The sequence below is a fragment of the Boleophthalmus pectinirostris genome, unplaced genomic scaffold, assembly GCF_026225935.1.
Source record: "Boleophthalmus pectinirostris isolate CB_2022bp ecotype Guang Dong unplaced genomic scaffold, ASM2622593v1 HiC_scaffold_9, whole genome shotgun sequence".
Classification (NCBI taxonomy): Eukaryota; Metazoa; Chordata; class Actinopteri; order Gobiiformes; family Gobiidae; genus Boleophthalmus; species Boleophthalmus pectinirostris.
In genome coordinates, this window is record NW_026571541.1 from 31,261,561 (window position 1) to 31,838,276 (window position 576,716).

The 576,716-nt window shown below is 40.0% G+C and overlaps 6 protein-coding genes and 1 pseudogene across 7 annotated transcripts; 3 read left to right on the forward strand and 4 right to left on the reverse strand.

Moving 5' to 3' along the window:
• Nucleotides 1-222: 222 nt before the first annotated feature.
• On the forward strand, nucleotides 223-40,505 carry fhdc4 (FH2 domain containing 4). Its single transcript, XM_020927799.2, has 11 exons — nucleotides 223-482; nucleotides 16,928-16,989; nucleotides 23,354-23,456; nucleotides 25,654-25,739; nucleotides 26,312-26,412; nucleotides 28,638-28,708; nucleotides 28,776-28,883; nucleotides 31,249-31,319; nucleotides 32,228-32,345; nucleotides 34,244-34,408; nucleotides 37,974-40,505. The coding sequence occupies exons 1-11, from the start codon at nucleotides 288-290 to the stop codon at nucleotides 39,009-39,011; spliced, it is 2,118 nt and encodes a 705-aa protein (XP_020783458.2). The 5' UTR covers nucleotides 223-287; the 3' UTR covers nucleotides 39,012-40,505.
• A 16,826-nt stretch (nucleotides 40,506-57,331) lies between these two features.
• On the forward strand, nucleotides 57,332-122,245 carry LOC110162892 (tripartite motif-containing protein 3-like). The gene is made up of 15 exons (XM_020927807.2): nucleotides 57,332-57,494; nucleotides 91,194-91,363; nucleotides 92,851-93,091; nucleotides 97,200-97,351; nucleotides 97,537-97,717; nucleotides 100,257-100,457; nucleotides 101,878-102,141; nucleotides 103,621-103,885; nucleotides 104,899-105,002; nucleotides 105,143-105,310; nucleotides 108,673-108,841; nucleotides 111,250-111,309; nucleotides 113,109-113,179; nucleotides 114,754-114,894; nucleotides 115,756-122,245. Exons 2-15 carry the CDS (start codon nucleotides 91,221-91,223, stop codon nucleotides 115,906-115,908), a joined length of 2,313 nt encoding a protein of 770 aa, XP_020783466.1. The 5' UTR covers nucleotides 57,332-57,494; nucleotides 91,194-91,220; the 3' UTR covers nucleotides 115,909-122,245.
• Nucleotides 122,246-132,422: 10,177 nt separating this feature from the next.
• Nucleotides 132,423-386,559, reverse strand: LOC110162886 (FRAS1-related extracellular matrix protein 2-like). Its single transcript, XM_055166709.1, is given in 25 exon segments — nucleotides 132,423-132,920; nucleotides 141,184-141,330; nucleotides 143,146-143,333; nucleotides 147,720-147,846; nucleotides 148,884-149,018; nucleotides 150,765-150,892; nucleotides 152,650-152,754; nucleotides 152,848-153,040; nucleotides 173,955-174,286; nucleotides 175,705-175,836; nucleotides 177,654-177,957; nucleotides 188,987-189,142; nucleotides 194,907-195,037; nucleotides 198,544-198,726; nucleotides 200,332-200,496; nucleotides 204,593-204,790; nucleotides 207,140-207,349; nucleotides 215,968-216,117; nucleotides 271,643-271,894; nucleotides 279,190-279,315; nucleotides 289,335-289,565; nucleotides 299,824-299,970; nucleotides 374,391-374,480; nucleotides 381,556-386,085; nucleotides 386,088-386,559. Coding segments are annotated over 25 exon segments (9,330 nt in total).
• Nucleotides 226,795-226,912, reverse strand: LOC129407334 (5S ribosomal RNA; annotated as a pseudogene).
• Nucleotides 386,560-417,314: 30,755 nt separating the features above from the next.
• LOC110162887 (short transient receptor potential channel 4-like) lies at nucleotides 417,315-461,709 on the forward strand. The gene is given in 12 exon segments (XM_055147974.1): nucleotides 417,315-417,455; nucleotides 420,795-421,188; nucleotides 430,628-431,143; nucleotides 443,659-443,995; nucleotides 446,838-446,977; nucleotides 448,425-448,738; nucleotides 451,870-452,065; nucleotides 454,581-454,753; nucleotides 454,755-454,776; nucleotides 457,435-457,476; nucleotides 457,562-457,651; nucleotides 460,467-461,709. Coding segments are annotated over 11 exon segments (2,628 nt in total). The 5' UTR covers nucleotides 417,315-417,455; nucleotides 420,795-420,813; the 3' UTR covers nucleotides 460,890-461,709.
• Nucleotides 461,710-465,988: 4,279 nt separating this feature from the next.
• On the reverse strand, nucleotides 465,989-502,867 carry LOC110162893 (serine/threonine-protein kinase DCLK1-like). Of its 2 annotated transcripts, XM_020927808.2 has the most exons (16): nucleotides 502,637-502,867; nucleotides 498,547-498,918; nucleotides 495,692-496,020; nucleotides 485,250-485,349; nucleotides 484,799-484,909; nucleotides 484,004-484,098; nucleotides 480,438-480,525; nucleotides 477,348-477,514; nucleotides 476,533-476,652; nucleotides 475,236-475,382; nucleotides 473,750-473,883; nucleotides 473,015-473,092; nucleotides 472,192-472,288; nucleotides 471,792-471,872; nucleotides 471,278-471,391; nucleotides 465,989-467,480 (listed from the first exon to the last, which is right to left on the reverse strand). In XM_020927808.2, exons 2-16 carry the CDS (start codon nucleotides 498,905-498,907, stop codon nucleotides 467,286-467,288), a joined length of 2,217 nt encoding a protein of 738 aa, XP_020783467.1. In that variant the 5' UTR covers nucleotides 498,908-498,918; nucleotides 502,637-502,867; the 3' UTR covers nucleotides 465,989-467,285. The 2 variants fall into 2 exon arrangements, with proteins under 2 accessions (XP_020783467.1, XP_055003985.1); XM_055148010.1 differs by lacking the exons at nucleotides 465,989-467,480; nucleotides 471,278-471,391; nucleotides 471,792-471,872; ... (4 more) ...; nucleotides 476,533-476,652; nucleotides 477,348-477,514 and adding an exon at nucleotides 478,312-478,585.
• A 1,630-nt stretch (nucleotides 502,868-504,497) lies between these two features.
• Nucleotides 504,498-541,345, reverse strand: LOC110162891 (spartin-like). The gene is made up of 10 exons (XM_055166828.1): nucleotides 541,126-541,345; nucleotides 536,925-537,380; nucleotides 534,442-534,800; nucleotides 525,952-526,146; nucleotides 518,165-518,245; nucleotides 518,058-518,127; nucleotides 514,673-514,867; nucleotides 513,035-513,193; nucleotides 511,444-511,534; nucleotides 504,498-508,669 (listed from the first exon to the last, which is right to left on the reverse strand). Exons 2-10 carry the CDS (start codon nucleotides 537,373-537,375, stop codon nucleotides 508,456-508,458), a joined length of 1,815 nt encoding a protein of 604 aa, XP_055022803.1. The 5' UTR covers nucleotides 537,376-537,380; nucleotides 541,126-541,345; the 3' UTR covers nucleotides 504,498-508,455.
• Nucleotides 541,346-576,716: the final 35,371 nt, after the last annotated feature.

Genomic DNA, 576,716 nt, shown 5'->3' on the forward strand with positions numbered 1-576,716 from the left:
ATGAGAGGCTAAATATAGTGTGTTGCAAATCTCCGACTTCACAGGTTCACACTTTTACTTACATCATAACTTTACTCTTCTACTTTCCAGCTCTCCGATTATGAGGACATTGACCGTTTGCTGAAAGAACCCCGTCCCGAGATGCAGCCAGAATGTGCCCCCGCCCCCCCTGCTCCTCCTCCTCCTCCGCCACCTCCGCCCCGCCACCCCCACCTCCTCCCCCGCCGCCGCCACCTCCCGCCCCGGGACTCCCCTCTCGCCTCGGCTCCGCTCAGCGCCGCTCCACCATGAGGAACTTTAACTGGGAGACGCTGCCCAAGCACTCGGTCCTGGGCAGGCACAACATCTGGACGGCGGACCAGCCCGACGGGGAGTACGAGCTGGACACGGAGCGCATGGAGGAGCTGTTCAGTAAGAAGAACGAGCAGGAAAAACTCAACAGACACAGCGTCAGGGGGCTGCCCAGCTCCACAGCGCAGGGGGTGAGTCACATCTCTTTTAACAAACTGAGAGCCTGTTTACATGAGAACACTTGCGGGAAAAAATGACAAAATATTTTATCGGAAGTGCCTTTCGTTTAGACGGTGACGGCGTTTTTGGGGTTTAAAAAACGCAAAACCCTCCAGAGTGGAAAAGTTGAATATGCTCCGCCGTAGCATTTCCGTCTACACTGCCCAAGACGCAAAACTCTGGTCAGATCTGCTCACATATTTACATCACATACATCACCACCGAGCCACCTGGCTTGCATACCCAATCGAATTCCACACACTTTTGCATCACCGTATGCACGCAGATTTCCTCCCGAAAACGCTCGTCTAAACGCAGAATAAAAAGTGAAGACACAACGCTACTTTTGCGTCTTCTGTTCAGACCGCATTCATACAAACGTAGCCTAAGAAATACCATTTTAGTTAAATCTAGTTGAGAGAAAAGCACAGACATGGCCACAAATGCTCAAAGCTCTTCCCTTCTTCATATTTTGTACTGATGCTAAAATAAGCTGAAGTACGTTTGTGGCATCACCATGTTTGTTTTGGTTTGCTTTGCCTCACTTTGCCTTTGGCCTCTACACAAACCTCAATGCTGCAATGTGATTGGTCCAGTCTGTGATTGGTCCAGGGCAGGGGCGTCAAACTCAAATTCACAGAGGCCAAAATTAAAAACTGGGACTAAGTCATGGGCCAAACTAAATATTTATTGTAAAATTTCAACAACATATGCTTGTTTTCTCTTCTTTCAAGATATGTCATCTTAAACCTTTTCTTATTAAAATAAATGTTTAATAATAGTTTTGCTTAAACATTGAATCCAGAACAAGCAAAATATAAAATAATAATAAAATAATAATACAATTTTAAATAATTAATGTCTCTATAGTCTATCTGTAGCCGGCAGATCATCTCTAACACATATTTGCTATGATCTCGCGGGCCAAAGATAATTTTATCTCGGGCCAAATTTAGTCCCCGCGCCTGAGTTTGACATATACTATGACATGAATCACATCTGTCTGAATAATAGCGCCACTTGATTTTAAGAAAAAATATTCCTCCTTGTCAGTTTCTGTGATGATGCTGCTGAACCTTTTTCATGTAGGTCCAGTTATTACAGAGATATTAAACATAAACCACTGTATTTGAAAACATCTGTGGTCTAGTTAAAAGACAAATTGTGCTTGAAGATTCTTACGCTGTGTGCATCTGGCTCATGGGCTCTTTCAAACAAACTCACTTCATGGATTTATAAATGTGAGTCACAAACTCATGCGACGCTTGAATCAACTGATGGATTGAGCCAGTGGGCCAATGACAGAGCAGCGCTGTGTTTTAGGGAACCAAAACAAACCAAAACAAAAGCGATAAGACTTACTAATACATAGACTGCTTTTATTAGAAACAGCACAGAAGAGCCATGTGGGTGGAAAAGATGTCTGTGTTTTAACTTCTGTCAGTCATCTTAAAGGTGCACAGATGCTGGGGTTTAAGTAGTGACCATTCAGATCAAAAAGAGGTATTTTAGGTTTAAAACAACTGGATTTCAGCTTTGGAACTGGCAACACAAAAGAGAAGTTTGTCCGTCACGCCCAATGTTTTTGTGACTAAGAATAAATCGGCATTACATCTGTTTTCAGTAAAAGCGATATTTGATTTGAACATGTTTACCTCGTACCTGGGGACACAGATAAGTCAAGTTTGTGAAATTTTAAATAAAAAATACAAGCAGTTCCTTTAACAAACCTAGTAAATCCTGACCTAGAACACTTTTTTTTGGAAAGTTGGAGAATCTGTAGAAGCGAACTTTGACACTGAATGTTGTGAAATTCTGGGATCTCCTCCTCCTTTAGACTTGAATTGATTGTTTTTTTACGTACACGGGAAACAAAAACAACACCAAAAACAAATGTTACTTCTTTATTTGTTTTATTTTATTTATTTTTAATGTAATTTCAAGACATCAGATTTACAAACAGGCCCGGCGACAGAAATTTTGGGGGCCTGGGGCAAGAAAGCTCACATGGGCCCCCCTCTAAAATAAATTCATAGGCAGAAATTCCCCACTGAGTTCCCTGTTTACAAATATGAATGTCATTTATTTTGGTTAACAATGTGGGAAAAATTAAAATCAGTAGAGTACCATATAGCGATTTGATTATATATAGTGTTTGTGTGTACTATATACTGTAGTTTTAGTCTATGACACTCATGGATTGTTATCATTTTATCATCATTTCATCACAATATTGATCTAAAACAACTTATTAAAAGAAGTCAGCTGATTTCTTGACTGGAAAAAAAGCCACTTCATACTTCCTTTATGGTATGTCATCACACAAACAAGTGTGTACAGTTTAAAAACACAGTGGAGCACTTCATGTATTGTCTAGAGCAGAGGTGGGACCAAGTCTTTGTTTTGCAAGTCTCAAGTGTTTGACCTCAAGTCCGAGTCAAGTCCCAAGTCAAATACAGGCAAGTTCAAGTCGAGTCTCGAGTCACTGACCCATTAGTCCAAGTCAAGTCCAAGTCGTCTGCTTTGAGCTTCAAGTCATTTCAACAAAAAAGTATCACATATAGCTTAGATTTTTGCTATTTATATGAATTTTTTTGTGTGAATCATTACAGTCAGAATAGAATGAATTAAGATTTAAAAGTACTAAAAGTTATTTTGTCATGAAGGATCACGTTGTATGTAGTTCCCTCTGTTTTACTGTAGTCTTCTGTACATTACTGTAGTACAGGGGTGTCAAACTCATTTTGGTCCAGGGGCCGATTCCAACCTACTTTGATCACAAAGGGGCCGGATCAGAAAACTCATGGCATATAAACCTCAAAAATAACAATAAGTTCAAATATTTGTGCAGAGAAACACAAATCTATTACAGAAATCTTTTTTAATTGATGAACTTTTTCTTATTATATGTTTATATTATTATGAACAACCTGAAACTTTAAGAAAAATTCAATTTCAACACAATGTTTTAACATGAACTTGTATGCAAATAAGAATAAGTCCATTTATCTTGGAAAATCCTGCACTCGGCTCCACTCTTCTCATTTTTGACATTTTTCTGATGAGGGTGTCACGGTCAACAGTCAAAACGATCGTTCTTTAAGAGCTTTTGGAAAGGGACAAGTCTTCATTTGTGCTGCTCTGGTGGGAGGGGCCACGTACAGAGACGCTGGAGATGCTGCTATGCTCAGCACCGCAGAAAATTACCAATATTTTAATAGAAAATATAATTTAAATATTTTAGTAGAAAATCACATAAGGGCCACATTAAAGGTCTTGGAGGGCCCCCCCCCCGGGCCTTATGTTTGACACCTGTGCTGTAGTACATTTGAGTATCACAGAACTTAGATAGATAGATAGATTTTATTTGCACGTGTATTAAAAACAACATTTTAAACAGATAAAAACAGAAATGACTGTGCAGGAGAGAATAACAAGACTTTATTGGTCTTATAAGATCACCTCTCCTATAAACATGATTTTATTACAACAGTCATGAACACACAAGTTGACTATCAGTAGTTCAAATATTAAATAACATTACAAATCAATGTTTGTCTAGGCAATGAGGGTGAAGTGCCTTGCCTAAGGACAGAACAACAATTTTTACGACCGGCGCAACACTGTGGCACCTGATTTTCCCAGAGGTCGTCCATCCAAGTACTAACCAGCCCCGGCCTTGCTTAGCTTCTGAGATCTGACGGGATCAGGCTTTGGCAAGTCAGTATGGCCTTAATTGTCTTTTAAAATAGTCCAGTGAGGAAATTGATTTGAGAGTATTTGCTCAATTATTCCAGAGGGTCGGTCCTGTGAACTTGAGTGTTCTTTGATTCATGGAAGTTCTGCACAAGACAAGATAAAAGTCTCTGCAGTGTTTCGTAGTAGAGCAGGTGTGAACATCTGAAGAATATATGAAAAAGTCAAAAGATCTGGGTAAAACAAATACAGTTTATGTTTACATTAAAGACATATATACTTCAGTTTCATCCAAAGTAACAAACAGAAGTGGGACGGACATGTTCCAGTTTGTTCCTGTAAAACTCAGCGCCGCATTTATCAACCGTAAAGAGAAAAGCCTTTTATAAATACATTTTTTTTAGGAGAAGCATCAAATCTTCTCAAGTCACAGGGCTCAAGTCCAAATCGAGTCCGAATTCTTAGTTCATTTCATCAAGTCAAGTCGTAAGTCCTAAAAATAGTGACTCAAATCTGACTCGAGTCCAAGTCCCGACCTCTGCGAACAACGATGAAGAATCCAAAGGTCCAATATTACACAAATTGGACTCTACATGGATTTGTGTTTTGTTTCATTCACAAGTTTGATTAATCCTTTATTATTAGTCTGTCTGCGTCTGTTTTCTGTTTGAGACAAGAAGAACTCAGCCTAAATATTCAGGATTTGCGAGTTAAACATGCGCAAATCAAACAAAACACAACTCCAGGTCTGTTTTTGACGAAGAAACATCATAACACAGACCAGTAAATCCGAAAAAAGCTTAACATGGGCTTTTATTTTTGCATGTAGGAGTATCAAAATATTATTGTTTTGACTTGAGACGATGAAAGCCGCAACGTAATGTCTGTGCAGATCAATACGAGGGTGGAGCGGCCGTATTGACCGCAGTGTTTGCTCAGGGAGGGGGCTGGTTATTGTGGGCTCATTCATGAATCATACTCACAGTCTGCGCAAAGATATAGGACAGAGGAGAATCCAGCGCCTTTTCAACAATTCTCTCTGTTCTCAAGATAGCACCGGGTTAGTCATTCTAATCTACATACTGTATTTACACTGGACTGAGCGGTGAAAACCAAGGCCCAGATCAAATATTAGAAATGGTATTGCTGAATTTAATGGGATTTTAAAGACCCTGTATCTGTTTTTTGTTTTTTCCGTCGTGTACAGATATTTTGTGTAAACAGCTCTTGAGGTCAAATGAATCTGTGTATCATTCGTTCATTCGTTTTTCAGTATAAAACCAAAAATAAGAAAATGAAAAAACAACAATTTTCTTCATTATTTGTCTCCAAAATCAAAATGAAAAAACGGATAACGATTTGTTTTTTTTGTTTTTTTGATAACAGTTTCAGAGACTTAGATTGAGATGCTGGACTAAACCAGGACTAAACCGTTTTCAGTCCTAGTCTGGTCCAGGTCTGGTCCCGGTCTCAGTCCCAGTCTCAATCACGGTCTCAATCACGGTCTGGTCCCGGTGTGGTCCCGGTCTCAGTCCTGGTCTCAGTCCCCAGTCTGGTCCCCGTCTGGTCTCCATCTCAGTCCCGGTCTCAGTAACAGTCTCAATCACGGTCTGGTCCTGGTCTGGTCTCAGTTTCAGTCCTGGTCTCACTCCTTGGTCTCAGTCCCGGTCTCAATCCCGGTCCTGGTCCTGGTCTTAAGTCCTGGTCTCAGTCCCGGTCTGGTTCCCATCTGGTCCCCGTCTCAGTCCCAGTTTCAGCCACAGTCTCAATTACGGTTTGGTCCCCGTCTCAGTCAGGGTCCCAGTCCTGGTCTCAAACCTGGTCCTGGTCCCAGTCTAAGTCCTGGTCTCAGTTCCAGTCTGATCCCGGACCTGGTTTAGTCCGGCATCACAGTTTAAGTCAGGTAAACGAGAAACGTCCATTATCCATTTTTTTCCATTATTCATTTAAACACAAAATCGAAAATTTAAAAAAACGAATTGTTATCTGTTTTTGGAGACAAATAATGAAGAAAATAGTTGTTTTTTCATTTTCTTCTTTTTGGTTTTATATTGAAAAACAAAATGTATGTTTGCATGCTAGTTGTTATTAGCTTTACCAAGTTGAGAAAAGCGCTTATAAACTCCTCCTGGTGCGTGAGGAATAATTTTAGACCAGCCCAAAGCATTTTTTTAATGGTTAAAGTACAAATCTGGTACAGCACAAATAAATTGAAACTGAAACTTGGATGGGACAAAGTTAGTTAGAGTAAAGTCATACAGTTTCCACCAATAATTTTAGGAACCAAAACTAAAAATATACTGAAGGGAATTCCCATAGATAAGAGGTAATTTCCGAGATTCCCGTGCAGAATATTTGAAGCACATGATCTTAACACTGGCTTTGTTCAAGACGCACACAGAAATCTGATTATTAAGTCATGTCTGGACCTTTGAAGCAGGTGTATTGTGCTTGTGCCTGCTGTGTAGTTATATCATTTGCACATTTTAACTCACAATATTCATCTAAAAAGACTTAGGGATGTAACGATATCCAAATCTCACGGTATAATATTTTGTGGAGGCTAAAAAAATTGTGAATGTGCTCTTTTTTCCTCTTGACAAGACTTAATCCAAAGAACTAAGACTTAAAAGTGCTTAGAACTGTAGTTTGCACCAAAATGGAGCAAAGGATCATGGTCTATGTAGTTCCCTCTGTTTTTTAGCTGTTGCTGCACCATAACAATGAATTTAAGCAAAGAAACTTGTAATTCGATATGTTGTGATGGTCCACGATATTATTGAGAGACTTTTGACGATAGGATATCACAATATTTTGGTTATTGTTACATCCCTACTAAAAAGACTTCATAGGGATGTAACAATAACCGAAATATCATGGTGTAGTATCGTCAAAAGTCTCTCAATAAAATTATGGGGCATCACAATATATCGAATCACGAGTTTCTTTGCTTAAAGGTTGTATGGAGGATTTTGTTTTGTTTCAAATTGTCAATGATAGATTATAGAGGTGCAGTAGCCTTGTAATTATGATGACCAAAAAAAAAGAGAATAAAAATTCATCAACTCTGGACGTGGTGGGGCTAAACATTTGCCAATAGATAACGACACTGCCTCGTTATCTGTGAGCTGACAGGCTGTCAATCAATCTCCCTACGTTTCTAGCGTAACTGACTTGCCTGCGCGCCGCCGGTACGTGGTTTACGTACGACTGTCATGCAGTCCACAGACGCAAGCCGCACAGACGCTGTTTACTCCACCAACGCAACAGTTCTTAGCGGCTTTTTTTTACCTATATCTTCCTCGCAGTTCGCACAAAGTTTGTTGCAATGGCGACAAGAATCCAGGAGCAGTTCGCCGCAAAAGAAAGTTCATTTTTGAGGTCGCTGAAAGAAGAAGACAAGGGGAAAAGCAGCGAAGCCAAACTAAGGTGATTCTTGTAGATTAATTCCAGCGATGGCGCGACTGAAGCAGACGCAGGGTCTAAAGACTGACGCACTGGTCCACAAATTACTCCTGGACAGGAAACTTCTGCTTATTATGAAAACGTACTTTATTTCCAAGAGCTAGACAAACGTTTTTCAGGACACGAAAGCGATATCCTATGTCTGAAAACGTAATTTTCAAGGCAAAGAAAGAGTCCGCTTGCTGCTGCGTGTTGTAGCTAGTTAGTTCATTCGCACTGAATCTCCGCGCACTCTTCTCTGCACCCCTTTCCTGCTCCTCTCCCCGCTGCCCGATCCGCTCTTCCCCCTGCTCCTCACTTCTCGTCCGCGAACGAAATGTCCGCACACCCGCCCCCCCCGCTCCTCACTTCTCCGTCTTGCCTAACCAACACTGTAGTTAGTTGTTTACAAGTCATGTGCAGCTCACCGGCTGTAAACAAACCTGTTTCTGGCGTAAGGAGGAGGAGGGAGGAGGCGTTTCTACGTAGGAGCTGTAGGGGAGGGGGGGGTGGTTTCACGCATGCGCAACATTTGAAAAAGGACAAACAGTCGCTGGATTTCTCGTTCCTTGGAAAATCCTCTATACAACCTTTAAATTCTTTGTTATGGTGCAGCAGAAGAGATGGAACTACACCGTCCATGATCCTTTGCTCTGTTTCAGTGCAGACAACATTAAGCACTTTTAAAACATAGTCCTTCGTAAGACAGAGCAAGACAGAACAAGACAGACAGAACATGTCTCGTCAAGGCATTTTAAAATGAAAAAAGTGGTATATTGACTGTTTTGTTAGCCTCCATAAAATATCTCAATAAATATCGTACCGTGAGATGCGTATCGTGAAAATATGGTATCGAGAAATTTGAATATTATTACATTCCTACTGACTTCTGCGAAAACTGCGGTACCCAGTGAGAGCTGACATCGCCGTAAACGTCACAACAAAGAGTCGTGCAGCTGTCAATATTAGACATTCCTTTTCAACAGATTAATTATATAATGTTGTTTAGTTTTCGTATGATGCACACTGCAAAAAACAAACAGCACATCTGTATAAGAAAGGGTAAAATGAGATAAGAAGTTGCGTATATGTTTTATGAATTCTTTCCAAAAACACACAGAGTCTGGGCAGGTCCAAAATAAGTGAGAGGTGGTTTCCTTCTAAGATGATTCTTTAGCAGATAACAGCGATGTAGAAGTTTGTAGCAGATTTCCCTTTGCTTGTTGGCGATGAGATATTTGTGAGGTCATGTCCAAACATGTCAACAGAGTCCGACGCGAGTCCCTCTTTTTCTGCGGCGACTCATTATAAGACAAGTTTAACTGAAGATGAAGTAAGTTCCTTTTGAAAAGTTTTTCAAAGTTTGGAGCAGCGTCTTCACTCACACCTGCTCCAGCCGACATTTTTTATTTATGTTTATTAAGGACATCACAATCGCATTAGACAAGCCAGATGCATTGCTTTGAGTGTTTTAGCACAAGTGCGAGTTTTCAACACCTGTCCATATAAAAATATAAACTACATGCATAAAAACAGAGAATACAAGACACATAAATTACATACAGATAAAATATATACAGTACATTTTCAGTGGATGCAGTTTTGACTGGAAACATACAATAACTTTAATTTCCTTTTAAATTTGTTGTAGTTGGTTTCCAATTTTAAATGAGCTGTTAAACCGTTCCACAGACGAGCCCCTTTAAAAGAGAACGAGGACTGACCAAGAGTCGTCCTGTACCTCGGAACAACACAATTACCACTAGTAACGCCTCTTGTGTTCGCTCTGTGTGAACATTTTATTTTTAAATTCTGAGTGTAATGGTGTATTGCGGTTAAGACACTTAAAAAATAATTTAAGATTGTTAAAATTGATCAAATTTTCAAAGTTAAAAAGTTGATGTTTCTTTGTAATTTCACAGTGGTGCCAGTTTTTGGGCTTTTTGTCAAGGATCTTAAGGGTCAGTTTGTGTAATGAACAAAGCGGTTTTAATGTAGTTGAGGAGCCTGGGACCATGAGGTGATACAATAAGACAGATGAGAGAAGATCATTGCGTTCATGAATAGTTTAGAGGTTTGGAGCGATAGATCTTTACGTATGAAACGAAAGCAACTGAGACTAGTCTTAATCTTCAGGTGATGGTCCTGTCCTGCCGCTCCTGGCTCCACTAATGACATCACTCTGTCGCAGCCAATGAAACAGCAGCAGGGGTCGACATATCACTGAATACATCTCAGAACGTCTAATAAACAAAATGTGGACTAAAACGTGTTAAATTAATACTATTGAGGTTGGAAGAATATCGGTAATTTGTTTATTCAAATAAAATGGCAAATATTGGTTGTACTAGGGCAGTGGTCACCAACCTGTAGATCGCGATCAACAGCTGGATCTTTGCCATGTCCCCGGTAGATCTCCAGCTTAATTTGACAATTTGTGATACTAAATGTGCATTGAAAGTGAGTGCTTACTTTGGTTTAACTTATCTGCATGAGGTGGCTTTTTCACAAATGAAAATCATCAAATCCAAGCACAGAAACAGTCTGACTGATAGGCACCTCACAGATTGTCTCAGTTTAGCTGTCTGCAACTATAAACCAAACTTCAAAACATTATCCAAGGAAATTCAGACTCAGCCATCACCCCGAATTTGATAATAATAGAACTTCTCTCATTAACCCTTCGATATACTGTTAATGCTGTTTAGTGGTCAAATTTGCACTATTTTGGTTGCTTTCACTGCATTTGGTTTGCATTTTGTTTGTATTGCAGTTGCACTTTTTTTTTCTTGCAGAGAGTGTTTTAGTCCCCATTCTGTAATGAGTGTTCCTTTTAGTAAGAATGCAAAAATAAAGCTGTCTGGAACTATAAACTATGATCACGTTTGTTGTTATTTACGTTCATGTTGGTAGATCTCGCTCTTTCCTCAGACCAGACCTGAAAAAGGTTGGTGACCACTGTACTAGGGACTATTTTATCTTCCCCAAATATTGGTTGTGACTCGTCCCTGTGCAAACCTATGTCCTTGAGCATCACAGATCGAGAAAATAAATTTGGAGAACGAAGTACGTACAGAGCAGTGGCTGTACACTGGTGGGGGCGAAAACTGGGGGTTGATTGAGACAGTGACGTTGAATACAGGAGAATAAAGATTACTCAAATATTGATTTTCCACTGAAATCTCACACATGTTCCAAGTTATGAGAATACGTCTTTGTAATGCCTCCACGGTCCAGTAATGATCCAGGACAGAACAGGTTTCAGAGCTCGTCATTCGGAAACTGATTTAAAAAACAATGTGCAAATAATTACTCACTTTTAATTTCAATAAAAAAGATGACAGCGATTGCCTGAGAAACTGTTGGCTGATGGTAGATCGTCTGTTCCTGTGGGCGATTGTTATTTGTGAGGAACTTGTTGAACAGGACAAAATCAACTTGGATGATGTTAAAAACAAAGCACAGATTAAAGTCTAATTTGAGATTTTCAGATTAAAACACTGGGGCACCTCCAGTTTGAGTTTCTTTAGTAGTTACTTATATGATCATTATTTCTCATGTCATTTACTTTTATTATATATTGCTACATATTCACTTTCTTTTAAGGTATTTTAAGGAATGTTTTGATGGATAACGACTTGGTATTTTGTGTCAATGTGAAGTTGACTTGTTAAAATTGCATATACGTCTTGTCACTTTTTATATTGTATTTTACATTGTGATGGTTTTCAGTTTATGTTCAGATTATCCTTAATCATAATGTCAATTCAACCTTGAAATTAGTCATATTGTGTTATAATAAACATATTGGGGCGTCAGATTACTATAGGCGAGTTTCATTGTTGACAAAAGTGCGCGTTGCATGCTGGGAATTATTTTGGTCGGCGGCAAGAAACACTAATTCAACATGACGGACGGAGCAAGAAAGCACGTAAAGGGTATTGATCCCGGTTATTTATCCACTCTAACGGCAGAGGACCCAAGACCATTTGACCAGAAATTGGTCATAAGCATCGATGGAGCCAAATCACCCTTTTCAACCCCGACAAAAGGTGGAACAAACCAAATTTCTGGTCAGAATCACCAACTACCTGGACAAATATTCACTTCGGCGATATCCACAATGACTTGGTGGAAACTCCTGGGCCATTCACAGCAGAAAAGATGAAAACCTCCAAGAGTCTCGATGTGTTGTTGAACTTGTTGGAGTCCACGGTTTACTAGGATCTTCTACGTTTGCTCTGCGAATGTTTGAAAGCCGTTTAATTCACCGTTAGCGGTTCTTTTCACTCAGAATACGAAAAAGACATTTTCCTTCTTCCGTGCTTCTATTTGTGCATCCGATAATGCAGCAGGAATTTACCATTATGGGGATAAATACGCGAGGTTACGCACTGTGTTTGACGCTATCGTGTTTCTTGCCTCCGACCAAAATATTTCCCAGCAGCAACGCGGGCTTTTAATAACAATGACGTCATCTGAAACTCACCTATAGCCATAGGATTTTGACCTTTTTTATATATAATAGATCATTGTCAATATTCAACTAACATTACTTCTTACTTTACATCATAATAACTATAACAGACATATTGGGGGGTCAGATTACTATAATCACAGGTATCCCGTATTTAACTACTCAATTGATCAGCCCTGTTTATTTTAACAAGATTCCAAATCATTATACATCACTTTGATTATCTAACTAATTAATAACTACTTATCTCATTTTCAGTAAAATATGTTAAATAAAGTCATTTTTAACATTAAAGAGTTATAATCGACATTAAAAAAATGCATCTGAGTTCTTCAAAAAACACGTTTAAATATGTCATTATGTTTTAATTTGCAGATATTGTATTAATATTCAAAGTTTTTCTATAGTAATCAAGTTCTTTGTTAATAAAATATAGATTTTCATAAGGGGGCGTAAATTTTCTATTGGGGGGGTCAACATACCATATAGTATTTTGGGATCACCTCACCGCGGGGTCAAAATCCTATACCACGCCTGAAGTCCTGCAAAACTACAGCGAGGCACTTCCAGCCATTGCAAAAAAGGTCTCTTGCATCAGTTTGGAATCTGAGCCTTTTTTGACATTTTCTTTGTATTCTGATCATTTTCAAATAGGTTTTTCTGTATTTTTTGTATAACAAATGACAATATATGCCTCTCTTTACTGTTGGCAGGTATGAAATTGGTCAAAAATAGGCACACCTCTGTACATCACAGTTTAAGAACATAAAATTGGAGAACAAATGAAGTACAGAGCAGTGGCCGTGTCCTGGTGAGGGTAAAAACGGGGGTTGATCGGCACAATGACGTCGAATACAGGAGAATAAAGATTACTCAAATATTGATATTCCACTGAAATCTGACACACATTGTAGTTGCAATTTACGCGAATAAGTCTTTGTAATGCCTCCATGGTCCGGTAACGATCCAGGACAGAGCAGGTTTCAGAACTCGTCATCTGGACACTTTCAGAAACGATGTGCAAGGAAATTACTCACTTTGACTTTCAACTAAAAAGGTGAGAGTGACTAACTAACTGAGAAACTGTTGACTAATGCTAACTAGTTTGTTGGTAACTTGTGTTGGTAAAACTGGGACTGTTCCAGGTAAAGAGGGACGTCTAAACTTTAGTAATGAAGCTTCAGACGGAGTTAGCTTCACCTATCAGAGATGTGTTGTTGACATGAGCTGCGAAGTATCAGTTCTATGCGCTGGCTTTTCGGAAAGATAATGTTCACCAGGCATTAAAGGTCCAATATTACACAAAATTGACTCTTGTGAGCTTTAAAGGTTGTATGGAGGATTTTTTTTTAGTTTCAAATTGTCATTGAAAGTTTAAAATACCATTACAGAGACGCAGCAGCCTTGTAATTATGATTAAAAAAAAAGAAAGAATGAAAATCTATCGGTTGTGGACGTAGTGAGGCCAGATAAACATCAGCCAATAGAAAACGAGGCTCCCTCTTTTTCTATTGGCTGTTAGGTTGTCAGTCAAACTCCCTACATTTTTAGTGTCGGCGCTCGGGGATTATGTGGTTTATGCGGCGGTTCTTTGAGGCTTTTTCAAACTGTAGGTTCCTTGCAATTCGCACAAAGTTCACGACCAGTTCGCCGCGAAAGAAAGTCCGAAGGGTCTAAAAACTGACGCGTCGGTCGCTAAAATATTTCTAGGCAGGTCACTTCAACAGTGATTCTGAACATGCACTGGATGTAAACAAATGTGATTTCTAGAGTAAAGAGGCGGGAGGAGGAGATGTTTCTACTGAGGAAGGTGGTGTCACACATGCACAACATTTGAAAAAGGACGGTCGCTGTATTTCGCTTCCCTTAAAAAATCCTCTATACAACCTTTAAGTAGGGATGCACCGAAATGAAAATGTGCGACCAAAACCGAATAAAAATTAAAAGCTTGGCTGAATACGGAAACCAAATATTAAATGCTGTTGTTAAATTTTTCACATTTTTGTAAATATTGCATAAATAGTTTAGAATACATTTTTAGACATGTTTTGAAAAGAAAGTAAGTAAAGTACCAGTAAGTTTTTCATTCATATGAGGCTAGACCAGATATGTCAGACTCGGGCCCACGAGATCATGTCAAATATGTATTAGAGCTGCCCGCCGGCTACAGATAGACTACAGAGACATTATTTGTTTAAAATTGTGTTGTTATTTTATATGTTTCTTGTTCTGGATTCGGTGTTTAAGCAAAACTATTATTAAACATTTATTTTAATAAGAAAAGGTGTAACATTACGTATCTCGAAAGAAGAGAAAACATGCAGATGGTGTTGAAATTTCTCAATAAATATTTAGTTTGGCCCACGACTTAGTCCCAGTTTTTAATTTAGGCCCTGTGTGAATTTGAGTTTGACACCCCTGGGCTGGGCCTTCAAACAAAACAACAATTCCAAAAAGGCGTAAGAGTGCACTCACATTAGGACTTTAGAACCGTCCCAAAGCACAGATCGGCCGTAGAGCCCGGTACATCTGTCCAGTGTGAGCGCAATCGAACCATGTCCATGCACGACACGGTTGGGACTTTGGTCTGATTGGAGGAGGTGGACCAAAGCACGGCACGGAGCTCATGTACGTGCACACACACAAGTTTACTCTATGAGCCCTGTGTGTGCGCTGACGTCCCTCATACGATTAAAACTGTGAATAAAGTCCGATCTAAAACACACAGGGAATCCACGCTGACCTTCAAAATAGACTGTGAAGTTTAGCTGCCTCTTTTAAAATCCATAAACTCACGGAGGAGCGAGTATCGTAAGAGGACGCACATCCGCCTCACTAGTTAACAGATATTTCATACCGCTGGATTAAGGCAAGGCAAGGCAAGTTTATTTGTATAGCACAATTCGTACACAAAGTAATTCAAAGTGCTTTACAGAATAAGAAATACATTAAAATCATAATAAAAACAAATCAAAACATAAATAATCATGAAGATTAAAATTTAAAAAAAGAGAGACATAAATTGGAGAGAAGAGTGCGGAATGAAAACCTTTCAGTCATATGCACAGTTAAACAGAAATGTTTTGAGCCTGGATTTAAACAGCGTCACAGAAGAGTCTGTCTCACATGTTCAGACTGTTCCAGGTTTTAGCTGCATGAACCTGAAACTCTGACTCCCCTTGTTTAGTTCTGACTCTGGGCACCAGCAGGAGGCCGGTCCCTGAGGTCCTCAGAGTGCGAGATGGTTCATATGACACTAACATGTCACAGATGGACTTTGGTGCTCGACCATGGAGAGACTTGTACAAGCAGAGCTGCTTTAAAGTCTCTGAGCCACAGGAAGCCAGTGCAGAGACCTGAGCACAGGACTTATGTGCTCGTACTTCCTAGTTCGAGTAAGGACCCGAGCTGCAGCGTTCTGGATGTTCTGGATTAATTGTTTCTCTGATAAAAGCGATAGAACTACAGCGCCGTGTGGTGACGCCATCGACCGTGGCCCGGTTTGGTTGTGCAAGTGTGAGTGCAGAACACCATAAAAATATTTCCACATTGCTGACATTTTAAAGATCACCGTGTCACTGCACGTTGTTAGATTGTGTCATTGCCTCACACGTCACTATTTTCTTTTACTTTTAACCCACTCCACCGAAACTCAAATGTGACTTTTTTGCAATATTCGGCTAAATATATTCGGTTGTTTAATATTCATTGCATCTCTGAGACATTTATAATGTTGTTCACTCCTCAAAAACAGACCTGGAGTTGTGTTTTGTTTCAATCACACACGTTTGAGTAATTCTTTATTATTAGTCTGTTTATATCTGCAAAGCTCAAAATGCTCTGTTCCACCTTGTGATGTCATGATGAAGTGGTAGTTTTCAAGTCAACAGCTCCTTTTTATCTTTTAGTTCAGTAAGAATAGGTAATTGCAGGACTGAAATGATCCAGATGATTCTAGTGAAGGTGTGTGGAGTTTAAAAACACAGTGGAGCACTTCATGTATTGTCTGTAGCAGAGGTGGGACCAAGTTGTTGTTTTGCAAGTCTCAAGTCTTTGACCTCAAGTCCGAGTCAAGTCCCAAGTCAAATACAGGCAAGTCCAAGTCGAGTCTCGAGTCACTGGCCCATAAGTCCAAGTCAAGTCCAAGTCAAGTCCAAGTCGTCTGCTTTGAGCTTCAAGTCATTTCAAGTTTTTAAACCAAAATACCAAACATAGCTTAGGTTTTTGCAATTTATGTGACTTTTAAACTAAATTATACTTTAAAAATCATAGTATATTTATATGTGAGTATTTACAGAGTATGTAAGAGTTGTAGAAATGCACATTTTTGTTTTTTAAATGTCTTGACAAGATCTTAGTGTGAATCATTACGGTCAGAATAGAAAGAATTCAGATTTAAAAGTGCTTCTCAATTCTTCTCAAATCACAGGCCTCAAGTCCCAAGTCACTGACCTTCAAGTCCAAGTCGAGTCCCAAGTCTTAGTCTATTTTATCAAGTCAAGTCTCAAGGTCCTAAAAATAGTGTCTCAAGTCTGACTCGAGTCAAAGTCGCTACTTGCAAGTCTCCACCTCTGGTCTGTAGTGTTTTCATTTTGAGAGAAGAACTCCTAACTCTGCAGGATTTGTGCGTTGAACGTGTGTGAATGAACAAACACAACTCCAGGTGTGTTTGTGATGAGGAAACAACATTATAATAAATAGATCAGAAAATAGATATGGGCTTTTGAAACTGTTGAACTTGTTTATCGAGCGCATTTACCCATAACAATCCTTGTAACGTCTCCACTTTTTGCTCCACAGGTGTCCATCCTGACCTCCAAGAGAAGCATGAACGTTGGAATCTTCCTGAAGCAGTTCAAAAGGTGAGTCACGGGGCCGGAGGCGTGAGGGCTTGGTCCGGTAAGCTCCTGGTTTCCCTCCATGATCTGTTCAGAGACAACAATAGGATAAACGGGAGAGAAGAGGCGGATCCACGAGTTTGTAATACTCCCCATTCAGGTCTGATCACCGCACTGTAAAACCTGCACCGCACAGGAATCCAGAACATATACGCTGTCATCGGGGTTGCAAAATGTCAGAAAGTTGGGAATTTTTGGGATTGAGCAGAAGATATGGCAGTTAAAATGAATAAACTGGGAATTATCTAAAGTAAATTTAGGAAAAACATTTCTGAATTTTTCATTTTCAGGCCTAGTTTTGAGTAGGGTTTTTTTTTCTTTAGGAATTTTTTTAGTTTTGAGTAGTTTTTTTAGGAATTTTTGAGTAGTTTTTTTTTTTTTTTTTTTTTTTTAAGGAATTTTTGAGTTTTGAGTAGTTTTTTAGGAATTTTTGATTTTTTTTTTTTTTTTTTTTTTGAATTTTTGAGTTTAGAGTAGTTTTTCAGGTTTTTTTAGGAATTTTTGTGCTTGAGCTGAATATTTTCAATTTCAGGCCTAGTTTTTTAGGAATTTTTGTGATTGAACAGAAGATATGGCAATTAAAAGGAATAAACAGGGAATTAGCTAAAGTAAATTTGAGGATCATTTCTGAATTTTTCATTTTCAGGCCTAGTTTTCAGTAGTTTTTTAGGTTTTTTTAGGATTTTTTTTTGCTTGAGCAGAAGATATGATAATTAAAAGGAATAAACTGTGAATTATAAATTTGAGAAACATTTCTGATTTTTTTATTTACAGGCTTAGTTTTGAGTAGTTTTTTTTTTAAAGAATTTTTGAGTGTTTTTTTGTTGTTGTTTTTTTGTTTGTTTTTTTGTTGTTGTTTTTTAAGAATTTTTGTGCTTGAGCAGAGGATATGGCAATTAAAATAAATAAACAGGGAATTAGCTAAAGTAAATTTGAGTATCATTTCTGAATTTTTCATTTTCAAGCCCGGTTTTGAGTATTTTTTTTTTTTTTTTACTAGTTGTTTAAAGACGGGGTATTTTACTTATGTGGCATATTAACAATTATATTTAGCTGTGACCTTTTATTGTTTTGAAAATGCTAGACATCACCAAATAACAATGGATTAACATGGTTTATAAGCTTTACTTTTATTTTTGACTCTCTTAAGTGCTCTCCACGCTCTGTCACTCCCCCTTCAGAGCATACGTTGTGATCGGGGTTGCAAAATTTCAGAAAGTTAGGAATTTTTGGGATTGAGCAGAAGATGTGGCAGTTTAAAGGAATAAACAGGGAATCAACTGACCGCTTTTGAAATTATCAAGATAAAGTAAATTTGACGAACATTTCAGATTTTTTTTTTTTTTTTGAGTAGTTGTTTAAAGACGGGGTATTTTACTTACATGGGGTATTAAAAATATTTAGATGTTACCTTTTATTGTTTTGAAAATGCTAGACATCACCAAATAACAATGGATTAACATGTTTTATAAGCTTTACTTTTATTTTTGACGCTCTTAAGACGCTCTCCACACTATGTCACTCCCCGTTCAGAGCACTATGAAACTATACTGGACATTGCATCAGGTTTGTTGTTGTTGTTTCAGTTTTGTATATTTATGGAGAATTGTTTGGTTATAACTAGGGGTGTCAAATTATCGCGTTAATTGCGATTAATTAATTACAGTCATATTTAGCGCGCTATGTTTTTTAATCGCGTTAATCTCATTTTTAATCTCTAACTTTACTGTTTCTGTATGCGAGTTGCTTTATTATAAAATCTGTTTTTATGCGTTGCTGGGGCAACAACACACACACACAAAAACACATTTATACATTTTTTTATTTCGGTAATTCCACTCATTGCCGGAAACCCACACAAAACGCGCGCAGTAAGAGCGATGTAAACGTTATAGTAACGTTGGCGGCGTCAGGCACAATGGACAAGGTGGAAGAGCCAGTAGAACAGAGGCAGCAGCGCACAGGTAAAAACACATTCGTGTCTTGGAAATTATTCTCCCGACGTACAATATAAAAGAAAATAACAAATATAATATCGCCTACAACTTAAATGTCACTGGTGAAAACAACCTTCATAGACTCATGATGTCTGCACTACTGTCCTATAGTGACCTGCCACATGAGGGGACACGCACACAAACACACACAAACACACACAAACACAAACACACACACACAAAACACACACAAACACAAAACACACACAAACACACACAAAACACACACCTTCATCATCGTCATCAACCTGAGAAAGCGCGGACCACGTTTCCTTCCGTAGACACTGCACGGACACCGACGTGCTCCCGTGAGCCGCGTGTGGATCGTGTTTTCTCGCGTACGCGGCGTAAACCGCGCTTCCTCCTGTGAGCCTCTAAACCAGAACTAACACCAAGACTAAAACCAGGACTAATCCAGTCCAGGACTAAACCAGGACTAAACCAGAACTAAACCAGAACTAAAACCAGAACTAAAACCAGGTCTAAACCAGAACTAAACCAGGTCTAAACCAGAACTAAAACCAGGTCTAAACCAGGACTAAACCAGAACTAAACCAGGTCTAAACCAGAACTAAAACCAGGTCTAAACCAGGACTAAACCAGGTCTAAACCAGGACTAAACCAGAACTAAAACCAGGACGAAACCAGGACTAAACCAGGTCTAAACCTGGACTAAACCAGAACTAACACCAGGACTAAAACCAGGATTAATCCATTCCAGGACTAAACTAAGACTAAAGTAGGACTAAAGCAGGTCTAAACCAGGACTAAAACAAGGACTAAAACCAGTGATCTCATATATAAAGCATTTCTCTATCAATAATATTTTTAATATGGTTAAGGAAAGACTGGACTTTTTATTGTCTTTAAGTAGACAAAAGTTATTATGTTCAGATTTCCTAGTCTTTGCTGCTTTACAGCAAACAGTTTCTTATTCATGGAGACTTGGGCTCAACAGACAATTTGGAGAGATTTGTTAAACAATAAATGACTTTATAAAGTCACTTTTTTTTTGTTCTATATCAGTCTTTTGATCTGCCACAATAATGTAATAATGAATTTAAATGAAAATACCTCAAATTGAAGGCTTTTCTCAGCAATTTTTAGATGAGATTAAAATTAGAGATTAATTAGATTAATTAATTACAGATCATAATTAATTAATCTATCAATTTTTTTAATCGCATGACAGCACTAGTTATAACATGGTAGAAAGCTCAACAAAACTCAAATTTTGCTTTTTCTTTAAGCAGTTAAATTATCTGTCCATAGAAAAAGCTCTGGTTTAAGTTAAGATAAACTTCTTGGATAGATATTTTTGCTCAGAAAAAATGTCTAAAACACATCAGCAACAACAACAAGTCTTACACTGGAAAAAAACAATCTAGTTAAATTAAAATGACTTAAATTAAGAACATTTTACTTAAATTGAGTCGATTTAACTTGACAAGTAAAATTATCTACCAATGGAATAAGAGCAACATTAGATTTTGTTTCTCATTTTAAGTGCAAAAAGTTGTTGTTTTTCTTATTTTAAGTGCAGCAAGATGCATTTTTATATTTTAACGACAAAAGGTTTTGTTCCACTGGCAGATCATTTTACTTGTCAAGTGAAATTTACTCTTAATTTCTTAATTCGAGTCTAGATTTTGGGTTTTTTGCAGTGTATAGTGTAGACTAAAAATAAATCTAAATCAAGACAAACATTCTGAATTCATCTGATTTGAAGTTTAGTAGATTCACTTCACTTTTTACAGTTCATAGAAACACTCCCTCGACGGCGCGTGTGTGTACAGGCCCACGTCTCCACGGTAACAGCTACACCGCTACAGTTGTGTCAGCCCAACCAGATCTGTGGAATGTTTTGTACAGTGAATGTGCGGCCTGGGGCTCGTTGCCGTGTGTCACAGGAAAAAAACACGCAAGCCTTCCAAACACTATGACGCAGTGAAGAGATGAAATTTATGAATCGTCTTGCGGAGTGAAATTTCTTACACAACGCGGGGCTGACAGTTAAGGACTCATCGTACAGGAGCTGCGTTTATGATGACACACGGAGATTATTAGATTAATGGTTTATTCTGTGGCGCTGAGTTTCTGATGCACCAAAAGAGTACATTTTAGGGATGGTCTGAGTTTGGCTAATCACTCATATTTGCTCTCTTAATTTTGAATTTTGGTAGCGCCGTCCCTCCAGCTCCAGTTTGATGTTGTACTTGCACTGAAAAATATTAGTCAAACATGTGTCCTGGTTCTTATTTGGGCTGTAGGAGGTTGTTGTTCCTTTGGCCAGGAGTAATGGGACCTAGCCTGCTTCATCAGCCGGTTTCACCTCGTGGAAACCGTCTGACCTCGCAGCATTAGGATTCGTTCGTTCAGCAGTAGGCGGGTACTGTTTTTATTTAACCAATCGCTGCTATTTGGTCGTGACGTATGTAATGCGCCAAATCCCGTAGGAAGAAGGGCAATAACGTCTTTTCCCTTGATAAAATTCACCAGACATTCTCTTTGTTTCGGCTTTAAATCCTCGATCTCAAGAATCGTTGCCAACACAGAATGTCTGTCTTCGTCTACATCAGGGGTGTCCAAACTTTTTTCATCAAGGGCAACATATCTAAACACAGATGAAGCAGAGAGCTGGTTGAGGGCCATAGACTGGTGCTCAGTACAGTGAATAATTGAAATATGTCCAAGTTTAACACGTTAGAATGACCCATCAGTCTTTATTCATGCTAAGATCCTTAAAACCACACACTAAATATTAAATATTCGCTTTATCAAGGTAGATTTTCAAAAACTTGCAGTAAAAAGTTAATTTTTAATTGATGCAAGATCATTTGCACAATTTTCCTGGAAGCCTGAGGGCCAAGATAAATTTGTCTGAGGGCTGCATTTGGCCCACGTGCCATAGTTTGGACATGCCTGGTCTACATCCATCTCGACTGCTTTGTTTACTGTTGTGTTGTACTACAAATGAGACCCAGACAGGCGCTTGAGTTTGACGTCATGGCTTCACAGCTTTTCGCTGATTGTCCGGTGCATGGTCTACAACTTCCATGGTTCTTGCAAACCGTCTAGTGCAGGGGTGTCCAAACTTTTTTCATCAAGGGCCACATATCTAAAACAAAAAAAACTTGCAGTAAAAAGTTAATTTTTAATTGATACAAGGTAATTTGGGCCAATTCACCTGGAAGCCTGAGGGCCAAGAAAAATTTCTTTGAGGGCCATATTTGGCCCACGGGCCATAGTTTGGACATGCCTGGTCTAGTGTATTCTGATTCCTGACCTAGTCGCTGGAGAGAAATGAAATTGAGCAGAGGCACTAGGTGGTGCCAGCCTGGTTAATTGGCACCCCCTTACTTTAAATAAGACCTTTTGTGCTTGTGACTGCTTTATAATTATTATCAATGACTCAATGACTGGGTCTTTAAATTATAATTAGCAAATTTTAAATCTCTCTATATAAATCTAAAACGACGTAATAAAAGAAAGACATAAAAGTTCTGACTTTACTTCAGAAAACTCTGTGTAGTTGTTGGACCCTCCTGTGGGTAACTGCACATCGCACTTGCAGGCAGCAGATTTCTTTCTATTTGCACTGAAATGACGAAGTAGCCTCACCCAGTCACTCACTGGGTGGGTAAATCGTGAGAGGAAATAATTACAGCCTGGTTGAAAGCTCTTTGAAGTTGATTTTGATCAGGTCGTCTTTAATTCATTTCATTTCATTAATTCTTTTAACAAATATTTTACAGTTAATAAGCGAGTTAGTGCTGTTGTGAAATAGTTGCAAAAATACATTTATCTAATATAATATAATAAATTAACTGTATTTCATCTACTTATATGAAAAATATACCATAAAACCCAATCAGAAACTAGTCATAAGTCTTTAAATTTGAACAAAAATGTAAAACTACAAGCAAGCATCTATTAAAAGCAGTAATATAATGACTCATAATTGTTCATAACCCGAGGAATGGAAATCTTGGAGCTCTTCTCTTTGACATTTGTCCTGGGCCCTGGGTGTGGGACCTAACCACAGTAACAGCCACATAACACAACCATTATTATTCAACCGAGCCGTCGAGTCCAGCCTTTCCATTTCAGAAACACAAATCAGTGGTTCCTCGGTGTTACCTCTGCTCCTCGCACAAGTATGTGAGCAGGCACGGGCTTGCACACACAGACACACAGAGACTTATGAGACATTTAAGAACAGCTCGTAAACTCAAAACATAAACTAATCATTACGTATTGGCTCATAAGAAAACATAAACACGGTGACTGATTGTGACTGATCTATTGCTGTCATTGTCATTTCTCTGCAGGCCTGTTCGAGACATGATCGAGGATATTAAAGTGGGGAATTACCTGAGTTTTGGGACTGGGAAACTGAGAGAGCTGTGCAAGATGCTGCCAGATAAAGATGAGGTAACTGTTTTGATTTTTTTCTTCCTACTTGTTCACTGATAAAACGGATTTGAGTGGTTGAACCTGATCTGTTTACTATAAACTATACTCAGACTCAAACTATATCTGATCTCAAAGCTTATTAACTCTTTCCCCCATGAAGACGTGATTTGACGACCATTAGAAAGGGCTCCTGTTTTTCACGTGTAAACAGAGGATGCAAAAGGCGGGGGACACTACAACCCACACTAAGCTGACCAATAGGATTCAAGGACAAGTTTTCGACGATTTTTTTCCAAAGTTTATGAATTGTAGCTTCCGGAAAACACACAACACCAAACACGTGCAATGGAGAGATCGTGGTGCACAGTTTGAGAAATAATCAGGAGGGGACGTATTTTATGGATAAGTATAGAGAAAGTGACTTTTATAGATTTCAAAGTGATGATGAAGTTGATTATAAAGTTGAAAACAGCGATAACGACGGACTTTCGGAGAGTGAAACTTACGAAGGTGAGAACGCCGCTGATGCGTCTGTGCGGAGTCCTGCGATATCCGAACAAACCATCGGGGACTTTATACTCGATTATGGACCAAAATTGCCCCGAAATCTGGATGTTTCTCAGGCTAGTCTGTTGAAATATTAGTCTTTTTTTTCCAAGGTGCGATGTATGACAGAAATGCCACAGAAACAAACACTTATGCAGAACTCTACGCACAAGAAAGTAGCCAAGATAACAAATACTGGACACCCACTGACAGGAAAGAGTTTTATTACTATATTATTATATTATAGTAAGTTAAATGAGTAAAACTAATTGGGTACACACAGGTGTATTTATAATCACTTGTGGAAGTCCAATTTCTTTTATGCAGTTGTGCTCTATGGGTAGCACTAGTCATATATGTATGGGTTGTTCCTAGTCGGCGTCCAAGGGGGAAAGAGTTAAATCTGCACTGTGTAACTTCTCGGTTGTGGGTGCGTCACATTCTTGTTTAAACAGATCTACCTTACATTTATTCAATTACAGGTGGTTTTATTGCTCAAAAATACGGGATCGCCTCTCCACAGATTTGACCTGTAACTTGGCTTGGTTTAGTCTCCATGAAGATAGAAAGGTTTAATGCCACGAAGAAAAGCAGAAAACCAGAAAAAGTTATACAGTGCACCTTTAATAAGAGTTCAATGGGGATTTAAATTAAAAATAACTTTCCGATCATTAGGCCTGTCACGGTAATTGCTTGACTTATGATATATGATATTTTGAATCTCGTTTGTTCAGTTTCTTTGCAAAAGTGAGGAGATTTTTGTCATTTTTATGTAATCACCATAGACCAGACATGTCAAACTCAGGCCCGGTGGCCAAATTTGGCCCGCGATATAATTATATTTGGCCCGCAAGATCATATCAATTGTGTATAAGAGCTGCCCGCCGGCTACAGATAGACTATAGAGACATTATTTATTTAAAATGTGGTTATTATTTTATATTCTGCTTTTTCTGTATTCAGTGTTTAAGCAAAACTATTATTGAACATTTATTTTAATAAGAAAAGGTTTAACATATACATATTATATGCATACATATTACAAGAAGAGAAAACATGCAGATGTTGTTGAAATTTTTCAAAAAATGTTTAGTTTGGCCCACGACTTTTTAAAATTTTGGTCCTCTGTGAATTTGAGTTTGACTCCCCTGCCACAGACTGTATAAAGAGGTGGACTAAGGAAGTGTGACGTCACATCACAGCTGCAGTCAAATGAAGCTCATCGAGGCTTGCAGTTATAGAATTTGGAATTCCAACAAGGAATGGGAGCAATTAAATTTGTTAGTAACACTAGTGGGGAAGGAACACACCTGATTTGTCGATTTTTTTATGTTCACATCTTGATTTACGGAAAAAACAGGGAAATAAAAACCCCTCATGTAGAGTGATCATGTAATATGAACATTTTAAGACCAAAACGCCAGGGCCAGGCAGCAGTTACAGAAAGAGGTACAACAGTTTTCCAGTAGAAAGTAAACTAGAGCCAAGAGTCAATGGAGCCAAACTGTGGTCATGCTCACTGCAGCGAATCTACAGTCTATGGAGCACAGGCCACTGAAAACAATACGACGCCATCTTGGGTTCATCTTCAGACTTTTTTTTATGGTTCTGTGCTTACCACTCATCGTAACTATATTAATTTTTCATTTATATTTCCCTCTTGTTGCAGTTGAAGCAGCTGAAGAATTTTAAAGGAGACCACTTCTCTCTCCCGGATGCAGATTTGTTCATGCTAATGCTGATCAAGATCCCCAGGTAAATGAAATCAGTCGCCCCTTTTACAAGTTTCGGCTCTTTTATCAGGTCCGAATCTTTTGGTTCAGTTCACGTCAAAGAGCCGTTCAAAAGTCTGGCTCTTTTATTATTTATTTACATGACAGAAGCCGGTGTGAGAGCTCGTTTTAAAAGGTGCACTGCGTAACTTTTCTCGTGGAGTGTCCGCTACCTGCTTGTTTCCATGGAGATGTTATCGCTTTGCCTGACATTAAACGGCTCTACCTTACATTCCTTATGCTGCCTGACAGAATTATCACGCCTACATTAAACGGGAATCTACTATTTTCATAAATTATTCAGACGTGTATTTACCTGTTCATTTGGGCGCAAGCTATTACGGGTGTGCTTAGAACATTTATAGCTCAAAAATTATATTTATAAAACAAAACAATGAAACTTTGACTAAAGGGGAAGTGAGCGGAGAAAAAGCATTTGACGGACCTTCCACTAGAAAAGTTACACAATGCACCTTTAACGTAATTTTATGTAAATCTAATTTTGTGAAATACAGAAATAAATGTCGTAATAATAGAAAACGTTTTATTTTTCAGTTACGAGGACTGTCTGAACAGCCTGGTGCTCAAAGAAGAGTTTTTCCCGCTCATGGATGAACTCAAAGGCTTCGTCGGCACTTTGATAACTGCAGGAAAAGGTAATGCTGCTATGTGTTTATTTAAAGCCGCACTGTGTCACTTTTCTGGTGGAGAGTCACTATTGCTTTGTCTGGAATGTTCCACAGTATGACATTAAATATATTTATCACCCATTTGTTCAATCACAGGCGGTTTATCGCTAAAACGTATTGAAATATAGTAATACATTCTGACCGTGAGTGGGGTCACCGCTCCACAGATCTGACCCGTGACTTGACATGGTGCTCATCTGCTCGTTAATGCAATACTGTGGAACATCCAGACAAAGCAAGCAGACCCTCCACCAGAAAAGTTACATCGTGTTTCTTTAAAGGGGACCATATTAAACAATTTTATCTATGTTATAATGTTGTTTCCTCGTCACAAACAGACCTGGAGTTGTGTTTTTTTTTTTTCATTCATATTTAACATAAAAACCCTGGACAGGAAGTGCTCGACTGCGTTTTTAAACTCCATACACTTTCACTAGAATAATTTGGTTAATTTCAGTCCTGGGATTGCCAATCTTTACTTAAACAAAACGTTAAAACAAAGCAAAATAGAGCATTTTGAGCTTGGGAGATGTAGACAGACTAATAAAAAATAAAAGGTATAAAAGGTGAATGAAACAAAACACAACTTCAAGCATGTTTTTGAGGAGGTAACCACATTCTAACATGACTAAAAGCTCATGAGACTCCATTTTGTGTAATATAGGTCCTTTTAATGAGGATAAACATATTACTGAATTGTATCTTTGTCATGAAAAAACAGAGGGAGGACCCAAAATACAGGACTGCAGTTGAAGTTAAAAAAAGAACCATAAATCCAAAAATCTAAACTAAACTGAGGGTCTGCTTACACGAGAACGCTTGCGGATAAAAACAACAGAATATTTTATTGGAAGTGCCTTTCCTTTAGACGGCGACGGCGTTTTTGAGGCTTGTTAAATCTGAGGGAAGTAACAAAAATAAAACAAGATGTAAAATGGAATAAATTAAGTTGTTTAATTAACAGGAATGTAAAGGTAAATTAACAAAACACTAAAAATATACAGAAAACAACCTAAACTAAGAAACAGAACAACAGAATAAACAGAGTTTTTGCCAGAAAAGGGGTCACGCAGGCTTACACAAAAACGAGTGGTAAAACTTAGACACACACTAAACTAAAACACAAGTTCCCCAAATTAAACCACATAAACCCACAAACAGAATCGATGACCAAATCAAAAAGGCACAAAACAGAACTAACACACAAACACAAAACCAAAATGGCAGACTGGCCACCAAGGCCAGCAGCCCCGAACAGGTGCTGGCCTCCTAGGGGGAGGTGGCTGCAGGTGAGTGGGCGACTTGCTCCACCAATCACAGACCAGGCTTGTGCAGCAGGAAAGAGAACTTGCAGAAATTTAGAACTAAGGCCTGGGGCCTTAAAAATGCAAAAATCAGAGTGGAAAAGTTGAATACGCTTCGCCGTAGCGTTTCCGTCTACACTGCCCAAGACGCAAAACTCTGGTCAGATCTGCTCACGTCGGTCGCGTACATGTTTACGTCACAAACATACAGTACACAGAAACAAACATGTCGGATCATTTCCGTGCGTTGGACCTTCAATCTGCTCTGGCAGCTCTAATAAACTTACAGGAGGCTCCCAACAAATGTACAGAATCTGGAGAGATACTATTAGTGAACAGAGAAGGATCTGCAATCACCTCTGTCAAATTCTGGAGGCACCAGTTCGTCGAGTCAGACGGTTATGGACGAGACCTGGAGAACCAGTCGATGGTGGAACAACTTTGTGGACGGAGTAGCCGATGAAAATGCGTGGCGTGAAAACTTCCGTATGTCCAAAGACGCCCTTGTTGCTTTAAGTACAAACAAACCCAATCGAATTCCACACACTTTTGCGTCACTGTATACACGCAGATTTCCTCCTGAAAACACTCATCTAAACGCGGAATAAAAAGGTGACTTTGCGTCTTCTGTTCAGACCGTCATCATATAAACGTAGCCTAAATGCGCACAGACACAGATGAAACACAAATTAAGGCAGGGTAAACACTCAAGACAGGAAGTAAAACTCAAAACTAGAAGCCGACAGGACAAATGTCAAAATAAAACACCATGGCCACGCAACACTAAAGGAAAAAGATACACGAAAATAAGCAAAAACAGCCACTACAAAACATGAACCATGACCATTTTTTTTTTACATTTCTAACTCTCTGTCCGTATGTTTTCAGAGCTGTTAGACTCCGACCAGCTCCACTCTGTTATTCGACTGGTGCTGAAGACGGGGAATTACATGAACGCCGTAAGTCAAATAGTTCAAGTTTTTAAAGCTTTATTTTCCATCATAACTAAAAATATGTTGACTTTAGGGAGGCTACGCTGGAAGTGCCATTGGTTTCCGGATGGCGTCTCTGCTGAAACTTGTGGACACCAAGGCCAACAAACCAGGGATGAACCTCATGCACTATGTTGTCATGGTAACTACTTTTCTCTGAGCTATTATCAATGAGTATTTAGTTTAACTGTGATTGTCAGAGGTGCACTGTGTAACTTTTCCATTAACTACATGTTTTTGCTTAGAATATCTTGTATCTTGGTTTTTTTTTATAATTATTTACTAGTATTTTTTTTAAATATACTTCGAAAACATGCGTATACATAATATTCTTACTCTGAGTGGGCTTTGCCTCTCCTTAAAGGTCCTGTATTGCGCAAAATTTACTCCCGTGAGGTTTAAGGTATGTTGTAATGTTGTTTCTTCATCAAAACATACCAGGAGTTGTGTTTTGTTTCTTTCACATGTTTGAGTAATCCTTTATTATTAGTCTGTCTACATCTCCAAAGCTCAAAATGCTCTGTTTTGCTTTGTTTTAATGTTTTGTTTAAGCAAAGATTGGCAATCCCAGGACTGAAATTAACCAGATTATTCAACTTAAAAAGCACTTTTTGTCCAGGGTTTTTGTGTTAAATATGAATGAAACAAAACACAACTCCAGGTTTGTTTGTGATGAGAAAACATTATAACATAGAAAATACATAAAATACAAAATACATAACCTTGTGATGCAGTGTAGTTCCTTGAGTGAAATAGGCTCTATTCACATTTATGTCACAAACCGGGAAGACGTTTGGAAAGACGCGATTACTACGTCCAGCTGGATCTATTTGCGGTAGTAAGTCTGACAAAATCTAGGAAAAATGAGAAAATATCCCAGTTTTCTTCATTTACATGTCATTGTAGCGTTCCTTTATGTTCGGCTGATCAATAATTACAACCACACCTCAGTTTTCATCATTTCCACACTGACGCACAACTCCGAGCGCACTGGGAACATGTGATTAGACAAGATGAGGCACCAAATTCAGGATGATTCGGCGAGTCCAGCGTCGAGAACTACACCAGAAGTTGCCGTCTCGTGTTTCCAAACGTTTTCCCGGTTTGTGACGTAACCGTGAATAGAACATATTATCCAAATGATTCTCGTGAAGGTATTTTTGTTAATTAATAAGTAACTTCGAATATACAATCTAGTGAAGGTGTAAGGAGTTTGTTCATGACATCACAAGGTGGAACAGAGAAGAACTCAGCCTAAATATGCAGGTTGTGTGTGTTAAACATGTGTGAATGTTGGGACAACAACACACACACAAAAAAAACACATTTATACATTTTTTTATTTCGGTAATTCCACTCATTGTCGGAAACCCACACAAAACGCGCGCAGTAAGAGCGATGTAAACGTCCAGTAGCCAGTAGAACAGAGGCAGCAGTGCACAGGTAAAACGCATTCGTGTCTTGGAAATTATTCTCCCGACGTGAAATATAAAAGAAAATAACAAATATAAAATCGCCTGAAAACAACCTGCATAGGCTCATGATGTCTGCACTACTGTCCTATAGTGACCTGCCACATGAGGGGACACGCACACAAACACACACAAACACAAACAACAAACACACACAAACACACACCTTCATCATCGTCATCAACCTGAGAACGCGCGGACCACGTTTCCTTCCGTAGACACTGCTCGGACACCGCTGTCCTCCCGTGAGCCGCGTGTGGATCGTGTTTTCTCGCTACGCTGCGTAAACCGCGCTTCCTCCTGTGAGCCTCTAAACCAGAACTAACACCAAGACTAAAACCAGGACTAATCCAGTCCAGGACTAAACCAGGTCTAAACCAGAACTAAAACCAGGTCTAAACCAGGACTAAACCAGGACTAAAACCAGAACTAAAACCAGGACTAAACCAGGTCTAAACCAGAACTAAAACCAGGTCTAAACCAGGACTAAACCAGTCTAAACCAGGACTAAAAACTAAAGGACAGGTAAACCAGGACTAAACAGGACTAAAACCAGTGATCTCATATATAAAGCATTTCTCTATCAATAATATTTTTAATATGGTTAAGGAAAGACTGGACTTTTTATTGTCTTTAAGTAGACAAAAGTTATTATGTTCAGATTTCCTCGTCTTTGCTACTTTACAGCAAACAGTTTCTTATTCATGGAGACTTGGGCTCAACAGCCAAATTGAAGAGATTTGTTAAACAATAAATGACTTTATAAAGTCACTTTTTTTTGTTCTATATCAGTCTTTTGATCTGCCACAATAATGTAATAATGAATTTAAATGAAAATACCTCAAATTGAAGCTTTTCTCAGCAATTTTTAGGTGAGATTAAAATGAGATTAATTAGATTAATTAATTACAGATCATAATTAATTAATCTCTCAATTTTTTTTATCGCATAACAGCACTAATTATAACATAGATCAGAAAACAGTGTAATATGGGCCCTTTAAACCTTTTCTTTTTTGTTGTCTTTTATTTACAGCAAGCACAGAAGGTGGATGCAGCTCTCCTCACCTTCCCAGAACAACTGCAACACATCGAGGCAGCATCAAGGTACTTTTTTACTCTCTCGTTTACAATGGTGCGACAAAATCTAGGTGCACTTCTTAACTTTCCTGGTAGAGGGTCTGCCATCTGCTTGTCAAAACCTTTAGAACACCCTAATCTTTCCAGTTATTTATTGCAATTCAAGTCGTGCAAGTCCAATGAAGAGCTTGAAATGGTACAAAGGTAAAAACTGAACGGACAGAGGTAAAAAACAAAATGATACAAGATACAAAGCTCTGCCAAAACTACATCAGGAAAAAAGAACAAGATGGTAAAGCTTGAAAACATGGCGAGTTCAGCAGCACAGTCTCCAGACTTAAACCCCATCGAGCTGGTTTTGGGATGAACTGGACAGAAAAGTAAAAGTCAAGAAACCTACAAGTGCCACACATTTATGGGAACTTCTGCAACAGACTTGGGAAAAACTTTCTGAAAAATATTTGATTTCTGTTGTAAAAAGAACGAGCCACGAGTGTGTTCAGCTTTTATATCTGCCAAAGATGGACACTTTCATGAATCAAAAGTTTAGAATATGTTTTGATCAACAGTAAACAGTAAAAAACTGGAAAAAATTTGGTGTTCTAAAACTTTTGACCAGTAGTGTATCTTGTATTTATTCATTTACAGGTGTTTTTATTTCTCAAAACTACCACAAAGATTTGCTTTCTGACTGTGAGAGGACCCACTTCTCCACAGATCAGACCTCTAACTTTGCCTAGTGATGTGGCCTGTTTGTCTCCATGGAGATAGTTAAATTAAATGTCATACTGTAGGTAGAATATTCCAAGAAAAAAACACTAACATGGACCCTGTACCAGAAAAGTTACATAGTGCACATTTAACTTTTACTCAATATTTTAAATACTTACTCATCAAGCTGATTTTCGTCGTGTTTCCTTAATTTTATTTTTCAGAATGAACAAAGCCGACATTGAAGCGGAGTTTGCGCGGCAGGTGAAAAAAGTTCAAGAAGCCAAAGAGGATTCAGCGAAGCAGAAGGATCTAAAGGAGCAGATGGAGGACTTTCTAGAGGTGATTTTGGAGACTGAATTCTTTTATTAAGAAATTAAAATCCATATGACAGATTGGGCTACACATTTTACTAAAACACAGTTAAAATCATTATATTTAAGATTTTACAAAACATTTTACGCTTTCTTTCCCAGTCTGGCCATTTTTTAGGTTTCAAATTTTACTTTCTCATCACATTCCACAACTGTTCATATACAGTGGTCTAAAACTATGTATGTAATTATGTAGCAGAAAATCTTTTTTAACAAATAAAAATTCACAAAAACACCTTTATTTAGTTGAAATCATGTTCAAAATTAAATTGTGTATAATTTTTTTGATAAAAATCTCCCAGTGTGATCAGTGTGTCTCTAAAATAGAACTCTCTACTTCACAAACTGCTTCTCAGTTGGTGTAAAACTATAAGTTTATATTTACAACAGGTTTTATTCTACCAAATTAAGTGGAAATTAGAGAATCAACAAAACCTGTTTTACACACTCTAATCATATGAAAGAAAAACACACACAAAAATTGATTCATTACAGTTTTCAGCTCTCTTTAACATTTCATGAACATAAATACGATACGATACGATACCTATTTCAGAACTTTTGTGTTAAGTATTTGCTGATCCTGGAATTTCTTTCCATTAAACACTTCTATCTAATGGAAAAAAATCCTATGTATTTTGCAGCTTTTACTTATCATTTAAAATTAAAAAGTGTTTATGTTACAAGACGTTTTGAGTGTCATTAAAATAGTTTATTGACCAAAACGATATTTTGGAACTGATATCGGCTCTATGAAAAACTATACCAGTATTGTATCGGTGCATCCCATGTTTTTACTGAGGGCCTGTTTACACGAGAACGCTTGCGGGTAAAAACAACAAAATATTTTATCGGAAGTGCATACGGTGACGCAAAATTTGGAATTTGAGGTGGTTTTAGATTTTTGCATTTTTAAGCCCCAAAAACGCCTTCACCGTCTAAACCAGGGGTGTCAAACTCATTTTGGTCCGGGGGCCGTATTCAACCGACTTTGATCCAAAGGGGCCGGATGTCATATAAAGCCCAAAAATAACAATAAGTTCAAATATTTGTGCAGAGAAACACAAATTTATTACAGAAATCTTTTTTTAATTGATGAACTCTTTCTTTTACAAAATATTATAATATTATGAACAAACTGAAACTTTAAGAAAAATCCAATTTCAACACAATGTTTTAACATGAACTTGTATGTAAACAGGAATAAGTCAATTTTTGTTGTAAAATCCTGCACTCGGCTCCACTTTTCTCATGTTGGACATTTTTCTGATGAGGGTGTCACGGTCAACAGTCAAAACGATCGTCCTTTAAGAGCGTTTGGAAAGAGACAAGTCTTCATTTGTGCTGCTCTGGTGGGAGGGGCCACGTACAGAGACGCTGGAGACGCTGCTGTGATAAACACCACAGAAAATTAACAAGATTTTAATAAAAAATAGAATTAAAATATTTTGAGTAGAAAATCAGCCGAGGGCCAGATTAAAGGTCTTGGAGGGCCGCATCTGGCCCCCGGGCCGTATGTTTGACACCTGTGGTCTAAACGAAAGCCACTTCTGATAAAATACTTTGTCGTTTTTACCTGCAAGCGTTCACAGGCCCTAAACGCGGAATAAAAAGTGATATAAGTGACATATAAACATAGCCTGAGAGAGGATGGAAAACTAGGAGTGGTTTATCTGCCAAACTATTTTCTTTGGAGCCAGATCACAATAGGCTCTGTTTATAATGAAGTAAAACCTTATAACATGGCTCAAGATTCGATTTGTATCACTCATTTATCCCTGCAGTTCAATTAAACAGGAAGCACAGCAATTGTTATGTTTTAATCAGTTGTACAAAGTTAAATAAGCATGAAATTTCCTGGTGCAGGAGGCGGAGGTGAGCCTGCGGGACATGGAGGCAGATCTCCAGGAGCTGTCCTCGCTCAGTGACTCTGTGGCCGAGTATTTCTGTGAGGATCCCAGCAAGTTTAAACTCGAGGAATGCTGCTCCATCTTCCACTCCTTCTGCCAGAGGTTCATCCGGGCCATACAGGTGGGGCTCTCCGCTCCGTCACTTTGGTTTTGGTTTTAATCCACTGTAATTTGAACGCAACCACTGTGTCATACTGAGGATTTATGCTTAAACTTTATTTATCCACAAGGGAAATTACTTGGACACAGTAGCTCACGCATCACTTTATATTACAGTAACAAAGAGTAAAAAAATATAAAAATAGTAATACAACTTCCAAATAAGTAGCAATAAAAATATCAAGAGACATAATTATATAAACGTATATGTAAAAAATAGAAATATAGTAATATAAATATAAGTTTTAAAAAAGTAATATAAATACAGTCTGTCCTTATCTGTTACATAAGAGTGAGTTGTAGGGAGTATTATCTGTTACATAAAGGTGAGTTGTTGTACAGTTGTAGGGAGTATTATCTGTTACATAAAGGTGAGTTGTACAGTTGTAGGGAGTATTATCTGTTACATAAAGGTGAGTTGTACAGTTGTAGGGAGTATTATCTGTTACATAAGGTGAGTTGTTGTACAGTTGTAGGGAGTATTATCTGTTACATAAAGGTGAGTTGTACAGTTGTAGGGAGTATTATCTGTTACATAAAGGTGAGTTGTTGTACAGTTGTAGGGAGTATTATCTGTTACATAAAGGTGAGTTGTTGTACAGTTGTAGGGAGTATTATCTGTTACATAAAGGTGAGTTGTTGTACAGTTGTAGGGAGTATTATCTGTTACATAAGGTGAGTTGTTGTACAGTTGTAGGGAGTATTATCTGTTACATAAGGGTGAGTTGTACAGTTGTAGGGAGTATTATCTGTTACATAAGGTGAGTTGTTGTACAGTTGTAGGGAGTATTATCTGTTACATAAAGGTGAGTTGTTGTACAGTTGTAGGGAGTATTAACTGTCCCTCTATAGCAGGGTTGTCAAACTCAAATTCACAGAGGCCAAAATTAAAAACTGGGACTAAGTCATGGGCCAAATTAAATATTTATTGAGAAATTTCAATAACATCTGCATGTTTTCTCTTCTTTTGAGATGTGTAACGTTAAATCTTTTCTTATTAAAATAAATGTTTAATGATAGATTTACTTAAACACTGAATCCAGAACAAGCATAACATAAAATAATAACATTTTTTTTAAAATATATAAATAATGTCTCTATAGTCTATCTGTAGCCAGTGGGCAGCTCTGATCCATATTTGATATGATCTCACGGGCCAAATATAATTATGTCACGGGCCAAATCTGGACCCCGGACCTGAGTTTGACATGTCTGTCCTATAGTCTGGTGCAGTGGGTGAGTTGTTGTACAGTTGTAGGGAGTATTATCTGTCCCCCTCTATAGTCTGGTGCAGTGGGTGAGTTGTTGTACAGTTGTAGGGAGTATTATCTGTCCCTCTATAGTCTGGTGCAGTGGGTGAGTTGTTGTACAGTTGTAGGGAGTATTATCTGTCCCTCTATAAGTCTGGTGCAGTGGGTGAGTTGTTGTACAGTTGTAGGGAGTATTATCTGTCCCTCTATAGTCTGGTGCAGTGGGTGAGTTGTTGTACAGTTGTAGGGAGTATTATCTGTCCTCTATAGTCTGGTGCAGTGGGTGAGTTGTTGTACAGTTGTAGGGAGTATTATCTGTCCCTCTATAGTCTGGTGCAGTGGGTGAGTTGTTGTACAGTTGTAGGGAGTATTATCTGTCCCTCTATAGTCTGGTGCAGTGGGTGAGTTGTTGTACAGTTGTAGGGAGTATTATCTGTCCCTCTATAGTCTGGTGCAGTGGGTGAGCAGGAGTGTCAGTGATGAGCGGTTTTCACATGACCAGCTTTATGGGTCAGTTTGTCAATCCGCCCAAAGTCCATTTTACTCCCCTGTACTCGCCCAGGAGACCACAGCGACGTCCAGAGCGCTGGCCTCCACAGACCGGTAGAAGATCTCTAGGAACTTGCTGCACACATGGAAAAGCCCTGAGCTTTTCTATGAAGTTTAGGAAGTAGAGTCTCCTCATGTTCTCTTTGTACAGAGCTTTACTGTTGTCCCTCCGGTCCAGCCTGTGGTTCACATGGACGCCAGGGCACTTATAGCGGATAGTTGTGGCTACTGGCTATAAATAGAGTTTGGGAACATGAAAACAACCACACATCACGTAATCCATTTCAAAGACCGAACATACACCCAGGTACACAAAGAACAGGGTTTGGAGGAGGGATTCCCGGGTTTTGCAGTGTCATGCTACTGAAGCCGGCCCTGGTTTTGTATTTGGACGGGAGACAACTGAGTATACCTGTAATGCCAGCTGTTGTTGTGTCCTTAGGCAAGACTTTTCATCCACATTGTCTAGTATGAAGGTTGTGGTGTGCGTAAGTGCTGTTGGTGGTGGTTGGATGGCACAGATTGGCAGAATCTCCAGTGTTTCCCGCAGAAAACTGATTAGGCAAGGTCAAGGCGGGGGCCACTCGTTGTCAAGGCAGCCACCCTAACTATAAAGTGCTGCGGGAAACATTGCTCTCTTCCGTCAGTCTGTCCCAGGGCAGCTGTGTCGTGGCTACAGCTGTGGAGTAAATGAATAATGCACTATATTAATCCAGTGCATTATTGTTATTATTTATTATTAAGTATTCGTTCTAGGATACTTGAATCAATCCCCATTACTTGTATTCAATAGTGTCATTGGGCCTTTGTGCTGATGTGTTGTGCTGCATGATTTTCTCCACTTTTTTTTTTTTTTTCAGTAGTCTTCTATAAGCTGTTATAATAGAAAAGCTTGCCAACACAATATAAATAGTGTAGGTCTCTTATCATAACAAATTCTGAAGTACGACACATTGGTGAAGAAAACATAGACGATAAGAAAGAATGTTATTTTGACACATGATTTCCCACAAAAAATATTCTTTATGTACAGTTTTGTTAAAGAACATTCAATAAATATATGAAATAAATAAAAAATATGAAATAAATATATGGACTCAGGCCCTGGGACCAAATTTGGTCCACAATATAATTATGTTTGGCCCGCGAGATCATATCAAAATGTTTTGGAGCTGTCCTGCTGGCTACAGATAGACTATAGACATAATTTATTTTAAAAATCGTTATTCTTTTATATTATGCTTGTCCTGGATTCAGTGTTTAAGCAAAACTATTATTAAACATTTATTTTATTAAGAAAAGGTTTAAGAAGAGAAAACATGCAGATGTTGTTGAAACTTTTCAATAAATATTTTGTTTGGCCCACGACTTAGTCCCAGTTTTTAATTTTGACCCTCTGTGAATTTGAGTTTAGCTTAATGAGTCATAGAAGTTATTTATTCAACCGTCTACAGCTCAGATCTTCAGAAAAGTTTCCAAAAAAATAACAAAAAGTTCCCCGCAAGTACAAAGAAAAAGTATTATGATAAATATTGAGCTCCAAAAATGACTGTTCCATCTGTCACGTATTGAACAAAGTCCGATATAGTAGTACAGTAAAGTAGTGTAGTAATTATCGTAACAAGCGTAAATATGTGCTGTTATTTTGTGTGTTTGAGTCGCTGAAATGTCCTGTTCATTTCTCTACACTGTCACAGCATAAACCCTCTTTTCGTTTCTCCCTCACAGGAAAACAAAGCGCGCGAGGTGACCGAAATGAAACGTCGCCACGCGGAGAGACTCCAGACCGCCCTGAAACGCCGCTCCATCGCCTCCTGCTCCACCCACGACAAAGAGCTGGGCGGGGTCTCCCTAGAGTCCGTGCTCCACAGCTTCGTCAGCAGGCGGGGCATCCGGAGGAAAGCGGGGCGTCCATTTTCTACTCACGGCACCCCGCCCAACGGCAGCCCCCTCAACGGCAGCCTCGTCGAGATCTCTTCGCAAGACAATATACCCAACGCTATCGCCAATAGAAGTCCCCGTTTAAAGATTAAGGAATTGGGCAAGAAAGAGTGGAATTCGGCAGCGGATATTACCGATAAACCGAAGAATACTGAAAAAAAACTAACTTTAACAGAAAAATCGGAATTTGTCGTAGCTAAAGACTCTCAAACAGATTCTTCCAGTAGAACCAAGAGCGTTTCTTCTAGACCAACGTCTGGCATAGAAAGCAACGATGAAAACTTCGAGGACAACACCGCCGAAGAGGCTGAGAAATTACGGGAAGTTTCGAAAAAGGTTTTGAAATTCCAGAACAGCCGCGGCAGTGTTTCGTCCGTGGAAAGTACCTCGGAAAAACCCAGATCTCCCATCCAGCGGCAGCGCACCATCGACGAAGACATACAAAGTTACATGGACGATCCGAACGACGAAGATTTAGCGATGCTGCTGACTGGCCCGCCATCGCCGACGCAAAGGAATATCGGGAGGCGCCATACTTTGCCGCCCAAAGTTCCCAAAACGGACGAGGTTGAAGACGGGTGTACGCTATCGCCCCCTAGGACACCCAAGAAAAAAGGCGGCGACTTTGAAGGGACTCAGAAAGAAGAAAGTACGTTACAAGACGACGCTCAGGAATTCGCGGAAATCGAGCAGAGTGATTCTAACATGTCTAATAATGCAAAAATGAAAACCGAGCCAGGCGGACTTTTGTTTAACTTTTTAAAAAGATTTCAGTTTCCGACGGCAAAGGAGACGACACGGAAAAGCAGCGATTCTAGTGTCTAGACTGAAGACTTTGAGGTTTACGAGATTATACGGCCCATATTACGCTATTTTCTGATCTAAAAACATACCTCAGAGTCGTGTTTTTGTTTCATTCACACTTCTTCATCCTGCATATTACGGCTGAGTTCTTCTGTCAGACTGAAAACACTCTGTTCCACCTTGTGATGTCATGCGGTAATACAAATATAAGTGCTTTACTGTGTTTTTAAACTCCATACACCTCCGCTAGAACCATTTGGGTTATTTCAGATGGAATTGCCGATCTCGACTGAACTAAAGGTTAAAACGTAGCTGTTGACTCGAAAACTACCACTTCATGACATCACAAGGTGGAGAAGCACATTTTGAGCTTTGGAGACGTACATAGCAGTGGCGGAGTTAGCAATTTTGGGGACCCTAGGTGAAATTGAGTTTGGGGCCCTCACTATAATGCACTGTATTGTTTAGTTTTGTTTGTTTTTAATATATTTATTGTCTGTTTTTACGCATTGTTCTTGAGACACGCACATCTCTATTTATTTGAATTAATGGTGGATTGGAAACTTGTCTTATTAGTTAAGTCGCCTACTGGATAACCAGAACTGAAAGTAGTTGTATTTTTTTTCTAGTACAATTACATTTTCGTTTACGTCCATTACATATGATTATTATTATTATTTTTCATATGATTCTTGTTTAAAAGTAAACTACTCTCATTTAATGTCATATTGAGAGAAAATCAAGTTGCTCTGAGGCCTCGGCTCCAGCGACTAGGTCAGGAATCAGAATACACTAGACGGTTCGCAAAAAAAACTGAAGTACGAGTTCGGGCACCAGCCAATCAGCAAAGAGCCGTCCATATTCTGTGTTGGCAACGATTCCCGAGATTGAGGATTTAAAGCCGGAACAAAGAGAATGTTTGGTGAATTTTATCAAGGGGAAAGATGTTATTGCCCTTTTTCCTCCGGGATTACATTACATACATTACGACCCAACAGCAGCGATTGGTTAAATGAAAAATGTACCCATCTACTGTCAAGCGAATGAATCCTAATGCTGCGAGGTCAGACGGTTTCTACGAAGTGAAACCGGCTGATGAATCAGGCTAAGTTGGTTGGGGGCCCCTCCAGGTTTCGAGGCCCTATGTAGCCGCCTACTTTTGCCTAATGATCGCGCCGCCTCTGGTAGACTGACTAATAATAAAGAGTTACTCAAACGTGTGAATGAAACAAAAACTCTAGGTTTGTTTTTGAGGAGGTAACAACATTATAACGTGGCATAAGACTCACAAGAATCCATTTTGTTTAATGGAGAGTTAAAAATGTGAAATTGGACATTGTTTTTGAACTATTTTTGGTGTAACGCACATTTAATGCAGTGTATAATAAGAAGCTTAATATAATGTATTTATGGGACTAAAACAGTGACGCCCAATTTTATGCAAATGGAGAAGATTACCAACAGAGTGTAAGGGATCTACGCCATTTAAACTTGTACATTAATATTTTTACCTAAGTAGATTTTCTCATGTGATTACTTTTACTTGAGTAACTTTTTGCGTCTTTATCTGTACATTTACTTGCCTTGTGTAACTTTTTCCATCCGTAATTAGTTTTTTTTTCCCGTGAAGATGTTTTTGCTTTGTCTGGAATGTTTCACAGTTAAACCTTTCTATCGTCATGGAGACCAAACCAGAGCAAGCTGCAGGTCAGACCTGTGGAGAAGCGACCCCGCACAGTCAGAATGAATGTTTTTCTAGGTATTTTTGAGCTGTAAAACCACTTGTAATTAAATAAACATAAAGTAGAGCTGTTTAATGTCATACTGCGGAACATTTCAGGCACAGCAATGACACCAGCGCCACCACAAAAGTTACGCAATGCGCCTTTAAGTAACAAAACCGAGTACTTCATCCACCACTGAAACTGAAACGCTGTCACATAACACATTCATGGAGCCCTTAAAAAATAAAATGTGGTCTTTTGCTCAGATTTACTTTGGACTGGAAGGTGTAGAATGATAAAAAAAAGATCAGGAGAAGGTGTTAGAGTTGGTAAAAAGTATGTGTAAAAGTATGTTTCATTTGCAAGTGCGTGCCTCTGCCACTAGATAGCAGCAGAGAGCATAGTATGAACTGAACAGAAAGTCAGAAAGGCGATTTAACGTCAACGTAGGGTGAAAACGCTTTGAATGTTTTCCTATTTTTCAAGTAAATGTAGATTATATTTTGTCTTTTACATATTGTTAAATACTTATTGCTTTTACTCATTTTAATTATGAACAACACTGACAATTATACTGAAAACTACCTGGTCAAAACACAACTACATTCAGACGTCTTCTTTTATTGCATTTGGTAGCGCTGTTATGATTGTAATTTTTATTTATTCTTGATTTCAGACACAAATATACGGTCAGAAGGGTCTGTTGTCCCAGGGTTGCAGGATCTCAGGGGTCCAGAAGTGGAACCGCTGCCTATTAATCAAAATAAACATCAAAACAACTAAATCAACACAACCACACTCACTCGCACTTGACTGTTTGACACATATTAAATCAAATTTGAACCTAAAACTAAGACAGAATTCAAATATAGTCACAAAATACAACAAGATGAACAACAAAATTCAACAAAATAATCAAAAACAAATACACGGGTTCTGTAAATTTTGCACCAGAGCATTTTTAAATAACAGGACAGAAGTTAATGCATGAATCGATGAGGGAAGAGTGTTCCAATTAGAAGGAACTTTATATTAAATGAGTGTTTTCCTATTTGTTTTTTGACTCTTGGGACAACAAAAAATATCTGAACTGAGTGACGTAAACTACGTGTCAGGCTTCTTGCCCCGAGCCCTTACATTTCTGTTGACGGGCCTGGTTCTGAAACACACTGATGACATTACAGTAGGGAGATTTCTGTCCAAACGTTCAGCACAATTTACGCACAAGAAACTTTTTTTTTTTCTGATTCTTTAAACTTGATGATGAGTATGAATGTTTTTGAAAATAACTTAAATATAAAGATCTTGAATGAATAGTTGTGTTGTAGTCAAGACCGCACTAATCGAGACCAAGACCTGTCCGAGACCACAGGGTCCTGAGACTAGAACAAGACCGAGACCTCTGAGGGTCGAAACCGAGACAAGACCGAGATTTTAAAGGCCGAGACTGAGACTTTTAAAGGCTGAGACAAGACCGAGACTATTAAAGGCCGAAACCGAGACAAGACTGAGACTTTTAAAGGCCGAGACTGAGACAAGTCCGAGACTTTTAAAGCCCAAGACCGAGACTTTTAAAGACCAAGGCAAGAGTGAGACTTTTAAAGGCTGAGACCGAGACAAGACTGAGACTTTTAAAGGCTGAGACTGAGACAAGTCCGAGACTATTAAAGGCCGAAACCGAGACAAGACTGAGACTTTTAAAGGCTGAGACTGAGACAAGTCCGAGACTTTTAAAGCCCAAGACCGAGACTTTTAAAGACCAAGGCAAGAGTGAGACTTTTAAAGCTGAGACCGAGACAAGACTGAGACTTTTAAAGGCTGAGACAAGACCGAGATTTTAAAAACCGAGACAAGACTGAGACTTTTAAAGGCCGACCGAGACAAGACTGAGACTTTTAAAGGCTGAGACTGAGACAAGTCCGAGACTTTTAAAGCCCAAGACCGAGACAGACCGAGACTTTTAAAGACCAAGGCAAGAGTGAGATTTTAAAGCCTGAGACCGAGACAAGACTGAGACTTTAAAAGACAACAAGAGTGAGATTTTAAAGCCTGACCGAGACAAGACTGAGACTTTTAAAGGCTGAGACCGAGACAAGACTGAGACTTTTAAAAGACTGACAAGCGAGACTTTTAAAGCCCAAGACCGAGACTTTTAAAGACCAAGGCAAGAGTGAGACTTTTAAAAGCTGAGACCGAGACAAGACTGAGACTTTTAAAGGTTGAGACTGAGACAAGACTGAGACTTTTAAGCCCAAGACCGAGACTTTTAAAGACCAAGGCAAAGTGAGACTTTAAAAGCTGAGACCGAGACAAGACTGAGACTTTTAAAGGCTGAGACCGAGACAAGACTGAGACTTTTAAAGGCTGAGACCGAGACAAGACTGAGACTTTTAAAGGCTGAGACCGAGACAAGACTGAGACTTTTAAAGGTTGAGACTGAGACAAGTCCGAGACTTTTAAAGCCCAAGACCGAGACTTTTAAAGACCAAGACAAGAGTGAGACTTTTAAAAGCTGAGATGAGACAAGACTGAGACTTTTAAAGCCCAAGACCGAGACAAGAGTGAGACTTTTAAAAGCTGAGATGAGACAAGACTGAGACTTTTAAAGGCCGAGACCAAAGCAAGACTGAGACCAGGGCCCATCGAGATCAAATCAAGACCATCTTTGTCATTTTTTTTGTATTTTACAGTAATTTTGGCACATATATATATCAATGTTTTTATAAATCAATCTAAATTTTATCGTCTAGTGTCAGACCTCGAGACCGAGACAAAACCGAGTCCAAACTCAGACAAGACCAGTCTTGAGTACTACAACAATAATGAATAGTCCAACCTGTCATAGGCACTTTAATACTTTTACATATATATATATATTTTAGATACTTTACAAAGCTATCCAAAAAGTGCAAATGTCAAATGAACGTGTAAAAACAACATGGGATGACTGTTTTGCATTCACTGCCTCTAATATTGACAGACTGACAAATGAGCAGAGTTTGCGTCCTTTTGTATAGTTACTGTAATGTTTTGTACATGATATAGTTATTATTTATTAGGCTTTGCCATTATTTGATATTATTATTTTCAGATCACTCTGTATGACTGCTCTTCAAACTGTGCTCTGTTGCATGATATCGTACACTACTTTACTTCATCTAAATATGTTTAACGTTTAAATAAAGTCGTTTTTGTTACTTGAATCTGCAGTTTTTGCCGTTTCTTTGACTGCAAACACAACCATTGGTGGATAGAGTAGCCAAATATTGTTCTTAGACTTAGACAAACTTTATTGATCCACAAGGGAAATTATTTGCCTACCCTACAAAAAAAGGCAATAAGAGCAATCACATTATCAACTTATAACGAACCAACCAATGCATTATTTATAAACCTTCAAACGCTGAAATTTTATGATTTAGTCGACCTGTACACTCTTAAAATCATGTTCAAAGTAAACAACAATCTCCTGTCGAAATCGTTACAGAACATGTTCAAAATCCGAAAGAGCCAATATGAGCTCAGAGGTACGGCCATGTTTATTAAAAAGAAAATCAGAACAAACATTATGAAATTTTGTAAATCTGTTAAAGGGTGGAGCTCTGGAACAACTGTACAGAAAACCTAAAATTGTGCACCACTTTCTTTCACTTCATAAAGAAGTTTAAATGTTTAACTCTGGATAGATACATGAAATATGAGACTTAGTTTGTGCTGTAAACTTTGTTGTTCTGTTACTGATTTGCTTGTTTCTTCCTGCTGTATTTATGAAGATGAACTGGTGTCAAGATGAAGCTCTGACAAAGGAATAAAGGGTAAAGGCATAATAAGCTTAAGCTTCAGCCTGCACCTTTTCGGTCTGTATATGTTAAATATGACTGTTTATGAATTAATGTCAAAATATACCTGTGACCGAAATAAATAAATAAAATAAAATAATAATAAAAATAATAATTTGGACACAGTAGCTCACACATCACAATATATTATAGTAACAAACTGTAAAAAAACAAGTGCAACCTGGTCCCCCATGAGACATCAGTGCAGCAGTCCAAGTCAAGTCCAAGTCATTTTCTTTGAGCTTCAAGTCATTTCAGGTCTTTAAACCAAAGTACCAAATATAGCTTAGATTTTTGCAGTTAATATGAATTTTAAGATCAATCGTACTTTTAAAATCATAGTATATACTGTATGTATGAGTATTTAAAGAGTATATAAGGGTTGTAGAAATGAAATATTTTCCTTTTTAAATGTCTTGACAAGAACTTAGAGTAAATCATTACAGCCAGAATAGAAAGAATTCAGATGTAAAAGTGCTTCTCAAGTCACAGGCCTCAAGTCAGAGTCAAGTCCCAAGTCACTGACCTTCAAGTCCAAGTCGAGTCCCAAGTCTTAGTCCATTCTATCAAGTCAAGTCTCAAGTCCTAAAAATAGTGACTCAAGTCTGACTTGCAAGTCCCAGCCTCTGTAATCTGAAGAACAAAACATGAAATTATGCACAAAATCTGATATTTTCGAAGACACAGACAAAAATGAGAGCGCTACAACAAACACAAATGTTCATATAATTTCATTTTGTCAACGTAAAGCTTTTGTCACTTGTAGTACTCTGAAAAGTACAAATACTTCCTACCTCAGCCCATGATATTACTGCATCACCAGCTCTGATTGGCCTGTTTTAAATACAGTTTTGATTGATGAAGTTTAGTATAAAAGCATCTCTCAACTAGTACTCTGAGTGGTATTTTTCATGTGTACTATTTACTTTTACTCAAGTACAGTTTTGGTAGCAATACTTGTAATTTAGTAAATTTTTAGACACGTTACTATACTTTTACTTGACTACAAATTCTCTCGTACTCTTCCTTATATTTGTATTTGTCAGATATATTTTCTGTGTACATTAGAGGAGTTTTTGTTGGTCACATTTATGGAAATCCCAAGTGCGATGTCAAGATTTACAACCAGAAAGTAAAATTTGAAACCTAAAAAATGGCCAAATTGGGAAAACGAGTGTGAATATTCTTGCAAAAATATTAAATCTAAACTGTGATTTAGTTAAATGAGTGGTCTAACATGTTGTAGGCGCTTTAATACTTTTCAAATATTATAATTCAAACTCTCAGTAGTACTCTTCCTGCCTCGGACTGCGCTCCTGGTACAGCCTGTGCTCGCTCGCTGCATTGCATCCCGCCGCCGCTGCTGCTGCTGCTGCTGCTGCTGCTGCTGCTGTGGGACTGCGGCAGCCATCTTGACTCGATTGCAGCGGTCGCCATGGAAACCGCACATTGCAGAAAACGGCCACGTGCGACGCTCTTTGCCCCCCTGCCCGAAGACTCCCACCCCCGGATCCCCCCCCCCCCCCCCGAACTCACCACTGCAGCAAAATCACCACAACCACAACCTAGAGTCAGATCTTTTTAGCTCTATCTTTGCTTTCTCAGTTTCAGTAAATACTTTTTTAAGGTGCTATATATAAAAAAAAGATCATTGTTGTTATTATTATTCAGTTTTGCCTGTTAATGCGACTTCATAGTGTCTAAAAGCAACACTTCTAAGGTCTTATATTATGCACAATTCGAGCTTTAAGTCATGTTAGAATGTTGTTACGTCTTCAAAAACAGACATGAAGTTGTGTTTTATTCCTTTCACACATGTTTGGCCGCACTCGTCGAGACCAAGACCAGTCCGAGACCACAGGGTCCCGAGACCAGGACAAGACCAAGACCTCTGAAGGCTGGGACTGAGACAAGACCGAGACTTTTAAAGGCCAAGACCGAGACAAGACCGAGACCACAGCCATCAAGACCAAATTGAGACCATCTTTTGTAATTTCCTACATTTATTTGTATTTTACAGTTATTTTGGCACATTTATATATATATCAATGTTTTTTTGTTGTTGTTGTTGTTGTTGTTTTTTATAAATCTATTGCCATTTGATCAGGTTAATGTTCATTTAAACTTAAAATAATCCAAGCAAACTGTACTGTACTGAAACACTCTGATCTTCACACAGAACTTTATCGAAAACAACTTCAAACTGAATCAAGTGTTTGTTTGTTTTTTGCCGTGATATTTAACAGCCTTTGAACATTTACCGGCTCTAATTAAATATGATTGCACTCGTGGAGCATCAGACCTCGCGTCCGACCGAGGTCAAGCCCCATCAAGACCGAGACAAGACCGAGTCCAAATGCGCTTGAAGACCAAGACAAGACCAAGAGCATATAAAAGTGGTCTTGAGGCCAGTCTCGAGACCAAGACCGGTCTCAAGTACTATGACTCTACCCTTTATTATTACTCCATCTACGTCTGCAAAGCTCAAAATGTTCTGTTCCACCTTGTGATGTCGTCAAGCTGTAGTTAACAAGTTAACAGCTCCATTTTATGTTTTGAACCGTGTTTGTTTGAGAGAAGAACTGAGCCTAAATATGCAGCGTTTGTGTGTTAAACATGTGAATGAAACAAAACACAACTCCAGGTCTGTGTATAATTAGAGCTGGTATCATTAAGAAGTTGCTGATACGATACATATCTCGATACAGTGAGCATTCAGTTTGATACGATATATTTCAAATCAATTTGATACGGTTCAATTCTGTGATTCTAAAAGTCTTTGTTAAACCACTTCTTGTGCAAAGTTCATATGAAACACAAACATTTTAATCATCAAAACAGTGAAAATGTCAAATGTGTCGCATAAATAAGTTTTCTTCCTTCCAAAACTGTAGCTGTAACAAAATAATTTAACAAAATAAACCAAAAAAATACTCTTGGCGATATATCGATACAGCAGCCCACGATATCGATACTGTATCATCGCATTAAATGATACGATATATCGATATTTTGATATTTTTGGACACTCCTACTTGTGATGAGGAAACAACATTATAACATTAGCAGAAAATAGAGTAAAATAGGACCTTTAAGTGAATGTAGCCTACTTTTTTTGGCTGTGGTTTAAGGGCCAATTGTTAGTACTAAAATAGCAGCTTGCGTTTTCTGAAACTTGAGTGTATGAAGTAGGAGAGGGCTTGTGGGTCGATGATTTTTTTGGTTGATTGTGTCTTAGTTGACCAAATTTTGTATTTAAGTAAAAGTACCAATTTTAAAAAACTTCTTGAAGATTAAAAAGTAGAAGTATTTCATAGAGTCGCAGACTGTCAAACACATAAAACATGATTAACAATCAGGAGGTGCCTTAGGTTTGGTCAGACACCATCATAACTCTTGCATGTGTGACAGTGGAAGTTGGCTTCATGTGAGGAATCATCTCGAGGTTCACTAGAGCGATAGGACACTGCACACAGTTGTCAAACACACAGAGGTTATTCAACAAGTGACAAGTGATTGGTACATTATAGATCAAAGAATTGTAGTACATAAATGGTTAACTCATAGGCCTAGAATATCACACAAGTATTTAGCAAATATGGGATAATAAAATTATTCTGACATTTCCCTCCTGTTTATCATATATTTGCTAAAGAAGAATCAATTCATAACTACTTCTTTCGATTCTCTTGTCTTTCTTCTTGTTTACAATGTTTAGATAAACCTAACACAGACTTTGAGGTTTTATAAAGCTTCAAATGTAAATATAGTGATTTTGATTTCGAGATTTGCGCAGAATTTTGTTCAACAGAGACAAATGAATCAGTCAGTATTTTCTAGCTGTGAACATGTTAAAAATAAACCCTCAGCCTTTTCAGTAGGTCTCAGACTATAATAAAAAATACTTTTACTTTTCAGTCCTGTTCAAAATGTAGAATGTAGAAAATACAGATACCGGCTCTCAAATGTAGTGAAGTAAAACCAAAAAGTATCCTTAAGTACAGTACAGATACCTAAAATATATACTTAAATAGACATACAGTACTGATTATAAGTCCAACGTGGCTGGCTTTTGCACACATCTCATTTTAATTTAAAGTTGCATTGTGTAACTTTTTGGTTGGGGGTCCATTAACTGCTTGTTTCTATGGATATGTCATTACACTACCTGGAATGTTCCACAGTGTGACATTAAACAGCTCTATCTTACATTTATTAAATTACAGGTGGTTTTATAGCTCAAAAATACCTAGAAAAACAAACATTCTGACTGTGAGCGGGGTCGCCTCTCCGCAGATCTGACCTGTAACCTGGTCTGGTTTGGTCTCCATGACGACAGAAAGGTTTAATATCACACCGTGAAAGCATCTGACGGACCCTCCACCAGAAAAGTGCACACAACGCAACTTTAACCAACGTGATCCTCCATCACATTTAAAACGGATCAGCTGATTGAAGTACATCATGAATAATTTAGACTTCCTATCAGCTGATTTTCATCGATGTATTTAATATTTTATACTTGTGTTTACTTTCATTTTCTCTTTTAAGGTTGACTATGCATTCCCCTGAAATGAAATCAGTGATGTTTTCCAACCAGGGAATTTGGTTTTAGAATGATCATGACAAAAAGTAACTGCGATTTTCTTTTTTATATTATAAATTTTACAGATATGCATATTTCTACCTCATATTACTAGGCCTGCAGACTGTCTCTAAGTTTGTCAAAAGTATCTAAAATCAAATACTAATTGATACTCAAACTAGTATCGAAACTAGATCATTTGAGCAGGTATTGATACTAAAAAATGTCACATTCAAAGCACAGAAATGAACGTTTCCTGAATAGTTTTAGAATGATCTTGAGCTGAATCAGAACAAATACAAACACACATAGACTAGTTTCCTCCCAGAACCTACCTGGACACTGAGGGATATAGACACAGATATAAGTTTACATGCAGTGTTGGGGAGTAACAGATTACATGTACCGGAGTAATCAGAGTACAAATTATGAGTAACTGTATTCAGTTACAGTTACTGTTTCAGTGAGTGGTAATTGGATTACAGTTACTTTGTTGAAATAAATGGATTACACGGCGGGATTTTCCTATTTTCACATTTTGGGCTAAATCCCTTTTTTTTTTTTTTTCATAATTCCACTCATTGCCAGACACTAAACTAGGTCTAAATCAGGTCTAAAACCAGGTCTAAAACCAGATCTAAACCAGGACTAAACCAGGAATAAATCAGGCCTAAACCAGGTCTAAAACAGGACTAAAACCAGGACTAAAAACCAGGACTAAACCAGGTCTAAACCAGGATTAAAACCAGGACTAAAACCAGGTCTAAACCAGGCCTAAAACCAGGATTAAACCAGGACTAAACCAGGTCTAAACCAGGACTAAAACAGGACTAAACCAGGACTAAACCAGGACTAAACCAGGACTAAACCAGGTCTAAACCAGGACTAAAACAGGATTTAACAGGACTAAACCAGGACTAAACCAGGACTAAAACCAGGACTAAACCAGGACTAAACCAGGTCTAAACCAGGACTAAAACAGGATTTAACAGGACTAAACCAGGACTAAACCAGGTCTAAACCAGGACTAAACAGGATTTAACAGGACTAAACCAGGACTAAACCAGGTCTAAACCAGGACTAAAACAGGATTTAACAGGACTAAACCAGGACTAAACCAGGTCTAAACCAGGACTAAAACAGGATTTAACAGGACTAAATCATGCTGCGTGGGACGTGTCTCCTCCTCTTCTATCAATAATATTTTTAATACGGTTCAGTAAAATCTGGGCTTTTTATTTTCTTTTAACAGACAAAACTTCTATTGTGAAGATTTCCTCGTCTTTGCTTCTCTACAGCAAATCAAGTAATCCAAAGTATTCAGATTACATTACTCACTTTAAGTAATTTAGTGGATTACGTTACAAACTACATTTTGGTGTATGTAATCTGTAATCTGTAGGGGAATACATTTTAAAAGTAACCTTCACAACACTGTTTACATGGTAATATAAAGTAAAATACGACGATTTAATGTTGAAAATCGCATTCTGTTGTATAAATAAAGAGTGTTTTTATTATGACAGTGGAATCAGTATCAAGTCTATTCAAATTTCTACAGGCATCGAGTTTGAAAATGTAATATCGTGACAACACTGCACTATGGTACATATATTTTTGCATATATTTCTTATTTAGATATTATTTTTCTCCTATATATATAGGCTACTGCTAGAGGTGGGTAGTAGTATATTTACTTGAGTAACTTTTTAACAAAATTGTACTTTTCAGAGTACATTTCTAGCAGCATACTTTCACTCCTACTTAATAATTTAATCACTCCTACTTGGTATTACAATAAGTATAAGCTTTCATTAGGCTACTCCTTGTTATAACATATGGGTCATTCCACGTTATTTCACCAACTGGCCCGTGCACTTCGATCTGAAAAAAATTTGAAAAAAATACCAAATAGTCCCTTACACTAAGTTTTAGTGATTTTCGATCATTATTTTTCAAGTTACAGGTGATTTAGTGAGTTGACTATGTGTCAATTTACAGGCCCAAAATCGCATCATTTTTTCTCAGCCGTTTTCACAGGTCGATATCTCCGTAAGTATCACACACAGAGGGCTGAAATTTTGTAGGCTTGTGCTCCTCTACTCTGTGTTCAAATAACATCTATCGAAAGTTTGGTATCTCAACTCCTTGTCATTTTATATGAACTTAAAAATGGAAAAAAAAAACTTGTTCATTTCTGTGGCGTATCATTTTTAGCCCCTTTTAAACCCACTTGTAGGTGGGTAGTTCTAATATTTCTGCAGAGTTCTCTTGATTCCTGCTGCACGAGCCCTGGTCCGTGATTGGTGGGGCAAGTCGACGTCCACCTCACCTGCAGCCACCTCCCCCTATTTAAGGAGACTGCCAGCACCTGTCCGGGGCTGCCATTTTCATTTCGTGTTTGTGTAGTTTAGTTTAGTTCTGTTTTGTGCCTTTTTTGATTTGGTCACTCGATTCTGTTTGTGGGTTTATGTGGTTTAATTTGGGGAACTTGTGTTTTAGTTTAGTGTGTGTCCCTAAGTTTTACCACTTGTTTTTTGTGTAAGCCTGCGTGACCCCTTTTGTGGCACAAAACTCTGTTTATTCTGTTGTTCTGTTTCTTAGTTTAGGTTGCTTCCTGTGTATTTTTAGTCTTTTGTTAATTTACCTTTACATTCCTGTTAATTAAACACTAATGTATTCCATTTTACATCTTGGTTTTATTTTTGTTACTTCCCTCACCCCAAACGAGCTGGGTTGTAACAGAGACCCTTAATTTTTTTTGGAGAATCAAGATATGTAGTAGGACTGTTAAAAGAAATCACCAAATATTGAAAATTTGAAACAGGTTATGTGCGAGGGTCCTGTTAAAACAAGAAAACGTAACATGGTCCGATTTTTACATGTAATTTATGGCATGTGGGTAGTGATGAAAAAATGTGGAATAGTTTTTCTTTGAAATACCAGAAAAAGACCTTTCATATGGTACCAAACATATGTATTTTATGAGGCTCCTTAAATTTTTTATTGTATCTTGAACATTCACGTTTGACACAATGACACACGTATACAGTGACCATGTACTATGTTTTACTCCAGTAAATACTTAATTACAATTTTTAGGTATTTGTACTTTATTTAAGACAGTTTTACAGTGGACACTTTCAACTTTTACTTTACTACATTTGAGAACACGTGTCTGTACTTTTCACTCCACTACATTTTAGATCTGGACTGAAAAGTAAAAAATATTTTCTTTACAGTGTGACTCCTGCTGAAATGACTGAGATTTATTTTTTTTTTTTAGCACATTTAATTTGAGTTAACGTCCCAGCTTTGAGTAAACAAAATACACAAACACACAAAAACAGATAGAAAATTTAAGAGGTGGATTCAAACTTTAAAATCTGCTAAATCGTTTATCAAAATCACAAAATTTCATCCTTAAACTGTTCTAAAATCTCTCTTTACTTCGAAGTAGTGATCTTGTGCTTTAAAAGTTTTACTTAAGTAGATTTATTTATTTATTTTTGTGATACTTTTACTTGAGTAATCTTTTGCCCCTGTATCTGTATAGGTTCCCTTTTTAATTGGGGGTCACCTGTCACCTGTTTGTTTCTATGGAGATGTCCTTGTTCTGCCTGGAATGTTCCACAGTATGACATTAAACAGCTCTACCTCCCATTTATTCAGTTAGAGGTGGTCACGAAGCGCTTTGTGTTGCATTTTTGTATGGAAAAACGCTCCATAAATAAAATCTAATTTGTTTTATAGATTAAAAATCATGAGAAAAACAGACATTCTGACTGTGAGCGGGGTCGCCTCTCCACAGATCTGACCTGTAACTTGGCTCTGGATTGGTCTCCATGAAGATAGAAAGCTTTAATGCCATACTGTGAAACATTTTAGACAAAGCAATACAATTTCTATGGAGAAAAGCATTTGACAGACCCTCCAGCAGAAAAGTTACACAATGCAGCTTTAAGATACAAAATTGAGTACTTCCTCCGCCACTTTTTACATCTTATATGAGTTTCAAGATCAACTATACTAAATAAACATAAATTATAAGCAATGTCATTATTTTTTAGCCTATTTATTGTTCAAAACGTCACTGAGTTGAATAAAGCGCTGTTCCTTTGTCCTCATTAGCGAAGGGGGCGGGGCTCTGCTGGAACAGGCCGCACCCCTTTGCACCACAGATTTCAGCTCGAGACCGCTCTCTGCCACCCCATTGGCCGCTCCTGTGCGCCACGTGATCCCTGCCGCCCCTCTAGCCCCGCCCCTCTCCTCTTACTGCCGAAGCTCGCTAAAACCCAGGCGTTTCGACCGAGCTGTTGCGGTTTCACTTTTAGTCCGAGTTAGGCAATAATTACGCTTTTTGTGGACTTGTTGGACTGGTTTAGGTTAGGAATAGACTCGAGTTCAGAAACATTAATGTGAATTTTAGCTATATTAAGCAAAATAAAGGGGAGAAGAACAGAAAAATGGGTAAAGAATAGTAGTGTTGTCATGTTATTATCATTTCAAACTCGATTTCGCTACTAAAGAATTGACTCGTTACTCGGGGTGTAACGATATCCAAGTCTCACGATACGATAACATCACGGTATAAACCTCACGGTACGATATTTAATCCGATATTGTGGGAAATGTTCATGATTAGGGATGTAGCAATATCCAAATCTCTCCCTACGATATTTTCACGATATACATCTCACCGGTACGATATTTATTGCGATATTTTATGGAGACTAAACCGCTAAAACTGTTAATATGCTACTTCTTCCTCTTAAAAATGCCTTGAAAAGACTTAATCCAAAAAACTAAGACTTAAAAGTGCTTAGAACTGTTATTTCTTCTTGTAGTCTGCACTGAAATGGAGCAAAGGATCATGGTCTATGTAGTTCTCTGTTCTTTTTTTAGCTATTTCTGCACCATAACTCTTAATTTAAACAAAGAGACTTGTAATTTTGACATATTGTGATGGTCCATGATATTATTTTGAGAACTTTGACGCTTTGACGATACGATATCACGATATTTTGGTTATTGTTACATCCCTAGTCGTTACTTGGCGCTCGATGCTGATTACGATACCGCAATGATAATAAAATAAAATACAAAAACAGTCTTTATTTGAACAGTACAATGGCGTTTTCAACATTAAATTGTACTTTCTTCTTCTTACTTTCGTTGATATTACTATGTTCGTACAGGTTCATGGGCGTATACTAGTCTGTGGGATACTTCAAGATTCTAAAACTAGTCTCGAAAGGTTCATTTCTGTGCTGCGAAGGTGAATTTTTTAGTAGGTCTGTTGATACTTGCTCAAACGAGTGTCTAGTATCTAGTTTGAGTAACCTTAGATGACAGTGATAGCCCTGATCTCACCTCACAGGGTTACGTACTTGTAGATGCTCTTAGACTTAGGGGCCTATCGATAACAGTTAATAGGCTGTATGTCACAAAATGATCTAGTCTAGAGTTAAAAAGCCCATATTACGCAATTTTCCGATCCGTTATAAGTCTCGTTTCCTCATCACAAACAGACCCGGAGTTGTGTTTTGTTTCATTCACGCATATTTAACACTGAAATCTTGCTTATTTAGGCTGAGTTGTTAGAGAAGAAAGAAAACACCCTGCTCCACCTTGTGATGTCATGTGGTAATACGTGAATTTCTCCATTGTGTTTTTAATTCTGTCCAGTCCAACTTTATTTGTATAGAACATCTGACCAACGCAAAGTCTCCAAAGTGCTGCACATTCAATAAAATAAAGCATAAAATAGATAAATAAATAAGCAAGTCAATGAAAAACGTAAAAAAAATGCTCAAATTAGTCAAGAGAAAATAGAAAATATCAAATCAGTAAAAGACAGTCTGAACTCCATATGCCCTCGCTAGAATCATTAGGATAATTTCACAAATAATTTTCAGGAATTTCCAGTCTTTTTTGAACTCAAAGTAAACAGTAGCTGTTAACTTGAACATTACCACTTCGTGACATCACAAGGTGGACCCATAACAGAGTGTTTTGAGTTTTGGAGATGCAGACAGACTCAAAATACAAGATGCTCAAATGTGTGAATGAAACAAAACACAACTCCAAGTATGTTTTTGAAGAGGTAACAACATTATAACATAACTTAAAGTTAGGGTGACCAGATTTTCAAAATAAAAAACTGGGACACTCTTCATTTTGGGTTTGTATGTAGTAATAAAACTGCAAAACGAGTGCGTAAATAAGGAGAATTGTGCAGTATAATCACTTTTTTGTTTGTTTGTTTGTCTTTTTTTATTAAGGACATCAGAATATAACATTAAAATAAAATACAACAATTAACATTTAACAAATTTAACAATAATCAGCATAAAACAAATCACAAAAACATAAAGCAACACCCACAACAAATAAAAAACAACAACAAAAAAGCCCCCATTTTCCCCCGACCCCAAACACCGACACAAATCTGGCTAAATTAAACAAAAGTAATGTGGTAGTGCAGCATAAACACACCGCTAGACTCCCCTTACATTGACACATTATGGCCAATTCATAATTGAAATTCCTTTTCTCACTCTTAAACTTAAACTAATATTATTTTCACTTTCATTCATAATTTTAAAGGTATTTCATTTTTATTTATTGTAATGGTCACAGGTTTTGACAGCAGACTGTAATGACCTAAGCTGTTCTCATATTTATTTATTTATTTATTTATTCCCATTTTCAAATAAATCTTTAGGATAATTTCAAAAATAATTTTCAGGAATTTCCAGTCTCTACTGAACTAAAAGTAAACTGTATCTGTTTACTTGAAAACTACCTCTTCATGACGTCACAAGGTGGAACAGAGCATAATACAAAATACTCAAACGTGTGAATGAAACAAAACACAACTCCAGGTGTGTTTTTGATGAGGTAACAACATTCTAACTTGACTTAAAGTTATCGTGACCAGATTTTCAAAATAAAAAACTGGGACACTCTCCGTTTGTGGTGGTTGGTAATAATAAAATTGTGAAACAAGTGCGTAAATAAGGAGAATTGTTCAGTATAATCAGTGTTGGGGAGTAACAGATTACATGTACCAGAGTTACGTAATCAGAGTACAAATTATGAGTAACTGTATTCAGTTACAGTTACTGTTTCAGTGAGTGGTAATTGGATTACAGTTACTTTGTTGAAATAAATGGATTACATGGTGATATTTTCCTGTTCCCCCCCAAACTAAACCAGGGGAAACTAAACCAGGTTTAAACTAGATCTAAACCAGGTCTAAACCAGGACTAAACCAGGACTAAAACAGGACTAAACCAGGTCTAAACCAGGACTAAACCAGGACTAAACCAGGACTAAACCAGGACTAAACCAGGACTAAAACAGGACTAAACCAGGTCTAAACCAGGACTAAACCCGGAGTAAACACAGACTAAACCCAAACTAAACCAGGAATAAAACAGGATTTAACAGGACTAAACCAGGACTAAATCCTGCTGTGTGGACGTGTCTCTTCTTCTATCAATAATATTTTTAATACGGTTAAATAAAGTCTAGTCTTTTTATTTTCTTTTATCAGACAAAACATCTTATGTGAAGATTTCCTCGTCTTTGCTTCTCTACAGCAAATCAAGTAATCCAAAGTATTCAGATTACATTACTCACTTTAAATAATTTAATGGATTATGTTACAAACTACATTTTGGTGTATGTAATCTGTAATCTGTAGGGGAATACATTTTAAAAGTAACCTTCCCAACACTGAGTATAATCACATTTTCTTTATGTTTTGGTCATTTTTAAACAGCTTTTACATAAACAAGTGACAATTTATGCGTCTCTTTACTGTTGGCAGGGATCAAAATGGTCAAAACTAGAGACATTTGGGACGCTTTTTGTATAAAACTGGGATAAATCAGTGGTTTTGGATAAATCTGTCAGGACAGGGGACACAGAGCTCAAAACTGGGAGTATCCCGGGTAAACAGGGACGTCTGGACTCTACTTAAAGCTCACAAGAGTCAATTTTACGCACAACAGAACCTTTTAATTGACAGATTGAAGCCTGTGTTGCGCAAACCCCGCCCCGGATCGAAATGCCTAGGCTTTAATCCCCGCCCTTCCTCTCTCCTCGCCCCCTTTCCCTTCTCTCTTTTCCTCCACCGCCCTGCCCTCCGTGCCCGCTCCTCTCTCCTCTCCTCTCTCTTTCGCCTCTCCTCCCAGACAGACCCTGCCCTTGTCGGCTCCCCTCCACCGCCAGCCGCCCTCCGCGCTCCCCCGGTCGCTCTCCGGAGGCTTCCCCCCCGGCGGAGCTCCCTCTGACAATGGGACGCTTTCTTCTCCGCGACCCCTTGGTTTTCCCACGTTGCATTTAAGTGAGTAATATCCGTATTTCAGACTTCACGCTTTTGTTTTATTTTTTGCTTACTCATTTGTCTCGGGGCACGGATCCGAAGCGGCGTATAGCGTCGGGTCCGCGAAAGGTTTACGCGCTGCTTCTTCCAACTACGTGATTTGGTTTGCGTATGAACCCAGCGAGCGTTTTCTGATTCAATCCCCGCATGCTTTTCATTGTGTTATGATAACGATTCTCCATTTTATGTCCCCGGGTATAGGTCCTGTGCCAGTTTTAGCAGGTGGGCATCACTGCAGCATTCGGTAGAGGAGATGGGGCAGGGCGATTACACTGGCGAAGCATCTTTTGTTGTGTTATTATTATCGATGAACTCGAAAAATGCATGTTTAGGGTGACCACACGTTCCTATTTAGCCGAAACAGTCCCAGTTTTGAGCCTTGTGTCTCCTGTTCCTGCAGATTTATTCAAAACCAGTGATTTGTCCCATTGTTTTTTGGTTGTTTTTTTTACAAGAAATGTGCCTGATGTCTCTATTTTTGACAAATTTTATACTTACGAACAGTAAAAAAAAGCATATATTGATATTTGTTAAGCTAAAATACAGAAACGCTGCTTAAAAATGATCAAAATACGTCCCCTGTCCCTGCAGATTTATCCAAAACCGTTGATTTGTCCCAGTTTTTTTTTTTACAAGAAATGTGGTTGATATCTTTATTTTTGACTAATTATAGTTGCGAACAGTAAAGAGAGGCGCGTATTGACATTTGTTAAGATAAAATACAGAAAAGCTGCTTAAAAATAACCAAAGTACGTCCCCTGTCCCTGCTGATTTATCCAAAACCACTGATTTGTCCCAGTTTATTTATTTATTTTTTTACAAGAAATGTACTTGATGTCTCTATTTTTGACAAATTTTATACTTGCGAACAGTTAAAAGAAGCGTATATTGACATTTGTTAAGGTAAAATACAGAAAAGCTGCTTAAAAATGATCAAAGTACGTCCCCTGTCCCTGCAGATTTGTCCAAAACCACTGATTTGTCCTAGTTTTTTTTACAAGAAATGTACTTGATGTCTCTATTTTTGACAAATTTTATACTTGCGAACAGTTAAAAGAAGCATATATTGACATTTGTTAAGGTAAAATACAGAAAAGCTGCTTAAAAATGACCAAAATATGTCCCCTGTCCCTGCAGATTTATCCAAAACCACTGATTTGTCCCAGTTTATTTATTTATTTTTTACAAGAAATGTGCTTGATGTCTCTATTTTTGACAAATTTTATACTTGCGAACAGTTAAAAGAAGCATATATTGACATTTGTTAAGGTAAAATACAGAAAAGCTGCTTAAAAATGACCAAAATATGTCCCCTGTCCCTGCACATTTATCCAAAACCACTGATTTGTCCCAGTTTTTTACAAGAAATGTGCCTGATGTCTCTATTTTTGACTAATTTTATACTTGCGAACACTAAAACTGAAGCATATATTGACATTTGTTAAGGTAAAATACAGAAAAGCTGCTTAAAACGACCAAAATACAAAGAAAATGTGGCTATATTGACTCACATTAGTGCTGAATTGTGCTTAATTATGCACTCATTTCACAATTTTATTATTACCGACCACTCCTAACCGAGAATGTCCCAGTTTTGTGGTCACCCTAGATGTATTTTTATTTTTGTGTAGCGTCCAGTTGAATTTTAGGGTTTGGCATTGTCTCGTGGTCGCTCAAGTCAACGCGACATCCCACTCTTTGGTTGACAGATGGCTCAGTTGTGGTGTATTGATTCGGCTTTTGTTCCTAAAGCCGGCTAGATTTCACATTCGCGTGTTTGATCGGCGTGGATTTACTGTGCCGTGCCATGCCAGGTCACCACGAGGCTGCAGACAGTCGTTAAGTGGAAGTGGAAGTGGATGTGGATGCTGCGTGCGCCTCGTATAGGGTAATGTATGGACGAGCGGGTTTACGGTGTGAACCTATATGTGCTGATTGTGTTTTATTGACCGGCGTGCAACATCAGGGTCATGCTGATAAATAAGTAATAAATTGTAATGCTTAAAAACGTCATGACATCATTGGTGGACATCCCAAGTGACACATAATTCTGCGTAATTCATTTTTTATCTGTGGGTTGTGGTGTTGTCATGATACTTGATTTCAGTGCTAAGGAATAGACTTGATACTCGATAAAATACAATCTTTATTTGGATAATAGGATGTGATTTTGAACATTAAATCGTAGTTTTTATTTAAGAATAAATCAGCCTTAGAGTTGTTGTTAGTAACAGGGTTCCCACGGTCATGGAAATCCTGGAAAAGTCATATAAATTTGTAAATTCAATGAAAGTTTTGGAAAAGTCATGGAATTTTAGTATCTCTTTCACACAACTCCAGCATTTTTTGTTAAGTTGTCACTGAGCTATTATGACGACAATAAATGCACTGACAGTATTTTGAATGTTAAATGAGTGGAAAGGGTTAACATTTCATATTTATCTAAAAGTATGGTCAATTCTGCACACGTAGGTGCTGTAAAGTCATGGAAAATTCACCTTAGGTCATGAAAAAGTCATGGAAAAGTTTTGAAATTTTGTTAGTGAAAAAGAGTGGGAACCCTGTAGAAAACGAATCTATGTGTCATTCGTTCATTCGTTTTTCAATATAAAAACTAAAATAAGAAAATGAAAAAAAAGAAAGAAAACTATTTCTTTATTATTTGTCTTCAAAACTAAAATGAAAAAACAGATAACGATTTGTTTTTTTTGGTTTTTTTCAGTTTTCTATTTTGTGTTTCAATGAATAATGGAAAAAACGGATAATGGATGTTTCCTGTTTCTATGACTTAAACTGTGATGCCGGACTAAACCAAGACTGAACCAGGACTAAACCAGGACTGAACCAGGACTAAACCGGGACTGAACCAGGACTAAACCGGGACTGAACCGGGACTGAACCGGGACTAAACGGACTGAACCGGGACTAAACCGGGACTGAACCGGGACTAAACCGGGACTGAACCGGGACTGAACCGGGACTAAACCGGGACTGAACCGGGACTGAACCGGGACTGAACCGGGACTAAAACAGGACTAAACCAGGACTGAACCAGGACTAAACCGGGACTAAACCGGGACTGAACCAGGACTAAAACAGGACTAAACCAAGACTAAACCAGTTCTAAACCATTTTCAGTCCCGGTCTGGTCCCAGTCTCAGTCCTGGTCTGGACCCGGTCTCAGTCCCAGTCTGGTCCCGGTCTGGTCCCGGTCTGGTCCCGGTCTCAGTCCCGGTCTCAGTCCTGGTCTGGACCCAGTCTCAGTCCCGGTCTGGTCCAGGTCTGGTCCCGGCCTCAGTCCCGGTCTCAGTCCTGGTCTGGACCCGGTCTCAGTCCCAGTCTGGTCCCGGTCTGGTCCTGGTCTGGTCCCGGTCTGGTCTCGGCCTCAGTCCTGGTCCTGTCCCCGGTCTCAGTCCTGGTCTCAGTTCTGGTCTGGTCCCGGCCTCAGTCCTGGTCCCGGCCTCTGGCCTCAGTCCCGGCCTCAGTCCCGGTCTGGTCCCGGTCTAAGTCCTCGTCTTAGTCGTGGTCTGGTTCTGGTCTGGTCCTGGACCTGGTTTAGTCCTGGTTCAGTCCGTATGCAGCTCAAAAGTCCAGCATCGCAGTTTAAGTCTTGTAAACGGGAAACAACCGTTACCTGTTTTTTCCATTATTCATTTAAACACAAAATCAAAAACTGAAAAAATGAATCATTATCTCTTTTTTTTTTTTTTTTTTTTTTTCATTTTGATTTTGAAGAAAAATAATGAAGAAAATAATAGTTTTTTGTTTTTTTTTCGTTTTCTTATTTTTGGTTTTATTTTGAAAAACGAATGAACGAATGATACACGAATTGAAAAGCTGTACTTGATTTGTTTTGATTTAGTCTGCTTCACACCTCGTACGCATGATTGCTTTAAATATTTTCTTTAATACAATGATAATTAAACAAATGTAACGAGCTGTTGATTAAAACCTGTTTGCTCGGCGGTTTTAGGTGTTCCTTAAAAGTAACTAACGCCCATTGAAAGTGGACTGATGAAGAGGAAGAGATAGGCATCGGCTTTTCTCTTCACAGAACAGCGCACACCGGCCCTCTGTAGATAAAAGTCAGTCATGTGGAGCGTGAAACAGTGAACCTGCCTCTGGTTTAACTGGATTGAACACCTCAGTACACTGCAGGTATCTCACATTTGCACAATTGTTACTGTTAAGTGAAGTCAGAGTAAAACAGGCTCTAGAAATGAACAAATAAATGAAGAAATCAGGTTAAAAAACGAGTATAAAATGAAAGTATTAGTAAGTAAAGTAAGTATAATACAGATGTTCGAATTTTAGAAGCATATTCTAACAAAAGTATGTGTAAATATCTTAAGAATTTTTAGAAATCGTTTATATTTACTCGTTGAAATTGCAACATTTCCTCTAACCATGACGGTAACACTTTATTTAAATATTGTGAAATCCCTGATGATGGATTCAGAGCAAAATAAAGTGTGGCAGGAGAGAGAAAAACACGGACCTGCAGGCGCTCTGACCTTTACCAATCTGCAGCATCTTTTGTGCCAAGAGACAGGAGCAGGAGACAGGTGTAGCAGACCAGGAGACAGGGAGACAGGAGAGACAGACAGTGACCAAGAACAGACCAGGAGACAGACAGCAGAGACAGAGACAGGACAGGAGACAGGTGACAGGACCAAGACCAGAGAAGACCAAGCAGGACAGAGCAGGAGACAGGTGTCAGGAATAGACCAATACAGACAGGAGACAGACAAGACAGGACCAGGAGACAGGTGAACCAGACCAAGAAACAGGACCAAGTCACCAGGACAGACCAGGAGACAGTGACCAGACCACAGGAGACAGGACCAAGTCACCAGGAGACAGGACCAAGACCAGGAGACAGGACCAAGTCACCAGGAGACAGGACCAGGAGACAGGACCAGGAGACAGGTGTACCAGACCAGAAGATAGGACCACGAGACAGGTGAACCTGACCAGGAGACAGGACCAAGTCACCAGGACCAAGTCACCAGGAGACAGGACCAAGTCACCAGGACACAGGACCAGGAGACAGGTGTAGCAGATGAGGAGACAGGTGTACTGGACCAGGAGACAGGTGTAGAAGACCAGGAGATAGGACCAGGAGACCGGACCAGAACAGGACCAGGAGACAAGACCCAGAGACAGGTGTACCAGACCAGGAGACAGGACCAGGTGACAGGAGACAGAACCTACCAAACCAGAAGATGGGACCAGGAGACAGATGTAGCAGACCAGGAGACAGGACCAATAGACAGGTGTGCCAGACCACGTGGCAGGTGTACTAGACCAGAAGACAAGAGACAGGACCGGGAGACAAGACCAGGAGACAGGACCAGGAGACAGGACCGGGAGACAGGACCAGGAGACAAGACCCAGAGACAGGTGTACCAGACCAACAGACAGGACCAAGAGACAAGTGTACGAGATGAGGAGACAGGACCAGGAGACAGGTGTACCCAACCAGGAGACAGGACCAATAGACAGGTGTGCCCAACCAGGAGATAGAACCAGGTGACAGGTGTACTAGAGCAGGAGACAGGACCATGTGACAGGTGTACCAAACCAGGAGATGGGACCAGGAGACAGATGTAGCAGACCAAGAGACAGTTGTACCAGACCAGAAGACAAGAGACAGGACTGGGAGGGAGGACCAGGAGACAGGACATGGAGACAGATGTACTAGGCCAAGAGACAGGACCAGTAGACCAGAGACAGGACCAATAGACAGGTGTACCCGACCAGGAGATAGAACTAGGAGACAGGACATGGAGACAGATGTACTAGGCCAAGAGACAGGACCAGTAGACCAGAGACAGGACCAATAGACAGGTGTACCCGACCAGGAGATAGAACCAGGAGACAGATGTAGCAGACCAAGAGACAGTTGTACCAGACCACGTGGCAGGTGTATCAGACCATGTGGCAGGTGTACTAGACCAGAAGACAAGAGACAGGACTGGGAGGGAGGACCAGGAGACAGGACATGGAGACAGATGTACTAGGCCAAGAGACAGGACCAGTAGACAAGAGACAGGACCAGTAGACAGGTGTAGCAGCTCAGGAGTCAGGAGCAGGAGACAGGAGACAGGAGGACGTCTGGTGGAAGATGAAAAAGCCCACTCTGTGCTGCTGCTTGTGATCATTACGTCTCATTTGTTTTGTAATTAGTCGTAATCTCATCACGTTATAGGGGAAGTTGAGCAGGAGCAGCTCCGCCTAAACATTCAACTCAAGAATATTGTGTCTCAAAGATTTATAATTTAACTTTTGGTGTGTATACAGTTACATCATTTTAGTTGTTCAGTCCCACACTTTTCTTTTTTCTTTCACAATGATTGATTACAGATTTCAGTTCAATTTAAAGTCGCTGTACCAGATTTTTACCGTCTTAAAAACCTGAAAAACAAAACTAATTCCTTCAAAAAAATTTGTAGTGGTCCAGAGTTATTCCTCGCTTACTTTATGCATTCAGAGCATCCTAATTATTCACCACAATGACTTTATAAGCATTTTTTTTTACAACTCTCAGAGGCCAGAGTGGAGTTTTGCCCTCACAATAATGCTAAGCTACTAGCATGCAAACCCGCACTCCCTGATTGTCAATGAACAATAGAACGCTTTACAGTCTGATGGAGACAGCACACAGCGGACTTATTTTGACATTATTTTTAAATTATTTTGTGACAGCTACAGTTTTGTTGCTTGTTTAGTGGAAGGAAACGTGTTTATGCGACACATTTGACATGTTCACTGTTTTCTTGATTAAAAATGTTTCTGTTTCATATGAACTTTGCACAAGAAGTGGTTTAACAAAGACTTTTAGTATCACAGCCATGATTTAGCCTTTATTTTTTATAGAGGCTTTGCACCGTCACGTGACCCCTATAGCAACGGTACCTACGCCGCCATGACACCGGGCAACACTATGTCACTGACTTCAGCAGCATCGGAGAAACATGGGCAGGTTTTGTTGTGTATTTGGTTGTTCTAGAACGCTCTGAAAGGGGTAAAACTAATCATTTTTTCACTATTCCTCTCAAACAGGGAAATTATCGAAAAAAAGACGCGGATTATAGCTAGCAAAAATAAACCACGAAGAGATTTCCTATTGTTCCATCAAGATACCCGAAGTTTCATCAAGGTATTTGCTATTTAAATCGTTTCATAGCTTATTTAATGAATGAAGCACATTTACTGAACAAAAATTTCATTAATTTATCCAGGAAAACCCGCACTAGTTACGATTGAACAAACCCACACTGGGCTCCTATGATCAACATGGCGCAAGAGTCAAAGAGTCTGTGAGCCGAACCTCGAAAGAATCGGCCATGAAAAGATTTTCGCGAACGTTAGAAAGATCCGCTCGCAAAAAGTGAATAATTCTAGAAGACATAGTTGTGGATAAGCAAGACAATGAAGAAAACATGGGTCCTACGACGAGTGACATGTTTATATGTGCGATGGAAGATACAGTTTCTACTGCCACTCACACTGCAAATGTTTTCTTTTTACATTTTAGTTCAGTAAATGTGCTTCTCTCATTAAATAAACTATGAAATAATTGAAATAGCAAATACCTTGATGAAAGTGACGTAAGTGTGTCTTGATGAAATCATAGGAAATCTCTTCGCGGTTTATGTTCTCTAACCATAATTCCAGTTTTTTTCCAATAATTCCCTTGTTTGATCCTGATGAGTAATTTCCAGAGGAACAGTGAAGAAACGAATCATTTTGTCCCGTTAAGAGCGTCTAGAACAACCAAATACAAAACAAAACCTGCCCATGTTTCTCCGATGCTGCTGAAGTCAATGACATAGTGTTGCCCGGTGTCATGGCGGCGTAGTTAGCGTTGCTATAGGGGTCACATGACGGTGCAAAGCCTCTATTGAACCGAATCGATTTGAAATATATCACAGTGAACCGAAAGCTCACTGTATCGAGATATGTATCGTATCGTGGCCTGTGTATGGAGGTATGTATCGTATCGGCAACTTCTTAACGATACCCAGCCCTAATTGTGTTTGAAATTTCTTTTACAATATGTTCTACCTGGAGAAATCCGCGCATGAGCTTGTGATTAATATAAACTAGCGACTTTGTGACTATTTGTGGTAGTGTTTGGTGACTCAGACCTGGAGAGTGACTTGACTGTTGCTATGTGTCCTAGTTTGTGAATAATGACACATGAGTCATCAGAATCAGAACCGCCCCGTAGCCTTCTCCTCTCTGCAGCCTCAGCCTATTACATTTACAGACCCAGAACTGTCAGCGTTAGGGTGTCCAGATGTCCCCGTTTACCCGGGACAGTCCCAGTTTTGAGCCCTGTGTCCCCTGTCCCAGCAGATTTATCCAAAACCATTGATTTGTCCCAGTTTTATACAAGAAATATCTAAAATGTCCCTATTTTTGACCACTTTGATACCCACAAATAGTAAAGAGCGGATATTTTGTCATTTGTTTAGCTAAAATACAGAAAATTAAGCTTGAAATTGACCATAAGAAAAAAAAAAAGCACTGTCAGAAGTCCCTTAGATCCTGATTGACCCACAAAGTAAATTAAGAATGGACAATGTTACGCTCTCTTTTCACAGTTTTATTCATACCACTTGTCCCAATTTGGGTGTGTCCCAGTTTTGAATTCTGTAAATTCTTAAACGCTGTCCATTTATGTTGACTCACCTCTTTGTATTGGAATTAACTATTGATTATTGTTATTATTATATTATTATAATTATTATCATTAACATTTTTGTATTAAAATGATCATTGTTACTATTACTATTACTAATCTGCATAAATAAACTCAACTTTACAACAAATAATCCACTGGTATATAAACACTCTAGAGCCACATCAGCCTGTTTGAGATTATAATTTGTTTGTTTTTTGTTGTTGTTGTTTTTTTTTTTAAATAATTTTTCAGGTTTGAGGAATTGGATACGCAGCACATCCACAACAAGACAGACTTAACTAAATATAAAACTAATACGCATACAAAAAAAAATAATAATAATAATAATAAAAATAATAATAATAAAAATTAAAATTAAAATTAAAATTAAAATTAAAATTAAAATTAAATTAAAATTAAATTAAATTAAATTAAAATTAAATTAAAATTAAATTAAAATTAAATTAAAAATAAATTAAAAAAATAATAATAATAATAATAAAAATTATAATGTGTTTAATGCAGCTTTGACACATTTGTTTACATTTTACAGAAACGAAACTTAAAACAACATGGCTAATTTGCATAAACTAAAAGCTCTGATTTAAAAAAAAAAAAAACAAAAAAAAGCTCTTTCTTTGCGCTGATGCGGTTCAGCTTCTGTCAGACTAAAGGACACGACTCAGTGGAATATGAGTGTTCTTTCTGTGTCAGAGGGATGATGATGATGATGATGGTGAGTCTGTTCTGTGTATGTGTCGTGTTGGAGATGGTTCATGTTTTCAGAGATCAGACGTGTGCAGGTTTAGCACAGCAGCTCTTTATATAACATAATTTCACTCACTTTATTTATGTTGGTCACTTTATTTATTTTGGTTCCTGTTGTGATGAAAAGACTGAAAAGTGTTTGTCTTTTTGACGCATGTGCACTCAACTTGATGTTGTAGTAACCGGGATACTGCGTTTACATGCACCGTGACAAACCCGGGATACTCAAAAAACCCGATCAAACCCGGGACATTGATGTGCTGTAAACACACTCACTGAGTTTATAGTTGAGCCAAAGCCAAAACATGGAAGTGTGAGGCACAACTCCAGTGTTTGAACTCATCTCCTTAATTATGCTACACACAGCAACCGACATTCAGTTTGTCGATCAAAAACGAACGTGATTGATGAAATTCTTAACAATCAATCATCGATAAGTTGACTACCGTATTTTCCGGGCTATTAGGCGCTCTGGATTATAAGGCGCACTGTCATTAAATGGTCTATTTTTGAACTTTTTTCACAAATAAACCGCACCGGACTTTAAACGAAACACAACAGTGTGATGGGTCAGTGGTTTTGTTTGTGGCGTTCACGGTGACTCTGGGCTTTGTTCAGTTGTGGCGTGTAGGGAGGGTGCTGTCTGGGACCAACGGATTGTCGGCGTGTTCGCAGTGACTCAGTTGTTCAGTTGTGTCTAGAAGCGGCACATTGCACTCACTTTTTCGGTTCGTTCCTCTTTTCCGTTCCTCGTCGGCCTGGAGGATGAGTGTGACTGCGGGTGTTTTTCGCCGTGCGGTCGCTGTCTGCTCCGTGTGTGTTTGCGGCTTTGTAGTTTACTGAAGTCGTGCTGGGACACCCGCGTGGATTCGTGTATAGGGCGCTCTGGATTGCGGGGCGCTCTTTTTTTTTTTTTTGATGGGGTTAGAGGCTTAAGAGCGCGTCTAATAGCTCGGAAAATACGGTAATCGTGCCCATCAGATACAGATACAACCTTTTGTATCTGCAGCTTGGGGCCAAAATAAGAAATGATGCACTGATCCAGCTTTTTCAGTTCTGATACTGATTCTGATACTATAGCTTTAAGCATTTACCGATACGTGAAAAACATTTAAAAAGCACTATAGTTTGAACTTACTCATACTGACACTGTGTTCATCGGCAAGACACTTTGATACACAATAGATTACCTGTCCTGGTTATATAATGTTACTATTTGTGACTGAAAGGGCATGTGGTTTGCAGCTGGTCTGTGGCAATCTGAACAGAACAATCGGAGCCATCTAATATGTTTGTGCAACTATTGTCAGGACGTTATAGAATTGACTCTGACAATGCTCTATTTTTACATCAATAGAACCAGACTGTGAACTTCTATTTTTATTGCTTTCCGACCATAAAACAGACTCTCAAGATCACCAAGCCCATGTTTACACCGAGATCCGAAGCCCAGAGCTCTGAGAGATATAAACCAGTTCAGAATAGACTCCATTAAAGGAGCTGGTATTTGTCCCAGTCTTAACGCAGTGAGAGGAAGTGAAGACGAGACAGACATACTTGAGCGGTCGCAGAAGAGCAAACACCCCCGATCTGAAAATAATCCCAGCTATGGAAACGATAATGACCTTTAAAACCATAATAATCCCGAACACGCCTTTCATACAACCCATTACGGCGCAAGAGACAAAAGAGAGACGAGTGCTTAGGTTTCAGTAGATAATGAGACGTGAGCAGAGGAGACAAAAACTGTACTCAAGTAAAAGGAAAAATGTTAATATTACTCAAGTAAAAGTGACTAAAGTAGAGTAAAAAGTAATTATAGCTCTCTGTATGTACATTTGATTTATAATTTAGACACAAAAATGAGAAAAACAACATTATATCTGAAGGAGCTGTGCAAGAAACTCAAACCATTTCATATCGTCAACATAAAGTTTTTGTCACTTGTAGACTTATTCACAGTAGAGATGCCTTATTACGACAGTTATAAACCAAAATGGGATCTTGGTTGGACCGGTATTTTAGAAGATAATATCTGATCCACCAAAAAGTTAAAGTGTGGTATGCAAAGACGACTCTGAGAAGTACAGTTTCTTCAAAATGTAACAACAAGTAACAAAAGAAGCAGGACAGAGCAGGAGAGTTTGGAGGACAGACTGGAGGAGAGATTGAAGGAGAGAGGAAGAGAGAATAGACGGGAGATTGAAGGAGAGACTGGAGGGGAGTACAAGAGAGTTTGGAGGAGAGAGACGGGAGGAGAAAGAGGAAAGAGGAGGAGAAAGAAGGAGAAACTGGAGGAGAGATTGGAAGAGAGAACGGTTGATTGGAAGCGAGAGGAGGAGAGAGAGAACAGAAGAGTTTGGAGGAGAGAGCCGGAGAGATTGGAGGAGAAACTGAAGGAGATTGGAGGAGAGATTGAGGGAGAAATTGGAGGAGAGAGCAGGAAAGAGGAGAACAAACTGGAGGAGAGACTCGAGGAGAAAGGAGGAGAAAACAGGAGAGATTGGACAGACTGGAGGAGAGGGTAGGGCAGATCGGAGGAGGAGAAAGCAGGAGAGACTAGAGAAGAGATTGAAAGCGAGAGGAGGAGAGAGAGAGAGAGCAGGAGAGGCTGTAGGAGAGCAGGAGAGAGAGATTGGAGGAGAGAGCAAGGAGGGGAGGGCAGGAGAGATTGGAGGAGAGTTTGGAGGACAGACTGGAGGAGAGATTGAAGGAGAGAGGAACAGAGAATAGACGAGAGATTGAAGGAGAGACTGGAGGAGAAAGGAGGAGAGATTGGAGAACGGTTTGGAGGAGAGAGCAGAGGAGAGATTGAAGGAGAGACTGGAGGGGAGTACAAGAGAGTTTGGAGGAGAGAGACGGGAGGAGAAAGAGGAAAGAGGAGGAGAGACTGGAGGAAAGAGGAGGAGAAACAAGGAGAGGCTGGAGGAGAGATTGGAAGAGAGAGAACGGTTGATTGGAAGCGAGAGGAGGAGAGAGAGAACAGAAGAGTTTGGAGGAGAGAGCCGGAGAGATTGGAGGAGAGAATAGAGGAGAAACTGAAGGAGATTGGAGGAGAGATTGAGGGAGAAATTGGAGGAGAGAGCAGGAAAGAGGAGAACAAACTGGAGGAGAGACTCGAGGAGAAAGGAGGAGAAAACAGGAGAGATTGGACAGACTGGAGGAGAGGGTAGGGCAGATCGGAGGAGGAGAAAGCAGGAGAGACTAGAGAAGAGATTGAAAGCGAGAGGAGGAGAGAGAGAGAGAGCAGGAGAGGCTGTAGGAGAGCAGGAGAGAGAGATTGGAGGAGAGACCAAGGAGGGGAGGGCAGGAGAGATTGGAGGAGAAAGTAGGAGAGATTGGAGGAGAGTTTGGAGGACAGACTAGAGGAGAGATTGAAGGAGAGAGCAGAAGAGATTGGAGGAGAGAACAGGAAAGAGCAGGAGAGATTGGGGGAGAGAAGAGACAAGAGATTGGACAAGAGTTTGGAGGCGAGAGCAGGAGAGACTGAAGAAGCGAGCAGGAGAGAATAGAGGAGAGATTGGAGAAGAGTTTGGAGGAGAAATCGAAGGAGAGAGCAGGAGAGATTAGACGAAACATTGAAGAAGAGAATAGAGGAGAGACTCAAGGAAAGAGGAGGAGAAAATAGAGACTGGACAGACTAGAGGAGAGGGCAGGAGAGACTGGAGGAGAGATTGGAAGAGAGAGATGAGCTGATTAGAGGACGAGAGAGAGAGCAGAAGAGACTGGAGGAGAGAGCAGGAAAGAATAGATGAGAGGTTGAAGGAGAGACTGAAGAAAAGAGCAGGAGAGATTGGCGGAGCGTCTGATCAGTGTTTGGAGAGTTGGTCTTTTCGAAGGACAGACACAAAAATGACGAAAACTACATGATACGCGCAGGTGGAGTTAGGAGAACGTTCTGGAGCGTGGAGGAGGTGAACACCAGGTCATGGCTCTGTGCCTCGCTGCAGCAGAAGGAATCCGGACACAATCCATTCCTCACAGCCTTAAGACTTACGCCGCCTGTTTTTAGTCATACACTTCAGGATTTGGTATTTGGTACGGCTGTGATCTCTCCACGGAGTCTGAGCCCGCCAAAGTGTGTTTAGTCCTCTAATCATTTTATTTAGATTATAAGGATTTATATGAGGCAAGAGCAGAACGGAGAAGTGAGTTAGATGAAGATTTGGTCTTGTTTGGTATTTATTTGTTAAAAAAAAAAAAAAAAAGACACTGAAACATCTTGATAAGAGAAAACCGTCCAGTCACCATTTGTCGACTAAGACTCTTTTATCAGAAGCTCTGAGTTCATCTTTGGGAAGTGGTGGAAATGACTGTGGTTTGATTTAAGAAGTGACCAGATGGGCACTTGGTGGAATTATGTGGCTATATTTACTGAGCAGACTGTACTTGCTCTGCTAATTAACAAAAATTTACTGGCAAAGCTTGGCTGTACTTTTACTTTAATGCTACTCAAGTATTTCCCCCATCTGATTAGGTTGAAATACATTAAAGTGGGAGTATTTTATTACTGTGGGGGTGTTAACTAGACTGATTCATCAGCCGGTTTCACTTCGTGGAAACCGTCTGACCTCGCAGCATTAGGATTCGTTCGCTCAATGATAGGAGGGTACTTTTTAAATTTAGCCAATCGCTGCTATTTGGTCGTGATGTAGGCGGGACGGTGGCTGAGTGGCTAGCACGCATGCCTCACAGCAAGAAGGTTCCTGGTTCGATCCCTGGTTCGCCCGGGCCTTTCTGTGTGGAGTTTGTATATTTCTCCCCGTTTCTGGATGGGTTTCCTCCAGGCACTCTGGTTTCCCCCGGCTTCCATCAACCCAAAAAAACATGCTACAGGTCTCCAAGAACAGTTGATAGTCAAGGTCAGTTAAATACAATCAATCAATGAACCTGTCCAGGGACTACAGATGGAAATTAGCACTGATGCTACAACCTGATGTACAATGCATCTCTCCTGTTACGGTAAATTTAAAGTTGTGCACTGTCCCTGTCTCAAATAAAATAAAATGTGGTTATGCACCAAATCCCGTAGGAAGAAACATTCTCTTTGTTCCGACTTTAAATCTTCGATCTCGGGAATCATTGCCAATACAGAATGTCTGTCTTCGTCTACATCCATCTCGATCACTTTGTTTACTGTTGTGTTGTACCACAAAAGGGACCCAGACAGACGCTTGAGTTTGACGTCATGGCTTCACAGCTCTTCGCTGATTGGTCGGTGCGCGGTCTACAACTTCCGGGGTTTTTGCAAAACCGTCTAATGTATTCTGATTCCTGACCTCGTCGCTGGAGAGAAATGAAATTGAACGGACACACACTATTAACTTCTAACACACGACATATTTAGATCACCGTGTTGCCTTTCATTGTTTTGAATCCCTCCACCCTTTGCTCTCTGCGCTCCCCCCTCTCACTCCCCCTTCAGAGCGCTATGACATGAAATTACTGCACAGTGCGTCAGGTTTGTGAAGTTGTTGTGTACAGTTTTTGTATATTTGTATAGAGTTGTAGTGTGTGAGTGTGTGTGATATAGGCAAAATCTTAGGAGAGTTTGAATAGTACCCTGGAGAGATCTCTAGATTACTCAATTATGCATGGATGATACAGTATATTCAACCTCCTCAGGCATATTTTTGAGGAAACATACACATAATAACCCCTAATGTTTAATGTCGCTCTCCAATTTCAACACTATACTGTACTGCAATCACTGTACTAGCCTTAGGTGTCTGGTTTTAGGTGTTCTCGTAGTATCTCACGGACATGTAACTAACAGAATTATCCCTAAAGTAGGTCAGCCCTGTGAGCGTGCAGTACGGGCCCCACCTGAACGCAGCATGTATGTACAGTATTATCCTGTGCCGCGTTTACATGAGAGCTTTTATTCTGAATAAAAGTTAATTCTGCTTTAGAAAGACTATGTAAACATCCTAATGCGATGATTATTAATGATTATTCAATATTAAACTTAATTCTGAAGTAAGTGGGTGGTTTATTTTGATTTTAAAGCCGAATTAATTTATTCCTCGATCATGTAAACGTTTATTCTTCTTAAAAATAATTCTGGTCGTTCAGCGCATGCTTGGTCCGGCTCCACCAGTCCTCGCTTCGGACTTTTATCCACGTCTCTTTGGATTTGTGAGCGGGATGCGGGAGTGGGCTGAGGTAGAGCAGCCGTCGACTCAGTTTGTCTTCTTCCTCCCTTCTCCGACACTCTTCCCTTCTCCTCCTCAGCCGACAGACGTAAAGCATGATGAGAGAATTCTGTTATCATCGGAACGACTGCAGAAAAAAGTTTGGATCATGTTTGTGTCCGTGGCGTAACGACAAACCGAGATGACAGAAAAGCCGGTAGCAGCTGAAGTGTGTGTTTTCTTCCGGTCGACGTAAATACATTTGTGGCGATTTAATGTGTTTTCCATGTAAACCTCAATTCAGAATTATTATTTCCATGTAAACTCGAAGAAGAATATTTTAATTCCAAACTATTTAATTCAGAATAATTCATTTGGGATTAAAAAACATCATGTAAACGTGTCCGGTCTCTTCACCTGCTCCACATGAGCCTCGTCTGCTCCTGTTTAGAGAGCTTCACTGTGACACATGCACAGACACATGCGACTGCAGCTGCCGACGCTCTCACAGACTCACAGGACGTCCCGCTGGAGAGGGGGAGGGGAAGAGAGGGAGGAAGAGGGGAAAAGAGGAAGAAGAGGGGAGAAGAGGAGGGAGGGAGAGGCGGAGGAAGAGGGAGAGAGTTACGAACATGGAGAGGAGGGGAGAAAGAAGAGGACGGAGAGAAGGAATAGGATGGGAGGGGAAAGAGGGAGGAGGGAGCGGAGAGGATGGGGGAAGGGTAGAAAATGGGAGAAGAGAAGGAAGAGAGGAGAGGTGAAGTGGAAAGAAAGGAGAGGAGAGTTGGGAGAGGAGAAAGAGGAGGAGGGGAGAGAGTTAGAAGGAGAGGAACATGGAGAGGAGGTTAGAGGAGGAAGAAGAGGATGGAGAGGACAAAGAGGCAGATGGAGAGGAGAAGGGGAGAGAGGAGAGGAGGAAGAGGCGGAAGAAGACTGGAGAGAGATAGGAAGAGGGGTAGAGAGAGAGAGAAAGGGAGTAGGGAGAGGAAGAAGAGGAAGGGGGAGAGGGGGGAGAGTTAGGAAGGGGGGAAAGAGGGAGGAGAGGAACATCAAGCGGAAGGGAGAGGTGGAAGAGGAGAATGGAGAGAAAAGGAGGGAGAAGAGAGGAGGGGAGAAGGAAGAGGGGAGAGACATAGGAGCGAGGGAGTGGGGAGGTGGGAGAGGAGGGAGGAGTGGAGGAGAGAGGAGAGGAGAAGAGGATGGAGAAGAGGAAGAGGGGAGAGGATGGGAGGCAAGAAGAGGAGGGAGAGAAGAGAGGGAGGACGGAGGGGAGAATTGGAAAAGAAGGAGAGGAAGGAGGGAGGGAGAGAAGGAGGAGAGAGGTGGAAGAAAAGGGGAAAGGAGGGAGAGGAGAAATGGGAAAGGAGGAGGAAGGAGAGGAAAAGGAAGATGTTAGAGACATAGGAGCAAGGGAGAGGAGGAAGAGGAGGAGGGAGAGGTGGAGGAAAAGGGAAAAGCAGAGAGAGGAGAAATGGGAAAGCAGGTGGAGGGAGAAGCTGGGAAGGGAGAGGAGAAGAGGAGGAGGGGGGAGGGACCGTCTGTGGTAGGGATTACCCCGTCTCTCACCCCGCGAACATTGGCAAGACACTTCAGACGGGACTAAAGCTTCACACCTGACCTAATGCTCCGAGTGCAAGTGAGGTCGTCCTTTTACAGCGGAGGGTTTAGAGCGCGCTCAGTACGTCTGTGCTCTAACAAAACAACCAATTAATCTGAACTGAACTGGAATTACAATTTGACCCAATTACCAAATTACAAAGGCTGTAACTATTTAGATCAGTGAATGTTCTCTGCAAAGACCCAGAATCTTTTATAGAAATCTTGTTCTGTAGTTTAGACCTCAGCAAACAGGTTCTTCGGCCTGTCATGATAAAAAATGTTCAAGTGCCTTTGACACAATGACCCTAAAGTACTAGCCAGGCTGGTGCCACCTAGTGCCTCCTCTCAATTTAATTTCTCTTCAGCGACTAGGTCAGGAATCAGAATACACTAGACCAGGGGTGTCAAACTCATTTTGGTTCGGGGGCCGTATCCAACTTACTTTGATCTCAAAGGGGCCGAATCAGAAAACTCATGTCATATAAACCCCAAAAATAACAATAAGTTCAAATATTTGTGCAGAGAAACACAAATCTATTACAGAAATCTTTTTTTAATTGATGAACTCTTTCTTTTACAAAATATTATAATATTATGAACAACCTGAAACTTTAAGAAAAATACAATTTCAACACAACATTTTAAAAATAACTTGTATGTAAATTGGAATAAGTCCATTTTTGTTGTAAAATCCTGCACTCGGCTCCACTTTTCTCATGTTGGACATTTTTCTGATGAGGGTGTCAGTCAAAACGATCGTCCTTTAAGAGCGTTTGGAAAGAGACAAGTCTTCATTTGTGCTGCTCTGGTGGGAGGGGCCACGTACAGAGACACTGGAGACGCTGCTCAGCTCAACACCACAGTAAATTAACAAGATTTAAATAGACAATATAATTAAAATATTTTTGTAGAAAATCAGGGCCAGACTAAAGGTCTTGGAGGGCCGGGTCTGGCCCCCGGGCCTTATGTTTGACACCTGTGCACTAGACGGTTTGCAAGAACCCCAGAAGTTGTAGCTCAAGCGTCTGTCTGGGTCCCTTTTGTGATACAGCACAACAGTAAATAAAGCGGTCAAGATGGATGTAGACGAAGACGGACATTCTGTGTTGGTAACGATTCCTGAGATCGAGGATTTAAAGCAGGAACAAAAAGAATGTTTGGTGAATTTTATCAAGGAGAAAGACGTTATTGCCCTTGTTCCTACGGGACTTAGAGCATTACATACGTCACGACCAAACAGCAGCGATTGGTTAAACAAAAAAGTACCCGCCTACCGTCGAGCGAACGAATCCTAATGCTGCGAGGTCAGACGGTTTCTACGAAGTTAAACGGGCTGATGAATCAGGCTATTCAAGTACCAGAATTATCCCTAAAACTATTCTAAATGTAATAATGTTATAAATAAACAGCAGAATGACAACCTTAAGTAATTAGTTTGTATCTATAATTCCTGGGCATTGTACAGCTCTCGGGCTAAATACAGCTCTGTGGTTGACTCTGACCGGCCCATTTGAGATGATTTAGAATTACAAAATAAATGTATTTCATAATTTGACCTCATGCATGGACTAAAGCTGCGTTGCTTTTATTTTGGAGGTTGCTGTTGTGTCCCTGATGCACTGAGGTTTGAATGTATTTGTTGTATGTATTTGTTTTTATTTTTATTTTATTATTTATAGATTGTGCGCGGCCAGAGATGTGCGAACTGAATTGCCCTTTGGGATTAATAAAGTTGTTGATTGATTGATTGATTGATTATGACATTTTTTTATAAGGCAACCTCACTTTTTCATTGCTTATTTATAACATAAACTCTTACCAGACTCACAAGTGCATCAAAACAACAATATTTACTGCTTTTTTTTAATTTTTATAAAGAAATACAATTAATATTATGCAGAACTGAGCTGTAATGAGTCATACAAGTCATTAACTCAAACTTTTACATCTTAAATCGTGTCATATAACTAAAAAAATAACCGTAAATCCTCCAGTCGTGCAAAGAAAAATGTGCACACGATAAATATTGACCTAAAAAAATATGGTTCCAGCTTTCGTATATCGAACGATAATTCGATATAGTAATTATCGTGACAGGCCTGTACGTTCTGAATGACAGTAGCTGAGTTGGGAGAGTGGTGAATGCAGTTGTTGTGTCCTTGAGCAAGACACTTAACCTCCCCACTGTCTGTATGAATGTGTGCAAATGGTTCCTTGATCGCTGGAGGCTGAAAAGCGCTATATAAACATGTGGATTCTTGTATTTGTTGATTCGTTCATTTTTTTTTTTTTAAGTCTTCCTCAAAGGCTAACACTCCTGGAGTTGTTTACAATGTGCAGGGAGTGCGTGAGTGGATTTGTGGAGCAGCGTTAAATTGTCACAGCCGGGAATCGATTTTGCAATGCCGAGGGAAGTTGTAGTCCGCCTCGTTTTGCAGCGCAGCCTTCAGAAACGTCGCTTTTACTCCGCTGCGATGCTTTTGAACAGGACTTCTATATTGTCAGTCATGCAAACGAGTGGAAGTGAATTCATTAGGCAGCGCTTGTGGGAAATCCAGGAGGGGTGTGTTTGCTCCGCCCAGTGGGAAGAGTCTGTCACTGTCCAGCTGCTAGAGGAGAGGGAAGGGGTCACTAAAAAGAACAGCTCTGTATATCTTAATTGAATCAAACAATCTTGATTTTTATGGTAATTTCTGTATTTATTAAAAAAACTATACAAATGGATTTCAGTATTAGATTTCCGAACATAAAAATACATTTACTGATTTACTGACCTAATTATTGCCATTTAACACCAAAAAATGTACAAATAGGGGTGTGCAAAAATATTGAAATATTGATATATCCTATAATTTAATGTGATGATACAGTATCGATATCGTAAGATGCTGTATCGATATCCAAAAGTATTTTTTGGTATATTTTACTAAATTATTTTGTTACAGTGCTACAGTTTTGTGGCTTGTTTAGAGGAACGAAACTGCGACACGTTTGATATTTTCACTGTTTTGTCGATTAAATTGGGTGTTTTTCATATGAACTTTGCACAAGAAGTGGTTTAACAAAAACTTTTAGTATCACAGCCATGATTTAACAGTCTATTTTAATTGAAATATATCGTATCAAATCGAAAGTTCACTGTATCGAGATATGTTTCGTATCAGCAACTTCTTAATGATACCAGCTCTATATACAAATACAAATTGATTTATTTAAAGTGGGTCTCACAATCAGAGGTTTATTTTCTGATCTATGTTATAATCTTGTTTCCTCATCACAAACAGACCTGGAGTTGTGTTTTGTTTCATTCACACACGTTTAACACACAAATCCTGCATATTTAGGATGAGTTCCACCTTGTGATGTCATGTGGCAATACAGGAAGTGCTCCACTGTTTTTTAAAAGCAATCTTCACTAGAAAAATGTTGATAATTTCAGCCCTGGAATTGCCAATCTCTACTGAACAAAAGGTAAAATGTAGCTTGAAAACTACTGCTTCATGACATCACAAGGTGTAACGGAGCATTTTGAGCTTTGGAGATGTAGACAGACTAATAATAGAGGATTACTCAATGTGTAAATGAAACAAAACACAACTCCAGGTCTGTTTTTGAGGACATAACATTATAACCTGACTAAAAGCTCACAAGAGTCAGTTTTGTGTAATAAAGGAAATTATAGTTGAAGTGCACATCCGTAAGCTCCACGGTCACAGTGGTGTTGCGTCGGCTGAAATAACAGTAGAAAACAAAACAGCTCTAGACTTGACTCAGACTGATCCAGAGATTGTGAAACAGGCAAGGATTATGTTCCAAAATCAACCTCTCACAACAGGAAGTGGCGAACAGTAACAGCAAAACAGTGTGACATAAGCTCTGACTAAGCTCCCCTTTGGCTTCCAGTTCATTACATCTACGTGTCTCAAAATATTGACACTGAACCAAACAGAACGCTATATACAATGCACAATATAGATATTTTACAGGTGCAGTATAAAAAAAAACCCCAAAAAACATTGTAATATGAGCAGTGAGAGCAGATATCAGGTGTATTTTTGTATTTAAAAACTCAAATCAAACTGGGAATTTTATGAGATATAAAGTAGTAAGTATGTAGATATTCATTTCCTCACAGAATTTAAACACTACTTCATTACTTTATGATTTAAGATGTGATTTTGGTCACCTGGGAATCTCCTTGTTTACAGTTGATCGTGATTGACAGGTGGATTAGCCAATCAGGGACCAGTTGGAAAAAATAAACTAAGGTTCAGACTGCAGGGCTTAATGCTCAATTCGGATTTTTTTGCGAGGTCGTTCACATTTCCAATTAAATGCGACTTGTATGTGATCTCCAGTGTGAACTTTAAACGCCCCAAAAGTGTCCCGCATGTGCATTGGAGGAACGACAACGTCACACACAGCGAACATGCTCAGTGTTTACAGAAGTCGCCTAAACGCTGGGCTCGTCTCCCAAAATACAGTCCAGTTCTTGGTAAAATGGGCAGGTTACACGTCCACGGCCGCTTTGTTTGTTTGAAACTTTAGCCTCCTTGTATTTGGCTTGGAGGCTCTTTATTTTTTGTTGACATTGGAGCCAGGACCGACTGTATCCGCGCTCGGCCAGTCCTTGTATTTGCAGAGGTCGCTGGTGCTAGACTAGTGCATGTCAATGGTCATATTTATCCTGCCGCTAAAAACAGTCTTACCCACTCCACAAAACACCTGCAGCAAATCTATTATTACACCAGACTGTCCATGTAAATGTTTGTGTTGATAGAATAATGTTTGAAATAAAACTAACCTTGCATCGCATGAATCGTCGCATGTTGAGGGACTATTTTATCATATATCAGTCCGCCGCTGCCGAGTTTTCTATCAGGAAGTACAACTCGCTGCTCAGACATAAATCCTTCAAATGCAATGGTTTTACTTCTACAATTATTCTATCAACACAGACATTTTCATGGACAGTCTGGTGTAATAATAGATTTGCTTCGGGTGTTTTGTGGAGTGGGTAAGACTGTTTTTAGTGGCAGGAGAACTATGGCCATTGACATGCACTAGTCTAACACCAGCGACCTCTGCAAATACAAGGACTGGATGAAATATTTTAAAAAGTGTCTCCACACGTCTCCAACACTCTGACTCACTAGGAAATGAGGTCCTATGTCCAAAATTCTGGACTGTCCGTTTAAAGGTTGTATAGAGGATTTTTTTAAGGGAAGAGAAATACAGCGGCAGTCCTTGTGCGCATTCAGAATTACTGTTGAAGTGACCTGTCTAGAAGTAATTCAGTGACCGACGTGTCTGTTTTTAGACGCTTCGTCTGCTTCGGTCGTGCCATCACTGGATGAGATCTCCAAGGATCACCTCAGTTTGTCTTCGCTCCTTTTCCTCTTCTCTTCTTCTTTCAGCGACCTCAAAAACGGACTTTCTTTGCGGCGAACCGGTCGTGGATTCTCGTCCGCCGTCGCGACAAACTTTGTGCGAAAAGCGAGGAAGCGACAGTTCGAAAAATCCTCTAAGAACCGCTGCGTAAACCACGTAATCCGACGAGTCAGTTATACTAGGGAGTTTGATTGACAACCCAACAGCCAATAGAAAATGAGGGAGCCTCGTTTTCTATTGGCTGATGTTTATCTGGCCTCACTACGTCCACAGTTGATAGATTTTCGTTCTTTTTTTTTTTGGTCATCATAATTACAGAGCTGCTGCGTCTCTGTAATGGTATTTTAATCTTTCACTGACAGTTTGAAACTAAAAAAAAATCCTCCATACAACCTTTAAAGCATTGCATAATACATTTGATATTGTGATATAACATTACGTTACATAAAGTACTCTCCTGTCTCCGGTTGTGTTTGTTTTGTAAATTTAAGCCACTTTGTGTCTGTGTAATGTTATTCCCAGAGTCGGACAGTGGGAGTGAATGGGCCCTGATGCTGTGGGTGCTTCTCTAACAGACAAAGAGCAGAGGGAGAGCCCGGTTGGAATGTCTTTGTAAGCGCTGCTGCTTTCAGACAGCTGCTTCTCTGGCCTGGACGCGTCATGTGACCTGCAGCGCCGCTAGCCTGTCCCGCACAAACACACACAGACACACACACAAACACACACAGACACAGACACATGTTCAGACTGCAAGGGGAATGCACAAGTTTCTTTTTAAGGTTAATATAATAATGCTTATATCAACATTTTCTTCTGCCGTTTGTTCTTGCACACATGCCACATTAGTGATTTGTGTGTCACTCTGAATTGAGGTCTGCACGTTGTCCATCTGGAACAGCTCTCACTGAAGAGATCAGAAAATGCAGAACATCATAACGAATACCGTATTTTTCGGACTATAAGTCGCTCCGGAGTATAAGTCGCACCAGGCAAAAAATGCGTAATGAAGAAGAAAAAAACATATATAAGTTGCACTTTTTGGGGGAAATTTATTTTATTAAACCAGGGACCAGAAACCCTGAAAGGCAAGTTATAATAATAATAATAATAATAATAATAATAACAATAGAACAGAGAACAACAGGCTGTTAACATTACAAATGAACAGTTCTTCAGAAAACTATAACATAAACAACAGAACAAGTTTAACAAACTCTCCATCTCACTCCAAATCACTAAATCCACAGAATTATTCATCCTCTGTGTCACTTCTGAGCAAATCCATGCAACTTCAGTTGTCACTGGAGTTGTTTGTCATCCGGTGACTTTCAGGAAAGTTGCATGGTGCACCCTCCCAGTTGCCGTGAAGCTGTGTTCTCCATCCCCACTTTCTGCCAGTCCCTCACAAGTTTCTCACTCACTCCAGCCTTTCTTTCTGCTGCTTGATTATCGTTTTCTGCTGCATATTTCACTACTTGCAGCAGGACAGTGCCTTTTTTTGCCAGAAACATGCTCAGAAAACTGATACACAAGCCTAGAGCCTCTCGCAGCTGTCAGTCTGAAAATTTTAATATATAAGTCGCACCGGAGTAAGTCGCAGGAAACACCCAAACTATGAAAAAAAGTGTGACTTATAGTCCAAAAAATATGGTACTTGAATCTGAACAAGTTGAAAAATCAAACTCTTGTTAAATCCAGTTGAGAGAAAAGCACAAACATCTTCCCTGTCTGAAAAGCTCTGACCTTCTGCATGCAACTAAATAATCTGTATTGACTAGGGTTGTAACAATACAGTTTTCCCACTATTCAATATGTATCTCGATACACGGGTCATGATATTGATTTTATTTTTATATATTTTAAGACACAAATAGCTCATGTATTTTTTTTCTGCTAATGAGTATAACATAATAACACTGTGATGTTGTGTGAAGTGCGTCTGTCGGTGCTGCTGTGTTTGTTTTGGTTCATTTGTACGTTTCATCTTTGACCTCTCGTAAACCTCAATGCTGTGACGTGATTGGTCACAAGCTGCTGGGTGAATGTACAGTCGGAGTATGTCAACATGGATTCTTGTGTGTTTGTGAACTCACAGCTATTGCAAGAATCCATCTTCCTGGGCAGGGTTGGGTTATATTAGGGATGTCCAATTACTGGTAATAACTACCACCACACTAAAAATGTGACTCATGCATTCTGCTCTACAAAAGCAAAAGACCTGAACTCACCAGACTGTAAAACAGAGAAAAATGACTTCAGAGTTTGTTTTGTCCAGACAAAAGTATAATAGGTAGAGCTCCCAGAATTTGACACTAGTTGTTATAATGAAGAAATATTTGTATGTGAAAAATGTAGAGCTCAAAATTGTAGTTCCTGTACTCTGCCTTTAGCCAGGCTGGCGCCACCTAGTGCCTCCGCTCAATTTCATTTCTCTCCAGTGACTAGGTCAGGAATCGCAATACACTAGACGGTTTGGAATTACCTTGAAGTTGTAGACCGCGCACCGGCCAATCAGTAAAGAGCTGTGAAGCCATGACGTCAAACTCAAGCGTCTGTCTGGGTCCCTTTGTGGAACAGCAACAGTAAACAAAGCGGTCGAGATGGATGTAGATGAAGACAGACATTCTGTGTTGGTAACAGTTCCCGAGATTGAGGATTTAAAGCTGGAACAAAGATAGTGTTTGGTGAGTTTTATCAAGTGGAAAGACGTTATTGCCCTTCTTCCTACGGGATTTGGCGCATTAGATACATCACGACCAAATAGCAGCGATTGGTTAAATAAAAAAAGTACCTGCCTACTGTCAAGTGAATGAATCCTAATGCTGCGAGGTCAGACGGTTTTCATGAAGTGACACCGTCTGATGAATCAGGCTACTCTGCCTTTTTTTCCATGTGCCAAAAATAAGGAATCGTGCAAAGGCAAAAGGCAGAAACTTCCATGATCATTGTTATTTGCTTGATTTTCCCCAAACTTCCATCCATTATAAGAAAAACACTTTACCAAGCTCGAGTCATCATTGTGTTTGTTTGAAATGAAATAGAAGATCTTTGGATTTCATGTTTAGTGCTGATCAGGATCGTGCGGCGACACTTACACAGTTAAACAGTTTGACAGACAAGTGACTTTGCAGTATAGTGTGTACAGTATGAATAAATACACCAAATACTGTCATATTAAAGATAATTTAAGTATAATTGAATACAAAGGTGTATTTATTTAATGTGTTAAGACTCTGTGCCAAGGCTGCAACAAAAAGGATTTTTAAATGAAATATATTTATGAACTAAATCACAAACAAAACATCCACAGTTTCTGGCTTTTGGCTTTGCACGACTCATTATTTTTGGCTCATGATACAAAGACAGAGTACAGGAACTGACAAATAAGGATAAAAGGTCAATTTTGAGCTCAACAATGTTTATTCACATGATAAAGAAGGTCTCAAAATGATATTAACTCATTTTTGACCAAACACGATGTCACGGCGTTCTGCCTTTGTTGGACAGTCTTCATCTGTAAAGTAAATGAACAAAACATTTACTGTCAAAATACAACAGACAGAGACAGACAGGAAGAGAGAGAGGCAGGTGGTGTTGCGGTGGCCAGCTGTGAGTCCAGGGAAGGCGCTGACAGAAATGTGGGAGGGGCTTGTTCAAACTTCCTTTTCCTCCTCTTGCTCTCAAAGAAAACACGGCAGGAAGGATACTGTATTACAATATGTGTTACGTAATCCGTGCACCTTTGGTTACACATGTTTAAATGAGAACGTGTTTTGTCCTGGAAACACATTTACGTCGTTTTTATTTAGCTTAATTCACAGATAAACATATGGAACGTATGAATAATAAGAATAATTTGCTCTCCGGCTTGATATCTTTCAGTGTGATACAGATTGTTTTATTCGTACAAAGAAAATAAAGTCATATTTTTAGATATTCTGTCTACAACATGATTTACCATATTATGTTTCTGTTGTCTGCACATTGTAGAGAAGTTCACAGCCTTATATAAATGCTGTTTTCCAAGGCTTTTGTCGGGGGCAGTAGGTCAGCTGGGTTGTGAGTGTTTGTCCACAGATCTGAAGGTTGGTGTTTTGAATCCTCAACACAAGTATCATTGTTTGAGGTGTTAGATCTTCTGACCAATAGGTAATTAAAGTTCACACAAATGAGTGCTGTTATGGAGGTTGAGGCACCCGCTCCGTCGTCGTCAACAAGGACTGGTCTATTGAGACTTACAGACTGTGACTTTAAGAGTGTAGTTTCCAAGTATGGAGACATGTGAACTGGAACTTGAATGAACTTTATAATCACTCTTGATTAATACTTTTTGCATATATTATATATATATAAATATTGGTTCTTAAGGAAAAGTTAATCATGTAAATAAATGGATGTATTTCATCATATCTTGTGTTATTCCATCTTTGAACTGTTGATGAAGGTACATGATTTTAAAAAAAAATATTATTTAAAATGATAAAAATTAGCTTGGAAGGACTGACATATTTTATAGAAATAGTTTCCTTTCATTTTGAAGTAATATTAAAGTATTCAGAAGAAAAAAGCGACAAATTATGTAAAATCATGCACCTTCTACTTGTTTGCACAATTTTCCCTCTGTTACTTTTCCCTCCGTTACCATGACCTTTCTTAATAAAAAATCTCATTACTCAAAAAGTAAGAGGTTTTTCAGCCTAATCTTGTACCATATGGTAGAAAACTATATGAAGCAAATATTCAAACCAGTTTGTTAAGGATATGTAAGTGAGAACCAAGAGTTATCACTGTTTGTATTTATTGCCCAAAAAGTGCTCCATATTTCATTCCCTCCGTTACCGACATGAGTTTTTTTTTTTTTTTGAAAGAATATCACAGGTTTAACTTACCCTGTTGGAGTGTAACTCTTTCCTACATTCTGATACTTTACTTATTTCAATAGTCCCTCTAGTTTCTGAATAAGAGACATTTGAATGTCAAAAATCTGCCTGTTTCCCTCCGTTACCGCTTGACCAGACCCATTGTATCCTTGGGCAAGACACTTAACCTCCCTCCTTTGAGCCTTGAAGGTGGAATTGCTGTTTTTAAAAATGTGACCATTGCGAAACAGGATGTAGTGTTGTTTGCAGAGGACGTGATCACCTGCTGTGGCTCTTGTGGACTTGTTCCGCTCACATGTAAACACGTCAACCCTCTTGATGGAAGTTCCTCTACCCTGGTGTGGAGTAAAATACATTCCTTACATGAAACTTCTGCTGCTCGCCATCAATCTCACTGTAACAAAGCTGTTTTACTTCCACGCTTAACCACTAGATATATTGTAAAGCTTTATGATATGCTTGGAGACATTTGATCGTGCCTACATGGTTACAGTTCTGTCTAGGATCAAGTCTGTCCCGCTGAAGCAGACACTTTGGCTCCAATGGCACAGACTGGTCCAATCTGGAGCAGAAGGCACGATGTTTTTAATAGAGAGCCTTACAGAGAGAGAGATACATTTTGGATACTGTGTGAAATTGGAAGTTTGGCTGCATCAACATTTCCGCTTTTCAGTGTTTTTTGTGTCTCAGCCAAAGGTCTCCGTGCAGTTTAGCAGGACGACTGGTCAGGGAAGGTCAGCACATCTGTGTCAGGGCAGATTGAGGAGAGGAAGAGACGAAAGTGTCCTTCCTGTGCGTCCTCAGCGTCACAGCAGTGTCCGAGGGGAACCAGGTAAACAACAGGAAACGCCTCTTTCTGACTTCGCTCTGTTGCTGCAGTTGGCGATGAAATGGTTCCTTCCCTCAAACTATTTCCTCAGGAGATTTGTGAACCACTAACCTTCAGATCAGTGTACAAACACGCTTACCAACTGAGCTACTATCACCCTATTAAAGGTCGTATAGAGGATTTTTTAAGGGAAGAGAAATACAGCGACAGTCCTTTTTCAAACGTTGTGCATGCGTGACACCACCTTCCTCCTCCACAGCTTCCCTCTAGAAATAATTTAGAGACCGACACCCTCAGTTTTTAGACCCTTCGTCTGCTTCATTTGCGCCATCGCTGGAAGGAATCTCCAAGAATCACCTCAGTTTGTCTTCGCTCCTTTTCCCCTTCTCTTCTTCTTTCAGCGACCTCAAAAACCGGACTTTCTTTTGCGGCGAACTGGTCGTGGATTCTCGTCCGACATCGCAACAAACTTTGCGAGGAAGCTACAATTAGAAAAAGCCTCTAAGAACCGCTGCATAGTTACCCTAGAAACTTAGGTTGTCAATCAAACTTCTTAACAGCCAATAGAAAATGAGGTAGCCTTTTTTTCTATTGGCTGATGTTTATCTGGCCTCACTACATCCACAGTTTATAGATTGTCTTTTTTTTTTTTTTTTTGGTCATCATAATTAATCTCTGTAATGGTATTTTAAACTTCATTGACAATTTAAAACAAAAACAAAAAATCCTCCATACAACCTTTAACAAGCTCTTAACAGATTTTAAAGGGACAGTCTGGAATTTTGGACATAGGCCCTCATTTCCTAGTGAGCCAGAGTGTTGGAGACGTGTGGAGACACTTTTTAAAATATTCCATCCAGTCCTTGTATTTTCAGAAGTCGCTGGTGCTAGACTTGTGCATGTCAAAGGTCTCCGTGCAGTTTCACAGGAGGACTGGTCAAGGAACGTCAGCACATCTGTGTCAGGGCAGTTTGAGGAGAGGAAGAGCCAAAAGTGTCCTTCCTCTGTGTCCTCAGCGTCACAGCAGCGATCGGGGGGAGTCAGGTGAACAACAGGAAACGCCTCTTTCTGACTTCGCTCTGTTGAAATGTTTCCTTCCCTCCAACTATTTCCTCAGGACGGTCGTCTGCCACATTTGTTGCCACATATGGTGTAAAAAGCCTGACGCATCTCAAATGTTCATAGCTATCTCCTTCTCTAACCTTTTTGTGTCCATGGATATGGGAAAAACAAACACTTCGTTTCACAAAATCCACCAGTCCCTTCTGTGTGTCCTTTGAACGGCACATGCTGCACTTTTTAGTTGGCCAAAATCCCAGGATATTATGTTTAAAAATTGAGCTCAAAAACTGCTCAGTGCGTGAGCCAGGCAGCCGCAAAAGCAGCCAACCACGACGCTGCCATGGTGATAAAGAAAAACTAAATGATGGTTTTAATAAGGAGCTCAACAGAGAGAGTGCATGATGTTTTTAATAATTGCTGCAACAGTGTCTGAGCTGAAAGAGGCTCTTCTCTGTGAGTCCAGGGTCAGTGTGCGTCTGGTGACTCCCACTACAGACGGGAGGGGCAAACGACGCGGGACCTGACTTCACTGTGGAGGGAAGTGGAAGTGGCAAAGGCAGATATGCAGTGACTCAAGTCCGGAATGTTCGGGCGCTTAAATAAAAACTATGACTATGAGTAAGGAATTTGGCAGTGAATTTTAATTTGTGGTAAATAATGCTGAAACTTCAAATGCAGTTTGGACCAGAGCTGTTTCTAGACACTGTAGAGCATTGTTTCCCAAAGACTGGGTCGTGGGTCGCAAAAGAATTTTTTTGGGTCGTCTGAGATAAGATAAGATAAGATATGCCTTTATTAGTCCCACAGTGGGGAAATTCCAGTGTTGCAACGCGCAATTCAAGAACAGCAGGAAAAAATTTAACATGCAATAAAACCGATAATAGATAAAGGCTTAAAAATAATAAAAAATAGACTTAAAAATTATTATGCACAATGAAAGTAACAGTGCAGCATTTACAGAAATATGACTATGTTTATATACAGCATGTGTGTTGCTCTCTCCTCCTGCACCTTGGACTGGAACACGCTACAAAAACGCAGACAGGCCCACCTATCTCATTAGAAATGTTGAAATGTTTTGTATAATTTCTAATATTTTTGTAATTATTTTATTGACGATTTTGTTCCAATATTGCTGGTTCAGTTGAGTGTTGAAAAGAAATGTCCAAATAGGAGACTTATGGATCCTTTTATTGCTGCTTCAATTTCTGTTTTTCATTGTTTAAAACTTGTTGTTTAAAAATACTAATTGTTCAGAGACACAATCACTCAGTCAACAATAGGGATGAGCATTCGATGAAATTTTCTTAATTGATCATCGTAAGAATTAATGATGGATTATCGATTAATCATTAACGTTTTTATATTAAAATGATCATCATTATTATTACTATCTGCACTACTAATCTGCATAAATAAATTCAACTTTACGACATATAAACCGTAACGACTCTAGAGCCACATCAGCCCGTTTGACATTATAATGTGTTTAATTCAGTTTTGTGCAACTCTCACAGAAACGAAAACTTAAAACCGCATTGCTAATTTAAATAAACTAAGCGAAGATAAAACTACAGCTCTTGTGTCGCTGATGTGGTCAATTTCTGTCGGATTAAAAGACACGACTCAGGTGAATACAGGTTAGTGTGACCAGATTTGCGTTTGTCAAAACCAGGACACCGTACGGGGGGAGGGAGGTGGGGACTCGTCATCGACATTGCGCGACTCTCACCTGGTAAAACTTTTTCCCACTGGACACCGAAACATATGTGCTGCTTTGTTCACTGTGCACATGGACTCACACTTGTCCCGAACGCAATGAAAAGCGTGGAATTTCTTGTACAAATCATCGTTAAATACACATTTGTGCTTCGGTACGTTGCAGACTGACCCACTGTTTGTGTCTCGCTCCTTCTGAGTGCAGAGAGACACATGTACGGACCCGTTTGGTCACACTACACACAGCAACCTACATTCGGTTTGTTGATTAAAATTAACGTAATCGATGAAATTCTTAATGATCGATTAATCATGCCCATCCCTAGTCAACAATAAAATATCCTCATTAATGTTCAGTAATGGTAAAATCCACCTGTATTTTATTTTTTGATTTACGAATAACGTCTGTTGATTTAGGTTGCGAAGGTTTGTGACTTTTAAAATACGGGTCCCCAGAAAAAAGTTTGCGAAACACTGCTGTAGAGACTGTAGAGAATTGAAAGTTGTGATTGATCATATGAGGAAATGAACATCTACAGCTATTTTTTGTCATGTCGCCCACTTCTTATTTAAAGCAACAACTATTTTTTACCAAACAATAGTCCAAAATAAAAGCATGTTTATTGTTTACTGATAGGATCTTCATTCGCACAGACAAACATATGCTGTTCTTCCTGTGGTCCAGTTAAGATAATTACACACAAATATTTACTTTTCAGCCAATTTCATTAAAAGGCTGATCTGTGTTATAATGTTGTTTCCTCATCACAAACAGAGCTGGAGTTGTGTTTTCTTTCATTCACACATGTTCAACACACAAATCCTGCATATTTAGGTCGAGTTCTTCTCTCACTTTCTTGCTGTAGCATGTCCAAAGGTCTAATTGGGTTTTCATGACTAAATGAGAGGTTTTGATAAAGGATTTCTAGATGATTTGCCCTCATAATATTTTTAACAAAGGAGAGTAATGAGGAGGATCATTTATCTTTCTCTTTAATCCAGCTACTTTAATTTCTCAAACATGACTCTGGTACCAGTTCCATTCAGGCTGCTGCTTTGTATGATCTGTAATCTTTCTTTATACGTCCACTGCAGCATTTGATTATGTTTTTTCAGTATTATTATTTGCCATTATTGCACTGAAAAACATTAAAACATATGTCCTTACCAGTGAGGGAACGTAACAAAGTAAAAGTAGTAAAATACTGTACTTAAAGGTGCATTGTGTGACTTTTCTGGTGGGAGGGTTCGTCAAATTCCTTTCCTCACAGAGATGTTTTTGCTTTGTTTGGAATGTTTCACAGTATGGCATAAGGCTGAATGAATTTCACAAAAAATTGAATTGTGATTTTTCCGGCAGATATTGCGATTTTGATTTCATCCGCAAAGTTTTAGTGCACATGAACATTTGCAAATATCACAGAAACTTACATCGTACCAGAGTCCTGCACTGACGATTTGACGCTGGACCGTTTGCGCACATTTGTTTACGTTTTGCACAAATGAAACTTAAAACCAAATGACTAATTTCCAAAACAGGATTTAAACAGGACTAAAACAGGATGGAAACAGGATGGAAACGAGTCTAAAACAGGTCTAAAAAAAGGTCTAAAAGAGGACTAAAAGAGCACTGAACCAGGACTGAACCAGGACTTAACCAGGACTAAAACCAGGACTAAACCATGTACAAAAAAGTACTAATACCAGATGGAAACAGGATGGAAACAAGTCTAAAACAGGTCTAAAAAAAAAAGACTAAAACAGGACTGAAACAGGACGGAAACGGGACTAAAACAGCACTGAACCAGGACTAAACTACGTCTAAACCAGGACTAAACCAGGACTAAACCATGTATAAAACAGTACTAATACCAGATGGAAACAGGATGGAAACAAGTCTAAAACAGGTCTAAAACAGGACTAAAACAGGTCTAAAACAGGACTAAAGCAGGACTAAAACAGGACTGAACCAGGACTGAACAAGGACTAAACTTCGTCTAAACCAGGACTAAACCATGTATAACACAGTACTAATGCCAGATGGAAACAGGACTAAAACAGGTCTAAAACAGGTCCAAAACAGGTCTAAAACAGGTCTAAAACAGGACTAAAACAGGACTAAAGCAGGACTAAAGCAGGACTAAAGCAGGACTAAAAGCAGGACTAAAACAGGACTAAAACAGGACTGAAACAGGACTGAAACAGGACTGAACCAGGACTGAACCAGGACTAAACCAGGACTAAACCAGGACTGAAACCATGTATAAAACAGTACTAATACCAGATGGAAACAGGACAAAAACAGGATTAAAACAGGACTTTTTTCTGTTCTTTTTTCCTGAGGTAGTTGTGTTTTTTGTTTTTTTTTTAAACCTCTGGCTGTTCAGTTCTTACCTCCGTACCATTTCAAGCTCTTCATTGGACTCGCATGACCTGAATTGCAATAAATAACTGGAAAAATTAGGGTGTTCCAATCCTTGTGACAGTGTAGTGTATTTTTGTCATATTGTGGATGTGTTTCTCGTGTCATTTACCCCTGCGGCGTTCGTATCATTGCTCAGCGTCTCTCCTCTCGTGTCTCCTCAGGTGTTGGAGGTGTCCGGGCTCCTGTAGATGTCCTCCACCATGGCCAAGCGTGAGAGCAGCAGCAGCCCCGTGGTGAGGCAGATCGACAAACAGTTCCTGGTGTGCAGCATCTGTTTGGACCACTACCACAACCCCAAAGTCCTGCCATGCCTCCACACCTTCTGCGAGAAGTAAGTCACACGCGCTGTCCAGAAAAACACACAAACACGAGACGAAACACAGGACAAAACACCACGACAGAATCCGCGTATGTTCATTTGTTTTTCAAAATAAAACCAAAAATAAGAAAATGAAAAAACTACAATTTTGTTCATTATTTGTCTCCAAAACCAAAATGACCAAACCAAATCATTATCCGTTTTTCAGTTTTCAATTTGGTGTTTAAATGAATATGTTGGACTTCTGCACCGCATCCGGACTGAACCAGGACTGAACCAGGACTAAACCAGGACTAAAACAGGACTAAACCAGGACTAAAACAGGACTGAACCAGGACTGAACCAGGACTGAACCAGGACTAAAACAGGACTAAACCAGGACTGAACCAGGACTAAAACTGGACTAAAACAGGTCGAAACCAAGACTGAACCAGGACTAAAACTGGACTAAAACTGGACTAAACCAGGACTAAAACAGGACTGGACCGGGACTAAACCAGGGCTAAAGCAGGACTAAAACAGGACTAAACAGGACTGGACAGGACTGGACCATGACTAAAACGGGACTGAACCAGGACTAAAACAGGTCGAAATCAGGACTAAACCAGAACTAAACCAGAACTAAAACAGGACTAAAACTGGACTAAAACAGGTCGAAACCAGGACTAAACTAGAACTAAAACAGGACTAAACCAAGACTGAACCAGGACTAAAACTGGACTAAACCAAGACTGAACCAGGACTAAAACTGGACTAAACCAGGACTAAAACATTACTAAAACAGGACTGGACTGGGACTAAACCAGGGCTAAACCAGGACTAAAACAGGACTGGACTGGGACTAAACCAGGGCTAAACCAGGACTAAAACAGGACTGGACCATGACTAAAACGGGACTGAACCAGGACTAAAACAGGTCGAAATCAGGACTAAACCAGAACTAAAACAGGACTAAAACTGGACTAAAACATGTTAAAACCAGGACTAAAACTGGACTAAAACTGGACTAAAACAGGTCGAAACCAGGACTAAACTAGAACTAAAACAGGACTAAACCAAGACTGAACCAGGACTAAAACTGGACTAAACCAGGACTAAAACATTACTAAAACAGGACTGGACTGGGACTAAACCAGGGCTAAACCAGGGCTAACCCAGGACTAAAACAGGACTGGTCCAGGACTAAAACGGGACTGAACCAGGACTGAGTGTTGGGACGGTTCCGGAGGTGCGCCCGCGTAGACTGTCGGGTGGTCAGGATTCAGACTGGGACCAGATCAGGACCAGGACCTCAACACAAAATTGAAAACTGAAAAAACAAATCGTTATTTGTTTTTTCATTTTGGTTTTGGAGACAAATAATGAAGAAAATAGGTTTGTTTTTTTTTGTTTTCTTTTTGTTTTTTTAATAACGCAAATCCAATCACAATCACAGTACAGAAAAATCAATTAATTAGAACGCGGTACATCCTGATCTGACTCTCATTGTTGTTTTCCAGATGCCTGCAGAACTACATCCCTCCCCAGTCCCTGACCCTGTCCTGCCCCGTGTGCAGACAGACCTCCATCCTGCCGGAGAAGGGCGTGTCCGCTCTCCAGAACAACTTCTTCATCACAAACCTGATGGAGGTTCTGCAGAGGAACCCCGAGAGCAGCCAGCCCGAGGCCTGTAACGTGCTGGAGTCTGCCAGCGCCGCCATCGCCGGGCAACCGCTGTCCTGCCCCAACCACGAGGGGAAGGTACAACCCCCCCACCACTATCTGTGATTTCATATGAGGGCTGGGACGTATGTGAAAATATATGATCACTATTCAGGATGGGACAGTAAACAATAATATCGTTTATCGTGATAAAAAAGTGTTGGCAGTAATTGTTCGTGGGATATTTTCTATAATCGTGAGAATCGCCAATTTATCACCAGAATGTGCTGAAAAAAACTACTAATTCTTGATGTTTGCTGAAGTAAAGGTGATCAGCAGTAAAATGAAGACTACGTACGTATGTGCTGTTTGGAATCGTCTTGAATTTGGCGCCTCATCTCTTCTAATCACGTGTTCCCAGTGCGCTTGGAGTTTTGTGTCAGTGGGGAAATGATGAAAAAGAGGTCTGGTTGTCCGGGCTATTAGGGGCTCTGGATTATAAAACGCACTGTCATTAAATGGTCTGTTTTCAAACTTTCTTCACAAATAAACCGCACCAGACTTTAACTCTTTCCCCCCTGGACGCCTACTAGGAACAACCCATACATATGTTACTAGTTCTACCCATAGAGCATAACTGCATAAAAGAAAACAGACTTCCACGAGTGATTATAAATGATTTTTACACTCATGAACTTAATTGTAACACAGACATATTTGTATCTCTGGAAACCTTAGACTCTGAACTATTCATTTATGGATGTTTAAATGTGATTCAACTCATTTATAGGTGTATAACAGCTCACTGAAAATGAGAGTTTACCTGGTCAGGTGCAAACTCGAAAACAAAAAACTACATTCAGCATCTGATATCTGCATGTTCTAGTACTATATTCATAAAAAAAATTAAATATATACTTTGTCAAAGTATTTAACAGATTTCATATCACAGATACAGTACAGCCAAGTGTGCACCTGTTTTTACCTGTTGTTCACCTGTGTGCACCCAATCATTTTTTTCCATTTAACTTTTCAACTCATTTAACTTATTCAAATTTTATTTATTCAACTCATTTAGCTTATTATAATATAATAATATAATAATAAAACTCTTCCTCGTCAGTGTGTGTCCAGTATTTGTCATCTTCGTTATTTTCTCGTGCGCAGAGCTCCGCATAAGCGTTTTTTCTGTAGCGATTCTGTATACATCGCATCTTGGAAAAAAAGACTGAAATATTTTTAAAGGACTGGCCTGGGCAACATCCAGATTTCAGGGCAATTTTGGTTCATAATCGAGTATAAAGCTCAGATAGTTTGTTTGGATATCGCAGGACTCCACACAGACGCATCAGCGGCATCTCACCTTCTCCCCGAAAGTCCGTCGCTATCGCTGTTTTCCACTTTATAATCAACTTCAACATCATCACTTTGAAATCTATAAAAGTCACTTTCTCTCAACTTATCCATAAAATACGTCCGCTTCTCATTATTTCTAAAACTGTGCGCCGCAGCGCCGCGATCTTTCCATTGCACGTGTTTCGTGTTGTGTTTTTTCCGGAAGCTACAATCGTCACTACTTCGATTAACTTCGGAAAAAATCTGCGAAAACATATCCTTGAATCCTATTGGTCAGTCTAGTGTGGGTTGTAGTGGCCCCCACCTGTCACAGTCTCTGTTTAAATGTGAAAAACCGAGCCATTTCTAAAGGTCGTCAAATCTCGTCTTTAGTGATACGGCGGAGGTGTCAAAAGTCGTTATTAAGGGTTCAGGTGGTCGTCAAATGTCGTCTTCATGGGGGAAAGAGTTAAAGGAAACACAACAGTTGGATGGGTCAGTGGTTTTGTTTGTTTGTCACGTTCACGGTGACTCTGGGCTTTGTTCAGTTGCGGCGTGTAGGGAGGTGCTGTCTGGGATCGCTGGATTGTCGGCGTGTTCGCAGTGACTCAGTTGTTCAGTCGTGTCTAGAAGCGGCACATTGCGCTCGCTTTTTCGGTTCGTTCCTCCGTTCCGTTCCTCGTCCGTGTGGAGTGATGAGTGTGGCTGCGGGCGTTTTTCACTGTCTGCTCCGTGTGTGTTTGCGGCTTTTGTACTTTACTGAAGTCGTTCTGGGACGCCCGAGTGGATTCGTGTATGAGGCGCTCTGGATTGCGGGGCGCGCGGCCATTTTTTGATGGGGTTAGAGGCTTAAAATCGCGCCTAATATCCCGGAAAATACGGTAATTGTTGAATAGCTGAATATAACGAAACGCTACAATGACATGGAGATGAAGAAAACTGGGTCTGGGAAGTTGTCATCGCATCTTTCCAAACGTCTTCCTGGTTTGTGATGTAAGCGTGAGTAGAGCTTATAGCCTGGGAGGGAACTACATGGTTTTTGTGACTTGATACTGATATCCGATATTTGGCCTGCTGCTCTAACAAGCAGTGTTTGCCGATACTGATATTTAGCATTTAAAATCCATAGCGAGGCCCACAGATATATTAAATTAAAGTAAAGCTCACAAATAACTTTTCCTTTTTGTAAAATTAATAACAAAATGTATTTATTCAGGGCATGTTTGTGTAAACATTCAGCCGTATAACGCTCTTCTATTTCCATTGTTATTAGTTTGTTCAGAAAGGTCACACAGAGAATGGGACAGTACAAAAAAAAAAAAAAACTGTATTGAATATTGTCACAAAAGGAGAAATTCAATTTGTCAACTGGAGAAAAGTTAGTTTCAACCAAATAAATAAAAATAAACTTTTGTCCAGTTGACAAATTGAATTTCTCCTTTTGCCATGGATTCTACCTGGACGACGGAGGGATTGAAAATCAGTATTGATATTGGCAAATCTGTATTGATATCCACCGATACTGATACTGGAACCGATATATCTCCCATCTCCACCTACATCTGCATTAAAGGTTGTATAGAGGATTTTCCAAGGAACGAGAAATCCAGCGACTGTTTGTCCTTTTTCAAATGTTGCGCATGCGTGAAACCACCCCCCCTCCCCTACAGCTCCTACGTAGAAACGCCTCCTCCCTCCTCCTCCTTACGCCAGAAACAGGTTTGTTTACAGCCGGTGCGCTGCACATGACTTGTAAACAACTAACTACAGTGTTGGTTAGGCAAGACGGAGAAGTGAGGAGCGGGGGGAGCGGGTGTGCGGACATTTCGTTCGCGGACGAGAAGTGAGGAGCAGGGAGAAGAGCGGAGCAGGGAGAGGAGAGGAGAGAGAGGAGAGGGGAGCGGTGCGCGGAGATTCCGTGCCCGGAGAAGTGAGGAGCAGGGGGAAGAGCGGAACGGGCAGCGGGGACAGGAGCAGGAAAGGGGAGCAGAGAAGGTTGCGCGGAGATTCAGTGCGAATGAACTAGCTACAACACGCAGCAGCAAGCGGACTCTTTCTTTGCCTTGAAAATTACGTTTTCAGACATAGGATATCGCTTTCGTGTCCTGAAAAAACGTTTGTCTAGCTCTTGGAAATAAAGTACGTTTTCATAATAAGCAGAAGTTTCCTGTCCAGGAGTAATTTGTGGACCAGTGCGTCAGTCTTTAGACTCTGCGTCTGCTTCAGTTGCACCATCGCTGGAATGAATCTTCAAGAATCACCTTAGTTTGGCTTCGCTGCTTTTCCCCTTGTCTTCTTCTTTCAGCGACCTCAAAAACGGACTTTCTTTTGCGGCGAACTGCTCCTGGATTCTTGTCGCCATTGCAACAAACTTTGTGCGAACTGCGAGGAAGATATAGGTCAAAAAAAGCCGCTAAGAACTGTTGCGTTGGTGGAGTAAACAGCGTCTGTGCGGCTTGCGTCTGTGGACTGCGTGACAGTCGTACGTAAACCACGTACCGGCGGCGCGCAGGCAAGTCAGTTACGCTAGAAACGTAGGGAGATTGATTGACAGCCTGTCAGCTCACAGATAACGAGGCAGTGTCGTTATCTATTGGCAAATGTTTAGCCCCACCACATCCAGAGTTGATGAATTTTTATTCTCTTTTTTTTGGTCATCATAATTACAAGGCTACTGCACCTCTATAATGCTATCATTGACAATTTGAAACAAAAAAAAAAAAAAAATCCTCCATACAACCTTTAAATATGCATATTGTCAAAAGGATGAGATCACAAATCCTAAGTCTAAGTCTTATTTTGTCCACAAGTTTGGCATAAAGATGAAATTCATTTTGGATATGAGCCTGACTCCTCCGTGCGCCCCCTGCAGGTGATGGAGTTCTACTGCGAGTCGTGTGAGACGGCCATGTGTCTGGAGTGCACTGAGGGGGAGCACCGCGAGCACGTGACGGTGCCTCTGAGAGACGTGCTCGAGCAACACAAGATGGCGCTCAAGAACCAGCTGGACACAGTGAGAAACAGGTACAGGCTGGAGCAAAAACATGCAAGAAGAGGTTTAACATGTCGTCCATGCGTGAGTAATGTGGCAGTCTCTCTCAATCTTGGGCACTTGTTTATTTATTTATTGTGTGTGTTCCGGTTTGGTAATGTTTAAAAACAGAGTATCAGTGTAAACAGGTGACCTCATTTGCCCGTGTCGTGTCCAGACTACCTCAGCTGACCGCCGCCATCGACCTGGTGAATGAGATCTGGAAGCAGCTGAGCGAGCGGAAGGCCGAGGCCGTGACTGAGATCAGCTCCACGTTTGAAGAGCTGGAGAAGGCCCTGCACCAGAGGAAGAGCGCCCTCATCGCAGAGGTGGACAACATCTGCAGCACCAAACAGAAGGTAGAGCTACAAACTCACACACTGTCTTTGTCTTATAAACATATTTGTACTGGGACACAATACCACTAACCTCGCACAGATGAATGGATTTAAATAATCTTCATGATGCCCTGTGTTTTCCAGTTGCTTTCAGGGAGAGCTCTTCCAGATTGTTAATGTGTTAGAACTCAATTCAGAGTGACACACAGATCAGTTTGATGTGCGACAGCCCAAGATGATCATTTCGTTGTCTTATGTACTTCAGCTTCTTGGGTTCTTTTTAAAGACAATACACAGGGTAGCTGCGGGGTCTTAAATTCCATGTTCCTAAATTAAAGCCTTAAAAAGTCTTAAATTATGTTGTCCAAGTCTTATTTTTTTCCACAAAGGTTTTAAATTTCATTAGCCTATTTTTCTGTGAACTCAACCAGGCTGCAATGCAACGTTAAATGGAGGGAGGAAAAAAAAACAACAATGACAAATCATGTAACATGAATAAACGTCTAATTTGGAGTTTGCGCAAACAATACTTTGGTTTCTGGTGCCTGCAGCAGAGTGGAGGAAGACCTTGGATGGATCATGGGGAAGTGTTGGTTTAATCCACAGTGGCTCTTGGCTCTTAGTTGGTTGGTCATTATTAGAATTGGATCTGGAGTTTTTCACCCGCATAATGGGTGTGATGTTGGTCTTAATTTTCATTTAAGTCGTCTTAAAAAGGCCTTTAAAAAAGTCTTAAATTTGAGGTTGTCAAACCTGGGGGTAACCTGATTTAAACCATTCCCATTACTTGTATTAAATAGTGTCATTGTGCCTTTGAGCAAGACACTTCATCTGTGTTATGAATGTATGTAGTTTTGTTACTGATATATTGTGATATCTGCTTTAAGGCGTGAGACTCAGATTAGTATTCACATTTTCGCCTTTTTTTTTTTCAGTAGACTTCTATAAGCTACTGTAAGTACAAAAAACTAAGACACTCAAAAAGTACAAAATAATTAAAAGCCTTTAATACCAGATGGCAGAGATTTTTGGTATTAAAGGCTTTTAAATATTTTGTACTTTTTGAGTGCCTCAGTTTTTTCTACTCTACTATAAACTGCAATAAATAAATGAAACACTTAATGAGTTATAGAAGTTATTTATTGAACCGTCTACAGCTCAAATTTTCAAAAAGGTACAAAAATATAACAAAAGGTTTTTTGCCCGTATAATAGGTGCTTTTGGTCTTAATTTTCATTTAAGTGGTCTTAAAAAGGTCTTTAAAAAGTCTTAAATTTGAGCGAGTTAAACCTGATACAGTAAAGTGCATTTACCTTGTTGAAATGTTTCGGTTGCTGCAGCGAGTCATCTTCAGAACTGTCCCCGGTGTTGATGGTGATGTGTTGTATATCAGCTGTTGTTACTTCCTGTGGGCGTGGTCAGTCTGAGCGACTTGCCAGGTCCATCAGGCTGATCACGCCTCCCGTCGCCCGGTGCTGTCAGGAGGATGGTTATGGTCATGGTCACAGTTTAATGCTGTCCGTGCCTCGTTTACTGATTTCCCTGTCCTCCCTGATCCAGCGTTTGAACTTGTTGTTTTCTGATCCAACGACCCGAGCCCCGTCCCAATCCAGAATGTGGTTATTTCTTTTACAGTGGTTTTAGGTTGGCGGATTTTAGGTTTTCCTGTTTTGCTTTGTCTTTTTGGCTATGTTCAGACTGCAGCCTGAAGTGACCCAAATCCAGTTTTTTGGCCTCTATGTGACCTGTATCTGATCTTTTAATGACAGTCTGAACGGCACAGATCCGATTTTTTCAAATGTGACCCAGGACACTTGGATATGTGGTGCTAAAACCGATACATATCTGATCTTTTGACATGCGACTTCAGTCTGAACGGCCAAAGCGCATTCATTCAACCTACACGTTATCAACAAGCCACAAACGTCACTATTCTGCGCTGAAGTAGGCGAAAATTGTTAATGAACTCCGTGTCACTGAAGCGAAGCACATCACCACTCACCACTCTTGGCTACGTTTCCACATCCACACGTTCATTTCTACAGACGTCGCTGCCGCTGTCCCACAAAACGCCACGGCCAAAAACCTCGTCCTTCTCCTTCTCAATCTCCTCCTTAAAACAAGTAAGTTGTTCATGTTCTGGCTCCGGGACGAGAGGAAATTTAAAATCTCCAGGTGCTCAATGCTGCGTCCATGTTTGGACAACTTTCGTAAACACAGAGCACGCTCGCTGCGGTTGACGTCATCGTGTCTCCAGTGCACATGCGGGACACTTTCAGGCCGTTTAACGTTCACACTGGAGTCACATACAAGTCGCTTTTAATTGGAAATGTGAACGACCTCGCAAAAACATCGGATTTCACAAAAAAATCGGAATTGAGTGTTAAGCCCTGCAGTCTGAACGTAGCCTTTGTGAGTGAGTCTCCCTGATGTTTCCTTTTCACATTCCTAAAATCACAAAACCTAAAATCCGCCATTAATGAAAGAACGTACAACGAGTGATCAAGTGCCTAATATATGAATGTTTGGTTTGAATATATAATCTTTGTGTTGTTATTAGGTGCTCCAGGCCCAGCTGACCTCGCTCCTTCAGGGCAAAGAGAACATCGAGAGCAGCTGTCACTTCACGGAGCAGGCCCTGAGCCACGGCAGCGCCACGGAGGTGCTGTTGGTGCAGAAGCAGATGGGGGAGAGGGTCAGCGCTCTGGCCCGCCACAGCTTCCCCGAGCACCCCCACGAGAACGCCCATCTGCAGTGCCAGGTCAGGCTCGCTGATTTAGGCAAAAATCACGCCTTTATTTGTATTCATTTTTGTTTTCAGTTGCCATGAATGTTTTTTTTTAGGTTTAAGGTTAGTTTTTAAAATATCCAGCCCATAGTTTTTATGAATCTTACTGTATTTATTCAATTACAGCTGTTTTTATTGCTTAAAAATACCTTGAAAAACGTGTGTTCATAATGTGAGTAGCCTTGCCTCTCCACAGATCTGACCTGTGACTTTGGACTTGTGGCGCACCAGTGTTACTGCTTCATTTACTTTTCTATACTAAAACCATACAGAACTTTCTTTACTAAAAGTTACAGGATATGGCTTTAAATTTGAATGTGTTTTAGTGTGACTGAATGTTGATGCTGTTGGCGCAGTTTGGCAGCCATGTTTTCCTCAGTCAGCCCCAGGGCATTTGTGGCTACTAAAGTGGTTTGGGGAGCGAATGAATAATGGCCAACTGTTGCATTTTTAGTCCAAAATACATAAAATTACATAAGATTTTTAGTTTTATCCTGTACAAATACAAGTATCTTATATTGTACATAATGAAGTTGCCTGTTGTGTCCTGTGTTTCTCTTTTTAATGTTTTGAATTTATATATTTTTATTTCATGAAAATTACTAATTAGAATGAACAGCGTTAAAAATTTGAAATCAGGCAAGAAATCTAGGGGTAATAATGGACTCAGAAAAAAGAAAAATCAAAGGTTTACTGTCTAAATCAGACTTGGAGAGACTTATCCATGCGTTTGTCTCCAGTAGGTTAGATACTGTAATGGTCTGATCACTGGTCTCTCCAAACGAGCTGTGAGACGCTGCAGAACATCCAGAACACTGCAGCTCAGGTCCTGACTCGAACTAGGAAGTACGAGCACATAAGTCCTGGTCTCAGGTCTCTGCACTGCCCCCTGTGGCTCAGACAATCGACTTTAAAGTGGCTCTGCTTATGTACAAGTCTCTCTGTGGCTGAGCACCGAAGTACATCTGTGACATGTTAGTGCCACATCAACCATCTGCACTCTGAGGACCTCAGGGACCGGCCTCCTGCTGGTGCCCAGGGTCAGGATTAAACATGAGTCAGAGTTTCAGATTCATGCGGCTAAAACCTGGACCAGTCTTCCTGAACATGTGAGACAGATTCTACTTTGACTCTGTTTAAATCCAGGCTCAGAACGATTCTGTTTAGCTGCACATGATTGAAAGGTTTTCATTTTTCATTCCGCAATCTTCTTCTCTAATTTAATGACTCTCTCTATTTAATTTTGTGATGATTATTTAAGTTTTGATTTGTTTTTATTGTGATTTTAATGTATTTCTTATTCTGTAAAAGACTTTGAATTACTTTGTGTACGAATTGTGCACTTGTCTTGCCATTACCTTTGACTTTCTTCTCTCCACTTAATGTCCTGCAGGTGGAGACGGACGGGCTGAGGCGCTCCATCCAGAACCTGGGGGTCCTGATCACGTCCGGGGCCGTGGGTCACACCAGCGTGGCCACGGGGGAGGGGCTACGGCACGCGCTCATGGGACAGCACACCACCGTCACCGTGACAACCAAAGACAAGGACGGAGAGCTGGTGAAGAGCGGGAACGCCATCCTGAAAGCAGAGATCCTGTCTGCAGACGGGAGCACCACCGAGGCCGAGGTGGTGGACAACAAGAACGGAACGTACGAGGTGGGGACAGTCCTGATGTTAGACTGTAATGTTAAGGTTAATGCAAAGTGGAGTACTGTATTTTTCAGACTATAAGTCGCACCAGCCAAAAAATGCATAATGAAGAAGAAAAAAAACATATAAATCCCACTTTTTTGGGGGAAATTTATTTTATAAAATCAGAGACCAGGAACCGACATTTCATCTTGAAAGTCAAGTTCTAGTAATAACAATAGAACAGAGAACAACAGACTGTTAACGTCACATATGAACAGTTCTTCAGATAAACTATAACATAAACAACAGAACAGAACAAGTTTAACAAACTCTCCATCTCACTCCAAATCACTAAATCCATTCAATTCTTCATCCTCGGTGTCACTTCTGAGCAACTCCATGACCTCCAGAGGTAAACAGAGCGCCGCTTCCTCTTCTGTGTCGCTGTCGTCAGACTCAGCATCAGTTCCAGTTAGAATTATTCCAGTCATTCTGAATCCCAACAGGATGGTTTCGGTGTCACTGAAGTCCAGGCTTTGTTGATCCATCCAGTGACTTCCAGGAAAGTTCCATGGTGCATCCTCCCGGTGTCACGGGTTCTCACTCACACCAAACTTTCTTTCTGTTGCTCGATTACCGTTTTCAGCTGCATATTTCGCTACTTGCAGCTTGTAATCTGCAAAATATGATTTTCTTTTGGGGGCATTTGTGGTCAGTCTTCTCAGTTGTCTTTATAAGTTTGTATAATTTTTTAAAATTTCAGTGTACTTTTCAGTGTTTCAGTAGTAATGGTGCGATCGACTGACATGATACAGAAAAGGACAGAGGCTCTTTTTGCAGGAGACATGTGCAGTAGAGTGAAATGACAGTGGTACAGGAGGAACAGGAACAGCAGATACTGACACACAAGCCTAGAGCGCCCTCTAGCAGCTGTCAGTGTGAAAATTTTAATATATAAGTTGCACCGGAGTGTAAGTCGCAGGAAACACTCAAACTAGGATAAAAAGTGCAACTTATAGTCCGAAAGATACAGTAATGAAGTAATATTAAAGGAACTGTATTTTTATTTGAAATTCCATAAACACGACCTCACTGTGGCCATGGATATGAAGTTTGATCAAAACAAATATAGCTTTTAATTGTAATTCTGATTTAATCTTCATTACAAAAACACTGGGCATGATGGACAAGTTGTTTTGTTCTTGGTTCTGAGCTTTCACATGAGGCCTGTCCATACTAAGAATCCAGAAAACTAAGAAAACTTCTATGTGTCCTATCTGCAGGTTAAGGCTCAGGCAGCACAGGTTCAGTTGTGATTGTATTACATTTTTTAACGGTAATAGTGCTAAAGAGATACAGTTAAAATAAACAAAAAAAGCTATTTAATGTGCACATGACCCTTTTTAGAATAGACGTATTTTAAATCAGATTTTGTTCAAATTCTACAGATTATTGCGATCTATAAAGCTCTGATTCTAAACTGTTTTCCTCTGCTCTCTGGAGGTGGGTTACACGGTGCGCTCGGAGGGGGAGTTCTCCTTCTCCCTGACCCTGTACGAGCAGCCTGTCCGGGGCAGTCCCTTCAGGCTCAGGGTGGTCAAACCCTCAGACCTGCTCCAGTCTCCGGACGACGTGAAGCGCAGGGTGAAGTCTCCCAGCGGAGGAGGAGGCCACGTGAGGCAGAAGGCCGTGCGCAGACCCTCCAGCATGTACAGCACCACCAAGAAGAAGGAGAACCCCATCGAGGACGAGCTCATCTACAGAGTCGGTCAGTGTCAACAACAACAGAGTGAAGATAAGATCACTTAACAGAAAGTTCAATTCAGGGAGGAAACAAGCATCTTAAGTGTCACTGCATTTTGTTTGTGTTTATTGCACTGAAAAGCCACAAACCTCGAGAAGGTTACATAGAGCTACTACAAAGCTGCAGCCCCACAGTTGGATAGATGATAGTGGTTAAATACACTGTTGGGCAAGTTACTTCAAAACTGTAATGTGTTATTTATTATGACTTGTTACTGTCATTTCAAAGTAATTTGTTACATTACAATATTACTGCATTTAAAATGTAAAACACGATTATTGCAGCAGTTTTAAGTTATTCTCACCAAAATAACTGTGAAGATGCTGAACTTTCAGGACTAAACCAGGTCTAAACCAGAACTGAACCAGATTAGCTCTGATTCAGTTTTGATTTTGGACTGAACCAGGACTAAACCAGGACTAAACCAGGACCGAACCAGGACTGAACCAGGATCAAATCAGGTTTAAACCAAGACTAAACCAGGACTAAACCAGGACTAAACCAGGACTAATCTTGGACTAGAACTAGAAGAACTAGAAGAATCTAGGGCCACCCCTGAGAGAACGCAGAGCCCATGGAGCAGGGTGTCTGCAAGGCGTGATCGGGCGTCGGCTGCGCTTCGCCCCGTGGAGCGTGGCGTCCTTTTGCTCGCGGTCTATGTGGGTGCACCTCCAGAGTTTCACCGCTGCTGATGTCGCTGTGATTTTAGCGAATTTGTATGAAGAAAAATGAAAACCCACCACTTAAATCCAGGTTAAAAAAAACATTGTAACGCGTGTTACTGACATTTGTAAATTGTAAAATATAACTTTTTTTTTTTTTCTGTAATGCTGAACATGACTGTGTTACAGCAAAAAGCAATGTATTACATTAATTCATTACTTTTATAACACGTTACTCCCAACACTCATTAAATATACTTCATCTGGTTACTGTTGAGAATGGTGTGATTCAGTTTTGTGTTTTGGTTTTCACAGGGACCAGAGGGCGAGACAAAGGGGAGTTCACAAACCTACAGGGAATCTCCGCCTCCAGTAACGGAAGGATCGTGGTGGCAGACAGCAACAACCAGTGTATACAGGTACAGACTTTCTCAGCAAGTACTATAAAAAACACGTGACAGCGATTCAAGTACTGAAAATGTTCAGTAATTTATCTGTAACCGGGATGTGAAGCCTTGCAACAAACAGACACATTTTTTAGTCATGCTTTATTTTTTAGATCTTCTCCAACGACGGTCAGTTCAAGATGCGGTTTGGGGTCAGAGGTCGCTCCCCCGGGCAGCTGCAGCGCCCCACGGGGGTCACGGTGGACTCCAACGGCGACATTATCGTGGCCGACTACGACAACAGGTGGATCAGCATCTTCTCCTCCGATGGAAAGTTCAAGGTGAGTCGGTGTGGATAAGTCTCCTGTTGAGCTCTGGTGTGATTATATCAGGCTGTGATATAAAAAGCTTCTATAACACCAGATTTACACAGGGTTTTTAAAAGGAATGTGAGGTGACTTTTATGGGTGTGTGAGCAAAATCGATAAGAATTTAATTTAATGCCACTTTTTATACAAACTACAGCAACTGAGTACTGTAATTTCCGGACTATAAGCCACTACTTTTTTTTCCTCACACTTTGAACCGTGCTTCTTATAAAACAATCCGGTGAATATATGGACGGATTATTTGTTTGGCACATTGTTCATTCATATTTACGGTTTATGGTTTGGCAACAGAGCGGATACACGCAGCCTGAGTGCAGAAAACGCTGCCGTCTGTGCGGGTAACACATGGATCTAGGGTTCACATGAAGTTGCAGCGTTTGTTAGAGATGTTATTAACACTAAAACAGTTTATCCCCGTGTGATAAAATAAGTTATTGATGCTAAATGAACATTAGTGAGGGGGATACGTCTTACCCGTATGCGTAAATGAAGAGAAGAAACATCTCAAACTTCAGTAGCCGGTAGAGATGCGTAGATGGGCTGTTTTTTTCATCCGCAACCGCGACACAAAACTCATCATTCGCCCGCTGTCCATTTGCACCCAAGGTTTTGACCAACATCCGCCCATTGATTTTAGAACAATCATATAGCAAACAAACTAAGGAGCCTCGATAAAAATGCAAACTCTATAGCTCATTCATTCCAAAATTCGCTCAATGTGCATGTTCGCATTCTTAATTGTCCATAACAAAACGCCGCTCGCTGCTCAGGGTTTAACTCCCTGTTCGGAACCTCACCGTGAGTTTGTGGGCTCAATAAATGCGCCAGTTCGTTGCTCAAGAATCATGGCTTTATTTGCCGTGATGCACTAAATAACAGGGCGATTGCTTCCTGACTCGCTGCGGTCGCCTTCCTACAATTCATTTCACATACAGAAAAACACAGACACCCGTACGCTCCGAGGGCCCGTTCAAGAACCGCGTGCCTCGGGGGCGCGCACGCAGTCACTCAGTCACGCTCACGCCACACGCCGCTCTAAACATTGCACATAGGAGTATATTGCATATCTCATAACACTTAACAATATAGGCCACAGGTGTCAAACATAAGGCCCGGGGGCCGGATTCGGCCCTCCAAGACCTTTAATCTGGCCCTCGGCTGATTTTCTACTAAAATATTTTAATTATATTTTCTATTAAAATATTGGTAATTTTCTGTGGTGTTTATCACAGCAGCGTCTCCAGCGTCTCTGTACGTGGCCCCTCCCACCAGAGCAGCACAAATGAAGACTTGTCTCTTTCCAAACGCTCTTAAAGGACGATCGTTTTGACTGTTGACCGTGACACCCTCATCAGAAAAATGTCCAACATGAGAAAAGTGGAGCTGAGTGCAGGATTTTACAACAAAAACTGACTTATTCCTATTTACATACAAGTTCATGTTGAAACATTGTGTTGAAATTGTATTTTTCTTAAAGTTTCAGGTTGTTCATAATATTATAATATTTTGTAAAAGAAAGAGTTCATCAATTAAAAAAGATTTCTGTAATAGATTTGTGTTTCTCTGCACAAATATTTGAACTTATTGTTATTTTTGGGGTTTATATGACATGAGTTTTCTGATCCGGCCCCTTTGGGATCAAAGTCGGTTGGATACGGCCCCCAGACCAAAATGAGTTTGACACCCCTGATATAGGCTATAACATTTTTTTTTTTTTTTTTTTGAGTAGTTAAACCGCCACCCACCCGAATTTAATTAAAATATTATTTTTCGTCACGTCATCCGCCCGATCCGCAGTTTAGCCGCGGACACCACTGCTGTAACCGCAATCCGCGCATCTCTAGTAGTCAGACATCCACTCATACCTGATTGATAGAACTAGCCCCGCCCCCGAGAGAGTCTGAAATCTGCTGAAACTCCTCCAAGACACTGACATGATACAGACAGGACAGAGGCTCTTTCTGCAGGAGACATGCGCGAGGAGAGAGACGAGGAAGATTCGTTTGTTTGTGTTTTGAACAGTTATTTTCCGCTTCGTACACACACCCTCCTCATGAAAAACACACGAAGAAATACAGATGATGCAGCTTTTAAAATAAATAAATAAAGCTGCTGCACGTGAGCTCGGCATCAGTCGTGAGTCGATGGTGAGATTTTGGCGACGGCAGCGTGACGAACTGACTCAACGCAAATAGACGACAAAAGTTTTCAGAGGCGATAAAAGCAGACGACCCCAACTTGAAAACGTTCTTGAAGACGTGGACACCTGCAGTTTATATTCAGGTGTGGCTGATATATGTACAATTTAAAAATTTAGTTAAAATTGAGTTGATGTTACTTATATTCATGTGTGCTCAATAGTCTGGAAATTACGGTATATTTATTTTTAACTGACATGAAATTTTTTTGTTCCGTTTTAGTCCTGGTTCAGTCCTGTTTTAGTCCTGATTTACTCCTGGTTTAGACCTGGTTTAGACCTGATTTAGTCCTGATTTAGTCCTGCTTTAGTCCTGGTTCAGTCCTGGTTCAGTCCTGGTTCAGTCTTGGTTCAGTCTTGTTTTAGTCCTGGTTTAGTCTTGGTTTATTGCTGGTATAGTCCTGGTTCAGTCCTGGTTTAGTCTTGGTTTAGACCTGGTTTAGTCCTGATTTAGTCCTGATTTAGTAGTGGTTCAATCCTGTTTTAGTCCTGTTTTAGTCCTGGTTCAGTCCTTTTTTAGTACAGTTTTAGTCCTGGTTCAGTCCTGTTTTAGTCCTGGTTTAGTCTTGGTTTATTTCTGGTTTAGTCCTGGTTCAGTCCTGGTTTAGACCTGATTTAGTCCTAGTTTAGACCTGGTTTAGTCCTGGTTCAGTCCTGGTTTAGACCTGGTTTAGACTTGGTTTAGTCCTGCTTTAGTCCTGCTTTAGTCCTGCTTTAGTCCTGGTTCAGTCCTGTTTTAGTCTTGGTTTAGTCCTGGTTTAGTCCTGGTTCAGTCCTGTTTTAGTCCTGCTTTAGTCCTGGTTTAGACCTGGTTTAGTCCTGATTTATTGCTAGTCCTGTCCTGGTTTAGTCCTGTTAATCAGTTTTTATTTGTATATTAATGTTAACTACATTTTAGTTAAGTATCTGGTCTAACTTATCATATACACTTTAAATTTCTGCATATATTTTGTCCAGGTTTAGACCCGCGGAGTATTTTAATATTTGTATATACACTATCGGATTGTATTTGACACCCTTTGTTTGTTTCTTCACACATTTGTCTTCCTCCTACACCTTATTTATGCAGCTGAACCTTCATTCACCATTATTGATTTTTATTTTATTTATTTTCCAGAACAAAATCGGAGCGGGGAGGCTGATGGGACCCAAAGGCGTGGCGGTGGATAAGAACGGACACATCATCACCGTGGACAACAAGGCCTGCTGCGTCTTCATCTTTCAGTCCAACGGGAAACTGGTCACCAAGTTTGGAGCTAAAGGGACTTCAGATCGGCATTTCGCAGGTGAGTATTTGAGATTTACCGCAATAAATCTTCAAATTTACTGATTTTGATACAGATTTGCGTTTTGAATTTTGTACTGAATTATTATTATTTTTGTATATTTTGTTTTCTCAGTGTGTGAACATATTAAACATTAACTCTTTGAGATTTTCAGCAGGTCTCAAACTAATAAAAAATACTTTTACTCTTCAGTCCTGTTCAGAAATTTTGTGGATTGAAAGTTTAAAAAAAATTTACTTAAAGGCGCATTGTCTAACTTTTTCGCTGGAGGTTTCGTCAAATGCTTAACCTGAAATGTTTCACAGTATGGCATTAAAGCTTTATATCTCCATGGAGACCAAACTAGACCAGGTTACAGGTCAGATCTGTGGAGAGGCGACGCCACTCACAGTCAGAATTCCTGTTTTTCTAGGTATTTTTGAGCTATAAAACCACCTGTAACTGAATAAATGTAAGGTAGAGCTGTTTAATGTCACACTGTGGAACATTTCAAGCGCACAACAATGACATTTCCATAGCAACAAGTTGATGATGGACCCCCAAACGAAAAGTTACACAGTGCAGATTTACTATTATTTACGTATTTACTATTGTACTACTGTTTTGCTATTTTCAGTAACACAGGATTATCTAATTACTTGTTTAATTTCATTTTCTCTAGCGCAAAATCAGCAGAGAAGATCACACATTAAACAATTTCTATCTTTTTTTTTTAAATTTGGTAACGTTGTGGTATGGGCCAGATTTACAGTGAAGTTATTCTCATGCACCATAGCGAAAAACTATGTAACTCAATTTTGTGTTTCGTAGTTGCTATGGACCCAGGATCAAGATTTTGTTTGAATCATTATTTATTCTTATGTATTTTAAGTTGTATAAAGGAGACATATTATATTTCATCAAGTTTTTTGCGTATTTATAGTCATGTTTGTACTTCAGAAACATACCTAAGCACGTTAATTCAGGCATGTTATATAAAAGTCTAGTCCAGGTTTAGTCTCGGTCTAGTCCTGGTTTAGTTCTGGTTTAGTCTCAGTTTATTCCCAGTTTAGATGTGGTGTGTGAACAGCATGCAGCCATGAAAAGCTTCAGTATTCAGTCAGATTTTTGTATAATATGTCTCCCATGAAGTGCATATGACAAGTTTTTGTTGTGTGAAACAGAAAAGATGAAAATAATGAAAAAATATGTCCTCAATACACAGTGAAAAAAACAAAACACCCACACATTATTTACATATAAAGAACTACAATCTGAACAGTATAAACATTCAAGAAAATAAAAGGTTGTGAGGTAAAACTTGGAAACACTAGTCACTTTACATAGATACATTTTTAAAGAGTATATATTACACAAAATTGATTCTTGTGAGCTTTAAGCCATGTTAGAATATAAATATATAATATAGATAGCCCTTTAATATAGTTTGTGAACTGGTTTAGTCCTTGTTTAGGTCTGATTTAGTACCGGTTTAGTTTTTGCTTAGTTCTTGTTTAGTCCTGTTTAGACCTGATTTGCTTCTGATTTAGTTTTGGTTTTGCCTGTGGTTCAGTCCTGCTTTAGTCCTGGTTTAGTGCTGATTTTGTTCTGGTTTAGTCCTGTTTTAGTCCTTGTTCAATCCTGGTTTAGTACTGGTTTAGTTTTTGTTTAGTTCTTGTTTAGTCCTGTTTTAGTCCTGGTTCAGTCCTGTTTTAGTTCTGTTTTAGTCCTGCTTTAGTACCGTTTAGTCCTGATTTAGTCCTGCTTTAGTCCTGTTTTAGTCCTATTTTAGTCCTGGTTTAGTCCTGTTTTACTCCTGTTTTAGTCCTGGTTTAGTCCTGTTTTAGTCCTGTTTTAGTCCTGGTTTAGTCCTGGTTTAGTCCTGTTTTACTCCTGTTTTACTCCTGTTTTAGTCTTGTTTTAGACCTGGTTTAGTCCTGGTTTAGTCCTGTTTTAGTCCTGGTTTAGTCCTGTTTTAGACCTGTTTTAGACCTGCTTTAGTCCTGGTTTAGTCCTGGTTTAGTCCTGGTTTAGTCCTGTTTTAGTCCTGTTTTAGTCCTGGTTTAGTCCTGGTTTAGTCCTGGTTTAGTCCTGGTTTAGTCCTGGTTTAATCCTGCTTTACTCCTGTTTTAGTACTGCTTTAGACCTGGTTTAGTCCTGGTTTAGTCCTGTTTTAGTCCTGGTTTAGTCCTGTTTTAGTACTGCTTTAGTCCTGGTTTAGTCCTGGTTCAGTCCTGTTTTAGTCCTGTTAATCAGTTTTTATTTGCATATTAATGTTAACTACACTTAATCTAATTTTCCAGTCTAACTTGTCATATGCACTTTATATTTCTGTATATATTTTGTCCATGTATCACTCATGTTTATTTTGAACCCGTTCCTTTTGACTTTTCTGTTGTTTTCACTCACCCTATGCTCTTCCCTTTTAGACAAGAGCGGTGCAAACATAGCACTGGATCAAAAGCTTAGTAAATCTGGCCCCGTGTTCAGTAAGTAACAGATGACGCCTGATGTTTGGTTTGATGTTTCTCTGTCAGCTCTGTCACGTCTGCTCTCGTCACTTGCGCTGCTGTTGTCCTGTTGTTGCACTGTCGTTTAAAGACGCGCTGTGTGACGTTTCTGTCAGGGTCCTGCTTGTTTCTGTGGTTGTGCCATTGCTCTGCCTGGAATGTTCCACAGTATGAGGTTAAACAGCTCTACCCTACATTAAGGCTACGTCCACATGACAACACTCCTGGATTATTATTTTTTTTGCAGGCTGAAAAAAATTCTCGTCCACACACGTGTCGGATTAATAAATATTCACGTCCAAATGACAAAGGAGCACTGAGTGAAAACGATGTAATATATATGCCATATTCTGTATGTGGCGCTGTTAACAATGATAATAATATTTAATAATGCAAATCTCATCACTGTGTTTTTTTTTTTTTACTTTAAGGTCATTTAACCTATTTTAGATGTATCCCAGAAATATAGCCGTTTTATTTTGCAAAGTTAAACATAAGATTTGGATGAGAATTATTAGAATAACTTGGTGGTGTGTGTTGTTGGCATTGGCATTGACAGGAGCGACATTGCTACAGTCGTCCCTCGCTATATCGCGGTTCACCTTTCGCTGTCTCGCCGTTTTGCTGATTTTTTTTTTTTTTACACACGGGTGGGTCAGGAATAAACCAGGTCTAAACCAGGACTAATCGTGGACTTAAGAGAGAGAACGCCGAGTAGTCTGTCCGCAAAGCGCGATCAGACAATTGCCGCGTTTTCCTCCGTGAGATGCGGAGCTCTGCATAGGTCCTTTCTCCTCACTTCGGGTCACTTCCAAGCCCGTCCTGAAGGTGAGTCCTGTTTCAGTTCTGGTTTAGTCCTGTTTCAGTTCTGGTTTAGTCCTGGTTTAGTCCTGGTTTACTCCTGTTTTAGTCCTTGTTCAATCCTGGTTTAGTCCTCCTCTTCAGTCCTGGAATCAGTCCTTGGTTAGTCGTAGGTTAGTCCTGGTTTAGTCTTAGTTCAGTTCAGTCCATGGCGTAGGTAAATTTTGATATGATCTCGGGTTAATGGGCAGGTGCAGTGTTGTACTGCGCGGATGTGGTGTTATACTGCTGAAAAACTGTGGAAAAACTGACGTTTGGTCACCCTACCGTAGGCTACACCTACACATTTCGGCAACGATTTTGCGGTTCGCAGAGGCCACTTCAAGGGCTGCGGCGGGGTTGCGACATAATCGTTTTCCAAAAGCTGTGGTTTGCTTGTCCACACAACAACACAACGCCGACGTTCTCAGATTTCTCCACTCTGGAACCTGTTCTCAAAAAACATTGTGTTCGCCCACCCAAAACATTGGCTCTGTGTGGGAGAAAGGCTAAAACGAATACAAACTTTTCCATTTCATCCAAAAAACGTTGTCGTGTGGACAGGCCCTTATTCAGCCCTTTTCAAATAGTGGGGTCACAATATTCCAATGTAAGTCAATGGGAGTCAGGGTCAGAAGGAACTGGAAGCGCCCCCATGCGAACTTGTCCATTTATATACACAGTCTATGGGGAGTCGCCTCTCCACCGATCTGACCTGTAACTTGGTCCGGTTTGGTCTCTCTGAAGACAGAAAGGTTTAATATCATACTGTGAAACATTCCAGACGAAGAAACAACAACATCTCCATGAAGAAAAGCATTTGACGGAGCCTCCACCAGAAAAGTTACACAGTGCACCTTTAAAAATAGCACTGTTGACTTCCTCCGTAGATGTTGAAACGGCTGCGTCATCTTTGCCTCTTCCTCTGCCTCCTCCAGGTCCTCACTTTGTGGCCGTGAATAACAAGAACGAGATAGTGGTGACGGACTTCCACAACCACTCTGTCAAGGTACGATCTGTGATATGTGGAATCACTCTGGGATTTGTTTTTGGTTTATCTTGAAAATGTATCGTTATAGCATATGACGTACTATACGGCAATAACACTAAGCTTTTCTATCAGACAGAAATGTACACAAAATTCCCCTCACATAACGCAAACTAAAATGTACAATACAATAAAGAAGAGGAGATCTTAAAGGGTCCATATTACACTATTTTCTAATCTATGTTAAAATGTCGTTTCACTCATGCTTCACAGCAAAAAGGTTCCGGGTTCGATCCCCGGGTCGCCTGTGCCTTTCTGTGTGGAGTTTGCATGTTCTCCCCGTGTCTGGGTGGGTTTCCTCCGGGCCATCAGTCCAAAAAACATGCACCATAGGTTAATGACTCCAGGAAGTTTAGCTGTGGAGGTAAAATAAATACAAATGCAAATCTGAAACATTCCTGGATTTATTTTAAATAAACTTTTGTCCTGGCGCCACCTAGTGCCTCCACTCAATTTCATTTCTCTCCAGTGACTAGGTCAGGAATCAGAATACACTAGGCAGTTCGCAAAAACCCCGGAAATTCGAGTTCGGGCACCAGCCAATCAGCGAAGAGACAGACATTCTGTGTTGGCCACGATTCCCAAGATCGAGGATTTAAAGTTGGAACAAAGAGAATGTTTGGGGAATTTTATCAAGGGGAAAGACGTTATTGCCCTTCTTCCTACAGGATTTGGGAAAAGCTTAATATACCAGTTAGTCCCGTTAGCGGAGCGTTACATACGTCACGACCAAATCGCAGCAACTGGTTAAATGAAAAAAGTACCCGTCTACTGTCGAGTGAACGAATCCTAACGCTGCGAGGTCAGGCGGTTTTTGCCAAGTGAAACCAGCTAATGAATCAGGCTACGTGTTTCCCCTATCATCCCAAAAAAACATGCACTTTAGGTCAATGACTGCAGGAAGTTTAGCTGTGGGGGTAAAATAAATACAAATGCAAATCTGAAACATTCCTGGATTTGTTTAAAATAAACTTTTGTCCATTTGACAAATTGAATTTCTCTTTTTGCCAGACCTGGAGTTGTGTTTTGTTTCATTCTCACATGTTTAACACACAAACCCTGCAGATTTAGGCAAACAGAAAAGACTCTTGTGATGTCACGTGGTAATACAGGAAGTGCTCCACTGTGGTTTTAAACTCATACACCTTCACCTTCCTTAGAATCATTTGGATACTTTCTACACTAAAGGTAAAAACTTGCTGTTAACTTGAAAACTACAGCTTCAGCATTTTGGGCTTTGGAGATGTTGACAGATTAATAAATGGTCACTCAAACATGTGTGAATGAAACAAAACACAACTCCAGGTCTGTTTTTGATATGGTTTAAATCTCACAGTTGTCAAGTTTGTGTAATATAGGACCTTTAAATAACTAGATTAACTCAGGAGACCGAAAAAGTGAATCAAATATATTCTGAATTAACAAAGCAAGAGTAACACAAGAACCCACGTCTCTCCAGAGAAAGACTGAGCTGATGTGCGTTTGTGTGGTCTTTACTGTCGCCTACTGTATAATCACACGTCATGTACCATCAGGTGTACAATGCCGACGGGGAGTTCCTGTTTAAGTTCGGCTCACACGGAGAAGGCAATGGGCAGTTCAACGCGCCCACTGGAGTGGCTGTGGACGCCAACGGGAACATCATCGTGGCCGACTGGGGAAACAGCAGGATACAGGTACAGCACACACACGTATAACTAAAAACCAGCTAATAATACTCCCTACATACAATATAATAACAAAGAGTAAACATGTAAATGGTAAATTCTACGTAAATGGCAAAAAATATCAAGAAACTGGTGTCAACTATACTGTATATGCTCTGTTACGTAACGGTGAGTTGTACAGTTGTAGGGAGTATTATCTGTTACATAAGGGTGAATTGTTGTACAGTTGTAGGGAGTATTATCTGTTACATAAGGGTGAATTGTTGTACAGTTGTAGGGAGTATTATCTGTTACATAAGGGTGAATTGTTGTACAGTTGTAGGGAGTATTATGTGTTACATAAGTTTGAGTTGTTGTACAGTTTTAAGGAGTATTTATTATCTGTTACATAAGGGTGAATTGTTGTACTGTTTTATAAGGGCGAGTTGTACAGTTGTAGGGAGCATTATCTGTTACATAAGTATGAGTTGTGCTGTTGTAGGGAGTATTATCTGTTTCATAACTGTGAGTTATTGTACAGTTGTAGGGAGTATTGTTTGTTATATAAAGGTGAGTTGTTGTACAGTTGTAGGGAGTATTATCTGTCACATAAGGGTGAGAAGTACAGTTGTAGGGAGTATTATCTGTCACATAAGGGTGAGAAGTACAGTTGTAGGGAGTGTTATATGTATTATCTGAGTTGATGTACAGTTGTAGGGAGTAATACCTGTTACGTAAGAGGGAGTTGTACAGTTGTAGGGAGTATTATCTGTATCTCTCACTGTTTGAGTCATTTGAAGCTGACTTACTTCAAAATGTTGAAACCGTAGTGATAAAACTAAAATAAAAAGTGTGCGTCAAAGCCCTTTCTCTTTTCTGTGCACCTCTCAGGTTTTCGACAGCTCCGGCTCTTTCCTCTCCTACATCAACACGTCCGCAGACCCCCTGTACGGGCCCCAGGGACTGGCCCTCACCTCCGACGGGCACGTGGCTGTGGCCGACTCTGGGAACCACTGCTTTAAGGTCTACCGCTATCTGCAATAGAACCTGCAGCTCTACCAGAACTGAACCAGAACTGAACCAGAACTGAACCAGGACACCACAGCACCCGGCCTTCTCACCTGCACCTAACTACGGACTCAAGACTGGACTTATTTATTCGAGAGGGGAGGTGTAGAGTAATGGATGCTAAGTTATGGGATGGAAAAACTATGTGCACAGAAGACGGTCGTGGGTTTAAAGGGACTTTATGAAGCATTATGTTGAGATTTTTTTTTATTACAACTTACAACAACTCCATCTAGTGGCGTAAAATGATATTACAAGGACCCATTGCACTTTCATGGGTTCTCTTTAGTTGTTAAAAAATTAAAACAGACATTTCTCTTTTTTTTTTAATAACTTTATGTATTGAAATTTTCAGTTTAGCACAAATATTCTATAACAACAACAAAAACTGACAAGGACAAGCTTATTGTTGGTGCCAAATATTCATTAAAATACACTTTAAGTATCAAATACAATAAAATAAATAAATATAAATTAAATAAACAAACATAAATCAATACATTTAAATTCAAATTAAAGACAAAGACATTTCGAAGCTGATACAAATAAGTGCAAAAGATAAACTCAAATAAAATGTTTTGTTGTTACTTTAAAATATTTATATTCAATTTGAACTTTAAAAAAATAAATGTAAATCAAATAATTACTCAAGCAAAAGTAAAAACAAAGAAAATTACCACTCAAGTAGTTACGGTTTTAAGGTTTTAGATGAACAACAGAAAATACAGTCAAAATTAATTACAAAAAACAATAAATATCTTCTCAAATGCAATACAAATGTTATATTCAGTGTCTTGCCAAAGGACACAACAACAGTATTACTCAAAGCAGGATTCAAACCATTATTATTTATTTTTTGTAAGATAGGAATGTTGTAAAATATGCGCAAATGTCGCTGTGTTGTTCAAATGTAAAAACAATAGGCTAACACAAAATAGCAGTTGTGTTTGTTTACTTTTTTGCGTTTATACTGTATTTTAGTATTTTTTGTTACTCCATATTGTCCCTTTAACCCACAGTTTGCGAGTGTGACATGACAGAAACTTCAAGTATTTATCCAGGAGCCATAATCTGTTCAAATGCATGACGTTTGATTTGGAACAATATCCGCGTAGCATTAGCTTACGCCGTGCGCTAACGCTAACTTAGCCGCTTCTAGCTTCTTTAGGCGTCTCCAGCAGCGAAATGTAAAACTTCTTATCAACTTATATCACACTACATCGGACATTGTCAACAGGGCTTGGCATTAGCTCACTACTTTTACGGTTTTATTTTATGCTTAACTTAATTACAGTAGTTTATCCAGAACTCTCCAGATTTGGATCGTTTCAGAGCTCAAACTGCTTTCACTACGCAGCTAACTAACTTTAATATCAGCTATCGTGGTCCGTGTACGAGTCGTTGTTTTGAATTTCAATTAAGAACGAAAAAAATAAAATAAAATGGGAAAACAGTTTGTTATTTCTTTATTCCATTTTAGTGTCAAACTAAACAAACAAACAAACAAACAAAAAAACAGATTTCTTTTTCCAACCAAAAAACTGTCTTGGTGCCTATTTTAATTTTATTTAATAATAAAAGTAATTTAATTTAAATTTAAAAATCATTAAAAAAAAAAAAAAATCATAATTTTATTCTCTCTGGTTTATATGTTATCAACTGAACAAAGGAGAGTTTATCGCTGCTTCTTGTTTCTCGTCATGGAATTCAACAATGACTTTCTAAAACGTGAAAGTAAATGCGTCGCTATAAAAAAAGATCCACAAAAACTGTAGTTTTTTTGTCCACAAAACTGCAACAGTTTTTCAGGTTAAGTCCTTCTTGCTGCAGAACTTCCGAGCCAAATAAACCAGAGAGTTAAGAAGTTGCCGATACGGTACAAACATCGATACAGTGCACTTTCAATTCGATACGATATATCTGAAAATGATTCAGTATGCTAACTTCTTGGGTTCTTTTTAAAGACAATACAGTAAAGTGTATTTACCTTGACATGTTTCGACTGCTCGCTGCAAGCCAACTTCAGAACTGTCGAAACATGTCAAGAAGGTAAATACACTTTACTGTATTGTCTTTAAAAAGAACCCAAGAAGTTAAAGTACATAAGAAGACAAAATGAACATCTTTGACCTGATTTGATACGGTTCAGTAAAAAAATAAAGGCGAAGTCATGACTGTGATACTAAAAGTTTTTGTTAAACCACTTCTTGTGCAAAGTTCATATGAAACACAAACATTTTAATCATCAAAACAGTGAAAATGTCAAATGTGTCGCATAAACAAGTTTCCTTCCATTAAACAAGCAACAAAACTGTAGCTCTGAAACAAAATAATTTACTAGAATATACCAAAAAATACTCTTGACGATATAGCGACACAGCAGCCCATGATATCGATACTGTCTCATCAAATTTAACGATACGATATATTGATATTTAAATATTTTTGCACACCCCTACCAGAGAGAATAAAATATCAAAATTAAAATCTAAATTAAAATAGGCATGATGACGAATTAAATATTCGAAATAGAGGTCAAAATCAGTTTTTTGTTTGACACTAAAACTGAACAATGAAATAACAAACTTTTTTCCATTTTATTGTTTTTTGTTCTTTATTGAAATTCAAAATAACGAATCGTACACGGACATATTATTTGTCACCTTGTTTAAATTGCTATGTTCTTTCGTGCGCCAGCAGGTGTAGCTAATGTCAAGCCCGGCTTGTCACCATGTGTGCGTTGTTTGGCTGTGTGTAAACTGTATATATGAATGTACATTGTAAATAGTTAGATTGCTGGGTGTGTGTGCTAGCTGCAGTTTGACTCCCCAATTTGTGTCATTACCAAAAAAAACTTCGCAAAATTGTTTCAAGTGAATAAAAACTTCAACCTAGACATCAAATATCTAGTGAATAAATCTAATTCAGTTAAAGCTGCATTGTGTAATGACATTAAACAGCTCTGCCTTACATTTTTTCCGTTAAATGTGGTTTTACGGCTCAAAAAAACCTGTAACTCTGACCTGTAACTTGGCCTGGTTTGGTCTCCATGAAGATAGAAAGGTTTAATGCCATACTACGAAACAAGAAAAGTATCTGACGGACCCTCCACCAGAAAAGTTACACAATGCACCTTTAATGGACTAAAAGGCTAACGGACTAGCTTGAGTGACGCGAATCAGGCAGGTGGCGCAAATTGTGGAGGGACGCGCGGCACAATGTTAAACGTGCGTGCCTGTGTGCGAATACGGCAGCTGTTAACTTAGCACATGCTTCACGATTTTCATATTTATTTATAAGCAGCACAATATTGTTTTTGTTAAATATTATTTCTTTTTATTTTAAGGGAAAAATTAAGACAAAAAAGTTATTTATTTTGTACACTAGGCTAGCATTTATATAATTTTTTTCAATTTTTATTTTTTCCATCGAATCTGTATTTTCAGAAAAGGAATAATTGGTACCCGTTTTACAATTTGAACGTGCAATTACTTCAAAATTATAGTGAGACAACACTGCAATTATTATTTAATATAATAACAAACATAAAATTGATCATTCAGGATTAAAAACAAATAATAAAAAATAGAAAACGTATGATTTTAAATACGTTTTCATAATGGTACCAACTATTCCACTTCAAAACTGAATTCATATTGCCAAAATAATACCGCATTGTACCATTTTACAAGTATTTTTATTTACTTAACGCTGAATTAGAAATGCTTGTATTTTCACTCACACAGCTTGGTCCCGTTCAAAGTGCTAACTAACCGGACAATACAGTAAAAATCATATCTCAGGAAACCATTCATAAATTCACATTACAACTATACAGTCTACGGTTACAACTAACATTTGTATAAAAATATGCATATTACGGGATATGGATATGAATTCTGTTATTTTCAATTATTATTATTATTTTTTTGTAAGGGCAGTCATAGGGTTCCGTACATTCTGGGCTTGGCTACATGTACAGGGATATTGTATTGGTTAACTTTTTATCATTACGTCGTGCTCTTTTTAAACTTTGAGCTTTGGTAGAAAACTGAACCGGCTACTTTCCAGTTCATCGACGTATGCTTAACCCACTACACCAATGCCACCGCCCAGAAAATTCCTCGTCAAAAGCTACGTAACTATGGCTATGTTCAGACTGCAGGACTAAAGGCTCAGTTTGGATTTTTTTGTGAGGTTGTTTACTTTTTTGCGACTTGTATGTGAACTCCAGTGTCAACTTAAGGCTTCGTTTACATGACGACGGTCTGAACAGACGACGCAAAAGTGGCGTCGCGTCTTCACTTTTTATTCCATGTTTAGACGAGCGTTTTCAGAAGGAAATCTGCGTGCATACGGTGACGCAAAAGTGTGTGGAATTCGATTGGGTACGCATGCCAGACAGCTCGGTGGTGATGTATGTGACGTAAACGTGTACGCGACGTGAGCAGATCTGACCAGAGTTTTGCGTCTTGGGCAGTGTAGACGGAAACGCTACGCATATTCAACTTTTCCACTCTGGAGGGTGGTTTCAGAATTTTGCGTTTTTAAGCCCCAAAACACCGTCGCTGTCTAAACAAAAGGCACTTCTGATAAAATATTTTGTCATTTTTACCCGCAAGTGTTTTTTTGTAAACAGGCCCTTAAATTCCCCAAAAGTGTCCCGCATGTGCATTGGAGGATACGACGATGTTACAAGCAGCGAGTGTGCTCAGTGTTTACGGAAGTCGCCTAAACGCTGGGCTCGTCTCCCAAAATATGGTCCAGTTCTTCATAAAATGGACAGGTTACACGTCCACGGCCGCTTCGTTTGAGTTTTTAGCCTCTTTGTATTTGGCTTGCAGGCTCTTATTTTTCGTTGACACTGGAGCCAAGACCGCCTGTAGCCGCCCTCGGACATTTCAAAAACCGCCCGGTTCTGATAAGACCCCTCCAATTTGGCCTGAATACAGCGATCCCCCGAATATTAACAAAGTCACTAACCTCGCTTTCCCTCCATTGACTAGACTCCGAGCCTGATATGTGGGTGGGATGAATGCGCCTTGGCCGTTCAGACTGAAGTCGCATGTCAAAAGATCGGATATGTATCGGTTTTAGGAGCACATATCCAAGTGGCCTGGGTCACATTTGAAAAAAATCTGATCTGGTCATTAAAAGATCAGATACAGGTCGTATAGGGATGAAAAAATCGGATTTGGGTCACTTCAGGCTGCAGTCTGAACGTAGATTAATTGACTTTTCTTTTTTTTTTTTTTTTTACCGTGATACGTTTTGGAAATCAAATCCACAATCCAAATTCTGTTAATGTGCAACTACTTTGTCAAAATTTTAACTCCGTAATATTTGTGTAGATTTTGTTTTGTAGGAAAAATTGTCCCAGACTTCAACTCAGATCTTGGTCAGGAGCTGCTGGATTACTTTACTTGCCTGGTCGCAGGTTCAATTCCCGTGTAAAACATACTGATTTTCCATGATCCACGCAGTTACATAATTTCTAATCTTTATGAAATATCTTTGCACTTTTAGCCAAGCCATACGTAGAAATTTAGAAAACAGTTCGCTTACGATGTATTATTAGTCTGTCCACCTTCTGTTACAGTGACATCGTCCACTGGCGCCCCCTGCTGTTCATGTCTCACAGTAGAATGTAGAGGACATTTTGAACATGTACCAGCCAGTGGTGGAAGAAGTACTGCATTTTGTTACTTAAGTAAAAGTACAAATAATGGAGCAAAAAAGAAAAATACACAAGTAAAAGTTTAAGTATCACATGAAAAAGTCATCTTAAGTAAAAGTATTAATCTACCTGTTTAAAAATGTACTTAAAGAGTATTTCAAGCAGATTTTGACGTCTTGTGAGCTTCAAATGTAGTGATTTTGATAAAGATTTGGACTAAATTTTGATCAGTTGAAACAATTAAATCAGCCTTTTTCTTTTGTTTTTATTTGTGTATTTTTGTTTGCTCAAATTATGTTAAAAATAAATCCTCAGCCTTTTCAGCAGGTCTCAAAAATACTTTTAACTTTTCAGTCCTGTTCAAAAACGTAGAGGAGTAGAAAATACAGATGCCTGCTCTCAAATGTAGTGAAGTCAAAGTAAAAATAATCCACTTTAAAACTTACAGATACTTCAAATTTTTACTTAAGTACAGTACTTTTTTACTTTTACTCCACCACTGGGACTAGGACACTGCTGTGACGCTGTAATCGAGCTACAGTCTGAATGGAGTGAAAGGCCATATCACACACTTCACTATAAATACTGCTTTTGTTTATCATATGCACTGGTAATAAAAGCACATGGTTTACTGGAGTGACTCTTTGGTATTTTGTTATTTTGTTTAATTCCTCAGTCGTCCAGGTAGGATCCACAGCGAAGGACGTACGTCAGACTGGGAGTTAGTTTTTCTCCGTTGGTTTGGCTCATTTCTTGAAACACAAATGACATTCTTAAAACTATAAGATCATTTGGCCAAACACTTTGATAGTTCTGCCCAACATTACAGACAGTGTTGGGAAGGTGACTTTTAAAATGTATTCCCCTACAATTAACAGATTACATACCCCAAAATGTAGTTTGTAACGTAAATCCATTAAATTACTTAAAGTGAATAACGTAATCTGAATACTTTGGATTACTTGATATTGTCATGGTTTTAAAAACGACATGAATGTACCGACCACATCCTGAAAATTCTTGTTTGTTCTTTTCAAATTGTCTGTTGAGCCCAAGTCTCCATGAACAGGTAATTTTTTGCTGTAGAGAAGCAAAGACCAGGATATCTGAACATAAATAGTTTTATCTGCTAAAAGAAAATAAAAAGTCCAGTCTTTCCTTAACCATATTAAAAATATTGATAGAGAAATGATTTTTATATGAAATCACTGCTGCCTTCAATTATGTCCACCCTAATTATTAATAAAATAAAATAAAATCACTTTCAGTACAAACAGAAAGGCGCCAGCCCAGTAAAAATCTGTAATATTTGATGTTTTTTATTCAAAATGATGCAGAATCAGATTCTTAACAATGACAATTACTAACGACATCGTCCATTGTGTGACTGACGCCACCAACGTTAACAAGACGTTTACGTGGCTCTTACTGCCGCATTCTGTTTCTGACAATGAGCGGAATTATCGAAATAAAACAAAAAAAATGGGATATAGCCCAAAATGTGAAAACAGGAAAATACCGCCATGTAATCCATTTATTTTAACAAAGTAACTGTAATCCAATTACCACTCACTGAAACAGTAACTGTAACTGAATACAGTTACTCATAATTTGTACTCTGATTACATTACTCCAGTACATGTAATCTGTTACACTGATTACAGCTCAACAGCAAAAGCTCATATCTCTCCCAAAACTGTTCACACAAGCTTCAAAGCAGATTCCTTTCACATATAAAGAGTCAGTGCCATCAAAATTGCAAAGATCCTTCTCAGTTGTTTTGGCTCTTTTGCATTCATTTCGTGCTTTTGTCAAAATAACCTGGCTGGTCCAGCACAGCTCCACCTGCACAAGCTCAGATCTGTTTACCCATGTGTCAAAACTCAACTCCTTTCTCATACAGTCATTGCCCTGTCAGCTTCTCCTGGAGGCAGCCTGAACAGAGGATCTTAAGAAAGAGGCTTGGAGAGTTAGAACAGTTCTCAGACAGGTTTCTTTATTTGAGTCAGGCAGATTCAGGTCTCAAGATTCAAGTTGATTCAGCATGATTTTGCCTACGCGGCGTCTCTCTGTGCGTCGGTCGTCCCTCGACAACGCGGTCGGCGTTCCCCCACTGATGCACAGAAAAACTGGATGCCTTTTATACCAGCATAACTGTTGAGTTAACATCTTCATGGAAACATACACAGCGGTTTTGTCCCAACACGTGTCCCATAACAGACTGGCAGATGCTAAAGGTTGGAGACACACCCCTTATCTGTTCCATATACATTCACAGTCCATATGACATCATATCCCAACCCCATTGACACTCCAAAGTCCAAAAACATACACAGCATGTTATTGTACACAGGGATTACAGGGCAAATTAACATATGAATGAAACTTTAAAAACACAGGGTAGAAGCCCACAGCCCCCAAAACGCATCGTCCCTTTGGCCTTGTGTCGGCACTGCAGCTCAAAATGCTTTTGGCACTATGGCAGGTGTCTAACTAACACAATACAATTATGGATAAAACTGAAAAAAAAAAAATAAATTCACACGAAGAGCAGCCTCCAAAGTTTGACATCACACACACTGCACTCACTCTGCCAACGAAACTCCAACTAACCATTTTATTCACACATATAAAGTAAAAAGAAAATGTATAAAGTATTCTGTACATGTACAAAATATAAACACAAACAAAAAAACCCATATATTTAGCCTACAGTGCTGTAAATAAAGCAAATAAAGTTTCTACAGTAAAACTTCCACCGCTTGCAGTTGTCACCCTCCCAGGGAAGAACGACTGAGTAACTGTAACTGAATACATTTACTCATAATTTGTACTCTGATTACATAACTGCGGTACATGTAATCTATTACTCCCCAACACTATTTGTACTGTGTGTGTATTTGTACCTGTGTGTGTATTTGTACCTGTGTGTGTATTTGTACTTGTGTCTCAGGTGCTTCGGGTGAAAGTTCTGCTTCTTTCCACTTTTGGCTCGTCTGCGGACAAGACACAGACATTTATTCAATGTATTTAATTATTATTCAATTTATTATCTGAATATCACAACACATTTAACAAACGACACGACAGAAAAACCTAAAAATAAGACAGGCTACCGGTTACCATAGCAACGGGGTCTGGGTCAGGTTTATGATGCTTCAGGAAAAAAAATACAAAACTATTAAACAGCCTAACCCATAAAACAATCAAGTGGGATTTAGTAAATAAAACCTTCATTCTGTCGTTTTTAACTTATTTAAACATAAGGGACTGAGACTCAAAAGTGAAATTAAAGGCAATTTAAATTTATCTGAAATTTCAATACATCACAAATGTGGTCACGGTCATCAAAAAGGACAGTTTACAGGCAAAAAATAAATAAATAATGCAATGTACTTTGTCACCTGATTTCTGTTTGTTCTGTGTTTGTTTGTTGTATTCTTCCTTCTCCAGCAGATGGCGCCACGGCGACTTGGTTCTTTGGTTTTCCTCTGTAAAATTCAGTAAAAATCCAAAAGTAAAGCAGAGCCGTCAGATTTCCCCACATTTCATAATTTTGAGATGTTTTTTTTCCCCTTTCTAAATTCTACACACATAACACATTTTATTCAACGTTACAATATTTACAGATTTATTTTTTATTCTAGGAGCAGGAGGCATTTTGGTCACGATTGACTAAATCAAACCTAAAATAATTACTCATTAAAGCTGCAAGATAAAAGACAGATTTAAGTTGGGTACAGTCGATATATTAAAGTGCATATGGCATGTTAGTAATTATATTTATGAAGATTTCTACTTGTTTTATTTCCTGGTTGAACACGGACAGAAGATACAGAGCCAATTTCATCACTTTTACCTTGGAACCAAACTGTGAAAAAGGGTCAAGATTTGCCTAAATGACACAATAGTTCAATTATCGCTGCATTTGAAAGTTTTAACATAGACGCATTCCTTTTTAGAACCACTACATCTTTGATTTTTGTGCTTTTCTTTTCAACTTTTGTCCAGAAACTGACACAAAACTGATGTAAAACTATGATAAATATTCACCACAAGTGCCATCCTACCAAACCGAGTCAAAATAATTTATAAAACCTGACATACACACTTTAAGATCGGGCTAAAAGAGGCAGGTTTTATGCCGAAGCAATATTTTCATTATATTTTCTATTAAAATATTGGTAATTTTCTGCGTGCTGAGCATAGGAGCGTCTCCAGCGTCTCTGTACGTGGCCCCTCCCACCAGAGCAGCACAAATGAAGACTTGTCTCTTTCCAAACGCTCTTAAAGGACGATCGTTTTGACTGTTGACAGTGACACCCTCATCAGAAAAATGTCAAAAATGAGAAATTGGAGCCGAGTGCAGGATTTTACAACAAAAATTGACTTATTCCTATTTGCAAACAAGTTAACGTTAAAACATTGTGTTGAAATTGCATTTTTCTTAAAGTTTCAGGTTGTTGATAATATAATATTTTGTAAAAGAAAGAGTTCATCAATTAAAAAAAGATTTATGTAATAGATTTGCGTTTCTCTGCACAAATATTTGAACTTATTGCTATTTTTGAGGTTTATATGCCATGAGTTTTCTGATCCGGCCCCTTTGGGATCAAAGTCGGTTGGATACGGCCCCCGGACCAAAATAAGTTTGACACCTCTGGTTTAAACTATCAGGCCTTACTGTAAACCAAATGACCAACTGTTGCATAGAAACTACATGTGCTTAACTTTCATCAAGGTTGAACGCTCGTGACAACACCTGAATTACAAGTTATTCCTGCATGAGCTCTACATAATAACAAATATCAAACTACCTCAATGTTTTACTTCTTATGCTTTTTACGTCCCCTTTGCTAGGGGAGAAAGGGAAGTAACAAGAAAACCAGGATGTTAAAGGTTTAACTAAAAATTGTGCATTTATTATTTACAGTGTAAGGGAAGACAAACAAAAAAACAGGCAATTAAGGTGGAAATAAATAGGAGTTAAACAAAATAATCTAATAAACTAAAGAGCCCTAACTAGATACAAGGTACCAAATCTACTCAAGATGTACTGCGAACAAAAAACAAAGGTGTCTCAACGAACTAAACGAGGCAATAGCCGGCAATATAACACAAAGAGACAACCCAACATCAAACAAAAGTGGCGAGCTGGCCGCAGTGATCCAGCCGCCCCGAGCAGGCGGAAGATGGTCCCTTTTCAATCCCCCGCTATCACAGGTGTCATCCGCGGATTGGTGGAAGCGCAGGGATGAACGGCCAATCGCTGACGCGCTGCGACGCCAGCCTCCGTCCCACGTCGGGTACTCCCGCGCATCCGGGTCCCGGGCTCGCGGACCGGGAGCATCATGCGCAGACAAAAGCAATTAAAGAAGAACGGGAGTACTTTAAACAAATATCACAGGGCCGGGGCCCGTAACAATGCTGAAAAACATTTTCCCTCACCTTTTGCCTGAATCATTCAACCCAAATCAAGAATCCATCAATTCAAAAAGGGCTTCCCCAAACATTTCTAGTGCTGCCACCACGAGGAATTCCCTTTACATAAAATAAAAATATAATTACTGATCCGCTGTGTCCCGGTCTCCCCTCAGGCCGACAGAGCCCAAAGGAAGTCGTCGTCCGCGTGTTTCCAAACGTCTTTCGGTTTTGAGACGTAAACGTGAATAAATCTGGAATTGGTTTAAGAGGAGAAAGGACAATCTAAAATCCAGAAATGGAAGGCTCAGACATCATCTCTCTCGTATTTACAGCTCCAGGTATGTTCGTTATAACATAGATTAGAAAATAGAGGCGATTGTGCGTGTTACCTAAAATATCTATAAACGTAATAGTGTAAAAAGTCTAAATTGCAAACTGGAATTAAAAATATTTCCAAAAAAATCCAGATTTTAGCAAAAATTTTATTGAAAAACGTTCTGACCCTGTTTTTTCCAGGTCTATGGTACAAATAGTTACAGTAGCACACGGCCATTCCCAACACAGAACAACAAAGTATAGATAATACATACACAATATATACACTACATACATGTGCATCTCCCAGTCTGTACGCAGTAGTCCTTTGTAGTACTTATACTCCAGTAGTCGTAGTACTTTTACTCAACCTATCACAATATTGCATAGAGGTTTTCAAATCAAAATCAAATCAAGATTTCAGAAGTGCCGTTAGAAAAGTGTCATAAGTAACAGAAATGAGGTAATCTGATCTTAAAATCAAAATATCTTGAAATTCTAGCCATAAACATTGATGAGAACGACAAATTAATAAACAATAAAAAGTACCTACACAACAAATTACAGGGAGTGGTTAACCTTCTAGCTAGAGTCCAAAACCAGAGGCGTCTAAACTTGTTACAATACACGCACCAAGAATCTCGGACTTACGGTCATCGCGCAATTCATACTGGGAAGGATTTTCTGAAAAAGTGAGCATCAATGCGCCATGTTTGTTTTCCCGGTTGGATGGGTCTCTTGTCAAAGCTGATCTTTTCAAGTCTTTTGAACCACATCGCTTTTGTTTCTGGTTCTGATATTGTCATATTTTAGTTTTGGGATCTGGACATCGTTAATTGTTTGGTTGTTGGATCCTAACAGCAGAAAACGGCTTGAGAAATTTGTTTGTGAAATTCATAACTGCAAAAGGGAATCAGATGTGTGTGACTGCAAACCTCTGTTCAAACTGTTTTACTTCCCAACGGAATTGAAAAATAGTGAAAGGCGAAGGCGATGGGCAGGACTGATCAACAGGAAGGACGAAAACGGAAATTTTGACTGCCTGAATCATCCCGAGTTTGCAGAGAACATTTTGTATGTGAAGCGCCATCAAATCAAAATCCCGATCCCTCGCTCCACCTCGGTTATGAATTTAAAAAGTCAACGCCAAAGCGAAAGGCACCAACTGTTCACCAAGAAACACCTTCAACTGCAAAGAGACCGAGACGTGATGTTGCTGTAAAACCACAAGAACAAGAAAGTGTGAGCTCGGCCTGTTTGTCTTCTGCACCTCTCGCTTAACAAACATGGTCCCGTTTTGATGGTGCTACACGTACAAAATGTTCGCTGCAAACTCAGGATGATTTAGGCAGTCAAAAGTTTCCTTTTCGTCCTTCCCGTGGATCAATCCTGCCCATCGCCTTCACCTTTCACTATTTTTCAATTCCGTCGGGAAGGGAAACAGTTTGAACGGAGGTTTGCAGTCACACAGATCTGATTCCCTTTTGCATTTATGGAGTTCGCAAACACATTTCTCAAGCCGTTTTCTTCTGTTAGGATCCAACAACCAAACAATTAACGATGTCCGAATCCCAAAACTAAAATACGACAATATCAGAACCAGAAACAAAAGCGATATGATTCAAAAGACTTGAAAAGATCGACTTTGTCAATAGACGCATCCCACTGGGAAAACAAACATGGTGGTTTAATGCTCACTTTTTCAGAAAATCCTTACCAGTATGCATTGTGCGATGACCGGAAGTCCGAGATTCGTGATGCATGTATTCACAAACTGGTACAATTTTGAATCTGTAAATTACGCAAAAAAAATATATATATATCTGGCGCCCTCTGCTGGCAACATTGAGTAGTGAGACATTTCGAGATGACAAATTAGCAGCCTGGCTAATGGTTTCTGTGAGTGTGTATGGACTTTAAAAACACAGAGGAGCACTTTCTGGTTTCAAATGCATATGTAGAAAAGGTTCCAAGGTGTGGCTTTAAACTTATCTATGTATCAGGCCATGTTACAGGTCGGATCTGTGGAGAGGCGACGCTTAATCACCGTAAGAATGCACATTTGTAAGTATTTCTCGTAATTGAATACATGAAAGATAGATAGGTTTAAAGTCACACTGCGGAACATTCCAGACAAAGCAACAGCAGAATAACGGAAGAGTATTTTAGCACAGAACAGCAACATAATTTTTAAATCCCCAAATAGTGAATTTTTAAAACTAAAATCTAAAATTGTTATTGTACATTGCAGACCAGCTGGCTTCAAGTGTCTCTCTAGTCAGTGTTCGTTCGGTCAATACTGAGTTTGTGAAGATTTCAGAACAAAAATTTCAACAAAAAAAATGCAAACATACAAATTAAAACCGCAATAAAACTTAAAACAGATGATTTCAGTTACAAATGTATAAAAAAACCGCATGCAAAACATTAAACAAAAAAACATTTAAATAACTCTCCAGCGCTTTCTCCATCAAATTTCATTCACACACTGCAGAATTTAACAGAAATTTCCAGATTTATTGACATTTTCCAGTGTTAAAATGAAAATGGTTGCTCTTTTTCTTCTATCCAAAAATGCAAAAAATTGAACATGACATGCCTATTTTATTACATAATACATCATTTTGATAGTCAATTCCTTTTTTATGTCAGTAATTTATAGTAAAGGTTTCAAATTCATGTCAAAAAAAAAAAAAAAAAAAAAAAACATCACCAGCAGTGTCTTGCCTTAACCACAAGAGGGCAGTAACACACCATCTATCATACGCCCGGCTGCTTTTAACTACAAAAAGCAGCAATTATTTTTTTTTTTTGTAAGCGAAGGTGTCACAAAGCAGGTTTAACATAAAGTCAGAGTTAAAGCTGCACTGTGTAACTTTTCTACCACCTGCTTGTCTCCATGGAGATGTTGTTGCTTTGTCCCAGTGTATGGCATTAAACATATCTGTCCTACATTTACTTCATAATATCGTTTTTTTTTATTGACCTAAAAACATGCATTCTTACTGTGTTTGGGCTCGCCTCTCCACAGATCAGACATGTAACCTGGCTCTGCGGCGTCACCTGCTGTCTCCGTAGAGCTAAAAGAGTGTAATGCCGTACTGTGGGACATTCCAGGCAATATCTCCACGGAGAGAAGCCGGTGACGGACTCTCCACAGTAGAAAAGTTACTCAGTGCAGCTTTAAAGTTGAGGTGGGCAAACGACTCAAAACCGAAAACCGTAAACCTTTTTTAAAATCCTGCCAGCAGATTTGAACAAAGCGTTTTAATGTCACAATTTGAAACGATCCAGACTTTTCCCAATCAAAAGCTACCGTATATTGTTAATCGCTATGGTGACGGTCCTAAATTTGGATTATTTTGCGCACAAGGCCTGTTAGAATTCTACGATATTACCGCTTTGGGACAAACTTAAAAGCGCATTATGTAACTTTTCTGGTGGATGGTCCGTCATTGTTTTGTCTGGAATGTTTCACAGTGTGGCATTAAACCTTTCTATCGTCATGGAGACCAAACCGGGCTATGTTACAGGTCAGATCTGAGGAGAGGCGACGCCCGCGCACAGTCAAAATGTTTGTTTTTCTAGGTATTTTTGAGCTATAAAAGCATCTGTAATTGAATAAATGTAAGGTTGAGCTGTTTAAAGTCATATTGTGGAACTTTCCTGGCAGAGCAATGACGTATCCATGGAAACAAGAAGGCGACGGACACCGAAAAGTCACATAGTGCACCTGTAAAAGTAAACAAAAAAAGTAATAATAATACAAATTGAAATGTTAATCCTGCGTTGTAAATAGGCCCAAACACATTTTAAAACTCTTTTTTTTTTTTTTTTTTATAATTACATTCTTTGGACTCTGGGTTGTTTTTTTTTTTAAATTGGAAATCATTACAGAAATTTCATCACGATTCATTCTTTTAACTTTCCAACTTTTACCAGTCCATTGTAGCGCCGTCTTTGTGAATGAAACAAGTCTCTTTCTCTTTTTTTTCTCTTTCATGGAAGAAATTACGTCATTTTTCAAGTAAAACCGCACTCCAAAGTTTCAATAGTTCCACACAATCTGTTCATCGTCATTTGAGGCACTTGCAAAACAAAAAATCTACAGACAAACGAATATCTGCGTGAATTAAAACAACTTCAATTCAGAATATAAGTCTTGATTTGAGCTGATTAAGTAAGTAAAGGACGGTTTGTGACAGCCAGGTAGGGCATCTGGCATAAAAATTTGCCAATTCCCAATGGTATGCAGTTGGTAATCTTTGACAAAAAAGGAGTAACCATCTTAAAAAAATAATAACAATAAAACCAAACCAAAATTAGCAATTTAATTGGCAAAAATACAATAAAAATTTGAGAAAATGAAAAAATACCTTTCAAAAAATTATAACTATTTTACAAAATTCAGTATTTCATGGTGCATTGTGTTACTTTTCTGGTGGAAGTCCTGTCAAATACTTTTATTTCTTTGTCTAGAATGTTCCACGGTATGATATTAAACATTTTTATCGTCATGGAGACCAAACTAGACTAAGTTACAGGTGAGATCTGTGGAGAGGCGACCCCGCTCAGTCAGAACGCCTGATTTTTTTTTAGGGATTTTTGAGCTTTAAAACAAATGCTTTTATTTCTTTGTCTAGAATGTTCCACGGTGTGTTATTAAACATTTTTATCATCATGGAGACCAAACCGGACAAAGTTACAGGTCAGATCTGTGGAGATGCGACCCCGCCCGCAATCAGAATCCCTGAATTTTTAAGTTTTTTTTGAGCTATGAAACCACTTGTAATTGAATAAATGTAAAGTAGAGCTGTTTAAAGTCACACTGTGGAACATTCCAGAGCAATGACATCTCCATGGAAACAAGAAGGCGAAGGACCCTCAACCAAAAAGTTACACAGTGCACCAGGACAAAACTAAAACGTTGAATGAAAATGCTAAATTTACAACAATTAATTCAAGCGAAAATGGGAAAAAAGCTAAAAAAAATTCTCAAATCAAGATTAAATTCTGAATTCCAGCCTTTTTTTTTAACTCACGTAGACATTATTCTCGTCTTGTATCTTCTCCGTCAAACTTCCGAGCTGTCGTTGCCTCCTTGCGTCACCATCGGCTCCGCGCTGGTCGAATTTTTGGGCGTGTCCTTTCGGCCGCGTTTGGACCTCACCAGTAAAACCACCAAGATTACGATGAGCACCGTGAGCAGCAGCCCCACCAGAACTCCGATGATGAGCACTAACTTATCGTCGCTGTCTCTGTTTTGGTTCACTTCTCTCGGAATGATCCCTTTGGTTATCACCTCCTTCTCCGGGCTGGTTCGGACTTGGCTGCTCCGGTCCAGGGCGATGTGCAGGATGTTGGTCCCGCGGTTGTTGGATTCGCCGATCTGGTCCGCGATGTCCGGGAGGTCTTGGCCGGAGCGTTTGGACAGAAGGTGGCGGCCGTGGTTGGGGCGCGAGGAGAGGGCGTGGTGGTATTCCAGGCTCCTCTTGCCGATTCCGCGGTTGGAGCTTTCTCTGGAGCGCACGGTGTAGATGGTGTGGATGTACCACTCGCGACCGGCAGAGACCTGGAAGAGAAGAAGAAAAATGTTTAGTTAAAAGTGCATCGTGTAACTTTTCTGGTGAAGGGTCCGTCAAATGTTTTTGTCCTGCTTTGTCTGGAATGTTTCACAATATCGGATTAAACCTTTTCTATCTTCATGGAGACCAAACCAGACCAGGTTACAGGTCAGATCAGTGGTGCCTGTTTTTTTTCTGGGTATTTTTAAGCTATAAAACCACTTGTACCAGTCTCCAGTCCAGGTGGTGTGGTACAAGGCTGCACAGAAAGAATAAATAACTTACTTTATTTCTGTTTTATTTATCATCTGAGTCTGAACAAGGGATGGGCATGATTCGTCGATTAATCGATAATTGATCATTAAGAATTTCATCGATTACGTTAATTTTAATCGACAAACTGAATGTAGGTTGCTGTGTAGCATAGGGTGAACAAACAGGGGTCCGTACATGTGTCTCTCTGCACTCAGAAGGAGCGAGACACAAACAGTCGGTCAGTCTGCAACGTGCCGAAGTACAAGTCATCGTTAAATACGCATTTGTGCAAGAAATTCCACGCTTTCTGTTCCGTTCGGGACAAGTGTGAGGCCATGTGCACAGTGAACAAAGCAGCACATATGTTTCGGTGTCCAGTGGGAAAAAGCTTTACCAGGTGAGAGTCGCGCAATGTCAATGACGAGTCCCCACCTCCCTCCCCCCGTACGGTGTCCTGGTTTTGACAAACGCAAATATGGTCACACTAACCTGTATTCTACTGAGTCGTGTCGCATCAGCGCACAAGAGCTGTTTTTTTCTTCGCTTGGTTTATGCAAATTAGCCATGCGGTTTTAAGTTTACGTTTCTGTGAGAGTTGCGCAAAACTGAATTAAACACAATTATAATGTCAAACGGGCTGATGTGGCTCTAGAGTCGTTACGGTTTATATGTCGTAAACTTGAATTTATTTATGTAGATTAGTAGTGCAGATAGTAATACTAATGATGATAAATTTGAATATAAAAAACGTTAATGATTAATCGATAATCGATCGTTAATTCTCCCGACGATCGATTAAGAAAATCGAATAATCGAATGCCCATCCCTAGTCTGAACAATGTTTTATTTTGAACAATGACCGAATTGTCTGTTACATCCGTCTGACTCACTCTTGATGCAGGTCATGACCAGTGTTGGGCATTTTACATAAAAAAAAGTAATTAGTTACCATTACAAATTACTTTCCCCATAAAGAAATAGAGTTAGTAACTTAGTACCATACTGTAAAAGTAATTAATTACTCAGCAAAGTAATTATCTAGTTATTTTTCATGTCATGTACTACTGCCCGAAAAACCGAGTTTGGCTTTAATGCAGTGGCTCCTTCTCCAAATTGGCTGGAGCTCAGGCTCACTGCACTGGGACTTGGGGTGAACAGCAGAGTGAGGTGTGTGAGCACGTGACGATGTGAGGCTCTGCTTTAGATTCGAGTTACTTGAGGCAGACGTGGACAGGCCACAGTTACGCCAATGATGTTCATTATGTCTTCTTATATACTTTAACTTCTTGGGTTCTTTTTAAAGACAGTGCAGTAAAGTGTGTTTACCTTGTTGACATGTTTCGGCTGCTCGCTGCAAGCCATCTTCAGAACTGTCACCGGTGTTAGTGGTGACGTGTCGTATATCAGCTGTTGTTACTTCCTGTAGGCGTGGTCAGCCTGATGGACCTGGCAGGTCGCTCAGACTGACCACGCCTCCCGTCGCCCGGTGTCTCTGGAGGAGGGTGTCCCAGGTGTGTGAAAGGAGGAACGCTCCGTCATCACGGTTAATCCTGTCCGTGCCTCGTTTCCTGATTTCAGTGTCCTCCTTGATCCAGCGTTTGAACTTGTTGTTTTCCGATCCAATGACCCGAGCCCCGTCCCGATCCATAATGTGGTTGTTCCTTTTACAGTGTCTGATATGGCGGATTTTAGGTTTTCCTGTTCTGCTTTGTCTTTTTGTGTTCTGGTGAGTCTCCCTGACGTTTCCTTTTCGCATTCCTTTTGGTGTTCCTTTTTTCGGATGTGAAATGCCCGGCCTGTTTCCCCTATGTATGATTTATTGCATGATTTGCATTGGATTTCGTAGATGGCATTGCATTTTTGTTCTTGTGGGATTTTGTCCTTGGGATGTACGAGTAGTTGGCGGAGTTTTGTGTATGGTTTTACTACAGTGCTTATGTTGTGTGTTTTCATGGCTCTCTGGATGGGTTCGGTTATTCCTCTGATGTTCGGTAGTGTGACTATGTTCTTGTGGTCCTGCTGCCCTGTGTTGCATTGTTGTGTTTTTTTCCGGGGTTTGTTGGTTTTATTGATAACTTGTTGTCTACCTTTGTTTATGGCCCAGCTGGGATACTGACATTGTTTGAGTGCTTGTATGATGTGTCTCTCCTCTTCCTCCCTGTCGGTCTGTGATGAGTGTGGCCCGTTCGAATAGTGTTCTTACTACTGAAATAGTTCTACAGTTCTGAAGATGGCTTGCAGCGAGCAGCCGAAACATGTCAACAAGGTAAATACACTTTACTGCATTGTCTTTAAAAAGAACCTAAGAAGTTAAAGGCCACAGTTACACTTCACATCCACATTCTTGCCCTTTATTTCATTGAGGGAGAAATGTTGTCGGTATTTCCAGTTTGAAAACGCTGCCTTTGAACGTCTCTGGCTCGTCGTTGCCATTGTCGCGGTTTCGTTAGAGTTTGTCTCATTTAGCTCGAAGTGAGAGGGAAAGAAACGACGCGGCAATGTGAGCAGAGACTCCGCCCACCCAACTTCTTAGCCTCATTCAACACAACTGTAACACGTCACTTTGCTTTCCCAGTAATGATCACAGCGTTCTAACAATGGGGAGTGTAATTAATTAGATACTCTATTACCGAAAATATAGTGCCGTTAAAAGTGCCGTTACACTTAAAAACCGTTATTCCCAACACTGGTCATGACACTTGTCTCTGATACATTAACGCTAAACATTAAACCCACAAGCTGCAAAATGAGTTAAAAAACGGACATCTTTGGAAATGTTTATTATTATATTTCCAAAATACCAGTTTTTGGCTCGGTCGTATCATTTTATTTTGTCGTATTTATCCACCACACCTTAAAGGACGGTCTGTGAAAATATTGTCTGATATTAAACCAGTCCATGATGCAAAAAAACATTGGGGACCACTGCAAAATAACACAAATCTGATTCTTTCTAAGCTTTGAGCCGTGCTATATTGTTGTTACCTCCACATAAACATGGACTTTTGTTTCATTCACACATGTTTAATTAAGTAATCCTTTGTTAGTCTGTCTACATTTCCAAAGCTCAAAATACTCTGTTCCACCTTGTGATGTCATGTAGTGGTAGTTTTCAAATTAACAGCTACGTTTTACCTTTAGTTCAGTAGCAATTTGCAACTCCAGGTCAGGAATTACAATTTTACTTTGCAATTAATTGAATTTTGATTGACTCATATAATCAAGTTGAAAAGATTTAAAGGTTGTATAGAGGATTTTTTTAAGGGAAGAGAAATACAGCGACAGTCCTTGTGCGCGTTCAGAATTACTGTTGAAGTTTCCTGTCTAGAGGTAATTTAGTGACCGATGCGTCAGTTTTTAGACCCTTCGTCTGTTTCAGTCGCACCATCGGTGGAAGGAATCTCCAAGAATCACCTCAGTTTGTCTTCGCTCCTTTTCTCCTTCTCTTCTTCTTTCAGCGACCTCAAAAACGGACTTTCTTTTGCGGCGAACTGGTCGTGGATTCTCGTCCGCCATCGCGACAAACTTTGTGCGAAATGCGAGGAAGCTACAGTTTGAAAAAGCCTCTAAGAACCGCTGCGTAAACCACATAATCCCTGCGCGCCGACGACTCAGTTACACTAGGGAGTTTGATTGACAACCTAACAGCCAATAGAAAATGAGGGAGCCTCGTTTTCTATTGGCTGATGTTTATCTGTCCTCACTACGTCCACAGTTGATAGATTTTCATTCTTTTTTTTTTGGTCATTATAATTACAAAGCTGCTGCGTCTCTGTAATGGTATTTAAAACTTTCACTGACAATTTGAAACAAAAAAAAAAATCCTCCATACAACCTTTAAAGCTTGAAAGTATATTTTGGGATATTTTTAAGTATATTTATTTTATTTTTTTAAATATGGAAATTGTTGAATAGCTGGATAAATAGTTCAGTTTGGATACATTTATATTTTTCTGTGCCTTTTTTCATGTTCGAAGTTTATTTTATGTTTTATATATCGCAAAACTGCTCTAAGGTTCATATATTTGTAGCCTATATTTATTTTCAATTGAAAGTTTTGTGCATATTATCAATAACAAAGGTTTTTTGTTTGTTTTTTTGGAGAGAAATGCTGAATAAATGCATCATGTAACTAAAAAATAATTGTTTGAATAATCGTGATTTCAATATTGAGCAAAATAATCGTGATATGATAATTGAGCAGCCCTAAGTCCAAGCCTGAAATGATCCAAATGATTCTAGTGAAGGTGTATGGAGTTTAAAAACATATTGGAGCACTTCCTGTACATGACGTCACAAGGTGTAACTGAGTGTTTTCTGTTTAGGAGAAGAACTCAGCCTAAATATGCAGGATTTGTGTGTTAAACATGTGTGAATGAAACAAAACTCAACTCCAGGTCTGTCTGTGAAGAAGAACCATTATAACATAAATCTGAAAATAGTTTAATATGGACCTTTAGACAGATTTCTCCTTCACTGAAGCCTGTTAAAACTAAAAAAGACGTTCCAGACAGATATGGTTGAGTGGGCCAGTATATGAGGACATTTGATCTTCTCTCCCCCACTCAGACTCGTCTAAGGAGGCCAGAGCAGCTTAAGAACAAGGACTCCATCTCATCCTCTGAAGTGAACTCAAAACTCTTTTTATCAAATCCAAAGAACATGAAGGAGTTTTAAATGCAACCAAAAGACGGATAAAACACCAAAGCGCCTGATGTAACCCAAATCCACAGGTGAGTGTATGTGAGTGCAGTTTCATTTTTTCATTTTATGCTATATACTATGTTTTACTACATTTAATTTTGATTTAAAATACAACATGACTTCATAATAAATAACTACACCTTAAAGAACCATATTGCTGGTTTCGGATGACATGTCGACATCACAAAAAGCAAATGGGGGTCGGGAAGTAAAAACAGACGCAAACTCTGCAAACAAACGATTTCTGTAACAAAATTCGTCGAGCATGTTCATTTTGAATCGACAAACCGAATGTAGGTTGCTGTGCGTAGCGTAAGGAGACGAGGCTGCGTCTGACAGCGCCAACACTGGAGTTGCGGCCTCACAGTCCCACGTTTCATCTCTGGCTCCTCCTTGGAGACACTGTACCACTCACTGAATGCTCTTACATGCACATCAGTGTGCCGGGTATGATTGGGGTTTTTTGAGCATCTCGGTTTCATAATGGTGCATGTAAACGCAGTATCCTGGTTACTGCAACATAAAGTTGAGTGCACATGGGCCGGTCAAGCAGAAGTAAACAGCAAGGCCAAAAATTCAAGTTAATGCATCTGATATAAAAATGTATTGAACAGATACATATGTACTCTAGTTTATGAAACTGTTTACCTTTTTTCTGTACCATTTTTGGTTCTAAAGTTACATACGTTTTAAACAGACCATGTATGAAACATGGAACAAAAATTATTTCCCAAATTTCAAAGACCTGAAAATCATGTCAATAAATGGATGTATTTCATCATATCTTGTGTTATTCCATCTTTGAACTGTTGATGAAGGTACATGATTAAAAAAAAAAAAAAAGATTTAAAATGATAAAAAAATTGCTTGGAAGGACTGACATATTTTATAGAAATAGTTTCCTTTCATTTTGAAGTAATATTAAAGTATTCAGAAGAAAAAAGCGACAAATTATGCAAAATCCTGCACCTTCTACTTGTTTGCACAATTTTCCCTCTGTTACTTTTCCCTCCGTTACCATGACCTTTCTTAATAAAAAATCTCATGACTCAAAAAGTAAGAGGTTTTTCAACCTAATCTTGTACCATATGGTAGAAAACTATATGAAGCAAATATTCAAACCAGTTTGTTAAGGATATGTAAGTGAGAACCAAGAGTTATCACTGTTTGTATTTATTGCCCAAAAAGTGCTGCATATTTCATTCCCTCCTTTACTGACGGAGTTTTAAAATTTTTTGTCAACAACTTGAAAGAATATCACAGGTTTAACTTTACCCCGTTGGAGTGTAACTCTTTCCTACATTCTGATACTTTACTTATTTCAATAGTCCCTCTAGTTTCTGAATAAGAGACATTTGAATGTAAAAAATCTGTTTCCCTCCGTTACCGCTTGACCGGACCCATATGCATCCAAAAGACAAACACTTTTCAGTCTTTTCATCACAACAGGAGCCAAAATAAATAAAGTGACCAACATAAATAAAGTGAGTGAAATGACTAAACCTGCACACGTCTGATCTCTGAAAACATGAACCATCTCGGACATGATATACACACAGTTTACTCAGAAGTCAGTTTGTTGTGAACTTGCATAACACTGGATGCAATACAGCCAAAGTTATGCAAAAAAGAAAAGCTGAGATGTACAAAACTGACAAAAATAAAAGCTCACAAGAGTCAATTTTGTGTAATATAAGACCTTTAAGACCCACTTTTATTCTCTGGCTTTTAACACCGCGTGAGTTGTGTGCTCCTCTGTTCACTTTTATTGTTTTGTCTTATTGATTTTTTTTTATTCTTATGGGTCTATTTTACGGTTTAATTTGTTTGTTTTTACACTGTTGTTTTTATTGTATTAAATTGTAGATTTTTTTGTCTCTATGCAGCACTTTGGAAAGAGTCTTTGTTTATGAAATGTGGGGCACTAGTCTTCCCTTGAATGTCCGTTGCGCCCCCACAGCTTCCCCAAGGATTTTTGACCCATTTTCAAAGAATATTCAGTCTTGACTAAAAATGCTCAAACGGCAAAGACAAAGAGTTCAAAATGAGACGATAATAAAAGAATTATTCCATGTTATGTCCATAAAAGACTTAATTAACATGTCAAAGTTGCACTGAGTAACTTTTTGGTTGGGGCAATGTTCCACAATATGAATCCGTGTATCGTTCGTTCATTCGTTTTTCAATATAAAACCAAAAATAAGAAAGTTTAAAAAACAACAATTTTCTTCATTATTTGTCTCCAAAACCAAAATGAAAAAACACATAAGGATTCGTTTTTTCAGTTTTCGGTTTTGTGTGAAAATGAAAAATGGAAAAAAACAGATATCGGCGATTTCCGTGACTTAAACTGCGATGTCGGACGTTTGTGCAGCGTACGGAATGAACCAGGACCGAACCAAAACCATTTTCAGTCCTGGTCTGGTCCTAGTCTCAATCCTGGTCTCAATCCTGGTCTGGTCCCTTCTGGTTTCGGTCTCAGTCCTGGTCTGGTCTTGGTCTCAGCCTTGGTCTGGTCCCGATCTCGGTCCTGTCCCGGTCTCAGTCCCAGTCTCAGTCCCGGTCTCAGTCCCGGTCTCAGTCCCGGTCTCAGTCCCGGTCTCAGTCATTGTCTCAGTCCCGGTCTAAGTCCTGGTCCTGTTCCCGATCTGGTCATGGTCTCAAGCCTAGTACTGTTCTCGGCCTCAGTTATGGTCTCAGTCCTGGTCTAAGTCTTGGTCCTATTCCCGGTCCCGGACTCAGTCCTGGTCTCAGTCCTGGTCTTGGTCCCAGACCTGGTTTAGTCCTGGTATAGTCCTGGTATAGTCCTAGTATAGTCCTGGTTCAGTCTGTATGTGGTGCAAAATCCGGCATCGCAGTTTAAGTCACAAAAACGGGAAACATGATCTGTTTTTTCCATTATCCATTTAGTTTTTTCAGTTTTTCGATTTTTTGTTAAATTGTTATCCTTTTTTTTTCATTTTGGTTTTATAAACAAATAATGAAGAAAATTGTTGTTTTTTGTTTTGAAAAATGAATGAACAAATGATACACTGATTCAGTTTGACATTAAACATCTCCACCTTACATTTATTCAATTACAAGTGGTTTTATAGCTCAACAATTCTGATGTGAGCGGGGTCGCCTCTCCACAGATCTGACCTGTAACTTGGTCTGGTTTGGTCTCCATGAAGATAGAAACGTTTCATGCCATACTGTGAAACATTCCAGACAAAACAACAACATCTGCACGGACAAAAGCATTTGACAAACCCTGTACCAGAAAAGTCTGCACCCCAAACTATAAATGTGTGCTGCCTTCCTGCCCATTACCTGGAACAGAGCCGTGGAGTCCAGCTTGAATCCGTCTGATCCTGGCTGTCGGACCAGAGGCAGAGCGCTGGGATCGTCCACCGCCAGCAGGGCATTGAACGCAACACTGCCAAAGGAGCGTGCCTGCGTCTCCGGCTGGGCCTTGTCCTAGAGAGAAAAAAGGGAAATAATTTATCTTAAAGGTCTTATATTACGCAAAACTGACTGATGTGAGCTTTTAGTCACATTATAATGCTGTTATCTCCTCAAAAACATACCTGGAGTTGTGTTTTTTTTCCATTCGCACATGTTTTGAGTTCTCTTTCAGTCTGTCCACATCACCAAAGCTCATGTAGTCGTAGGCTTAAGGTTAAAAGCAATTCTCTCCTCAACTGAACTGCCGTAGTCTTCAGTACTCTAAAATAACCTGAACTTGGTGCCTTTAATTGTAGAATAATTTAACTTTTTTTAACTTCAGTTCAGATAAGATTGAATACAGGAGAATTAAGATTACTCAAACACGCCTGAATCATGATCAATTCAACAAGGCTCACCGGATTATAAGGCGCAATATCAATAATGTTGAATTTTCTCGTCTATTTTCATACATTAGGCGCACGGGATTATAAAGCGCATTAAGCGAAACTTGAGCCTGATCCCTTAGTCCAGACGTCCACGATCCATTGGCGTAATCGTGGCGTAATTCGCCCGGCGTTGCCTCCCTGTCTTGGTGAATGTGTATTATGAATGAGAATGTGGGTGGAGAATTTAAGTTTTTTTAATTTCTTACCAGGAGGACTCAAATACACACTGAGTAATAACGTGTTTAATGCAGCTTTGCGCACATTTGTTTACGTTTTACAGAAATGAAACTTAAAACCACATGGCTCATTTGCATAAACTATAAGTGCCGAAAAAACAGCTCGCTCCTTGTGCGCTGATGCTGTACAGCTTCTGTCAGACAAAAAGGACACGACTCAGTGGAATATGAGTGTTCTTTCTGTCACAGACGATGAGCTGCTGATGGTGAGTCTATTCTGTGCTTTTTAGGGTGACACATAGACCTCGACACAGACCCATAAATCGAAAACGACGGTGACAAGACGACGGCGGAAGTGTGCGTTGAGTCGACACAGAGCTATACTTCGCACTTTACTCTTCGAGGCTCCTGACTACAGTAGCCGTAATGCTCCAACAATCCATCAAACGGTGCGGCTTCGTAGTTTACCAAAGTCGTACTAAAACATTTTGTCAGATTTTTGAGCGCCATGTACCACATAAAATCAGTTTGAGGTCAGTAAGCACAACCAGAATTAATACATAAGGTGCACCGGATTATAAGGCGAACTGTTGATTTTTGAGAAAATTAAAGGATTTTAAGTGCACCTTATAATCCCAAAAATATGGTAATAATTGACATAAGATGATTAACCTCTTAGATGCCAGTTTTTGTTACACACGGCCTACAGTCATTTTGAATAAAACTAGATAATTGGACTCACATATGTCTGAAAACCTGTAAAAACACAAATCTGTCTAAAGTTTCATGTCAGTAGAACAACCATCGCCAAAGTTATCATGTCAGTTATAGCATCAGAAAGGAGACGGCTTGGACTTGGAGTTTGTTTGAGAATTGTAGGATATTAGTTTAAGCTGCCTTTTTACAGATAAATACAAAAAAATGTAAATTATAAGTATGAATAAGTGTCAGTGAATAATCGGGAGTAGTTGGAGGCACAAAATAGCAGCCAGGTTCAGGCCCGTCGACAGAAATTTGGGGGCCCAGGGCAAGAAGTGTCACATAAACCCCCCTCTAATATGAATTAAAAGGAACAGGGTAAATTGTTTACCACCCTGGCCATGTCTGAATACTTAAATTAATGAATTCCATTGATAAAAATATTCAAACCACTGACCTGAATCTAAATACTTTGTCATTTGTTTCCGTAGCTGCAAAAATCCAATCCTGTGAAGTGTACTTACGATGATTTTGAACCTGTAGAGCAGCGACGGCGCATCAGCCAGGCAGCCGAACTCTCCCTGCGTGGGGTTGTACTTCGGCACGTATCCGTCCGCCCCAGTGCACAGGAACACCTTTTCTATGTTACACATGAACGAGTGTCCCAGGTTCTGCACAGGGTCCACCATCACACGCCCGTAGATCACGTCACCTGAAAAGGACAACAGAAAAGTCAAAGTCAAAGTGTTCTTATGCTTATACAATAGACGGCAACAACAATTATTATTATTTATTAGTTTATAAAGCTCTTAATGGTCTTAGTCCTATTTATTTATCTGATCTGCTTTTATTATATGAACCCTCTCAGACTCTCTTCTTTTAACTGTCCCAAGAGTCCAAACTAAAACTCAAGGTGAGGCGTCATTCAGCTTTTATGGCCCCCGTTTGTGGAACAGTCGACCTGAGGATCTGAGGTCTGCTGCGAGTGTTCATATTTTTAAAAGTAAACTCAAAACGTATCTTTTTAATTTAGCTTTTAATTGAAACTTTTATCTGTTTTAACTTAAATTATTATCGTTATTATTATTATTATTTGATTTTAGCTCTCCATTTTGATTTTTATTATAACCTTTAGGAGCTTTATGTTTTTGTTTTTATGTTTAAATTGTTGTATATATGGATGAAACAATGGGGTGTTGTTTTTAATTATTGTATTGTAATTTTTCTGTTGCATGTGAATCACTTTGTGCTACATTTCAAATGTATGAAAAGTGCTATACAAATAAAGTTTGATTGATTGATGATTGACACAATACATGTTTTATAATCATTTTAGCACATTTTTTTAAACATTTTTAGACTTAGACGAACTTTATTGATCCACAAGGGGCTATATATAGAGACTACATACAGATAAATACACTGTCAGATGTTTACACTTGTTTGATTTTCAAGAACATCGAGGCTCGATTCACGCTTACGTCACAAATCAGGAAAACGTTTGGAAATTACAACTTTCAGTGTAGTTCCCGACACTGGACTCACCGACCGACTCTGATAAAACCCACTGAAGTAAATGTGATCAGCGGTAAAATGAAGACTGCAGACGTATGTGCTGTTTGGAATCATCTTGAATTTGGCGCCTCGTCTCTTCTAATCGCATGAACCCAGTGCGCTCGGAGTTGTGTGTCAGTGGGGAAATGATGAAAACTGAGGTATGGTTGGAACTGTTGATTACCCAAACATAACAAATGCTACAGTGACATGAAGAAGAAGAAAACTGGGCCTGGGAAGTTGTCATCGCATCTTTCCAAACATCTTCCTGGTTTGTGACTTAAGCGTGAATAGAGTCTATTACAGAACAAAAGTAGTGTTGGTGTATTTTGCTACAACTTCCAGTTTGCTTTTCTTCTGAATACACTCCTCAAAAATTAAAAAAAAAATGAACACTTTGAAAACACATCAGATCTCAAAGTGAAAAAAAATATGCTGGATATTTATAAAAAGGCAATGTCTGAGGAGCAAAAGAATGACACCTCTTTTAATGGAAATACAGCGTTCAGCCTACAGAGGGCTTATAGACACCCTGAAAATCAAAGTGAAATGATGTGGCAGGCGAGTCCATTCTGCCCAAGTGTAATTTCCGCAACTTAAAATGCTTCCTGTCTCTTGTGTGTCGTTCTAAGCTCCTAATGAGACGACGGATGATGTCTGGTGGGACGTCCTCCCAGATCTGTGTCCGGGCATCACTGAGCTCCTGGAGAGTCTGAGGAGGAACCAAGCGGCGTCTCATGTTCCAAATGTGACACACAGTAATGTGTTTTCACATTATGTTTTATTTTTGTGTATGCATTGGTAGTAAGTTATTACTTAAATTGCCTCCAAATTAGCAATTTAAGTAATAACTTTATTTAACCTGTAATTACACCCTCACGCCAGTAGGTGGCGCATGACTCCTCGAGACGGTATCGTGAGGTCAGAGGTCCTCCTCTCCAATATGGCAGAAGCGAGGCAAAGAGAAACAGCCATGGATCTATTAAAATAACTGGATACAGTATTGCTGCTTGTAGCTGCCTCGAGTTGACGTAGTGTCACTCAGTGGTTCTACAGTCGAAAAAATCCCATGGGCCGAGAGAAGATTTTTTCTCATAGAGGCAATGTAATCACAACCTGCTCGTGTTCGGCTGACAGGGCACCTACAACTTTCAAAAATGTCGGATTTTGTGGCGATTTTTACCTATTTTTAGATCATAAACTTTTTCTCGCTCAAAATCCTTCAGTTGTCTTAAAAAAAACGCTTTATATTCGTTAGCTCCAAGGGCGCCTGCTCCGCTCTGCTACGCTCTCGTTCCTCTCGCTCTGATTGGTCAAAAGCGATCACGTGATAAACACGAGCCCAAGCGCTAAAGCCATGACAGTAGTAACGGTACGCAGTGCATTCGCGTGTGCCCGTGGGATGAAAAGACTACTATGTTAAAAACAGACCAGCTCGGTCGGTAGAACACAGTGTGTTTTGGTTGATATGTAAAACTTAAATTGCCGGTGACTAAAGGCTAATGATGGGAGTGTTTGCTGCCATTGAGCTCAAAGTGTTCTCATTGATTGAATGACTGACATGATTGTATAAATAAATATGGCAGAAGCGAGGCAAAGAGAAACAGCACGATTGCTTGTCTCATTATTTCCTTGTGTTTTACAGAAACATTTAATCTGCCCAACAGGCCCAGAACTGGGTCTGTTACACAAACATAATGTCCCAGTACTTTAGTTTTATCTTTAATTCAGTTACATATGAGCTATAACTTCAAAGTCAGACAAACCCAGGGCTGGAGTCTGATCAGAACAATGATGTCTTGAATACAGGAGAATAAAGATTACTCAAACTCACCGGAATCAGGATAAATACAACTAAAAGGTGTTCAATTCATTTTTTATTTTTATTTTTTGGGCCAAATTGTGATATCTGCCTAACTTTACTCTTTTACCACTGCTGCATCACCCTGCCTTTGTCCTCAGTCATCAGAACACTTGTTAGAATCTAAAATCACTGTCTGTCTTAGTCGTCTCTACACAATATCAATAAAAAAAAATACCAATATGCTTGCTAAAAATGTGTTTTGTCTTGTTTTCCGAAAACATTCAAATATGACTTAGGCAACTATGTTATTAGGCAAACCAATAATTTTAAAAAAAGAAGGCATAATTGGTCTCTTTAAAGTGCGTATGACAGATTTTTATGATTCCCTAATTTTGACTTAATTTGGTGGTATTATAACTGTAAATTGCAAAGATAAATTATAGTTTTACACAATTCAAGAAGCAGTTTGTGAAGAAAAGTTGAAAAGTATTGATGATGATTCACTGGGAGAAATCTGTAGAAAAGTTTGGCATATTTAACAACTAAGAAACACATTTTTCTGATATTATAAACATGATTTCAACACAATAGTTTTAAGTTTCTGTCTTATATTTGTCAGATAATCATTTCTGTGTACAAAAGTGGGAATTTTGCCTGATAACGGTTAAGGAATTCCCTCGTGTGATGACGATTTCCAACAAGGAAGTCAAATTTTACACCGAAATAAATGACCAAATTTGGAAAACGAGTGTGAATCTTAAATATAATGATCTTAAAGGTGCGTTGTGTAACTTTTCTGGTAGAGGGTCCGTCAAATGTTCTTCTTTTCTCCATGGAGATGTTATTGCTTTGTCTGGAATGTTTCACAGTGTGGCATTAAACCTTTCTATCTTCATGGAGACCAAACTAGACCAAGTTACAGGTCAGATCTGTGGAGAGGCGACCCCGCTCACAGTCAGAATGTTTGTTTTTCTAGGTAATTTTTGAGCTGTAAAACCACCTGTAATTGAATAAATATAAGGTAGAGCTGTAATGTCATAAGCAGGTGACAGACCCCCAACCAAAAAGTTACACAGTGCATCTTTAATGCTTTGAATGAAGCACTGGACGCACTGGAAATGGAATTGCTGTGAGGAGATTGTTTTGTGCTTAAGATAAAGTGGGGAAAATGACACTTGGATTGCCGCTTTGTCTTTATAAACAGCTGGAGATGAGAAATAATGAGAAACGCTTTCACTTTAGGGCTTCTGTCTGAAACCCGGCTCAACAGCTCCTCTCCTCAGTCTGCGTTTGATCCGGAGGTGAGCGCCATGGAACAAGACTTTTCATAAACACATATTGACGCGTCTGAAGTTTGCGGAGCTTCGGTTCGCTTTCTCGCTCCTGTTTTCAGTCACAGCCAATCACAGCGAGCTACGAATGACTCACAGCCATTCAATATTCAAGACGTTATTTTAAAAACGCTCTCTCCTTCTTCTCTTCTTTTTCTCCTAAGATTTCAGCGACTATCAAAGCTTCCTCAGACAATCCATGTTTGAGTAACCCTTTGTTATTAGTCTGTCTACATCTCCAAAGCTCATACGTTCCACCTTGTGATGTCATGTAGTGGTAGTTTTCAAGTTAACATCTACCTTTTTACCTTTAGTTTAGTAGGGTTTGGTCAGGGCACATATGCTATTCTCTTTACCAAGTTCAGGTGAGTGAATGTCTCTCCCCACTCTTCGTCCCCGTGTGACTGACCTTGAGAGAAGGCGGTGTCGCTCTCCTGCCCGAAGCCCATGGATCCGTCTGAGAGCCACAGGGTTTTCTTGGACAGTAACAGGAGCTGAGTGTTCAGGCTGAACTCTGCTGCTACAGGATCACTCACCTGCCACACACAGAACACACACAGACCCGTGTCATGTGGTTTTATTTAGAGTACGGGTCAAACTGTAGTAGATTTTAACCCCATTTATATTCATTTTTGTCTAAAAAATATTAAAACGGCATCCACAGTGTCTAAAATGTGACTACAACAATGAAAGAATTGATCATTGCTCTAAATTAACATGTTAAGTGAGCATCCACATCGAAGAACTTAGCCCCCCCAAACTAGCCTGATTCATCAGCCGATTTCTCTTCGTGGAAACCGTCTGACCTCACAGCATTAGGATTCGTGCGCTCGACAGTAGGTGGGTACTTTTTTTATTTAACCAGTCACTGCTGTTTGGTCGTGATGTATGTAATGCACCAAATCCCGTAGAAAAGAAGAACAATAATGTCTTTCCCCTTGATGAAATTCACCAAACATTCTCTTTGTTCCGGCTTTAAATCCTCAATCTTGGGAATCGTTGCCAACACAGAATGTCTGTCTTTGTCTATATCCATCTCGACCGCTTTGTTTACTGTTGTGCTGAACCACAAAAGGGACCCAGACAGGCACTTGAGTTTGACGTCATGGCTTCACAGCTCTTCACTGATTGGCCGGTGCGCAGTTGAAAACTTCTAGGGTTCTTGCAAACCGTCTAGTGTCTTCTGATTCCTGACCTAGTCGCTGCAGAGAAATGAAATTGAATGGAGGCACTTGGTGGAACCAGCCTGGCAACCTCCAAAGCTCCTACAACCAAAAATGTGTGGCGTCCCCCTCAAATGAGGAAGGACCGTCAACTGAGATGAGGGGGCTTTTACCTCGACTCACACGTGGGGCTCACAAGACAACAACACACACTCCAACAGCTGTTTCGTTGTCTTCATTTAAAAGCACATGTTAAAATGTCACAAAGCAGCACAACTGTCAGCACCACGAGACTAAAGGGAACTTCTGTATTCATGGTTTCAAAGCTTTTTAACTATTGGCCACCACAGTAATAAATATGACAGAGTGTACGGTCTGAAAAACACAGAAGCAGATCTTTTTTCTCTCACTTGTTGGAAGCGTATGTCCAGGTCAAAGGTCACGGGCTCTCGGGGGTTGCACACAGGGGGGAGGGTGTACTCCAGGCTGGGAGGGGACGTGCAGGGGACCAGCTTCACTGTGTAGGTCCCAGAGTAATCCCGCACCTGCACAAGGAACAGGAACATCAGGAAGAGTTCTGTATGATATGTACGTGTAATGTGTAATGTGTAATGTGTAATGAAAACCAAAGAAACCAACTTCAAATGTTACTGTGACTGAGTGGATTTTTTGGTAATTGCACTTTCTTTTAATGTATAGCCTATTGGAAACTGAGTATAATTAGAACCTCAAGTTGATTTGTCTGTCTCACTGCTGTGAGATTGTCACTTTGTGGCTCTAATCTGTCATATTTATATTTGTTCAGATGCTTCTTAATGTGGCACTGTCCCATTAAAGCAAATAAACTCTTCAAACACACCTCACACTGCAGTTTCCTCTTAATGATCAGAGCTCCAAGTATTATGTGATATCAGTTTGAAACTTCTTCTGTAATTTACTCACATAAATGAAAGTTTTTTGTTTTTTTTTTTTTTTTAATCATGTAATGTTTTCATATGGATTTAATATGGATTTATCTGTGTAAAAACTGAAAAGAGCCAGATTTAAATGTCTTGTTTCTTTTAGTTGACACATTAGATACAAAAAAATTGCGTAAACTAGATCTGTCTGAAATTTGCCTAAAAATTAAAATTTTGCTTTGAGTTAAAACTTGAATAAATCAGACCTGGAATTAGTTATCACAAATCTTTCTGTATGTTTTGTTCAAATCTTGTTAAGTACAAGACTGGAGCGTTTGTTGTGTAGGTTCTACTTTAAGGCTGATCCTTACGTCCCTTGCATTTGTAACCGAGACATTTTTAGCCGCGAACTGTAACTGTAATTTTACCCGGGTACAAATTTTCAGTACTTTTTATATCACTGATTAAAGCTAATATTTACGGAAGCCGAGAGATGTCACAACAAACGCAAACGCGGCAACAAATACAAATGCGACAACACAACAAAAAAAGCCACAATGGAAATGACCGCGGGGACTCTATTTTAATGCAAACGCCGCAACAAATACAAACGCCACAACACAAACGCAAATGCCACAACACATCAAAAAGCCACAACGGAAGTGACCGCAGGACTCTATTTTACGACCGATTGTAGTTGTAGCGCTTCTTCTTCACTTGTTGCTTGATCGGTCCGTCGAAAAATAGAGTCCCGCAGTCACTTCCGTTGTGGCTTTTTGATGTGTTGTGGCATTTGCGATTGTGTTGTGGCATTTGCATTAAAATAGAGTCCCGCAGTCACTTCCGTTGTGGCTTTTTGATGTGTTGTGGCATTTGCGATTGTGTTGTGGCGTTTGCATTAAAATAGAGTCCCGCCGTCATTTCCGTTGTAGCTTTTTTTGGTTTGTTGTGGCTTTTTGTTGTGTTGTCGCATTTGTATTTGTTGCGGCGTTTGCGTTAGTTGTGACCCCTCTCGGCTTCTGTAAATATTGTTATGGATATACTATAGTATCTGGTCTTACCGCAAAGTCTCTCTGAAGTAGTTGTAGTAGTATTTGAAGTAGTAAATCTTGCCAACTTAATATTACTTGAATTGAGAAAGTTTTATCATGATTTGAGTAAATTTCTCTTGACAAGTAAAATGATCTGCCAATGGAACAAGACTTTTTGCAGTTAAAATATGAAAATATATCTTCTTTCACTCAACTTTTTGCACTTACAAAATCGATTTTGCTTGGTAGATCATTTTACTTGTCAAGTTGAACTCAAATAAAAGTAAAATGTTCTTAATTTAAATCATTACAACATGTCTAGACAGAGTATAACTTTTTGCAGTTTAGTATCGGGACTTACTGCAAAATCTGACACAAAGGTCCACTGCTGGATGGGCTGGTTGTACGTGGGCTCGCTCCTCACCAGGGTCAGGTTAAAGGTCAAACCGGGATGATCCGCACACATCACCATGGAGGTCAAAGGCGACGCTACGTCACAAAATCACAAAAGTTCACTTTTGTTACTAAACAGATTAGTTACTAAACATGATGATAATGTCTTCAATTTATATTGTACTTTCAACATTAACAACGTTCACCTGTTTGCGCCATGGAGATGTCAATGTTTTACCAGGAATGTTCCACAGTATTAGTCTGATTCATCAGCTGGTTTCACTTCCTGGAAACTGTCTGACCTCGCAGCATTAGGATTCAGTCACTCGACGGTAGGCGGGTATTTTTTTTATTTAACCAGTCGCTGCTATTTGGTCGTGATGTATGTAATGCGTCGCTAACGGGGCTAACTGGTATATTAAGATTTTCCCAAATCCCGTAGGAAAAAGGGCAATAACGTCTTTCCCCTCGATAAAATTCACCAAACATTCTCTTTGTTCCGGCTTTAAATACTCGATCTCGGGAATCGTTGACAACACAGAATGTATGTCTCTTCACTGACTGGCTGGTACCCGATCTAGTACTTCTTCTTGCAAACCGTCTAGTGCACAGGTGTCAAACATAAGGCCCGGGGGCCAGATCCGGCCCTCCAAGACCTTTAATCTGGCCCTCGGCTGATTTTCTACTAAAATATTTTAATACAATTTTCTATTAAAATATTGGTAATTTTCTGGGCTGCTTAGCATAACAGCATCTCCAGAGTCTCTGTACGTGGCCCCTCCCACCAGAGCAGCACAAATGAAGACTTGTCTCTTTCCAAACGCTCTTAAAGGACGATCGTTTTGACTGTTGACCGTGACACCCTCATCAGAAAAATAACAAAAATGAGAAAAGTGGAGCCGAGTGCAGGATTTTCCAAGAAAAATGGACTTGTTCCAATTTGCATAAAAGTTAACATTAAAACATTGTGTTGAAATTGCATGCAAAGAGTTCATCAATTAAAAAAAGATTTCCGTAATAGATTTGTGTTTCTCTGCACAAATATTTGAACTTATTGCTATTTTTGGGGTATATATGCTATGAGTTTTCTGATCCGGCCCCTTTGGGATCAAAGTAGGTTGGATACGGCCCCCGGACCAAAATGAGTTTGACACCCCTGGTCTAGTGTATTCTGATTCATGATCTAGTCGCCAGAGAGAAATTAAATTGATCGGAGGCACTAGTTGGCACCAGTCTGACCACTACAGTATGGCATTAAAGGTCCTATATTACACACAATGTATTCTTCTAAGCTTTCAGTCGTGTCATAAAGCTGTTAACTTCTCACACCTGGAGTTGTGTTTTATTTCATTAACACATGTTTGAGTAATCCTTTATTATAAGACTGTCTATATCTCCAAAACTCAAAATGCTCTGTTCCACCTTGTGATGTCATGAAGCGGTAGTTTTCAAGTTAACATCTGCCTTTTACCTTTTGTTCAGAAGAGATTGGAAATTCCAGGGCTGAAATTATCCAATAATTATTCTGGGGAAGGTGTATGGAGTTTAAAAACACCTGTATTTCACAAGGTGGAGAGAAGTCTGAGGGAAGAATTCAGTCTAAATATGCAGAGTTTATGTGTTAAACGTGTGTGAGTAAAACAAAACATAACTCCAGGTCTGTCTTTGATGAGGACACAACATAAACAGCATAATACGGGACCTTTAATACTTTTAATTAAGCAATAATGGATGTTTAAAATACCATAAAATTCATGCATTAGAACAGAGTCGCCTCCACTTAGATCTGAGCTGTAATATTTTGGGTTATTTATGATCAAATCTTGAATGCAATAACAGAATAAGTGTCATACCTCCATGTGAGTAAACGAACAGTCCTCTGAAGCGAGCCTCAGTTCTGAAGTTGACCACGAGGCGTCCCTGTGCGTTGATCCTCATGCTGGTGGGGTACAGCGCTCCTACACGGGAACAGTACGAGTCATATTTTTATCTTTACACGGTCTCAGGTCCCACGTAAAAAAAAAAAAAAAAAAAAAAGCCCGAGCTCTCACCCTGCAGCTCGGCCTCCGGGGGGCTGCCGATGCCGTCCCTCCACAAGATGGCGGTGTCGTACACAAAGGTGAGGCGAAGCTCGGACTGCAGGTCGAAGTGCTGCCAGCCGCCCGCCCCCACCGGAGAGTGGAACACGTAGGACACGTGTAGAGGGACGCGCAGGGTGACGTAGGACTGGACCAAGTTCAGCACCTGCACACAGCATTTACACACAGTCAGTCATGTAGATTTGTGAGTTATTTATTTACTACAACCTGTGGAAGTTTAAAGTAGAGCAGGATCGATGTCATGAATCACACATCACAAAAAAATGACTCTGTTTATAGATGGTTCATGTTACTTTTGTCTTTAGATCAGGAGTCTGCAACATCCCACAGAAAAACAGAAAACACCTGGAGCAACAAAACCCTTTTGACTCCAACCAGTGTTGGGGAGTAACAGATTACATGTACCGGAGTTAAGTAATCAGAGTACAAATTATGAGTAACTGTATTCAGTTACAGTTACTGTTTCAGTGAGTGGTAATTGGATTACAGTTACTTTGTTGAAATATATGGATTACACAGAGGTATTTTCCTGTTTTCACATTTTGGGCTAAACCAGGACTAAAACCAGGACTAAACCAGGTCTAAACCATTACTGAACCAGGACTAAACCAGGTTTAAACCATTACTGAACCAGGACTAAACCAGGACTAAACCAGGTCTAAACCAGGTCTAAACCATTACTGAACCAGGACTAAACCAGGACTAAACCAGGACTAAACCAGGTCTAAACCTACTGAACCAGGACTAAACCAGGTACTAACCAGGACTAAACCAGGACTAAACCAGGTCTAAACCAGGTCTAAACCAGGTCTAAACCAGGACTAAACCAGGTCTAAACCATTACTGAACCAGGACTAAACCAGGACTAAACCAGGTCTAAACCAGGACTAAACCAGGACTAAACCAGGACTAAACCAGGACTAAACCAGGTCTAAAACCAGGACTAAACCAGGACTAACCAGGACTAAAACCAGGTCTAAACCAGGTCTAAACCAGGTCTAAACCAGGTCTAAACCAGGTCTAAACCAGGACTAAACCAGGTCTAAACCAGGTCTAAACCAGGACTAAACCAGGACTAAACCAGGACTAAACCAGGACTAAAAGGTCTAAACCAGGACTAAACCAGGACTAAAGAGGTCTAAACCAGGTCTAAACCAGGTCTAAACCAGGACTAAACCAGGTCTAAACCAGATCTAAACCAGGACTAAACCAGGACTAAACCAGGTTTAAACCAGGACTAAACCAGGTCTAAACCAGGACTGAACCAGGTCTAAACCAGGTCTAAACCAGGTCTAAAGCAGGTCTAAACCAGGTTTAAACCAGGACTAAACCAGGACTAAACCAGGCTTTTCATTGTCTTTTATCAGACAAAACATCTTAGGTGAAGATTTCCTCGTCTTTGCTTCTCTACAGCAAATCAAGTAATCCAAAATATTAAGATTACGTTACTCACTTTAAGTAATTTAATGGATTACGTTACAAACTACATTTTGGTGTATGTAATCTGTAATCTGTAGGGGAATACATTTTAAAAGTAACCTTCCCAACACTGGACTCAACACACTGCATATCACTTTTTTTAACCTGTGTTCTCTGTATAAAAGACTATAGTGTGTTGCATTTATGAAATCTATGAAATGCTACAGACAACCCAGAATTTTATTTCTGCATGAACCAAAAACATTTAAAATCCAAAATAAAAGACACTTGGCTGACGCTTACTTTTAAATGAAATAGCCAATTTGAGTCCTTGTTTTAGGAAATTAAAATCCAAACTTAAATTAAATTAAAAAAAAAAGTCTGCTTCTGTGTTCCGTCAGTATTTTATCACGTGTAAACCAGTCTCATCAGCCGTGAAAGCAAATGAATCTGCCCACGAAGCATTAAATGTTCTGTTTTCTTCAGAAACTTTGCTTTTACCTACGAGGGGTCGAAAGGTTCAATAAATCGTGCTGCTGGTGTAGGTGTGGGTAAGTCTGGGCTGCAGATCTGTGCACTGTGTCGCACATCAGCAGCTGAGACGCTTATTTTGAGCAACAAAAATATTTAAAATGTTTTATTTGAACGTTACAAGAGTACTATTATCTATAAATTTACAATTACATTTAAGAACGAACTCACTAAATTAAAAATACGTTGTAATTAAATACTCGTTACTTATTTTCAAAGTCAGAGGGAGCCACAGCAGAAGGATGAAAGAGCCGCAGGTTGCTGACTCCTGCTTTAGATCATCCCCAGTGTGAAGCATTGTACAAACCCATTTAACCAACAACAAAGTGAAATTTACTCTGAGGAGCAAACCAGAACCCTGTTTGTTGTAACTGCATGAAGACAAACTAAATAAAATAAAATGATCTGGACAAATATAGCCCCAAAATACAACAAGATGAACAACAAAATTCAACAAAATGACCAATAACAATGACACGGGTTCTGTAAATATTGATCCAGAGCATTCAGAGGGAGCTTTATAGTTAAATAAGTGTTTTCCTATTTGTTTTTGACTCTTGGCACAACAAAAAATATCTGATCTGTGTGACATAAACTGTAAGAGGATCTGAATGGAATTAAATACTGTTTGAGATATTCAGGATAACTGAGATGAAGCATTTAGAGATAAATAATAATCAGTGAAGTCGACGTTGACAGTGGTGAGTTCTGGAGGGACAGCGGAGAATAAATCTGCACTGTTATAGAAAACACTGAGTGGCTGGAGGATAGAAGTTGTGGTTTTGATAAATGATATTACAGTAATCTAAATTGGGAAGAATTAATTGGGATCTGGGGCCCTTCGCAGCCCCAGGGCCCTATGTCACTTGTACAGTCTGTGCACAAGAAGATCTGTCTCTCTTCTCTGTCCACAAGTGCTCAAAGTGCTGCTGCTGTTGCTAAATAAAGGGAAAATAGAAATATAATGTGGGCTTACCAGCACTGCATAAAAGGTCATGGAAACAAAAAGTTAAATCCATGCTTTGGAATATTGTTCATGGGAATGAGTTACAGTATTATTTGGCTGATGACCTCGCAGCATCAGGATTCGTTCGCTCGACGGTAGGCGGGTACTTATTTATTTAACCAATCGCTGATATTTGGTCATGATGTATGTAATGTGCTGGAACGATCAGTGGTGTCCAAGTAATTACCGGCACAACAGCAAACCAAGCATAGAGTGAACATGTCTGTCAATGATCATTGTCGTTTCTGCGAGATGAACTTGCAGATTAAAGGTGCAATAAAAGCAAAATGCAATGTTTGTATTTGACAAAGGAAATCCAAAGGAGGAGAGCGTATGCACTCTGCTACTGCAACTTCAGTTCAGCTCATCGCTGATTGGCCAGTGTGCGGTCTACAACGTCCGGAGTTCTTGCAAACCATCTAGTGTATTCTGACTCCTGACCTAGTCACTGGAGAGAAATGAAACTGAGCAGAGGCACTAGGTGGCGCCAGCCTGGCTAGAGTATTAATCCATACTGTGGAATATTATAGCCAAAGAAACAACATTTCTATGGAAACAAACACGAGACGGCCTTCCTCCAGACCAAATAAGAGTCACGTTTGTGGAGATGCAAACCTGCTCAGATAATATTTTTCCGTGTCATTAACTCAACCAAAATGAAAAAAACATGCATATATTTGAATGTATCTTGACTATGTTGAAGTTCCAGTGTTGCTTTGAGGTCTGATAATTGTCTGTGGTCTCACTCTCTCTCCTCTCACACTAATTCAGCTTTAATACAGTTAATCAAAACATGACCTTTATTTTCAAAGAGTCTGCAAAATATTCCGATGTATAAGCTCAGGTGTAACTGTGAGTGTACGTTCGCTGTATCCATCACGGCCACAGCGGGGGACAGAACACTCAACATTTCTACTGGAAGATTCTACTCGTCACTTTTTACACATATTTAGTATCTGGACGGGCGTCATGTGGAAGCTCAGAACATCCAGAATTCCCTCGCTGAGCTGCAGAGGCTGCACCAGCTCTGGACTCATGTTGTTTCTTCATCACAAAAATACCTGGAGTTGGGGGGGGGGGGTCTGCTCTCGACTTTGACCTGTGGAGGGATCTGCCCAAACGGAGACTTGTTCATGTGGAGACCTGCCCCAGCCTACGGGCGCTCCCTCTCTACTCCCTCCTCTTCACTCTCTACTCTGTCTCTTTTTACTCTCTCCTCCCTCTCTTTTCATTCTCTCCCTCCTCCCTCTCTCTACTCTCTCCTTTCCCTGTCTCCTCACTCTCTCCCTTCTGTTTCTCTCCCTCCTCCCTCTCTCTTCACTCTCTTCTTTCTCTTCACTCTCTCCTCTCCCCTTCCTCTCTCCCTTCTGTTTCTCTCTCTCTGTCTTCCCTCTCTCCTCTCTGTCTTCCCTCTCTCTCTGCCTCCTCTCTCTCTTCACTCTCCCTCTCTCCTTTCCCTGTCTCCTCAGTCTCTCCTCCCTCCCCTCTTTCTCTTCACTCTCTTTTCTCTCTTTTCACTCTCTCCCTCCTTCTTCTCCCTCTCTTTTCTCACTGTCTCCTTTCCCTGTCTCCTCCCTCCCCTTTCTGTCTTCACTCTCTCTTTTCTCATTTCACTCTCTCCTTCCTCCCTCTTTCTCTCTCCTCTCCCTCCACTCTCTCCCTCCCTTTTCTCTCTTCACTCTCTCCTCTCCCTCTCTCCTCCCTCCCTCTTCTCTCCCTTCTGATTCTCTCCCTGCTCCCTCTCTCTTCACTCTCTCCTCTCTCTTTTCACTTTCTCCCTCCTCCCCTCTCTCTCTTTATTCTCTCCTCCCTCCCCTCTCTCCACCCTCTTCCTCTGTCTCTCCTCCCTCTCTTCTCTCTCCTCTCCCCCTCTCTTCACTCTCTTGTTTCTCTTCACTCTCTCCTCTCCCCTTCCTCTCTCCCTTCTGTTTCTCTCTCTCTCTTCTCTCTCTCCCGCTTCCCTCTCTCCTCTCTGTCTTCCCTCTCTCCCTTCTGTTTCTCTGCCTCCTCTCTCTCTTCACTCTCCCTCTCTCCTTTCCCTGTCTCCTCAGTCTCTCCTCCCTCCCCTCTTTCTCTTCACTCTCTTTTCACTCTCTCCCTCCTTCTTCTCCCTCTCTTTTCTCACTGTCTCCTTTCCCTGTCTCCTCCCTCCCCTTTCTGTCTTCACTCTCTCTTTTCTCATTTCACTCTCTCCTTCCTCCCTCTTTTCTCTCTCCTCTCCCCTCCACTCTCTCCCTCCCTCTTCTCTCCCTTCTGATTCTCTCCCTGCTCCCTCTCTCTTCACTCTCTCCTCTCTCTTTTCACTTTCTCCCTCCTCCCCCTCTCTCTCTTTATTCTCTCCTCCCTCCCCTCTCTCCACCCTCTTTCCTCTGTCTTCCTCCTCCCTCTCTTCACTCTCTCCCTCCCTCCTTCATCTCTCCCTCCTCCCTCTTTCCTCTCTCCTCTATCTCCTCTCTCTAACCCTCCAACTCCTCTCTCCTTCCCCTCCCTTCCCTTTCTCTCCACCCTCTTCCTCTCCTCTCATCCCTTTCTCTCTCTTATTCAATTTGTATATGTATCCTCTCCTCTTATCCCCCATTAGGCACCAAATTTTCAACACAATTTTCAAAAAGACGGTCGTTCTATTCACTTACGTCTGAAAGAAAAAAAAAAAAATACAAAAACTTTTTTTAATAAAGAGCCCTATGTGGCCTCGTAGATTTCCTACTTCTGACTAATCATTTCTTTAGTAATACATTTATTAAAACTATCTTAAAAAACATGCATCTTATTACTTTTTACCTGTACTTGTACTGTATCATATTTTACCTGCACCTGTCACTGTGTTTGTCACGGTTTGTTTCCTGTTTGTGTACAGCACTTTGGTTCTTTTTAAAAAGCTCTAAAAAATAAAGTTGAGTTGAGTGTTTTGTTTCGTTCACACATGTTAGAGTTCTTTTGTTTTTTTTTAGTCCATCTGTATCTCCAAAGTTCAAAATGCTCTGTTCCACCTTGTGACGTCATGTATTACCGTATTTTTTGAAATATAAGTTGCGTTTTTTTTCATGGTTTGGGTGTTTCCTGCGACTTATACTCCGGTGCGACTTATAATATTAGAGAGCTTTTCAAATGAATTATTTTAAGGCCCACCAGGAGACAGGAGACAGGAGAGGAGATCGCCTAAAGCTGAGTAACTAATACATTATAAAAAAGAAAAAAAAAACAGAAACTTGTACTCGCGGTAGAGTTGTCAGAAGTATCAAATATCAGATACTGTATTTTTGGGACTATAAGTTACACTGTTTTTCATGGTTTGGGTGTTTCCTGCGACTTATACTCCGGTGCGACTTATGTATTAACATTTTCACACTGACAGACTCGAGAGGCTCTAGTCTTGTGTGTCAGTATCTGCTGCTCTTATTACTCCTGTACCACTGTCACTTCACTCTACTGCGCATGTCTCCTGCAGAAAGAGCCTCTGTCCTGCTGCAAGTAGCGAAATATTCTGCTGAAAATGGTAATCGAGCAGCAGAAAGAAAGTTTGGAGTGAGTGAGAAACTTGTGAGGGACTGATGGAAAGCGGGAGAGTGCGCTGTGCAACTTTCTTAAAGTCATTGGATGGATCGACAAAGCCTGGACTTCAGTGACACCGAAACCATCCTGTCAGGATTCAGAAAGGCTGTAATAATTCTAACTGGAACTGATGCTGAGTCTGACGACAGAAGAAGCTACACAGTAGAGGAAACGGCGCTCTGTTTACCTCCGGAGGTCGCGAGTTGGAGAAGAATTCAGTGGATTTAGTGATTTGGAGTGAGATGGAGAGTTTGTTAAACTTGTTCTGTTCTGTTATAGTTTATCTGAAGAACTGTTCATATGTGACGTTAACAGTCTGTTGTTCTTTGTTCTATTGTTTTTACTGCAACTTGTCCTTCAAGATGAAATGTCTGTTCCTGGTCTCTAATTTTATACAATACATTTATCCAAAAAGTGCGAATTATATATGTTTTTTCTCGTTCTTCATTACACATTTTTTGGCTGGTGTGACTTAGACTATGTTCAGACTGCTGCCTGAAGTGACCCAAATCCGATTTTTTGGCCCCTATGTGACCTGTATCTGATCTTTTAATGACACTGATCTGATTTTTTCAAATGCGACCCAGGCCACTTGGATATGTGGTCCTAAAACCAATACATATCCGATCTTTTGACATGTGACTTCAGTCTGAACGTCCAAAGCGCATTCATTCAACCTACACGTTATCAACAAGCCACAAACGTCACGTGTCACTGAAGCGAAGCACATCACCACTCACCACTCTTGGCTACGTCTCCACATCCACACGTTCCTTTCAACAGACTGTCCCACAAAACGCCACGGCCAAAAACCTCGTCCTTCTCCTTCTCAATCTCCTCCTTAAAACAAGTAAGTTGTTCATGTTCTGGCTCCAGCACGAGAGGAACTTTAAAATCTCCAGGTGCTCAATGCTGCGTCCATGTTTGGACAACTTCTGTAAACACAGAGACGCTCGCTGCGGTTGACATCGTTGTGTCTCCAGTGCACATGCGAGACACTTTCGGGCTGTTTAAAGTTCACACTGGAGTCACATACAAGTCACATTTAACTGGAAATGTGAAAGACCTCGCAAAAACATCGGATTTCACCAAAAAAATCAGAATTGAGAATTAAGCCCTGCAGTCTGAACGTAGCCTTATACTCCGGAGCAAATTATCGTCCGAAAAATACAGTAGTAGTTTTTAAGTTAATCGCTACAGCACCTTTTACCTTTTGTTCAGTAGAGACAGTGTTGGGAAGGTTACTTTTAAAATGTATTCCCCTACAGATTACAGATTACAGACCCCAAAATGTAGTTTGTAACGGAATCCATTACAATTACTTAAAGTGAGTAACGTAATATGAATACTTTGGATTACTTGATTTGCTGTAGAGAAGCAAAGACGAGGAAATCTTCACATAAAATATTTTGTCTGATAAAAGAAAATAAAAATGCCCAGTCTTTACTCAACTAAATAAAAAATATTATTGATAGAAGAGGAGGAGACACGGCCCACATGGCATGGTTTAGTCCTGTTAAATCCTGGTTTAGACCTGGTTAAGTCCTGTTTAGACCTGGTTTAGACCTGGTTTAGTCCTGTTAAATCCTGGTTTAGTCCTGGTTTAGTCCTGGTTTAGTCCTGTTTAGACCTGGTTTAGTCCTGTTAAATCCTGGTTAGTCTGGTTTAGTCCTGTTTAGACCTGGTTTAGTCCTGTTAAATCCTGGTTTAGTCCTGTTTCCTGGTTTAGACCTGGTTTAGTCCTGGTTTAGACCTGGTTTAGTTTAGTCCTGGTTTAGACCTGGTTTAGTCCTGGTTTAGACCTGGTTTAGTCCTGGTTTAGTCTGTTAAATCCTGGTTTAGTCCTGGTTTAGACCTGGTTTAGACCTGGTTTAGTCCTGGTTTAGTCCTGTTAAATCCTGGTTTAGTCCTGGTTTAGTCCTGGTTTAGACCTGGTTTAGTCCTGGTTTAGTCCTGTTAAATCCTGGTTTAGTCCTGGTTTAGTCCTGGTTTAGACCTGGTTTAGTCCTGGTTAGTCCTGTTAATCCTGGTTTAGTCCTGGTTTAGTCCTGGTTTAGACCTGGTTTAGACCTGGTTTAGTCCTGTTAAATCCTGGTTTAGTCCTGGTTTAGACCTGGTTTAGACGGTTTAGTGGTTTAGTCCTAGTTTAGACCTGGTTTAGTTTAGACCTGGTTTAGTCCTGGTTTAGAAGTTTAGTCCTGGTTAGACCTAGTTTAGTCCTGGTTTAGACCTGGTTTAGTCCTGTTTATCCTGGTTTAGTCCTGGTTTAGAGTCCTGGTTTAGTCCCAGTTTAGTCCTGGTTTAGACCTGGTTTAGTCCTGGTTTAGAAGTGATCTAGTCCTGGTTTAGACGTGTTAAATCCTGGTTTAGTCCTGGTTTAAACCTGGTGTAGACCTGGTGTAGACCTGGTGTAGACCTGGTTAAGTCTTGATTTAGACCTGGTTTATTCCTGGTTTAGTCCTGGTTTAGTCCTGGTTTAGACCTGGTTTAGTCCTGGTTTAGACCTGGTTTATTCCTGGTTTAGTCCTGGTTTAGTCCTAGTTTACCTGGTTTAGACCTGGTTTAGTCCTGGTTTAGACCTGGTTTAGTCCTGGTTTAGTCCTGGTTTAGTCCTAGTTTAACCTGGTGTAGACCTGGTTAGTCCTGGTTTAGACCTGGTTTAGACCTAGTTTAGTCCTGGTTTAGTCCTGGTTTAGACCTGGTTTATTCCTGGTTTAGTCCTGGTTTAGTCCTAGTTTAGCCCAGAATGTGAAAACAGGAAAATACCACCGTGTAATCCATTTATTTTAACAAAGTAACTGTAATCCAATTACCACTCACTGAAACAGTAACTGTAACCGAATACAGTTACTCATAATTTGTACTCTGATTACATAACTCTGGTACATGTAATCTGTTACTCCCCAACACTGGGTAGAGATCAGGCTGAAATCATCAAAACGATTCCAATGAGGGTGTATGGAGTTTAAAAACACAGTGGAGCACGTCCTGTATTAGGGTCGAGACAGTTTTTCTGTTTGAGAGAAGAACTCGGCGTAAATACGACGGGTTTATGTGTTAATTAAACACGTGTGAATGAAACAAAAGACGACTCCAGGTCCGTTTGTGACGACGAGTAAACGATAAAACGTAACACCACAATAACAAAGATCAATATGTGCCCTTTAATAACATTTTATCCATCAGTCCTCTGTCTACTAATGGGTCAAATGTTCACGCAGATCTTACAAGGTTACCCGACAAAACAAACCGCGCCTCCTCCTCCTCCTCGCCGCTCGGCAGTCGCCATAGCAACCGGATCTCCATAAGCGCCGCATGTGTGGATAGTGTTGAGATAAATGATTAGTGGAAGCCGCCTCCTCAGTTGTGATCCCCCCGTAATGAACTCAATGGATGTCACTGTGTTATAATGACGAGCCGAGCGACCGCTGTTACCGTAGCGACGTCTGAACCGGGTTTATTAAAGATTTACTGTGGGATAATAAGTGAGCAACGCACTCAAAATGTACAGCAATAGAAGCTCTGTGTACAATAGAGCCTCACTGTCAAATACTACTTTAAATTTATGTCATGTTATTCATGTTTTTTTTTACTCGTCACAAAAATATCGAGTTGTTTTTAGGCTCAGTTCTTCTCTCAAACAGAAAACACTCTGTTCCACCTTGTGATGTCATGTGGTGATACAGAAAAAAATAAAAAGCACTATAAAACTTTTCAGATTTCCTGCTTCTGATGAATAATTTATTGAGTAATACATTTCTTAAAACTACTGTACCTCAAAAAACATGCATTCTTACTAGAGCTTAGTGTCATTAAGAAGTTGCCGATACGATACATATCGATACCGTGAGCGTTCGATACGATATATTTCAAATTGATTGGATACGGTTCATAAAAAATGATGGTTGTGATAAAAGTCTTTGTTAAACCACTTCTTGTGCAAAGTTAAGCTGGGCGTTCACAGCGATTTTTGGCCCTTTTTGAGCCGATTTTTCACACATGCGACTGTTTTTGGGATCGGGCCGAGCTTTTTTTTTTTGGCTTAATCGTGTGTCGTGCTTCGTGTTGTAAACATGGGGTAACGAGAGCCGATTAATACCTCACGACCAGCTCCTGATCGGCAATCGAAGGTCGCACGAATATCAAAACTGTTTGAAATCCAGTCGCTTCTCATGAGGGTTTTGAGATGTTGAAGTCGTTCGTATGTTTGGTCGTACAGTTTGAGTTGGGGCTGAGTGAAACGATCGAAAATATCAATGTACGGCTTTAATATGAAACATGCCCATTTTCATCATCAAAACAGTGAAAATGTCAAATGTGTCGCTTAAACAAGTTTCCTTCCACTAAACAAGAAACAAAACTGTAGCTGTAACAAAATAGTTTAGTAAAATATACTAAAAAATACACTTGGTGATATATCGATAGAGCAGCCCACGATATCGATACTGTATCATCACATTAAACGCTACGATAGAAATTCAAATATTTTTGCACACTCCTAATTCCTTACTGTCAGCTGGCTTGCCTCTCCATAGATCGGGACTGTAACTTGGCCTAGTGACGTCTCCTGCTTGTCTCAATGGAAATACATAAGTTTAATGTCATACTGTGGAACATTTCAAGTAAAACAACAATAGATCTATGGAGACAAGCGAACCCTACACTAGTGATTTTGACCATGAATTCAAATTAAAGGTCTCCACTGTGTTTTTAAACTCCATACACCTGGAATTATTTGGATCATTCCAGACCTGGAATTGCCAAACTTGACTATACTAAATATAAAAAGTAAGGGTGTAATGGTACATGTTTTCATGCCATACAGTTTCAATACGGGACGTTCGGTTTGGCTGTGCATGAATGAGTTTGCGCAATTTATGTGTGTTTACGTTCAACCACTACATGTGCAGCTACACTGAAGACTCGGCTCTTTAATATTCACTGGGGAACTCATCTGTGATTAGTTATTCCTTTATAGTTAGATACAATAATTTCCCCCCGCCTTGACTATGTCCCTCTGAACCATGTGAATCCTCGCAAAACTACACTCGTCTCGCCCCGATCCTCACTTTCGCCGGCACGGAATCTCCACGAACTCTGTCCCTAGCGTAAAGGTGTTTTCAGCCGCTGTGGACGTTGTAACTGCTGCAGATCTGCACTTTTTACAGACAATGTGGACAAGTTGTTTTTTCTGACCAAAAATAAGAAGATTGAGTAAAACTTCATGCTGGAACTGTTAGTGCTGCACTTTACTTTTTGAAAGGTTTCGTTTACTGTTTACAAGGAATTTATTTTATAATATTTCATACATTTGTTGCTTATTTGAGAATATTTTAGTTAATGTATTAGTTAGGGGTGTCAAATTATCGCGTTAATTGGGATTAATTAATTACAGTCATATTTAGCGCGTTATGTTTTTTAATCGCGTTAATCTCATTTTTAATCTCTAACTTTAGTGTTTCTGTATGTGAGTTTCTTTATTATAAAACCTGTTTTTATGTGTTGTTGGGACAACAACACACACACACACACACAAAACACATTTATAATTTTTTTAATTTCGGTAATTCCACTCATTGCCGGAAACCCACACAAAACGCGCGCAGTAACAGCGATGTAAACGTCATGTTAACGTTGGCGGCATCAGTCACACAATGGACGAGGTCGTAGAGCCAGTAGAACAGAGGCAGCAGTGCACAGGTAAAAACACATTCGTGTCTTGGAAATTATTCTCCCGACGTGAAATATAAAAGAAAATAACAAATATAATATCGCCTGAAAACAACCTGCATAGGCTCATGATGTCTGCACTACTGTCCTATAGTGACCTGCCACATGAGGGGACACGCACACAAACACACACAAACACACACAAACACAAACACACACAAACACACACCTTCATCATCGTCATTAACCTGAGAACGCACGGACCACGTCTCCTTCCGTAGTCACTGCGCGGACACCGACGTGCTCCCGTGAGCCGCGTGTGGACCATGTTTTCTCGCGTACGCGGCGTAAACCGCGCTTCCTCCTGTGAGCCTCTAAACCAGAACTAACACCAAGACTAAAACCAGGACTAATCCAGTCCAGGACTAAACCAGGACTAAACCAGAACTAAAACCAGAACTAAAACCAGGTCTAAACCAGGACTAAACCAGGACTGAACCAGGCCTAAACCAGGTCTAAACCAGGACTAAACCAGGACTAAACCACAACTAACACCAGGACTAAAACCAGGATTAATCCATTCCAGGACTAAACTAGGACTAAAGTAGGTCTAAACCAGGTCTAAACCAGGACTAAAACCAGTGATCTCATATATAAAGCATTTCTCTATCAATAATATTTTTAATATGGTTAAGGAAAGACTGGACTTTTTATTGTCTTTAGACAAAAGTTATTATGTTCAGATTTCCTCGTCTTTGTTACTTTACAACAAACAGTTTCTTATTCATGGAGACTTGGGCTCAACAGACAATTTGGAGAGATTTGTTGAACAATAAATGACTTTATAAAGTCACTTTTTTAAATCTATATCAGTCTTTTGATCTGCCACAATAATGTAATAATGAATTTAAATGAAAATACCTCAAATTGAAGCTTTTCTCAGCAATTTTTAGGTGAGATTAAAATGAGATTAATTAGATTAATTAATTACAGATCATAATTAATTAATCTCTCAATTTTTTTTATCGCATGACAGCACTAGTATTAGTATTACCAAGCAGCACTTTGCATTTACTTTATTTTCATGTTTGCATAATGTGAAAACAAATTGTTGGTTTAATAAATACACACAAAAAAACAAAACAACAACAAGCAAATGGTTTTTGATTTTGTTCCCATACTGAACTGAAAATGAACCAAACCATGACCTCAAAACCGAGATACATACCAAACAGTGATTTTGTGTAACGTTACACCCCTCGTAAAAAGTCGCTGTTAACTTGAAAACTACCACTACATGACATCACAAGGTGGAAGAGAGCATGTTGAGCTTTGGAAATGTAGTTAGACAAATAATATAGGATTATTCAAACATTCAAACACAACTCCAGGTCTGTTTTTGACGAGGTAACAACATTCTAATGCGTCTTAAAGCTCACGAGAGTCAGTTCTGTGTAATATAAAGGATTTTCCATTTGCACTTTTACATGTTTAATACTCGAGGTTCCTCCTTCTGTCCAGGAGTCCGCACAGAGCAGACTGTTGTTCATTACACAAGGTTAACCAGGCGGTGCACACTGTGAGGACGTACCCAGGGAGACCGGGTCTGAGCCGCTCCGTTTGTCTGTCAATAATTCATTAGCACAGAGGAGGGCTGCTCAGTACACACAAAGTTATTGACTGAGCAAAGCAGGGAGTTGAATATTAGAGAGCTTTTCAAATGAATTATTTTAAGGCCCACAGTCAGTGAACTCCCAAAAAGGACAGGAGAGGAGATCGCCTAAAGCTGAGTGTCTAATACATTATAAAAAATAAAAAAAAAACAGAAACTTGTACTCGCGGTAGACTTGTCAGAAGTATCAGATACAGTATTTTTAGGACTATAAGTCATACTTTTTTTTCATGGTTTGGGTGTTTCCTGCGACTTATACTCTGGTGCGACTTATATTTTAAAAATTTTCACACTGACAGCCACGAGAGGCTCTAGGTTTGTGTGTCAGTATCTGCTACAACTATTACTCCTGTAAAACTGTCACTTGGCTCTACTGCGCGTGTCTCCTGCAGAAAAAGCCGCTGTTCTGTTGCAAGTAGTTCCCAAAAACGGTAATCGAGCAACAGAGAGAAAGTTTGGAGTGAGAGAGAAACTTGTGAGGGATTGGGGGAAAGCGGGGATGGAGAACACAGCTTCCACCATTTTCTACAGTGGCATTTCTTATTTGTCTGTAAAGCGTCTCTGAGTGTCCAAGAAAGTGCTATATAAGTCTGATGTAGTATTATTATTATTATTATTCACGGTAATCGCGAGGATGCACCATGAAACTTTCCTGAAGTCACTGGATGAATCGACAAAGCCTGAACTTCAGTGACACCAAAATCATCCTGTCGGGATTCAGAAAGGCCGGAATAATTCTAACTGGAACTGATCCTGAGTCTTACGACAGCGACACAGAAGAGGAAGCGTCGCTCTGTTTACTTCATGGATCTATAGTTTAACTCCGGAGGTCACGCAGAAGTGACACCGAAGACTTCAATGGATTTTGTGATCTGGAGAAGGGATGGGCATTTGATGAAATTTTATTAATCGATTGTTGGGGAGAATTAACGATCGATTTTTGATTATTCATTAACATTTTTATATAATAAGTATCATAAATTATTATTACTATTACTAATCTGCATAAATAAACTCAACTTTACAACATATAAACCCATACAGACTCTTGACATTAGAATGTGTTTATTGCAGATTTGAGCAAGTCTTACAGAAACAAAACTTAAAGGTTGTATGGAGGATTTTTTTTGTTTCAAATTGTCAATGATAACATTATAGAGGTGCAGTAGCCTTGTAATTATGATGACCAAAAAAAAAGAGAATAAAAATTCATCAACTCTGGACGTGGTGGGGCTAAACATTTGCCAATAGATAACGACACTGCCTCGTTATCTGTTGAGCTGACAGGCTGTCAATCAAACTCCCTACGTTTCTAGCGTAACTGACTTGCCTGCGCGCCGCCGGTACGTGGTTTACGTACGTCTGTCACGCAGTCCACAGACGCAAGACGCACAGACGCTGTTTACTCCACCAACGCAACAGTTCTTAGCGGCTTTTTTTGACCTATATCTTCCTCGCAGTTCGCACAAAGTTTGTTGCAATGGCGACAAGAATCCAGGAGCAGTTAGCCGCAAAAGAAAGTCCGTTTTTGAGGTCGCTGAAAGAAGAAGACAAGGGGAAAAGCAGCGAAGCCAAACTAAGGTGATTCTTGAAGATTCATTCCAGCGATGGCGCGACTGAAGCAGACGCAGGGTCTAAAGACTGACGCACTGGTCCACAAATTACTCCTGGACAGGAAACTTCTGCTTATTATGAAAACGTACTTTATTTCCAAGAGCTAGACAAACGTTTTTCAGGACACGAAAGCGATATCCTATGTCTGAAAACGTAATTTTCAAGGCAAAGAAAGAGTCCGCTTGCTGCTGCGTGTTGTAGCTAGTTCATTCGCACTGAATCTCCGCGCAACCTTCTCTGCACCCCTTTCCTGCTCCTGTCCCCGCTGCCCGATCCGCTCTTCTCCCTGCTCCTCACTTCTCGTCCGCGAACGAAATGTCCGCGCACCCGCTCCCCCCGCTCCTCACTTCTCCGTCTTGCCTAACCAACACTGTAGTTAGTTGTTTACAAGTCATGTGCGCACCGGCTGTAAACAAACCTGTTTCTGGCGTAAGGAGGAGGCGGGAGGAGGCGTTTCTACGTAGGAGCTGTAGGGGAGGGGGGGTGGTTTCACGCATGCGCAACATTTGAAAAAGGACAAACAGTCGCTGGATTTCTCGTTCCTTGGAAAATCCTCTATACAACCTTTAAAACCACATGGCTAATTTGCATAAACTGAGCGAAGAAAAAAAACCTAAAAAAAACGCTCTTGTGCGCTGATGTGGTTCAGTTTCTGTCGGACTAAAGGACACAACTCAGTGGAATATGAGTGTTTTTTCTGTGACAGAGGGGTGTTGATGCTGAAGGTGAGTCTGTTCTGTGTGTCGCGATGTTTTCAAAGATCATACGTGTGCAGGTTTAGAGCAGCTCTTTATGTTGCAGTAACCGGGATCCTGCGTAAACATGCACCATGACGAAACCGGGATACAGATGTGCATGTAAACACACTCACTGAGAGGTACAGTGTCTCCAAGGAAGTGCCAAAGCCTAAACGTGAGACTGTGAGTCCGCAACTCCAGTGTTTGTGTCAGACGCAGCTTCATATCTACACACTGAAACCTACATTCGGTTTGTCGATTAGAAATGAACGTAAACGACTAATCATGCCCATCCCTAATTTGGAGTGAGATGGAGAGTTGGTAAACTTATGTTCAGTGTTGGGGAGTAACAGATTAAATGTACAAATGTTAAGTAATCAGAGTACAAATTATGAGTAACTGTATTCAGTTACAGTTACTCTTTCAGTGAGTGGTAATTGGATTACAGTTACTTCGTTGAAATAAATGGATTACATGGTGGTATTTTCCTGTTTTCACATTTTGGGCTATATAACTTTTTTTTTTTTTTCCTAAACCAGGACTAAAACCAGGACTAAAACCAGGACTAAAAACCAGGACTAAACCAGGACTAAAAACCAGGACTAAACCAGGACTAAACCAGGACTAAACCAGGACTAAACCAGGACTAAAACCAGGACTAAAACCAGGACTAAAACCAGGACTAAACCAGGACTAAACCAGGACTAAGGACTAAAACCAGGACTAAAACCAGGACTAAAACCAGGACTAAACCAGGCAGGACTAAACCAGGACTAAAACCAGGACTAAACCAGGACTAAACCAGGACTAAAACCAGGACTAAAACCAGGACTAAAACCAGGACTAAACCAGGACTAAAACCAGGACTAAAACCAGGACTAAAACCAGGACTAAAACCAGGACTAAACCAGGACTAAACCAGGACTAAACCAGGACTAAAACCAGGACTAAACCAGGACTAAACCAGGACTAAACCAGGACTAAAACCAGGACTAAAACCAGGACTAAAACCAGGACTAAACCAGGACTAAACCAGGACTAAAACCAGGACTAAAACCAGGACTAAAACCAGGACTAAACCAGGACTAAACCAGGACTAAACCAGGACTAAACCAGGACTAAAACCAGGACTAAAACCAGGACTAAACCAGGACTTAAACCAGGACTAAACCAGGACTAAAACCAGGACTAAACCAGGTCTAAACAGTATGAGACCTAACAGTAGGTGGACATACTTTAAGGCAGCAGTGATCTCATATATACGGTTAAGGAAAGTCTGGGCTTTTTATTTTCTTTTAGCAGACAAAACTTCTTATGTTAAGATTCTAGTCTTTGCTTCTCTACAGTAAACAACTGTATGGAGACTTGGGCTCAGCCAGTTTGAAGAAAACAAACATGAATTTTCAGTATGTGGTTGTTACATTCATGTAGTTTTAAAAAGCAAGACAATATCAAGTAATCCAAAGTATTCAGATTACATTGTGTCTTTTATTTATTTTTATGTGTTTTTATTGGTTTTACTGATTTAATTTATTTATTGGTTTATTTATTTCTATTCTATGATATAGTTTTATTTTTATTTTACTGGTTTTATATTATTTTACTAGTTTTATTACTTTAAGACTAGTATTATTTTAGTAATTTACTTTATCATCTTATTGTTGTTATTTTTTATGTATTTGTGCAGCACTTTGGAAACAGTTTGTTTGTGAAATGTGCTATAGAAATAAAGTGGATTGGATTGGATTGGACATTACTCACTTTAATTATCTTAATGGATTATGTTACAAACTACATTTTGAGGTATGTAATCTGTAATCTGTAGGGGAATACATTTTAAAAGTAACCTTCCCAACAGTGCTTCTATTGTTTATGCTATAATTATCTGAATAACTGTTAATATGTGACGTTAACATATTAACGCCTGTTCAGTCTGTTGTTCTCTGTTCTCTTGTTATTACTACAACTTGCCTTTCGAGATGAAATGTTTGTTCCTGGTCTCTGATTTTATAAAATACATTTCCCCCAAAAAGTGCGACTTATACTCTGGAGCAATTTATAGTCTGAAAAATACGGTACTAACTCTTGTATACGCTCATGGAACCTACCTGGACCACAGAGGGATTACACAAATATAAGACCACGTGCAAATATAAAAGTAAGTACTAAATTTAATGCTGAAAATCACGTCCTGTTGATTGACTAGATTAGCCCTGCGGTTGAAACGATGACCCCGCCACACCTAATCCCACATTCTTGCCTTAAAGGTGGTCTAGACGTTCAGACACATTCCCCCTGCCCTTTTATGTCTGCAGATGACTGAAGGGGTCAGAGGTCACACAAGTCTGAAGGAGGGTCTATTTGCCTGTCTGTCAGAGGAGAGGTGCCGCAGTCACTGAGCACTTCACCGAATATTTTGGCCCATATATTACATTTTATTTGCCCGTGTGGCCTGTTTAATTGGCATAATGAGGTTACATATTATTATTAGTCGTGTAGATCAGTGGTCCCCAACATTTTTTGCTCCACGGATCCGGTTTTATATCCGACAATATTTCGCGGACCAGAGGGGGCAGAGGGAGGGTGACATATGGGAGGAGGCGCAGTGCGTGGTCTGTGCAGCAAGGTTAGACTGGTTTAGACCTGGTTTTAGACCTGGTTTAGACCTGTTTCTGAGTCCTGTTTTAGACCTGTTTTAGACCTGGTTTTAGTCCTGGTTTTAGTCCTGGTTTAGTCCTGGTTTAGACCTGTTTAGACCTTAATTTAATAAACCAGGACTAAACCAGGACTCCTGTTTTAGTCTTGGTTTAGACCTGTTTAGTCCTGGTTTAGACCTGTTTTATTCCTGGTTTAGACCTGGTTTAGACCTGTTTGAGTCCTGTTTTAGACCCTGTTTTAGACCTGTTTTAGACCTGGTTTAGTCCTGGTTTAGTCCTGGTTTAAACCTGGTTTAGACCTGTTTTAGTCCTGGTTTAGACCTGTTTTAGTCTTGGTTTAGACCTGTTTTAAACCCGGTTTTAGACCCAGTTTAGTCCTGGTTTAAACCTGGTTTAGACCTGTTTTAGTCTTGGTTTAGACCTGTTTTAAACCCGGTTTTAGACCCATTTTAGTCCTGTTTTAAACCTGTTTTAGACCTGTTTTAGACCCGTTTTAGACCCGTTTTAGACCCGGTTTTAGTCCTGGTTTAGACCGATTTTAGTCCTGGTTTAGACCGATTTTAGTCCTGTTTTAGACCTGGTTTAGACCTGTTTTAGACCTGGTTTTAGTCCTGGTTTAGACCTATTTTAGTCCTGTTTTAGACCTTGTTTAGTCCTGGTTTTAGTTCTGGTTTAAAGGCACACGGGAGTAGGAGACCACTTAAGTTCTCTGTACATTCTATACAGAGGAATCACATTTATTCTATACCTGTCTGTCTGTCTGCAGCGGTAGGTGGTTTGCTCAAAGCTCCAGCTCACTGCCGTCAAAAGCTCTTTAAGTCTTTGGTGAAGGTTCATTCTGTCATCCTTTATTTATGTTGAAAAGCACAAACTCTTTTTTGCCACACAGGAGTGTTTGTTTACCTCCGCTTTACTGTAGCTTTGCTCAGATTCGCCCTGTGACGGTTTGTGCTGCTTACATGGTCAATAGGGAAAGCGTAGGTGTGGGCTCCCTCGTCTCGATCTATGCTCAATAAATTAAGCATAGAGCTGAGAGATTCTGAGATAAAACTGCGCAAACATGCCAAAACTAAAAGACTGTAACAAGATAGCAGTTTTAATCCTTTAGGTGCCAGAATTTTTTTCCTAAAACTTTCGATTTTGACATCTTTGTCCTAGTTAAGTCCTGGTTTAATCCTGGTTAAGTACAATTTTCATCCTGTTTTTTTTCCTGGTTTAGTCCTGGTTCAGACCTGCTTAAGACCTGGTTTAGCTTGAATAAAATTCATCCTATTTGACAAAAAGAGCCATTTTATTCAGAGCAGCATCTTGTAAACTGAAGTCGACAGTGGCACCTAGAGGGTTAATTAAAGTTCATTTTGGTTAAAATTATAATTTTTGCAATGGACTGTAAATGGAAAAGGAAAAACTTGAATCCAACTTGTTCCGTTTCTTCACAATTTTCCTCCAGTTCAATCGATGTGAACTTAAAATTTTATTAATTACTTTCATTGATTTTTTTTTGTGCCTAGTTCTAGTTTAGTATCTTATTAGAAATTACAGATGATCAAGACACAATCCCCTCACTAGATGTTTACATGAATCTGTTCAAAACCTGGTCAAAACCTGGTCAAAACCTGGTCAAAACCTGGTCAGAACCTGGTCAGAATTTGGTTAGAACCTGGTCAGAACATGGTTAAAACATGGTCAGAACCTGGTCAGAATTTGGTCAGAACCTCGTCAGAACCTGGTCAAAATCTGGTCAAAACCTGTTCAGAACCTGGTCAAAACCTGTTCAGAACCTGGTCAAAACCTGGTCAAAACCTGGTCTGAATCTGGTCAAAATCTGGTCAAAACCTGGTCAGAAACTGGTCAGAAACTGGTCAAAACCTGGCTAAAACCTGGTCAAAACCTGGTGAGAACCTGGTGAGAACCTGGTCAGAACCTGATCAGAACCTGGCTAAAACCTGGTCAAAACCTGGTCAGAACCTGGTCAGAACCTGGTCAGAACCTTGTCAAAACTTGCTCAAAACCTGCGCAAAATCTGGTCAAAACCTGGTCAAAACCTCGTCAGAACTTGGTCACAACCTGGTCAAAACCTCGTCAGAACCGTGTCACAACCTGGTCAAAACCTCGTCAGAACCGTGTCAAAACCTGGTCAAAACTTGGCCAAAACCTGGTCAGAATCATGTCAAAACCTGGTCAGAACGTGGTCACCTCACCTGTCCGTCAGTGGAGATGGTCCCCCCACAGTCGCTGAGCAGTTCGGACATGTCGTAGTAGCTGCTGAACTCCCACAGACAGGCCTCCAGGTTGAGGTTCCTGTAGAAGCGGAGCGTGCCGGCCCCCCGCAGTGCCGGGCTGTACTGGTAGGGGGCGGTCTCTCCGATCACCTCCGAGTTCTTGGTGGCCGGGGTGAGGAAGCCGTGCCGTGTGGTGACCTCGGTGTGGTCCAGGAGGTTGGAGCAGCGATGGTTCCCCACTCTGGTCCCGTCCGGACTCAGGGTCAGTTCGAAGTTGGACAGAGGCCGAGTGGAAACGACAGGCAGCATTCCTGACACGAGGAGATCAGGAAAGACATAATATTAGGAATGTCTCATCTTTTATCTATTAGCAACCTGGATTTATGGTCTTAGAAACTGAATTTTAACATATTCTTCTGGTACTTTGTTAATAAATAATAAAATAATAAACTATTTTACTGTAATATTGTGCTACCTGACTCTTATTTGACCTGGAGGAGGGTTTCATCCATAGAAATGTTGGTCCTTTGACTATAATCTTGTATGTTTGTTTTTAACTTTATTTCTGTGAAATCATGCAGGTGAAGCACCACGTCCAGAAAGTTGCGTAATGTACCTTTAAGTCATCAGTCAATTTATAATATTAATATTTGGCGATAATATAAAATGATAATAAAAATACACCTTCACTGGAATCTTTTGGATAATTTCAGCCCTGGAATAGAAAACTGTTAAGTTGAAAGCTACCGCTACATGACATCATACAGACTAATAATGCTGGATTACGCAAACATGTGTGAATGAAACAAAACACAACTCCAGGTCTGTTTTTGAGGAGGTAATAACATTATGACATGACGCGTCAGGCGTCGAGTTTACATGCAAGGTCTATGTGGATGTGTGTCTAGGGCATCCTGCATGTTTGCAGTGCATCTTCAGTGCATCTTGAATGTTCAGGCATTGATCCAACGTCAGAAGTTAAAAAAGCTGAGCTTGTGGTGTCGGACGCGCCACATCAACCAATCAGGGACCACTATCCAGTGACGTAGCGATGTCATTTTCCGGAAAAGAAGAAAAAAAGAAAGAGAAAGATCCGAGAGCCAGAAGCATCATAACAAGAAATCTATGCCATGTCATTAGAGGAGTATAAATATATATATGCCACAGCCGCCGAGACGATCGCCTCCACTGAGGGGTTTTATGTAATAAGTACATTTTCTCTTAACCTGGTCTGCCATTATTCACAAAAAGGCCGGGGAAACAAGGCACTCGCCAACTGCAATGGACGCTCTGGGCGCACATAAAGTATTTTTCTTCTGTTTGTCCACAGAGTTCATGATGCGTGTCGGGTCATCTGAACTCAAATGCAAAGGCTCCAACGAGAAGCATCCAGCGTGTTTTTCGGGGCCTGAACACAGCTTCAAACCTAACAAGAGTCAATTTTGTGTAATATAGGATTTAACTATTTAAAATTTATAATCCTGAATCTCGTCTCCTTATTTATCTGTCTGTGTATCACTTTTACATTTTTAATACTCGTGGTTCCTCCTTCGGTTCATGAGTCTGTACGGAGCAGACTGTTTTTCATTTCACAAGGTCAACCAGGAGGTGCACTCCGAGGACGCACCCAGGGAGAGTTTTCTCCTGAGGTAAATCCGGTCTGAGCCAGTCCGTTTGTCAATAATTCATTGAACTTTGACATAAATCTGTAGTATTCGTCTCTTCTTACCATCGATGTGAGGCATGGTGACGGTGAGTTTGATGAGGTTGGGGTGCTCTGGGTCCTCTGCTCCCGTGTACCTGAGGCGGGCGGAGAAGGGTTCAGCGCCCACAGCTCCGGGCACCCTCGACTGGCACATCCCTGCACGACACACACACATAAACACATAAACACGGGTTACGCAATATAACCTGGCATGATGCTGCTTTGACTAAATAAAATGATGCGTGGGGGGAAAAAAAAGGGTAGAAAAATAATGAAAAAGTAGCGGTAATTGAATGAGAAGTGTGAGCAGAGCGGGTGAACATATGGCAAACATGTTCCACTGCCAAAATTAAAAGTTTAGATCAAAACACTTTCAGTCGTCCATCTGTTCCCTGTGCTGGAGTTTACTGTACAAACCGGGCTGAACTATGCCTATGAAACAGAAGGTGCTAAAAAGAATACTTATGCGGGAACTTCTAATAAAAAAAGTAGTATTAAAGTTGCACTGTGTAACTTTTCTGGTGGAGGGACCGACATTAAACGGCTCTACCTTACGTTTATTCAGTTACAGGTGGTTTTAAAGCTCAAAAATATCTAGAAAACAGGCGTTCTGACTGTGAGCGGGGTCGCCTCTCCACAGATCTGACCTGTAACTTGATCTGGTTTGGTCTCCATAGCGATAAAAAAGTGTAATACCACTTTTTGAAACATTCCAGGCAAAGCAATAGCATCTCCATCAGTAATGAAAATCTGAAATCATCCAAATGATTCGAGTGAAGGTGTTGGGGGTTTAAAAACATAGTGGAGCACTTCCTGTATTACCACATGACATCACAAGTTGGAACTAGTGTTTTCCATTTGAGGAAAAAGTCAGCCTAAATATGTAAGGTTCGTGTTTGTAAACGTGTGAATGAAACAAAACAAAACTCCAGGTCTGTTTGTGATGAGGAAACAACTTTAAAACAGATCAGAAAATAGTGTACCGTATTTTTCGAACTAGAAGTCGCACTTTTATTCATAGTTTAGGCGATCCTGTGACTTATACTCCGGTGCGACTTATATTGTCAGTATATATTACAGTATCTGCTGCTCCTATTATTCCTGTACCACTGTCACTTCGCTCTACTGCGCATGTCTCCTGCAGAAAGAGCCTCTGTCCTGTCTGTATCATGTCAGTCGATCGCACCATTACTTCTGTACCACTGAACAATTTAACATTTAAACAAACTTATAAAGACGACTGAGAAGACTGAGCACAAATGCCTCCAAAAAGAAAATCATATTTTGCAAATTACAAGCTGCAAGTCGTGAAATCTGCAGCTGAAAACTGTAATCGAGCAGCAGAAAGAAAGTTTGGAGTGAGAGAGAAACTTGTGACATCAGGAGGATGCATCATGTAACTTTTTTGGAAGTCACTGGATCGACAAAGCCTGGACTTCGGTGACACCGAAACCATCCTGTCGGGATTCAGAAAAGCTGAAATAATTCTAACTGGAACTGATGCTGAGTCTGACGACAGCTACACAGAAGAGGAAGCGGCGCTCTGTTTACCTCCGGAGGTCGCGGAGTTGCTCAGAAGTGACACCGAGGATGAAGAATTGAATGGATTTAGTGATCTGGAGTGAGATGGAGAGTTTGTTAAGCTTGTTCTGTTCTGTTGTTTATGTTATAGTTTATCTGAAGAACTGTTCATATGTGACGTTAACAGTCTGTTGTTCTCTATTCTCTTACTAGAACTTGCCTTTCAAGATGAAGTGTTGGTTCCTGGTCTCTGATTGTATAAAATAAATTTCCCCAAAAAAGTGCAACTTATATATGTTTTTTTCTTCTTCATTACTCATTTTTTGGCTGGTGCGACTTATACTCTGGAGCAAAAAAATTAGGTTCGAAAAAATACACTAATATGGGTCCTTTATACTTTAATACTACACTTAAAATTGCGTAACATCACCAACAAGCTCACTCTTCCTCACCTTCCTGCAGGCTGATGGTGACGATGGGACTGCTCAGCTCCAGCCCCTCCTCCCCGTCCCCGTTCACCGCCCTGGCCGCGCACTGGACCCTGGAGCCCGCCTGGAAGTACACCGAGTCCAGGGTGATGAGCTTGGAGGAGGTGAAGAACGTGTTGAAGTCCACCTCCCTCATGGGGCTGGTGACGCCGTCCGGTCCGGTGGGGGCGCTCACGAGCCAGCGGTACCGGGTCAGGGTGTTGTTGATGCTTTCGCTGACGCAGATGGAGCCGGTTTTGTCGTAGTCGGGGTATTTGGGGTTACAGGCCTGCACCAAAAAAGAGAAAGGAACATTTAAAAAGCCTTCGTCAGATCGTTTTTCTTGCTTTGGATGGAAGTAAACCCCATTTCCTAACGTACGACCATTGTGTCATGACCAGTGTTGGGGAGTAACAGATTACATGTACTGGAGTTAAGTAATCAGAGTACAAATTATGAGTAACTGTATTCGGTTACAGTTACTGTTTCAGTGAGTGGTAATTGGATTACAGTTACTTTGTTGAAATAAATGGATTACACTGCGGTATTTTCCTGTTTTCACATTTTGGGCTATATAACTTTTTTTTTTCTTTTTTTTTTTGTAATTCCACTCATTGCCGAACACTAAACCAGGACTAAAACCAGGTCTAAACCAGGACTAAAACCAGGTCTAAACCAGGACTAAAACCAGGTCTAAACCAGGACTAAAACCAGTTCAAAACTAGATCTAAACCAGGACTAAATCCAGGTCTAAACCAGGGCTAAAACCAGGTCTAAACTAGATCTAAACCAGGTCTAAACCAGGACTAAACCAGGTCAAAACCAGGACTAAAACCAGGTCTAAACCAGGGCTAAAACCAGGTCTAAACCAGGACTAAAACCAGGTCTAAACCAGGACTAAAACCAGGTCTAAACCAGGGCTAAAACCAGTTCAAAACTAGATCTAAACCAGGACTAAATCCAGGTCTAAACCAGGGCTAAAACCAGGTCTAAACTAGATCTAAACCAGGTCTAAACTAGATTTAAACCAGGTCTAAACCAGAGCTAAAACCAGGTCTAAACTAGATTTAAACCAGGTCTAAACCAGGACTAAACCAGGACTAAAACCAGGTCTAAACCAGGACTTAAACCAGGTCTAAACTAGATCTAAACCAGGTCTAAATCATGACTAAAACCAAGTCTAAACCAGGACTAAACCAGGTCAAAACTAGACCTAAACCAAGTCTAAAACAGAACTAAACCAGGATTTAACAGGACTAAACCAGGATTTAACAGGACTAAACCAGGATTTAACAGGATTAAACCATGCTGCGCAGACCGTGTCTCAATATCAATAATATTTTTAATACGGTTCAGTAAAGTCTGGGCTTTTTATTTTCTTTTATCAGACAAAACATCTCATGTGAAGATTTCCTCGTCTTTGCTTCTCTACAGCAAATCAAGTAATCCAAAGTATTCAGATTACGTTACTCACTTTAAGTAATTTAATGGATTTACGTTACAAACTACATTTTGGGTGTGTGTAATCTGTAATCTGTAGGGGAACACATTTTATAAGTAACCTTCCCAACACTGGTCATGAAGCAAGACACTTCACCAGCCTGATTTGTGTGTGAAAAATGCATGAGAAAAGTTGTTGGTAACTTGGAGAGGCCAAAGGTGCAGATTGGAAGCCACACTTGAGTGAGTCTGCCCCAGAGCTCCCCGTCTCCAGGTGCAGAGAGACACTGAATAATGCATGAAATCTAAAGCACAAACACAGAGAATATTTTAATTACAGTTTAATTAGAGCTGCTGGTTCAGTCGACAGCTGCTGGTGCATAACACTGTGACGCGCGACGTACGAATCTGATTTTCACATTTCACATCCTCTCCATTGTAAGAAAAGACATTAAAAGTGATAAACAGGGAGCTGAAATAAGGCCACTTTTTATTGTCTATATAAATCTGGGTATATATAATTGTTTTTAGTTTATATTTATTTAGTATTTTTTATTTATTTGATGCTCTTTCGCTGTAAGTATCGTCATTTTGGTCTTAAAATGTTCATATTAACCTTCTCTACATGATCCCGGTGTTTTTATTTCACTATTTTATATTTTTACATTACAAATTTTGAGATGCAACAGGTTTTTTACGTCATATGTGGCAGCAAATGTTGTAGGAGACCTTCCAGAAGAAACACTTTGAGGGAAACACCAGAGCGGAGTAAGAGCGAGGCCTTTCCTTTTGTGTGTTATTCGGTTCTTTTTTCAGACCAAGAGTTTGTTTTCATACCTGACAGTTTCGACTGCTCACTAGTGGTTACGTGTCCGGAAAGCTGATTTATTCTGGTTTTGGCGCTGTCTTCCTACAGGTGGAGGCAGGACGACGGCGCCATCTGCAGTCCAACTTCTTCAAGACAGTAATCTCAGGTGTGTGAGAGTAAAAAAGACCCCTCTTCCCGGTTTATAGTCCCGTTTTTACTCTCACTCAGCGCCAAAAACCTGTATAAATCAGCTGACCGGACACGTGACCACTCTGAGGAAGACCGCCAGTCAGCAGTCGAAACTGTCAGGTATGAAAACAAACTCTTGGTCTGAAAAAAGAACCTAATAACATAAATTAATCGGAAGACCAAGTAAACCTCATTGAACCTTTCCTGTTGTGTTCACCTGGCTCCCCCTGGACACTGCTGTGACGCTGCAGGACACAGACGGGAGACACTTTTAGCCAGGGGTCATCAAACTAAGTGACTCCAACTCCGGTCAGCCACGCCCTTTTGACCCCTCTGCCCCACCACTTGAACTGACCCTATGAGACAATCCTCAAAAGTTGTCATGGCCTATTTTTAATTACTTTTTGGCAAATAATAACACATCTGCACCTTGTATTTTGTTGATTTTTTCAGTATAAAAAAATATATTTATTTGAAGTATTTATATTTAAATACCTTATTTTCCGCACTATACGGCGCGCTCAAAAGCCTCCAACTCCATTAAAAAAATGACAGCGCGCCCCGCAATCCAGAGCGCCCTATACACGAATCCACTCGGGAGTCCCAGCACGACTTCAGTAAACTACAAAGCCACACCACCCGCAGACAGTGTTGGGGAGTAACAGATTACATGTACCGCCGTTATGTAATCAGAGTACAAATTATGAGTAACTGTATTCCGTTACAGTTTCAATGAGTGGTAATTGGATTACAGTTACTTTGCTGTAATAAGTGGATTACAAGGCGGTATTTTCCTGTTTTCACATTTTGTGCTACATCCCATTTATTTATTTTTTTATTTCGGTAATTTCACTCATTGCCTGGAACCCAAACAGAACGCGCGCAATAAGAGCGATGTAAACGTCATGTTAAAGTTGGCGGTGTCAGTCACACAGTGGAAGCAGCAGTGCATTGGTAAAAACGCATTTGTGTCTTGGAAATTCTTCTCCCGATGTGAGATAAATATAAAAAAACAAATATAAAATCGCCTACAACTTAAATGTGAAACAGGAGCTACTGGCACTGGTGAAAACAACCTGCATAGACTCATAATATCTGCACTACTGTCATATATACACAACACACACACACAAACACACACACACACACAAACACACACACACACACAACACACAACACACACACAAACACACACACACACAACACACACACACACACACACACACAACACACACAACACAACACACACAACACACACACACACAACACACACAACACACACAAACACACACACACACACACAACACACACACACACACAACACACACACACACACACACACACACACACACACACACACACACACACACACACAACACACAACACACACACACACACACACACACACACAAACACACACACAAACACAACACACAACACAAACACACACAAAACACAACACACACACACACACACACACAAACACACACACACAAACACACACACACACACACACACAAACACACACAAACACAAAACACACACAACACACACACACACAAACACACACAAACACACACCTTCATCATCGTCATCAACCTGAGAACCCGCGGACCACGTCTCCTTCTGTAGTTACAGCGTGGACACCGACGTCTCGTGCACCGCGTGTGGAACGTGTTTTCTCGCATAAACTGCGCTTCCCCTGTGCGCCTCTAAACCAGAACTAACACCAGGACTAAAACCAGGACTGAACCAGGACTAAACCAGGACTAAAACCAGGACTAAAGCAGGACTAAACTAGGACTAAAGCAGGACTGAACCAGGTTTAAACTAGGACTAAACCACGACTAAACCAGAACTAAAGACCTGGTTTAAACCAGGTCTAAAATCAGGAGTAAACCAGGTCTAAAAACCAGGACTAAACCAGGTCTAAACAACATGACACCTAACAGTAGGTTGACATAATTTAAGTTGATCTCATATAAAAAATTATTTCTCTATCAATAATATATTTTTTATATGGTGAAGTAAGTAAGTAAAGTAAGTAAGTAAGTCTTTATTTATATAGCGCTTTCACAGACATTTTCTGTCCCCAAAGACGCTTTACACAGCATTATTCAGCACTATTCATTCAGCATTCATTCATACAGCATTATTCATTCACTCTAAACCCTGATGATGGTAAGCTACTATTGTAGCCACAGCTGCCCTGGGGCTCACTGACAGAGGCGCGGCTGCCATGCCACTCGGCGCCATCGGTCCTCCGACCACCACCAGCACTCACACACACACCACTTTCATACTAGGCAATGTGGGTGAAGTGTCTTGCCTAAGGACACAATGATTGAATTGATTGTATTTAACTGACCATGACTATCAACTGATTATGGAGACCTATGTAGCATAGGTGAAGGAAAGGCTGATCTTGTTACTGTCTTTTAACAGACAAAACCTCTTATATTAAGATCTCGTGGTCTTTGTTTCTCTACAGTAAACAGTTGCTTATTCATGGAGACTTGGGCTCAGACAATTTGAAGACAACAAACAAGAATTTTGAGGATGTGGTTGCTACATTCATGTCGTTTAAAAAAAACATGACAATATCAAGTAATCCAAAGTAATCAGATTACGTTACTCACTTTAAGTAATTTAATGGATTACGTTACAAACTACATTTTGGGGTATGTAATCTGTAATCTGTAGGGGATTACATTTTAAAAGTAACCTTCCCAACACTGCCCGCAGAACACGCAAACACACACGGAGCAGACAGCGACCGCACGGCAAAAAACACCCACAGACACACTCATCACTCCACGCAGACGAGGAACGGAACGGAGGAACGAACCGAAAAAGCGAGTGCAATGTGCCGCTTCTAGACACAACTGAACAACTGAGTCACTGCGAACACGCCGACAATCCAGCGGTCCCAGACAGCACCCTCCCTACACGCCACAACTGAACAAAACCCAGAGTCACCGTGAACGCCACAAACAAACAAAACCACTCACCCATCCAACTGTTGTGTTTCGTTTAAAGTCCGGTGCGGTTTATTTGTGAAAAAAGTTTGAAAATAGACCATTTAATGACAGTGCGCCTCATAATCCAGAGCGCCTAATAGTGCGGAAAATATGGTAATTATATGACATATTTACATTTGCTGCAGAATTTTCGTCATCTGACAAGCTCGAGATCAAACAGTGACAGTCAATGCAAGTGCAGAGTTCTGTAGTGCAGTTAAGGACAACAAAATGACGAGTTAAAGTACGAAAAGTTGACAGAGAGTGCAGAGTTTTTAAAGAACAGTGGACAACCGATTATTTTTTTGTTCAGTGTAAGGAGCGTGCAGTTTGTCTGAGACGTAAAGAAAGTGTGGTGTTTTTCAAAGAATATAATCTGTGTCGTCAGGGTCGTTGAATTCTGTTATACGGCCCCGACCCGGCCCCCGACCCCCATCACAGTCAGGAGCAATAATGTGGCCCCCAGAGACAAAAGTTTGGTGACTCCCACTTTTGGTTTTTCCTCTCCTCAAACTGCCCTGAAACAGACCTTTGACTGAAACACAAATCCACTGAGAAGAAGAGTGGAAATGTTGCAGCAAAACTTGAATTTCCCTCTCTCTCTCTTTTTATTTTGTTCGGAAATCAATTGCTATCCAAACTCGGCTCTAAATTTGGCCCAAATTTTACTCCGATGAGCTTCATTTGACTGGAGCCGTCACACTCCCTTAGTCCACTTCTTTGTACAGTCTATGATCACGAGTCTGTAGAATTTTTTTTTGTACTTTTGTCATTCTTGAATCGCACTTAATTTCAACACAAACAGGAACCTCGAGGTCTGAGCTACAGGGTTAGCAGTTTTATAAAATCGCAGACTTGGTTCTCAGCTGGAGACTTTATATTGCTTCTCTAATTACAGTCTGTGATAATTGCAGCCATTTATTTTCCAAGGTTGCTTCACCGGGTGCATTTACATGGCCGGTAAAATCAGATTACCAGAATAATCAGATAACCCCATAATAAGATCTGACTTGGTGTGTGTTTACAGCTCAGGAGAAATCTGAGAAACACCAGGTGACACGTGTGAGTGAAGCATTTTTAGGGCTGGGGATCTTTAAGAAGTTGCTGATACGATACATACCTCGATACAGTGAGCTTTTGATTCAATAAGATATATTTTAAATTGATTGAATCTTTGTTCTTGTGCAAAGTGAAAATGAAACACGCATCTTTTTACCATCAAAACAGTGAAAATGTCAAATGTGGGCCTGGTCAAGCAGAAGTAAACAACAAGGCCAAAAATTCAAGTTAATGCATCTGATATAAAAATGTATTGAACAGATACATATGTACTCTAGTTTATGAAACTGTTTACCTTTTTTCTGTTCCATTTTTGGTTCTAAAGTTACATATGTTTTAAACAGACCATGTATGAAACATGGAACAAAAATTATTTCCCAAATTTCAAAGACCTGCAAATCATGTAAATAAATGGATGTATTTCATCATATCTTGTGTTATTTGATCTTTGAACTGTTGATGAAGGTACATGATTTTTTTTTTTTAAATGTATTTAAAATGATAAAAATTAGCTTGGAAGGACTGACATATTTTATAGAAATAGTTTCCTTTCATTTTGAAGTAATATTAAAGTATTCAGAAGAAAAAAGCGACAAATTATGTAAAATCCTGCACCTTCTACTTGTTTGCACAATTTTCCCTCCGTTACTTTTCCCTCCGTTACCATGAAAAATCTCTTACTCAAAAAGTGAATAAATCTTGTACCATATGGTAGAAAACTATATGAAGCAAATATTCAAACCAGTTTGTTAAGGATATGTAAGTGAGAACCAAGAGTTATCACTGTTTGTATTTATTGCCCAAAAAGTGCTGCATATTTCATTCCCTCCGTTACCGACATGAGTTTTTAAATTTTGTGTCAACAACTTGAAAGAATATCACAGGTTTAACTTGACCCTGTTGGAGTGTAACTCTTTCCTACATTCTGATACTTTACTTATTTCAATAGTCCCTCTAGTTTCTGAATAAGAGACATTTGAATGTAAAAAATCTGCCCCTGTTTCCCTCCGTTAACACTTGACGGACTCATGTGTCGCATAAACAAGTTTCCTTCCTCTATCTGTATCTGTACTGAAGTAGATTATAAAGTACTTTTTACTTTTACTTCACTACATTTGAGAGCAGGTATCTGTACTTTCTGCTCCACTACATTTTTGAACAGGACTGAAAAGTAAAAGTATTTTTTATTATTGTTTGGGATCTGCTGAAAAGACTTAAAGGTTTATTTTTAACACGTTCATAATTTGAGCAAAAACAAATCGACAACTGGGAAGGGAAAGGAGAAGGAAAGATCGATTCAAATGTTTCTGTTGGACAAATTTCAGCATAAATGTTTAATTCCACTTTAGCATCTAAAGCAGACTAAACCAGGACTGATCCAGGACTAAACCAGGACTGATCCAGGACTAAACCAGGACTGAACCAGGACTGAACCAGGAGGACTAAACCAGGACTGAACCAGGACTGAACCAGGAGGACTAAACCAGGACTGATCCAGGACTAAACCAGGACTGGATCCAGGACTAAACCAGGACTAAACCAGGACTGAACCAGGAGGACTGACTGACCAGGACTGAACCAGGACTGAACCAGGAGGACTGATCCAGGACTGAACCAGGACTGATCCAGGACTCCAGGACTGAACCAGGACTGATCCAGGACTGAACCAGGAGGGACTAAACCAGGACTGATGAACCAGGACTGAATCCAGGACTGAACCAGGAGGACTAAACCAGGACTGATGAACCAGGACTGAACCAGGACTGAGGACTGAACCAGGACTGACTCAGGACTGAACCAGGAGGACTAAACCAGGACTGATCCAGGACTGAACCAGGAGGACTAAACCAGGACTGATCCAGGACTGAACCAGGACTGAACCAGGACTGATCCAGGACTGAACCAGGAGGACTAAACCAGGACTGATCCAGGACTGAACCAGGAGGACTAAACCAGGACTGATCCAGGACTGAACCAGGACTGATCCCAGGACTGAACCAGGAGGACTAAACCAGGACTGAACTAAGACTAAAACAGGACTGAACCAGGACTAAACAAGAACTAAACCAGTGTATGTCAGGACAGACCCGGAGGTGCGCTCATGTGGGCCGCCAGGTGACCGCAGGTGAAAGGACCAGCACAGAGCTACGTGCCTCACGGGACTAAGCGCAGCCGTCGCTCAATCGAGCTTTGAGGACACCCTGCTCCATGGGCTTGGGGTTCTCCCTCTCTCTCAGGTCCTAGATTAGACCTGGTTTAGACCTGGTTTAAGTCCTGGTTTAGACCTGGTTTAGACCTGGTTTAAGTCCTGGTTTAGACCTGGTTTAAGTCCTGGTTTAGACCTGGTTTAAGTCCTGGTTTAGACCTGGTTTAAGTCCTGGTTTAAGTCCTGGTTTAGACCTGGTTTAAGTCCTGGTTTAGACCTGGTTTAGTCCTGGTTTAGACCTGGTTTAAGTCCTGGTTTAGACCTGGTTTAGACCTGGTTTAAGTCCTGGTTTAAATCCTGGATTAAGTCCTGGTTTAGACCTGGTTTAAGTCCTGGTTTAAGTCCTGGTTTAGACCTGGTTTAAGTCCTGGTTTAAACCTGGTTTAGACCTGGTTTAAGTCCTGGTTTAGACCTGGTTTAAGTCCTGGTTTAGACCTGGTTTAAGTCCTGGTTTAGACCTGGTTTAAGTCCTGGTTTAGACTTGGTTTAGACCTGGTTTAGACTTGGTTTAGACCTGGTTTAAGTCCTGGTTTAAGTTCTGGTTTAGTCCTGGTTTAAGTCCTGGTTTAGACTTGGTTTAGACCTGGTTTAGACCTGGTTTAGACTTGGTTTAGACCTGGTTTAGACCTGGTTTAGACCTGGTTTAAGTCCTGGTTTAGACCTGGTTTAAGTCCTGGTTTAGTTCTGGTTTAGTCCTGGTTTAGACTTGGTTTAGACCTGGTTTAAGTCCTGGTTTAGTTCTGGTTTAGTCCTGGTTTAGACCTGGTTTAAGTCCTGGTTTAGACCTGGTTCAAGTCCTGGTTTAAGTCCTGGTTTAGACTTGGTTTAGACCTGGTTTTAATCCTGGTTTAGTTCTGGTTTAGTTCTGGTTTAGTTCTGGTTTAGTTCTGGTTTAGTTCTGGTTTAGTTCTGGTGATCTATTGATATTCAGTGATGTTAAAAGTCATCATTTATGAATGCACTTTAAAAAAAAAAAATGAAAATACAATATTAAAAAAATATATTATCAGTTGTTAATGAAACTGATGTCTTTACCTGCTCTTTACCCAATTTGAAAAAGGTGCATTGTGTAACTTTTCTGGTGGAGGGTCAGTCAAATGCTTTTCTCCATGGAGATGTTATTACTTTGTCTGGAATGTTTCACAGTGTGGCATTAAATCTTTCTATCTTCACGGAGCCCAAACCAGACCAGGTTACAGGTCAGATCTGTGGAGAGGCGATCCCGCTCGCAGCCAGAATGTCAGTTTTTCTAGGTCTTTCTGAGCTATAAAACCACCAGATCGACGACATCTCCGCGGAAAGAAGCGACAGACCCCCAACCGAAAAGTTACGAAGTGCAGCTTTAACTCTTTCCCCCCTGGACGCCTACCAAGAACAACCCATACATATGTTACTAGTTCTGCCCATAGAGCATAACTGCATAAAAGAAAACAGACTTCCACGAGTGATTATAAATGATTTTTACACTCATGAACTTAATTGTAACACAGACATATTTGTATCTCTGGAAACCTTAGACTCTGAACTATTCATTTATGGATGTTTAAATGTGATTCAACTCATTTATAGGTGTATAACAGCTCACTGAAAATGAGAGTTTACCTGGTCAGGTGCAAAATCGAAAACAAAAAAACTACATTCAGCATTTGATATCTGCATGTTCTGAGTACTATATTCATAAAAAAATAAAATATATACTTTGTCAAAGTATTTAAACAGATTTCATATCACCAGATACAGTACAGCCAAGTGTGCACCTGTTTTTACCTGTTGTTCACCTGTGTGCACCCAATTACATTTTTTTTCCATTTAACTTATTCAACTTATTTTATTTATTCAACTCATTTAGCTTATTATAATATAATAATATAATAATAAAAACTCTTCCCCGTCAGTGTGTGTCCAGTATTTGTCATCTTGGTTTATTTTCTCGTGTGCAGAGCTCCACATAAGTGTTTTTTCTGTAGCGATTCTGTTATACATCGCATCTTGGAAAAAAAGACTGAAATATTTTAAAGGACTGGCCTGGGCAACATCCAGATTTCAGGGCAATTTTGGTTCATAATCGAGTATAAAGCTCAGATAGTTTGTTTGGACATCGCAGGACTCCACACAGACGCATCAGCGGCATTCTCACCTTCTCCCCGAAAGTCCGTCGCTATCGCTGTTTTCCACTTTATAATCAACTTCAACATCATCACTTTGAAATCTATATAAAAGTCACTTTCTCTAAACTTATCCATAAAATACGTCCGCTCCTCATTATTTCTAAAACTGTGCTCCGCAGCGCCGCGATCTTTCCATTGCTCGTGTTTCGTGTTGTGTTTTTTCCGGAAGCTACCATCGTCACTACTTTGATTAACTTCGGAAAAAATCGTCGAAAACATATCCTTGAATCCTATTGGTCAGTCTAGTGTGGGTTGTAGTGGCCCCCAACGATCACAGTCTCTGTTTAAATGTGAAAAACCGAGCCGTTTCTAAAGGTCGTCAAATCTCGTCTTTAGTGATACGGCGGAGGTGTCAAAAGTCGTCATTAAGGGTTCAGGGGGGTCGTCAAATGTCGTCTTCATGGGGGAAAGAGTTAAAGCGTGCGTACCGTGACACAGACGACGGGGTACCCAGCGGGCGGGCTCTGGTCCCTGGAGCCGTCTGCGTGGTCGTACTGGAGCAGGGACAGGACTGTGGGCACGGAGGGGAAGGTCACGTCCGCCATGCTGTTGCTCTCCTCGATGTAGATGATGGCTTTACTCAGCTGAGAAGTCACAAACAAAGAGATTAAAGCTCCAATGTTACGCAAAATTTACTCTTTCATTGGTTCATTCGTTTTTCAATATAAAACCAAAAATAAGAAAACGAAAAAACAACTATTTTCTTCATTATTTGTCTCCAAAACCAACATGACAAAACAGATAATGATTTGTTTTTTCAGTTTTCGATTTTGTGTTTAAATGAAGAATGTCCTGGTCTGGTCCCGATCTCAGTCCCCTTCTGGTCCCGGCCTCAGTACTGGCCTGGTCCCGGTCTCAGTCCCCTTCTGGTCCCGGTCTCAGTCCCCTTCTGGTCCCGGCCTCAGTACTGGCCTGGTCCCGGTCTCCATCAGGGTCTGGTCCCGGTCTCAGTCCTGGCCTGGTCCCGGTCTCAGTCCTGGCCTGGTCACAGTCTCAGTCCTGGCCTGGTCACAGTCTCAGTCCTGGTCTGGTCCCGGTCTCCATCAGGGTCTGGTCCGGTCTCAGTCCTGGCCTGGTCCCGGTCTCAGTCCTGGCCTGGTCACAGTCTCAGTCCTGGTCTGGTCCGGTCTCCATCAGGGTCTGGTCCCGGTCTCAGTCCTGGCCTGGTCCCGGTCTCAGTCCTGGCCTGGTCCGGTCTCAGTCCTGGCCTGGTCACAGTCTCAGTCCTGGTCTGGTCCCGGTCTCCATCAAGGTCTCATCAAGGTCTGGTTACGGTCTCAGTTCTGGTCTGGTCCCGGTCTCCATCAGGGTCTGGTCCCGGCCTCAGTACTGGTCTGGTCCCGGTCTCAGTCCTGGTCTGGTCCCGGCCTCAGTACTGGCCTGGTCCCGGTCTCAGTCCTGGCCTGGTCACGGTCTCAGTCCTGGTCTGGTCCCGGCCTCAGTCCTGGTCTGGTCCCGGCCTCAGTACTGGCCTGGTCCCGGTCTCAGTCCTGGCCTGGTCACGGTCTCAGTCCTGGTCTGGTCCCGGCCTCAGTACTGGCCTGGTCCCGGCCTCAGTACTGGTCTGGTCCCGGTCTCAGTCCTGGTCTGGTCCCGGCCTCAGTACTGGCCTGGTCCCGGTCTCAGTCCTGGCCTGGTCACGGTCTCAGTTCTGGTCTGGTCCCGGTCTCCATCAGGGTCTGGTCCCGGCCTCAGTACTGGTCTGGTCCCGGCCTCAGTACTGGCCTGGTCCCGGTCTCAGTCCTGGCCTGGTCACGGTCTCAGTCCTGGTCTGGTCCCGATCTCAGTCCTGGTCTGGTCCCGGTCTCCATCAGGGTCTGGTCCCGGCCTCAGTACTGGTCTGGTCCCGGTCTCAGTCCTGGCCTGGTCACGGTCTCAGTCCTGGTCTGGTCCCGGTCTCCATCAGGGTCTGGTCCCGGTCTCAGTCCTGGCCTGGTCACGGTCTCAGTCCTGGTCTGGTCACGGTCTCAGTCCTGGTCTGGTCCCGGTCTCCATCTGGGTCTGGTCCCGGTCTCCATCAAGGTCTTCATCAAGGTCTGGTTACGGTCTCAGTTCTGGTCTGGTCCCGGTCTCCATCGAGGTCTGGTCCCAGCCTCAGTACTGGCCTGGTCCCGGTCTGGTCCCAATCTGGTCCTGGTCTCAATCACTGTCTGGTCCGGGTCTGGTCCCAGCCTCAGTCCTGATCTCATTCTGGTCCCGGTCTGGTCCTGGTCTCAGTCCTGGTCTCAGTCTGGTCCCGGTCTGGTCCACGTCTCAGTCCTGGTCTCAGTCCTGGTCTCAGTCCTGGTCTCAGTCTGGTCCCGGTCTGGTCCCGGTCTGAGTCCTGGTCTCAGTCTGCTCCCGGTCTGGTCCACGTCTCAGTCCTGGTCTCAGTCCTGGTCTCAGTCCTGGTCTCAGTGTGGTCCTGGTCTGGCCCCCGTCTCAGTCCTGGCCTGGTCCCGGTCTAGTCTCGGTCCCGGTCTGGTCCCGATCTGGTCCCGGGCTCAATCACCGTCTGGTCCTGGTCTGGTCCGAGCCTCAGTCCTGGTCGCAGTCTGGTCCCGGTTTGGTCCCGGTCTCAGTCCTGCTCCTGTTCCAGGTCCTGTTCCTGGTCTCAATCCTGGTCTCAGTTCTGGTCTGATCCCGGTTTCCGTCCTGGTCTCGGTCCTGGTCTGGGTCCCAAACCTGGTTCAGTCCGTATGCGGCGCAAAAGTTCGACATCGCAGTTTAAGTCACGTGAACGAGAAACAAACATGATCCGTTTTTTCCATTTTTCATTTAAACACAAAATTGAAAACTGAAAAAACAAATCATTATCTGTTTTTTTATTTTGGTTTTGGAGACAAATAATGAAGAAAATAGTTGTTTTTTCGTTTTCTTATTTTTGGTTTTATATTGAAAAACGAATAAACGAATGATACACGGATTTTTAGGCCACGTTAGAATGTTGTTTTGTAGTTTTGTTTCACGAAAAAACAACCCCAGGTCTGTTTGTGATGAGGAAACATTCTCACATAGATCAGAAAATAACACGAATGGACGTTTAAAAACAAGCTGTGGACATACTGAGAAATTCAAAAGCAGCGGGACTGAAAATCAATAGCGATGTGACTTTTGGCTCTTTTATGGGATCGGATCTTTTTGATCTGTTCATTTCAAAGAGCCGTTCAAAAGACGGGCTCTTTTTATATTTATTTACATGACAGAAGCTAATGTGAGAACTCATTTAATCTACAAACTATTCACAGAGAGCGATAACCCAAGGCTCAGATCTGTTTAAAATAGTTCAAACTGAGAGTGGGAGTCAGTTCACCCTTTGGATTTATGCATGTTCTAAATAAAACTTTGCACTACAGTAATAATGATTTAAAAACGAACTGTGTTTTTGATAGGAATGTAACAATAACCAAAATATCCTGACATCGTATCGTCAGAAGTCTCATAATAATATCGTGGACCATCACAATACGTCGAATCTCAAGTCTCTTTGTTTAAATTCATTGTTACGGTGCAGCAGTAGGCGAGTTTCATTGTTGCATGCTGGGAATTATTTTGGTCGGCGGCAAGAAACACTAATTCAACATGACGGACGGAGCGAGAAAGCACGTAAAGGGTATTGATCCCGGTTATTTATCCACTCTAACGACAGAGGACCCAAGACGATTTGACCAGAAATTGGTCATAAGCATCGATGGAGCCAAATCACCCTTTTCAACCCCGACAAAAGGTGGACCAAACCAAATTTCTGGTCAGAATCGCCAACTACCTGGACAAATATTCACTTCGGCGATATCCACAATGACTTGGTGGAAACTCCTGGGCCATTCACAGCAGAAAAGATGAAAACCTCCAAGAGTCTCGATGTGTTGTTGAACTTGTTGGAGTCCACGGTTTGTTAGGATCTTCTACGTTTGCTCTGCAATGTTTGAAAGTCGTTTAATTCACCGTTAGCGGTTCTTTTCACTCAGAACACGAAAAAGACATTTTCCTTCTTCCGTGCTTCTATTTCTGCATCCGATAATGCAGCAGGAATTTACCATTATCGGGATAAATACGCGAGGTTACGCACTGTGTTTGACGCTATCGTGTTTCTTGCCTCCGACCAAAATATTTCCCAGCAGCAACGCGGGCTTTTAATAACAATGACGTCAGCTGAAACTTGCCTATAGCAAAAAGAAAGAGGGAACTACATAGACCATGATCCTTTGCTCTGTTTTAGTCCAGTTTACACAATGAAAGCGTTATTAAGAACTTTTAAATCTTAACTCTTGGTTTAGGACAGAACCAAAGACTTGTGAAGGCATTTTTAAAGGAAAAGTCGCATATTTACAGTTTTGTTAGTCTCTACAAAATATCATAATAAATATTGTACCGTGAGATGCGTGTCGTGAAAATATCATATAAAGAAATGTGGATAGTGTCACATCTCTAGTTTTTGGTAGAGTGCTTTTCCTTTAACCACCTTTATTCATTTTGCATTTGGATCAAAACACTGTGTAATAGGCTATGTTCAGGCTGCAGGGTTCAAAGCACAATTCAGATTTTTTGGTGAAATCTGATATTTTTGCGAGGCTGTTCACATTTCCAATTAAATCCGACTTGTATGTGAACTCCAGTGTGAACTTTAAACGCCCCAAAAGTGTCCTGCATGCACACTGGAGGACACGACGATGTCATACGAAGCGAGCGTGCTCAGTGTTTACGGAAGTCACATAAAAACTGGGTTTGTCTCCCAAAATACGGTCCAGTTCTTCGTAAAATGGACAAGTTACACGTCCACGGCCACTTTGTTTGTTTGAGTCTTTAGCCTCCTTGTATTTGGATCGCAGGCTCTTTATTTTTCATTGAAATTGGAGCCAGGACCGACTGTAGCTGCGAAATCATTTTTTAAAAAAAACACCCGGTTCCGACCCCTTCAATTTGGCCTGAATACAACGATTCCCCCAAATATGAATAAACTCGCCAATCTCGTTTTTCCTCCATTAACTAGACTCTGAGCCTGATGTGTAGGTGAGATGAATGTGACCTGACCGTTCAGACTGAAGTCGCGTGTCAAAAGATCGGATATGTATCGGTTTTAGGAGAACATTTCCAAGTGGCCTGGGTCACATTTGAAAAAATCTGATCTGTGTCGTCACGTAGGGGTGAAAAAATTGGATTTGGGTCACTTCAGGCTGCAGTCTGAACGTAGGCCTTTTAACAACATAGTAGGTGTTATTAAATGGTAAACTGGTCAGACTTTTATACGGTGCTTTTCCACATTCAAGACACTCGGACGGTTTTAGTAATTACAATTTATGTAAACTAATGAAAGCTAAGAGAACGTCTGGTTAGTGTTGGCAGTTCAGAGTCGTTGATATTGTTTGATATTTCATGCTAATGTTTGATAATCTTTCAATTGTGGATGTTTCATTGTGTTTTAATCCATGTTTGAATCAAAAGAATTTAATCCATGGTGTTTAAATGTCATTTTTCTATATATATATACATTTTTATGCACAATGATAATGTAAAATTTTTTATGTATTCATAAGGTGGAGGCTTTGATATAAGCCCTATTGGGTTTTTTGCCTCTTCCGGCACCTACTTTTTATCTAGTGTGTTTCTTTTTATTGTCATGTTATATGTGCAAAATAAATAAATAAATAAATAAACAATATAATATTCTGAATGTAAAAGAAACAGAGAACACATGATCCTTTGCTCTGTTTCAGTGCTTAATAACAATGAAAAAACTGATATTAAGCACTTTTAAATCTTAACTCTTTGGTTTATGACAGAACCAAAGACTTGCCAAGGCATTTTTAAAGGAAAAGTAACATTATTGCAGCATTTTGTGACAGTTTTAGCCTCTATAAAATATCGCAATAAACACTGTATTGTGAAATGCATATCATGAAAATATCGCACTGAGAAATGAACATAAAATTAAATAAAAATCTTCTTTCTGCTCCTTTTCATTTCTTGTATGTTTGATGTTGTGACACTGTTGATGCTTTTTATACTTTATGAATGAAATAAATAAACAAATAAATAAATAAATAAGAAATTCAGATAATGTCACATCTCTAGTTTTGGTCGAGAGCTTCAACCTTCAACCACCTTCATCAAAACATTGTGTAATATTGGCCTTTTAACAATGTAGTAGATGTTGTTAAATGGTAAATGATCAGATTTTTATACAGCGCTCTTCCACCTTGATACATGTCAACAAATGAAAGCTAACAAAACAATAAAATGTTCTAAAAAGTAAGTTGTGTGGTTTACCTCAAAGCTTCACCATGATCTCTTTAGACGTTTATGACCACGACTAATCCTCGGTAATTCTCTTGAGTAGTTAAATGTTAAAATGGAAACTAAAAAGCTCACCTTTGTCTCAGCGACCATGTTCTCGTCGGGTCTGAGGTGCACAGTGAAGGCCTCTCTCATCTCCCTCACCCCGTCGTACAGAACCTCCACCTCCACGTAGTGCACCGTCTCTCCGTCTTTGAACACGATCTCTGAAAAAGACCGAAAATGTCGTTTAACGCAGCCCGCGACTCGCCTTTTGTTAAACACTTTACAATACAGGCAGTCACAAAGAATAATACAAAGCTATAAAACAAAAAACAACAAAAGACTAACAGTATTTTCCGGGCTATTAGACGCACTCTTAAGCCTCTAACTCCATCAAAAAACGACCGCGCGCCGCAATCCAGAGCGCCCCATACACGAATCCACTCAGGTGTCCCAGCACGACTTCAGTAAACTACAAAGCCGCACCACCCGCAGCCAGTGTTGGGAAGGTGACTTTTAAAATGTATTCCCCTACAAATTACAGATTACAGACCCCAAAATGTAGTTTGTAACGTAATCCATGAAATTACTTAAAGTGAATAACGTAATCTGAATACTTTGGATTACTGGATATTGTCATGGTTTTTAAAACGACATGAATGTACCGACCACATCCTGAAAATTCTTGTTTGTTCTTTTCAAATTGTCTGTTGAGCCCAAGTCTCCATGAACAGGTAATTTTTTGCTGTAGAGAAGCAAAGAGTAGGATATCTGAACATAAATAGTTTTTATCTGCTAAAAGAAAAATAAAAAGTCCAGTCTTTCCTTAACCATATTAAAAATATTGATAGAGAAATGATTTTTATATGAAATCACTGCTGCCTTCAATTATGTCCACCCTAATGTTATTAATAAAATAAAATAAAATCACTTTCAGTACAAACAGAAAGGCGCCAGCCCAGTAAAAATCTGTAATATTTGATGTTTTTTATTCAAAATGATGCAGAATCAGATTCTTAACAATGACAATTACTAACGACATCGTCCATTGTGTGACTGACGCCACCAACGTTAACAAGACGTTTACGTGGCTCTTACTGCCGCATTCTGTTTCTGACAATGAGCGGAATTATCGAAATAAAACAAAAAAATGGGATATAGCCCAAAATGTGAAAACAGTAAAATACCGCCATGTAATCCATTTATTTTAACAAAGTAACTGTAATCCAATTACCACTCACTGAAACAGTAATTTGTACTCTGATTACGTAACTCCAGTACATGTAATCTGTTACTCCCCAACACTGCCCGCAGCGCACACAAACACACACGGAGCAGACAGCGAAAGCACAGCGAAAAACACCCGCAGACACACTCATCCTTCCACGCCGACGAGGAACGGAACGGAGGAACGAACCGAAAAAGCGAGTGCAACGTGCCACTTCTAGACACAACTGAACAACTGAGTCACTGCGAACACGCCGACAATCCAGCGGTCCCAGACAGCACCTCCCTACACGCCACAACTGAACAAAGCCCAGAGTCACCGTGAACGCCACAAACAAACAAAAACCACTGACCCATCACACTGTTGTGTTTCGTTAAGTCCAGTGCGGTTTATTTGTGAAAAAAGTTTGAAAATAGACCATTTAATGACAGTGCGTCTTATAATCCAGAGCGCCTAATAGTGCCCGGAAAATACGGTATTCAATAAAATCTATAACTGTGTGTATGTGTTAAATATTATACAATGTAATTTCTGGACCATAGTCTGTATAAAGAAGTGGACTCAGTGAGTGTGACGTCACCAGTGTTGGGAATAACGGTGCTACTTACAGTGCTACATTTTTGGTAATGGAGTAATCATATTAATTACACTCTCCATAGTTACAACACTGTTATCGTAACAGGGAAAACAATGTGGCACGTTACAGTTGGGTTGAAAGAGGCGCCGCGGTGTCAGGCTTCATGCAGCGGACAGACAAACATCATCAGCAGAAGAGAGGAGAGCGAAGGACGGAGCAGGGACAACGTGATTGGCTAAAAAGTTGGGTGGGCGGAGTCTCTGCTCACGCTGCCTTGTTGTTTCTTTCCCACACACTTCAGTTAAATTAGATAAACTCAATGACGAGCCAAGGACATTCAAAGGCAGCGTTTTCATACTGGAAATACCGACAATATTTCTCCCTCATTGAAATAAAGGGCAAGAATGTGTATGTTAAATGTAACTGTGTCCTGGGGAAAAAAAAAAAGTCGAACGCGTCGAACTTGAGTCTAATGAAGCGCCTCATACCGTGACATTCAACACGCCTCTCGATGCTGTTAACCCCGGCCCCCGGTGCAGAAGTGAAGATGGAGATGGAGCCACTGTATTAAAGTCAAACTCGATTTTTCAGACAATTGTACATATGAAAAATAACTAGATAATTACTTTGCTAAGTAATTGATTACTTTTACAGCATCGTCACTGAGTTATTAACTCAGTTACTTTATGGGGAATGGTTTGTAATGGTAACTAATTACTTTTATAAAGTAAAATGCCCAACACTTGTCAGCAATAGCATTCAGCACAGTCAAATGAAGCTTATCGAGGCCGGTAGTTATAGGAGTGAATTTGAAGCCGCGTTACATATTACAAACAGTGTTGGGGAGTAATGGATTACTTGTACCAGAGTTACGTAATCAGAGTACAAATTATGAGTAACTGTATTCAGTTACAGTTTCTGTTTAAGTGAGTGGTAATTAGATTACAGTTACATGGTTGAAATAAATGGATTACATAGAGGTATTTTCCTGTTTTCACTTTTTTTTTTTTTTTTTTTTTTTGGTAATTCCACTCATTGCCGGACACTAAAGCAGGACTAAACCAGGTCTAAAACCAGGTCTAAACCAGATCTAAACCAGGACTAAACCAGGACTAAAACCAGGTCTAAACCAGATCTAAACCAGGACTAAACCAGGACTAAAACCTGGTCTAAACTATGTCTCAAACAGGAGTTAACAGGACTAACTCATGCTGCATGGACCGTGTCTCCTCCTCTTCTATCAATAATATTTTTAATTTGGTTCAGTAAAGTCTGGGCTTTTTTATTTTCTTTTAGCAGACAAAACATCTTATGTGAAGATTTCCTAGTCTTTGCTTCTCTACAGCAAACCAAGTAATCCAAAGTATTCAGATTATGTTACTCACTTTAAGTAATTTAATGGATTACGTTACAAACTACATTTTGGTGTATGTAATCTGTAATCTGTTAAAAGTAACCTTCCCAACACTGATTACACATAGGAATTTATTTATACAGACAAAGCAGCTAAATAAAAACACCAGGGTTCAGGGAGTGACCTTTCAGATCAGAATGTTATCTATGTTATACTCCTACCTTGTTATATGTGGTATACTGTGTCGTACTCTTACCCTGGGATATGTTTCATACTGTGTTGTACTCTTACCCTGGGATATGTTTCATACTGTGTTGTACTCTTACCCTGGGATATGTTTCATACTGTGTTGTACTCTTACCCTGGGATATGTTTCATACTGTGTCGTACTCTTACCCTGGGATATGTTTTATACTGTGTTGTACTCTTACCCTGGGATATGTTTCATACTGTGTTGTACTCTTACCCTGGGATATGTTTTATACTGTGTCGTACTCTTACCCTGGGATATGTTTTATACTGTGTTGTACTCTTACCCTGGGATATGTTTCATACTGTGTCGTACTCTTACCCTGGGATATGGGGTGGTAGTCCTCTCCGGAGGTGGCAGATCCGTCCTTGGTGTGCACCCGGACCACGGACACTTTGGAGGTGTCCCCCAGACGCTGCACTGGGACCCTGAGCACGGACACCTGCCCACTCTCCCGGGGCTCGCTCACACTGAACTTGGTCTCTCCAAAACGGATGATGGACTCTGAGGAACACACACAGTAATATAACTATAACTACTTCATTATACTTTTACAATGCACTTTTACATTATGACATTAAACAGCTCTACTTTACATTTATTAATTTACAAGTGGTTTTATAGCTCAAAAATGCTTAGAAAAACATTTTGACTGTGAGTGGGGTCGCCTCTTCACAGATCTGACTTATAATTTGATCTGATTTGGTCTCCATGATGATAGAAAGGTTTAATGCAATACTGTGAAATATTTCAGACAAAGCAGTAACATTTCCATGGACAAAAGCATTTGACCTTCACCAGAAAAGTTACACCATGCACTTTTACTAACTATGCTCAACTTAGTAATATTTTTACAATACATTAGGATAGAAGAGAGTCAGCTGAATAATTAAAATGCATTAAAGGTTTTTTGTCCAATTATAGGCATTTTAATTCGGCCTGGTGGAAATACATCTCCATGGAGACCGGGAGCTTTCAAAACCTTCACTAGAAAAGTTACCTGTGCACCAAAGCAGCACTGGCAAAAGTCATTTCTGCTTAGAAGAATACTGAATACTGATCTGAAGTGTGCAGTTTTGAATACTAGATTACTGAGTTGGTCAGTATTATTTGATGCTTTTAGAGCAGACATGTCAGACTCAGGCCCGGGGGCCATGATTGGCCCGCAAGATCATGTCAAATATGTATTAGAGCTGACCTGCCGGCTATAGATAGAGACTATATATGGAGACATTATTTATTTAAAATTTTGTTATTATTTTACATTCTGCTAGTTCTGGATTCTGTGTTTAACCAAAATAATTATTAAGTATTTATTTTAATAAGAAAAGGTTTAACATTACATATCTCAAAAAAGCGAAAACATGCAGATGTTGTTGAAAGTTTGGCCCACGACTTAGTCTCAGTTTTTAATTTAGGCCCTCTGTGAATTTGAGTTTGACACCCCTGTTCTAGAAGTTTTTACAGCTTTCCATTAATTTTCTCACTTTGTGTAAAATGTTTTATTATAATTAAATTCAAATAAAATGTAAGTTATTAAAAAGATCCTTGAAAAGTCAAATACATCATCTCCCAAAGTAAATAAACCTTGATGAAAACTATTCAAAATCTCAGAATTTTACATTTTTGTCTCATTTTGCATTTCATTTTGCCATCGTAAAATGTGCTATCCTGATTCATCAGCTGGTTTCACTTCGTAGAAATTGTCTGACCTCGCAGCATTAGGATTTGTTCGCTCGACAGTAGGCGGGTACTTTTTGTATTAAACCAATTGCTGGTATTTGGTCGTGACGTATGTAATGCCCCAAGTTCCATAGGAAGAAGGGCAATAACGTCTTTTCCCTTGATAAAATTCACCAAACATTCTCTTTGTTCCAGCTTTAAATTCTCAATCTCGAGAATCGTTGCCAACAGAGAATTATTTTATTCCTTCTTTTTATTTATTTTTTATAGTTTATTGGGTTGTTTGCATCATTGTCTGTGTCTGTTTTTGTCTGCCTTCTGTATTGTTGTATTGTTCTTTGCTGCTTGTACAGCACTTTGTAAACCTTGTTTTTAGTGCTTTACAAATAAAGATTTATTATTATTATTAGAAGGTGCCGTTCTTACTGTCTGAGTCGTCTTTGATCTTGATCAGCGTTTCGTTCTGTTTGCCCACAGATGCCCCAAATGCAGACTGGCTCTTGGCAGTGCCCAGGACCAGCCTCAGCTCCTCCTCCTCCTCGTACTCTGTGTCGTCCACGATCTCCAGGACGCAGGGTTTCTCACGCTCTCCTGCAGGGGCACACACGCACAGGTTACATTAGAATGAAAGAAAGAAGATTTTTTTATTTTATTTAAGTGTCATGAACTCAGGTGCCCATTATTAAAAAAAAAAAAAGTCTGTCTTCATAAACACAGAACACAAAATCCAACAGACTCACTATATCTCACTTCTCAGGACACAGAGTCTTTTGTCTCAATGTCCAGGCCTTGTCCACAAAGGATACCAAACAAAACAATTTATTTTAACCAATTTAACCAATATTGGCCTTCAGACAGAGGAAACAAATCAGGGTTCTAAAGAAGGACAGAAGAGCTCATTCTCTCTCATTCTCCAAACTCCAAGTGAATGCGGTTATAAAATCGGGCTTTTATCATTTGAGGCTTTTATCTTAAATTAAACCTTTTTCATCTTTTAAATCATCTGAATAGGTCACGCACGCTTTTATCTCCTCTCGTTTAGACAATTGTAATGTACTTTTTTCCAGCATTAGTCACCACACACTTTCTCATTGATGTACGCCGTTTAACTAGAACAAAAAAAACGAAAGCGCATTACCCTGATTTTAGCGTCGTTGCACCGGTTTCCAGTTCGTTTTAGAGTTGGTTTTAAGATTTTATTGTTTGTTTTTAAAGCTTTGAATGGACTGGCGCCACAAAACGTCTCGGACCTCATCTAAATTTACTCCCCCAAGGACGCTCTGAGGTCTAAGGTCCAGCTCCAACTCGTGGGGCCAAAGACGAGACTTAAATTCGGGGGGACAGGACCTTTTCTGTGGTTGGGCCTAAGCTCTGGAACGCTCTGCTCCCCCCCCACGTCCAAACAGCGCCCCTAGTGGAGTGTTTTAAGTCTCGTCTTAAAAAACGCTTTTATTATCTGGCTTTTAACACAGCGTGAATTAAGTGGTCCTCTGTGTATTTTTTATTTTACTTATTTAGGCTCAGTCCACCTCAGTTTGAGTTAAAGGTTGTATAGAGGATTTTCCAAGGAACAAGAAATCCAGCGACTGTTTGTCCTTTTTCAAATGTTGCGCATGCGTGAAACCACCCCCCCTCCCCTACAGCTCCTACGTAGAAACGCCTCCTCCCTCCTCCTCCTTACGCCAGAAACAGGTTTGTTTACAGCCGGTGCGCTGCACATGACTTGTAAACAACTAACTACAGTGTTGGTTAGGCAAGACGGAGAAGTGAGGAGCGGGGGGAGCGGGTGTGCGCGGACATTTCGTTGCGCGGACGAGAAGTGAGGAGCAGGGAGAAGAGCGGAACGGGCAGCGGGGAGAGGAGCAGGAAAGGGGTGCAGAGAAGAGTGCGCGGAGATTCAGTGCGAATGAACTAGCTACAACACGCAGCAGCAAGCGGACTCTTTCTTTGCCTTGAAAATTACGTTTTCAGACATAGGATATCGCATTTCGTGTCCTGAAAAACGTTTGTCTAGCTCTTGGAAATAAAGTACGTTTTCATAATAAGCAGAAGTTTCCTGTCCAGGAGTAATTTGGCGACCAGTGCGTTCAGTCTTTAGACCCTGCGTCTGCTTCAGTCGCGCCATCGCTGGAATGAATCTACAAGAATCACCTTAGTTTGGCTTCGCTGCTTTTCCCCTTGTCTTCTTCTTTCAGCAACCTCAAAAACGGACTTTATTTTGCGGCGAACTGCTCCTGGATTCTTGTCGCCATTGCAACAAACTTTGTGCGAACTGCGAGGAAGATATAGGTCAAAAAAAGCCGCTAAGAACTGTTGCGTTGGTGGAGTAAACAGCGTCTGTGCGGCTTGCATCTGTGGACTGTGTGACAGTCGTACGTAAACCACGTACCGGCGGCGCAGGCAAGTCAGTTACGCTAGAAACGTAGGGAGTTTGATTGACAGCCTGTCAAGCTCACAGATAACGAGGCAGTGTCGTTATCTATTGGCAAATGTTTAGCCCCACCACGTCCAGAGTTGATGAATTTTTATTCTCTTTTTTTTGGTCATCATAATTACAAGGCTACTGCATCTCTATAATCTATCATTGACAACTTGAAACAAAAAAAAAATCCTCCATACAACCTTTAAACCCTACTTTGGCAAATTTTGATGAAACTTGCTATATAGGTAAATCATAGTAAGAAAAGCCAAAATTTCAACAGTTTCCAAGATATTGTGATTTAATTTTTTCACTTTTTTCGTGGTCGCTGAATTTCAAATTGCATTTACTCAGCAACTATTGGTCAGATATCAAAAATGAAGGTGTCTTTGGAAAGGGAAAGGCATTTTTTCTTAGAGTATATCAGCTTGAACTCTGTGTGTATAAATATATAGCTGTATACACTGAATGGATATTTGGCATGTCTTAAGATGGGGGTAAGTCAACTTCTAGGTAAATTTGTGTGAAAATAAAAAAGAAAACTCCTCCAGATTTTTTATATGTTGTAATGGACGTAAAGAGCTACATTTTTTCTATTGGTGTCGTTGAGGTCGGGCGTGTCCCTTATTGTCAATTTCAAGGTCAAAATATAATAAATATAAAAAAAATACATCTCAAAAGCACTCAAATGCCAAAAAAATGCCAGATAATACTCCCTACAACTGTACAACTCATCTTTATGTAGCAGATAATACTCCCTACAACTGTACAACTCATCTTTATGTAACAGATAATACTCCCCACAACTGTACAAGAACTCACCCCTAAGTAACAGATAATACTCCCTACAACTGTACAAGAACTCACCCCTAAGTAACAGATAATACTCCCTACAACTGTACAACAACTCACCCTATGTGTAAGATAATACTCCCTACAACTGTACAACAACTCACCTTATGTAACAGATAATACTCCCTACAACTGTACAACAACTCACCTTATGTAACAGATAATACTCCCTACAACTGTACAACTCATCCTTATGTAACAGATAATACTCCCTACAACTGTACAACTCACCCTTATGTAACAGATAATACTCCCTACAACTGTACAACAACTCACCTTATGTAACAGATAATACTCCCTACAACTGTACAACAACTCACCCTTATGTAACAGATAATACTCCCTACAACTGTACAACTCCCTTATGTAACAGATAATACTCCCTACAACTGTACAAGAACTCACCCTTAAGTAACAGATAATACTCCCTACAACTGTACAACAACTCACCCCTATGTGTTAGATAATACTCCCTACAACTGTACAACAACTCACCCTTATGTAACAGATAATACTCCCTACAACTGTACAACAACTCACCCCTATGTGTAACAGATAATACTCCCTACAACTGTACAACAACTCACCCTTATGTAACAGATAATACTCCCTACAACTGTAAACTAACAGATAATACTCCCTACAACTGTACCAACTCACTAACAGATAATACTCCCTACAACTGTACAACAACTCACCCTTATGTAACAGATAATACTCCCTACAACTGTACAACAACTCAGATAATACTCCCTACAACTGTACAACAATGTAACAGATAATACTCCCTACAACTGTACCACAACTCAGATAATACTCCCTACAACTGTACAAGAACTCACCCTTATGTAACAGATAATACTCCCTACAACTGTACAGCAACTCAGATAATACTCCCTACAACTGTACCAGAACTCAGATAATACTCCCTACAACCGTACAAGAACTCACCCTTACGTAACAGACAATACTCCCTACAACTGTACAGCAACTCAGATAATACTTCCTACAACTGTACCAGAACTCAGATAATACTCCCTACAACTGTACAACAACTCACCTTATGTAACAGATAATACTCCCTACAACTGTACCAGAACTCAGATAATACTCCCTACAACCGTACAAGAACTCACCCTTACGTAACAGATAATACTCCCTACAACTGCACAAGAACTCAGATAATACTCCCTACAACTGTACAACAACTCACCCTTATGTAACAGTAACAATAACTCTATGTTCAATCATCATTTCGTTTTTCCTTTCGACCTCTTGTATGTAGCTGATATATATTTGTATTTCTATATTTTATTTTTATTTGTACATTTACATAATTGTGCCTTATACATAACCTGCTCTCCTTGGCTAAACTAAACTGAAAACAGCTGCTGGTTGGTCGTGTGCGATCCAGACCTGGGAGGAAGGTGATGATGGAGGCGTCCGTGTTGGGTCTCTCTGTGAAGTCCATCATGACCTGAGCGGATCCCTGTCGGCTGTAGCAGCGCACACTGGAGCTGTGGCTCAGGTCCCCAGAGCGCAGCACCGGCACCGAGACCTGACCCGAGCTCTCTGACACCGAGTACAGCGCCGAGCCAAACTGCATCTCAGGCACTGCGCACAAACAAACACAAACATACACACATAAGAACTGTATTTATGAGTCTTGAAGTGCGTATGACAGGTTTTTATGATGCTCTAATTTCTACTTAAAACCTGTTGTAAATATAAATTATACTTTCACATGAATCAAGAACCAATTTGCAATGAAAAGTTGAAAAATAAAACACTCTGATGGCGTCACACCGGGGAGAATTCTAAACGTTTCGCCACAATTTACACACAAGAATTACTTTTATTTGTTAGTTTAAACATTATTTCAACAAAATAAAGGTGTTTTCTTGTGTTTTAATTAAGCAAATGATAACTTCTGTGCATTTTAGAGCAGTTTTGGCCCAACGTACTTTATGGTTGCTCAATAACACTTGTGATGTCATGATTTTTAACTAGAAAGTAAAATCTCTAGCCTGGTTAGTACTTGGATAAGAGATCACAGGGAAAATCTGGTGCCACAGTGGTCGTGGTTACAGTGGTTGGTGGCGCAGATTTACAAATTTACTTAGTTTGTACTTAAGCTGCCAAACAATGATTAAGAACAGTAAATAAAGCCACTAAAACACCATCTACACAGTTTAGTGGGGGTGAAAAAAGCATTTAGTGCAGGGGTCTCCAACCTGCAGCTCAGGAGCGACCACTAACTCTCCACCACGTTCCAAGTAGCTCGCCAAAGGATTTTGGAATTATACCACTGTGCTGAAGAACAAAAATTTGGTTAATTACCAGGACTAAACCAGGACTAAACCAGGACTAAACCAGGACTGAACCTACACCGTGTCAATATCGGATTATAAATATACACATGCCGCAACTGCAGAGCTGATCGCCAGGACTACACCAGGACTACACCAGGACTGAACCAGGACTGAACCTGGAGTGAACCTGGACTGAACCAGGACTAAACAAGGTCTAAATCAGAACTAAACCAGGACTAAACCAGGTCTAAATCAGGACTAAACCAGTCTAAACCAGGTTTAAATCAGGACTAAACCAGGACTAAACCAGGTCTAAACCAAGTCTAAACCAGGTCTAAACCAGGTCTAAACCAGGTCTAAATCAGGACTAAACCAGGACTAAACCAGGTCTAAACCAAGTCTAAACCAGGTCTAAACCAGGTCTAAATCAGGACTAAACCAGGTCTAAACCAGGTTTAAATCAGGACTAAACCAGTCTAAACCAGGTCTAAATCAGGACTAAACCAGGTCTAAACCAGGTTTAAATCAGGACTAAACCAGGACTAAACCAGGTCTAAACCAAGTCTAAACCAGGTCTAAACCAGGTCTAAATCAGGACTAAACCAGGTCTAAACCAGGTTTAAATCAGGACTAAACCAGGTCTAAACCAGGTCTAAATCAGGACTAAACCAGGTCTAAACCAGGTCTAAATCAGGACTAAACCAGGTCTAAACCAGGTTTAAATCAGGACTAAACCAGGTCTAAACCAGGTCTAAATCAGGACTAAACCAGGTCTAAACCAGGTCTAAATCAGGACTAAACCAGGTCTAAACCAGGTTTAAATCAGGATTAAACCAGGTCTAAACCAGGTCTAAATCAGGACTAAACCAGGTCTAAACCAGGTTTAACCAGGTCTAAATCAGGTCTAAACCAGGACTAAAACCAGGTCTAAACCAGGTCTAAATCAAGACTAAACCAGGACCAAACCAATGTCATTAGCATAAATATATATATACGCCTCAACCACCGAGCCAATCACCAGGACTACACCAGGACTGGACCAGGACTGGAACCAGGACTAAACCAGGACTAATCCAGGACTAATCCAGGACTTAGCCAGGTCTAAACCAGGACTGAGGACTCCAGCAGTGCAGCCTCTGAGCAGATCACCTCCGCTGATGGTTTTATGCAGTAAATACACTAAAGTCTCTCTCAGCCTGGTCTGACATCGTACTGGGAAATGTCACTTGTTTCCAGGGCAACGGACGTCCTGGACACATGTCAAGTAATTTACTCCCGTTCATCGTTCATTTGATTCACCTGACCTGCCTGAGTGTAATCAGTACCTGCCTGCATACCCGACCGTAAAATTCCAGAACATTAAAACCTGCTCATTTCAGCAACTATTTGCTCTACTTTACATTTACCTCGGTGTCGGTCTCTGGACAGTGGTTTATGTTTTATAGGCACACACAGGCTCCCTCTCTTTCTAATACTCGTCTCAATTTCTGTTAAAATGAGTAGCTCTCTGGCATTTTTGTTTTGTAAAGGTAGCTCACCGGAGGAAAAAGGCTGGAGACCCCTGATTTAGAGTTTAGTTTAGTTCATTTCCATACAGATTATAAAATACAGATGAGTCTAAACCTCTCCAGTAGACTCATTTTCCACTCACAGTCAGAGATGGAGTCGTTGATGGTGACGGTGGACTTGCTCGGCTGGCCCAGGATCCCGTTCATGGGCATCCTCAGCACCAGCTCAAACTTCTCGGGGCCCTCGAGCACCGGCTGGCCCAGGTCATCCAGGATCACCACCTTCACCTTCTGCATCATCACCCCCGGAGCGAAGTCCAGGCTACGGCTGATCCCCACGTAGTCCACGCCCGCTGAAAACACACAGACAGATACAGACAAAGTGGGGAAGGGTACAAAAAAAAAAAAAAACACATAATGGTCTAAAAAGAAGTTGTTATTAAAGGTGCATTGTGTAACTTCCATTAAGTTACTGTATTTTCCGGGATATTAGGCGCTCTGGATTATAAAACGCACTGTCATTAAATGGTCTATTTTCAAACTTTTTCACAAATAAACCGCAACGGACTTTAAACGAAACACAACAGTGTGATGGGTCAGTGGTTTTGTTTGTTTGTGGCGTTCACGGTGACTCTGGGCTTTGTTCAGTTGTGGCGTGTAGGGAGGGTGCTGTCTGGGACCGCTGGATTGTCGGCGTGTTCGCAGTGACTCAGTTGTTCAGTTGTGTCAAGAAGCGGCACATTGCACTCGCTTTTTCGGTCCGTTCCTCCGTTCCGTTCCGTTCCTCGTCGGCGTGGAGCGATGAGTGTGGCTGTGGGTGTTTTGCGCTGTCTGCTCCGCGTGTGTTTGCGTGCGCTGCGGGTGGTGCGGCTTTGTAGTTTACTGAAGTCGTGCTGGGACACCCGAGTGGATTTGTGTACAGGGTGCTCTGGCTTGTGGGGCGCGCGGTCGTTTTTTGATGGGGTTAGAGGCTTAAAAGCACGTCGAATAGCCCGGAAAATACGGTACCTTCAGACTAAAACCAGCAGCTTCAGGAACAGTTTCTTCCCCACAGCTGTTTCCTTACTGAACTCTATCCCCTGGTGAATGTCCATGCCCCCCACCATGTCACCCCCCTCTTCATCTCCCCCACGGACACTGAATATACCCTGTCCAATCCCTCCATCTAAACTGCATATACATATCACTAATGCTGTTTATCTCTGCATATCATGTTTACATATTCATATCTGACATTTGACATCTGACATCACTTCACTTATTTATAACATTCTGTATTTATACTTTATCTATACTGTTTATATATATCTTTACATGCATATTTATATTTTCTATAGCCAGCCTGTATATTTGTTCATAGTATAAACTGTTTTCAATACATCTGCTGATATATCCCCCATGAATATTATATCTAATTTCCTCCTGTTCATGCTGCTGTATTTATTTGTATATATTCACTGCAATCTACACTGTAATATACTGTATATTGTCTAGGGATGTCCCGATCACGTTTTTTTGCCCCCAAGTCCGAGTCTGAGTCATTTGATTGACAATGAACTAAGAGCAAAGAATAAGATCCAGGATGTGTAGGAGGGTCAGATTGTATTGATTTCATGTGTAGTATTTGGGCTGAACTTAGTGTGAAAAATCAAATGTCCAAAACTTTAATTTTATTCACTTTTCTAACTATGAACCATCATTGTTGAAAATCTTGACTTTTCACAGTCTGGTCTTGGAATGTGTAACTTTGTAAACTTAATGAACTGGACAAAACAGGAACCAGATCAGACCCTGAGACTCGACTCTGCACAATCTACAGTTTGTATATTTGATGTCATATGGAAGCCTGTGCATTACATTTGAAACATTTAGGCTCGTCTATGAAATAAATAATACAAAATCTTACCAAAAAAAATAAAAATGAGATGACAGAAGCCCACAGCCTCTCTCCCCCGCAACGCCCCCACATCCACAAACCCACAGCGGAGTGTGCACCGCAACATCGGTCCCACCGCTTCACGTCACTTTTCCCACCCTCCCCGCCAAAAGAGCCAACTCCATTGCACAACATGCAAACAAACAGCACCGTGTGATGACGCCGTCGGCTGTGCAGGTGTGAACACAGGCCACAGAACCACAGGTAACAGCGCCCGAGCACGACACGACCCAAAAGTCCAAGCGTGAGTGCACCTCTAGTACAGCAGGCGCTGGGGCAGAGAGTCATACTAAGTGGACGTCCCTGAGCAAATCCTGCGCCTCAGTAAAAAACAACAACAACAAAAAAAGCTGTGTGCTGTTTGTCCTGTGTGTTATAGATGTATATTATTTATCCGATACGTGATCGGACCGTAACAGCCGAGTCCGGATCGAGCCCGCAGATCGGATCGGGACAACCCTAATATTGTCTATATTGTACATACTCCACATTCTGTATATATCGCACTTACTGCTCTTTGTACTTCTGATTAGATACTAAACCACATTTTGTTACCTTGTATTTATACATGTGTAATGACAATGAAGTTGAATCTAATCTAATCTAAATGCTTTTCTCCATGGAGATGTTATTGCTTTGTCTGGAATGTTTTACAGTATGGTATTCAACCTTTCTGTCATCACAGAAACCAAACCAGACCAGTTACAAGTTACATCTGTGGAGAGGCGACCCCACTCACAATCAGAATTCATGTTTTTCTCGGTATTTTTGAGCTATAAAATCTGCCGTGATTGAATAAATGCAAGGTAGAGCTGTTTAATGCCATACTGCGGAACATTCCATGGGGACAAACAGGTGACGGACCCTCCACCGGAAAGTTACACAGTGCACCTTTAATAGGGTAAAGCATTATAAGTGCTCAAGCAACTCAAATTTGATTCATTACCATTGTTAATTGCCAAGTTTAGCTTTAAGAGACCTTTAATTCCAAATAAACACATTTAATTCTGAATAAAAATTAATTCTGCTTTAAAAAGACCGTGCAAACACTTAATTCCTAATGAAAATTATTACTGATATTATTATTCTGAAGTAAGAGGGTGATTTATTCCAATTTTAAAGCCGAATAAATGTATCCCTCAATCATGTAAATGTTTATTCTTCTTAAAAATAATTCTGTTCGTTCAGCGCATGCTCGTTGGGTCGTCCTTTTGACGTGAGCCGGACTGCTCTTTGGATTTGCTCTTTGGATTTGCTCTTTGGATTTGCGAGTGGGATGCGGGAGTGGGCTGAGGTAGAGCAGCCGTCGACTCAGTTTGTCTTCTTCCTCCCTTCTCCTCCTCAGCCGACAGACGTAAAGCGTGATGACAGAATTCTCCAGCTGCTTGCTCGACTAAATTTCTTGCGACTGCGGAAATTAGTAGCTTGCCGGCATTTTCTTTTTGTAAAAATAGCTCACCAGAGGCAAAAGGTTGGAGAGCCCTGGCCTAAACCCTTTTACTCATGATCCACGGGGTTGTAGTCTATGTTGACTCAATAAAATGACCGAAAAAACTACTACTACTACTACTACATAGATAAAACACCACAGCGCAGTCCCATCTCTCTCTTCTCTCTTCATCCATGTTTCATTAATGACTCGACTGTAGCAGATAAAAGGCCCGTAAAATGAATCTCTCCATCACACGTGTACGGGAGTTTGTCGATGAAAGGAGCGTTGGACGACGCGCGCACGGAATAGCAGGAGGTTGTTTCATTTGCCATTCTTTGAAGATACTACCGGTTCACCCTTTGCCCCCGGGTCTCCTCCTGTACTTATGACCCAGATACGAGGAGGGGCGGGCGGCGCATCTGGCTGCATACGCTGAGTGATGTTCAAAGTTATAAGACTGGAGAGGAGGCAGTACTCGCTTGAAAATGTGTTGGAAATTGGTTAAGGGTCCTATAGTACACAGAATTAGGGGTGTGCAAAAATATCCAAATATCTATATATATCGTATCGTTTAATGTGATGATACAGTATCAATATCATGGGCTGCTGTATCCATATGTTGCCAAGTGGATTTTTTTTGGTATATTTTACTAAATTATTTTGTTACAGAGCTACAGTTTTGTTGCTTGTTTAGAAGAAGGAAACTTTTGTGGATTAAAATGTTTGTGTTTCAAATGAACTTTGGACAAGAAGTGGTTTAACAAAGATGTTTACGATAATTTTGCAATTATTATTTATTGAACTGGATTGAATCGATTTGAAATATATCATACTGAATCAAAAGTGCACTGTTTGAAGATATGTATCGTATCGGCAACTTCTTAATGATACCCAGAATACGCACATTTACGTCCGCTAATTATTTCTGCAAATGTATTCAGAGCATTAAACTTTTCACTTTTTTCATGTTTGATTTTATTCTAAATTCTATAGGCCGCAAATATTAGTCAGCGTTTTCACCTCCGCTTCCACCTATATCTGACCCACATACGATGCATCTGGCTGCATGAGATGATCTGTTTTCAAAGTTGTTGGAGTCAAAAGGCGGCGTGTGTATTGGTATGCGGCGGGGGAGCCTGCGGGCTGGAGATAATGGCGCTGTAGGAGAGGCTGTAGGCTCCATTTGGGTTTGAGTCCTGAGAGCGTGGACCTGGGAACTGTGGAGGTGCATGCCAATAACACAGGGAGGTTAGAGTTTGTACGGCTGGAGACAAGGAGAGGAGAGCCCATCTATATTCCACTGAGGAGACTCACACCTTCACGACGGAGGTGTAAGATAATACAGAGTCTAGTGGAGCATTTGTAGTGTTAATAAATAATACTGGAGAAATCCTAAGTCTTGTACTATGCATCATACCAGAATGATAACGCTTAAATCATGTACAGTACATAAGGAAACAAGTACAGTATTTTTCAGACTATTCGCACTATTACTCCTGTACCACTGTCATTTGGCTCCACATTTCTCCCACAGAAAGAGCCTCTGTCCTGGCTCTATCATGTCAGTGAATCGCACCATTACTTCTGTACCACTGAAAATGTGAAATTTAAATTACTTCAGTGACACCGAAACCATCCTGTCGGGATTCAGAAAGGCTGGAATAATTCTAACTGGACCTGAAGCTGAGTCTGACGACAGCGACACAGAAGAGGAAGAGGTGCTCTGTTTACCTCCGGAGGTCACAGAGTTGCTCAGAAGTGACACCGAGGATGAAGAATTCAATGGATTTAGTGATTTGGAGTGAGATGGAGAGTTTGTTAAACCTGTTCTGTTCTGTTGTTGATGTTATAGTTTATCTGAAGAACTGTTCATATGTGATGTTAACAGTCTGTTGTTCTCTCTTCTATTGTTATTACAATAACTTGACTTTTAAGATGAAATGTCGGTTCCTGGTCTCTGATTTTATAAATACATTTCCCCCAAAATGTGCGACTTATACTCCGGGGCGATTTATAGTCTGAGAAATACAGCAGGATTCTTACATAAAATGATGAAGTGTGAAGCAGTGTAAATGAGGTTAAGATTAATAACTGTCAGCTTCAAACCAATTTAGAGCAGAAATGATTAGACTGGGATTACCACTTAATGACATCACAGGGTGGGTAAAGACTCTGACCTCTGACTTTGACTGGAGAGATTTTATAATATAATCTGCTAACCTTTTGCAACTAAACGGGCAAAACGTGTTCTCAGAGAAGATTACCTCCTAAACAGGATTAAGTCCAGACACTAGAGGCAAAAACAGTTTTTTGTTTGGTCAGTTTAGTTTCTCAGCAGAGAAGCTTTCATGGGGAATAACAACACTGTCCACTCTGCACTAAAACATGTTTTAATATTTAATTTAATCACCTCCATAGAGGTGGACCTGTTATATGGATTGTAACTTCAATGGCCATTTTCTTCATTTCAAATTTTTCCCTCATAGAAAAACACACTAAGATTTTGACGAAACGTACTGAAGGATTTTTTAAATCTAAGTCCAAGTCTGACTTGTGTCATGCTCCATTTGGCAGAGCTGTGTCTCAAGTCTTTGACCTCAAGTCTGAGTCAAGTCCCAAGTCAAATACAGACAAGTCCAATTCGATTCTCGAATCATTGGCCCATAAGTCCAAACCAATCCAAGTCATCTGCTTTGAGCTTCAAGTCATTTCAAGTCTTTAAACCAAAGTACCAAATATACCTTAGATTTTTGCAATTTATATGAATTTTAAACTCAGTTGTACTTGGTCATGGTATATTTATATATGAGTATTTATATAAGAGTTGTAGAAATGCAAATTTTTCCTTTTTAAGTGTCTTGACAAGACCTAAGTGTGAATTATTCCGGTCAGAATAGAAAGAATTCAGATTTAAATGTGCTAAACATCAGTTATTTTGTCATGAAGGATCATGTTCTCTGTAGTTCCCTCTGTTTTACTGTATTGTACTGTGTTTTACTGTAGTACATTTGAGGATATCACATCACAGTACTTCAGTTACATCCAAAGTAACAAACAGAAGTGGGACATGTTCCAGTTTGTTCCTGTAAAATTCAGCACCGCATTTATCAACTGTAAAAGAAATATATTTTCTAAAAACATATTTTTAGGAGAAGCGTCAAGTCTTCTCAAGTCATAGGGCTCAAGTCCAAGTCAAGTCCCAAGTCTTAGTCCATTTTATCAAGTCAAGTCTCAAGTCCTAAAAACAGTGACTCAAGTTTAACTCCAAGTCATAACTTGCAAGTCCCCTCCTCTGCCATTTGTTACACTTTTGGTAAGTTGGAAACATTTTTACACACACTGAAATACAAATTTATATAAAAACATGACAAATTTTTTTTTAAGATATTGAGTTCTTACATTTACACGTACTACACAGTTTCAAAATGATATCTCTAAATTTCTTTTCATATTCACCAGGAATGTCTCGCCTTCGAAATAAGTGCGAAAGATGGAAAAATACGACTCGAGGTGTTTTTCACGAGGAGACAACAGCGGAACACGGTTAAAAGCTTGAGAAAGTCCATTCTGTGTCTTTTAAAACCCAGGAAACTGAACTTTCCATTAGCACTCACTCTCACAGACAAGTACAATGCAATGAATAGACGCAGAATAACTTAAGTGTCTTGCCCAAGGACACAGCGACAGCAGAGACGAAACTGCCAAGCTCGAGTGTACGTACATCTCCCCCCCCCGCTTACACTACAAGCCATATCTCAGGTTCAGACAAACACTACAGCCTTAATTTCCTCTCTCGCTCTCAGCCTTGGCCTAATCCCTGCCTCTCTCCTCAGTTTACCGTCGGCTAACACAACATTAGCGGTTTCCATGGCGACGCGGGCTGTTGACGCTCGGCCAAACAGTGAGTGACAGGCTGCTGAGTGCGCCCCATTGTTGTGTGGCGGGACGCATGTGTCTGGGCTGGCTGTGGCGTCAGTGGGATTCAGACAGCGTTAGTATTACTTCTTTTTTTTTTTTACATTTTTGTTAAGTTAATTAAAATGCACCTCGTTACGGTTGATTGAATTCCTTTATTTAGACTTACGTTTCGTGATTTGGACGCACATATTTTGGTTTAGTTAGTCTAGTTTCATCGATCACCTGCTTGTTTCCATGGAGATGTTATCCGTTTTATGTTGTTTGTGATGTTTATCCATTACGGGTGTTTCTATTGCTCAAAAATACAACAGTTCTCTCAGTGAACAGGCCTTGCCTTTACACAGATCTGACCTGTAATGCAGCCTATAGTTGTCTCCCGTGATATCGACAGGTTGTGGAACATTCTAGACAAAGCAATAACATCTCCACGGAGAAAGGATATAAGTCTGAATTATTTAGTTACACTTGTTTCTTTTCGAGCTGCCAGACGAGTTTAGGAGGAGGACTTGGCAAAGATCACCTTTACCAGTCCAAGGGGGAGCACTATTTAGTTTCATTTTTGCTAATTTAGTTTGTCTAGTTGCATAACGTCACTTTATTATCACGGTTATTATTTTCTGTATAATAATTATTTGACTTATTGTTACTTATATTAAAGATCGCCACACACTACAGGAGAATTTGCCCGATTTAGGCTGCGATTTGCTTCTACCCAATTTCGGGGAGGCATGAACTATATTTTTTATCGTCGTGTGCGATTTTGAAGCTGCTGCGCTCCTCGTGTGTGTGTGTGGTATCAGTGTGACTCTGAGCTACTTTGTCAGATCGTAACCACTAAACATCAGCAATGTGACCGTAACAGCCGATAAAACAGAGCGTCAGGGCCAGACGGAGTGACGGACACAGAGGAGCAAGATACAAACTCAGGAAATAGTGAAAATAATTATTACTCTCGTAAAATTGTAAATATAAACTGCAGGATCTCATCCTTATCATCCATAGAATTTGTCCTCTGCAAATAATGACACCCAGACCAGAAAACAGCACTATTAATCCAGTTTGAAGCATTCTTTAAAAGTAAAAAGGCCGGAGTAGTTCCTCAAGTGTGTTTGTTTACATCCACACAGCGCTTGGATCGAGGTGAAGCTGGAGATTAGAGATCGAGACTCTACTTCCTGTGGACTTTATCGCCAACCTTCTGTGCGTTAAAAATCATGTATCTGAAGTATTGCACCTCATTTCACAAATAACACCAACATAGTTTTGACTTGTATCGAAACTAGAAGTGCAGTGCTTTGATCTTTCGAACACTTAAGAGTCTAGTTTTTGCAAAAGGAGAATTAAAATATCATATTATTCCCTTTGTGTGTGGCATGCATTTTTGTTGCGTGTTTAAAAATCCTTTTAAGACCGAAAAATCCTGTAGTGTGTGGCGTCCTTTAGTTAGTAGTTTTAGTTTATCCTTTAGTGTAATTCCTCTTTCTTGTGTCTAGTTTTAGTTAGTCCTCCACTATTTAAACACCCCAGTTCCTTTGTCTTGTTGGATTAGTTTTTTTCTGTTCAGTTTGGTTAAGTTACCCCCGTTGGGCTCAGCTTTTTGTTAAATATTATTTGCCAGATTTAGAGCTTTTGTTGACTTTATTAAATGTAAACTTTTTTTTTTCTAGTTGGTCCACTGCACATACCCTCTGCAGACACCGGGTTGGTCCTCCTCGAGTGCACCGTCACGCTGCCCGAGCTGGAGAGGTCTGTGCCCGTCCTCCACACCTGCAGCTCCAAGAAACCAGCGCTCTCATCCACGTGGTAGTCCGTGTTGCCCAGGTAGAAGATCGGAGCTGGAAGACAAAGAAAATTAGGTCAGATTCTACTTTACTGACATTAAATTACAAGCACAGTGCAACGAAATGCAGTTTAAAGATGCCATGTTACGCAAAATTGACTCTTGTGAGATTGGAGTTGTGTTTTGTTTCATTCACACATGTTTATTATGAGTCTGTCTACATCTCCAAAACTTAAAATGCTGTTCCACCCTGTGATGTCATGAAGCAGCAGTTTCAAGTTAACAGCTCGAGATTGGAAATTCCAGGACTCAAAACTTTCCAAAAGATTCTAGTGAAGGCGTATGGAGTGTTTTCTATTCATGAGAAGCCTAAATATGAAGGATCTGTGTGTCAAAAAATGTGTGAATGAAACAAAACACAACTCCAGGTCAGTTTTTTATGAGAAAACAACATTTGAACATAGATCAGAAATTAGCGTAATATGGGCCCTTTAACATCTAATCCGGAGTGCAATGAGAAAAGCAAACAAACATAGAAACACCCATTTTCCAAGTCAAGATGTTGGTTAGGAGTACCAAGCTGCATGGGAAAAAACGCCAAAAAATAGACAAAAATAACTTGCGTTCTTCTCACAAACATGACTCTTTGGGCTAGAATTCCACTGAATGCAATAAAATGTAATTATGTCCATGAAAAATGTAATTTCTAGTCAAGTTTTGACAAATTCTTAAATTCTCTCAATGATCCAACATCAATCTAGCCTGATTCATCAGCCGGTTTTACTTCGTGGAAACCGTCTGACCTCGCAGTATTAGGATTTGTTCGCTCGACAGTAGGCAGGTACTTTTTTTATTTAACCAATCGCTGCTATTTGGTCGTGACGTATGTAATGCGCCAAATCCTGTAGGAAGAAGGACAATAACATCTTTCCCCTTGATAAAATTCACCAAACCGGCTTTAAATCCTCGATCTTGGGAATCTACATCCATCTCGTCCGCTTTGTTTACTGTTGTGCTGTACCACAAAATGGACCCAGACAGACGCTTGAGTTTGACGTCATGGCTTCACAGCTCTTCACTGATTGGCCGGTGTGCGGTCTACAACTTCCGGGGTTCTTGCAAAACATCGAGTGTATTCCGATTCCTGACCTAGTCACTGGAGAGAAATGAAACTGAGCGGAGGCACTAGCAGTCAATCAATAAACTGTAGAACTCTTTACAACACTCAAGGTGACCAAAGGGCTTCACATTAAAATCAACATAAACCCAATTCAGGAGGAGGTCTGAGGTTCAACAAAGATTTAGTTCGGGTTCTCCTGCTAGAGTTGAACCCATCCAAAACATTAAAACAAGAAATTTTGGTGAAATAAGTTCCATCAGCTATTCCAGAGATCTTAAATCATGATTCCTAATTCATTGCTGTGCCTTGTTGCGGTGTAATTGAGTGTAGCAGAGTGGTAAACGCTACAAGAATGCTCTGTGTATTTACAGTAAGTGCCATGTGTAATGGGCACGTTTTGCCCCGAGATTAGCGCTGATTACAGGAAGAAATGAGAAGATGGTTCAAGCCGAGCGGCAGCAGCTTGTCAACGCCGTAATTATGGCTTTCAGCAGCACTTTCCAACTTCCTCTTACAGATCAGCAGACCAGTGAGATGTGTATGTGAAAACCTGCTTGTACGAATGTGCCCAAAAGATCTCTGCTTTAATGGGCCCATATTACTCTGTTTTTGAGTTATGTTATAAGATGGCAGTGGAGTGGTTGGCTGCTTTTGTTGCTGTCTGACTCACACGCGGAGCAGATTTTGAAACTTCCTGTTTTTTGAGCTCAGCTTTTAACATCATATCATGGGATTTTAAACAACTAAAGAGGTGCAGCATGTGCAAGACAAAGAACACAAGTAATATGCTGTATTTTTTAGACTATAAGCCACACTTTTTTCATGGTTTGGGTGTTTCCTGCGACTTATATATTAAAATTTTCACACTGACAGTCACGAGAGGCTCTAGTCTTGTGTGTCAGTATCTGCTGCTCCTGTTCCTCCTGTACCACTGTCACTTCACTTTACTGCGCATGTCTCCTGCAGAAAGAGCCTCTGTCCTGTCTGCATCATGTCAATCGATGGCACCATTACTTCTGTACCACTGAAATTTTTTAATTTAAACAAACTTATACAGATAACTGAGAAGACTGAACACAAATGCTCCCAAAAAGAAAATCGTATTTTGCAGATTGCAAACTGCAAGTAGCAAAACATTCAGCTGAAATTGGTAATCGAGCAGCAGAAAGAAAGTTTGGAGTGAGGGAGAAACTTGTGACAACTGGGAAGGTGCGCCATGTAACTTTCCCAGAAGTCACTGGATGGATCAACAAAGCCTGGACTTCAGTGACACCAAAACCATCCTGTCAGGATTCAGAAAGGCTGGAATAATTCTAAATGGAACGTAGAAGACGAAGTGGTGCTTAGTTTACCTCCAGAGGTCACAGAGCTGTTCAGAAGTAAATTCAATGGATTTATTGATTTGGAGTGAGAGTTTGGTAAACTTACAAGCAAGTAAAAAACCCTCCAATAGAAAAGTGACACCTTGCATCATTAAAGGTCCTATATTGCGCAAAATTTACTCTTATGAGCTTTAAGCCATGTTATAATGTATTTTTCAGACTATAAGGCGCACCAGATTATAAGGCGCATTAAGCGAAACAAACAGACGACACTTGAGACTGATCCTTAGCCCAGGCGTCCACGATCCATCGGCAGATCGTGGTGTAATTCGCCTGGTGTTGCCTCCCTGTCTTGGTGAATGTGTGTTATAAATGTGAATGTGTGTGGATCATTTAAGTTTTTTAAAAAATGTGTATTTCTTACAAGGACGACTTAAACATACATCGAGTAATAATGTGTTTAATGCAGCTTTGCACACATTTGTTTATGTTTTACAGAAGTGACTATAAGCACTGAAAAAAACAGCTCGCTCCTTGTGCGCAGATGTAGTCAACTTCTGTTAGACTAAAAGACACGACTCTGCAAGGCTCTTGACTACAGCAGTCGTAATGTTCCGACAATCCATCAAGTGTTGCGGCTTCGTAGTTTACCGAAGTCGCACTAAAACATTTTGACAGATTTTTGAGCGCCCTGTACCACATAAAATCGGTTCGAAGTCAGTAAGCACAACCAGAATTAATACATAAGGCGTGCCGGATTATAAGGCGCACTGTCGATTTTTGAGAAAATTTAAGCATTTTAAGTGCGCCTTATAGTCTGAAAAATACGTGCGATGTCATGTAGTGGTAATTTTCAAGTCAACAGCTCATTTTTACTTTTAGATCAGTGGAGATCGGCAATTCCAGGTCTGAAATTATTGTTATAGTGAAGGGGTTTAAAATCAAAGGGGAGCGCTTCCTGTATTACCACATGACATCACAAGGTGGAGCAGAGTGTTTTGCGTCTGTGTGTTAAACATGTGTGAATGAAACAAAACAAAACTCCAGGTGTGTTTGTGACGAGGAAACAACAGTAGAACAAGACCTGTCACATTTATCTATAATAGTTATCTCTCCACTTCCTGCGCAGGAGTCTCTATGGGGGTTTACTGTATGTGTGGATCTGGTGCAAAACAATGGCAGGGGGGCACAGCTGGGTTTGTTATTACAGCGATGGAGGGAGCGATGTGATTTTGATAGCCGAGCGCAGAGAGGAGACGATCAGGCTGACGGCTGGGCTGACAGGAGGTCCGGGGGTTATGGAGAGACCGGTGCCAGCCTGGACCTGCCTCCGTGCAATTAGTCTGTGGATTCCAGCGCACACAAACCCTCCCGCTGTTTTCCTTTACTTAACCCTTTCCTGGGCGCTCCCCTGCACAGCCTAGAGCATTTGAACTATTTCTGAACACCTCACTGGGGTTTGAAGGTCCATTATTATGCAAAATTGACTTCTGTGAGCTTCAAGACATTCGTGTTACCTCATGAAAAACAGACCTGGAGTTGTGCTTTGTGTTTATATAATCCTTTGTTATTAGTCTGTCTATATCACCAAAGCTCAAAATGCTCTGATCCACCCTGTGATGTCATGTAGTGGTAGTTTTCAAGCTTTCTTGGACTCTAAGGCGCACTTAAAATCCGTTAATTTTCTCAAAAATCAACAGTGAGGCTTATAATCCGGCGCGCCTTATGTATTAATTCTGGTTGTGTTTACTGACCTCAAACCGATTTTATGTGGTACACGGCACTCAAAAATCTGCCAGAATGTTTTAGTACGACTTTGGTAAACTACTAAGCCGCACAGCTTGATGGATTGTCGGAGCATTACAGCGACAGTAGTCAGGAGCCTCGTAAAGGGCGAAGAATAGTTCTGCTTTGACAAAACTGAACAAAGACAAGTGGATGTGGAGCTGTGTCCTGTCACTTTCTGATTTCAGAGGGAGTGATTGACAGGCGGATTGACCAATCAGAGAGAAACATGGCTGCTTATAAGTAAGTAAGTAAGTTTTTATTTATACAGCACTTTTCACAGACATATGTCACAAAGACACTTTACAGAGCATTATTCATTCACTCCACTCCACCCGGTGATGGTAAACTACTAGTGTAGCCACAGCTGTACAGGGGCAGACTGACTGAAGTGTGGCTGCCAATCGGTGCCACCATTACTCACACACTACTTTCATACTAGGCAATGTGGGTGAAGTGTCTTGCTTATGGACACAACAGCAGTTTTTGTGACTGGTGTCCCACTGTGGCACCTGATTTTCTCAGTGGTCTCTCATCCAAGTACTGACCAGGCCCAGTCTTGCTTATATGTAAAAAGGGAAAAACAACATAAAGGACTGGGAAATAACTGAATCAACAATCGAAGCACCAGACTATTATTTCTCTCAGGGAAGTTATATGTTTTGTTATAAGAGAAGTTATATGTTTTGTTATAAGAGAAGTTATATGTTTTGTTATAAGAGAAGTTATATGTTTTGTTCTGAATGAATGAAATTTTCAAGAGGAAATGTCTTACACATTTGAAAGACACGTGATACAAATCAGTGGCTGTGGTCAAACCATCCTATGTAACTTTTCAGTTGGGGGTCCGTCGCCTTCTTGTTTCTATGGATACGTCATTGCTCTGCCTGTAATGTTCCACAGTATGACATTAAACTGTTCTACCTTGCATTTATTCAATTACAGGTGGTTTTATAGCTCAAAAATATCTAGAAAAACAGGCATTCTGACTGTGAGCCTTCCACAGATTTGATCTGTAACTTGGCCTGGGCTCCATGAAGTAAAAAGGTTTAACGCCATACTGTGAAACATTCCAGACAGAGCAATAACATTTCCATGAAGAAAACAATTTGACGGTAGCCAGGCTGGCGCCACCTAGTGCCTCCACTCAATTTCATTTCTCTCCAGCAACTAGGTCAGTAATCGGAATACACTAGATGGTTTGCAAGAGCCCCGGAAGTAGTAAACCGTGCACCAGCCAATCAGAGAAGAGCTGTGAAGTCCTGTCTGGGTCCCTTTTGTGGTACAGCACAACAAACAATCGGGAACAATCGGGAATCATTGCCAGTTTTGGCCCGAGATGGAGGATTTAAACTCGTAACAAAGAGAATGTTTGGTTGCCCTTCTTCCTACGGGATTTGGCGCGTTGCTATTTGGTTGTGATGACCAAAGTAGCAGTGATTGGTTAAATAAAAAAGTACTCGCCTACCGTGGAGCGAACAAATCTTAATGCTGCGAGGTCAGACGGTTTCCATGAAGTGAAACCGGCTGATGAAATAGGCAAATTTGATGGACCCCACCACCAGAAAAGTTCCACAATGCACCCTTAATTCTGAACCAAAAGAAGCGTTTTACTACAGTTGCGAGTAAAATCCCTCAGACGTCCAGGTAAAATCTGAAGAAACTGAAGAAGCAGTATGGATGAGCTGCGAATAAACTTTTGTCCAGTTGACAAATTGAATTTCTCCTTTTGCCATTTACTACAGTATTTCTTTGTCAAAACACTAAAAGCACAAACTGTTTATGAAATACGTTAATGATTAAAACAGTGAGCAATTCCAACTTCACTACACACATTATATACACGACTATGTACTAAGAGCAGTTCAAATCAGGCTAAACACAATGCCTATGTACAAACTAGATTCTGGATTATAGCGCACACAGTTCTTCTCGCTGTTATCCTTCACTTAACCCTTTCCTTTTCTCTCCCCCTCCCCCAGAAAAGGTGCTCCGTGCTGGGCCGCCTGGAGGCTCAGACCAGCTACAGTAAGCACAGCTCCACCGGGGCATGTAGCTACAGTGACACAGTAACCGTCAGAACAAAAGAGTCTGTATGAGCTCACAGAGGGAGAGCGGGTCCACCGTGGAGAGACAGACGTGAGGCCACACAGCAGGAATGGGAGCTATGGAGAGACAGGAGAGGCAGCGTGCTTCAGGACAGGCGTGGGCAATTATTCTTTCCGTGGGGCCCCATGAGAAACAGAAAATATTGAGGAGGGTCGGGCCAAAACGCTTAACTCAAATCTGCATAATATTAAAGTGGTAAATAGCATTGTTTTGAGAGTTTATGTTACCACTAAGCAATGAAAAAGTGAGGATGCCTTACAAAAAAGTCATTAAAAAACACCTCTAAAATAAAAACAATGCAGCTTTAGTCCATGCAGGAGGCAAAATGATGAAATATGTTTATTTTGTAATTCCAAATGAGTCCAAAAAAAGAGCTGTATTTGGCGTGGGAGCTGGACAAAGCCCAGGTTTGCAGCAACGTTTTGGTTCTGTTTTATTGCAAACACATAAATAAAATAAATGTCTTACAGTATTAAAGTCTTCTACTGCACAAAATTGACTCTTGTGAGCTTTAAGTCATGTTATGTTGTTGTTTTCTCATCACAAACAGACCTGGAGTTGTGTGTTTTTGGTTCATTCACACATGTTTAACGCACAAATCCTGCATATTTAGGCTGCAGCTCTTCTCCCAAACAGAAAACATGCTGCTCCACCTTGTGATGTCATGTAGTGATACAGGAAGTGCTCCGCTGTGTTTTTAAACTCCATACACCTTCAATCAAATCATTCCTCAAAGTCTTCAAAAGTTGTCAAAAATTACTTTCTGGCAAATAACGCGTCTGCATCTTGTATTTTGTTGATTTTTTCCAATTAAAAAAGATATTTATATGAAGTATTTATATTTATATTTAAATAATTATATGACGTATTTACATTTGCCGCTGAATTTTCGTCACCTGACAAGCTCGAGATCAAACAGTGACAGTGAACACACGCACAGAGTTCTGTAGTGCAGTTACGGACACTAGTAAATATAAACAAATATGTGTCAGGAATTATGTGTAGATACAGTATTGTGGATGACTGTGCCAGGGTAGTAATTTGCAGTGTTGGGAAGAAAACACGGTTCACACACGGCGCACGGGAGGACGGCGACGTCCGCACAATACGGAAGGAGATGTGATCCGCGCATTCTTAGGGTGATGACGATGATGAAGGTGGGTGTTTGTGGGTGTTTGTGAGCGCGTCCCCCCTTTTCACCATTGCCAGTAGCTCCGGTTTGACATTTAATTTGTAGAGATTTTATATTTATTTTTTTTTATATCTCACGTGGGGAGAAGTGGGTGGCTGGTGTACTCCCACTACACGCCCGTCCCTCTCCTCTTTAAATATAAAGTGATGTCTGAATTTCCAAGAGACAAATGCGTTTTTACCCGTTCTCTTTTCTACTGGCTCCTCGACCATCGTCCATTGTGTAACCATCTTTAACAAGACGTCTACAGAGCTCTTATTGCACGTGTTCTCTTTGGGTTTCTGGTAGGGATGGGCATTCGATGAAATTTTCTTAATTGATCGTTGGAAGAATTAACGATCGATTATCGATTAATCATTAAAGTTTTTATATTAAAATGATCATCATTATTATTACTATCTGCACTACTAATCTGCATAAATAAATTCAACTTTACGACATATAAACCGTAACGACTCTAGAGCCACATCAGCCCGTTTGACATTATAATGTGTTTAATTCAGTTTTGTTCAACTCTCACAGAAACGAAACTTAAAACCGCATGGCTAATTTGCATAAACTAAGCGAAGATAAAACTACAGCTCTTGTGTCGCTGATGCGGTCAATTTCTGTCAGATTAAAAGACATGACTCAGTGGAATACAGGTTAGTGTGACCAGATTTGCGTTTGTTAAAACCAGGACACCGTACGGGGGGAGGGAGGTGGGGACTCGTCATTGACATTGCGCGACTCTCACCTGGTAAAACTTTTTCCCACTGGACACAGAAACATATGTGCTGCTTTGTTCACTGTGCACATGGACTCACACTTGTCCCGAACGCAACGGAAAATGTGGAATTTCTTGTACAAGTCGTCGTTAAATACACATTTGTGCTTCGGTACATTGCAGACTGACCGAATGTTTCTGTTTGTGTCTCTCTCCTTCTGAGTGCAGAGAGACACATGTACAGACCTGTTTGGTCACACACTACACACAGCAACCTACATTCGGTTTGTCGATTAAAATTTACGTAATCGATGAAATTCTTAATGATCAATTATCGATTAATCGATTAATCATGCCCATCCGTAGTTTCTGGCAATGAGTGGAATTACCAAAATAAAAAAAAAAATAAAAAAAAGGGATATAGCCCAAAATTTGAAAACAGGAAAATACCGCCTTGTAATCCATTTATTTCAACAAAGTAACTGTAATTGAAACAGTAACTGTAACTGAATACAGTTACTCATAATTTGTACTCTGATTACGTAACTCCGGTAGATGTAATCTGTTACTCCCCAACACTGGTAATTTGTCCTGCACCATGAGGCCTGCTGGTGGTCATTGCGGTTTGGGTCATACAATTCTGTTATATGGCCCAGAAACAGCCCCCATCACAGTGAGGAGAGATAATGTGGACCCTAGACAAAAAAAGTTTGGTGACCCCTGATTTAGATGAGCTGAGCTCTGGAGTTTCCAATATCTGCTGCACAAAAGTTAAAAGGAGCTGTGAACTTGAAAACTACCACTACAACATGACATCACGAGGTGGAACAGAGCATTTTGAGCTTTGGAGATGTAGACAGACTAAAAATAAAGAATTACTGAAATACAGTGTTGGTGTAACTGTAGGATTATTCAAACATGTGAATGAAACAAAACACAACTCCAGGTCTGTTTTCGAGGACGTAACAACATTATAACATCACTTAAAGCTCACAGGAGTCAATTTTGCGTAATAAAGGATGTTTTTGAAGAAAGTTACATAGTGCAACTTTTTAAAAATCCATATTATCTCGGAGACGACAGGCTTATATATCAATCCACCCATTTACAAAAGGTTAGACAGCTCAACCCTCCCATTTGCTGCAAACTAATCCCCCGGCTAAGGCCAGAGATCCTGCCTCAACCGTATCTGGAGACGGACCCTTTAGCGCCGCAACTATTGATAGCTGTGAGACGGCGAGTTGCCATGGCGATGGAAGTTAGCGCCTCCGAAGCGGCCCTCAGCCCTCGTCCCAAATCTGGGGAGAGAAGATTTGACGTGATAAATGGCTCTGACTGCTCACCGGTCTGGAGAGAAGCGAAGGGGGTGGATATCAACAAAACACACTGCCGGAAATCTCCATCACGGACACATCGGATCAGTATTCAGTCGAGTTTTTCTTAGGATCAAAATGTGTTGCATATTTATAACTGTCCAGGAAATAAAAGAGTCAAAATCACTGCTGGTAACTTTTCCTTGAGGAACTTTAAAGGGCTTATACTACGCTATTCTCCGGTCTGTGTTATAATGTCGTTTCCTTGTCAAAAACCTACCTGGAGTTGTGTTTTGTTTCATTCACTCATGTTTAACACACAAATCCTGCATATTCTGGCTGAGTTCTTCTCTCAAATGTGAAAAAAAAAACTCCTCTGTTCCACCTTGTGATGTCAGGTGGTGATACTGGAAGTGCTCCACAACTCTATACATCTTCACTAGAATCACAAAGGTGATCTCAGACCTGGAATTGCCAATCTCTACTGAGCTAAATGTAAAAGGAGCTGTTAACTTAAACTACAACTTCATGACATCACAAAGTGGGAGAGAGCATTTTGAGCTTTGGAGATGAAGACAGACTAAAAACAAAGAATTTCTGAAATACAGTGTTGTGTAACGTAACTACTTTTTTCGGGTAAAAATAGTGTAACAAGCTTCTACTGAAAAATTGGTAACGAAGCATAGTTGCTTTTCTTGCGTTTCAGCGCAACGTTACTTTTCTTCCCGCTTTACACCTCCTCCTTGCAGGAGGAGGTGTAAAGCTCTTCTCGAGCCTTTCCTGGCCGACCCAGAGCCAATTGCGGCGCACCGCCATGAAGGAAGCAAGGGCCAGCGACACCCAGGAAGAGGACCCTCGAGGGGGATCATCCCACACCAAGCGGCCGTCCCTTGCTCACCAAGAGTAAGTAAGTAAGTAAGTCTTTATTTCATATAGCACTTTTCACAGACATATGTCACAAAGATGCTTTACAGAGCATTATTATAGATTCATTATTCTTTTTTTTGCTCCACACCCCATGGTGGTAAGTTACTATTGTAGTCACAGCTGTCCTGGGGCAGACTGACAGAAGCGCAGCTGACATGCCAATCAGCGCTATCGGTCCCTCCGACTACCACCATCACTCACACACACGCCACTTTCATACTAGGCAAAGTGGGTGAAGTGTCTTGCCTAAGGACACCAACGACGTGGCACCTGATTTCCCCTGTGGTCTCCCATCCAAGTACTAACCAGGCCCAGTCCTGCTGAGCTTCTGAGATCTGGCAGGATCAGGCTTTGACAAGCCGGTATGACCACAATCCCCCGGGCAGACTGTGTGGACCTCTCCCATTTACCTCTTAACGGTTTCACGTCCTCTTGAACTCTCTTCAAATTTCTTTTCAACTTAGTACCTTACAGTCTCATGCCGATATTTAGCCTTAGATGGAATTTACCACCAAAAAGTTCAAAGTAACGAATAATGTAAAAAGTTACTCTCCATAGAGGGTAACAAAGTAAAGAAAGGGATTACTTTTTAAAGAAGTAACAACTAACTTCCCCAACACTGCTGAAACATGTGAATGGAATAAATGTGTATTTTTGGTGAGGTAACATTATAACAAAGCTTAAAGTTTACAAGAGTCAATTTTGTGCAATATTGGACCTTTATGTACACTTTTATTCCTACTTGACTAATATATTTACAGTTGCATGAATGAATAATGCAATAAAGCGTTTGACCGTCCAAAACAGGGATCTATTTCAGTGTATAAACACTAGTGGAAGCTGCAAGCCACACATTTGAAATCCAAGCAAGTATTCAAGTATCTGTTCTGTCACTGACTGCATTTTTGTCATTTCTACCACTAATGAACTAGTAAAGCATCAGCCCTAGTTGTATTTCTGAGTCTGAGTTGTATTTCTGTGTCTCAACATTGCGGCTTTAGTTTTATTTCTGCGTTTCTCTGCATTTTAAAAAGGTGGTGTTTCACAGTTTTATAGGTATCAGTTTTTTGGTTGGTTTGAGGGAGGAACAACAGTAAAAAAGCATAAAGCAGCACCTCGATTCTGGATATAAAACATATAAAACAGATAAAACAGAAACTTAAGAACAGTTATTGCATTTGGTAACACATATATTGAGTGCCACAAAGCTCCAAAAATGTACTTTTTAGTACTTTTATACTTTTTACAGTCTATAAAGATACAGCACTTTTTGATAACTTGGAGAAGGCAGTGGCACTGACTCAGACCCCGTCCACACTAGTACGTATTCGAATCGTTTTCGTTGTGGATGCAGTGTTCGTCCGCACTAATCCGATGGAAAAAGACGGAACGATCTGGTGCCGCCAGCTCCCACGAATTCATCTGAGTACGAATCTGATCCGGCACCGTGTGGACGCCTGAAAATGCTGATACGCTGATGTAGGAGCTCTAGTTGTCTCATTATTGGACCACGTCACTGTGACTTGCACCTTCCTGATTCACTGGGTTTGTGACATCGATCATGAGACGCTACTGCGGAAAACAGTTTAAACAAACCAGAGACAAACAGGAAGCAACATAGCTACAACTACTTGCTAGTACACGATCCATGAAAAGTTTTCATGCATGCCATCTACTTCAGCTTGAAACCGGCTGCTGCAACTTCAGACACAACTTCCTGTCACAAAAGGAACACTTAAATTCCACTGAGTCGTGTCCTTTAGTCCGACAGAAGGTGAACCTCATCAGCGCACAAGGAGCAAGCTGGGTTTTTTTGAGCACATAGTTCATGCAAATTAGCCATGTGGTTTTAAGTCATTTCTGTAAAACGTAAACAAATATGCTCAAAGCTGTGTCTGGACACAAATCGTTTCCGCTACGGTGATACGGTAATTAGTTTTAGTGTAAATGTAACCTCAGAGGAGTCTGGCTCTGTGGGTCATTGGCAGAGAGCTCAACCAGAAGACCACTAAGCACTGAAGAACACTGAGCTCTGAGGAGACCAAGTACATCTGCTCATTCATAAAGTTTATCTTAAGTTTAACATTTGGTAATAATAATTTTTAAACCATTTAGTTCCTTAATAATGCAAATTAATGATATTTTATACAATATAGATCAGGGGTGCGCAATACGTCGATCCCGATCTACCAGTCGATCGCCAAGGTCGTTTGGGTAGATCGCCGTGTCTTAGTACTCGTTTCGGACTTGATCACGTTTGGACTCGGTCTTGTCTCTCACTCGAGGTCTGACACTCAACAAGTGCGATCATATTTCATTACGGCCGCTGCTGTTGGTAATAAACTTGTAGCGGGGTGCAGGAGCGTGTGGGGCGTCTCAGTGCAGCCTGTGCGCTCATTTGAAACCCGCGGAGACTCTACGGCGCATCACAAACACACACGCTCCCTATGCACGGCTCGTCTGCGACAGCGTGTGCCCTCGTGTACCAGCGTGCATCACAGGGCAGGTTCAACTTCCTAAACATCCTACCTGTCCACCTGCCTCACGTCAGCACGCCGCCCCTCGCCTTTTCACGCTCTCGCTCCTTCCTGCGTACAGCGAACACAAGCCCCTCCCACAGTGCGGCTGATTAGAAGAGCAAGACCAAACGTGAAGCAAAAACCAGTCTAAATTTGTGTTCCAGTGTTGGCACAAAGCAGGTCTACAGCATAGAGCGGATCTACAGAACAGACCTACTGCCTCATTTGTCTGAAGTTTGTCTAACAAAAGTGCACAAATGCATCTGTGTTTGTCACGATGTGCGTTTGGTTTGGTAAACGTGCAGAGGCTGGTAAATATCACTGCAAAACCAGAAAAGAATGCAACTCCAGTTTGGAACTTTAAAAAACAGGTTTTAAAAATCTTACCTACTTCCTTCATTTTTTTCACAGTTTTGTGTAAAGTGCCAGAGGAAGTTCTCTTAAAGAAGAGGTTCTCAAACTGTGGGTGAGGGTCCAAAAAAGGGGCACAGAGTGTTTCAGTGCAGTTTGCTTGGCTTTGTATTAAGTAGATCATTTTGACTTGGTTATTTTGTAAGTAGCTGGCACGCTGAAAAAGTGTGAGCCCCCCTGATCTAGATTAAGTCAGACAGCAGGTGGCGTTGTTGCCTCTGACCCAGAATACACATTTGAAACTTTACAAAGATGTAAGTCTGGACATCTGCAATCTTGCTGTTTTAAATGAGCGTGATTGACAGTTGGATTAGCCAATCAGGGACATGCATGGTCCATCTGTATCAAAACAAATAAACTCTAGACTCTGTTCATCTGAGGTGAGAGAAATTTTACTCATAAATGTCAGGTGACCAATGATCTCCTTTGTTTCCCAGGCCACACAGAAATAAACCTGGTCGAATAAACAAACAGATCTGATTGGACGATCGCGTTGCATGTTGCTGTGCTCATTAAGCCGCTGTCTATGAACTGAAAACACTTTGTTGTTTGTTCTTTCCTCCACCCACTGTTTCTATCTCAGGAAGCCCTCCGGATCCTGCTCCACACTTAAAAGTTGTTTTGAATTGTACACACATTTAGCTCTTTAATTGGTCTACCTCCACCAGCCACATCCCGCTACGCAAAAACAGGTAAAACTATTTCCCTCTCGTTAGCGGCGCTCCAATTAGGAACTACTTTTTAACACCGTTAAATACATTAAAGGTTCAGTATCAGCTATTTTCTGATAATGTTGTTTCCTCATCACAAACATTATATTTCGTTTCGACAATTTTCTTTATTATTTGTCTCCAAAACCAAAATGAAAAAACGCAAAATGATTTGTTTTTTCAGTTTTCGATTTTGTGTTTAAATGAATAATGGTGGAAAAAAAAAAAAAAACAGATAAAGGCCGTTTCCCGTTTACGTGGCTTAAACTGCGATGTTGGACTTTTGCGCCGCATACGGACTGAACCAGGACTAAACCAGGATTAAATCGGGACTGAACCAGGACTGAGTGTAGGGACGGGCCCAAAGGTGCGACCGCATAGACTATCAGGTGATCAGGACTGAGAACAGGATTCAGGCAGGGACCAGACCAGGACTGAGACGAGGACTGAGACCAGGACCAGACCGGGATTCAGACCAGGACTGAGACCGGGACCACACCTGGGACTCAGACCGGAACTCAGACCGGGACCACACCTGGGACTCAGACCGGACTCAGACCGGGACCAGACCAGGACCAGACCAGGACTCAGACCAGGACTGAGATCGGGACCAGACTGTGACTCAGACCAGGACTCAGACCGGGACCAGACCAGGACCAGACCGGGACTCAGACTAGGACTGAGACCGGGACCAGACCGGGATTCAGACCAGGACTGAGACCTGGACCACACCCGGGACTCAGACCGGGACTCAGACAGGGACTGAGACCAGGACCAGACTGTGACTCAGACCAGGACTCAGACCGGGACCAGACCAGGACCAGACCGGGACTCAGACTAGGACTGAGACCAGGACCAGACCGGGATCAGACCAGGACTGAGACCAGGACCAAACCGGGATTGAGACCAGGACTGAGACCTGGACCACACCCGGGACTCAGACCGGGACTCAGACAGGGACTGAGACCAGGACCAGACTGTGACTCAGACCAGGACTCAGACCGGGACTCAGACCAGGACTGAGACCGGGACTCAGACTAGGACTGAGACCGGGACCAGACAGAGACTCAGACCAGGACTGAGACCGGGAGTCAGACTAGGACTGAGACCAGGACCAGACCGGGACTGAGACTGGGACTCAGACCGGGACTGAGACCAGGACCATACCGGGACCGAGACTGGGACCAGCCCGTGACTCAGACCAGTACTGAGACAAGGACTCAGACCGGGACCAGACCGGGACCAGACCGGAACTGAGACTAGTTTAGCCTTGGTTCAGTCCTGGTTTAGACCTGATGTAGTTCTTGTTTAGTCCTAGTTTAGTTCTGGTTTAGACCTGGTTTACACCTGGTTTAATCCTGGTTTAGTCCTAGTTTAGTCCTGTTTTAGTCCTGGTTCAGTCCTGGTTCAGTCTGGCATCATCACAGTTTTCATCACGTAAACATGAAACGGCGGGTTTCCGTTTTTTCCATTATTCATTTAAACACAAAACCGAAAACTGAAAAAACAAATCATTATCCGTTTTTTTTCATTTTGGTTTTGGAGACAAATAACGAAGAAAATAGTTTTTTTTTCGTTTTCTTATTTTTGATTTTATTTTGAAAAACGAATGAACGAACGAGACACGGATTTTATAACAAGACAGATTTCATAGAGTATAACGTGCACAATATTGAGTTAAAAAAGCTCTGACTTCACGATGAGCGATTATAATTTGGAGGAGAGAAGAGAGGAATACCGGCAGAGATCCTCAACTCATAATATCAAAGCAGTCCAGGCTCGGAGCGCTGAGCCACCAGCCTCGGACATTGATTATCAGACAGCGAGGCCACACTTCTGACGGAGCATTTCAATAAGTCCAGTCCAGTAATTGGCCAGTGGAGCTCGCGTTATATTTTAAGTGTATAGATTTGATGCTTTTCAAAGAGAATAAAAAAGCGGGTGAGGTTCACGCGCTGGTCGATCCAAAGCTCCACACTGTACACGGACGGACTGTGCTGTGTCTGTACTGGAAAGAGTCGACGTGTAGAGTCAGAGCGTCAGTATTAAAGCTGCACTGTGTAACTCGACTGGAATGTTCCACAGTAGGGCTTTAAACATAATCCGTGTATCATTCGTTCATTCGTTTTTCAATATAAAACCAAAAGTAAGAAAATGAAAAAACAGCTATTTTCTTCATTATTTGTATCCAAAACCAAAATGAAAAACAGATGATGGTCGTTTTTTGTGATTTAAACTGCAATGCCGGACTTTTGCGCCGCGTATGGATTGAACCAGGACTAAACCAAGACTAAAACAAGACTAAAACAAGACTAAAACAGGACTAAACCGTTTTCAGTCCTGATCTGGTCCCAGTCTCAGTCCTGGTCTCAGTCCTGGTCTCAGTCCTGGTCTCAATCATGGTCTGGTTCCTGGTCTGATCCTGGTCTCGGTCCTGGTCTCAGTCCTGGTCTCAGTCCCGGTCTCAGTCACGGTCTGAGTCCTGGTCTGGTCCCAGTCTCAGTCCCGGTCTCAATCACGGTCTGGTCCTGGTCTGGTCCCGGTCTCAATCCTGTCTCAGTCGCGGTCTCAATCACAGTCTGGTTCTGGTCTTGTCCTGGTCTCAGTCCTGGTCTCAGTCCCGGTCTGGTCTCATCCCGTCTCAGTCTGGTCTGGTCCTGCTGTCTCAGTCTGGTCCTGGTCGTCTCAGGTCTCAGTCAGGTCTCATCTGGTCTGGTCCTGGTCTCAGTCCCTGTCTCAATCCTGGTCTTTTCCTGGTCTCTCAGTCCTGGTTCAGTCCTGGTTCAGTAAGTAAAGTCCGGCATCACGTAAGTCACGTAAAAACAAATCATTATCTGTATTTTCATTTTGGTTTTGGAGACAAATAATGATTTTTTTTTCCCATTTTCTTATTTTTTGTTTTATTTTGAAAACCGAATGAACGAATGACACACGGATTAAACACGGATTCCTTTAACTCTTATCATGAAAAGTCCAGCTCTGCACTTTGAACACCTGCTTAAAGGAAACACCGTGGAAATCCAGGCGAGTCCTTTAATGATGAACCCACATCCACTCGGCCTTAAACCTGTCATAATAACCGTACCTGCACCGTCAGTGTCGCGCGCTCTATAAATACACGCGTACAAGCTTTCTCATGTCCCAGAGGCTTTCCCGGATGCAGGGGGGATCGCGCGGTAATTACCCCGACAAGAGTGCACATGTTTGGGGTAAAGGGAGAGGGGCGCGGGGCTGGAGAAAACCATCACGGAGACAGGAAATAACAGGGGGAGGACGGGGAGAAAACGCAGGGAAACTTGTAAACAGCGCATGTGGACAGTTTAAATGGGCCGTGACGAAGAGGAGAGAAAAGGATGTAGGTGTGTATAGGAACATTATGGGGTTGTTAAACAAGAGTAAAAATAAAAGTGGACATTTCTAAAGAGGTTTGTGGTGAAATGTTTATGGTTGGAATAAGTTAAATTTGGAAATAAGTGTTAAAGATGCATATTAGGCTATTTTCTGATCTTGGTTATAATGTTGTTTCCTCATCACAAGCAGACCTAGAGAAGGGCTAACTTTTTTTTTTTTTTTTTTTTTCAGGAGCACACGTGCCCCTAAGTTAAAAAATTTAGGAGCACAGAATAAAAAAATAAATGGCACAAGCAGGTTTCGGTTTTGAACGTTGAAAACTACAGCGCAGAACTGGCACACACCAACACCAACTTACTAGAATGAATTTTATACGAAAAACAAAAGAATTATACTTTTCCTGCATGACCGCTGCCAGTTTGGTTACACTCTTGAGTCATGGATCTGCCCAAGATTTCTTCCTACAGACTAACTAAAATAAAATTGAATAGAAAACAATGAAACTCCAGACTAAGTTTAGATAAAAATCATGTCATAATCGGGAGGCCAGATCCCGGCTGCGCTCACTTTGGGCGTGGTTCCAAAGTCCTAGAGCGAGTGCACCGTTAAAGTGTGATACATTTTGTTTAACTCGTCACGTTATGTCTGTGTGCAGTGCTCTTCTTATATTGTGGGCTGCAAGAAGCACTTAGGGCTGTCACAATAACGGAAAAAATGAATCACCGCGGTACTAAGAAATGCACCGCGGAGGATGTTGGGCCACCGCGATCACTACACGTGGCCGAGCACCAAAAGTCCATCTGTGACATGTTAGTGTCATATGAACCATCTCGCACTCTGAGGAGCTCAGGGACCGGCCTCCTGCTGGTGCCCAGAGTCACGACTAAACAAGGGGAGTCAGAGTTTCAGGTTCATGCAGCTAAAACCTGGAACAGTCTGAACATGTGAGACAGACTCTTCTGTGACGCTGTTTAAATCCAGACTCAAAACATTTCTGTTTAACTGTGCAAATAACTGAAAGGTTTTTATTCCGCACTCTTCTCTCCAATTTATGTCTCTCTTTTTTTTATTTTAATCTTCATGATTATTTATGTTTTGATTTGTTTTTATTATAATTTTAATGTATTTCTTATTCTGTAAAGCACTTTGAATTACTTTGTGTACGAATTGTGCTATACAAATAAACTTGCCTTGCCTTACACGTGACCAACCTGACCTGACCCAGAGTCCTGCACGGGATTTTTAGAGCCCCTCACCCGCCCAGACCCGTTAACATTTCACCCATTATCGCCCGTGTCTGTGATAACCCAGGACTAACCCAGGACTAACTCAGGACTAAGGTGCGCCCACGAAGACCGTTGGGTGACAAGGGACAACCGCAGCTCCGCACCGCAGTTCCCGATCGAGCTTTGCGGACACCCTGCTCTGTGTTCTCTCTGAAGTCCGCGGGTACCCGACCTGGTGCAGGACTCTGACCCGAGCTGCCACAGTGAGAGCTGGAGCGATGCAGCGGCACTTGTTCTAAAGCCAAATGTTACTTCTCCTACCTACACACGCTACATCCACAACCAAGGTACATGTGCATCTGCGAAACAAGTGCATCATCGGAGAGAGTTTTCAGAGCCACTGGAAATATTGTGACTCCGGGGGATGGGGGAGGGGGTGCGATATCACCGTATACCGCACCGCAGGAGAAATTCCCTAACCGCGACAGCCCTACCTGTACATGTGCGCCTGTTTTGTTTTCCTCGTTCGCATGCCAAAGTATTTGCTTGCAAGTGCTAGTGAAATGGGCGCACTCACTGTACAGTAGAGCCCTGACCTGGAGCCGTGTTTTGTTTTATTCACACATGTTTAACGCACAAATTCTGCATATTTAGGCTGAGTGCTTCTCTCAAACAGAAGACAATCTGTCATGTGGTAATACAGGAAGTGCTCCACTGTGTTTTTAAACCCCACACACCTTCACTAGAATCATTTGGATCATTTCAGCCCTAGAATTTCCAATCTCTAATGAACTTGGAACGTGAAAGATAACTGTCAACCTGAAAACTACCACTTCATGACATCACACGGTGGGACTGAGATGTTTGCCATCTGCTTGTCTCCTTGGAGATGTTGTTGCTTTGTCTGGAATATCCCGGTGTGGCATTAAACACCAGGATCCATCTTGCGTTTGCTCAATAACATGGGTATTTTTTTGTATTGATGTAAAAACTTCAGTGTTGGGAGTAACGCGTTATAAAAGTAACGAATTACAGTAATGCATTGCTTTTTGCTGTAACGCAGTAATGTAAGGCATTACAGGGGAAAAAATTTTAATATTTTACTCGGTACAAATGTGAGTAATGCGCGTTACAATGCTTTTTTAACCTGGATCAAAGTGGTGTGTTTTTCTTCATACAAATTCGCTAAAATCACAGCGATATCAGCAGCGGGGAAACACCGGAGACGTGGCCGAGTAGACCTTCAGGTAACCGTGGGGAAAGGACCGACACAGAACTCTACGCTGTTTAACCTGGCTTAGACCTGGGTCAGTTCTGGTTTAGACCTGGTTTACAGTCGTCTGAAGTGCTGTATGTTTGCAAGTTTTCTCTCCGACAAAACCCACAACGTCGACAAAACGTTCTGCACTGACAAAGGCTCCTGCGCTCGCACCCAAAAGGCAGAGGAAGATGCTCACTATCGCACAAAAAGTTGGACTTCTGGACACGCTGAAGGAAGGTAGAAGTTACGCGCTGTAACAGACTCTTGCACCGGCTCGGGTACCCGCAAATAGTTGCTGAAATCAGGGCCGCGAGCCCGCAGAGCACGGTGTCCATAAAGAGCGATCGGGTGACAGCCGCTCTTACCTCCGTGAGGTGTGGAGCAGAGCCGCTCCTTTCTCCTGCGGTCACCTTCGAGCCCGTCCCGACAGTGAGTCCTGTTTTAGTCCTAGTTCAGTTCTGGTTTAGTCCTGGTTTTGTTCTGGTTTAGTTCTGGTTTAGTCCTGTTTTAGTCCTAGTTCAGTCCTGGTTTAGTCCTCCTCTTCAGTCCTGGAATCAGTCCGAGGTTAGTCCTGTTATAGTCCTGGTTCAGTCCTGGTTCAGCTCTGGTTTAGTCCTGGTTTAGACCTGGTTTAGACCTGGTTTAGTCCTGGTTCAGTCCATATACGGCGCAAAAGTTCAGCATCTTCGCAGTTATTTTGGTGAGAGTAACTTAAAGTAATGCAATAGTAATGTAATGCCTTACATTTTAAATGCAGTAATATTGTAATGTAACGAATTACTTTGAAATGACAGTAATAAGTAATAAATAACGCATTACGTTTTTAAAGTAACTTGCCCAACAGTGAAAAACTTGCATTCTCCTCTCCACAGATCTGGCATGTAACGTTGCCCTGTGAAAACTGGTGACCGACCCTCCACCAGAAAAGTTACACAGTGCGCCTTTAATACTATAGTAACATGTGGGCAAAAGTAAAAGTTTAAAAGTTCTAGCGAGGATGGCGTTCGGGGGAAAGAGGGTCATTAGCCGCTCATCCATCTAGTGAGCGCACCTGTCGCAACCGGGGACCAGACGCTGCCCCTGCACCTGTCCTGCACCTGTCCCGCACCTGCCCCGGTCCGAGGGGTGTGTGCTGGGACGTCCCACAGCGGCTCCAGGCTCCGTGCCCCCGGTTCAGCCTCACAGTGGACCGAACGACCCGACTGCACCGGCAAAGCACGTGTCAGCAAAACCCGCGCCCCGGACCATCTGAGCACAATCTGCGAGGGACGAGCCCAAACCAGACGACCTTTCACGAGTTTTTAAGCCCCTGTACTTAACTTTATCCCATGTATTTGAGAAAAGTGTGTCTTGCCCCAGTACAGAGATATTGCAGAAGCAGAATAATGTCTATATGAGTTTAAAAGGACTGGAATTCAGAGTTTAATCTTGTTTTTTTTTTTTGTTTTTTTTTGCTTAAATTAAAACGTTGTAAGTGTTGTATTTTCATTTCAAGGTTTAATTTAATTTCATTGGCTTTAAAATTGTACTGTGTAACATTTTCGTTGGGGGTCCATCACCTGCTTGTTTCTATGGAGATGTCATTGCTCTGCCTGGAATGTTCCACAGTATGACTTTAAACAGCTTTACCTTAGATTTATTCAATTACAGGTGGTTTTATTGCTAAAAAACTAACTAAAAAAAAAAACAGACATTCTGACTGTGAGTAGGGTCGCCTCTCCACAGATCTGACCTGTAACTTGATCTGGTTTGGCTGAAGATAGAAAGGTTTAATGCCATACTGTGAAACTTTCCAGACAAAGCAATAACATCTCCATGGAGAAAAGCTACAGGTGGTCCTGGTTCCAATGTCAACGAAAAATAAAGAGTGTGCGAGTCAAATACAAGGAGGCTAAAGACTCAAACAAACGAAGCGGCCGTGGACGTGTAAGCTGTCCATTTTAACAAGAACTGGCGTTTAAAGTTCACGCAGACAAGTTGCATTAATCGGAAATGTGAACGACCTCACAAAAAAATCGTATTTCACAAAAAAATCCAAATTGAGCATTAAAGGTTGTATGGAGGATTTTTTTGTTTTTGTTTGAAATTGTCATTGAAAGTTTAAAATACCATTACAGAGACGCAGCAGCCTTTTAATTATGATGACCGAAAAAAAAAAAGAAAGAATGAAAATCTATCAGTAGTGGACGTAGTGAGGCCAGATAAACATCAGCCAATAGAAAACGAGGCTCCCTCTTTTTCTATTGGCTGTTAGGTTGTCAGTCAAACTCCCTACATTTTTAGTGTAACTGACTCGCCGGCGCTCGGGGATTATGTGGTTTATGCAGCGGTTCTTTGAGGCTTTTTCAAACTGTCGCTTCCTCGCAATTCGCGCAAAGTTTGTTGCGATGGCGGACGAGAATCCACGACCAGTTCGCCGCAAAAGAAAGTCCGAAGGGTCTAAAAAGTGACGCGTCGGTCGCTAAAATATTTCTAGGCAGGTCACTTCAACAGTAATTCTGAACATGCACTGGATGTAAACAAATGTGATTTCTAGAGTAAAGAGGCGGGAGGAGGAGATGTTTCTACTGAGGAAGGAGGTGTCACACATGCACAACATTTGAAAAAGGACGGTCGCTGTATTTCGCTTCCCTTAAAAAATCCTCTATACAACCTTTAAGCCCTGCAGTCTGAACGTAGCCTTAGTCTGCTGCATGCTGTTGTCTGATAATCAAGTGTGTGTTAGCATGCTAGTTGTTACCTTTACTGTGAAGCGCTGTGAATAATTATGACGCTCACACGGCGAAACAAAGGAAAGCGAGGAACAACTTTCAACCCGTTTCAACTAGTTCTGTTTTTCATGTTTTAAAATCTGATACAGCACCTTTAATAAATCTTCGCTGGAGTGCTATTTTATTTAATTGGTACATTGGTTACCGTATCACCTTCTCAGTGCCTGATCTTGTCCGAACTTGAAAGCAGGGCACCGCCTGATGCGCTGGTTGAATGGGAGACCACCGAGAATACCAGGTGTTACTGTGGGGCTGTGGTTGTACCCTTAGGCAAGACACTTCACCTAAATTAATAAGTACAGGATATGGTGTGAGAGTGAGTGATCGGTGTTGCGCCAGTGTAACGTAATCGACTCTGTGAACAGTGGCACGCTGGTACACGGTTCACACTCTTCTTCACGGACAAAATTTCAAAACTTTCCCATGACTTTTTCCACAACCTAAAGTGAATTTTCCATGATTTTACAGCACCTACATGTAGAATTAATCATATTTTAGAACTAAATATCAAATGTTAACCCTTTCCACTCACCATATGGTTTGGTTTTAATATTCAAAAATACTGTCAGTGCATTTATTGGCATCTCTTTTAAACAAAAGGAGCATATGTTCAGAAATATATCATAATAGCCGAATGAGAACTTAATGATAACTCTTCTCTCTAATGTATTTATGTAATTAATGTCTCTCTCTTTTTATTTTTTTTATTTTTAATCTTTAGTTGTATGATGATTATTTATGTTTTGGTTTTCTTATTCTGTAAAGCACTTTGAATTACTTTGTGTACGAATTGCGCTACACAAATAAACTTAAGCCTTGCCTTAACAGTTCCATTCCATGACTTTTCCAAAACTTTCATTGAATTTACAGAATTCCATAACTTTTCCAGGATTTCTATGACCGTGGGAACTCTGTAGGGAGCTCACGATGTCTCAAAGTTAACAGTCGCTTTTATTCAAGTCATAAAATATAAAATAAACAACCTATTAAAATTCAGATTAATTAAAGTAAAGACGACGTGACTGTTTTTAAATGTAGAGTGATTCAGTTTGTGGCGTTGTTTTAATATTGTTTTTATTATGCCGCCAAATTTGCATTAGTGTTTGCATTGAGACACAAACCTCTACCTGCCAAAACACATAACAACATGATAAAAATTATTTGTGTAATTTTTATCATGTTGTTAGTATGCGCTTTGTGTTGCATTTTTGGTATGAAAAGCGCTCTATAAATAAAGTATGATTGATTGATTGATTGATTGATTGATTGTCAGTGACATCCACCCACAGTTCCATGTTCACGGCCTGATCTTTAAACGTCCTTTATTACACAAGTTTATTTTGGTCGAATACGTTTCGCAGCTCGTCCATGCCACACGTCACTGTATGGCATTAATGTAGGTCAGGAGTCTCCAACCTGAGCAGTGTTGGGGAGTAACAGATTACATGTACTGGAGTTAAGTAATCAGAGTACAAATGATGAGTAACTGTATTCGGTTACAGTTACTGTTTCAGTGAGTGGTAATTGGATTACAGTTACTTTGTTGAAATAAATGGATTACAGGGCGGCCCCCTTTTTTTTTTTTTTTTTTGGTAAATCCACTCATTGCCAGAAACTAAACCAGGTCTAAAACTACATTTCTAAACAGGAAACTAAACAGGTCTAAACAGGACTAAACCAGGTCTAAACTAGATCTAAACCAGGTCTAAACCAGGACTAAACCAGGACTAAACCAGGTCTAAACTTCTAAACCAGGTAAACCAGGACTAAAACCAGGTCTAAACTAGATCTAAACCAGGACTAAACCAGGACTAAAACCAGGTCTAAACTAGATCTAAACCAGGTCTAAACCAGGACTAAAACCAGGTCTAAACTAGATCTAAACCAGGTCTAAACCAGGACTAACCAGGACTAAACAGGTCTAAACTAGACTAAACCAGGTCTAAACTAGATCTAAACCAGGTCTAAACCAGGACTCTAAACCAGGTCTAAACTAAACTAAACCAGGTCTAAACCAGGTCTAAACCAGGACTAAAAAGGTCTAACTATCTAAACCAGGTCTAAACCAGTCTAAACTAGATCTAAACCAGGTCTAAACCAGGACTAAAACCAGGTCTAAAACTAGATCTAAACCAGGTCTCTAAACCAGGTCTAAACTAGATCTAAACCAGGTCTAAACCAGGACTAAACCAGGACTAAACCAGGTCTAAACTAGATCTAAACCAGGTCTAAACTAGATCTAAAACCAGGTCTAAACTAGATCTAAACCAGGTCTAAACCAGGACTAAACCAGGACTAAAACCAGGTCTAAACTAGATCTAAACCAGGTCTAAACCAGGACTAAAACCAGGTCTAAACTAGATCTAAACCAGGTCTAAACCAGGACTAAACCAGGTCTAAACTAGATCTAAATCAGGTCTAAAACAGTTCTAAACCAGGACTAAAACCAGGTCTAAAACCAGGTCTAAAATCAGGTCTAAACCAGGACTAAACCAGGATTAAACCAGGTCTAAAACAGGATTTAACAGGACTAAATCATGCTGCGTGGACGTGTCTCTTCTTCTATCAATAATATTTTTAATACAATTCAGTAAAGTCTGGGCTTTTTATTTTCTTATATATATATATCCTCGTCTTTGATTCTCTACAGCAAATCAAGTAATCCAAAGTATTCAGATTACATTACTCACTTAAAGTAACTTCATGGATTCCGTTACAAACTACATTTTGGGGTATGTAATCTGTAATCTGTAGGGGAATACATTTTAAAAGTAACCTTCCCAACACTGACTCAGGAGCGACCAGTATCTCTCCACCTCCTTCCAAGTAGGGGATTTCTGAATTATACATACTGCGCTGAATAACTCCAATTTGATTTATTAAATGTCTATTTCCTTTGTAAATGTATAATTGTGCCCTGATAACTCGATAATGGGTTATGTTTTATAGATGTCTAACTTTACCTCATCTTCCGCTTACTATGGCTCTTATATTGACAAAAGTTCTGCTTAAATTAGTAACTCTCCGGCATTTTTGTTTTACAAAAAGTAGCTCACGGGATGAAAAAGGTTGGAGACCCCAGATGCAGGGTGACCAGACGTCCCTATTGACCCGGGACAGTCTCAGTTTTGAGCCTGTGTCCCCCGTCCAAGCAGATTTATCCAAAACCAGTGATTTGTCCGAGTTTTATATAAGAAATGTCCCAGCCCATATGGAAAAAAAATGAATTTACCACTGTCTTTGTAGTAAATCTTTATATAAGGTTAATATGTGTCATGTGTGGTTTACTCCTGAAAGTGTTTCCCCTTTTGCATTTATCTCATCCAACTATATTATGAAAAACTAGTAGAGATAAAGTGAACATTTTGCATGACATTTACAGGTAATGTGCATGATAAACGACATTTTCTTTGTATGTTCCATGTAATGTTTGTATCTGAGTCAGAAGGGGGGATTTGTACCCAGGTCTCCCATGTGAAAGTCCAGTGACTTACCAGTTGAACTAACCAGCTACTACCTATGGAGGGATCTATATCAGATGTTGAGGACAATTACAAGTACCTTGGTCTCCCACAAGCAAATAGCAACCTTGAAGAGGCAACAAGGAAAGGAGCTACAGGATTTTGCAGAGTAAAAATCTTTTCACGTCATGTATGTTCACTGTGATATCAGTGGAAAACTTGTAAGGATATTGTATGTAGGATTAGTGTCATATTCAGCCCTTGTAGATTACAGAGTTTTATATGTTTCATGCTGCACATATTTACCAAAGATCTTGTAACTAAAACATGTTAAAATTGCGTATGATTTGTCTATACCTTTTCCATATGGGAGGTCTCCCTATTTTTGACCAATTTGGTACCTGCAGACAGTAAAGAGAGGCATACGTTGTAGTTTGTTTAGCTAAAATACAAAAAAGCTGCTTAAAAACGACCAAAACACAAAGAAAATATGACTATACTGACTCAAATGTTCGTCATGAATGGTTTTTGCATAATAATTTTCCTTAATTACGCACTCGTTTCACAATTTTATTATTACCAAACACAAAAAAAAACTGGGATAATCCAGTTTTTTATTTTGAAATTCTGTTTACCGTACATTAAAAGTAGTGCTGGAATGTAATAAATTAAAAGTATTAAGACATTAGTTCAAGTTAAGTCAAACAAATGAGGTTACTTTTTACTTTACTACATTCAAGAGCAGGTATCTGTACTTTTACTACTCCATTACATTTTTTGACTGCACTGAAAAGTACTTCTTACTACTCCGCCGCAGCGCTACTTTTCCCAAACAACCTCGGTAACCTTCGTATTTTCCACTCCTCTTTTGATGCTGCCAAAGATATCATTAAAATAGCTTTGGGGAATGAAAAAAGAAGTAGATTATAGCGTGGCTTTGGGGATCGTCACTGGCACGGAGCCCTTTCACAGTCTGGGTGGCCTGTTAGCTTCAGATGTTCGCGTACGGTTACATCAAACGCGCGCGCTAGCCGCTAACGGAGGCGCAGCGAGCTAGCCGCGCGTACGTACGGGCGTGCTAGCAGAACGGAGGCTATTGTGCGCCGCTAGCCGTGTTTATGTAGCGCGTCTAAAGAGGAGAAGAAAAGGAAAGAGGATCACCAGACCAAACAAAAACAGTTTATAGAAAGTATTACAATGCTAAAAGCGCTGAGGGCTGCGGATCTAAAGATTATAAGTGGTGTTTTGAGAGGAGAAGACTGAAAAGAGTTTTGTTCAGTTCAGAAAAAATTTAAAAAAATGAATAAGTTTGGAATTACAAATCAAATAACAACTCTCTCAATGTATTTTTTTGTTTGTTAGTTTCAAAAATCTAGTGGCTCAAGAAAGAAACTGGGCAATTTTCTATAGATGGTTCAACAGAAATGAAGTTAAAAGCTGCACTCTGGAACATTTTCCATGGAGACACATGAGTTTAATGCCACACTGTGGAAAATTATAAGCTCATGGAGAGAAAAATTGCAAAAAATAGCAATGATAAATTTTGAGTTATGACTCAAAAACGCATATTTTTTTAGTTTCAAAAATCTGATGAGAAAGAAACACCGTGTAATTTTCTGGAGATCACCTGCACGATTCCACTGAAATCATTTTAAAGCCATACTCTGGAACATTTTCCATGGAGACACATGAGTTTAATGCCGTACCGTGGATGATTATAAGTTTGTGGAGATGTAAGTCCACTCACAGTAAGGACTCATGTTTTCTACGGGTTCTGTTGCAGTCAAAATTTCCAAAATTCCAAAACAAACTAACTTTTTTTTTTGTCTAAAAGGTTACACAGTGGGGCTTTAACAAAATAAATATAAAAATAAAATGGAATGGAATGTAAGTATATACACATAGTATCGATCGATTTGTATTTTTCATGGTCAATGTCGATAAAGATTTTTTAGAATCCAGAGAAACCAATGACCGATGAGCTCTGCCGATATTGACGTTAAAGCCATACTCTGGAACATTTTCCATGGAGACACATGAGTTAATGCCGTACTGTGGAAGATTACAGGCTTGTGGAGAAAAAAATTGCAAAAAATAGCCATGATAAATTGGGAGTTATAAATCAAAAACACACTTTCTCAAAAGAAACACTGTGTAACTTTCTGGAGATCACCACATTGACATCATTTTAAAGCCATCCTCTGGAACTTTTTCCATGGAGACACATGAATTTAATGCCATGATTATAGGTTTGTGGAGATGCACGTCCACTCACATTAAGTACTATGATGTTTACGTGTTCTATTGCAATAAAAAATTCCAATAAAAAACTAAAAACATACTTTTATTTCACACATTTTTGGCTCAAAGGTCACACAGTGGGCCTGAGCTCTGACGATATTTTTTGGGATTATTTTGATTATTGTGCGTGTTAGCCGTGTTTATGTAGCGGGTTTAAAGAGAAGAATAAAAGGAAAGAGGATCACCAGACCAAACAAAAACAGTTTATAGAAAGTATTACAATGCTAAAAGCGCTGAGGGCTGCGGATCTAAAGATTATAAGTGGTGTTTTGAGAGGAGAAGACTGAAAAGAGTTTTGTTCGCTTCAGAAAAATTGTAAAAAAAGAAATACATTTTGAGCTATAAGTCAAATACAAACTCTCGCAACGTATTTTTTGTTTGTTTCAAAAATCTAGTGACTCAAGAAAGAAACTGCAATTTTCTATAGATGATTCAACCGAAATGAAGTTAAAGCTGCACTCTGGAACATTTTCCATGGAGACACATGAGTTTAAAGCCACACTGTGGAAAATTATAAGCTCATGGAGAGAAAAATTGCAAAAATAGTCATGATAAATTTGCAGTAATGAATCAAAAATGCATATTTTTTTAGTTTCAAAAATTTGATGAGAAAGAAACACCGTGTAATTTTCTGGAGATCACCTGCATGATTCCACTGAAATCATTTTAAAGCCATACTCTGGGACTTTTTCGATGGAGACACATGAGTTTAATGCCGTACCATGGATGATTATAAGTTTGTGGAGATGTAAGTCCACTCACAGTAAGGACTCGTGTTTTCTACGGGTTCTGTTGCAGTCAATATTTCCAAGATTCCAAAACAAACAAACATTTATTTATTTTTTTGTTTGTTTAAAAGGTTACACAGTGGGGCTTTAACAAAATAAATATAAAAATAAAATGGAATATAATGTAAGTATACACATAGTATCAATCGATTTGTATTTTTCATGGTCAATGTTGATAAAGATTGTTTAGAATCCAGAGAAACCGATGACCGATGAGCTCTGCCGATATTGACGTTAAAGCCATACTCTGGAACATTTTTCATGGAGACACATGAGTTAATGCCGTACTGTGGAAAATTATAAACTTATGGGGAGAAAAATTGCAAAAAAATAGTTTGCAAGAACCCTGCAAGTGCGACTTTGGGCACCAGCCAATCAGCGAAGAACCATACATTCTGTGTTGTCAACGACTCCCGAGATTGAGGATTTAAAGCCGGAATAAAGAGAATGTTTGGTGAATTTTATCAAGGGGAAAGACGTTATTGCCCTTTTTCCTACGGGATTTGGGAAAAGCTTAATATACCAGTTCAGCCCCATTAGCGGCCAAATAGCAGCGACTGGTTAAATGAAAACAAGCACCCAAAAAAATCACCTGCCTACCGTTGAGCGAACAAATTCTAACACTGTGAGGTCAGACGGTTTCCACAAAGTGAAACCGGCTGATGAATGAGGCTAACACAGTGGGGCTTTAACAAAAACAAATATAAAAATAAAATGTAAGTATATGCATTGTTTCAATCGATTTGTATTTTTTCATGGTCGATGTTGATAAAGACTGTTGTGTTTTGAGAGAAGAAAATTGCAAAAAGTTTTGTTCACTTTGGAAAAATTGCAAAAATAATATTTGGAGTTATAAATCAAAATCATATCATATCTTTGTCTGAATCTGGTGAGAAAGAAACACCATGTAACTGTCTGGAGATCACCTGCATGATTCTAGTGAAATCATATTAATGTCATACTCTGGAACTTTTCCATGGAGTCACATGAGTTTAATGCCATTCTGGAGAAGATTAAAGGTTTAGAATCCAAAGAAACCGATGACCGATGAGCTCTGCCGATATTTTTTTGGGCCAGTTTTGATTATTGTGTGCTCTAACTGTGTTTATGTAGCTGGTCTAAAGAGAAGAATAAAAGGAGAGCGACTCACCAGACCAAACAAAAACAGTTTATGAAAGTATTACGAAGCTAAAAGCGCTGAGGTTTTCAGATCTGAAGATTATAAGTGGTGTTTCGGGAGGAGAAAAAGACGGCGAAGAGTTTATTTCACTTTAGAAAAATTGCAAAAATAGTCAAATTCTGAACTCTGCTGACTCCATAAAGAAACACTGTGCAGTTTTCTATAGATGCTTCGATGGAAATACAGTTAAAGCCACACTCTGTAACATTTTCCACGGAGTTATACTGTGGGTGATAATAGGCGTATTTTTTCTTTAGAATTTTTTTTGGAGGGGGGCTAAAAGGTTACACAGTGGGGCTTTAACACGCATAAAATAAAATGTAATGTAAGTATGTGTGTAGTATCGACCCTATAATCGAAACCAACGGCCATTAAGCTCTGCCGATATTTTTGTGTCGATATTTCTGGGGCCAGTTTTGATTATTGCGTGCTCTTGCTGTGTTTATGTAGCTGGTCCAAAGAGGGGAATAAACGGAGAGAGAATCACCAGACCAAACAAAAACAGTTTATGAAAGTATTACGATGCTAAAAGCGCTGAGGTTTTCAGATCTAAAGATTATAATTGGTGTTTTGGGAGCAGGAGAAGACAACAAAGAGTTCACTTGGGAAAAATTACAAAAATATATTTGGAGTTATAAATCAAAAACGCACTATCTCAACATTGTTTTTTTTTTTTTGTTTTAAAAAATCTGAGAGAAGAAATGGACTTTCTGTAACTTGTGTAACTTTCTGGACTTGGCACAGCACCTCCAACATTCCACTGAAATAAAGGTAAAGCCATACTCTGGAACATTTTCAGTGGAAACAGATGAGTTTAACACACCACATGTTTGAGTAAACCATTATTATTAGTCTGTCTACATCTCCAAAGCTCAAAATGCTCTGCTCCACCTTGTTTTCAAGATTCACGTTAACAGCTTTTACCTTAGTTCAGTAGAGATTGGAAATTCCAGATCTGAAATGATCCAAATGATTCTAGTAAAGAGGTGTGAAATTTAAAAATACAGTAAAGTACTTCCTGTATTACCACATGACATCACAGTGTGGAACAGTGTTTTCAGTTTGAGAGAAGAACTCAGCCTAAATATGCAGGGTTTGTGTTTTAAACTTGTGTGAATAAAACAAAACCAGTGCTGGATATTTATGAGAACCCCTTCGAAAACGAGATGGTGAGACATTTATCCTCCAAATCAATTCAAATATAACAAATTAAAAGTAGTTAAGTAAAAATACTGGGTATCTATACATTTTAAACTGGACGCTTTTACTTTGATTTCACTACGTTTGAAAGCAGCTATTTGTATTTTTTACTCCACTACATTTTTGAACAGGACTGAAAAGTAAAAGTGAAAGAAAAGAGACCTGCTGAAAAGGCTGAGGGTTCATTTTAAACATGTTCGGAGTTTGGGCAAACAAAAATATACAAATAAAAACAGCTAGGAAAAAATATTAATTCCATTGTTTCATGTAACTTTTTTTTAATCTCTACATTTGAAGCTTCATTAAAACTTAAAATCTGCACAAAGTAATTTTACTTTTTACTCTTTAAGTGCAGTTTTAAACAGATTAATTTAATCTTTCATATTTTTACTTAAGTAGATTTTTTTCATGTGATACTTTATACTTTTACTTGAGTATTTTTTTGCGCCAGTATCTGTACTTTTACTTATGCAACAAAATTGAGTACCGTATTTTTCAGACTACAAGTCGCAAGAAGAAATAAGAAGAAATAAACATATATGAATCGCACCGGAGTATAAGTCACACTTTTTGGGCGAAATTTATTTTATAAATCAGAGACCAGGACCCGACATTTCATCTTGAAAGTCAAGTTACAGTAAAAACAATAGAAGGGAGAACAACAGGCTGTTAACGTCACATATGAACAGTTCTTCAGATAAATATAACATAAACAACAGAACAAGTTTAACAAACTCTCCATCTCACTCCAAATCACTAAATCCATTGAATTTTTCATCCTCAGTGTCACTTCTGAGTAACTCTGTGACCTCCGGAGGTAAACAGAGACGCTTCCTCTTCTGTGTAGCTGTCGTCAGACTCAGCATCAGTTCCAGTTAGAATTATTCCGGCCTTTCTGAATCCCAACAGGATGGTTTCGGTGTCACTGAAGTCCAGGCTTTGTCGATTCACCCAGTGACTTCCAGGAAAGTTTCATGGTGCATCCTCCCGGTTACCGTGAAGCTGTGTTCTCCATCCCCGCTTTCTGTCAGTCCCTCACAAGCTTCTCGCTCAATCCAAACTTTCTTCCTGCTGCTCGATTATTGTTTTCGGCTGAATATTTCACTACTTGCAGCAGGACAACGGCTCTTTTTGCAGGAGACATGCGCAGGAGAGCCAAGTGAAAGTGGTACAAGAGTAAAAGGAGTCGCAGATACTGACACACAAGACCAGAGCCTCTCACCGCTGTCAGTGTGAACATTTTAATATATAAATCGCACAGGAAACACCCAAACCATGAGAAAAAGTGCAACATATAGTCTGAAAAATACTGTACTTCTTCCACCACTGAACAAAACACATCTCTGGGTCTGTTTGTGTTGAGGAAACAACATTACAACATAGATCAGAAAACAGCGTAATAGCTCCAAACAACAGATTATGTGAGTTCCCACACGGGAGACGTTAGCCCCTCTTAAGCCTGGAACCGCCCCTGGCAAATTTTCCGAAATCGAGGTTGTGCAATTCCGAGCCAAGGCTAAAATATATCTGAACTTTCTCCAGCGTTCCCTCCAGCCATCCCTCCATTATCCCTCCTATCTTACAACTAGTATTATTTAATCCACACACAATTTACTCGGCTCCGACAGGCAAACGGCTCGTTCATTCGTCTTCATTCTCCACAGCCCGTCTCCTGTGAGTAAACCTGATCTGAACCCCTCCAGGTCACGATCCCACCGGTTTAACACAATACTCTATACAGATGAGTCATTAATGTGTGTCCATGCAGAAAATTGGACGCAAAAAAAAAAAAAAAAAAAACACCTAGAATTATAATATAAATCTTGCTGGTGGACAATATGGCTGAGTGAATGGAAATAAACAACAATATGGAATAAATATGAGATTGCGCGCTGCGGTTTGACAACTGAGAATGAATGTTTACGGACAGAATGGGGAGGTTTTGTAAAGAACGAGGAAAAAGTGACAGCTACAACTTTTTAGAGTTTCTGAAGTTACTCCCGTAAGACTAGAATGTGTTAAAGGTGTAGTGTGTAACTTTCCCTTCCTGGAATGTTCCACAGTGTGACATTAAACAGCTCTACTTTACATTTATTCGATGACAGGTGGTTTTAGAGCTCAAAAATTCCTAGAAATACAGGAATTCTGACTATAAACGGGGTCGTCTCTCCGCAGATCTGACCTGTAACTTGGTCTGGTTTGGTTTCCATGAAGATAGAAAGGTTTAATGCCATACTGTGAAACATTACAGACAAAGCAATAACATTTCCATGGACCCTCCAACAGAAAAGCTACACAATCCAGTAGAGTTGGGCGGTAATACTGCGGTATCAAAAAATAGCAACGGTATCAGTTTCATTACCATCATTTGAAAAATCTGCAGAGCCTAAGGACCTAATATGATATTATAATTTATTGATCCCTAAATGTGTTTGCTCAGCACAAATGAATGTGTGGTTGTATTTTCAATTTAATGTTATCATGATTTAAAACTAATAGTGTCTATAATGTTTCTTTTAACTGTGTGGGAAGACGAGTTTCGATTAGTTTCGTTCCGTTGTCACGTGACGCTCAAAAGGGAGACCAAGACAAGACGGCAAGTCCGGCCATAAGCGAGTTGGTCCTAAAAAAAATACTAGTACTTCTAAATTTGGCAGTATTTTGGCTTCAGGTGCACATTTGTTTATGTTTTACAGGAATAAAACTTAAAACCACATGGCTCATTTGCATAAACTATAAAGTGCAGATAAAAACAGTTCGCTTCTTGTGCGCTGATGTGGTTCAGCTGCTGACGGACTAAAAGACACGACTCAGTGGAATATGAGTGTTCTTTCTGTGAAATAGGATGTGCTGCTGATGGTGAGTCTGGCCTGTGCTTCTATCGCGTTGAGATGGTTCATGTGAAACTTTTCAGAGATTATAAGTCTGCAGGTCATACACATAGACCTTATAGCGGTGCGGCTTCAGAGTTTACCAAAGTCGTACTAAAACATTTTGGTAATACGGTAAAACTGTACACCCCAGTAAAATCTTGAGAAGGTTTAACAATATCAAAATTTGGATACCGCCCAACTCTACAATGCAGCTTTAACAGACCCATACTACACTTTATTTTTTATTTTTTTTTATGTATGTTTTAATGTTGTTTCTTCAAAACATCGCCAGAGTTGTGTTTTGGTTCATTCTCACATGTTTAACACACAAATCCTTAATACATGTAGGTTCTTCTAGGTCAGGGGTCTCTTCCATGTAGCTCGTCAAGGGATTTTTGAATTACACGTATTGGGCTGAATCAGTAAAATTTGATTCATTAAAAGTCTTTTTCCATTGTACATGTATCATTTTGATGTTTAACTTGGTGCACCAGTAAACGGACATTGTGGTTTATTTTTTAATGAGCATCTAAGGCTCGCCGTGGCTCTTATATTTACTCAGCATTTGGCATTTTTATTTCATAAGGGTAGCTCACTGCAGAAAAAAGGTTGGAGACCCCTGTTCTAGGTTCTTCTCTCAAACCGAAAACTCAGTTCCATCTCATGATGTCATGTGGTAATACAGGAAGTGCTCCACTGTGTTTTTAAAACTCCACACACCTTCACTTGAATCATTTGGATCATTTCAGCCCAGGAATTTTCCAGTCTCTACTGAACTAATGGTAAAAAGTATGTAGTAGTAGTAGTAATTTGAAAACGACTATATGTCTTAAAGCTCACAAGAGAAAATTTTAAAGATTTGCAACTTCTGAGAATTTATTTGTACAAACAAAGTAGGTTGTAAACACCTCAGCATCGGTATTTCTTCGGTTAAAACTTCAAATAAAGGATTTTTTTTTCCATTTTCCATTGTTCATTTGACAACGAACACTTGGATTATGTGTCTGACACCTTCTAACAACAGCGGAGCAAATTAACATACTGCTATTGTTACCATGATGCAGAAAGACGCTTTGTTGTGAGGGAAAAAATATAACTTCTTCTAATTGAAAGGGTTATGTTAAAATGTATAATATATATATATATATATAAAAAAAAAAAAAAATTTGTTTTCTCACTTCCACGGTGGTTGGTCTCTCACCCTGATTCAGCTCGGGTCGTCTACCAGAGGCCTGGGAGCTTGAGAGTTCTGCGCAGTATCTTTGCTGTTCCCAGTACTGCACTTTTCTGGACTGAGATGTCCATTGTTTTTCCCGGTATCTGTTGTGTCTCTTCCAGTTTGGGGGTTACAGCCCCGAGTGTCCGATCACCACAGGCACCACTGATGCCTTCACTTTCCAGGCTCTCTCCAGCTCTTCCTTGAGCCCCTGGTATTTCTCTAGCTTCTCGTGTTCCTTTTTCCTGATATTACCATCGCTTGGTATTGCGATGTCAACCACCACGGCTCTGCTCTGTTTCTTATCCACCACCACTAGTCTGGTTGGTTGCCATCACCATCTGTCAGTCTGTATCTGGAAGTCCTACAGGATCTTGGCTCGGTCATTCTCCACAACTTTGGAGTGTTTCCCACCTTGATCCTGGGGTCTCCAGCCCGTACTCTGCACAGATGTTTCTGTACATATGCCCGCAACTTGGTTATGTCGCTCCATGTATATACAAGTTATGTGCTACTGTCTAGCCTCTTTATATAGATATATATATATAGCCCTTAGCCATTGGTAGGATTTCTTGATATACTTATATATATATAAGCTATATATATATATATATATATATATATATATATATATATATATATATATATATATATATATAGAGTTTTAAGAGCATTAAGAGCCACACAAACAGAATCATTTGGAATTTCAATTTTCAGCCCCCATTCAACTGAACAAAAGATTGAAACTTGAAAACTCCCTCTTCATGACATCACAAGGTGGAACAGAGCATTTTGTTCCTCAAACATGTGTGAGTGAAACAAAACACAACTCCAACACAACTCTGTTTTTGAGGAGGTAACAACATTATAACATGACTTAAGATCACAAGAGCCAATTTTACGTAATATTGGACTTTTAAAGCTCATTAAATCCAACGTCAGAGCAGCTTGAGGAGAGTAACAACCCTCAGGACAAAAGCCACAGCCAATGTCAATGGGCAAGACACTTCACTTCACATCTCCAGCGTAAACACGAAGGATACAGCCACTTCAGATACAAAACAAGCACAAACAGAGAAAACAACCTGGTCCCCCATGAGGCATCAGTGGGGTCAGTTCATCAGCACAGAAGCAGTTTATGAGGAGCCCAGCCCATATTACATGATCATTATATCCACAATGTAATGTGTGTATCTGTACAGGCCCATGAACATCTGTGTGATATTGGTCACACATGAGAATGTCTGTGTTGTGTGACTGTAGATCAGTGTGTTGTGTATCACCAGAAAAAGAAGAAATGGAAATTATTTTTATTCCAATTAGAATTTTAACGGCTACACTGAAACAGAAAGGAACTGTTATAATTAGTGATTATCTTGAAAACTATTAATATTTTACTACACAAATGCATACAATTATAAATAGATAATATTTTTTCTGAGATTTTGAGACCACTCCCGTTGTTCTAGTTCAATCCTTCGCAGAGTTATGACCAAATGACCTTGACCGGTTTGAACCTGTAACATCCAGTAACCCCGGTTATGTGTGCGCCAACTTGTGTGATGATTGGGTGAATATTTTAGCCCGCAGATGGTTCAGAAATGACCTTTCAATTGACCCATGTGACCTCAAATGACCTCAGATCGTCATAATTTATTTATATTTTTTTTCTTTTTGCGGCATCGGGCACGGGGGGCTTGACCCACGTATCAAATTTGGTGACAATCGGTCCATAAATGGTGCGTGGGCAGACACACAGACACACAGGGTGAATACAAAACCTGCTCAACTCTTCGGGGACCAGGTAACACCTTAATGAATTCCTGCACTATTTAAACCTCAGCCCACCAAAGTCCATGTTAAACAGTGTTGGTCTGCTGTGTGTATTCGGCCCCATTGCCCATTGCAGTGATGCACAGCACTTTTTCTATGAAGGTCAGAAGGTTTAGTTAGATCCACTCTGGCCCTCGTTCTCCTCCTGATAAAGGGTAACACGTCTCCCGCAAGGACATCTACAGAATCTTAAAGAATTCTGAAATACTAGTTCATGACCACAGAAAAAAGAAACAACAAAAAATCTACAAAAAATTATGAAAAAAGTATTTAAAATGACTATGGGTTGGAGGAGACAATTTCCAGAAGACCAGACAAGATGCCAGTTTCGGTCCTTGAGAAGGAGATTTGAACGTCATTTCTAATAAGTAAATACTGTGATTTAATTCCAAAAGTTAGCTTCAGAATTTCAATTTACTTCATTTAATATTTTTGTTGCTTTTTGGAACTACAGCTTCTCAAAAGATACAACGCCCCAGCATGCAAACCTTTTTTGTCCAGTCCAAATGGGGAAAAAAAATCTCACGAGCATTTTGTGGCAGTTTTGTCTTCTCCCAGCCGTAAAAGTTCTAAAAAATCTTTGAAATAATAAAAAATGTTTGAAAAGGAATGATTATAAATGGTTAGTAATATGAATATCCAGGCCAAATAAAAAAAAATAAAAATAAAAAAATAAATGAAAAAGATAAAAATAAAAAGCAGTTTGCAGTTAGTTGGGTAATAAAATATCTTGTCTTCATAGGGTCTTACCTTGTCTAAAGCCTTGTAGTTTAGACCTGAATTAGCCCTATAATGTCATTCCATGCAAATTTAACATCACACAATTTTTTGTATTTCATAAGTAAGATGTCACCTTAAAATATATATATTTTCAATTGTTATTATTACTGTTATTATTATTATTATTGCATAATGGTGGAATATTGATCTTTACATTACTTGTATATACATGAATAGTGTAATGGTCTGGTTTGTCCATACACAAAATCACTAATAATCTATATTTTACTGGTTCAGAGGATTCACAGATTTATTTTTTTTACATATATTTATAATCATTTCATACATGTGTGCGGTGGGAAATGTAAAGTACATCTGCGCTTGAACAAGGAGCCAAACTTTTCTCGCCTACCACAAAGCAAAATAAAAATCGTCCTGTTGTATGATACATTTTTACCTCTGCCAAGGAGGTTATGTTTTTGCCGACGTTTGTCTGTTTGTTTGTTTGTTTGTTTGTCTGTTAGCAACATAACTCAAAAAGTTATGGACCGATTTTGATGAAATTTTCAGGATTTGTTGGAAATGTGAAAAGGAAGAACTGATTTCATTTTGGGGGTGATCCGGAAGAAATCCTGGATTCTGGATCACTTTGAAATTTTAGTTAACATTGTGGTAAATGGGGCCAAAAATTTTGTTTCTCAATATCTCGGTTAATTATTGACCAAACCCCATGAAATTTGACAATGTGATCCTCTTTCATATTCCAAAGGCTGATCCGGATCTGATCCAGAAGACTGATTTTATCGCAATTTATATAAAAAATGGGGGTAGTCCTTGGCGGAGGTCTGCGCTCTCTGAGTGCTTTTCTAGTTTATTTCTGAAATGGTCAAAGTTATTTATTATTTTATTTTTTTTACATTTTGTTCAAAAGTCCAATAATGAGTTAAATATCAAAAAAGTCTGAATTTTCTGTCAGTTATTTCATGTGTCAGGCTTTATAGGGTTAGATCACCTATGTTACCTTTTATTGTTCTGAATTTGCTATATTTGTCAAAAACAACGCATTGACATGTTTTAGATGTTTCACTTTTGTTTTTGACACTCTGAAGTCAAAAGTCGCTCCTTCACAGCTCTATCGTATCACAGTCGACAAGAGTGAATCTACGACACATTGCATCAGGTTGAAGTTGCATTGTTCTGTATCTGTATTTTTGTATATTTATGGAGAATTGTCAGTGCCTCTTTAAAATGTGCACTTTGAACTAAATTCTGAATTGTAGTCCTCAAAACCTGTCATAAAAAAAACAAAAAAACAAAAAAAAACATTGCAAATATCTTGGCCAAACAGATAAGACCAAAACTTTTCAATTTCCTTCTTTACAATACCTTTTCTGCTTTTGTCCATTCAGTTTTCTGTTCAGCTATTCAGAGCCTGTTGCATTGTGGTGTTCTATCATTATTTCTATGCAAGAACAGTACTGCATTTTCCTACAGCTTTGGACTGTTACTCTGATTTGGATGCACATTAAGTAGGGAGTATTATACTTCTATGGGGTATTAACTTCTAACACTTAACATATTTAGATCAACATGGTACCTTTTATTGTTTTGACAATGCTATATTCACTAAAAACAACGTATTAACATGATTTATACGTTTTGGTTTTGACAGTCTGAGTCCCCCCCTCTTTTTGCTCTCCATGCTAAGTCACTCCCCCTTCAGAGCGCTACTATCACGACGCAAACGGTGTACATCCCCCCCCCCCAAATAAAACTCCCACACATCACATCAGGTTTGTGAAGTTGTAGTGTATTGCTTTAAGTCCTGCTGTTTATATTTACGTTACATTTTGAGTTTGATGGTTTGCTCTCTATGCTAAGTCACTGCCCCTTCAGAGCGCTACTATCATGACGCAATCGGTGTGCATCCCCCGAAAAAAGAAAAAAAAAAAAAACTACCACGCATCTCATCAGGTTTGTGAAGTTTTAGAGTATTTTTTTGGGGTCCTGCTGTTTATATTTATGTGAAGTTTTGATTTTGACGGTTTGCTCTTCATGCTAAGTCACTTCACCTTCAGAGCGCTGCTATCATGACGCAATCGGTGTGCATCCCTCGAAAAAAAAAACTAAACAAAACAACAACAAAAACTACCACACATCTCATCAGGTTTGTGAAGTTTTAGAGAATTTTTTTGTGTCCTGCTTTTATATTTATGTTAAGTTTTGATTTTTTCGACGGTTTTGCTCTCCATGCTAAGTCACTTCACCTTCAGAGCGCTGCTATCATCGCAATCGGTGTGCATCCCCCGAAAAAACAACAAACAAAAAACTCTCACGCATTGTATCAGGTTTGTGAAATTGTAGTGTATTGTTTTGTGTCCTGCTGTTTATATTTATGTTAAGTTTAGATTTTTTTTGACGGTTTGCTCTCCATGCTAAGTCACTCCCCCTTCAGAGCGCTATCACAATGCAATCAGTGTGCAGCCCCTGAAAAAAAACTCCCACACATCGCATCAGGTTTGTGAAGTTATAGTGCATCGTTTTGTGTCCTGCTGTTTACATTTATGTTACGTTTTGATTTTGATGCTTCGCTCTCCATGCTAAGTCACTCCCCCTTCAGAGCGCTGCTATCATGACGCAATCGGTGTGCATCCCCCGAAAAAAGAAAAAAAAAAACTACCACGCATCTCATCAGGTTTGTGAAGTTTTAGAGTATTTTTTTGGGGTCCTGCTGTTTATATTTATGTGAAGTTTTGATTTTGACGGTTTGCTCTTCATGCTAAGTCACTTCACCTTCAGAGCGCTGCTATCATGACGCAATCGGTGTGCATCCCTCGAAAAAAAAAAAAAACAAAAAACAAACAAAAAACTACCACACATCTCATCAGGTTTGTGAAGTTTTAGAGAATTTTTTTGTGTCCTGCTGTTTATATTTATGTTAAGTTTTGATTTTGACGGTTTGCTCTCCATGCTAAGTCACTTCACCTTCAGAGCGCTGCTATCATGACGCAATCGGTGTGCATCCCTCGAAAAAAAAAACTAAACAAAACAACAAAAAAAACTACCACACATCTCATCAGGTTTGTGAAGTTTTAGAGAATTTTTTTGTGTCCTGCTGTTTATATTTATGTTAAGTTTTGATTTTTTCGACGGTTTGCTCTCCATGCTAAGTCACTTCACCTTCAGAGCGCTGCTATCATGACGCAATCGGTGTGCATCCCCCGAAAAAACAAACAAACAAAAAACTCTCACGCATTGTATCAGGTTTGTGAAATTGTAGTGTATTGTTTTGTGTCCTGCTGTTTATATTTATGTTAAGTTTAGATTTTTTTTGACGGTTTGCTCTCCATGCTAAGTCACTCCCCCTTCAGAGCGCTATCACAATGCAATCAGTGTGCAGCCCCTGAAAAAAAACTCCCACACATCGCATCAGGTTTGTGAAGTTATAGTGCATCGTTTTGTGTCCTGCTGTTTACATTTATGTTACGTTTTGATTTTGATGCTTCGCTCTCCATGCTAAGTCACTCCCCCTTCAGAGCGCAACCAAAACAGAATACAATTTTTCATTACTGTCTGGTTAATAGCTACCAAATATTGTTCTTATACGATCACCACTTTGTTTTTTTCATGGTAGCAATGATGTTTTGTGTACGGAAATTAAGTTTTGACAAATTAAAGTTAAATTTGCAAGTTAAGTCTAAATTAGATCTTAAAGCTTTCGACTTCACAGTAGCTTCATCCCATTTGAAATCATTTAAATACATTTTCTCTGTTGAAGCTTCTCACATATCCTTGCTAATTATGTTTTAATTAGGAAACAGGCTCTTTGAAAAATGTTCTATCAGACAAAATTGAAAAGGAACACGATCAGATCTAAACTCCTCCATAGTTCACAAAACATCTCCTTGTTTTTTCAATCATTGTCATTTCCTGACAAAATTTCGTAATTAGCCAACAGGCCTGGATGTGTGTGAATGTGCCCTCGTTATTAGCAGTGTGGTGACTGAGTTGTTGAGACTCACCTCAGAACTAAAGGGTTTTGGGTTCAATTCTTGGACAAAGCACTGAGTGGAGTTTGCATGTTCTCCCATCCTCCAGCTCCAGAAATAGCTTTTTTTAGGGCTAAAATTGTGTATTTGGGGCTATTTTCAGGGAAAACTTTGGTCCTCATGTAGGTATTAACCACACTAACTAACGCTAGGTTCAGACCGCAGGGCTTATTGCTCAATTTGGTCAAATTTTTTTTGCGAGGTCGTTCACATTTCCAATTAAATACGACTTGTGTGATCTCCAGTGTGAACTTTAAACGCTCCAAAAGTGTCCTGCATGAGCATTGGAGGACACAACGACGTCACACACAGTGAGCGTACTCAGTGTTTACGGTAGTCGCCTAAACGCTGGGCTTGTCTCCCAAAATCCGGTCCAGTTCTTGGTAAATTGGACAGGTTACACGTCCACGGCTGCTTTGTTTGTTTGAGTCTTTATCCTCCTTGTATTTGGCTTGCAGGGTCTTTATTTATTGTTTATACTGGAGCCAGGACCGTCTGTAGCCGTGCTCAGACATTTCTTTGGCATTATTTAAAAAACTGCCCGGTTTCGATAAGACGCCTCCAGTTTGTCCTGAATACAACGATCCCCCAAAATATTAATAAACTCTCTAACCTCGCTTTCCCTCCAGTGACGAGACTCTGAGCCTGACGTGTAGGTGGGATGAATGTGACCTGACCGTTCAGACTGAAGTCGCATGTCAAAAGATCGGATATGTATCGGTTTTAGGAGCACATATCCAAGTGGCCTGGGTCACATTTGAAAAAAATCGGATCTGTATCATTCAGACTGTCATTAAAAGATCAGATACAGGAGCATAGGGGCGAAAAAATCGGATTTGGATCACTTCAGGCTGCAGTCTGAACATATCCTAATTTATGCTGCGTTATAAGTTAAAGGTACATTGTGTAACTTTTCCAGTGAAGGATCCGCCAAATATTTTTCTCCATGTTTCACAGTAAACCTTTCTCTTTTCATAGAGACCAAACCAAACCAAGTTACAGGTCAGATCTGTGGAGAGGCGACCCCACTCACAGTCAGAATGTTTCTTTTCTAGGTGTTTTTGAGCTCGAAAACCAGCTGTAATTGAATAAATGTAACGTAGAGCTGTTTAAAGTCATACCGTGGAACATTCCAGGCAGAGCAATGACCATAAAAAGTTAAATAAGGTCAAGAAACTAACAAAGATTCCCTCTGACAAAAGGAAAGACGTATATGGACAAAGCCTGAGGGGGACGTCTGATGTTTTTGGGGTAAAGAGCAGAAGGACATATCGTACAAAAACAGTTGGGACCAAAAGTTTTCAATTTCCTTCTTTACAATACCTTTTCTGCTACGGCCCATTCAGCCTCCAAACTAAACCGTCAGCTATTCAGAGCCTGTTGCATTGTGGGTATTCTGTCTTTATTTCTATGCATGGACAGGACGACACTTTCCGACAGCTTTGGATTGTTATTCTGATTTGGATGCACATTAACGAGAGGGTAACGTTTTTTGTTGTGTGTTTTTTTTTAAGTTTCAGCTTTCGTTTTGACAGTCTGAGTCCCCCTCTAAGTTTGCTCTCCGTGCTAAGTCTCTCCCCCTTCAGAGCGCAATCACGACACAAGCGGCGTGCATCCTCCTAATAAAACTACTGCACGATTAACTTTGCTCTCCGTGCTAAGTTTCTCCCCCTTCAGAGCGCTTTTACAACACAATCGGCGCGCAAAGCATAGCCCTAATAAAACTGCCTCGCATCTAACTTTGCTCTCCGTGCTAAGTCGCTCCTCCTTCAGAGCGCTGTCACGACCCAATCGATGTCCATCCCCGTACTAAAACTACTGCACATCTAACGTTGCTCTCCGTGCTAAGTCTCTCCCCCGTCAGAGCGCAATCACAACACAATCGGCTGCATCCCCCTCATCACTTTGCTCCTAATCCCTTCAGAAATCCCTGAGCACACACTAACCTGCTAAACCCTCACACTCTAATGGCTCTGCAGTCACTCCCATCCACTCTAATCTTCACAACTGGTGCAAAAGCTGCATACCTAATAAAACTACTGCGCATCTAACTTTGCTCTCCATGCTAAGTCCCTCCCCTTCAGAGCACATTGTGACACAATCAGCTGCAATGCATCTCCCTAATAAAACTGCTTCACATCTAACTTTGCTCTCCGTGCTAAGTCCCTCCCCCTTCAGAGCGCAATCACAACACAATAGGCATGCATTCCTCCTAATGAAACTACCTCACATATAATTTTGCTCTCCGTGCTAAGTCTCTCCCCCTTCAGAGCTCTATTACAACACAATCGGCATGCAATGGATCCTCCTAATAAAACTATCACACGTCTAACTTTGCTCTCCGTGCTAAGTCCCTCCCCCTTCAGAGCACAAACAATAAACACACAATCGGCGTGCATCCTCCTAATAAAACTATCACACGTCTAACTTTGCTCTCCATGCTAAGTCCTTCCCCTTCAGAGCTCAGTCACAACACAATTGGCGTGCAATGTATCCCCCTAATAAAAGTAACTCACATCTAACTTTGCTCTCTGTGCTAAGTCGCTCCCCCTTCAAAGCACGATCACCACACAATCTGTGTGCATTCCCCTGCCTCACATCTATCTCTGCTCTCCATGCTAAGTTTCTCCCCCTTCAGGGCACAATCACAACACAATCGGCATGCATCCCCCTAATAAAACTACCGCACATCTAACTTTTCTCTCCCTGCTAAGTCCCTTCCCGTTCAGAGCGCAATCACGACACAATCGGCGTGCATCCCCCTAAGAAAGGTTTATGAAGTTGCAGTATATTGCTTTGTATCCTTTTTTTTTTATACTTATGAAAAATTGTCATAACAAAGATTTGTCTAGGGCCTGGGAGAGTTTTCTTTATCTATTATTCTTTATTTTGGGGAGTTTGTCTGGACTTTTTGGGAGGGCTTTTGTGGGGTATATGTCTGGTCATCATCCAGTCTGCCTTGTTTCTTTGTGTGCTTTTCTGTATTTTCCAGGTAATTGCTTTTTTATTCGTCAACTTGGACCATCAATAAAAACATTCTTATTCTGCAACTGTCTCCAGTGTTTACTTTTTATATCTCAAAGTGACTTCAGTGTAGTGAACAGAAAGCAAAAGAGCAAAAAGTATGAGTGGCTCCAGAAACTACCTTGTTATAATGTTGTTCTCTCATTAAAAACAAGCCTGAAGAGGTTTTAGATGTCATCCATGCATGGTTGACTAATCTAGAGATCTCTCCCGGGCCCTATTCGAACCATCCTTATGGTTAACAGTACGATTCTGTCCAAGACTCCACTCACAAGCCTTCGCCACCCATGCTCCCCCGCGACAATTCTCTATAAATATACAAAAACATGATACAAAACAATATACTACAACAGCGGTGTCCAAACTTTTTTCATCAAGGGCCACATATGTAAACACAGACGAAGCAGAGGGCCGATCGAGGGCCGTAGACTGGAGCTCAGTACAGGGAATAATTGAAATGTGTGCATGATTAACACGTTAGAATGAGCCATCAATCCTTTTTTCATGCTAAGATCCTTAAAACCACAATAAATATGAAATATTAGCTTTATCAAGGTAGATTTTCAAAAAAACTTGCAGTAAAAAATATATTTTTTAATTTATGCAAGGTAATTTGGGCCAATTCACCTGGAAGTCTGAGGACCAAGAAAAATTTGTCTGAGGGCCGCATTTGGCTCCCGGGCCATAGTTTGGACATGCCTGTACTACAACTTCACAAACCTGATACAATGTGCAGTAGTTTCATTAGCAGGATGCACGCTGACTGTTTTGTGATAGCGCTCAGAAGGGGGAATGACTTAGAGCAGAGAGCAACGGGGGGAGACACAGAGCAAAAAAACTAAACAGAAACTTATAAAAAATAATGGTTTTGGCAAATATAACATTTTCAAAACAATAAAGGGTAACATGGTGATCTCAATATGTTATGTGTTAGAGGTTAATACTCCATAGAGTATCAGTGTTATAAAAGTAACAAATGACTGTAATGCGTTGCTTTTGCTGTAACACAGTCATGTGGAATTACAGGGAAAAAAACAGTAATATTTTACTCAGTACAAATGTCAGTAACTCACGTCACAATGCTTTTTTAACCTGGATTGAAGTGGTGTTTTTTTTTTTTTTTTATATACAAATTTGCTAAAGTCACTGTGATATCAGCAGAGGTGAAATGCCATCATTATGGTTCGGAATGTCGCGACAGGCCCAGAGGTGCGCCCATGTAGACCGTTGGGTGACCACAGGCTAAAGGGCCGACGCAGAACTCCGCGTGTCACGGGACGAAGCGCAGACGACGCCCGATCGTGCTTTACGGACACCCTGCTCCGCGGTCTCAGGGTTCTCTCTGGGGCAGACCTAGATTCCAAGTCCAAGATTAGTCCTTGTTTGGTCTTGGTTTAGTCCTAGTTTATTCCTGGTTTAGTCCTGGTTTAAGTCCTCCTGGGTCAATCCTCAGTTCAGTCCTGGCTTACACCTGGTTCAGTTCTGGTTTAGTCCTGGTTTAGTTCTGGTTTAGTCCTGGTTTAGACCTGGTTTAGTCCTGGTTCAATTCAGGTTTAGTCCTCGTTTAGTCCTCATTCTGTCCTGGCTTAGATCTGGTTTAGATCTGGTTTAGATCTGGTTTAGTCCTGGTTTAGTCCTGGTTTCCTGGTTAGTCCTGGTTTAGTCCTGGTTTAGACCTGGTTTAGTCCTGGTTTAGCCCTGGTTCATCTCTGGTTTAGACCTGTTTCAGTCCTCCTGGTTCAGTCCTCAGTCCAATCCTGGTTTAGATCTGGTTTAGTCCTGGTTTAGCCCTGGTTCATCTCTGGTTAAGAACTGTTTCAGTCCTCCTGGTTCAGTCCTCAGTTCAATCCTGGTTTAGACCTGGTTTAGATCTGGTTTAGCCCTGGTTCATCTCTGGTTTAGACCTGTTTCAGTCCTCCTGGTTCAGTCCTCAGTCCAATCCTGGTTTAGATCTGGTTTAGTCCTGGTTTAGCCCTGGTTCATCTCTGGTTTAGACCTGTTTCAGTCCTCCTGGTTCAGTCCTCAGTTCAATCCTGGTTTAGACCTGGTTTAGATCTGGTTTAGATCTGGTTTAGTCCTGGTTTAGTCCTGGTTTAGCCCTGGTTCATCTCTGGTTCAGTCCTGCTTCAGTCCTCCTGGTTCAGTCCTCCTTTCAGTCCAGATTTAGTCCTGGTTCAGTCCAAAAATTTGGCATCTTCGCTTGCTGATTATTATTTGACAATCAGCGACAGTTATTTCGGTGAGAATTACTTTGAAATGACAGTAACAAGTAATAAATAAATAACACATTACAGTTTTGAAGTAACTTGCCCAACAGTGATAGTGTAACATTCCCTCTTTAAAGTCCTCAATTATGCTTTTTTAAAATTTTACTCACATGGGAATGCTCATATAATTATATTTATAAGTCTAAATATAGTTCACAGCCTGTAGTTATTTCTGGACCTAATGTGGAAATCCTAGTTTAATTTGAGCCACATTTTGAACACTACGTTTTTGCCATTTGGACATTTTTTTTAATGTTTTGGCAAAACTGACTGCACACAACCAAAGCTGAGCAATCATAGACAACAAAGAGGGAAAATACTAAAAATAAATACTGAATTCTGAATAAAAAAAATAAAAAAATAAGATGAAATATTTTGTAAGATTAAAAATGTGTTTCCTTGTGTTGACGGTGATTACGACTTCTGTACGAACTTCAATAAAATTCCCCAAAACGGCGTTACGTTTACACCAACTCTGAAAAGTAACACTGAGTGCGTATACATGCACATCAATAACCCGGTTATGATCGGGTTTTTTGAGTATCCCGGTTTCTTGATGGTGCATGTATACGCAGTAACCCGGTTTCAGTAACCCGGTTATGGCAGTATCCCGGTTATTAGAAACCGGGTTACTGTAGCTGGTTTATTCCGATAGTAACCGGGTTACTTGTGTCATGTAATACGCAGTCCCCGAGTTACTGCAACATAAAGTTGAGTGCGCATGCGTCCAAAAGACACTTTCCAGCCTTTCACCACAACAGTAGTGACATAAATAAATTGACCAACATAAATAAAGTGACCAAACGAGTGAAATGAGCTGCGCTAAACCTGCACACGTACAATCTGCACTCGTACGACCTGCACTCGTGTGACGCTGAAAAGCTAAAACATGAACTATCTCCTATACTCTATATGCACGGAACACACTTACCATCATTAGCGCCTCTTCTGTCACAGAAATAACACACATAATCCACAGAGTCGTGTCCTTTAGTCCAAAAGAAACTTGATCGCATCAGCGGCACAAGGAGCGAGTTGTTTTTATCGCCGCTAACAGTTTATGCTAATTAGCCAAACGGTCTTAAGTTTCGTTTCTGTAAAACGTAAACAAATGTGATCACAGCTGAATGATCTGATCAGACGGGCTGATGTGTCTATAGTGTTTATGGTTTATATGTTGTAAAGTTGAGTTTATTTATGCAGAAGATTTTAATGAAGAATCTGTGCAGTGGATTGTGGGAGATCTCGTAGCTCCTTAGCTTCTTATGCTAAAGGAGCTCACGGTTTGTATTTTTCCTGGTTTATGAAATTGATTTAAGTTAATTTTTGCACCTGCGCATTTGAAAGATTATGTCAAGAAACCGGGATACTCCATTTGATCATGTATACGCGGATATGAGTGTCCCGGTTTCTCAGTGCGCATGTAAACGCAGTAACCCGAATACTGACATAACCGGGATATGGCTAATAACCGGGTTATTGATGTGCATGTATACGCACTCACTGAGGTATAAACTCTCTTAAAGTTTACTCTCCCCGAATCCTTTTCAATGGTCATAATTCCCCACCTGCTAACAGCGCAATTAACCAGCAGGCCTGTGTCAGTGAACGCACCGCCATTACACTCCATTATACAGACCCCGACGGACGAGAGGGAAGACGACTCCGAGAAACACCACGGTAATCACACACAGAGACGGAGAGAGAGAGAAGGAGGGAAAGAGAGAGACGGAGGGAGGGAGGGAGGGAGAGAGAGAGAGAGAGAGAGAGAGGAGGGAGAGAGAGAGAGGAAGAGAGAGATAGTGATAAACATAAAGAGGAAGAGATAGAGAGAGAATGAGTCAGAGAGAGAGCAGGAGAGATACAGAGAGAGCGAGAGAGATGGAGAGAGGATAGAGTGAGAGAGGAGATACAGAGAGAGCGAGAGAGACGGAGAGAGGGATAGAGTGAGAGTAGGAGAGATAGAGAGAGAGCAAGAGATAGAGAAAATGATAGAGAGATAGAGAGACAGAGAGCAGGAGAGATAGAGAGAGAGGGAGAGAGAGAGAAGGACAGAGAGAGAGAGAGAGAGAGAGAGAGAGAGAGAGAGAGAGAGAGAGAGAGAAGGACAGAGAGAGAGAGAGAGGAGAGAGAGAGAGAAGGACAGAGAGAGAGAGAGAGAGAGAGAGAGAGAGAGAGAGATAGAGAGAGAGAGAGAGAGAGAGAGAGAGAGGAGAGAGAGAGAGAGAAGGAGAGAGAGAGAGAGAGAGAGAGAGAGAGAGCAGAGAGATAGAGAGAGAGAGGATAGAGAGAGAGAGAGGAGAGATAGAGAGAGAAGAGAGAGAGAGATAGAGAAGGATAGAGAGAGAGGGAAATAGAGAGAGAGAGAGAAGGATAGAGAGAGAGACAGCGTTAGAGAGGGAGAGAGAGAGCAGGAGAGATAGAGAGAGAAGGGTAGAGAGAGAGATAGAGAGAGAGAGGCAGAGTAAAGAGAGAAGGAGAGATAGAGAGAGAGGGAGATAGACAGAGAATGGGAGAGATAGAGAGAAGGATAAAGAGAGAGTGGGAGAGATAGAGAAGGATAGAGAGAGAGGACAGAGAGAGACAGAGAGATAGCAAGAGAAGGACACAGAGAGAGGGAGAGAAAGAGGGAGAAGGGCAGAAAGAGAGAGAGAGACACACAGAGAGAAAGAGAGAAAGATAGAGCAAGGGATAGAGGGAGAGAGGTAGAGACAGGGATAGAGAGAAAGAGAGCGAAGCGGATAGAGAGGGAGAGTGAGGGAGAGATATAGAGAGAGGGATCGAGAGCGATAAAGAGGCAGAGAGGGAGCGAGAGAAAGAAAGAGGGAGATGGAGAGAGAAAAAGGGGGTAGACGGAGAGGGAGGGAGAGAGGAATACATAGAGATACATATAAAGGGAGATAGAGAGAGTACGGCAGAAAGAGAGATAGCGAAAGAGAGAGGGAGAGGTGGATAGAGAAGGAGAGGGGTAGTTAGAGAGGGAGAGAGGAAAAGAGAGTGAAAGACAGAATGAAAGGAGAAGGAGGGAGCGAGACAGAGAGAAAGGAACAGAGGAAGCGAGCAACATAGATTGAGAGAGAGAGAGGGAGCGACAGATATATAGAGAGAGGGATGAGGAGTAGATAAAGAGAGACAGGGACAAAGAGTGGAACAGAGAGAGAGGGGGATAGAGAGAGAGACAGTGAGGGAGAAAGAGAGGGAGCGAGAGAGAGAGAGAGGAATAGAGAGAAACCGTGGCAGATAGACAAAGAGAGAGACAGAAAGATAGAGAGAGAAAGAAAAGAAAAATATAGAGAGGTAGATAGAGAGAGAGATAGAGAGAGAGAGGCAGAGAGAGAGAGAAGGATAGAGAGAGAGAGGGAGATAGAGAGAGAACGGGAGAGATAGAGAGAGAAGGATAGAGAGAGAGTGGGAAAGATAGAGAAGGATAGAGAGAGAGGGAAATAGAGATAGAGAGAGAAGGATAGAGAGACAGCATTAGAGAGGGAGAGAGAGAGCAGGAGAGATAGAGAGAGAGGGAGAGATAGAGAGAGAAGGATAGAGAGAGAGAGGCAGAGTAAAGAGAGAAGGAGAAATAGAGAGAGAGGGAGATAGACAGAATGGGAGAGATAGAGAGAAGGATAAAGAGAGAGTGGGAGAGATAGAGAAGGATAGAGAGAAGGATAGAGAGAGACAGAGAGATAGAGACAGAAAGGAATAGAGGAAGCGAGCAACATAGATTGAGAGAGAGAGAGGGAGCGACAGATATATAGAGAGAGGGATGAGGAGTAGATAAAGAGAGACAGGGACAAAGAGTGGAACAGAGAGAGGGGGATAGAGAGAGAGACAGTGAGGGAGAAAGAGAGAGAGAGGAATAGAGAGAAACCGTGGCAGATTGACAAAGAGAGAGACAGAAAGATAGAGAGAAGAAAAGAAAAATATAGAGAAAGAGGTAGATAGAGAGAGAGATAGAGACAGAGAAAAAGAGAAAGATGGAAATATATATTTATGGAGAGAGATAAAAAGAGCGATGAGACGGGGAGAGAGAGCTGGACAGTGAATGAGAGATAGAGAGGGAGTAAAGGGGAGTTGTAGATCGAGAGAAAGGGACAGATAGATGGAGAGATAAAGATACAGATAGAGAAAGAAATAGAAAGATAGGGAGAGAAGAAGAGGGAGAGAGCTTCTGAAGATTGTGGACCGATAGTGAAGAAGAGTAGTGTGTGGTATGTGTCAGGGGTGGAGGAGGAGGAGGAGAGAGCAGATATGGAGGAAGTGGCTGCGTCCGGTCTGAGCGTGAAGACAGGAGATGAAACACAAACCCCCGCCCCAAAACTCTTCTCCCCGATGCGGGCGCCGACACAAAACCAACCGGCTGAACCAACGGACTGAGACGGACACCAGACACACGAGATCTACAGGAGCACGTCCGCTAACGACCTGTCCACGTCCGAAGTAAATACGATAATATTGAAACTATGGCTACGTTCAGACTGCAGGGCTTAGTGCTCAACTCGGATTTTTTAGGGAGGTCGTTCGCATTTCCCATTAAACGCGATTTGTACGTGATCTCCAGTGTGAACTTTAAACGCCCCAAAAGTGTCTCGCATCGGAGGACACGACGACGTCACACACGGCGAACGTGCCCAGTGTTTGCGGAAGTCGCCTAAACGCTGGGCTCGTCTCTCAAAATACGGTCCAGTTCTTCAGAAAATGGACAGGTTACACGTCCACGGCCGCTTCGTTTGTTTGAGTCTTTATCCTCCTTGTATTTGGCTCGCAGGGTCTTGATTTTTCGTTGACATTGGAGCCAGGACCGACTGTATCTTTGGCAATCATTTCAAAACCGGTTCCGATAAGACTCCTCCAATTTGGCCTGAATACAGCGATCTCCCCAAATATTAATGAACTCTCTAACCTCGCTTTCCCTCCATTGACGAGACTTCGAGCCTGACGTGTAGGTGGGATGAATGCGACCTGACCGTTCAGACTGAAGTCACATGTCAAAAGATCGGATATGTATCGGTTTCAGGAGCACATATCCAAGTGTCCTGGGTCGCATTTGAAAAAAATCGGATCTGTGTCGTTCAGACTGTCATTAAAAGATCAGATACAGGAGCATAGTAGGGCTGGGTATCATTAAGAAGTTGTCGATACGATACATACCTCGATACATAGGCCACGATACGATACATATCTCGATACAGTGAGCTTTTGATTCGATACGATATATTTCAAATCAATTCGATATGGTTCAATAAAAAATAAAGCCTAAATCGTGGCTGTGATACTAATAATCTTTGTTAAACCACTTCTTGCGCAAAGTTCATTTGAAACACAAATATTTTAATCCTCAAAACAGTGAAAATGTCAAATGTGTTGAATAAACATGTTTCCTTTCTTTAAACAAGCAACAAAACTGTGGCAATATAACAAAATCATTTAGTTAATTATACCAAAAAATCCTCTTGGTGGTATATCGATACAGCAGCCCAAGATATCGATACTGTATCATCACATTAAACGATACGATATATCGATATTTCAATATTTCTGCACACCCCTAGAGCATAGGGGTGAAAAAATCAGATTTGGGTCACTTCAGGCTGCAGTCTTAAAGGTTGTATGGAGGATTTTTTTTGTTTCAAGTTGTCAATGATAGATTATAGAGGTGCAGTAGCCTTGTAATTATGATGACCAAAAAAAAGAGAATAAAAATTCATCAACTCTGGACGTGGTGGGGCTAAACATTTGCCAATAGATAACGACACTGCCTCGTTATCTGTGAGCTGACAGGCTGTCAATCAATCTCCCTACGTTTCTAGCGTAACTGACCTGTCTGCGCGCTGCCGGTACGTGGTTTACGTACGACTGTCACGCAGTCCACAGACGCAAGACGCACAGACGCTGTGTTTACTCCACCAACGCAACAGTTCTTAGCGGCTTTTTTTGACCTATATCTTCCTCGCAGTTCGCACAAAGTTTGTTGCAATGGCGACAAGAATCCAGGAGCAGTTCGCCGCAAAAGAAAGTCCGTTTTTGAGGTCGCTGAAAGAAGAAGACAAGGGGAAAAGCAGCGAAGCCAAACTAAGGTGATTCTTGAAGATTCATTCCAGCGATGGCGCAACTGAAGCAGACGAAGGGTCTAAAGACTGACGCACTGGTCGCCAAATTACTCCTGGACAGGAAACTTCTGCTTATTATGAAAACGTACTTTATTTCCAAGAGCTAAACAAACGTTTTTCAGGACACGAATGTGATATCCTATGTCTGAAAACGTAATTTTCAGTGCAAAGAAAGAGTCCGTTTGCTGCTGCGTGTTGTAGCTAGTTCATTCGCAGTGAAATCTCCGCGCAACTCTTCTCTGCACCCCTTTCCTGCTCCTGTCCCCGCTGCCCGATCCGCTCTTCTACCTGCTCCTCACTTCTCCGGGCACTGAATCTCCACGCACCGCTCCCCTCTCCTCCTCTCTCCTCTCCTGCTCCTCCCTGCTCTTCCTCGCTTCTTGTCTGCGCACGAAATCTCCGCGCACACGCCCGCTCCCCCCGCTCCTCACTTCTCCGTCTTGCCTAACCAACACTGTAGTTAGTTGTTTACAAGTCATGTGCAGCGCACCGGCTGTAAACAAACCTGTTTCTGGCGTAAGGAGGAGGCGGGAGGAGGCGTTTCTATGTAGGAGCTGTAGGGGAGGGGGGGTGGTTTCACGCATGCGCAACATTTGAAAAAGGACAAACAGTCGCTGGATTTCTCGTTCCTTGGAAAATCCTCTATACAACCTTTAATGTAGCCTAATGTACGGCATCAGTTCTGGGAAAGAGTCCAGGGTTGGTCTTTGGTCACTCCCTAAATACAATCTGAGCAATGCAGCTAAAAGGGTCCATACACTTTTTCTGATGTTATAATGTTTCCTCATCACAAACAGACTTGGAGTTGTGTTTTGGTTTCATTCACTAATGTTTAACACACAAATCCTGCACATTTGGGTTGAATTAATCTCAGAAAAAAACTGTTCCACCTTGTGATGTCATGTGGTAATACAAGAAGCTGAATCCACTGTGTTGCTTAAAAAGTCCACAACACCTTCACTATTGAAATCATTTGTTGATATTTCTCTCTTTGTTGTTGCATGTCGGCAGTCGAGCCACAGCTCTGTGTGTGTTTATATTAAACCTTCAGAAAACGCTCTTGTGGTCCTCAGCTCTTTTCTTATACAGCAACCAGAAACTCAGGATATCAAAAATACTGTCAGTGCATTTATTGTCGTCTCTTTTAAACAAAAGGCACATACATTCAGAAATAATCATAATAGCCTCATGAGAACTTAACAGAACGGTGTAGTTGAGTGAAAGAGATACTAAAATTCCATATTTTTCAAAAAGTTTTATTGACTTTTCCAGGATTTCCATGACCGTGGGATTCCTGTGAACTAAAACTTGAAAACTACCACTTCATATATTTGAGAAACCCCATTATTAGTCTGTTTTCATCTCCAAAGCTTAAAATACTGTTCCTCCTTGTGATGTTAACAGCTCCTTTTACCTTTAGTTCAGTAGAGATTGGCAATTTCCGAGCTGGAATTATCCAAATGATTCTAGTTTAAAAACACAGTGAGTGCGTATACATGAGAGTATTACCACTTATTAGTCTGTTTTCATCTCCAAAAGCTTAAAATACTGTCTTCTGTGCACCTTGTGATGTTAACAGCTCTCTTTTTACCTTTAGTTATTCAGGAGAGATTGGCAATTTCCGAGCTGGAATTATCCAAATGATTCTAGTTTAAAAACACAGTGAAGCACTTCCTGTATTCACTTTGATACAAAAACTTAGCCAAAATATTTGTGTCAATAAAATAAAACACAACTCCAGGTCTGTCTGTGATGAAGAAACAACATTATAACATCAGAAAATAGTGCCTCTTTAAAGGCTCCAAACTGAAAATGTTAAGAACTTTACATTCTCTTCTTACCGTCGTCCATGTCCGGCACTATGTTGACGCGAGCACTGGGGTACTGGTGCCCGAGCCTTCCTCCCATGGGCATGCTCAGGCTGACGTTGAAGCTCTCCTCCTCCTCGTACAGGGAGTCGTCGATGATCAGGACTCGGCAGGGCTTCTCCTCCTCTCCGCGGTCAAAGCGCAGAAGGCTGTGGTGGTCCTCGGGTCTGGAGATGTAGTCTGAGTAGGACAGCACGGTGGTGGGCACGGTGCCTGTGGCCGAGACTGGGACACAGAAGGGACAGGGGTTACACAGATGTTTAAGAATATATGTTAAGTCCAATTTATTTACTTTTATAATGGTGTAACAGTACATGTATTCGTGCTGAACCGTTTTGGTATGGGATGTTCAGTTCGGTGCAGGTGAGTTTGTACATTTTGCGTGTGTTTACATTCTGCCACTACATGTGCAGCTACACAGAACACTCAGCTTTTTCATTTTCACAAGGGAATTTGTCTGTGATTGGGGTGTCAGTGTTTCCCGCAGCGATTTATAGTTAGAGTGGCCGTCTTGACAACAATTGCCTGGATTACGTCCCTCCGAATCACACGAATCCTCACAAAAATACGGTCATCGCGCCCTGATCCTCACTTTCGGCGGTGCGGAATCTCCAGATCAGTGGACCAACGCTCTTACCAACTGAGCTACTGTCGCTGATTGATTAATGCATGTTTCAGTAATACAGTTTCGTTGCGTTTGAGCTTCAAGTGCTCCAAAAATGTCTGTTCTCAGCTACCTCCTCTCTCCGTCTACTCCTCCAGTACCAGTGTTGGATCTCGACATTGATACTGAAAGAAACCTCACATGGGCTGCCCTCTAATATAAGTTAATAGGAAGAGAGTCCAGTTCTGGGGCCAGGGACAACAGACTGATCAAATGAGTATCTAGTTTCGATACAAGTTTTAGTATCGATTAGTGTCTGATCTTCAACCCTAACTGAAACTTTGAAGATTTTTGTATTAGTTTGTGCATATTTCAATCTTCTCTTCCATTAAAATATTTCCAATTTTACAATCTATCCATCCATCCATCAATTTTCTTCCACTTCCGGGGCCGGGTTGCGGGGGCAGCAGTCTAAGCAGGGACTCCCAGACTTCCTTCACCCCGGACACTTCCTCCATCTCCTCTGGGGGGACCCTGAGTCATTCCCAGGCCAGTCGAGAGAAATACTCCCTCCAGCATGTCCTGGGGCTTCCTTGGGTCTCCTCCCGTTGGGACATGCCCGGAACACCTCCTGAGGGAGGCACCCAGGAGACATCCAGAACAGATGCCCAAACCACCTCAGCTGCTCCTCTCGACGTGGAGGAGCAGCGGCTCTACTCCGAGCTCCTCCCCTGTGACTGAGCTCCTCACCCTATCTCTAAGGGAGCGCCCAGCCATCCTGCGGAGGAAACTTATTTCGACTGCTTTATCCGCGATCTCGTCATTACCCAGAGCTCATGAGGGCAGGAACATAGATTGATGGGAAATCAAGAGCTTCGCCTTTCGGCTCAACTCCCTCTTCACCACAACGGTCCGATACAGCGACCACATCACTGCCGACGCTGCACCGATCCGCCTGTCAATCTCACGCTCCATCCTCCCCTCACTCGTGAACAAGACCCTGAGATACTTAAACTCCTCCACTTGAGGCAGGGATTACAAATTTTATTAAAAAGCCATTCAATAACATTTTTTTATGCGGCTTTTTAGTATCTGTACCTGCTCGATTGAGGCTCTAGCTTCACTACAAGTTTTAGTATTTGATTTTCGATGCACTTACTGTGGTGGAAATACTGTAAGCCAGAACCTATCCTAAAAAATATATGTTGTGAATAGATAGTGGGTTTACTACGACTCCAGGTGGGCAAGAAAACAGCATGAAACACAAAATCTCTATATAGTATTTTGACATTTCTTCTCTCCTATACTTCAATACACAAGCAGCACTAACTTCACAGCATCTTCTTCTTCTTCTACTCCAGTATAGAATCTGTGTGTGTGAAAACTCGTCTCCCCTCTCCTCGTCTGCCTGTCCGGTCTGCTACAGAGGGAGACCAGCTCGGAGCAGGTGGACAGCTGTCAGACTACCCATGATGCAACACTGCTCAATACTTACCCACCTCCGCAACGCCACGGATTTACTGACACCTTGCACCATCCAGGCACTTACCCAAAACATGTCAGAGGAGTACAATTATTTGGGAGAATTGATCAAAAAGAAACGAATTGGATTTTGGATAATTGCTCAAAATTGAAACGTTTTTCTCTTTTAATTTTCGTCTGTGCAAAACCAATTTTAAAACTCCATTACAAAACCGATGTCTCATTTTGCGCCGTGTCCTGGGGCAAGACACCTCACCCATGTTGCACTCACTGTATAATGAAGCTTGTTGCATCAGAAAGGGCATCTGGCATTAAAAAAAAAAACAACTTTCCAAATAACTAGGAGTGGAGAGAAACTAGTGCACGGCCTGTAGCATAAAGAGGGCAGCAAAGGTTTCAAAGGTTTATGTTTTTGAAATCAAGTAAATAACTAACTAACTAAATAAATAAATAAACATAAATTAATTAAATTAAAACAATATATTATAAAATAAACAATGTAGAATAATTATATTATTATATAATATTATATATAATAATTAAAAAATATATATAATTACTAGTGCTGTCATGCGATAAAAAAAATTGAGAGATTAATTAATTATGATCTGTAATTAATTAATCTAATTAATCTCTTTTTAATCTCACCTAAAAATTGCTGAGAAAAGTCTTCAATTTGAGGTATTTTCATTTAAATTCATTATTACATTATTGTGGCAGATCAAAAGACTGATATAGAACAAAAAAAAGTGACTTTATAAAGTCATTTATTGTTTAACAAACTTTAACAGATAAAATGTATTCCACTACAGATTACAGATTACATACCCCAAAATGTAGTTCGTAACTTAATCCATTTAATTATTAAAATGATTAACATAATCTGAATACTTTGGATTACTTGATATTGTCATGATCTTTAAAACTACATGAATGTAGCAACCACATCCTGAAAATTCTTGTTTGTTGTCTTCAAATTGTCTGTTGAGCCCAAGTCTCCATGAATAAGAAACTGTTTGCTGTAAAGTAGCAAAGACGAGGAAATCTGAACATAAGATGTTTTGTCTGTTTAAAGACAATAAAAAGCCCAGTCTGTCCTTAACCATATTAAAAATATTACTGATAGAGAAATGCTTTATATATGAGATCACTGGTTTTAGACCTGGTTTTAGTTCTGGTTTTAGTCCTGGTTTAGACCTGGTTTAGACCTGGTTTAAATCCTGGACTGGATTAGTCCCGTTTTAGTCTTTGTGTTAGTTCTGGTTAGAGGCGCATAGGAGGAAGCACGGTTTAACGCGGCGTACACGAGAAAACGATCCACACGCGGCTCACTGGCAGCACGTCGGTGTCGCGCAGTCACCAGTCACTGCTATTTGGTCATGACGTATGTAATGAGCCAAATCCCGTAGGAAGAAGGGCAATAATGTCTTTCCCCTTGATAAAATTCACCAAACATTCTCTTTGTTCCGGCTTTAAATCCTCGATCTCGGGAATTGTTGACAACACAGAATGTATGACTCTTCACTGATTGGCTGCTGCCCGAACTCGCACTTCCAGGTTTTTGTGAACTGTCTAGTGTATTCTGATTCCTGACCTAGTCGCCAGAGAGAAATTAAATTGACTGGCTATAAAATTGCAGCTCCGTGTTCAGAAACAGTAAAAAAACCACAAAAAAAACAACGCAATTTCAAGTACTATGTGACATCACACAGGACTGGCCTGATCACAGACACTCTACGCCAATCACAATGTTGCTTATACCCCTAGACTTTGAAACCGGCTTGTGGCGGCACGGTGGCTGAGTTCGTAGCACTCACGCCTCACAGCAAGAAGGTTCCGGGTTTGATCCCCGGGTCGCCCGGGCCTTTCTGTGTGGAGTTTGCATATTTCTCCCCTGTGTCTGGATGGGTTTTTTTTAGGCACTCCGGTTTCCCCCATCAACCCAAAACATGGCTACAGGTCTCCAAGGACAGTTAATAGTCACGGTCAGTTAAATACAATCAATCAATGAACCTGGTGCTAGTGGCCAGACACTTCACCCATATTGCCTAGTATGAAAGTGACGTGTGCATGAGTGATGGTGGTGGTCGGACAGGACCGTTGGCGCGCCTCTGTCAGTTTGCCCCAGGGCAGCTGTGGCTACACAGTATCTTACCATCACCAGGTATAGAGTGAATGAATAACATATGCTGAATGTAATGCTCTGTAAAGCGTCTTTGTGGCAAAAATGTCTGTGAAAAACGCTATATAAATGGGGACTGACTGACTTTGCCCTCCTTCCTTTCACTTGCATCTTTATTCCTCTAGTTACTTTCTAAAACGATAGCAGCTCTTTTTGAAATATGGTTATGTGCGGAGTTTAGTTAAGTCCAATTTTAAAGGGCCCATATTACGCTGTTTTCCGATCAATCAAACAAACCTGGAGTTGTGTTTTTTTTTCATTCACATGTTTAACACACAAACCCTGCATGTTTAGGCTGACTTCTTCTCTCAAACAGAAAACACACTCTTCCACCATGTAATACCAGAACCCCATACATGTTCACTAGAATCATTTGGACAATTTCAACCCCTGAATTTCCAATCTCTACTCAACTAAAGGTAAAAGGAGCTGTTAACTTGAAAACTCAGCATCATGACATCACAAGGTGTAGACCGACTAACAATAAAGGTGCGAACGAAACTAAACACAACTCCAGGTACGTTTTTGATTTTCAATAAACACACCTATAACTGAACACGTGTAAGATAAAGCAGTGTAATGATATACTGTGAAACATTCAAGGCCGTAACATCTCCATGGAAACAGGCAAGGCACGTCCCCTCCACTCGAAAAGGCCAGTGTGACTTCAGTGTAAAGAAGCCGCGCCGTTGCACAAGACAAATTATGATGAATGAACCCACGCTCCGAGCCTCACCCAACAGACCGATGTTTATTTTCATAACTCTGACTTTTTTATAACTTGGAATATTTTCTTTTCGCCAAACTTTTTCTGACCTGAATACAAGTAGGGCTGGGTCAAGGTACTTTGGCTCGGTACGACTTTGGTGGGTGAAAAGTTGCATCATACTAAATCATAAATCATAAGAGCGTGTACGATACATATATATATATATAAAAAAAAGATGGACATAGAGAGCAGGTAGGTGTTTTCAAGGCGAGCATACCAAGTGAAATATTAGGCGGTATATAAGAGGAAGCGATGCTGCGTTGAATCCATCATGTTGTACACCTGGGGCCCTTGTTAAGAGCAGCACCTGAGCAGTGTCTGAGCATACGAGGAGACGGTAAGATAAACTATAGGAGGAAATAGCACGTCTGGTGGTGGCCGTCTTGTGAATACAGGTCAGATGTCACTATATCGTGGCTTACCTGGGTTTTTATTGTTCAATCAGAGGCTCAGAGCTTGTGGAGCTTGTTTGTACCGTATTTTTCGGTCTGTAAGTGGCACTTTTTTCATGGTTTGGGTGTTTCCTGCGACTTATACTCCGGTGTGACTTACATATTAAAATTTTCACACTGACAGCGGCGAGAGGCTCTAGTCTTGTGTGTCAGTATCTTCTACTACTATTACTCCTGTACTGTGCATGTCTCCTGCAGAAAGAGCCTCTGTCTTGTTTGAAGTAAGTGAAATATTCAGACGAAAAACGATAATTGAGCAGCAGAAAGAATGTTTGGAGTGAGCGAGAAACTTGTGAGGGACTGGTGAAAAGCGAGGGATGGAGAGAACACAGCTTCGCGATAACAGGGAGGGTGAGCCATGTAACTTTCCTGGAAGTCACTGGATGGATCAATAAAGCCTGGACTTTAGTGACAATGAAATCATCCTGTCGGGATTCAGAAAGGCCGGAATAATTCTAACTGGAACTGATGCTGAGTCTGACGACAGCTACACAGAAGAGGAAGCGGCGCTCTGTTGACCTCCGGAGGTCGTGGAGTTGCTCAGAAGTGGCACAGAAGGATGAAGAATTAAATGGATTTAGTGATCTGGAGTGAGATGGAGAGTTTGATAAACTTGTTTTGTTCCAGTGCTGTCGAGCGATTAAAAAAACTGAGAGATTAATTCATTATGATCTGATTAATTATTAATCTAATTAATCTCTTTTTTAATCTCTCCTAAAAATTGCTGAGAAAAGCCTTCAACTTGAGGTATTTTCATTTGAATTCATGATTACATTATTTTCATACTATCATTAATGTTTTTATATAACTATCATCATTATTACTATTACTAATCTACATAAATAAACTAAACTTTACAACATATAAACATAAATACTATAGAGCCACATCAGCCCATTTGACATTATAATGTGTTTAATGCAGTTTTGCGCAAGTCTCACAGAAACAAAACCTAAAACCGCATGGCTCATTTGCATAAACTAAGCGAGAAAAAAAAAAAAAACAACGCTCTTGTGGTTTAGCTTCTACTAAAAGACACGACTCAGTGGAATATAGATGTTCTCTCTGTGTCAGAGGGATGTTGATGGTGAAGGTGAGTCTGTTCTGTGTCTGTGTCGCGATGTTTTCAGAGATCAGACGTGTGCCTGTTTATCGCAGATGCGGTGACAACGGGAATGAAAATTAGGCTACAATTCTTCTGCACAGTGCGGGACTGTGTCCTAACAACACATAAAAACTGATTTTATAATAAGGCAACTCGCATACAGAAACAGTAAATTTTGAGATTAAAAATAAGATTAATGTGATTAAAAAACAAAACGCGCTAAATATGACTGTAATTAATTAATCGCAATTAACGTGATAATTTGAAAGCCCTATTCTGTTCTGTTGTTTATGTTATAGTTATTTGAAGAACTGTTCATATGTGACGTTAACAGTCTGTTGTTCTCTGTTCTGTTGTTATTACTACTGTATGACTTGACTTTCAACATGAAATGTCGGTTCCTGGTCTCTGATTATATAAAATAAATTCCTCCCCAAAAGTGCAACTTATATATGTTTTGCGACTTATAATCTGAAAAAAATATGGTAGTAGAGATGGGACAAAATCTCGTGAGACAAAATTGCCGCAAGATTGTACAAGAGAAAAACGATCTTTTGAGATTTTTTTTCCAAGTGATTACATTTGGATAAGACAAAAAAGGGCTACGGGTTGGTGAGTTACACTTCTTTAACAGATCCAAAAAGCAGTAATAGAATGGAAACAAAAAAATGAGATAAAAAATAATAATAAAAAATTGTGAGATCAAAATTGGAACTTGAATAGCAAAATTTATATCAAAAATGTATATAATGATGTGTGAGCTACTGTGTCCAAGTAATTCCCCATGTGGATCAATAAAGTTTGTCTAAGTCTAAGTCTAAGAAGAGTTGTTGGTTTATTCTTTAACCAGCTGTGCCACTGCATCATTTGTTTGAGTTGAACGAGCTTTAAATGCATAACAAACTCCAGTGTTTACGCGGCGTTACCTTGTTGTGTGTAGCAGACGACCATGAGCTCCTGGCTGACGTCTCCGCTCCTCCTCACGGGAATAAACAGCTCCCCGATGTCTTCCTCGATGTTGTAAACGGCAGACGGGATGAAGACCGTGGATTCTGCACGACACAAAAACAAAGAGAATGTAACGAAAGACAGATAAATAAATAAATATATAAATAAATAAATAAATAAATAAATGCTAACTGATGTGAGGTGTCGCTCATTAGGAGCCCGAACGATTATGTAACAGATAATACTCCCTACAACTGTACAACAACTCAGACAATACAAATAATATTCCCTACAACTGTACAACAACTCACCCTTATGTAACAGATAATACTCCCTACAACTGTACAACTCAGAAAATTCTCCCTACAACTGTACAACAACTCAGCCTTATATAACAGATAATGCTCCCTACAAATGTACAACTCTCTCTTATGTAACAGATAATACTCCCTACAACTGTACAACAACTCACCCTTATGTAATAAATAATACCCCCTACAACTGTAGAACTCAGATAATACTCCCTACAACTGTACAACAACTCACCCTTATGTAACAGATAATACTCCTTACAACTGTACAACTAACTTATGTCAGATAATACTCCCTACAACTGCACAACAACTCACACTATTGTTCCAGATAATAATCCCTACAACTGTACAACTCACACTTATGTAACAAATAATACTCCCTACAACTGTACAATAACTCAGATAATACAGATAATACTCCCTACAACTGTACTTCTCACACTTATGTAACAGATAATACTCCCTACAACTGTACAACAACTCACCCTTACATAAATACAACTTACAACTCTAAAAATAATACCCTACAACTGTACAAAACTCAGATAATACTCCCTACAACTGTACAACATGTAACAGAATACTCCCTACAACTGTACAACACCTCAATGTAATACAGATAATACTCCCTACAACTGCAACTCAACTTATGTAACAGATAATACTCCCTACAACTGTACAACAACTCACCCTTACATAACAGACAATACTTCTTACAACTGTACAAAAACTCAGGTAATACTCCCTACAACTGTACAATAACTCAGATAATACTCCCTACATCTGTACAACTCACCCTTATGTAACAGATAATACTCCCTACAACTGCACAACAACACAGTGAACCATCCCAGACAAAGCGACAACATCTCCATGGAGAAAAGTACGGACTCTCCACTGGAAAAGTTACGCGGCGCACTTTTAAAGCACCTTTCAAAAAACCTAATTGAAAACGACATTAAATGACATTAAATTCCAACAAAACAAAAGACAATCTGGTGGTTTGACAGATCCTTTTGTTTGCACCTGCACCACGGACCGACGACAGCAATCATCTCCCCCTAACCCAGCGGGCCTGAGCTCCTGACACTTCAAATACAGTCTGATAAATTGACATTGAAACGACAAGGCGGCTCTCTTCGTGGTTTCAGATGCTTCGTGACAGAGCTCCCGAAACCGCTCGCGCTCTGGGGACCTGACAGCTCTCATTACAGCCCCTCTGATGGAACTTTGAAGGTCTTTTATCACACGGACCCTATGGAGATGCGGCCTCTTCCACGAACCGCGAAACGTCTTCTATGGTCTTACAACAGAGGAGTATACGGGGGTGGATAATGTATGCAAGAACCAAGAACATGTGTACACGAGAGTTGTTGGTGAAAGAGTCGTTTATATTTACTCTGTTAAAGGTCCTATATCACACCAAACCTGCCATGACAGCTTTAATTCTGAATAAAAATAAATGGTAACACTTTATAATAACTACACCTTATTTAGCCTTAATAAAGCATGAACAAAGACTTAATTAATAATGATTCACACTTAGTAACTACTTAATTACCACCTGAATTAGCACTTAACCTGCACCTGTGCTGTAAAAAGTTACTCATAAGTATTTCTTACTTAATTACTCATGAACTAATCATTTGTGTGTGCATTTGTAAATGTATATTTAAGTACACATTTGAGCATTTATTAATGATTAGTAAACCATGAGAGAATGATTTACTAGTAATGCATTATTGTTTCTCTGGAATTTGACCAAACTTAACAAATGCTTAATAAAAGCTCTCAAAAAGACTTAACAGATAACAGCTGCCTGAATGATCATTGCATTGCTTTATTAGTGAATCACTCTCACATAAATGCTCAAATTTGTACTTAAATATGCATTTGGAAATATGCAAATGGCTAGTTGATGAGTAATTAAGTAAGAAATACTTATGAGTAACTATTTACAGCACAGGCGAATTAAGCACAAGTTAAGTACTAATTCAGGTAGTAATTAAGTAGTTACTAAGTGTGAATCATTATTAATAAAGTCTTTGTTCATGCTTTATTAAGGCTAAATTAGGTGTAGTTATTATAAAGTGTTACCAAATAAATGAACTCTGAATAAAAATTAATTCTATTGCTATTAATATGTGGTTCATAATCTAAAGTGTCACCCAAAATTTTAAATAAATAATGTCTCTATAGTCTATCTGTAGCCGGCGGGCAGCTCTAATACATATTTGATATGATCTCGCGGGACAAATATAATTATATCGTGGGCCAAATTTGGACCCCGGGCCTGAGTTTGACATGTCTGATGTAAACGTTTATTCTTCTTAAAACGATCCCCAGCTACTTTAACAGGCTGTTCTTATATGATTAATGTTGGTGTTAGTTATAAATATGTAATACCAAAAAACCCAAATATGTTCGTTTCTAGTATTTCTTGATTAAAAAAGAGGAGAAAATACGATCACTAGTAGGTTTACGTCGCAAAGCATTCTGGGTAGCGTCGTCACAAGGTCGTTGTCTTCTGTCGTCGGGTTAAACTTGTGCTTATGCTCCGTTTTACTAATACCACTGCGCAGCTTTTGGTTGTAATTTCCAGTAATTATCAATGAAGAAATCGTAATCGTAAATTTTCATGATGTCGTAACTTTTCACACAATACATTTTCTGTACGACTGGACTCATTCAGAGTTTATGAATATTTATTTTATGCTCAACTACTGCCAAATGCGCACGATTTCTATTCTATGCACATAAATATTTCTGAAAAGCTTTCTTACTCCATAGTAATTAAATTAGTAAATTTACTCACCCTGACCTGCCCCTGACAGAAAACTGAGCTCCTTACAGCAGACGCTCTCCCTCTCTGTTACACTGGCGAGCACTTGTTGCCCACTCACCATTGATTGTGACCAACACTCTCTTCCACACCTCTCTGATCGTCTTCATGCTCATCATTTACAGTACTGTCCGCGAAGTTGTCCTCCAAACTTAATGTGCGCTCAGGTTCAAACTGAAAAGGCTGAATAGAAGCCGTGTTTATCTTGCAGAGACAGCGAATCCAAGCATCCAGTCGACGAGGCTACCCTGAATCCTTTGCGATGTAAACAAATATGGTCAACTACTCGCGATCGTATTTTCTCCTTTTTTATAACAAAAAAATACTACAAATGAGCATGAGTTTTTTGGTCTTACGTATTTATTACTGACCCCAATGTTAATCATATAAGACCAGCATGTCAAAGTAGCCGGGGATCCTTTTAAAAATAATCCCGGTCATTCAGTTCATGCTCGTTGGGTCGCGCATTGAACGAGATCCGGACGATCTTGCTCCACCAGTCCTCCCTTCGGACTTTCATCCACGTCTCTTTGGATTTGCGAGCGGGATGCGGGAGTGGGCTGAGGCAGAGCAGTCGTTGAGTCAGTTTGTCGTCTTCCTCCCTCCTCCTCAACTCACAGACATAAAGCTTAATGAGAGAATTCTCCAGCTGCTGCACAATTATCATCGGAACGACCGCGGAAAAAGTTTGCGTCACGTTTGTGTCCGTGGCGTAACGACAAACCGAGATGACAAAAAAGCCGGTAGCAGCTGAAGTGTGTGTTTTCTTCCCAAAGACGTAAATATGTTCATGTCCCTGTCCAATCAGAACCCTTCATGACATTGAGCAGAATTAAATAAAGGTGATTTAACGTGTTTTCCATGTAAACCTCAATTCGTAATTATTATTTCCATGTAAACTCGAAGGAGAATATTTTAATTCAGAACTATTTAATTCAGAATTAAAAAACATCATGTAAACGTGGCCACTGACTCTTGTGAACTTTAAGCCATGATACAAACCCAGAGTTTTGTTTTGTTTCATTCACACGTGTTTGAGTAATCCTTTATTTTTAGTCTGTCTACATCTCCAAAGCTCAAAATGCTCTGTTCCACCTTGTGATGTCATGAAGAAGTAGTTTTCATGTTTAGCAGCTCCTTTTACCTTTGTTTAGTAGAGATTGGCAATTCCAGGGATGGGAAAAATTACTCTCGCTCTTGCTCTTAACATAAACGTCATTGGTAGAGTCCAGCTCCTACAGATGAATGCTGTCATTATGTCCTTGGGCAAGACACTTAACCCACCTCACCCCTAGTGTCTGCGTACATTGGTCTATGAAAGTGTATGAATGAATTGGTGAGTGGTTCCTTGATGTAAAGAGCTTTGAGTGAAGTACCATTCACTGTTAAATGACTCAAACATTTATTCCACCTTGTCTTTTGTCAGTAGTTTTATGGTCTATTATGGACTTCTTTTTTAAATCACATAATAACTTGTTTTATAATGTCAAGGCAAGTTTATTTGTATAGCACAGTTCATACACAAAGTAACTCAAAGTGCTTAATACAAAATTATAAATCAGATTAGACTATTAATTCCAAAACTCCTCATTTTGACTTTCAGTTTGCCTGATATATTTTTTTACTTAAAGATGCACTGTGTAATTTTTTTGGTGAAGGGTCTGTCACTTGATTTTTTATTTTTTTTTCCATGGAGGTTTTATTGCTTTGCCTGAAATGTCCCACAGTAACATTAAACCGATCTCTCTATGTTACATTTATCCAATTACGGGTGTTTTTTAGGCCTGTAACGATAATCAATAAATTAATTAACCGTACGATAACTTTTAACGAGCTCGATAACTTTTCCGGCTGTAATAATTTCTATTTGTATGCTTGTTTGTTTTCCTTGTTTCTCTCATTCTCTCTTAGCCAGACTGGCGCCACCTAGTGCCTTCGCTCAATTTTATTTCTCTCCAGCGACTAGGTCAGGAATCAGAATACACTAGACCAAAGGTTTCGAACTCATTTTGGTTCGGGGGCCGAATCCAAACTACTTTGATCCCAAAGGGGCCGGATCAGAAAAAACTCATGTCATATAAACCCCAAAAAATAACAATAAGTTCAAATATTTGTGCAGAGAAACACAAATCTATTACAGAAATCTTTTTTAATTGATGAACTCTTTCTTTTACAAAATATTATAATATCATGAACAACCTGAAACTTAAAGAAAAATGCAATTTCAACACAATGTTTTAACATGAACTTGTGTGTAAACAGGAATAAGTCAATTTTTGTTGTAAAATCCTGCACTCGGCTCCACTTTTCTCATTTTGGACATTTTGTTGATGAGGGTGTCACGGTCAACAGTCAAAACGATCGTCCTTTAAGAGCGTTTGGAAAGAGACAAGTCTTCATTTGTGCTGCTCTGGTGGGAGGGGCCACGTACAGAGACACTGCTATGATAAGCGGTGCAGAAAATTACCAATATTTTAATAGAAAATACAATTAAAATATTTTAGTAGAAAATCAGCCGAGGGCCAGATTAAAGGTCTTGGAGGGCCGGATCTGGCCCCCGGGCCGTATGTTTGACACCTGTGCACTAGACGGTTCGCAAAAACCCTGGAAGTGCACGTTCGGACACCAGTCAATCAGCCAAGAGTGATATACTCGGTGTTGGCTGAGGATTTAAAGCCAGATTAAAGAGAATATTTGGTGAATTTCATCAGGGGGAAAGACGTTATTGTCCTTCTTCCTACGGGATTTAAGAAAAGCTTAATATACCAGTTAGCCCTGTTAGCAGCGCATTACATACGTCATGACCAAAAAGCAGCGATTGGTTAAATAAAAAAGGTACCTGCCTACTGTCGAGCGAACGCTGGAATTCGAACACTGCGAGGTCAGACAGTTTAAGATAAGATAAGATAAGTAATCCTTTATTGTCTCCTACTCAAAAAAACAGGACAACACAACACAAAGCAGCACATAAACAAAACACCATAAAACAAAGTAAATATGAGACAAGTGTGACCACGAGTGATGCACCAACACGACCCTTAAAATTATCCTTAACAGGCAACCCTTGCATTCTTCTGTTCTATTAATTATTGCACATTCCCTAAGCCTATGTTTCATTGATTGCACATTCCCAGCCTATGTGCAGATTTAATTAGCACATTCCCTATACCTATGTCAGTTTTGAGCACAATCCCTAAGCCTTTTATTTACAAACCTACAAAGTGAAACGATCTGATGAATCAGGGTAGTTCTCTCTACCAAAGAGAATGAATGTCAAAAGGCTTCTATCGCTCTCTACTGACTCCTCTCGTTTCCTTAGCATAATGACGCTTGAACTAAGTCAGTGACTAAAATAAGTTTTAACGGCAATTTTGTTAGAGACTTAATAATCCATTTAATTTATTGTTTTGGTTGGTTTGGTTCGACAATGGTTTATTGAAGTCCTTGCTGTGAGCCAGACTACATTAAGCTATTCTTATGTTTACAGGTCTATTCTATTCAGGTCTGTTGTTTTTGGTTGTCTTGCAGTTCCTGTGTTAAATGTTCTTTAGAAAGTAAAGTTTATTGATCTTTGAAAGGGTGTATTTGCATTTTTATTAGTTGAAATTGGTCTCAAAATGTCAATATTATCGTTTATCGCAATCATTTCTTGGTCAATTAATCGTCCCGCAAAATCTGTTTCTATAGTTACAGGCCTAGTGTTTTTATTGTTTAAAAAAAAAAAAAAAAAACATAAGCAGGGTCACTTCTCCACAGATCTGACAACAATCTAACTTGGCTTGGAGATAGATATGTTTAATGCAATACTGTGGAGCATTCTGGACTACAAAAGTTACACAGAGCGCCTTCAAGTCATTACTTTGTGCTTCTATTTGACAAACATTATTTCAGTGTATCAGTCCTCGTTCATAATAACACATTTGCGCCCGATACTTAAAGGTTGTATGGAGGATTTTTTTTGTTTCAAGTTGTCAATGATAGCATTATAGAGGTGCAGTAGCCTTGTAATTATGATGACCAAAAAAAGAGAATAAAAATTCATCAACTCTGGACGTGGTGGGGCTAAACATTTGCCAATAGATAACGACACTGCCTCGTTATCTGTGAGCTGACAGGCTGTCAATCAAACTCCCTACGTTTCTAGCGTAACTGACTTGCCTGCGCGCTGCCGGTACGTGGTTTACGTACGCCTGTCATGCAGTCCACAGACGCAAGACGCACAGACGCTGTTTACTCCACCAACGCAACAGTTCTTAGCGGCTTTTTTTGACCTATATCTTCCTCGCAGTTCGCACAAAGTTTGTTGCAATGGCGACAAGAATCCAGGAGCAGTTCGCCGCAAAAGAAAGTCCGTTTTTGAGGTCGCTGAAAGAAGAAGACAAGGGGAAAAAGCAGCGAAGCCAAACTAAGGTGATTCTTATAGATTCATTCCAGCGATGGCGCGACTGAAGCAGACGCAGGGTCTAAAGACTGACGCACTGGTCCACAAATTACTCCTGGACAGGAAACTTCTGCTTATTATGAAAACATACTTTATTTCCAAGAGCTAGACAAACGTTTTTTCAGGACACGAAAGCGATATCCTATGTCTGAAAACGTAATTTTCAAGGCAAAGAAAGCTTGCTGCTGCGTGTTGTAGCTAGTTCATGCGCACTGAATTTCTGCGCACTCTTCTCTGCACCCCTTTCCTGCTCCTGTCCCCGCTGCCCGATCCGCTCTTCCCCCTCTCCTCACTTCTCCGGGCACGGAATCTCCGCGCACCGCTCCCCTCTCCCCTCTCCTCTCTCTCTCCTCTCCCTGCTCCTCTCTTCTCCCTGCTCCTCACTTCTCGTCCGCGAACGAAATGTCCGCGCCCCCCGCCCCCCGCTCCTCACTTCTCCGTCTTGCCTAACCAACACTGTAGTTAGTTGTTTACAAGTCATGTGCAGCACCGGCTGTAAACAAACCTGTTTCTGGCGTAAGGAGGAGGCGGGAGGAGGCGTTTCTACGTAGGAGCTGTAGGGGAGGGGGGGTGGTTTCACGCATGCGCAACATTTGAAAAAGGACAGTCGCTGGATTTCTCGTTCCTTGGAAAATCCTCTATACAACCTTTAACGTTCATTTGAATAAGACTCCCACTAAATTTCTATATATGGTTCAAACAGAGTGTGTCCTTTGAAGGCCTCCATAGCTCTGGGCGTTTGAAGCTTAAGTCCTCCAGGCTTTGTGGTCCTCAGCCGCCTCAGTGTCCCCCTCGTGAACAAGGATCCTGGGTCAACCCACCTGACCCTGCCCCCCCCTCGTCCTCCTCCGGAGCTCCACGGGCTCCACGGCTCTCACACAATTACACAGGATTAGGTGGTCACTGGTTTCCACTTGAGGCCAGACTAAAAATAGCTTCGGTGACACGTTTTACTGAGGAATTTCACACACTGTGGTCTGCTTTGTTGCACAGCGGCGAATGTTATTTTATATGAAGGTCTGAATCTCACTTAATTTGACGCACTCATAACTGAATCTGGTTTAATGAACACATTTTTTTAAGATTTAATGTTTTTAAGATTTCAAAAAATGAAAACGTGTAAGGGTAATCGTCAAGGTTGGATCCACAGCAGAGGCAAATCAATTCTGTTCCATCAAAAACTTTTGTCCAATTGACATTCTGAGTTGAAATTCTCCTTTTCTTTTCTTAAGATGTTTTTTTCACGTGTCCATGCTCTCAAACTACCCTCGAACAATATTTTTTAAGCAGTTAACACTCCAAGGTTACAGGTCAGATCTCTGAAAAGATTAACCCATACAGATAAATAACTTTAATTCCCTACTTGATTTCAGACAAAGCAGGTTCAGACTCTCCACCAGGCTCCACTAGGGCTAAGCAGACGTTTTTCACAACGGCTGGAAGTGCCGTGATGTCGGGTAAATGTCACTTCCGGTTAATGCTTTTCTATGGCAAAATATCTGTGGAAATGTCTCGCGTATTTTCCCCCAGCTTCATAAATCTGCTGGCCGGGCTGGTGCCACCTCGTGCCTCAGCTAAAGTTCATTTCTGTCCAGCGACTAGATCAGGAATCAAAATACAATAGACGGTTCGCAAAAACCCCGGAAGTGCGAGTTGGGGCACCAGCCAATGAGCGAAGAGTGATATATTCAGTGTTGTCAATGATTCCTGAGATCGAGGATTTAAAGCCGGAACAAAGAGAATGTTTGGTGAATTTCATCAAGAGGAAAGACGTTATTGTCCTTCTTCCTACGGGATTTGGGAAAAGCTTAATATACCAGTTATCCCCGACCAAATAGCAGCGATTAGTTACATGATAAAAACTACTACTTTATGCTGTGGTCCAAAGCAAGAAAAATGTCTGATGAAGGCTTTTTTTTTGCCAAAACGTTATTTTGAAAATAAAAAAAGCTTCTGGACATCGGCCACCTGAGTGTGCTATGCATTTTTTCATTTTTGTCTGGCTGCTCCTTGCATTTGCACCGCTGCAAGAATTTTGGTGTGCGTTTTCTGTTTCTTTTGAAAAACTACCCGCCTACCATCGAGCGAACGGAATCTAAGGCTGCAAGGTCAGATGGTTTCTATGAAGTGAAACCGGCTGATAAATCTGCCCCATCACCAAATCTTAGCGTTAGTTTTGCTCAGTAGTTCACTAATGCTCGTCGCTGTTCGCCTTAAAGTTTTCGTCTTTCTTACCTTGACAGTTGTGGATAAATTCTTTATGGACAGAATATTTCCTTTGTCGGTTTTGTTGGATGAAGATTTGGTGATGGGGCAGATTTATGAAGCTGGTGGAAAATACGTGAGACATTTCCACAGATATTTTGCCATAGAAAATCATTAACCAGAAGTGACGTTTACCCTACATCGAGGCACTTCCGGCCCTTGTGAAAAAGATCAGTTGTTTAAAAATTACTAAATCAATTCTTAGTTTTACAAGTGCAGCATGTGTATATGACATATCTGTGTACTGTGCCGTGTGCTCACCGTCCTCTGGGTCGAGTATCTGCACGCGGGCCTCGTGAGGAGACTCCAGCACGGCCATGACCGCCTCCGACAAAACGATGTGGAAGTCCTCTGACACCTCGTACTCCAGGTCAGACAGGAGCCTCACCCGCCACACAGCGCTGCTCTGGCCCGGGTTAAACTGCACCTGCCGCTGGGCTTTACCGCGGAAGTCCTTGTCCTTCACCGCTGTGCCGTCTCTGGTGCCGATACCTGAGGAAGAGGAGAGAGGAGGCTCAGTCAACACATGGTCTCTGGTTGAGGTTATGAGGTTATGGTCGCACCAAATGAAGAAAAAAATGACTTGGATTGGGAATTTGTTGTTGAATATTTGGCAAGTACAAATTTCTCGAATTAAAAAAAACAATCATGATTTGAGAGATTTGCCTTGTCAAAGAAAATTATCCAACAATGGAGCAAGATATTTTCTCTTAAAACAAGAAATAGAAGATTTATTTTCCTAATTTAAGTGAATTTTAATCGTATTTATGTTTGATCATTAAAACAGACTTGGAGTTGAGCTTTTTTTTTATTCACACGTTTAGCCCTGCACATTTAGGGCCCGTCCACACGACAATGTTTTTGGTGAAGTTTGTATTCATTTTGGTCTTTCGTCCACAGGGAGCCGGTGTTTTGGGTGGGCGAAAACTGTTTTTTGAGAACGGTTCCAGAGTGGAGAAATCTGAACGCCGGCGTTGGGTTTTCGTGTGGACAAACAAACCGCAGCTTTTGGAAAACGATGACGTCGCGACCCCATCATCTCCAGGGTCCTCCGATGCTGCAGCCCTCGAACTAACCTCAGCGAACCATAAGACACTTGCCAAAATGTGACAGGTGTAGCCTACAGAACTGCTCCTGTCGCCCAGCAACCAAGACACACTGCTAACGCCAACACTAACAACATGCACCACGCAGATTATGCACAAGTAATTAAACTTTTGGATTTAGATCTAATAATTTGAATCATTCTCATCCAAATCTTATGGATAAAAATGAAAACTTATGTTTAACTTTTGCTAAAGAAAATGGCTATATTTCTGGGTTACATCTAAAATAGACTAAATGACCTTAAAGTATTTAAATAAAAAAAAAAACGGTGATGAGTTCTGCATTATTAAATATTATTATCATTGTTAACAGCGCCACATGCAGGTGTGACATATGTATTACATCGTTTTCACTCTGCGCTCCGTTGTCGTCTGGACATGAATCCAGAGTGGGAAAAAAAAAAATCCAGGAGCGTTGTCATGTGGACGTAGCCTTACAGTTCTTCTCTCAAGCCAAAAACACTCTGCTCCACCTCGTGACGTCATGTGGTGATACAGGAAGTGCTCCACTGTGTTTTTAAACCCCATACACCTTCACTAGAATCATGTGGATGATTTCAGCCCTGGAGTTGTCAATCTCTGCTGAAGAAAAGGTAAAATGTAAATGTTTAACTTGAAAACTACCGCTACATGACATCATAAGGTGTAACAGAGCATTTTGAGCTTTGGAGGTGTAGACAGACTAATAATAAACGATCACTTCAAAAGCTCCAGGAATGTTTTTGATGAGGTTAAAGCATTATAACATGGCTTAAGGCTCACAGAAGTAAAAATTGTGTAACATAGGACCTTTAAATATATGTTCTAAGCCACACATTCATTTAATTTATTCATTTATTTATGTATTTTTGTTTAAACTCTGAATACATTTTGGTATTTTTCACGAACAGGAAAAATGTCAGAAAAAAAAAAATGTTTGTAACTACTCTTTATCTTCCTCACTGACAATAAAAAGCTTTAAAAAGACATATTGGTTTAATTGTTTCTCAGAATAAGAAGAAAAGCGGCCCATTACTCCTTTGGCCCCTGCACCCTCGCTCCCCAGGGGTCCGACCTGCACTTCCCCGTCCTGCTTGAAGGGCCGTTCTGTGTGGGCCCCTATGCCTGTGACAAAACCTCTATCCGGGGCTGGACTCCTGGTGAGGGGAGGATGAAAAAGAGAAATTACCCCGCTGTTTGTAACGACTGCGCGACGGGAGGCTATAGGGTCAAAGCTAACAGCCATATGTCCTCCGCAGGCTCCCGTAGGTAAACAAACAGCGGGGGGGACTGTCTGAAATGAATAGTTTGCGTTCAATTTGAAGGTTTTGAAATTGTAAAAAGGGCAAAACGCTGAACAAATATGCATAAACCAAGTCAAGATATCCAGCCTACATTTTGACAGCAATGAAAATAATAAATAGAAAGTAAGATTAAGAGTTAACTTACATTACACAAAAATGACTCTTGTGAGCTTTAAGACATGTTAGAATATTGTTACGTCCTCAAAAACAGACCTTGGAGTTGTGTATTTGATGTTTGAGTAACCTTTTAATATTAGTCTGTCTACATCTCCAAAGCTCAAAACTCTCTGTTCAACCTTGTGATGTCATGAAGCAGTACCATATTTTTCAGGTTATAAGGCGCAATATTAATAATGTTGGATTCTCTCGTCTATTTTCAAACTTAAGGTGCATCAGATTATAAGGTGCATTAAGTGAAACAAACGGACGACACTTGAGACTGATCCTTTAGTCCAGGCGTCCACGATCCATTGGCAGATTGTGACGTAATTCGCCCGGCGTTGCCTCCCTGTTTTGGTGAATGTGGATTATGAATGTGAATGTGGGTGAATAATTTAAGTTTGTTTTTTTATTTCTTAAGAGGAGGACTCAAATGTAGCCAGGCTGGTGCCACCTACTGCCTCCGCTCAATTTCATTTCTCTCCAGCGACTAAGCCAGGAATCGGAATACACTAGACCAGGGGTGTCGAACTCATTTTGGACCGGGGGCCGTATCCAAACGACTTTGATCTCAAAGGGGCCGGATCAGAAAACTCATGTCATATAAACCCCAAAAATAACAAGAAGTTCAAATATTTGTGCAGAGAAACACAAATCTATTACAGAAATCTTTTTTAATTGATGAATTCTTTCTTATTATAAGTTTATAATATTATGAACAACCTGAAACTTTAAGAAAAATTCAATTTCAACACAATGTTTTAACATGAACTTGTATGTAAACAGGAATAAGTCAATTTTTCTTGGAAAATCCTGCACTCGGCTCCACTTTTCTCATTTTTGACATTTTTTTGATGAGGGTGTCACGGTCAACAGTCAAAACGATCGTCCTTTAAGAGCGTTTGGAAAGAGACAAGTCTTCATTTGTGCTGCTCTGGTGGGAGGGGCCACGTACAGAGACGCTGGAGACGCTGCTGTGATAAACACCACAGAAAATGACCAATATTTTAATAGAAAATATAATTAAAATATTTTAGTAGAAAATCACCCAAGGGCCACATTAAAAGTCTTGGAGGGCCGGATCTGGCCCCCGGGCCTTATGTTTGACACCTGTGCACTAGACAGTTTGCAAGAATCTGGGAAATGTGAGTTCACGCACCAGCCAATCAGCGACGAGTCATACATTCTGTGTCGGCAACGATTCCCGAGATCGAGGATTTAAAGCCACAACAAAAAGAATGTTTGGTGAATTTCATCAAGGGGAAAGACGTTATTGTCCTTCTTTCTACGTGATTTGAGAAAAGCTTAATATACCAGTTAGCCGCGCATTACATATGTCACGACCAAAGAGTAGCAATTGGTTAAATAAAAAAGTACCCGAGTCAAGTCACGTGAACGAATTCTAATGCTGAGGTCAGACGGTTTCTACGAAGTGAAACTGGCTGATGAATCGGGCGAACTCAAATATACATTGACTAATAATATGTTTAATGCAGCTTTGCGCACATTTGTTTACGTTTTACAGAAACAAAACTTAAAATCACGTGGCTAATTTGCATAAACTATAAGCACTGAAAAAACTGCTCGCTTCTTGTGCGCTGATGCGGTTCAGCTTCTGACGGACTAACGGACACGACTCTGCGAGGCTCCAGACTACGGTAGCCTTAATGCCGTAACGCTCCGACAATCCATCAAGCGGTGCAGCATCGTAGCTTACCAAAATCGTACTAAAACATCTGAGCGCCGTGTACCACATAAAATCAGTTTGAGGTCAGTAAGCACAATCAGAAATAATACATAGGGCGCACGGAATTATAAGGCGAACTGTCGATTTTTGCGAAAATTAAAGGATTTTAAGTGCACCTTATAGTCCTAAAAATAGAATAGAATACAATACAATAGAAAGCCTTTATTGTCATTATACAGCACAGGTGTCAAACATCCGGCCCGGGGGCCAGATCCGGCCCTCCAAGACCTTTCATCTGGCCCTCGGCTGATTTTCTACTAAAATATTTTAATTCTATTTTTTATTAAAATATTGTTAATTTTCTGTGGTGTTTATCACAGCAGCGTCTCCAGCGTCTCTGTACGTGGCCCCTCCCACCAGAGCAGCACAAATGAAGACTTGTCTCTTTCCAAACGCTCTTAAAGGACGATCGTTTTGACTGTTGACCGTGACACCCTCATCAATAAAATGTCAAAAATGAGAAAAGTGGAGCCGAGTGCAGGATTTTCCAAGAAAAATTGACTTATTCCTGTTTACATACAAGTTCATGTTAAAACATTGTGTTGAAATTGAATTTTTCTTAAAGTTTCAGGTTGTTCATAATATTATAAACTTATAATAAGAAAGAATTCATCAATTAAAAAAGATTTCTGTAATAGATTTGTGTTTCTCTGCACAAATATTTGAACTTATTGTTATTTTTGGGGTTTATATGACATGAGTTTTCTGATCCGGCCCCTTTGGGATCAAAGTCAGTTGGATACGGCCCCCGGACCAAAATGAGTTTGACACCCCTGTTATACAGTATAATAAAATTCAGAGCTGCTCCGTCAAAGTGCAAGAATTAATAATAAATAAACAAATTAAAAGTTCTCATTTAGTATGGTCAAAGCTTTGGGGAAGACGCTATCCCTGAGTATACAGTAAAATACGGTGGTTTTCAAGATAACAGCTACATTTTACCTTTTGTTTAGTAGAAATTGACAATTCCAGGGTTGAAATCATCCAAGTGAAGGTGTGTGGAGTTTAAATAAACAGGCAAAGCACAACTCCAGGTCTGTTTGCGAAGAGGAAACAACATTATAACAGATCAGAAAATAGAGTAATATGAGCCTTGAACTGTTTATCTTATTCTATCCTCTGAGCCGTGCAGCTTCAGAACCTGGGACTCGGCTGGCCTCAGATCAGCGCTACACACGGGCAGATGGAGAAGTATTTTTGACTTGTTACAAGATTTCAGCCGACTATCTCTACTCCTTTTCTCCCTCCCTTTCTCTCCCTCTCAATCTTTCTATCTACACCTCCCCTCAGAGCGGTGCTGGCCCCAGATCAGTGGGCATCCGTGTATCAGCAGATGGAGCAGACTTTTGGCTCGTTCTTCTACTCCTCTCTCACTCTCTTCCTTTCTCTTTTTCTCTCTCTCTTCTCCTCTCTCCCTTTCTCTTTCTCTCGACTATAGCTAGTGTGAGCTTATAAAAGATCCTGTTTTTCGGAGTCAAAATAGAGTTACCTTAACTATTCGATAGCACTTGTAAAGGTGTCAGGACGGGTTTGCGTGGAAATCTTCACTTCATCACATTCTTCTCCAAATTTTTGTACACTGGTTTGGTTTACAGACCTTTTTCACGTTTTCTTTTTTACTCTGTCAGTGGTTTGGTCCATGTAAAAGAGCTGCTGGGGTCAGTGTGAACCCAACCTCGCTCCTCCAAAGGCTCTTTCACTCTAAAACTGCTCCTCTTTGTCTGGAGTGGCTCCTCTTTTTTTCTCTCTGGCTCCTCTGAGAGCAGCTCCTCTCACTCTGAAACATCTCCTCTCGCTCTCTGGAACATTTCCTCTCTCTCTAGAAAGGCTCCTCTCTCTCTTGTAAAACTTCTCTCACTCTGGAACCATCTCCTTTCACTCTGGAACCTTTCCTCTCTCTCTGGAACATCTCCTCTCTCTGGAACATCTCCTCTCTCTCTGGTACATCTCCTCTCACTCTCTGGAACATCTCTCTCTCTGGAACATCTCCTCTCTCTCTGGAACATCTCCTCTCACTCTGGAACATCTCCTCTCTCTCTGGAACATCTCCTCTCACTCTGGAACATCTCCTCTCTCTCTGGAACATCTCCTCTCACTCTGGAACATCTCCTCTCGCTCTGGAACATTTCCTCTCTCTCTGGAACATCTCTCTCTCTCTCTGGAACATCTCCTCTCACTCTGGAACATCTCCTCTCTCTCTGGTACATCTCCTCTCACTCTGGAACATCTCCTCTCTCTCTGGAACATCTCCTCTCTCTCTGGAACATCTCCTCTCACTCTGGAACATCTCCCCTCTCTCTAGTACATCTCCCCTCTCTCTAGTACATCTCCTCTCACTCTGGAACATCTCCTCTCTCTCTGGAACATCTCCTCTCTCTCTGGAACATCTCCTCTCTCTCTGGAACATCTCCTCTCTCTCTGGAACATCTCCTCTCACTCTGGAACATCTCCTCTCTCTCTGGAACATCTCCTCTCTCTCTGGAACATCTCCTCTCACTCTGGAACATCTCCTCTCACTCTGGAACATCTCCTCTCTCTCTGGAACATCTCCTCTCACTCTGGAACATCTCCTCTCTCTCTGGAAACACCTCCCTCTCTCTGGAAGATCTCCTCTCTCTCTGGTACATTCTCCTCTCACTCTGGAACATCTCCTCTCTCTCTGGAACATCTCCTCTCACTCTGGTACATCTCCTCTCACTCTGGAACATCTCCTCTCTCTCTGGAACATCTCCTCTCACTCTGGAACATCTCCTCTCTCTCTGGAACATCTCCTCTCACTCTGGAACATCTCCTCTCTCTCTGGAACATCTCCTCTCACTCTGGAACATCTCCTCTCACTCTGGAACATCTCCTCTCACTCTGGAACATCTCCTCTCACTCTGGAACATCTCCCCTCTCTCTGGAACATCTCCCCTCTCTCATCTCCTCTCTCTCTGGAACATCTCCTTTTACTCTGGAACATTTCCTCTCTCTCTGGAACATTTCCTCTCTGTATGGAACATCTCCTCTCACTCTGGAACATCTCCTCTCTCTCTGGAACATCTCCTCTCACTCTGGAACATCTCCTCTCACTCTGGTACATCTCCTCTCTCTCTGGAACATCTCCTCTCTCTCTGGAACATCTCCTCTCACTCTGGAACAGATCCTCTCTCTCTGGAACATCTCCTCTCTCTCTGGAACATCTCCTCTCTCTCTGGAACATCTCCTCTCACTCTGGAACATCTCCTCTCTCTCTGGAACATCTCCTCTCACTCTGGTACATCTACTCTCTCTTCTGAACACCTTGTCTTGCTCTGAAGAGGCTCCTCTCACTCTCTCTGTGGAATGGCTCCCCTCTCTCTCGAACAGCTTTTTTCACTCTGGAACATCTCCCCTCTCTCTCTCTCTGGAGCAACTCCTGTCTCTCTTGAATAGCTCCTTTCTCCCTGGAGCAGCTCTCCTCTCACTCTAAAACATCTCCTCTCTCTCTGGAACATCTCCTCATCGCTCTCAGATCAAATGTTGTGCTACATCGACCTAACAGTGACAGTATGAAACCCTCCTCTGCCTCATGTGACTACCTAATCTTGGGCCTGGTCGGTACATGCAGACACCACTGAATAATGCAAACCTCAGCAAATGTAATTGTTATAAGACCAATGCTTTTTTTTATTTTTTATTATGAGGCAGTTTCACGTTTCTCTCGTCCTCTCTCCCCAGCCCCTACATGCCCACGGAAAGCACTGCTCTGACTATAGCATGTCTCTATAATTACACAGCATTCTTATCAAAACAAAGACGCCTTTATGGTAGCGCGGGGCCATTCGAAGTTCACAGTATTGTCTCTTTGATTTACTTCGCTCCTCATCTCCACCAAGCACGAAACACTATAGACGCAACATCTCTGGATATTAGACCGCCACAAACTAAATCTCGGGTCCTTGGTTCAAAAAGTTGCTTTGATTTACATATTTCTGCGTGCGAGTCGATTACTTCTGACCCCGGAGATGGTCTTAATGATGTGACCTGTGACCTCCGAGGCTTTTTAAACACAGAGGAAACGTTGTTGTGAATAGAGCAGCTGAATTCCTCCGTCTGGGTTCGTTTTTTTTTATGTTATTTGCATACGTTTTGTAGCCACGAGCAGTAAAATGTCTGGGCAAACACGAGATAATGGACAACGGCTTTGACCTTTGTAGCGAGGTACAAAGCGGCGCGTATAGAGATCGGACTATTCAGATTCGTGTTAAGGTGAATGGGAGATGGTTTAAGCGGAAATGGAGGAGAGGTCAGATTTCTCAGGTGGAATTTGTTGTTTAAAAGAACCATATTATGCTACTTTCTGATAAAATGTTGTTTCCTCATTAAAAACTTGGAGCAGAGTCCGGCACGGGTCCATTTTTCGAGATCCACACCAGCCCGTTAACCCGTGATTATATCAAAGTTAAATCCGCACCCGCCCGGACCCGTTAACATTCCACCCGTTACCGCCCCCTAAATCAGGGACAGCACATTAGTCCGAAAGCCCAGTAGCCAGAACTAAACCAGGACTAAACCAGGACTGAACCTACGCCGTGTCATTAGTGGATTATAAATACATACACGCTGCAAACCGGAGAGACGATTGCCAGGACAACACCAGGGCCGGACCAGGATTTAACCAGGATTTAACCAGGTCTAAACCAGGTCTAAACCAGGACTGAACCAGGACTGAACCAGGACTAAACCAGGACTGAACCAGGACTGAAGAAGGACTAAACCAGGACTAAACCAGGACTAAACCAGGACTAAACCAGGACTGAACCAGGACTAAACCAGGACTAAACCAGGACTAAACCAGGACTAAACCAGGACTAAACCAGGACTGGACCAGGACTGGACCAGGACTAAACCAGATCTAAACCAGGACTTAACCAGGACTAAACCAGGTCTAGACCAAGTCTAAAAAAGGACTAAACCAGGACTAAACCAGGACTAAACCAGGTCTAAACCACAACTAACCCACGACTAAACCAGGAGTGCACCCGCTGAGCCGACCGCTTCCTCTGTTGGTTTTGTGTAATAAATACACTAAAGTCACTCTCTCAATTTGGGTTTGACTCAAATATTTATCAGCTGAGCAAACTTTCAACCAGGGGTCTCCAAACTTTTTCGTCTGGTGAGCTACTTTTACAAAATGAAATTGTCAGAGAACTACCACTTTTAGTGGCCACTAAAAATTGAGTATATATAAGAGCCACAGCAGGTCTTTGATGAGGTACATTTAAATGTCTATAAAACAAACAATTATCCATTTATTAGGGCACAAAGTTAGGCATTAGGGCTGTCGCGATAACCGCAAAAATGAATCACCACGGAACTAAGAGGCCCACTGCGGTGCATGTTGGGCCACCACGATCACCACATGTGACCAACGTGACCCAACCCAGAGTCCTGCACGGGTCCATTTTTAGAGACCCACAAACGCTCGGACCCATTAACATTCCAACCGTTACAGCCCGTGTCCATGATGACCCAGGACTGATCCAGGACTAACCCAGGACTAACCCAGGACTAAGATGCGCCCACGTAGACCATCTGGTGACCGCAGGCCGCATGGAGGTAAATGTGGCCGTCGACCGATTGCACTTTGCGGACACCTGCTCTGCGTGCTCGGGGTTCTCTCTCTTAAATGCAGGGTGCAGGACTCTGACCCGACCTGGTGCAGGACTCTGACCCGAGCTGCCACAGTGAGAGCTGGACAGATGCAGCGGCACTTGTTCCAAAGTCAAATGTTACTTCTCCCTCTACACACTATATATCCGCGCGACAACCAAGGTACATGTGCATCTGCAAAACCAAGAGCGTCATCGGAGAGAGTTTTCAGTTTTCAGAGCCGCTGGAAATATTATAACTCCGGGGGATGTGGGGTGGAGGAGGGGGTGCGATATCACTGCAAACCGCGCTGTTGAGCCGCTATACCGCACCGCAGGAGAAATTCCCCAACCGCCACAGCCCTATTAGGCATTAAAATGAAACACGTACAATAGTAATAGGCATTTAATTAATCAAATTTTACTTATTCAGCACAATAGGTGTAATTCAGAAATCCCTTGGCGAGCTGCTTGGACGGGGGAGGAGAGCTACACGTTGGAGACCCCTGCTTTAAACCATAAGATCAATATGTCTGAGTTATCCACCATTTTTGCTGAGTGTAAGTATTTATATCCATGCAGAGGAGGAAGAAGAGGGGCCCAGAGGAACCGCTCTCCTACACAGGAAAACTCAACTCAATTATACCTGCGTTTGGTGGTTTACAAAAGGTTTAATCATGTGGGCTGAAACAGAACCGCGCAAAAATAGTCTCAGGTACAGATGGTGCAGAGAGTTCAAATTAGTACGGGCTAATACCTCAAGTACTATGACCTGGAGACGGGGTCACAACAGGGGAGTTGAACCCAAAACGTTCTTGCTGCAATCTAAAGATGTGGACTTACTGACAAAGGAGGTTTCCCCGAGATAGCCTCTGCGTTTGAGCACCACTTCCAGGAACTTGGCCTCCTCCTGCACCACGTACTGAGGATGCTCCAGAGAGATCCAGGCCCAGTGCAGACGGAACTGCTGCTGCTTCAGACGGTTCCCCCCTGAACACAAACACAGAGACACAGAGGAGAAGGTCAGAGGAGGAGAGTTTCAAGGATTAAACTTCCACAGGTCCAAACATCAGACAATAAAGAAGAGAAACAATGACAGAGCTCGCATTTCCACAGATCAAGACCATTACAGCTGCACCAGACTAGGTCTAAATCAGGACTAAACAGAACCAAAACAGGTCTAAATCAGGGCTAAAGCACAGCTAACCCAGGCTGAGTCTAAAGCAAGACTAAACCAGGACTAAATCAGGTCTAGAGCAGGACTAACCCATAACTAGGCCATGTCTAAAGGAGGTTTAATCCAGTACTAAACAAGTACTAAAGCAGGTCTAACCCGGTACTAAACCAGGTTTAAACCATGTCTAAACCAGGACTAAATCAGGTTTAAAGCAGGTTTAACCCTGCACTGACCTAGGACTAACCCAGGACTAACCCAGGACTAAAACAATTCTAAACCAGGACTAAATTAGGCCAAGCTTAAACCAGGCCTTAAATACATCTAAACCAGGTCTAAAGAAGATCTAAACTAGGATTAATCCAGGACTAAACCAGACCAAGTCTAAAGCAGGACTTACCCAGGAATAAACCAGAACTAAAACAGGTCTAAACAAGGTCTAACCCAGGACCCAACCAGGTCTAAACTAGGACTAAAACAGGTTTACACCAAAACTAAACCAGTACTAAACCAGGAAAAGTTTAAAAAAGGTCTAAACCAGGACAAAACCAGGTCTAAAAGAAAGTCTAATCTCGGACTAAACCAGGTCTAACCCAGGACTAAACCAGAACTAAACCAGGGCTAAAGCAGGACTAACCCGGGATAAAACCATAACTAAACCAGATTTAAAGCAGGACTAACCCAGTACTAAACCAGGTCTAACTCAGGACTCAACCAGGTCTACAGCAGGTCTAAAGCAGGCCTAAACCAGGCCAAGTCTAAAACAGGTCTAACCCAGGACTAAACCAGGTCTAAAAGGAGGTCTAAACCAGGACTAAGTAAACCAGGTCTAAAGGAGGACATGTGCATTATCCATCTTTTGTCATAATGTTTTGCTTGACCATTGCTTATATCAAACACCAACACTAGTCAATAAGAAAGAAACATTTTCCACACATGGTTTTCAGTATAATTGTTTTTTTTTTTCTAATGAAGTTACAGGTGTAAGTCCTGTATATCACCTTTTCTGTCATTTCCTATAGTTTTTCTTTAGTTTATACCTGTATCTTTCCCGTGCTGGTCTGAAAAGTATATGAGTCATTTGCCTGTAGTTTTTGATGACTTGTTGATCTGAGCTTGTTTAATCTTGTGGCGTTAGGAAAGTCCCTTCTGTTCCTCAGTTCAAAGAGGACCGAGGATTCCACACCTGCTCCTTCACTGCAGCGAGAGTCAGGGGGGCATGGGAACAGGGCCGGGAGGGCATCTGGACTGATTTTAGTGTTAGCTCTGCCTAGAATGTTCCACAGTATGACTTTAAACAGCTCTACTTTACATTTATTCAATTACAGGTGGTTTTATAGCTCAAAAATACCTAGAAAAACAACATTCTGACTGTGAGTGGAGTCGCCTCTCCACAGCTCTGACCTGTAACTTGGTCTTGTTTGGCCTTCATGAAGATAGAAAGGTTTAATGCCATACTGTGAAACATTCCAGACAAAGCAATAACATTTCGATTAGAGCTGGGGATCATTAAGAAGTTGCCGATAAGATACATATGTCGATACAGTGCACTTTCTATTCGATACGATTCAATAAAAATAAAGGCTAAATAATGGCTGTGATCCTAAAAGTCTTTGTTAAACCATTTCTTGTGCAAAGTTCATATGAAACACAAACATTTTAATGTCAAATGTGTTGCATAAATGAGTTTCCTTCCACTGAAAAAACAACAAAACTGTAGCGCTGTAACTAAATAATTTAGTAAAATACACCAAGAAATACTCTTGGAGATATATCGACACAGCAGCCCACGATATCGATACTGCATCATCACATTAAACGATACGATATATCGATACTTCATTATTTTTGTACACTCCTAATCTCCATGGAGAAAAGCATTTTTTATAATACAGGAGGTGTTCAACTGTGTTAAACTCCACACACCTTCACTAGAATCATTTGGACGATTTCAGCCCTGGAATTGCCAATCTCTACTGAACTAAAAGTAAAAGTAGATGTTAACTTGAAGACTACCACTAAATGACATCACAAGGTGGAACACAGCATTTTGAGCTTTAGAGATAAAGGAGATAAATACACAATAATAATAAAGGATTATTAAGACATGTGTAAATGGAACAAAACACAACTACAGGTCTGTTTTGGAGGAGGTAACAACATTCTAAGAGTCAATTTTGTGTAATATAGGACCTTTACTTTACTATGTTTTAACTCATTGTTTCCCAAAGATGTGGGTCGCAAGAGATTTTTTTGGGTCGCCTTGTCACGATCTGCACCTCCCATGCTCCTCACTTTTTCACCGTGCAAGAAATCTACAATCCTCACTTTTTCGACAGCACAGCCTTGCCCAACCAGTTTTCTGTGAGAAACTCTGATCACTGCTTTTCTTTTTTTTTTTAAAGCTTGAGAGACACAATCACTCAGTCATCCATAAAATATCCTCATTAATGTTCAATAATGGTCAAATCCACCTTTATTTTGTGATTTATAAATAATGTCTATTGACTTGGGTCGTGAAGGTTTGTGACTTTTAAAATATGGGTCCCCAGGAAAAAAAAAAGGGAAACACTGGTGTAGAGAGACTAACGATATCCATCCATTTTCTTATATTTTTGAGGAGGTAACAACATTCTAACACGACTTAAAGCTCACGAGAGTCAATCTTGCGTACTAGAGGACCTTTAATAATGGAAAAAAGTTATGACGTGTGATCCAGTTGGTAAATATTTTCAACGACAGAGACTCGCCAGCATGATTTTAATTCCCATTTCCAAATAGAATATGAATGCAGGTCATGCTGGAGTGGTGCATTAAAGGAGAGAGGACACTCGACTTGGGTTGCGAAGGTTTGTGACTTTTAAAATATGGGTCCCCAGAAAAAAAAGTCTGGGAAACACTGATCTAACTGATTCATTTTCATTGGTTTTGATGATAAAGATCTGGGAGGGCATCAGGTTTACTGCAGACACTCCACTGCACTTCCTCTGCGTGTGACTCATTGACCACAGTTAACACATTAGGTGTGAGGGCGCATACATTTCCTGAGTGACCGGGTTACAGAGGCACGCATGGATTAGTTTTCAATTACATACTCTGAGGTTTTGTTTTCCTTCTAAAACAAGCCCGGCAAATTAATGTTTTTTTTTTCTTTTCTATATCACACTGGTCTCTGTATGCGTATTATTGATTTGTTGAGCTTTCTACCGTGTTATAACATTGTTTCCTCATCAAAAACATGCCTGAAGAGGGTTTAGATGTCATCCATGCATGTCTGAGTAATCAAGAGATCTCTCCCAGGCTATATTTGAACACTCTTTATGGTGAGCTGTACGTCCCATGCTCCTACACAAAGATTCTCCATAAATATACAAAAACCAGATACAAAACTAATCCGTGTATCATTCGTTCATTCGTTTTTCAATATAAAACCAAAAATAAGACAACGAAAAAACAACAGTTTTCTTCGCTATTTGTCTCCAAAACCAAAATGAAAAAAAAGGATAATGATTCGTTTTTTCAGTTTTCGATTTTGTGTTTAAATGAAGAATGGAAAAAATGGATAACGGCCGTTTCCCGTTTACGTGACTTCCGTGACTTGATGCCGAACTTTTGCACCGGGTACGGACTGAACCAGGACTGATCCAGGTCCGAGACCAGACCGAGACCAGAGCAGGACTAGAGCGGGACCAGAGCAGGACCAGACCGGGACCAGAGCAGGACTGGGGCAGACTCCAAGCTTTGACTCTGAGCCTCCGCGGGGTCCAAGCCTCAGCTTCGAGCTCCAGCCCTTCCGTGGGCTCTGAGCCTCCAGTCTGGTCTCGGTCTTGTCTCGGTCTTGTCTCTGTCTCAGGCCCGCTCTGGTCCCGGTCTGGTCCCAGTCTCAGTAGCGCTCTGGTCCCGGTCTGATCCCGGACCTGGTCCATTTGAACCAAAAGCTCTTAGTTCGGTTTGTTTTCGTTGGTGTGAAAGCGTCAGTTCTTTGCACCACCTCGGAACCAGCCGCGGTTCTGGAGCAGCCCGTCCGGACCTGTAGTCCACAGCACATTCTACTTTCCCCGCACGGAACCAGCGCGGAGACGATGACACGGAACCGCTCGGACCGCTGGTCTCGGTCTCAGTTCCGCTCTGATCCCGCTCTGGTCTCGGACCTGGATCAGTCCTGGTTCAGTCCGTACGGTGCAAAAGTTCGGCATCGCAGTCACGGAAGTACGTAAACGGGAAACGGTCGTTATCCGTTTTTTCCATTCTTCATTTAAACACAAAATCGAAAACTGAAAAAACGAATCATTATCCGTTTTTTCATTTTGGTTTTGGAGACAAATAACGAAGAAAACGGTTGTTTTTTCGTTTTCTTTATTTTGGTTTTATATTGAAAAAAAACCAGATACAAAACTGAACACAACAACTTCACAACCCTCATGCGATGTACAGTAGTTTGATTGTGTTATGATAGCGGTCTGAAGGGGGTCTAAGTTCGTCTAATTTCATTTCTCTCCAGCGACTAGGTCAGGAATCAGAATACACTAGACGATTTGCAAGAACCCGGAAGTTGTAGACCGCACACCGGCCAATCAGCGAAGAGCTGTGAAGCCATGACGTCAAACTCAAGCACCTGTCTGGGTCCTTTTTGTGGAACAGCACAACAGTAAACAAAGCGGTCGAGATGGATGTAGACGATATAAACTTCGCATTTTTTATTGCACCTTTAATTCGCAAGTTCACCAAGTGATCGCTGACAGACATGTTCACACTCTGCTTTGATTGCTGACAATTACTTGGACACCACTGAGCGTTCCAGCACATCATATACGTCATGACCAAATAGCAAAATAGAAAAAAAAAGTACCCGCCTACTGTCAAGCGAACGAATCCTTATGCCTAATGTCAGACGGTTTCCACGGAGTGAAACCGTCTGATAAATCAGGCTACGTCCCATGCTCCTACACACACTACACAATAATTTTCCATAAATATACAAAAACACATGACAAAACTGTACACAACAACTTCACAACATTGACGTGATGCGCAGTAGTCTCATTAGCGGGGGAAACACAGTGTCAAAAACTAAAGTTAAACTTAAAAAACATGTTAATATGTTGTTTCCAGTGCATACAGCATTTTCAAAACCAAAACATTTCAAAAGGTAACATGATGATGTAAATATGTTTTGTGTAATATTCCATAGAATTCTTTAAAGGCTGAAATGATCCAAATGATTCTAGTGAAGGTGTACGGAGTTTAAAAACACAGTGGAGCACTTCTTGTATTACCACATGACATTATAAGGTGGAAAGATGGAGTGTTTTCAGTTTGAGAGAAGAACTCAGCTTAAATATGCAGGATTTGTGTGGTTAAACATGTGTGAATGAAACAAAACACAACTCCGGGTCTTGTTTGTGATGAGGAAACAACATTATATCAAGATCAGAAACAGCGTAATATGACATGAAGACAAAAAAAAGTCATTTGTTTTGTGGTTTAAATAGCTCCAGATTAGACCCAGTGCTGCAGTGTTCAGAGCCAGACTTCACAGCAGTTCACACAGTACTGACTGAGCCCGTGGCCTTGTTCTAACTCTCACTCTGTAACAGCACAGGCAGCACAAGCATACTAATGAATGAAAACAGGACAGGACCCATTCACAAACAGAGGGGAAGAGGGCTTGAGAAATGTGTGTGGAATCATACACACAAATACGCAAAGAGTTCACTGGAGTTTCACTGGGACTTGGTCTTTTTTAGCCTTTTTTTGAGCTTTAAGTCATGTTATAATGTCATTACCTCATCAAAAACAGACCTGGAGTTGTGTTTTGTTTCATTCAGACATGTTTGAGTAACTCTTTATTATTAGGCTACGTTCAGACTGCAGGGCTTAACGCTCAATTTGGATTTTTTTGGGAAATCCGATGTTTTTGCGAGGTCGTTCACATTTCCAATTAAATGCGACTTGTATGTGACTCCAGTGTGAACAGTAAACGGCCCAAAAGTGTCCGCATGTGCACTGGAGACACGACGACGTCAACCGCAGCGAGCGTGCTCTGTGTTTAAGGAAGTTGTCCAAACATGGACGTGAGCATTGAGCACCTGGAGATTTTAAAGTTCCTCTCGTACCGGAGCCAGAACATGAACAACTTACTTGTTTTAAGGAGAAGGACGAGGTTTTTGGCCGTGGTGTTTTGTGGGACAGTCCGTTTAAAGGAACGTGTGGATGTGGAGACGTAACCAAGAGTGGTGAGTGGTGATGTGCTTCGCTTCAGTGACATGGAGTTCATTAACAATTTTTGCCTACTTCAGCGCAGAATACTTACGTTTGTGGCTTGTTGATAACGTGTAGGTCGGATGAATGCACTTTGGCCGTTCAGATTGAAGTCGCATGTCAAAAGATCAGATATGTATCAGTTTTAGGAGCACATATCCAAGTGGCCTGGGTCACATTTGAAAAAATCAGATCTGTGTCATTAAAAGATCAGATACAGGTCACATAGAGGCCAAAAAATCGGATTTGGGTCACTTCAGGCTGCAGTCTGAACGTAGCCTTAATCTGTCTACATCTCCAAAGCTCAAAATGCTCTGTTCCAACTTGTGATGTCATGTCGTGGTAGTTTTCAAGTTAACAGCGACCCTTTACCTTTTGTTCAGTAAAAATTGGCAATTCCAGGGCTGAAATCATCCAAATGATTCTAGTGAGGGTATACGGAGCACAATGGAGCACTTTCTGTATTACCACATGACATCACAAGGTGGAACAGACAGAACTCAGCCTAAATCTGCAGAGTTTGTGTGTTAAATGTGTGTGAATTAAACAAAACACAACTCCAGGTCTGTTTGTGATGAAGAAACAACATTATAACATAGATCAGTAAATTATGCAATATGGGTCCTTTAAATTAGGCAAAACGAGTCTGTTGGGGCTAGAGATGTACATGAATAGTCGCTTAATCAATAATTAATCATTGAGAATTTCATCGATCACGTTCATTTTTAATCAACAAACCGAATGTAGGTTGCTGTGCGTAAGGAGACGAGGCTGCGTCTGACACAAACACTGGAGTTGCGTCTCACAGTCCCACGTTTGGGCTCTGGAACCTTCTTCAGTGAGCGTGTTTACAGCACATCAGTGTCCCGGGTTTGATCGGGTTTTTTGAGTATCCGGGGTTCGTCACGGTGCATGTAAACGCAGTATCCCGGTTACTGCGACATAAAGTTGAGTCCAAAAGACCAACACTTTCCAGTCTTTTCATCACAACAGTAGCCAACGATATAAAAGAATGAGAACTTCGCACAATGAATTACTTGAGACGGGTGCGTTGGAGAAGAGGAAGCAGCCCAAGAACATGAGATTGTGAACTGTGACATTTATTAGGTCTCACAATTTGCAAGTAAGACAGTGTGCGGGATTTTTCTCCATGTTCTATCACAACAGTAGCCAAAATAAATAAAGTGACCAACATAAATAAAGTGAGTGAAATGATGTTAAATAAAAAGCTGCTGCGTTAAACCTGCACACGTCTTGATCTCTGAAAACATGAACCATCTGTGTCGTGTCCTTTAGTCCAACAAAAGCTGAACCGCATCAGCGCACGAGGAAAAAGCTGGGTTTTTAGTTTATGCAAATGATCCATGTGGTTTTAAGTTTAATTTCTGTAAAATGTGAACAAATGTGTCAAAGCTGTAATAAACACATTATAATCTCAAACGGGCTGATGCAGTGGTTATGGTTTATATGTTGTAAAGTTGAGTTTATTTATGCAGATTGGTAATAGTAATAATAATAGTGATAATTTTGATCGATTAAGAACATTTAATTGAATGCCCATCCCTAGTTGAGGCAGAGCTACGTGATGGTGCTTTGGTGAAGTTGAAAGGGAAAACAGAAACCCCTGTATTATCTTAAAGCCTCCACAGACAGGCGTTTGTCCACATGCTCTTGCCTTATCTCCGCTGTGGCTCCGAACACACGAATCCTACAGGAATAATAATGAGGCGTTCACAGGCAGTCAGGACATAAAAGCGCATAATGAGAACATACAGAAAATAAACGCATATGTTTTGTCCGAGGAGCTGCGAGATGATTGCGTACAGCGGGGTCTTATGTGAGCATCTGGAACCGAGGCAACGAGGGAAACCAAGGGAAATGGAAAGAACAAAGTGACATGAGAAAAAAAAAAAAAAAAAAATCTTCTTTCTACTGTTGTCAAAGTGAACTCCATTAATCCCACAAAATGTAACACCAAAATTAATAATAAATTGGAATGTTGAGTTATTGGTGAAGATACAGGTGGAAGTTTGGGTAGGGGTATGTGGAGATCAAAATATCGTTATATCGTATCGTTAAATGTGATGATACAGTATCGATATCATGAGCTGCTGTATCGATATATTGCCAAGAGTATTTTTTGGTGTATTTTACTAAATTATTTTGTCACAGAGCTACAGTTTTGTTGCTTGTTTAGTGGAAGGAAACTCGTTTATTCGACACATTTGACATTTTCATTGTTTTGAGGATTAAAATGTTTGTGTTTTATATTAACTTTGCATGAGAAGTGGTTTAACAAAGACTTTTAGTATCACAGCCATGATTTAGTCTTTATTTTTTACCGAACCGTATTGAATTATATCTCATTGCATCGAGATATATATCGTATCGTGGTCTATGTATTGACAGCTTCTTGACGATAAAAGTGAAAAATTGCACAGCACACTCAGCTCAGTGCTAAGAGCTTTTGGACATCAGCCATCTGAGTGTGCTGTTCATTTTTTCACTTTTGTCTTGCTGCTTCTTGCATTTGCACCTCTACAAGATATTTTGGTGTGAATTTTCTGTTTCTTTTGAACTTCTTAATGATACCCAACCCTACTGTACGGTATGGGTTGGAGTGAGGGTTTAAGTGTGAAATTTGTCCTCTGCATTTGACCCAGCCATCTCCTGGGGCATCTCCTCAGGAGCAGTGGGCACACAGGCACATGTCCGTGATCTCGGTCAAATGATAAATGGTCACATACTGTATTTACATGGCGCTTTTCCACCTTCGAAGCACTCAATGCTCTTTACAACAAGGAATCACTCACTCAAGAGCAAGATTCGAACCACCAACCTTCGGATCAGTGGACAAACGCTCTACCAACTGAGCTACTGCCGCCCATCTGGAGCTAATCTTTGGTCAGGACTAGCCTGATTCATCAGCCAGTTTCACTTCGTGGAAACTGTCTGACCTTGCAGCATTAGGATTCGTTCTCTTGACAGTAGGCGGGTACTTTTTTTATTTAACCAATCGCTGCTATTTGGTCATGACGTATGTAATGCACCAAATCTCGTAGGACGAAGAGCAATAACGTCTTTCCCCTTGATAAAATTCATCAAACATTCTCTTTGTTCCCAGCTTTAAATCCTCGATCTCGGGAATCGTTGCCAACACAGAATGTTTGTCTTCGTCTACATCCATCTCAACCGCTTCATTTACTGTTGTGCTGTTCTACAAAAGGGACCCAGACAGATGCTTGAGTCTGACGCCATGCCTTCACAGCTCTTCAATGATTGGCAGGTGAACAGTCTACAACTTCTTGGGTTCTTGCAAACCATCTAGTGTATTCCGATTCCTGACCTAATTGCTGAAGAGAAATGAAACTGAGGCGAGGCACTAGGTGGTGCCAGCTTGGCTATGTCAGGACCACCTTAGCAGGAGGATTTTAATGCATGTTTTGGGGTTGAAGAGACAAACCAGAATGCACAGAAAAACCCCACCCAAAGGGACATATGCAAACTCCACAGAGAAAGACCCAAGGACCCCGGAATCTTCTTGCTGTGTATTAGCCACTCAGTCACCATAAGGCTGGACGTATGTGAACATTTGGCTGGGGGTAAGGGTGAATGTACAAGTCACGGGTGAGGCAATTATTTTTTCCATGGGGCCACATGAGAAACAGAAAATATTCTGGAAATGCTTGACTCAGTTCTGCATAATATTAATTGCATTTCTTCATAAAAAAAACAGTAAATATCATTGTTTAGACAAGCTCGTAAGACTGGAAAGAGTTTATGTTATGACTAAGCAGTGTAAAAAACAAAAAGTGAAGTTGCTTTACAAAAAATGTCATTAAAAAACACCTCTAAAATAAAAGCATTGCAGCTTTAGTCCATGCATGAGGTAAAACTATAAAATATGTTTAATTTGTAATTTCAAATGAGCTAAACCCTCCTGCACCCCTTGGTACATTTTTGTACATCTCAACTATTCTTTTTTGCATAGCTTTGGCGTTATTGTATCAAATAGTACCAAAATTGGCCAGTTTGGGTATTTTGTGATGTATTTTTAATTTTTAATTTTAATTTTTTTTTCAAGAGCACATTAACTGAACGGTCTATACTCAAAATACTCACACCTGTGGTCCTTCGGTAGATTTTTGTCCCGTTGACTTCCACTCAAAATGGCATTTTTTATTGACATAACTTTGCCAATATACTTTTACTTTTTGATTTATTTGTCATTCTTTGGTGTTGAAAAATATTTTAAAATGTAGGTTTTAGTGAATTTTTGAATTTTTTTATATTTTTCTTTTTACTGTGTATTTTCCATTACAAGGTTATAGCAATAGAAAGACATCTGTACATATCTAGAGTCTAGACTGAAGGACAGAGAAGTAGATATTTAAGGTTAAAATGATATGGATGTGTTCTAGATCCTCTGATAATCCCAACACAAACAAAATAAAATTACTTGAAAGAAATTGAAAAATATCAAATTTTTTCATACACATAATTTGACTTTCAAAAATGACATTTAAGGGGTTAAAATTTCAAAATATTATATATTATTTGGTATGTATGATTAGGACAGGAGTAAATAAAGACACTGAGATAAAAAAAAAAAAAAAGTTGGACAAAAATCTGTACTGCATAAAAATATTGTGTGTGTATTCTTTTCCGGTGTACATTTTTGTCACAGAGGACCACAGGTGTGATTATTGTAAAGGGATGCACGAGGGTTAAAGGGGCCGGTCAGAGTCAACCAGAGAGCCGTATGTGACCCGGGTGCTGCACAATATCCAGGTCTGGCATAAGAGGAGGTGTGGGTGTGGGTAAGGGCAGAGGTATGGGGTTTATGGGCCTGGTTTATGGGTGAGGGGATGGGTGGTGGTATAGTTGAGGGCCTGGGTGGTGGTGAGTGGGCCTATCCTTATTTGAGCTCATGGAAAGCTCTGCTCTGCTCTCCTCTGGGACATAGTGAGAGCAGCTGATTCAGTCCACTTCCAGCACACAAATGGGAGATTAGACTCATCAGACGGCTATAGGAACAGGCACCAGTTTGTTTGTGTTGCTAGGCAGACCGGGGCGGGACCTGACAGCGCGTGATTGGTCCGTTTTTGTCAGATATGAATTATTATCCAAAGAATCTTAACGTTCAATAGACGTTCAATCCTCAACTTTTTTCATCTTACTAAAACAGGAATCAGAGTTTACCACACACACACACACACGAGCACACACACACACTTTCTTTTATTTCCTTCAGACTGATCCCAACCTTTTTTTCTGACTTAAAAAAACATGAAAAACAGAACTAGCGCTTTTCACAACTCAGCAGACAGCAGAGTTTTACTGTGACAATAAAGCTAACAACAATCAGTAGTGCTAACAGTGCACTTCCTGAATATCAGACAATCAAGAGTTGCTCATACAATATATCTGCAAGACATTTTTGCTCAAATACATGGGAAAAAATTGGGTACAGGCCCCTTTAAAGCAGACCTATTCTGCAAAGTCAACTTTTTAGAATTTTTAACTATGTTACAATTGTTTCCCCTTCTCGTTTCCCCTCTCAGAGTTGTATTTGGAGTGATTCGTTCAAGTTTGAGTAATCTTTAATCATTTATTTTCAAGATGCCATACTGCCGATCAACCCCACTTTTTCACCTCCACCGGTACGCGTCCACTGCATGTGACGTACTTCAATTCTCCAATTTTATTTTATTAATCTGTGACACATGTAGGATTCAACTAGCCAGGCTGACACCACCTAGTGCCTCCGCTCAATTTCATTTCTCTCCAGCGACTAGTTCAGGAATCGTTATACACAAGACGGTTTGCAAGAACCACTGAAGTTGTGGACCGCAATCAGCGAAGAGCTGTGAAGCCATGACGTCAAACTCAAGTGCCTGTCTGGATCCCGTTTGTGGTACAGCACAACAGTAAACAAAGAGGTCGAGATGGATGTAGACAATACAAACTTCGCATTTTTTATTTCACCTTTAATTTGCATGTTCATCTCACAGAAACGGCAATGATGGTTGACAGACATGTCCACTCTCTGCTTTGTTTGCTGTTGTGCCGGCAGTTACTTGGACATCGCTGAGCGTTCCATCGCATTACATTTGTCACAACCAAATAGCAGCGATTGATTAAATAAAAAAAGTACCTGCCTACCGCTGAGCGAACAAATCCTAATGCTGCGAGGTCAGACGGTTTCCACGAAGTGAAACCAGCTGATGAATCAAACTAGGATTTGACAGCATTGCGTACTCATTTTGGTACAAATGAAAAATAAATAAATCTGCTGCTCGCAAATGTGACCTGCAGCTATCCACCGAAGGTGCAGGCTCTTTGTTGTGACAATGTTTCCAGTGACGTCAGCTCCCACTGGACAGTTTTCAAATGCAGAATTCAGCAGATTTGTTTCTTTTATTAAGTAGTTTTAGGTGAATAATGCGATTTAAAATGTCCGGCACATTTTAAACTGGACATTAAAGTTTGACTTCACTACATCGGAGAGCAAGAATCTGTATTTTCCTCTACATTTTTTAACAGGACTGAAAAGTAAAAGTATTTTCATTATTATAGTTTGAGTCCTGCTGAAAAGCCTGAAAAAATGATTCACTTGTTTCTGCTGAACAAAATTCAGCATGAATATGTATCAAAATCACTACATTTGAAGCTTTATAAGACTCAAAATATGCATGAAATTCATTTACTTTTTACTCTTTGACTCGATTTTTAAACAGATCCTTTATGTGAGTAGATTCATCTGGTATCTGTACTTGTACTTAAATAACAACATTGAGTAAATCTTGCATCTCTGTAGTGCTCTAAACACACACACAATCTGATCTAATTATTGGGCTTTCTGAATAACCTAGTATAAAATTGCAAAACAGAAATGGATGTCTGCAGTACAAATCTGCCTATTACTGTTCTGAAAAACCGAGAACGGCTCCACTCACAGCACAGAGCCGCAGACAGCCCCTTCAAACGCTGGCTTTGAGCACCTGTTTGCTCACTGCTCCCTTCCACATTTCCACTGTTGTGTCTGCATTATTCATGCCTCAGACCATGTCCCAGAGCTGAGTCCCTCACCTCTCTCCTCATCATCTCAGCTCCAGCTCCGCAAACAGCCCCGTGTCCTCGCCAGCACGCACCCAGAGACCGGACCGACCGCACTGCAAAAACTCAGCTACACCGCCTGGATTCAGAACAGGGATTTTGATTTGATTTTTGAGAAGACTTAAAGCTGCATTGTGTAACTTTACTGGTCCGTGTGCGAGGCAAATTCTCAAACGATACTAAGTTACAGGTCAGATCTATCAGAATGTAAGATTTTCTTGGTATTTTTGAGCTATAAAACCAACTGTAATTGAATAAATGTAAGGTAGAGCTGTTTAATGCCATACTGTGGAACATTCCAGGCAGAGACGATCACGTGACCAGCTTTCCGGATAGTTTTTCAGACTGACTGTATTTATTTATTTAGTCCAGGTTTATATTTTTGGAATTGTTTCAAAGTAAAAAAATGGTTTCAAAACATTTCTGGTGGAGGGTCTACCGCCTTCTTGTCTCCATGGAGATGTTATTGCTTTGCCTGGAATGTTCCATGGTATGACTTTAAACGTTTGCATCTAGAACTTTATTCATTATGAGTGTTTATATTGCTCAAAAATACAATAATTTCTTCAGTGAATAGGGTTGCCACTTCACAGATCTGAACTGTAATGTAGCACAGTGCCGTAACCTGCTTGTCTCCTTTGTCATAGATGAAGATGAAGTTTAATCTGTACCGTGGAACATTCTAGACAAAGCAATAACATTTCCATGGAGACAAAAAGGTGGCGGATGCTCCACTAGTAATGTAGTGGGTATAGTAAAAAAAAAAGTACTTTATGGAGCTTTCTACCATGTTATAACATTGTTCCCTCATCAAAAACATGTCTGAAGAGGTTTTAGATCATCCATGCATGTTTGAGTAATCTAACGATCTCTCCTGGGCCCTATCAAAATAGTATGGGTGATACAAAAATGCAAGCCTGATTCACCTCGCAGCATTAGGATTCGTTCGCTCGACAGTAGACGGGTACTTTTTTTATTTAACCAATCACTGCTATTTGGTCGTAACATATGTAATGCGCCAAATCTAGTAGGAAGAAGGGCAATAACGGCTTTCCCCTTTCCCCACTCTCTTCGTTCCAGCTTTAAATCCTCGATCTCGGGAATCGTTGCCAACACAGAATGTCCGTCTTCGTCTACATCCATCTCGACCGCTTTGTTTACTGTTGTTCTATTTCACAAAATGGACCCAGACAGGCGCTGGAGTTTGACGTCATGGCTTCACAGCTCTTCTCTGATTGGCCGGTGCGCGGTCTACAACTTCCAGGGTTCTTGCAAACCGTATTTACTGTATTTTGATTCCTGACCTAGTCGCTGGAGAGAAATTAAATTGAGCGGAGGCACTAGGTGGTGCCAGCCTGACTACAAAAATGCACGATACAAAACAAACCAGTACAACATCACAAAGTGCACAAAACTTTAGGGGGCAGGAGTACTACTTGGATACATATAGATTGTGCAGAATTGTCCTTTTGGTGTTCTTCAGTGTAGGGAGCAGTCTCAAATACAAAGTGATGAAGTGAAAGACATAATTTTGTTCTAAATAATAGATGGCCAAAGAGTTCATTCATTTCACATACAATAATAACAGACTAAATACATATACTAAAATAAAAACATCATGACTGGACGAACCTCTGCTCTAACGAAACACATTTTAACTTTAGTATTTTCTCTACATTAACCATTAATGTGTGTGATTTAGACCAGTAAAAAGGTACAAAATCAGCTCAATAAATCTGCTTCAAATCCAAATCCACTTAAAACAACAAAAACACCAACTCCTTGCACTTAAAATAAACACAGACACACTTTTTTGTTCTACTTGTCAAGTTGAGGCTACGTTTATATGACGACGGTCTGAACAAAAGAAGTCTTCACTTTCTATTCCGCGTTTAGACGAGTGTTTTCGGGAGGAAATCTGCGTGAATACGGTGTTGCAAAAGTGTGTGGAATTCGATTGGGTGGTGACGCCAGGTGGTGATGTATGTGACGTAAACAAGTTCTTTTCCACTCTGGAGGGTGGTTTCAGATTTTTGTGTTTTGAAGCCCCAAAAACGCTGTCACCGTCTAAACGAAAGGCCCTTCCAATAAAATATTTTGTCGTTTTTACCCTTAAACATTCTCGTGTAAACAGGCCCTAAATACACATGAAATAAAAACATCTGATTGGATGAACATGTATTGGTTCTGGCAACTTCTGCTCTAATGAAACACTTCTATTGACCTCAAATATTTAACGTTTTGTATTTTCTCTATATTATTAACCATTATTGTGTTGATATAGGTTCAAACTGGACAAAAAAAGTCAATAAATCTACTTAAAACAACAAAAAACACCAACTCTTTGCACTTAAAATAAGAAACAAAATCGAATGTTGCCTGAATTTAGAAAACCACACTTTTTTGAGTAGATTCAACTTGACGTTTTACTTGTCAAGTTGAATCTACTCAAATAAATAATGTTGTTAATTTAGCTCATTTTAACTTTACCTAGATGTTGCTTTTTGCAGTGTACAATATAAATATTAATATGAAAATTCTGGAAGCGAGAGAGCGACGACGACCTATGGAAGTGTGTTTTTTAATTGAGTTGGGGGACAGGACGGTGCACCAGAGCCTACAGGGCGTGTGTTAAAGCATTTAAATGAGAAATATAAGATCATAGGTTAGAATACAAGAGTGGAAGAGCTGAAATGGAAAAAAAAGCTTGTGTTTGCTGAAGGAGAGACAGAGCTGTTTGAAGATAATTGGCTCAAATATGGCAGGATGCCCCAACACAGAGGTACAGAGTGGAAATGGAAATTCATTGAAATTTAAAATCATTCACTATGTTATTGTGAAATACCAATGTATGAAATGCTAATCGCAATGAGTCTATGAATAATTTGCCACAGCAAAAAGGAGGAAAAATAAAATGACACAGAAGGTCTAACGGCAATTATTTTTTTAAAGGTCACATATTTCGCTGATTTCAGATCCGTGTTATAATGTTGTTTCTTCATCACAAACACACCTGGAGTTGAGTTTTAGTTCATTTAAACATGTTTAACACACAAACCCTGCATATTTAGGTTGATTCTTCTCTCTGATCCACCTTGTGATGTCATGTGGTAATACAGGAAGTGCTCCACCGTGTTTTTAAAGATCCTATATTACAGAAAATTGACTCTTGTGAGATTTAAGTCATGATATAATGTTGTTACCTCCTCAAAAACAGACCTGGAGTTGTGTTTTGTTTCATTCAAACATTTGAGTAACCCTTTAGTATTAGTCTGTCTATGTCTCCAAAGCTCAAAACGCTCTGTTCCACCTTGTGATGTCATGTAGAGGTAGTTTTCCTTTAGTCCAATGAGATTAATTTGGTCTTCTGATAATTTATGTTATTAGGTTCTTTTTTCAGACCAAGAGTTTGTTTTCATACCGGACAGTATCAGTGCTCACTGGGGATGTAAGAAAATTTCGATTCAGTGATATATCGTGATTCTTATATCGATTCAAAATGTGTCTGAATCGATTTTTTAAAAGTTCAATTTAATGTTCTCATGATTTAAAAATTCTATAAACTGTATTTCATTCAATTTTGTTCTTGTGAATGTGTACTCCACCAAAATATTACACATATTTATTGATAAGTCACAATATATCGTCCTTTGTTTTAGTATCAGGATATATCGGGATATACTGAATCGTGACATATCGTGATGTATAGCGACTTCCTCAGGACAAAATCCCAGGTGTGTGAGAGTAAAAAAGCCCCTCGTCCCGGTTTATAATCTCATGAACACGTTTCCGCATTTCGCTGGCCTCTTTAATTCAGTGACAGCGTTTGTTTTCCACTGTCCCAATGATGTGAGGAAGTTGGACTACAGATGGCGCTGTTACCCCGTTTCCTCCGGCAGGAAGACAGCGCCCAAATCTGTATAAATCAGCTGATCGGACACGTCACGGCAACATCACGTGACTCTGAGGAAAAGCACTAGTGAGCAGTCGAAACTGTCAGGTATGAAAACAAACTCGATCTGAAAAAATAACCTAATAACATAGTTCTCCTTTAGTTCAGTAGAGTCCAGAGTTGAAATTGTCCAAATGATTCCAGTGAAGGTGTATGGAGTTTATTATTTATTTATTTATTTATTTTAAACAAGGACAGTACACAGAAAACATTAATCTCAGAGAAAAGATGCTCTGTGCCAGAAGTTACTTTCCATCTGCTGTTGGGTGGGTACAAAATACATTAAAGAAACTATTTACATTAGACCAACTCTAACAACAACATTTCATCAGTAACAGTGTCTCCTTAAAATAAACGCAATCCAATTCATCACTAAACACTTAAAACAATAAAAATGAATTCATTCTAATTTCCAGAGTTGGGGACTTGCAAACCGTGACTTGGACTCGAGTCAGACTTGAGTCACTATTTTTAGGACTTGAGACTTGACTTGATAAAATGGACTAAGACTTGGGACTCGACTTGGACTTGAAGGTCAGTGACATGGGACTTGACTCAGATTTGAGGACTGTGACTTGAGAAGACTTGAAAAGCACTTTTAAATCTGAATTCTTTCTATTTTGACTGAATTTATTCACACTAAGATCTTGTCAAGACATTTAAAAAGGAAAAAAGGACATTTCTACAACACTTACATATTCTGTAAATACTAATATATAAATATACTATGATTACTATGATTTTTTGGAGTAAAATTTATCTTAAAATTCATATAAATTGCAGAAATCTAAACTATATTTGGTACTTCGGTTTAAAGCCTTGAAATGACTTGAGGCTCAAAGCAGACGACTTGGACTTGACTTAGGCTACGTTCAAACTGCAGGGCTTACTGCTCAATTCAGATTTTTTTGTGAAATCCGATGTTTTCGTGAGGTCGTTTACATTTCCAATTAAATGTGACTTGTATGTGATCCTCTGTGTGAACGTTAAACGGCCCGAAAGTGTCCCACATGTGCACTGGAGACACAACGACGTCAACCGCAGCGAGCGTCTCTGTGTTTACAGAAGTTGTCCAAACATGGACGCGAGCATTGAGCACCTGGAGATTTTAAAGTTCCTCTCGTACCGGAGCCAGAACATGAACAACTTACTTGTTTTAAGGAGGAGATTGAGAAGGACGAGGTTTTTGGCCGTGGCGTTTTGTGGGACAGCGGCAGCAACGTTTGTTGAAAGGAAACGTGTGGATGTGGAGACGGAGCCAAGAGTGGTGAGTGGTGATGTGCTTCACTTCAGTGACATGGAGTTCATTAACAATTTTCACCTACTTCACCGCAGAATACTTACATTTGTGGCTTGTTGATAACGTGTAGGTCGAATGAATGCGCTTTGGCCGTTCAGACTGAAGTTGCATGTCAAAAGATCAGATATGTATCAGTTTCAGGAGCACATATCCAAGTGGCCTGGGTCACATTTGAAAAAATCGGATCTGTGTCGTTCAGACTGTCAATAAAAGATCAGATACAGGTCACATAGAGGCCAAAAAATCAGATTTGGGTCACTTCAGGCTGCAGTCTGAACGCAGCCTTAGACTTATGGGCTAGTGACTCGAGACTCGACTTGGACTTTCCTGTCTTTGACTTGGGACTTGACTCGGACTTGAGGTCAAAGACTTGAGACTTTCTTGCAACAACGACTTTGTCCCACCTCTGTTAATTTCCACAAATTCATCATTATCTTCTAACAATACTAATAAAAAGAATCAAACAAACACTGGAGCACTTCCTGTATTACCACATGCTCAGCCTAAATATGCAGAGTTTGATGAATGAAACAAAACTCCAGGTCTGTTTGTGATGAAGAAACAACAAGACAGCGTAATATGGGACCTTTAATTCAGTGCGGAGTATCAAAGAAATAAGGGTTATCTCCAATGTCTCGCACCACATTTCATACAGATAGAAAACCTAACTCCACATCTTTAAAGAATAAGTAATGATCCAATCTCCGGCTCGATTTCTCCCCCTTAATGACTCGCTACGGCGCGTACACGAGGGCTTTTTAATAATAAAGGACCTCGCCGGGTTCACAGAAGGGCCACTGTAAACTCTGAGCTCTGGATGTGAGCCGGGGGACGGGATTCTTTCGAGAGGGGCCAGAGAATGCCATGGGGCCCGCTATGTGCCAACCGTAGACGAGCCATATATGGTCGCCCCCCCACCCCCGTCCCCCACCCTCCGTTCCGCAGACCCGGCGCGATGTCTACCCGCCGCGCGCTCGCTCATCCGGGGCAGACGGGCAGACAGCGAGGCCCCGCGCTCGCCGTCGTCAGCTGGGTGAATGGGGATGAGCTCGTTTCCCTACCAACAATACGGTAATATCCCAAAATACTAAAGCACCGGCGCCATGGCAACCGGGAGATTTGAAAGAAGCGCATGTAATCCATAGGGGACGTAATTAGGAGACATGACTGCGGTGGTGGCGTCACTGCGGGGTAATTACGCAGATCTGTAGGCAGCATAGCAGGTGGTCTTCTGTGTTAAAAATTCCAGTTCAGTAAGTTAAAGGCGCACTGTGTAACTTTTCTGGTGGAGGACCCTTTGTTTCATCATCTCCATGAAGACGCTATTGCTTTGACCAGAATGCTCCACAGTATTGCATTAAACATATCTATCACCGTTAAGGCTGGGCGATAAGGGAAATAAAATGCATCAATCTTGATTTTTGGTTCGATCTTTTTAGAGCTGTGCAAAAATATTGAAATATCGATATATCATATAGCTTAATTTGATGATACAGTATCAATATCGTGGGCTGCTGTATCGATATATATCACCAAGAGTAATTTTTGGTGTATTTTACTAAATTATTTTATGTAAAAACTACAAAAGTGTCGACATTTTCACTGTTTTGATGAGTAAAATTTGTGTTTTTCATAATAACTTTGCATAAATGTAGTGGACTTAGTAAACTTTCAGTATCACAGCCATGACTTAGCCTTTTTTTTCACTGAACCGTATCGAATCATATCAAATTGTATTGAATCGAAAGTTCACTGTGTCAAAAAGTGTATTATGGCCCATGTATCAAAGTATGTGGCGTATCGACAACTTCTTAATGATACCCAGTCCTGATCTTCTTCCATCTTTTTGAAAACACAGACAGACATAAAAAGCAGAGTGTCAGGATCACTAGAGTTTTTATTTCGTGTTGATGGACCAATAATCTATCTATTAATGCAAGGAATGTCTGTTCGTGTGTCTGTTTGTTTGTCCGTTCCACACAAAACTTTCGAACTGCTCATCCGACTGATCTCAAATTTGGAAAGTGTCGTCTTAATGGGACAGATGTGTGCAGTGACGAGTTTCATGTTGTTAGGACAAAAACGCCAAAGATCTGGTAAAATGAGTGATAAATTTTAAATACCAGCTCAGGAGAAATGCATAAACACGCGCGATGTGCTTGCGCTAAATGAGGTCTTGAGTCTCGCTCATAAACGGTGAGAAAATAGCCGTTTAATTCTGTAACTTATTATAATGATGAGAAGCACCAGAGGAGAAAAGGTGAAGAGCTGTGGCTGAATCACAGAGAGGAGGGAGCAAGGTAGAAGACACCATACACACAGACGCACACACAGACACACAGAGGCCAAACTGGTCAAATTGTGCAGATCTGAGTTTAAACTTGTGAAACACGAGGACACGGGAGGAGATCTAACGAGACACGCTGTGGCCCGGACTCAGAGCTTTCTCCTAAACAAGAGAGCGGAGATGCCTCTTTAGCTGTCTGTCGATTCAAACGTGCTTGCCCTATCATTGAGATCGACCTAAATTTCAATCTTTCAATTTTTGACACAGCTCTAATCTCCCTGTAGACAAGACAACAACACCATTAGGAATGTAACAGTAACCGAAATATCGTGATATCGTATCGTCAAAGTTCTCACAATAATATCACGGACCATCACAATATATCAAATTACAAGTTAAGAATTATGGTGCAGCAATAGCTAAAAAAAGACAGAGGGAACTACATAGACCATGATCCTTTGCTTCATTTCAGTGCAGACGACAAGAAGAAATAACAGTTCTAAGCACTTTTAAGTCTTAGTTCTTTGGATTAAGTCTTGTCAAGGCATTTTAAGAGGAAAAAGTAACATATTAACCTCCAAAAAATATTGCAATAAATATCGTACCGTGATATGTATATCGTGAAAAAATCGTACAGAGAGATTTGGATATTGTTACATCCCTAATCATGAGCCTCCCCACCATATCGTGAGGTTTCCTACGATATCGCAATAAATATCGTACCGTGAGGTTCATACTGTGACAATATTGTATCATGAGACTTGGATAACGTTACACCACTAGACACCATCATGCCTAGAGTTGTGTTTTGTTTTCATTCACCTTGGCAAAGGAGAAATACACTTTGTCAACTGGACAAAAGTTTATTTGTTCGAATATATTTCGCAGCTCATCCAAACTGCTTCTATCTGTCTGATAGAAGGAGCTAACTACAATGAAACTACTCTGAAACTAACACACCTACTTGTTTGCAGTTTCTGTTAGTTGGCTAGGCCTAATCATTCACCTGTTTAAGTAATCTTTTATCATTATTCTACATCTCCAAAGTTCAAAATGCTCTGTTCCACATTGTGACGTCATGTACTGGTAGTTTTCAAGCAACAGCTCCGTTTACTTTTAGTTCAGCAGAGATTGGCAATTCCAGGGCTGAAATCATCCAAATGATTCTAGTGAAGGTGTGTGGAGCATTTCTCGTATTATCACGTTTTTTTTTTTTTTTCAGTTTAAGATAAGAACTCAACCTTACTAAGCAGGATCTGTGAGTTAAACATGTATGAATGAAACAAAACACAACTCCGGGTCTGTTTTTGACCAGGAAACAACATAACATAGATCAGAAAATAGCGTATCATGGGCCCTTTAAGCTGGATCCTCACTTTGGAAGAGGAGCAGAGTGGAGTAATGGACTGGTACAGAGAGGGAACAGTTAATGACGCTCTTATCAGACTAACAGTGAAGGGTGAACTAACATCAAAACCCTGGCCTGGACTGTTAAAAGAGCATGAAACTGTATGAAAAGGATATAACTAGATATGGGCAGATTACTGGAACTCATTGAACTGTCTCCAACTCCAAAATCCTGCAGGATGGATAGAAGAGAGCACATAACTCTGGTACTTGGCTGCCAGTTCAAGCTAGAAGACATTTTGTATTTTCCTCTTAACTTACAACGCTTTATATGGTTTTCGCTCCCAAAAGACGACCTGGCTCACAAAATGCTGATGGTTATTAAAGAGATGATTTTACGCTATGATCTGAGCTCTGTTATAATGTTGTTTCCTCATCAAAGACAGACCTGGAGTTGTGTTTTGTTTCATTCACACATGTTTAACACACAAACCCTGCATATTTTAAGGTTGAATGAAAACAGTTGCCGTCTCAGATTTGGCTGAAAAAAATCTTACATTTTCTAAAATTACCAAATGAAAGAATCTAACATTTTTACCTCAGTCCCTTCAGTCGTTCTGAGTTATGGCCCATTGAAATTTAGGGGGAAGAAACCTTAATTTATAAGCAATTTTGAGAGATCTTCAAAAAAGAGCTAGGAAGCTGAAAAGTGTGAGATTGTTGTCATAAATGGTCATTCTCTCAAATATTCAGGCTGAACAGTTAGTTTGTAAATATCTGTTTGGAGTAAATAGATCTTGGACCTAAAAAATTGAAAAAAATAAAATAAAATGAAATTGAGCTGCAACCAAATTTGAGATTTTGTGGGCCCACTGCACCCCCCTTAATAAAGATACCCAATATTTGACAACAGATTTAGAATTTATCACCCAGAATCTACAATAGTACAAACACAGATTTTTGAGCTTTGGAGATGTAAACAGACTAATAATAAAGGATTACTCAAACATGTGTGAATGAAACAAAACACAAGTAGGTTTTTGAGGAGATAAAAACATGGTTCAAACCTCACAAGAGTCGAATTTGTGAAATATATGACCCTTAAATAATGATTCTGAATGTAGTTTTAATATTTGAATATAGAGTATATCTGGGGTCTCCAACCTGTAGCTCGGGAGATACCAGTAGCTCTCCACCTTCTTCCAAGTAGCTCGCCAAGGGATTTCGGAATTATACCATTGTGCTGAATAACAAAAATTTGTTTACTATATTTTTCGGACTATAAGGCGCAATTAAAATCCGTTAATTTTCTCAAAAATCGACATTGCGCCTTATAATCTGGTGGGTTTTATGTATTAATTCTGGTTGTGCTTACTGACCTCGAACCCATTTTATGTGGTACACGACGCTCAAAAATCTGTCAAAATGTTTTACTACGACTTTGGTAACAAAGCCGCACCGCTTGATGGATTGTCGGAGCATTATGGCTGCTGTAGTCAGGACCCTCGCAGAGCTGTGTCCTTTCGTTCGACAGAAGCTAAACCACATCAGCGCACAAGGAAAGGTTTAATAGTTTATGCAAATGAGCCATGTGGTTTTAAGTTTCGTTTCTGTAAAACATAAACAAATGTGCACAAAGCTGCATTAAACACATTATTATTTAATGTATATTTGAGTCGTCCTCGTAGGAAATAAAAAAAAACAAACCTAAATGATCCACCCACATTCACATTCATAATACACGTTCACCAAGACAGGGAGGCAACGCCGGGCGAATTACGACACAATCTGCCCATGGATCGTGGACGCCTGGACTAAGGGATCAGTCTCAAGTTTCGTTCATTTGTTTCAGTCAATGCGCCTTATAATCTGGTGCGCCTTATAGTCCTAAATGTATCATTTTGAAGCCCAACTTTGTGCATTAATAAACAATGTTTTATGTTTTACAGGCATCTAACCATACCCAAAGGTTTGCTCTCTTTCTTATAATCATCTCAGTTTCTTGCGGCTGCTAAAATGAGGAGCTCTCTGGCATTTTTGTTTTGTAAAGGAGCTCACCAAAGGAAAAAGACTGGAAAAAGACCTCTGGAGTATATGAACCCACTCACAGTAAAAATGCAGGTTTATAAACGTATTTTTCTAGGCATCCAGGCAAAACAACAACATCTCAGACCCTTCAGGATAAAAGTTACACACTGCATATTTAATTTAGATTGTTCAACCAAATTTTTCATAATAAAATTCAAATTCCAAAGCTATTCCTTCACATTTACCCCCCCAAATCTCCCACTTGCTCCACGCTCACCTTCGATCCTTCCCCAAACCCCACAAACATCACCTTGGTCAAATCTAAACTGGATTACACTCTTAATTCAACAGCTGAGCCTGAATATGAAGTACAAAATCCTCTGGGAACACGCCATCTACAATACAACTGTCACACTCCCATCACGCCAGACTCCCACTCCATTCCACAGAGCTGCGCACGGTCGCCGGGGGTAACGCTGCTACAAAGTGGGACTCTTTCACCGGAGAAGAAAGGAGGAGGGAATTCCCAAGGCTCCAGTTTCAGAGAGACGTCGTGCGCGGTGTTATAGCGAAGGGTCAGGCCAGTTCGGAAGTCCACCCGCACGCTCCATTAGTCGCGGTGATCAAAGGGGGGTGAGGTGAGGCATTAAAGGCGCACTGTGTAACTTTTCTGGTGAAGGGTCCGTCACCTGTTTTTTTCCATGGAGATGTTATTGCTTTGTCAGGAATGTTTCACAGTGTGGTATTAAACCTTTCCAAGACAAGTTACTCACAGTCAGAATGGCCTCTTTTTAGGTATTTCTGAACTGTAAACCCATCTGTAAATGAATACATACTGTGGAACATTCCAGGCAGTTTAATGGCGTATCCATAGAAACAAACAGGTGATGGATCCCTATACAAAAAGTTACACAGTGTATCTTAGAGCCCATATGATGCTGTTTTATGATCTATGTTATAATGTTCTTTCCTCATCACAAACATACGTGGAGTTGTGGGGTTTTTGTGTTTTTGTTTTGTGTTTTTTTTTCATTCAAACATGTTTAACACACAAATGCCGCATATTTAAGCGAGGTTCTTCTCTCAAACAGAAAACACTCTGTTCCACCTTTGTGATAATACAGGAAGTGCTCCACTAGGGCTGGGTATCATTCAGAAGTTGCCGATACAATACATATCTCAATACATAGGCCACGAGACTACACATATCTTAATACAGTGAGCTTAAGATAGAGCCCTGCAATCCCGCGGGACTCGACGCAAAACAGAGTGACGAGGGACGCATTTTGAAAGCTCATAGCTGGTGGGCAGGAGCGGGACTACACAATGCGGGAGCGGTCAGGTGGGATGATAAACTGCAGTCCCGCAAACAAAATATGAGATGATGAATGTAAGCATATCATGCATAGTTTGTGCTGGATATTTCATTTGGCATTACTAAAAATATTTTAATCAGCAGACCGTCCCCCATCTGTACGCCACGCAGGCTGCGCCACTAAACCAGAACTAAACCAGGACTAAGCCAGGTCTAAAACAGGTCTAAAAACAGGGCTAAAACAAGATTTAGCCAGGACATAACCATGCCGCCGGACCACCCGCCGCACCTCCTCCAGTACACAGCCCAATTCCTTTCCACTTCTCCGTGTTTGATAGAGCTTAAGAAAGCGAAGGTTCCCATCCTGCAGGACTTGCAGGCGGGAACGGGACAAAATATCGCAGATGCGTGCAGGAGTGGGACTGAAAATTACAATTCTTTGCGGGAGCGGGCAGGAACAGGACTGAAAATTCTGTCCCGCACAGACCTCTAGCTTAAGATTCAATACAACTATTTATTTATTTATTTAGCACGTATAACATAACAAAAAAACAAAACAAAAAAAACACACTAGATAAAAAAGTAAGTGCTGGAAGAGGCAAAAAAAAAAAAGGGTTTATATTAAAGCTTCCACTTTATGAATACATAAAAAAGCATTATCTCTGTGCATAAAAAAAAAAAAATTACATTACCTTTAAACACCATGGATTAAATTCATTTGATTCAAACGTGGATTAAAACACAATGAAACATCCACAATTGAATGAAATATCAAACATTTCTTCACACTTGTTGCCGTCATTAACCAGATGGGAAAACTCAGTGCGATATATTTCAATTCGATACGGTTCAATAAAAAATAAAGGCTAAATCGTGGCTAAATCGAGTCTTTGCTAAACCACTTCTTGTGCAAAATTAAAATGAAACACGCCCATTTTAATCCTCAAAACAGTGAAAATGTCAAATGTGTCACATAAACAAGTTTCCTTCCTCTAAACAAGCAACAAAACTGTAGCTCTGTAACAAAATAATTTAGTAAAATATACTAAAAAATGCTCTTGGCGATATATCGATAAAGCAGCCCACGATATCGATACTGTATCTTACATTCAATTCTATTCTCTAAAGAAATAATGTTTATAATTATCACTATGGTATCGGAATAGGTATTGAGTATCGAGATTGATCTTAGTATAAATATTCAGATTGAAATTTTAGTATCGTGACAACATTATTGACTAACCTTTTCTTTTGAATTGATATGTTTACCTAAATACCGGACGACCACTGGCCTCTGACCGGCCCCTCCCCCTCCCAGTCCATCTCCTGTGACCCAGAGCCGCCATGACGGTTGGGAAGCACCAAACCGCGACACCACTTTCCCACTTGTCACTCTTCAGCTCCACTCTCCAGGTTAGGATCATTATATTCTATTTGGTTATTCGTCCTTTCTTTTTGGTGTCATAGTGAAAAAACTATAAATAAAAACCTTAGCCAGACTTTGAACTTTGTGCCAGTTTTTATTTCATGTGGATAAGCCCAATAATTACAGAGATATTAACCATAAACCAAAATAAAGGTTTACCAAAAAAGTCTGACCTGATCTACAATTTGAAAGTCCTGTATTATGCAAAATTGACTTGTGAGCTGTCACAAAGGCAAAACAAATCGAAAAACCAAACTTTTGTTACACCCAGTTGAGAGAAAAACACAGACATCTTCGATTTTGAGTCAATTACGATTCATCTTGCAGCCCTGAACGCAATAAGGCTACGTTCAGACTGGAGCCTGAAGTGGCCCAAATCTGATTTTTTCACCTCTGTGTGACCCGTCCCTGATTTTGTAATGACCGTCTGAGCGACACAGATCAATTTTTTTTCAAATGTGACCGAGGCCACTTGGATATGTGCTCCTAAAACCGATACATATCTGATCTTTTGACATGTGACCTCAGTATGAACGACCAGGTCACATTCATCCCACCTACACGTCAGGCTCGGAGTCTAGTCGATGGAGGGAAATTTATTAATATTTAGGGGGGATTGCTGTATCCAGACCAAATTGGAGTGGTTTTATTGAAACAACAGGGTTTTTTTGAAATGATTGCCAAAGAAATGTTCGAGCGCGGATACAGACGGTCCTGGCTCCAATGTCAACAAAAAATAAAGAGCCAGAGTCAAATACAATGAGGTTAAAGACTCAAACAAACAAAGCGGGCGTGGACGTGTAACCTGTCCATTTTACCAAGAACTGGACCGTATTTCTGGAGACAAGCCCAGCGTTTAAGCGACTTCCATAAACACTGAGCACGCTCGCTGCCTGTGACGTCGTCGTGTCTTCCAATGCACATGCGGGACACTTTTGGGGCATTTAAAGTTCACACTGGCGATCACATACAGGTCACATTTAATTGGAAATGTGAACGACCTGGCAAAAAAATCCAAATTGAGCTTTAAGCCCTGCAGTCTGAACGTAACCTATGTGACCTATGTGGTACCAGGTCGTCCGCTGAAAAAGCCCCACGGCCTGTACACACGGGGTCAGACTGCAGAACTTGGCCTTCGGTGCATTCCTGTGTCAAAGCGCACCCAGCCCCAGGCCCCATCATTACCCTGTGCACCCAGCCCAGCACCCAGCACCCAGCCCTCTGTCTCCTGTCTCCTGCACGGCTCTGACCGGCACGGTACACCGCCACAAAGGCCCGCAGGCTCCACACGCTCGGGCTATTGTGGATGTGCAGCGGACAGTCTCGCCTTTCCCCACTCATGTGTCAAACGCAAGACCCCGCTCACACGAAGACCCGGACTCTGCCCCTGTTTAGAGTCCAGTGAAAGTGTCCCGTGTGGAAAACCAAGCAGATAATGAAAGAGGGGAATGAAGTGGAGAGAGAGAGCGTGAGAGAGAGGTGTGGAAAAACCAGAAAGATACGGAGAGAGGGAGATAAAGTGGAGTTAGGAAAGAGAAGGGAAAAAGCTGTCAATCTCCAGATATTACTTTTTGCAGTGCAGTAGCTACATCATCTTTTCTTTTGTAACATTTATGGATTTGTACGTGGTTCCTGACAAATAAAGAATAAACTGAAGTAAACTAAAAACAAAATGTTACACTTTATGACAGGGCTGCCAATAGCAACTTTTTTTTTTTTTTTTGGCCCAAATTACGCTATTTTCTGATGTTATAATGTTGTTTCCTCATCACAAACAGACACGTTTAACACACAAATGCAGTTCTCCTTTACAGTGCAGTATTTATTCAGTCCACACTCAGGAGACTAAAGCTGGGGCTGAGGCAACCACTAATCGACTAAAAGATCGTTAGGGATGCACTGATACAATAAATATTGACCATTTTAGCTGTTACAAATTGATGTAACAAGATGATTTACTGACCAATGTTGACCCAGAACATCTCATTATTAAACTAGCGTGTTTTTCAGACTATGAGGCGCACCGGACTATAAGGCGCAATATCAATAATGTTGAATTATCTAGACTGTTTTCATACATAAGGACCACCAGATTAAGAGAAACAAACGGACGACACTTGCGACTGATCACTTAGCCCAGGTGTACACGATCCATCGGCAGCTCGTGGTGTAATTCGCCCGGCGTTGCCTCCCTGTCTTGGTGAATGTGTATTATGAATGTGAATGTGGGTGGATCATTTAAGTTTGTATTTTTATTTCCCACGAGGAGGACTCAAATATACATTGAGTAATGATGTGTTTAATGCAGCTTTGCGCACATTTGTTTACAGTTTACAGAAACGAAACTTAAAACCACATGGACAATTTGCATAAACTATAAGCACTGACAAAACTGCTCACTCCTTGTGCACTGATGCAGTCAGCTTCTGTCGGACTAAAGGACACGACTCAATGAGCATGAGTGTTCCTTCTGCAACAAGGCGATGGCGGCAGTGTGCGCTGAGTCGACACAAAACTATACTTCGCCCTTTACTTCATGAGGCTCCTGACTACAGTAGCCATAATGCTCCGACAATCCATCAAGCGGTGCGGCTTCATAACTTACCAAAATCATACTAAAATATTTTAACAGTTAAAAAAAAACACAACTGGATTTTTTTTTTTACCTTATGCTGTTTCTGTTTAAAGGAAACAAATTATATTTTCAGTCTCTGCGCTGATATAGGTTGATATCAGTAAACCAAAATCTCAACATCGATATCGTGACAGAGAAACCTGGGTCAGCGCATTCTTAACAATTATAATTTTGTTTAGATCATCAGAACGCTCCAGAACACATTATACACACTTTATCCACAATATTCTGTACTTAGAATCCTTACGTCACCATATTTCAGCCTGTATTTTGTTGATAATGTATTGAAAAAGTCTCAATGTACAATAGAAATAATCGTTTAGTTACTGGTCGAAAAAATAATCGCAGACTACTCCAGTACTACAATAATTGCACAAATCACACTGATACAATTTGGAATCAAGAAAAACCCCTTTAACAATGACACAAAAGCTCAGATATGTACTTCTTTTGTTTTGGTTGTTGTTTCTTTCGGCTCTTGAACACTTCTTTTTGGTGGCGACACGTTGGATCTTGGCGAATTCCCCAAAAATCTGATCGTATTTCGTTCGAATTCTTCAGCTCAAACTCTTTTGTCCGATTAAATATAGCCCTTGGATTTTTTACAGGATTCTTACAAGACCAGAAGAATTAAGACGTCTGCTTGGCCGGGTCCCTTCGTCCTTTCTCTCCTCTGGCTTTGGCATGTCTGGCTTGTGTCTTGCATTGTAACTTCTGCCGTGCGCCATTCAAGAAGAGAAAGGACCGTGAAAATTCCATAAGCGCTGGTAAACGTCTCTGAGCTGGTGAACGGGAGGAGCAGAGGAGCAAAGCGGACCTGAGTGCGGGAGATAACGTCCCTTCAAACAAACACGGAGGATTTGTAGTTGTTGTTGTCGTTACGGTGACTGGTTACGTTTGGAGCTAAAGACTAAAGGCGTTAAAGATTCAGAGAAATTATTGTCTGTTGTGATGGTTTGACATTCTCACAGAGGGACCAACGTGTCTCCAGAAGGACGGACTATAAAGGGAGGTCTGGAAAACAAGGCTCATTTTTGGTTCGTGATGGAATTAGGGCAGCGTTGCTTGAGTAAACTTACAGATACTAGGAGTGTAACGATACAAAAATCCCTCGGTTTTTGAGATCACGGTTCGGTTCATTTTCGGTACAGTGTGGGAACAAAATGTGAAACTATTTGCGTGTTGTTTATTTGTGTGTTTATTAAGCCAACAATTTGTTTAAACATTACACATTCGCACTTGTAACTCCCACTCTCCAGACAAGACAAGGTTATATTCTATTCAGTTATATATTTTCTTTATGGTGCCATAGTGAAAAAAAACTTTACATATTAACGGGTAAATAAAATAAATGCAAAGTGCTGCTTGGTAAAACTAAAGCAACAAATGTATGAAATATTATACAAAATAAATTCCTTGTAAACAAAACTTTTCAAAGAGTAAAGTGCAACAAACGGTTCCAGCATAAAGTTTTACTCAGTCTTCATATTTTTGGTCAGAAAAACCAATTTGTTCACATTGTAAGTGCAGATCTGCTGCAGTTACAATGTCCGCAGTGATTGAAAATACACTTTCTCTATGGACAGAGGTCACAGGTATGTGGGGGATGTGGGGGTAGAGATTCTGTGCTGGCGAAAGGCGAAAGTGAAGACCGTATACATGAGTGGACAGACCTAACGCTGCCAAATAGGAAGTTCACCTGGAGGCTCTTCCGGCTCCTTCTGACTCTGGCTCCAATTGACTCACATTTGGATCTTGTCGCCTCTCTCTCTGTTACTGCTGCTGTGAGCCTCATCATTTTGGTCTTAAAATGTTTGTATTAACTCGCTGTACATGATCCTGATTTTATTTTATTTTTTCGCTATTTTGTCCGTCTATTCGTAACATAAAACCTGGCTACAGATTCGCTCCTGTAACCGTGAACATCGCGAGCTTCATTTGAGTGGAGCTGAACGCTGTGGGTGACGTCACACTCACTTAGTCCACTTCTTTTATACAGTCTGTGACCGGGGAGCGATGGCCGTAGTTTTGCGAGGATGGTTCGGAGTGACATAGTCAAGGTGGGCGGCCACTCTAACTGTAAAGCGCCACGGGAAACACTGCCACCCCAATCACGGATGAGTTCCCTAGTGAATACTAAAAAGCTGAGCCTTCCGTGTAGCTGCACATGTAGTTGTGAAATGTAAACACAAACAAAATGCGCAAACTCACTCGTGCACAGCCCTGCACCGAACTGAAACGGTTTGGCACGAATACATGAACCGTTACATCCCTAACAGACACTGGTGCGAAAAAATACTCAAGTAAAAGTAAAGTATCTCATGAAAAAATCTATTTCAAGGTGCATTGTCTAACTTTTCTGGTGAAGGGTCCATCAAATGCTTTTCTACATGGACATGTTATTGCTTTGTCTGGAATGTTTCACAATATGGTATTAAACCTTTGTATTTCATGAAGACCAAACCAGACCAAATTACAGGCCAGATCTGTGGAGAGGCGACCCCGCTCACAGTCAAAATATCTGTTTTTCTAGGTATTTTTGAACTATAAAACCACCTGTAACTGAATAAATGTAAGGTACAGTTGTTTAATGTCGTACTGTGGAACATTCTAGGCAACAAGCAAGTGACAGACCCACAACTAAAAAGTTGCATAGTGCACCTTTAAGTAAAAGTATTAAAGGACATGTTTAAAAATGTACTTAAAGAGTAAAACGTAAAAGTACTTTGAGCAGATTTTGATTTGTCTTATGAAGCTTCAAATGTAGTGATTTTGATACAGATTTGTGCTGAATTTTGTTCACTCTAAACAATTAAATCAGATGTTATTTCCAAGTGTTTTTGTTTTTTGTATAATTCTGTTTGCCCAAATTATGTACTTGATAAAAACAAAACCCCTCGGGCTTCTCACTTGTTAAAGAGTCTCTTCAATTTGAGAGAAGAACTCAGTCTAAATATGCAGGGTTTTGTGTTAAGCATGTGTTAATGAAACAAAACACACCTCCAGGTTTGTGATGAGAAAATATTCTAACACAGATCAGAAAAAGAGTAATATGGGCCCCTTTAAGCTGGAAGAACATTCACACCCAGATATGAGCAACACCTGAGAACCTGAGACACTAATCTAATCAGATGATCCATTCTGTTCTGTCACCTCCATAACAAAACAAATGAACTGAAGCGTAAATTCAACCATGAAGACTTTTATCTCTCCCTGTTCCTGATCCTGTCACCTATCCGTTCGTATATTATACAAAAATGACTTTTTTAGCCATGTTATAATGTTGTTACCTCCTCAAAAACGTACTTGGAGTTGTGTTTTGTTTCATTCACACATGTTTGGATAATCCTTTGTTATTGGACTGTCTGCATCTCTAAAACTCAAGATGCTCTGTTCCACATTTTGATGTCATAAAGTAGTAGTTTTCAAGTTAAATCAGCTACTTTTTACTTTTAGTTCAGTAGAGATTGGCAATTCCAGGGCTGAAATCGTCCAAATAATTCTAGTGAAGGTGTATGAAGTTTAAGGCTAAGTTTATAAGATGACGGTCTGAGCAGAGGACGCAAAAGTGGCGTCGCGTTTAGACAAGCCTTTTTGGGAAGAAATCTGTGTGCATACGGTGTGTGGAATTCGATTGGGTTTGTTTGTACTTAAAGCAACAAGGGCGTTTTTGGACATAGGGAAGTTTTCACGCCACGCATTTTCATCAGCTACTCCTTCCACGAAGTTGTCCCACCATCGACTGGTTCTCCACGTCTCAATTATAGTCGTCTGACTCGCCTGCGACGAACTGGTGCATCCAGAATTTGACAGAGGTGATTACAGATCCTTCTCTGTTCACTAATAGTATCTCTGTACATTCTCTGTAGATTCTGTACATTTGTTGGGACGAAGTTTATTAGAGAAGGTCCGACGCATAGAAATGATCCGACATGTTTGTTTCTGTGTACTGTATGTATGTGACGTAAACGTGTACATGACCTGAGCAGATTTCAAACTATGAGGTGCACCAGACTATAAGGCGCAATATCAATAATGTTGAATTATCTCGACTGTTTTCATACATAAGGACCACCAGATTAAGAGAAACAAACGGACGACACTTGAGACTGATCACTTAGCCCAGGTGTATACGATCCATCGGCAGCTCGTGGTGTAATTCGCCCGGCGTTGCCTCCCTGTCTTGGTGAATGTGTATTATGAATGTGAATGTGGGTGGATCATTTAAGTTTGTATTTTTATTTCCCACGAGGAGGACTCAAATATACACTGAGTAATGATGTGTTTAATGCAGCTTTGCGCACATTTGTTTACAGTTTACAGAAACGAAACTTAAAACCACATGGACAATTTGCATAAACTATAAGCACTGACAAACTGCTCACTCCTTGTGCACTGATGCAGTCAGCTTCTGTCGGACTAAAGGACACGACTCAATGAGCATGAGTGTTCCTTCTGCAACAAGGCGATGGCGGCAGTGTGCGCTGAGTCGACACAAAACTATACTTCGCCCTTTACTTCATGAGGCTCCTGATACAGTAGCCATGATGCTCCGACAATCCATCAAGCGGTGCGGCTTCATAACTTACCAAAATCATACTAAAATATTTTAACAGTTAAAAAAACACAACTGGATTTTTTTTTACCTTATGCTGTTTCTGTTTAAAGGAAACAAATTATATTTTCAGTCTCTGCGCTGATATAGGTTGATATCAGTAAACCAAAATCTCAACATCGATATCGTGACAGAGAAACCTGGGTCAGCGCATTCTTAACAATTATAATTTTGTTTAGATCATCAGAACGCTCCAGAACACATTATACACACTTTATCCACAATATTCTGTCAACTCCATAACAAAACAAATGAACTGAAACTGTTCACTAATAGTATCTCTGCAGATTCTGTACATTTGTTGGGACGACGTTTATTAGAGAAGGTCCGACGCATGGAAATGATCCGACATGTTTGTTTCTGTGTACTGTATGTATGTGACGTAAATGTGTACATGACCTGAGCAGATCTGATCAGAGTTTTGCATCTTGGGCAGTGTAGACGGAAACGCTACGGCAGAGCGTATTCAACTTTTCCACTCTGGAGGATGGTTTCAGATTTTTGCGTTTTTAAGCCCCAAAAATGCCGTCACTGTCTAAACGAAAGGCACTTTTGATTAAATATTTTGTTGTTTTTACCTGCAAATGTTCTCGTGTAAACAGGCCCTAAAAACACAAGACACAAAAACACAAACCCTGCATTTTTAGGCTAAATTCATCTTTCAAAGAGAAAACACTCTGTTCCACCTTGTGATGTCATGTCATACAGGAAGTGCTCCATTGTGTTTTTAAAATCCGTACACCTTCACTAGAATCATTTGGATGATTTCAGCCCTGGAATTGCAGATTTTCTCCCGAACTAAATGTAAAAAGTAGCTCTTAACTTCAAAAAATACTGCTTCAAGGTGGAACAGAACATTTTGAGCTTTGGGGACGTAGACAGACTAATAATAACAGATTACTCAAACGTGTCTGAATGAAACAAGCAAAACACAACTCCAGGTCTGTTTTTGATGAGGAAACAACCTTATAACATGGTTTAAAGTTCACAAGATCAAAACAAAGAAACAAGACACATCTGTAGAATTGTTTGTAAAAGTAAAACTGTGTCATTGCCGCTGATACAAAACCAGCGAGTCCACACCCAAACACATGTCTAATATTTGCCTGGCTGTTTCTTCCCTCGTGTAGTTGAACGCCTCTCCTACGCAAACAAACCCTATTGAAGTTCACTGTTTACAAGCACTTTGTCCACTTGACAGAATTAATCCTCCTTTTGCTATTTTGTTCAAATCCGACTAAGCCAGAGATTTGGTTTTCCTGGCATGGATATAAACGTAGTAACTGATTCCTAAACCTGCTGGGGTCGATTCAAAGATCTGTGTTTACCTAATTATCCAATATAGGCTACTATTACTGGCACTAAAGATAGACCGATAGTTGGCCGATATTTGCACTCTTCTGTATATAGAATATCAGCCTGAAATCTCCAACAGAGGCCGGTATTTTGTTTTGGTCGATCTGCTGCATAAAAACTACAAACAAAGCTTTATTTCAACACTTTAATGCAAAGAGATACACAATTCTACTACAGGTCTGTGGTTAAAAAAAAGCTGTGGGTGAGTTTGTTGTAAATTTAAAGGTGCACTGTGTAACTTTTTGGTTGTCAGTCCATTTTCTGCTTGTTTCACTAGTCTGTCTGTAATGTTCCACAGTATAGCATTAACCTTACCTTAAAATACCTTACGTTTATTAAATTACAGTTGGTTTTATGGCTCAAAAATACCTAGAAAATCAGGCGTTCTGACTGTGAGCGGGATCACCTCTCCACAGAACTGACCTGTAACTTGGTCTGGTTTGGCCTTTTCTAGATAGAGAGGTTTAAAGCCATACTGTGAAACATTCCAGACAAAGCAATAACATCTCCATGAAGAAAAGCATTTGCCTTCCACCATAAAAATTAAACAGTCCAGCTTTAAATGATAGAATTGGGGGAAAATAATCAAAATCGGGCCAATGTATCAGCCCACAAATATTGGCAGATGTTATTGGCCGGTTTCTCTGTATTCTACACAGCTGGTATCGGCATCGGCCATGAAAAAACTCATATCAGTCAATCTCTACTTTGCACCTCAGAAATTTGTCTTTCCTTGTCTCCCCCTGGTTAGATTGCCTGGCATTTTACATTAAAGGTCTTATATTACTCAAAATGAACTTCTGTGAGCTTGAAGTCATGTTATAATGTTGTTACCTCCTCGAAAATATATGTGGAGTTGTGTTTTGTTTATTTCACACATGTTGGAATAATCCTACATACCAAGTATACATGGATTTGAGGTCAGTATACTTGGTTTTGAGGTCAATATACTTGGTTTTGAAGTCAGTATGTTTGGTTTTGAGGTCAGTATACTTGGTTTTGATGTCAATATACTTCGTTTTGAGGTCTCGAGGTCAGTATACTTGGTTTTGAGGTCAGTATACTTGGTTTTGTGGTCAGTATACTTGGTTTTGAGGTCTTGAGGTCAGTATACTTGGTTTTGAGGTCAGTATACTTGGTTTTGAGGTCAGTATACTTTGTTTTGAGGTCAATATACTTCTTTTGAGGTCAGTATGCTTGGTTTTGAGGTCTCGAGGTCAGTATACTTTGTTTTGAGGTCAGTATACTTCTTTTGAGGTCAGTATGCTTGGTTTTGAGGTCTCGAGGTCAGTATACTTGGTTTTGAGGTCAGTATACTTCGTTTTGAGGTCAGTATGCTTGGTTTTGAGGTCTTGAGGTCAGTATACTTGGTTTTGAGGTCAGTATACTTGGTTTTGAGGTCAGTATACTTGGTTTTGAGGTCAGTATACTTAGATTTGAGGTCAGTATACTTAGATTTGAGGTCAGTATACTTAGATTTGAGGTCAGTATGCTTGGTTTTGAGGTCAGTATACTTGGTTTTGATGTCAATATACTTCGTTTTGAGGTCTCGAGGTCAGTATACTTGGTTTTGAGGTCAGTATACTTGGTTTTGAGGTCAGTATACTTGGTTTTGTGGTCAGTATACTTGGTTTTGAGGTCAGTATGCTTGGTTTTGAGGTCAGTATACTTGGTTTTGAGGTCAGTATGCTTGGTTTTGAGGTCTTGAGGTCAGTATACTTGGTTTTGAGGTCAGTATACTTGGTTTTGAGGTCAGTATACTTGGTTTTGAGGTCAATATACTTCGTTTTGAGGTCAGTATACTTGGTTTTGAGGTCAATATACTTCGTTTTGAGGTCAGTATACTTGGTTTTGAGGTCAGTATACTTGGTTTTGAGGTCAGTATACTTGGTTTTGAGGTCAGTATACTTGGTTTTGAGGTCAATATACTTGGTTTTGAGGTCAGTATACTTGGTTTTGAGGTCAATATACTTCTTTTGAGGTCAGTATACTTGGTTTTGAGGTCTTGAGGTCAGTATACTTGGTTTTGAGGTCAGTATACTTGGTTTTGAGGTCAGTATGCTTGGTTTTGAGGTCAGTATACTTGGTTTTGGGGTCAATATACTTGGTTGGGTGGTCTTGTCTTGTTTTTTTTTGTTTTTTTTAATCTCTTGTGTAATTAACTGCACATCACTCCTGTACCATAGGTGTTATCTATGTGACTGTGTGTATTTGAACTTAATGAATTTAAAAAAATAAATAAAATCCTACATTACTAGTCTGTTTACATCTGCAAAGCTCAAAATGCTCTGCTCCAACTTGTGATGTCATGCTGTGGTAGTTTTCCATTTTGCTCGGTAGAGATCGGCAATTCCAGGGCTGAAATTATCTAAATGATTCTCGTGAAGGTGTATGGAGTTGTTTTCTTTTTGAGAGAAGAACTCTAAAGTTCTAAAGCTCTAAAGAAATACGCAGGTTTGTGTGTTAAACATTGTGAGAATGAAACAAAACACAACTCCAGGTCTGTTTGTGATACGAAAATAACATTATAACGTAGATCAGAAAATAGCGTAGTATAAAAAACCTTCTATACTACCGTCTACATTTCACATTCTCACACTATAAGTCTAAAGATAGTGATACATTTGAACATTTCTGGTGCTGCAGACTAATTTCGTGCTAATATGTCCAATTATCTGTGGCTTGGAGGGCTGAGAATTAGCATGCTTATCTGATGGTGAGAGGGAGTGAGCGTGCGCCCTGTGGCACTGCGTCTCTCTGTTTCTGTGTTCGGAGCTGTATCTTTTGCTAACTCTTCTCGCTAAAACCGCGCGGTGGAAAATGCAGATAAGCCCGGGCACGGTCCAGCTCCTCTCAACAACTCCGGGACATTCCTAAGGCTCTGAGCAGGGGAGGGCATCAGGAGTTCAGAGAGTTTAACATTAGCATTAGAGATGTTTTATCACATATTTGTCACCGCAAAAAAGGAAGTGCTGAAGAAGGTGGAGAATAGCTGAGCAAAATAGAGAAACCGCAAAACGAGCTGTAAGTGATTTCTGTTTGTTATTGCCATTGAGATGTTATTATTGCTTTAACTGTAATGTTTCACAGTGTGGCATTAAATGTATGTAAGCAGGTGACAGCACCAGGTCTAAGAGATGGGACTTGCAAATCAAACGTGAGTCACTATTTTTAGGACTTGGGACTCGACTTGGACTTAAACAATGATTTGGGACTTGAGAAGCACTGATTTATTTATATTCTGACTGTAATGATTCACACTAAGATCTTGTGAAGACATTTAAAAATTAGCATTTCTACAACTCGTATATATCCTATAAATACTCATATATAAAAGTACAATTTAATTTAAAATTCATATAAATAAAAATAAAAAAATCTACGCTATATTTGGTACTTTGGTTTAAAGACTTGAAATGACTTGGAGCTCAAAGCAGATGTCCTGGATCTGACTTGGACTTTCGGCCAGTGACTTGGGACTTGACTCAGACTTGAGGTCAAAGACTTGAGACTTACTTGAGACTTGCAAAACGACAACTTGGTCCCATCTCTTGCCAGGTCTAGTTACGAGTCTGACCTGTGGAGTCCTGACTCTGCTCACAGTAACATCGCGCCCATTATCCAGATCCAATTCTAATAATGACCATTAAAATAGCACAAATTTAAATAGCAAAAAATACTTCCATTATAAAATCTCATTCAGAACTCATTTTTATAGTATGCATTGCTTGTAAAACAGCCAAAAGTTCATTTAAAACATTCTAAGAAACCAAACTGAGTATTGTTTGCGCATACTCCAAATTAGACGTTCATTCCCGTTATGTAATTTCATGTTGTTTTTTTTTCCCTCCCTCCATTTAACATTGCCCTGCAGGCCAGTTGAGTATACAGAAAAATAGGCTAATGAAATTTAAAACCTTTGTGAAGAAAATAAGACTTGAACAACAGAATTTAAGACTTTTTAAGGCCTTAAGTTAGGAAAATGAAATTTAAGACCTTTTTAAGACTTTTAAGACCCCACGTCTACCCTGTTATAGTACAGCTACGAGGAAATTACTATGAAACAAAAATCCTGGACTATCTTTTTCAACTTGTGAAATAAAAAACAAATTTAAAAAAAGAAAGAAAATTGACAATTACTCAACCACTCACACAAGTTTTTCCATCAGACCTCTCAGACTGTGCTCATGTGTTTTGACAGAGCAGCTCAGAGCCTCAGTCGTGCTCTCAGAGGCCTCAGAGAATCACAGGCTTTGTGCATTCTGACTCTGGACTTCAAACTTTACACAGATAAGTCTTGGGACTGGAGGGGTTGTGTTATTTGTCTAAATAATATATACTGTATACTGTATATAGCGGATTTTCCTAAACTTTTTTCTGGGGATCCATATTTTAAAAGTCACAAATCTTCACGACTCAAGTCAATAGACATTATTTGTAAATCACAAAAGAAACTAGTGACCATTATTGAACATTAATGAGGGTATCTTATTGTTGACTGAGTGATCGTGTCTCTCTGAACAATTAGTATCAGTCAAGTTTTAAACAAGGAAAAACAGTACTGTAAATTCCAGCCTATAAGCCACTACTTTTTTCTCACACTTTGAACCCTGCGGCTAATGTGCAATAATTATAATTAAAACTGCACATAGGCTTAGGGAATGTGCAATAATTAACAGAACAGAAGAATGCAAGGGCTTGCCTGTTAAGGATAATTTAAGGGTCCTGTTGGTGCATCACTTGTGGTCAGACTTGGCCTCATACTTACTTTGTTTTATGGTGTTTATGTGGTGCTTTGTGTTATGGTGTCCTGTTTTTTTGATAAAGCATGTTACCCCCTGTCCCAAGACAAATTTCTCCCATGGGAGACAAAGGATTATCTTATCTTATATTAATAAAACAATGCAGTGGATATGTGGACGGATTCTTTGTTTGGCACATTGTCCATTCATATAAACAATCTATGGTTTGGTAACACAGTGGATACACGCAGCCTGAGTGCAGAAAATGCCGCTCTCTGTGCGGCTCACACATGGATCTAGCATTAACATGAAGTTGCTACACTAGCCTTGTGATATTGTCAGTGCACTCAAACAGTTTATCGCCGTGTGATAAACGTAAAATAAGTTATGATGCTAAATAAACATTAGCGAGGGGGATATGTCTTACCCGTGTGTGTAAATGACAAGAAGAAACGTCTCAAACTTCAGTAGTCGGACATCCACTCATACCTGATTGATAGAACTAACCCCGCCCCCGAGAGAGTCTGAAATCTGCTGAAATCCTCCAAGACACTGACATGATACAGACAGGACAGAGACTCTTTCTGCAGGAGACATGCGCAGTAGAGCGCAGGGAGAGACGGGGCTGATGCGCTGAGGAAGATGCTCGTTTTATTGTTATTGAACAGTTATTTTGCGCTTTATACACACACCCTCCTCATGGAAAAGAAATGCAGATGATGCAGCTTTTAAATTAACGGCAACTGAAGGAAGAAGACGAAGTAAACAGAGCTGCTGCACGTGAGCTCGGCGTCAGTGAGTCGATGGTGAGATTTTGGCGATGGCAGCGTGACGAACTGACTCAACGCAAAAAGACGACAAAAGCTTTCAGAGGCGATAAAAGCAGACGGCCCCAACTTGAAAACGTTTTTGAAGACTTATATTCAGGTGCGGGCTATATATGTACAATTTTAAAATTTAGTTAAAATTTAGTTGATGTGGCTTATATTCATGTGCACTCAATAGTCCGGAAAATAGAGTAATCAGTGTTTCCCACAGAAAATTGGTCAGGGCAAGGCGGTTAGGCTGCCGGAAAAGCTGATTCTCACTCCTTCTCGTGTGAGGTGAGAAGCGGGGAGTGTATGTATATGTATATGCAGACCTACATGCAAATCGTGACAAAGCGTGACAATGCCTCCATATTGGCCTATTCATACAGTCCGTGCTCTGCCGAGACATTTCTCCCCGTTCGATTCATGTGTGAAATCTTTTGTTGTTTGCTCACAAATTGAAGTTTTTTGCTGTTATGTTTGAGTTTCTATATTGAAAGTGACAGAGTTTGGGCCAAAGTCTTTTACCATGTGAGAAAAGACGTGTTGTAGTGTTGAAAAAACACAAGAGAATTCACTGATCATGTGTTTGCGAATGAGAGCTGTGTCCAGAGAAATGTTCTAAATGATGTGACCCTGAGCCTCTGTTCAGATGTATGTTTGGTTTTGAGGTCAGTATACTTGGTTTTGAGGTCAGTATACTTGGTTTTGAGGTCAGTATACTTGGTTTTGAGGTCTTGAGGTCAGTATACTTGGTTTTGAGGTCAGTATACTTGGTTTTGAGGTCAGTATACTTGGTTTTGAGGTCAGTATACTTGGTTTTGAGGTCTTGAGGTCAGTATACTTGGTTTTTAGGTCAGTATACTTGGTTTGAGGTCAGTATGCTTGGTTTTGAGGTCTTGAGGTCAGTATACTTGGTTTTGTGGTCAGTATACTTGGTTTTGAGGTCAGTATACTTGGTTTTGAGGTCAGTATACTTGGTTTTGAGGTCAGTATACTTGGTTTTGAGTCAGTATACTTGGTTTGAGGTCTTGAGGTGTATACTTGTTTTGAGGTCAGTATACTTGGTTTTGAGGTCAGTATACTTGGTTTTGAGGTTTTCGAGGTCAGTATGCTTGGTTTTGAGGTCAGTATGCTTGGTTTTGAGGTCTTGAGGTCAGTATACTTGGTTTTGAGGTCAGTATACTTGGTTTTGAGGTCAGTATACTTGGTTTTGAGGTCAGTATACTTGGTTTTGGTTTTGAGGTCAGTTATACTTGGTTTGAGGTCAGTATACTTTGTTTTGAGGTCAGTTATACTTGGTTTTGAGGTCAGTATACTTGGTTTTGAGGTCAGTATACTTTGTTTTGAGGTCAATATACTTCGTTTTGAGGTCAGTATGCTTGGTTTTGAGGTCTCGAGGTCAGTATACTTGGTTTTGTGGTCAGTATACTTGGTATACTTGTATGTACTGTATGTAAAAAATACAATAAAGTTGGAATCAAATGAGCAAACTCCAACTATTTCATAAACTGTTCCAAAAAAAAGCGTGTATATTCTATGTTTTTTGTCAGTATTCCTAATAAAACATCCCAAAGTTGGCTTTAAATAATATTTGTTGATCTATCTGTGCTAATTTTGATCTGAGGATTTGCTAAATTTAGACTCGAGCCTCCGTGACGCTTCAGATCTGTCTCACATCTTACAATATATTTTTAGTACCAATATTTCAATAGAGAAGTGACGGCAATACAAAGGGCTGTACGATTATTGCAGAAAAAGAAAAAAAAATATGAGAAATGACTATTATACACAATGTTGAAGGTCTTATATTACTCAAAATTGACTCTTGTGAGCTTTTAGTCGTGTTATAATGCTCTTACCTCCTCATAAACACATACCTGGAGATTTGTGTTTTGTTTCATTCACATGTTTGAGTAATTCTTTATTAATATACGCTCAAAATGCTCTCAAGAAGAAAGCAGGTATGTTTTCCACTTTGTGATGTTATGTGGTAATACAGGAAGTGCTCCATTGTGTTTTTAAACTCCATACATCTTCACTAGAATCATTTGGATAATTTCAGCCCTGGAATTATCGATCTGTACTGAACCAAAGTCACGGTAAAAGGGATAAGAGATGAAGATGAGTGCTGCAGTGGGTCGATCAAAGTTCAGGTCAGGTGCTGCTCAGGATGACAGTGGAAAAACTTCACTGACAGATGTTCAAAACAAAAAATCAGAGACTGCCTTCTTCAGAGCATATGTATGTTTTTTTTTTTTTTAATATAAAGAAAAAGTTGGTTATTAACTTGAAAAACTACCACTACATGACATCACAAGGTGGATCTGAGCATTTTGATCTTTGGAGATATAGACAGGCTAATAATAAAGCATTACTCAAACATGTAAACAGGGATGTAGTTGGCGTGTTCACACACTTCTCCCGATGTGAAATATAAAAAAACTTAACAAATATAAAATAGCTACAACTTAAATGTCAAACCGGAGCTACTTGCAACGGTGAAAACAACCTGCACAGGCTCATGATATCTGCACTACTGTCCTATAGAGACCTGAGACATGAGGGACCAGGACTGGACCAGGACTAAAACAGGATTAATCCAGGACTAAAACAGGACTAAACCAGAACTGAACCAGGACTGAGTGTCTGGATAGACTGGGTGACTGTCAGGTGACTGCAGGTGAAAGGAGCAGTCCTGGCTTAGTCCTGGTTTAAACCTGGTTTAATACTGTTTTAGTCCTGTTTGAGTCCTGGTTTAAATCTGGTTTAGTCCTGTTTTAGTCCTGGTTCATTTCTGGTTTAGTCCTGGTTTAATACTGCTTTAGTCCTGTTTAAATCTGGTTTAGTCCTGGTTCAGTCCTGGTTTAGTCCTGGTTCAGTTCTGGTTTAGTCCTGGTTTAGTCCTGGTTTAAACCTGGTTTAGTCCTGGTTTAATACTGTTTTAGTCCTGTTTAAACCTGGTTTAAACCTGGTTTAGTCCTGGTTTAATACCGTTTTAGTCCTGTTTTAGTCCTGGTTCAGTTCTGGTTTAGTACTGGTTTAATACAGTTTTAATCCTGTTTAAACCTGGTTTAGTCCTGGTTTAATACTGTTTTAGTCCTGTTTTAGTCCTGGTTTAGATCTGGTTCAGTCCTGCTTGAGACCTGGTTCAGTTCTGGTTTAGTCCTGGTTTAATCCTGGTTCAGTCCTGGTTTAGTCCTGGTTTAATCCTGGTTTAGTCCTGGTTCAGTCCTGGTTGATGTGTTGTAGTCTATGATTTAAGTTCTGTAGGTGATTATGAACGGCGTTAATGTTAATAACAGAATTCTGCATCAAACATCAAATATTACAGATTTTTACTGGGCTGGCATAGGCGGGTTGGTGGGCGGGGTTTATCACATCGATGACGTCACAAATCCCGTAACCCCACTTAAAAAATCCCCACTACACCTCTGTAGTAACCACCAGTAAATTTTCATACCACAGGACTTTTTATTTACTCCTTTGAATTCCTGATCATGTGATAAAATACATCAAGTAGAAGCTATAACTATTTTTCTTGATCTTGATTGATGTGATAAATCACCTTTCAAAATATGCCAAAACTTCTAATGTAGCACAACTTTCTTTTACAAGTTTGGGCGTACGTTCAAAATGTCGGAAAAGCAACAATATTGTCTCCCATCAGATAAGAATGATTGATTCACTCAGCGCGTACATTGAAAAACAAACTCATCCCATATATTTTCACTGTCTTCCTTGTCAGTTCGTAATCACTCTTTTAACTCACGCCAATCTGATTTTCTTGTCTAAAAACTTTTCCGAACTTTTTATTCTCATCAGCCGTGCATTTCTGGCACATACTTAGCACATGATTCACCGCCGACGAAAAAACAAACTCGGCTCATATATTTTCACAGCTTTCCTTGTCTAATGATCGAACTTTTAACTCACGCCAATCTGATTCTGAAAACTTTTTCAAACGTTTTCATTCCTGTCAACAATCACGCATTTTCAAAACATACTTGGAACATGATGTGGCATTTTTTCAGCTAAGATGTTTTGTCGCACTTTTAAGTCACATTAAACAGATTTTCTTGTCAAAAAACTTTTCTAACCATGAAACTTTCGTTTCTCGTTAATCACATTTTCAGAATATCAGAAATCAGAAATGACCTGTTTTTTTTATTAAACATTGTTTGTCACACTTAACTCCTGACAATCAGATTTTGTGTTTGAAAATATTTCCAACTTTTTTATTCCCGTCAATACGTATTAAAGACACGATCCAGTAGCGTTTTTCAAGTAAGCATTTTAACTAGGGATGAAACAATAACTGAAATATCATAATATCATATCGTCAAAAGTCTCACAATAATATCGTGGGCTGTCACAATACATCGAATTACAAAATGCTTTGCTTAAATGCATGGTTTTATAGTAGCAATAGATAATAAACATCAGAAACTACATATCCCATGATTCACTTCAGTGCAGACAACATAAAGAAATGTTTTTACTTTCACACCAAAATCTTGTCATGGTATTTTAAAAGCAAAAAAAAAGGTCCTATCTACAATTATGTCAGCCTCTCCAAAATATCACAATAAATATCGTACCAAGAGATTTGGATATCGTTACATCCGTAGTTTTAACTCTTGGCGTCAACATCTAGGCTACGATTCTTTGTTGCACTTTTAACTCCCGCCAATCTGATTTTCTTGTCTAAAAATATTTTCAAACTTGTTAAGTTCCATCAATCACAATTTTTCAAAACATACTTAGTACATAATGTTAGGGTGACCATATTTCTGTTTGTGAAAACCCGGACATGTTACCGGGGGCGGGCAGTGGGGCCTCGACATTGAGCTACTCTCACCTCACAACCTGTGCACATGGCCTCCCACTTGTCTCGACCGGAGAAAACGGAGAATTTCTTGTACAAGTCATTGTTAAATGCACATTTGCCCTTCAGCATGTTGCAAACTGACCGAATGTTTGTGTCTGCTCGCTGATTCTGAGTGCACAGAGAGCTACGAGAGCCGCTCAATTTAATGGCCCCAATGAAAGATCATGAAAACCCGGACATTTTCATCACTTAAAAAAAAAAACCCGGACGCCCACGACAGGACGCAAAAAATTGACATGTCCAGGGAAAAAACGGACTTTGGTCACCCTAATAATGTAACATTTTTGCAATTACGCAAAATGTTCAAATGAATGCTATGCTAACCCACAAAATGACACCTGTTTTATGACCGTTGTTGTCAACATTTAGGCTAAGATTCCTTGTCACACTTTTAACTCCCGTTAATCTGATTTTCTTGTCAAAAAACTTTTTCAACCATGAAACTTCTTATTCCCGTCAATCACATACAGGTATTTTCAGAACATACTAAAAACATGATTCAACGGCAATTTTTCAACTATGCTAAACGTTCAAACGGATGCTACTCCTGCCGTCAATCACATATCTTCAAAACATACTTAGCACATGATCCAGCGGCAATTTTTCAACTACACTAAATGCTCAAATGGATGCTATGCTAGCCTACAGAAACAATCTGTGTTTTAATCATTGTTGTCAAAATTTGTCACACTTTTAACTCCTGACAATCAGAGTTTCTGTTTGAAAACATTTCAAATTTTTTTTATTCCCATCAATACAGACTAAAAACATGATCCAGTGTCGTTTTTTCAAGTAAGCGTTTTAACTCTTGGTGTCAACATCTAGGATTCTACGATTCTTTGTCACACTTTTAAACCCTGCCAATCTCATTTTCTTGTCTAAAAACATTTTCAGACTTGTTCATTCCCGTCAATCACAAATTTTAAAAACATACTTAACACATAATGTAGCAGTTTTGTAAATAGATGCTTTACTAGCCCACAGAATGACACCTGTATTTTAAACGTTGTTGTCAACATTTAGGCTACGATTCCTTGTCGCACTTTTAACTTACATTAATCAGATATTCTTGTCAAAAAACTTTTCCAACCATGAAACTTTTTATTCCCGTCAATCACATACAGGTATTTTCAGAACATACTAAGCAGCAATTTTTCAACTATGCTCAAACGGATGCTACGCTAGCCCGCAGAAATCATCTGTTTTTTTAACCATTGTTGTCAACATTTAGGCTATGATTCCTTCCTTTTTTCCTTCCTTTGATTCCTCTTAACTCCTGCCAGCTTCTTGTCTAAAAAATGTTTTAATTCCCGTCATCACATATTTTCAAAACATACTTAGCACATGATTCAGTGCAATTTTTTTTTTTTTTTTTACAATAAGATGATGATCCAGCTGCGTTTTTTTCAAATACCCTTGGCGTCAACATCTAGGTTACGATTCTTTGTCGCACTTTTAACTCTGATTTTCTCGTCCAAAAACATTTTCAAACTTTTCAAAACATACTTAGCACATAACGTAGCATTTTTGCAATTGGACTAAACATTCATTAACCGTTGTTGTCAGCATTTAGGTTATGATTCCTTGTCGCCACCAGTCTCCCAGCAATCTGATTTTCTTGTCAAAAACTTTTCTAACCATGAAAATTTTTATTCCCGTCAATCACATATATAGCAATTTTTCAACGAATCTAAACGTTCAAATCGATACAGATACAGATACTAGTCCACAGAAACAATTTCCAACTTTTTTAATCTAGTCAATACTTACAAAAGACATGATCCAGTAGAGTTTTTTTTCAAATAAGCGTTTTAACCCTTGGCGTCAACATCTACGCTAGCATTCTTTGTCACATTTTTAACTTCCGCCAATCTGATTTTCTTGTCTAAAAAAATTTCCAACATTTTTATTTCCATCAAATGACCTTTTTTTAACCATTGTTGCCAACATTTGTCACACTTTTAACTTTCTGTTCGAAAAAATGTCCAACTTTTTTATTCCCGTCAATACATACAAAAGACATGATCTGGTGGCGTTTTTTCAAGTACGCTTTTTAACCCTTGGCGTCAACATATGCTACAATCTCTTGTCTAAAAACTTTTTCAAACTTTTTTATTCCCGTCAATCACATATTTTCAAAACATACGTAGCACATGATCCAGCGGCATTTTTTCCAGTATGCTAAACGTTCAAACGAATACTATGCTACCCAGAAGAAATCACTTGTTTTTTAACCGTTGTTGTCAACATTCGTCACACTTTTAACTCCCAACAATCTGATTTTCCAACGTTTTTATTCCCGTCAATCATGTATTTTTGGAACATACTAAACACATGATCCAGCTGCACTTTTTTGTTTCACTATGCTAAATGTTCAAATGGATGCCACGCTAGCCCGCAGAAATGGCCTGTTTTTAACCATTGTTGTCAACATTTATCGCACTTTTAACTCGCACTTTCTGTTTGAAAAAATGTCCAACTTTATTCCCGTCAATACATACTAACGACATGATCTGGTGTCGTTTTTTTCAAGTACAATTTTTAACCGTTGGCGACAACGTATGCTACAATTCCTTGTCTTAAAACTTTTTTTCCCGTCAATCACATATTTTCAAAACATACTAAAGACACGATCCAGTGGCATTTTTTCTAGTATGCTAAACATTCAAACGAATGCTATGCTACCCAGAAGAAATTGCTTGTTTTTGAACTGTTGTTGTCAACATTCGTCGCACTTTTAACTCCCGCAAACCTGATTTTCCAATGTTTTTATTCCCGTCAATCACGTATTTTTGGAACATACTAAACACATGATCCAGCTGCACTTTTTTTTTTTTTTTTACTACGCTAAACGTTCAAATAGATGCCACGCTAGCCCGCAGAAATGACCTGTTTTTTAACCATTGTTGTCAACATGGGCTACGTTTAGCTGCTTAAAAGCTCGTTTGGCACCGCAGCTAACGGTGACAGGAGGTAGTGCTATGCCAGTGGGACTGGCGCAGTAGTTCTATCTATCTTTCATCTTCTCCTGGCCCCTCTCCTCCCATTTCGCTTCGGTGGCGTCTGTCAAATGGTACTTAAAATAGCGTAGTAGCGGCAGCCGACGGAGGGAGAGCGGGTGGGGGTAGGGTGGGGGTGTGGGAGACAAAGGACTGCTGGAGCACCTCTGTATGATATGATACGAGCGCATGACTTAAAGAGCCCATGTTACGCTATTTTCTGGTCCATGTTATAATGTTGTTTCCTCGTCATAAACAGAGCTGGAGTTGTGTTTTGTTTCATTCACACAAACCCTTCTCTCGCTGTTAGGGTGACCAGACGTCGCCATTTACCAGAGACTAATGATGGGTATTTGATAAAATTTTCTTAATCGATTGTCGGGAGAATTGACGATTGACTTTCAATTAATCATCAAAGTTTTTATAACAAAATTACTACTGTAATCTGCATAAACAAACTCAACTTTACAACATATAAACCATAACCATTATAGAGCTACATTAGCCGTTTGAGATTATAATGTGTTTAATGCAGCTTTGACACATTTGTTTAGATTTTACAGAAACGAAACTTAAAACCACATGACTCATTTGCATAAACTATACGTTTCGGTCAGACTAAAGGACATGACTCAGTGGAATATGAGTGTTCTTTCTGTGTCAGAGGGGTGTTGATGGTGATGATGGTGAGTCTGTTCTGTGTGTGTGTCGTGTTGGAGATGTTTCATGTTTTCAGAGATCAGACGTGTGCAGGTTTAGTGCAGCTCTTTATATTACATCATTTCACTCACTTTATTTGTTGGCTACTGTTGATGAAAAGTGTGCGTCTTTTGGACGCATGTGCACTCAGCTTTATGTTGCAGTAACCGGGACACTGCGCATGTGCACCATGGGATACTCAAAAAACCCGATCATACCCGGAACACTGATGTGCTGTAAACACACTCACTGAGAGGCACAGTGATCAACAAGGAGCCAAAGCCCAAACGTGAGACCGCAACTCTTGTGTTTGTATCAGACGCAGCCTCGTTTCCTTATGCTACGCACAGCAACCTACAATCGGTTTGTCGATTAAAAATGAACGTGACTGATGAAATTCTTAATGATTAATTATCGATTAGTTGACTAATCATGCTCATCCCTACTAGGGAGAGTCCCAGTTTTGAGCCCTGTGTCCTCTGTCCCAGCAGATTTATACAAAACCACTGATTTGTCCGAGTTTTTTGTTTTTACAAGAAATGTACCAGGTGTCCCTATTTTTGACTGATTTGATTTAAACCAGGACTAAACTAAGACTAAACCAGGACTACATCAACCTTAAATCAGGACTAAAACAGGACTATCACAATTTTGGACTATCTGATCCCCTCCAACAGTAAAGAAAAGCGTAAAGTGCCATTTGTTTTGCCAAAATATACAAATCCGTGTGTCTCAGTTTAGAATTTTGAAACTCTGGCTACCCTACTCTCTGTTCCACCTTGTGATGTCATGTGGTAATACAGGGAGTGCTCCACTGGGTTTTTAAACTCCATACAGCTGGATCATTTCAGCCTCGGAATTTCCCACCTTTACTCAACAAAAGGTACAAAAGGACTAATAATGCAGGATTACTCAAACATTCACAACTCTAGGCAGGTTTTTGAGCTTTAAAACATGCCTAAAAGCTCAAAAAGGTAAATTTTGTGTAATACAGGACCTTTATAGCACAATCATGAGATGGAACTTAAGGTAAATCATTTCCAGGGACTAAAGTACCTGTTTAAAAATGTACTGAAAGAGTAAAAACTAAAAGTATTTCAAGCTGATTTTGACTTATAAATAAGTTTCAAATGTAGTGTTTTACTCTGAATTTTGTTCAACAGAGAAAACTGAATTGATATTTTTTTCTAGTTGTTTTCATTTGTATATTTTGGTTTGCCCAAATTATGAACATGTTCAAAATAAACCCTCTTAAAACTCTCAAAATAAAACCTGACTTTTCAGCAGGTCTCACTATAATAAAAACACTTTCACTTTTCAGTCTAGTTTAAAAATATAGTGGAGAATGAAGTACAGATATCTCCTTTCAAATGTAGAAAAGCAAAAGTAAAAATCATCCAGTTTATGTTTAAATGTACAAAATCAAGGTGCAGATACCTAAAATGAGTACTTAAAGGTGCACTGTGCAACTTGTCTGCGAGAGCAGTGGTCCCCAACCTTTTTGCGCCACAGACCGGTTTTATATCCGACAATCCGGATCAGGGAGGGATGTGTGCTCTTTTCTGGACAATATTTTCACGGACTGGGGGCGTAAAGGGAGGATACGTGCGGCATCGTTTAGTCCTGGTTTAGTTTAGTCCTGGTTTAGTGCCGGTTTAGTGCTGGTTTCAACCTGGCTTAGACGTGGTTTAGACCTGGTTTAGAACTGGTTTTAACCTGGTTTCAACTTGGCTTAGACGGGGTTTCGACTTGGCTTAGACCTGGTTTCAACCTGGTTTCGACTAGGCTTCGACCTGGTTTTGATTTGGTTTCGACTTGACTTAGACCTGGTTTTGACCTGGTTTCAACCTGGCTTAGACCTGGCTTAGACCTGGCTTCGACTTGGCTTAGACCTGGTTTCAACCTGGTTTCAACCTGGTTTCGACTTCACTTGGACCTGGTTTTAGTCCTGGTTTTAGTTCTGATTTAGAGGCGCGGAAAACCACACCCACAGCCCGGGGCTTGGGGACCCCTGTGGTAGAGAGTCTGTCACCAGCTTCTCTCCATGAAGATGTCACCTGGTATGTTCCACATTATGGCATTACACTCATTTATCTATACGAAGACAGCGAGTGATGCCATAGGGCCAAGCTACATGTCAGATCTGTGAAGAGGCGAGCCCACTAACAGTAAAAATGCAAGTTATCAAGTCAGTAAAGCCCATATTATTGTATAAATACCAGGACATTTCAGACAAAGCAACAGCATGTCCATAGATACAAGCAGATTTGGGATCCTCCACCAGAAAAGTTACACAGTGCAGCTTTAAGTACAGCACGTTTACTTCGTTACATTCCACCACTGATTATCACAAGCCCAAAAAGTTGATGGCAGATGGTCCCTTTAACGTTCTCTATAGCTGGACTCGTACATTCACCCCCTGCTGGTTTGGTGCTAATTAAAAACCCATAGAAATCCTCCGTACACTGTAGTCTGCGCTCTCCTCTTGAGCTGAACACTTCTCTGGCACGCCGACACCCTGATGGAGTCCAAATGAAAGCGCTGGAGCTGTCCCAAAGCTACATGAGCGCACATGCTAATCAGACCAGACAACAGCACAATCAAACACAGCCTTCTCCATTAGCTCCTCTGATGGCGAACGGCTGCACGCGACGCTGCCAGGGCCGTGTAGTGTCGTGTCTCATTACGGAGCACACAGCTGGGCCTGACGCTGAGGGAGAGGGGTGGGGGGGCAGCAGTAGGGGGCAGTAGGGAGCAGGAGGGAGGTGGTGGGGCGTAGTCAGTGCTGGAATGAGTTGTGGGTTTCCCTATTAATGTCCTTTCAATACAAGAATTTGAACAATAGTATTTTTGGTACCTGTTCCTGTGTTGATTATCTTTTTTTCTGCAGTGGTGATGCTAACAGTATTAACTGTACTCAGCCCTGCAGGTGGATGTGAAGCTTTCATAATATTATAACATTATGCCTCAGATGTAGTGCTCTTTGTAAGAATCTGCTAGTGTCACATCGTAATCATTATTTAGTACCTACTTATGTAACAACAGCTGCCATGTAGGTAAAGTGTCTTGCCCAAGGACATAATGACATTATGCTAATGAGAGGGAGTTAAATCATTTTTGAACATGTGGTGGGCAAACACTCTCAGCTTCAGCCATTTCCTTATAAATCATTCAATAAACCTGGAGCTGTCAGTGTGTCCTTGGGACAGTTTGTGTGAGTGCTGAGAGTCAGAGAGCTAAAGACCAGCTGTGCTCATAGAAGAGAAGTGGATGTTCAATGACCTAAAGAACACAACCAGAACACTGTGCCCACCTGCTATACTGCAGTAGAAAATAGCAAAACTACAGTACATACTGCACTCTCCAATGTAGATAGTATGTTTAGTACACATGTAGTGCCACTGCTGTCACATACATGTGTGGTACACACGTACTGTCACTTCTACTGTCACATACATGTGTAGTACACACGTACTGTCACTTCTACTGTCACATACATGTGTAGTACACACGTCCTGTCACTTCCGTTGGCACACACATGTGTAGTACACATGTACTGTCACATACTACATGAGTTCTCGTGCTCTCATCCAGAGTACACACTTGTATGTGTCTGTGCTGTTCCTGGAGCTGTTCCCTTAGCTTTATTTTTACAGGCTCCTCCGCAGACCCAGAGCCTCAGGCAACCATGACGACAAGCCCGGGCACAGCCTCAGAACCTGGGCTTTGTTACCCGTCTACACGCTCACATCAAATAAGTGCATCCTTATTAGCACAGCCCCGGATCTGGCTTCTTGTCAAAGGCAAAATGAGGTCGCTTCAGTGTGGGAAACTTTGAGCTCCATATTTTTATGAATATTCTTTTGAGAATTTTTTAATACACAAGTTCAGAGGAACTATGAAGTATGTGGTAATAGGCTGCTAGGTTGATGCCTACAGGGAGAAACATGTAACACACACAAGAGACACACCTTCTTTGTGGACAGGGAATATGTCTTCCTGTATGTAATAAAAGTTTGATTTTCACTGTTGCGATGCTTCGACTAATCAGCGTGACCTTCTGTGTTTTCTCTTCAGTGTCTTTCAGGCAGAGCTGTTCCAGATGGATCATGTGTAGAACTCAGTTCAGAGTGACACACAGATCAATCTGGTGTGAGACAGGTTGAGGTCAGATACGCCTTTTCCCAAGTATTTTTAAGCAATAAAAACACATGTTAATGAATTGCTTCTTCAGACATCATTCATGTCTTAAGACGGGCTTGACCCTGAAGCATCACATTGTAGTGTCATCATTGGGAACTCCAAAGAACCGCAGTGCAGATCTGTTTTTTCTTTTGGAAAGTTTTTGCCTTTGGACCCAGTACACAGTCACAACTTTTATTGGATGTGCATGTCTCTATCTACCAGCACATTCAAACCAACAGGATAAATCCATGAAGCAAAACGCAATATAGCACCCATTTCGAAGTGAGAATCATTGATAACATCTGCAGAACAACATCCCAGAATGTTTCCTCAGCTCCTGCACGAGCCCAGACCCTCACAGTAATCCTGTACACGTGCTCCCGTCCAGCAGCTGTTGTGGCTCTGCTCTGTAATCAACTCCCACATGTTCTATTAACAAAAGCGTTTAGCACAATAAAGGAGCACTCGCGTTTTATCAGGCGCGCCACAAGCAGATGGGCCCTGTTTGAGCTGTCTCTGCTGTTTGGCTCTGGGCAGCGCTCACAAAGTCCAATAATGTTCCAAGATAAGTTAAGACGAGTATATTCCTTTTACTGCCACTTACAGAAATGAGCGGAAGAACTCAATGGGCACAGGGCAGACAGATGGCAAGTTCCAAACAATTAGCAGTAGCTCAGTCGGTAAGAGCGTTTGTCCACTGATCAACTCTCACAGATGAATGCTGTCCTTGTGTCCTAGGGCAAGACACTTAATACACCTCGCCCCCAGTGTCTGCGTACACTGTTGTATGGATGTGTGTGTGAATGGGTAAAGTGCTTTGAAGATGGAAAAGCGTTGTATAAAAATGTGAACATTTACCATACATGAGCACTATTGGTACTGGAAAAAACTGAACTGGCAACTGAAAAAAAGTAAAATTACTCTTTTATTAACTCTTTTATTACCAAAGTCCTCCAACTGTCAAACTTTTTACTGGTGCTGATTAAACAATCACAATCAAAAGTTTGGACACACCCTTTCGTTCAGTGTTTTTTTTCTTACTACTTTCTACAATATATTATATACCATCTGTGTGTCCTTTACTGTTCCAAGAATATACTGTACTTATCTTAACTTATCTTGGAATATTATTGGACTTTCAATAAAGCTGGGTGTAAGATGCTGGCAGGGAAAGCATACATGGAGCGACATAACCAAGTGGCGGGCATAGTGTACAGAAACATCTGTGCAGAGAACGGGCTGGAGACTCCAGGATCAAGGTGGGAAACACCTCCAAAGGTTGTGGAGAATGACCGAGCCAAGATCCTGTGGGACTTTCAAATACAGACGGACAGGATGGTGATGCCGAACCAAGCAGACATAGTGTTGGTGGAGAAGAAACAGAGCAGAGCCGTGGTGGTGGACATCGCAATACGAAGCGATGATAATATCAGGAAAAAGGAACACGAGAAACTAGAAAAATACCAGGGGCTCAAGGAGGAGTTGGAGAAAGCCTGGAAAGTGAAGGTCGCAGTGGTGCCCTTAGTGATTGACTCTGGGCTGTAACCCCCAAACTGGAAGAGGTTACAACAGATACAGGGAAAAACAACGGACATCTCAGTCCAGAAAAGTGCAGTACTTGGGGACAGCAAAGATACTGCGCAAAACAGTCAAGCTCCCAGGCCTCTGGTAGACGACCCGAGCTGAGCTGGATGATTAATTCTGGTTGTGCTTACTGACCTCAAACTGATTTTATGTGGTACACGGCACTCAAAAATCTGTCAGAAGAATGTTTTAGTACGACTTTGGTAAACTACGAAGCCACACCGTTTGATCAATTGTCTGAGCATTACGGCTACTGTAGTCAGAAGCCTCGCTGAGTAAAGGGCGAAGTTTAGTTCCCATCGCACGCTGCCGTCGTCACCTTGTCACAGAAAGAACCCACTTATTCCACTGAGTTGTGTCCTTTAGTCTGACAGAAGCTGAACTTCATCAGTGCACAAGGAGCGAGCTGTTTTTTCAGCGCTTAAAGTTTATGCAAATGAGCCATGTAGTTTTAAGTTTCATTTCTGTAAAACGTAAACAAATGTGCGTAAAGCTGCATTAAACACGTTATTACTCAATGTATATTTGAGTCCTCCTCGTAGGAAATAAATCAAACTTAAATTATCCACCCACATTCACATTCACCAAGACAGGGAGGCAACGCCGGGCGAATTACACCACGATCTGCCAATGGATCATGGACGCCTGGGCTGAGGGCTCAGTCTAAAGTTTCGTTCATTTGTTTCGTTTAATGCACCTTATAATCCAGTGCACCTTATGTATGAAAACAGACAAGAGAATTCAACATTATTAATATTGCAATTTATAATCCGGTGCACCTTATTGTCTGAAAAAATACAGTAAATAACTAAATATTTGAGGTCTTTTGCGTGTATATCAAATGTAGAAAGTCAAAAGTAGTACACATATAGAAAAAAAAACACTGACTAAGAGGCTGAGTCCAAACTTTTGACTTGGTAGCGTAAAGTATTTCAACATTCTACCCCTAAAGCCCCTATACTTTTACCCCAAACATAGTTATCCTCAATCTGAACACCTGGATAATCCCCATTAGCACACGCGCGGAGCATGTGTCAGCGTCAGCGGTCTGGAGGTGCGGCGCACAAAAGGGGGCTAACGCTAATCTCTAAAACATGGGATTAGCAGAGAGATAGATCCAAGTATGTTAGCGCCGATTAGCAGCAGATAAGACCCCGACGCCACATTACTGCCCCCCGGGTGGTGAGGGGAAGAGAGGAGGAGGAGGAACTGGGGGCTTATGGTGGTGCAAGGTGGTCTGCAGGTAGATAAGTTAGAAATAATAAACTAAACACGTCTGTAGAGGGGAGGCGGTGAAAAAACAACGTGATAAAAGCAAAAAAAATCTGTGCAAAAGTTCATCAGAAGCTATCATATTTAATACACATTCAATATTTAGCTGCCTTTTTATCTTATGATTGTAGTAATTACTTTTTTCGTAATAGTTGTAAATTTCTAATGATGCAAGTTACAGGTCAGATCTGTGGAGAGGCGAACCCGCTCTCAGTCGGAATTCCTGTTTTTCTCTGCATTTTTGAGCTATAAAACCACCTGGAATTTAATAAATGTAAGGTAGGGATGTTTAATGTCATACTGTGGGACATTCCAGGCAGAGCAATGACGTATCCATAGAAACAAGCAAGTGACGGACCCTCAAACTGAAATGTTATGACACGTGTGGATCGTTGTGTTACGATTTGGATATTTTAAATCACAATATTCATCTAAAAAACGCAATAGAAGAAACAAGTTCGCTGACTTTTGGGTTAGAAAACTGTGATGCCCGACGGGAGCTGACGTCACAGTAAACATCATCACAACAGAACGCCGTGCAGCTGTCGACTCCTCCTATGGATACCTGCACATCACTGTAGCGAGTAGTGGATTTTTATTTCATTTGTACCAAAATGACTACGCGACGATGCCGGATCCTACGTGTATCACCAATTATGAAAATAAAACTGTAGAATGAATTAAGTGCCGTATTTTTCGGGCTATACGTTGCTTTTTTTTCATGGTTTGGGTGTTTCCTGCGACTTATACTCCAGTGCAACTTACATATTACATTTTTCACACTCACTTGAGGCTTGTGTGTTAGTATCTGCTGCTCCTGTTCCTCCTACTTCACTCTACTGCGCATGTCTCCTGCAGAAAGAGCCTCTGTTCTGTCTGTATCATGTCAGTCGATCCCACCATTACTTGTAAACAAATTGAAATTGTAAACAAATTTATAAAGACAACTGAGAAGACTGAACACAAATGCCCCAAAAAACTGAATCATATTTTGCAGATTACAAGCGGCAAGTTGCGAAATCTGCAGCTGAAAATGGTAATCGAACAGCAGAAAGAAAGTTTGGAGTGAGCGAGAGACCTGTGAAACTAGGAGGATGCACCATGCAACTTTCCTGGAAGTCACTGGATGGATGGACAAAGCCTGGACTTCAGTGACACCGAAACCATCCTGTCGGGATTCAGAAAGGCCAGAATAATTCTAACTGGAACTGATGCTGAGTCTGATGACAGCTACGCAGAAGAGGAAGCGGCGCTCTGTTTACCTCTGGAGGTTGTGGAGTTGCTCAGAAGTGACACCGAGGATGAAGAATTGAATGGATTTAGTGATTTGGAGTGAGATGGAGAGTTTGTTAAACTTGTTCTGTTGTTTATGTTATAGTTTATCTGAAGAACTGTTCATATGTGACGTTAACAGTCTGTTGTTCTCTGTTCTGTTGTTACACATCAAGATGAAATGTCGGTTCCTGGTCTCTGATTTTCTAAAATAAATTTCTCCCCAAGAAGTTCGACTTTTACTCCAAAGCAACTTATAGTCCCAAAAATAAGTTATGTCACAGTGTAGCATTGACAGTGAAAATGGAGGCTGATTAGAGCATTGATGTCTTGAATACAGGAGAATAAAGATTACTCAGACAAGCACAAATCACCCTAAATACAACTTCAGAGGGTCATTAAGAAGGAAACAACTATAACATATTTAAAAGTTCTGAAAGGTCCATTTGGCAGTATAGGTCCACTTTACCCAAACACCTAAACCTAAACACAAAAATCCAAAACTCCAGGTCTGTTTGTGATGAGCAAACACCAACACAGCAGAAGATGGGCCCTTTAAATCAATATATAAACAAATTCAATGTCAGATATGCCAAACTCACTTAGCCACATACTTTGCAACACTTGTCCAGTTTGTGATAAGCAACAAGAAGATGCCGCATTCATAACCCCGCTGCACTACAAACACTGTTTCTACAAAGTGCTATTGATTCCGTCTGGGTACTTTACATAAGAAAAAGCTCCGGTCTGACTACCACATATTTATGAAGTCCACGATCGATCATCCTCAGCTCCCTCCTTTGTCCCGGGCTGAAAGAGAACGTCTGGAGAGGAAGGAGACACAAAGCCCCGACCTGCAGCCTGTCAGGGGTCTGTCAGGGCGCTGAGTGAGGGGCTGTCCACGTCTGTGCTCGGGTAAAGCCCACCTGAATGCACCGCAGACGGGAGCAAACAGGAGCAAACAGGAGCAGGCAGGAGCAGACAGGAGCAGACATGAGAAAGTAAAAGTATCACATGGAAAAAAATAAACAAGTACCTGTTTAAAAACTATTTCGTGCAGATTTTGAGATCGAATTAAGATTCAAATGTAGTGATTTTTTTAAAGTTTTGAGCTGAATTTTGTTTGACAGAAACAAATGGATCAATATTTTTTTCCAAGCAGTTTTATTTGTGTATTTTCGTTTGCTCAAATGATGAACGTGTTAAAAATAAACCCTCAGCCTTTTCAGCAGGTTTCAAACTATTACAAAAAATACTTTTACTTTTCAGTCCTGTTCAAAAATGTAGTTTAGTAGAAAGTACAGATATCTGCTCTGAAATGTAGTGAAGTAAAATTTAAAATTATCCACTTAAGTGAAGTAGAGATATCTCAAACAATCCATCCATTTTCTTCCGCTTATCCGGGGCTGGGTCGCGTGGACAGCAGTCTAAGCAGGGACTCCCAGACTTCCTTCACCCCAGACATGTCCTCCAGCTCCTCCAGGGGTACCCCAAAGTGTTCCCAGGCCAGCCGAGAGACATAGTCCCTCCAGCATGTCCTAGTTCTTCCCTGGGGCTTCCTCACAGTGGGACATGTCTGGAACACGTCCCGAAGGAGACGTCCCGGAGGCATTCGGATGATGCCAAAGCCTCAGCTGCTCCTCTCAACGTGGAGGAGCAGCGGCTCTACTCCGAGCTCCTCCCATGTGACTGAGCTCCTCACCCTATCTCTAAGGGAGCGCCCAGCCACCGAAACTCATTTCGACCGCTTGTATCTGCGATCTTGTCCAATCCGTCATTACCCAGAGCTCATGACCATAGGTGAGAGTAGGAACGCAGATTGACAGTAAATCGAGAGCTTTGCTTTTCAGACTCAGCTCCCTCTTCACCACAACGGTCCGATACAGCGACCGCATCACTGTCAACGCTGCACCGATCTGCCTGTCAATCTCACGCTCCGTCCTCCCCTCACTCGTGAACAAGACCCTGAGATACTTGAACTACACCACTTGAGGCAAGGACGCTCCACCCATCCGAAGAGGACAAGCCACAAAACTTTACTGCCTTTTATTTTGTTACGTTCCTCCACTGACAAGAATTTTCAATGCAGTTATCTTACTTTGAAAGTGAAATACAGTCTGTCCTTTGACAAAATAAGAAATAAGAAATTCTTGGTTGACTGAAAATGGATTGTGGCAAACTCTAACAACTATTTATACAAAAAAACCACTAAGAAACAATGTAGGTACATGTAAAAAACACAGATTAAACTGAAGCTTTTACAAAACACAACTCCAGGCCTGTTTTCAGTGAGGTAACAACATTATAACACGGCTTGAAGCTCACAAGAGTAAATTTTGCGTAACATAGGACGACGTGTTTAGCTCATGTCTCTTCATTTAATTTCCTTCCGCAGATGAGATCGCGGCACAGACATCCACCAACATGTTTATATGTTTACCATCAGCGCCGGGCAATTACTCATCGGAGGCAGAGACAGGTCTGACAAACAGGAGACACATGAGGAGGTAGACGGGTGGGCGGAGGGTGGACTGGGGGTAAACGGGGGGATGGGAGGGGTTTACAAGAGCTGTCAACACCGGGTTTGATAAAGAACACGCTGCAAAGGTGTGGACAGACCCGGAAATAACACCTTATCACAGAGACGCACTGGTACAAGTAGTAAAGTACGGCTCTTAAAGGTTGTATGGAGGATTTTTTTTTTGTTTCAAATTGTCAGTGAAAGTTTTAAATACCATTACAGAGATGCAGCAGCCTTGTAATTATGATGACCAAAAAAAAAAAAGAATGAAAATCTATCAACTGTGGACGTAGTGAGGACAGATAAACATCAGCCAATAGAAAACGAGGCTCCCTCATTTTCTATTGGCTGTCAGGTTGTCAATCAAACTCCCTAGTGTAACTGAGTCGTCGGCGCGCGGGGATTATGTGGTTTATGCAGCGGTTCTTAGAGGCTTTTTCAAACTGTAGTTTCCTCGCATTTCGCACAAAGTTTGTCACGATGGCGGACGAGAATCCACGACCAGTTCGCCGCAAAAGAAAGTCCTTTTTGAGGTCACTGAAAGAAGAAGAGAAGGAGAAAAGGAGCGAAGACAAACTGAGGTGATTCTTGGAGATTCCTTCCACCGATGGTGCGACTGAAACAGACGAAGGGTCTAAAAACTGACGCATCGGTCACTAAATTACCTCTAGACAGGAAACTTCAACAGTAATTCTGAACGCGCACAAGGACTGTCGCTGTATTTCTCTTCCCTTAAAAAAATCCTCTATACAACCTTTAAGTATAAATTATAGGTACTGTACATTTTAAATAGGATACTTGTTACTTTTGCGTCACTCCATTTGAGAGCAGGTATCTACTTTCTCCTCCATTTTAGAACAGGACTGAAAACTAGAAGTATTTTTTTTATTATTGTGTGAGACGTGCTGAAAAGCCTGGGGGTTTTTTTCAACACATTTGTAGTTTGAGAAAGCAAAAATATACAAAATAAAAACAGATGGGGAAAAAACAAACTATGAATTCTATTATTTCTGTTCAACGAAATTCAGCTCAAATTTGTTGTGAAAATTACTACATTTGATGATTTATAAGACCTCAAAATCTGTGCGAAATACTTTTATTTTTAGTCTTTAAGCACATTTTTAAACAGATACTTTGATACTTTTGCTTAAGTATACAGTATATCCTCATTTTTACTTTATACTTGAGTACTGATTTTTTGGTCCGATATCTGTACTTTTACTTAAGTAACACAACTGAGTATTTCTTTCATCGCTGGAGTGGAGGTTGTTCGTTATGTGTAGGCGACTTCATAATAATAGTTTTTGTTATGGGGGGCAAGATTAATAGCAATTTAAATGGACAAAATTACCAAATCATAAAGGCAGAAATTTTTGAAGTACCATAATTTCCATCCATCCATCCATTCCTCCACAAACAACAAAATGTCGAGTTATTCTGCATAAAAAACTGCACACCCTATAGTCTGAAATGTGATTCTTGTATAAGTCTCATATGTCAGTCTTTTTGTCAGTTCTTAAACATTCCACATTATTATTATTATTTTATTTTATTTTATTACAATTTACTACACATTCTTTCATAAATTGTCCAGCCCTAGTTTTGGTTGTTTTAATTTTATTTAGTTCTATGTTGCACAATGTTGTACACATCTTTTATTATTACATTATTGTAATGTATCATTATACATAACAATCATTAACATAACATCATTATTTATCCTTAAGGATAAATAAAGTATTGTTTGTATTTGTGTTGTCTAAAGCAGGGGTCACCAAACTTTTTTTTTTCTCTGGGGGCCACATTATCTCTCCTGACTGTGATGGGGGTTGCAGTCGTATAACAGAATTGTTTGACCCTGACGACGCAGATTATATTCTGTGAAAACCTCCGCACTTTCTTTACATATCAGACAAACTGCACGGTCCTTACACTGAACAAAAAATTATTGGTCGTCCACTGTTCTATGAAAACTCAACACTCTCTGTGTCGTACCTTCGTACCTTAACATTTGCCGTTTTGCTGTTCTTACCTGCGCTACAGAACTCTGCACGTGCGTCAACTGTCACTATTTGATCTCGAGCTTGTGAGGTGAGGAAAATTCGGCATAAAACGTAAATATGTCATATAATTATTTAAATATAAATACTTCATATAAATATATATTTTTTACTGAAAAAAATCTACTAAATACAAGACGCAGATGTGTTATTATTTGCCAAAAAGTAATTAAAAAAAGGTGGTGGGGGCCGAGGGGCCGGTCAAAGGGGCGTGGAGGGCCAGAGTCAGCCCACGGGCCTTAGTTTGATGAGTATGGTTTTCTTCATGTGGGGATGTTATTTCTTTGTCTGGAATTAAAAGACAGATCTGTGGAGAGGCAACTACACTTACAATCAGAATTCCTATTTTTCTAGGTATTTTTGAGCTATAATACCACCTGTAATTGGATAAATCTAAGACAGAGCTGTTTAATGTCATACTGTGGAACATTTCAGACAGAGCAATGACATCTCCATAGAAACAAACAGATGATGGACCCCCAACAAAAAAGATACATGCTTCACTTTGAACTAGAAAACTACAGCTCACAAGAGTAAATTTTGCATATTACAGGACCTTTTAAATATTACACCAACAACGTAAATATTTCATCATGTATCGAGTAGAAAAGTGAGTATAGTCAAAGCGTGTACCAAAGTCTCGTACACTCGTATAACTCTGTACAACCCACTTCTGTTTCTCATTTTATTTTCCTCCATAACACACACGAGCACAGGACCAGTTGTAGAAAAAGCTCGTTTCACTTTGACAGCCGCTAATTAAAATTGGTAATCATTTTGGGATGCGTCCTAATTATGGTGTTGTTATTTGTAGCGGAGGGGCCATCTGGTGTCTGTAAGCCGGTGTCAGACTGTGTACGAGCTAATGGAGCGAAACAGGAGCCTCTCTATAATCGAGACTGTGACCTGCAGCCAGACGACACTCTGAAGTGTGAAATAATACACAAAAAGAACTCACTTTTTCTACTTAAAGGTGCACAGGTCTAAACTAGGTCTAAAACATGGACTAAACCAGGTCTAAACCAGAACTAAACCAGGTCTAAACCAGGACTAAACCAGGTCTAAACCAGGTCTAAACCAGGACTAAACCAGGACTAAGACCTGGACTAAACCAGAACTAAACAAGGTCTAAACCAGGACTGAGCCAGGACTAAACCAGGTCTAAACCAAGTCTAAACCAGGACTAAGCCAGGTCTAAAACCAAGTCTAAACTAGGAATAAACCAGGACTGAGCCAAGTCTAAACAAGGATTAAGCCAGGTCTAAAACCAGGACTAAACCAGGACTAAGACCTGGACTAAACCAGAACTAAACAAGGTCTAAACCAGGACTGAACCAGGACTAAACCAGGTCTAAACCAAGTCTAAACCAGGACTAAGCCAGGACTAAGCCAGGTCTAAAACCAAGTCTAAACTAGGAATAAACCAGGACTATGACAGGAATAATCCAGGACTAAAACAGGACTAAAACCAGGACTGAACCAGGTCTAAACCAGGACTAAACCAAGACTAAACCAGGACAGACTAAACCAGGTCTAAACCAAGACTAAACCAGGTCTAAAACCAGGACTAAACCAGGACTGAACAAGGTCTAAAACCAGGAATAAACCAGGACTAAACTAGAACTAAAACCAGGTCTAAACCAAGTAAATACTCAAGTAAAAGTAAAAGTATCACGTGGAAAAATGTATTATTATATAGTATTAAAGTACTTGTTTAAAAATACACCTAAAGAGTAAAAAGTAAAAGTACTTTGCAGATTTTGAGTCTCATAAACCTTCAACTGTAGTGATTTTGATAAAGATTTGTGCTGAATTTTGTTCAACAGAAACAACTGAATCAATAAGCAGTGTTTATTTGTATATTTTTGTTTTCCCAAACTATGAACTTGGTAAAAAATAAACCCTCAGCCTTTTCTGCAGGTCTCAAACTATGATAAAAAATAAACCCTTTATGCCCTGACAAAGACCAGGACTTTTGATATAGTCAGTCGTTTTTGCCTCGGGTTTGTACTTTGCTCACTTTTACATTTTCCAGTAAGAGCTACATTTTGTACATTCAAGATTTCAAGTCCAGCCCTCGTCGAGCAAAAGTACTGACTGATACTTTTGACTTTTTTGTGACTCAGTGAAGTGCTCTACCTCCTCTTTTATTTTTCAGTCCTGTTCAAAAATGTAGTGGAGTAGAAAGTAGTAGAAAAGTAAAAATATCAGTTTTAAAATGTACTTAAGTAAAGCCAAAGTAACATTTAGTATCGCAAATCGTGACTTGGACTCGAGTCAGACTTGAGTCACTATTTTTAGGACTTGAGACTTGACTTGTTAAAATGGACAAAGACTTGGGACTTGACTCGGACTTGAGCCCTGTGACTTGAGAAGACTTGATGCTTTTCCTAAATATATTTATGTTTTTAGAAAATACTTTTCTCTTTACAGTTGATAAATGCGGTGATTAATTTTAAAGGAACAAACTGGAACATGTCCGTCCCACTTCTGTATTTGTTACTCTGGTTGTAAATGAAGTACTAAGATGTGGCATCATCAAATGTACTACAGTAATATACAGTACAATGCAGTAAAACAGAGGGAAATACACAGAACATGATCCTTCCATTTCAGTGCAGATGGCTTTTAAATCTTAATTCTTTCTGTCCTGACCGTAAAGATTCACACACAGATCTTGTCAAGACATTTAAAAAGGAAAAATGTGCATTTCTACAACTCTTATATAATAAATACTCATATATAAATGTACAGTTTTTAATTACAATTTAGTTTAAAATTCATATAAATTGCTAAAATCTAAACTTTGGTTTAAAGACTTGAAATGACTTGAAGCTCAAAGCAGACGACTTGGACTTGACTTGGACTTATAGGCCAGTGACTCGAGACTCGACTTGGACTTGCCTGTATATGACTTGGGACTTGACTCAGACTTGAGGTCAAAAACTTGAGATTTACTTGAGACTTGCAAAACAACGACTTGGTCTCGAGGTTGTCAGATGATGAAAATCTAATTTAGCAGCAAATCTAAATACATATGTCATATAATTATTTAAATATAAATACTTCATATAAATATCATCGTTAATTGAAAAAAATCAACAAAATACAAGATGCAGACGTGTTATTATTTGCCAAAAAGTAATTTAAAATAATAGGTCATGAAAACTTTTGAGGACTGCCTCATATGGCCAGTTCAAGTGGTGGGTGATAGAGGGGCATTGAGGGCCGGAGTTGGCCCACGGGCCTTAGTTTGATGAACCTTGCTCTAGAACAGACATGTCAAACTCAGGCCCGGGGACCAAATTTGGCCCACAATATACTTATATTTGGGCCATGAGATTATATCAAATATGTATTAGAGCTGCCCAACAGCTACAACTATAGAGACATTATTTATTTAAAATTTTGTTATTATTTTAGATTTTGCTTGTTCTGGATTCAATGTTTAAGCAAAACTATTATTAAACATGTATTTTAATAAGAAAAGGTTTAACTTGAAAGAAGAGAAAACATGCAGATGATGTTGAAATTTTTAGATTGACCCACGACTTAGTCTCAGTTTTTACTTTTGGCCTCTGTGAATTTGAGTTTGACACTGGTCTTGAAGAAAATATCAAGGATAAAGAGCGTTTTTCAGCACATTCTGGTGACAAATGGTGATTATTTTTATTGCAGATTATCACAATTACATAAAATGTCTCACGAACGATTATTGTTTACCCTTGTATCACGATAAAAGATATTATTGTTTATTGTACCGTCCCTAAATGCAACAGAAAAACTGAATTGTGCATCTCTAATGTTTTCATTTTCAAATTACAGCATAAAACTGTACATTTACAGTGAGAACAGGCATTAGCTTAGAAGTAAAAACTAATTAACAGTTGAAAAGGCGGCGGCGGCGGCAGCAGCAGCAGCAGATTCCTCACTAAAACGACCCTGGACTTTCACAGTTATATAATTCAGTGTGTTTCTTAAGCACGCCCCGAGAGGATGCTCCAGAAACAAGACCACACTCACAGTCGTCCTCGGAGCTGCCGGCGCGGGGCTCTGGCGGGGCCGTGATGGACCACTTGGCACCGGGCTGGCTCTGCGCTCAAGCCCGAGAGGGGGGCCTGGTCTGGGCTTCGGGTCCGGGGAGAGGGGCCTAAGTGCTGGCTCACACCGAAGCTATTTCTGGAGCAGGACGGAGCCAGAACAAATCCTCCTGCAGTCAGTGGGGCACGGCTGATCCCAGAGCCGCCTCACACTGGAACAATATTTCTATTATGGAATATTTATAGCTATTCGCGATTTACGGGTGATGTTCTAAATGTAGAAAATGAGACCAAGCCTGCACATACACCACCAGATAAAAGTTTGGATGAATTATGTAGGAAAGAAAGTTAAAGGTGCATTGTGTAACTTTTCCAGTGGAGGGTCCATCATATGCTTTTCTCCATGGACATGTTTGTCTGGAATGTTTCACAGTATGGCATTAAGGCTACATTTATATGATGACGGTCGGAACAGAAGAAGCAAAAGTGGCGTTGCGTCCTCACTTTTTATTCCGTGTTTAGACGAGCATTTTTGGGAGGAAATCTGCGTGCATACGGTGAAGCAAAAGTGTCTGGAATCTGCATGCCAGGCGGCTCGGTGGTGATGTCTGTGATGTAAACGCGTAGGCGACGTGAGCAGATCTGACCAGAGTTTTGCGTCTTGGGCAGAGTAGACAGAAACTCTACGGGGGAGCGTATTCAACTTTTCCACTCTGGAGGGTGGTTTCAGATTTTTGCGTTTTTAAGCCCCAAAAACGCCGTCACCGTCTAAATGAAAGGCATTTCCAATAAAATATTTGGTAGTTTTTACCTGCAAGTGTTCTGGTGTAAACAGGCCTTAAACCTCTATCTTCATGGAAACCAAACCAGACCAAGTTACAGGTCAGATCTGTGGAGAGGTGACCCTGCTCACAGTCAGAATGCCTGTTTTTCTAGGTATTTTTGAGCTATAAAACCACCTGTAAATGAATAACTCTAATGCTGCATTCAGACCGTGGTGACAAAAAAACGCCCTAGACGCCTCTATTTGGACGCCTTTGCATTTGAGTTCAGACACCCACGACGCGTGTCTTTGATGCCATGGATGAATGGGAGAAAAATACTTGACGCACGTCCGTTGCCCTGGAAACAAGTGCCCGGTCCCAGTCTTTTCCCGAAACAATGTCACACCAGTCTGAGAGAGACTTTAGTGTTTTTATTATATAAAACCATCAGCGGAGGAGATCGGGTCAAAGACTGTGACCTATGTATATATATATATATATATGTATATATGTATATATATGCTCCACTAATGACACTGGATCAGTCCTGGTCTAGTCCTGGTCTAGTCCTGGTCTAGTCCTGGTTAGTCCTGGTTTAGTCGTGGTCTGTCCTGGTTCAGTCCTGTTCAGTCCTGGTTCAGTCCTGGTTCAGTCCTGGTTCAGTCTAGTTCAGTCCTGGTTTAGTCCTGGTTTAGTCCTGGTCTAGTCCTGGTCTTGTCCTGGTCTTGTCCTGGTTCAGTCCTGGTTCAGTCCTAGTTCAGTCCTAGTTCAGTCCTGGTCTAGTCCTGGTTTAGTCGTGGTCTTGTCCTGGTCTAGTCCTGGTTTAGTCGTGGTCTTGTCCTGGTTCAGTCCTGGTTCAGTCCTGGTCTAGTCCTGGTTTAGTCGTGGTCTTGTCCTGGTTCATCCTGGTTTAGTCCTGGTCTAGTCCTGGTCTTGTCCTGGTCTTGTCCTGGTTCAGTCCTGGTCTAGTCCTGGTTTAGTCCTGGTTTAGTCTGGTTTAGTCCTGGTCAGTCCTGTTTAGTCCTGTCTTTCCTGGTTAGTCCTGGTTCAGTCCTGGTCTAGTCCTGTCTTGTCTTGGTCTTTCCTGGTTCAGTCCTTGGTCTAGTCCTGGTTAGTCCTGGTTTAGTCGTGGTCTTGTCCTGGTTTAAGTCCTGGTTCAGTCCTGACGTAGCCATAGAAACAAGCAGGTGACGAACCACCAACCAAAATATAAATAACTTCAAAGTTGAAAAAAAAAAAAAAAAAAGTTATAACCAAATACTCAAATTACCCACATTTTGCTTTGTCGAAAAATATTCAGTAGATTTAACTTTTTTCTTAGTAAAAAAATCTTGCTTAATTTATTTGATGATAAAAATAAAAAGAGATTGAGGGGGGAAAAAAACAACAAATTTCATCATCTCTGTTGAACAAAATTCAGCACAAATCTGAGTAGTGATCAAAAATGATTAGATCTCAAAATGTGTGCGAAATACTTTTACTTTTTACATTTTTATACAGATACTTTAATACTTTTACTTAAGAATATTTGTTCATGTGACACTTTTACTTTCTACTTGAGTACCTTTTGCTTTTTTTTTTTTTTTTTTACACAAATGAGCACTACTTTCTATCACTTTCTTACTATTTTTGAGCTATAAAACCACTTGTAATTGAATAAATGTAAGGTAGGGCTGTTTAAAGTCATACTGTGGAACATTCCAGACAGAAAAATGTAGAGACGGACCTCCAACCCAAAAGTTACACAGCGAATCTTTAAATAACTCTACTGAGTCTACTTTCTTTGCTACATAATTCATAACTTCATGTCTTAAATGTGTGTATAAAATGAAGAAAGGAAAAAAAAACATTGAGTGAGAGGAGGGTGTTTTTTTTTTTACTCCGTTTCTTTTGACTTTTAAGTAAAAGAAGAAGACGGCACCAGAAATTTCAAAGAGCATTTTTCATCCAATACTGGAAAACTTCTGTGATGAGAAATATTCGTGTATTTTAAGTACAAGAAGTAGAATTTAATAAGCTCGTGCTGGTGCTGCTGTTGTGTCTATGAGCAAGACACTTTTCATAAAAAAAATCAGATCTAAATGACAACGCTGCTCAGAACAAAACTCAATTACAATATTTCCAAAGGTTTCAGCCCTGGAAGAAGAAGTCCAAAGAGCGTCAGAGGTGGGACCAAGTCTTGCAAGTGTTTTGCAAGTCTCAAGTCTTTGACCTCAAGTCCAAGTCAAATACAGGCAAGTCCAAGTCGAGTCTTGAGTCACTGGCCCATAAGTCCAAGTCAAGTCCAAGTCGTCTGCTTTGAGCTTCAAATCATTTCAAGGCCCAAAGTATCAAATATAGCTTAGATTTTTGCAATTTATATGCATCTTAAGACCAAATGTACCTAAAAAAAAATCATAGTATATTTGTATTTGAGTATTTATAGAGTACAGTGGTCCCTTGTTTATCGCGGCGGTTACATTCTAAAAATAACCCGCGAAGTAGTCAGCTTTATATTTTACAATGATTATATCTGTTTTAAGTCTGTAAAACCCCTCACCACAAACTTATACACTTTTCTCAGACAGGACACGTACAACTCTTTTTTTACGGAAGCCGAGAGGGGTCGCAATAAATGCAAACGCCGCAACAAATACAAATGCGACAACACAACAAAAAGCCACAACACACCAAAAAAAGCCACAACGGAAATGACCGCGGGACTCCATTTTAATGCAAACGCCGCAACAAATACAAACTAAACAACACAAACGCAAATGCCGCAACACATTAAAAAGCCACAACACATGAAAAAGCCACAACACATCAAAAAGCCACAACAGAAGTCACCGCGGGACTCTATTTTCCGATGGGCCGATCAAGCAGCAAGTGAAGAAGAACTACAACGTGAAAAGTAAAGGAACGGAGAAGTTGGAAACGTAAGTAAAAGTAATTTATTGTTTTATCATTATTCGTTTCCCGCGGTCACTTCCGTTGTGGCTTTTTAATGTGTTGTGGCTTTTTGATGTGTTGTGGCATTTTAATGTGTTGCAGCATTTGTGTTGTGGCATTTGTATTTGTTGCGGTGTTTGCATTAAAATAGAGTCTCGCAGTCATTTCCGTTGTGGTTTTCTTCGGTTTGTTGTGGCTTTTTGGTGTGTTGTCGCATTTGTATTTGTTCCAGCGTTTGCGTTTGTTGTGGCTTCCGTACTTTTTGCATCCTTAAAACTTATTGCTGCTGTCGTCCTTTTGTTATTTTCCTCCTTATTTATGTAATGAACCGAAGATTAATTTATTCCATAATGGAGCCCTACAGCGCAGAGTCCTGCAAAGGTCCACTTTTGGAGACCCGCAGTATGGCTTTAAACCTTTCTTTCTTCATGGAGACCAAACCAGACCAAGTTACAGGTCAGATCTGTGGCAAGGCGACCCTGCTCACAGTCAAAATGTTAGTTTTTCTAGGTATTTTTGAGCTATAAAACCACCTGTAATTGAATAAATGCAAGATAGAGCTGTTTAATGTCAGACTGTGGACTTAAATGCGACTTATACATGATCTCCAGAGTGAACTTTAAACGCCCCAAAAGTGTCTAACATGCACCTGCAGATTTTAAAGTTGCTGTCGTACCGGAGCCAGAACATGTACAGCTAATTTGTTTTAAGGAGGAGACTGAGAAGTAGAAGGATGAAGTTTTTGTTGTTTTGTGGAGCAGTGGCAGCAATGTCCGTAGAAAGAAACGTGTGGGTGCGGAGTCGCAGCCAAAAGTGGTGGGATTGAGACGTGCTTCACTGCTTCACTGACACAGAGTTCAGACACAATTTTCGTCTGACAAGAAGAACGTTTGACTACATTTGTGAATGTCTACTTGTACCACTTTCACAGCAGGAAACACGTTCTTCTTCTTGATAACATGTAGGTTGGATGAACACGACTGAAGTCACGTGTCAAAAAATCGGATATGTATCGGTTTTAGGAGCACGTATCCAAGTGGCCTGGGTCGCATTTGAAAAAATCAGATCTGTGTCGTTCAGACTGTCGTTAAAAGCTCAGATGCAGGTCGTATAGGGGTGGAAAAATCGGATTTAGCCTTAGGTCCACTGTTTGTGTCTTCTCTCACACCTTTATGGCCAAAGACGGTAGAGCGGCTGAGCTAACTGCTACACTAATGACTTTTCAATGGATCTAATCGATACCAGACGGCCCCTAAGGAAACTGAATACTGGATTTACTGCAAAAACTAATGCTACACAAACTGGACACTCGGTAACTGGACACAAGGCCTGGGCAAGAAAGACAGAGAAATTCAATTATAAATAGGCCAATTTATATATATATATATATAATATATATATATATATATATATATATATATATATATATATATATATATATATATATATATAAAAGGGGGCCTTGTTTTTTGGGGTTTTTTTTACATTTATTTACTTAATTTTTTAAACTTACTTATTCAAACAATTATTTTTTTACTACTCGATGCATTTATTCAGCATTTCTCTCTAAAAAACAAAAAAAAAAACCCACTTTGTTATTGATAATTTACGCAAAACTTTCAAACTGAAACTAAATATAGGCTACAAATATTTACCTCAGAGCAGTTTTGCGATGTATAAAACATAAAATGAATAAAATATACTTTGAACATGAAATAAGGCATAGAAAAACATAAAAGTATCCAAAATAAACAATATATCCAGCTCTTCTACAATCTCTATATGTAAAACTCGATTATTTTGAACTGGATTATATGAGTTTGGAGATCGTTTGACACAGACAGACAAAAAATCGAAATCGCAATCAAAATTAAATTAATTGCACAGACTTAACTGGAGCAGCGTAACATTGTGCACAGTGTATTACCACTTGATGACATCACAAGGTGGAAGAGAGTGTTTTCAGTTTGAGAGAAGAACTCAGCCTAAACATGCAGGATATGTGTGTGTTAAACGCAGTGGCGGAGCGTGCATTTTACACCAAGGGCTTCAGTAGTGCTCCGTCTGAAACAATACGCTCCTCAGTATCTATTTTATGGTTATAAAAGCATCTTATTATGGGCGAGTTTCATTGTTGACAACAGTGCAGGTTGCATGCTGGGAATTATTTTGGTCGGCGGCAAGAAACACTAATTCAACATGACGGACGGAGCGAGAAAGCACGTAAAGGGTATTGATCCCGGTTATTTATCCACTCTAACGGCAGAGGACCCAAGACGATTTGACCAGAAATTGGTCATAAGCATCGATGGAGCCAAATCACTCTTTTCAACCCCGACAAAAGGTGGACCAAACCAAATTCATGGTCAGAATTGACAACTACCTGGCTAAATATTCACTTCGGCGATATCCACAATGACTTTGTGGAAACTCCTGGGCCATTCACAGCAGAAAAGATGAAAACCTCCAAGAGTCTCGATGCGTTGTTGAACTTGTTGGAGTCCACGGTTTGTTAGGATCTTCTACGTTTGCTCTGCGAATGTTTGAAAGCCGTTTAATTCACCGTTAGTGGTTCTTTTCACTGGGAATACGAAAAATACATTTTCCTTCTTCCGTGCTTCTATTTGTGCATCGATAATGCAGCAGGAATTTACCATTATCGGGGATAAATACACGAGGTTATGCACTGTGTTTGACCGCTACCGTGTTTCTTGCCTCCGACCAAAATATTTCCCAGCATGCAACGCGGGCTTTTAATAACAATGACTTCAGCTGAAACTGGCCTATAAAGAGCCGTGGAGATTCCATGCACGGAGAGGAAGTGAGGAGGGCTGCGGTGCTAAACCAGGACTAAACCAGGACTGTTTGTTGGGACTGACCCGAAGGTGCACCCGCATAGACTGTCGGGTGACCGCAGACGAAAGGACCGCGTCGGGGCCGAGGCTCCACGATGCACAGAGCTCAGCGCAGTTGTCGCCCGATCGCGCTTTGCGGACACTCTCTCTCTCAAGTCCAAGGTTAGTCCTGATTTAGATCTGGTTTAGACCTGGTTTAGTCCTGGTTCCACTACAGATGCAGTTTGCTGCTTTAGCTGGTTCGCTCTCTGACTGTCTTGGCTAAGCTCAAAATCTGATTGGTTGAAGCAACAGTTTCATGGACATTTATTTTGTGTTCGAGGGCCTGCAGGACGGATTGTGAAGGCCTCAGGCAGACTTCTTTGACTCTGACTCTGCCTAGAAATAATATGAAAATGCATGTGTGGAAGCAGAACAACCATCGGAAAAGGAAACGGACAGACCATTTGGAATTATTTAAGAATAATATAATTAACATCAGTCTGTGATTCAGAGATTTTTTTAGGCCAGCAGAGAAGGTCTTGAAGGCCCTGACGCGCCGCCACTGGTTAAACGTGTGAATGAAACAAAACACAACTCCAGGTATGTTTGCGATGAGGAACTATAATCAGAATCAGATAAAGCCTCGGCGGAAACAACAACAAAACGGCACTGAATCTTTAATAACTCCACAGACAATTCACACGGAAACTGTTGGAAGGCAAAGACAAGAAAACAAATCTGCAGATCCCATCAAAGACTTCCCTCTGACTCGGTTCCACTTAAGCAGCTCCGTCTCCGCTCTCAGACGGAGCCGAGCGACAGTGGACCGGCTGAAGTGAATTGTTTCTTTTGCCGAGAAGTGGATATGACTGTAAGTGTTATCCGAGCGCGGCAGGTCCATTTCAGCACAGAGACTTCAAAAAGGCAGCGAGTGTGTGTCTGTGTGTGTGTGTGTGTGTGTGTGTGTGTGTGTAGAAGGATGGACTTACCGCCGTCCTCGATGGAGAAGGAGAAGATGTCACTGGTGGAATTGTCTCCGTGTTTCAGGACGTAGCAGATGCTCATGTCGTCGATGTCCGCTGGGGAAAGGACAAAACAAAATTAATCAATCTGAAAGCAATTAAAATGAGATAGAGATGATTTGGTTTGAGCTCCATGAAGGGGAAAGAGGAGAAGAGGTTTAATGCAACACTGTGAAACTTTCCAGACAAACGTTCCCATCGTGAGATATAAAAAAAAATATATGAATATAAAATAGCTGCAATTTAAATGTCAAACTGGAGCTACTGGCAACGGAGAAAACAACTAAACCAAGACTGAACAAGGACTAAACCAGGACTAAGCCAGGACTAAGCCAGGACTAAACCAGGACTAAACCAGGATTGAACCAGGACTGAACCAGGACTGAACCAGGAATGAACCAGGACTAAACCAGGACTGAAGAAGGACTGAACCAGGACTAAACCAGGACTGAACCAGGACTGAACCAGGACTAAACCAGGACTGAACCAGGACTGAACCAGGACTGAACCAGGAATGAACCAGGACTAAACCAGGACTGAAGAAGGACTGAACCAGGACTAAACCAGGACTGAACCAGGACTGAACCAGGACTAAAACAGGACTAAACCAGCACTAAAACAGGACTGAACCAAGACTGAACTGGGACTGAACCGGGACTAAACCGGGACTGAACCAGGACTAAAACAGGACTAAAACAGGACTGAACCAGAATTGATACCAGGACTAAAAGAGGACTGAATCAGGACTAAACCAGGACAGTTAGTTGCCAGGGAGGAGATAACTACACTGAAAATACTCTGAAACTTTTGTCAGCTTTTGTCCAGTTGACAAATTGAATTTCTTCTTTTGCCAGGGATTTTACTTGGATGACTGAGGGATTGTACACACTGACTTTTCATGTTTCTGTTTTGAATGTCCCAAAAATTGTCAATTTGAGTTGTTTTACACATAACACGTATTATTTTTATATGAAAACATTGTAATACATGTTCTCATACATTGATATGAGTAAACCACAGAAGTTTCAAATTAATGTCTCTAAGTTTGTTTTTTTCCTATTCCTATTTTTCACCTTACTGTACAAGAATGTGCTACCAAAGTGCTTGAGTACTAGCCTGATTCATCAGCCGGTTTCACGTTGTGGAAACCATCTGACCTCACAGCATTAGGATTTGTTTGCTCGACGGTAGGCGGCTTCTTTTTTATATTTAACCAATTGCTGCTATTTGGTCATGACATGTGTAATGTGCCAAAATCCCATAGGAAGAAGGGCAATAACGTCTTTTCCCTTGATAAAATTCACCAAACATTCTCTTTGTTCCGGCTTTAAATCCTCGATCTCGGGAATCGTTGCCAACACAGAATGTCTGTCTTCGTTTACATCCATCTCGACCGCTTTGTTTACTGTTGTGCTGTTCCACAAAAGGGACCCAGACAGACGCTTAAGTTTGACGTCATGGCTTCACAGCTCTTCACTAATTGGTCTACAACTTCTGGGGTTCTTGCAAATCGTCTACTGCATTCTGATTCCTGACCTAGTCACTGGAGAGAAATGAAATTGAGCGGAGGCACTAGGTGTCACCAGTCTGGATACTTGAGTACAGTAATCTAATAAAAATACAGATGAACTTTTACCACTGTACTGCAATTTACTGCTTATTTAAAACTATAACACTAGTATAAACGATAAGTGCCTTTGTGTCACACTTGTATCACAACAATAACAGCTTGTCAGAATAATTTTATTATCCCATATTTGCTAAATACTTGTGTGATATTCTATGCCTATGAGTTAACCATTTATGTACTACAATTCTTTGATTTATAATGTACCAATCACTTGTCACTTGTTGAATAACCTCTGTGTGTTTGACAACTGTGTGCAGTGTCCTATCGCTCTAGTGAACCTCGAGATGATTCCTCACATGAAGCCAACTTCCACTGTCACACATGCAAGAGTTATGATGGTGTCTGACCTAAGGCACCTCCTGATTGTTAATCATGTTTTATGTGTTTGGACTATGCATAGCTGCACCAGTTTCTTATTATGTCTTGGCTGTTTCCCCTTCCCCTTGAGAATTATCGTTCTGTAACTAGGGCCTCCTAATGAAATAAAAAGAGGAGAACGGCCTTGAGTCATCAGAACGTGTGGAGACTGTTGGTTTTGATGCCCACTCTCTGCCCGTTCTCCTCGCGAGTAAAACTGAATTAATCTCTTGTCTTTCTTCTTGTTTTTAATGTTTAGATAAACCTAACACAGCTCCACTACACTAGAAAAGTTGCGTAGCACATCTTTAATATTGTGATTTCTTTGTTGAATTTTTGTGCTAAGTGGATGTCGGGGACAGATGCAGACCTAATCGTAACAGGGAGGTAACTAGAGATCGAAAGGTTGCCAACTTGCTGGCTTCTAATCCTCTCGTCTTAAAGCTACACTGCGTAACTTTTCTGTTGTAGGGTCTGTCATCTGAGCTTTTATTTCTTCGCCTGAAACGTTCCACAGTATCATTAAAATTGCACTGCACTGGCGCTGCATTTGAAAGGAGTATAAATGATAAACGATGACTGCCTTCGCGTCACACTTGTATAACCCACAGAGCTTATTTACAGTAAAAATAGTGCGGGGCTTACACACATGAGACCGGTGCACTCTGGCAGTCTGCGCTTCTATATTTGATGTGGAAATGCTCTTCTTCAAAGCGCTGTGCAAAAACGCATCGCCACTAGTTCTAAAGCCCCAGAGATGAGTCTTTATTTCTGTCTGTTTACTTTAGTGAGAGGGTTTAAAGACCGCGGGCCTCCAGGGGGCAGCGCTGTGTGACTGAGGAGCGGGCTACAGTACTGATGCTGCGTGACATTTAAAGACGCCAACTTGGAATATTGGTGTTTGTGCGTATTTTTATCTACGGAGCTCGGTAAACAACTATCACGGGTCAAGCTCTGATAGGGCACAGCAAGTCCTGTGTATCATTCGTTCATTCCTTTTTCAAAATAAAACCAAAAACAAGAAAACAAAAAAACAACTAGTTCCTTAATTATTTGTCTCCAAAACCAAAATGAAAAAACAGATAATGATTAGTTTTTTCAGTTTTCGATTTTGTGTTTAAATGAATAATGGAAAAAAATGGATAAAGACCGTTTCCCGTTTTCCTGTGACTTAAGTCAGATGCTTGGACTGAACCGGACTGAACCAAGACTGAGACCGAGGACTGAGACTGAGACCAGGACTGAGACCCGGACCAGTCCAGGACCAGACCGTGACTGACACCGGGATCTGGTTTGGTCCTGGTTCATTTCTGGTTTAGACCTGGTTTAGTCCTTTTTCAGTCCTGGTTTAAACTTGATTTAATCCTGCTTTAGTCCTGTTTTAGTCCTGGGCTCAGTCCTGGTTCAGTCCTGGTCCTGGTTCTGGTCTCAGTCCTGGCCTGGTCCCAGTCTGGTCCCGGTCTCAGTCCTGATCAGTCTACGCAGACATCGCAGTTTAAGTCACGTAAACAGGAAACAGTCATTATCTGTTTTTTCAATTATTCATTTAAACACAAAATCAAAAACTGAAAAAAACAATCGTTATCTGTTTTTTCATTTTGGTTTTGGAGACAAATAAAAACAAAATAGTTTTTTTGTTTTCTTATATTTGGTTTTATTTTGAAAAACGAATGAATGAATGATACACTAATTCCAACACATTTCAAACTCTGAGTGAAGAGCATGATTCACAATGTTATTATAGGTTATAATGGGATAATGGGATAATTACAGGATAGAGAGGGACAGTTGTTTCCAATTGAATCTCATTCAGCCATATCTGAAACTGGTACACATGCACACAAAATATTGACAGAAATTAGGGGTGTAACACAGTGCTTGTATTCGTGCCGAACCGTTTCGATACGGGGGCGTTCGAGTAAGTTTGCTCAATTTGTGTGTGTTTACATTCTGCCACTACATGTGCAGCTACACGGAGGCTCGACTTTTTAATATCATGAGGGAATTCGTCTGTGATTGGGGTGACAGTGTTTCCCACAGCGCTTTATAGTTAGGGTAGCCTTGACAACAATTGCCCCCCGCCTTGACTACGTCTCTCCAAACAACGTGAATCTCAGTACTGTACCAAAAATTTATCGAACCATGACCTCAAAACCAAGGTACCAAACAGTGATTTTTGTGTACCGTTACACCCCTAATAAAAATGTACAGTAATAACTTTGTACTAAATATATTTTTATAGCTAATTAGTTACAGGTTATTTAAAGGTCCCATGTTATACAAAAAAGACTTGAAGGTCCTATATTGTGCGAAATTGACTCTTGCGAGTTTTAAAACGTTATAATGTTTAGGGATGTAACGATATCCAAGTCTCATGATACGATATTGTCAAGGTATGAATCTCACAGTATGATATTTATTGCGATATCGAGAAAAAGCTCACGATATGGTGGGAAGGCTCATGATTAGGGATGTAACAAAATCCAAATCTCTCTGTACAATATCGTCACGGTATGAACCTCACGGTACGATATTTATTGCAGCATTTTGTGGAGGCTAAACAACTAAAACTGTTAATATGTGACCTTTTTCCTCTTAAAATGCCTTGACAAGACTTAATCCAAAGAACTAAGACTTAAAAGTGCTTAGAAATGTTATTTCTTCTTGTAGTCTGCACTGAAATGGAGCAAAGGATCATGGTCTGTGTAGTTCCCTCTGTATTTTTTTGAGTTATTGCTGCACCATAACTCTTAATTTAAGCAAAGACACTTGTAATTCGATATATAGTGATGGTCCAACGATATTATTGTGAGAACTTTGACGATACGATATCCCGACATTTCGGTTATTGTTACATCTCTAATAATGTTGTTACCTCCTCAAAAACAAACCTGGAGTTGTGTTTTGTTTCATTCACACATGTTTGAGAGATTTATTTGTCTGTCTACATCTCCAAAGCTCAAAATGCTCTGTTCCACCTTGTGATGTCATGAAGCGGTAGTTTTCAAGTTAACCTTTTACCTTTTGTTTAGTAGAGATTGGGGCTGAAATTACCCAGTGAAATGTTTTCTGATTGAGATAAGAAGCCTAAATACACAGGGTTTGTGTGTTAAACATGTGTGAATGAAACAAAACACAACTCCAGATCTGTTTGTGATGAGGAAACAACATAACATGGATCAAAAAATAGCGTAATGTGGGCCCTTTAAAGATTTAATTTTTTAGGTGTGGTGTTGGAATTATCCAGATCTGTGGAGCAACTCTTTTCACAGCAATAACATCCCCATGGACACTATTCACGAGAAAAGTTGAATCTTTAATATTGTGTTTTTCTTTTTTCTATTGCTGGTCGGTTGTGTTTTTGGATTTTTGTGCTGAGTGATGTCGTGGGACGATGCCGTAGGAGGCCTAATCATAATAGAGAGGTAATTGCAGATTGAAAGGTTGATAACTTGCTTTGCTAGTTTCAAATGCTCTCTTTTTAAGGTCAATTTTGGGGAAAACTCTCAAGTGTAATGTAAAAAGTCTGTGGAATGACATTGCAAGTTTGGGCAAATAGCCATAGCATCAATCCATGAGTAGCTCAGGGGCGTGAAGTTTCATCATAGTTTTCAGTAATGGCTTCCTTTTGTCTATGTTTAATATTTGTATGATAGAAAATATAAAAAAAATCTTTAGGTTAGAGTCTAGTCTGTATTGTGAGTAAAAGGGACCATATTACACTATTTTCTTAAGTTATAACCAGTGAGAAATAAAGAAGTAAAAGTACATATACATATAGGAAAAAAAAAAAAACATAAGTAAAAGTATCACATGAAAAAATCTCCTAAAGTAAAAGAATTAAACTACCTGTTTAAAATGTACTTAGAGAGTAAAAAGTAAAAGTATTTTGCACAGATTATGAGATCTTAGGGCCTGTTTACACGAGAACACTTGCAGATAAAAACAATAAAATATTTTATTGGAAGTGCCTTTCGTTTAGACCAGACATGCGAAACTCAGGCCCGGGGACCAAATTTGGCCCACAATATGACTATATTTGGCCTGCGAGATCATATCAAATATGTGTTAGAGCTGCCTGTTGGCTACAGATAGGCTATAGAGAAATTAAACTTGTTCTGGATTCAGTGTTTAAGCAAAACTATTATTAAACATGTATTTTAATAAGAAAAGGTTTAACATTGCAAATGTCAAAAGAAGAGAAAACATGCAGATGTTGTTGAAACTTTTCAATAAATATTTAGTTTGGCCCACGACTTAGTCCCAGTTTTTAATTTTGGCCTCTGTGAATTTGAGTTTGGCACCCCTGGTTTAGATGATGACGGCGTTTTTGGGGCTTAAAAACACAAAAATCTGAAACCAACCTCCAGAGTGGAAAGGTTGAATATGCTCCGCCGTCGCGTTTCCGTCAATGCTGCCCAAGATGCAAAACTCTGGTCAGATCTGCTCACGTCGTGTACACGTTTACGTCACATACATCACCACCTAGCGTCACCACCGAGCCGCCTGGCATGCATACCCAATTGAATTCCACACACTTTTGCATCAACGTATGCACGCAGATTTGCTGCTGAAAATGCCCGTCTAAACGCAGAATAAAAAGTCAAGACGCGACGCCACTTTTGCGTCTTCTGTTCAGACCATCATCATGTAAACGTAGAGATTTTGATTAAGATTTCTGCAGAATTTTGTTCAACAGAAATAATTTAATTAATATTTGTTTCCTAACTGTTTTTATTTGCATATTTAGATTATGAAGATGTTAAAAATAAACCCTCAGCCTTTTCAGCAGGTGTCAAAGAACAATAAAAAATACTTTTACTTTTCAGTCCAGTACAGAAGAAAGTAAAGATATCTGCTCTCAAATGTAGTGAAGTAAAAGTACAAGTGTCCACTGTAAAATCTACTTAAGTACAGATAGCAATTTTTTTTTTTACTTAAGTTCATTACCACTTTAATTGTAAACAACATTATGACAAAGATCAGAAAATAGCGCAATATAGGCCCTTTAAATGCACAAGTAATCAGTCAATAAGTATTTTTAATAGTTTTAAAATTGATGTGTGCCCCTTAAATTAATCTGGAATGTGCTTTGTGAATGAACAAAAGTGAGACAAATGAAACTGAAATGGTCTTTTGTCTTACCTTGCGTGAAGCTTGTAATCGTAGCGTTCCCTTTGCTTTGGTTGATCAGGTATCCGTGCAGCGGAGGGGTAGTCACTCGGAAAATCACCGCGTTCTGGAGACTGTCCCTGTCCTCGGCTTTCAGAGTCTTACTGGTGAAGACGAACCCAAAATGTCCGCTCTCCAGAATCTTAAGTGTTGTCGCGCCTTTATTCACCACGATCTGTGGAACGCCATTGTCCACGGGCAGCACTGTAATTTTCATCACTTGTGGCTTACGTGTTTCAAATACGGTATCGGGAAAAACGTAAAAGTCCACGTGAGTTCCGTCTGTAACTGTAAACGAAAAGCTATCTTCGGCGCTTTCCGTTCCGTCGTGTTTGTAGCTGATCATATTTTCGTTCAGGTCTTGTTTGGTGAAACTATTGACCGGTTTTGTGTTGTTAAAAAGTAGTTTTCCGTGAATTGGGACTTGAGTGATCGTGAACTTTAAATGTCGATCGGCGGTGTCTCTATCTTCAACCGTTAGCTCGAATGGCGTGATGAGCTTGTTCTCGCCTTCCGTTACGACCAAACCGTGAACCGTGACGACCGGCTTTTTGTTATCGACGTCGGTTATCGAAATACGAAACGTTCTGAAGATGGGATTATAGCCATCGGTCACCTCAAACTCAAAACTATCCATTTTGACTTCGTCGTCAGCCGTGTGGATGTAGAAGACTTTGTTCCCGGCGAGCTGGAGTTGCGTAAAGGACGATATCGGCATTCCCGGCGTGTCCGTGCACTCCAAGTGACCCCTCATCGGCGCTCGGGTGATCGTGAAAACCAAATGTTCATCCGGGCTATTCAAATCTGTGGTGCTGAGGAGGTCTGTCGTTAACGTAACTCTCCCGCCTTCTTTTAGCGAAACACCTTTGCTGACAACATCTGGGAATACCATGTCGATCCCGCCCACTGTTACGTAAAAGTACCTGTCGATCAAAGGGTTTAATCCATCGGTAACGTCAAATTTGATCAGATCGCGAATGCCTTCTTGCCCGTTGTGGATGTAAACGATAACTCCGAGGTCAATATCATTTTGCGTGAAGTTCATTCCGACGGTGAGGTTTTGAAAAGTTCCATACGGAGTTGATTTCTGCAAGTATCCCTGCCCGGGCCCGTACCGGATAATATAAATCAGCGTGCTATCTTCGGAATCTAGGTCAGTCGCTTTTAAAACATTGTTGGTGATCACTTTTACCTCTCCTATTTCAATTTCAAGCCCGTCGTTTATAGCCATTCTGGGCGTTTCATCATCTACGGGGATCACCATGACGATTACAGTCTTTTCGACGCTGAACTTTCCATCCGTGAGAATTATATCAAAGCTGTCCTCCGTGGTTTCGGAATCATCGTGCTCGTACACAATGCTGGAAGCCTCTCTTATCTCATCCAAGGTGAAGTTGAAGACGGGAACGGTGCCGGTGGTGAGTTGATTGAGAATAAATCCGTGCTTGGGGGGTTTGCTGATAATGAAAGTGAGCTGATCCGAGGGGAGATCCGCGTCGGCCCCATTCAGAATCGGAGTGTCTATGACTATATTCATGCCTTCCATCACTACAAACTCTCTCATGTAAATCTCCGGCTTCTCATCATTAGAAGGAATTATGGAAATCGGGAAAAAGTGTCTCTCGGAAAAATTGATACCGTCCGAGCATCTGAAAGTGAACCTGTCCTCTACGGGCTCTACACCTTTGTGAATGCTTTGGACGTAGTAAATATGACTCTTCTTGATGTCTTTGATCGTGAACGCGCTTATGGCGGTGCCTGATCGGGATTTTTCGGACCCCGGGGCGGGCGAGATGTTTTCCACGTAACCGGACGTCGGCTGGACTATGATCGTGCAAAGAAGATCGTCGCTTAGCGTGTCCACGTCGTTGGCGGTGATGTGAACGCTTTCGATTGGACTTTTCTCGCCTTCAACGACGGAAAAGCGCTCACCCACAAAGACTTCCGGAGCCTGGCTGTCCAACGGGAGAATGGTAACGTGAACTCTGACCCCTGTGATTTTATTCCCACCCACCGTCCATTCATCCGACATGTCCGTCAAAGTTAGATTAAAATAGTCCTCTTTTGTCACCATGCCGATTTCGCCGCTCGTATGCGCATAAACCACAAAGCCATTAATAATATCCGCTTGTGTGAATTTGTTAGCAGGAGCCCCCCGGACCAGAATCTGCCCGAGCAACGGCGGATCCTCAACAATAAAAGTCAACCTTAAATCATCTGTATCCTCATCGCGACCTTGGATGACGTTACTCGTAATTTCCGTCGCGCTATTTTCGAGAACTTCCATCGTTGAGCCAATAGTGCCGGGCGGGAGAGAGATAATCGGCACTTCGTCGTCTACCGGTTTCACGTTAATTTTGATCGTAATCGGGACAACGTGGACGCCATCGCTTACGTCTAAAATAACAGAATCTACGGTCGATTCGTCGCCGTTATGAGTATAAGAAATCCTTCCGGTTTCGATATCGTCGAGGTTAAAAGTGCTTCCCTTTATCATGTCGATGTACGTGTACTGAATATGCCCGTGTGTAGGAGGTTGCGTAACGGTAAATAATATTTGTTTACTATCAGTATCCGTGTCGGTCGTGTAAAGCTCGGTACTTGATATAATGTGAGTTCCGCGTTCAAGCAAATTAAACCCCGAATTTGTTATTTGAGGCGGCGTGTTATCGACAGGCTTGAGAAAAATCGTGAAAACTCCATCGACGTGATTTCCGGATATGTCCTCGACAATGTACTTAAACTGCAAGATGTGAGTGGTAATTCCAAGCTCCAAATCCGGCGGTTTGTACGCAATTTTATGATGGTTGATTTGCGCCTGGGTAAAAGTTACAACTTCGGTGTCCGGCTGTTCTGTCAGTACTAAAGTTCCTAACACAACCGGGCTATTCTCGTCGGTATCGGTCGGAGGTTGTACAATCGTATACTTAAGATCTCTATCCTCGGAATCCAAATCGCTGTAGCGTAAGAATTTTTTGCGGAAGTGAGTTAGCTGATACTCATGTACGGTCATTTGCAAAGTGGTGCCCGGGTACAGCTCCGGAGGCAAATCATCAACGGGGATAATTTTGATAATAAACGAACTTTGCTCTGATTGGTTGGGCGGATCATTATCGTCTTGAACCCTAAAAACGAACTGGTCCATAACTGTACTTGTACTATGCGGGCCTGTGTGTTTATAAAATAGTTTTCCGTCCATTATATCTTGCTGTAACCATTCCGTAACTACTTTCTCGTACATTTCATCCTCAGTATGAAACCGCCACGTTGACGGATCTTCGGGTGCTTCGGCTTGGCGCAAAAGAACCTCCCCGATTGTAGAAAACGGAGCTTCTAATACGAATTTAATCGTCGAATCTTCCGAGTCTATATCGGCCGAACTTAGCATTAACGAGGAGATGGGCATCATTTGATTTTTGAATAAAACCAATCCGGTATTAGCGTTGATGATCGGGGGCTCGTCGTCAGTCGGAACAACGGTAATCGGGAACAAAAACTCTACTTCGTTAGTGCCGTCGGTCATTCGAAAAATGATATTATCGCTGTAAGTATCGCTACCGTCGTGTTGGTAAATCACAATTCCCGCGTCGAGGTCGGCTGGAGTGAAAAATTTTCGACGAGAACCAAGAACGGTCAAAAGTCCATGCCTCAACCCGTCAATAACTGTAATTTTAACGTTTTCTAAGTTATCCTCGTCGCTAATTTCCAAATTTTGTGAACTGGAAAGAGGTCTGGACTGGCCTTCGTACAGCAACTGCCCTGTATTTCGCGTTACGACTGGAGCTAAAGTGTTCATGGGCTTCACCACGATCATAAAAGCGAAAGCATCCGAGACTGCCCCTTCTGTGTCCACCACCTCGAACTCAATCTGGAAAATCCGCTCCGCTTCCGAGTCCACCGCGGGGGGCTTGTAGGCGATTTTCAAGTCTTTCAGGTCCCCTTGGTAGAACGACGTTATTGGTAAATTCCTGTCGTCCGTGCTGACTATGTAACCCTCCTCAAAGGACAAAGGTGACGTAATGTTGAAAATTAACTCATCAGGATTAGATTCGATGTCCTCTGCAGCCAGCATATCCGTGGTAATGGCCGTCATGACAAACTGGTCCACTTCCATCATCATCATAGCCACAAAGCTGGGTTTAGGAGCTGTGTTATCCTGTCCCTCTTTAATCCGCACCAGAATTTGGAAGAACTCCTGCTTGAGCAAATTGCCTTCCTTATCGTATAACTCCAAGAGCAGAGGAATATAATCTCTATTGGGAGACTTCAAAGCGAAAGTGTGTCGATAGCGGACGTTCATGTTGAGAAAATCATCGCAGTTCACCATGCTTCCCAGGCTGTCCTCGTCCACAAGTTGGCCATACCTGGGTAGCACGCTGCCACTTGAAAGAGAGACAATTTTGCACTGCTGCGTGGCTCTGTCAAACGTAAATTCCAGTATTCTTTTGTCGATGGGGTTACTGGTGCCAAGTAGCCTCTCGACAGTCAGCGGTAGATTTTTGGCACCTCCAGCTGCGTGAAAACCACTTCAACTTCAATCATAAACGGGATTATAATCGTATCAGTTTGCGTGTCATACCTGAGTTGTAACCTGACTCTATCCCTCGGAGGACTCCTCGAGCCAAAGTGCGAATATTTGACATCGTTTGGCCCGAATTCGCACGGAAACTTTTTAGGAGACAGGTGCCCGGGTCTCTGGGACAACGGATCATTGTCCAAAACTGTAATGCTGCACCTATCCCCGGGCTGCACTTGAATCACCAGATCGTTAATGGGATCGATGAACACGGATCTCCCGAACGGCGCGCGTAAACCGTTGTTCGCCACCAGAATCGTGTCCTCTGAGAGCTCGGTGCGTAACGCGTACGATAATCCGTAGCTGTCAAACCCCTGCGCGGCTGCATCACCTGCCCACAGCAGCGTAACGAGAGCACACCACGCTGTCCAGTGCGCACCGCGTCCAGTGATCCACGCCATTTGCGCACAAAAAAAAAAAAAGCTGCTCAAAGTTTACGCGCTGTTAGAAAAGCCACGGTGCAAATCTGGATAAATTCCCGTGCCTGTGCGTACCAAGGTGCACCATTCTTCCACAGCGGCAGCCGGGCGCACACTGGACGACTCCCCCCAAACTTCTGCCGCCTGCTTCGCGCTGGAGTAAAGGATGGTGCAGGTGCACGCCCCCTTCGCTGCTCATTGGCGCGCGTTCTCGTAAGGAATGCGCCCCCCTGATTTTTAAAAGGAAGAAACCGGTGCCACTCCGAGGAGAATTAACCATGTGGAGAGGGCTGGACAATGTGGACATGTGAATGAGTGAGAGGAGAGAGAGTGGAGTGCAAAAAAAATTTACGGATGCTGTTAAAAAAAATATTCAGATAGGCTTGGTTTTGTGCGTAAAACGACCATGTGTATTATTAGACCTAAGGGTTTCAGACTGATTATGTTTTTTATTCAAATATGTGTTTTAAAATGATGAAAAAGTCAACCTGATGGTGTTAAAAATATTTATATAGGTCTCATTTTGTGCTTAATAAGACAATTTGCATGATTAGACCTATGGATTTCAGATTGTTTATGTTTTTTATTCAAATATGTCTTTCAAAATGATGAAAAATGACAACCTTTAACCATTAAAAATAATATTACATCTTTAGGAAAAACTCAAAATGTTGCCTAACGTTTCAAAATTTGACTTTTTATTCAAATATGTGTTTTTAAATGATGAAAAATTGAACCTGATGGTGTTAAAAAGATACTCAGATAGGCCTAGTTTTGTGTGTAATATGACAATTTGCATTATTAGACATTGGATTTCAGATTGTTTATGTTTTTTATTTACATATGTGTTTCAAAATGATGAAAAATTGAACCTGATGGTGTTTAAAATATTCAGATAAGCCTATTTTTGTGCATAATATGACAATTTCCATGATTAGACCTTTGGGTTTCAGATTGTTTATGTTTTTTAGTCAAATATGTGTTTCAAAATGATGAAAAATTCAACCTGATGGTGTTACAAAATATTCAGATAGGCCTAGTTTCGTGCATAATATTTGCAATAAGTTCCAATTTGCATTAGCAGGCTTATGGATTTCAGATTGTTTATGTTTTTAGTCAAATGTGTTTCAAAATTATGAAAAATTGATCCTGATGGTGTTAAAAAGATACTCAGATAGGCCTAGTTTTGTGCACAATATGACAATTTGCATTATTAGACCTAAGGGTTTCAGAAAGTTTATGTTTTTTAGTCAAATATGTGTTTCAAAATGATGAAAAATGACAACCTTTAGCGATTAAAAATGTAAAAATAATATTACGTCTTTAGGAAAAACTCAAAATGTTGCATAAAAATGTTCAAAATTTTACTTTTTATTCAAATATGTGTTTCAAAATGATGAAAAATTAAACCTGATGGTGTTAAAAAATATTCAGATAGGTATAAGTTTTGTGCATAATACAACAATTTGCATTATTAGACCTTTGGATTTCAGATTGTTTATGTTTTTTGTTCAAATATATGTTTTAAATTAATGAAAAACTGAACCTGATGATGTTAAAAATTACTCAGAGAGGCCTAGTTTTGTGCGTAATATTTGCAATAAGTTCCAATTTGCATGATTAGACCTATGGATTTCAGATTGTTTATATTTTTTAGTCAAATATTTGTTTCAAAATTATGAAAAATGGGAACCTTTAGCGATTAAAAATGTAAAATAATATTACATCTTTAGAAAATACTCAAAATGTTGCATAACACATTTCAAAATTTTACTTTTTATTCAAATGTGTGTTTCCAGAATCGTGAGAAACCAGAAGAGCTGTCATTGCAATTAATAATTAAAACAATATCACACATTTTAAAACGTGAAGAAAAGGAATGTTGCGTAACAGGAAGCTGAAACCCATGAATAAATAAGTCTAGATCTGCTTGTTAATAATAAATAATTTAGAATAATATGTTCAAATGCAAATAACAAGCACAGACTACGAAAGGCAAACATATGAGTCTGAGTGGAGAAAAGCTTTGTCGCCCTCTTGTGGTTACAAACTGCATAGGCCTAAGTCTCTGAAAGATGACATGACATTTGATCATAGTTATATTAAAGGAAATTACCAGATAAAGTAGAAAATTGGGGCAAATATTATAATATGTGTGTTTTTTAAAGGTGCATTGTGTAACTTTTCTGGTAGGGTCCATCAAAAAAATGCTTGGAGATGTTATTGCTTTGTCTGGAATGTTTCACAGTGTGGTATTAAACCTTTCTATCTCCATGGAGACCAAACCAGACCAAGTTACAGGTCAGATGTGTGGAGAATGTCTCTTTTTTTTAGGTATTTTTGATCTACAAAACCACCTGTAATTGAATAAATGTAAAGTAGAGTTGTTTAATGTCATACTGTGGAACATTCCAAAAGACTTGAGACTTGAAACTTGACTTGATAAAATGGACTAAGACTTGGGACTCGACTTGGACTTGAGGCCTGTGACTTGAGAAGCACTTTTAAATCTGAATTCTTTCTATTTTGACCATAATGATTCACACTAAGATCTTGTCAAGACTTAAAAAAAAAAATTCTACAACTCTTGATTTTTACAATGATTTTTTAAAAAGTACAATTTAGTTTAAAATTCATATAAATTACAAAAATCAAAGCTCTATTTGGCACTTTGGTTTAAAGACTTGAAATGACTTGAAGCTCAAAGCAGACGACTTGGACTTGACTTGGACTTATGGGCCAGTGACTCTAGACTCGACTTGGACTTGCCTGTTTTTGACTTGGGACTTGACTCGGACTTGAGGTCAAAGATTTGAGACTTGCAAAACAACAACTTGGTCCCACCTCTGCATTCCAGGAAGAACAATGACATCTCCATGGAAACAAGCAGGTGACAGACCTCCAACCAGAAAGTTACATAGTGCACTTTTAATTTGCAGTGGTTGTTATGTCAGACTTGAGTGTGTTTGGTGAATGTGTGACTGCAGGAAAATTACCCTTGGGGAGAATAATGTTAAATGTCAAGTTTCAGTAAGTGGAATAATTTAACATTTTTGGAGTGTCCTGAGAAAACTTCTGATCCCAAAAAAAATAAATCATTAGCAATTTTAAAGGTCCTATAAGTGCACAAAATTGACTCGTGAGATTTAAGTCATGTTATAATGTTGTTTCTTCTTCACAAACAGACCTGGAGTTGTGTTTTATTTCATTCACACATGTTTAACACACAAACTGCATATTTAGGCTGAGTTTTCTCTCAAAAATAAAACACTCTGTTCCACCTTGTGATGTCATGTTGCAATGCAGGAAGTGTTTCACTGTGTTTTTAAACTTCATATTAGAATTTCCGCTAGAGTTGGATAAGAGTTGGATAATTTCAGCGTTTCAGAGTTGCCAATCTCGACAGAACTAAAGGTAGAAGGAGCTGTTTACTGAAAAACTACCATTCGTGACATCACAAGGTGGAACAGAGCGTTTTGAGCTTTGTATATGTACACACAAATAATAAAGAATTACTCAAACGTTATGAACCAGCACATTGGGATGAGGGAAGTAAAAAAAAAATGAGATGGATAATAGAATAAATTAAATAATGTTTCATTATGAGGGATGTAACAGGTAACATTAACAAAACAGACTAAAATAGATAAAGAAAATAACCTAAACTAAGAAACAAAACAACAGGATTAACATACAAGTTTTAAAAAAAAAAACGACTCACGCAGGTTTATACAAAAACGAGTGGTTAAACTGAGAGACACACAACAAAACTAAAACACAAGTGTCTCAAAGTAAAACCACATAAACCCACAAAACAGAATCGAGGGACATTTAAAATTTAAAAAGGCACAAAACAGAACTAAACTCAACAAGTGTCTCAAAGAAAGAGACACACACGAACACAAAATGTCAGACTGGACACCGAGACCAGCGTCCCGAACAATCTCCTTAAATAGGGGGAGGAGTCGACCGGAAAAAGGTGGCTTGCCCTCTCCAGGTGGGTGGAGAGGCCCTGCCCCAAGTGGAGGAGTTCAAGTATCTCGGGGTCTTGTTCACGAGTGAGGGGAGGATGGAGCGTGAGATTGACAGGCGGATCGGTGCAGCTTCAGCAGTGATGCGGTCGCTGTATCGGACCGTTGTGGTGAAGAGGAGCTGAGCCGAAAGGCAAAACTCTTGATTTACCGGTCAGTCTTCGTTCCCACCCTCACCTATGGTCATGAGCTCTGGGTAATGACCGAAAGGACAAGATCGCGGATACAAGCGGCCGAAATGAGTTTCCTCCGCAGGGTGGCTGGGCGCTCCCTTAGAGATAGGGTGAGGAGCTCAGTCACACGGGAGGAGCTCGGAGTAGAGCCGCTGCTCCTTCACGTTGAGAGGAGCCAGTTGAGGTGGCTCGGGCATCTTTTCTGGATGCCTCCTGGACGCCTCCCTCGGGAGGTGTTCCTGGGCATGTCCCACCGGGAGGAGGCCCCGGGGAAGACCAGGACACGCTGGAGGGACTATGTTTCTCGGCTGGCCTGGGAACGCCTTGGGGTCCCCCTGGAGGAGCTGGAGGAAGTGTGTGTGGAAAGGGAGGTCTGGGAGTCCCTGCTTAGACTGCTGCCTCCGCGACCCGGCTCCGGATAAGCGGAAGAAAATGGAATGGAATGGAAAGGGGGGAGGAGTCTGGAGGTGAGGCAGGATTGGTCAGGTGTAGAAGAACTCCACCAATCACGGACCAGGCCTCCCACAGCAGAAATAACAGCTAAATTATTTAAGCACCCAAAACAAATCAGAACTGAAGGCCTGGGGCTGTGACACTAAACACAACTCCAGGTCTGATTTTAATGACATAACTGCATTATAACACGGTTTAAAGGTGCACTGTGTAATTTTTCAGTAGTCTGTCACCTGCTTGTTTCTATGATGTCATTGCTTTGCCTGAAATGTTCCACAGTGTGACATTAAACAGCTCTACTTTACATTTATTCAATTGCAGGTGGTTTTATAGCTCAGAAATACCTTAAAAACAGACATTCTAACTGTGAGCGGGGTCGACTCTCCACAGACCTGACCTGTAACTCGGTCTGGTTTGGTCTCCATGACGATAGAAACACGTATTTTGCGTAATCAAAGGACCTTTAAACAATAATTTTGAGAATGAGTGCTGCTTTTTTAAACCTCACCACACACTGACAGATCTGCGGACGTGTTTTTCCACTCGTGGTGCCAACGCTTCTGTTTGACTTGTGGAGTTTTGTCTTTTTTTGCGAGTCCTGAGGTGCGACGGCTCTTCTGGACAGGCCCAGTCACGCTACGACTCTCCTCACTGTAACCAGAGAGAGAGAGAGAGAGAGAGAGGAAGGAAGGATGGAAGGAAGGAAGAGAGGGAGAGAAAGAAATGCTGAAAGAAAACGTAGAGAGCTTCTTTCTCAGAGAAGTAGAGAGAGAGAAAGAGCTGGGGGGGGCAGGAAGGCAGGAAGGAAGGAGAGAGGAAGAGAGACAGAAGAAGAAAAGAAAGAGGGTAAGAGATAGGAAAGAAGAAGGAGAAGAGAGAGAGAGAGAGGAAGAGGAAGGAAGGAAGGAAAGAGAAAGAATAAAGAGAGGAAGGAACAAAGAAAGGAGAGGGAGAGAGAGAAATAAATACAGAAATAACAGGATGGAAGGAACCTCTACCTCTACTACTACTCCTTTACTATCTCTACTACTACTACTACTACTACTACTACTACTCGTACTACTACTACTACTACTACTACTACTACTACTACTACTACTACTACTACTACTACTACTACTACTACTACTACTACTACTACTACTACTACTACTACTACTCGTACTACTACTACTACTACTACTACTACTTGTACTACTACTCGTACTACTACTACTCCTCGTACTACTACTACTACTACTCCTCGTACTACTACTACTACTACTCGTACTCCTACTACTCCTCGTACTCCTACTACTCCTCGTACTACTACTACTACTACTACTACTACTACTACTACTACTACTACTACTCGTACTACTACTACTACTACTACTACTACTACTACTACTACTACTCGTACTACTACTACTACTACTACTACTACTACTACTACTACTACTACTACTACTACTACTCGTACTCCTACTACTCCTCGTACTACTACTACTACTACTACTACTACTACTACTACTACTACTACTACTACTCGTACTACTACTACTACTACTACTACTACTACTACTACTACTACTACTACTACTACTACTCGTACTACTACTACTACTACTACTACTACTACTCTACTACTACTACTACTACTACTACTCGTACTCCTACTACTCCTACTACTACTACTACTACTACTACTACTACTACTACTACTACTACTACTACTCGTACTACTACTACTACTACTACTACTACTACTACTACTACTACTACTACTACTACTACTACTACTACTACTACTACTACTACTACTACTACTACTCGTACTACTACTACTACTACTACTACTACTACTACTACTACTACTACTACTACTACTACTACTACTCGTACTCCTACTACTCTACTACCTACTACTACTACTACTACTACTACTCCTACTACTACTACTACTACTCGTACTCCTACTACTCCTCCTACTACTACTACTACTACTACTACTACTACTACTACTACTACTACTACTACTCGTACTACTACTACTACTACTCGTACTACTCGTACTACTACTACTACTACTCGTACTACTCGTACTACTACTACTACTACTACTCGTACTACTACTACTACTCCTACTACTCGTACTACTACTACTCCTACTACTCGTACTACTACTACTACTCCTACTACTCCTACTCCTACTACTACTCCTACTCCTACTACTACTACTCCTACTGCTACTACTACTCCTACTACTACTTGTACTACTACTCGTAATACTCCTACTCGTACTCCTCCTACTCCTACTCGTACTACTCCTACTACTCCTACTACTACTCCTCCTCCTACTACTACTCCTACTACTACTACTCCTACTACCTCTACTACCTCTACTCCAACTACTTGTACTCCTACTTCCTACTACTAGAGTACGAGAGAGAGAGGAAAATTTACCAGATTTTACGCATTATTTTAGGTTTATTGTCGTACTGTGACACATTCCAAGGCAATAACATCTCCGTGTGAACTGAATTGCCCTTTGGGATTAATAAAGTTGTTGACTGACCAGAAAAGTTACACAGTGCACCTTTAAGTAGGCGCATATTTCCAGGTGAGATCGTGCAGCGAGCGGAGCGGCGCTGAGACATGTCTGATGACCTGATACGAGCTCGAGGTGTAACGTGGAGCTCACGGAGTGCTGATCCTGCACAACTCGGTGTAACTTTATAATCCTAACAAGATGTACTTTCTGCTTCAAACGCATTACTCAGTGTGAAGTATTAAAGCTGCACTGCACAACTTTTCTGGTGGAGATTACAAGTTAAAGATTAAACCTATCCATCAGGAGGGAGACAAGCAGCTTACAGCACTCTTTTATATTATATTGTTCAAATCTGTGGATCGCAAAAGAAATTATGGTATTTTTGAGCAACAGAAATACCCGTAATATGTAACAATAACCAAAATATCGTGATATCGTATCGTCAAAGTTCTCACAATAATATCGTGGATCATCACAATATATCGAATTACAAGTTTATTTGCTTAAATTAAGAGTTATGGTGCAGCAATAACTCTTAAAAAATTCAGAGGAACTACATAGACCATGATCCTTTGCTCCATTTTAGTGCAGACTACAAGAAGAAACAACACTTTTAAGTCTTAGTTCTTTGGATTAAGTCTTGTCAAGGCATTTTAAGAGAAAAAAGAAGCATATTAACAAATTTAGCCTCCACAAAATATCGCAATAAATATCATACTGTGAGATGTATATAGTGAAAATATTGTACAGTGAGATTTGGATATTGTTACATCTCTAATCGTGAGCCTCCACACCATATCGTGAGCTTTCCCACGATATCACAATAAATATCGTACCATGAGGTTCATACCATGAGGATATCGTATTGTGAGACTTGGATATTGTTACACCCCTAACCTGTAATGAATACATTCTAGATGGATATGTTTTAATGTTAATATGTCATATTCTTCTGTCTAATTTAATGTCTCTGTTTTTAACTGTATGATTATTTATGTTTTGATTTGTTTATGCTGTGACTTTGAATGATTTTTTTTGTTCTGTAAAGCACTTTAATATTAGCCACACTGGCGCCACCTAGTGCCTCCGCTCAATTTTATTTCTTTCCAGTGACTAGGTCAGGAATCAGAATACACTAGACGGTTTACAACAATCGCAGAAGTTGTAGACCGCGCAGCGACCAATCAGTGAAGATCTGTGAAGCCATGACGTCAAACTCAAACGCCTGTCTGGGTCCCTTTTGTAGTACAACACAACACTAAACAAAGCGTCGAGATGGATGTAGACGAAGACAGACATTCTGTGATGGCAACGATTCCTGAGATCGAGGATTTAAAGCCGAAACATTGAGAATGCTTAGTGAATTTTATCAAGGGGAAAGACGTTATTGTCCTTCTTCCTACAAGATTTGGTGCATTACATACGTCACAACCAAACAGCAGCAATTGGTTAAATAAAAAAGTACCCGCCTACCGTCGAGCGAACAAATCTTAATGCTGCGAGGTCAGACAGTTTCTATGACGTGAAACGGGCTGATGAATCAGGCTACTTTGAGTTACTTTGTGTACAAATTGTACTATATAAATAAACTTGCCGTGCCTTGCCTTGCTATGGAACATTCCAGGCAAGCAATAATATCTCCACGGAGACAAGCAGACCCTCCACCACACCTTTAAAGGCTCACTATGTGACATTTTGGGGAGATGCATAAGTACTACCGGTCAAAAGTTTTAGAGCGCCCTTGTTTAGTGGTAGGAATCTTGTTTATGCGACACATTTGACATTTTCACTGTTTTGATGATTAAAATGTTTGTGTTTCATATGAACTTTGCACAAAAAGTGTTTTAACAAAGACTTTTTAACCTCACAGCCATAATTTAGCCTTTATTTTTTACTGAACCATATTGAATCGAGATATGTATCATATCGTGGCCTATATATCGAGATATGTATCGTATCGGCAACTTCTTAATAATACCAAGCCCTATTAGGGATGTAACGATATCCAAATCTTTCGGTACGATATTATCACGATATACATCCCACGGTACGATATTTGGGAGGCTGATATAATTGAAGATAGGACACTTTTTTGCTTTTAAAATACCCTGACAAGATTTTGGCGTGAATTATTTCCATCATAATCCCAAGAATTCAAGTAAAAAACGTATTTCTTCATGTTTTCTGCGCTGAAATGAATCATGGGATATGTAGTTCCTGATGTTTATAAGCTATTGCTACAATAAAAAATGCATTTAAGCAAAGAAATATAAATTCATTTGATATATTGTGATGCTCTATGGTATTATTGTGAGATTTCTGACTATACAATATCACGATATTTCGGTTATTGTTACATCCTTAGTGGTTTATCAAAAAGAAAAGGTTCCACTTCACTATGAGCTCCAGTTGCGAAGTTTTTTTTTTTCTTTCTTACAAACCTTTAAAGAATCCACACTGCAGCTAAATGTCTCCAACTCTCTGCACTTCTCCACAGCTCAGCGCTCCAGTGTCGCTCCATCGATTCCGCATGTGCAATAACAAAGCGCTGGACACTGCTGACAGCCTCCAATTACCGAACAGGCCGGGCCCACAGCTCAGGGGCCCCCAGACTCCAGACAGACATCCACACAGCATCACTCTGAAACGAGAGGAGGAAGAGGAGAGGAGGAGGAGGAAGAGGAGGGGCGGTTCACAGCACACACCACAGCACAGACTCTGATCAGAGACAGTCCCCAGGCTCAAGAGTGAGTGAGGGAAGTTTGATTAGCTCTGTATTCTGTCACATCACCTCAAAGCAAACGGATAGGAAGGAAATGTGTTTGTTGAAATGTATTTTCAATGTTGGGAAGAATATTTTGAAAATGTGTTTAGTTACAGAATACTGAATACCTACATTTACCGTATTTTCTGCACTATAGGGCGCTCTGGATTATAAGGCACACTGTCGCTGAATGGTCTATTTTTGAACTTTTTACACAATTAAACCGGACTATAAGGCGCATTCAACGAAACACAACAGTCAGATAAGTCAGTCAAATTTTATTTAACGTGTTCACAATAACTTTCAACTTTGTTCAGTTGTAACGTGTAAAAAAATACTGTCTGAGACGCTAAATTGTTATTTTCACAATAACTCATAATTGTTCAAACAGTTGGGTGATTACGGTGTCCAGCACGTCCACATCCCTCTCGTCATTATCCGAGTCAGTGTGGTTACTGTTCCCTGACAGTTCAGTGATGATTCTGGTCTTGGTGAAAGCTCGGACCACAGTTGATACTGATCCTTAGCCCAGGCGTCCACGACCCGTTGGCAGATCGTGGCGTAAGTCGCTCAGCGCCGTCTCTCTGTCTTGGTGAATGTGTGTCCTCTTTCTCTCATCCACTGCTCCTACGCAGCTCACACCTTCACTTTATAACAGCCTTGAATTTAAAGAGGGCGTTGTGAGCGTGTCTCTTAAACAGGTGCATTTTGATATTAAAAGGAATCACAGTATGTATTACTCCGCGATGCTCCTGACTACGGGAGCCGTAATGCTGCAAGTGGAGCGGTTTTGTAGTTTACTAAAGTCGTACTAAGACACCCCAATAAACTCATATATAAGGCGCTCTGGATTATAAAGCATGCAGTTGTTTTTTGATGAAAATAAAGGCTTTTAAGTGCGCCCTATAGTGCGGAAAATACGGTAAATGTATACTGTATTGTATGCTGTTACATGGGCCAATCAGAGTACTGTGTTCTGAATACTTGGAATAGTTTTACATCACATGCACATACAGCAAGAACAAAGTTTTCTTTTGTCACACTAATACCATGCAGTTCAAAACTAAAATTACAAGATGAAGTACTTCTTTTAATTGGGCTGAACAATCTCTCGTTTTGGACCGAAAACCGCGATCTCAGACAACACAATTTAGGGCCGTCAAAGCTGCTTTTTTTTTAGCCAGGCTGGTGTCACCTAGTGCCTCCGTTCAATTTAATTTCTCTCCAGCGACTAGGTCAGGAATCAGAACACACTAGAAGGTTTGCAAGAACCCTTGAAGTTGTAGACCGTGCACCGACCAGTCAGTGAAGAGCTGTGGAGCCATAACGTCAAACTGAAGAACCTGTCTGGGTCCCTTTTGTGGTACAACACAACAGAAAACAAAGTGGTATAGATGGATGTAGACGAAGACAGACATTCTGTGTTGACAACGATTCCCGAGATCGAGGATTTAAAGCCGGAACAAAGAATGTTTGGTGAATTTTATCAAGGGGAAAGACTTTATTGCCCTTCTTCCTACGGGATTTGGTGCATTACATACGTCAAGATCAAATAGCAGCGATTGATTAAATAAAAAAAGCACCTGCCTACTGTCGAGCGAACGAATCCTAATGCTCGACGGTTTCAGACGGTTTCTACGAAGTGAAACCGGCTGATGAATCAGGCTAAATATCTACATCATGAAATCGATTTATAACTTTAATAGTAGAATCAGTCTGAGTTCACAAGTTACTTATGTTTTATTCTTTCCCATAATGTTAATTTTGTGCGGGAGTCGTTCACTAATGCGTCGTCGTTGTTCACCTTTACGTTTTCATCTTCGTTACCTTGATAGCTGTGGATAAATTCTTCATGTTTATCCTTCGTCGACCTTGTTGGATGAAGATTTGGTGATGGGGCAGAATTATGAAGCTGGTGGAAAATACGTGAGACATTTACAGAGATATTTTGCCATAGAAAAACTTTAACTGGGAATTACATTTACCCTACATCGCAGCACTTCCAGCTGTTTTGAAAAACATCTATAGGGAAGAGAAGTGCACTGATGAGAAGAAACAGAGAGTGCATTGACTGTATATTAATATCTTGAAAGGTGAAGGCTGAGATGCAGATACTCGGCTGTGATTGTCCGACGGTGAGGAAGTGTTGATCTCGCTTTCCGCTGGTCCACCCTCAGACTCTTTCATCGCATGTTCACAGTTTGTTTTGACAGATCGGTACAAACATTTTCTATAAATACGTGTTTGTGTGTTGTGAAGCGCTGTGCCAACCTCCCACTGCTGCTGTCAGATGAGGAGCAGGCTCACCGTCTCTCATCTTACTGTATCCATGTTAACTCTAACTAATATCCACTCGTATACAGGCAGGGGTGGAAGAAGTACTCCATATTGATACTTAAGTAAAAGTATTAAAGGTTGTATGGAGGATTTTTTTTTTTTTGTTTCAAATTGTCAGTGAAAGTTTAAAATACCATTACAGAGACGCAGCAGCCTTGTAATTATGATGACCAAAAAAAAAAAAAAAAGAATGAAAATCCATCAACTGTGGACATAGTGAGACCAGATAAACATCAGCCAATAGACAACAAGGCTACCTCATTTTCTATTGGCTGTTAGGTTGTCCATCAAACTCAATCAAATTATGTGGTTTATGCAGCGGTTCTGAGGCTACGTTCAGACTGCAGGGCTTAACGCTCAATTCAGATTTTTTTGTGAAATCCGATGTTTTTGCGAGGTCGTTCACATTTCCAGTTAAATGTGACTTGTATGTGACTCCAGTGTGAACGTTAAATGGCCCGAAAGTGTCCCGCATGTGCACTGGAGGACACGATGATGTCAACCGCAGCGAGCGTGCTCTGTGTTTACGGAAGTTGTACAAACATGGACGCAGCATTGAGCACCTGGAGATTTTAAAGTTCCTCTCGTACCGGAGCCAGAACATGAACAACTTACTTGTTTTAAGGAGGAGATTGAGAAGGAGAAGGACGAGGTTTTTGGCCGTGAAGTTTTGTGGGGCAGCGGCAGCAACGTCCGTTGAAAGGAACGTGTGGATGCACAGACGTAGCCAAGAGTGGTGAGTGGTGATGTGCTTCGCTTCAGTGACACGGAGTTCATTAACAATTTTCACCTACTTCAGCACAGAATAATGACGTTTGTGGCTTGTTGATAACGTGTAGGTTGGCAAATGAATGCGCTTTGGCCGTTCACACTGAAGTCGCATGTCAAAAGATCAGATATGTATCGGTTTCAGGACCACAAATCCAAGTGGCCTGGGTCACATTTGAAAAAATCGGATCTGTGTCGTCATTTAAAGATCAGATACAGGTCACTTAGAGGCCAAAAAATCGGATTTGGGTCACTTCAGGCTGCAGTCTGAACGCAGCCTTAGAGGCTTTTTCAAACTGTAGCTTCGTCCCAATTCGCACAAAGTTTGTTGCGATGGCGGACGAGAATCCATGACCAGTTCGCCACCAAAGAAAATCCGTTTTTGAGGTCGCTGAAAGACGAAGGGAGAAGGGGAAAAGGAGCGAAGACAAACTGAGGTGATTCTTGGAGATTCCTTCCAGCGATGGCGCGACTGAAGCTGATGAAGGGTCTAAAAACTGACGCGTCGGTCGCTAAATTATTTCTGGACAGGTCACTTCAACAGTAATTCGCACACTGGATGTAAACAAGCATGATTTCTAGAGTAAGGAGGCGGGAGGAGTTGTTTCTACTAGGAGCTGTGGAGGAGGAAGGTCGTGTCACGCGTGCACCACATTTGAAAAAGGCTTGTTGCCGTATTTCTCTTCTCTTAAAAAATCCTCTATACAACCTTTAAAGCATCTGTTTAAAATGTATTGCACACTGTGTAACTTTTTGGTTGGGTCCATCACCTGCTTGTTTCTATGGAGATGTCATTTCTCTGCCTTAAATGTTCCACAGTATGACATTAAACAGCTGTACTTTACATTTTTTCAATTACAAGTGGGTTTATAGCTCAAAAATACCTAAAAAACTGGCGTTCTGACTGTGAGTAGGGTCGACTCTCCACAGATCTGACCTGTACTTGGTCTGGTTTGGTTTCCATGAAGATAGAAAGGTAAAACATTCCAGATAAAGCAATAACATCTATATGAAGAAAAGTATTCGACAGACCCTCCACTAGAAAAGTTACACAATGCAGCTTTAAGGTGTAAAAAGTAAAAGTATGTCACAAAGATTTTAAGATGTAATAAAGCTTCAAACAATTTAATCAATAGATTTTCTAGCTGATTTTGTTTATTTTCATTTGCTCAAAGTAAAAATGTGTTCAAAATAACCTTCAGCCTTTTCAGCAGATCTCACACAATAATAAAAAATACTGTTACTTTTCAGTCCTGTTCAGAAATGTAGTGGAGTACAAAGTACAACTACTGGCTCACAAATGTGATGAAGTAAAGGTAAAAAGTATCTAGGGTTCCCACTCTTTTTCACTGACAAAATTTCAAAACTTTTCAATGACTTTTTCATGACCTAAAGTGAATTTTCCATGACTTTACAGCACCTACATGTATAGAATTGATCAGACTTTTAGGGCTAAATATAAAATGTTAACTCTTTCCACTCACCTTATGGTTTGGGATTATAGTTTTTTTAAACATTCAAAATACTGTCAATGCATTTATTGTCAACAAAGGGTGCAGACGTTCAGAAATAATCATAACCAGCCCAGGGTCAAACTCAAATTCACAGAGGGCCAAAATTAAAAACTGGGACTAAATCGTGGGCCAAACTACTAAATATTGAAAAACATCTGCATGTTTTTGCTTCTTTCGAGATATATAATGTTAAACCTTTTATTAAAATAAATGTGCAATAATAGTTTTGCTTAAACATTGAATCCAGAAAAAGCATCATATAAAATAATAACAGCATTTTAAATAAATAATGTCTCTATAGTCTATCTGTAGCCTGCGGGTCAACTGCGTTAAAATTCCATGACCATGGGAGCGCTGAGTATCCACTAAGTAAACAGATACCTAAAATGTACACTATACTTTAGTACACTACTACAGTATTTTTATTTTGTTAAATTCCACCACTGACTAAAGGTAAAAGGAGCTGGTAACTCTAAAACTACCACTACATGACATCACAAGGTGGAACAGAGCATTTTGAGCTTCGGAGATGTAGACAGACTAATAATAAAGTGTTACTCAAACATGTGTGAATGAAACAAAACACATTTCCAGGTCTGTTTTTGTGGAGGTAACACCATTAGGGCTGGGTATTATTAAGAAGTTGCCGATACAATACATATCTCGATAAGTGCACTTTTGATTTGATACGATATATTTCAAATCGATTCGATACGGTTCAATAAAAAATAAAGACTGAATTAAGGCTGTGTGACAAAGAGGGCCTTTGTCCCCATTTTTCACCTTAGTTCAGTTACATCTATCTATATCAACTAAACAGCTAAATAATAACTATCCCGGGTTTGTTTTATTTAGTCTGTTTAATTGATCACATTCACACAGTTACTTTAAATTCATTTTATTTGGTTATATCCCTTCATTTTTGTTTAAACTTACCACCTTTACCTGTGACTCCACATGGTCTGGGAACAAAAGAGGGGGCGTGTCCTTTGGCAGCCATATTTATAGGCTCAGGGGGAGGTGTTGGCCCAGACCATGTGGAGGGAAGCCTCGGAAATGGTTCTCTTTGTTTTATCAAATGGGTTATTAGAATTTTGGTTTCAGTGTATCTAGTTAAGTTGGAGCACTGTTCAGTTTAAAAGGGGGATTAGGCTTCAGAAAAGAATTTAAGGCAGCACACCAGTAAGGAAAGGAAATTGCTACAGTTTTCCCTGTAAGTTGGTGTGAACCCAGGGGGAGGGACTTCCTCTCTGGGGGGTATATAAGTAGAGGCAGTTTAATCAGTAGGGAGGTCACCATCAGTGCAGCCAGGTGCCTGTGGGTATTTTCTTTTGTTGCGTTATTTTCTGTTGCTTTTGTTTAGTTAAGCACAGTTCTTTTTTTTTGTAAATATGTATATAATTTTGCCCACGACTTGGAAGGATCCAATAAAGAATTTGGTTTGGTGAAGGACAACTTTGCACTGGACTCTCATTTTGACCACTTGGGCCAGCTTCCCCACAGGCTGTGATGCTAAAAGTCTTTGTTAAACCACTTCTTGTGCAAAGTTCATATGAAACACAAACATTTTAATCATCAAAATGTCAAAATGTGTGACATAAATGAGTTTCCTTCTTCTAAACAAGCAACAAAGCAAACAAAAAATACCACAAAACACTCTTGGCGATGTATCGATACAGCAGCCCACGATGTCGATACTGTATCATCACATTAAATGATACGATATATTGTTATTTCAATATTTTGCACACTCCTAAACACCATTGTAACACGACTAAAAGCTCACAAAAGTCAATTTAGTGTAATATAGATTCTTTAATACGCCACTAGCTCATATATTGTTCTCATTATTGCTCGCAAATTGCATAACATTTCCACATCCGAGTTGAATCCTTCTCTAAATCGATTTTCCAACCCTATATCCTCCTCGCTTTTGTAACTGCATCCTCCCGTCTCTCATCTGACAGTCCTTTGTTTACCCATAATGCCTGGATTTAACTGCACTATTTCTGTCAGATGGCGTATTCCCTCGGGCCCTTCTCCTCTCTCATCTCCTCACGCTATTTTCTTGTATTCAATTTCTTACGGAGGTTGAGGGTTTGAAGCCCGCTGACAACTCCCGTGCTCCTAAACTCTACCCCGGCAACGCGACAAGCTTCGAGATCCATCTTCGCAATGTTTACCGGTCTCTGGGGGAAACACAACATTGCAGCCAGGTTTTTATAGTTTTTTTTTTTTTTATTATTTGGGTTGTCATCAATTCCCCGAGGAGCGTACGAGCGAGTGGGAGTGTTAAGGTAATAAAACATACAAAACAAAGATGCATTTCCAGAGTGGGTTGAGTAAATAGGTTTCAGGAGGCGCAGGCTCGAGCGGTAAGCAGGTAAATATAGATAAAAACCTGGCTAATCAAAATGAGAGGTAATACATTTGGGGAATTGAGGCCAACAAGAAGAATTATAAAAGGTTATTTTGTTTTCGTATGTGAAACTGTGTGTTTGTGTTTACATTTCAGATTATCTGATGGTAAATAAGAATATACTGTATGTTTTTTTTTACTTTTATTTATAAATGTTTTTTACTAAAAAAGTCAAGTATGTTCATTTGTAGTATTTTTTATTTAAAAAAGAGAAAATACGATCACTAGATTGTTGTTTTCTGTCGTGGGGTTCAATCTGTGTTTAAACTCTGCGTGGCTTTCGGTTGTAATTTCCATAAATTTCCAGTCCGAAACTAGGACTAAATCCAACTAAATCAGGACTAAACCAGGATAAAAAAAAGGGCTAAACCAGGACTGAACCAGGACTAAAACAGGACTAAAACAGAATTGAACTAGGACTAAAACAGGACTAAAACCAACTAAACCAGGACTAAAACAGGACTAAACCAGGACTAAACCAGGACTGAACCAGGACTAAACCAGGACTGAACCAGGACTGAACCAGGACTAAAACAGGACTAAACCAGTACTACACCAGGACTGAACTAGGACGAAACCAGGACTTAAACAGGACTATAATGGGACTAAACCAGGACTGAACAAGGACTGAACAAGGACTAAACCAGGATTATAACAGGATTAAACCAGGACTAAAACAGAACTATAACCAGGAGGACTAAACCAGGACTGAAATAGGACTGAAGTAGGACTGCACCAAGGCTCGGGGTTCTCCCTCTCTCGCTCACTTAAATCCAACATTAGTCCTGGTTTAGACCTGTTTTAGTCCTGGAATCAGTCCTGGGATCAGTCCTGGGATCAGTCCTGGTTTAGTCCTCTGCTCAATAAATAATACCTGTGAAGTGACAATGTATTTTTGACCGTAAAGTCGCGTCTGTGAATTTGTATTTGTGCCGAAGAAAGCATAATCGTAAATTTTCGTGATTATAATTCTTGATGTCGTAACTTTTCAATTTGTATTCTGATGGATAAAATGCACACAATACTTTTTATGTACAACTGAGTTTCAAATGAGTTTATGAATATTTACTTTTATTCTCAACTACAGCCAAATATACATGGATTTTGATATTTGTGAAAGCTTTCTTACTCCATAGATAGCGCTCTGAAGGGGGAGTGACTTAGCATGGAGAGCAAAGAGAGGAGAAACCCAGAACGTCAAAAATGAAAGTGAAATTTATAAAACATGTCAGTACGTTCTTTTCGGCGAATAACTAACATGATGAATCCAATTTACACATGAATCCGACATTTCATTTGCTTTTTTTTTTTTTTTTTTTTTTTTTTGCCATGTCGCGTCTCCCATTGGGTGAGCCCCTTTGGGTGAGCAGAGGGGTGGGCTTGTCCGTGCGGAGAAAACGGGGGCCACACAGGGGCCACAATCCAATTACCGACCGCACTTTGGCCCTTAGGCGGGGGACTCGACGGGGACCCCCTGGCTGTGAGTTTTTTACACCTCGGAGTCATAAGTTAACTCACAGCTTCCTGTACGCCTGGATGGAGCCCAGACTGTACATTTGGTTTGGCCGCTTTAGCTCACGTATCATTGGACACCGTTTAGATTGGACCCCTGTTGGCCCCACAATTGCCTCAGCGCAGACAGGGGCCCCTGAGCACAGCACACACCGTCACAAGTGATTACACCGACTCGGGACTCTTTCACAACCAATGGAAATATCTGGAAACAGGTAAAGACTTAATTATTATTTTTCAGTTTTACGCTAATTTCTGATTTGCTATAATGTCGTTTCCTCATCACAAACAGATCTGGAGTTGTGTTTTGTTTCATTCACACATGTTTAACACACAAACGCTGCATATTTAGGCTGAGTTCTTCTCTAAAACAGGAAATACTCTGTTTCACCTTGTGATGTCATATGGTAATACAGGAATTGCTCTACTGTGTTTTTAAACTGCACACACCTTCACTAGAATAATCTGCATAATTTCAGACCTGGAATTCCAATTTCTACTGAACTAAAGGTAAAAGGAGCTGTTAACTTGAAAACTACAGCTTCATGACATCACAAGGTGGAACAGACCATTTTGAGCTTGGAAGATGAAGAAAGACTAATAATAATAAAGTGTTACTCAAACATGTGTGAATGAAACAAAACACAATACAACTCCAGGTCTGTTTTTGAGGAGGTAACAATATTATAACATGACTTAAAGCTCACAAGACATTTTTATTTTCTTAATTAGTGATACACATAGGATTGGGTGAGATGAATTCTGGCAATATTTGTGAGTTCGTGAACACTTGAGAATCCATCATTTTAGGCTCTGGCTGAAGCGTTCGCTTGTGATCATGACCAGTCACAGAGCCAGCGCTGAACCAAAACAAACATGGCGATGCCAGCAGATGTATATATGTATATATGTATATATTCAAATTCAGATGATTTTAGCATCAGTATAGAATAATGAGTTGATGAAAAACATGCAGGAGGTGAGCGAGCACAAGAGAATCATCAGCTCCTTCATGTGCAGCTCTCCACAGGAAGAGCCAATACTTTATGGATTTTTGTTGTTATGAATTCTATTGAACACCTCAGTTTTCCAACGCAGAAGTCAGTGGACTTGTTTCTTTTAGTAAGTTGTTTTAGATGAATATTTTGATTTAAAATGTCAAAAATATAGTAAAATAAGTGGCCATAAAGGCTTGTTAAAGCCTGATCCCAGCAGGGCTGGGCCTGGTTAGTTCTTGGATGGGAAACCACTGGGAAAATCAGGTGCCACAGGGGGGCCAGTCACAAAAAGTGCCACTGTGTCCTTAGGCAAGACACTTCACCCACATTAGCTAGTATGAATGTGGTGTTTGCACGAGTGATGGGGGTGTTCAGAGGGACTGATGGCACCTTCTGTCAGTCTGCCCCAGGGCAGCTGTGGCTACAGTAGTAGTTTACCACCACCGGGTCTGGAGTGAATGAAAATAATGCTTTGTAAAGCGTCTTTGTGACATATGTCTGTGAAAAGCACCGTATAAATAAAAACTTACTATAATGACCCACAGGTCTCATTGATTATAACGATAAAACAGACAAAAGCACATTAGGTCTTCTTTAATATTACTGTTTTATATTTTAGCACTTTGACAGTGATTTGATGAACCTGTCACAGCACTAAACTGCTGTTCTTCACTCCAAACTACTGGAAGATACTCATGCAGCCACAGCTGCCCTGGGACAGACTCCTACGACCACCAGTAATCACTCATTAACTACATTCAAAATCAAAGGGAGTGAACTGTCTTGCCCAAGGACACAAGAGCAGTGCAGAGTCAGCTGACTTCCACCTGCTCATCATGTTCTGTGTTTGTTCTGTGGTGCAGGAAATGTCCCATAGAGCTGTAATGGACTTAATCTGTATTAGCCACATGTTGCTAAATCACTAATCAGACGAACCAGACGGGCACCTATGGCTCTCTGTACCCCCCCCCCCTGCCCCTGCCCCTGTCCTCCCCCTGCCCCTGCCCCAGCCCCTGCCCCGCCCTGCCCCTGCCCCGCTGACAGGGGGCGCACACACAGGTTTAAGTCTGTGGCCGGTCTAATTGAGCTGACTTAATGTCCACACGAATATAAACAGGAACTTTGACCTCAGCGACTCATCACCTCCGAGCAGGAAGCGAACGCACCACAGATCTCCAGAAACAGAACATCAGGAACACAGATGAACCTTTTACGACACACAAGTTTTTATTTTAGTTTTTATTTCATATGATTTTTATGCCAGATGCCCTTCCTGTAGAATCTGTGTATCATTCATTCATTCAAAATAAAACCAAAAATAAGAAAAAAACAAAACTATTTTCTTCATTATTTGTCTCCAAAATCAAAATGATAATGATTTGTTTTTTTGTTGTTTTTTTCAGTTTTCGATTTTGTCAGACTGAACCAGAACTGAACCAGGTCTAAACTAGGTCTAAACCAGAACTAAACCGATCTCTGTCCCGGTCTGAGTCCTAGTCTGGTCCTGGTCTCATTCCTAAACCTGGACTAAACCCGGACTGAACCAGGTTTAAAACAGGACTTAAAACAGGACTGAACCAGGACTAAAACAGGACTGAACCAGGAAAACAGACTGAACCAGGACTAAACAGGACTGAACAGGACTGAACAGGACTGAAGCAGGAACCAGGACTAAAACAAGACTGAACCAGGACTTAAAACAGGACTGAACCAGGACTAAACAGGACTGAACCAGGACTAAAACAGGACTGAAGCAGGACTGAACAGGACTAAACAGACTGAACCAGACTAAACAGGACTAGGACTGAACAGACTAAACAACTGGACTGCAGACTAGACTGAACCAGGACTGGACTGAACCAGGACTGAAACAGACTGAACCAGGACTGAACCAGACTAAAACAGGACTAAAACTGACTAAAACAGACTGAACCAGGACTAAAACAAGACTGAACCAGGACTAAAAACAGGACTGAACCAGGACTAAAACAGGACTGAAGCAGGACTGAACCAGGACTAAAACAGGACTGAAGCAGGACTGAACCAGGACTAAAAACAGGACTGAACCAGGACTAAAACAGGACTGAACCAGGACTAAACCAGGACTAAAACAGGACTAAAACAGGACTAAACCAAGACTAAACCAGGACTAAAACAGGTTTAAAACAGGTTTGAAACAGGACTGAACCAGTTCTAAATCAGGACTAAACCAGAACTAAAGCAGGACTAAAACAGGGATCAACTTCCGGCTCTCCAGCGCTTCCGGCTCCATCAACTCTGGCTCCAGTTGACTTTACATTGAACAATTATCACTTCTTCTCTCTGTAACGGCTGCAGTGAACCTCATCATTTTGATGTTAAAATGTCCGTATTAACCCGCTCTACATGATCCTGCTGTTTTTATTTCACTATTTTGTCCGTAAATAAAGACCTGTACCTAATACGGACCTGGCTCCAAATTCACTCCTATAACTTCTAGCCTCATGAGCTTCATTTGACGTCACACTCGCTATATTTAATGTATAATATAACAAAAAAAGAAAATCGATCTGACATATATTGAACAATAAGTCAGTGTAGTAATCATCATGAGAGACGGACTTCTACATTGTGTCTGAAGAGAAGAAGAGACTAAAACCAGACCACAGAGCGTGAAAAACCCTCTGTCCAAACTCGAGACGATCACACCACAGCTGTAATTTCACGTGTTTCTCAAACGCAGAAGACGTCTCCTCTCCAAAATCCTTGTACTGTTCAGAACAAAATATAGAACTTCTTTTAACTGAGATAAGTAACAGTTTGGTGCTTTGTTGATTCCGAAAAAAATCCACATTATTCCTCAGTCCTTTATGTTGTTTTTGACGAAGCTGACGTCTTTGTAAAGTTTCGTCAAAGCGTGTGGTTCTGTCTGACAAATCCGGTATTTCAAAGGATAAACACAACAATCAGACAAACTAAATCATGTCTGAAGGAGCGCCGCACGAAACTCAAATGTTCAAACCGTTTCATTTTGTCAGCATAAAGCTTCTGTCACTCACAGTGGGAAGAGGAACCACAACTTTTACTCGAGTAAGAGCACTGTTACTTCAATAAAAATATTACGCAAGTAGGAGTAAAAGTATGATGCTAGAAGTGTACTCTGAAAAGCACAATGTCTTTAAAAAGTTACTCAAGTAAATGTAACTGAGATGTGTAGTAGTAGGAGTGATTATAGTAGTATTTGCTTAGTTTTTGAAGTGGTAATATCCTAGTATTCTTGTAATATTAGGCCCGTTTTTATTAGTATTAGTGACACGGCTCTTATACTTACTTACAGCTTTGAGCGTTAAGAGCCTCTGGTATGGAGTAAGAAAGCTGTCAGTAGTCGTGAATGTTTTAATCTAAACCTACAGAGAACCTGATATTTGCTAATTAGCCCTGGGATAACGTTACGTCGGATGTTCGCCAACTGGCTCCACTATGTTTTCTAACATATAGGTGCAATTTCCCGTTCAAAGGAGGTGTTTCTACACAATATTATACAGCAGCGTTCGGTTCAAGACATTTTTACAATAGATTTTAATTAACCCACTTGTTGGTCGCTGTTGTAGCTTCTTGTGCTATTACTCTGTTTTTACTCTGCTACAAACTTGAGCTGCACAGTCTTGATCTTGATCGATGTTTCTTCTGCTCGATGAATAATGTCTGTGAAGTGATGACGTATTTTTGACAGTAAAGTTCCGTCTGTGAATTCGTATTCGTACTGATGAAAGCGTAATCGTAAATTTTCATTTCGTGATTGTAATTCATGACGTCGTAATTTTTCAATTCGTATTCTGATGGATAAAATACACACAATATATTTTATGTACGACTGGACTCATTTGAGAGTTTACAAATATTTATTTTATGCGCAACTACAGCCAAATATGCAAATACGCATGGATTTCTATTTTATGCGCACGAATATTTTTGACAGCTTTCTTACTCCATACTCTGGTCTTTGGTTTGGACTCAGCTCCTGTGAGAGGCTGTGGAGGAGCAGGGGTTCATGTGGTTCACGCGCAGAAATAAGAAGCGCTGCTCTGCCCTCTAGTGGCCACACGTGACACTTCATCAGGACAAATCTGCAGGAAAACAATAAATGAAATTAAATGTCTGCATTGGTGGTGATTTTCATACGAGTGATGGACATTTAGGACCGTTTCAATAGCAATCAAAGATTCAGGTCAATTTAATGTTTTTTGTAATGTCCCCAAAATGGTTCCGATAACAGGAAACTGAAGTCACAAAAATATTGCCTGGTAAATCCATGTTTTATACAGATCTATATTTGTACAAATGTATAATATCTGTTTCTGTTTATGTTATTTGGTTTCACGCCTGGTCAGACATGGTCATCCAGTCAAAAATTGTCTTGATTCACTGACTATAATCCATCCACATTTAGGAACGCGCTTTACTCTTTGCACTTTTCTCTCTGTGCACTGAGGCTAAAGTGAATACTGCTGAATTCAAGTACACACATAATACATTATGAGTTTATTACTCAGAGTCAAGGACGGGACTGTGAGACCCTGTGACTCTGCTGCTGTATGGAGCTCACGAAGAGAACACTCTGCTGCCAGAACAGGATCTCTTACACACACAAAAACTGTAAACACACACGTCTCAGGCCTTTCCTCCCGTCCTTTCTGAAGCCCATAGCTACGATGTTTCTTTACCTTTGTAATAAACCCTTGTAACTTTACTTTCCAGATTCATGGTTTTCTTTGACGCAAACCTCCTACATGAAAGTGAAAGGGTCATTCCACCTCAGTTCACCACAAAAAATTGCAATATGAACGCTCACGTTGTCCAGTTGGAAAGAAAATTGGTGTATGTGTAAGTCATAGCCAAGAAAGACAAAATCTCAAATTTTAGCATGATCGGAGTAACGGTTTCTGAGATATTGCAATTTTTTGCATAGTCGCAGACTTTCAAATTGCATTTACTCAGCAAATACTGGTCCAATATCAAAAACCAAGGTGTCTCTGGAAAGAGGAAATCATAAGGAATCCAAATCTAATTTTGTATTTGAGTACTTTTGAGAAGAATTAACTTTTGACTGATATTTTGACTTTGAAATCGACAATAAGGGACACGCCCGACCTCAGTGACACAAATAGAAAAACTGTAGCTCTTTACGTCTACTACAACATATAAAAATCTGGAAGGGTTTTCTTTTTTATTTTCACACAAATTTACCTAGAAGTTGACTTACCCCTTGATGTCCCCTTTTCAGAGAGACCTTCATTTTTTTTATATCGGACCAGTAGTTGCTGAGTAAACGCGACCATGCAAAAAAGTGAAAAAATGAAATTGTGATATCTCGGAAACCGTTGGTCCGATCAAACTAAAATTTGAAATTTTGGCTTTTCTGGCTATTATTTACCTAAATACCAAGTTTCATCAAAATTTGACGGAGTAGAGTTTAACTCTGGGTGAACTCATGTAGCCCGATTCACCAGCTGGTTTCTCTTCGTAGAAACCCTCTGATGTCACAGTGTTAAAGTCCGTTCGTGCAACAGTAGGCGGGTACTTTTTTTTATTTAACCAATCACTGCTATTTGGTCATGACATATGTAATGTGCCACTAACGGGGCAAACTGGTATATTAAGATTTCCCAAATCCCGTAGGAAAAAGGATAATGACGTCTTTCCCCTTGATAAAATTCACCAAACATTTTCTTTGTTCCGACTTTAAATCCTTGGGAATCGTTGACAACACAGAATATATGGCTCTTTGCTGATTGGCTGGTGCCAGAACTCGCACTTCCAGGGTTTTTGTAAATCGTCTAGTGTATTCTGATTCCTGACCTAGTCGCTGGAGAAAAATGAAATTGAGTGGAGGCACTAGGTGGCGCCGGCCTGGCTAGAACTGAGGTGGACTGACCCAAAATGAAGGAGCTCATTCGTCACAAATCATTTACAAATAAAGTCACATTTCTCTCATTTCAGAAGAACAGTTTAGAGCGTCACTCACTGATTCTGCAGAAAAAGAACTGACAAACACTGTGGATTTTTTTTCCTGATACAGACGGACGCTGCATGTTCCTGTTCGGTTAATCCACCATCTGTAAACACGGGGATTTGCTGTAACAGACTCTTCAGACATCTTCAGAAAGTATTAAAGTCATGTGTATTCTGGATCCCGGGCAATCACAAACACATTCAGCATTATTGTTTTACTGTCTGAGATGCACAAACACTCCTCCAACCACAATACAGCGAGAATGATTCATATAAATCATGAATAATTGAACAGCCTATAGCGGTCAGCAGGCCAAAGTATGGATCGGTGCACTATGTGGTTCCCAAAGTTTGTGAGGCAAAAACTGACGGTCAAGAGACGATTTCCAAATCTCCAAAGCAATAACATCCCCATGGACATGAGCACACTCCACCGGGGAAGAGACTTTAAGACCAGATAAATATTTTGAGTAGCCCAAATCCAAATAGAAAATCTGAAGTAAACATGGAGCAGGAGAAAACAGGAAGTGTGAATGTTTAATGAACATGCATAAAGTCAGAGAGAGTTTGTGGTGAAGTGAAACCGGATCTGAGCTCCTCACTGTCCCATTTGCACACATGACATCACAGCCAACGCTAATGCTGCGCCGGGACTCAGAGTCTGCAGAGAAAACTAAACACCAAGATGACTGTTTAGAAACAAACTAAAACAACTTATTTATGTACAAAGTTAAAAAAAGAAGTTAAAAATTCCTTTGGCGGGTCTGGACATGATGTAATTTCCCTTGTCTAAAGTTGGAGATGCGATTCTACCTCCCACAGATGGATACTGTTGTCAGTGTTGGGGAGTAACAGATTACATGTACCGCCGTTACGTAATCAGAGTACAAATTATGGGTAACTGTATTCCGTTACAGTTACTGTTTCAATGAGTGGCAATTGGATTACAGTTACTTTGCTGAAATAAGTGGATTACAAGGCGGTATTTTTCTGTTTTCACATTTTGTGCTACATCCCATTAATTTATTTTTTTATTTCGGTAATTCCACTCATTGTCGGAAACCCAAACAGAAACAGGAGCTACTGGCACTGGTGAAAACAACCTGCATAGACTCATAGTATCTGCACTACTGTCCTATAGTGACCTGCCACATGAGTGGACGTGCACACAAACACACACAAACACACACAAACACAAACACACACAAACACACACAAACACACACAAACACACACAAACACACACAAACACAAACACACACAAACACACACCTTCATCGTCGTCATCAACCTGAGAACCCGCGGACCACGTTTCCTTCCGTAGTTACTGCACGGACACCGACGTCTCGTGTGGACTGTGTTTTCTCGCGTAAACCGTGCTTCCTCCTGTGCGCCTCTAAACCAGGACTAACACCAGGACTAAAACCAGGACTAAACCAGGACTAAACTAGGACTAAAGCAGGACTGAACCAGGTCTAAACTAGGACTAAACCAGGACTGCACCAGATCTAAACTCAGGATTAAACCAGGTCTAAAACCAGAACTAAACCATGACTAAACCAGAACTAAAGACCTGGTCTAGACCTGGGTTAGTCCTGGTTTAGTCCTGATTTTAGACCTGGTTTAGTCCTGATTTTAGACCTGGTTTACTCCTGATTTTAGACCTGGTTTAATACTAAAGCAGGACTTACTAATTTAATACTAAAGCAGGACTGAACCAGATCTAAACTAGGACTAAACCAGGTCTAAACTCAGGACTAAACCAGGACTAACCCAGGACTAAACCAGGACTAAACTAGGACTAAAGCAGGACTGAACCAGATCTAAACTAGGACTAAACCAGGTCTAAAATCAGGACTAAACCAGGACTAAACTAGGACTAAAGCAGGACTGAACCAGAACTAAACCAGAACTAACCAGGTCATATAAAAAATAATTTCTCTATCAATAATATTTTTTAATCTGGTGAAGGAAAGGCTGATCTTGTTACTGTCTTTTAACAGACAAAACCTCTTATATTAAGATCTCGTGGTCTTTGTTTCTCTACAGCAAACAGTTGCTTATTCATGGAGACTTGGGCTCAGACAATTTGAAGACAACAAACAAGAATTTTCAGGATGTGGTTGCTACATTCATGTCATTTAAAAAAAACATGACAATATCAAGTAATCCAAAGTAATCAGATTACGTTACTCACTTTAAGTAATTTAATGGATTACGTTACAAACTACATTTTGGGGTGTGTAATCTGTAATCTGTAGGGGATTACATTTTAAAAGTCACCTTCCCAACACTGACTGTTGTTGTGTTCTTAGACAAGTCACTTAACCCACCTCATTCCTAGTGTCTGTGTACACTGGTGTATGAATGTGTGAGTGGTTCCTTGCTGTAAAGAGCTTTGAAGGGGGAAAAGCGCTGTGTAAAAATGTCCATCTAACATTTCATCTTGTCATTTTTACCTGGTCCCGAAGGGTTGACCAGGTTTTGTATTCACCCTGTGTGTCTGTGTTTCTGTCCACCATTTATGGACCGATTGTCACCAAATTTAGTACATGGGTCAAGCCCTCGTGCCCAGTGCCGCGAAAAAAGTTTGGTGACGATCCGAGGTCATTTGAGGTCACACGGGTCAATTGAAAGGTCACACCATTATAAAGGATAGGTAATTTCAGCAATTTCTGAACCATCTGCGGCTAAAATATTCACCCAATCATCACACAAGTTGGCACACACATAACCGGGGTACACTGCATGTTACAGTTTGAAACCGGTCAAGGTCACTTGAAGGTCAAGGTAACCAAGGTCAAATATGCGTTTTTGGTCGAGTTCGAGCAATGGGAGTGGTCTCAAAATCTCAGAAAAATTATTATCTATTTATAATTCTATGCAATATATACAATTCTATTGTATAGTAAAATAGTAATAGTTTTCCAGATAATCACTAATTATAACAGTTCCTTTCTCTTTCAGTGTAGCCGTTAAAATTCTAATTGGAACAAAAATAATTTTCATTTCTTCTTTTTCTGGTGATACACAACACACTGATCTACAGTCACACAATATATGCAACTCATGAAAAATTACATTTTCGTTACACGGTAGTAAACACAGACATTGTCATGTGTGACCAACATCACACAAATGTTCATAGGCCTGTACAGATACACACATTGCATTGTGGATGTAATGATCATGTAATAAGGACTGGGCTCCTCATAAGCTGCTTCTGTGCTGATGAACTGACCCACCGATGCCTCATGGGGACCAAGTTGCTAGCTCTGATTGCACTTGTTTGTGATCGATTTCCTTAACAACATACTGTTTACATCACAGAACTTCCCCCCAAAAAAGCCTTTACTAATGCCGGACATATAGTGTGCGATATTATCGATGGTTTCACTCAGCCGCTCACTACAGCCACACCCTAACCCTAATTGTTCTACTAAATCACAGGGTTTAAAACTTCACAGCTCACGATTCATGTTCTTACACTATACGACCTGATTCAACAGAACGAAACTCCTTCCCAGTATGAATTGCGCAATGACCGGAAGTCCGAAATTCCACCCGCTGCCTCAGATCAGCCGACACCAACCTCCTCGCTCCCCTCATCAGGACAAAGCACTGGACCTTGGGAGACGGAGCCTTCACCGCCGCTGCCCCCTCCCTCTGGAACTCACTCTCACAATCCGTCAGGAACTTAGACTCACTGCAGCACTTCAAATCACTTCTAAAATCTCACCTGTTCAAACTGGCATTCCCTCCACGATTCCCCCATTTTCTATAGTGTCAATTTTTTATTGTTTGTTAAGTGTCTGAGTTTCCAAAAAAGCGCTATATAAGTCCAACGTATTATTATTATTATTATTCAAACAGGATTGATATTCGTGCGACCTACGATTGCCGATCAGGAGCTGGTCGTGAGGTATTAATCGGTTCTGTTACCCCATGTTTACTACACGAAGCACGACACAAGATTAAGCCACAACTCGGCCCGATCTCAAAAACAGCCGCACAAGTGAAAAATCGTCTGAAAAAGGCCAAAAATCACACAGTGTACGACCTGCTTAAGTGAATAGATTCTTGGTTGATTCTTGTTCTCATCGTTCTCCTCTGCACAAACAGACGGACGACTCTAGTCTCTTAGCAACCAGATGTTCCCTCCATCTTTAAAGGGCCCATATTACACTATTTCCTGATCTATGTTATATTTCTTTGTCACAAACAAACCTGGAGATGTGTTTTGTTTGATACCACCACAAACCCTGCATATTTAGACTGAATTTGTCTCTCAAAATGAAAACATCCTACCCTACTTTGTGATGTCATGTGGTAATACAGGAAATACTCCACAGTTTTTTAAACTCTGTACACCTTCACTAGAATCATTTGGATCATTTAAGCCTTGGGAATGACAATTTCTGCTCAACTACTGAACAAGTGTGTAGGTTTGCACAGGGACGGTGGGACATGTCACAACCAATATTTGAGGAAGACAAAATAGTCCCTACCAATATTTGCCATTTTATTTTAATAAAAAAATTATAAAAAATAAATAAAAAAATTATTCTGATGTTTTTCCAAACTCAATAGTATAAATTGAACACATTTTAGTTCACATTTTGTTTATTAGACGCTCTGAGATGTGTTCAGTGATATGACGACAGGGTTACACCTGCTATTTCATTGGCTGTAACAGAGTGATGTCATTAGTGGAGCCAGGAGCCTAAACTGGGGAAGTGGCAGGACAGGACCAGCGCCCGAAGATGTCAGCTTGAGCAGGTGTGAGTGAAGATGCTGAGCAACAAACTTTAAAAACTTTTCAAATGGATGGATGGATGATTGGCCTGTGCCCGAACTTGCACTTTGGGGGCTTTTCCAAACCGTCTAGTGTATTCCGATTCCTGACCTACTCGCTGGACAGAAATGAAATTGAGTGGAGGCACTAGGTGGCGCCAGACTGGCTAGGCCTCTAGTCCGGAGAACTCTAAAACTGGGAAAGATTATTATTTATTATTTATCTATATATAATCGCCTATATGCATTCTTTTACGTTTCAGGAACTCATTTGAATTTACGCGCGGTTTCCACATCGCGCGCCTTTTACGCACCAAACATCCCCTCCCACCTCCCTCCTCCCGCTCTCTGCGATGGCCCCGGTGACAGAGAGCGAGCGCGCGGGCGGGGGAGGGCTCGGAGGCGGCCGTGACATGTCTCCTCCTCGGATCCTCGGAGCGGACACTGACTGGAGGAGGAGGATGCGGATGAGACGCACCGCTCCTCTCGCTCTGAGCCGCGGACAGGAGCGACACACGTGGGTTTAACCAGCAACAGGTGCCGCCGAGGGAAACTTTCTTCAACTTTAACGCTTCAGGACTCGTCAACGCGGTAAATGCAGCCTTATACTTTGACAGTTTGTGTTAAAGCTTTATGTAATTATCGGTTGGTGAAAGCGTTGAAGGAGTTATGGCGTAAAATCGCGCGTATAGTCCGTTTTGTAACGTGATCGTTTTGGCGTTTGGACGTCAGGCGTATTTAACGTGTTTAAGGTGAAATTTATGAACATCAAAACCTATCTGTGTCCCTAGATACGAGGTAAACATGTTCAAATCAAATATAGATTTTACTGATAACAATTGTAATCCTGATTTATTCTTAGTTACAGAAAAAAAGCATTGGACATGACGATATAATTTGGCGTTTATCCGATCTGAAAGCAGAACGAGACTTAGTTTCGATGCTGAAATCTAATTGGTTTAACCCTAAAATGCCTCTCTCTGATCTGAATGGTCACTAACTAATCCCCAGTAATGAATCCGTGCTAGTGCAGCCTTTGCAGCTCAGTGAGGGAATTCTGGAGGTTCTGAGCTTTCACTGGCATGTCCATAAACTGAGAATAAGAAAAAATAAAAACTAAGATATGTCTATTTGCAGGTTCACTGGTGATTGTAATACTATTTATTACTAGTAGAGATGTAACAATAACCAAAATATTGTGATATCGTATTGTCAAAGTTCTCACAATAATATCGTGGACCATCACAATATATCGAATTACAAGTGTCTTTGCTTAAATTAAGAGTTATGGTGCAGGAACAGCTAAAAAAAAAAAGACAGAACTACATAGACCATGATCCTTTGCTCCATTCCAGTGCAGACTACAACTAGAAATAACAGTTCTAAGCACTTTTAAGTCTTAGTTCTTTGGGTTAAGTCTTGTCAAGGCATTTTAAGAGGAAAAAGTCGCATATTAACAGTTTTAGCTGCTTATACTCCACAAAATATTTCAATAAATATCGTACCTGAGCCGTATATCGTGAAAATATCGTACAGAGAGATTTGGATATTGTTACATAGTCCTAATCTGTGAGCTTTCCCACGATGTCACAATAAATATCGTACTGTGAGGTTCATACCGTTAAGCTAAAGTATCGTGAGACTTTGATATCGTTACACCCCAAATTACTAGGGTTGTGCAAAACTATCGAAATATCTATATATCGTATCGTTTAATCCAGTCCAATCCAACTTTATTTGTGTTGCACATTTTATAAACAAGACTGCTTCACATAGCAGTGTAAAAGGAAATGAGGAAACAAATAAAATAATAAAATCAATACATAAAAGCAGTACTAAAAAAATTAAAATATAGATAAAAACAATTAATAAACAAACAAAATAAGACACACAAAGGATCACACAACTCACACAGTATTTAATGTGATGATACAGTATCGATATTGGAGACTGATATATCAATGTGTCGGCAAGAGTATTTTTTGATATATTTTACTAAAGTTTTGTTGCTGTTCAAAGGAAGGAAACTCATTTATGCGACGCATTTCACATTTTCACAGTTTTGATGATTAAAATGTTTGTGTTTCATATGAACTTCACACAAGAAGTGGTTTAACAAAGACTTTTAGTATCACAGCCTTGATTTAGCCTTTATATTTTATTTAACTGTATGGAATCGCTTTGAAATATATCGTATTGAATCGAAAGCTCACTGTATCGAGATATGTATCGTATCATGGTCTATGTATCATCAAGTTCATTTCATGGAGCCTATTTTCAGTATTTTCCCAAACACTTTCCATCGAACATCACAGAAAATAAACCAACAAAGCCTGTCATGAAGGTGTTAAGGTGGACCTAAGTTAGTGTTTTTTGAGAAGGGATGGTTTGAGTCCCACACTGTGCTGGGCCTGTGTGATGTGACGCATCTTCCAGCTCCTTATAGATCCTGGTTCCAGATCTGGAGCTGAGTCCCAGGGCAGCACAGTCCAGTCCTGGATGTTTGCTGTAGCCCACTGAAGCATGGGAATGTGGACCTTAATTAAAGGGGTTATATTAGGCGAAATAAACTTGCACTTTTAACCATGTTGTGATGATATTCCCTTATCATTAGCTTTCACATACTTCTATTTAGATTTATTATTGCATGTTTGAGTAATCATACTTTCCTACAGTCACAAATAAATTCCCGTTTTCACTTACCCCCTATTCCTGCCCAGCACCATATACATTTATTTAGCTGCTTTTATATGGTAATTTTTTTAGAAAGCCGTTTGCTGTGGTGAACTATCAAACTAAATTTCTACAGTTTTGAACAGGAAGCCAATGAACCTGTTTCTATAATGAAGCAATGAAGCCGTTTTAGATCATTTCTGCAGTAAACAGAAAACAGTGCAGTTTGTCAATTCGTCCTTTTTGTTTTTTGTTAGTTTTTTTTTTTTTTACTTTTCTGAACAAAGCAAGCTGCTAAGGCATACAAGATTATTATTATTATTATTATTAAGAATACGATCGCTGGCACCTGCTTCTCACGGAAGAAAAGTGAGACTGGTGTGTGGGGGTTGTGCCGAAGAGCGATGGACCACGTGGTGGTGCCCCCAGAAGCTCTTGGTGCCTACGCGCAGTGCATAAAATGTGCTTGTGGGAAGCGATGGCACTGACACGTTGCATCTCATATGGTCGGCCGAAGCCTCGCTCCACTTGTTTCACTGAATGGTTTGCCGCATCAACTGACTGTGTTTGCATTTAGGTGCTATTTCTGACTCGTGAAACTGCGGTGATAAGACAGTTCAGCGTTGCAGTGTCACAAATGACTTTGGATGTGTCGATTGTGCCGACTAGTAGAACTTTAAAATGAAAATAGCCATGTAACAGTTCCTCACCCTTCTCCATGTTTGTTTATCCCTCTTTTTTATCCCTGTTTTTTGTGAGCGCCGCGGCAGTAAGCAACATTCTTGGCTCACTCGCGGTGGTCTTTTTTTCAAAATAAAAGCCAGATGTTTACAATTTAAAAAATGAATAATAAAAACTGCATTAAAGGCAAGGCAAGGCAAGTTTATTTTTATAGCACAATTCGTACACAAAGTAATTCAAAGTGCTTTACAGAATAAGAAATACATTAAAATCATAATAAAAACAAATCAAAACATAAATAATCATAAAGATTAAAATTAAAAAAGAGACACAAATTAAAGAGAACAGTGCTGAATTAAAACCTTTCAGTCATATGCACAGTGAAACCGGAAAAAAATTATTGTTGGCGATGATGAATTAATTAGTTAACGCAAAATTAACACGTTAACCTCCCTGCCCCCAACTAAAACACAACTCTATGTATATTTTTGACGAGGTAACAACATTATAACATGGTTTAAACTTCACAAGAATCAACTTTGTGTAATATCTGACCTTTTCTCTCTCTATCTCCAGACTCCCATGTCCCGCAGCCATGTCCCTGTACTACCGCAAAGTGGAAACCACGTCTTACCGCGACCGCATCCCTCTGCGTGTGATCCGCGCCGAGGCCGAGCTGTCGGCGCTGGAGAAGGCCTATCTGGGGGCCGTGGAGCGCGGGGACTACGCCACGGTGAAGCAGGCCCTGGAGGAGGCCGAGATCTACTTCAGGATCAACATCAACTGCGTGGACCCCCTGGGCAGGACGGCTCTGCTCATCGCCATCGAGAACGAGAACCTGGAGATGATCGACCTGCTGCTGAGCTTCGACGTGCACATAGGCGACGCCCTGCTCCACGCCATCCGCAAGGAGGTGGTGGGTGCCGTGGAGCTGCTGCTGAACCATAAGAAGCCACGCGGAGAGCATCAGGTACGGAGGGGACGAGGGCCGGGAATCACGCGGTCACTCGAGATTCAGTACGATACGATATTATCACGATATGGCGATACATGTGACAACTGATATACTGCCTCTTCATGTGTTTCCCGCTCCTCTAAACTAGGACTAAACCAGGACTAAAATCAAGTCTAAACCAGGTCTAAACCAGGTCTAAACTAGGTCTAAACCAGTTCTAAATCCAGGACTAAACCATTATTAAACTAGAACTAAAACTAGCACTAAAATCAGGTCTAAACCAGGACTAAATCAGGACTAAACCAGGACTAAATCAGGACTAAAACCAGAAGTAAAACCAGGACTAAAATCAAGTATAAACTAGGTCTAAAACAGGACTAAACCAGAACTAGACCACAACTAAATCCAGGTCTAAACCAGGTCTAAATCAGGACTAAACCAAAACTAAAACCAGTACTAAAATCAGGTCTAAACCAGGTCTAAAATCAAAGCTAAACCAGGACTAAACCAGGACTAAACCAGGACTAAATCAGGACTAAACCATGCCGCACAGACCTATCCGCCTATACTCTGTAATATGTTACTGTTATTTAAGAACCAAATCCATTTTAGCAATAATATTAAATAAATAATATCTGTTAAACCACTTCATGTTTGGGATGGGACAAGATCTCGTGCCACAAGATCTCATGAGACAAAATTACCACAAGATTGTGCACACATCCTGAAAAAGATCTGATCTGATATTTTGTTTTTCCAGTGTTTTTAGATTGGATTAAAGTGCAGACGGGAACATTTTTGAGAAACTCTCGTCTCAAAAAGCAGTGCTACAGTGACAGCAGAAATATATAAAAAAAATAATAATCAAAATGGTGAGGTAAAAATTTCATGGTGATATATGGATACAGCAGCCCATGATAACGATATTGTACTATCAAATATGGTATCACGATATTTCGATATTTTTGCACATCCCTAGAGGAGACACTGTATGAAAATCATAGAAAACAAGCCAAAAACCCCCAAATAGTTTATCATACATGAAGGTGGACCCAAGTTACCGTATTTTCCGCACTATTAGTTGCTCTGGATTATAAGGTGCACTGTCATTAAATGGTCTATTTTCGAACTTTTTTCACAAATAAACCGCACCGGACTTTAAACGAAACACAACAGTTGGATGGGTCAGTGGTTTTTTGTTTGTTCACGGTGACTCTGGCTTTGTTCATGTGGCGTGTGGGACTCGCTGGACGTCAGTTGTTCAGTTGTGTCTAGAAGCGGCACATTGCACTCGCTTTTTTGGTTCGTTCCTCGTCCAGGTGGAGTGATGAGTGTGTCTGCGGGTGTTTTTCGCCATGCGGTCGCTGTCTGCTCCGTGTGTGTTTGCGGCTTTGTAGTTTACTGAAGTCGTGCTGGGACACCCGAGTGGATTCGTGTATAGGGCGCTCTGGATTGTGGGGCGCGTGGTCGTTTTTTGATAGGGTTAGAGGCTCAAGAACGCGCCTTATAGCCCAGAAAATAAGGTAGTCCTATTTGATACAGTGGCACAGTGGTCGGGTCACTCTTGCCTTGCTGCCAGACTGTCTCAGATTTGATTCCCGGACTGTGTTGGGCCTGTGTGAGGGTGGGCTTCCTGTGGGTATTCTAAACATTCTTCCAGCTCGTTGTACTGTAGATCCTGATCCAGATCTGGAGATGGGTCTCAGGGCAGGACAGTCCAGTGCCATTTCCCGCAATCCTGGAAGTTTGCCCCTCGTTTACACTATGGTTGTTAGGTAACAGTGGGATTACCTTTACATATTATGTCATCTCTGCTGTACTTGTCTAAACACGAAGTCAAATGAGAAACTTCACCAATTCTGATCATACCACTGTCTTCCTACCGGTGGAGGCAGGACGACAGCGCCAAAACCTGTATAAATCAGCTGACCGGACACGTCACAGAAACATCACGTGACTCTGAAGAAGAGCGCTAGTGAGCAGTCGAAACTGTCAGGTATGAAAACAAACTCTTGGTCTGAAAAAAAGAACCTAATAACATAGATTAGAAATGAACGTAATCGACGAAATTCTTAAAGGTTGTATAGAGGATTTTCCAAGGAACGAGAAATCCAGCGACTGTTTGTCCTTTTTCAAATGTTGCGCATGCGTGAAACCACCCCCCCTCCCCTACAGCTCCTACGTAGAAAAACAAGTACTCATCGCAGCACATGACTTGTAAACAACTAACTACAGCGTTGGTTAGGCAAGGCGGAGAAGTGAGGAGCAGGGAGAAGAGCGGAACGGGGAGCGGGGACAGGAGCAGGAAGGGGTGCAGAGAAGGGTGCGTGGAGATTCAGTGCGAATGAAGCTACTACTACAACACGCAACAGCAAGCGGACTCTTTCTTTGCATTGAAAATTACGTTTTCAGACATAGGATATCGCATTCGTGTCCTGAAAAACGTTTGTCTAGCTCTTGGAAATGAAGCAAGTTTTCATAATAAGCAGAAGTTTCCTGTCCAGGAGTAATTTGGCGACCAGTGCGTCAGTCTTTAGACCCTGCGTCTGCTTCAGTCGCGCCATCGCTGGAATGAATCTCCAAGAATCACCTTAGTTTGGCTTCGCTGCTTTTCCCCTTGTCTTCTTCTTTCAGCGACCTCAAAAACGGACTTTCTTTTGCGGCGAACTGCTCCTGGATTCTTGTCGCCATTGCAACAAACTTTGTGCGAACTGCGAGGAAGATATAGGTCAAAAAAGCCGCTAAGAACTGTTGCATTGGTGGAGTAAACAGCGTCTGTGCGTCTTGCGTCTGTGGACTGCGTGACAGGCGTACGTAAACCACGTAATGGCAGCGCGCAGGCAAGTCAGTTACGCTAGAAACGTAGGGAGTTTGATTGACAGCCTGTCAGCTCACAGATAACGAGGCAGTGTCGTTATCTATTGGCAAATGTTTAGCCCCACCACGTCCAGAGTTGATGAATTTTTATTCTCTTTTTTTTGGTCATCATAATTACAAGGCTATTGCATCTCTATAATGCTATCATTGACAATTTGAAACAAAAAAAATCCTCCATACAACCTTTAATAATTAATTATTGATTAGTCTACTAATTACGTCAAACTCTAGTGTGGACAAGGCCTTAGGCTTGTGATTCAGAATCAACTGTACAATGTGCTTAAAGAACGAAAAGGTCGTTAAAGCCTGACACATTAGTCACCTTGAACGTAGACTGTTTCAAAATCTTTTACTGGAGAACAAATCCGTAAATTCTAAAAGCAGAAAACATAATTTCCTAGACCATCAAGAGGCATTTTGCCAAAAGACAAATCTCTCTTTCAGTGTGACTGTTTTGGTGAATATTTTAGTCTGTGTCCTCTGTGCACCAGCTCCACACTTTGAAGTCACCCAGTGGGCGTCCTCACTAAAGTTACACTAAAGTCGTTTCTTCTGCTGCTCTGCGTGCGTCATCTTTGTAAATCTGTTTTACTCCGGGCTGTAATATGTGAGGAGCCACACAAACATACGGGAGGCTTCTTGGAGCTATTTGATGCATCCGAACCACAGGCCATTAGCCGGAGCTCACTGTTCTGAGCCTGATCACAGTCCATCCAATTAGAGACACTTGCAGACGCTCAGTCCAGCCTCCGATTGGCTCTGATCGAACAAAATAAGATCATGTTTTTAACTTTTTTTCTATTTCATAAATGTGTGTTGTTCAACAAAAGCGTAGTAAATAGTATTTCTCAAGGAAGAATTTTGTAGAAATTGCAGTAATTATGATTTCAATATTTTTTTTAAATCTCTCCAGGTTTGTGATGAGGAAACAGTACATAGATCAGAAAACAGCAAAATCTGTGTATCATTCGTTCATTTGTTTTTCAAAATAAAACCAAAAATAAGAAAACTGAAAATAAATTATTTTCTTCCTTTTTTTTGTCTCTAAAACCAAAATGAAAAAATGGATAACGATTATTTTTTTTAGGTTTTGATTTTGTGTTTAAATGAAAAAAGGAAAAAAATGGATAACGACTGTTTTCTGTTTCCGTGACTTAAACTGTGATGCCGGACTGAACCAGGACTGAACCAGGACTGAACCAGCCAGGACTGACCTAGGACTATCGGGATGGGCCCGGATGTGTGCCCGCGTAGACTGGGTGATCAGGACCAGCCCAGAACTGAGACCGGAACCAGACTGAGACTGAGACTGGGACCAGACCAGAACTGAGACCAGGACTGAGACTGGGACTGAGACTGGTTTAGTCCTGTTTTAGTACTGGTTCAGTGCTGGTTCAGTCCTGTTTTAATCCTGGTTCAGTCTCAGGACCAGCCCAAAACTGAGACCGGAACCAGACTGGGACAGAGACTGGGACCAGACCAGAACTGAGACCAGGACTGAGACCGGGACTTGAAACCGGGACTGAGACCGGTTTAGTCCGGTTTTGGTACTGGTTCAGTACTGGTTCAGTCCTGGTTCAGTCCTGTTTTAATCCTGGTTCAGTCCTAGTTCAATCCTGGTTTAGACCTGTTTTAGTCCTGGTTCAGCCCTCGTTCAGTCCTGTTTCAGTCCAGCTTTGCAGTTTAAGTCCAGAAACGGGAAATGGCTATTATCTCTTTTTTCCATTATTCATTTTAACACAAAATCGAAAACTGAAAAAACAAATCGTTATCCGTTTTTTCATTTTGGTTTTGGAGACAAATAATGAAGAAAATAGTTTTTCTTTTTTCGTTTTCTTATTTTTGGTTTTATTTTGAAAAACGATTGACCGAATGATACACGAATTCAGCATGATACAGGTTCGTAATTTAAAGTCCCTGGATGAACAGTTCACAGTAAAAAAAAAAAAAAAACTATGTAAGCTCCATGTCCTTTTACACAAAACACTTTTCACCGAGTCTCTGTGGACAATAACTTTTGAACTTAAACACACGGAGCCACATGACACTCCCAGAGCATATCTCAGTGCACACTCTGATCACTGTGACATGAGTTTTGTGTACTTCTCTGTACTGTTTTATTCCTGGAGCGACAAAGAACAGAGACAACATGACATGAGTCTTACAGGTCGGGAAAGTACAGAGCTGGAGACTGTAACTCTTGGGAAACCACAGGAGCCGGCCAGTTAGATGACTCAGATCCAGGGGTGGATGAAGTACTCAGTTTTGTACAGATACCGGAGCAAAAAATACTCAAGTAAAAGTATCACATGAAAAAAAATCTAAAAAGGGTTAAAAGTGCATGTTTAAAAATGTACTTTAAGAGTAAAAAGTCAAAGTATTTTATTAAAAGCAGAGATTTTTAGAACAATTAAAACATCAAATGTAGTGATTTTGATAAGTAATTCAGCTGATTTTAAGTGATTCAATTGATGTCTTAATTTTTGTAGCTGTTTTTTTGTGTATTTGTTTTGCTTAAAGTCGGCAGGTTAACTCAAATGAGCTCAGCCATGTACAGTACATCCATATGATCACATGTACATCCACTTGTGATCATATGGATGTACAAAATGCTCTGCTCTACCTTTGCAGTTTCAAGTGTGCTGAATCCCTCTGAAAGATTTTATTTTTTTATTTTTTTAATTACAATTTTTGACTTTTAAGTCAGTTAAACTTTTTGGCCTATTTTGCCTGAGGAAAAGAAGCTGCCTAATAATTCAAAAACTACCGATATGGATTTTGTTGTGGCCGATATGAAACCGATATAATGGGAGTTGGAGCTGCCGATAGCCGATATAATCACCGATATATTTAGTGATGTAAAAATTCACTGTAAATCTTGAATTGATTAAAAAACTTAGGTTTGGCTCTAGTGGATTCTAAATTGGGTTTATTTAGGCAACATTTATTGTTATTTTGACTCTTTACATCATATTTACAGACAGTAGATTGTCTAATGGCATTTTTGCATCACATTCTAGCTACTAGTGATGGGTATTCCAGTTTTTTTTTTTTTTTTTGAGAACCGGCTCTTTTGGCTCGGCTCACTAAAGCAGCTGGCTCTTTCGGCTCCCAAGCTTTGTTGCAAGCAGGACTAAACCAGGACTGAGTGTCGGGACTCGGTTTCTATCTCTCTCCTGCACTCGAGCCCAAGATTAGTCCTGGTTTATTCATTTTATGCTGAACTGCAGCCAAATATGCACTTTTTTTTATCCTATGCACACGCAGATTTCTGAAAGTTTCGTTTTCATCCGCTGCTGCTGTCAAACTACGGTCTACATGCGGCATGAAGAGAAAAAGTGAGAAAAGAGAAAACACGGCTCCCAATAAGAAGCAGGCTCCCGTTGTTTACTTCAAAGAGCCGGCTCTAAGAGCCGCTTCGATCGCGACCGACCCATAACTCCTAGCTAGTAAACTATCGCTATTAGCCTTTAGCAGTAAATGCTGCGCACCGCGGTAATTAATTATATGCATAAATGTGGATCATTCACACGTCTATTCACAGCTCATTTACATATCAATGCAGGTCCAGTAGCAAATATACGGCCAATGTAGTCATTTTACTATAGACCAATAGAAAACAGCCTGTTTATGTGCGGGAGCTACAGCAGCTAATCGCTAACAGAACCTAAACTAGCTTCAAAGTCGATGTATTTCCAACACTCAGCTCATACAGGCTCCTCCTCACATTACAAGTCTGCACTAATAAAAGTCCTTTTAATCCAGACTCAAACCGATTGTCCGAAAAAGATATAATCTCAATGTTGCGCACGGCTGCGGGTGTAAACAAACACACGCGAGTGAAGTGACGTCACTCTGGTGGTGTGTTCAGGGACAGTACGGACACAGACAAATTACACCGCAGATAAATACTGATGCGGAGCCACATATTAGGATTTATCTGTCTGTAAATTGGATTAAATGAACATAATGTAGAGAGTTTAAGCTTTATAACGAGGTATAACATGCCCACGTGAAATAGGCCCATAACAGCAAAGCCGATAGCCGATATCTCCAGGTGCCCATATTGGCCGATAATATCGGCCAGCCGATATATCGTCGGTTCTAATTCAAACCTTGATTTTGAGCCACACATTCCCTTGTTAGACAAAAACATCACCAAATATGTTTACCGTATTTTTTTGGACTATAAGTTGGACTTTTTTTCATGGTTTGGCTGTTTCCTGCGACTTATACTCCAGTGCGACTTGTATGTAAAAATTTTCACATTGACAACTGTGAGAGGCTCTAGTATTGTGTGCTCCTGTACTACTGTAACTTTGAACTCTACTGCGCATGTCGGCTGCAGAAGAAAGAGAAAGAGCCACTGTCCTGTCTGGTAACATGTCAGTCGATCGCACCATTACTTCTGTACCACTGACCATTTAAAATTTAAATCATCCTGTCCGGATTCAGAAAGGCCAGAATAATTCTAACTGGAACTGATGCGGAGTCTGACGACAGCTACACAGAAGAGGAAGTGGTGCCCCATTTACCTCCGGAGGTCGTGGAGTTGCTCAGAAGTGACACTGAGGATGAAGAATTGAATGGATTTAGTGATTTGGAGTGAGATGGAGAGTTTGGTAAACTTGTTCTGTTCTGTTGTTTATGTTATAGTTTATCTGAAGAACTGTTCATATGTGACGTTAACAGTCTGTTGTTCTCTGTTCTATTGTTTTTACGAGAACTTGACTTTCAAGATGAAATTTTTGTTCCTGGTCTCTGATTTTATAAAATAAATTTCCCCCAAAAAATGTGACTTATATTCAGGTGCAACTTATATGTTTTTTTTTTCGGCTGGTGTTTGGCTGGAGCGACTTATAGTCTGAAAAATACGGTAAATCCAATAAGAATTCAAGTTTATACAGTTGAGTGGAGTTGGAGAATATGCTTAAAAATCATGATCAGTCAAAATACTCACTTGCCTAATAATTGTGCACACAGCGTAATAATAATAATGTATGTAATATAAAAAATGATTGAAATGTGTCATGTAACAATTATGTTTTTCAATTAGTTTAAGAACAGCTTTTTTAAAGTTCAAACATTTGAAACTGCGTTGTGTGGTCCTCTGTCTTTTATTTATTTATTTCATTTATTTATTGCTATTCTGTGGTTTTGCTCTTATTTTATTTGATTAATTCAAGACTAGTATGATTAAATCTGAGCATTTATGTTATCATTATATTATTATTATTATTATTATTATGTATTTGTGCAGCACTTTGGAAACTATTTGTGAAATGTGCTATATAAATAAAGTGGATTAGATTAGATTGGAGCCTAAAAACGGCCAATAAATAGTTGAATTACATCCATTTAGCCAATGGCTTTTAAGGCTCAGTAAATCCGTCACTTTGCACAATTTGTATTATTTGATTGTTTAATGTTTTTGAGTGTTTTTATATCGTGTTGATCCTCTACTAAATATTTTCGATAAAGCAAAGGGAGGCTAATTTGACAATTTGATTAAAAAAATTGTGATATATTTTTTTCTTTGTTACATAATTCCATACAGCTTAGTTCATATATTTGATGTCTTCAGTCTGCACATCAAATATCAAAAGTAATGAACATACAGAAAAAAAACATTGAATGTAGGGGTGTAACAATATTCAAGTCTCACAATACGATCACGGTACGATATTTATTGCGATATCCTGGGGAGGTTCACGATGTAACAGTATCCAAATCTCTCGGTACGATATTTTCCTGATATTTGATGCATTGGTTTGCTCAAAGTCGAGACGTTAACTCAAATTGTGCTCAGCTTTTTCAGCAGGTCTCCAACCATGTAGAAAGAACAGATGCCACTATACTGAAAAATTTACTTAGTAAATTAGTAAAGTACAGATACCTAAAATTTGTACTCACGTATTGTACTTTTACTTTTGTACTTTCCTACCTTCCAACACTGGTCAGATCAGACGCAAAGGAGGACTATTCAGATGTTGCAAACAGAAATGGAAACATGTCTAGTAGGTTTTCGATATATATTGTGGCACTAAATCTGGTGATACAGTATTGTTACCGTGGGCTGCTGTTTCGATAAATCGCCAAGAGTATTTTTTGGTATCATTGGTAACATATAGAAAAAAAACATTGAATGTAGGGGTGTAACGATATCCAAGTCTCACAATACGATTTCGTGACGGTATGAACCTCACGGTACGATATTTATTGCGATATTTTGTGGAGTCTTACAAAACTGTTAATATGCTACTTTTTCCTCTTAAAGTCTTAATCCAAAGAACTAAGACTTAAAAGTGTTTAGAACTGTTATTTCTTCTTGTAGTCTGCACTGAAATGGAGCAAAGGATCATGGTCTATGTAGTTCCCTCTGTCTTTTTTTTAGCTATTGCTGCACCATAACTCTTAATTTAAGCAAAGAGACTTGTAATTCCATATATTGTGATGGACCACGATATTATTGTGAGAACTTTGACGATACAATATCATGATATTTCGGTTATTGTTATATTCCTAATTGAATAAATGAGTCCAGACTTTTGACTGCTCGTGTACATTTGTGTTCCAGCTCCCGGCCATGCTCCTGAACACGCAGTTCTCGGACTTCACCCCGGACATCACCCCCATCATCCTCGCAGCCCACACCAACAACTACGAGGTGATCAAACTGCTCCTGGCCCGCGGCGTGTCCATCCCCCAGCCCCACGACGTGCGCTGCGCCTGCGTCGAGTGCATGTCCTCCTGCGACGTGGACGGGCTCCGAACTTCACGGTCCCGCCTCAACGTCTACAAGGCCCTGGCCAGCCCCTCCCTCATCGCACTGTCCAGTGAAGACCCCTTCCTTACCGCATTTCAACTCAGCTGGGAGTTGAAGGAGCTGAGCCAGGTGGAGAACGAGTTCAAGTCGGAGTACGAGGAGCTGTCCAAGAATTGTAAGCGCTTCGCCAAAGAGCTACTGGACCAGACGCGGAGCTCCAAGGAACTGCAGATCATCCTGAACTACAAGGACAACGCCAACCCGCTGGAGGAGAATAACAATGAGCTGGCACGCCTCAAACTCGCCATCAAGTACTGCCAGAAGGAGGTGAGTGTGAGGGGGCAGAGAAGGTTCAAGAAAAGGGCAATATACTGTATTTTTTGGACTACAAGGTGCAATATCAATAATGTTGAATTCTCTCGTCTATTTTCATACATAAGGGGCACCGGATTATAAGGCACATTAAGTGCAACAAACGGACGACACTTGAGACTGATCCCTTAGCCCAGGCGTCCATGATCCATTGGCAGATCGTGGCGTAATCTAGCCAGGCTGGTGCCACCTAGTGTTTTCGCTCAGTTTCATTTCTCTCCAGCAACTAGGTCAGAAATCGGAATACGTAAGACGGTTCGCAAAGGCCTGAAAGTGCAAGTTCAGGCACCAAAGTGAAACCAGCTGATGAATCAGGCTAGGCGTAATCTGCCCGTAATTCTAATGTGTTTATTGCAGCTTCGCACACATTTGTTTACGTTATAGAAATGAAACTTAAAACCACATGGATAATTTGCATAAACTATAAGAGCTGAAAAACAGCTCACTCCTTGTGTGCAGATGTGATTCAGCTTCTGTCAGACACAACTCAGTGGAATATATGTGTTCTTTCTGCGACAAGGCGACAGTGGCAGTGTGCATTGCGCATAGACTATATATGAGTGGACATAGCCAACATTCTCGCTGCCACGTGCCAAATAGGAAGTGTGCCAGGAGGCTCTTCCGGCTCCTTCTGACCCTGGCTCCACTTGAGGCTCCTGACTACAGTCGCTGTAATGCTTTGACAATGCATCAAGCAGTATGGCATTGTAGTTTACCAAAGTCGTACTAAAACATATTGACAGATTTTTGAGCGCCGTGTACCACATAAAATCGGTTCGAGATTAGTAAGCACAACCAGAATTTATACATAAGGTGTACTGGATTATAAGGCGCACTGTTGATTGTTGAGAACATTAAAGGATATTAAGTGCACCTTATAGTATAGAAAAATATGGTAGAAAAAAGGAAATAATCTATATTATAATAGGGTAGAAATAATAGAAAAATATGATAGATCAATTATGAGATTTATATTAAAAGTGCATTGCGTAACGTTTTGGTTGGGGATCCATCACCTGCTTGTTTGTATGGAGATGTCATTACTCTGCCTGGAATGTTCCACAGTATGACATTAAACTCTACCTTACATTTATTCATTTACAAGTGGTTTTATAGCTCAAAAATACCACATTCTGAGCGGATGTCGACTCTCGACGGTTCTGACCTGTAACTTGGTCTGGTTTGGTCTCCATGAAGATAGAAAGGTTTAATATCATACTGTGAAACTTTCCAGACAAAGCAATAACATCACAATGAAGAAAAACATTTGGCGGACCCTCCACCACAAAAGTTACACAATGCATCTTTAGATTAGATTGAGTATTATCAATATAGTTTGTCGTCTATAATTTCTTCTGAAATGTATTTATTTTAAAAAATTCGTATCATGATGGGCCTTTATAGCACCTTTTAAGACACCCAAAATACTCGACATTCACTCCACCCTCAGCTACACCAGCACCCACAGCTGCCCTGGGACAGATGGGTGAAACTGAGGATGCCCATCTGTGCCCTTTGCCCCTCTGACCCAGACAGCAGTTTCCCATCAGAGTACTGACCAGGCCCCGTCCTGTTTAGCTTCTGGGACCTGTCCAGATCAGGTGTAAGGAAGTATGCCTTTTAATCAGTGCAGTTTAACACAAAACATGGTCACGTTTCTTGCTCCAAAGCGTGAACAGTTTGTCAGATAAGAGGACTGGCTCTAGATCTCTATTAAAAAGGCCCAAACTGATCTTTGATTCACATTAGATGAATCGCACAAATGAATAATTATGGTTGTATAATTATGGCCGGGCAACAGTAGTTCAGCTGGTAGAGCGTTTGTTCACAGATTTGAAGGTTGGCAGTTTAAATCCCGCTCTCGACGTCAGTATCATTGGCTAAGTGGTCAGATCCACTGAGCCACAGGTGAGTCAGGGTGAGTGGTTCCTTGACTTTGAGTGCCTTGAAGCATTTATCATTTGTTCAGATAGTGCAGTTAAAAAATAAAAGTAAAAGACTTATGGAAAGTGCAATCAAAAAAAACTGCACACAGGCTTAAGACAATCAATTCAATCACTGTGTCCTTAGGCAAGACACTTCACCCACATTGCCTAGTATGAAAGTGGTGTGTGTGTGTGTGTGTGTGTGTGAGAGTGATGGTGGTGGTCGGAGGGACCGATGGCGCCGAGTGGCATGGCAGCCGCGCCTCTGTCAGTGTGCCCCAGGGCAGCTGTGGCTACAATAGTAGTTTACCATCACCAGGTATAGAGTGAATGAATAATGCTGAATAATGCTGTGTAAAGCGTCTTTGGGGACAGAAAATGTCTGTGAAAGCGCTATATAAATAAATAAATAAATACTTACTTAAGGGGTGTACAATTATTAACAGAATACAAGATTATGAAGGTCTTGCCTGTAAAGAGTGATTTAAAGGTCCTGTTGGTGCATCACTCGTGGTCAGACTTGGTCTCTTATTTATGTTCTATGGTGGATGTTTTTCTGGTGCTTATGTTGTTGTGTTGTCTTTGTGATAAAGCATGTGATCCCCTGTCTCAAGACATATTTCTCCCATGGGAAACAATAAAGTATTATCTTATCTTACAAATCAAAATTTTATTGTGATTATGATTAACAGCGTAGCTAGAACTACTTGCACAGAACAGAATCACCATCAGCAGAACACCCTCTCTGTCACAGAAAGAACACATATATTCCACTGAGTCGTGTCCTTTTTAAGTCCGACAGAAGCCGGACGCGTCAGGGCACAAGGAGCGAACTGTTTTTTGAGCGCTTAGTTTATGCAAATGAGCCATGTGGTTTTAAGTTTTGTTTCTGTAAAACGTAAACAAATATGTGTTACAGATCCTTAGGCACAAAAACAGGGATATTTCTTATAAAGCCACACACAAAAAAATTAAATCGGCTGTAACAGTAACCGTTCTCATACCGTGCCTAGCTGCGGTAAAAACACACTTCAGTCTTGTTCAAGGCACGTACTAAAAAAAATGTGCGGGGGGTTCAAATACATCTCGTAAAAACAACAACATTCAGAATTTAAAATAATAACACCATAAAAACAATAGGGGGGGTGTCAATGAACCTCAAAACAATTAAAGTGTACATTAATTCACCACAGTCACGTAGAACTGTAAATTAATTAATCAAGTCTTTCATACAACAATCATGTGTAACTGTAAATTAATTGATCACGTCTCTCACATATGCCCAAACCTGTGTGGATAGGGAAGGCTTGTGGACACAGAAATGACGTGTCTGGACGCAAAATGTTTCCCATACGGTGATTCGTTTCAGTGTAAATGTAACCTAAACCTACATGAACAATGATACATGGAAAGACAAAAATAGATCTGTTTATTATTTTTGTTGCTAATGGCTTTTAAGTTTTAAGTCTTTGCATTTGCGTATCCCCTGTGCTGTTACTTCATAATGTTACTCAAATCCAATTTCTTCACAAAATTACTCAAAATATAAGTCCTTAATACCTTACTTTGTGCCTCAGACTCATCATCAGTCCCATCTCCCTCCTTAGATTAAACGTGAACTGTTTTCAGTCAGATAGTGTCGGGACTGAGGACCTAGGGTGTGGACGTCCCCCGGGGCATGAACATGTGATCGTGTGGCTCTTAGCTGGTCACTAAACGCTCGCTCAGTCCCTGGATGCTGCATAATTGGGGCTAATGATGGAATAAGTGATGGCCATTTCCGTGAAACTCAAACTCATTAAGTTTTCATTTGGGAGTCACCCATTTACTGTTATCCACATGATGTTAGATCTGTCCGCAAAACACTCGGCAGAAGATTGTGCTGGAGCAGGAGAAAATACTCAAGTAAAATCATTAAAAAGACATATAGAACAGAACAGAATGTGGCTGTGGATAATAGGCCTGTAACGATAACAAATTTTGCTGGACGATTAATTGACCAAGAATTTATTGCAATAAATTATAATATTGACATTTTGAGACCAATTTCAAATAATATAATGACCATGGAATAAAAATGCAAATACATCCTCTCAATGATCAATAAACTTGACTTTCTAAAGAACATTTAACACAGACAACCAAAAACAACAGGCCTAAATAAAACAGACTTAACACAGGACTAGCCTAAAGTGTCTGGCTCACAGTGAGGACTTGTTGACAAAAATGCACTTTAATAAACCATTGTTGAACCAAATACAACCAAAGCAATAAATAAAATGGATTATTAAGTCTCTGTAACAAAATTGTCCTTAAAAGTTATTTTAGTCACTGACTTACATTGGAATATTGTGTCTCGTCTCTGTGGCTGCTGCTGTGGCCTCGTCATTTTGGTCTTGAAGTGTTTGTATGAACCCGCGACACAGGATGTTATTTAGCTATGAGGGAGCCACTGTCCTGTCTGGTGTCGTGTCGGTTCGGTTTCGGGATTTCGGGCTCTACCGGGCGCTAGGCTAGTTCTGTCGCTCGGGTTTGGGTTTATATCGTTGTTTGTGCGCTCGCTGCATTTGACGCACGTGGCTGTTGAGAACTGTCCCACTCACCAGTGTTGATTCGGCGTCGAGACAGACAGCGGCACTTTCTGCACTTGCAGAAAGCACTCAGACGACGCGCGCATCCGCTGTGTTGATAAACACAGCGCACGTTGGTTCAAGCGTCTTTATGCTTGTTAAATGAGAAGAGTCAGAGAGCGATAGAAGCCTTCTAACATTCAGTCTCTTTGAGAGCGAGAGAGCGAGGAAAACAAACAAGCTGCAAATAGAATTTATTGCGGCCGGAAAAGTTATTGAGCTCGTTAAAAGTTATCGTAAGATTAATCGATTTATTGATTATCGTTACAGGCCTAGTGGATAATGCAGCATTTTTCTTTCAAATTAATTTTTTCAGTGACTGGATGTCTGTGTAAAGTCTTACATTTTGCATTACTGTTACAGGTAAAGTGTCTTGTCTAATGACTGCTCAGTATCAACAAGTTGCACATTTAGTACAAAAGTACAAATTATGTACATTTCGCTACAAAAAAATTCAAAAGTTTTTATCTCTTAATAGGAAATATGTGTTGTAATTTTACAATTAAAAGACAGACCAAGGGCTACCTGTACTAGTACTGTATTTTTAGTACTATAAGTCGCTCTGGAGTATCACACCAGCCAAAAAATGCGTAATGAAGGAAAAAAACATATAAGTCGCACTGGACAATAAGTTGTACTTTTTGGGGGAAATTAATTTTATAAAATCAGAGACCAGGAACAAACATTTCATCTTGAAAGGCTGTAATAACAATAGAACAGAGAACAACAGACTGTTAACGTCACATATGAACAGTTCTTCAGATAAACTATAACATGAACAACAGAACAGAACAAGTTTACCAAACTCTCCATCTCACTCCAAATCACTAAATCCATTCAATTCTTCATCCTCTGTGTCACTTCCGAGCTTCTTCTTCTGTTTCAGTTAGAATTATTCCATCCTTTCTGAATCCCGACAGGATGGTTTCAGTGTCACTGAAGTTCAGGCTTTGTCGATCCATCCAGTGATTTCCAGGAAAGTTTCATGTTGCACCCTCCCGGTGTCACAAGTTTCTCGCTCACTCCAAACTTTCTTTCTGTTGCTCGATTACCGTTTTCAGCTGCAGATTTCGCTACTTGTAGCTTGTAATCTGCAAAATATGATTTTCTTTTTGGGGGCATTTGTGTTCGGTCTTCTCAATCGCCTTGATTATTTAAATTTTCAGTGGTACAGAAGTAAAGGTGTGATCGCCTGACATGATACAGACAGGACAGAGGCTCTTTCTGCAGGAGACATGCGCAGTAGAGTTAAGTGCCAAGTGGAGCAGCAGATACTGACATGCAAGCCTAGAGCCTCTCGCAGCTCTCAGTGTGAACATTTCAATACATAAGTCGCACCAGAGTATAAGTCGCAGGAAACACCCAAACCATGAAAAAAAGTGTGACTTATAGTCTGAAAAATACGGTAGTCTGTTTAGAAGTAGTAACAGCAGTAGTAGCCTTTACTGATTTCACAAACACTTTGCCCAGCCCCCAGTATTCACTTTGAGATTTCAACCTTTGACCTTCTGGTTGGAGAGATACACAAACACAAGCTAAAAATAATTATAATAGTTTATTTACTTTTTTACTCCCCACAGTTATCACTCTCATTTAGCTCTCAATGGAACGTTTCTGTTTATTTTAACACAGATTACATTAGCCTCTGATATCGTTGTTGCTTAAATCTTGCTTATTTTTTCAGTTTTGATCACTTAAATTGCAATAAATGTAAATGTCGCTTATTCCTTATACCACTGTGATTACACTGAATGAGGAAAAGTATATTTGACACCAGGCTTTGTCCATGTTTGCGGCTCAGCGGTCAGACGAGTGTGTGTGTCTGGGCAGTGGGCAGAGTGAGGGCAGATGGACACTACAGTTTGTGTGTCTGTGTCAGTGTTAGAAATCTTCCACCATCTCACCAAACAATTAACAACAATAACACAATTTTAAGACATTTTTAGATCAATTTTAGAATAATATCACTAGACAGGTCCTAATTGTGTCAGCTCTCAAATTGCTTTCATTACGCAACAAAAAAATAGTTATTCATGGGTTTCACGTTATTGTTTTTTAATTTCTATCATGATACTAACATTTCAAACTCAATTTTCATACGACTTAAAGGTCCTATATTACGTGAAATTGACTCTTGTGAGCTTTATAATAGCATTTCCTCATCGCAAACAGACCTGGGGTTGTGTTTTGTTTCATTCATACATCTGAGTAATCCTTTATTATTCTACATCTGTTCAAAATGCTCTGTTCCACCTTGTGATGTCATGAAGCTGTGGTTTTCAAGTTCTACCTTTTACATTTAGTTCAGTAGAGATCGGCAATTCCAGGGCTGCAATCACCGAAATAATTTTAGTAAAGGTGTATTACCACACTACTTCCTCTATTACCACATGACATCACAAGGTGGAACAGAGTGTTTTCTGTTTGAGAGAAGAACTCAACTCCAGGTCTGTTTGTGAAGAGGAAACAACATTATAACATAAATCAGAAAATAGCGTAATATGGACCCTTGAAGGAATCCATGGGTTGCAGAGTGATGAAAACTCAACACCATTGCCATAATATTTAACCATTCAAAACTAAATATTGTCCATTGTAAAAAAAAAAAAAAAAAAAAAAAGTCTTCAGAATGGTGACTATAAACAGGAAGGTGATGCACATGAATTTACCGATTCTGATGACATAATGATAATAAAAAAAAACACTTTAGACAATACAATGTAATTTTCAGCTTTAAATCATTGTATTTTCTTTTATATTGAGAATTATGAACTGGGTGTTTTTAATGATCTGATGAATCTACAGCCAATCTTCTGTCAATAAAACCATGTGGGTTTGGAGCAGGAGGAAGACATTTTGAATTTTTTTGCGTTAAACTGTAATGATTAAAAATGTATATTGTTAATTTTCTGCAAAAGAATATCGAACGCCATTATAATATTATATTATTTTGTTTTTGATTGGAAAAACATGTAATCAAACAGAAAATCGGGATTGACCAATATGAGGGACAGGGAAATGGGGAATTTTCAATGTACACAGTTGAATACTTCATTAGAGTTGATCCCCGAGCGGCGCGTGTCTTTCTCCGGCTCCAGAGCGCGCGGAGCTCCGGTAAACTTTTCCCCGCAGACCCGCACATGTCTCCCGTCGTCCCGTACCTCTGTTTCCCCGCTGTCTGGACTCTATCCCCCCGCTGGTGTGTCCGGTGCACACTCGGTACCTCCGCGCCCTCTTACTTCTCACCTGTTGCGTCTCCACGTCGCTCTCCGGTCCTCGGGCCAAACCGGAGCACTTCCTGGTCGCGCCGTAAAAAAAACTCTTCGTGGCGCGTTTTTGGACGTCACGTGACCACGGCCTCAACCATTATTGATAATTTGTGTGTTTATTCACGTTTTCTTAAGTTTATGAGAGAATAAAGTAATAGTCATATGGGGGGTTATTTAAATCAGTTTTATTATGCTGATTTGCAATTTATTGCCTCCGCCAAGGAGGTTATGTTTTTGCCGGCGTTTGTCTGTTTGTTTGTTTGTTTGTTAGCAACATAACTCAAAAAGTTATGCACCGATTTTGATGAAATTTTCAGGATTTGTTGGAAATGTGAAAAGGAAGAACTGATTTCATTTTGGGGCTGATCCGGAAGAAATCCTGGATTCTGGATCACTTTGAAATTTTAGTTAACATTGTGGTAAATGGGGCCAAAAATTTTGTTTCTCAATATCTCGGTTAATTATTGACCAAACCCCACGAAATGTGACTCAGGGATTTACAATGGGATCCTCTTTCATATTCCAAAGGCTGATCCAGATCTGATCCAGAAGACTGATTTTATCGCAATTTATATAAAAAATGGGGGTAGTCCTTGGCGGAGGTCTGCGCTCTCTGAGTGCTTTTCTAGTTTATTTATTTATTTGACTGGGACAGAGCATGTTAATGAACAAACATGACACAGCATGGATGTAAACACACTGGATTGTAGCCTAAGCCTAATTTCCATCCGTTGTCCCAAGGGGCTGGGGTCACAGGGGGCCAAACTATAAAATATACATACCAACTATACCATACCAACTTTATTTATGAAGCACTTTAAAAACTTTACAGTATGCCAAAGTGCTGTACACGAACACAGGACAGACAAACAATCGCAGTAGAAGAAATATATGGTACACATACAATACAGCTACTAAAAACATAGAAAAACAATAAAATACTCAACAAGAAATATACATGTCACTTATTAAAAGCCAGTGAAAAAAATACACTTCATTCATTGCACAGTTCTCCGTATTGCAGAGTTCCCAGTATTGCACACTCCGCTCATTGCACAGTTTCCAATCACATTCACAATATGCTTTATAGTTATGAGTTTATGGTTATGAGCAAAGTTAAACCTTAAAACCCTATTTTTTTGTTAACTAATGAGCCCATGGGGAGGGGCTAAGGGGTATTTCATTCTGGTGGTTTTCTTTGGCCTGACTATGTGGGTGCTGAGGCTCTATGTAAGTGCTACTGTAAATACTGTAATCCTAGAATGTCGTCGTTACCAGTCTCTTAAAGGTTGTATAGAGGATATTTTAAGGGAAGAGAAATAATTTTTCAAATGTTGTGCATGTGTGACACCACCCTCCTCCTCCACAGCTCCCTCAGTAGAAACATCTCCTCCCGCCTCTTTACTTTAGAAATCACATTTGTTTACAGCCAGTTCAGAATTACTGTTGAAGTTTCCTGTCTAGAAATAATTCCGACCGACGCGTCTTCAGTTTTTAGACCCTTTGTCTGCTTCAGTCGCGCCATCGCTGGAAGGAATCTCCAAGAATCACCTCAGTTTGTCTTCGCTCCTTTTCTCCTTCTCTTCTTCTTTCAGCGACCTGAAAAATGGACTTTCTTTGGTGGCGAACTGGTCGTGTATTCTCGTCTGCCATCGCGACAAACTTTGTGCGAAATGCGACGAAGCTACAGTTTGAAAAAGCCTCTAAGAACCGCCCCATACACCACGAAATCCCCGCGCGACGACGAGTCAGTTACACTAGAAACGTAGGGAGTTTGATTGACGACCTAACAGCCAATAGAAAAAGAGGGAGCCTCGTTTTCTATTGGCTGATGTTTATCCGGCCTCAACACGTCCACAGTTGATGGATTTTCATTATTTTTTTTTTGGTCATCATAATTACAAAGCTGCTGCGTCTCTGTAATGGTATTTTAAACTATTGTTGACAATCTGAAACAAAAAAAAAATCCTCCATACAACCTTTAAGGCTGTGGGTATGGCGGGTTACACTTAGATTTTATAGTTGTAGTTTCTTGAAGTTTTCCTTGCCAACTAAAAATACCAACACGGCAGGACAGTGTACAGTACGCTTTATTCAGCAACACCTCTTTCTCCACTGAAACAACAAAACAGCACCACAGAACCAAACACAATGCAACAATGAATTGTCAATCAAATACATGCAAAATAATAAAAAAAAATTATCCAAACAATATACAAAATAATAATTACTCAAATGAATGATAATAAATGAAATAATATTCATCAGATAAATCAAAGGTTACAATACTGTATTTATTTATTTTACTGCAGACATTGTTCAGCTCCTTTGGTTAGATTTACACTTAGACCTGGACTTGCTTGACTCTGACCGGCCGGTTTGAGCTGATTTGAAATTATAAAAAAAAAACATATTTTATGGACTAAAGCTGCATTGCTTTTATATTTTAGAGGTGTTTTTTTTTTATGACATTTTTGGAAGGCAACCTCACTTTTTCTTAATTCTCTTACCAGTCTAAACAATGCTTTTTTTTATTTTTTATAAAGAAATACAATTTAATATTATGCAGAATTAAGTAAAGCATTTTGGCCCAGACTTCCACAATATTTTGCTTCTCATGTGGCCTCATGGAAAAAAAAAAATTGCCCACCCTTGTTTTACAGCGTCCTGCTCTGTAAATATTGCACTTTGAACTGTTGGACTGTGGTGTGAATAAAAAATGCTTAAGTGAAGTTTTTGCGACTGATCGTTTTTTCCCATTTATTCTGCACAAACCTGTGACACAGTTAAACACGATTCTGATGATAATGGGACAGAAACATTTGAAGTTGGCTATTTTTGAATACATAGAATTGACTCTTCGATTTAATGTTTCTATTATAATTTTATAGAATTATATTGTGACCTGAGACTCTTAAATAATATCTACATAAAGAATAGGCTTTAAAAACAATCCTGAAGAACACCCCAGTGATATTATCGAGCATAAACTGTTCGACTGCACAAACGCATTTGCCAAGACTAATAAAGACCGACTTATTAAAGATATGAAAAGAAATCACCTTCTAAAAATAAGCCTTGATTTGAGTGTGAGTCCAGATGGCTCTTTGGCCTGGAGCCTCTCGTGTCTCCTCCACATCTGACAAGGGCACAGCAAAGCATCATGGGAGATCAGGGTGATAGACAAGTCATCAGCTGTGGACTGTACGCTGGGCTACAGTAATAATGGGGAACCCTGTATTCTCCACATGGACACTGTGTTTGTACTGTACTACTGAATGAACAGAACACACAAGAGGGAGCACATTTACTGTTCATTCAAAAGAATTTACAGTTTTAAAATGCACAATGTCATTTAACCTTTGTAAACAAAAACCTCTTTACTCTTAAAACATGCTGTATATTCTGTTATTATGAGCCCAAAATATAATAGAAGATAACTGTATAATAGAAATATACCCAGTTACTAGTCTTTTTATCTTTTTGTGCTTGTAAATATAAATCAATAGTTTTATCATCTCGTTTTACCAAATAAAGGGAAAAAGAACCGTTTACTATTAAGCAATTTCATCCATTCTTTTTGGACTTTTTTTTTTTGGACAATTGTGACATTTCACAGTGTTTTAAAACCTAGAAACACTTCACATTTACACTTGGTAAATGTGAAGTGTTTCTAGGTTTCATAACATGTCTAAACTACAGGGTTAATTTGACCCACAATTGTGATTCAAATGTTTGTTTTTTTAATTTTATTTTATTAAGTGCACCTTAAAGAGAAGGTATTACACTTGTATGGGTTATTAACTGCTAACGCATAACATATTTAGATCACTATGTTACCTTTTATTGTTTTGAAAATGCTGTTTTTACTGAAAATAGCGTATTCAGGACCTGTTTACACGAGATTGTTTGCAGGTAAAAACGACAAAATATTTTATCGGAAGTACCTTTCGTTTAGACGTTGATGGCGTTTTTGGGGCTTAAAAATGCAAAAATCTGAAACCACCCTTCGGAGTGGAAAAGTTTAATACACTCCTTTGTAGCGTTTCCGTCTACACTGCCCAAGACGCAAAACTCTGGTCAGATCTGCTCACGTCGCGTACACGTTTACGTCACATACATACAGTACACAGAAACCTGGCATGCATACCCAATCGAATTCCACACACTTTTGCGTCACTGTATGCACGCATATGTCCTCCTGAAAACGCTTGTCTAAACGCGGAATAAAAAGTGAAGACGCGACGCCACTTTTGCGTTTTCTTTTCAGTCCGTTATCGTAAAAACGTAGCCTAAGTTTCACTTTCGTTTTTGCTGTTCTGAGTCTCCCCACCTCTTCTCCTGAAGTTACAGTTTTATATCAGTTTTTAAAAAAATATTTATGCAGAATTGTCATGTTGGAGCATGGGTGACATAGGTTTTTTCGGGCCCAACATTGCACAATCTTACAGGTAACCATAAGGAGGGTTTGAATAGTGCCCGGGAGAGATCACTAGATTACTCAAACATGCATGGATGACATATAAAACCACTCCAGGCATGTTTTTGATGAAGAAACAATGTTATAACATAGTAGAAAACTCAAAAGAATTGATTTAGCCTACTCGTCTGTCTTTAACCTGACTCTAACTGTCTTGTGTCTCTAGTTCGTAGCGCAGCCGAACTGTCAGCAGCTGTTGGCGTCGCGCTGGTACGACGAGCTCCCGGGCTGGAGGAGGAGGCACTGGGCCGTCAAACTCGTCATCTGCATCCTGATCGGGCTCCTCTTCCCCCTGCTCTCCCTGCTCTACCTGGTGTCTCCCAAGAGCCGCTACGGCCTCTTCATCCGCAAGCCCTTCATCAAGTTCATCTGCCACACCACCTCCTACCTCACATTCCTCTTCCTCCTCTTCCTCGCCTCGCAGCACATCGCCTCCGCCGACCCGGACTTCCAGGGCCCCGTGCCGACCACCGTGGAGTGGATGATACTGCCCTGGGTGTTGGGTGAGAAAAATGGGTTTATTGTCAGTTTTGTGATAATGATTAGATCTGTCACGATATAGGCGAGTTTCATTGTTGACAAAAGCGCGCGTTGCATGCTGGGAATTATTTTGGTCGGCGACAATAAACACTAATTCAACATGACGGACGGAGCTAGAAAGCCAGTAAAGGATATTGATCCCGGTTATTTATCCACTCTAACGGCAGAGGACCGAAGACGATTTGACCAGAAATTGGTCATAAGCATCGATGGAGCCAAATCACCCTTTTCAACCTCTACAAAGCCTGGACCAAACCAAATTTCTGGTCGGAATCGCCAACTACCTGGCCAAATATTCACTTCGGCGATATCCACAATGACTTGGTGGAAACTCCTGGGCCATTCACAGCAGAAAAGATGAAAACCTCCAAGAGTCTCGATGTGTTGTTGAACTTGTTGGAGTCCACGGTTTGTTAGGATCTTCTACGTTTGCTCTGTGAATGTTTGAAAGCCGTTTAATTCACCGTTAGTGGTTCTTTTCACTCAGAATATGAAAAAGACATTTTCCTTCTTCCGTGCTTCTATTTGTGCATCCGATAATGCAGCAGGAATTTACCATTATCGGGGATAAATACACGAGGTTACGCATTGTGTTTGACGCTACCGTGTTTCTTGCCTCCGACCAAAATATTTCCCAGCAGCAACGCGGGCTTTTAATAACAATGACGTCATCTGAAACTCACCTATATTGTTGAAGAAAATATATTAGACTCAAGTGTGCCACACACTACTGGAGAATTTGCCTGATTTTGGCTGCGTTTGCTTCACCCAGAGTTCAGGGAGGCGTGATCCGGTTTTGGGTGTCAGCTGCTTTGTCATGTCATAACCACCAAACATCAGCAACACTACGGTAACAGTCAATAAAAAAGAGCTTCAGGGGCAGAGAAGTGACGGACACAGAGACGCAAGATACAAGCTCAGGATACAGCGGAAATAATGAGCAGAAGTGATAAATTTAAAGTGCAGCATCACATCCACATTATCCATAGAAATTGTCCTTCGCAAATAATGACCCCAGTCCACAAAACGCACGCTGTGAATCCAGTTTGAGGCGTTCTTTAAAAGTAGTGATGGGCAAATGAGACGGAGCTCCGGAGCACGTCTCGTTCTTTCTGAAACAAGTTGTTCCAAAGCACTGCCTCGGAGCTCGTCTCGCTGCAGCTGCACGTGACTGAAGTGTGGAAGTGTCGGTCCCTCCCCGACTGCTTCTCTCTGTGTGTCAATCGCTTCAGTGTATCGAAGCGTTTCATTGGCTCAGCGAATGTTCCGCTCTGCGATTGGTTCAGAGTGCTTCAGAGTGTTCAGCGCACTTCTGTGGTCTGACAAGCGCCTAACTGCTACAGTATAAAAGATGCACCAATATTTCTTAAAAATGTTGGGTAGTGAGGAGTATTGTGTGACGTTAGTGGTGATTTTGGCGACTTTTGGCGACTTTTGACATTTGTTTAATTTTCGATGGCGTCTACAAGTGGAAAAAAGCGATCCATGGTTTGGGATCACTTTGGTCTAATTCCACTTAACAAGGTAACACCTATTTTCTTATTTACAGCATGATATTTATGTTGCTCTTTACATATTATTTTAAATCATCATTATTATTGTTGTTGTTAGGTACGGTGTCTGCGCTGCACACAAGTATTGTCTTACACCACAGGTGTCAAACATAAGGCCCGGGGGCCAGATCCGGCCCTCCAAGACCTTTAATGCGGCCCTTGGGTGATTTTCTACTAAAATATTTTAATTATATTTTCTATTAAAATATTGGTAATTTTCTGCGGTGCTGAGCATATCAGCGTCTCCAGCGTCTCTGTACGTGGCCCCTCCCACCAGAGCAGCACAAATGAAGACTTGTCTCTTTCCAAACGCTCTTAAAGGACGATCGTTTTGACTGTTGACCGTGACACCCTCATCAGAAAAATGTCCAACATGAGAAAAGTGGAGCCGAGTGCAGGATTTTACAAGAAAAATTTACTTATTCCTATTTGCAAACAAGTTATTGTTAAAACATTGTGTTGAAATTGAATTTTTCTTCAAGTTTCAGGTTGTTCATAATATTATAATAAGAAAGAGTTCATCAATTAAAAAAGATTTCTGTAATAGATTTGCGTTTCTCTGCACAAATATTTGAACTTATTGTTATTTTTGGGGTTTATATGACATGAGTTTTCTGATCCGGCCCCTTTGTGATCAAAGTCTGTTGGATACGGCCCCCGGACCAAAATGAGTTTGACACTCCTGTCTTACACTAACAATACTTCATCGATGCTGAGACAGCTGGTTAAATTTGTCCACTAGAGGTTTAAAATAACTTGGGTTTAAAATAACTTGGATTAAAATACTGATTATACAGACTAGACCCAATATGCGCAATAACTGGACTGGTTTTTATTTTCTATTTTGTTGTTGTGTTCTGTTAAAAATATTTCAATATACTTCACCCAAAACTTTACATTTTTACAAACTTGCGTTACACCAGCATAATCCCAGACCAAATATGAAACCAAAAGAGCAGCCTGGATTAACCGAGGTCTTTACCAGAACTGCATTACTGAAGCAACCAGACGTTTCTTTTTCTTTAACCATATGAAAATAATGATATGTTTAGTCTCAACGATGCACTTGGAGATAAAATTGCAGGATATGAATTTTCCTAATGATCAAGAGAGAAATAAGATAATAAGTGTGCATGATCAAAGAGCGAGGACGAGAGCGCAGAGAGCAGACCAGGGTCACCGCAGGAAACACCAGGCCTTCTGATCTTTGAATTAGTCTTTCATTATGATATGATTTTCCTGATCTGTGCAGGCTTCATCTGGACCGAGATCAAGCAGATGTGGGACAACGGCTTTGAGGACTATGTGGACGACTGGTGGAACCTCATGGACTTCATCATGAACTCTCTGTATCTGGCAACCATCTCTCTGAAGATCGTGGCCTATGCAAAGGTACTGCTGCTGAGTAAAAGGTCAGCAGGTCAGCGGGTGGATCTGACATTTGCTTTAAGATTTTTATGGCTTTGTTCATGTAAGTTTAATGCCACACTGGAACATTCTAGGAACAGTAATATTGTCTCCATGGAGATAAACCTGTGGTGCACTGCATATTTCTCTGATCTGGCCAAGATTTTAAAACTTATATCAGGTTATTCATCTTGTTTCCAGATTTATTATCTACTTATTAGTTCTAAGTTGGATTAATTCTAGTCTAGAGGTAATTTATTTTAACCCTCTCGCACTCCTTTAGAAGAATCACACCTGTGGTCCTGTGTGACAAAAATGTACACTGGAAAAGAATACCACAATATGTTTATGCAGTACAGATTTTTGTCCAACTATTTTATATCAGTGTCTTAATTTACTCCTGCCCTAATCATACATACCAAATAAGATATAATATTTTGAAATTTTAACCCCTTAAAATACCAGTTTTGACAGCAAAAGTCAAATTATGTGCATGAAAAAAAAAAAGAAAACATTTTTTTTTTTTTTTCTGTTTCTTTCAGGTAATTTTAATTAGTTTGTGTTGGGATTATCAGAGGCTGGGGCTCCTCTTGAACATGACCATATCATTTTAACCTCAAATATCTACATCCCTGGACTTCAGTGTGGAAAAATATGTACAAATATCTTTCTTTTGATATAACCTTGTAATGGAAGATACACAGTAAAAAAAAACACACTGAGACAAAAAAAATTGAAAGTGTTTTTAACACCATAGAATGAAAAATAAATCAAAAAGTTAAAATATACTGGCAAAGTTATGCCAGTAAAAAAAGCCATTTTGAATGGAAGACAATGGGACAAAAATGTGCATTAATTTATTCAGGGAAAATGTACAAATCCAAATGTAATAAACACCATGGAAATGCAGGAAGTGATGTGGCTCTGTGCCCTGGACCTGACACCAGCTCTTTCCATGACTGACACCAAGAAAGTCATGGGGCCATTGCACTTTATTTTTTATTTATTTTTAGTTCACTTGCAGACTTGATATTTTGCACTTTTGTAGCTAAGGTCCTAATTTTTTATTTTTATTTTTTTATGTCCAAAAAGTTGTTTATACATGTTTTCTGTGTTTTGTATGACAGTGTGAATTTTATTTTCAGTTTTTTTTATTTTTTTTTCATTTGTATTTCTGGTACTATAGCTTTTATTACAGCCATATGACACAACTACAGCAGCAGATTGTGAAATAACAGGTTGTACTGAAAAAAATGATGTATAACACTTCATTAGGGGGTGAAGGGGGGAGTTTTAATAGCAAAATTAAGAAAAAAAAATCCAGGTGAGGACAAATATACTAAAATTGCCCTTAGGTTTGGAAGGAGAAAAGCATTTGACGGACTCTCCACCAAAAAACTGACACATTACACCTCTCTCTGTCTGTCTCCAGTACAGCGGTAAGAAGCCTCGTTGTTCTTGGGAGATGTGGCACCCGACTCTGGTGGCTGAGTCGCTGTTCGCCATCGCCAACATCTTCAGCTCCCTGCGTCTGATCGCCCTCTTCACGGCCAACTCCCACCTGGGCCCGCTGCAGATCTCGCTGGGCCGAATGCTCCTGGACATCCTCAAGTTCCTCTTCATCTACTGCCTGGTGCTCCTCGCCTTCGCCAACGGACTCAACCAGCTCTACTTCTACTACGATAGCGACGGCGAGGACAACTGTAAGGGCATCCGGTGCCAGAAGCAAAACAACGCCTTCTCCACGTCAGTATCATCTAGACTGGTTATTTCTAGTAACAAAGGAATCACCAAGCCCTGGTAGTGATTTTAAATTTGATTTGGAGATAAATAGCGTCTTAAAATCGAGTTTTTATCATTTGCAGCTTTTAAGTCGGTCCATGTATGATTCGTTCTTTTGAATTTCAATTAAGAACGAAAAACAATAAAATGATAAAATGGTTTATTTAATTTTTTTTGTTTACGTGTCAAACAAAAAAAACAGATTTCAACCTATATTTCCAATATTTAATTTAACGTTTATCTCAAATAAAACCAATCAAAAAACAGTCTCAGTGCCTATTTTAATTTTGATATTTTATTCTCTCTGGTTTATTTGCCCTGGAAGTTCTGCAGCTGGAAGGACTTACTTGAAAAATCGTTGCAATTTTGTGGACAAACGTGTCGTCTTCTTTGACAGCGATGCGCTTACTTTCGCGTCTCAAAAAGTCATTGTTGAACTCCATGACGAGAAACAAGAAGCAGCGATAAACTCTCCTTAGAACACCAGAACTTTGAACTTCTGGGGCACGAAATAAACTTCCAGGGCAAATAAAAATTAAAATAGTCACTGAGACTTTAAACTTTAAATTAAATATTGGAAATTGAGGTCGAAATCTGTTTTTTTTTTTTTTTTTGACACTAAAATGGAATAATGAGATAACAAACTGTTTTCCCATTTTACTATATTTCTTATATTTAAATTCAAAAGAACGAATAGTACACGGACCTAAGTCAAACCTTTTTCATCTTTTAATCTCTTTAAACAGGTCATGCATGCTTTTATTTCATCATGTCTGAACGACTTTACACTTTACACGGGCAGCTTTCAAAACGCACTTTCCCATCTGTAGTTAGTCCAAAACTCAGCTGCACAAGGGAACAGGAGCCAAAAACCAAGAACATAAACCAATTCTTGTGTCTTTACACTGGAATCCTGTTCATTTTAGAGTTGATTTTAAGATTTTATTGTTTGTTTTTAAAGTGTTGAACAGACTAGCGCAATAATATGTCTCCAAAACGAGATTTAAGTCTCATTTTGAACACCACATAGTCTTAACACCCACTTTTATTCTCTGGCTTTTAACGTGATCAGTTTTAGCTTTATGCATTTATTGTTTTTATTTATGATTTACTCTCTTTTATCGTCTTATTGTCTTAGTAAAAAATTGTTAAAGAGGGTATTATGCAAAATTGGCTTTCTACCATGTTATAACGTCCCTCATCAAAAAGTTTAGATGATCTATGCATGTCTGAATAATCTAGAGATCTCTTCCAGGATTTACTTGAATCCTTGTGTCCAATTCTCCCCCCTCAAGCCTGTGCCACCCACGTTCCCATGGGAATTCTCCATAAATATACAAAATTATGATATTAAACGGTACACTACAGTTTAAAAACCTGATGTAATGTGCAGTAGTTTCATTAGTGAGATGCACGGCAGTTGTATTGTGATTGTATTGTGTTCTGAAGGGGGGGTGACTTAATGCATGGAGCAACGGGAGGGGAGACTCAGAGCATCAAAAACAAAAGTGAAACTTATTAAACACTTCTTAACACTTTGTTTTTGTCTAATATAGTAAATAATTTGTTAATAATACATAAAAATGTGTTAGAAGTTATTAATACCCCATAGAAGTGTAATATCCTCTCTTTACACTAAAGCCTAAATTAGGACTAAAATGTGCCTTTTTACGTGTTTAAAGTAAATGTAAACACTTTTTTTTTTGCGATATGGACCACAGTGTAACCAAACCACAGCCTCATCTCCCTGTGTTTATTTCATGAGGAATAAGTGTGTGAATGGAACCTGAGACCAGCATGTATCCAGCCTACATATGCCACCACGCTGTGAAATATAGGTCTGTACGGATCATGTTTTATGTTGCAGTTGGTGGGAAATGGAAAAGAGAAACACAGAACGGTCTGTTTACCGAGGCAAAGACCATTCATCCTCATCTAATTCACTAATATGTTGTGTACCCCACTGTAGATTAACTTCACCTATTTATACCTGCAACATCTATAACACACCTGGCCCCTCAGTTACATTTACTTTTTCAAGGAATTATATTTTTCAGAGTATTTTTCTAGCAGCATTAGGGTGCATCATTTGCCCAACTTTTTGAAAAAATTTTTGGAAAAACAATCTGTACTTATCAATTTTTTACACTTGCTAAAGCAAACTTCCATAAGAAATTTCATGAAACCTTAAGTCTGAGCAGAAAAATCTGTTTTTCTTTAATAACATCAAAAATAATATGGACATTGTTTATCATTTAGTTTATGGTTTAGTTTTATGTCTCTATCATCATTATTTTCTGTGATATGTGTCATTTCTTTGGGATATCAAGGACCTTGAATAAGCAATTATTATATAAAAATAAAAATAATAATACATTATTTTTTAAAAGTTATTTAAGAAAAACCTTATGTTATGAAGAGCCTTATGTTTGGATGGAACTTAAGAGGCTTGGTGGACCCAGTAGATATTATTAAATTGTAGGGATGTAACAATAACCGAAATATCGTGATATCGTATCGTCAAAGTTCTCACAATAATATCGCGGACCATCACAATATATCGAATTACAAGTCTCTTTACTTAAATTGAGAGTTATGGTGCAGCAATAGTTTTTAAAAAGACAGAGGGAACTACATAGACCATGATCCTTTGCTCCATTTCAGTGTAGACTACAAGAAGAAATAGCAGTTCTAAGCACTTTTAACTCTTAGTTCTTTGGATTAAGTCTTGTCAAGGCATTTTAAGAGGAAAAAGAAGCATATTAACCTGCAATAAATACCGTACTGTGAGATGTATATTGTCAAAATATCGAGAGATTTGGATATTGTTACATCCCTAATCGTGAGCCTCTCCATCGCAATAAATATTGTATCGTGAGGTTCATACCGTGACAATATCGTATCGTGAGACTTGGATATCATTACGCCTCTATTTGATTGAGCTAATATTCCACAGATTTTCTTTTAATTTGTATTGTCACATTTTAAAACTGGGTACAAGTTTAATTTCTGACACCGTAATGATGCACTTTCAGTAACAAAACTCATTTCTTCTTCCATCACTGGTTTTATAATGTATGTTTATTTTTGCGCAGGCTTTTCGAGACGCTGCAGTCGTTGTTCTGGTCCATCTTCGGCCTGATTGCTCTGTACGTGACCAACGTGAAGCCGGATCACCAGTTCACGGAGTTTGTGGGCAGCACCATGTTTGGGACGTACAACATCATCTCTCTGGTGGTTCTTCTCAACATGCTGATCGCCATGATGAACAACTCGTACCAGCACATCGCCGTGAGCACAGCCTCCTCTGCGCACGCCATAATCACACTCATTTGTCTTGTAGCTGTGGTTTATACGTGGTTATATTAAAGTGTTACAAAGAATTGAACGGATCGTGCGTTAGATAAACAAGAGCAGCAGCAACATGATGTTTAATTCCAAAATGCTTTTCAAATCACCTTCCATATTAAAGACGACACAAGCCGCCTATAGTAATAAGCACCACTGAGCACTAAGTCTAAGTACAAAGGAACCTGTACTTATACTAATACAGTGTAATAACTGTGTAATGACATAGTAATAACGCAGTGTAATTCAGTGCATTTCAATAGGACGTAATGTTTAGGCCAAAAAAAAAAAACCCTCACGAAGTGCATAATAAATCATTTGGCAATACTGAATGTAATAATTAGTAAGTAATAATTTCAGTTTGATTATGTTTCAATTGAACCACAACATTGCAAAAAATAGGCATAAAAAGGCAGCGCAAACTGGACCCTAAGATAGCAGAGGGAATGGCAAAGCTAAGGCCTTCGTCCACACTAATACGTATTTGAGTCGTTTTCGTTGTGGATGCAGTGTTCGTCCACATTAATCTGATTGAAAACTGCTCCAGAGACGGAACGATCTGGATCCCACGAATTCATCTGAGTATGGATCTGATCTGGCTCTGTGTGGACGCCTGAAAATACTAATACACAGATGTAGGTCTATGCACCGCGAAGTAATTCACCGCCAAAACGCTAAGAGGCTCCAATATATGTCCATTCATATATACGGTCTGTGTGTACGACCTGCAGACGTGTAATCTCTGAAAAGTTTAACATGAACCATCTCCAACGCGATAGAAACACAGAACAGGACTCACCATCTGCAGAACACCCCTCTGTCACAGAAAGAACACTCATATTCCACTGAGTCGTGTCCTTTAGTCCGACAGAAGCTGAACCGCATCAGCGCACAATAGGGAGCTGTTTTTTTGAGCGCTTAGTTTATGCAAATGAGCCATGCGGTTTTAAGTTTTGTTTCTGTAAAACATAAACAAATATACTCAAAGCTGTGTGGTTAGGGAAGTCTTGTGGACACGGAAACGACGTTTAACTTCTTGGGTTCTTTTTAAAGACAAAGCAGTAAAGTGTGTTTACCTTGTTGACATGTTTCGGCTGCTAGCTGCAAGCCAACTTCAGAACTGTCACCGGTGTTGGTGGTGATGGTGTCGTATACCAATATACCTATACGTATAAGAAGACAAAATGAACATCTTTTGCTTAACGGAAACGACGTGTCTGGACGCAGATTGTTTCCAATACGGTGATACGTTTCAGTGTAAACTTAGTCTAAGATAACAAATACAAACAAATAGTTGACGCTAATGCTCTGTGCACGGATTCTGTGAAATCGAATCTAGATAATATACAAAGGTGACTCAAACATGCATGAATCACGCTGAATACAATGTCAAGAGAGTAAATGTCAAACAACTATAACATAGTTAAAAGCCTTATAAATGTCTGTTATAGGTCCACTTTAAAGAAGGATCTTATTTTGATTGTTTATTGGCAATAAAATCACGATTCAAATATTTCATTAACTTGAATTTAGTGTATCTGATGTCTTTTTGGTCTCTTCATTTTTCATTCATTTAAATAAAAAAAAAAAAAAAATAAATAAACAAATAAATTATTTAAATTACAGTATTACTCACAAACATCATCATAACAGTATCTTGGATAATAGTTAAGTTGTTATTTCTTTATTTCAGACACAAATATTATTCGGTCCATAGTTAAAAAGAAAAAAAAAACTGGATACAAAAAATATATACGAAGCACCCACATTAGTCCATAAAGTTCATTAAAAAGTGTGGAGTTTCTGTTTCATGTTTATATTAACTTGCATTTAAATAAATCTGAAAATTATGTCCCAGTATACAATATTCCTTCAATAATATTTATAATTTATAATTAATCATTGCATTTATATAGCACCTTTCAAGATCCCCAGAGTCCTAAAGTAAATAAATATAAATTAGAATCTAATCATTTTTGTTCTATGTCTTCAGTTAATTAAAAAGAGACCTATATTACACAAAATTGATTGAATTGTTTTGTTTCATTCACACATGTTTGAGTAATCCTTTATTATCAGTCTGTCTACTTCTCAAATCTCAAAATGCTCTGTTCCACCTTGTGATGTCATTTTCAGGTTTTGTTAAGCAGAGTTTGGTAATTCCAGGGCTGAAATTATCCAAATGTTTCTAGTGAAGGTGTGTGGAGTTTAAAAACACATTGGAGCACTTCCTGTATTACCACATGACATCACAAGGAGTATTTTTCTCATCCTAAATATGCAGAGTTTTTGTGTTAAACGTGTGAGTGAAACAAAACAACTCCAGGTCTGTTTGTGATGAGGAAACTTTATAACATAGATCAGAAAATAGTGTAATATGGCTGCTTTAATGTCCTAGATCTGGTTTTGGTTTGTGTTCATGATGTTAATTTTTCATTCTGTTTTATTTTGGTTCCAGGATCACGCCGACAAAGAGTGGAAATTCGCTCGCACCAAATTATGGATGAGCTACTTTGAGGAAGGCGGGACTTTGCCGTCTCCGTTCAACATTATCCCCAGCCCCAAGTCCCTGTGTTACCTGATCGGCTGGATCAGGGTGCATCTGTTTAAGAGACCACGCGGGGCCAGACTGGAACACGTTTGAAAGCCTCGGGGTACGATGTCTACTATACTAAAGTGCCAAAAAGTGACAGGTCGGACTCATTTTACTAAAATCCAGCCCAATCCACTTTATATATACAGCACATTTTATAAACACGAAAGCACAGACAAATTAACACAATAAAAGACCGTAAATCATAAATAAAAACAATAAACAGAGTTCTCACGGTCATGGAAATCCTGGAAAAGTCATGGAAATTGAAAATGTCATTTTTCAGGCCTAGAAAAGTTATGGAATTTTGTAAATTCAATGAAAGTTTTGGAAAAGTTATGGAATTTTAGTTTCTCTTTCACGCAGCTCCAGTGTTCTGTTAAGTTATCATTAGGCTGTTGTTACTGATTATTTCCGAACATTTTCTGAAATTTTTGTTTAAAAGAGACGACAATAAATGCACTGACAGTATTTTGAATGTTAAAAAACTATAATCCCAAATCATAAGGTGAGTGGAAAGGGTTAACATTTCATATTTAGCCCTAAAAGTCTGATCAGTTCTACAAATGTAGGTGCTGTAAAGTCATGGAAAATTCACTTTAGGTCATGAAAAAGTCATGGAAAAGTTTTGAAAATTTATCAGTGAAAAAGAGTGGGAACCCTGGTGATCGGTCGAGTCTCACTTGTGATTGCAACACCCTAGTTTTTAAATAGTCGTAAAACTCAAGAAAAGAGTACAAAATGGAATTTAAACAGCATATTTTCAGGAGCCTGTGATCAAAACGATGGTCCTGTTATCCTTTCTATCTTCATGGAGACCAAACCAGACCAAGTTATAGGTTAGATCACAGTCAGAATGTCTGTTTTTCTAGGTATTTTTGAGTAATAAAACCACCTGTAATTGAATAAAAGTAAGGCAGAGCTGTTTAAGTCACAGTTTTAATTGTAACACCTAAGAGCTTGTGCTACATACAGCTCCTTTAATTATATTGCCTCAGAATTATTAAGGGTATCAGTATGAATGGGCAGAACATTTCATATTTAGCCCTAAAAGTCTGATCAATTCTACACATGTTGGTGCTGTAAAGTCATGGAAAATTCACTTTAGGTTATGAAAAAGTCATGGAAAAGTTTGAAAATTTTGTCAGTGAAAAAGAGTGTTAAAATGCATAAAACTAAAAATTTAAATAAATAAAAGACACAGAGGACCACACAATGTTAAAAGCCAGAGAATAAAAGTGGGTCTTAAGACGAGACTTTGGGGCTGGCCACAAAAAAAAAACTCTGTCCCCCTGGTTTTAAAGGTTGTATGTAGGATTTTTTTTTGTTTCAAATTGTCAATGATAGATTATAGAGGTGCAGTAGCCTTGTAATTATGATGACCAAAAAAAAGAGAATAAAAATTCATCAACTCTGGACGTGGTGGGGCTAAACATTTGCCAATAGATAACGACACTGCCTCGTTATCTGTGAGCTGACAGGCTGTCAATCAAATCTCCCTACGTTTCTAGCGTAACTGACTTGCCTGCGCCTGCCGGTTACGTGGTTTACGTACGACTGTCACGCAGTCCACAGACGCAAGACGCACAGACGCTGTTTACTCCACCAACGCAACAGTTCTTAGCGGCTTTTTTTGACCTATATCTTCCTCGCAGTTCGCACAAAGTTTGTTGCAATGGCGACAAGAATCCAGGAGCAGTTCGCCGCAAAAGAAAGTCCGTTTTTGAGGTCGCTGAAAGAAGAAGACAAGGGGAAAAGCAGCGAAGCCAAACTAAGGTGATTCTTATAGATTCATTCCAGCGATGGCGCGACTGAAGCAGACGAAGGGTCTAAAGACTGACGCACTGGTCCACAAATTACTCCTGGACAGGTCACTTCTGCTTATTATGAAAACGTACTTTATTTCCAAGAGCTAAACAAACGTTTTTCAGGACACGAAAGCGATATCCTATGTCTGAAAACGTAATTTTCAAGGCAAAGAAAGAGTCCGCTTGCTGCTGCGTGTTGTAGCTAGTTCATTCGCACTGAATCTCTCCGCGCACTCTTCTCTGCTCCCCTTTCCTGCTCCTGTCCCCGCTGCCTGTTCCGCTCTTCCCCCTGCTCCTCACTTCTCCGGGCACGGAATCTCCGCGCACCGCTCCCCTCTCCTTTCTCCTTTCTCTCTCCCTGCTCCCTGCTCCGCTCTTCTCCCTGCTCCTCACTTCTCGTCCGCGAACGAAATCTCCGCACACCCCCTCCCCCCGCTCCTCACTTCTCCGTCTTGCCTAACCAACACTGTAGTTAGTTGTTTACAAGTCATGTGCAGCGCACCGGCTGTAAAAAAAACCTGTTTCTGGCGTAAGGAGGAGGAGGGAGGAGGCGTTTCTACGTAGGAGCTGTAGGGGAGGGGGGGTGGTTTCACACATGCGCAACATTTGAAAAAGGACAAACAGTCGCTGGATTTCTCGTTCCTTGGAAAATCCTCTATACAACCTTTAAGTCTCGTCTTAGGCACCTTGAGCTGGAGCAGGAGCCCTCGGACCTCAGAGAGCGCACAGGTGGAGTAAATTTGGATGAGGTCCGAGACGTATTGTGGGGCCAGTCCATTCAAAGCTTTAAAAACAAACAATAAAATCGTTAAACACAGTTAAATTAAGATTACACACAGTTAATTTTTATAAGATTTTATTTAGGATTAAGGAGGATAACTCTTTTGTGTCTGTGTGTTGTTCAATTCTAGTTTCGTGCAACTGAAAATGTCAGGTCGCATCATGAATATCAGGTAGGAGTTCATTTGTTCTTTTTATGTTTTGTTTTTAATTTAGTTTTTTATTGGAGTTATTATATTTCTGGGTGATTTCTTGCAGGAGGTGTTGAAGAACCTGGTGAAGCGTTATGTGGCTGCCATGATCCGAGATGCAAAAACAGAGGAGGGTCTGACAGAGGAAAACTTTAAGGTTGGAAACATTAATTACAATACTGTATTTTTCGGACTATAAGACGCACTTAAAATCCTTTAACTTTCGCAAAAATCGACAGTGGTCCTTATAATCCGGTGCGATTTATGTATTAATTCTGGTTGTGCTTTCTGACCTCGAACTGATTTTATGTGGTACACGGCGCTCAAAAATCCATCAAAATATTTTAGTATGACTTTAAACTACGAAACTGCACCGCTTGATGGACTGTCGGAGCTTTACAGCGATCGTAGTCAGGAGCCTCGCGGAGTCCGACCGCATCAGTGCACAAGGAGCGAGCTGTTTTTTCAGCACTTACAGTTTAGGCAAATTATCCATGTGGTTTTAAGTTTTGTTTCTGTAAAATGTAAACAAATTTGTGCATTAAACACATTAAAGGTTGTATGAAGGATTTTTTTTTGTTTCAAGTTGTCAATGATAGCATTATAGAGGTGCAGTAGCCTTGTAATTATGATGACCAAAAAAAAGACAATAAAAATTCATCAACTCTGGACGTGGTGGGGCTAAACATTTGCCAATAGATAACGACACTGCCTCGTTATCTGTTAGCTGACAGGCTGTCAATCAAACTCCCTACGTTTCTAGCGTAACTGACTTGCCTGCGCGCCGCCGGTACGTGGTTTACGTACGTCTGTCACGCAGTCCACAGACGCAAGCCGCACAGACGCTGTTTACTCCACCAACGCAACAGTTCTTAGCGGCTTTTTTTTACCTATATCTTCCTCGCAGTTCGCACAAAGTTTGTTGCAATGACAGACAAGAATCCAGGAGCAGTTAGCCGCAAAAGAAAGTCCGTTTTTGAGGTCGCTGAAAGAAGAAGACAAGGGGAAAAGCAGAGAAGCCAAACTAAGCCAAACTGAAGCAGACGCAGGGTCTAAAGACTGACGCACTGGTCGCCAAATTACTCCTGGACAGGAAACTTCTGCTTATTATGAAAACGTACTTTATTTCCAAGAGCTAGACAAACGTTTTTCAGGACACGAAAGCGATATCCTATGTCTGAAAACGTAATTTTCAAGGCAAAGAAAGAGTCCGCTTGCTGCTGCGTGTTGTAGCTAGTTCATTCGCACTGAATCTCCGCGCACTCTTCTCTGCTCCCCTTTCCTGCTCCTGTCCCTGCTGCCCGTTCCGCTCTTCCCCCTGCTCCTCATTTCTCCGGGCACGGAATCTCCGCTCCCCTCTCCTCTCTCCCTGCTCCGCTCTTCTCCCTGCTCCTCACTTCTCGTCCGCGCACGAAATGTCCACACACCCCCTCCCCCTGCTCCTCACTTCTCCGTCTTGCCTAACCAACACTGTAGTTAGTTGTTTACAAGTCATGTGCAGCACCGGCTGTAAACAAACCTGTTTCTGGCGTAAGGAGGAGGAGGAGGGAGGAGGCGTTTCTACGTAGGAGCTGTGGGGGAGGGGGGGTGGTTTCACGCATGCGCAACATTTGAAAAAGGACAAACAGTCGCTGGATTTCTCGTTCCTTGGAAAATCCTCTATACAACCTTTAATACTGAATGTATATTTGAGTCCTCCTTATAGGAAATAAAATCCAAACTTAAATTATCCACCCACAGCGAGCCAAAAATGCCATCTTCTTCTTGTGTTCCAGCATCGTTTTATCGTGTCTCAGTCTCTTCTGTTTTCTTCAGAAATATTCAGAACGTTTTATTTGAATGTTACCAGATTACCATTATCTACAAATTTAGAATTACATTTAAAAATGAACAAAGTAAAATAAAAATACATTGTACTTAAATACTCATTATTTATTTTCCAAAGTCACAGAGAGCCACAACAGAAAGATGAAAGAGCCACATGCAGCTCTGGAGCCGCAGGTTGCCGACCTTTGCTTTAGAATAGACAATAGACTGTGTACTAAACTAAAGTACTAAATAATAGCACTGTAGTAGTAGTAGTGATAATATTTTTTATATTTCCATGTATATCTGTGTAATCCCTCGGTGGTCCTGGTAGGTTCCAGACTGGTCCTTGGGCGTGTATTAGGGTGCATCATTTGCCCCAGTGTCATAAATTCAACTTGTACCCAATTTTAAAATGTGACAATACCAATTAATTAGTTATCTCACCTGAATAATATCTTCTGGTCCACCAAGCCTCTTAAGGCTCTGGCAGAAAAATCTGTTTTTCTCAAATAACTTTAAAAAATAATGATTTTTTAATTTTTTTTTCTTCTTCTTCTTTTTTTTTTTTTTATAATTGCTTATTCAAGGTCCTTGAAGTCCCAAAGAAATGACACTTTTGCTATATCTCCGAAACTAATGATGATAGAGACAGAAAACTGATCTGCAATGTCCATATTTATATTCAACTTCCATTGATACTTTCGGGCTAAATTAATTATATTTGAAGTTATTAAAGAAAAACAGATTTTTCAGATCAGATTTAAGGCTTCCACAGGCACTTCACTTCAGAGGCTTGGTGGACCCAGTAGACATCAATAGAATTTCATGAATTTCATGAACTTCTCATGGAAGTTTACTTTGGCAAGTGTAAAAAATTGATACTAGGTACAGATTGATTTTCAAACAAAATTCAAAAAGTTGGGCAAATGATGCAGCCTCGCGTCTCTGCTTTTATATTCTTTCAAAATCATCAGAAATGAACCTTTCCTGAAGCTATTCAGGAAAGGTTCATTTCTGTCCTGTAAATGTGACTTTTTTAGTATCGATACCTGCTCAAATAAGTGTCTAGTTTCGATTCTAGTTTTAGTATCGATTAGTATTTGATTTCCGATACTTTTGACAACCTTAACTCAATAACACTTCTTTTGTTTTCCCCGCCACAGGAGCTGAAGCAGGACATCTCCAGCTTCCGCTACGAGGTCGTGGGCATGATGAAGGGCAAGTCTCCCTCAGGTCTTCTGTGCAGCTCCACTCTGGCCTACCCGGGGAACTCTTTCAGGTACTCCCCCTACCTGCCGTCCGAGGAGACCCAGCAGACCCTCCACGTGTTCGGCATGGGCAGGGCCAGCCTCTCCGAGGGCCCCCCCACCACCGCCACCAAGCGCTCCTCCAACGGTTCGGCTGTCATCCCCGTCCCAGAGAAAACCAGCACCAGCGAGGCCCCAAAAGAAGCGCGGCACTCTGGGATCCTTCTGAGGCTGCAGCGAGCGAAGAAGCCGGAGAAGGTGGAAGCGCAGGTGCTACAGACACTGGACAAGGACGCCAAAGACACAGAGATCACGAGTGAACAGACGCCACAATATTGACTCAGACTGGCATTGACTGGCATTTCCCCGTAGCAACAGTGGATTTTCTTTTAGGTGTTTATGAGTGAAAAATTGCCATGTGACTTTTTTAAACCCTAAATGTTTGACTCGAAGGTTGAATTTATGGAATAATCTCAAAAATACAGAGCAGTGGGTGGGGTTAGGGCAGGAGTCTCCAACCTTTTTCTTCTGGTGAGCTACATTTACAAAAAGAAAATAGTTTGATTGATTTTGGTCACAGGTATACTCTGACATTATTCCACAAACAGTCATATTTAACATACACAGACCGAAAAGATGTTGGCTGAAGTTTGAGCTTATTATGCCTAAACTTTATTCCTTTATCAGAGCGTCATCTTGACACCAGTTCCATCCATCCATTTTCTTCGGCTTATCCAGAGCCGGGTCGCGGGGGCAGCAGTCTAAGCAGGAACTCCAAGACTTCCTTCACCCTGGACACTTCTTCCATCTCCTCCAGGTTGGACCCCAAGGCGTTCCCCGGCCACAGAGAGACATAGACCTTCCAGTGTGTCCTGGGTCTTCCCCGGGGCCTCCTTCCGGTGGGACATGCCCGGAACACCTCCCGAAGAAGGCGCCCAGGAGACACCCACTCATCTGGCTCCTCTCGACGTGGAGGAGCAGCAGCTCTACTCCCAGCTCCTCCCGTGTGACTGAGCTCCTCACCCAATCTCTAAGGGAGTGCTCCCCCACCCTGTGGAGAAAACCGGTCATTACCTAGAGCTCAAGACCATAGGTGAGGGCAGGAACATAGATTGACTGTAAATCTTCACCACAACAGTCTGATACAGCAACCGCATCACTCCAGACACTGCACCGATCCGCCTGTCAATCTCACGCTCCGTTCTCCCCTCAGCCAGAGGAAACAAACAAATCAGTAACAGTACAGCAAAGTATTAAAGCACAAAGTATCATAATTCATGTATCTGCCCAGAGTTAAACATTTAAACTTCTTTATAAACTGGAGGAGAGTGGTGCACTTAAATCTATCATAAAATGAGTTAAAAGTAGTGAAATTATCTTGCTGCATGGACAGATTTTTACTTTACAAGTTATGTTAAAGACCCAGGACACACTGGAGGGACTATGTCTCTGGGCTGGCCTGGGAACGCCTCGGGGTCCCCTGGAGGAGCTGGAGGACGTGTCTGGAGTGAAGGAAGTCTGGGAGTTTCTGCTTAGACTGATGCCCCCGCAACCCAGCCCCGGATAAGCTGAAGAAAATGAATGGATGGAAGTTATGTTAAAATAAATTACATCTATTCTAGACTAAAATTAAGCAGTCTCTGAACTAGGAAGTAGATAATATATCAGATTACTTATCTTGTTTTCAGATTTAAGTTTTAAAATCTTGGCCAGATCAGAGAAATTTGTGGTCTAATTCAGGAAATTTTTGGTTGGAGAGCTACAGGTTGGAGACTCCTGGGTTAGGGGGTGGTTGAAAATAAACATTTGCAGGACAATGCAGGATTATTCAAACATGCATGAAACTATTGAAATAAAACTTATTACTGTTATATCATGGATAAAAGCTTTACATAATAAAACATGTCCCTTTAAAAAATGAATATGCAATCTACTTAACTGTTACTGCCCTGAGATATTTGTCATTATGTTAATGCACAACACAATGCAATATGGCTGTGGAAATCAATGTGTTTGAATTCTAATTACAAGAAAACTTAAAAAGTTAATGGGTTTTAGCTACAGCAAAGTGCTATGAGAATTCAAAGGCGGCCCCGGGGCCAGGGGTTGGTCCAGATACAGCTCCTGCAGACCCATGAGCTCCTTCTGCAGCTCTGAGGTCTCCTGCTGAAGACTCTGGACCGACCTCCTGGAGGAGCTCAAACATCTGGACTGGACTGGACACAGACAGCAACAGTCAGTGTGGCAGTGGTGAACCAGAGCAAATACTCAGGTGATTTGTTTTGCATTTAAGAGACACATGATACAGATTAGCGTCTGTGGTTGGACTGTCCGGAGTTAGGACGGTTGTTACGGTTCCAGACCTTTCTGCATTGGAATATATTAGGGATTGGTAGATTACATACAGCTTCTTTAAGAAATAAATCAGATGATTTGTCATTTTTTTCTTTAAGTTGCTTTAACTCAAATAGTTTTTTCCAAATACTTGGTTGAACAATTTCTTTGACTTTGCTTTTTATTTGAGTAATATTATTTTCAAGCAACTTCTTACTTGAGTAAAATGTTTTTTTTACTCTCTTCACCTCTGGCGTTGGCGTTTTAAACCTGTTTGCCATGTGCTAATAAACACATTATGACTGGCTCAGTTTTCTGCACTATTCACACAGATGCCTGATGATGTTTGGATGTACTTACACACTCAGAGGATCTTCCTCTGGAGGCGCTCACTGTCTGAACATTCTGTCCATACACGCGCACAGATAAACAGGACGTATAGAAAAACATTTAACATCTTTAAGCCCTAACCTCCTTCCACTGGGCAGCTCTTCCTGTGAGCTCTGGTCACACTCTGGCCCTGCTCATTCATCCTTTCCATCATCAGCTGAAGAGCCTCTGTCTGCCTCTTTGACTGAGCCACAAAGCGCTCATCACAGGCCTCCAGCTCCAGCTCAGACCAAACACTCCCCATGTTACTGTATATATTAAGTTTATATGATCTATATTATGACATGAGCTTATATCAGAGACAGGGACCTGGTGAAGAGCGTCTATCATCTGTCTGCTCTGGATGAGCAGCTGCTGTGTGTGTGTGCTGCCACCCTCTGGAGATCTCCTCCATCTTGTCGTGGCTGGAGAGGTTATGATCTTGTAGAAGTGCTGGTCTAAAACACATTTCAGAAGTGGATCTGTAGGTAAATGATGCTGTAGATTTTCTGAATAGTTTAGAGTTTAAATCAAACCTGATTTTGCAGGTTTTGTCAGTCTTAGTCCTCTACAGCTCTTCTCTGGCCTCAGCAGCAGCTTCCATATTTGTCTTTATGTTGAAATTGCTCCACTTTGTAAGAGACGTCTGAGATGCAAACAGAATTCTACTGAACAATGTACTGTCACATGTTATTTTGTCATGTTCGCATATACAATGTTGAGATTAAAAGATGTAACTTTGTTCTCTGGGATTCTGTGACTGAACACTAGATGGGGCTATAGCCTCATAAAACACACTAAAGCCCTGTCCCAACATAGAAATGCATGGGCCGCATCTCATTTCTCTTTCCTCACTTCCTTCTCCTGGATTGTGCTCGAAATGGGTGAGGAAGTCCTGACCACAGAGGAGACACAGAGAGGAGAGAGGTCAAAATGATCCTGTAGTGAGGACTATACTAAGGATCATTTTGTAATTTACTATTCGTAGACTTTTAAATATCAGATCAACATCTTTGGGTTCAGACAAATGCATTTGAACATCTGTATTTTTAATACTGTCAAATTCAGGACTGTAGCTCATCAAACATCATTGTACAGTCACCTCAAAAGGTGTTTAGATTCCCTTTTAATTTCTTTCTTCTTTTTTTTTATATATATATCATAGTGCAGCCACAAACTAACTTCTACTGAATTTTTTTTTTTTTTTTAACCTAGACATGATAGTACCTATAATCCCCCAGCCCTATTTAGGCAGAGGAACCTAACCCCCATTAAGAGTTTATCTCAGAACACTTAAAAGAGACTGGTTAACTCAATGTCCACTATAAAGGACACAAATGATTGGGCCGGGTCTCAGGAGGATCTGAATGATGCACATTCTGGTACAACATAAATAAAACTCCCCTGCAATACTCCTTATGACCACATGGAGGACTCACTAGCACCATGGACAGCTCCAGTGCACCACAGCTGTTCAGGCTTTGCATTCTCACTGTTCACTATGTTGTTTTATACTCTTTATATTTCAAATGTAATACACAAATATGAAATCATAATTTAAAAGCTGCTTGGACTGATAGATATTTTAAATGATTAAACATTAAAGTAGTCCTCCTGACCAATCCTTGGTCAAGATCTGAAGATGGGTCCTCACTAGTGACATTGAAGGACGAGTCAAATGCAGAGAGGTGTTTGTTTGTGTGGTAATACTATGAACTAGACTTAAACAAACTGATCCTCAAAGTCCATTTATTTGGACACAGTAGCTCAGTCTTTGCAACAGAATAACAAAAAGCAAAAATAAGTTTACATAAAATTTTTATACATCCTTATGTGTCTTTGGCAATTTATAAACTGTGCATCTGAAACAATTACATAATGTATTTTTTATGTTAATATTAATTATGAATGTCTTTTCAAATGGCATCTAATAAATACTGCCTCTATAGAAAATAGGTCTATGTCTCTATGGAAGACAATTTGCTTTTTTGTGTTTTCACACTCGACTCCTTTTGTTTTATATTCATACATTTATATTATATATAGATACAGATATAGATAGATACATATAGATATATATAATAGTATTACTGAGTAGTATAGTCTATAAAATAACAGTATAGACAGACAGACAGATATTTCCTGAGGGAAATTCAAGTTTTGCTGCAGTTGATGTTGCTGCAACATTTCCACTGTGTGTCTCAGTGTCTTTTGTGTCTCAGTCAAACGTACAGGATGAACAGGAGGACTGGTCAGGGTAGATTCTGTGGAAGAGACAAAAGTTTCCCTTCTTGGTGAACCGCCAGGTGAACACTACAGGAAAGGCCTCGTTCTTACTCCACTCTGATGTTTATAATATTATTGATGACTTTTCCATGAAAGATCAAACATGGAAATTCACAAATATTGAACTTGATCATTTGGCTAAACCCTAGAACCCATCTGTATTACAATAACAACAATAACTGTATAAATATTATTATATCACTAATAACTCTATATACAATATTATTCATACTTTGCTGTGACATCACACTGGGGTGCTCTACCTGTATACCTACGGTAGAATGTTTAGCAGTTACCTTGATGACGCACATTAGCAATAACTACAAAAAAAAAAAACGTTTTTAGTTGGTCTTAAAACTCAAGAAAAAATACAAAATGACAACCTTACCCTAGAGACACATGCAACAGGGACACAACACAAGACAGCCAGCCGTCATTTTCTTCTCAGTTTATTAAGTTGTTGTATTAAGGTCTTCTTCAAGGTTCTGCTTTAAAATACAAGTTGTTGAGGTTGCAGTGGGTTTATGTCATACAGAGTTTTACGGAGGAGTCTAAAACCCCATTCACAAATTTGAAAATGTGCCGTTTACAAAATGTCAGAACACTCAACAGTGACTCTCATTCACACTCGCACCAATCCCAGAATATTCCCAGTCTGCTCTGCTCACACTCAGGGGCCTGACTTCACATCACGGCTGCACCATTTCAATTCAGTTAAAATGCATTCACACATACAGGGTTGTGTGTAAAATCCCTCAGTCGTCCAGGTAGAATCCACGTGAAAAGGTGAAACTCAATTTATCAACTGGACAAAAGTTAATTTGGTTGAATACGTTTCGCTGCTTCTTCAGTTCTGATTGGAGGCTGGTGGATAGTTCCTTACATCTGTCTGAAGGGAGGAGTTAACTACATAGTCTACTCCGTTCAGTGTAGTGAAGACGGTAGTGAGCGCTACACTGGAGAAAAACAAAACAGCCACTTCACATGAGGATGTACCAACACAGACGAGAGAGCAACACAGGACCTCAGTCTGCTGTACAGCTCCAACTTAAAAGCCACGGACCACTCCTTTGAGGACAGTGAGGTACAGATCTGAGCCAGAGAAAAGAATTGGCTTGAGAGGGGAGTTAAAGAAGCTATTTTTGTTAGGAAAGAGAATCATGGGACTCGTACACCATCTATCTCCTATTTACAACTCCATCCTCAAACCAAAATCAAAACAAGTCAAGCCCAGAGGTGTGAAAGCTCCATTATGGCCCTGAATGATTCTGCCAATATGACCCCACACTCAAAAACTGTAAACAAGTAGATGTGTTAGTTTCAGAGTAGTTTCAGTGTAGTTAGCTCCTCCCTTCAGGCAAATATAAGGAATTGTCCACCAGCATTTTGACCAGAACTAAAGAAGAAACTTGGATGAGCTGCGAAACGTATGCGACCAAATAAACTTTCGTCCAGTTTAAATTGAGTTTCTCCTTTTGCCATTCACACATACACCTTCTCTGCATATTCCTATTAATTTACTCTAAAAATTGCTTGTGGCTTTGTTGGTAAAATGTGGCTAAAATCCCAGATCAGGCTGCCAGTGTGAATGGGGCTTAAAGGGACTATATTACGCTATTTTCTGATCTAGGTTATAAGATGTTGTTGCCTCCTCACAAACACAACTCCGGGTGTGTTTATGAGGAGGTAACAACATTCGAACATGGCTTAGCTCACAAGAGTCAATTTTGCGTAATATGGGACCTTTCAAAAGGGCGATGCAGGGGAGCGGACCGTGTCTGCGGAGCTGGGGGACAGGTCCTCAGAGCCGGACGTCACATCGGTGGGGGACAGTCCTGGTTTGGCCCTGGCTCCGGCGCAGTGAGGCAGCTGCAGGTAAGATCTCACATCCTGGTCACGTCTTCTGCTGAAAACTGGCTTCTCTTTATCGAGTGCGGTTGTCTGCGGGAAGGAAAGCAACGGTTGAGATTAATATTTCAGCCAGTAAACACACTACCATTCAAAAGTTTGTACACACTTTTTGAAACCGTGTTATAATTCATGTTTATATTCATAATTTTATTGTAGTGTCTCACTGAACGTGTCAAAACTATGAATGAACCATAGACTGTATAATATATAAATGGACATAAGCCCCTCTCTCTGTAACCCGCTCCACATCATCCTGGGTTTTTTGTTTTGTAATTTTGGCTATTAATCAAGATATGAACATTAATAACAGACCAATGAGCTGCCCTCTTTTATCAAGGTTACTACCGCTAACGTTAGGAACAGGTTTGATTGACAGCATTGCTAATCGCCTGCTACCTTCTAAACCAGTGATGCAGGCAGAAAGGGGTGTTACCTCCAACACCTCTGCTCCTGATTGGCTCTTTGGTTGCTATTATACTCATGATCTGAATTCCAAGTATGGAACTGTGGCCCAAATTTGTCCCTAAAACTGCCAGCGTCAATGAACTTCATTTGACTGGAGCTGAATGCTATTGCTGGGTTTCAGATGATGTCACGTTGACGTCACAAAAAGCAGATGAGGGTCAGGAAGTAAAGACATGCACAGCACCTTTGGATCTACCTCCATTGACTCTGTGCCAAAATGCCTAATTTCTGTGCAGTTTATGGTTGCTGCAGCCGCTTTAATCGGGAGAGAGACAAATGACTTTTTGTGTATTGAAAGTGGTGTGTCACACAAGGGAGTTAGTTTCAAAAAAAACTTACAGATAAAAGACGACAAAAGTGGATCGACAATCTCTAAAAGCAAAAAACAGGAGGCACAGAAACGGACAATGATAGAGTTTTCAGCGACCACTTTATAACAGGTACGGTTTTATGAGCTTACTGTTGTAATTTGGCATTTTATACCTTTTTCTAAACCCAACCAGATCCAAAATAGTTGTACGTTTCCATGCTTTTAAAGGCTTTCATTTGGCTCAGTGTAATACGAGGTCTGCAGCACCTCATTTAGTATATCCATTGCCTCAAACACCGGGTAAATCCTTCAAATTGTATGAAATGCTTAACTTCTCTGTATCGTACGGGTCATCACCAATATTTAGACTTAATTTTTCGTGATTGTGGGTCTGTAACGGCCCAATCAAACTTTTAGCATACTCGCTGTCACCTATTCTGCTGTGTTTTGAAGCAGAGCAAAACACTTCCTGCCACCCATCTGAATTTCGTGAGTCATCAGTGTCACGTGAGTGAAACCCGGATATGGTGACGTCACACTCCCACTTCTTTATACAGTCTATGGAATGAAATGGAATGGAGTAAACATTTTGTTTTAATATTCTTCCCTTTGTATCTAAAATGTAGAAAGTAGTGAACATAAAGAAAAAAACAGACATTGAATGAGAAGGCGTCTAATGAACTTTAAAGCTCTACTTCTAGGTGAAGCAACGACGTCTCCATGGAAACAAGCGCCACACCAAGTCACGAGGGCAAGAGCGGAGCCGGGTGAGCGGAGCAGACACAGCGGGGGGCTTCAGAATGTCACCAGTGTGTCCTATGCACCGTACAGCTGACATGAAAGCAGGCGACAGTGGGCAGGGCTCACAAGACTGTCAGCACATTGCAGCGAGGGAAGCAACAGCTAGGTGGCGCTGTGGTACCTTGTCCAGTACAGTCCTGGGGCCCGGCTGTGGTCCATAGAGCCTGTTTTCTGGACCGGGCAGCCCTGGGCGAGGTGGGCAGAGAGACACGTCCTTCAATTTCTTATAATCTAATATTCTATCTTAAAGGAGCTCTATGTGCGTTTTCCAGTGAAGGGTCCGCTACCTGCTTGTTTCCATGGAGATTCATCTTGCATTATTTCACTAGATCGCCTCATCACAGATCTGACTTGTGACGTAGCCCTGTGGCATCACCTGCTTATCTCCCAGAACAATGAAGACGTTTAAATTTATTTTTTTATTATAATTTTTGTTGATGTATTTATTTTATTTTTTATTATTTAGTTAGTTTGTTCAAGCTCATGATCAAGATTAGACGTTTAATGCCGTACTGTGGAACATTCAAAGCAAAGCAATAACATCTCCATGGAGACAAGCAAGTGGCATAACGTCCCTCCATCAGAAAAATTTACATAGTTTTTTCATATTCACCATATTTTTCGGCCTATAAGTCGCACTTTTTTCATGGTTTGAGTGTTTCCTGCGACTTATATATTAAAATTTTCACACTGACAGTCACAGGAGGGCGCTCTAGTCTTGTGTGTCAGTATCTAGTACTTTTATTACTCCTGTACCACTGTCACTTGGCTCTACTGCGCATGTCTCCTGTAGAAAAAGCTGCTGTTCTGCTGCAAGTAGTGAAATATTCAGCCGAAAACAGTAATCGAGCAGCAGAAAGAAAGTTTGGAGTGAGCAAGAAAGGGACTGGCTGAAAGCAGGGATGGAGAACACAACTTCACGGTAATCGGGAGGGTGCGCCATGTAACTTTCCTGGAAGTCACTAGATGGATCAACAAAGCCTGAACTTCTGTAACAAACCGAAACCATCCTGTTGAGATTCAGAAAGGCCGGAATAATTTTAACTGGAACTGATGCTGAGTCTGACGACAGCTACACAGAAGAGGAAGCGACGCTCAGTTTACCTCAATGATCTATGGTTTATCTCTGAAGGTCAACGAAGAAGTGACACAGAGGATGAAGAATTCAATGGATTTAGTGATTTGGAGTGAGATCGTGAGTTTGGTAAACTTATGTTATGCTGTTTATGCTATAATTATCTGAATAACTGTTCATATGTGATGTTAACATACCAGACGCCTATTCAGTCTGTTGTTCTCTGTTCTATTCTTTTTACTAGAACTTGTCTTTCAAGATGAAATGTCACTTCCTGGTCTCTGATTTTGTAAAGTAAATTTCACCCAAAAAGTGCGACTTATGTTTTTTCTTCTTCATTGCGCATTGTTTGGCTGGTGCGACTTATACTTCAGAGCGACTTATAGTCCAAAAAATACGATATTTAATGTTTTTATTGGTATGGATGTGAGAATGTGTCTATATTTATTCATTTTTATTGCTTCAGATTTGCTCTGTCGATGTTTCATTGTATTTCGTACAATGACAATAAATCTAAATCTAATCTAGTGTAGCTTTAATCTAATGTGTTTCTTACTCTAAATTGGATGTAAGAGCTGGGGCGGGTGACCACACAACACAACAGTGCTGACAGATCGTGCTCAAGGAACCACCACGACAAAAATGCAACAAAACACAAGACACGCCAAGTAAAACTAAACTCATATTCAATTATGCTTCCTTTGTTTATGTCAGGCACATCCAAACTATGGCCCTTTTCTTGTAGCCAGGCTGGTGCCACCTAGTGCCTCCTCTCAATTTCATTTCTCTCCAGCGACTAGGTCAGGAATCGGAATACACTAGACGGTTCGCAAAAACCCCGGAAGTGTGAGTTCGGGCACCAGCCAATCAGCGAAGAGCCATATATTTTGTGTTGGCAACGATTCCCGAGGTCAAGGATTTAAAGCCGGAACAAAGAGAATGTTTGGTGAATTTTATCAAGGGGTTATTGCCCTTCTTCCTATGGGATTTGGGAAAAGCTTAATATATTAGTTAGCCCCGTTGGTGGTGCATTACATACGTCACAACCAAATAGCAGCGTTTGGTTATATGAAAAAAATTACTCGCCTACGTAATATAAAACCATCAATATCTCTGTAATTTCCAAAATTGTTCATAAACACATTCTGTTGCGTTGGTCTCGTGCAGTGCTCTTACAGTGATGATGGACACTCCAGCTGAGGTGTTGTTCGCTTTAGCTGCGCTGTGGAAGTGCTTCTTGATTTTTCCGGCTACACACAGAGGCTGCTCGCTCTCCGTCAGGCCCTCCTCCTGCGTCACAAGGAACACGAGAGATCAGAACTATCTGTTTCTATCACTGATTTACCACTGTTTGAATCACTGGTGGAAGGTAGTAAAGTACAAACGTTAAAGTAAAATTTTTAGGTGTCTATACTTTACTTAAGTACATTTTACAGTGGGTTCTTCACTACATTTGAGAGCAGGTATCTGTACTTTCTACTCCACTACATTTAAGATCTGGACCGAAAATTAAAAAATACTTTTCTTTATGGTTTGAGACCTGCTGAAAAAGCTGACTTGCTTTTAGCACATTTCATTTGAGTTAACGTCCACTTCTATCATCACTTTTACCATTGTTCTACCACTGTTCCAAAACTGCTCCAACACAGGTCTATCTCTGTTCTACTGAAGAAGAACGTGTGGAACTCACTTTGACCCAGGGGTGCTCCAGGACTTGCACCGCTGAGAACCTCTGCTCCACCTCCAGCTGCAGCATCCCACTGATCAGGTCCTAAACACAGGAAGAAAAATATGAAATGACCATATGTCCAATATCAATATAATACATTATACTCCAAGTAAATCTTTGTAGGTAAAATTAAGTTTATTTTTGGAGACTATGGTTGTCACATTAAATTATTCAAATCACTAAACCTTTATTTTAAAGGTGCTATACAAACTTTTTGGTTGGGGGTCTGTTACCTGGTTGTTTTTATGTATATGTCATTGCTCTGGCACAGTAGGACATGAAACAGTTCTACCTTTAACTCTATCTACTGTATATCAATCATTTGTGTCAGGTTTGTCTTGTTTGGAGTGTGAGGTCCGACCTTGGCAGCAGCAGAGACTCCGTCCCAGTGCGGAGAGGAGAACTCAAAGGTCCCACGCAGAATGTGCTCGAACAGCTCCTCCTGCTCCGCTCCCCTCCTGCACAGACCCACAGCACACACGAGACATTATACACTGAAGAATGGGTCAAATGCAGACCAGAAATATCCCTACAGGACAATAAAGTGCACCTTAAAGGGTCATATTGTTGTTACTGTTTTCTCATTTATGCCGTTGTGTATATCTATGTTTTCTCATCATAAACAAACCTGTTTAAAGGTGTTATTTATTTTGTTATGGTTAATAATTGTTTTCCACTACAGTCTTCTATTTTGTAATGAGAAGAAGTACTATTTTGATGAATGGGCCAGCAGTTTACTTGCCTTATTCCCATATTCATAGCTTTTACGAAGCCCTTGAGTATTAATTGTGTGGTGAACAATGGAGATTTGGGTTATGAAACTTCCAAAAATCAGACAAACCAAGACATTTTCTGAAATTATTAATAACTTTGGCAGATTTGAACCTCTCAAATATCTCTCCCAGCATTATTCTTATTCCTCCATCAACCAGACATTAAGTCCTCCAGGTGGCTTACATGGCTTAAAGCTCACAAGAGTAAAATTTGTGTAATATAGAACTGACTCTTGTGAGCTTTAAGCCGTGTTATAATGTTGTTTCCTCAAAAACATACCCATAGTTGTGTTTTGTTTCATTCAACATGTCTGAGTAACTCTGGTTTATTAGTCTGTCTGCATCTAAAATTTTAAACTACTGGGAGTCTAGAGTGTTTGAAATGCATCCAATACAAGAGCAACAACCTACCCACGGAAGGGAGGGAAACCACACAGCAGGATGTAGGTGATGACTCCAGCCGCCCAGATGTCCACCTTCAGACCGTACCTAAAGTCATCACAAAAACAACTCTCGTGAAGATTTGTTTTTAGATACAACAGTAACTTTTGATTTGATACAAGAAGGATTTGATACAATAAACAACTGATACAATAACAATTGATATTGGCCAAAGCCGATATCAATTGTTCAGAATCCAGAGCAACTCATGGCTGATAAGGTCTGCCGACATTTTTTGGCCGATATATCAGCATCAGAATCAGAATTTGTAATTTCAGTATAAAAATACACACAAGACACAAACACTGCAATCAGGTCCAGATCAACAGCAGCATAAATAATAATAAGAATAAATAGTTTAAAATATTGTATGTCAAATACAGTCTAAGTCTAAGTCTAATATAGGGCCGATTTACAGTATTTTCCTCAAATTATGTAATTTAAATTCTGCACAAATTCACTCATAGCCTTCTTTTATTTTATTACACAACTTTATGAGAACTGTGTATCACAATTAGTGCAGTTTCTCTTCACATTAAAGTTTTTAAAAGGAGCTTTGTGTGTATTTTTTAGGCAGCAAATCGACTAAAACAAAATATCAGCCTGTGCTGGAGATTTACTATCTCTACTGGTAACTGCTGAGCATTCCGCCGTACACATACATGTAGAACACCTCCAGTTTCAATAAAACATAGTGATCCGTACCCAGTCTCAGCGATGATCTCCGGTGCTACGTAGGTGGGAGTGCCGCAGACTGCGTAGAGGGGCCCGTTCACAACAGTGGCCAGACCAAAGTCGCCCAACTTCAGTGACTTGGTGCCATCCGGGTGCTCGTAAACCTGTTTCCACACACATATAAACGAACGTGAGTGAGTTTCACAGTAGTCAGGGCAATAGACAGGGAAGGACAAAGGGTTTTTTTTTTTTTTTTTAGGATTGGACCATGTTCCTATTAATTTATATTAGAGGGGGGCCCATGTAAAGATTCTTGCCCCCAGGCCCCCAAATTTCTGTCAACGGGCCTGACAGTAGCATGGTACAAAATTCAGATTTGGTGTCATGATTATCAGGGTTAAAATAATTGCAATTAACAATTATATCACAAAAAAAGCAACAATTTAAATTATAAATTGGCCAAAATATCGATATAAGGGAGCCTAGCAGTTTGGTTATGCCGCACTGCCACATTACTTTTGTTTTATTTAATTAAACTTGTGTCATTGTGTGTATTTGGGTCACAGTTTTTGTTGTTTTGTATTTTTAATGTATGTATGTATGTTTTTATGTTGATTATTTCATTTTTTTTGTATTTTATTAAATGTTTTATTTTATTAAATGGTATATTATATTCTGTTATCTTTAATAAAAATAAAAAATACAAAAAAACAATTATATCACAATAATTATTAAAGTTGTTGACACGTTTCAAAATGTTTATGCATATATTTAATTAGACTTTTAATCAGTGTTGGAAGGTAACAAAGCACAAAAGTAAAATAATACTTAAGTACAATTTTTAGGTATCTGTATTTTTGACAGTAGTGAATACTTTTTACTTTTACTTCACTACATTTGACAGCGTGTATTTGTACTTTCTACTCCACAACATTTTAGAGCTGGACTGAAAAGTAAAAAGTACCTTTTTTATGGTTTGAAACCTGCTGAAATAACTAAGACTTACAGTATTTTTAACACATTTAATTTGAGTTAACATCCCCAAAACACAAAAAACAGCTCGAAAAATTAAGAAACTGACTTAATTTCTTAAAATCCGCTACATTTTAAAATAAAAATCACTACATTTAATGCTTTAATTGTGCTAAAAATCTCAGCAAAACACATTTTTAAACACGTACTTTAAGAATTTTACTCAAGTAGATTTTTTCATGTCGTACTTTTTACTTTTACTTATAATCTTTTGCCCCTGTATCTGTAAGAAATCTGTGTACTTCATCCACCACTGCTTTTAATATTATGAATAAGTTCTATATTTAAAACAAATGTTATTGAATTATACTTTGTTATGAGTGAAAACAACACTGATCTAGAAGAAAACATCGAGGATAAGCAGCTTTTTTCAGCACATTCTGGTGATAAAATGGTGATTATCTTTGCTTTTGGCGATCATCATGATTACATAAAATGATTCCTTACATCAGTGGGTTGAGCTGAATCAGAAGCGCCCACTCACCAGGAGGTTCTCAGGTTTGATGTCCCGGTGCACGATGCTGTGTCCGTGCAGGTACTTGATGGCGCTGGCGAGGTTGAAGAGCATGGAGCTGGCATCCCTCTCTGTGTACTTGTTGGAAGATGTGATGGCGTCGAACAGATCGCCGCCCTACAGGAGAAAAGAGTTATTACGCTTTTAATTTCAGACCATGGAAGATTGTGAGTGTACAAACTAGTTTCTGCAATCCATATATCATCCGTTTTTTCCTGTTTTCGTGACTTAAAATGCGATGCCGGACTTTTGCACCGCATACAGACTGAACCACGACTAAAACGGGACTAAACCAAGACTAAACCAGCTCTAAACCAGAATTGAACCCGGTCTCAGTCCCGGTCTCAGTCCCGGTCTCAGTCCCGGTCTCAGTCCCGGTCTCAGTCCCGGTCTCAGTCCCGGTCTCAGTCCCGGTCTCAGTCCCGGTCTCAGTCCCGGTCTCCTGGTCACAAGTCTACGTGAGCCCATGTCCGGGCCAGTCCCGACACTCCTGGTCCAGTCCTGGTCTCAGTCCTGGTCCAGTCCTGGTCCAGTCCTGGTTTAGGGCTGAGACCGCGACTGGACCAGGACAAGGACCAGGACAAGGACAAGGACCAGGACAAGGACCAGGACAAGGACCAGGACAAGGACCAGGACAAGGACCAGGACAAGGACCAGACTTAGACGTGGTTTAGAGCTGGTTTAGACCTGTTTTAGTCCTCTTTTTGTCTTTAGATTTAAAAACGAATGAACGAATGATACACAGATTTTCCATGTTTAGAGACTGCAATAATATAACATTTTCTCTTTACTATTTTAATTCTACTTGAACATAATCTGTATTTGTGTCTTTTGCTGTATTTGCTACATTAAAAGGCCCATAGTATGCTGTTTTCTGATCTGTTATAATGTTATTTCCTCATCACAAACACACCTGGAGTTTTGTTTTGCTTCTTTCACACACGTTTTACACACAAACCCTGCACATTTAGGCTGATACAGGAAGTTCACTAGACTCATTTGGATAATTTCAGCCGATCTCTACTTGGTAAAAGGTAAAAGGAGCTGTCAACTTGAAAACTTCTAAGCTCCATGACATCACAAGGTGGAAAAGAGCATTTTGAGATTTGTAGATGTAGACAGACTAATAATGCAAGGGTTACTCAAACACGTGTGAATGAAACAAAACATTATAACGTGTCAATTTTATGGGCCTTTTGAATGGACCTAATTCTAACTACTGTATAAAAGATAGATCTAAAATGCTACTTGTAAAACAGCGGTGCACCTTGACCAGCTCCATGACCAGGTAGAGCTCAGTGGGTGTGTCCATCTCTTCTATGAGCAGCACGATGTTTGGGTGTTTGACTCTGCGCAGGATGGACACTTCGTTCTGGATCAGATGCTCCTGGCGTCATTGAAAGTTACAAAAACACAAGAGTTTTAGTTAACCAAGCCTATATATTCTACACCCGTGTATTTCAGTCAGTCAAAAAATTCCACTGCTGTGCTGTACTGAGGGCTCTCACTGCCATCTCAGTCCTTGCTCTTTTAGCTTATGTCAGCAGAGATATAATACTCCCTACAACAGAAAAATAATCAGACTGGACTCCATTAGACTGCAGGGACAACACACTATTACACAGTGTTGAATACAGACGCACTGATCCAGCTTTTTCAGTTCTGATACCAATTCCGATAAGTTTTAAGTATCTACTGATACCCGATCAACGATACCAATGCACGGACTAATAATAATAATAACTTTTTTCCTTAAAACAAAATAAAATAAAACAAAAGCAATCCGAATGTGTTATGCAGCTGTTATTTATCCCTCTAGTAACTGCAGAACAACTTATTTTAAATAAAAATTCTAACATTATGAAACATTCTGGTCAAACATCAGTTAGTAAAGAGTCTTATTACATCTATTTATTTGTCCAACCAGGATATCGGCTGAACTGATATTTGGAAGACGATATCAAATCGGTTTATCCCGAGAGTTGAAGGTTCATGTCTCTGTGCTGAGTCAGAAGTGCAGCCTCATGTCTAATCAACTCTCCGGCTACCACACATACTATTACTATTACTACGATGAAGTACCTTGCCCCTGCACTTGTCCTTGCTGATGATCTTGAGCGCGTACTCTCTGGCCGTGGACCTCTCGATGCACTCTCTCACCACTGCGAAATTCCCGTCTCCCAAAGTCCGCCCCACCCTGTACCTGTCGGAGATGGAGGGGGGCACAGGGGGGTCCTCCATGGGCTCAGCTGCACAGGCAAAAAAATTAAAAATAAATCAAAAAATGCCCATTTAATATTTAATAAAATTCATTTATTATTATATATAATATATATATATAAATTATATATATATACTATATATATATAGTATATACATATATATTATATATATTTTATATAAAATTTATATTTTGCTAATTGTAGTCTAGACATTTATGAGCACTTTATCTACTAGATGTTTGTTACCTACTACACCTTCCTTTCATGGAACATTACTATTTTATATTTTTAACAAGCAGATAAATTATAAAATTACATGGATGTAGGGGGCTGTTAATAATTTGTACATTTCTGTTTAAAGGTGCACCATGCAACATTTCTGGTGAAATATCCGCCACCTCCTTCTCTCAGTGTTGCCTTGTCTGGAAGGTTCCACCATTGCATTAAACCAACGCTGTCCAAACTATGGTCCATGGGTCAAATGTGGCCCTCAGACCAAATTTTATTGGCTCTGAGACCTCCTGCTGAACATGTCCAGTTAATAAGCTAATAAACATGTTTTCAACTTATTTTAGTACGTGCAATTGAATAAATGCGAGATAGATGATGCCATTCAGTGGAACATTTTAGGAAAGCAAGCAGGTGGCGGACCGTCCACCAGGAAAGTTACACAGTGCACCTTTAATTTTACTTACCAAAGACAATGCCGGATGAATTGTGAGGAATTGTCGCTGAAACAAGTTTAAATGTTTCAATACAAGTGTAGCTAGAAGTCATATAAACCAGGGCAGACCTTGACTGTGATAAATTAAAAGGTACAACAGTTGAGATTTTAATTTTTATTTGAACAAAACTGTATCTCGCGCCAGTACAGACATATTGTAAAAACAGCTCTGCAAATAAATAAGTGAAGCTCTAAAAACAAACTGATGAAGTGAAATGAAGTGAGGAAGACACGTCCATGATGCAAAGAAAGATGGTACGATGGAATTGTAAAGGAAACTATCTCCTCCTGGTGGTGGTGAAGAGGAGGTGGAGAGGCTGAGGAGGCTGATGGTTCTGCTGCTGCGGTGGAGATGGGTCAGAGGAGGGTTGGACCTGAAATGGCAGGAAGGATGAGGGGAGAGAGAGAGAGTGCCTTTATATGATTTTTTGTATGGCTTAAATTTCCTTGGGGACATTACATGGCCAGAAAAATCTGAAGACTAGAATTCTGTGATAACCCAATAAAGAGATCTGATGTTTGGTGTGAGTTTATAACACAAAAGTGCATCTGGGGTGAGAAGGAAATCTTAAACTGAACATATCAAGTCTACTGTAGATGGTTATTCAAGAGCTGTGGACTTGTATATAACAGGACACGCTGCTGGCTGCATATTCCACGGTATGGCATTAAATGTATCTATCTCCATGGGGACAATTACGAATGCCATTATAGGCCAAGTTACAGAATAGATTTGTGTAGAGATGACCCCGTTAAAAGCAAGATTGTGGGCCTGATCTTGCTTAGTGCTGGTGCTAAGGAGTGGGCGTGGGCGTGTCCATGTCGGGCTGTACTTCGCTGCTGGAGGCTGGAGTGGAGGCTGCAATCTTTGCCTCATTATCAGGCAGCAAAGAGGAGTGTGGGGAAAAGTTATATATGTGACAATAAAACAGCTCCAGAGCCCAACGATGTAAGTACACACCAGCAGAGGCGCCAGGGATATAGAATTTTGTATGGGCCATGACAGAACTGACTGGGTTTGTGTTATGAACATTCCGCTCACACGTGCGCCCCTCTCATGCACACGCGCACACATCAACCTTTTATAGTTTTCTGCGTTCGTTTAAGACCAGTGTCTGTCTCATGCGCTTCACATCCCACAGCAGACCCGCTGTTTTCTCACTCCCGCTCCCATCTGTCCCGCAGCCACTCCCACAGACTCACTTGAGGGACAAGTGTCCACCGCTGACCGCGCACATTCTCGTCTCTCAGGTCCACTGCATTTGGTTCACAAAGGTGGAAGTCTCGTGGATTATGGAATACATTTATAAACATTTATAAATGTTTCTGATGTTACCACTTTGAGCACAGATATGATACGTGCATCTGCATCCCGAGCTCAATGAATGTGCACTCTGATCTGTCAGCGTCTGGCTGCGAGAATGTGAATAAATCGACATTGGAGCATTTGAACCACAGACAGGGTAAGAAAAACACACTTTAGAACATCACTGTAAACAGCCTCATTTGAATGAGCAGCTTTTGTACAGATCCAGACCAAACCAAACTATAGAGCAAAGCTGAGCCGATACAGGGAGCAGACGAGGGGCCGTGCTCTGCTGAGGGAGGGCATCCAGACGACTCCCGCACAGCACACAAATATGTTATGCATTTATCATCCTAATATATTTCCAAATAAAATAAGCCTTGAGCATGTTACATGTTGTTTTTCAATGGACTCGTTTGATATTTATTTTTACGATTCTGGCAATTCACTAAATGCGCCACACCTGCCCACAGTCTGCTCCACTCCACCTGATATTCAGGCACGACACACCTCTTGTTTAGAGCTCCACGCCTCACACTTGCACTAGTGATAAAATTGGGGGCAAGATCAGGCCCTCTATGTTTTTCAATGTAGTTTTACTATAGCACTATGTAAGTATAATGCCATACTGTGGAACATCTTCTAGGCAAAGCAACAACTTCTCAATGGAGACAAGCAGGTGGCAGACCATGCACCAAAAACATAGTGCACCTTTAAATCATAAAAAGGGAAAATGACATAATACTAATGAGAATGATTGAAAGAGCAAATACGAATAAGTGATAATAACTGCACGATAAAATATTAAATATCCTGGCAGCACTAAACACTGAGAAGGTTTTATACTTTATAGTCGTGTTTGGACACATAGATCTGGTGTCAGGTCAGAGTGGTGCATGTGCTTGTGTTCCAGTGTTTACCTTCACTGCTGGGGCCGTCGCCTTCGTCCATTGAGCTGCACACTTTTGTAGAGGCCAAAGACAAAGAGGAGCCACTGTGCTGAGAGCCCTGAGGAAGAGGAGAGGGTCTGTCACTATAATGTTTAATTATCTTGATATACTCCACTCTTAACTGTGAATACAGATGACAAGAATATGAAAATGTGGATGATGTAACACACAGTAAGACGACGTGTTGTTGTGGAGTAATAACTGATGCTATCTGGACTTTTTACTATGAAATACATGATTGTGTCCTGACAAAGACACATTGAGATTCTTTGTATATTCTGTATAGAGCTGCTTGAATATGGAAAAAATCATTATCACGATTATTTTTGATCAATATTGAGATCATGATTATTCCAACGATTATTTTTTAGTTACACGATGCATTTATTCAGAATTTCTCTCTCAAAAAAACACTGTTATTGGTAATTTATGCAAAACTTTCAAACTGAAAATAAATATAGGCCACAAATATTTACCTTAGAGCAATTTTGCGATGTATAAAACATAAAATCAGTAACAGATACTTTAAACATTAAATAAGACCTAGAAAAACATAAATGTCTCCAAAATAAAGTATATATCCAGTTGTTCTACAAACTCTATATTTAAAAAATTAAATAAACTTTGTTAAGCTTTACTTGTTTCAACTTGATTATATAAGTTTGTGAGATTGTTTGACACACAAATCAAAATCACGATCAAAATTAAATTAATTGCACAGGCTTGATTCTGTATCCCGATATATTCAATACACAGGAGAAAAGAGAACTATTTCACTATTTCAGACATAAAATGTAAACAGGTGTGGGCTTTATGGGCTTTTTTAAATAAACAAAACAAGTAGTATCTTAAGTATCTTGTAAATTAATACATAGAGTGCATCTTGTTAAAGGTGAATTGTGTAACTTTTTTGGTACAAAATTTGGTCCGTCAAATGCTTTTCTCCATGGATATGTTATTGCTTTGTCTGGAATGTTTCACAGTATGGTATTAATAAACCAAGTAACCAAGCGAGTTACCCTGCACCCGCGGGACTCGACGCAAAACGGTGCCGCGTGTCCAACATTTTGAAAGCTCATTGAGGGCGTGGGAGAGAGCGGGACTGCACAATGCGGGAGCGGGCGGGTGGGATGATAAACTGCAGTCCCGCAAACTAAATATGAGTGTAAAGTAAAATATAAAAATGATTAATGTTTGCCTATCATACATCATTTGTGCTGGATATTTTATTTGGCATTCATAAAAACATTTTAAGCAGCCTAAACTTGCGGACGTGATCTAATCTCGCCCACATTTTAGACAATTCCTTTCCACCTCTCCGTGTTTGATAGAGTTTAAGAAAGTGAACGTCCCCATCTTGCAGTATTTGCGGGCAGGAGCAGGACAAAATATTGCAGATGCGGGTGGGAGCGGGAATGAAAATTACAATTCCTGCACAGATCTCTACTGTGAAGAGGCAACCCCGCTCACAGTCAGAATGTCTGTTTCCTAAGTATTTTTGAGCTATAAACTGCTACTGCTACTGTACTGTAATTGAATAAATGTCACACTGTGGAACATTCCAGAGAAAGCAATGACATATCCATAGAAACAAGCAGGTGACACACTGCCAAAAACAGAATTACAGAATGTAACTTTAAAAGCCTCTTCACTGAATTTTCCATTGAAGATTAATGTACTTTCTGCTCAGGAAACCGTCTTCCATTTGTCCTGGTCTTGCTCCCGCACAAATGCATTCTGGGAGGATGTAAACATATTGATATCATCCCATATTGTTCTGTAAGCACTTCGGTATAAATGTGTTATTATAGGCTATCATCAATATTTATGATTAACCTTCCTCTGTATCCAGCAAAGTGCCACACTCACAGAGCAAAATGGGCTCAGTTTTAACCCATAACCCATTGAAACCGCCAGAAAGCAGAAAACGCATTACGATTTTCAATGGCTTGATGTAATTAAATATTAGCAATGCCACAAGGCTAGTTTCATATTGTACTCAACCCCTTTATTTACTTCAGTTTACTCATCGTGCCTCTCTAATGGTTTAATAAGACTCCAGCGGCTCATCAGATTCATTATGAGCAACAGACGATTCAAAACAACTCTAATCATATTTTGATAGTCGTTTTCTTCTCTAATAGACTCTAAAGCTGGGATCTCCAACCTTTTGAGTCCGGTGAGCCAACTTTACAAAATGAAATTGCCTGAGAGCTACTCATTTTAGTCCATATAAGAGGGGAGCCTTGTTGTACAGTTATGAAACGTAAAGCCATTATCTATTTATTAGTGCACAAAGTTCAAAATAACACATTTACAAAGATAATTACCGTATTTTTCAAACTATAAGTCGCATTTTTTTCATGGTTTGGGTGTTTCATGCGACTTATACTCCAGTGCGACTTATATATTCAAATTTTCACACTGGCTCTAGTCTTGTGTGTCAGTATCTGCTGCTCCTGTTCCTCCTGTACCACTGTCACTTCACTCTACTGCGCATGTCTCCTGCAGAAAGAGCCTCTGTCCTGTCTGTATCATGTCAGTCGATCGCACCATTACTTCTGTACCACTGAAAATGTAAAATTTAAGTGACTTCAGTGACAATCGAAACCATCCTGTCGGGATTCAGAAAGGCCAGAATAATTTCTAACTGGAACTGATGCTGAGTCTGACGACAGCGACACAGAAGAGGAAGCGGCGCTCTGTTTACCTCCGGAGGTCGTGGAGTTGCTCAGAAGTGACACAGAGGATGAAGAATTTAATGGATTTAGTGATTTGGAGTGAGATGGAGAGTTTGGTAAACTTGTTCTGTTCTGTTGTTTATGTTATAGTTTATCTGAAGAACTGTTCATATGTGACGTTAACAGTCTGTTTTTACTAGAACTTGACTTTCAAGATGAAATGTTGGTTCCTGGTCTCTGATTTTATAAAATAAATTTCCCCTAAAAGGTGTGACTTATATATGTTTTTTCTTTTTAATTACACATTTTTTGGCTGGTGCGACTTACACTCCGGAGCGACTTATAAACTGAAAAATATGGTAATCAAATTTGAGTTATTCAGGACAATACGTATAATTCAGAAATCCCTTTTGTAAATAAGTTTGAGTGATGGGTCCCTGTACCATTCGTTCTTTTGAATTTCAAAAGAACAAAAAACAATAAAATGGGAAAACAGTTTGTTATTTCGTTGTTCCGCTTTAAGAAACAAAAACAAACAATTTCCAATATTTAATTTAAAGTTTGTTCTAAATAACGCCAATCAAAAAATGTGGTACCTATTTCAATTTTGATATTTTATTCTCCCTGGTTTATTTGCCCCGAAGGTTCTGCTGCTCGAAGAGAATAAAATATCAAAATTATTGTGTTATTTGAAGTAAACTTTAAAATTAAATATTGGAAATAGAGGTCAAAATCTGTTTATTTTTTGTTTGCCACTAAAACAGAATAATGCAATAACAAACTCTTATCATTTTATAGTTTTTCGTACTTAATTGAAATTCAAAAGAACGAATGGTACATGTTTCGTAGAGTTACCTGGCGTGGTCTGAGGCTGGCCGGGCTGGTGGGAGAGGGGCTCGGAGACTTTCCAGAGCGGGGGGTGGACAGTTGGCTGCCTGCTGTCCCGTTGGCTGTAACCACATGATAAACTTCAGTACGCTTCTATTTAAAGCTCTCACTGAACATTTGGCAGAGGTACTGTCATCAACCACTCAGACATTTCAACATTTGGACCATCTGCTTTTGGTTTTGAAAAAAATCTATCGACAATTAAAGCCGATTAAACGCTCTATACCTGCTTTTTTACATCTTCAAAAGTGAAAAACAGAGATAATTCATTCATTTTTCGTTTGCAGTGGTCCAAAGTTATTCCTCAATCCAAGAATTCAAATCAAAAATCAAGGTGCCAGATTTTTTTCCATATATTTGAGCAACATTTGTCTTACAGTACAGATATATTGTATAAGCAGTTCTTGAGGTCAAAATAATCAAAATAATCTGATAATCAGGTTAAGGTTTGGTAGAGTTGGTGATATGGAGAAAAAAGTATCAAGATTTTTTCCTCCATATTGATCAAGCTTGATTTTTGATTTGATCTTCTTCCATCTTATTAAAAACTTAGACATACGGACTTCGAGCATAAAGCGCAGGGAGTCAGGATCACTACAGTTTTTATTTCGTGTTGATAGGACTGATAATAAACCAAACTGTCACCTACTAACCTTATCTCAACTTACACCATAAAATACAAATATATAAAAATATATGGTACACATTTTAGGCGTGATAACTCCCCTCCAGACCCAGACCACGATCTGACCGTAATCTTACCAGAGCCATGGGAGGAGGGGGACTTGCTAATCCGGGACCAGCCTTTAGGGGACGCTCTGCCGTGTGCTGAGGGGAGACGGCCGTAGGAGGAGGATTTAGACACTCTGCATTCTGGAGAGACACAGACGGGATTTAGAAAAACACATGGTAATATTTGAAATTTATTATGGATTATTTTAACAAAATAAGTGCAAGAACAGGCAGAAAATCTATAGTCCAGCAACATGGGTAATATGGGAGAAAGTAGAAAAAAATTGTATGAGTAAGAGCAGTGGTACTACAAAATAAATGACTATGTTTTGGGATCGTATCCTCTCGGAAGAGGTATCGTCTGGTCTGTGTGTGTGTGAGAGAATGGCTATAATGAAATAATATTACTCAAGTAGAAGAACAAAGTAGTGGAGTTAAACACAGACCTCCCCTTTAACATCCCTCACAGTCAAATACCGACCGCTTTCATCCAGGTTGAAGTCGTCCTGGTATCTGAACTTCTCTGGTCCACAGGCAAAAAATATGTCATCATCTCCAAAGAAATCCTGTAGGCACGTCACCTGAGCAGAGGAGAAAAGAACAATCAGAGCTTTGTCTGACCACTGCTGGTTTATTGTGCTTTTGTACCCGGCTTTGTGATGTAAATCATGTAATGATTTATGCAGATCTAATGAAAGGCAAATGCTGAGTAGAACAGACCATAACATGGCACTATCTCTGTCACATACACATGAACATGTCATGAATAAAATATCCAATTATAACTCAGCTCTTCAAAAAGGGTTTGAAAAATTGCAAAGGTATCTAAAGCTCTAAATCTGGATTAACCCTGTTCTGGTCATTTGGAGATAAAGGACTGACAAAATGTAAAAGCTCTTCTATCTCTGCCCTGCAGTCAAAAGTCACTGAACCGTCACATCCTCAAATAAACATTAGACCAAGAGGAGGGTCCCACCCTCCCCCTCCCCGGGCCGTCCCACAGGGAGAGCCTGCACAGCTGTCGCCATAGAAACCAGACACAGGCTCCGCCGAGGTGTGGTCAACACCCGCTCACATACGACCTGAAGGCCACAGTCTGCAGGCCGATACTAAAGCCGTCATGTCATCACTGTTTAATAGTTCTCATCTCACAGCAAGAAGGTTTGACTCCTGGGAAACCTGGGGCCAAAACATGCACAGTAGTACTTCTACAACAGCAGATATATGAAGCAAATATGTATGTCTGAAATGTCTAAAATGTGTCTGGTAACAGATAGAATAATGATTTCCATAGTGTAGAATACACAGCAAGAGCAAATATGCCCCTGATGCACCAGGGATTTCTTTGTACTGATGTACATTGTGTCACTATAACCACAGATATAGATATTTGGTAGATATAGTGCAGCCCTGTTTAGTATATCATTACTGTGTAATCATGGATCATGTAAAGCATCATAGTGTCATAAATATGGACATTCCTTTCTAAGGAACAGACTCGAAACTCAATACTGATTTTGATACTACAGTGATAATAAAAAACACTCTTTCTTTAGACAATAGAATGTCATTTTCAACACTAAATTATAATATTACCATGTGGTCTTATATCTGTGTAATCCCTCAGTGGTCCAGGTCGGTTCCATAGTGTCCATGTGCGTATACTAGTTTATGTGCGCTTATATTTTTTCTGAAACAGCTCAAGATCATTCTAAAGCTAAAGGAATGACTCATTTCTGTCCTGTGAATGTGTCTATTTTAGTATCGACACCTGCTCAAATGAGAATCTAGTTTCAAGTATTGATTTTAGTATTGATTAGTATCTGACTGTTGATGCTTTTGATGACCCTATTCCCAAACCCAACAAATGATCACGTGAGTGAAAAGACTCAGGACTTAAATACTCTGAAGTGCATTGATCGACTATATGTGCTGCCTCAGTGACAAAGCACACCCCCAGCCCCATCCTCCTAACACACAAACACAAACACACACAGTCCCAGCCTCCTGGAGCATCCTGTATTGATCTGCAGGACTCTATGTGCACATGTTGAAAGGCCATTATCGGCGTAACCCCAGCCGAAAGGGAAACACACATGGCCCTGTGCAACTCCCGCTTATAACCTACAGATAGTCCAGAGAATCCTTCATAATGACGGATATTATCAGCACACAGAAACAGTCTGGCATTTACATCCTCCAAACAGACAGGTGGGGCTGCTCGCGTGAAGCCCTAATCCCCACTTTGAACACAGCAGGTGCACGCAGGATGGAGCCGGCTCAGTTTATAACACAGCGAGAATATAATTATTATTTATTCAATGTCGTTATAGCATGAATCATTAGGCAGCTATTTTGGGGTGCATGGATTCTTACGACGATAACAGCAAGTAGCCAGAAGAGCTCAAATACTGTAGTTCTTTTTGGGTAAACATACAGCTGCAATCAAAATTATTCAACCCCCACTGCGAATTTAGCCTGATTCATCAACCGGATTCACTTCGTGGAAACCGTCTGACCTCGCAGCATTAGGATTCGTTCACTCGACGGTAGACAGGTACTTTTTTTTATTTAACCAGTCACTGCTATTTGGTCATGACTTATGTAATGTAACTGGTGTATTAAGCTTTTCCCAAATCCCGTAGGAAGAAGGGCAATAACGTCTTTCCCCTTGATAAAATTCACCAAACATTCTCTTTGTTCAGGCTTTAAATCCTTGATCTTGGGAATCGTTGCCAACACAGAATATATGGCTCTTTGCTGATTGGCTGGTGCCCAAACTTACACTTCGGGGCTTTTGCAAAATGAAGTGTATTCCGATTCCTGACCTAGAGAAATGAAATTGAGCGGAGGTACTAGGTGGCGCCAGCCTGACTACTACGAATTGGGTTTATTGGTAAAAAGCTGTTTAAAAAAATAGAATAAATTAAACAAGAACAATTTAAATAGCTCAACACAACTAAAATTACAACTGGTTTCTCCAAATTCAACAAAAAAAATGCTACTTTTAATAATTACTGCAGTCTCAAAATTATTCAACCCCCTAAACAGAATTCCTCATAAGAGCAAACTTTTGCAAATCAAGGGCTTCATTAGTTGCATCAGGTTTGCTTGAAATAGAACCCCTCAAATATCTGGACTGTTGACAGTGACATTTCACTGCACGTTAGAAAAAGTTCAGAAAAGAAGGAAAAGGATACAAAAATATAGCAAAGGCACTGAATGTTCCTAGAGATAAAGTTGTAAGCGTAGTTTGAAAGTTTAAAGTTAAAGGAACAGTGGCTACACGACCTGGACGTGGCAGAAAGAAGGAAACTCTCAACAGCTGCCACCAGAGTCCTGAGGAGGCAGGTAGTAAGAAACCCTCGACTGAGTGCAAAAGACCTGCAGCAAGACTTGAGGTTTTAGTTTCCACAGTAAGGCGCATGCTAAACGCTGAAGGGTTCCATGCCCGAACTCCAAGACGTACACAACTACTAACCCAAAGGCACAAGAAAAGTCGGCTCTAGTTTGCTCAAAACTATATAAATAAGTGAAAGAGGTTTTGGGATTCTGTTCTGTGGAGCAATGAAACAAAATCTGAACTTTTTGGGCCTATGGATGAGCAGTACGTCTGGAGGAGGAACAATGAAGCAAACGTTGCCTACAGTGAAGCATGGCGGTGGCTCAGTGTTGCTCTGGGGCTGCTTTGCTTCCTCTGGCACTGGAAACCTGCAGCGTGTGGAGGACAAGATGGATTCAATCAAGTATCAGAAAATCCTGGGAGAAAATGTCATGCCATCTGAAGGTTGGGCATCATTGAACCTTTCAACATGACCGAACGTGATCCCAAGCAGCAGGCCTTTGCTCATGAGGAACGGGCTAAGATTCCTCAGGAACGCTGCCAGAAGCTGATGTCTGACTGTGCATCACATTTGCAGCAGGTCATAACAGCAAAATGGTGCTCTACTAAGTACTAAAGACGCTTGTCATGAAGGGGTTGAATAATTCTGAGTAGGGATGGGCATTTGATTAAATTTTCTTAATTAATCGTTGGGAGAATTAACGTTTTTATATTAAAATGATCAACATTATTATTACTATCTGCACTACTAATCTGCATAAATAAATTCAAGTTTACGACATATAAACCGTAACCACTCTAGAGCCACAACAGCCCATTTAAGATTATAATGTGTTTAATGCAGTTTTGCGCAAGTCTCACAGAAACAAAACCTAAAACCACATGGCTAATTTGCATAAACTAAGCAAAGAAAAAAAAATACAGCTCTTGTGCGCTGATGCGGTCAACTTCTGTCGGATTAAAGGACACGATTCAGTGGAATACAGGTTAGTGTGACCATATTTGCATTTGTCAAAACCAGGACACCGTACGGGGGGTGGGAGGTGGGACTCGTCATCAACACTGAGCTACTCTCACCTGGCAAAGCTTTTTCATGTTTTCGGTGTCCTGGTGAGTTTTTTCCCTCTGGACACAGAAACATATGTGCTGCTTTGTACACTGTGCACATGGCCTCACACTTGTCCCGACGGGAACGGAAAGTGTGGAATTTCTTGTACAAGTCATCGTTAAATACGCATTTGCACTTCAGCACGTTGCAGACTGACTGACTGTTTGTGTCACATGTACAGACCTGTTCGGTCACGCTACACACAGCAACCTATATTCAGTTTGTTGATTAAAATGAACGTAATCGATGAAATTCTTAATGATCAATTATCGATTAATCGACTAATCATGCCCATCCCTAATTCTGAGACTGCAGTAGTCATTAAAAATAGCATTTTTTTTGTTGAACTTGGAGAAACCACAACTAATATTAATTGTGTTGAGCTATTTAAATCGTTCTTGTTTGATTTATTTTTTGTAAACAGCTGCTAGTTTGTACATTTTACCTTTACACCTACTGTGCAGTGGGGGTTGAATAATTTTGATTGCAATTATATCATTTGAATGGATTTTGCCCCATCAGACGTGCCATATCGTTTTCAAGGGGTTTAAAACACATAACATAATTAACACACAATCCAATAGACAGAAAACAAATATTGTATTGTATAATACTTTTTACAGAGGGAGTATTACACTTTAATGAGGTATTAACTACTAATGCATAACATATTTAGAACACCATGTGAAAAACACCTTTGGACCACTGCAAGCCATTTAAAATGAACTACTTTTTCATTGTCCCATATCATGTGGCCCTATTTCATACTATTCTGCACGTGTTTTCAAATAAAAGAAACTTACCTTCTAGAAATGCTCGAAAAATTAATATGGGCTCAAATAAAAATCAGCATGTACACGTAAATACAGTGACCTTTATGGTACATATTATATATTAGTCGTTTAATTACCTTCTGTGGTGTATTCAAAGCAATTTCAAAGTATAACAGATTGGAAAACTGATAAATATAGAAATGGCACCGAGCGACAGTGAGAGCATTTTATGAGAGGAGGCTTATTTTCACAAACACAATGTGATCAGAGAGCCAAACAAAGCCAAATGCTGCAGGATAAAAACGAGAAGGAGCTGAGAGAGCAGTCCAGTCAGTAAAGAGGGAGTATTACACTTCTATGGGATATTAAGGGACAGTTCGGTATTTTGGACATAGGGCCTCATTTCCTCATGATCCAGAGTGTTGGAGACGTGAGATGTTTTTAAATATTCCATCCAGTCCTTGTATTTGCAGAGGTCGCTGGTGTTAGGCTAGTGCATGTCAATGGCCATAGTTATCCTGCCACTAAAAACAGTCTTACCCACTCCACAAAACACATGAAGAAAATCTGTTATTACTCCAGACTGTCGATGTAAATGTCTGTGTTGATAGAATAATTGTAGAAGTAAAACCAACCTTGCATTTGAAGGATTTATGTCTGAGCAGCAGCAGTGAGTTGTACTTCCTGATAGAAAGCTCGGCAGCGGCGGACTGATATATGAGAAAATAGTCCCTCAACATGCGACGATTCATGAGATGCAACCTTAGTTTTATTTCAAACATTATTCTATCAACACAGATATTTACATTGACAGTCTGGTGTAATAATAGATTTGCTTTGGGTGTTTTGTGGAGTGGGTAAGACTGTTTTTAGTGGCAGGATAATTATGGTCATTGACATGCACTAGTCTAGCACCAGCGACCTCTGCAAATACAAGGACTGGATGGAATATTTTAAAAAGTGTCTCCACACGTCTCCAACACTCTGGATCACAAGAAAATGACGTCCTATATCCAAAATTCTGGACTGTCCCTTTAACCACTAACACTTAACATTGTTTTCAAAATGCTATATTCACCGAAAACAATGCCTTAAGGTTTATCGTATCTTACTTCTCACAACTAAATCAGCGTGCATCCCACTAACGAAACTACTGCATATCACATCAGGTTTGTGAAGTTGTAGTCTATTGTTTTGTTTTTGTATATTTATGGAAAACTGTAGTGTGGGAGGATGGATGACGAAGGCTTGTGGCACTGAACTCACACTGCTAACCATAAAAAGGGTTCAGAAAGTGACCAGGAGAGATTGCTAGATTACTCAAACATGCACGGATGGCATCTAAAATATCCTCAGGCATGTTTTTGATGAGAGAACAATATTATATAGTATAAATAATACATAGTAGAAAGCTCAAAGCGCATGTTCCCATCTGAGAGAGGGACATCATATTGTATTTATCTAATCCAGTCGTTATTCTTTTACAAACAATCTGCTTATTTCAGATCGTAGCAGCTGTGGTAATGTCAGTGTCAATGTTGAAGACTTGCTTTTCTGACTACATATTCGTTACGTAACATGCTTATATTTTTCCCTACAAAAATCTCCTCCTGCACCCCTCTTTTTGTAATTATTTTATTGACTATTTTGTTCCAATATTGCTGATTCAATTGAATGTTGAAAAGAACAAGAAATGGGCTTAATGTCCAAATAGGCAACTTATGGATCCTTTTATTGCTGCTTCAATGACCGTTTTTCATTGTTTAAAACTTTTTCATTGTTTAAAACTAATGGTCAAATCTACCTTTATTTTTTTGATTTACAAATAATGTCTTTTGATTTGGGTCGTGAAGGTTTGTGACTTTTAAAATATGGGTCCCCAGAAAAAAAGTTTGGGAAACACTGAGACAGACGATATACATTTAAAGCAACACACTGTGGAACATTCTGTGTAAAGAAATAACATCTACAGACAAACAGACAGCAATGTAACAAGAAAAGTTACACCGTTAAAATATGAAAATAAACTAGTGACTACTGTGGACTATAGAGTGAGTTGCTTGCCTGTTTTGAAGATTATAAAGGTTACTAATAATAACCAAAAGTGCACTACTGGTAGATGGAGTCCTAGAAACCTACTTCTGTAATACATTTAGCAAATATCCCCACGTGTAATCTGTCTTCTGGGTTTTGTCCAAAGAAGCCTCTCTCAGAGCACATCCAGTCTGCAGTGAGTTAGACTCCGGTAAATGAGCTGAGTTTGAACAAACAAGATCGCAACATGTTTAATTAGTGAATTCAGCCTAATGGACCGACTCAACAAGTGTTTAAATCTGTTCTGCACACAGCCTGGTCCTGATATTAACATTCTGTCCTGTTCATTTTAACAGAAAAGCAACATCACAACAGGAATTCAAGAACTATTTGCAGCAGATGACTTTAACTTTCCCTGGAGGTGTGATGCTACCTGTAGGCATGTTCAGTCTGAGGCTCTGTTAGACTTTAATCTGAGCTTTGTTTTAGCACAATCTCATCATACAGAACTGATCTGAGCTATGACAGGTGAGACGATTTGTACTTGAACACGTCCCTCTCATGTGCAGTTAAACAAGTCCCTCCTGTACAGTCAGTTCATTTAGTTACTCTCACTTTTTGTTGACCGTGAAACACCTCAGCAGGAACGCTTTTGATCACAGATTCCTGGAAATGTGTCTTTTAAAGAGTGTCTTATTAGGCGATTGAAAAACTTTATTTGGCTGTGTTTGCTAATGTATGTATGGTGTCACGGGGTACAACCCTCATTCCGACAAACCGCCACTCCGACAGACCCCCAGCCAGACATTCCGTCATTCTGGCAACCCTCCATTCCGACACCTTTAATGTCGCCATTCAGACAATCTACTCATAGTTTGGAGCGTCACCAGTTTTGGCTTATATACGCCACTTGGACCGTGTCTTCTTGCGCAGGTTGCATGGGCCGCGCCTCTAAATAAGAACTAAAACAGGACTAAAACAGGACTAAAACAGGACTAAAACCAGGACTAAAACCAGGACTACATCAGGACTAAAACAGGTCTAAACCAGAACTAAAACCAGGTCTAAACTAGAACTAAAACCAGGACTAAATCAGGACTAAAATCAGGTTTAAACCAAGTCTAAAATCAGGTCTAAACCAAGTCTAAAATCAGGTCTAAACCAGGATTAAACCAGGACTAAATCAGGACTAAAACCAGGTCTAAACCCGTACTAGACCAGGGCTAAATCAGTATTAAAATCCGGTCTAAACCAGGATTTAACTAGGATTAAAGTCAGGTCTAAACCAGGATTTACCCAGGACCAAACCATGAAACCTGCACTGTGTCTCCTACGACGCCAGTCTGTGAAAATATTGTCCTGAAAAGAGCGATGCCAGAACTTATTACCTTGTTTGTCGGAATGGTGAAATGTTAAAAAAAAAAAAAAGCTAGAGTGCCGTCACTTCGACCAAGGGGAAAAAAAAGTCAGAATGCAGGGAGATTTGAAAAAAAAAAAAAAAAGGGAAATGCCGCCCCTCCAACAATTAGACATCAATCTCGGAATGGTGGTATGTAACCTTGGGAGTCCATTGAAAGCAACGTGTGGATGCAGAGACGTAGCCAAGAGTGGTGGGATAGTGATGTCCTTCGCTTCAGTGACACGGAGTTTATTAAGAATTTTCATATAACGAGAAGAACGTTTGTGTACAGTTGTTGCTTGTTGATAACGTGTAGGTGGGATGAATGCGACCTGGCCGTCCAGATTGAAGTCGCATGTCAAAAGATCACATATGTATCGGTTTTAGGAGCACATATCCAAGTGGTCTGGGTCGCATTTGAAAAAAATCAGATCTGTGTCGTTCAGACTGTCATTAAAAGATCAGATACAGGTCACATAGGGTCCAAAAAAATCGGATTTGGGTCACTTCAGGCTGCAGTCTGAACGTAGTCATAGTTTGTGAAGTTTGGAGATTAACACTAACTCTCCCGTTGAAAATACGTTGAAAACATAGAATGGCACGAGCCTTTAGGGAGATCTGTTCTGTTTACAAACACTAGAAGTTCTATAGAAGCATTTCCGGCTTCACTTACGATAAGGTCAATAAAGGTAATGATCTAATGATGCTCTGAGATGTGAAGGAAGCACTTTGGCGTTTGGAGTGTGTTGTATTTGAAAGCAAACGGGATGCTATCACTTAAGCAGCAGGCCTTCGAGGAAAAGTGCTGATCGTATTTGTGCGCCTGAAACTCAGATGGTCGTTTGTTCAGTTTTGTTTCCTTCTCCATAAACCTGAATAAAATCAAACTATGGCTGTGTCAAAAATCGAAACATGATTTTTTTAAATTGACATGTGCAAGAGCGTGGTTCTGAAGAGGAAACACTGTCCTCTTGTTTAGGAGAAAGTTCTGAGTCAGGGCCACAGCGTCTCTTTGTGTCTCCTCATGTGTCCTTGCGTTTCACAAGTTTTGACTTTAAGCTGCACCAATGGACTACAATTCCAGTGTCTCCTTCCCTCTGCCTTTTTGTGTGCCTCTGCCTCTGTGTGTGTGTCTATAAACCTGTGTGTGTCTCTGTGTGTGTCCCTACATCTGTGTGTGTCTGTGTGTGTGCATCCCTAAATCTGTGTGTGCCTCTGTGTGTGTCTCGGTCTCTGTGTGTGTCCCTACATCTGTGTGAGTGTGTTTGTGTGTATCCCTACATCTGTGTATGTGCCTCTGTGTGTGTATCCCTACAACTGTCTGTGTGTGTGTGTCTCTGTGTGTGTCCCTACAACTGTCTGTGTGTGTGTGTGTCTCTGTGTGTGTCCCTACATCTGTGTATGTCCCTACATCTGTGTGTGTGTGTGTGCCTCTGTGTGTGTCCCTACATCTGTGTCTGTCTGTGTGTGTGCCTCTGTGTGTGTCCCTACATCTATGTGTGTGTCTCGGTCTCTGTGTGTGGCCCTACATCTGTGTGAGTGTGTCTGTGTGCGTCCCTACATCTGTGTGCGTCCCTACATCTGTGTGCGTCCCTACATCTGTGTGTGTGCCTCTGTGTGTCTCAGTGTGTATCCCTACATCTGTCTGTGTGCCTCTGTGTGTGTCCCTACAACTGTCTGTGTGTGTGTGTCTCTCCCTACATCTGTGTGTCTCTGTGTGTGTCCCTGCATCTGTGTGTGTCCCTACATCTGTGTGTGTGTCTCTGTGTGTGTCCCTACATCTCTGTGAGTGTCCCTACAACTGTGTGTACCTCTGTGAGTGTCCCTACAACTGTCTATGTGTGTGTGTCTCTGTGTGTGTGTGTGTGTGTGTGTGTCCCTACATCTGTGTGTACCTCTGTGAGTGTCCCTACAACTGTCTGTGTGTGTGTGTGTCTCTGTGTGTGTCCCTACAACTGTGTGTGTGTGTGTGTACCTCTGTGTGTGTGTGTGTGTGTGTGTCTCTGTGTGTGTCCCTACATCTGTGTGTGTGTACCTGTGTGTGTGTCTTTGTGTGCATGTAATAAAGAGTTACTCAAACATGTGCAAATGCAAAAAAACACAACTCTAATTACATTTTTCAGGATGTATAAACATTCTAACAAGACTAAACCTCACAAGAGTCACTTCTGTGTAACATAGGACCTTTAATATAATTCACTTAAAAGCATTTAATTATCCTGCTTTAACGTTACTCTAAAAGCTGTTATCGTGACAGTATATCTACCATTTTGCCGTCCACCGTGTAGAGCCTCTTGACCGCGCCCGTGTCCAGCTTGATGGCGTCGGTGATGTCGCTCATGACCTGCTCGAAGGAGTGGGCGGTCTTCTTGTTGAGCAGGACCCTCACGGCCTTACGCGGCTTCACTCCGCTCCGCACGATGGTCACCAGCTTGGGCCTGATGAAGTCCCGGCTCTCCCTCGGGTCCCTGGAGCCCGGCGGGGGGTGGTGGGGGGAGGCGGTCCGCACTGAGCCCACTGCCCAGTTCGGGTTCACGTTCTTGGTGTAGTCCAGCTTCTTATAGGGTTCTATGGAGGCGCAGACGTAGCTCTCTCCTGTGTGCGACAAATAATAGTGTTGTGAGGGATTACACAAATACTAGGGGTGTAACGATATCCAAATCTCTCTGTACAATATTTTCACAATATACATCTCACGGTACGATATTTATTGTGATATTTTCTGGAAGCTAACAAAACTGTCAATATTAGGGATGTAACAATAACCAAAATATCGTGATATCGTATTGTCAAAGTTCTCACAATAACATCATGGACCATGATAATATATCGAATTACAGGTGTCTTTGCTTAAATTAAAGAGTTATGGAGCAGCAATCGCTAAAAAAAAAAAAAAAAAAAAGACAGAGGGAACTACATAGACCATGATCCTTTGCTCCATTTCAGTGCAGACTACAAGAAGAAATAACAGTTCTAAACACTTTAAAGTCTTAGTTCTTTGGATTAAGTCTTGTCAAGGCATTTTAAAAATGGAAAAAGTAGCAAATTAACAGTATTGGCTGTTTAGCCTCCACAAAATATCGCAATAAATATCGTGAGAATATCATACTGAGAGATTTGGATATTGTTACATCCCTAATCGTGATCCTCTCCACCATATCGTGAACTTTCCCACAATATCGCAAGAAATATCGTACCTTGAGGTTCATACCATGACGATATTGTATCATGAGACTTGGATATCGTTACTCCCCTAGTTAATATGCTACTTTTTCCTCTTAAAATGCCTTGACAAGACTTAATCCAAAGAACTAAGACTTAAAAGTGTTTAGAACTGTTATTTCTTATTGTAATCTGCACTGAAATGGAGCAAAGGATCATGGTCTATGTAGTTCCCTCTGTCTTTTTTTAGCTATTGCTGCACCACAACTGTTAATTTAAGCAAAGACACTTGTAATTTGATATATTGTGATGGTCCACGATATAATTGTGAGAACTTTGACGATACGATATCACAATATTTCGGTTATTGTTACATCCCTAACAAATACTTACAGGTTATTTAAAGTAGATTGTCTAATTCTCTGATAGTAATCTCAAAATATTCAGTATTTTTTAGGGATGTAACGATATCCAAATTCTCTTAGGACAATATGCATCTCACGGCATGATATTTACTGTGATATTTTGGAGAGGCTGATATAATTGTAGATAGGATGCTTTTTTGCTTTTAAAATACCCTGACAAGATTTTGGTGTGAATTATTACTGTAATAATCTCAAGTATTCAAGTAAAAAACATAACATCATGTTGTCTGCACTGAAATGAATCATGGGATATGTAGTTACCAATGTTTATAAACTGTTGCTACGATAAAACCATGCATTTAAGCAAAGGAACTTGTGATTCGATATATTATGATGCCAGATGATATTACTGTGAGACTTTTGATGATATATCACATCACGATATTTCGGTTATTGTTTCATCCCTAGTATTTTTCATTATATTTTCAAGATACTGATGTTGATAATGTTTTTCACTGTCATATTTTTGTCCGTTCTTTTTTCCTGTTTGGACAGACCATGCGTCAGTGGTGACACATCTTCTGGATTTCAGCCAAACAAAGTGTACTGTGTGTACTCTGTCTGAGGGAACAAATATCTATCTATAGCTTTATCTTTCCAGCCACTTCACTGTGACTGGAAAGGCCACACCATCGGACATGTGCTAAAGAGAAAGTGAATCTTTGACCATCTGCAACTTTTCTTCTTTTTTAAAGACTATACAGTAAAGTATTTACCTTGTTGAAATGTTTCGGCTGCTGCTGTGAGTCATCTTCAGAACTGTCCCCGGTGTTGGTGGTGACGTGTCGTATATCAGCTGTTGTTACTTCCTGTAGGCGTGGTCAGTCTGATGGACCTGCAGGTTGTTCAGACTGACCACGCCTCCTGTTGCCCGGTGTTCACTTGAGCAGGGTGTCCCAGGTGTGTGAAAGGAGGAATGCGCCGTCATCACGGTTAATGTTTTCCGTGCCTCGTTTCCTGATTTCACTGTTCTCCCTGATCCAGCGTTTGAACTTGTTGTTTTCCGATCCAATGACCCGAGCCTCGTCCCAATCCAGAATGTGGTTATTTCTTTTACAGTGTCTGATATGGTGGATTTTAGGTTTTCCTGGTCTGCTTTATCTTTTTGTGTTCTGGTGAGTCTCCCGGATGGAAAGATCAGAGAGCATTAACAGCGATGACAGAGAGTTCCTCCTTTCACACACCTGGGACACCCTCATCCAGAGAACACCGGACGAGGGGAGGCGTGGTCAGTCTGAGTGACCTGCAGGTCCATCAGGCTGACCACGCCCACAGGAAGTAACAACAGCTGATATACGACACGTCACGACCAACACCGGGGACAGTTCTGAAGACGACTTGCAGTAGCAGTCGAAACATTTCAACAAGATAAATACACTTTACTTGTCTTTAAAAAGAACAAAGAAGTTAAAGTACATAAGAAAACAAAGAGGGAACATTAAGAGCCCGCACAGTTTTCAAATCAGATGGTCAAAGCCAAAGATGTTAATTTTAAGTGTTGTAGAAGCAGGATTTTCACTTGTTCTAGTCTCACCCTCCACAAACTGCTCCATGCTGGTGATCCTGGTGCTCCCGTCGATGGAGTAGATGGTCCTGACTCCCTGAGGCAGGTGCACGTTGTCAGACAAACAGCGGGTGAGGTCGGCCAGCAGAGCCTCCACAGATCTGAACCTCTCCTGGGAGATGGCGTACACGATGCCCTTAAAGTAGCGGTCCCCATTGCGGTAGAAGCGGATCTTCTTGGCCTTCTTCTCGGAGCTGAGCGCCTGCAGCGTGCGTGTGCGGTACAGGCTGCAGTGGGCGCTGTGTGTGGGGCTGGGGAGGCCCGTCCCTCTGGAGCCTCGGCGGGTGCTCCTCAGAGCTTTGTCCCTCTCGTCAAAGTGCTCCAGCTCCATGTCTGCTCTCGCTGAGGACAGGACAGAGGACGGGGTTAGGCAAGGTACAATAATCAAACTTACTGTCACAATTATCATCGTTAAAATAACTGATTAACAATTATATCATGACAAATATTAAAGTGGCTGATGGCTTAAAAATGAGATGGATAAGATTAATTATACTTTTAATATTATGAATAAGTTACACATTTAAACTGTTATAGAATTGTACTTTGTTATGAGTGAAAACAACAACGATCTAGAAGAAAACATCAAGCATCAAGAGCTTTTCTCAGCACATTCTGGTGATAAAACGGTGATTATCTTTGTTGGCCATTATCACGATTAAATAAAATGTCCCACAAATGATTACTGTCTACATTTTTTATCACACTAAACAATATTATTGTTTATTGTCCAATTCCTAAATGGGGGATACTATAGTGGAATACCTTTCTCATGTCAGCCATGGTTTAATCTCTTTTCATTTTAAAAGTTTAAAGGGAATTTTCTATATATCTTTAAGTGTTTGGGTCCTGTGTCAAAAACATGGAATCTGGAGGCTCCATTAATAAAACTTATTACTTCATTCAAAGTATTATAAGTTTGTATTGGCTACGTACATGAACATACAGAAATGATCTGTAACTAGCAAGTCTCAAGTCTCTGACCTCAAGTCCAAGTCAAGTCTCGAGTCACTGGCCCATAAGTCCAAGTCCAAGTCGTCTGCTTTGAGCTTCAAGTCATTTCAAGTCTTTAAACCATAGCTTTGGTTTTTACAATTTATATGGATTTTAAACTAAATTGTTCTTAAAAAAATCATAGTATATTTATATATGAATATTTATAGAGTATACAAGAGTTGTTGCAGAAATGTTTTTCTTTTTTAAATGTCTTGACAAGATCTTACTGTGAGTCATTACAGTCAGAATAGAAAGAATTCAGATTTAAAAGTGCTTCTCAAGTCACAGGCCTCAAGTCCAAGTCAAGTCCCATGTCTTAGTCCATTTTATCAAGTCAAGTCTCAAGTCTTAAAATTAGTGACTCAACTCTGACTCGAGTCCAAGTAATGACTTGCAAGTCCCCACCTCTGGCAGAGACTAAAAGTATAATACATTTCAATTTGTAACTGTTGAATCATTTTAAGTAACTTTGGTCTTTGGGCCAACACTGATCAGTAAATCATCTTATTACACCAGTTTATAGACCGAAATGTCAGCCAATGTCCTGGAAACACCAAAATTGTCAGTATTAGTGCTGATATCTGATACCCTGAATTTGACGTACTTGTATCATAGTAGTATTTGGGAGAATCTGTAATGGAACGCAGTACAGTGACTACCTCTGCGTACAGGCAAATAAAAATATCTGAGCACCATTTGAGTGACAGAAACAGCCAACGATTGCATAATGAAAGAACGGCTATTGACCAGTCCAAACGATGTTAAAGGCCCATTGATTATTTCATCTCATCCTTTCAGTACAACAGTATTTATGTCAGGTTAAACTTTGAACTACTCTCACGACTATTCAGTACTATTCTGGACTAAACACAAAGTCCAAAACAATTCTGATTTTGTAGAATTAATCTGGTTAGTGTTGTCATGATATCAATACTGATTCCAGTACCACGATGATAATAAAAAACATACTTATTTAGACAACAGAATGTGATTTTCAACATTAAATAATAGTACTTTCTTATATTATCTGTAAGGCTGGTATCATTGAGAAGTTGCTGATACGATACATATCTCAATACAGTGAGCTTACGATTCGATATGATTCAATACGATATATATTTCAAATCGATTCAATACGGTTCAGTAAAAAAAAAAAAAAAAGGTTAAATCATGGCTGTGAACTAAAAGTACTAAAAGTCTTTGTTAAACCACAAAGTTAATATGAAACACAAACATTTTAATTGTTAAAACAGTGAAAATGTCAAATGTGTCGCATAAACAAGTTTCCTTCCTCTAAATAAGCAACAAAACTGTAGCTCTGTTACAAAATAATTTAGTAAAATACACCAAAAAATACTCTTGGTAATGTATCGATACAGCAGCTCATGATATTGATACTATGTCATCACATTAAACAATACGATATTGATATTTTTGATATTTTTGAACACCCTTAATGACAACTGTATTTTTGTCAGGTTAAACTCTGAACTACTGTCATGACTATTCAGTACTATTCTGGACTACACAAAGTCCATACCGGCTTGTCAAATAGTCTGATCCCGTCAGATCTCAGAAGCTCAGCAGGCTGGGCCTGGGCAGTACTTGGATGAGAGACCGCCAGGAAGTCCAGGTGCCACAGTGAGGCACCAGTGGCAAAAAACTATCATTGTGTCCTTAGGCAAGACACTTCACCCACATTGCCTAGTATGATAGTGGTGTGTGCATGAGTGATGGTGGTGGTCGGAGGGGCCGATGGCACAGATTGGCAGCCTCGCTTCTGTCAGTCTGCCCCAGGGCAGCTGTGGCTACAGTAGTAGTTTACCACCACTGAGTGTGGAGTGACTGAAAAATGAACTGTAAAGCACTTTGGGGTATCTTGAAAGGCGCTATATAAATTCAATCAATCAATCAAAACAATTTGTAGAATTAATCTGGTTAGTATTGTCACAATACTCAAATTTCAAACTCAATACTCAATATTGATTGCAAAAAAAAAAAAAAAAAAAAAGGCTTATTTAGACAATAGAATTCAACACTGTCAACATTAAATAATAGTACTTTCTTTTATATTATCTCTAAGGCTGGTATCATTAAGAAGTTGCCGATACGATAAATATCTCGATTCAGTGATCTTACAATTCGATGCGATTCAATATGATATATATATCAAATCAATTCGATATGGTTCAGTAAAAAAAGGTTAAATCATGGCTGTGATACTAAACATTTTTGTTAAACCACTTCTTGTGCAAAATGAATATGGAACACAAACATTTTAATCATCAAACAGTGAAAATGTCAAATATGTCGTTTAAACGAGTTTCCTTCCACTAAACAAGCAAAAAAACTGTGGCTCTGTAACAAAATTGTTTAGTAAAATATACCAAAAATCCTCTTGGCGATATATCGATACAGCAGGCCATGATATCGATACTGAATCATCACATTAAACGACACTATATATCGATATTTTGATATTTTTGCACACCTCTAATTATCCGTGTTCTCCTTTTATCTGTGTAATCCCTGTGTGTCCAGGTGGGTTACAGAGTGTACACTGCTCTTATACTTGTTCTGATCCTGCTCAAGTTCATTCTAAATCAGGAAAGCTTCATTTTTGTCCTCTGAATGTGACTTTTTAGCACCGATACCTGCACAAATGAGTAGTTTTTGCACTAGTTTTAGCATTGACAAGTGATTTTCGATACTTTTGACTGCACAAAATCAGATAATGAGATAATCTAGTGCAGAGGGTGAGTAGTACTACGGCTAGGACAGCGTTACAGGAGTCCATTTTTATTCCCAAAGCCGAAGATTTGTTATTAAATCAAGGTGTGCACAAGATGTCTACTATCATGTGTAACAGAGAACGCGTGAAAGTAGCACGGCACACCCATTTCCCCGCATGCTGTGTGGATTTTTAGCGTTTCAAATCGTTGTAAATCGTAAAATAAAGCCGGTAAAACGCCAGAAATGCGAACCCTGTGACCTCAAAGTGTGACAGCGCAGAAAGGGGCGAGGAACAAAGCGCAATTAGCGTCCTGCGGCAAGTCCTCCTTACCTCACACGTGTGCCTGGCGCGGGGAGATGCGGCTGGAGCGCTCCCTATGAATCATTTATTTGCGGATGGCCGGACGGAAGCATGCAGCAGAGGCAGGCGGGACGGTGGGGTGGAGTGGGGGAGGTCCCAGGTCCCTTCTTTGTTGGCCGGGCTGAGGTGGAGCTGCCGCGGTGACTGGAGGCAGGGCGGCGGGCTCTGGTGGTGGAGGAGACTGGGCAGAGGGGTTGGGGATGTTCTCCTCCCGTGCGCGCCCTCCGTCCCTCCCCTCCTCGTTTTTCAGCACACTGCGGTGATTTACGGCGGGTTGACGGACCGCGCGGGCACGAGCCTGTCAGCAGCGCGGCGCGTGCACGTGCGACACCGGTCCAAGGGAGTGCGCGCGCTCGTGGTTCAGGTGTGCGTAAAAAGACAATTATTAGACCAATGGTTGCTTGTGTTTTTTAGGACTTTCTCCACTGTATTTTTTCTTTCAGCATTAAAGTGCATATCACAGATTATATTTTTCACTAAAATGTAGTTAAAAATGAACCAAAATGTGTCTAAACTACATAATATTTGTGATTAGATGAATAAAAATACATGAGAACACCTTAATTTGGTTAAATCAGTGTCAGAAAATGCACTCTGATAACTTTTTGTTCTACCAAATCTATAAATTTTCATTATTCTTATCTTAAAATCTAAATAAAATAAATAAAGGCATTGCTAAAGCACATCACATGCCCTCTGTTAACTTTTCATTTTACCAAATCTTTAAATTCTCATTATTCTTATATAAAAAGTGCAAATAAATAACTAGCTTGCGAATCAGTGTATGTAAATGTGTATGTATAAGAATTAGGGTTGTGCAAAAATATTGAAATATCGATATATCCTATCGTTTAATGTGATGATACAGTATGAATATCATGAGCTGCTGTATCGATATATCACCAAGAGTAATTTTTTGGTATATTTTACAAAATTATTTTGTTACAGCTACAGTTTTGTTGCTTGCTTAAAGAAAGGAAACTCGTTTATGCAGCACATTTGACATTTTTACTGTTTTGATGATTAAAATGGCTGTGTTTCATTTTCACTTGTGGTTTAACAAAGACTTTTAGTATCACAGCCATTTAGTCTTTATTTTTTGCTGAACCAAATTAAAATCGATTTGAAATGTATTGTATAGAAGCGAAAGTGCAGTGTATTGAGATATTTATCGTATCGTGACTTTAAAAAATATTTTATTTGTAGAGTGAGGCATTGTTAAAGCTTTACACAGGTTTATAATGTTTTATTCCATTAAAGTTCATATCACAGATTATTTTTTTCCACTAAAATGTAGTTAAAAATGAACCAAAATGTGTCTAAATTACATAATATTTGCAATTAGACGAATAAAAATAAATGACATGACCTTTATTTGGTTAAATCGATGTCAGAAAATGCCCTCTGTTAACTTTTTGTTCTACCAAATCTTTAAATTCTTATTCTTATTTTAAAAATAACTTGCCAATCAGTGTATGTATAAGAACATGCTGTCACTTAAAAAAAAAACATTTTATTTGTAGACTGAGGGATTACTAAAGCTTTACACAGGTCTATAACGTTTTATTCCATTAAAGTTCATATGACGGATCAATTTTTTCACTAAAATGTAGTTAAAAATGAACCAAAAAGTTTCTAAATAACATAATATTTGTGATCAGATGAGTAAAAATAGATAAAAACACCCTTATTTGGTTAAATCTATGTCAGAAAATGCCTGTTAACTTTTCATTTTACCAAATATTTAAATTCTTATTACTCTTATCTTAAAAATGTAAATAGATAAATAACTTGCGAATAAGTGCATGTGTATGTATATAAGAACATGGTGTCACTTTGAAAAATATTTTATTTGTAGACTGAGGCATTGTTAAAGCTTTACACAGGTCTATAACTTTTTTACATTCAACTTATGAGTGTAATAACAAGTTAAATAATACACAAAACATAAACAAAGTCATACTATAACAGTTGGAGCAGACTTAAAGGTCCTATATGACGCAAAATTAACTCTTGTGAGCTAGAATGGTGTTACCTTCTCAAAAACAAACCTGGAGTTGTGTTTTGTTTCATTTACACTTTGAATAATCCTGCATTATCAGTCTGTCTACATCTCCAAAGCTCAAAATGCTCTGTTCCACCTTGTGATGTCATGAAGTTGCAGTTTTTAACCTTTTAACTTTAGTTCAGTAGGGATCATCAACTCCAGCGCTGAAATAATCCAAATGATTCAAGTGAAGGTGTCTGGAGTTTAAAAACACAATGGCGCTACTTCCTTGAATTACCACATGACATCACAAGTTGGAACAGACTTTTTCTGCTTGAGAGAAGAACTCAGGTTAAAATACGCAGCATTTGTGTGTTAAACATGTGAATGAAACAAAACACAACTCCAGGTCTGTTTCTGATGACGAAACATCACAAAATTGATCAGAAAATAGCGTAAAATAGTCTCTTTTAAACACTAAACATAAATTGAGTCAGTAGACAATATTATATTAACTCACTACTTTGAAAACTAAACAAATCATATATATGTTTTTAGTTTTTTTTAATAAGAATTCACAGGGCAGTGAGAAATTTTAACTTCACTTGATGTCATTAGTCAGGATAAGGCACAGAATGCAGTTAAATTTTACATTACAAACAAAGAAAAAAATACAGATTTGGATTGAAGGCATTACAGTAGGTCTATAGTGTCCTACAGGAACGATAGAAAAGATACCCGAGCTAATTAGGTCCATACTCAGTAGTTATTAAAACATCTATTAACCTGAAAGATTAAAAATGCATATGACAGGTTAGACTTCTTTTAATCAACCGTTATCAGCACAGTACAATTTCCAACTCAGTATGAAGGAACAGATATTAAAGACATTAAATCATAGTACTGTCTTTTATACTACCCTGTGGTCTTGTATCTATGTACCGTATTTTCCGCACTATAGGGCGCACTTAAAAGCCTTTCATTTAATCAAAAAAGGACTGTGCGCCTTATATATGAATTTATTGGGGTGTCTTAGTACGACTTTAGTAAACTACAAAGCCGCACCACTTGCAGCATTTCGGCTCCCGTAGTCAGGAGCATCGTGGAGTAATACATACTGTGATTCCTTTTAATATCAAAATGCACCTGTCAAGAGACACGCTCACAACGCTGACTTTAAACTCAAGGCTGTTATAAAGTGAAAGTGCGAGCTGCGTGGGAGCAGTGGATGAGCGCCGAGCGACTTACGCCACGATCTGTCAACGGGTCGTGGACGCCTGGACTAAGGATCAGTATCAACTGTGGTCCGAGCTTTCACCAAGACCAGAATCATCACTGAACTGCCAGGGAACAGTAACCACACTGACTCGGATAATGTCGAGAGGGATGCGGCCATGCTGGACGCTGTAATCGCCCAACTGTTTGAACAATTATGAGTTATTGTGAATATACGAACAATTTAGTGCCTCAGACAGTATTTTTTTTACACGTTACAGTTGAACAAAGTTGAGAATTATTGTGAACGTGTTAAATAAAGTTTGACTGACTTATCTGACTGTTGCGTTTTGTTTAATGCGCCTTATAGTCCAGTTTATATGTGAAAAAAAATGGAAAATAGACCATTCAATGACAGTGCCCCTTATAGTGCGGAAAATACGGTAATTAAAGTGATAATTAGAAAAACATGGAAATCTGTCATACGCACTTTAAACCACATGGCAAACCCAGAGTTCATACTTCTTTATTGGTTCTCATTTTACCTTCTTTTAGGATTAAAGTGCCTCTAGAATCAAATCTCTAGAAATATAAACATCTTGGTCAGAAAATATCAGTTAGTATATAAATTAGAGCCCGACCGATATGGATTTTGCTGTGGCCGATATGAAACCGATATAATGGGAGTTGGCGCTGCTGATAGCCGATATAACGCCGATATAGTTAGTGATGTAAAAATTCACTGTAAATGTTGAATTGTTTAAAAAACTTAGGTTTGGCTCTGGTGGATTTTAAATTGAGTTTATTTAGGCAACATTTATTGTTATTCTGCCTCTTTACATCATATTTACAGACAGTAGGTTGGCTTAATGGCATTTTTGCATCACATTCTAGACACTAGTGATGGGTATTCCAGTTCTTTTTAGAGAACCGGCTCTTTTGGCTCGGCTCACTAAAAGCTGCTGGTTCTTTTGGCTCCCAAGTGGCTCTTCAGATTGTTTTGTTGCAAGCAGGACTAAAGCACGTCTAAAGCAGGACTGAATCAGGACTGAACCAGGTCTAAACCAGGACTGAAAAAGGACTAAACCAGGACTTATTTTATGCTAAACTACAGTCAAATATGCTCGTTTTTTTATTTTTATTTTTTTTAATCCTACGTACACGCAAATTTCTCAAAGTTTCGTTTTGAGCCGCTGCCGCTGTCAAACCACGAATCACGCGGCGTGAAGAGAAAAAAAGTGAGAGAAAGAGAAAACACGGCTCCCAATAAGGATCAGGCTCCCGTCGTTCCCTTCAAAGAGCCGGTTCTAAGAGTCATTTCGTTCGCGACGGACCCATAACTAGTAAAGAAAGTAGCGCTATTAGCCTTTAGCCGTAAATACGTGCGCGCCGCGGTAATTAATTATATGCGCAAATGTCATAATTCACACGTCTGTTCACAGCTCATTTACATATCAGTGCAGGTCCAGGAGCAAATATACGGCCAATATAGTCACTTTAGAACAGACCAATAGAAAACAGTCTGTTTATGTGCGGGAGCTACAGCAGCTAACCCATAACAAATGACAAAAACTAGCTTCAGAGTCGACATATTTCCAACACTCACCGCTCATACAGGCTCCTCCTCACATCACAAATCTGCACTAATAAATGTCCTTTTAATCCAGACTCAAACCGATTGTCCGTAAAAAGAATCTCAGTGTTTGGATCTGTGTCTGCAGGTGTAAACAAACACACGTGAGTGACGCGACTCTGTGGTGTGTTCAGGGACAGTACGGACACACACAGACAAATGACTTCGTAGATAAATACTGATGTGGAGCCACATATTAGGACATTTATCTGTCTGTAAATTGGATTAAATGAACAGAATGTAGAGAGTCTAAGATTTATAACGAGGTATAACATGCCCACGTGAAATATCGGCCCCTATCAGCAAGCATATCGGTCGATAGCCGATATGCCTAAAGTTGCCCATATCAGATGATAATATCGGCCAACCGATATATCGGTCGGGCTCTAATATAAATATTATATAGACCTAGTACAATAAATATAGAAACTTCAAATTACTAGGCTGCGTTCATGGATATATCTGAAATGTTCTTAATTTAAAGGTGCATTGTGTAACTTTTCTGGTAGAGGGTCCGTCAGATGCTTTTGGAGAACGAACCAGGCCAAGTTACAGGTCAGATCTGTGGAGAGGCGACCCCGCTCACAAGCAGAACGCCTGTTTTTCTAAGTATTTTTGAGCTATAAAACCACCCGTAATTGAATAAATGTAAAGTAGAGCTGTTTAATGTCATACTGTGGAACATTCCAGGCAGAGCAATGACGTATCCATAGAAACAAGAAGGTGACGGACCCCCAGCCGAGAAGTTACATATAGGAGCTTCACTGTTTTAACACGATCTTTTGAGACTAAAGCAAAAGCAATATTTGATCTTAGTTCAATTAGACTAACAAAGATCTCATTGAACTTTATTTTCATTTATTTTTTTATATCTTTATTTCTTTACTTTTATTGGTGGCGTGAACACAACCTATCTTAAGGCATTGTGGAGCTTTGTAGACTCTATTTGACTGACTATTTCTCTGATTTTTCCACCTGCTTGTCTCCTTGGCCGTTGTCCGGGGTTTCGTGTACTTCGTAGTCCTTCAGGATGGCTTTGGCGGTTTCTTTGCCCGTCTTCTTCACCACAGCTTTGATGCCCAGGTTGTCGATGTTGAAAGCGGTGAGCCCCACGTTGATGGCGGAGTTGACGGCGTGGTCCGTGGCTTGTCCGGCCGCCGCTCCGTACCTTGATTCGGGGTCAGTTAGATCACAGGGAAAACAGGGGAGAAAGAAAGAAAAGGGAGAGGGATTTAAAGATTGGGTTAATTTTGGAGGGCAAAAGTGCGTTTCCCAAGATGCCATGCGATTGTGAAGTTCATTATGAAGGGTGTAAAACATGCAAAGTGAAGAATTAAAAGGTGCGCTATGTAACTTTTTGTTCGGGAGTCCGTCACCTGCCTGAAATGTTCCACAGTGTGACATTAAACAGCTCTACCTTAGATTTATTCAATTACAGGTGGTTTTATAGCTCAAAACTACCTAAAAAACAGGCATTCTGATTGTGAGCGGGATTGCCTCGCCACAGATCTGACCTGTAACTTAGTCTGGTTTGGTTTCAATGAAGATAGAAAGGTTTAATACCACACTGTGAAACATTCCAGATAAAGCAATAATAATAGTATCTCCTTAGAGAAAAGCATTTAATGGACACTACACCAGAAAAGTTACACAATGCACCTTTAACCTGAAGTAATGTCTGTTTGAATTGAAAATATCATTAGCAAACTAACAACCCAGATTTTTGTGCCAATGGGCTTTGAGCAAAACGGCAAAGGCTAACTTTTTGGTTGGAGGTCCGTCACCTTCTTGTTTCTATGGGTATGTCACTACTCTGCCTGGAATGTTCCACAGTGTGACATTAAACAGCTCTACTTTACATTTATTCAATTACAGGTGGTTTTATAGCTCAAAAATACCTAGAAAAACAGATCTGTGAAGAGGCGACCCGTTCACAGTCAGAATGCCTGACCTGTAACTTAGTCTGGTTTGGTCTCCATGACGATAGAAAGGTTTAATGCCATACTGTGGAACATTCCAGACAAAGCAATAACATCTCCATGGAGAAAAGCCTTTGACGGACCCTCCACCAGAAAAGTTACACAAAGCAGCTTTAAAATCAGTTTCTGAAACTTTGAAAAAGTGCTAAATTATTAAAACCTTTCAGCAAATTTGAAGTTTAAATGTGTTTTTACACTGAAAACAACCATATTATGAACATTAGTTACCACAAGAGCTCGCCTTCGTTGTGCTTTTAAACTCTAAAAAGGAATTGTATGTAAGATTTAGATTTGGATGTTCAAATCAAACATTTCATTTCATTCTTTTCTTTTTTTATTTGTTTCATTCATGAAATACAAAATAATTATGTTTCATGCATCGATGTGAATGAAACATAGCTTTTACTTATAAACAACTGTAATGCTGATTTATTCTTAATTACAAAAACTCTGGGTACGATGTCTTATTTATTTATGTTTAGACAATTATCCAATCAGAAAACAGCCTGAGTCTCAAATTAGTCTTTTATTACCTCCGCCAAGGAGGTTATGTTTTTGCCGGCGTTTGTCTGTTTGTTTGTTTGTTTGTCTTTTAGCAACATAACTCAAAAAGTTATGGACCGATTTTGATAAAATTTTCAGGATTTGTTGGAAATGTGAAAAGGAAGAACTGATTTCATTTTGGGGGTGATCCGGAAGAAATCCTGGATTCTGGATCACTTCTAGTTAACATTGTGGTAAATGGGGCTAAAACTTTGGTTTCTCAATATCTCGGTTAATTATTGACCAAACCCCATGAAATTTGACTCAGGGATGGACAATGGGATCCTCTTTCATATTCCAAAGGCTGATCCGGATCTGATCCAGAAGACTGATTTTATCGCAATTTATATAAAAAATGGGGGTAGTCCTTGGCGGAGGTCTGCGCTCTCTGAGTGCTTTTCTAGTTTGGGTTGTTTTGGTGAAATCCAGTTGGTTTAAACCTAAAATACCTCTCTCTGATCTGAACAGTCACTACCAAAAACCCACAACCCACAACCAATCATGAACCAGTGCTAGTGCAGCCTCTGCAGCGCTGTACATTTACTTGAAGTAGCTCTGTTTTTGAAGGTGCACTGTGTAACTTTTTTGTTTCTTTTTCTTCATGGAGATGTAATTGCTTTGTCTGGAACGTTTCACAGTACGATATTAAACCTTTCTATCGTCACAGAGACTAAACCAAGACCAAGTTACAGGTCAGATCTGTGGAGAGTGAGGGTGGGATTAAATACGTTTTCTTCTTCCCACTCATTTTTGGGCAAATTTTTTGTTGCAGTTACTTTCATTTCTATTATGATTTCTCTTATGTTAGATGTTTCATTGTAGAAGAATGTAAATCTTTACTTGCCCAAAATAAATACATAAATACAGTTCACACTCAGCCTGTTTTTCTAGATATTTTTGAGCTATAAAACCACCTGTAATTGAATAAATGTAAAGTAGAGCTGCTTATCTTTCCAGGCAAAGCAATGACATGTCCATAGAAACAAGCAGGTGACGGACCCCCGATGAAAAAGTTACACAGTGCACCTTTAAGAGAGTAAAAATCAGCTTCACTCTAATCACCACGTTTAAGGAGAAGTGCAGAGTTTTCTGATTAAATGAACGATGAGTGCATTCAGACATTTCAGTAGAACGACATGCTCTGTCTGTCTGTGAGCAGCTGTGCCAAGCATTCATTATAAAGCATTAGGGGGATAAGTACATGTGTTTTCATTGGGTGAGTCGGACAAGACAGCTCGAAGGCCTCTATATCTGGAAAGTAAGTCAAAGAGAAAAGGTTAATCAAGTACAAAAGTGTGACACAGACTTCCACGGCGGTTTTGTGGTGCAGGATATTTAAAAAAAAAAGCACAACAAAAGCGACCGTAGTGATGAGTGGCCGTGACAGAAAAGGCCGTAGCGGAAATACAACCGAACTTACTTGTGCTTCACCGTCGAGACCGTTTCAGTGGCGACACTTGAGGCGATGTTCTTAGCCGCTACTTCCAGCCCGGTCCACATAGTAGCAAAACCTACACAGAAAACACATATAGGACCAGCTTAAGCTATGATAAACTCAAAGATAATAATACAATTTTCAAATATAAACCATCATGTGTGGGTTCACCAATCTTTTTTTTTGTGCAAATGTCACCATATTAGTTCTATCAAGCTGTTTTTATATGGATTTTCACAGGCTTTCAAAGGTGGATTGTGTAACTTTTCATATGCTTGTCTTCATGGAGATGTTTTTGTTCGCATTAAGCCTTTCTATCTTCACGGAGACCCAACCAGACCAAGTTACAGGTCAGATCTGTGGAGAGGCGACCCCGCTCACAGTCAGAAACCTGATTTTGAATTCATTTTTGAGCTATACAAACACCTGTAATTGAATAAATGTAAAGTAGAGCTGTTTATTGTCATACTGTGGAACATTCCAGGCAGAGCAATGACATATCCACAGAAACAAGCAGGTGATGGACCCTCAACCAAAAAGTTACATAGTGCACCTTTAACAGGAAGAGGGGGTTGTTGAAATTAATGGGACAGTCCGGAATTTTGGACATAGGACCTCATTTACTCGTGAGCCAGAGTGTTGGAGACGTGTGGAGACACTTTTTTAAATATTCCAACCAGTCCTTGTATTTGCAGAGGTCGCTGGTGCTAGGTTAGTGCATGTCAATGACCATATTTATCCTGCCACTAAAAACAGTCTTACCCACTCCACAAAACACCCGAAGCAAATCTATTATTACACCAGACTGTTGATGTGTAAATGTTTGTGTTGATAGAATAATGTTTGAAACAAAATTAACCTTGCATCACATGAATCGTCGCATGTTGAGGGACTATTTTCTCATATATCAGTCCGCCGCTGCCAAACTTTCTATCAGGAAGTACAACTCACTGCTGCTGCTCAGACATAAATCCTTCAAATGCAAGGTTTGGTTTTACTTCTAAAATTATTATATCAGCACAGACATTTACATGGACAGTCTGGTGTAATAATAGATTTGTTTCGGGTGTTTTGTGGAGTGGGTAAGACTGTTTTTAGTGGCAGGATAACTACGGTCATTGACATGCACTAGTCTAGCACCAGTGACCTCTGCAAATACAAGGACTGGATGGAATATTTAAAAAAGTGTCTCCACACGTCTCCAACACTCTGGCTCACTAGGAAATGAGGTCCTATGTCCAAAATTCTAAACTATCCCTTTAAATTTTCCTAAAAACTGGTTTAATATTGATATTTGGAGCAACTAGGACCAATATAGCGGCAAATGGCATAAATTTATACCAGCAGTAATACACCAGCAAGTCTAAAACAAGGCTTAAAGTGCCTGTACCCAATTTATTCCCCCATGTGTTGAGCTAAATTGGTCCCTGTACATAAGCAGATGTCAAAATAAGTCCACAGTCGGTACCCAATTATAAAGTTTTGTATTGTCTGATAATCATGAAGTGTTGTTAGCTTTACCCGGCAAATAAAATAAAACGCAGGGCCAGATATAAATCAAAAAGTAGTAGTTTACCCTGGACTCCACTGGCTGCCACCACCATCGCTCCGTCGAGGTTGGAGCGTCCGTCTTTGTCTTTCTTCATGGACTCTGGGATGAGTTTTTCTCCGTGTTTCTTCACATGTGGAGCCAGCTCTCGTCCCACGTACCCAGTGACGGCACACACTCCATCCACTGCAGCCACACATAATAAAATTTAAGTACATGCTCAAAAAAATGGTTATGAGTGAACAATAAATAATAATACAGAGATATGAAGAAAATCACCATTAAACCTCCAAACTGTGCAGAAAAAAGCTGCTTAACTTTTTTATGTCACTGTTGTTTTCACTTATAACAAAGTAGAATTCTATAATAGTTGTTATTATATTACACAAATACTGAGGTCTTTTAAAAGCCACATTATGTAACTTTTTAGCCAAAAAATAGACTAAAATACAAGCATTTTCATCTGGTCATATTAATTGCACTAAACTTATAATCTTCCACAGTATGGCTTAAATCAGGGGTGTCAAACTCAACTTCACAGAGGCCAAAATTAAAAACTGGGACTAGGTCGTGGACTAAATATTTATTGAAAAATTTCAACAACATCTGCATGTTTTCTCTTCTTTTGAGATATGTAATGTTAAACCTTTTCTTATTAAAATAAATGTTTAATAATAGTTTTGCTTAAACATTGAATCCAGAACAAGCAGAATAGAAAAGAATAACAACATTTTAAATAAATAATGTCTCTATAGTTTATCTGTAGTCAGTGGGCAGCTCTAAAACATATTTAATATGATCTCATGGGCCAAATATAATTATATCACAGGCAAAATTTGGCCCCCAGGCCTGAGTCTGACATGTCTGGCTTAAAGTATTTACATCTCCATGGTGAATATTCCAAAGTTGCCTGGTATCATGAAGTTCACATCCAGAAAATGACATAATGGACCTTTAATACAGATGCATAATATTTATAGGCATTTCCATTATATTTATTTTATTATTTAATTTAATAATTGTCGTAGCAGCGATGGAAGTGACAAGTTACAAGTTAACTGCGTGGTCCATGGCTTGTCCAAGTTAATTATAAGTGATACTTTTTGATTGATCAAGTTTTGTATAAAAGCATGATCTAAAATTCTTCTAAAATTGCATTAAAAAGCAACTAGAAAGTACCCTGAGTTTTTCATGCGTACTTTAACTTAAAGATGTCATTTACTTGTCTCCATGGAGATGTTATTGCTTTCCCGGAAATGTTACACAGTAAAGCATTAAACATCTATCCAGCATTCAATTTCGCTATGGGTCTTTAATTGATAAAAATACCATAGAAACGTGCATTCCTACTGTTACCGGGGTCACCTCTTCACAGATCTGACTTGAAACTAGGCCTGATATTGTCTCCATGGAGATAAATAAGCTTATTACATAGCAGGTGGTGAACCCTCTACCAGTAAAGTTACACAATGCACCTTTAAGTAGTAGTAAGAAGTATATTTTTAGCCATGTAACTGTACTTTTACTTCAATACAAATGTCCAGTACTCTTTCCATCGCTGTGTAATAGTTAATGTGATAATAATAAAATAATTATTTGATCAAATTTGACTACTGCCCCATGTCTAAACCTGGTAGTTCATGTGACAAGGAGAGAGGCAGTTACCTAGGAACTGGCTGACTTTGACGGCGCCCCCTGTAGCCTGCTTGGCCACCTGCAGGCCCTTGGTGACAGTGGGGCTCACGGTGGCGGGTTTGTCCTCTGGAGTCATGTGCTCCCTCAGCTTCGACGCCCCCTTGTGGATGGCTTTACCCGTGAACTCTGCTCCTTTCACCAGGCCCCAGCTCAACCACGAAGCACCTGAGGGAAAACAAGAACTTATCAATAAAATAATATCACTTTTATGCAAGTTTTTTTTCCCAAAGAGACAAACTGTATACAGGACTGGAGCAAACACAACAATGACCTGTGTTTGAGCTTGTACTTTAGGAGTAAATATTGTTGAGTTGTTTTGAGTTCTACAGCAGAGGTGAAATTGGATCAAATATAGCTGGAATAACTGCAGTTGTATATATGTATGTACAGTGTCAAAAGTATTGAAAATAAGATCAATCGATACTAATCAATACTTAATTTTTAAAATCAAAACTAGATATTAATTTGAGCAGGTAGAAGTGAGGTAGAAGAGCACTAGAGGTGTGCAAAAATAATGAAATATAGATATATCGTATCGTTTAATGTGATGATACAGTATCGATATCATGGGCTGCTGTATCAATATATCGGCAAGAGTATTTTTTGGTATATTTTACTACATTATTTTGTTACAGCGCTGCTTGTTTAGAGGAAGGAAATTTGTTTATTCAACACATTTGACATTTTCACTGTTTTGACGATTAAAATGTTTGTGTTTCATATGAACTTTGCACAAGACGTGGTTTAACAAAAACTTACATGGTAACGCTACATGGTAATATATATTTTAAAAAAAATACTATTATTTAATGTCAGGGTTCCCACTCTTTTTCACTGACAAAATTTCCAAAACTTTTCCATGACTTTTTCATGACCTAAAATGACTTTACGGCACCTACATGTGTAGAATTGATCAGACTTTTAGGGATAAATATGAAATGTTAATCCTTTCCACTCACCTTATGGTTTGGGATTATAGTTTTTTAACATTTAAAATACTGTAGTGCATTTATTGTTGTCTCTTTTAAACAAAAGGCACAGACGTTCAGAAATAATCATAATAGCCTAATGATAACTTAACAAAACGCTGTAGCTGCGTGAAAGAGATACTAAAATTCCGTGACTTCTCCAGATTTTCCATGACCGTGGGAACCCTGTAATATTGAAAATCACATTCTACTGTGTAAAGAAACTGTTTTTATTATTTTATTGTGTTGGTATTTAGTATCAAGTCGTTTCCTGAGTATCGAAATCGAGTTTGAACATTTAAAATCACACTAGTGGCATCACAATTGTTCCCTATTGGAGGATTTAAATAACACAATTTAATATTCTTCTTCTTTTTTTTTTGTAAACAGAAGATCTAGGCACATCTCCCTGTCCTCACATTTACAATCGCTTTTTTACCAGCCCAAGTATAGAGCTTGTGTTAAAGCTGCATTAGCCGATTTTCAAACCGCAAAAGGAGATTATGTGTTAAAATCAATTTCTTTTATACGGTAAAGTGGAACGGCAACGCGCGATCGATACTAACTGCTTACTGCTCTTATGATCGCTCCAATACATTATACATACAGGTGCAGATAGTACACAAACAATACACAACATACACAAATATAGGTATAAAATGAAACTGACGCATTTACAACAATTAAGTCAGTTACGCCAAGTGTTTTGATGTGTTTAAATGTTGTACCGTTTCATCCAAAGGTGGAAGAGTTACTCACTTTTGTTACTCCACCGTAAAGCTACACAATGCACCTCTACACCATCATAATACTTTGTCCTTAAATTGCCTCAACAATAAGGGCTAAATAAATTACTTTGTAGACACTTTTCCACGGATATAAAATGTTTACTCTAGTCAGTGTGTAGCACCAAGAAAATAATGTATCATATTTCAATAATGACTAGTTTTATGTATTCAAAGACTTTAACTTTTCTTTAAAAACAGAATTAGTTTGTATCCTATTCGAGATAATTCAAATACTGGCTTAAATATTGGTCAGAGTAACACTTTTTTCTTTTACTTGTCATTTAAACACTAAATTTAAGAGTGTTTTATATTTTTTCATCAGGATCCATGAAGGATGTGATGAGGAAAATCTGTTGCTGCACCTGACAAAACTGCACTCTGACATATATTTTTATTACTGTATTTCTATTATTTCTATATTTTATTTGTACTTTAACATATACTATATACTTTTTTCATTTGTTAAGTCAAGTTATTTATTTTATGTTTGATAAAATTCTTCCTTCGAGGACTTTTTTTTTTAGTTTTTTTTAAATTAAGACTTTTTTTTATTTTTTTATTGTGATATTAGAGACAGTGCAAATAGTAAAAGACATAAGACATTTTGACTTGAGGGGACAGGGGGAGCAGGGCATACATCGAGGTTTGAAGGGGTGACGAGATAATAAAAATTACTTCTGTTCTTCTTAAATGGGAGGGCAAGTGTGTGTGTGTGTGTGTGTGAGAAGGTAAGAAATAGGTGTGCGCAAAAATATAAAAATATTGATATATCGTATCGTTTAATGTGATGATACAGTATCGATATCATGGGCTGCTGTATCAATAAATCACAAAGAATATTTTTCGGTATATTTGACTAAATAATTTTGTTACTGCGCTACAGTTTTGTTGTTTGTTTGTGCAACACATTTGACAATTTCTCTTTTGATCATTAAAATGGGTGTGTGCACAAAAAGTGGTTTAACAAAGACTTTTAGTATCAGAGCCATGATTTAGACATTATTTTTTATTGAACTGTATCAAATCGATTTGAAATATAATGTATCAAATCGAAAGTGCACTGTATCGAGGTATGTATCGTATCGGAAACTTCTTAATGACACCCAGCCCAAGTAAGTAATAAACCAGAAGAAATATAAGAGGGTAGGGGCAGGAGGAAAGGAAGAAAAAGGTTAAAATAATTATTCTTGTAATTAATGATAGTTGCTTTTTTCCCCTGTTCTTTCTCTTTCTCTTCATCTTCTTTCATTACCCATTTGTTCCTTTGCTATTTATTAATTTTATTTACTTAAAATGTATTTATTTCCCTTTCCTTTCTGCTAGATAGTGTCAGTAAAGTTTAGGACAGTGAGCCTTGTTCCTGGTCACACCTTGACTCTGAGGGGAGGCTGAGCAGGATGTACATAGACGTTTATATAATTATGTCTTATTTGACCTCAGTTTCTTGCTATTTCTGCTATTTATCTAAAATGTATTAAACCATTTCTCTTTGTTATTATAATCTGCTATGTGTGAGCTACCATGTCCAAATAATTTTCCTTGTGGATCAATGAAGTTTGTCTAAGTTTAAGTCTCTGTGTCTGTGAGTGTGAGACTTGCCCGTGATGATGCCATGAGCCACCTTCTCGCTCCACTCCGGCAGAGTCTTGACCTCGCTGACCTCGCCGACCTCGCCCCTCCTCTCCCTCCTCGCCCTCCTCGGGCACCGGCTCCACAGTGACCTGAGGAGCCACCAGCGACACCTTCTGACTCAGGTTAATGGAGTCGGCCGCCGCTTCATCCGGAGCCTGGGAAATATATAGAAACAAAACACAAAAGTCACTCACAATTTCCTCCACAAATACTAAGGCTGCACATTATATCTGTCTATCTGTCTTTTTTTAGGAGCATCAGTTTGTAGTTTAGACCTGGATTGTTAAAAGTTTCACATTCTATTGTCTAAATAAAGAGTGTTTTTTTAATATCCAGGTTGTATCGGAATCTGTATCTGTATCAAATTTTCCTGAAATTTCCTTCCTGAAATTTTAGTATTGTGACAACATTAGTTTAGACTTCCACAAACATGTTTGGAAAATAGGGGATTCTTATGTTAGTTTATCAGTTCCGACTTCAGTTTTCTCTCAAATGTTAACACTCCTGGAGCTATTTACACTCTCCACTCTGAACAGAATTAGGGGTGTAAGAAAAAATCTATTCAGTGCTTCACTTAACATAAAGAAAGCAGGAGGTATCAAGTATTGAATCAATTCCTTCATCAAAATCAAGTTTGAAATTTTAGCATCCACAAATATATTCGCAAACGCAAAAGTTGTCCCCCCCAAAAAAGAAGAAAATTATCTTTTTTATAAAAATATCTATATCAATTCAAAATGCATCTGAAATTTTTTTTTTGAAGTTCAGGTTTTTCATGAGTTACATTTACTGTTCTCATGATTTAAAAAATTAATAAACTGTATTTCGTTCAATTTTGTTCTTGTGAAGGTGTACTTGACCAAAATATTATACGTAATTATTGATAAATCACAATACATAGTCCTTTGCTTTAGTAATTGAGATATATCATGATATGTTGAATCGTGACAGGCATATCGTCAGTTTTATAAATATTGACGGTTTCATGCAATGCATATTCCTTAACAGAATCTTACTTTTTTTTAAAAGTCTGGATAAAAAGTCAAAAGTAATGAAAATCAGACACTAATCGATACTAAAAATCATATCTAAAAATAATATCAGAACTAGATTCTCATTTAGTTTTCATCTCATCTTCTCATTTGAACAGGTATTAATATTGAAAAACAAAATCACATCAGTAGGACAGAAACAAACCTTTTCTGAGTAGCTTCAATGTAAATTATAGAAGTGTAATTTAGTATAAGATCTCATAGTAACATAGCCGGTATCATGTATTGAGTCAATTCCTTATCAAAATCAAGTTTGAAATTTTAGCGTCCGCAAATCTACTCGCAATCGCAAAATTTGTCCCCCAAAAAAATCACAATTATGTATTTTTTTCCCACAAAATCAACCAGTACTCAACAATTCAAACCCTACTTTTAAGCTGCACTGCAAAATATTTTTAGTGGAGGGGTCCGCCACCTGTTTGTCTCCATGGAAATGTTATTGCTTTGTCTAGAATGTTCCACAGTATTGATTAAACCATCTATCAACAGAGAAACAAGCAGGTCAGATCTGTGGAGAGTTGCCCTGTTTATAGAAGGAATTACTGTATTTTTGAGCAATAAAAACACCCGTAATGAATAAATGCTAGATGTATATGTTTAAAGTCATACTATGGAACATTCAAGACAAAACAATAACATCTTTATGGAGAAAAACAGCCAGAAAAAGTTGCGCAGTGCACCTTTACCACAAAAGCTTCTCTCATAAATCTTTGTCCCTTTGAAAACTTGCATCTCAAACTGTTGCCTACGTGCTGACGCCGCTTTACTTCCATCAGATCACAGTTCTTGGGCGTTTTTTAGCAGGTACACGGCGCCCTGGCATCCGCGCGTGCCAGCGTATCCATCTTCATCAGGGCTGGCGGTGAACTGAAGCCCCGAGCGCGTTCTGACAGGCACAGATAAGAGCATTAAAACGGGTTCTTCGGCTAACCTGTGCGACGCAAAACTAATCCTGATACTGCTGAGCCAGGGACAATGGAAGAGAGGGAGCTCAGAGCGAGTGCACCCTTTGGTAGGACTACACAAGGGTTTTTAGAAGGTTTTTGGAAGGTTTTTGGTTACGTAATCATATTAATAGCTCCTATATTAAAAGAGAGTACAGTGGTCCCTCATTTATCGCAGGGGTTACGTTCTAAAAATAACCCGCGATAGGTGAAATCCGCAAAGTAGTCAACTTTATATTTTACAATAATTATATCTGTTTTAAGTCTGTAAAACCCCTCACCACACATTTTATACACTTTTCTGAGACAGGACAGTTACAACACTTTTTGCATCCTTCTTAAAACTTATTGCTGCTGTCGTCCTTTTGTTATTTTCCTCCTTCTTTATGTAACGAACCAAAGATTTATTTATTCCGTTGTGGACTCCTGCACGGGTCCATCTTTGGAGAACCTGAGATTATATCAAACATTTGCGCTGCCAACGCCACGGACTGAACCAAGACTGAACCAGGACTAATCCAGGACTAAACTAGGACTGGTTTCAGTAACTATTTGCAGGTACCCGACCCGGTGCAGGACTCTGCTACAGCACGTAACTTCTCATTCCTTCAGCGTGTCCAGAAGTCCAGCTTTTTGTGCGTTGTTTAGTGTCTTCCTCGGCCTTTTGGGTGCAACCGCAGGAGACTTTGTCGGTGCAGAATGTTTCGTCAACATTGTGGGTTTGTCGGGAGAAAACTTGCAAACATGCAGCACTTCAGATCGAACATATTTATGTAAATTTGGCAGCTGAACACATTCTGTACTGTACAGGAGAGAGGAATCCCTTAGCCAATCAGGACGCAGCAGGAGGAACACAATACTCGTTCATATGCTGTAAAAAAAAAAAAAAAAAAAAAAGGCATGCAAAACTGTACTAAAAAAAGCTGAGAAAAAGCGAGATCGCGAAAGGTGAACCGCGATATAGCGAGGGACGACTGTATATGCAGTCTGTACCCTTATTAGTTAGTTAAACTTTTTTACCAGGTTATATCACTGTTCTCTCATCAGAAACTTGCCTGAAGAGGTTTCAGATCCATGCATTTCTGAGTAATTTTGTGATCTCTCCCGAGTCCAATTCAAACCCTCCTTATTTGTATGATTCTGTGCTTTGCTCCGCCCACAAAATTCTCCATAAATATACAAAAACTTGATACAAAACTGTCCACAACAACTTCACAAACCTGATGCGATGTGTGGTAGTTCCATTAGTGAGATTTGAGACGCTGATTGTGTTATCGTAGCGCTCTGAAGGGAGAGGGAATTAGCACAGGGAGCAAGGTGAGGGAAAATTCTGTGCGTCAATAACGAAACTGAAACTAATTTAATGTTTTAATATGTTTTTTCTGTAAATATAGCGCTTTCAAAACAATAAACGGTAACATGGTGATCTAAATAAGTTATGTTTTCAGCAGTTTATACCATATAGAAGTAAAATACCTCCTCTTTCTTTCTTTTTGCTTTGTCCTTACAATTAAATAAGCGCCTTAACCTACAGACAGAGGACATTAGACAAGGTACAATATTCAAATTTGGTGTTAAGATTATCATGGTTAAAATAACTGCAATTAACGATTATATCATGATAATAATAAAAGCTGCTGACAGTTTAAAATGTTATGGATATGAATAAAGATCATTTTAATGTTATGACTATCATAGAATTGTACTTTGTTATAAGTGAAAAGCAACACTGATCTAGAAGAAACATCAAGGATAAACAGCTTTTTCCTGCACATTCTGTTGATAAAATAGAGATTATCTTTGTTGGTGAGTCTCATGATGATATAAAATGTCTCACAAATGATTATAGTCTACCCTTTTTATCACGATAAACTATATTATTGTTTATTGTCCCATCCCTAGAGGTTTGTCTCGTTCTCAGTTTATGCACAGGCCTTGTGTGAAAGCTCAGAACCTCCAGAATTCCCTCCCTGAGCTGCAGAGGCTGCACTAGCACTGCCTCATGATGACTGCAGTCGCTGGGGTTTAGGTACAGACCATTCAGATCAGAGAGAGACATTTTAGGTTTAAACCAACTGGATTTCAGCATCAAAACTGGTTGGATAATTGTCTCGAGAAACAAAACGGCAAATTATAACATATATATATATATATATATATATATATATATAAACAACTTTTCCATCATGTCCAATGTTTTTGTAAAGAAGAATAAATCATCATTACAGTTATATTACAATAAAAGCTATATTTGATGTGAACATATTTACCTTGTATCTGGTGACAGAACTAGGTCAAGTTTATGAAATTTGAAAAAAAAAAAATCTATAATGAGCATTTAGTCATGTTATAATAATGAATCCTCAGAAAGTCTTAGCACTCTACTGTACTGTATCAACATTTATTTGAGTTTCAGCTTTATACTGTCCCACTGTTAGGCACAAAAATAAGATATTGATTCCCTCTCGTCTCCTCAAAATGTCTCCTGTCTGCTCTTGGAATCAGCCTGTGTAGTGACAGAGAAAAAGCTTTGTCGTCCATTTCATGTTATCAACAAGATCAGAGTCAGAAGTCTGTGGAGATGTTTGGGTTTGAAATGTAAAAAAGACTTTATGAACTGATCCTTTGTACCCACTGAGCCTGTCCTGTTCCCGTCGCAAACACTAGATGGCAGTGTCTGATAGGGTTTAGAGCAGGGATTATTAACCTTTTCAATCTTGGGGCTTGACTTTTTTTTTTGAACAAAGTAACCTGGGGCCCTATCTCATATTAAATGCATTATATTGTAATGATTGTGGGGCCCCCAAGGAGGTGGTCCCAGCCCTATTTTGGGCCCCAGCCCTATGGTTAAGAATCACCGGTTTTGCAATTTTTCAAAGGTGGTATAGTTTAGGAATAAACGTTATTGGTGATCTTTTTGATAGTAATGTTATTATGTTATTTGTGCAAGTCCAGAACAAATTTGGAGTCGCTCAGAGGGACTTCTTTGCTTATTTGCAGATTTGTCACTTTATCAGTTCAAATTATAATGCTACTCATGGGAATATGCAGTTGGCTCCTATTGAAAAAGCTATTGTTGATCTAAATTTAAAGAAAAGTGTCATTAAACAATTTTACTCAAACTTGCAGGGACATAATCAACATAATATTGAAAAGTTGACTAATCGTTGGGAAGGAGATCTCCAACGCCACTATGAGGAATATAGATGGAAGGACGGTATCCGGTCGACTCATTCACTATTCCTCAACAACAAATATAAAGAGACCCAATTTAAAATGTTACACAGGCAGCACAGAACACCAGTTTTTCTGAGTAGGATAGACCCAAGTAGATCCCCTTTATGTCTTAAATGTAAGGCAACAGATGGGACTTATTTACACTGTCTGTGGACTTGCCCAAAAATCTCAAAATTCTGGCAATGTATAACTAAAGAAATAAGCAACATAGTGGAATTAAAACTAGTGAAGGATCCGGGTTGGTTTCTGCTGGGGCTGCCACCATTAAACAAAGTGGCAGACAAAAGTAAATTAAAATTAGTGGCTAAATTACTATTTCTGGCACGTAAGTGTGTGCTGTTTAACTGGATTCAAGAGAAGCCACCAACTGTCACCCAGTGGTATAAATTAGGGATGGGCATGATTAATCGATTAATCGATAATTGGTCATTAAGAATTTCATCGATTACGTTCATTTTAATTGACAAACCGAATGTAGGTTGCTGTGCGTAGCGTAGAGTGACCAAACAGGGGTCCGTACATGTAGCTCTCTGTACTCAGAAGGAGCGAGACACAAACAGTCGGTCAGTCTGCAACGCAAATGTGTATTTAACGATGACTTGTACAAGAAATTCCACGCTTTCCGTTGCGTTCGGGACAAGTGTGAGTCCATGTGCACAGTGTATAAAGCAGCACATATGTTTCGGTGTCCAGTGGGAAAAAGTTTTGCCAGGTGAGAGTAGCACAATGTCGATGACGAGGACCCACCTCCCACCTCCCGTACGGTGTCCTGGTTTTGACAAATGCAAATATGGTCACACTAACCTGTATTCCACTGAGTCATGTCTTTTAATCCAACAGAAGTTGAACCGCATCAGCGCACAAGAGCTGTAGTTTTATCTTTGCTTAATTTATGCAAATTAGCGATGCGGTTTTAAGTTTTGTTTTTGTGAGAGTTGCGCAAAACTGAATTAAACACATTATAATGTCAAACGGGCTGATGTGGCTCTAGAGTGGTTACGGTTTATATGTCGTAAAGTTGAATTTATTTATGCAGATTAGTAGTGCAGATAGTAATAATAATGATGATCATTTTAATATACACACGTTAATGATTAATCGATAATCAATCGTTAATTCTTCCGACGATCGATTAAGAAAATTTCATCGAATGCCCATCCCTAGTATAAATAAATTTTTAGAGTCTTACCATGGAAAGAGTCAGTGCAAAATTGAAAGGTAATGATGATTTCTTTATGGAGTTGTGGCAGCCTCTGCTTGATTACTTGCCCGGTGATCTCAGTATCATTATACAGAGAGGTACAGGCTCAGTGTTGTGGTGGGCGGTTGGTTTGCCTGTTTGACCAGGTCAGTGTGTCTCGCTTAATTGGGTAATATGTTTGAAATGAGAAAAACTCAAACACATGCTTGGACTGCTCTTTGTTTTCTGTTAAAATGCTGAAAACTTAATAAAATATGTTTAAAAACATAAAAATAAAAGGATCACCGGTTTAGAGTGCTTGGCTGAGAGATCAAAGGAGAAAAAGGTGACTAACATATACCATAGTTAGTATTTGTTTGAGGTGTCAGTATGTTTTACTATGGCAAAAATACATATATTTTTAAGACTAGAATTTAATACACCCAAAATAAATGTATGTTAAAAGGAATTATGCAAGAAATTTTAAAGACGGTAGGGAGGGATATCATGGAAAAATAACTTTTCAGAGCTTTCTACCATGCCGTAACATTTTTCCCTCATCAAAAACATGCATGAAGAGGTTTTAGGTGTCATCCATGCATGTTTGAGTAATCTAGCGATCTCTCCCAGGCCCTGTTTGAACCCTCCTTATCGCGAGCAGAACAGTCCGGTCAAAAGCTCAGCCCACAGGTCTATGTCATCATGCTCCCACACGACAAATCTCCATAAATATACAAAAACATGATACAAAACTACACTACAACTTCACAAACCTGATGCGATGTGCAGTAGTTTCACTAGGGGGAGTGAAGTGTGATAGATTGTTTTTAAATTTGATGTAAATCGTCCATTCCTACTTTTAGAAGTGGGGGATATTGACATTTCATTATCTCAAAAACTATAATCTATGATATTTTAAAGGCTTTTCTCCATGGAGATGTTATTGTTTTGTCTGGAATGTTTCACAGTATGGCATTAAACCTTTCTATCTTCATGGAGACCAAACCAGATCAAGTTACAGGTCAGATCTGTGGAGAGGCGACCCTGAATGCTGGTTTTTCTCTGTATTTTTGAGCTATAAAACCACCTGTAATTGAATAATGTCAGGTAAAGCTGATTAATGTCACACTGTGGAACATTACAGGCAGAGCAATGAGATATCCACAGAAACAGGTTTGACTACTCCAAATTTAAGACTTTTTTAAGACCTTTTTAAGATCAGATAAATGAAAATTAAGACCAACATCGCACCCATTATGCAGGCAAAAAACACCAGGTCCAAAAAGAAAAACAAAATAAGACTTGGACAACATAATTTAAGAACTTTTAATTTAGGAACATGAAATTCAAGACCTTTTTAAGACTTTTAAGACCCCGTGGCACCTACAGTATGTACTTTTCTTTTCTTTCTTCACGGGTAGATGACAGATGTTTGTGTTGGGACTGACCTGCACTCGGAGGTCTGTCATCTGGGACAGCAGGTCCTGGAACAGCTCTCGGTCGGCGGCGGGCAGCTCTGAGGACAGCACCACGCCCACGAAGTACCCAGGGGCCGGCGCCATCATGTCGGGGAACATGAAGACTCCTGAGGTGCAGAGGAGGACTGGAGACTGGGACATCAGCGGGTACAGCCACTCAGACACCTGACAACACAGAGAGAAAAAAAAATTAGTAATACTTTAGTTTAGAGACATATTTCAATTTCTACGAGGCACGATGGAGACAAGATGAGATTTAGATTTTTTTGATTGATAAACTGTGGCTTTTAGTTCACATTTTTGCTTTATTTTTTCAGTTTCAGTCATTGGAGCACTGCTTTTTGGTGTTACAGTTTTGCAAGAGGAGTTGCCAAACAAATTTAACCTCTTTTTGATCCAAAGCAAATGTCAAAATATGAGGCAAAAATTTCACAAAATAATTTTCCTCACGTGTGCAATAGACTCTATTCATGCTTAAGTCACTAACGAGGAAGAGGTTTGGAAACATCTGGCTCTGTTCGCGATAGTAAGTCTGACAAAATCTGGGAACAATAAAAAAATGGCCCAGTTTTCATCATTTCCCCACTGACGCACAACTCTGAGCAAACTGGGTACATGCGATTAGAAGAGACGAGGCGCCAAATTCAAGATGATTCCAAACAGCACATACGTCTGCAGTCTTCATTTTACCACTGATCACATTTACTTCAGTGGGTTTGATCACAGTCGGTCGGGAACTACACCGGAAGTTGTCATCGCATGTTTCCAAACGTCTTCCTGGTTTGTGACGCAAGCATGAATGGAGCCTATTGAGTGCAGTCTTGTGGCAATTTTGTCTCGTGAGCTCTTGTCCCATCTTTAATATTAAGACATAATAACGGAGGATGAAATACTCAATTTTGTTACTAGATACTGGGGCGAGGTGGGTTAAATGACTTTCCCAAGGATTTAATGACAGAAATCATTTGTGGGAGCCGAAGCAGTAGATCCAGTGGGTCTGACTGCTCAACCAATGATGTTTATTATGTCAAGAGCAGGATTCGAACTGCCAACATTCTGATAAGTGAACAAACGCCCTACCAACGAGAGCATGAAACCTGACCTAAGTCTGATGGGACGGGTTCGGACAAATATTTAAACTTATAAACTTATGATCGGGCTCGGATCGGACTCTGACACTTCTACTGTAGACAGGAAACAGCTGACACGCCGCTCAGAGCACTGCACTTTTAGCTTAGATACAAGTCAAAACTTTAAAAGCATAAAAGGAAGTAGAGTCACTTTCACTAATGTGCAGTTTCACCTCAATCCATGCGCCGTGTGGATGTAAACACGTGAACTACTTTCGCCTTTTTACTTTTGAATAAAGCCTTAAACTGAATTAACAGTGTGCTTTTGTGGACTTAGTGTCATTATTTGCGGAGGACAATTTCTGTGGATAATGTGGATGAGATGCTGCACTTTAAATTTACCACTTTACGAGAGCTGAGTAATAAAGTTTTCGCTATATTCTGAGTTTGTATATTATGTCTGTGTCCATTAGAAGTCACACAAACAATATCCTATGTATGTCACTAGGCTCATGAAAAAAGTGTGATTTTAATTGTGTCAGGTTCAGTCGGGTTCGGACACAAATGTCTTAATGCAGGTCAGATCTGTGTAGAGGCGACCCAGAATGCCTGTTTTTCTAGGTATTTTTGAGCTACAAAACCACCTGTAATTGAATAATGTAAGGTAAAGCTGATTAATGTCATACTGTGGGACATTACAGGTTTGACTACCCCAAATTTAAGACTTTTTAAAGACTTTTAAAACCCTGTGGCACCTGTAAATCTACAGTATGTACTTTTCTTTTCTTTCTTCATGAGTAGATGACAGATGAAGAAAAAAGTGTGATTTTAACTGTGCCAAGTTCGGTCGGGTTCGGACACAAATGTCTTAATGCCTTTCGGGCTCGGGTTGGATTCAATCACTGCTCTGTCGGGCAGAAAAATTCAGCCCAATCTACACTCTCCTACCAACTGAGGAATTGTATTTATTTTTTTCCCCATCTCATTTCATTTAAAACAAAAGCATAAATGTGCATTTGCATTGTAGGAGATCATGTGAGCAGTGACTTTATCATTATGCCAAGCCCAACCTTCTGAGCACGTTGTTTAGTTTGGTTAATGAGGTCAGCAGACATTTCTCTCTCTCTGTCTCTCCTCCTCCCTGTCTGTGTCTCTGTGTCTCTGTCTCAGGATTGAGGCCATGCCACTGTACGCAGGTTTACATAATAACTCCTCATGTGAGTGCGACGTCACCCAGGACCAGCCGTACCTGGGGAAGTCCCACTCAGGAGTCCAGTTTCAGTCTCATGATCGGCTGTAAATATCGGCACACATGGGCGGGTTCACAGGTAGAGTCTGTTTAAAATACACAAATTTGACCTAAATTAAAAACTCATGAACGTTATTTTGGTATTTTAATTGTACTTTTTGTATTCTTTTAGGGAAATATTAACACATACCATACTAGTTTTTGTCTTAAAAACATCAAAAACAGAACTACTTCATTTAAAACAGTTCTTCCTCACTTACCTTAGACATAGAACATCCAAATTATTCAACACAATGACTTTTTGAGCACTTTTCACAATTTTCTGTGTTGCCAATGTGCAACAATAACAACTAGCATGCTAACAGAGAACCAATGATACTTCCAGGTTTGCAGCAGATAAAAACATGTTCTAATTAGCTGCAGAGTTTTACCTAATTACATGAAAAATTAAGGTATGGCCTTTTTATGTTTTTTTTTTTCATTTTTTGATAGATTGTAAAAAAGTGCACAAGTTTGACCTACAATTGCATATTTTTATTTATTTTTTTATTATATTTATTTTATTTTTATTTTTTTTATTTTAACATTATATTGGTGTTTTTAAGGTACTTTTAAAAATATTCCTCAGGTAAACAAGAGTAACCTTTCCTACATTGTATTTCAATTAAGGCTGTGCAATTAATCTAATTTTTATGTATCATTATTTCGATCTCCAAACTCATCTAATTGAGTTGAAACGATTTAAAGCTAAACAAAGTTTATTTCGGGATATTTTTTACATAAATGAGTATATTTATTTTATTTTTAAATATAAAGATCGTAGAACAGCTGGATATATAGTTTATTTTGGATACATTTATGTTTTTCTATGCCTTATTTCATTTATTGTCGAGTTAATTTTATTAATTTTACGTTTTATACGTCGCAAAACTGTTCTAAGATACATATTTGTAGCATATATTTATTTTCAGTTGGAAAGTTTTGCATAAATTATCAATAACAATGTGTGAGAAAGTGAGAAATGCAGAATAAATGCATCGTGTAACAAAAAAATAATCGTTTGAATAATCGTGATTTCAGTATTGACCAAAATAATCGTGATAATGATTGAGCAATCTTAACTCCGATTGAAAAAAAGAAAACTAAATGAAAAACAGGAACTTTAAATTGAGATCCTCCAATAAAAACATCAAATAAAACATTTTAAATTCGCATTGCACCATTTTCAAGCTGCAAAAGGAGGAACTAGTTATTGCTGATGAATTTATAAGCATTTTTCACAACTTTCAGAGACCAGAGTGGAGTTTTACCATCACAATTAAGCGAACAACAGCAACAGCACATTCCCTGATTATCGGACAATAAATCGCTTTCTAATTAAGAGAAGCAGATTTATTTTGATCTCAGGAGCTGCTTATACAATATATCTGTACTGGGGCGAGACAAAATCAGGTACAGGACTTTGGAAAAGACCCAATCTGACAAAGACATGCTGAATTCTTAACAATATTTTTAGCTGTCTTGTCTTGTTTTGGGTAGCTGACATCACACTACAGGCTTAAAACTAAACTCCACAAACACAAGTCACACGATCTGAGTCCAGAGGGTAAATAATGAGCTGATCCACGCTCAGCTCTCACTGATGACTCACCCAGATCAGGAGTCTGTAATCAGGCTAAAGGCCACAGGCTGCAGGGGAGGGGCTGGCTCTGACTGGCACTTCTGAACGTAACTATCTGTGCAACAATCGGAGCGGGTTTAGAGTTATGTTTGTCCAATCAAAACCTGCTTTCTTACATCGTGGAGCCAGAGAGGATGTAGTGACGTCGATTACTAGTTTCTTTCACTCTTAATTGTATGTTAAAGGCCCCATATTATTAAAAGAATTGATGTTTGTGAGCTTTTAGCCATGTTATAATGTTGTTACCTCATCAAAAACAAACCCAAAGTTGTGTTTCATTCACAAATGTTTGAGTAAGCATGCATTATTGGGCTGTCTACATCTCCAAATATCAAAATACTCTGTCAGGACGAGGTAGTTTTCAAGTTAACATCGACCTTTTACCTTTCGTTCAATAAAGATTGGCAATTCCAGGGCTGAAAGTATCCAAATGATTCTAGTGAAGGTGTATGAAGTTTAAAAACACAGTGGGGCACAGAGCGTTTTCTATTTGAGGGAAAAACTCAGCCTAAATCTGCAGGGTTTGTGTGTTAATCATGTGTGAATGAAACAAAACACAACTCCAGGCCTGTTTTTGTTGAGGAAACAACATAACATAGATAAGAAAAAACATAATATTTAATATATAATTTAAATGTATTATTTCTAATGTGTTAGTATTATGACTGAAACTCAAAATACTGATTGCCGTGCTTATTCTTATTTGTGTAAAAGGATCCTCTGAGATCAACAAACTGTCCTGTATTTTTATGGAAAAGTCTAACTGCCTTGAAGTAGGGGTGAGCGACATGCCAAAAACCATTCATGTTTTCTTTCTCTAATAGTGTTTAATAGGTAACTAAAGCTATTTACCAATTCTGAAAGTTTATTTTTTTACTGTGATTGGTTATAGTTCACAGGTACCTGTCAGTAGGAGTGGGCAAGAAAAATGTTTTTGACCATGGAGCTGCATTAATCAGAAAAGCAGCCAATCATAATATGGCAGTTATACCAAAAAGTCAGCTGGTCAGAGGGATGAGATCACAATCTGATTTTATGGTCCAGCCCAAAACCCTGAAGTTTAGACCTCTACAAATGTACAGCCCTTGTTATTTATTGTAAATATTTAAACAGGAAGTCCCATTGAGATTCAGACTATCTACTTTTTGGACACTCAAAGATGCTTCACAGAGATTTTGAAGGTGGTGAGCGATTATATTAACCACAGCTGCCCTGGAGCCCCTCCGACCACCACTAACACTCACACACACACCTCATTCTTACAATGCAAAAGGAGTGTAACCATATCCAAGTCTCACGATACGATAATCGTCACGGTATGAACCTCACGGTACGATATTTACTGCGAGACCTCGAGAAAGCTCACGATATGGTGGGGAGGCTCACGATTAGGGATGTAACGATATCCACATCTCTCGGTACGATATTTTTACAATACACATCTCACGGTACGATATTTATTGCGATATTTTGTGGAGGCTAAACAGCTAAAACTCTTAATATGCGACTTTTTCCTCTTAAAATGCCTTAACAAGATGTAATTCCAAAGAACTAAGACTTAAAAGTGCTTAGAACTGTTATTTCTTTTTGTAGTCTGCACTGAAATGGAGCAAAGGATCATGGTCTATATAGTTCCCTCTGTTTTTTTTTAGCTATTACTGCACCAAAGAGACTTGTAGGTTGATATATTGTGATCCACGGTCCACGATATTATTGTGAGAACTTTGACGAAACGATATCACAATATTTCGGTTATTGTTTTATATCCCTACTGAGCTTCTGAGACCTGACGAGATCAGGCCTGGACAAGAAGATATGGACACAGGTATTAATGTTGAGATGATAAATTCATCTAAAAGTAACAATGCTACACAAAAACAGACAAAGGTGACAGTTATTTCCCGGTGGGTGTTCAGGAACCAATCAGAGGGCCCGAGGGCACAGGTCACGTGACATTTTTGAGGATTCCTTTTGACTCCCTCTCATCCGTATCTACAGCGTGGGTTGAATTGTGGCTGGATGCTCAAAGACTGAGACAGCTTGAGCTTTGTAACCATGTCTAATACAAGTTAGGAACCCAAGTTTATTCTACTTCATGGCATTTAACCGGGACAACCAGTAATACTGTGATCAGTAATCACCTAAAAGTCAGCAGACTCATATGACTTCAAATGGTTCTGTTTTGTAGAATGTAGGGATGAAACAAAACCAGAAATATCGTGATATCATATCGTCAATAATATGAACGGTTATGGTGCAGCAAGAGCTAAAAAAACAGAGGGAACTACATAGACCATGATCCTTTGCTCTGTTTCAGTCCATTCTACATGATGAAATAACTGTTATAAGTATTTTTAAGTCTTATTTCTTTGGATTAAATGTCCAAGCATTTAAAAAGGAAAATATTACAGACAGATTAATCTTTTTGTTCAGCCTCCACAAAATATCTTAATAAATATCGTACAGTGAGATGCAAATCCTGAAAATATAATATCAAGAAATATGGATATCGTTACATCCTTAACAGAATGTATATAATCTACTGAAAATTATGCAAAACAAGCAATGTCAATCTAAACTATCTGAACATCACACTTCACAAACAACACACTAAAACTGTGACTAAACTGAGATTAAACCTGGAGCTAAACCAGGACTGGACCAGGACCAAACCAAGAGTCCATCACAGTTTAATTTAGGCTTTAATCAGGACCAAACAAGAAGATAAACTTAAAAACTTTTAACATATTGCTGCATGATAAACCGTATTTTCAGTTGGGTTAGTAAAACTAGCTCTTCCTTTAACCGCCAGTGACGTGTGAAGTGTCTTGCCCAGAGACACAACAAAACAGCAATACTTAATTTAGGTTTTGAACACTGAACTCACAGATCTACTGCCACCTTAAATAAATTATAAATATTGTTTGTTGTGTTACTTTTATTCCACAATATCAGCCTAAACTTCTATTTAAATACATCTATTACATTTAAAGAATCAACTTTTAGGAGCTTTCTACCGTGTTATAACATTGTTCCCTCATCAAAAACATGCCTGAAGAGGTCTTAAATGCCATCCATGTGTGTTTAGGTAATCTAGTGATCTCTCCCGGGCCCTACTCAAACCCTCCACACGTTTAGCTGTAAGATTTTGCCCAATGGACCGCCCAAAATCCTAAATCACTCATGATCCCACAAGACAATTCTCCACAAATACCGTATTTTTCGGACTGTAAGTCTGATTTTTTTTCATGGTTTGGGTGGTCCTGCAATTTATAGATTAAGAGGCTCGAGGTTTGTTTATCAGTTTTTTGCGCATGTCTCCTGCAAAAACAGCCGCTGTCCTGCTGCAAGTAGAGAAATATGCAGCAGGAAACGTTAATCGAGCAGCAGAAAGAAAGTTTGGAGTGAGCGCGAAACTTGTGAGGGACTGGTGGAAAGCGGGAATGGAGAACACAGCTTCATGACAACCAGGAGGGTGCACCATGCAACTTTCCTGGAAGTCACTGGATGGATGGACAAAGTCTGAACTTCAGTGACACCGAAACCATCCTGTCGAGATTCAGAAAGGCCAGAATAATTCTAACTGCAACTGATGCTGAGTCTGACGACAGCTACACAGAAGAGGAAGTGGCGCTCCGTCCACATCATGGATCTACAGTTTATCTCCGGAGGTCACGCAGAAGTGACACCGAGGAGGAAGAATTCAATGGATCGTGAGTTTGGTAAACTTATGTTATGTTGTTTATGCTATAGTTATCTGAAGAACTGTTCATATGTGATGTTAACATATTAACGCCTATTCAGCCTGTTGTTCTCTGTTCTATTGTTATAACTATAACTTCCCTTTCAAGATACAATGTCATTTCCTGGTCTCTGATTTTATAAAATACATTTCCACAAAAATTGAGACATATATGTTTTTTTCTCCTTCATTGCACATTTTTTGGCTGGTGCCAGTCCAAAAAGAAAATACGGTATACTTAAAGAATCAGCTTTTAGGAGCTTTTCTTTAGTGTTATAACATTGTTCCCTCATTAAAAACATGTCTGAAGAAGTTTTAAATGTCAACCATGCATGTTTAGGTAATCTAGTGATCTCTCCCAGGCATTATTCGAACCCTCCTTACTGTTAGCAGTACGATTCTGTCCAAGGCTCTGCCCCAAAAGCCTAAATCACCCATGCTCCCACACGACAATTCTCCATAAATATACAAAAACAATATACAAAACAATATACTACAACTTCACAAACCTGCTTTAGTAGCATGACATACGCTGATTGTAATGTGCTAGTGCTCTGAAGGGGGAGTGACTTAATGCAGAGAGCAAAGGGAGACTTATATGTTATTCTTTTATTATCATTATTATTATTATGAATCATTGCTGCAGTCTTAAAAATGAATTTCCTTCAGGATAAATCAAGTATTATCGATCTTTTTTTAAACGCCATGCCACTCTCACCTGCAGGAACGCCGGGGGTCTATTGGGGGTCCTGTCTGACGCCTCGTGGGTGAACTTGACCAGTCGGAGGAAGCTCGGGTACGACGGCGCGCTCACGGCTCCCTCCGGCGTCACGAAGAAGATCTGCACCCCGTGTGGGATGTACAGCAGCAGCTCCCCGTCCTCCCACGTCACGCTCTGAGGGGACGGCGTGGAGCGCTGGCTGTAGAAGTCCTCTCCCACCGCTGACATCTCCCCCGAGTCCGTGCCGTACGAGAGCGACACGTGACCGTCGGCCGCCTGGGGGGAGTAGGCCGGAGGGAGGCCGGCCGGGGCGCTGGGCTGGATGCTGGGGGAGAGGGGGAGAGCGCCACCTGCAGCTGAAAGATGGAATATGATAAATCGAAATGATCAAAATGAATGCTGGCAACTGAATAAAAAAATGTGTTTGTGCAATTATCTGACACCAGGCAAAGGGCTACAATTATTTACATCAGTAGTTCCCAAAGTAGAGGGCTTGGGATGATTTCAAGATATATTTTACAATAATGACAATGTATTTAATCTATATTTAGATTAAAACCTATATTTTTGCATGGAAAAACTTGCTGGCTTACATCTCCACTAGGGATGGGCATGATTATCAATTATCGATTAGCTGACTCATGAAGAATTTCGTCGATCACGTTCATTTTTAATCGACAAACCGACTGTAGGTTGCTGTGCATAGCATAAGGAGACGACACAAACACTAGACTTGTGCCTCACAGTCCCACATTTGGGCTCTGGCTCCTTGGAGACACTGTGCCATTCAGTGAGCGTGTTTACAGCACAACAGTGTCCCGGGTTTGATCGGGTTTTTTGAGTATCCCGGTTTCGTCATGGTGCATGTAAACGCAGTATCCCGGTTACTACAACATAAAGTTAAGTATGCATGCGTCCAAAAGACAAACACTTTTCAGTCTTTTCATCACAACAGAAGCCAAAATAAATAAAGTGACCAGCATAAATAAAGTGAGTGAAATTATGTTAAATAAAGATCTGCACTAAACCTGCACACGTCTCTGAAAACATGAATCATCTCCAACGCGACACACACAGAACACACTCACCATCATCATCATCAACATCCCTCTGTCACAGAAAGAACACTCATATTCCACTGAGTCGTGTCCTTTAGTCCGACAGAAGCTGGTTTTTTTTCAGCGCTTATAGTTTATGCAAATGAGTTGAGCGAAACCTCCCAAAAGTTATATCATACCTTGAGTTTAAACAAGGTCAAATAACACAATAAAATATTCAGATAAGTACTCATTAAACCAGTTTAGTTGTTTGTCATTCGCAATTATAATTTAATTCTGCAGTGGGAACTCCTGATTTTCATTAGAGTTGTAAAAAGTATTGTAAGCCAGATACTACTTTAGCTTTAGGTATTAATATAAAAAAAGATCACATTCATAGGACAGAAATGAACCTTTCCTGAGGCTTTAGAATGATCGTGAGTTGTATCAGGACAAGTCTAAGAGCACATAAACTAGTATACATCCATGAACCCCTATTATCTATATAAAATCTGCTAATCCTGTTAAGTTTAGACGTCTACAAACATGTTCTCAACTGCATGGGAATATTGCATAAACACTATGAAGCAAAAATCACTTACTATTTAAATTTGAAAATGACTACAATTATTACATTTTAGGTAATATAATGACACATGGTGAAAACTTCTATGTGGAGATGTTTGCGTAGTGTTCTGTTGTGCAAATCAAAACATTTTACACCAAAAGAACATTTCCTGTGTGTTTTTTTCTCCACAAATGGCATGTTTTGGAGTACGTGTAAGATTATTCAGTCACGGAAGTAGTGGACAATTATCCCAATAATCGTTTAGCTGTGTCAGAATAATTTTATTATCCCATATTTGCTAAATATTTGTGTGATATTCTATGCCTATGAGTTAACCATTTATGTACTACAATTCTTTGATTTATAATGTACCAATCACTTGTCACTTGTTGAATAACCTCTGTGTGTTTGACAACTGTGTGCAGTGTCCTATCGCTCTAGTGAACCTCGAGATGATTCCTCACATGGAGCCAACTTCCACTGTCACACATGCAAGAGTTATGATGGTGTCTGTCCATACCAAAGGCACCTCCTGATTGTTAATCATGTTTTATGTGTTTGGACTATGCATAGCTGCACCAGTTTCTTATTATGTCTTTGCTGTTTCCCCTTCCCCTTGAGAATTATCGTTCTGTAACTTGGGCCTCCTAATGAAATAAAAAGAGGAGAACGGCCTTGAGTCATCAGAACGTGTGGAGACTGTTGGTTTTGATGCCCACTCTCTGCCCGTTCTCCTCGCGAGTAAAACTGAATTAATCTCTTGTCTTTCTTCTTGTTTTAATGTTTAGATAAACCTAACAAGCTGCAATCAGACAATTAACTTATTTGTCAGAAAATTTGCAATTCAGTATTTTCCCAAAATTCTTCAACCCTACCTCCAACTGCACCTGCTGCTCCCGCCCCATTCACCACAATATTGGGCGGTGGGGGTCTTTCCGGTTTGTCTTTGGTTGAAATGTCGGGCACATTCGGGTACAGTCTACTTTCTGCAGCATTTTCTGGAGGATTTTCTGGAGCATTTGTTTCCGCGCTGGTTTCTAAAATGGCTACTCGTGTCGTTATGTTGTTCAGCGTTTCCTGCATCTTCTTCTGCATCTCCCTCGCAGACTGCCAGGCGATGCCCGAGCACTCGTCGCCGTCGGAGGGCACGCTGATGGCCCGGAGGAGGTGACGGCGCCCCCTCTGGTACAGCTCCAGGGCGCGGGCCTTGTCCCCGGCCTCGTCCGCGCTCAGGCCCTGGTTGATGCACTCGAAGGCGGACTTGTAGCCGTCCTGGATGACCTGGAGGCGGGCGTGGTCAAAAGCATCTTGTTTGGCTTTCTCCATTCCCCCTGAAATAACAGAGAGAAGAATTAAAGCAGGACTATTCAGCAAAATCGACTTTTCAGAGCTTTTAACACACTCACTGACTCTCTGAAGTTGTATTTAGAGTGATTAGAGTGACAAACCAGGAAGACGTTTGGAAACATGCAACGACAATTTCCGGAGGACTCTGTTTGTGGTATTAAGTCTGACAAAATCTAAGAAAAAGTAGAAAATAGCCCAGATTTTTTCATCTACATGCCATTGTAACGTTCCATTATGTTTGGCATATCAACAATTACAACCATACCTCAGTTTTCATAATTTTAATAAGAAATAATTAAATAATAAATAATTTTGAATAATTTACAATGCATTCATCTCTATTTTCCTGGCAAACAAGTACTTTTCTACAAAGAACTTGTAGTCTTTCACTAGTTTTGAGCTGCCTGTGATCAGTGTTGGGGAGTAATGGATTACATGTACCTGAGTTATGTAATCAGAGTACAAATTATGAGTAAAATAAACATAACTAAATTGACATAAATGGATTACATGGATTTTCACATTTTGGGCTAAACCAGGACTAAAACCAGGACTAAAACAGGTCTAAACCAGGTCTAAACCAGGGCTAAAACCAGGACTAAAACCAGGACTAAACCAGGTCCAAACCAGGTCTAAACCAGGTCTAAACCAGGACTAAACCAGGTCTAAACCAGATCTAAACCAGGACTAAAACCAGGACTGAACCAGGTCTAAACAATATGACACTAACAGTAGGTGGACATAATTTAAAGCAGCAGTGATCTCATATAAAAATCATTTCTCTATCAATATTTTTAATCTGGTTAAGGAAAGACTGGACTTTTTGTGTCTTTTAGCAAATAAAACATCTTCAACTTTGCTTCTCTACAGCAAACAAAAGCCTTTTCATGAAGACTTGGGCTCAACAGACAATTTGAAGAAAACAAACAAGAATTTTCAGGATGTGATTGTTACATTCATGTCGTTTTAAAAAGCAAGACAATATCAAGTAATCCAAAGTAATCAGATTACGTTACTTACTTTAAGTAATTTAATGGATTACGTTACAAACTACATTTTGGGGTATGTAATCTGTAATCTGTAGGGGAATACATTTTAAAAGTAACCTTCACAACACTGATTGTAAGTGACAGAAGTTGTCATTGCATGTTTCCAAAAGTCGTCCTGGTTTGTGACGTAAGAGTGAAAAGAGTCTATTTTCACTGTCACCAGTACACGCCCACTGTGACGTCTGTTTTATCTCATTCAGAAAACAGAAATAGATTTCTCCAGTCTCTAAAGGTTTAAAATGAAATCATTGGCAATTTTCTGTACAAGGGGAAAGATTTAATCAAAAACAGAATTTTTTGAGAGAAAAAAACAAACAAAACTATTTTATTTTTAGGCAAAAAGCCCAGCCACTTCATTCTCCGATTTTATTTTCTTAATTTATGATACGCGTAGGCTTTGGCAGAACTGCGCAGTCATTTTGGTACAAACGAAACAAATCCACTACATGACACAGCATTTTAGAGTCACTAGAGTTTAAAACTGAGATGGAGGTCAGAATTCTCAGGTAAAATCTTTGTGTAAACTGTCAGATTGCAGATTTGTTGACCTGGTTTACGGGTCATATCTTTTTAATTACTGGGCCTATCAATATTAAAACAGAAACCAACACAAAAGGTCTCCCTTGTCAGCAAAAAATAAGAAACCGTGATTTTGTTCTTCCCACAGTAGCAGTTTCAAAATCAGTGCTATCTAATGCAAGTTGAAAGGACTTTAAACCGTGAGATTGATATGACACATACAAAAACAAACAATGATAAAGCTCCAACATTTGTGGACATTAAATTCAACACTGTATTGATTTAGTGTAAGTAAATTCGGGAGAGTTAGTAGAAGTAGTCGTTAGGGGTGTGCAAAAATATCGAAATATCTATATATCGTATCGTTTAATGTGATGATACAGTATCGATATCATGAGCTGCTGTATCGATATATCTCCAAGAGGATTTTTTCTGTATATTTTACTAAATTATTTTGTTACAGAGTGAAAGTTTTGTTTCTTGATTAGAGGAAGGAAACTCGTTTATGGAACACATTTGACATTTTCCCTATTTTGTAGATTAAAATGGGCGTGTTTCATATCAACGCTGCACAAGAAGTGGTTTAACAAAGATTTTTAGCCATGATTTAGCCATTATTTTTTAATTGAACCGTATCGAATCGATTTGAAATATATCGTATCAAATGGAAAGTGCACTGTTTCAAGATATGTATTGTATCATGGCCTATGTATCATATCAGCAACTTCTTAATGATACCCAGCCCTGGTAGTAGTAGTAGTAGTAGTAGTAGTCGTAGTAGTAGTAAAAGTAACAAAAATAGTAATACTTAGGTAGTGCTGATATCGTGAAGATGTAATCAATACCATTAATATATAGCCCAGAATAAGTATAAGGAGCCAGAAGTATAAGGACTTAAAGACACACAACGTAACTTTTCTGGTAACAGGATCCCTCACCTGCTTGTCACTATGGAGATGCTATTGCTATTCCTGAAAGATCTTATTTTTACTCGGTCATATATTTCCACAGATCTGGCATGTAATCTTCAGGTCACATGCCTGAGAAAGACAGGCTACATTAATGCCATACTGTGAAACATTCCAGGCAAAGCAGCAACATTTTGGGATGAATTCTTCTACAGAAAAGTTACAAAGCAGTAGTTAGTTGTAGTAGTAGTAGTAGTAGTAGTAGTAGTAGTAGTAGTCAGGGCTCTGTTGTCCTAGGCCCCAGGGTTTTAGGGGCCCAGAACTGGACTATCTTCCTATCTTTTATATTAGAGGGGGGCCCATGTAAAGCTTTTTGGCCAGGCCCCCAAATTTCTGTCAACAGGCCTGGGAGTAGTACTAGTAGTAGTAGTAGTACTAGTAGTAGTATTAGTACTAGTAGTAGGTGTCAATTTAAAAGAAGAAAACATTTTAGCTGAATTTTGCTGTTATAATGTTGTTTCTTCATTACAAAGTAGTTGTAGTAGTAGTAGCAGTAGTTGTTGTAGTGGTAGTAGTAGTTGAAGTAGTAGTAGTAGTAGTAGTAGCTGCAGTAGCAGTAGCCATAGTAGTTGAAGTAGCAGTAGTAGTTGAAGTAGCAGTAGTAGTTGAAGTAGCAGTAGTAGCAGTAGTAGTAGTAGTAGTAGTAGTAGTAGTAGTAGTAGTAGCTGCAGTAGTAGTAGCTGCAGTAGTAGTAGCTGTAGTAATAGTAGAAGTAGTAGAAGTAGTAGTAGTTGTTGTTGAAGTAGTAGTAATTGTTGTTGAAGTAGTAGTAGTAGTAGTAGTTGAAGTAGTAGTAGTAGTAGTTGTTGTTGAAGTAGTAGTAGTACTAGTAGCAGCAGAAGTAATAGTAATAGCAGCAGTAGAAGCTGTTGAAGTAGTAGTAGCAGTACAAGTAGTCGTAGTAGTAATAGTATTAGTAGTCGTAGTAACAACTTCCTAAACAACTTATTTTCCAGCAGACTTTTACCTTTATTCTATTACTGCCTACAGACTTTTACTTTTTCTTGACAACAGGTGATACAAACTTGACCTGTAGTCTGTAATCAAACTGAATGAAGTCTAATCATAAAATACACTAACTCTCACTATTATTAAGACAGGGAAAAGCATCCATTTAGCTACTTTTATCATATTTTAACAACTAATTAACAGAGATTAGCTCGCAGTGCTAACGGTATGTCCAGTGCACTTACCTGCGCACGAGAAGGGTCAGGGATGTTAGCCGAGGTAAGGTAGCAACTGAGCAAAAATAACTTGATCTTTGGTTAAAATGGCTTCCTGTATCGATTAAAAGTGCAGATCTGAGGACGTCCTGTTGTCCCCCGGGTGGAGTGGGACAGTGGGGCAGTAGAGATCGCGGCAGTGACTTGTGTAATCATGTGTTTATGCTGAAATCCACTCACAGCGCATGGAGGAGTGGCACCACGGAGAGCGGAAGTACGTGCGGAGCTGTCAGGGATTTTCAAAGTAAGACGAGTGAAAAGTCTGTAGGAAAATATAATAACAATAAATATAGACGTTTTTTGTTTGTTTAATTTAACTTTTAATGGGTAGGAAAATATAATCCCAAAAAAATAGACATTTTTTGTTTATTCGTTTGTTTGTTTGTAAAATTTTTATTTTAAAGGGTAGGAAAATATAATAAAATATAAATATAGAAGTTTTTCGTTAGTTTAATTTTATTTTTAAAGGGTAGTAAAGTATAATAAAAAATAAATACAGACGTGGGTTTTTTTTTTCTTTTCTTTCCTTTTTTTTTTTTTTTTTTTTTGAAGGGTAGGAAATTATAGACGTTTTTTGTTTGTTTCATTTTAATTTTAAAGGGTAGGAAAATATAATAAAAACAAATATAGACGTTTTTAGTTTGTTTAATATTCATTTTAAAGGGTAGGAAAATATAATAATAAATATAAATATATAATATATAATATATATATATATATATATATATATATATATATATATATATATATATATATATATATATATATATATATATATATATATATATATATATTACATATTTATATATTTATATTAATTTTTATGGCTTTACCTTGTTATTTATTGATATTTTGCCCTTATTACTTCTTGATTATATTTACTTAAAGAGATCTTTATTTTATAGTTTCATTGTAATTTTTATCTGTATTGTGCAGGACTTTGGAAACTGTTTCTAAGAAGTTGTAAACATAAAAAATAATTACGAAAAAACTAAAACAAAACACAAAACATTAAATGAGACAATGTGTCCAAACTTTTGACTGTTAGTGTACGTAAGCTTTTCAGATTTTAATAAATGTTTTATTTTGAAGTCAGGTAAAAGCGGAAATGGTGCGTATATAAAGTTGTAGCTTTATGAATTGACTGTACTTTACCTGTGTGTCCACTAGAGGGCGCCGTGCTGCCATTTCCCGACAGTCACGGGACGTCCAGCGGCTCCAGGAATAACCCCGGGCTAATCATGGATCTACTGGGACTAATCAGTGTGGAAACAAAATAATTAACCTTTGACCTGTTACAGTCATTTTAACCTTGATACATGAACTGTTTTATTAGTGAAGTACTGTAGCCAACCTATAGTTTTTATTTAATTTTTTAGAATATTTAGATATCTGTACTTTTTACTTTTACTCCACTACGTTTTTTAACTGGTCTGAAAATTAAATAGTACTTTTCTTACAATGTTAGTGGTTATTTTGATCATGTTTGTGGTAAAAAATAATCACTAAAGATTCTGTATTCAAGCTTCGGCTTTGAGTAAACACAAATAAATACACAAAATTCATAAGAAAAAAATAAATAAATTATTAACACTTTATCTGTTTGAAATACTTTTACTTTTTACTTTAAACCTTAGACTTACATATTTTACACAGGTAAGCCAACTTTACTTTTACTTAAGTAGATTTTTTCATGTGATATTTTTACTTTTACTTGAGTAACTTTTTGCCCCTGTATTTGTAGTTTTACTTCAGTAACAAATCTGAGTACTTAATTAACTATTTACAAATTCTCACATTATTGTAAATGAGTAGCTATATGGGGTAATTGTACTTTTTTGAGTACATTTTTAAACTATTGTACTGTAATTGTAATTGAGTATAATTCTAACCATGTACTTATAATTATAATTAATATGAGTCTTGAGTAAACTACAGCATGAGTCCCTGTCAGCCCAATTCATGTTTGCAGTAGTAGTAGTAGTAGTTGTAGCAGTAGTAGTAGTTGTTGTAGTTGTATTTGTTGCAGTAGCAATAGTAGTAGTAATAGTTGTAGTTGTAGCAGTAGTTAGTAGCAGTAGTAGTAGTAGTAGTAGTAGTAGTAGTAGTAGTAGTAGTAGTAGTAGTAGTAGCAGTAGTAGTAGTAGTAGTAGTAGTAGTAGTAGTAGTAGTAGTAGTAGTAGTAGTAGTAGTAGTAGTAGTAGTAGTAGTAGTAGTAGTAGTAGTAGTAGTAGTAGTAGCAGTAGTAGTAGTAGTAGTAGTAGTAGTAGTAGTAGTAGTAGTAGTAGTAGTAGTAGTAGTAGCGTAGTAGTAGTAGTAGTAGTAGTAGTAGTAGCAGTAGTAGTAGTAGTAGTAGTAGTAGTAGTAGTAGTAGTAGTAGTAGTAGTAGTAGTAGTAGTAGTAGTAGTAGTAGTAGTAGTAGTAGTAGTAGTAGTAGTAGTAGTAGTAGTAGTAGTAGTAGCAGTAGTAGTAGTAGTTGTAGTAGTAGTAGCAGTAGTAGTAGTAGTAGCAGAAGAAGTAGTAGTAATAGCAATAGTAGAAGCAGTAGCAGTAGTAGTAGTAGTAGTAGTAGTAGTAGTAGCAGTAGTAGTAGTAGTAGTAGTAGTAGTAGTAGTAGTAGTAGTAGTAGTAGTAGTAGTAGTAGTAGTAGTAGTAGTAGTAGTAGTAGTAGTAGTAGTAGTAGTAATAGTAGTAGTAGTAGTAGTAGTAGTAGTAGTAGTAGTAGTAGTAGTAGCAGTAGTAGTAGTAGTTGTAATAGTAGTGGCAGTAGTAGTAGTAGTAGTAGTAATAGTAGTAGTAGAAGTAGTAGTAGTAGTAGCAGAAGAAGTAGTAGTTGTGGTAGTAGTAGCAGTAGTAGTAGTAGTAGCAGAAGAAGTAGTAGTAACAGCAACAGTAGAAGCAGTAGCAGTAGTAGTAGTAGTAGTTGCTGAAGAAGTAGTAGTAGTAGTAGTTGTTGTAGTAGTAGTAGCAGTAGTTGTAGTAGTTGTAGTAGCAGTAGCAGCACTAGTAGTAGTAGTAGTAGTAGTACTGTTTCGGAGTAATACTAAAATAAAAGAGCGCAGTGTTGTCTCCTGGCTCTAGATGGCGCCACATTACACTTTAAGAGCAGTGGGGGACTGTAACGAAGATAAAGTACTGAACTGAAGTACTGTACTTAAGTAAAAAATGTATCTGTACTTTACTGAAGAACATTTTAAAGAGTATACTTTTTACTTTTACTTCTACTTCTACTGCATTTGAGAGCAGGTATCTGAACTTTTTACTCCACTACATCTTTGTTTTGAATAGTTTGAGTCCTGCAGAAAAAGCTGAGGGTTTATTTTTAACATGTTCATAGTTTAATCAAAACAATAATAAAAAATAAAATAAAAAACAAATGGAAAACAAAACTATTGATTCAGTTGTTTCTGTTGAACACAATTCAACACAAATCTTTATCAAAACCATTTGCTTTAGAAGACCTCAAACTGTGTGCAAAATACTTTTACAAAACATATTTTTAAACAAGCACTGTGTTTGTTCTTGTGATATTTTGACTTTTACTTGAGTATTTTCTTGCTTCAGTCTCTGTATTTTTGCTGAAGTAAGAAAATCGAGTCTTTCTGGCATCGCTGAATAAAAGAAAACACATGTTAAAGGGGGAGCTTTGGGAGTCCTTTGTGCTCAGACTGTTGTGGTTTGAGGACAGTGGAAGTGATTAATTCTGGATCAAGTTGGATAAAAGTCAGTCCGACGTGCCACAAACGAGCCCCGACCGTCCAAACCCACAACTCGTGTTTGGGCAAGAATCAGTCCATTTTGTCGTTTCGTGTTTTTGTATTTACTTACTGCAGTAAAAGTCCTACAGCACGTCACGTAAAACTGACTCTTGTGAGATTTAAACCGGGTTATAATCACTGTTGGGCGAGTTACGTCAAAACTGAAATGTGTTTTTTGTTTTTTTTACTTGTTACTGTCATTTTAAAGTGATTTGTTACAGTAAAATATGACTGTGTTTAAAATGTAAAACTATGACACGACTATTGGAACAATTTAAGAGACTTTTCAACAAAATAACTGAGAAGATGCTGAACTTTTGCACCGTATATGGACTGAACCAGGACTAAACCAGGACTAATCCAAAACTGAACCAGAGCTGAACTCAGACTGAACCAGGTCTAAACCAGGACTGAACTGAAGACTAAACCAGAACTAAAACAGGAATAAACCAGAGCTGAACCAGGACTAAACTAGGACTAAACCAGGTCTAAACCAGAAATGAACCAGAACTAAACCAGGACTAAACCAGGACAAAACCAAAACTGAACCAGGTCTAAAACAGGACTAAACCAGGACTAAACTAGGTCTAAACCAGGACTAAACCAGGACAAAACCAGAGTTGAAACAGGACTGAACCAGGACTAAACTAGGTCTAAACCAGGACTAAACCAGGACTAAACTAGGTCTAAACCAGATCTAAACCAGGACTAAACCAAAACTGAACCAGGTCTAAAACAGGACTAAACCAGGAGTAAACTAGGTCTAAACCAGAAATGAACCAGGACTAAATCATGAGTCACCAGGACTAAAACCAGGACTAAACTAGGACTGAATCAGGACTAAACCAGGACTAAACCGAGGACTGACCCAGGACTAAACTAGGTCTAAATCAGGACTGAACCAGAACTAAACTAGGCCTAAACCAGGTCTAAACCAGAAATGAACCAGGACTAATCTTGGACTAAAACTTGGAATCTAGGACCGCCCCTGAAAGATCCCTGAGCCCGTGGAGCAAGGCGTCCGCAAAGCGTGACCGGGCGTCGGTTGTGCTTCGCTTCGTGGAGCGTGGAGTTCTGCGCTGGTCACCCGACGGTCTACAGGGGCGCACCTCTGTCGTTTCACCGCTGCTGATATCACGGTGATGTTAGCAAATTTGTATGAAGAAAAACGAAAAACCGACCACTTCAATCCAGCTTAAAAATGCATTGTGACGCACTTGTACTCACATTTGTACCAAGTAAAATATTAATTTTCCCCCTGTAATACTAAACATTACTGCATTACTACAAAAAACAATGCATTACAGTAATTCGTCATTTCCTCATGAAAAACTTACCTGGAGTTGTGTTTTGTTTTATTCACACGTGTTTGCCAAGCCATTTTATTTGGCCCAAAAGGGGTTTAAAAAGTATAATTTATGATTATGTTGCGACTTAGTGCTGCTACTACATCTCCCACAATGCACTGCACTTGTTTTACCGTGAAGTGACTCCAAGAAAACTCATCAAATTTCCCCAAAAACGTCCAAGAAATGAAAAATCGATGCAGAAGAAAGGCTATTTCATGAATGTTACCGAAGGACTAATGTGCATATTTTAACTTTGTCAATAGATCAATGCAAATAAATTCAGTATTTTATAATATTCAAAACTTAAATCAAATCCAATCCACATTTCGTAAACAAAACAGTGCTTCACAATATAAATAAAACATATTCAATAGAAATAAAGCTCGACTAATCCTCATTAAGACAATAAAACTATTAAAATGAAATAAAAGCAAGAATACGAGTAAATAATAAAAAGGTAAAAAACATAAACATAAACAAAATGAATAAATATTAGAGTTACATTTACAGTCTTAACTTTACGACAAAACCGTGATCCAAATGTGTCACAAAAACGCTTCACAGAGCTTTATTCATTCATTATTATCAGTCTGTCTACGTCTCAGAAGATCAAAATGCTCTGTTCCACCTCGTGATGTCATGAAGATGTAGATGGATGGACCTTTAATGTCTCCAGGGGAAACTCTTTTTCACAGACGCAGTCAAAGATATAAACAAAAAAAAAAGATGAATGGACCCAGGACGGGAACACACACAGAAGATCCTGAGGGCAACAAACAGAAGTGTGGATGGACAGGGAGGTCTGATGGTTTTGTTGTTGAAGTGGGGAAGTGGGGAAGGTCTGTGATGAGCAAATTGATCATTTTGGATTCTGTGTGTGTGATTTTTGTGAGTTTATTCATGTGGAAACGATAATCTTCAAGCTACTTTTTGCATTTGTTCAGTAGAGATTGTTAATTCCGGGTGTAAAATGATCCAAATGATTCTAGTGAAGGTGTTTGGAGTTTAAAAACAGTGAAGCAGTTCCTGTATTACCCCATGACATCACAAGGTGGAAGGTGGAGTTTTTTTCTGTTGTGTGTTAATGCACCACACAAGTAAAATACTCCCTCTTTAAAGATTCACTATTCAACACTTCTGCTTGTCCACCGTTTGATTTGTCGGGAATATTCCAAACGATATCATTATTGCACTTGTCTATTTTGCATTTGTTAAATTATAGTGGTTTTATTGCTCAAAAGACCTTGAAAAACATGCCTTCTCCACAGATCTGACTTGTAACGTGGCCCAGAGGCGTCACCTGCGGTCACCTGTGAAACATTCCTGCTTTCCTCCATAGACATGTTATTGCTTTGCCAGTGACATCACGCTGGGGGTGTTATACATGTATATCTATGGTGGAATGTTCAGCAGTTACTATAGTGACACAATGCACACATTAGCAAACACTGTCAAAAGATTTTAAGATCTAAAGTTACATTTACACATAGCTGGGTTTTTTGAGAAATTAATATTTCCCTCCCTCCGTTTACCAAAACAACATCGTGCAAACAGAATCGTTTTCAAAAAAGTTTGTGTTTACATCAACCCGCATCGAGGATTAGATTCAAACCTGTAGCATTTATTTCATTACAGTTGTAAGTTTTACTGAAAAATACCTTGAAAAAATGTGCATTACTGAGCGGGCTCGCCTCTCCACAGATCTGTTAAAGAAGTGACAAAACTGTTGATCTCCGAGCCTCATTCGTCTCTGGTCACGGATATGATTCATCAGCTGTGTGTGTAAATGCAAACACATGAAAAGTGTTTGCACCAGAAGAAATGTGACAGCTGCTCTGATGCTCCATGATCATCATCAAAGCAAAAGGGAAACACTTTTGGTGCGTCAGCTCCTCAAACTCTATTTATCTCACTTTACACGCAAACGCCAAACTGTAGTTTTCCAGAATTTCCACTCTAGCTGAAGTTTTTTGGAAAGATTCTTTTTCAGAGGCAAATTGTCTGTTTGCATGTAAAAGATGGAACAAACAAAGGGAAATGTCTTTATTATTAAAAATACCCATGTACGTGTAAACAGGGCCTCAAACTTAAAACTTAAAAATACAAAATGAGCTTCAACAGCACAGTGTAAAATGTAGGTGTGTGTGTGTGTATATATATATATATATATATACATACTGTATGTATGTATATATATATAACTAAATAGACATTAAACATCTTTAATGAAATGAATAAATATTAACAAAACAAAAAAAAATTAACAAAAAAAAAAAGTTGATTATAGATCATAACAACAACCTGCCCAAGGACTGCCTTATAATACTAACTTAATACTAACGTATTCTCTATACCCTGTATAATGCAAATTTTTCTTTTTGTTTCATGTCAAGGTGCACTGTGTTAGCCTGATTCATCAGCCGGTTTCACTTTGCAGAAACCGCCTGACCTCTCAGCATTAGGATTCGTTCGCTCAACGGTAGGCGAGTACTTTTTTTATTTAACCAATCGCTGCGTTTTGGTCGTGACGTATGTAATGCACCAAATCCCGTAGGAAGAAGAACAATAACGTCTTTCCCATTGATAAAATTCACCAAATATTCTCTCTGTTCCAGCTTTAAATCCTCGATCTCAGGAATCGTTGACAACACAGAATGTATGACTCTTCACTGATTGGCTGGAGCCCGAACTCGCACTTTCGGGGTTTTTTGCAAACTGTCTAGTGTATTCTGATTCCTGTTATGACATTACATGTAGCCATCTTGCATTTACTAAAAAAAATTTAATAAAATAAACAGCACATTTTCACAATCCCACGGTCAGTACGAGTGTTCATGATCACATTTAGAAGTTTGATTTTCAACCAAAATATGAAAGTTACTAACTAAAACTGTCGGACGATGCTTGCTCGATTCTGACCATAATTTGATGTGTGACGGATTTGTTTAACAGAACAAATCAGCTCTTCGGCCAAGTCAGCTCTTTCTGGTGAGATTGTGTTAAAATAAAACTCAGATTAAAGTCTAAATGAGTAACTTCTTAGACAGAGCAGTGCCTACAGTTAGCGTCACAACCTCAGGGAGCGTTTAGGACATCAGCTGCAGAGTATCAATGCTTCACGGTGCGTCTTTCAAACAGCGGTCAATTAAGTCATCACAACCATGAATTATAACGGGGAAAAAGTGAAAAATATGGAAAAGTTTCACGGCTGATACGATTCTGAAAAAGAACCTCAAATCCGTCTGCCAGAATCCGTGTTTGAATTTCCAGAGAACCCCGGAGATGATTCACTTCGGCCTCACACGTACTCGGGAATTAAATGTTTGAAAATGCAGAGAAATTTATCAAATGAGTTTATATTCTGCAGCAAAACCAAACATCTGTGCTGCTGTAGAGTCGAGTGTTTGGTGAAGAACTAAAAACAAGAGCTGTTGGTTTCAGGGTTCAGATGTATAGTTAAAGGCCCAGTACCGTTTTTTTTTCACACAGTTTGACACGCTTTTTTTGTTTTTTAGGAAATAGCGATGGATATTTGAGATGCTACAGTTGTTTTTTTGCTCCATATGAGGCAGAAAATGTGGCAGAAGACCTTCCAGAAGAAACACTTCGTCACCAACCTGCTCCACGGGCTCGGGGTTCTCTCTCTAGCTTTTAAGTCCAAGATTAGTCCTGGTTTAGTTCTAGTTTAGACCTGTTTTAGTCCTGGTTTAGACCTGATTTAGACCTGGTTTAGTCCTGGTTTAGACCTGGTTTAGACCTGGTTTAGTCCTGGTTTAGACCTGGTTTAGACCTGGTTTAGTCCTGGTTTAGACCTGGTTTAGACCTGGTTTAGTCCTGGTTTAGACCTAGTTTATTGCTGTTTTAGTTCTGGTTTAGACCCGGTTCAGTTCTAGTTTAATCCTGGTTTAGTCCTGGGTTATTCCTGGTTTAGACCTGGTTTAGTCCTAGTTTAGACCTGATTTAATTCTGGTTTAGTCCTGGTTTTGACCTGGTTTAGAACTGGTTTAGTCCTGGTTTAGTCCTGGTTCAGTCCTGGTTCAGTTCTGGTTTAGACCTAGTTTAGACCTGTTTTAGTCCTGTTTTAGACCTGTTTTAGTCCTGTTTTAGACCTGTTTTAGACCTGTTTGTTTGGTTTAGTCCTGTTTTAGATCTGGTTCAGCCCTGGTTTAGACCTGGTGTTAGTTCTGGTTTTGTTCTAGTTTAGACCTGATTTTAGTTCTGGTTTAGCTCTAGTTTAGTTCTGGTTTTAGTCCTGATTTTAGTCCTGATTTAGACCTGGTTTAGACTTGGTTTAGACATGGTTTAGTGCTGGTTTAGTCCTGGTTTAGTGCTGGTTTAGTGCTGGTTTAGACCTGGTTTAGTCCTGTTTTAGACCGGTTTTAGTTCTGGTTTAGACCTAGTTCAGTTCTGGTTTAGACCTGATTTAGTCTTGGTTTAGTCCTGGTTTTAGACATGGTTTAGACCTGGTTTAGTCCTGGTTTAGACCTGCTTTAGTCCTGGTTTAGTTCTGGTTTAGTCCTGTTTTAGACCCATTTTAGTCCTGTTTTAGTCCTGGTTTAGATCTGCTTTAGTCCTGGTTTAGTCCTGGTTTAGACCTGATTTAATCAAGGTTTAATCCTGGTTTAGTCCTGGTTTAGACCTGATTTAATCATGGTTTAATCCTGGTTTAGTCCTGGTTTAGATCTGATTTAGAAAAAGCCAAGCAGCATCTTACCGATTCACCCTGTGTATAAAACCTACGTGCAGCTACATTTATTTCAGGTAAAAGAAGTTCTATCTTCGGTTCTGAACGTTACGAGAAGTTTCGAGAGGAGACGTCTTCTGCTTTTTACGAGACACGTGATACAAATTACAGCCGTGTTTGGATCTTCTCGAGTTTGGACGGAGGTTTTTCACGCTCTGTGGTCTTGTTCCAGCCCCTTCTGGACTCAAACTGAATGTAGAACGGACTGACTGGTGCAGGCGACTTCTTTTATTTCCATGTATTTGAGCAAAATTTGCCCCGGTACAGATAAATCGTAGCAGCTCCCGAGGTCAAAAAAAGGCCGCTGTGTGCTGTTAGAAACCAAATACTACGACTACTAAACAAAAGTGCATCTTGAGGTTGAGACTAGTTCATGTTTTTGAAAATAACATTCCTTTCTTTCAGCACAGTTCCTTTAAATTAATCCCAGAGAGCAGGAATTTCCACTTTAATTCTCCACAGCAGCAGCAGCACGCATATGCACATCAGACCAGAAGAGCCTGAGAAAGAACTGTGAGCTCATGTGTCTGCAGACGAACAACACTTTACTTTTACAACTGGAATTTTATTTATCTTACGTTTTTAAGATGAACAGAGATAAATATTCCTTTGGGGAGTCATGAAATTTCCTTGTGACATTGATTTTAGTGTAAATTATCGTGAGAAGAATTGACGAAACTTTACGATTTCACCATGAATCTCAATTATTTTAATCATTTTAAAACGGTTTGCAGTGGTCCAAAGTTCTTCCTCACTTACCTTATGATTTCAGAGTTATTATTCAGCTTGATGAGTAAAGATAACAGCTGCTAGCATGCTGACACGCACATCCTGATGATCAGACAATAAAACACTTTATAATTAGACGCAAACAACACACAGCAGACTCACTTTTGAAGAAGAAAAATAAGTTAATGTGGCATAAACAGTCAGATAAAAAGCATTTTCACAGTTAGGCTTAGTTTTTTAGAGCTTTGATTAAAGAAACTGTATGTAAGCTGTGATTTTACAGTTTTAACCTTCTGACCTGAACTCTCACATGGCCTCCTTTATTGATTTCTTTTTGTTATTTGGGCTGATTAGGACCTGATAAGTGCAAAAACAAAGAAATATATTTTTATATTTATATGTCCACATACGATATATAAAACATAAATTTGATGTTTTAATCATTTTGATGGAACGGAATGAAGTCATAATTGAATAATGATTTGCAAAAACTATTTATTTTGTGCCTGAACAACCCAAAATGTGTTGGACATATCCTGTATGTCCACATATGTTGACACCAGGTCCTAGGAGGTAAAAGGTACTAGTACTATTAGTACTAGTAGTATTATTAGGCAGTAGCTCGGTTGGTAGAGTGTTTGTCCACTGATCTGAAGATTGGCGGTTCAAATCACCAACCATCATTGTTTGAGCGGTCATATCTTGGCTGGTGTGATTCCAGCTCCCACAGATGAATGCTGTTGTTGTGTCCTTGGGCAAGACACTTAAAGGTTGTATGGAGGATTTTTTTTTGTTTCAAGTTGTCAATGATAGCATTATAGGATGCAGTAGCCTTGTAATTATGATGACCAAAAAAAAAGAGAATAAAAATTCATCAACTCTGGACGTGGTGGGGCTAAACATTTGCCAATAGATAACGACACTGCCTCGTTATCTGTGAGCTGACAGGCTGTCAATCAATCTCCCTACGTTTCTAGGTAACTGACTTGCCTGCGCGCCGCCGGTACGTGGTTTACGTACGACTGTCACGCAGTCCACAGACGCAAGACGCACAGACGCTGTTTACTCCACCAACGCAACAGTTCTTAGCGGCTTTTTTTGACCTATATCTTCCTCGCAGTTCGCACAAAGTTTGTTGCAATGGCGACAAGAATCCAGGAGCAGTTCGCCGCAAAAGAAAGTCCGTTTTTGAGGTCGCTGAAAGAAGAAGACAAGGGGAAAAGCAGCGAAGCCAAACTAAGGTGATTCTTGAAGATTCATTCCAGCGATGGCGCGACTGAAGCAGACGCAGGGTCTAAAGACTGACGCATTGGTCCACAAATTACTCCTGGACAGGAAACTTCTGCTTATTATGAAAACGTACTTTATTTCCAAGAGCTAGACAAACGTTTTTCAGGACACAAATGCGATATCCTATGTCTGAAAACGTAATTTTCAAGGCAAAGAAAGAGTCCGCTTGCTGCTGCGTGTTGTAGCTAGTTCATTCGCACTGAATCTCCGCGCAACCTTCTCTGCTCCCCTTTCCTGCTCCTGTCCCCGCTGCCCGTTCCGCTCTTCTCCCTGCTCCTCACTTCTCGTCCGCGAACGAAATCTCCGCGCCCCCCCTCCCCCCGCTCCTCACTTCTCCGTCTTGCCTAACCAACACTGTAGTTAGTTGTTTACAAGTCATGTGCAGCGCACCGGCTGTAAACAAACCTGTTTCTGGCGTAAGGAGGAGGAGGGAGGAGGCGTTTCTACGTAGGAGCTGTAGGGGAGGGGGGGTGGTTTCACGCATGCGCAACATTTGAAAAAGGACAAACAGTCGCTGGATTTCTCGTTCCTTGGAAAATCCTCTATACAAACTTTAACCCACCTTGCCCACAGTGTCTGCGTACACTGGTGTGTGAATGTGTGAGTGGTTCCTTGCTTTGAGTGCCTTGAAGGTGGAAAAGCGCTATAGAAAAATGTGACCATTTACTATTTACCATTATCACGACTGAACCTGTGTCCCCAGAGCTTTCACCTGCAGACAGAGACACGTACAAGTTTGTCTCATTCTCAGTTTATGGACAGACCTCGTGTGAAAGCTCAGAACCTCCAGAATTACCTTCCTGAGCTGCAGAGGCTGCACTAGCACTGACTCAAGATGACTACAGATGCTGGGGTTTAGGTAGTTGTTGTAGAAGTTTTCAGCTTGTCCAAGAAAAGTTGGAAGTAAAAGGCTGGAGACCAATTGGACGTCTTAAGCAGGAGAAGTTTATTTACCATCAATAATACAGGCCCGTGGGCACATGAAAAGTCAACATAGTGTGATTTGAAAAGTGAACATAGTCTGATCTTTGAGTGTTCAAGCCCCTTTGACGCTGCTTCCAAAGGAGGAGGTTTATAAAGCAAGTGTTGTGAGACTATGAAGGTCAGAAGACACCGGTTAGACAATTTAGACAGTGGTACACCAAGGGAAGATCATGGTGTAAATATAGCTTTTGTGAGTCAGTGTTAAACTGAGAGATGTACATGGAAGATAAATGACTTAAATTATCTTACAGTAGTGACTATTCAGATCAGACAGAGGCATTTTAGGTTTAAACCAACTGGATTTCAGTACTGGAACTGGCAACCCAAGTGAGAGACTCATGTGAGGCTCATTCTCCTTTCTAACTGGATAATCGTCTTGAACCAAAACACCAAATCATAACATAAATCATGTCCAGTGTTTATGTCATTAAGAATAAATCAGTATTACAAATGTTATCAGTGAAAGTTGTACTCTGCGTACTATCGCGTCAAGATATGGAACTTGTTAAATCATGATTTTAAAAGTTGCACAAGTGTTTCTAAATTCAAGAAAACGTACAAGGATAAAATAATGATGGACGACGTGACTAAGGAAAATGTTTAAAGTTAATGAAAGCACAAGAGAGATATTTTAACATACATATGGCTGATTGATTGGTGATTTGGTTTGGTTTTTGGAAAGGGGAATGATTATTAAAGAAATGTTTAATTGTTTGATCTATGAAAGGAGCAGGGTTTATAAGATCTATTTTCTTTCTGTTTCTTTTGTTCATGCAACAAAGACATGGCAAGTAATCGTAGAAATATGTATTTATGTTCATTCTCAGAGTTCTTGTTGTTGCTGTTCTTGAAAAACAATAAAAATGTTGGTCTGGATTTAAATGGAACATGGTAACAGTGATCGATTTCCATCAACATGAACCCTTTAATGAGCAGCCTAATACTTGTTCAGATCGTAGGAGAACGTTGACAGCAGAAACCAGATTTGTGCTTTATTTATTTTTACAGTGTTGACAGAAATTGGAAAAGTCAGTCAAATACCGGACATCGTTCCAATCCACAAATGTACGACCGCTTCTCTCTGCGTGTTTTCCAAAAATAAAACAATCAGAAACTCCACTTAAAATGTTTCTCCCTCACCGCAAAACATAAAACCCAGCCAAGTTAAGAGTAGTCGAATTACAAAAGTTGACTTAATTTCACTTGACAAGTAAAACGGAACATGATTTTTTGTGCTTAAAATATGAAAATACGTCTTCCTCTGTGGCCGTGGAGAGTTTTAAGTCTCGTCTTTTAACACCGTGTGAGCTGTGTGGTCCTCTGTGCTTTTTATTTATTTTTATGTTTAGCTTTATGCATTTCAACACTTTTTATTTATTGCTTTTATTAATGATTTACTGTCTGTTATTGTATTAATTTGTCTGTGCAGCACTTTGGAAACTGTCATGTTTACAAAATGTGCCATATAAATAAACTGGATTGGATTAGATAAGAAAAGACAAACAACTTTGCACTTAAAATAAGAAACTAAAACACATTTATTCCATTGGTAGATAAAGTTGACTCTACTCAAATAAAGTAAAATAATCCTAATTTAAGTCATTTTAAAGTCATATTTATCCTTTAGATTTGCGACTCGGCCCAGTACAGATACACTGCAGCTCTTCAGGTCAAAATAAATCCACTGTGTTCTGTCTACATCTAATTATAAAGTATTTTTTTTGTCTGATAATTAGGAAGTGTGTGTTAGAATGCTAGTTGTTAGCTTTAGAGTGACACAAACTCCAGCAGCTCTGTTTCCTTCTTCCACAGCTGCATCAGTCGCCTTTAACTTAAAAGCTGCATCATCTGCATTTCTTCGTGTGTTTTCCATGAGGAGGGTGTGTGTGTGAAGCAAAAAATAACTGTTCAAAACACAATTAAACAAGCATCTTCCTCGTCTCTCCCCACGCTCTACTGCACATGTCTTCTGCAGAAAGAGCATCTGTCCTGTCTTGTGCCTTGGAGGATTTCAGCAGATTTCAGACTCTCTCGGGGGTGGGGTTAGTTCAGTCAATCAGGTATGTGTGGATGTCCGGCTACTGAAGTTTGAGACGTTTCTTCTCGTCAATTATGCAGATGGGTATCCCCCTCACTAATGATAATTTAGCATCATAACTTATTTTATCACACGGTGATAAACTATTTGAGTGTGCTGACAGTATCGCAGGCTAGTGTCGCATCTTCATGTGAACCCTAGATCCATGTGTGAGCCGCACAGAGAGCAGTGTTTTGTGCACTCAGGCTGCGTGTATCCTCTGTGTTGCCAAACCATAGACTGTATATACGAATGGACAATGTCCCCAACAAATAATCCATCCATATATTTGCCGCATCGTTTTATTAGCCGCAGGGTTCAAAGTGTGAGAAAAAAGTAGCGGCTTATAGTCTGAAATTTACAGTACACATTTGATATGATCTTCCGGGCCAAATATAATTGTATCACAGGCCAAATCAGACCGCCGGACTTGAGTCTGACTAGCCAGGCTGGTGCCACCTAGTGCCTCTGCTCAATTTAATTTCTCTCCAGCGACTAGATCAGGAATCAGAATACACTAGACGGTTCACAAAAACCCCAGAAGTGTGAGTTCGGGCACCAGCCAATCAGCGAAGAGTGATATATTCAGTGTTGTCAACGATTCCCGAGACTGAGGATTTAAAGTCGGAACAAAGAGAATGTTTGGTGAATTTTATCAAGGGGAAAGACGTTATTGTTCTTCTTCCTACGAGATTTGGGAAAAGCTTATTATACCAGTTAGCCCCCGTTAGCGGCGCATTACATACGTCACGACCAAATAACAGCGACTGGTTAAATGATAAAAGTACCTGCCTACCGTCGAGCGAACAAACTCTAAGACTGCGAGGTCAGACAGTTTCTGTGAAGTGAAACTAAGTAAAACCGGCTGATGAATCAGGCTAGAGTCTGACATGTGTGCTGTAAGTTATTTTAGGCTTATTTGCTGGGCTGATGTAGTTAATAAATTACATAAAGAGAAATGCCCTTGTTTATGTGTAACATTTTTGACAGGAAGACAGGGATACAGCTCTGTTTAACACACAAACCCTGCAGATTTAGACTGAGTTCTTCTCTCAAACAGAAAACACTCTGTTCCACCTTGTGATGCTCATGTGGATACTTTCAGCCCTGGAATTGCCGATCTCTACTGAACAAAAGGCAAAAGGTAAAGACATCACATGGTGGAACCGAGGATTATGAGCTTTGGAGATGTAGACAGACTCGTGTGAATGAAACAAAACACAACTTCAGGTCTGTTTTTAAGGAGGTAACAACATTATAACATGACTTAAATCTCACAAGAGTCAATAAAAAAAAGACAAATCACATACAGTGTCTTTAAAGAGTCTGTCCCTTAGCATTGCCCGCGTTTCTTTGTTCAGTTAGACGATATTAAACGACCTCGCTGAACCTTCCCCATCGTCTGGCTCTTCCAGATTAAGCCAAACAAGCACATACAAACCCTTTGCTTTGTTTCACCAGGCCAGAGGACGTGACACGTGAAATACGAGGAGCTGTTTTTTTCTTTCTAAAATCTTTCCGTCGTCCAAAATCTGCGCACTCAGTCTTGATTCTGTGTCCCCGTGTGAACCGCTACTGCTCCAACACCCGAGAGACGCACTTTCATTCACTGCCAGTTCTTTAATTTCATGACGACAGTATTTACATTGTGGATTCTCACTGAAGACATCAAAACTATGAATGAACACATATGGAATTGAGTAAACAAAAGAGTGTAAAATATGACATAACCTGTTTTAGATTTTGGGGCGTCAACTCCCATCGGGCGTCGGATTTGTTTCTTTTATTAATACGTTTTTTTTAGATGAATATTGCGAGTGAAAACGTCCAAATTCTAACAATGATCCGTGGGGGTCATTGTTACAAACCGGTGCTAGGAACAAAGGGAAGTAACACAAACAAGATGTGATGTAATTTTAAGTGTTGCCATAACAAAAAAAAAGGTGTTTTAAAAAATTCCCAATGCAACTAAACAATAACTCTAATGGGATAAAGATAAATCAGAGAAAATACAAATGCCCAAAGGCCGAGCCAAACTGGCAATTACACAAAAGAAAACAAAAAAACAATACCGACAGCGGATAACAAGAGACATGTCAATCATGGAGTGTGGAAACTGAAATCCAGCTGCCAGGAGAAACAGGCGCACAACACTTTTACTGGGCGAAGGGTTGGTGGATCAGAAAGGGGATTGGTAGCCTGATTCGTCAAACGGTTTCACTTCGTAGAAACCGTCTGACTTTGCAGTGTTAGAATTCTTTTGCTCAATGGTAGGTGGGTACTTCTTATCATTTAACCAATCGCTGCTATTTGATCGTGACTTTTCCCAAATCCCGTAGGAAGAAGGTCAATAACGTCTTTCCCCTTGATAAAATTCACCAAACATTCTCTTTGTTCTGGACTTTAAATCCTCAGTATCGGGAATCATTGCCAACACAGAATATATCACTCTTCGCTGATTGGCCGGTGCCCAAACTCACACTTCTGGGATTTTTGCGAACTGTCTAGTGCAAACATGTCCAAACTATGGCCCATAGTCTCAGACAAATTTTTCTTGGCCCTCAGGCCTCCGGGTGAATTGGCCCAAATGACCTTGCATTAACTAAAAATGAACTTGATAAAGCTAATACTCAATATTTAGTTTGTCGTTTTAAGAAGCTTAGTATGAATAAAGTCTGCTGGTTCATTCTAACGAGTAAAACATGCACATATTTCAATTATTCACCGTATTGAGCACCAGTCCACAGCCCTCGATCAGCCCTCTGCTCCGTCTGTGCTTAGATATGTGGCTCTTGATGAAAAAAAGTTTGGACAACCATGGTCTAGTGTATTTTGTTTCCTGACCTAGTTGCTGGAGAGAAATGAAATCGAGCAGAGGCACTAGGTGGCTCCAGTCTGGCTAGGGGATTGGAGGAGCGGGACGTCAATCCTCCGACCACGACACGACGAACATCAGAGCCTGCCCAACAGCGACGGGACCGCACCCCACCAATCAGGCGCCAGGTACCACACACAGGACATGCAAATACGAAAAACACACGCGGTGAAACAAACAGGGAGCGCTGGGCGAGGTGGAGCCAGGCCGCGAGCCGTAAGAGTCATAGATTATAGCTGTGATCATCTGGGAGGCAGTTGTTCAGTTGATAGTTGGGTGATGAGTGTTTGTCCACAGATCTGAAGTTTGGCGGTTTGAATCCCGCTCTCGAAATAAACATCGTTAGTTCAGCGATCATATCCACTGACTCGCAGGTTGGCAGTGTGATCTCAGTTTCCTTAGATGATTACTGTTGTTGTGTCCTTGTGCAAGATACTTAACCCCCTTGTGTGAGTGTGTGAATGGGTGAGTGGTTCCTTGTAAAGAAATCTGAGTGTCTTGAGGGTGGAAAAGCGATGTAATGTATAAATGTGACCACTTTTGGTTATGTTCAGACTAGGGATGGGCATGATTAATCGATTAATCAATAATTGATCATTAAGAAATTCATCGATTACGTTCATTTTAATCGACAAACCGAATGTAGGTTGCTGTGCGTAGCGTAGAGTGACCAAACAGGTCTGTACATGTAGCTCGCTGCACTCAGAAGGAGCGAGCAAACACAAACAGTCGGTCAGTCTGCAACGCAAATGTGTATTTAACGATGAGTTGTACAAGAAATTCCACGCTTTCCGTTGCGTTCGGGACAAGTGTGAGTCCATGTGCACAGTGAACAAAGCAGCACATATGTTTCGGTGTCCAGTGGGAAAAAGTTTTACCAGGTGAGAGTCGCGCGATGACGAGTCCCCACCTCCCTCCCCCCGTACGGTGTCCTGGTTTTGACAAATGTAAATATGGTCACACTAACCTGTATTCCACTGAAGTCATGTCTTTTAATCCAACAGAAATTGACAGCATCAGCGACACAAGAGCTGTAGTTTTATCTTCGCTTAGTTTATGCAAATTAGTGATGCGGTTTTAAGTTTCTGTGAGAGTTGCGCAAAACTGCATTAAACAGATTATAATGTCAAACGGGCTGATGTGGCTCTAGAGTCGTTACGGTTTATATGTTGTAAAGTTGAATTTATTTATGCAGATTAGTAGTGCAGATAGTAATAATAATGATGATCATTTTAATATAAACACGTTAATGATTAATCGATAATCGATCGTTAATTCTTCCGACGATCGATTAAGAAAATTTCATCGAATGCCCATCCCTAGTTCAGACTGCAGGGTTTAATGCTCAATTCGGATTTTTTTGTGAAATTCGATTTTTGTGCGAGGTCCTTCACATTTCCAATTAAGTTCGACTTGTATGTGATCTCCGGTGTGAACTTTTAAACGCCCCAAAAGTGTCCCGCATGTGCATTGGAGGACACGACGACATCACACACAGCGAGCGTACTCTGTGTTTACTGAAGTCACCTAAACGCTGAGCTTGTCTCCCAAAATACGGTCCAGTTCTTCGTAAAACGGACAGGTTACACGTCCAAGGCCGCTTTGTTTGTTTGAGTCTTTATCCTCCTTGTATTTGACTCACAGGCTCTTTATTTAGATTAAGATTTTAAGATTTTATTGTTTGTTTTTAAAGCTCTGAATGGACTGGCCCCACAGTACGTCTCGGACCTCATCCAAATTTACACCCCCGCTCGCTCTGAGGTCCGAGGGCTCCTGCTCCAGCTCTCGGTGCCTAAGACGAGACTTAAAACCAGAGGGACAGGAAATTCTCTGTGGTCGGCCCTAAGCTCTGGAACGATCTGCTCCCCCCCATGTCCGAACAACCCCCACAGTGGAGAGTTTTAAGTCTCGTCTAAAGACCCACTTTTATTCTCTGGCTTTTAACACCGCGTGACCTGTGTGATCCTCTGTGTTTTTTATTTATTTTTATCTGTTTTTATTGGTTTTATTGACTTAATTTATTTATTGGTTTATTTATTTCTATTCTATGATTTTGTTCTTATTTAATTTTACTGGTTTTATTATTTTAGTAGTTTATTTGATCATTTTATTATTGTTGTTATTATTATATATTTGTGCAGCACTTTGGAAACTGTTTGTTTGTGAAATGTGCTATAGAAATAAAGTGGATTGGACTGGATTAATTTTTCGTTGACATTGGAGCCAGGATCGTCGCGCTCGGACATTTCTTCGTCAATCATTTAAAAAAATGCCCGGTTCCGATAAGACCTCTCCAATTTGGCGTGAATACAGCGATCCTCCCAAATATTAATAAACTCACTAATCTCACTTTCTCTTCATTAACTAAACTCCGAGCCTGACGTGTAGGTGGGATGAATGCGCTTTGGCCGTTCAGACTGAAGTCGCATGTCAAAAGATCGGATATGTATCGGTTTCAGGAGCACATATCGAAGTGTCCTGAGTCACATTTGAAAAAAAAAACAGATCTGTGTCATTCAGACTGTCATTAAAAGATCAGATACAAGGTCACATAGGCTGCGTACAGACTGCAGCCTGAAGTGACTCAAATCCGATTTTTTGGCCTCTATGTTCCTGTATCTGATCTTTTAATGACAGTCTGAACGACACAGATCCGATTTTTTCAAATGCGACCCAGGACACTTGGATATGTCCTCCTAAAACCGATACATATCCGATCTTTTGACATGCGACTTCAGTCTGAACGGCCAAAGTGCATCCATCCACCTACACGTTATCAACAAGCCACAAACGTCACTATTCTGCACTGAAGTAGGCGAAAATTGTTAATGAACTCCGTGTCACTGAAGCAAAGCACATCGCCACTCACCACTCTGCATCCACACGTTCCTTTCAAGGGACGTCGCTGCCGCTGCCCCACAAAACACCACGGCCAAAAACCTCGTCCTTCTCCTTCTCAATCTCCTCCTTAAAACAAGTAAGTTTTTACATGTTCTGGCTCCGGTACGAGAGGAACTTTAAAATCTCCAGGTGCTCAATGCTCGCGTCCATGTTTGGACAACTTCCGTAAACACAGAGCACGCTCGCTGCGGTTGACGTCATCGTGTCTCCAGTGCACATGCGGGACACTTTCGAGCCATTTCATGTTCACACTGGAGTCATATACAAGTCGCATTTAATTGGAAATGTGAATGACCTTGCAAAAACATTGGATTTCACAAAAAAATCGGAATTGAGTGTTAAGCCCTGCAGTCTGAACGCAGCCTTAGATTCTTCATCCAACCCATTCTTCTCTACTGCTCCCCCTGTGATCAGTTTGCCCATCACGGATCTCTCAGGACACAGATATAGGACTCTGAGGTGGAAGTGGGCACGTTTCAGTAAAAGTTTGTCCCTTCTGCCAGCACAGCTCTCACCGACCACAACAGTAATCTGGATCTTCACCAGCGTGTGTGTTCCTGTCCTGTGTCCATTTATCTTTACTGTTTGTATCTATGTTCCACAGCGTCTGTGAAAAAGAATTTCCCCCAGGGGACAGTTTATCTATCTACCTATCTGTCTATCTGTCTATATTTACCCTTTGCCGTGATCCCTGCTTTACACTCTTGTAATGAACTCTGACAACATGGCACAGCTGTGAAGTCAAAACCATTTCAAGAAAAGTCATCAAGAAGCTCGCTGAGAGAAGGTCAAAGGTTCACTGCACTGTCCTCAAAACAAAGAGTAGATACTTTGAGGAACCTGAATCAAAAATACAAATTATATTTCAGGTTTAATTTTTAATTTTTTTTGCTGATGTTATAGCTGTTTCCTTCTCACTGACCTTCTGAAGTTGTATATTTAGAGTGATTCGTGCATGTTTGAGTCATTTTTATTCTCCTGTATTCAAGATGCTGATCAAGCCGCTACTTTTTTCTCACACTTTGAACCCTGCGTCTTATAAAACAATGCGGTGAATATACGGTTGGATTCTTTATTTGGCACGTTGTCCATTCATAAATACGGTCTATGGTTTGGCAACACAGCAGATACGCGCAGGCTAAGCACAGAAAACATAGCTGTGTGCTGTTAACACGTAGAACATGGGTTCACATGAAGGTGCAGTGTTTGCCAGCGATGTTATCAGCACTAAAACAGTTTATTGTTGTGTGATAAAATACGTTATGATGTTAAATGGACATTAGTGAGGGGGATACATCTTACCCATCTGTGTAAATGACGAGAAAAAACGTCTCAAACTTCAGTAGCCGGACATCCACTCAGACCTGACTGACAGAACTAACCCCGCCCCCGAGAGAGTCTGAAATCTGCTGAAATCCTCCAAGACACTGACATGATACAGACAGGACAGAGGCTCTTTCTGCAGGAGACATGCTCGGGGAGAGACGGCAGTGATGCGCCGAGGAAGATGCTCGTTTGATTGCGTTTTGAACAGTTATTTTGCGCTTCAAACACACACACTCCTCATGGGAAAAACACAAAGAAATGCAGATGATGCAGCTTTTAAGATAAAGGCAAAGGCTGTAGAAGAAGGAAATCGAGCTGCTGCACGTGAACTCGGCATCAATGAGACGATGAGATTTTGGTAACGGCAGCGTGACGAACCGACTCAGCGCAAAAAGACGACAAAAGCTTTCAGAGGTGATAAAAGTAGATGACTCGAACTTGAAAATGTTCTTGAAGACGTGGACATCTGCGGCTTATTGTGAGGTGCGACCTATATATGTACAATTTTCATTTTTTATTAAGTTGTTTTAGAGGAATATTGTGATTTAAAATGTCCAAATAATAACATAATGATCAAAAGGTATCATAGATTATAACTTTATAAGAGACACAAGCACAATATGTCTTCTTTAACATATTCTCTGCGCTTGCTTTGTATATATTTGATGACTCCAGTATGATTCTACAATGTAAAAGTAGCAAACATGAAGAAAAAACATTGAATGAGAAGGCATTTCCAAACTTGTGACAAATCATGGCCATCTGCAGCTCTCCTGAAAAAAAATCTTCTGATAAATCTTGTCCAGCCTCGAAGGCAAACGCAGGCTCCAAGTATCTGCCAGCTCTGCCAGCGTGAGCCCTCAGTCAGTGATGCCACACCCAATAAAACCAGGCATGCTTCTCGTAAAGTTAAACCCACGGCGCTGTTCTAACACAGAGATGTGGCCTCATTACATCAACCTATATGCAAATTCTACTTTTATTGAGCTGATGTTTACACAGTTGGATCCGAGAACAGTCAAATCCATGGACACGATTAGGAATACGTGCGAACAGGCCATATCCACGTATCCAAGTATACAATACAGAGGGAGAAACATTTGCATTTAACTTTTACAAACTTTATTGATCCACAAGAGAAAGGATTGCTCAAACATGTGTGAATGAAACAAAACACAACTCCAGGTACCGTATTTTTCGAACTATAAGTCACACTTTTTTTCATGGTTTGGGTGTTTTCTGCGACTTATACTCCAGTGCGACTTATATGTTAAAATTTTCACAATGACAGTCTCTAGAGGGCGCTCTAGGCGTGTGTACTCCTGTACCCCTGTCACTTCGCACTCCACCGCGCTTGTCAGAATTAAAAGAAAGAGTCGCTGTCCTGTCTGGTATCATGTCAGCCGATCGCACCATTACTTCTGTATCACTGACTGTTTAAAATTTAAACAAACATAAAGACAACCGAGACCATCCTGTCGGGATTCAGAAAGGTCGGAATAATTCTAACTGGAACTGATGCTGAGTCTGACGACAGTGACACAGAAGAGGAAGCGGCGTCTGTTTACCTCCGGAGGTCGTGGAGTTGCTCAGAAGTGACACCGAGGATGAAGAATTCAATGGATTTAGTGATTTGGAGTGAGATGGAGAGTTTGTTAAACTTGTTCTGTTCTGTTGTTGATGTTATATTTATCTGAAGAACTGTTCATATGTGACGTTAACAGTCTGTTGTTCTCTGTTCTATTGTTTTTACTAGAACTTGACTTTCAAAGATGAAATGTCGGTTCCTGGTCTCTGATTTCATTAAATAAATTCCCTACAAATAAGTTTGACTTATGTTTTTTTCTTCTTCATTATGCATTTTTTGGCTGGTGCAACTTATACTTATACAGTATGTGCTTGAGGAGGAGCTCACAAGAGTCAGTTTTGTGTTATATAGGAGCATTAATCGCTTATTTTCAAGACGCCATATTTACTTTGTTATAGGTCAATAAACTAGTTTTACAAGCATTATCCAAATGTTACGACCCAGCTCTGCTAGGGACAGGGGGAAGTAACAAAATAACCAATATTTAAAAAAGGTAAAACTAAAGTTGCGATTTATTTAACAGAATTGTTAAGGTGAAGCTAACAAAAGATGATATTTCCAATAATGAACAAAAAGAGGCTCTAAACAGAGTAGCAAAATGCATGTAACTAAAGTAGACTAAAACAGACAAAGTATACAAAATGACAACACAAAAACAAAACCAGTCTCTGAGTCAGAAGTACTCTAGTGTCTCAAACAAAATACACCCCAAGAGACACAACAAAGGCGGCAGGCAAGTCCACAGACAGAACAGCTGCCCTGAGTGGCAGGGGGCGGGTCCTTTTATAGGGCTGGTCCCCCAGGTGTTGGCCCAAGATTGGTCAAGTGTTATGGCTTTCACCAATCAGCAGAAGGGGATCCAGGCACCAGCTTCAATAGGCGAGTTTCATTGTTGACAAAAGCGCGCGTTGCATGCTGGGAATTATTTTGGTCGGTGGCAAGAAACACAAATTCAACATGACAGACGGAGTGAGAAAACACGTTAAGGGTATTGATCCCGGGTTATTTATCCACTCTAATGGCAGGGAAGACGATTTGACCAGAAATTGGTCATAAGCATCGATGGAGCCAAATCACCCTTTTCAACCCCGACAAAAGGTGGACCAAACCAAATTTCTGGTTAGAATCGCCAACTACCTGGACAAATATTCACTTATATCCACAATGACTTGGTGGAAACTCCTGGGCCATTCACAGCAGAAAAGATGAAAACCTCCAAGAGTCTCGATGTGTTGTTGAACTTGTTGGAGTCCACGGTTTGTTAGGATCTTCTACGTTTGCTCTGCGAATGTTTGAAAGCCGTTTAATTCGCCGTTAGCGGTTCTTTTCACTCAGAATACGAAAAAGACATTTTCCTTCTTCCGTGCTTCTATTTGTGCATCCGATAATGCAGCAGGAATTTACCATCATCGGGGATAAATACGCGAGGTTACGCACTGTGTTTGACGCTACCGTGTTTCTTGCCCCCGACCAAAATATTTTCCAGCATGCAACGCGGGCTTTTAATAACAATGACGTGGTGAGATGGAGGCTTCCACACACACAGATCAAAACAGATATGGCTGTAGGAGGAGCTGGCGGCTTGTGGCCATAACACCAAACTTGTAATGTTAAGAATAATAATTTACTGAAGATTACTGGAACACAGAATTGAAACATCTGCACCACTTCTTCAGTTTGACATAGAATTTCAATTGAATCCTGTTAATTCTGATCTGTTCTTGTGGTCCTGGTCCAGGGACACAGGAGGTCATCCAGAAGGCTCTTCACAGCTTCTCTTCGTCCCTCTGCTCTGACGACTGCCACAGAAACTTTCGCAGGAAAAGTCTCAAACTCAAATATTTAGTCTCATTCAAAACAAAGATGGAGCTCGTGTTTACTCACAATTTGGTGTGCAGAAGTCAAACTAAATTTCCTGTTTTCTTAAGATAATTGGTGAATGATGATGATTTGACTAGGACTGGATCAGGATCAAATCAGGTCCAAAACGACACTGAACTGGGCCAAACCAAAACCAAACTAGGACCAAAAATGTTAAAACAGCCGAGGCACTTTAAAAGGTTGTAGATCTTTTTAGATTCCAGAATGGGAGGAAACTGGAAGCAAAAGTGAAGAACATGAAAATAAAATGACGAAAACGAATAGAGAGAGAAAAACTTTACTGATCCTGAGGGAAATTCAAGTTTTGCTGTCATCAATATCACAAAATATGAAGTGTGTGGTATCAGAGCCTGGTCAATCCAAAACAAAGTCTACTGAATTTTCTTACAGATGGATATCAGTGTGTGTTCGATTATCCTTCTCCCACTCGGATCTCGGATATGATGTCACGTCCACCCTTCAAGCATTTTATTATGTTTCACGTGTATAGTTTTTGTTGTTGTTTATCTTCTGTTAGAGACCCAAAGGACATTTAGCAACACCCGTTTAAAACAAGTTGTAACAATTCGCCTGTTCTTGACCATTGAAAAGCTACAATGCAAATTTAAGGACCTTTAAGGATCTATTCGTATCAGCAGAGTGAAACAAAAGCCCTATTTGCACGGGATTAGTTTTACCTGTGGACCTTTGGTGAATTGTAATAATTGCGGAGGATTCCTGAGATCTTAATCCAGTGCGAGTGTGCCATGTCTGTAATTTGTAAAGTAAAAATTGACCTACTATATTTCACCAAACACAGACATCCAGTGATAATACTAGTCCCGTGCGAATCTGCATCTCAGTGTTCGTTGTGGTAATTGTGCCTTTTCTATCTCTGGGCCCGGTCAAGCAGAAGTAAACAACAAGGCCAAAAATTCAAGTTAATGCATCTGATATAAAAATGTATTGAACAGATACATATGTACTCTAGTTTATGAAACTGTTTACCTTTTTTCTGGACCATTTTTGGTTCTAAAGTTACATATGTTTAAACAGACCATGTATGAAACATGGAACAAAAATTATTTCCCAAATTTCAAAGACCTGAAAATCATGTAAATAAATGGATGTATTTCATCATATCTTGTGTTATTCCATCTTTGAACTGTTGATGAAGGTACATGATTTTTTTTTTAAATAATGTATTTAAAATGATAAAAATTTGCTTGGAAGGACTGACATATTTTATAGAAATAGTTTCCTTTCATTTTGAAGTAATATTAAAGTATTTGGAAGAAAAAAGCGACAAATTATGTAAAATCCTGCACCTTCTACTTGTTTGCACAATTTTCCCTCCGTTACTTTTCCCTCCGTTACCATGACCTTTCTTAATAAAAAATCTCATGAGTCAAAAAGTAAGAGGTTTTTTAACCTAATCTTGTACCATATGGTAGAAAACTATATGAAGCAAATATTCAAACCAGTTTGTTAAGGATATGTAAGTGAGAACCAAGAGTTATCACTGTTTGTATTTATTGCCCAAAAAGTGCTGCATATTTCATTCCCTCCGTTACCGACATGAGTTTTTAAATTTTTTGTCAACAACTTGAAAGAATATCACAGGTTTAACTTTGACCCTGTTGGAGTGTAACTCTTTCCTACATTCTGATACTTTACTTATTTCAATAGTCCCTCTAGTTTCTGAATAAGAGACATTTGAATGTAAAAAATCTGCCCCTGTTTCCCTCCGTTACCACTTGACCGGACCCTCTTTCCGATTTGAATATGGAGGCTGCGGTAGAAATTTTGATTAGCAGTTTTGAGCTTTTTAGGGGCAAATTCTTATATGCACTATATGTAAACCGATCTGCAGAAACAGGAAGAGGTCCAAGAAGAGAGACAATTCTCGCTGCAGGATGATGGCCTGGGTGACATGTGTAGCAGCAAGCGGTAAGGAACATTTTAAATAACATAAAATAATATAACTAACGAATAACTAACTAGACTATATCCTCCATCTCAGGGGGCGGGGGCGATCTAGTGATGCTAGATTGACACTGAGAACCGGGGGAGGGAAGCGATCTGTGCAACTCGGTGCTAACCCCTCACTGGTTTAGTCTTGGTTAAGTCCTGGTTTAGCCTCGATTCAGTTCTATACCATCCTGGATTAGTCCCGGTCCAGTCCTGTACCAGTCCTGGTCTAGTCCTGGTCCAGTCGCCTTTATACTAACCGCCCTTCCTATTTTTAGAGCTGATGTTACAACATATCCGGTCATAATATCAGTAAAACAGTAATTTACGGACTTCGCTTATCCGCTGCAAGTAACACAGACGTGGGGCGGTAATTTACAAATTACCACACGTCCTCAGGTTGTACTTATCCCGTGCGAACAGGGCTAAAGACATGCAAAAATTACTCCGTTCTGAAGTAAACCTAGCCTTGCTCATTGTAGCTTTACGCACGGTTACGTTCAAGTACACACAAGTTAAAGTACAACTAACGCATTTACACATAGTTGCAGTACTTCCAAGAGACAGTCACAAAGTCTTTGTTCAATGCTGGCCTCACCGCAAAACCGACTACCAGACCCACAGGCAGTGATACAGACGCAGTGAAATGTTGCAGCAAACACAATGAAAACTGTTCGTACTTAAAAGTGACACTGGGCGTAGCCATCCTGGATTCTGTCTCGAAATTCTTACTCGGTCTCCTCTGAGTTCCTCCGAGTCCAAAGTTCCGCTGTCCAAGGGAAGAAAGTGTCACTAGGCAACGTCCTCAGACCTCCTCGTTGGATGGATAATCGAACGCACCATCAGTCCAGTTCCCGCTTAAGCCAAATGTGATCATCGAGTCAGATTTGTTCATTTCAGTGACTTGTTGGTCACCATCATTTTGAATAAAACCACATTTTGTTCACCTCAGATTATCAGAGTTCGGTGTTTCGCTCACTGATTCTACTGAAATCTATGTTTTTCAGTCGCCTGTGATATTTTCATTTTGCTTATTTAAATCTGGTTAGGTCATCCACATTCCTGACCTGTGTGGCATTTTAGATTTAGATTTATTTATTGTCATTGTATGAAATACAACGAAACTTCAACAGAGCAGATCTGTAGCAGTAAATCTGTTGTTCCTTCTTTGACCCTAATCCAAACTCGACAGTTCCAGACCCATGTTGCTATTATTTGGTTTTGCTTCTCTTGCAATATCTGCATTTCTTTTTGTCAAGTGCTCATTTACATATACTTTTGTGCCTTCAATTTTTGTGCCTGTTTCAGAAGAGCATTTTTGTGTTTTCTGTTTGTAAATCTCACAACAATGGATGGTTTGTTTCTACTATTTCTGTTCGGAAGTGTATGTCATGCAGATATTGTTGTTACGGCCCGGCTCGTTGGCGTCAGGGAAGTAACAAAAAAAAACAAGGTGAAAAAACTGAATAAATTAAATAATGTTTAATTAGGGATGTAAAAGGTAAATTAACAAAACAGACTAAAACATTTACAGAAAATAACCTAAACTAAGAGACAAAACAACAGGATTAACAAGCAAGTTTTGTGCCAACCCCCCACAAAAAAAAAACGGGTCATGCAAAAACGAGTGATTAAACTAAGGGACACACAAAACTAAAACACAATGTGCCCCAAAGTAAAAACCATATAAACACACAATCAGAATCGAGTGACAAATTTAAAAAGGCACAAAACAGAAGTAAACTAGTGTCTCAACAAAACAAAGTCAGACACGTACTAGTACAAGTTTCTGACACAAAAGAGAAACTCAAACACAAAATGTCAGACTGGACAATAAGACCAGCAGCCTCCAAACAGGTGCTGCAATCTCCTTAAATATCGGGGAGGAGGCTGGAGGTGAGGCAGGATTGGGCAGGTGTAGAAGCGCTCCACCAATCACTGACCAGTGCTCCCACAGCAGAATTCAGGACAGCCAGCAAAAGAATTTAAAGCACACAAAACAAATTACAACTGAAGGCCTGGGACCGTAACAGTTGTGTCTTGTTGAATGTCTTTTTTGAGAAAAAGTCAGTCACTCGCTGCTCCAGTGTGCGATGTTCTTCAGGTGGTGCATCTTCTCCTGCAGCTCCACCTGGATTCACAACTCTGACATATGAGCGATGTTTAGTTTCTAGGCCAGATATCAGAACATCCTCTTTTCTGGAATACTGCTCCAAATCCTCCGCTCGCTGTTCAAGTTGCGTTATTAGTTTGTCTTTTTCTCTCTCAAGAGCTTTCAGGCCCTGGATATTCTCCAGTAAGTCGTCCAAACTTGACATCTTACTTGACGTGTCATTCAGTGTTTTTTTTTAATGACCTCTAAGTCCTCCCCCAAAATCCACGTTTCTGCACCAGGTCCAGCTGTGACTCCAGGTCTCAGCAGTGTTGTTGTTGTTGTGGTGACACTCTGCTGTTGTATCTCCAACTTTGACACTGCATGCACCAAGACCACGTGTTCATGCCATCACTGTTCATTCATGAAGGGAAAACGGCCAGTTCCAGCTCATGGGGCCTGAAACGAGACTTAAAACCAGGAGGGACAGGGCGTTTTCTGTGACCGGCCATAAACTCTGGAACACTCTGCCCCCTCCAAGTCCCAACAGCCCCCACAGTGGAGAGTTTTATGTCACGTCTTCTTAAAACCCAATTTTATTCTCTGGATTTAACGCTGCGTGAGTTGTGTGGTCTTCTGTGTCTTTACATTATTTATTTGACTTTTTACCTGGTCCCCGAAGGGTTGACCGGGTTTTGTATTCACCCTGTGTCTGTGTTTCTGTCCACCATTTATGGACCGATTGTCACCAGATTTGGTACGTGGGTCAAGCCCCCGTGCTCGATGCCGCAAAAAAAGTTTGGTGACGATCTGAGGTCATTTGAGGTCACACAGGTCAATTGAAAGGTCACACCATTATAAAGGATTGGCAATTTCGGCAATTTCTGAACCATCTGCGGGCTAAAATATTCACCCAATCATCACACAACTTGGCACACACATAACCGGGGTATGGGCTGGGCTCCTCATAAGCTGCTTCTGTGGTGATGAACTGCCCCCACCGATGCCTCATGGGGGACCAGGTCTTTGATTGCACTTGTCTGCTGTTTTTTTTCCTGTTTTATAGTGTTAGGACTGGTATGACCAAATTTTAGCAATTTACCTTTTTTGCCTTCATTTTGTGATCTCTGTGCAGCACTTTGGAAACTGCTTTATTTGTACAGTGTGCAACAGAAAAAAAGTGGATTTGGATTTGGAAAAGGCACTGTGCTCTGAGCTCATCTTGTTACTTTGAATTATACAGAATACTTATCCAGACCAGAGCTGAGTCCAGGGGATCCACCAATCCAACCCAAAAACAGGCACCATAGGTAAAAAAAAAAACCCACCAACTAAGGTAGTCCTGACCAAGCCTCGCAACCAGTGTTGGGAAGGTGACTTTTAAAATGTATTCCCCTACAGATTACAGATTACAGACCCCAAAGTGTTGTTTGTAACGTAATCCATTAAATTACTTAAAGTGAGTAATGTAATCTGAATACTTTGGATTACTTGATTTTCTGTGGAGAAGCAAAGACGAGGAAATCTTCACATGAGAAGTTTTGTCTGCTGAAAGAAAATAAAAAGCCCAGACTTTACTTAAACGTATTAAAAATATTATTGATAGAAGAGAAGGAGACATGGTCCGCACGGCATGGTTTCGCCTGTTAAATCCTGTTTTAGTCCTGTTTAAGTCCTGGTTTAGATCTAGTTTAGACCTGGTTTAGACCTGGTTTTAGTCCTGGTTTAGTCCTGGTTTAGACCTGGTTTAGATCTAGTTTAGACCTGGTTTTAGTCCTGGTTTAGACCTGGTTTTAGTCCTGGTTTAGACCTGGTTTAGATCTAGTTTAGCCCTGGTTTAGATCTAGTTTAGACCTGGTTTTTAGTCCTGGTTTAGTCCTGGTTTAGACCTGGTTTTAGATCTAGTTTAGACCTGGTTTTAGTCCTGGTTTAGACCTGGTTTTAGTCCTGGTTTAGACCTGGTTTAGATCTAGTTTAGCCCTGGTTTAGATCTAGTTTAGACCTGGTTTTAGTCCTGGTTTAGACCTGGTTTTAGTCCTGGTTTAGTCCTGGTTTAGACCTGGTTTAGATCTAGTTTAGCCCTGGTTTAGATCTAGTTTAGACCTGGTTTTAGTCCTGGTTTAGACCTGGTTTTAGTCCTGGTTTAGATCTAGTTTAGCCCTGGTTTAGATCTAGTTTAGACCTGGTTTTAGTCCTGGTTTAGACCTGGTTTTAGTCCTGTTTTAGATCTGGATTCAGTCCTGGTTCAATCCTGAATTATTCCTGGTTTAGACTTGGTTAAAAAAAAAGAAAAAAAAAAAAGGGATATAGCCCAAAATATGGAAACAGGAAAATACCGCCATGTAATCCCATTTATTTCAACAAAGTAACTGTAATCCAATTACCTGTCATGGAAACAGTAACTGTAACCGAATACAGTTACTCATAATTTGTACTCTGATTACGTAACTCCGGTACAAGTAATCTGTTACTCTCCAACACTGCTCGCAACAAGATGATGGAGATGGGTCCCTGGGTGCCCCATGTGCTGCCCACTGCTCCTGAAAGGATGGATGAAATACAGAGGACAAAAAAAGAGGACAATAAAGTTCTACAAAACAAAACAAAAAACTATCCCAGTGATCTGAACTTGGGGAGATTCACAAATGACCAGACACACACCTTACTGTCTAAATCAGACTTGGAGAAACTTATCCATGCGTTTGTCTCCAGTAGGTTAGATACTGTAATGTTCTGCTCACTGGTCTCTCCAAACGAGCTGTGAGACGCTGCAGAACATCCAGAACGCTGCAGCTCGGGTCCTTACTCGAACTAGGAAGTACGAGCACATAAGTCCTGTGCTCAGGTCTCTGCACTGGCTCCTGTGCCTCAGAGACTTTAAAGCAGCTCTGCTTGTACAAGTGTCTCCATGGCCGAGCACCAAAGTCCATCTGTGACATGTTAGTGTCATATGAACCATCTCGCACTCTGAGGAGCTCAGGGACCGGCCTCCTGCTGGTGCCCAGAGTCACGACTAAACAAGGGGAGTCAGAGTTTCAGGTTCATGCAGCTAAAACCTGGAACAGTCTGAACATGTGAGACAGACTCTTCTGTGACGCTGTTTAAATCCAGGCTCAAAACATTTCTGTTTAACTGTGCAAATAACTGAAAGGTTTTCATTCCGCACTCTTCTCTCCAATTTATGTCTCTCTTTTTTTAATTTTAATCTTCATGATTATTTATGTTTTGATTTGTTTTTATTATGATTTTAATGTATTTCTTAGTCTGTAAAGCACTTTGAATTACTTTGTGTACGAATTGTGCTGTACAAATAAACTTGCCTTGCCTTGCCTTGCCTTAAATACTCAAATACTAGGTTTATACACATAGATATATATTTACATACTCACCCACAAATTATACTTTTTGTGAAACCTGTTAAAACATCCGTAGTGACCCTGGGAGAGATCCTGATGTGGTGTGCATCTGTCCGACAGTCCTCCTCCTCTGGCTCTGACAGCAGCAGCTCTCAACACGACCATGATTTCAAAGACACGTTGAAATATCGCTACAGCTATGGCCATAAAACATTTTAAAGATTGGGATTGGAAAAAAGAGAAATTCCTTCTGAGACGAGTTTGGAAAAGTGTCCAGAAACATTAGAACACAGAAGATGATTAATTTCATAAGTGAAAAATACAGATGCAAATGATTAGTTGGGTAAAGCCCGCCACTGGTGATGTAACGTTCAAGAAGGAATCCTTAAAGGGCCCATATTACGCTGATCTATGTTATATAATGTTGTTTCCTCATCACAAACAGACCTGGAGTTGTGTTCTGTTTCATTCACACATGTTTAACACACAAGCCCAGCATCTGCACCTTCACAAGAATCATCTGGATGATTTCAACCCTGGAACTGACCATTTTTACGAAACAAAAGATAAAAAAAGTAGTTGTAAACTTAAAAACTAAAGCTTTGTGAATTTTGAGCTTTGGAGATGCAGACAGACTCATAATAAACTGTTACAGAATCTTTCCTCGAACAGAAATGGAGGCCTCAGACATCGTCACTCCATCCTCAGACCTAAAACCAAGCCACTTCACAAGAGGATGTACCGACACAGACGAGAGAGCAATAGTGGACCTCAGTCTGCTGTAAAGCTCCACCTAAAAGTCATGTACCACTCCTTTGAGGTACAGATCTGAGCCAGTGAAAAGAAATGGCTTGAGAGGGAAGTTAAAGAAGCTATTTTTGTGAGGAAAGACAATCCATCTTTGAACAGAAATGGGGGACTCAGACATCATCTATCTCCTGTTTACAACTCCATCCTCAAACCTAAAACAAAACAAACAAAGAAAACAATATGGGTAGTCAGGTCAGGTCCAGAGGTGTGAAAGCATAGCCTGATTCATCAGCCGGTTTCACTTTGTGGAAACCATCTGACCTCGCAGCGTTAGGATTTGTTCGCTCAATGGTAGGCGGGTACTTTTTTTTAATTCAACCAATCGCTGCTATTTGGTCGTGATGTATGTGATGCGCCAAATCCTGTAGGAAGGACAATAACGTCTTTCCCCTTGATAAAATTCACCAAACATTCTCTTTGTTCCCGGGATCTCGGGAATCGTTGCCAACACAGAATGTATGGCTCTTCGCTGATTGGCTGGTGCCCGAACTCGCACTTCTGGGGTTCTTGCAAACCGTCTAGTGTATTCTGATTCCTGACCAAGTCGCTGGAGAGAAATGGCACTAGGCAGCGTCAGCCTGGCCAGTGAAAGCATCCATTATCGCCCTGAATGATTCTGCTAATGAGACCTCACACTCGACGCAAGTTCAATGGGCCTACTTAACAAACAGAAACTGTAAACAAGTAGTTGTGTTAGTTTCAGAGTAGTTTCAGAGTAGTTTCTCCTCCTCACTTCAGATAGATATAAGGAAGTGTCCACCAACATTCTGACCAGAACTGAAGACGCAGCTTGGATCTTCTTTTACCATGTGTGAACGAAACAAAACACGACTCCAGGTCTGTTTTTCCCATTAATCCCATCATTATAACATGACTTTAAGCTCACAAGAATCAATTTTGTCTAATTCCAGGGCTGAACTCATCCAAATGTTTCTAGCGAAGGTGTATGAGGTTTAAAAACACTTCCTGTATTACCACATGACATCACAAGGTGGAACAAGTGATTTCTGCTCGAGAGAAGAACTTTTTTGACGAGGAAACAACATTAAAACATAACATAGATCAAAAAATAGCGTAATACGGTTCCTTTAAGACAATAAAAATCAGGCTGTTGAACTGAACTTACTGTACTTACTGTATTACATCAACGTTTACATCTGATCCCCTCCCTCCTCCCTCCTCTCTCTTTCATGATCTATTGAATATTATCGTCCTTAAAGAGCAGAGGAGGCAGATGGAACCCGCTGCATTCCTCTCCGAGCTCCACGGAACAGAAGAGTAAACGGAAACTGGACTTTTATCTAAATATTATGAGGGCTGCACTGTAAGGCTGCTTTTGTGTTGTGGTTAGCACATTATATAGGCTTTACAGTGTTGTGCGGTTTACAGAACAGAGGAAGTCAGAGGAGCAGAGCCACGTGAGGAGCCAGCTGTGGAGGCCAGGAGGTCACACCAGAAGCACGGAGGTCCCACATGCAGCCACGGTCTTCAGAAAGCTGTGTTAAAGGTCCAATATTACACAAAATGGACACTTGTGAGCTTTTAAAGACTCATATTACGCTATTTTCTGGTCTATGTTATAAAGTTGTTTCCTCATCATCGTTTTGTTTAATTCTTCTAATAAAAAGAAAACACTCTAGTCCACCTTCTGATGTAATCTTGTAATACAGGAAGTGCTCCATTGTTTTTTTAAACTCCATACATCTTCAATAGAATCGTTTGGATAATTTCAGACCTGGTATTGCCAATCTCTACTGAACAAATGTAAAAAGTAGATGTTAACTTGAAAACTATCACTTCATGACATCTCAAGGTGAAGCAGAGCATTTTGAGCTTTGGAGATGTAGACAG

What these genes read in the sequence shown, in the direction of transcription:
- fhdc4 (XM_020927799.2), top strand. Translation starts at nt 288, where the DNA reads ATGAGGAACTTTAACTGGGAGACGCTGCCCAAGCACTCGGTCCTGGGC. An exon ending in TTTGATAACTGCAGGAAAAG is followed by an intron (nt 26,413 to 28,637) that starts GTAATGCTGCTA and finishes GTATGTTTTCAG; the next exon opens with AGCTGTTAGACTCCGACCAG. An exon ending in TCATGCACTATGTTGTCATG is followed by an intron (nt 28,884 to 31,248) that starts GTAACTACTTTT and finishes TTTTATTTACAG; the next exon opens with CAAGCACAGAAGGTGGATGC.
- LOC110162892 (XM_020927807.2), top strand. Translation starts at nt 91,221, where the DNA reads ATGTCCTCCACCATGGCCAAGCGTGAGAGCAGCAGCAGCCCCGTGGTG. An exon ending in CCTCCGATGGAAAGTTCAAG is followed by an intron (nt 105,311 to 108,672) that starts GTGAGTCGGTGT and finishes TTTATTTTCCAG; the next exon opens with AACAAAATCGGAGCGGGGAG. An exon ending in TAAATCTGGCCCCGTGTTCA is followed by an intron (nt 111,310 to 113,108) that starts GTAAGTAACAGA and finishes TGCCTCCTCCAG; the next exon opens with GTCCTCACTTTGTGGCCGTG.
- LOC110162893 (XM_020927808.2), bottom strand. Translation starts at nt 498,907, where the DNA reads ATGGAGCTGGAGCACTTTGACGAGAGGGACAAAGCTCTGAGGAGCACC. An exon ending in TCAAACCTGAGAACCTCCTG is followed by an intron (nt 473,884 to 475,235) that starts GTGAGTGGGCGC and finishes GTGTGGAAACAG; the next exon opens with GTTTACGAGCACCCGGATGG. An exon ending in GAGTCTCTGCTGCTGCCAAG is followed by an intron (nt 471,873 to 472,191) that starts GTCGGACCTCAC and finishes TCCTGTGTTTAG; the next exon opens with GACCTGATCAGTGGGATGCT.
- LOC110162891 (XM_055166828.1), bottom strand. Translation starts at nt 537,375, where the DNA reads ATGGAGAAAGCCAAACAAGATGCTTTTGACCACGCCCGCCTCCAGGTC. An exon ending in TGACAGACCTCCGAGTGCAG is followed by an intron (nt 518,246 to 525,951) that starts GTCAGTCCCAAC and finishes TATATTTCCCAG; the next exon opens with GCTCCGGATGAAGCGGCGGC. An exon ending in GGCAGCCAGTGGAGTCCAGG is followed by an intron (nt 511,535 to 513,034) that starts GTAAACTACTAC and finishes TTTTCTGTGTAG; the next exon opens with GTTTTGCTACTATGTGGACC.